Genomic DNA, 576,716 nt, shown 5'->3' with positions numbered 1-576,716 from the left:
AACCTTGCTTCTTGCCAAATTTGATGATACTAGGTCATCGGGAAGTATCCCATAGGTTTCAACTGAAGTTTCGCATTTCGCAAAAATGGAAGGAGCGATCTTATACTTAACTTGGAAAAATCTTTTTACAACCAAGATCGTGTTAATTAGTATTTATTAATGGCGACCTGTTTCAACAGTTGAAACTGTCATCTTCGGATCTTTAAGAAGTTGTTTTTATTATAAATGATGTTCCACCATGAGTTTATTACTGTCGTCAATATAGTGGAGAACACACAGCACGTTATCTACTCGTTTCTCAAAGGTGTGGGTAGAACCACATGCAGATAAAAACCACCTTGTACAAATAAGCATGTTCTCGCACGTAGCATTCCACTGAGGCTTGTTAGTTCTTAAAATGTGCGATATGTATTAAAAATGCAAATTTCTACAAGTGTCTACGTTTACAAGACATATTGTATTCACCATAGAAACAGCCCAAGTATACAGTGAGAAGAAGAAAGATAGTACGACATCACTGCATAACAATGCAAGCAGTGCCACCTCGGAATGTAGCTTAAAATCAAACCATATAAGGCTGTTATTTATTTCTGCGGAACTTAGTATTCACATGTTCAACGATTTCAGTAATATTAAACAGGTCGAAACTCTAGTCACGTTTCGAAAGACCCTTGAGATTCGCTGCCTTGACATTTAACTATTCACAAATGCCTCAGATATAGTCGAAATTTAATATCTATACGTGCGTTTGTTAATAATAACACTGACGTACGATTTTTCTGCCTTTTAATGTGAATATAATGTAGTTTTTTTTTTCAAAAACTTGAAAGGCACACATTCCCAAGTACATCTCAGGAAACTCAGCATTGATGTTTAGGTGTTATATAGTCTTTTCTGAACGTATTTGTTTATAGGGTCTCCTCTCCTTATGAGTGGGAGAAACGTGGACGATTAACAGAACGGCCAAAAAGGGAACAGTAGCTTCTGAAATGTGGTGCTACATAATAACGCTGAAGATTAGATGAGTAGATCGGATTGGGGAGAAAAGAGCGGTATGGGCAAACTAGATTAAAAAAAGGGAACAGGTTAATAGTACACAACATGATGCATCAAGGAGCAGTCAATTTGGTTCAAATGGTTCTAAGCACTACGGGACTTAACATCTGAGGTCATCAGTCCCCTAGACTTAGAACTACTTAAACCTAACTAACCTAAGGACATCACACACATCCATGCCCGAGACAGGATTCGAACCTGCGACCGTAGCGGTCACGCGGTTCCAGACCGAAGCGCCTAGAACCGCACGGCCACACCGGCCGGCAGTCAGTTTGGTTATGGAAGAAAGTGTGGAGTGGTAAAAACTTTAGAACGAGATCTAGACTATGTATACAGTAATTACACTCCTGGAAATGGAAAAAAAGAACACATTGACACCGGTGTGTCAGACCCACCATACTTGCTCCGGACACTGCGAGAGGGCTGTACAAGCAATGATCACACGCACGGCACAGCGGACACACCAGGAACCGCGGTGTTGGCCGTCGCATGGCGCTAGCTGCGCAGCATTTGTGCACCGCCGCCGTCAGTGTCAGCCAGTTTGCCGTGGCATACGGAGCTCCATCGCAGTCTTTAACACTGGTAGCATGCCGCGACAGCGTGGACGTGAACCGTATGTGCAGTTGACGGACTTTGAGCGAGGGCGTATAGTGGGCATGCGGGAGGCCGGGTGGACGTACCGCCGAATTGCTCAACACGTGGGGCGTGAGGTCTCCACAGTACATCGATGTTGTCGCCAGTGGTCGGCGGAAGGTGCACGTGTCCGTCGACCTGGAACCGGACCGCAGCGACGCACGGATGCACGCCAAGACCGTAGGATCCTACGCAGTGCCGTAGGGGACCGCACCGCCACTTCCCAGCAAATTAGGGACACTGTTGCTCCTGGGGTATCGGCGAGGACCATTCGCAACCGTCTCCATGAAGCTGGGCTACGGTCCCGCACACCGTTAGGCCGTCTTCCGCTCACGCCCCAACATCGTGCAGCCCGCCTCCAGTGGTGTCGCGACAGGCGTGAATGGAGGGACGAATGGAGACGTGTCGTCTTCAGCGATGAGAGTCGCTTCTGCCTTGGTGCCAATGATGGTCGTATGCGTGTTTGGCGCCGTGCAGGTGAGCGCCACAATCAGGACTGCATACGACCGAGGCACACAGGGCCAACACCCGGCATCATGGTGTGGGGAGCGATCTCCTACACTGGCCGTACACCACTGGTGATCGTCGAGGGGACACTGAATAGTGCACGGTACATCCAAACCGTCATCGAACCCATCGTTCTACCATTCCTAGACCGGCAAGGGAACTTGCTGTTCCAACAGGACAATGCACGTCCGCATGTATCCCGTGCCACCCAACGTGCTCTAGAAGGTGTAAGTCAACTACCCTGGCCAGCAAGATCTCCGGATCTGTCCCCCATTGAGCATGTTTGGGACTGGATGAAGCGTCGTCTCACGCGGTCTGCACGTCCAGCACGAACGCTGGTCCAACTGAGGCGCCAGGTGGAAATGGCATGGCAAGCCGTTCCACAGGACTACATCCAGCATCTCTACGATCGTCTCCATGGGAGAATAGCAGCCTGCATTGCTGCGAAAGGTGGATATACACTGTACTAGTGCCGACATTGTGCATGCTCTGTTGCCTGTGTCTATGTTTCTGTGGTTCTGTCAGTGTGATCATGTGATGTATCTGACCCCAGGAATGTGTCAATAAAGTTTCCTCTTCCTGGGACAATGAATTCACGGTGTTCTTATTTCAATTTCCAGGAGTGTATGTTCAAGTGCATGTACATCGCAATGTGGCCATGCAGATATGATGAGCCCCGCATAGGTCTTATAGCATGGAGGGCTGTATCAAACCAGTTTTCTGATTGAAGACCACAATAACAGCAACACAAAGCGGGCTGGTATGTGGAATACCCAGCAATAATTCGCGCAAACAGAAGAATTTATGAAGTTCACAATCAGTTTCATCACAAATTCAACTAAGTTCTTGAGTGGAGAAAGTCAAGTACGTTTCACATCCAAGTAAACTCGCAAGAAGTCACAAGTGCCACAGAAAAAAATACGATCACAGCTGTGTTCATGAGAACATTATAAGTCCTACAACACGCGAATGCTTCGAGTTCAAAGTGTGTTGACGAAATGACAGCTTCACACAGGTAAATTTTTTAAAGTTCTACATCTTGGAAGTGAAAAAATAAATTAATAAGTCCTCAAACGACACCCACCTTAAATAAGCAAATTTGGAGCGTCTAACACAATCGGACCTTTCGACCTATGCGAATTGTTACCATCTTATCCTGCATGATTGTTTCATTACGTTTACGCCATATTTTACACATGATTCAGTACCAAGAAAGCACCAAGAAATCATTCTTTGATACTTTGGGTATCTCGGCTCATCACTGTATGTTGTTGTTGTTGTTGTTGTTGTCTTGAGTCCGAGGACTGATTTGATACAACACTACATTTCAAGTGTTTATATTCTCTTCTTGTCTGAACTGTTTATCGTCCATATTTCGCTCCCAATAAAGTTACATTCTAGACAAATACTTGAAAAAAAGTCTTCCACACAAATTCATATTCAGTGTTCAAAAAATTCTCTTTTAGAGAATCGCTTGTCTTGCTTTTGTGTCTTCATTTTATAGTCTTCGTACTTCGGCCATCGGCAGTTATCTTGCTGCCCAAAGAGCAAAATTTGTCTATTTCTTTTAGTGTCCCATTTCCCAATCTAATTTCCTCACCATTGTTGTTGTTGTGGTCTTCAGTCCTGAGACTGGTTTGATGCAGCTCTCCATGCTACTCTATCCTGTGCAAGCTTCTTCATCTCCCAGTACCTACTGCAGCCTACATCCTTCCGAATCTGCTTAGTGTATTCATCTCTTGGTCTCCCCCTACGATTTTTACCCTCCACGCTGCCCTCCAATACTAAATTGATGATCCCTCGTTGTCTCAGAATATGTCCTACCAACCGATCCCTTCTTCTAGTCAAGTTGTGCCACAAACTCCTCTTCTCCCCAATTCTATTCAATACCTCATCATTAGTTATGTGATCTACCCATCTAATCTTCAGCATTCTTCCGTAGCACCACATTTCGAAAGCTTCTATTCTCTTCTTGTCCAAACTATTTATCGTCCACGTTTCACTTCCATACATGGCGACACACCATACAAATACTTTTAGAAATGACTTCCTGACATTTAAATCTATACTCGATGTTAACAAATTTTTCTTCTTCAGAAACGCTTTCCTTGCCATTGCCAGTCTACATTTTATATCCTCCCTACTTCGACCATCATCAGTTATTTTGCTCCCCAAATAGCAAAACTCCTTTACTACTTTAAGTGTCTCATTTTCTAATCTAATCCCCTGAGCATCATTCGACTTAATTCGACTACATTCCATTAACCTCGTTTTGCTTTTGTTGTTGTACATCGTATACCCTCCTTTCAAGACACTGTCCATTCCGTTCAAATACTCTTCCAAGTCCTTTGCTGTCTCTGACAGAATTACAATGTCATCGGCAAACCTCAAAGTTTTTATTTCTGCTCCATGGATTTTAATACCTACACCGAACTTTTCTTTTGTTTCCTTTATTGCTTGCTCAATATACAGATTGAATAACATCTGGGAGAGGCTACAACCCTGTCTCACTCCCTTCCCAACCACTGCTTCCCTTTCATGCCCCTCGACTCTTACAACTGCCATCTGGTTTCTGTACCGAGCGGGGTGGCGCAGTGGTTAGCACACTGGACTCACATTCGGGAGGACGACGGTTCAATCCCGTCTCCGGCCATCCAGATTTAGGTTTTCCGTGATTTCCCTAAATCTTTTCAGGCAAATGCCGGGATGGTTCCTTTGAAAGGGCACGGCCGATTTCCTTCCCCGTCCTTCCCTAACCCGAGCTCGGGCTCCGTCTCTAATGACCTCGTTGTCGACGGGACGTTGAACACTAATCTCCTCCTCCTCCTCTGGTTTCTGTACACATTGTAAATAGCCTTTCGCTCTCTGTATTTTACCCCTGCCACCTTCAGAATTTGAAAGAGAGTATTCCAATCAACATTGTCAAAAACTTTCTCTAAGTCTACAAATGCTAGAAATGTAGGTTTGCCTTTCCTTAATCTTTCTTCTAAGATAAGACGAAGGGTCAGTATTGCCTCACGTGTTCCAACATTACTACGGAATCCAAACTGATCTTCCCCGAGGACGGCTTCTATCAATTTTTCCATTCGTCTGTACAGAATTCGCGTTAGTATTTTGCAGCTGTGACTTATTAAACTGTTTGGTAATTTTCACATCAGTCAACACCTGCTTTCTTTGGGATGGGGATTATTATATTCTTCTTGAAGTCTGAGGGTATTTCGCCTGTCTTATACATCTTGCCCACCAGATGGTAGAGTTTTGTCAGGACTGGCTCTCCCAAGGGTGTCAGTAGTTCTAATGGAATGTTGTCTACTCCGGGGGCCTTGTTTCGACTCAGGTCTTTCAGTGCTCTGTCAAACTCTTCACGCAATATCATATCTCCCATTTCATCTTCATCTACATCCTCTTCCATTTCCATAATGTTGTCCTCAAGTACATCGCCCTCGTGTAGACCCTCTATATACTCCTTCCGCCTTTCTGCTTTCCCTTCTTTGGTTAGAACTGGGTTTCCATCAAAGTTCTTGATATTCATGCAAGTGGTTCTCCTTTCTCCAAAGGTCTCTTTAATTTTCCTCACCATTAACCGATTTAATTTTGCGACACTCTATTTTCCTTGTTTTACATTTTTTGTCACTTCACTTACAGGTTTAACGCTTAATTACGTAAATTTACAGAGAAAGGTAAATATAGCAAACTAATCTACCGCAACGGTAATTATTTTGCTTTCGCATTGTATACTTGTATTATTCCTAAGATAAGTCGTTGTGTTTGTGTGTGTGTGTGTGTGTGTGTGTGTGGTAAATTACGTGCAATGTAATTAACTGGCAGCAATCTATTGTCTATGCGATTTTCTGGTGTTACTCAGTTCATATTTCAGACTTAGTCATTTCACATATCTCTCTTCATTACCTGTCATACAACAAACTCTCTTTGTAAAGATACCATACTTGTGCCTACACTACACCTGTTTTTTGTCTTACTTCAAAGTGACTTCCTTCGAAGGAATATGCATTTACTCAACAGAAGTTCTGTGCCATTGAAACAGCTTTAATAATGACAAGCCTGCCGAAGAAATGGGCATTTACTCAAAAGAAGATCTCTGCCATCAAACTTGCTTTCGTTGTCACGCGGCTATCGAAGGAAAAAGCATTGGAACGAAATTCTCTTGTATCGAACAGGACAGAAGTCACTGTGAAACTTTCTGGCAGATTAAAACTGTGTGACAGACCGAGACTCAAACTCGGGACATTTGGAATTATTTCGAGTAAATCGATATTATATGTTTGATTTCACAGTTCTGTTTCATTTAATGCCATTACTGTTGTCTACAAAATGTTTACATTTGTCAATAACTTGAAAAAAAAAGCATCTCAGAATGCATTGATATGTGCTGCTATTGCAGTGTCATAGATTGGAAAACAAAGAATTGTTCATTTGTGAATGAAACACTTGGAGTTTTGCTGTTTGTTGATCCATTGGTAGGGTGCGTTAGCGTCTAATGCTTAGAATGAAGCAGCCAAATCTTGTAGCCACGCTAAGGTCTAAAAGCCCAGTTAAGGAAGACCAGAAAGATCTATCACGTGAAGTAATTCAGGTAGTCGCCAATATTTGTACGTTGGTAAGCAATGGTAGCGTGAACAACACACTAAAACTCGTGAATGATGTCTTTGTGAGCGTTATGGTTGGGGGAGAGAGTGCGTTTTGACGTCACATTTTTGAGTCGTTTTATTAACTTGAGAACCGCGGTTTCAGTAATAAACTATCGCAATAATCAAATTCTCTACAAAAAATTTTCTACAAAATGCGATCGAGGTGGGTAGGGATGGCAATCGTCCTACATGTAGGTCAGAGAAAGCAGAAAATGCAACACTTCCGCATCTCAAGGTGAGTAAACACACACATCAGAGAAAGCAGCTGATCTGGCTCGCATCTCTCAAAGCGAGCATCAATTGCGATGAGGCAGCATGAGAGTCAGAAAAAGCTACTGATTTCGGATTTGCTACCCTTGAGCTGGGCGTCCAGAGCACTGTGCCAAAATATCGGTCAGAGCGCAGATTGAGGGATCTGACACGCGAGTCAGAGAGAGCAGCTGATCCCACCATTCTAGCTCTCGAGGTGGGGGTAGATGGTAATAAGGCAGTACAAATGTGGGTGGGAGATTCCAATCCTACTATTCTACATCATGTGGTAGGTATAGATGGCGACAGCCCGCAGAAAAAATGGTGTAACCACCACTCCTTAATACTGTTTTCACAGAGAATGAAACTGTAGCCCCTAAAAAATCCTATAAAAAGTATCATTTCCATTAAAAACGGCTTCTATGGCACTGGTCCACCTACAAGGTAAGCGTTTGCTCACAAGAAGTTCTGTCCCATTAAAACAGCCTTCATAGAGACAATCCCACTGAAGAGATGTGCATTTACACAATAGGAGGTCTGTCCCACTGAAACAGCCTTCATAGTGACAGGTCTGCCGAAGAAAAGGGCATTTACTCAAGATCTGTGCCATTAAAAGTGTTTTCAGTATTACGGGGCCACCGAAGAAAACAGCATTGACGAGGAATTCCCTTGTATTAAGTAGAACAGAGATCATTGTCTCTGAAGCCACTGACAACGAAAACCCGTTCGCAGTTAAGGGAGCGTTTATTTTAATGATCCCATCGCGTAAATCTTCGTTTATGCTCATCACAAATTGCTTGAATTGAGTTTGGAAATATTTTGAGTAAATCAATATCTTATGTTTGATTTCACAGCTCTGTTTTAATATAACGTGATCATCATTATTATATACAAAACGTAGTAGCTTTATGAAGATTTTATAAAAAAACATCTAAGGAGGTGTTGCCATGCCCTGCAATTGCTGGACAGAGGTTAGAAAACGAAGTAACGTTAACTTTAGAATTAAACACTTGGAATTTTGCTTTTTGTCAATCCCTTGAGTGGTGTGTTAGCCAGTAATGCTTAGACGGAATCAGATACTTCTTTCAGGAACGCTAAGGCCTAACAGCGCAATTAACGAAGACCAGAAAGGTCTATCACGTGAGGAAATTCGGGTAGTCGCGAACTCTTCTACATTTGTAATAGAGGTTGTTGTTGTTGTGGTCTTCAGTCCTGAGACTGGTTTGATGCAGCTCTCCACGCTACTCTATGCTGTGCAAGCTTCTTCATCTCCCAATACCTCCTGCAACCTACATCCTTCTGAATCTGCTTAGTGTATTCATCTCTTGGTCTCCCCCTACGATTTTTACCCTCCACGCTGCCCTCCAATACTAAATTGGTGATCCCTTGATGCCTCAGAACATGTCCTACCGGCCGATCCCTTCTTCTGGTCAAGTTGTGCAATAAACGTCTCTTCTCCCCAATTCTATTCAATACTTCCTCATTAGTTATGTGATCTACCCATCTAATCTTTAGCATTCTTCTGTAGCACCACATTTCCAAAGCTTCTATTCTCTTTTTGTCCAAACTATTTACCGTCCATGTTTCACTTCCATACATGGCTACACTCCATACAAATACTTTCAGAAACGACTTCCTGACACTTAAATCTATACTCGATGTTAACAAATTTCTCTTCTTCAGAAACACTTTCCTTGCCGTTGCCAGTCTACATTTTATATCCTCTCTAGTTCGACCATCATCAGTTATTTTGCTCCCCAAATAGCAAAACTCCTTTACTACTTTAAGTGTCTCATTTCCTAATCTAATACCCTCAGCATCTTCCGACTTAATTCGACTACATTCCATTATCCTTGTTTTGCTTTTGTTGATGTTCATCTTATATCCTCCCTTCAAGACACCATCCATTCCGTTCAACTGCTCTTCCAAGTGAATAACATGCTAAAAATCGTGACAAATGGCTTTGCAAGCGCTATAATTGGGGAACAGAGGGTGTTTTAATGTCAGATTAAGATTTTTTAGTAATTTGAAAACCGCGACCTTCTTGTGAAAATGTTTATAGTAAATTAAATTATCTACAAAACAGTCTCTACAAAACTCTCTCGATGTGGGCATGGGTGGCATTGGGCCTACGTGTCGGTCAGAGATAGCACCTAATGCCACCTTACCACATCTCAAGGTGGGCACAGGAGGTGATGAGCCCAAAAGTAAGTTAGAGAAATGTAATGTAGAGAGATGTAATTATATCCAGTGATGAGCCTGCACCCAGTTCTACAAGTGAGCGTAGCTGACGATGAGCCGAAAAACGTTCAGAGAAAGCAGTTGATCCCATCTTTTCAGTCCTCGAGCTGGGCATAGATGATGTGAGCCAATACACTAGACAGAGAAAGCGGCTGATCCCACATTTCCAGCTTTCGAGATGGGCATAGACAACAATGACACAAAACATGAGTGAGAGAAAGCAACTGATCCCACCTTTGCGGCTCTTAAGGTTCATGTAGATGGTGATGGACCAATTGGTGAGCCAAAGGAAGCACTTGCTTGCACTACCCCAGCTCTAAAGGTGGATGTAGATTGTAATGAGCCATCAAATGAGTCACAGGAAGTAGCTGATCACACATGTACAGCTCTCATGGATAGCGCAGATGTCTTCACGCTGACACACAAATCAGAGATAGCATCTGATCCTGCCATTCCATTTCTGGAGCTGGGCGGAGATGGCTATGAGCCAATAGAGGAACAAGAGAGCAGCTGATCCACCGTCCCTGTTCTTGAGGTGGGTGTACATTGCGATGAGTGAATGCACGAGTGAGAGAAAGCAGCTAATCTTACCTTTCCAGCTCTCAATGTCGGCGTAGATGTTGATGAGCCAGTACAAGAGACAGGGAAAGCAGCTGAACCCACAACCACGGCTCTCACAGTGGATGTGGATGGTGATGAGCCAACAAATGTGTCAGTGGTAGCAGGTTATATCACATTTACAGCTCTCAACGTGAGCGTAGATGTCTTTGAGCTGCTACAAGAGTCAGGGAAATGAGCTTGTCTGACCTTTGCAGCTCTCAAGGTGGGCATAGATAAGCAAACCCGTAAGTCAGGGAAAGCCACTGATCCCAACTTGCCATTTGTCGAGGTGGGAATAGATGGCAGTGACCCAAAATACAAGTCAGAGCGCAGATGGCGACAAGCCAATACATGACGCAAAGGGAGCAGCTGATACCTCTTTCTCGCTCTCGAGATGGGCGTAGATGGTATTGAGGCGATACACAAAGTAGAGGGAGCTGCTGAAACTACTATTCTACATCATGTGGTGGGCATAGATGGCGATAGGCCATCTAACAGAATGGAGTAATCCACCACTGGTTTCAGTGCAGTTCATATTACTTTTACAGCGGGTGTTAACTGTAGCCCCTAAGAAATCTTGTAAAACGCGCCGTTTCCAACATAATTCCCTTGTGTCGATAGAAGAGGAATCATGGTCTCTGAAGCCACAGAGAACGAAGATTCCGTTCCCAGTTAAGTCAGCGTTTATTATAACGGGACAATCACCTAAAGTTCCGTTTATGCTGATTAAAAATTGTTTGAATTGAGTTTTTAATTATTTTGAATAAATCATTATTTCATGTTTGATTTCACTGTTCTGTTTTTATTTACTATGTTGTTGTGAATGTATAGCGTGGAAGAATTGAAAATAACTTTGAATATTTTAACTATTTTTTGTTGTTTATCTTCTTCAAATTAATCCTTTTGTAGATGATAGCGCCAGTGTAACTTATTCTTAACTCAAATGTGGATACTGTTGTCCACAAAATGTAGTATGTTTATCTAGATCTTACAAAACCATTTCACAATGCGTTGATATAAGCTGCGATTCCTGGAGCTGGTTTAGAAAACAAAGTAACGTTAACATGGGAGTTTCAGACTAGGAGTTTCGCTGTTTGTTGATCCTTTAAGGTGGTGTGTTAGCGTGGAATGCTTACATGGCAGCAGCCAATTCTTGTAGGCGCGCTCTAAGGCTCAGCAGCCCAGTCTACGAAGGCCAAGAAAGGTCTATTGGATGAAAAACTTCAGGTGGTCGCAAACTTTATTACATTGGTAAGAGATAGCGACATAAACAACGCACTAAAAATCATGAGCGATGGCTTGTGAGCGTTATGGTTGGGGGAGAGAGAGCGTTTTCAAGTTTTTTTAGTAACATGAAAACCGCAGCTTCTAGTTTATGGGTTTTGCAGTATATTAAATTTTCAACAAAAAATTTCTACGAAACGCTTTACATACGTGACAGAGAAAGTACATATCCACCTATCAAGGTGGGTGTAAATGGTGATGAGCCCAAACACTAGTTATAGAAAGCACCTGTTCATTCTTTCCAGCCTTCGAAGTAAGTGCAGATGATGATGATTAGACTACACACGAGATAGAGAAAGCTGCTAATCCCAGTTATCCAGCTGTCGAAGTAAGCGTAGATGGCGATGAGGTGACTCCATCTTTCCAACTCCTGAGGTGGGGGTAGATAGCGATGAGGCGACACAAGAGTCAGAGAAAACAGTTGATCCCATCTTTTCACCCCTCGAGTTGGGCATAGATGATGACGAACCAACAAACGAGACAGAGAAAGCAGGTGATCCACCATTCCAGCTCTCAAGGTGGACATAGATGGCACTGAGCAAACACGCGTGTCAGAGAAAGACACAGATCAAACATTTACAGCTCTCAAGGTGAGTGTAGATGGCGATGAGCCAACACACAAATCAAGAAAACATCCCGGCTTTCCAGCTCTCTAGGTGGGCATAGATGGGGATGAGACAACACATTGGCCACGAAAGCAACTAATCCCACAACTCCAACCCTGTAGGTGGGCGTATATTGTGATGAGGAAACACACTGTCAGAGGAAGCAGCTGATCCCATCTTTCCCACTCTGCAAGTGGACCTATATGGCGATGAAACAACACACGAATCCGAGAAAGCTGGTCATCTGACATTCTCGTCTCTCAAGGATGGCACAAATTGCGATAAGGCAACACATGAGTCAAAGGAAGCCGCTGATCCCGCTCCTGCAGTTCTCGAGGTGGATGTACATGGCTATGAGCCAACTCACTAGTCAGAGAGAGTAGCTCATCCCACTATTCTACTCTATCCCGCTATCCTACTCTAGATGACGATAAGGCAATACAAAAGTCAAAGGGCGCTACTGAACCAACCATTCTACATCATGTGGACGGTATAAGTGGCGATAGGCCAGCTGAAATAGTGGAGGAATTCACCACCGCTTTAACTGCAATTATTGCTGCCTTTACACGTGATGTGCCCGCAGCTCGTGGTCTTGCGGTAGCTTCTCGATTCCTGCACACAGGGTCCTGGGTTCGATTCCCGGCGGGTCAGGAATTTTTTTCTGCCTCGAGATGACTGGATGTTGTTGTGTCGTTTTCATCATCATCATTCATCCCCATTACGGTCGGAGGAAGGCAATGGCAAACCACCTCCACTAGGACCTTGTCTAATACAGCAGTGTGGATCTCCCGTATCGTCCCCTACGCTCCTCGGAGTATGGGACCTCATCATCATTACAGTTAATGTAACTGTAGCCCCAAAAAATATTTTAAAACAATGACATTTCCAGTGAAAATGGATTCTGTAGTACTGGTCTTCCTAGGAAGAAAGTAATTTCCCACAAGAAGTTGTGTCCCAATAAAACAGCCTTCATAGAGTCAGGACAGGCGAAGGAAATGGCGAATTACCCAAAAGGTCTGTGCCATTAAAAGTGTTCTCATTGTCACTGTACCACCAGACAAAAAGTAATTACGAGAAATTCTCTCGTATCGAGTAGAAAGGAAATCATTGTCTCTGAAGCCACTGAGAACCGTTTATGCTCATTAGAAATTGTTGGAATTAAGTGTGGATATAATTAAATACATAAATATTTTGTGTCTGATTTCACTGTTCTGTTTTTATTTATTCAGTTGTTGCGTTGTGAATGTTCAGAGTGACTGATGCAGTGCGAGTGTTGTTGTTGGGGTAGTGAGGGCGTTTTAATGTCAAATTTTTAAGTTTATTTAGTCACTTGAAAACTGAAGCTTCTATGAAATGTTTTGTAGTACGTGAATGGTTCTACAAACATTTTCTACAGAACATGGATAGCAGTGGTCCAACACATCAGTCAGAGAAATCAGGTAACCTCACTATCCCACATCTCAAGGGGGTAGAGATGATGATGTGCCCCCATACAAGTTAGAGAAAGCTGCTGATACCACCTTTCCAGCTCCTGACGTGAGCCTAGATAGCAATGCACCAATAAACAATTTAGAAAAAAGTAGCTTATCCCACCTTTCCAGCTCCTGGCCAGCCCCATGAGTCATAGTTCGTGATAGCCAACACACAAGTCAGAGAGTGTAGGTGATCCAATAAAACCAGCTCTTGAAGCGGACAGACTGATATGAGCCGACACAGGAGTCAGAGAGAACAGCTGATCCCACCATTCTAGCTCTCGAGATGGGTGTACATGGTGATGAGGCAATACACAAGTCAGAAGGAGCTGCTGAACCTACCATTCTACAACCAATGGTGGGCATTGATGCCATTAGGGCCGCTGAAAAAATGGAGCAATTCACCACCCCTTTTGCTGTAGTTAACACAGTTTTTACAGCTGATATAACTTATAAAACAGGTCCATATCCAATGAAAACGGCTTGCAAAAATCTGGTGCACCTGAGAAGAAAGCAATTTCACACCAGAAGTTCTGTCCATGTAAAGCAGCCTTCATTGTGACAGACCTGCAGAAGAAACGTGCATTTGCTCAATAGGTCTGTGCCATTAAAACAGTCTTCATAGTTACAACGCCGGAAAGGGAAAGGGAGTTTACTCAAAAGAAGGTCTGTGCCATTAAAAATGCCTTCATTGCCACGGGACCACCAAAGATAAAAGCATTTACCAGAAATACCCTTCTATCGAATAGAACAGAAATCACTGTCTCTGAAGCCACTGAGAAAGAAAATTCCCTTCCCAGTTAAGTGAGCGTTTATTATAACTGGACCATAACCTAAATTTCCGTTAATATTCAATAAAAATTGTTTGAATTGAGTTTGGAGTTATTTTGAACAAATCAAAATATTATGTTTAATTTCTTTTGTTGTGAATGTATAGCATGGAAGAAGTAAAAGTAATTTATTTTCTTTCAAATTGTACTTTCGTGGATGATAGCGCGAATGTAATGTAGCCTTAACTGAAATGTGATTATTGTTGTCTATAAGACATAGAAAATTTATCAAGATATAACAAAAAGCATCTTAGGATGCGCTGATATGCGCGGACATTAATGGACCTTGTTTAGAACACAAAGTAACGTTAACGTGAGAATTAAACTCTAGGAATTTTGCTGTTTGTTGATTCCTTGAGGGGGTGCATTAGCGTGAAATGCTTAGACAGCTGCAGTCACTTCTTGCAGGACACTAAGGCTTAACAGCCCATTCAACGAATTCCAGAAAGGTCCATTAGCTGAAAAAATTCAGATGGTCGCAAACTTTTGTACACTGCTAAGAGATAGTGGCGTGAACAACACTCTAAAAATCGTGTCTGATGGCTTGTGAGTGTTAGCAGAAAGCAGATGATCACACCATTCTAGCTCTTGCAGGGTCAGAGAATGCATCAGATCCCACCTTTCCAGCTTTCAATGTGGGACCTCATGGTGGTGAGCGAACTCATATGTCAAAGAAAGCAGCTGACCCGATCTTTCCAGCTCTCAAGATGAGTGTAGATGGCGATGAGTCAATACACGAGTCAAGGAAAGCAGTTGATCCCACCTTTACAGCTCTTGAGGTGGCTGTAGATGGCTATGAATGAAGACATGAGTGATAGAAAGCAGCTGATTGCACCTTTCCAGCTTTCGAGGTGAGTTTAGATGGCGATGAGCTATCACCTGAATCAGAGAATGCAAGTTATCCCAAACATCCAGCTCTTGAGATGAACGTAGACGGCGATAAGCGGACACACGAATCAGAGAGAGCAGCCGTTGCCACCACTCTAGCTCAGGAGGTGGGCATAGACGACAAAGAGCCGACACACAAGTCAGAGAGAGCAACTCATCCATCATTCCAGCTCTCGGGGTGGGTGTAGATGGCGATGAGCAAATGTGCAAGTAAGGGAAAGCAGTTGATCCCACATTTACAGCTCTCAAAGACGGCGTAAATGGCGATGAGCGAACATGGGACAAAGAGCTGATCCCAACATCACAGCCCTCAAGGTGGACGTGGACATTGATGTACCAACACATGTGACAGAGAAAGCAGCTTATCCCACCTTCCCAGCTCTCGAGGTGAGCGTAGATGGCGATGGGCTGACATATGAGTTAGAGAATGCCGCTGGTCTGATCTTTGCAGCAATCAGGGTGGGCATAGATGGCATTAAGGTAACACACGAATCAGAGTAAGCAGCTGTTACCATCTTTCCAGCTCTTGTGATGGATGTAAATGCAGAAGAACTAATGCACAAGTCAGAGAAAGCAGCTGATCTGAACTTAATAGCTCTCAAGGTGAGCATAGATGACGATAAGCTATCACATGAGTCAGAGGAAGCTACTGATCCCACCTTTCCAGCTCTTGAGGTTGGTGTATATGGCTACGGGTCAACACACGAGTTAGAGCATAGATGCCAATGAGCCAACACACAAGTCAAAGAGAGTAGCTGATCCCATTATTCCAGTTCTCAAAGTGACCATAGATGGCGATGATCTGCTTTCTCTGACCCATGTGTCGTCTCATCGTCATATACCCCCACCTAGGGGCTGGAAAAATAAGGGTTGCTCCTTTCCATGAATCGTGTGTTGATCAACACGTGATTCACGGAAAGGAGTTAACCTTACTTTTCCAGCCCCTAGGTGGGGGTAGATGACGATGAGATGACACATGGGTCAGAGAAAGCAGATCATCCCACCTTACCAGCCATTGAGGTGGGTGTAGATGATGATGAGTGAAGAGATGAGACAGACAAAGCAGCTGATTCAAAATTCCAGCTCATAGTCAGCGTAGATACAATCCAGAGAAAGTAGCTGACCATACCATTGTAGTTCTCGACATGGGTGTATATAATGATGAGCTAATAGACAAGCCAGAGAAAGCGGCTAATCCAACCTTTACCCCTCTCGAGGCTGGCTTAGATGACATTGAGCCAACATGTGCATCAGACCTTTCTAGCTCTCAAGGAGAGTGTAGACAGCAACGAGGCAACACATGACTGAAGTCACTCAAGGACTGATCCCACCTTTTCAGGTCTCGAGGTGGGCCTAGGTTGACATGAGCCAACACACGAGTTAGAAAAGCAGATGATGCCAGCTTTCAAGCTCTTGAGATGGGCAATGTGCCAACACGAGAGCGAGCCGATCCTGACAATGAACCAAAGGAAGTGAGAGACACCAGTAGATCCCACGTTTTGAGGTCTCAAGGTGGGATTCGATGTCGATAAGCTAACAGATGAGTCAGAGAAAGCAGCTGATCCCACCTCTTGAGCTGTCAAGGTGTGTGTTGATGGCAATGAGCCAAAACATGAGTCAGAGCAAGGAGCTGAACCCTCCTTTCTGGCTCTCAAGGTGGGTGTGGATGGCGATGACACAATACAAAAATCAGAGAATGTGGCTGATACCACCTTTCCAGCCGTTGAGGTGGCCGTAGACGATGATGAGCGAACACAAGTCAGTGAGAGCAACTGATACCACCATTACAGCTTTGGAGATGGGCGTAGATGAAAAAGAGACAGCACATGATTCAGAAAAAGTAGCTGTTCGCACCTTTCCAATTCCTGAGATGAGTGCACATAGTGATGAGCTACCATACAAGCCAGAGAAAGCAACTGATCTTAAATGTCCAGCTCTCGAGATGGATGTAGATGGGGATTTGTGGACACACGAGTCAGAGGGAGCAGCTGATGCCACCATTCTACTAGCTCTGGACGTGGGCGTAGATGGCAAAGAGTGACACATGAGTCGGAGAGAGCAGCTGATCCAGCATTCCAGCTCTCGAGGTGGGCATAGATGCTGATGAGCCAATATGTGAGTCAAAGCAGTTGATCCCACATTTCCAGCTCTCAAGGTGGGCATAAATGGTGATGAGCAGAACACGGGTCAGAGGAAGCAGCTGATCCCATCACCACAGCCCTCAAGGTGGATGTGGATGGTGATGAGCGAACACATGTGTCAGAGAAATCTGCTAATCCCGCCTTTCCAGCTCTCGAGATGGGTGTAGATGGCAATGAGGCAATATACAAGTCAGAGCATAGATGACAATGAGCTGACACGCAAGTCGGAGAGAGTTGCTGATGCCACCATACCAGCTCTTGAGATGAGGATAGATTGCGATGAGGTGACGCACGAATCAGAAAGATTACCTGATCCCATAATTCTACCTCTGCAAGTTGTTCGTAGCTGATAATGTGGCAATACACAAGTCAGAGGGAGCTGCTGAACCTACCAATCTACATCATGTGGTAGGCATAGACGGCGATAAGCCCGCTAACTAAATGGACGAATCCACCACCTCTTTTATTGCAGTTAACACTGTTTTTACAGCTGATGAAAGTGTAGCCCTTAAAAAGTCTTATAAAACAGGGCCTTTTCCAACAGAAACTGCTTGTATATTAGTGGTTCGTCGAGGAAGAAAGCATTTTCTTACAAGACGTTCTGCCCTTTTAAAGCAGCCTTAACAAATACAGACCTGCCGAAGAAACGTGCGTTTACTCAATAGAAGGTCTGTCTCATTGAAACAGCTTTCACAGGGACCGGCCCGCCGAAGGAAAGGGCTTTTAGTCAAAAGAAGGTCTGTGCCATTAAAGGGAAATCGCTGTCTCTCAAGGCACTGAGAACAAAGCTTCCTTTCCCAGTTAAGTCAGCTCATCAACTAAATTTCCGTTTACGCTCATTAAAAATTGTTTCATTTGAGTTTGGAATTGTTTTGAATAAATAAATATTTTACATTTGATTTCACTGTTCTGTTCTTATTTACTGCGTTTTTGTGAAGGTACAGCATGGAAGAAGTGAAAATAATCTTGTACTTTGTTTACTATTTTTTGTTGTTTATCTTCTTCGAATTGTACTTTTATGGGTGATAGCGTCAGTGTAACGTACCCTTAACTCAAGAGTCATTATTGTTGTCAATAAAAAGTAGTAAATTTATCGAGATCTAATAAAAAGCATCTCAGGAGGCGTTGATACGTTAACGCGAGAATTAAACATTAGGAATTTCGCTGTTTGTTGGTCCCTTAAGGGAGTGCGTTGGAGTGGAATGCTTAGACTGCAGCAGCCGCTTCTTGCAGACGCGCTAAGACCGAACAGCCCAGTCAACGAAGACCGAGGAAAGTCTATTAGGCGAAAAAATTCGGGTAGTCGCAGACTTTTGTACATTGGTATGAAAGAGTGACGCGAGGGACGCACTAAAAATCCTGACCGCTCGCTCGGGTGTGAGCGTTGCTGCTGGGTGAGAGAGGACATTTTAATGTCAAATTTTTAACCACAGCTTCTAGTGAAAATGTTTCGCAGTACAACATTAAACTTCATTTAATTTTCTACAAAAAAGATACCACTGATTTTTTCTTCAGGATTAATAGTTCCCCGTTTGATGGGAATGGGAAAAATGGTAGATTAATAAGAATTTGATTTTAATGGTTTAAAATCAATGTTTATTTTTAAATGATGTTCGTTATAATCAAATATTAAATGTGTGAACCACGGTGAAACGCAATAGAGCGCATTAAGTGCGAGGAAAGCTTGGATGAAAAAAAAACGCATATCTACAAAAATCAACTTAAATCTCGTGTACTGTTCTACACTGCAAGAGGGGAAACACATTTTTAGTCATCCTACACAGCACTTTTAGTGTTATTTCAGGATAGGTAACTTCTCCCACCACGACCAGAACTTGCTTTTCAGTGTTCAGTGTAACTTTCCTCCTTTTAATGTGTGTGTGAGTGTGAGTCTCTTTTAGAGACAATATTCGATAAATTTTCTTTAAATGTAATCAGATCAAGAGAGGGAACAAATTTTTGTCCGTGAGAGACCAAAACGTGGCTCCTCTTTATCACTTCCGGATGCTCTCAAGGAAGATATGTGGACAGGCATACTGATACAGGATTCATCAACATTGAAACATAATTCTGTAACTGACTTGAATTTATTAGCATTTGTTACCTGCATATATCATTGGCCTTGTCTTTCGGCGTGCCCAACTCGGAATGATGGAGAGTAAAATTAAGTTCGCTCTAAGGCGCTACTAAATTTAATGGCATACATTTGTAATGATTTCATGGGCATCCAATTTTGAGATGCAGTCCCATATACGAGACTCTGGTGATAGTAGGGTTATCTAATTTCACAATTACACGTGGACTCTTATGTACTCCATCGCACGACAGCATGCTGTCAATGACATTATGGGAGGAAACGTTCTAAACCCTGGAGGAGGAACTGCAACACGCGATTCGACAACTGGCACCACAAGGATCAGATAAATTGCACGGGAGGAGAAACATTACAAAAAATATCACCTAACTAGGGGGATAGCCTGGACAGGCAGCAGGTAAACGAAGACTCTTCTTATTCAACAACACGTGGTCATCATTACTCCTTGCACAAAGGAAATCATAACGGCAGTTCCTGTCTAGGTATGCCGCTGCACTACAGACAAATAAAAAAAACCTCCAAAATAACTAATTGTAACGTCACATCAGAGCCACATCTCACTTTGTTAGGTGACTTACCGTCTGTCAAGTGTGCCACGTTTAAAACTATACTCTCTGTGGCGAGAGGCCACGCAAAATACCAGATATTGTTCTGGACGGCAGTTTAATTTAATCTACACACGCTATCATAAACTTCCCAATTTTTATACTGCCCCATTACATACTTTGCTCACCACGCTATGATAAACTACACAATTTTTATACTGCCACCTTACATACTTCACTCACCATCACTGTGCGAGAATCATTCTTATCATCTACAGACATTGCGGCCATCAAGTGATCGCGAGATACTGAATATTGATCCAAAGGGAATTTAAAGTAATATCAAAAATGGTGGGTGCATCTCATTTCTATAGATTGAATCACCAACACTGCAGAGTGACAGCAAGGCATTGCTGGTTTTCAGAGGCGAAATAATGTGATTACAGCAGTAGTGATGGAGAGTTACCAATCATTGTTGTAGTAATGTAAGTATATTCCAAAATAGAGTAGATAGAAAGAAAGGTACAAGTCATTGTGTATATACCTAAACAGTCTTGTGCAGGGATAAAACGCAGCCGGCGGCTGTGACCGAGCGATTCTAGGCGCTTCAGTCGGGAACCGCGCTGCTGCTACGGTCGCAGGTTCGAATCCTGCCTCGGGCGTAGAGGTGTTTGATGTCCGTAGGTTAGTTAGGTTTAACTAGTTCTAAGTCTAGGGGACTGATGACCTCAGATGTTAAGTCCCATAGTGCTTAGAGCCATTTGAACCATTTGATAAAACGCACAATCCATTCTGTAGTGACCTCCAGCCTGGTAATACCATGTTCTTTAGCCAAGGGAGGCTTAAGTTTCCTATAGGCGCATATCCGAACATTTTATAAGAGTCTATACAGTGATTACCAACACCACTGCTCACTCCTGGGCTTGTGATTTGACATATAAACATATCGTATATGGTTTACCGTACAGCTGGAGATCATCCTTTCAAGCAACCAACCTCAACTCTCTTATCTTATAGTATAATCTTAGGTGTTACTGTACATGCGAGATGTCAGTTCCAGGCGAACATTACACTCCACCTAGGGAAGCTTATAGACGTGGCGGAGCAGACTGATTCCGTTATGTAGAGTTACAGTGCAGTTTCCTGAGAACAGTTAATGAATCGCATGTGTTGCCTTAATAAATTAGTGATGTTATAGCATTTTCCGTAAAAATGGTGGTGAATTTTTAAGTAAAGGGATTAATTTAATGTTAAATTCCGTGATTTGTGTGTGACAAAACACCAAATGACGACTGTTTTTATATTGTAAAAGAAAGAGACACTTTATTGAGTCGCAAACACGCTACCGCGGACGCACAGGCGGCGGCTAAGAAGGAGTTATATTCGTGTTGGCGGCTGAAGTCAGCTTCACAGCAGCATATGGAGGGCTAGTCTCATACTACGCTCCACAGATGGGGTTGTCTCTGAACTTCCACCAGCCGCTAAGGTGGCGTGCCTGGGAAAACCCGTCCGTTGGGCAGAACAATGGCTGCTCGTCTCTCACGGCCGCTTTTCGCGTCCAGTGCAAAATTTAAGCTTACCCTAAAATTAGTAAATAGTGAACCATATGTGTCACTGAAGAGCCAGTAGGCTCACTTGAAGCGGAAAGGAATAACGATTACGCATTTGAAGACGCGCCTTCGACATCCGCATCAGTTTATCAGTTACTGTAAGTTACATGTTGTAAATAATTCTTGAACTGTAGAAGTGAATAGCGCGGCAAACCATCACGTGATTGCAATAACAGAGGGGTCTACAGATACATCTCGTAGAACTGTATCGGACTGTGATTACTGAAATTGTTCACATGTTTAAAAGGGAGCCAAAAAAGTGTATTTCACGCAATTAAAAACAGCTTTTCTTAGTAAATAAATATAGAAACATTAAAAGTAAGGGGAATGTTGTAAACTTTAGATAAATGTATTAATGTATAATTTAAATTATTTGTCAGTATAGACGCTTATAAATCCGAAAATGGAGGAAAACCATAGAAATTATCGTTTATAAATAAACTATGGCTGATGAAATTAGTAACAGCATAATATTTCTCGGAAAATTTCTGTTTAAGGAACTCGGCCAGGCTCTGAAATTAATGCATTGTGAACTGTGATTTTCGACTTTTCTATGTTCTTATCGGAAATAAATTAGAATTTGTGAAGTTTTAAAAATACATGAGTGCGTACGTGACTTTTGCACAGCAAATCCTGCTTGCATTTATATTAGATACTTGTGTGGAACATTGGGTGCATTGCGACGTATGTGATTTGGCGCCCCGTAGACGAAATGTAGCCAAACTCGTAAGTCAAGCCACGTTGACTGCCAAACGTTTTTCATTGAGCATCTCTCTATCTATAGCCTTATGATTTGTTTTATACTTACTATGCAGTAGTCCCTGTTTCTTTTGAAGTTACTTTGACTGTATGGAGGGTCTCTCCCTTCATAAACTATTCTACTATCCAGTGCATGGCCAACTATTCTTCTGAACCTGAGTCATAGGCCCTCTACACGCTCCTGTTTTGAGCTGAAAGTTTCAAGTTCCTCACTGAGGGATGACTTACAGCTTCTCTGTCTAGTTTGCTGAACATAATCATATAAATTTTTCTGCTTCTTTTAATACACTCGTATTACAATGATGATACACGAGCGCTGACGGCGATGTTTTATTGCATATATATCTTCGTGACCTACTGTCAGCATAAAAAGCACGAACAACGCTTAGTATATTGTGCACCTTATGTAGCATTCTCGTCTGTCCGTTCGATATAAATTTTGCAACTAATTTTAAACTTATTTTAAACTAACTTCCAGATGAGTTACAGACTTGAAATTTTGTATATAGTTCAGAACTGGACGACAGTGCAATAATGTGGGGATAAGAAGCACCTACTTGCAATAAGAGAGTGGGTGACAGAACAAGGCGACAAAAGAAGTGTACAGCGGAGCACCCCGTTTTCCAATTGGAGTTCCTGCACGATGACTGCGCTTAGCAGTTTGCGTCACAGCTCCTGCAAGCGTAAAGGTGTAAGTAAATATTGTGACAATAACACCCCTCTCCATCCCCAGCCCTGTCGTAGAACCGCTACGGCTGAGGGCTGGGGTGAAAAGGGTGGTATAAAACCATAACTCAGGGTTGCATGGAGCAATTTCAACCAAATTTGGTATATACATGACTAATTTTCCACGTTTTTGTTAACTTGTTCCCTTGTCTGTTCTGCTTGTTCGAAACAAATTTTGTGGTTGATATTTAACTAACTTCCCGACGTGACAGAGACTTGAAATTTTCTTGTAACTCAGAAATGGATGACAATGCAATATTAATTCGCTTTCATATCTGGTTTGTGGCGGAAAGTACTTTGTATGCTAGAGCCATTTACTCTCTTTCCCAGTTCACTCACGGGGAGAGTGGCTTATGGTTAGCCTCCGTGTGAACTCAAATGCCACTGATTTTTACTTTTGGTCTTTCCGCGAGGTGTTCATATGAGGAGGCAGTACATCAGTAGACTACTTACCATACGTCCCTGTTGCAATCTCATCAAGATGTCTGAGATCGACTGAAAAATTTCACACACGCAACAATAAAAAGCAGGAAATAATTATGTAAATAAAAATAAATTTTTAATGCAACACATTTTTATACTGGACTAAAAAGTGTAAATTAATTTCGCTGAGCGCCGTAAAGATCCCTTACCCCTCAGAAGTAGTTCCCGAAATCTGTGATTGTAGATTTTTTATAGCTATGAAAATACTTGTAAGATTTACACCGAAAAAAGTGAGGCGCGTGCACTACATAATTGATGCATGCATACTTCACTTCCAAACTATTCATGTGCACCACATTTTTCGTTGTAAACCTTAAAAGTATTTTCATAGCTATATAAAATTTGCAATCACGAATTTTCAGAACTGTCTGTATGGAACTATGGATATGTATGGGGGCTAGGGAGCGTTATTTATAATCTTTAGTCTGATATAAGAACGTATTTTTATCTTAATGTTAATACGTGAGCACGAAAATTAAAGTACCAATTTTTAATATTAATTATACAAGGAAGCCAATGAAACTTATATAATTCAAGAGGTACTTTGCCATAGATGTGCACAAAGAAAAAATTATGTTTGTACGTATCCGTTAAGAGGGGTGAAAAGCAAGTAGATGCTTTCATATTCGTAACTCTTGTAATATCTCTTTATATTCGATGAATTATTCTGATACAATTCTACCCTTGAATGACGTTTACTAATTTTCTATCTTCATACTCGCAGAATCCATGCGAAAAGTAGTTCATACAATAGCTATGCCATGAGCGCATAAGTATTCTTTGTAGTACTCTCTCTGGTGGTTGTTAGAAAAAAAAGAAAGGGAGCTTCTGAGATTGTCTTCGTGCCGATTAGCCTGAGCTTGGTTTGGAAGAACTGTAATCTGATTATTGAGATTTATCACAGAAGATAACTGATACGAACTGTACGATTAAAAAGGAAATATATATATATTGCTCCATCAAAAAAAAAAAAAAGGTGTGTATTTGACAACTGAGAGTTAATGATATTTATCGATATATTGCGTAGTTGTTAATCAGAAGGGACTTCCGAAAGACTGGATACGAACCTGCATTTAATAATCCAAGAGCTCCATTACTTCTTCGGAAGGTTAAACTTCATCAAAGCCAAATATCCGCTTGATCTGAGGTTTCCCGACTGATTATACAACGCTCCCAAAATTACGAGGCATTTTATTTGTACAGATTTGCAGACTGCCGCAAAGCACGAGCCTGCAGAGAAGAAGAATCATCGCCTGATTTCATTCTAACAAGTAAAATTTCAGAATAATTTTGAGTGACTGAGCTATGACTGTGTTTCCTATCATGAATGATTGATTGCTCGAACGAATTGAGAGCTACAGAATTACATAGATAAGAAAAGGAAAAATTACAGTGGCGACAGTGTGACAGGACTCTCTTGGATTGTTATATAATATATGTATTTTTTGTTTCATGGAACCCAACGAGAACGGGAGGTAACTAATCTGAAGAGAGATTCGGTGCCCATAGTAAAAGATTGCTGATACCAAGAAACGATTTCAACTATGGGACAACACCGAGACTACAGAACAAGGCCAGAGAAATCTAATTTTTTTTTATCCTGTAGTTAAAATAGTTTGAAAACAATTTAGAAAGAACTTTTTTCCAGATAGTAATTAGATTGTAGAACTGTATATTGTGTGATTTTCGTATCTGAACATTGAACTTTATACCATCTGTGAAGTAATTTGAAAGTTAAGTGTGTCTACGACAGTAAATTTGAAACTGTATTTAGTGACTGGAACCTGATATTGACAGTTATTTAATGGTATTGACTAGAGCGGCATTTAAAATGTCATTGAATCAGCAACGAGACGTGCAACAGCCTTCAGCTGTTTGCACAGAAGCAGAGGCCACGGATAGCAATTCTGAGACTGTTGTGGCTAGCGGTAGCAATATAAATAATCCCGCTGGTTCAGAAAACATTCGTACAACAGCTGATCAGAGTGTTGTTGACACATTAGTTGTTATTATGCAGCAGTTGTCTCTATTAGCCAAAGGCCAAGCGGAGGTAAAACGAGACTTATCCGTTATACAAAATGAGCTCCAAAATCAATTAGCCGAAAATCAAACAGAATTACAAAATCAGTTAAGAGCAACCTTTACCGAATTAGATCAGAGATTAAATACCCAGACACAGGAAATAAAAGAACAGGCAGAAAAGACCGAACAGAATCTTATTGCTCAAATTGAGCAAGTCCGCCAACAATACCAAGAAAACAATTGTAAATTAAAAGCGGAACTAACCGAATATGTATCCGTCAAAATTGACACGATACAAAAACAAGTAGAACTGTTTCCTCAAGTAATACGAGCTCAAGAGGACATACAGTGTTCCGTAGCTATGATACCAGAAATTATTGGATCCCAAGATAATCTAAAGAAGCAATTTGACGAAGTGAAGGAAAAACAGGAGACAGTGGAACATAGAATGAATGTACTTGCGGGAAAGTTTTCAGAAATGACATTAGGGTGGCAAAATTTTCCTTCGGAAACCATAGAAGAAACTGTGAAAGTAGCTTTACAGTCAATTTCAGAGGGTTCCGAGGAGAATTTTTTCAACAAAGGGTTAAAGGAAGTTCAAGAACAACTTGGCGAAGAATTCTCGCGTTGGAAAGAAAATATCGAAAGATCACTAAATCTCTCGCAGGAGGATTTAGAAACACCGAGAAGTAGGAAACAACATTCTCAATCTGCGCGTGAAATTCCGTCCATGTCAAGATCCGATGTAGAAAGAACTGGAACGTCACAAGTTAGATTCGATATAACGGATAGCCATAGGGAAAAGTACGAACAGGATGATTTTTGGAATCGTAGTAGCGTTGAGGAGAAGATGATTAAACAGAGACAATTTCAAATCTTTAACCCTGACAAAAAGAATGTTCATCCTGTAGTCTTTATTCGAAGTTTCAGTGGTCTATTTCAACGATCTTGGACAGAATGGCAAAAGATTAGTTTTGTATCTGGATATATACAAGGAACAGGAGCATTGTGGGCATCCGAACAAACATCTTCTTGTAAATGTTACAAAGAATTTGAGCAGGCTTTTCTAGCAAAATATTGGTCTGCTGGAGTACAAGAAAGACTTAGGCAGGAAGTATTATATCCTGAGCCTTTCTCATTTTCTAGAGGATCTCTAAAGAGATATTTTGAGAAATACATTAATAAATCTTTGTATTGGGATGTACCGATTCCTTTGCCGGATATACTTAGAATACTCAAGTCCAGACTACCCACCAGTATAAGGAATCAGCTGTTATATATAAATGATAAGGATATAGACTTATTTATGACTACGCTTGATCGTATTGATATAATTGAGGAGGACAATAAAAGGGCAAGAGAAATGTCATATCAAAGAAGAGCAACAGAAGCGAATCCGAGCTGCAACTCGAGTGGGAATGGCAGTAATGGTAGCAGTAACAATAATCATAACCAACTACACTCTCCGAGGAGACTTAGCAATGGACAAAATGCAAACAATAATTATTACCATAACGGAAACTTTAGTAATGGTGCAGCGAGGGGCTATTTTAAGAACAGTAGGAATTTTAATCGATATAATCCAATGTATGGCAACACAGGACAGTTCTACCAACACCAGCAAAACACCAACAATAATTACACGAATCAAGCGAGACAATATAGACCGAATTCACCACAACAACCGATAATCACTGAAGTAGCTGAAGAGACAAATACCAATCGGACCAACAGTCAGTCAAACTAAACGTGACCGCATCGTGCCCCGGAGGAGCGGTCAGGGGATCTGTTAGGGGCGAAACAGTAAAATTACAATTGTTAAGATATAATGATGGTGAGCTGTTGACTGAAGAGTTAACAAAGGATTTAATAACGTGTCGTAATGACAGCTCGAGTGTTCCAGTATTGGAAGTATTTGTTGAAATAGAGGAAGTTCCAACGAATGTGATATTAGACACCGCCGCCTCCGCCAATGTCATCTCAGGCGCTCTTTTTCGGAGAATTATTAGGAAGAAGAAGGTACCAATTTTGCCAGTACAGAACTGCAAAATCATCGGAGCTGTTGGAGCACGCTCTCCCAATGTCAAAATACAAACACAATTAGAGATGAAAATGGGAAATGTAGCAATAAAATGCACGTTCCTTGTAGTGGAGAAGTTATTAGTGGACTGTATTCTTGGTATTGGGAGTATGCAGGAGTACGATTGTCAGATTGATTTCTTGGAAGGAATAGTTAAATTTAGATTAAATGGAGAAGAGATTGCACTGGATTTAAATAGAAAGGAAACGGTGCATGAGAAATATTGTCGCGGTGCCATAATTCAATTAATTGACACTACAAACGGTCGTTGGCTGGAGCTTTCAAAGGATTTGATGCAACAGGAGGACTTTAACCAAACAACAATGATAAAAGCTAGTGAATCAAATCAGCTTCCTGGAGAACAAAGGCAGCAGCTTCATTGTTTGTTAGAGGCATATGAAGAGATTTTTGATGAGAAACCAGGAATTATTAAAGGGTATATTTGTCACCTACAAGTGAAGCCACATCAGACTTACTGTTACACGCACTATCCGATCCCCTGGCGTTTAAAACTATCCGTTCAAAGGGAGATAAATAGAATGTTAGAATGGAACTTGATTGAGCCATCAACTAATCCATATTGTTCTCTGCTCTAAGTCGTTCCAAAACCTGGAGGCAACGTAAGAAAAGTATGAAGACCAGAATTTAAAATGGGAGGAAAAGATTCGACTCGCACTTGTTAATTTAACAAAAAAGGCAATACAACGGAAATTGACATATGATAAACGGATTCACCGGATTCAGACGTTTCATCTTGGAGAAAAGGTTTTATTGAGGCGACACATCCATTCCTCGAAACTGAGGAAGAACATAAAGAAATGGAATCTTATTTATACCGGACCATATGTTACTGTAAATATACCAAATCCTGGATCATACTTGTTGGCATATCCCGAATCGAAAAGAATAAAGGGATTATTCCCGCATAATGATATTAAGAAATTTTTTGAAGGATCGTAGATCTGTGATACCAAATATGGAGAAGAATTTAGAGTGGAATTTGCCTATGAGTCGAATGTGTATATAAATATCAAGAAGTTTATGTTGTCTAGAGGTTAAGAGACAGTGAGATTACTCCTGTGATAGGTTAAGAGACAGTGAGATTGCTCTTGTGATAGGTTAAGAGACAGTGAGATTGCTCCTATGATAGGTTAAGAGACAGTGAGATTACTCCTGTGATATGTTAAGAGACAGTGAGATTACTCCTGTGATAGGTTAAGAGACAGTGAGATTACTCCTGTGATAGGTTAAGAGACAGTGAGATTACTCCTGTGATAGGTTAAGAGACAGTGAGATTACTCCTGTGATAGTTTAGCACCAAATTTTTAAGATAGGTAGAAGAATTTGTTAATTACTAGTGCTTGTAAGTGTGGACTATGAGCAGAAGCCACAGTGATATACAATGAAAGTGCATCTACATTCCTCAAGACACGGCACTTATGGAGAATTGCGTGTGAAACTTGAACAGTGTGGGATATGTAGGTAAATACGCTGTGTGTATGATGTGCGCTGTTCGTGCAAGATAACAAATGAACTGTGAAATGAAGCAACAGTCGATAATGTCACTGTTGCAAACAATTGAAGAAACTCCCTGGCTGCGCGAGAGAAAATTATTATAATTTTTAGATTTTTTCATTATGCCTTCTTTACCAGGAGAATTAATTTAAGAATTTTAATTAACATTTTAAGAATAGCAGTTTGTGTGTTTCATGTTATGGACATAATTGTTGAAATATATTTCCATAAATGTTCATGAGAGGATGAAGAAGATTCTGCGAGTGGATGATTTGTTAAATGAACATACGTCATCATTAATGATATTTATTTGCAAGTGGATCTATAAATCAATTAATTATAAGAATAATGAAAATTTTTCAAATTATTCCTTTTGTGGAGTCAGTGTCATATGCCTATGTTTAAAATTTTTCATCAGGTGTAAACTTAAATTTTATCCATAATTTCGTAATTGAAAGCAAACCTCGGACAGATTCAATGCTCTACTTCCACCTGCACTATAACAAAACGAAGATTAGATTAATTTTTTTTTGGGAGGAATACATTCGATATGCTACAACAAAATTTAAATGCCCACAGTCTATTTGGCAATGTTTTGGACAATCAGCAGTTGTAATGCAAAACAACTTTGGTATTGAGGACTACAAAAAAATTCACGATTGTCAGGACTGATGGATGTTCCAGTCTAGTACAGATGGAAGAATATAAGAATCCACTCCGATTTTGAGTTCAACGATGAAATATGGACTTCGTTGCCTTAATCCACTTTCTTCCAGGGATTTATTCAGTCAGAACCTTTTCTTATTCCACTTTAAACCTGTTTCATGTTCACGTCCCTGACCATCTGTTCCTGAGATCATCTTCCTGTTTCTACGGCACATTAGCAGCTTCTATCCTGTACCATAAGCCATCGCCTGTCCTCCGTGCCGCCTCCACCAGACGCTGTACGTCGCCTACCCGGTGTCCGTACCCAGTGTTCCTGTTCCATCGACTTCACAACGAGATCGCCGGCTACATCGTCGAAAGAAGAATTTTGAAAATTTTTTTTGAGGAATATTGTACATTTTTTTTGGCTATGAGGCACTTTTCCTTTGATCTAATCTATGGAGCTTCTATATATTCCAAAATTACTGAATTTAGGCTTTCCTATCTTCTTTAATACCTGAGCTGGGGTCTATTCTTCCGGGTTTTCCAGGGTTTCCCTGTGAAGGCCAGTTCCCAAATGGGTAGACCTTTTTCCTAATTACACCAATATACATCTTCCCTGGTTATGTACTCGGGATGCGGGTATACCCCGGTACATGTAAAAGCTACAGCTTAGGTATTCTCGTAACTTACTCTCTTAACATGATACCCATACTCTCTATAGTAAAATTTTATTAATTCAAAATATTCCTCTTTTGAATAAAGAACCCAACGAATTTTTCCAGTTAGCTCGCAAAGTGTATTATCATTAACTTTGCTCGCTGCGAGGGGCAATTGTAATATCTCTTTATATTCGATGAATTATTCTGATACAATTCTACCCTTGAATGACGTTTACTAATTTTCTATCTTCATACTCGCAGAATCCATGCGAAAAGTAGTTCATACAATAGCTATGCCATGAGCGCATAAGTATTCTTTGTAGTACTCTCTCTGGTGGTTGTTAGAAAAAAAAGAAAGGGAGCTTCTGAGATTGTCTTCGTGCCGATTAGCCTGAGCTTGGTTTGGAAGAACTGTAATCTGATTATTGAGATTTATCACAGAAGATAACTGATACGAACTGTACGATTAAAAAGGAAATATATATATATTGCTCCATCAAAAAAAAAAAAAAAGGTGTGTATTTGACAACTGAGAGTTAATGATATTTATCGATATATTGCGTAGTTGTTAATCAGAAGGGACTTCCGAAAGACTGGATACGAACCTGCATTTAATAATCCAAGAGCTCCATTACTTCTTCGGAAGGTTAAACTTCATCAAAGCCAAATATCCGCTTGATCTGAGGTTTCCCGACTGATTATACAACGCTCCCAAAATTACGAGGCATTTTATTTGTACAGATTTGCAGACTGCCGCAAAGCACGAGCCTGCAGAGAAGAAGAATCATCGCCTGATTTCATTCTAACAAGTAAAATTTCAGAATAATTTTGAGTGACTGAGCTATGACTGTGTTTCCTATCATGAATGATTGATTGCTCGAACGAATTGAGAGCTACAAAATTACGTAGATAGGAGGAAAAATTACACTCTGATGATACCTTCCGGCCAAAATCTGCCCTGCGTACCGATCAGGTGCTATGATAGAAATGAGACGCGAAAGTAACAAAGGTTTGTGAAATCACTTTCTATGGACGTTAATGTTTAAATGTTGCAGATGGTTCATTTGCGGTAACACGCTTATCGGGCAGCTAAAATGCCACAACTGTTACATCGTTGATGCTGTCAGCAGTGCAAAACGAAACATAGTGACGAAGTTGTCGGGGACAATAAACTCTGTTTCTTAGCGGTGTTTTTTCACTTACTTTCATCTAGGAATAAACAAAACCAACTTTATATTGGTTTGCCGCAGTCACCACAAAATCTGAACCGTTCCTAATTTTCAGTATCTTCATTTTGAATAGCTAAGACTTTCCTTATTATACGGAAACTATATTTGTTGTAGGCTAAGCCTGTAAGAAGAACACTAACGAGTCGGACTAAAAGACGAAGTGGCACAAGTTTTGTGTACACGTAGCAATAGGAGTAATGTGTATTTCTGTTATTGTTTTGAAAGATAAATTTAAATTTGCGCTGAACGTAATTTCAAATAATTTTGAGAGTATTAATTGAGGTTTGAAGAATTTACATTGTAGCTTTTGTAGCGCAAATCATTTCGCATCTAGGATTACTTTACGAGATACAGCGGCATTAATAATGCAATGTCATAAGGGAAAAGTTAATTTGCCGCCGTTAACACAAAATTTATTTTGAAATACACTGTATCAAAGAATCACTTCAAATTATTGAACAAATGGAGAGAAATCAAGGAATTATTTCAAGAATACTCGTAGCTACAATAAAGCATTTGCTATGGACCAGTTCTAAGGCTAAAATTTTAGACACAGTTTTACGTGCAGTGTATCACTAAGATACATGACAATTTTTATCACAGATCAGCTCCAGTGACTCAATTGGTCGAATTTCGGCCGTAGGCGATACTGGTTTAAATAATTACTTATCAAATGAGAATCCGCGTCCGAATATGCACAGTTTCGATGTTTAATATTGAATGATAAGGACCTCGACTCCATGAGGCCAAACAATCCATAAATTATCATCATTATTGGCGCTATCGGACGTTGAAATTAAACAAAATTGGGCTCACAGCTTTTTCGGATTGTGTTTGGAATTAATGTAACCCACTGGGCATCAGTAGAAAATGGACAAACGGACTGCACATGCAAAATGTTTGGTGAATTGAGCACGAATTGCACATTTAACAGACAATGGTGGAAATTTCTTTATAAAATTCTAAATGACTATTGTTCCCCACGAAGGAAAGATCGTTTCTATACGTAAATTACGCTCGCCGCGACCTCATTCGGCGGACATGAAACACCAGGAAAAAAGCGAGAAATGAGGCGTAAAGCTTTACAAGGATTAACAATAATATAGAATAAATGTGACCTTTATTTTCATTACCAGGTTTTACTGAAGAGGGAGAAATATTAGTGCCGTAGTTCACATTTTGTGACGCCGCACACTGTGGAACCTCGTTCGCTTATGTTTAGTAGAAGCTCACTTCGTATCACTCTCAGACATAATTTCCAGGATAGCTAGGAGATAGTATGATTAGCACATCTCATTGCGGCCTGGATTTCATCATCCGTCCTAAGCCAGCGGGTGCTCAAAGGTCAAACTCTCTGCTTCAGTGCCGGGTCGTCTTGCATCGTCTGGTTAGATAAGACGCGTGCCGGCAGGAAGCGACGTCACACAGATGGTGGGGGAGGAAAAAATGAGTGTGTGCTTTTCTTTGCTTCTGCCTTCTGGCGAGGCACATTGCGTCAGAACTCACCGACTAATGGCTTCGGCGGCGACCTCTCCTGGAAAATAACTCACTTGTGTGGTATTTTACAGAACCATTTGTTAGATTAAAGATTCCAGGGAGAAACAAAAAACGGTCACGATAGCAATGAGCTACATACGCAACGAATGAGGCAAACCACCTTCTGTACGCTGCTAGAAGATGTCAGCTGTAGACAACTGATTGCATCAGAAAGCTGGAGGGAAAAATCCTTCCGTTTACCGCTCTTCGGTAGCAATTTGCTGCCTGTCATCAAAAGTGAAAGCTCTTGTGTAGTTTCCTTAAATCTATTCACGCGTTTGAACCGATAGCTCGGTCATAGATACCATTAGAAAGTGTTCTGGAGGTAATATTACTGTCTTTGTCGTATCGCGCGAATAATAATAATAATAATAGAGTCACGATAATTTGATGTTGGATGAAACCGACGAGTCGTAACTTGGAAACGGGGTCATCATTTATTTTGTACGCTGTCTTCGGAATACGTTACGGTCATCGTCATCATCATTTCTTCATTACTAGATCGGCATTCTGTTAGTAAGAGCGTGAATGGCCTTTCAGACCATGATGCACAAATTTTAACACGAAAAGGCTTTTGTGCTCAAAAAATGTCATATTTAATTGCAAACTTTGCGGGAAATTTAATCCAAGAGCAATAGAGAGTTTTTAAACGTTTTTGGGGAACAAACAGTGGCACGATGATTATAATGCCAATAACACAGATGATAAATACAATGCTTCCCTTAACAAATTTCTCATGCTCTTTGAGAGTTGCTTTCCATTAGAACGTTGTAAACGGGGTACTAGCGGTAACAGGCAACCTGGGTGGCTGACTAGTGGGATAAGGATATCTTGTAGAACAAAGCAGGAATTATATCAAGATGTTAGTAGTCACAATCAAGCTACAGTAGCTCATTACAAACAGTATTGTAAGGTGCTTAAAAATGTTATTAAGAAGGCAAAGAGTATGTGGTATGCAAATAGAATAGCTAATTCACAGGATAAAATTGAAACCATTTGCTCAGTTGTGAAGGAAGTGTCTGGTCAGCAGCACGAGGTCGACGAAATAAAGTCAGTTCACAGTAAAAATCTTTCTCTTACTGATAAATCAGATGTATGTAAAGTATTTAACAAATATTTTCTAAGCATTGCTGGTGAATTAAATAAAAATATAGTTTTTGCATGGAATCATATAACTTTCTTGGCAGAAGTCTTTCCGTGATTGATGTCTGAAATACTCCTCTGTGATACAGACAAGAGGGAGATTGAGTTAATAATTAAATCACTGAAGACTAAGGACTGTCATGGTTGTGATAGAGTGTCTAGCAGAATATTAAAGTACTGTGCTGCACATGTTAGCCCTGTATTTAGCCATATTTGTAATTTTTCCTTTAGGAATGGTCGGTTTCCTGAGCGATTAAAGTACTCAGTAGTAAAGCCGCTTTATAAAAAGTGAGAAAGGGATAATGTAGATAATCTTAGACCTACTTCTATGCCATCAGTGTTTGCTAAAGTTATTGAAAATGCTGTGTATGTAAGGATAATCGATAATTTTATATCATACGATTTGCTATCAAATGTACAGTTCAGCTTTAGAAGTCGTTTAACAACTGAAAATGCTATATTCTCTTTTCTCTGTGAGGTACTGGACGGGTTAAACAAAAGGTTTCGAACGCTTGGCATATTTTTTGATTTAACTAACGCATTTGATTGTGTTGATCACAAAATATTGCTCCAGATGTTGGACCTTTACGGAATATGGGGAATAGCTCACAGTTGGTTCACCTCTTACTTTAGCAACAGGCAGCAAAAGGTCATTATTCACAATGTTAATAACGGCTGTGATGTGGAGTCTGAATGGGGTACTGTCAAGTGGGGGGTACCACAGGGATCAGTGTTGGGGCTACTGCCGTTCCTTATTTACATAAATTAGTATTAGTATTAAGGGTAACTCTAAAATATTTCTGTTTGCTGATGACACTAGCTTGGTAATAAAGGATATTGTGTGCAACATTGGCTCGGTTTCAAATAGTGCAGTACATGACCTAAGTTCATGGCTTGTAGAAAATAAGCTAACACTAAATCACAGTAAGACTCAGTTTTTGCAGTTTCCAACACACAATTCAACAAAAACTGACGTTTTAATTTCACAGAACGGGCATATGATTAGTGAAATCGAACAGTTAAAATTTTTAGGTGTTCAGATAGATAATAAGCTGTCGTGGAAAGCCCGCGTTCGATCTTGTTCAAAGACATAATACTGCCATTTTTACTAATCGAACGGTATCTGAAGTGAGTGACCGTTCGACACGAAAATTAGTTTACTTTGCTTGTTATCATTCGCTTATGTTGTATGCTGTCATATTTTGGGGTAACTCTTCCCATTCTAAAAGGATATTTTTGGCTCAGAAACGGGCGGGTCGGGCAATAAGTGGTGTTAAGTTCAAGAACCTCTTGTCGACCCCTCTTCACGACTCTGCGTATTTTGACGTTGACCTCTCAATATATATATTCCTTACTGTCATTTCTTGTTAACAATATTAGCTTATTCCCAAGAATAATCAGCTTTCACTCGGTTAATACTCGGCAGAAATCAAACCTACATTTGGATCGGACTTCCTTAACTCTTGTGTAGAAAGGCGTACAGTATAATCCTGCATCCATTTTCAATAAGCTACCACTCTAATTCAAAATTCTTAGCAGTAATCCACGCGCTTTCAAATCGAAACTGAAGAGTTTCCTCATGGGTCTTTCCTTCTATTCTGTCGAGGAATTCCTTGAAAAACTAAGCTGATTCTCATTGTATTGTTGATTGCATTTGTTTAAACTTATGGACTGTCTTTTTTCGGTTTCATAAGCATTTATTTTTGTCTGTTATTACTTTTATATCGTAATTTCATGTACTGACACGTTCCATGACCTTGGAGATTTGCTCTTCAATTTGGTCCTACGGAACTTGACGTGTAAATAAAATAAATAAATCATCACCGTCATTTAATAAGCTATCTAAAAGTGCTACTCTAGATCTCTAGAACTTTGGACGCATTACAGGTCTCATCTACACGCATCTATGTCGTTCTCACATGTTTTGTGACGTCATGCAGCCTGCCCTTTCTTACTCCTGAGAACACTGCAGAGCTCCCTCGTCCAGCGCTCCGGCTACATGTCCCGGTTACATTACCAACATAGTGCCCCATAGTTACCAATTAATTAATTCTGTAATCTTGATGTAATTTCTTCGATATGTATGTAGTTTGTTAACAATGTCAATGTTCACTACTTAAACGACCATAATACGCTCTACGACAAGAAAAGTTGTGCAAATTGGTGTCAAAGTGATATTCATACTGGTATCGACGGAAAATGTAAAATTGTAAACTTTGGCGGCTGATGGGTGAATATGCGATGCTGCAACGCAATTTCACGGCACAGTTGGAGAGGTTAGTAAACAGTGGAAATGTCGCTACTAGGGCACAAAGTCTTTACGAATTTCATTCCGTGTACTCATTTCGACAGTAACTATGCCTTGTAGGCATGAACAACATACCCAGATGTCAGCAATTGAGAGGGGTCGTGTAGTTGGGCTCAAAGGAGCTGCTAACAGTAATCGCCAAGTAGCTCGACATTTTAACAGAAGCGATGGCACTGCAAGACGTACTGGCAGAAATGAGTGAACCATAGCCGAACACAGCATCAAGAAGGAACCTGTCGACCTATAGAGACGATAGAACTTGAGGACTGAGCAATAATCAGAGCTTCATCATTATCATCGATCTGACGTACAACTGGTGCTTCAGTGATCACAGGTACCATTAATAGTCCGCTCACAGAAAGGGGGCTGAACTCACGGCTGACCTCTGTGCACCAGGACCGTCTGGAGTGGCGTCGGAGGCATTCGGCCTGCAATCTCATTGACTGGGGCAGAATTGTCTTCAGTGAGCGGTTCTAGGCGCTTCAGTCCAGAACCGCGCTGCTGCTACGGTCGCAGGTTCGAATCCTGCCTCGGGCATGGATGTGTGTGATGTCCCTAGATTAGTTAGGTTTAAATAGTTCTAAGTTCTAGGGGACTGATGACCGCCGCAGTTAAGTCCCATAGTGCTCAGACCCATTTGAACCATTTTTGAATTGGCTTGAGCGATTGAGTGATAAGAGAGAGACGTCGTACTATTTCAACTGAGAGAAATTTAATTGCATCTTCCAATTAACTTACATTCAATCGCTTAATTAAACTAGGTACAGTAATAATTAAGGAATGGTCATTGTACTTTGTAGCACTCATACAGTTACCTATCAGCAGCTAAATAAAAACTGTGCAATGTAAAAGTAACTTCAAACGGCTGGCAAATTAAAGTGAATATTAAATTTTGACGTCAACGGCCTTGCCGCAGTGGTAACACCGGTTCCCCTCAGATCACCGAAGTTAAGCGCTGTCGGGGTGAGCTAGCCCTTCGATGGGTGACCATCCGGTCTGCCGAGCGCTGCTGGCAAGCGGGTTGCACTCAGCCCTTGTGAAACAAACTGAGGAGCCGCTTGATTGAAAAGTAGCGGCTCCGGACTCGGAAACTGGCATACGGCCGGGAGAGCGGTGTGCTGACCACATGCCCCCATCCAGTGACACCTATGAGCTGAGGATGACACGGCGGCCGGTCAGTACCGTTGGGCCTCTACGGCCCTGTTCGGGAGGAGTTTAGCGATTTTTTTATAAATTTTGAATAAAGTGATTACTACAATTTGTTTTGTGTTAGCAAATATTTCATGTATTTTTGACATTCTCCAATTGGTACTGCAAAAGAGTTATTTGTTAGTTTACAGTTACCAACTTCTTTCTGAAGTGATAATTACGAGGGCAGTTCAATAAGTAATGCAACACATTTTTTTTCTCGGCCAATTTTGGTTGAAAAAACCGGAAATTTCTTGTGGAATATTTTCAAACATTCCCGCTTCGTCTCGTATAGTTTCACTGACTTCCGACAGGTGGCAGCGCTGTACGGATCTGTTAAAATGGCGTCTGTAACGGATGTGCGTTGCAAACAACGGGCAGTGATCGAGTTTCTTTTGGCGGAAAACCAGGGTATCTCAGATATTCATAGGCGCTTGCAGAATGTCTACGGTGATCTGGCAGTGGACAAAGGCACGGTGAGTGTTGGGCAAAGCGTGTGTCATCATCGCCGCAAGGTCAAGCAAGACTGTCTGATCTCCCGCGTGCGGGCCGGCCGTGCACAGCTGTGACTCCTGCAATGGCGGAGCGTGCGAACACACTCGTTCGAGATGATCGACGGATCACCATCAAACAACTCAGTGCTCAACTTGACATCTCTGTTGGTAGTGCTGTCACAATTGTTCACCAGTTGGGATATTCAAAGGTTTGTTCCCGCTGAGTCCCTAGTTGTCTAACCAAACACCATAAGGAGCAAAGGAGAACCATCTGTGCGGAATTGCTTGCCCGTCATGTGATGTGGCTGAGGGTGACAATTTCTTGTCAAAGATTGTTACAGGCGATGAAACATGGGTTCATCACTTCGAACCTGAAACAAAACGGCAATCAATGGAGTGGCCCCACACCCACTCCCCTACCAAGAAAAAGTTTAAAGCCATACCCTCAGCCGGTAAAGTCATGGTTACAGTCTTCTGGGACGCTGAAGGGGTTATTCTGTTCGATGTCCTTCCCCATGGTCAAACGATCAACTCTGAAGTGTATTGTGCTACTCTTCAGAAATTGAAGAAACGACTTCAGCGTGTTCGTAGGCACAAAAATCTGAACGAACTGACAACGTAAGACCTCACACAAGTCTTCGCATCCGAGAGGAGCTCACAAAACTTCAGTGGACTGTTCTTCCTCATGCACCCTACAGCCCCGATCTCGCACCGTCGGATTTCCATATGTTTGGCCCAATGAAGGACGCAATCCGTGGGAGGCACTACGCGGATGATGAAGAAGTTATTGATGCAGTACGACGTTGGCTCCGACATCGACCAGTCGAATGGTACCGTGCAGGCATACAGGCCCTCAATTCAAGTTGGTGTAAGGCCGTAGCATTGAATGGAGATTATGTTGAAAAATAGTGTTTTGTAGCTAAAAGATTGGGGAATAACCTGGTGTATTTCAATGCTGAATAAAACAACCCCTGTTTCAGAAAAAAATGTGTTGCATTACTTATTGAACTGCCCTCGTATTGTAAAACAGTGATCATCCGTGGGTGTTTGCCTCACAAAACCTGATGACAGACAGTATTAGAGTGAGTGACGTTGCTCAGTACACCTAATGATATTTGTTACAGTTAGGTAGTCATTAATGAGCATCAGTAAATACGTAAGGCGGTGTGAAAGAGGTTGGCCGCCCTCAAGTTACAGAACAGCGGCGAGGCATCAGACAGCGGGATGTGTATCAAAGTTTCGGACAAGAACATCGTTAACGTACTCAACAGAGGTACATGGGTGGCACCGAAGTAATTGACGAACTGCGGATTCTTAGAAAGACCCTTTCTCGTTTTTTTCAAGAACATATCAATGTTGCACCCCTCCTTGACCTAGTAACAAGAAGGCGCGAAACGAGAAGGCTGAGCCGGCCGTGGTGGCCGAGCGGTTAAAGGCGCTACAGCCTGGAACCGCGCGGCCGCTACGGTCGCAGGTTCGAATCCTGCCTCGGGCATGGATGTGTGTGATGTCCTTAGGTTGGTTAGGTTTAAGTAGTTCTAAGTTCTAGGGGACTGATGACCTTAGAAGTTAAGTCCCATAGTGCTCAGAGCCATTTGAACCATTTTTTTTCGAGAAGGCTGGGAAAGCATAAACACCATTCGTCGCTTCCGATCACGGTCTAATTTCTTCGAATGGTTTGGAACGGTCCCTAGTGGTTTCACCCTGTGTACCAGAGCGAACACTGGGGTCGCTCTATACTCCAAAAGCATCACTACACATTCAGTGGCGTTCAGCCGCTCGATGTAATTAGAGTAGGTTTGAATCATCCTGGGGATGTCAGCAGTGTGGAACGTTGTCAAGGACGTCATACTGTAGTTCATAGCAGAGCCAACTGTTGTCGTTCTCGAACGCGAAATGTGTGTGACGATTCCCAAGGGAAGGGGTGGTTTCATTGACAACCTTAACGCCCCCCCCCCCTCCTCCCCAAAGCATTTTCGTGCCGATTCTGAGCGACAGTGTGTCTGAAATGTTTTCCAGAGGCACTCGAAAGAAAACCGTGTGGTTTTAACGCTGGATGTCGAGGTTCTGACCTCCACCACAGAAGCGGCAAAAGAAGAGGTGAAATGTGGGTTATAATTCGTGCGACGGCCTTCCCATGGCGTGACACATGCACGGTGGCGTTGGGCAGAACTGTGGTGCCAATGTGACATCATTAAGCTGCCCTACACCTCACATGGACTTCTGAGCTGTGGCCTTTTTCTCGCATATATCGACACTTTGCTGTCTGAAGCGTCGCTGAGCCCGAGGTTGACGTCGCATAGCGCCACACTTTTGCACCCTTACAGAAGATCGTTCTAGACACCTTTGAGCCAAAATGCAAACTTCGCCGTCGCAATGGGAGACATTACTGGGTTTTGTAAAAGGATACCTTATTATACATACATGAAGATGGTATCTGTTCTTTCGGACACGTACGAAGGAACAGATACCATCGGTGACGTTGCAATCAATGGTTTTAGAATGAAATTACAATTAAATCGCTATATTTAGCTGCATACAGGCGTTGATACGTGTCAATGGGGACAGATGAAAATGTCTGCCCTGACCGGGACTCGAACACGGGATCTCCTGCTTACATAACAGACACTCTATCCAGCTGAGCCACCGAGGAAACAGTGGATAGTGTGACTGCAGGGACTTATCTCTGGCACGCCTCCCGCGAAACCCACATTCTCAACGTATTGTCCCGCACTACATTCGTAGTGCCCCCGCCCATTATACTCATTACTCGCGGCTTTTTGCCGAATCTTGCAAGAGTTCGGGCACAGTTTATGCATCTGCACAGAAAAAGATGGTCAGATGATCGGTGAGCCTTAACTATATATATATCATCTTCTGTGCGGATGCACAAACAGTGCCCGAACTCTTACAAGATTAAGCAAAAAGCTGCGAGTAATGAGTATAATGGGTAGGGGCACTATGAATATAGAGCCGGACAATAAGTTGAGAATGTGGATCTCACGGGAGGCGTGCTAGAGATAAGTCCCTGCAGTCGCGCTATCCTCTGTCCTCGGTGGCTCAGATGGATGTCCGCTCCCGGTAGCTGAGTGGTCAGTGCGACAGAATCTTAAGGGCCCGGGTTCGATTTGCCTGGCTGAGTCGGAGATTTTCTCCGTTCAGGGTCTGGGTGTTGTGTTGTCCTAATCATCTTCATTTTAGCAGGCACGGTAGCTCAGCGTGCTCGGTCAGAGGGTTAGTTACCCTCTGTAATAAAAAAAAACTGAATGAACGGATCAACAAAGAGCCTAAACGGGTGTCATCGGATGTCCGCCCCGAACAAATTCGACGAACAATATAGAAAAAAATGAGAACTTAAAAAAAATGGATAGAGGGCCTGCCATGTAAGCAGAACATCCCGGGTTCGAGTACCGGTCGGGACACACATTTTCAGCAGTCCTCGTTATCATACAGGGTAGTCCATTGATAGTAACCGGGCAAAATATCTCACGAAATAAGCATCAAACGAAAAAACTACAAAGAACAAAACTCGTCTAGCTTTTTTGCTAGCTAAAATTGTGACCCATATGTTTGTGACTATTACAGCGCCATCTATCACAAAGCGAAAACATTGGTCCAACTAAAACATTCATATTTCTTTACGTACTACACGAATCTGTAATAAAAATGGAGGTTCCTATTTTAAAAAACGCAGTTGATATCCGTTTGACCTATGGCAGCGCCATCTAGCGGGCCAACCATAGCGCCATCTGGTTTCCCCCTTCAAGCTAGACAAGTTTCGTTCTTTGTAGTTTTTTCGTTTGACGCTTATTTCGTGAGATATTTGGCGGTCACTATCAATGGGCCACCCTGTACATCAACGCCTGTGATGCAGCTAAGCGTAGTGATTTAATTGTAATTTCGTGATACCTTTTTCTTTGCGCAGTTCACAAAACCTGTCAACTCGTCCTACGGTTTCACTGTTGTCATGACATTTCCCTATTCCACGTGTAATTTGAACATTATTATGGTCCCTTTAAAGTTGATTTTCGGCTCGCTTACTAATTTGCTGTATCAGTTTGTCCCACACTCTCTTTAGGTCATGTGCTCCAGAGGCGCTCACTCACTAACGCACTCTTTCTCTCTTTATCTTTCTCTCTCTCTCTCTGTCTCTTTCTCTCTCTTTCTCATAAACACGCAATCTCTTTCATGGATTTTGTCCTCATATGTGAGGTACCGTAATCTGACAAATTTATTTTATTTCTTTCAGTCACCACAGACGTCAGTTAACCAGGGGAGGATGTCGTCTGCACCCTCCGTCTGCTGTAAACATTGTTGTCAACTATGATGTCTGTGTTACTCGTATTTTAATTGTTTGACTGAGGCATTTTTCCTGTGACGGAGACTGATGATCGGTACAGAATTTGCCTAACCGAGGGTGAAATCTCGCCTAAGAATAGCACTCAGTCTGATCGGGATACCCCATTAATAATCGTTAAGCAGCGCGGGATTAGCCGAGCGGTTTGAGGCGCTGCAGTCATGGACTGTGCGGCTGTTCCTGGCGGAAGTTCGAGTCCTCCCTCGGGCATGGGTGTGCGTGTTTGTCCTTAGGATAATTTAGGTTAAGTAGTGTGTAAGCTTAGGGACTGATGACCTTAGCAGTTAAGTCCCATAAGAATTCACACACTCACACACAATAATCGTTAATCCACAGCGCCGATTCGACCCGGGTTTCGTTCGCCTCCCGGGCTCGCAAACTAGCGTGGTGAACGGTACACTGTACAACCCGGAGGCAAGGAGGACAGTGTCAGCAGCAAAACAAACTTGCAGAATGAAATTTTCACTCTGCAGTGAAGTGTGTGCTGATAATGAAACTTCTTGCTACGTTTGATCTGTGTGCCAAACAGAGACTCAAACTCGAGACCTTTGCCTTTCGCGACCAAATGCTCTACCGATTAAGCTACCCAAGCCTGACTCATAACCCGTCGTCACAGTTTTACTTCCGCCGGTACCTCGTCTCCTACTTTCCAATCTCCACTGAAGTTCTCCTGCGAAACTTGCAAGACCAGCATCCCTGGAAGAAAGGATATTGCACAGACATGGCTTAGCGATAGGCTAGGGGATGTGTCCAGAATGAAATTGTCACTCTGCAGCGAAGTGTGCGCTAAAACTAAACTTCCTGGCAGATTAAAACTGTGACGGGCTGAGACTGGAAATCGGGACCTTTGCTTGTTGTGGGCAAGTGCTCTACAGACTGAATATCCAAGTACGACCCAAGACGCGTCTTCACAAGTTTGGAAGGAAGGAGACGAGGTGCTGTCGGAAGTAATGCTGTGGTGATGGACAGTGAGTCGTGCTTGGGTAGCAAATTCGAGTCTTGGTCCGGCAGACAGTTTTAATCTATCAGGAAGCTTCAAGACAAACTTGGTTCAGCTGTACTCTGCAGGCCAATCTGGCTTCCTTTGCTATCGTTAATTTATATACCAATGTCGCAGTTGACACTACTTTGGTGGTCGTTGAAAAATTTTGCTTCTTCACAAAAAGTTAACACATCCTGAATTGCTGAACTTAGGCCGTTGCTTCGAATTATGCTTAAACACAATTTCATTGTGTTCAACAGCAAATTATACATGCAGCCTTTTGACTTGGCCATGGGTAGAGCCCTAGCCGGCATTTTAACTGATATTTTCGTAAATTCCGTCGAAAAAGATTTCTTCACGAGTAATTCTAAGCTAAAAAGTAACGTTAGCTCCTATGTTCGGTACGTATACGATTTAATTATTGTATTCGAAGGTGCTTATGAATAATTAATCGACTGTTTCATACTTCCAGTCAGTTTCTTGAGAGAATGGTGTTCACCACAGAACTGCAGAAATAAAATAATTAGACGAGTTTCCTTGATCTTAGTTTGACTGTACAAACGAAAAAATTTACTTCAGAATGTTTCTTAGGAAAAAGTTTTCAGATAACATTATCCCGTTTGATTCGACTTACCGCAAAGCGCACAAATTGGCCTTTTCCTTTCTAACACTTATTGTGCTGTGGTTATTCCGCTATCCGCGGAGAATTTTCAGGAAAAGATAAATCTGATTAAAACTACAGGCAGTAATAACAGCTACAAACTGTTATTAGTAGACCGAATATTGGACAATAAAACCGATAAAAAATGTTCCACTCTAGAAGGAAAAAGAGGATAAAGAGAAAGAGAATTTCTTTTCGATACCGCTTCTAGGAAGTATTTCATGTAAGATAAGCCGCCTTCTAACCAAGAAATATGGCTCTAAAATTTCGTATTCAACTAATAGCAGTCTAGGAAGAAATCAGTTCGCGCGTTGAAGCGTATTGAGGTATCATTTTCTCCTTCTGGCTTCTGTAAAATAAGTTGTAACGATTGTCCCTGTTTCTACAAAGGACAGATAGGAAGAGCACTCGAAGTTAGACTGAAATAACATTTAATGGCTAAAGTAGGCGGTAACTTTCATAGCTCTACTTACGCGGAGAATATCATTATGATGTGCACACTCTCCTATTAAACTGGAAGAGACTGTGATTTTGCATGGGGAAGAAAGTGGTTTTAAATTGGCCATACTGGAGGAATTTCAAATTTTTAAGCAAAATTTGTTTTACGGGACTTTATTCTTAATAATTAATTGCAGCCTGAAAACCGAAACTTTTTCGATTGGTTTCGGCCTGTATCGGGCTTTTACACCATCGCTTGACACAGTGTCAATCCCCAGAATTTTACCAAAGTGCATTTACATCACGTAAAGAACGTTGGGCCAGATGCGTCACAGCTAATGGAGGCTACATTGAGTAGGCTGAATGTATAGCTAAATGTTCCAAGTACGTTCACAAAAAATTTCATTCCCTCCGGCAAAAAGTAAAAAAATTAGAGACGACTGTGCAGAACTTTCTGAACTTCCTTTGTAAAATCTAAGACAAACGTGCATCATGCACACACACAACTAGTAGGACAGAAGAGACAAGCCAGCAGAAAACTTAACGCCCAGGCAGCGCTCACGTAAGAAGCGATGCAGGTTTTTCTCACCAGCAAATGTTTTACCGCGCAGGTGGGCCTTCAGACGACCAAAGACGTAAAAGTCCGGACTGTAGGGAGGATGAGGAACAATTTTCCAACCCATTTTCCTGATTTTCTCCTGCATCATAATGGCTGTATGGGGTTTGACATTGTCATAGTGTAGTCTAATGAACTGACCCTGAAACTGTGGTCTGTGGGTCTTGATGGCACGTCGCAGCTTGTCCAATGATAAACAGTAACGGTTCCGGTTAATGACTCTGTCACTTTCAGTGATTTGATCAGTGGTCTCCTTATTCACATCACTCACTGCCGTCGATGGTCTACCGCATCGTGGATTATACACTAGAGAGAAATCACCTTCTTTAAATCTCTGCAACCACCGCTGGAAACTGCTGTGATCCACTGTGTCCACCCAATAAACAGGGAGTAACTTTCTGTGAATCGATGTGGCAGAGTCATCGCCGGTCTTGAAGAGGAACTCCATCACCAACCACTGTCGCAACCTGAGATCTACTTCACGGTCCATAATAGCTCACCTGTAAATAAAAGAAAACCCTTTTATGCAGCAACTTATAGCTGAATGTTCCAAGTATATACACAAAAAATTTCATTCTCCTCCAGCAAAAAAATAAAAAAAAATTAGAGAAAACTGTGAAAAGCTTTTTGAACGCCCTTTGTACATGGATAATTGTTACTGTTGACTAAGTGTTATAGCAATGCCTTAGCATTATACGGATCATTTTACTGTTGTGTAAGCCTTATGACTTCGTTTCTCTTTTCACACAATATGTAACATGTAAGTTTATTTTATATTTCCCCCACATGAAATTTTGAATGTTTCTTTTTTTGTTTCACATATGTCTTCCACATACTGGTTCTAACATGACCAATCTTTAGGTTTACTACTTCTTCTGAGGAGGACAGGTTTAAATCTGTCGAAACCTAGGTAAAGGTTTGACTAAACTTTTCCCGTGCAAATGGTTGCGTGTACGAAACTTCCTGGCAGATTAAAACTGTGTGCCGGACCGAGACTCGAACTCGAGACCTTTGCCTTTCGCGGGCCAGTGCTCTACCATCACCCAAGCACAACTCACGACCCGTCCTCACAGCTTCAATTCTGCCAGTACTTCGTCTCCTAACTTCCAAACTTCACAGAAGCTCTTCTGCGAACCTTGCAGACCTAGCACTCCTGGAAGAAAGGACATGGCTTAGCCACAGCCTGGGGAATATTTCCAGAATGAGATTTTCACTTCGCAGCGGAGTGTGCGCTGATATGCAAGGTTTGCAGAAGAGCTACTGTGAAGTTTGGAAGGTAGGAGACGAGGTACTGGCAGAATTGAAGCTGTGAAGACGGGTGGTGAGTCGTGCTTGGGTAGCTCAGATGGTAGAGCAGTTGCCCGTGAAAGGCAAAGGTCCCGACTTCGAGTCTCGGTCCGGTACACAGTTTTAATCTGCCAGGAAGTTTCATATTAGCTCACACTCCGCTGCAGAGTGAAAATCTCATTCTGGTTGCGGGTACGATTCCCATTATCCATCAATACACTTACCTTCCCGATTTCCCAGTTTAGATATCTCAAAATATCAATGGGTACTGGGTTCAAAAAATGATTCAATGGCTCTGAGCACTATGGGACTTAACATCTATGGTCATCAGTCCCCTAGAACATACAACTACTTAAACCTAACTAACCTAAGGACATCACACAACACCCAGCCATCACGAGGCAGAGAAAATCCCTGACCCCGCCGGGAATCGAACCCAGGAACCCGGGCGCGGGAAGCGAGAACGCTACCGCACGACCACGAGCTGCGGACATGGGTAGTGGGAATAGTTTATGGATGTCTAATATCCTCGCCTGGTTCTTAAAAGTTCTCTTGACAGCTGTAGAACTGACTTTTACACCGACCGATGAAAAATATCAGGAGACCCCTATGCAGTTCCCATTTGATCACTAGATGACACCAGAGGCAGATCCACCTGTATAAAAGGAGCGGGGAGAATTGTGTTGTCAGTACAGAAGCAGTTACAGCACTTCGAATGTGGGTCATTTCAGACTTTATAAAGCCAATCTAGCTGACAATTGCGGATGTGAATTGTAAACGTGGAGGAAAACCCACGGCTAAACCAAGACCAGGTAGACATCATATACTGACGAGCAGACAGTACCTTTGTGGAGGATGGTAGTAAGAAATCGCATGAAATCAATGGAGTTCCAAAGAGTCAAACTAGCACAATGACTGTGTGTAGGGAGTTAAAAAAGAATGGAGTACACTGGTCAAGCAGCTCCTAATATGTCTCACATTTCTTTAGTCACTGTTCAGCGGCACTTGAGATAGTGTGGAGGCCGATGACACTGGACAATGGATGACTGGACGCGAGTGATTTGCAGTGACAAATCACCCTATACCCTGTGGCAATTCGATGGAAGGATTCGGGCTTGACGAATGCTCGGTGAACGTTGCATCATTTGCACAATTGTAATGCGAAAATGAGGTACAGATGAATGGTGCTGCGATACGGAGGTGTTTCTGGTGACTAGGATATGGCCCCTTACTGCGCTTAAAAAGATGCTAAATGCGTAAGGATGTGAAAACATTTTTCATTATCGTTTACTGTATCTATTACAGGAAAACTTCCGAGACGATTATTGTTTTTATCAGCATGACAATTGTGGCGTCACCTGCAAGCCTATCTACTGTATGATGTGATTTATTCAACTGATATGAATGTAATGAAAACCGAAAAAATAATGCCTGTATATTATGAGTCGTTTTGTCGAGCCTGAGAATATTTTGTGACAAATATTGTAAATATAAGGAATACGATATTTCAATGCGTTCCATGAAAGCATGGAACTTGAAGTTTAATATTGCTCGCCTCTGATTGATCTGTTTTTCGCCTTTTGTTCTTTCTCGTCTGTAGGTCGATGTGCGTGTAACTCGCTGTCTGTACAATTGTATGAGCTTTAAAGTTAGAATATATTGTTAATTGAAAGTATATTTCCTTTCAAAAATACATTTCTCTCTGCACGTGAATTTTATTTAAAGATAATAATATTGCCGTCGATTGCCCATCTGGCTTCGACTGTTTCGTTGGCGCTGAGTCCACCATTACGTGTACTAAAGAAAATGTCATTGTTTGCAAGCTTCACTCGCAAAGGAAAATAATCCTAAGTGCTTTTATGAGTTTTTATAATGAGTTTTCAATACTAAAGTTAGATAATATTTTTGATTACGAAACTTATTCAGCGATTTAACACCGCAAGGCTTAGGCGAGGCTTCACCTCTGGTTTAAAATATTTTCAGTTAATTCAAAGGATTAAAAGTTAACTCAATCTTTACTGAACGTGCAAGAGCGTCTCCTGTAATCTGTGTTTCCCTTGCAATTATTTCAATAACACACAGGTGTTTGTACCATTCTTCCTTTCTGCATAACATTAGATTAATTTGCTGGGAAAAGAAATCATTTCATGCTCTATATTATCGCTGGGTTAGTTCCAGGTTACGTTACTTTCTCATTTGTTGAAAGAGAGCGTAACATTTCCATTAATAATAAGTAACTTGTTGCCTTTGTATTGCGATTACGTCCAGCTGCGTATATTAACACTCATTTGCTCTCGCTCAAAATATACGTGGCATTCCAAAAACAATATTCATTGTACAAACTACTACGTTATGTTATCATTGCAGTAGGTTGCGAACGACGCCTGCACGCGTAATTCAAACCACACATAGCAATCTTCACTGACTTACACGAAATAACTAAATTTTGCTGAAAGTTGTTTAACATGTACCAGCAGTGACACCGTACAATGCGTTTGTATAGCGTGTTTTCAATGTGATGCTAAATATCTGGAGCAATTAAAGAAACAGACTGAAAGTAACGTATGAAATGTCCTTAATTTGCTAAATTTGTCAAATCCGACAAGGGGAAAGTCTGTCAGAAAAGAAGTCAGAAAGAAACTATAACTTCAAAATGTAACTAGCAAAGAAACCAGAGACTCGCAGAGATGGCTGGATTCGCAGTATTAAAAGTGATTATCGTGTTAAATAAATCTGTGCTTCCTATATATATTGTGTTGTGAGTAATAATAATAACTGTATAATAATAATAATAATAATAATAATAATAATACATTTCTGAAAACGCTAAGATTTGCTCTTCCACCAGTACAACTGACAGTGGGTCCTCCAAACAAGCCTTGCAGTGTCTAAATTCGAAGAACAGTGGCTCAGCTGTGAATTCTACAATCGAGGTGACGAATCGAGTAATATTAGATTTGTGATGAGCTTTACTTTTCAGAATGTGTAATTTTGCTGCTGGTCACAAAAGCAGTGCGGAAATCAACGAGATAATAACAAACGCGAACTACGCCTATCTCAGGAGTATATAAAAATTTTTCGCTAATCGTTAATCCGTTACTAAATAAGTAAATTTCATTAAACGTTAAAGCGTTGCTTTACGGGAGATTTATCGGAAGTTAAAGTTAATCGTTAACTCGTAATTGCTTATTCCAAAGAGCACATAATAATCGTAATATCTATAATGTCAAAATTATGTCTGTTTGTACATTAGGTTTTGAAGGTCCTGTACATGAAAGAGAACATCAAAGTTTAAGAAAGTAAAAGGTTATCTTTGTTGTCAAGAATAAATTTTTAAAGTAATGACTCGTACTCGTCAAATACTGGTAGGTAGGTTAGTTTGAACTTAAATGAAAAATTACATTTGTTAATGAGGGCGGCCAAGAATGATTTTTCTTTTGTGGCTTTTCTCGATCGGACCCTGCCTTCATTGTTATTTCAAACTATGCATACCGCAATTCATGCGCTCTCCTGTCTGTGTTGTTTCCAGTTGTTAAGGCTGGAAATGTGAGCCCTAATTGTTGATTTCTCAGGCAAGCACAGTGTACAATGGAAAAATGTTTGTTATCTCGATCTGGACAAAAAAGTGAACATAATCACTTAAACGCGGCCACGGATTTTAATCAGTTTTAGAACTAGAATCCTATTCCGTGATTTTTTCCACTGTCAGTCCACTAACATATAACTGTGTGTATCTTTCCCACGGTCCTTCTTGAAAATGGGAATAACCTCTGTTTCTTTCCAGTGGAAGGAAAGAAAAGGAAGGGACACATAGATTACAGGAGACGCTCTTGTGAGTTCAGTAAAGTTTGGAAGTCCTGAACCCAAAGACCGCGTTCTGCGCAGAACACGCAATTCGGTTCTTGTGTCCGCTTATTATTGCGTTTAGAGTGAGTTTGTTTAGACTGTATATTAAGAGCTGAAGCCTAGGATAATGCGTCTGACTTTGGTTGTACTTACCCGCGGATCTTCTGACAATCGCTCCAGCTACTTCTTTCCTAGAAACTCCATTAACTTTATAACGTCTGTTTTGGAGAAATCCAGTGAATAAAGATTTCTTCTGGGAAGGCGTTCAATATCTTCGAAACTGAGACTCTGCCTTGGGCACTGACATCTTCCCCTAATGATTCCAAGCCTGTATTCTTCGGTTACATTCTATGAATGTTAAATTGAGATTTTCAGGAGATACTAACTGGATAGGCGCAGTCGCTTCCACATAATCTAGGTGCACCTGAATGATTACATTTGTATCTCCTTATCGTTCCTGCAGAATTTTCTTTGCATCATCGTAAGTGGACGCGGTTACGGCGATCCCATCGTCGACCATCTTAGATTCATCTTAGAGATAACCTCAAGGGTAGATATACCTATTAATACTATATTGCAATGCCTGTGTTATTCGGAATTACGATGCAAAGTTCCTTCGGACATGTATGCCGACCCAGGGCAAGCGACTTTCAAGTAAAACGTCTCCCCTGTACGGGAATATACATAATGGATATACGAGTGCAGGTTGTCGAAACATGGTTGACGGCACATGGAAGCTTGGGTCTGGCCATGGATCATGATCGGATAGCCAAGTGGCAAGGCAACCACTCGCGATAAGCGGAAAATCCGGGTTCGAGTTCCGGACCTGCACCAACGTTCATTGTCGTCATTCTATTGTAGAGCTGATGGCTATTCATATTCGCAATTGCGGGTACATTTTATACGTATTAATAGTGGACAAATGGGGGTTTTACATACCGCGCTTTCAAGCTGTTCCTGAGATCTAGACCAGCTCTCCACGTCTTCACGTCTTCCGAGAGGGCCTCTAATTTAATAGACGGTAATTTGATTGTTATAGTAACTGCATTGGCCGAAGGGATCACATTATTCTTGTTTGTAAATGATATGGATTCGGTGTGTTTCCTTTAGATGCTGTCAGAAGTGATGATACCGGTGAGTGGACAAAAGGGTCAAAGAGGCATCGTATTGTTATTACACCACAGAGTCCATTGTCGTCAAGCCACTTGAAGGCCACTTCAGTAATAATCAACTAGGAAACACAGGCCAATAATAGCTTATGTTTTCTTATGATAACTGCATGTCACATCCACGTGGACATTAAAGCGGAGTTACATTATTAATTCATGTCCATTTGTTCTTCTGCACAGTTGTATTATATAGCGTCAATAAACAACAAATTAAAAAATCCATGACAATGTCCCATTTTCATTTTCTTATCGGTGCTTGGAATAAAGACTTACTAATTTTAAAAGGAATTACTCTGTTAAACAAATGAACAAGCCAAGTATACCCATTGATGCACACACCTGATTGATGTAATGAAATATTTTGTCATAGCTGTATTAGGAGAACCGTACACGGCATGCGTTTAGTTTAAAATTGAGTTGTTTAAGACAGGCATTGTAGTGACAGTGATTTGTATATGTACACACACATCAAAAAAAGTTTTGCATCACCCCGGTTCCCAGACCTCTTGAAGATAGACTGTATCACAGACACAGTCCCTTTCGCTGTTCAGAGATGTCACTAAATCCGCCCAAAGATGTAAACAACCGTGCATGAGCCGCGCCTATTAGGTGGAGGGGGTCTGACAGCCAATCAGTTCCAGTCAATCCACCGCGAAGGAGGTACACGGCTATTGTTGTCTGTAGTTCAACCATGCCTAGATGGTCAATACCGCATTTCCATCGCATCCACATTGTTACTTTGTGCCAGGAAGGGCTCTCAACAAGGGCAATGTCCCGCCGTCTCAGAGTGAACCAAAGCAATGTTGTTTGGACATGGAGGAAATACAGAGACAGGAGTGGTCAATGACATGCCTCGCTCAGGCCGCCCAAGGGCTATCACTGCAGTGAATGACCGCTACCTACGGATTATGGCTCGGAGAAACCCTGACAGCAACGCCACCATGTTGAATAATGCCTTTCGTGCAGCTGCAGTACGTCGTGGTGCGACTCAAACTGTGCGCAATAATCTGTATGACGCGCAACTTCCATCCCAGCGTCCACAGCGATGTCCATCTTTGCAACCAAGACACCATGCAGCGCGGTACAGATGGGCCCAACAACATGCCGAATGGACCGCTCTGGATTGGCATCAAGTTCTCTTCACCGATGAGTGTCGCATATTCCTTCAACCAGACAACCGTTGGAGACGTGTTTGGAGGCAACACAATCAGGCTGAAAGTTAGACACACTGTCTAGCGAGTGCAGCAAGGTGGAGGTTCACTGATGTTTTGGGTTGGCATTATGTGGGGCCGCCGTATGCCGCTGGTGCTCATATACGGCTCCGTAACGGCTGTACGGTAGGTGTGAATCCCATTCTCCGACCGATAGTGCAACCATATCAGTAGCATACTGGCGAGGCATTCGTCTTCATGTACGACAATTCGCGCTCCCATCGTCCACATCTTGTGAATGAATTCCTTCAGGATAACATCTCCCGACTAGAGTGGCCAGCATATTCTCCAGACATGAATCCTATCGAACATGCTTGGGATGGATTGAAAACGGCTGTCTATGAACGACGTGACCCACCAACCACTCTGAGGGATCTACGCCGAATCGCCGTTGAGGAGCGAGACAATCTGGACCAACAGTGCCTTAATGAACTTGTGTATAGTATGCCACGATGAATACAGGCATGCATCAATGCAAGACGACGTGTTACTGGGTATTAGAGGTACTGGTGTGTACAACAATTTGGACAACCACCTGTGAAGGTCTCGCTGTATGGTGGTACAACACGCAGTGTGTGGTTTTCATGAGTAATAAAAAGGATGGAAATGATATTTATGTTGATCTCTACTCCAATATTCTGTACAGGTTCCGGAACTCTCGGAACCGTGGTGATGCAAAACTTTTTTTGATTTGTGTAACATCGTACTATACGTAGTGAGCTTTTCAATCGCAGCAGGCTAAAAAATAGCCTCGCGAGTGTCATTTAAATTAAAAATGGCTACAAGAATCAGGATTTTTGGGGTGGCTTTCGAAATAAGAGGAATATATCCGTTGCTGTAAAACATGCCGTGTAAGTTTTACAGTGAAATACGACTCAGTGAAAGCGGTAAAGCATTATGCCACTACCAAGAAAAGGTGTGGGATGTGTTAAGAAATTCCACTGTTCAAAGGTATTTCGGGCCAGCGGGAACTAGCCAGGAAGAGGAAATGTCAGCAACGGAACTAGTATTAACGTATCATGGAGAGAAACATCATCACTGTTACCTTTTCAAAAGACTTTGGAAATGTCCTCCCATCACACGTTTTGTTACAAGATTAGAAACTATAGCCCAACATCCACTGTGGACGAACTAAAGCTGAAGTTGAAGTAGAGAATATATTCGTTCCACATTCTCTGGAGCAAATTCTGTAAAGTTCGTACAGCTTCCTTCTCAATAGCATGTGATGCTTCAAATGAAAAAAAAAATTGAAATTATTTCCTATTGCTATCCGGTAAATCGACCAAGAAATGGGAACCACTTCAGCTGTTATAGATTTTTACGAAGACGCTGACTAAGAATCAACTTCTATAGCCAAGAAGCTTAAAGGGAGCTTCATTAAGAGTGATCAGAAGTAGTTGTGTATGGTGCAGACAACTGTTCCGTCAATTATGGAATAGTGGGGAAAACCAACCAGTTTTAGTGGAGTTGAAAAAATGTTTGAAGCACCACACATTATTGCAGAACATTGTCACATGCATATACTGCCAACACTGCGAAATATGGACTAACACTACTGTCATACGATGTTGAATTTTTAGTGTTTAAGATATTTAATGAGTTTTCTTCAAGTGCAAAGAAGGTGAGTGAGCTGAAGAACCATCTTGAGTTCCTGCAGTCAGAGTACTCCACACTACTTTCGGCATGTTCCTCTACGCTTTTTAACTCTTGTTTTCTGCTGTAGACAGATTACTCCAGAACTGGCCATTGTTAAGTAATATTTTCTGAGCCAGGGTGAAGACAATACTGCCAAACGTATTTGGAAATTCGTAGGCCATGAAAACGACAGTGAAAATAAGTGGACGGTGATGTAACACTGCTAGAGATTCACGTTCATTTTCTCTACAGCGTTCTGTATTTATTTAATACAACCATAAAACATGTGGAAAATGATTATATACAGTTAACTGAAATATATTCTGTATTCCTGAAGCTGCATACAGAAATTATTAATAGATGAAGACGTATTTTCTTCGGATTCCAGGTATTACAAGAGCTGAAAAATGTCCGCAATATAAACATGCGAAATTTGTCAGAGAGGCTCAGCTTACATATTTTTGTATTTATATGAAAAAGCTGCTCAGCAAGTCTGTTCTAGAATTCTGGAATGTCTAGAAAAATGGTTTGACTTCAGTGAAGATTCAGTTATGAAGCTTAGTTCCGAAATAAACCTTGAAGAGCTCCTCAAAAGGAGAACATAATGAAACTTTTGGATTATTTCAACAAAAATATAAACGGTGACGAACTATTGCCATTCATTAAGGACTTACCAGACACAAACACTTCAAAAAAATGGGTGACACATTTTTAAGAGATGCAAAGCACATAATTTGCTGAAAGTTACTCAACATGTACCACCAGTGACACCGTACAATGCGTTTCTACAACGTGTTTTCAGTGTGATGCTAAATATCTGGAGCAATGAAAGAAACACACTGAAATTGGAAGAGGTAGAAGCCGAATTATTTGTGAATATGAAGTAACGTATGAAATGTGCTTAATTTGCTAAATTTGTCAGATATGACAACGGGAAAGTCCGTCAGGAAAGGAGTCAGAGAAAAGTGTAACTTCAAATTGTAACTAGCAAAGAAACCAGAAGCTCGCAGAGATGGCGGGATTCCCAGTATTAACATTGATTATCGTGCTAAATAAATCTATGCTTCCTATATGTATTGTGTTGTAAGTTATAGTAATAACAGTATAATAATAATAAATTTCTGAGTAGTCCGGTTTTGGCTCCAGTTGACGTTGGCAACGTACTGGGTCCTCCACCAGTACAACTGACAGCGGGTCCTCCAAACGAGCCTTGCAGTGTCTAAATTCGAAGAACAGTGGCTCAACTGTGCATTCTACTATCGCGGTGACCAATCGAGTAATGTTAGATTTGTGATGAGGTTTTCTTGTCTCGCTTGAAGGGGGAAACCAGACGGCGCTATGGTTGGCCTGCTAGATGGCGCTGCCATAAATGAAACGGATATCAACAGCGTTTTTCTTAAATAGGAACCCCCATTTTTTATTACTTATTCATGTAGTACAGAAAGAAATATGAATGTTTTAGTTGGATCCCTTTTTACTTCGTGATAGATGGCGCTGTAATAGTCACAAACACATGGCTCACAGATTGAGACGAACAGTTGGTAACAGGTAGGGTTTTTTAAACTAAAATACAGAATGTAGGTACGTTTGAACATTTTATTTCGGTTGTTCCAATGTGATACATGTACCTTTGTGAACATACCATTTCTGAGAACGCATGCTGTTACAGCGTGATTGCCTGTGAATACCACATTAATGCAATAAATACTCAAAATGATGTCCGTCAATCTCAATGCATTTGGCAATACGTGTAACGACATTCCTCTCGATAGCGAGTAGTTCGCCTTCCGTAATGTTCGCACATGCATTGACAATGCGCTGACGCATGTTGTCAGGCGTTGTCGGTGGATCACGATAGCAAATATCCAACTTTCCCCACAGAAAGAAAGCCGGGGACGTCAGATCCGGTGAACGTGCGGGCCATGGTATGGTGCTTCGACGACCAATCCACCTGTCATGAAATATGCTATTCAGTACCGCTTCAACCGCACGCGAGCTATGTGCCAGACATCCATCATGTTGGAAGTACATCGCCATCCTGTCATGCAGTGAAACATCTTGTAGTAACATCGGTAGAACATTACGTAGGAAATCAGCATACATTGCACCATTTAGATTGCCATCGATAAAATGGGGGCCAATTATCCTTCCTCCTCTAATGCCGCACCATACATTAACCCGCCAAGGTCGCCGATGTTCCACTTGTCGCAGCCATCGTGGATTTTCCGTTGCCCAATAGTGCATATTATGCCGGTTTACGTTACCGCTGTTGGTAAAAGACGCTTCGTCGCTATATAGAACGCGTGCAAAAAATCTGTCATCGTCCCGTAATTTCCCTTGTTCCCAGTGGCAGAACTGTACACGACGTTCAAAGTCTTCGCCATGCAATTCCTGGTGCATAGCAATATGGATAGGGTGCAGTCGACGTTGATGTAGCATTCTCAACACCGACATTTCTGAGATTACCGATTCTCGCGCAGTTTGTCTGCTACTGAAGTGCGGATTAGCCGCGACAGCAGCTAAAACACCTACTTGGGGATCATTTGTTGTAGACCGTGGTTGACGTTTCACATGTGGCTGAACACTTCCTGTTTCCTTAAATAACGTAAGTACCCGGCGAACGGTCCGGACACTGGGATGATGTCGTCCAGGATACCGATCAGCATACATAGCACACGCCTGTTGGGCATTTTGATCACAATAGTCATACATCAACACGATATAGACCTTTTCCGCAACTGGTAAATGGTCCATTTTAACACGGGTTATGTATCACGAAGCAAATACCGACCGGACTGGCGGAATGTTACGTTCAAAAATGGCTCTGAGCACTATGGGACTTAACATCTGTGGTCATCAGTCCCCTAGAACTTAGAACTACTTTAACCTAACTAACCTAAGGACATCACACACATCCATGCCCGAGGCAGGATTCGAACCTGCGAGCATAGCAGTCGCGCGGTTCCGGACGGAGTGCCTAGAACCGATAGACCACCGCGGCCGGCGAATGTTACGTGATACTACGTACTTATAGCACTTATACGTTTGTGACTGTTACAGCGCCATCTATCACAAAGTGGAAAAAGTAAAAAAAGTAAAACATTAATATTTCGTCAACCATAAGTTCTTCGCTAATCGTTAATCCGTTACTAAATAAGTAAACTTCATTAAACATTAATGCGTTGCTTTAAAGGAGATTTATCAGAAGTTAAAGTTAATCGTTAACTTGTAATTGCTTATTCCAAAGAGCTCGTAATAATCGTAATATCTATAATGTTAAAACGATGTTAGTGCTTACATTAGGTTTTGAAGATTGTGTATGTGAAAGAGAATATCATAGTTTATAAAAATAAAAAATTATCTTTGTTGTCAAGAATAAATATTTTGAAGTAATGACTCGTACTAGTCAAATAGTGGTAGGTAGGTTAGTTTGAACTTCAATGAAAAAGTACATCTGGTTGCATTTGTTAATGAGGATGGCCAATAATGATCTTTCTTCCTTGATCGGAGCCTGCCTTCACTGTTGTTAAGGCTCGAAATGTGAGCCCTAGTTGGTTATTTTTTAGGCAAGCACAGTTTACAATGGAGAAATGTTTGTCCATCTCGATGTGGATGAAAGAATTAACAAACACTTAAAGGCGACACGGATTTTAATCAGTTATAGAGCTAGAATCGTATTTCATGATTGTTTCCACTCTCAGTCCACTAACATAAAGTTGTAATTAAGGCGAGCTTAATAAAGAAACAACAACAAACAGCCAGCACCTAATTATTATCGCTCGCATTCGATTGTTTACATCAATCGCACTCACTTCGATGTGGCCACATACCTACATCACCCGAACTCGACAGAACATGATTTCCGCAGGTTATTTTTGTCAGAATTAGTAGGTTGTTAACTATCGATTAACAGACTGAAAGGATGTTAACGAAAGTTAAGGATTCCGTTAACGCATTTCAAAATTAACTAAAAAGTTAACCGTTATTTGGAAAGTTAATTAATTAATGATTTCCGGTCTTGTGCACAGCTATGATTATATACCAGGCGTGAAACAGTCCCTTTTCGCAAGCGTGAATGTAATGTTGCTCATGATACCTTAATATGATTGCGCGGCTGCTCCTCCTTATTACAAAGATGAAAGTGTTGCTCATATAAGTTCTGCAGCCATACTTTTTCTCGGGATTCAGCAACAAAATATTCACTGTGGCTCAAGTTAAATAGGTAAGATGTGCCGCTTGCTTTCACAACAATAAAAACAATTATTTGGACCACGGACAAAAAGAGGCAAAGACATTATTATGATGCTTAATTCTACCAGTCAAACATAACAGCCGTAATACGCCGACTCATTTTTGTCGCCCACTGCCATAGCAGCGCACCAAGGAACCAGAAAGTTGTATTGTTGGGTTCGGTGGGATTTTGTGAAAACTAAAGCGAATCGTGAACTTTCGTATTGTTTTGTAGGTAGGTTTTTCTAAAATTGTTTTTTACATACTGGAGTGTCTGTAGCGCTATGAATTTCAGCAACAACAAAAAGAAAAGGAAACATTTGTCTTTTATTAGTTTCTTAAGGACCCTGGGGATGTATGGATCAGTAACCTACAGATATTTACAGGAGATTATCGTTTTCTTTTAAGACCAGACAATGGATAGTAATGGTGCGAAAAGTGGCACTTGACCCTGTGAAGTCATCCACATGAGTGCTAAAACGAACTCCTTAAACTTCGGTTACACGACAAATCAGTCTAATCTAAAAGCCGTAAATTCAACTAAATACCTAGGCATTACAATTACGAACAACTTAAATTCGAAAGAACACATAGAAAATGTTGTGGGGAAGGCTAACGAAAGACTGCGTTTTATTGGCAGGACACTTAGAAAATGTAACAGACCTACTAAGGAGGCTACCTACACTATGCTTGTCCGTCCTCTTTTAGAATACTGCTGCGCGGTGTGGAATCCTTACCAGATTGGACTGGCGGAGTAGATCGGAAAAGTTCAAAGAAAGGGAGCACGTTTTGTATTTTCGCGAAATATGGGAGAGAGTGTCACAGAAATGATACAGGATTTGGGCTGGTAATCGTTAAAAGAATGGCCTTTTTCTTAGCGACGGAATCTTCTCACGAAATTCCAATCACCAACTTTCTCCTCCGAATGTGAAAATATTTTGTTGGCACCGACCTACATAGGGAGGAACGATCACCACGATAATATAAGGGAAATCAGAGCTCGTACGGAAAGATACAGGTGTTCATTCTTTCCGCGCGCTATATGAGATTGGAATAATAGAGAATTGCGAAGGTGGTTCGATGAACCCTCTGCCAAGCACTTAAATGTGATTTGCAGAGTATCCATGTAGATGTAGATGTAAACATAAGTAGTAAAACTGATTTTTTGCAGAAAGAAGTACATCTACACAACAACGTGAAATTTTGTTCTGATTACTACAGGTTCAGTCAAATCAATGAATTCGGAAGTGAGAAACTTGTATGAAATACAATATCCACATTATTAAACGTACCAAATGAACTACCATAACTGTAGCTGAAAGGAGAACGATACAGACGTTATGAACACCAAAAGGAAGACAATTGTTTCCCAACACAGGAAAAATCAATTCCACAATTATTGCTACGTCAGAGCCACAAATCGCAAGAAAGTTGAACACGTAGAACTGAATCAAGTAGAACTAAAAAACAGGCATTATGCTTATGGATTTCTTCAACGTAAGAGGCGCTAGCATTGTTTCAGCTGTCAGACAATAACAACTTCCATAGAAGTGTACACGTTAGAATACTTCGCCGCGACATTCGCTCCACCCCATCCCTACCTCTTCCTGATATGAAGGTTCCCAACTTTCCCCATCCTCTCTCATGTCTCGGTTTGTTTCTCGAATCCCATGTTTTCCTACCAACCGTTCTTTCACATTGCACCTATTCGCATCACCCAACATACCTGAAACAAGTATCTCCATAAACATCTAAAATCAAATGGTAAAGAGGTTTTAACTTACTCGCAAATCAGTGTTTTTAAACGCCGTAGTACGTTTTACTATGTCTTTTTGAAATATCGTCAATGAAAAGCGCCCTTTATGTGTTTTAAAATATCTGTATACCGATCAACCGCTAAAAAAATTTGTTCCATCTTAGTCCTTTTAAACTCTGGTAGCTAAAAGCATTGTGTCTCTTTGTGACTAGGAACGTAAATGGCAATAAGGAAAAAAAATGTTACGCATAACCAATAAATTACAATGGATGAATAAAATATAAATTGGTTAACTACTTCTAAAATATTCGGTTGGCGCATTAGTAAATAACGTTTTTGTTTTTCTTTTTCTTATTGCGGTTGCTATGGATTTATTTATCGATTCTCTTTTTTTGCAGTTCGCTGTTGTTATTTGAGATTATATATTGTGATTTTATCATTTGGAGATAGTGAGTGGAGTTCTGAACGCTAGCAAATATAGCGCCAAGTAGAGAAATCGGAACATTTCCGACATGTTCCTCGGTTTGAGTTCAATAGAGGGGTGGACAGCAGCCTAGGCAGCCAGAAACACCTGAGCCGTATGTGGGGATAATGCCACTGGACAGAGCACGGCAAGCAAATGATTTTCTTGTTTTAAGGAGGATCGTTTTGACAGTAGTGGCACTTCACGTTCAGGAAGACATTCGAGGTTTGATGAAGAACGCTTAAAAGCATCAATGCATAATGACACACGTCAGTGTACTTGAGAACAGGTAAGTGTGATGAGCTGGCCCCTGTGGCCAAGTGATTCTAGGTGCTTCAGTCTGGAACCACGTGGCTGCTACGGTCGCAGGTTCGAATCCTGCCTCGGGCATGGATGTGTGTGATGTCCTTAGGTTAGTTAGGTTTAAGTAGTTCTAAGTTCTAGGGGACTGATGACCTCAGGTGTTAAGCCCCATAGGGCTCACAGCCATTTGAACCATCGTCGTGCGACGTTTGAATGCAATTGGGAAGGTTAAAAAATCAGGTGTATGGGTACCGCGTGGTCTAATCCAAAATCACATAAATCAGCGGGTTGCCATACGTGCATCTCTGCTTGTTCATCAGTTGGCTCGTGAACAACACAGACCATTCCTATCCTGTATCTTTACTGATGACGAGAAATGATGCTTTTAGGCTAACAGAAGGAAAATAAAGGAATGGTTGAGCTTAAACAAAACAGTAAATCCCCTTACAAAAACCTGCGGGCATCCACAAAAGATAATATTATGCATCTGGAGGAGCAGCGACATTGTGGTGTAGTACGAATTGCAGTCACGAGGTGTAAAAATCACTGCTGGCATTTATTCTCAGTAACTGAGACGTCTTGCAGACGGAGTTGAAGAACAACGACCAGGAAGACTGCAAGTGGTGCTACTCAACGATAACGGTCGCCAGCATTCTACTAGAGTGACAAATAACGCTATACAGGAGTTGGGTTGGGAAGTCATTCCACAACCACGTTATTCACCTGATCTTGCGCCCTCAGATTTTCACCTTTTCCTCTATCTAACCAAAATGCTTCAATGAACTTCCTTTCCGTATGAAAATGGGTTCCGAACATGGCCGGAAGAGTTCTTAACCTCAAAACCACATGATTTCTACAATCACGGATTCGAAAAGTTTCCCCAACGTTAGCAGACTGTTGTAAATAGTGAAGAAGAATATGTTATTAATGATGACTAAAGTCTCTGCTGCCGCGTGGGATGTCCGCGCGTTCTAGGGGGGCCTTGCCACTGTTCGCGCGGATCCCCCCGTCGGAGGTTCGAGTCCTCCCTCGGGCATGGGTGTGTGTGTTGTCCTTAGCGTAAGTTAGATTAAGTAGTGTGTAAGCCTAGGCAGCGATTACCTCAGACGTTTGGTCCCATAGGAACTTACCACAAATTTCCAAAAAAGGTGTCTGTTGTGTGTATCTGTTGTGTTTATTAAACTTGTGGACAAACTCTACGAACTTTATGAAACGTCCCCTTAGAACAATTATACAAGACTGTGCTTAAACTGACACACAATATTTTTTAGCGCAACGCAATCTGACTTTCAGAAATCCCTACAAAACAATGGCCCTGACTAACATTAAACTATACCTTTCACAAATAACTTACCTCACAAAAATCTTCGTTACTGGAACTACTGCAATACAGCGAGCGCCACTACTGCCAGCTAAATAAGAGATTCAAACTACTGAAGGCACTAACTACTGATAGGGATAGTTAGCAAATGAAAGATTTTAATAGAGAACAAACACTGTATTTACCTTAATAATCATAATATATATATATAGCAGTTCAATTTCAAATTACAAAACTCCGCCATCTCTCTCCCCACATCCACCACTGCTGGCGGCTCACCTCTAACTGCGCAACGCTACGCGCTGTTCACATCCAGCTGCCGCTGCCCAACACTACAATGGCAGACAACAATGCAAACTAGCCACAGACTGCACACAGCACAGCCAGTGATTTTCATATAGAGCGCTACGTAACGTTGCCAATAAGAAAACATAAACAGCCTACTTACAACTTGTGCACAAACCCAATATACACGGTGGCGCACGATTAGTCACCCGATTGAATTTTCATCCTACAAGTATACTATTGAAGCAATAGCTTTCAAATTGTGCGCTCAACTTCGTGCAGGCCGGCCGAAGTGGCCGAGCGGTTCTGGACGCTACAGTCTGGAGCCGCGCGACCACTACGGTCGCAGGTTCGAATCCTGCCTCGGGCATGGATGTGTGTGATGTCCATAGGTTAGTTGGGTTTAATTAGTTCTAAGTTCCAGGGGACTGATGACCACAGCAGTTAAGTCCCATAGTGCTCAGAGCCATTTTAACTTCGTGCAGTTCACGGAAATTACGCCAGATGTCATTGCGAGTTCATCGCTTCCATTGTGAGTGCGCCATTTCAGATTGCCGCGATGGCGGACAAAGGGCGGTTGACCGTCGCACAAAAGACGAAGATTGTGTTGCTGTTCGCGGCGACGAACAGCGTTACGTTGACACAGAGAAGGTTTCGTGCTCATTTCGGCACACGGTGGGCTCCCGTACAGACAATACGCAGATTAAATAAAAAATCTGAAGCTACTGGAGCTGTTTTGGAGTGTCAGTGGCCACATGCACGTACAGTACTTTCGCCTCACAACACTGAAGCAGTTCGAGTGGCTTTGAATAGTAGTCCGAGTAAATCAACAAGAAGAGCCAGTGCCGAGTTGGGAATTTCACCCCGATCTGTATAAAGAACTATTTAATCCGACCTTCGCTTGTATCCATACAAGATTACTGTGGCGCATAAGCTTACTGCGAGAGATAAGGAGCGGACACTGCGGTTTGCAAGGTGGGCAATCGAGCAAGACCAAGAGGCAGTGCCACACAACAAATGGTTTCCTGACGATGCTTAATTTTACGTGAACGGTGTTGTGAACAAACAGAACGTTCGATTCTGGCTGGGCACGTGAACCTCCGCATATAATCCACACGAAAGAGACCTATGGGGCGAAAGTGTGTGTGTGTGTATGGGTCGCGATGTGAAGCCACGGAATCATCGGTCCGTTCTTCTTCAATGTTACAATAACTGATGAAAGCTATTTACACATGCTGCAAAACTAGTTCTTTCCTCAACTTACGGCCTCATGTCTTCCATTGCAGACACAATGGTTCAAGCGGGATGGAGGGCGCCCCTATGCTGTCAACGTTGTGCGTGATTTCCTACACGAAAGACTTGGCCTCAGGGTATTGCCAAACTTATTTCCAGAACGTTATGAAGGAGGAGAAATGTGGCCGCCCCACAACCCAGACATTAACCCATGTGACTTCTTCCTTTGGGGTTCCTTAAAGAGAAGGCGTACCACAGAAAACTCGAAAATGCAGTACAACTTAGGGCCTTCATTGTGGAGTTATGCCGCGCCATTCCAGAAGATTTGTGTCGCAGAGTCGTCACATGTGTGCGACTTGACGAAGTTGTAAAAACGGCAGCCATAGTGAACATGTGATTCATTAGGCTGTACGAGGGTCACTCCAAAAGAAATGCAGACTATTTCTTTTAAAATCCGTCTTTTATTCTACATGTTTGAAAGTTTTACAATGTGTAGAAACATCCTTTAGGAACAATATTTTCATTTCTCCACATAATTTCCATCCCTCTCAACTGCCTTACGCCATCTTGGAACTAGCGCCTGTATACCCGCACGGTAAAATTCTGGACTAACCTGTTGGAGCCACTGTTTGGCAGCGTGCACAAGGGATTCATCATCTTCAAACCTTGTCCCACGAAGAGAGTCTTTCAGTTTCCCAAAGAGATGATAATCACATGGAACCAGGTCAGGACTGTAAGGCAGGTGTTTCAGTGTTGTCCATCGAAGTTTTGTGACGCTTCCATGGTTTTTTGACTGACATGTGGCAGTGCATTGTCGTGCAACAGCAAAACATCCTGCCTTTGCCGATGTGGTCGAACACGACTCAGTCGAGCTTGAAGTTTCTTCAGTGTCGTCACATATGCATCAGAATTTATGGTGGTTCCACTTGGCATGATATCCACAAGCAAGAGTCCTTCGGAATCGAAAAACACCGTAGCCATAACTTTTCCAGCAGAACGTGCAGTTTTGAATTTTTTTCTTGAGTGAATTTGCATGATGCCACTCCATTGATTGCTTCTTAGTCTCTGGTGAAAAATGATGGAGCCATGTTTCATCACCTGTCATAATTCTTCCACGAAATTCATCTCTACCATTCTCGTACTGTTCCAAAAGTTCGCTGCATACCGTTTTTCTTGTTTCTTTGTGAGCCACTGTTAACGTCCTGGGAACCCACCTGTCACAAACCTTTTTTTAACGCCAACACTTTCGGTATTCTGCAAACACGTCCTTCCCCTATCCCAACGTAGATCTGTTGTAGAACGTCGATCTGTTGTAGAATTTTAGAACATGTTTTTTGCTCGCGTATCATGGCGCTTTTGGAAACCCAGAATCTACTCTGTAGGAACCAACATGGATTCCGGAAACAGCGATCGTGTGAGACCTAACTCGCTTTATTTGTTCATGAGACCCATAAAATATTAGATACAGGCTCCCAGGTAGATGCTATTTTCCTTGACTTCCGGAAGGCGTTCGATACGGTTCCGCACTGTCGCCTGATAAACAAAGTAAGAGCCTACGGAATATCAGACCAGCTGTGTGGCTGGATTGAAGAGTTTTTAGCAAACAGAACACAGCATGTTGTTATCAATGGAGAGACGTCTACAGACGTTAAGGTAACCTCTGGCGTGCCACAGGGGAGTGTTATGGGACCATTGCTTTTCACAATATATATAAATGACCTAGTAGATGGTGTCGGAAGTTCCATGCGGCTTTTCGCGGATGATGCTGTAGTATACAGAGAAGTTGCAGCATTAGAAAATTGTAGCGAAATGCAGGAAGATCTACAGCGGATAGGCACTTGGTGCAGGGAGTGGCAACTGACCCTTAACATAGACAAATGTAATGTATTGCGAATACATAGAAAGAAGGACCCTTTATTGTATGATTATATGATAGTGGAACAAACACTGGTAGCAGTTACTTCTGTAAAATATCTGGGAGTATGCGTACGGAACTATTTGAAGTGGAATGATAATATAAAATTAATTGTTGGTAAGGCGGGTTCCAGGTTGAGATTCATTGGGAGAGACCTTAGAAAAAGTAGTCCATCAACAAAGGAGGTGGCTTACAAAACACTCGTTCGACCTATACTTGAGTATTGCTCATCAGTGTGGGATCCGTACCAGATCGGGTTGACGGAGGAGATAGAGAAGATCCAAAGAAGAGCGGCGCGTTTCGTCACAGGGTTATTTGGTAACCGCGATAGCGTTACGGAGGTGTTTAGCAAACTCAAGTGGCAGACACTGCATCGCGGTGTAGCTTGCTGTTGTCGGCCGAAGTGGCCGTGCGGTTAAAGGCGCTGCAGTCTGGAACGGCAAGACCGCTACGGTCGCAGGTTCGAATCCTGCCTCGGGCATGGATGTTTGTGATGTCCTTAGGTTAGTTAGGTTTAACTAGTTCTAAGTTCTAGGGGACTAATGACCTCAGCAGTTGAGTCCCATAGTGCTCAGAGCCATTTTTTGTAGCTTGCTGTCCAGGTTTCGAGAGGGTGCGTTTCTGGATGAGGTATCGAATATATTGCTTCCCCCTACTTATACCTCCCAGGAGATCACGAATGTAAAATTAGAGAGATTCGAGCGCGCACGGAGGCTTTCCGACAGTCGTTCTTCCCGCGAACCATACGCGACTGGAACAGAAAAGGGAGGTAATGACAGTGGCACGTAAAGTGCCCTCCGCCACACACCGTTGGGTGGTTTGCGGAGTATGAATGTAGATGTAGATGTAGATATAGCGTGACAATTCGCTCACTGTGATGCGTCTGTCAGCAGTCACCAATTCGTTAACTCTCTGCACATTGTCTGGAGTGTGTGCGGTACATGACCTGCCGCTGCGATGACAATCCTCAACATTCCCATGCCCGCTTCCATCACGTAACCTGCTTGCCCACCGACTAACTGTACTCCGGTCGACAGCAGCATCTCCACACACCCTTTTCAACCTCTGGTGGATGTTTCCCACTGTCTTGTTTTCACAGCACAGGAATTCTATGACAGCACGTTGCTTCTGACGAACGTCAAGTGTAGCAGCCATCTTGAAGACATGCTGTGACGGTGCCACTCACGGGAACAGGTTGAACTAAGTTTGAAACAAGCGGGAAGGATGTATCTACACACTGTAAAACTTTCACACATGCAGAATGACTAAAGTATTTTTACAAAAATAGTGCGCATGTCTTTTGAGTGACCCTCGTATTTCCAAGCTGTATTCTTTACTTCTACATCAATAAATTAAAAATCTTGTCGACAACAAACATTTTATTCATGAAACAAATCAGTTGACTTATCGTGCGCCAGCCTGTATATGCAGCCTTCAAATTTGACGTAAGCACCCTAAGCTTATGAAATAACTGACTGTAGCCAAGAGCATGTGTAAAACAGCCACAAATAGACAAAACGAAGAAAAACTGTCACACAAAGTGCGAAGTTGCAACTTTGTCCCCGCTGGCTTACGTTTCTAGTCACCCCCATTCGCGTGTTTAAGAAGTGGCGACTGCCAAGGGCCGCCCGTGTGGCGTTAAATCTGAGCCTCTCGTGTCGGGGCTACTCGGGAAACAGCTGTGAGTCTGCCCCGACATTAACTGCCGGCGAGTGGAGATCGTAGGCCTAATTTTACGACCGCTGTTAAAATGCAAATTGCGTATAACTGTTCGTGTTAGCGTCGCTCCTACACCGCGCGCTGCGTGGACAGACGAGAAACTCTGGGCCTGATTTGCATGGAGAGACATATTTACATAATAGCGGTATCTGTAAGTTAACACCTCCGTCTACTAGCACTTGTTGCATCCCAGTTACTTTCTGACGCTACTACCTTTTAGTCATAGACGTCTTGCCTGCTATCCTTTTGCTGAATTAAGGGGAATTACGGTTTAGGGAAGAGACATAAAATCCTTAGTGTTAGCCGATGAATTTGTAAATGTGTTTGAGAGAGCGAAGTACTTAAAAGGCCAGCTGAACAGAATGTATAATGCCTTGAAAAAAAAGTTGTAAGATGAACGTCACTAAAAGTAAGATAATGGGCTTTAATTAAAGTAAATCAGGCGATGCTGAGGGATATAAATTAGGAAATGTAGAGAATGTAATCTTGTGATATTAGATGAACCTTTTTGAGTATATCTTTTATACCAAATCGACATAGCATTGCGCTTTGTGTTATTTTGCGCGTCGGTATGCGGTTCCCTGTGTACTTCTATGACCGACTTGGTGTTGCAGCCTGCAGGTTGTGTTGGGCTTCGATCGACAATTTATTCGGTGCAGGCGTTATTAGTAGGACGGGACAACATTACTGCTAGCTGGACCATTAATGACGTACTATAAGCGTATTGTCATAGCGCTAGCTTGGTTGCGGGTTATCTTCGCGAGCGGCCGCGTTTTTGCAGAGTCGAGCACTGGACACGAAACTGTTATGTTGTGTTGTCGGTAGCTCTGCATGTGAGAGGCATTGTGTGGTGTGCGTACTGTAAGACCTTCAGTACACACACCATCAGATTATTTGACTTGTCGCTCTAACGAACTAGGCGAATGTCCGCAATATGTCTTGTGGTCTTATCGTCTTATCTTCTTCCGTTAGGTCAGACGATAGAAATGCCACTTGTACGTTTAGAGTAGCAGATTGACAATCTGAAGTTCCTTTGGCATTGGTACGTTAATCTTATTCTCACATATATCTCTGATACTTGACAAAAGTGTCTATACATTTATCTTCATGGCTATGTACAGGAATATGGTAATCTTATTAGGTGCAGACTGAAACTTGACTATAGACTGGTACAGACAAATGTAGACTGGTACAGACTGATACTAATGCAGACTCACAAATTGGAGGTCTGTACACTTGTTATAATACCTCGCGCGTTCATGTATCACTGCGCGAGTGTGATCCGCGAGGACAAAAGGTTCTACGTTAGAAGCAATCTCATTGGCTGCGTTACATATTAATACGCGGATCGACGCAAGCTGAATTTGGTCCGTCTCTATGGCAGCGCCATCTCGTAGTGCGGAGACGGACGAGCGCTGCGCCTGCACTGTTGTGCTTAGTGGGGCGCGCTCTAGTGGGAAAGTTGTGTACGTGCTGACTACGAGGATCTATGTACACAACACATTGTTATTATGGAAGTTCAAGTGTTGCTACAAGTGCTATTACAGTAAAGTGATGAAATATGGAAGTGATTCAGAGGAAAGTGCGTAATGATGTAATTAAAAATGCGCAGTGCCGCCGATAACGTAGTTGTGTATTCTCTCGTTGCGTATCGCACCATACTTCAATCATCCGCGCCGTGTTCGGCCTCTCAGAATGAACTAACGTGAATCAGTAAAAATTAGTTACCATAAAAGAGTGCAAACAAGTGCCAGTGTCTTGTAGCGAGCATGAGAACGCACGTTCGGTCATCGCGTTTCTGCATCATCAACAATCAGCCGCGCCGCGACGGTTACGCGCACGCTCGTACAAGTGATATTGTGGACACATAATCATCAATATGTTAATTGGCATAAACACTTGTGACTTAGAGCGTAATCAGTGCAACCTGCGATTTTCTTATCGTCTCAGAATATAGATGTTCATACGAGATGTAGGACAGTGTTGTGTTTGATGTTGAGTGGCTTTCCTAACCCGCTTGCATATTTAGATACATAATTTCAGGCAAGCCAGCAGCAGTGTGGAGCAGAACAATATGACCGCCGCGGGAGTATCAGGTACGTGGTGTGGACAGGGCACACGGTCAAGAAGCGGCAAACGAAAACAGTTATAGAGACCCCCCGCCATTTGTATCCCCGGGCGTGTAACAGTACGCAGTAAAAAAAAAAAAAAAAAGTGAGAGAGAGAGAGAGAGAGAGAGAGAGAGAGAGAGAGAGAGAGAGAGTTGCTAGATCATATCGCATAACGTAGATCAAGTGTCGATTTCGTCTGAAAATTACCTCTGTTTATACAGCTTACACTAGCGGTCATAGTGGGTGTATTTCGTTCAAATCGATAAACGGTAATACTGTTCCCGCATAAAATTCTTTATTATTGAGCCGTGGTGCGCCTTTTCTTTGGCAGTACTATCGATTACCCGGCTTTACTACTATCTTTGCCCCTGTTGTGATCTGGTGGCGGGTATTTGCGGTAGGGGAGTTGGTCGCCGGGACTCGCTATGAGGCGCTAGGACGTGCTTGAGGGGATGACGCAGCAAACACGCGGGCTCGGCCAGCGGTGGTGCGGCCGCTGTACCTAGCGAGACGGTCACGAATTTGTGGTGCACCTGACTGACGTCAACTTCGGGCGCCGCTCGTAGCATTGCTTTGGGGGCCTGTTTTCTCGGAGAGACCCATCCCTCTAGACCATTTCGAACAACGCTCTCCATCGTACGTGTAAGTGGTTTTGGTGCCTTCGCTTCGACAAACGATTTGCGTTGCAGCGAGTGAACTTGTTGGTCGGTTGGCAGCCGGCAGAGTCTGTGTGACTGTATGCAGACCAGCAGTTACTATTTGCTTTAAAATCCGCTGGTTTGATGACTATTAAAAGGCAGATTAGCACGAAGGCGTGCGTGCGATTTGGGGTTTATTGTCATTAAGCGGCGTCCGGGGTATATTACTGTAAAAGAAAAATAATTAGCAACCAGCTATTCTGTTATTAGTAAACTTGTATTTCGTAAACCTACTCGTTTATATGCACTTCCTTATATACGTACACTTACTGAATGCGCTCACTCAACAGTAATTGGTTTGTGTATTTTATCGATTTATTAACGTATATTGATTGATGTTTGGTTGGTGTTTGCCGTGTCTTCTGCGGTCATCAGTCCCCTAGAACTTAGAACTACTTAAACCTAACTAACCTAAGGACAGCACACAACACCCAGCCATCACGAGGCAGAGAGAATCCCTGACCCCGCCGGGAATCGAACCCGGGAACCCGGGCGTGGGAAGCGAGAACGCTACCGCACGACCACGAGATGCGGGCAGGGGTGCGTGGGTGCGGCGACACGTCCCGCTTCTGTGCACAGAAGCTTTGACGTGCCGTCTAGTGGGAAGTGACTCCCGGTTGATCCCCGACGTTTAGGTGTTGTTTGGATGGCTGGTCGGTTGCTTTCGGCATTTAAGTTAAATCACCCTCGCCCAGGGCAGCATGGGGTCACTTCCCGTTTGATAAATTTCATGTGTTGTTCGTTTTTTTCCTTTAAAAAAGAGGGTTATAAAATTGTTGAATATGAATTATTATAGTCACGTGTTGTGCTGCTTTGGTTTTTGGGGGTTCTAAACGAACTGATGCTTTTGGTAAATTAACTTCATATTGTAAATTTTAAAAAAAATAAAGTGTGACTTTTTAAAGTCAGTTTCATACTGTAATGTATTTTAAATCTCTGTGGGTCATCTCTTTAAGTCTGTTGGTAATTGTTAACTGCTGTCTTGCTTGAGAAGCAAGATATCTGTAATATTTTATAAAAAGATGCCCACGTTGTGTCTTAACTGTTTTGAATAAACAATGAATTTGGTAGTTATTGTTTAAGGAGTGACATTACAGGGGCTTTGATCAAATCAAATATCTCTGAGCACTATGGGACTTAACTTCTGAGGTTATCAGTTTCCTAGAACTTAGAACTACTTAAACCTAGCTAACATATGGACATCACACACATCCATGCCCGAGGCAGGATTCGAACCTGCGACCGCAGTGGTCGCGCGGTTCGAGACTGAAGCGCCTAGAACCGCTCGGCCACTCCGACCGGTACAGGGACCTTGACCTTCCATCCTAGGTGTGCCCCTCATCCCCACTTCCTAAGTTCACACCAACAAAGATGAATCAAAATTTGGTGCAGATTTGCAGAAAATCTGTTATTTTACACTGAGGTGACAAACGCCACGGATACCTTCTAATTTCACGTCGGACCTCCTCTTGCCCTGCCTAATGCACCACCTCGACGTGGTACGGGCTCAAGTCGTTGAAAGTCCCCTACAGAAATATTGAGCCATGCTGCTCCAATAGCTCCCCATAACTGCGAAAGTGTTGTCGGTGCCTGACTTGTGCATGAAAGTACCTCTCGATTATGTCACATAAATGTTCGACAGGATTCACGTCAGATGATCTGGGTGGACAAATTATTCGCCCGAACTGTTCGGAATGTTTTTCAAATCAATCGCGAACAATTGTGGCGCGCTGACACGACGCATTAGCGGCCTTGCCGCAGTGGTAATGCCGGTTCCGGTCAAATCACCGAAGTAAAGCGCTGTCGGGGTTGGCTAGTACTTGGATGGGTCACCGTCGAGGTCTGCCGAGCGCTGTTGGCGAACGGGCTGCACTCAGCCCTTGTGAGGCCGACTGAGCAGCCACTTCACTGAGGAGTAACGGTTCAAGTCATGAAAACGCAACGGCGGGAAGGGCGGTGTGCAGACCACATGCCCTTCCATATTCGCATTCAGTGACCCTGTTGGCCGAGGAAGACACAGCGACTGGTCGGCACCGGTGGGCCTTTCGAGGTCGGTTCGGACAGAGACAGGTAGAGAGAGAGAAAGAGAGAGAGAGAGAGAGAGGGGGGTGGCACATTGTTATCCATAAAAATTCCAGCGTTCTTTGGAAACATGATGTCCATGAATGATGGATGCAAACGGTCTGCACGTCAATGATCGGTCCAGTTCGACCATTCTATGTAAACACAGCCCACACCATTATGGTGCCATCACCAGCTTGCATAGTCCAAAAATGGTTCAAATGGCTCTGAGCACTATGGGACTTAACATCTGTGGTCATCAGTCCCCTAGAACTTAGAACTACTTAAACCTAACTAACCTAAGGACATCACACACATCCATGCCCGAGGCGGGATTCGAACCTGCGACCGGAGCGGTCACGCGGTTCCAGACTGAAGCGCCTTTAACCGCACGGCCACACCGGCCGCCTGCTTGCATAGTCCCTTGTTAACAACCTGGGTCCATGGCTTTGTGGGGTCTGTGCCACGCTCGAACGCTACCATGAGCTATTATCAACTGAAATAGGGACTCATCTCTCAAGGCCACGGTTTTCCAGTAGTCTAGGGTCCAACCGATATGGTCACGAGCGAAGGAGAGGCGCTGCAGGCGATGCCGTGCTGTTAGCAACGCTCTCGCGTCGGTCGTTTGCTGCCGTATCCCATTAATGCAAAGTTCACCACACTTTCCTAAAGGGCACGTTTGGCATACGTCTCATAATTATTTCCACGGTCGTTTCAAGCAATGTTGCTTGTTGCTTAGCACTGACGACTCCACGCAAAAGCCGCTGCTATCAGTCGTTAAATGGAGGCCGTCGGCCACAGCGTTATCCTTGATGAGCGATACTGCCTGAAACCTGGTATTCTCGACACACTCTTGACTCGGAATATCGAATTCCCCAACGATTTCCAAAATGGAATGGTTAAAAATGGCTCTGAGCACTATGGGACTTAACTGCTGAGGTCATCAGTCCCCTAGAACTTAGAACTACTTAAACCTAACTAACCTAAGGACATCACACACATCCATGCCCGAGGCAGGATTCGAACCTGCGACCGTAGCGGTCACGCGGTTCCAAACTGAAGCGCTTAGAACCGCACGGCCACACCGGCCGGCCAAAATGGAATGACCCATGCGTCTAGCTCTAACTACCAGTCCGAGTTCAAAGTCTATTAATTACCGTCGTGCGGCCATAGTCACGTCGGATACATTTTCACATGAATTACCTGAGTGTAATGACAGCTCCACCAATGCACTGCTTATACCTTGTGTATGCGATACTACCACCATCTGCTATCTCATGACTTGTCACCTCAATGTATTTAGAGTATTTAATAAATGAGCGACTGGACGCAAACATGTCAAAGGTCTTTTGAAGATGATCCACTCAATGACGTCGCAAACTGACGCTACTTTGAAAAACGCAAGACAGTGCACAACATGACATTGGTACATTGGTAGATCGACTGTTAAGGGGCAGAAAGCAGCTGAAGCCCTGCGCAAGTCAGAGGACTTGAAGAATTGGCTACGAAACATGTTTGTGCAGTACTAATATTGCTTCCGTTGACTCACAGACAATCCAAACAGAAAATGGATTTCTCAGCAACGTTTGGATGGTTTTGAAAATAGTCCAGCTGATTTTTCGTCACAAAATTTATACTGTGCTTAAGATCATTTCACGCTAGTGGCAAGAACGTTGGCAATACCCGAAAAAGGGAAGAGAATTTCATCAACCGAAACTGTTATAGTCAGTGGTTACCGGGATGCAAAATGGATTCTTTATGCTACTGGCCAGCAAGGGTGAAAATAGTAGGTGACGAATATTATGCACATCTTCTAGATGAACAGGATGAAAAAGTCTTGCGAAGAGTGATGGATTTCTCCTAAATCATCTTTCATCAAGTTAATATACACCAACAAGGCAAAAAATTACGAGCAATTTAATAGAGTGTCGATCCACTTTTCAAACACAATACAGCAGCGGCTCTGCTTGGCTTGGATTCTAGAAGTCCTTGATAGGTTTCCAGAAAGATGTGGCAGAAGATGTCTCCGCACATGTCACGAAACTCCAATGACTTACAGGATGATGATTTGTGAGCACGCAGCTTGTACTCGATATGCGTTTCAATGGGTACAGATCAGGCAAATTTGGTGGCCAAGACATCAGTATGAGTTCATTACAATGCCCGCCAAACCAATGTAGAGCGTCGGACTTCGCAATGTGGACAGTTGTGCTGCTGAAAACATCATCGCCGTAGGGCAGTGGTTCCCAACCTTGGGGGTAATTAACCTCTGAGAGGTAAAATTACATTTTCTTATGGGTAAAAATTGAACGATTCCATTCTGTTTCATTCACTAAACTAAATTATTTTCAAAATATCATTACGGTTGAAACTTCCTGGCAGATTAAAACCTTGTGCCTGACAGAGACTCGAACTCGGGACCTTTGCCTTGCGCGGGCAAGTGCTCTACCATCGTTTTTTTTTTTTTAAATCTCATTTTGTTCGCTTTCGTTCGTTGTATCTGCTCGGGGCGGACGTCGTAAGACACCCGTGTAAGTTCGTTGTTGATCGATTAACTTAGTTTTTTTATGACAGAGGGCTGCTAACCCTCTGACCGAACACGCTGAATAACTAGCACTCCTTAAAGAAAGGATACTGCGGAGACATGGCTCAGCCACAGCCTGGGGGATGTTTCCAGAACGAGATTTTCACTCTGCAGCGGAGTGTGCGCTGATATGAAACTCATTCTGGAAACATCCCCAGGCTGTGGCTGAGCCATGTCTACGCAGTATCCTTTCTTTCAGGAGTGCTAGTTCTGCAAGGTTCGCAGGAGAGCTTCTGTAAAGTTTGGAGGGTAGGAGACGAGATACTGGCAGAAGTAAAGCTGTGAGGACCGGGCGAGTCGTGCTTCGGTAGCTCAGATGGCAGCCGGCACGGTAGTTCAGCGTGTTCGGTCAGAAGGTTAGCAGCCCTCTGTAATAAAAAAAAACTGAGCTAATCGATCAACAACGAACTTACAAAGATGTCTTACGGCGTCCGCCCCGAGCACATGCAACGAACAAAATCGAACGAAATGAGATTAAAAAAAAAATAAAAAAAAATGGTAGAGCACTTGCCCGCGAAAGTCAAAGGTCCCGAGTTCGAATCTCGGTAGGGCACACAGTTTTAATCTGCCAGGAAGTTTCATACCAGCGCACACTCCGCTGCAGAGTGAAAATCTCATTCTGGAATCATCATTACTGTTATCAGAATTTTGTAGGACTCTAATACTGATTATATAAGTTATCAAGTTATATAAGTTATATAAGTTATTATATAAGTTGGTCTGGGTTTGTGACTGAAATTGAGATTTCAGTCTGGTTAAGCTCAGAGTTCCACTTCTGAGTTTTATAGATCAGCCGCCACTAATATGTGGAACATACGTTGTAGGGTGACCGCCTCTAACCTGTGGAACCGTCGTGCCCTTTGTCCAAATAACCTTGGACGATTGCATTTTATAATATCCCAAAAAGCAAGATTGCATCTTCCGCCAACTCCGCCGTACCGATGATCTTCATCTCCGCCTTCACTGCCGTTGAGGTCTTCACCGTGTCCGTGGCAAGGGGCCCTCACGAGGTACTATCACCCGGGCCAGGTGAACCAAGGTTCTTTTACGAGGTGTTACTCCTCCCCCTCCTCCTTTTTCAACCGGGCTTGGGACCGGCTACGGCGGGGTTATTTGCTGTTTTACTGTATGTTTTTTAATTTTTTTTATATTATCGCCATTCTTGGCGTTACAGCAGATTCAAATGGGGACCGGCTATGGCGGAGTTATTTCCCGTTTTACTGTATGTTTCTTAAATTTTTTTATATAATCGCCATTCTTGGCGTTACAGCAGGTTCAAATGATTGTGCTACCAAGTTTACCATCATTTTGTCTCATCCGTTTGGTGATCAGTTGCCTGTTTTTTTAAATTAACCTTGCTATTGCATTGCTGCTTTACAGTACGTTTTTTTAATTTTTTATAATTACTGTTGATGGCATTAACGGCCTTCAGCCGTAAATTTGGTTACTTGCATTAAAGTTATAATTGGGATCACATTGGCTTGTTTTTAAAACATTATTTACTGTGTCTGTATTTGACGCTCATTTGGTAAATTATAACGGACTGAAAGCACTATTAATTGTACAGTTGTTTATTCCTAAATTAATAACGTGTGATATTTTTATTTATTGCTGAGTCTGGAATTACCGTTTTAAAATAAATGTGTGTAATTGCAAAAGGGAACCAACAGTAACTGATTACGGCCCCGTCCACAATCGTAGCCGAATCCTGCCTTCCTTGACTACCAGGTTTCAGGTTGCTATAATGCTGTGCACATGTTTATTACTGTAATTATTAGAATGGTTGGATACAAAGTATTAACAGCCTGAAGTCGTACAGTTTCTAGCAGTTTGGAAGTAAGGAGTGCAGCAATGAAGTAATTTACGAACAATAAGTATAGTGCGCACACCTGAACGTGTTTGATTTTAAGTGGGACTGCAGTGTGCAGGTCAAGCAAATGCGGCGATGGAGAGGAGTAATGCAGGGGACGCATGATTTGTAACAAGTGTGTACCCTCACTGGGGTAGCTAGCTTTGTTTTCCGAGGAGTTGTGCATAGCACTTGCAATAAACCACGAATTCCTTCGTCATTCATTCTAACACCCCCCCCCCCCACACACACACACAAGCAAGCTAAATATCATTCATCTTTCATCATTTTAAAAGTAAAAATGTTCCAAGAAAAGTCTTTCATTCTGCAGTTTATTTAGATGCTTAAGTCGGTGATTATGTGGGGGAGGGGGAACAACAGACGGCAAGGTGTGCTCCCTGCCGCCGTTGGATAAGCAGCTGCAGCAGCAAGTCGTATACTCCTAGCTCACTCATTTGTTACATAGTTTAATTCTTAATTTCTTTGCGTGTTTTTGGTACTTGCATTGTTTAATTCATAAATTTCGGGCGTATTATAGTATTTGAGAGTTGTAGCATCGCGTTTTAGCACCTGAATAGTGTAAAATCGCGTAGTCTCCTTCCGCCGCCGAGCAGTGCGTCAGCAGTGCACAAGTGGCAGCATTACTGCATTTACTAGGCAATCTCGTATTTTAATAACCGTTTAAATTTTGTGTCGATTTGTTTGCGCTCTCTGTAGATTAGTTCAGACGTTCATGGCACAACAGTTTTTAGCATGGATAGGGACTGCAACTGCTGTGTTCGGATGCACGCTGAGTTGGCATCCCTTCGCTCCCAGCTTCAGGCAGTGTTGGCTTCGGTCACACAGCTTGAGGCTGTTGCCAATGGGCATCACTGTGAGGGTCCGGATGGGGGTTTGTCGGGGACGGCCAGCTCGTCCCACACATCCCCCGATCGGGCTACAACTGTGGTTGCCCGGGATACTGCCCGCATTGAGGCTGATCCCTCACCTGTGGTAGAGTGGGAGGTCGTCTCAAGGTGTGGCAGGAGGCGAAAGACATTCCGGAGGGCTGAACGGAAGGCCTCTCCAGTTTGTCTGACGAACCGGTTTCAGGCTCTGTCTCAGGCTGATACTGATCTTCAGCCTGACATGGCTGCTTGTCCTGTTCCAGAGGTTGCCCCTCAGTCTGCAAGATCTGGGCGGTCGCAGAGGGTGGGCTTACTGGTAGTTGGGAGCTCCAACGTCAGGCGCGTAATGGGGCCCCTTAGGGATATGGCAGCAAGGGAGGGGAAGAAGACCGAAGTGCACTCCGTGTGCATACCGGGGGGAGTCATTCCAGATGTGGAAAGGGTCCTTCCGGATGCCATGAAGGGTACAGGGTGCACCCATCTGCAGGTGGTCGCTCATGTCGGCACCAATGATGTGTGTCGCTATGGATCGGAGGAAATCCTCTCTGGCTTCCGGCGGCTATCTGATTTGGTGAAGACTGCCAGTCTCGCTAGTGGGATGAAAGCAGAGCTCACCATCTGCAGCATCGTCGACAGGACTGACTGCGGACCTTTGGTACAGAGCCGAGTGGAGGGTCTGAATCAGAAGCTGAGACGGTTCTGCGACCATGTGGGCTGCAGATTCCTCGACTTGCGCCATAGGGTGGTGGGGTTTCGGGTTCCGCTGGATAGGTCAGGAGTCCACTACACGCAACAAGCGGCTACACGGGTAGCAGAGGTTGTGTGGCGTGGGCTGGGCGGTTTTTTAGGTTAGATGGCCTCGGGCAAGTACAGAAAGGGCAACAGCCTCAACGGGTGCGGGGCAAAGTCAGGACATGCGGGGACCAAGCAGCAATCGGTATTGTAATTGTAAACTGTCGAAGCTGCGTTGGTAAAGTACCGGAACTTCAAGCGCTGATAGAAAGCACTGAAGCTGAAATCGTTATAGGTACAGAAAGCTGGCTGAAGCCAGAGATAAATTCTGCCGAAATTTTTACAAAGGTACAGACGGTGTTTAGAAAGGATAGATTGCATGCAACCGGTGGTGGAGTGTTCGTCGCTGTTAGTAGTAGTTTATCCTGTAGTGAAGTAGAAGTGGATAGTTCCTGTGAATTATTATGGGTGGAGGTTACACTCAACAACCGAGCTAGGTTAATAATTGGCTCCTTTTACCGACCCCCCGACTCAGCAGCATTAGTGGCAGAACAACTGAGAGAAAATTTGGAATACATTTCACATAAATTTTCTCAGCATGTTATAGTCTTAGGTGGAGATTTCAATTTACCAGATATAGACTGGGACACTCAGATGTTTAGGACGGGTGGTAGGGACAGAGCATCGAGTGACATTATACTGAGTGCACTATCCGAAAATTACCTCGAGCAATTAAACAGAGAACCGACTCGTGGAGATAACATCTTGGACCTACTGGTAACAAACAGACCCGAACTTTTCGACTCTGTAAGTGCAGAACAGGGAATCAGTGATCATAAGGCCGTTGCAGCATCCCTGAATATGGAAGTTAATAGGAATATAAAAAAAGGGCGGAAGGTTTATCTGTTTAGCAAGAGTAATAGAAGGCAGATTTCAGGCTACCTAACAGATCAAAACGAAAATTTCTGTTCCGACACTGACAATGTTGAGTGTTTATGGAAAAAGTTCAAGGCAATCGTAAAATGCGTTTTACACAGGTACGTGCCGAGTAAAACAGTGAGGGACGGGAAAAACCCACCGTGGTACAACAACAAAGTTAGGAAACTACTGCGAAAGCAAAGAGAGCTTCACTGCAAGTTTAAACGCAGCCAAAACCTCTCAGACAAACAGAAGCTAAACGATGTCAAAGTTAGCGTAAGGAGGGCTATGCGTGAAGCGTTCAGTGAATTCGAAAGTAAAATTCTATGTACCGACTTGACAGAAAATCCTAGGAAGTTCTGGTCTTACGTTAAATCAGTAAGTGGCTCGAAACAGCATATCCAGACACTCCGGGATGATGATGGCATTGAAACAGAGGATGACAAGCGTAAAGCTGAAATACTAAACACCTTTTTCCAAAGCTGTTTCACAGAGGAAGACCGCACTGCAGTTCCTTCTCTAATTCCTCGCACAAACGAAAAAATGGCTGACATCGAAATAAGTGTCCAAGGAATAGAAAAGCAACTGGAATCACTCAACAGAGGAAAGTCCACTGGACCTGACGGGATACCAATTAGATTCTACACAGAGTACGCGAAAGAACTTGCCCCCCTTCTAACAGCCGTGTACCGCAAGTCTCTAGAGGAACGGAAGGTTCCAAATGATTGGAAAAGAGCACAGGTAGTCCCAGTCTTCAAGAAGGGTCGTCGAGCAGATGCGCAAAACTATAGACCTATATCTCTGACGTCGATCTGTTGTAGAATTTTAGAACATGTTTTTTGCTCGAATATCATGTCGTTTTTGGAAACTCAAAATCTACTATGTAGGAATCAACATGGATTCCGGAAACAGCGATCGTGTGAGACCCAACTCGCTTTATTTGTTCATGAGACCCAGAAAATATTAGATACAGGCTCCCAGGTAGATGCTATTTTTCTTGACTTCCGGAAGGCGTTCGATACAGTTCCGCACTGTCGCCTGATAAACAAAGTAAGAGCCTACGGAATATCAGACCAGCTATGTGGCTGGATTGAAGAGTTTTTAGCAAACAGAACACAGCATGTTGTTATCAACGGAGAGACGTCTACAGACGTTAAAGTAACCTCTGGTGTGCCACAGGGAAGTGTTATGGGACCATTGCTTTTCACAATATATATAAATGACCTAGTTGATAGTGTCGGAAGTTCCATGCAGCTTTTCGCGGATGATGCTGTAGTATACAGAGAAGTTGCAGCATTAGTAAATTGTAGCGAAATGCAGGAAGATCTGCAGCGGATAGGCACTTGGTGCAGGGAGTGGCAACTGACCCTTAACATAGACAAATGTAATGTATTGCGAATACATAGAAAGAAGGATCCTTTATTGTATGATTATATGATAGCGGAACAAACACTGGTAGCAGTTACTTCTGTAAAATATCTGGGAGTATGCGTGCGGAACGATTTGAAGTGGAATGATCATATAAAATTAATTGTTGGTAAGGCGGGTACCAGGTTGAGATTCATTGGGAGAGTCCTTAGAAAATGTAGTCCATCAACAAAGGAGGTGGCTTACAAAACACTCGTTCGACCTATACTTGAGTATTGCTCATCAGTGTGGGATCCATACCAGATCGGGTTGACGGAGGAGATAGAGAAGATTCAAAGAAGAGCGGCGCGTTTCGTCACAGGGTTATTTGGTAACCGTGATAGCGTTACGGAGATGTTTAACAAACTCAAGTGGCAGACTCTGCAAGAGAGGCGCTCTGCATCGCGGTGTAGCTTGCTCGCCAGGTTTCGAGAGGGTGCGTTTCTGGATGAGGTATCGAATATATTGCTTCCCCCTACTTATACCTCCCGAGGAGATCATGAATGTAAAATTAGAGAGATTAGAGCGCGCACAGAGGCCTTCAGACAGTCGTTCTTCCCGCGAACCATACGCGACTGGAACAGGAAAGGGAGGTAATGACAGTGGCACGTGAAGTGCCCTCCGCCACACACCGTTGGGCGGCTTGCGGAGTATAAATGTAGATGTAGATGTAGATGGAAGAAGGGGGGGGGGAGGAGTGTGAGGGTACGAGCTGAAGTCTGATTACACTCAGGGGCAATGGTCTAAGGAAGGTTGGCAACCACTGCCGTTGAGGGAGACTTCAAGCATGAAGCGATGCGTTTAGTTCATAGCACTCATGATGCCTTCGAGTACTACCACAGATCCTATGGAAGCCCAAATCAATGTACTCCATTGCGTAACTCTGCCCTCTCCAGTTTGTATCCGTGGCGCGGTGCATGTTACAAGCACCAATTCGTCTGGATGACCGTGTGTAAGGACACAACGATCGGCCTGGTGAAGCAAGAAATGCGATTCATTCGACCAGACGACACGTTTCTATCGATTCACGGTGAAAGCTTAGTGATGCTTTGGCCACTCCAATCATACTTGACGATGTCGTAGGGTCACCACGGGAACACGTAGGGATCGTGTGCTGTGGAGCTCCATTTTCAACAATGGTCTTCGGATGGTGCGCTCCGAAACACTTGTGTCTGCACCAGCGTTGTACTCTGACGTCACATGTGCCACAGATCGCTGCGTATTCTGGATTGCGTAGCGGGCGATCCTCCGACAACTACGCCTTGCGACGTCCAAACCAACACCGCTGACTCGCTATTTCACTTCAGTCACTTTCTACAGGTGCTAATGACAACAGTGGGCGAAAATCCGACCAGTTTCGCCGTTTCACAGATTCTCTTTTCCAGCTGCAGCGCCACAATAATTTGGAAATCAATTCGCTTCAATGACGACTCATTCGCTTCTGTTCTGCTCACATTCTTTCCTTCCAGCATGTGCCCGCAACATCGCCAGGGGGCATTCAACCTCGCGGTGGGCAGTGATTAGAATGTTTTGCTCATCAGTGTACTTGCTCACAAATGCGCTGAGCCAGACGGACAAAGAAGTGATTTAAAGTAGGAGAGGGCGGGTGTAGTAGTCACTAAAAATTTCAGAAATCTGTTTTTATATCTCATCAACATGAACGTTCCTATGGAAAGAATATTCAAAATAGCGGTTCTTCTGTAACATACACATATGAGTAGGGCATTGTGACTAACTGCGGAATAGCGGGTTAGTATACCTTTGGAACGCATTACAGCGTAAATTGTGCATGACATGGCTTCAACGTACCCTTCGTTGGTATCCGGAGGTATGTGGTATCTGATGTTTCCGAACAGGTCGCGCAAGTCGCGTGAATTACGGGTCGGTGGTTTGTAGGTACGTAGATGGCTCCCAGTATCTTCGCAGAGTTTTTCTATCGGGTTTCGTAGCCAAGGCATCAACGTGAGTTCGCAGTAAGGGTCCCGTAATCTCTGCACCATTATTCTGGCCGTTTAATAGTGACGGTTTTCATGTTTGACATTGGCGTCGCTGTTTGGAAATTATCAAGCACCAAGAACTGCAGATGGTCTGTAATAATGTTCAATTATTCCATAAGCGTCATGCGGCTTTCAGTTACTATCACATATTTCATGGGAGCCTAGGTGAATGAATGTCTACCATACTAGAATACTGCCTCCATACGGCAGTGGCTGCAGACCGATGCATGTTTCGAGTACTCGTTCGTGTGGATGATGCGACCATCGAGCTGATGTAACAGGAAACGTGACTCATCCGACCGGGCGATACGTTTGTACTGATACACGATCCAAGCTCGATGATCCCACCGATGATGTCGTTGGATGACCTTTGGAACACGTAGGGTTCGTCTGCTACGGAGCACGATGTTCAACAGTGTATGCTCAACGGTGTGTTCCGAAACTTTAGTGGCGGTACTACCGTTCTACTCGCGCCACCGCCAGACTTCCCGAATTTTCTCCCATATCAAGAGCAAAAATAAGTAAATGACAGCATCAAGTACGCTTAAGTGAAACAATATTTAATTTTAGTGTTTCAAACATCTATTCAATGCAGCGATGCGTGAACCTTCTAATTGAGATAAAAATTACGCAAAGATAAGGCTGTTGTAATATTATAAAACCACACGTACGACTGCGGAAAGCCCTCTTGTTCTTTAGCTACTCTCTTGCGCTTTTAATCGTTTACAAATAGGTCCTGTTGGGAAATAGGTCTTTCTTGATCGCTCTCCCTGAGCTGTATTACTAAATGTGCGTTATGTTTATGTAGATAGACTGTTCATTAAAGCATAAAAAAAGAAACTGGGCATTACGAATCTATTACTTGAGATCCTACTTCATTTTGTATAACAATAAAAAAATAGATTTCATTCATTAAGGGTGGGGAGATTAACTGCGGAAACTTTTCGTTTGGTTCTCGGTTATTCCAAAAGCAATTTTGAGTGCAATATCAAAAATGGGATGTAGACTGGCAATGGCAAGGAAAGCATTTCTGAAGAAGAGAACATCGAGTATAAGTTTATAAGTTTAAGTGTCAGGAAGCCGTTTCTGAAAGTATTTGTATGGAGTGTAGCTATGTATGGAAGTGAAACATGGATGATAAATAGTTTGGACAAGAAGAGAATAGAAGCTTTCGAAATGTGGTGCTACAGAAGAATGCTGAAGATTAGATGGGTAGATCACATAACTAATGAGGAAGTATTGAATAGGATTGGGGAGAAGAGAAGTTTGTGGCACAACTCGATTAGAAGAAGGGATCGGTTGGTAGGACATGTTCTGAGGCATCGAGGGATCACCAGTTTAGTATTGGAGGGCAGCGTGGAGGGTAAAAATCGTAGAGGGAGGCCAAGAGATGAATACACTAAGCAGATTCAGATGGATGTAGGCTGCAGTAGGTACTGGGAGATGAAGAAACTTGCACAGGAGAGAGTACCATGGAGAGCTGCATCAAACCAGTCTCAGGACTGAAGACCACAACAACAACAACAACATCAAAAATGGTTCAAATGTGCCGGCCGCGGTGGTCTAGCGGCTCTAGGCGCTCAGTCCGGAACCGCGCGCCTGATACGGTCGCAGGTTCGAATCCTGCCTCGGGCATGAATGTGTGTGATGTCTTTAGGTTAGTTAGGTTTAAGTAGTTCTAAGTAGTTCAAATGGCTCTGAGCACTATGGGACTTAACATCTGAGGTCATCAGTCCCATAGACTTAGAACTACTTAAACCTAACTAACCTAACGACATCACACACATCCATGCCCGAGGCAGGACTCGAACCTGCGACCGTGGCGGTCGCGCGGTTCCAGACTGAAGCGCCTAGAACCGCTCGGCCACAACGGCCGGCGTTTGTAATATCCATTTCCATATTACATACATTAAAACATGCAGTATTTTATCTTCTTGAAGTCCGATAATATTCCTGAGTGCGACTGTTAGGAAAGTTAACTTCATTTCTTTCTATGGTCAGTGTAATACTAAACGAATTCTTTCCAAACTAGCAGTGGATCGTTGTTATTTTGCAGTTTTAAAGTTAATGAAAGTTATCTGTATTATTATCATTCTTGATTTTCACGAAAATAAATGAGATTAAATCAAAGATAAAAATAGGCCCTAGTTTTATTATAACTTTACCGCTAAAGGCAAGTTCCAATAAAAAATTTTTGTAACATTCAATAGTCCCGATTATCAGACACAAAATATAAAGCAAATTTCACTTCATTATAGGCGGTAATGTTATAATTGGCCTTCTCGGACGAGAACTACCAGTAATATATAGATTGCTATGAAAATATTTATTGTATAGAGCTTGTAAAACTGCATGTTCCAAAAATTATGTTATGTGTCTTCTTTTTCATGTATCTTCCAACGAATGAGACAGCTTACAACAATGATAAAAAAACTAATAATTGAAAAAAAGGAAATTAAAAGAATACAAAATACAAAGAAAATTATGCTCGATTGTCGATCGCGATACTTCGAGTAGGAGAGCCGTAATTCAAGACGAAAATCTTTGTGCACCGAAGTTAAGTCAACAGTAGATGCTCCATCTTTTTTGTGATTTTTAAAAAAGCGAATGGAATTTTATTTACCAGTGATTGTCCTTTAGTGTTACGCGCCACAACAAGGCTGAGTTGTGTTGAGACAAAAGCATGATGTCGAGTCGTAGTTAGATTTTTTTTCGATATTAACGAAGAGAAATATTATTCCTATTGAGCTATATTTTTATTAGTGAGAATAAGTGAAGATTTCGTATTCAATTATTTCGGCGTAATTCATGGAAATGGAGAAGTGGGAAAAATGTAATTTGTGACACTTTCACTGAATGAGACTTGTATGGAGACGGAATGTGTTGACATTTGCCCAGAGAAGTAGGGTACACCGGCCTGTCCGGCGCTACCTGCGACGTATTCTGGGTAAGGCCAGAGCTCATTTCCTGCCCAAAGATCCCTGTCCCCACACCAGCCCGCAGTGTGCGTCGCTTTCTTCCAGAGTTCAGTACTACAGCTGCCCTCTGACTGGCAAGTAACGTTCCATGTTTTAGAGCTGAGATAAAGGAGTTCACCGGGACCACCAAATAGAAGCCTTTACTGATTTACAACGGGCATTGGTATGTAGTGGGCTGTACAATGAAGCAAGAGGTGACTTGTTGGCATTGTGGAAACTTTAATAACACAATTTTAGGGGAAAGCAGCCATGTTTGTGTTCGAGATGAAGCAGCAAATAAAGTGCAGAAACACTTTGTCAGCGCAAAAAGAAGCGGGCAGAAGAAACAGTCTCTACAGTTTCATCAGTTTATGTTGAAGCAGTATGGCAGCTCTTCAATCGAGGCTACCACTTCCTAACATCATTACCATCACACAGAAGTAAGAAACAATCGTAACATCGCTTTAGGCGGCGGCCGCGGTGGCCGAACGGTTCTAGGCGCTTCAGTCCGGAACCGCGTGACTGCCTCGGGCATGGATGTGTGATGTCCTTAGGTCAGTTAGGTTTAAGTAGTTCTAAGTTATAGTGGACTGATGACCTCAGCTGTTAAGTCTCATAGTAATCAGAGCCATTTGAACCATTTTCGCTTTAGGCGAAAATACGAGGAAGCGCCAAAGGAACTGGTATAGGCATGCGTATTCAAGTACAGAGATACGTAAACAGGCAGAACACAGCGCTACTGTCGGAAAGGCCTATAAAAGAAAACAAGTGTCTGGCGCAGTTGTTAGATCTGTTACTGCTGCTAGAATGGCAGGTTATCCACATTTAAGTGAGTTTGAACGTGGTATTATAGTCGGCGAAGGAGCGATGGGACACAGCATTTCCGAGATAGCGACGGGGATTTTCCCGTACGACCATTTCACGAGTGGACTGTGAATATCAGGAATCCGATAAAACACTAAATCTCCGATATCGCTGCGGCCGAAAAAAGATCCTGCAAGAACGAGACCAACGACGACTGAAGAGAATCGTTCAACGTGACATAAGTGCAACCCTTCCGCAAATTGCTGCAGATTTCAATGCTGGGCCATCAAGAAGTCTCAGCGTGCGAGCCATTCAACGAAACATCATCGAATTCGTAGATGAAGGCCCACTCGTGCACCTTTGATGACTACACGACACGAAGCTTTAGGCATCGGCTGGGTTCATCGACACCGACATTGGACTGTTGACTGGAAACATGTTACCAGCCGTTGTGGACGAGCGGTTCGAGGCCCTTCAGTCTGGAACCGCGCGACCGCTACGGTCGCAGAGTCGAATCGTGCCTCGGGCGTGGATGTGTGTGATGTCCTTATGTTAGTTAGTTAAGATGTTAAGTCCCATAGTGTTCAGAGCCATTTGAACCATTTAGGAAACATATTGCCTGGTCGGACGAGTCTCGTTTGAAATTGTGTCGAGCGAATGGACGTGTACGGTTATGGAGACGACGTCATGAATCCATGGACCCTGCGTGTGAGCGGTTGACAAGCTAGTGGAGGCTCTGTAATAGTGTGGGGCGTGTGTAGTTGGAGTGATACGTCTAGATACGACTCTAACAGATGACACCTACCTGTCTGATCATCTGCATCGATTCACGTCTATTGTGCATTCCGACATGTTGGGCGATTCCAGCAGGACAAGCGACTCCCCATACGTCCAGAATTGCTACAGATTGGCTCCAGGAAAACTCTTCTGAGTTTAAACAGTTCCGCTGGCTGCCAGACTCCCGAGACTTGAACATAATTGAGCATATCTGGGCTGCCTTGCAACGTGCTATTCAGTAGAGATCTCCACCCTATCGTACTCCTACGGATTTATGGACAGCCCTGCAGGATTCATGGTATCAGTTCCCTCCAGCACTTATTCAGACATTATTCTAGTCCATGCCACGTCGTCTCGCGGCACTTTTGCGTGCTCGCGGGAGCCCCACACGATATAGGCAAGTGTACCAGTTTCTTTGGCTCTTGACTGTGTACGGGAACTACACAAGAGCCCACGTATTGCGGAGGAATATTCTTCCAAGAACATAATTTACTGATGAATGATGGCTGCAATATTTTTCTTGCAGATGATAAAAGACGACGGAATGGCAGAATACTGGTGTCTGAAAGCAAAAATGGAAAAGCGTGTTTATCAAACTACGTATTATACTTCGTGCACGGGACGTTCACGACATCGAGAAAGCAGTTGGGACTGTTATTTATACTGCACGCTGACCTTAATACTTCTTGGGAGGAAACAAAAACCATTCCGGTTGTTTACACTCTGCTGCTAAATAAAATGTAGGAATCATATGAATGTTTTAGTTTTGTTTTTAAAGAAATTAAAACTAACGTGCTTGGATGGCACCTGCATCTCCGATGAGGGACGTCGAAATTGCCATAGTCAAAATATCTACCAGTGTCTTCCCTGGAACGTAAGTTACTGGCTGCAGTTATCATTTTAATTAATGTGGAAAGGAGTTCACTGTTGCGGCCTCGTCCCAGTCTATAAGGTGGACGAGGAACTACGCTGTCACATGAGATCGTGTTCTGAAAAATGTGTGTGGAATCTTATGGGACTTAACTGCTAAGGTCATCAGTCCCTAAGCTTACACACTACTTAACCTAAATTATCCTAACGACAAACACACACCCCCATGCCCGAGGGAGGACTCTAACCCCCGCCGGGACCAGCCGCACAGTCCATGAATGCAGCGCCTTAGACCGCTCGGCTAATCCTGCGCGGCAGAACGTGTTCTGCTGTAGCACTTCTTTCTCTGGAATTGTTGGAGGATGTTTGGGTGAGTATTCAGGATAGCACGTCTGAAAACCAATAGCTTCAGGACTTTTATGACTAATTAGTGGACTAGTAGCTCGATAACGAACACGTGTCAAGAAAGATGTGGAACTGCAGTTGAAGGCGCCACCGAACTAATAACGTCTCAGAGGGATGGAACCGAAAAATAAATACATTAGTATTTGTATCAAAAGTTCATCCGAATGTTACTAATTAGTGAAGAGAAGATGCAGAGTATAACGGCCACGAGTTTGACCTACTAATTTTAAACTCTGATGTGAAAAGAAAAAAAAAAGTCAGCAACGAAGACTGACGAAACGACTGGAAAGGCTTTAAACAAACTTCGGACAACCAGATTTTAAAGTCGTGTCTATTACGTAAAGATGTGGAACTACCCAAGTTCTGAAGTCCATAGTTTCATCGTTTTTTGAGTTCTGAATATTTAATTTTAGTGGTATTCTTTAAAACCGACTTTTTTTACTCACAGCACAATTTTCACATGCCGGATTTTGTTCAATGGTTCTGTGCATTCATTTTATGAGAAATGTTAACAATTTGTTTTCAATATTTATTTCAAATTCCAGCCTAAAATTTTCTATAATTATCGATACATACATTTGATGAGAATAAATAAATTATATTTTCATTAATGTTAATGCATAGAAGGATGTAAACACATCGAGACTACTTCCTGCAGAAGTTTCTTTCAGGATGGTCAATATTTATGATAAAAAAATTGGCACTCACCTTAGAAAACAAACTTTGGTAAAATGGATTTTAACGTTTTATAAAAACATGAATTGATGCAAGACACACACCCATTAGAATTCACCTGCACCATAAAGTTGTCGCTTTCCGATTATGTGAGGATTCTTATTGTAATTTCAAGATCAGGGTAACCTTTTTCGTGAATTTTCTGAATAAAAATCTACTCACAGTTTTCCTGTGGAGGTGCGGTGGTAGGGATATCTGCTTGTGAGATAATGGCTGTCTCCTTGACGGTACTGAACAGGACTTCAGTGTATTCCCTAAATCTATATTTTCACAGTCAATAGACAAAGTAATTTTTTTCTTACAGAAACGTCTGGTTCAAGTTTTTTAAAAAAATTCCATTCTTTTCGGCTTTAGGAGAACTTCGCCTATCAGACAATATTCGACCTGATTTTGAGAATATCGTTTCTGACGGGGCTGACGTAGCCGCGATAGCCATGACAGATAAGTATTTTTCTTGAAACTTGACAGCTCAGGACAAATGAGAGTTCGGGCCTGCCACCATTTTGACGGGCCCTCATACCTACTTGATAACTCTTTACCCATATACTGCCTCACTGAAATTGTTCTGGTAAGAGGTAATGTCGTAGAGCTTCCTTCGCATCAAATTCTTCCCAAATTGTGCCCTCTTCGTCAAAAGTAATGGACGGTACGGACCCAGTCAAATCCATTTCAGGTTGTGTCCTTGAATGAAAATTTTTTCTAATTCAGTTTTTAATGAACTTTTGGCGTACTCGTAAGCAAGCGTATTTGTCTTTAAAAGCAAGCCTCTTAAATCTTGGATCTAGTATGGTCGCTCTCGAAAGGCGTGGAGGTCCTAGCACAGGTTTTAAATCGGATCTCAAATTCCGTAATTAACTTAAGCAGAAATTTCTCTGCTATTTCAGTACTTAAATTAATACATAAATTGTCTAATATCCCTGCTACTCTATTGTTGTCTGCTAGCACCTTTGAAACAGACACCCTTGCGAGAGCATTTCTTTTGGAAATTGTTTAAAAGGATATAAAGTTCTAGCATCTTTTGGTACAGCTTGCCATTCAATTTTAAGCAGACTTTTCACAGGGTTACGGAGAAGTCTAAGCTCTGCTTCAAGGTGTTCTTGCAGACCAGAAATCATTTCCAGCATATTTAATGTGTTGTTCCGCCTAGTGGCAACTTCTATTTTCAGTTTGAGGCTTTTGTACGGGCCTGAGCTGCTCTAGAACTGAAGTTAATTTTTTTTGTAGACACTGGATTTCTGTAGAAGTGTTCTAAGACTGTTTTTGTTTTTTGTACAATATTTTCAATTCCCACAAGTCAAGAACGCACCATTACAACTAATTGTATGCATGACACAAGGCAGATATTCATAGCCCACCCAACTGAATTGCTACTTTCATGTTAGGGGCATTATCTGTACTTCCCATTTTCATAACAAATTACATAATTCCATTTTAATATATTCAGATGTACAATGCTCATAACATTCAAAACATTCTAATGAGGCAGACTTCATTTCCCGGTTAACGATGTACTTTACCATAACTGTCTAATAGGCGTCGTTGCCGGAGGCGTTCCACCATTGGTAGCAATGGAAACGTGAGACGGATTTCTCAATTTGCCTTGTAATTTATTCACATTTGTGATTCACAGTAATAATTACCACCTTAACCACAATGACAATGGTACGGGAAGGGCCTCACCCACAACAGAACTGTAAGCTCGGTCATGGTTCAAACTGTTCAAATGTGTGTGAAATCTTATGGGACTTAACTGCCAAGGTTATCAGTCCCTCTTATACACTACTTAACCTTAATTATCCTAAGGACAAACACACACACACCCATGCTCGAGGGAGGACTCGAACCTTCGCCAGGACTAGCCTCACAGCCCGTGACTGCAGCGCCTTAGACCGCGAGTCATGGTAATGATGGTAATAACCGGCCACCATACAAAAAGAGAAGGAAGTATGACAATCAGTTTAACCCAGGTTAAAGAAAAAACAATAACAATAATATGGTACTAGGCATGGTAGCCCGCAAGGTAACTGGCACCAAAATTCTACGCCCAGAACGTCAACCAAGAAAATTCTAACGCAGTGATATTGGTGATAACCCTAACTGGAGACCCCAGAATTAGCCGATTAGACTCACTGAAGAAACCGAGGATAACCATCCCACAAATAGCAATTTAATAAAGTGAAGTCGGCTACAACGTGCCCTCGGGCAGTGGTAGGGAATGTGTAGGAGGCAGTGCAAATGAACAAATTAATTTAATCAGATACAATGACGGAATAGATATACATGAAGAAGTATTCTATGATACAAACGCACGTAACGAAACATAGGTATAATGTAGGTCAAGCTGCGTTTGCTGCCACAGTAGATAAAATACCTACTGTAGTAACTAAAGAGACAGGTGCATTAACTAATGTCCTTTCCCTTTGCTTGTTTGAGTAACTGGAAATATGAGAGGATTACCAGCTCAGAACTATCGAGCAATAGGTGCCATTGGCGCCAAGCCAAAGAACGTCAACTAGGATACGCAGGTTGGCATTGTTACAGGGCACATTCCAAGTAGTGAATAACTTGTCAGCCATTTCAATGTTAGGTATAGGGTATCTGCAAGAGGGGGACGCAAAGATCGACGTCTCTGGAGGAAAGTGTTTTGAGAAAGCTGATGTAAGGAGCCTGTTCTAGACTTAATTAAAACGAAAACAAGGCATGATAAGTTTTGTCGGAGGTTAGAGGTCAAAGTTCGTAGGTACTGAGGTACCATATCTGGGAAGCATTTTGACTAGCGAAAACGAGGACACCAAGTAAGTACCTGATTCTAAAGATATGCAAGAGCTACAAGTAGCATTCAGTGTTGCCAACACGTAATTATTTTTTCCGTTGAACCAACACCCAAAAATGCGTCAAACTGAAATATCTCCATATTTTCTTGGAAAAATAAAGAAAAAATTAAACTTATTTCAAAACATTACACTCACTTCTTTGTTTACGCATTGAGCAAACATTTAAAAATTCACCAAAATTCGTCAAAATCAGACAAATCCGTATTTTCTCGCAAATAAAATGTCGAAATTAAAATTCGTTTTAAACTTTATACTCATACCTATTTTACGAGACGGACAAACTCTTAAAAATCCGTCCAAATCAGCCAAAATACAAAAAATGTATATTATTACATAACTACACAACAGTTTAATGGAACAGTAACAATCAAATTTAAATCCGGTCCATTAAATTTCGGGGTGCAGTCGCACGCATTCAGCTTCTACTTCTAATATTTCGGCTGTATATTCCTTCGAAGGCCGGCCGGTGTGGCCGAGCGGTTCTAGGCGCTTCGGTCTGGAACCACGCGACCGCTACGGTCGCAGGTTCGAATCCTGCCTCGGGCATGGATGTGTGTTATGTCCCTAGGTTAGTTAGGTTTAAGTAGTTCTAAGTTCTAGGGGACTGGTGACCTCAGATGTTAAGTCCCATAGTGCTCAGAGCCATTTGAACCATTCCTTCGAAGAACAAGTCGATATGATTCTCATGCAAAGTTCAGTGAGAGCTAGAGACTTATACGCTTACTTACTCACCCTACACGTCGTGCATTTAAATATGTGTATGATAAATTGAGAACAATTGGATCTTTCGGAAACATATCCGGCAAAAGAAAGTTACTACCGAGGAAAGAGAAAGTGGTACTCATGCCACTGTGGTTCGAGATCCTTGTGTTAGTTCGCGTCAGATCACAATGGAATCTGGCATGAGCCATATCAGTCTCCACCAAGATTTTTTTTTTCCTTTATTGAGTTTCGATTCCCCCTAAAGGCTGCGGGCTGGCAGCAGCTTATTACGCCGCTCTTCAGCCTACAGAATTTGTTTTAAAAAGATGAAGATAATAAAAAAAATAATAACAGTTGGCGATAAAATAGGTGACTTAAAGGTAAAATGGCAGAAAATTCTGGAGCTTAAAACATAAAACACAGGGTGGATGATGCTAATAAAATACACAGGAAGCAGAAAAATAATAGACAATTAAAAAACACGGCGACAGTCTAGGTTCTGTTCGCAAGAGATATAAAAAGCACACCCAGCGACAGCATGATTTCTGTTCGCAACACTGTGGAAGGACGCACAACACTGAACACTCACTTAAACACTGCGCTAAAAGTTGGCACAAATATGACATATCACACCCGAGAGCAGGTGGGGGGAAACTGGTCAGATGGCGGCAAAAAAAGGGGGGGGGAAGGAGAGGAAAAGTGAAGGGGGAGGGGGGGAAAGGAGCCAATGGAAGAGGAGGATCCATAAGAGGGGTGGGGGGTGCTGAACAGACGTGCCAGGGAGTGGGGAAGGCAGAGGAGGGGAGTACAAAAGGACTCGGGGGGGGGGGGGTCTCCACCAAGAATTAACTTGTATGGATTGTGTGCGTCGCATTGAATTCTGCCGGTGGGCTCAAATTCAGATTCAGAAGGATGACACATTTATTAATTTGATTTTATTGACTGACGAGCCATGGAAATGTTAATCTGCATAACTCGTATTTTTGGCAACTGAAAATCCATCTGCGGTTAGAAATTCGATTACAGCACGCTGTTTCTCAGGCACCGACGTAGTTACGTTGCACACCGCCATGTTGCGCACTACGATTTGGAGCCCTCTGGCGGCAGAAGATTGCAACTCGCGTCATCGAAGCGGAAAGTCGGCCAATTAATATACACGACATGAAATACCTCAAACGATAATGAGAACAGTCGGCATGCTCTCGTAACTGGTAAAGAAGAATTCAGGAGACATATTTACATGTAATACAGTGTAATAATGGAGAGTTTTGTGACAATAAGAAAATAAATAAGTGGTCTTCTCTAAACTACGACAAAGGAAAGTCATGAAGACTGCCATAAAAACATGACGTGAGGCATCATGAACTTTAAAAGGAATTTTGTCAGGGAAGCGGGGGTGGCACTTGTAGTGGTGGACTGCAGGTATAGGCGTATGAGAGCCACCAAGGAGAAGCGATGAAGGGAGTTGAAAGTAGAATTTTTGTAATAGAAGAACAGGTATAGCACAATGATACCGGGTATCTGTTGTTTAATGAGAATAGTTAGGAAGAAAGGTAGTGAAGCAGAATGTAACGTGGCGAAAAAATTTGATAATGCTCAATTGGAAAGAGAAAGATTAGTGAAGTGTTTTGATTTTTCTTTAATTGACAGGTCAGAAAAATGTAAGGCTCAACTAGATGTAGGCATTCCCGGTGCTGCATGTGTCATTCCTAGAGGTAAGGAAGATTTTAGAAGTTAGAAAGTTATGCATGAATTGCTTGAAAAGTTTGACGAAGGAAATAGGGCAACAATTTGTAAGAGCTTTAGTGCTTGTTGGGCAGTGGCACTCGTTACGTGCAATGTTCCTCAAGTGTGTGAACGTTGTCACAGCAAAACGTCAATAAATATTATGCCAGTCTCAGGAATTGCTTTCAATAAATACAAACAAGGAACAGATTTAAACAGTGACTCAACATTGTAAAGACTGTCGTGGCTACTTGTTGACAAACTGCCTATTGGCATCTGTCTCTATACGTCGTTGGACTTAATAGCTCCCACACTTCTGCTCATTAATCTTCGGTCTTCCTTACGACGGTCGCATTTCCCTTATCATCAGGCAGTGTCACTATTTTCTTGTCCGTGACAAGACACCCGATAGGTTGTACCTCTTCTTTTTTCAGGGTACAAGCTGGTGGTTTGCCTCAGCTCAGTATCCTGGCCGATTCAGTGCGTATTTGGCAAGTGGAGAAATCGGCAGTGGCAGAGCACGCGCTGTTTGAGGCCGACCACATAGCGAAATTCGCCGACACGAAAGTTCTGGCTGTAGAGAAATGCTATCACATCCGCTTGTTCAGAGAAGCTATAGAAATTTAGAAACATGAGAATAGCTTCAACAAGAAAGAAGAAAGACTCAAGGCGAGCAGATCCTGGATTCCCGCACCGGAAATGACCGCGGATAAGCCCCTGGGCGTTGGCGTGCCAGGTACGTATAGTCTGCTGCCGCGAGATCGGCTCCCGTCCACCACCAGGAATGGAAGGTGAAGCTTTGACAATGCCAGCCACTCGTGCTGGCGAAACGTCAGAAAAATCATCAGACAAACGTCGGCCCAAGAAACGGAGACAGAAGCCAACAGGCAGTTTGTAAATAGACACTCTGAGACAGTGGCAATAAATACAGGGGAAGTTCTGGTACCTTTTGAAGTCATACAGATGACCATGGAACGAGGGTGAGAGGGGCAAGAAGATCCTTCCTGAAAGGCCGCACTGATGAAGAAATAGCTCACGAACTTGGCATATAGAGAGACCTTAAGCAGCAATTTAGAGACTGTCTGCTACAAGCAAGCACAGAGAGCTAGAACAGATGATGTACACCATATGAAATCGTCTACCAAAAGATATAAACTCCCAGAACATTATAAACTTTAAAATGAGAAGAAGGCAGCAGGGCAGAAAACTTGCGGCAATCTGCAAACTTACTGAGGGACACTCTTTTTACAAACGACACAGCAGAGGACGAATCTGATGAAAACAGAGAACTGCAGAACAAAAATAGGGAAGCACACCATGGAGATGGGATGGTTGGTTCGTTTTCGAAAGAGGAGGCGACGAAAGAAATCCTGAAAGTGATAAGTAATAAATCACCCGGTCCCGACGGGATTTCTGCTAGAATTCTACATGCCCTTCACATCCACATAAGTTTATATTTGTGCCAACTCTACGACGCTTGTCTGTTGCAGACAAAAATAACAGATACGTGCAAGAAAACAAATATGAGTACCTTCAAGAAAGGTGAATACATCACCCTGCTCCCAAGTCCTACAGACCTGAAATCGTAGAGAAAGTTTTGAAGCTGCTATATGTCTGACTACAGGGGAAAAGATTTCTACATGCAATTAACTTCCAACAGTATCAATTCAGAAACGGAAAATCAACAGAAGACACTGTGAAAGAGGCGATAAGATTTGTGGGAGACGTTCCGCATAAATGTGTTGTAGTCTTAACGGTGGATATCGCTGGGTCGTTCGATCACTTACTGCGGCCAGCACTTTCTCAACGCCTGAGGGACCTAGACTGCCCATGAGCATTATGTATCTGCTGTACGAATTATTCTGGAAACAGACGTGCAACACTGTCGTATCCAGAAGAGACCCCAACAAAAAAAATTTCAAAAGGCTGCCCACAGGGATCCGTAACATAAACGGCCCTGTTTTCTGGATATGGTACTCGGTCCGGTTTTAGGAAAGCCACAAGATAACAAAGAGGTCGTGGGATTAGTGGCATATGCCGACGACCTGATGATCCTTGTGAAGGGAAGCACCAGAAACAATCTGAAGGTGGCTGTAACATAGTCCTTCCACAATTACGTCAGTGGTGCCGAGGGCTCAAATTGTCTGTTGCGCCTGAAAAAAGACAACGTCATGCTGTGAAAATGGAATCTTTTAAAAGATGCTATCATGAAATTAAGTGACAGATCCATAAACAGGAAGTTCATCAACAGATACTTAGGTGTCTTCTTGGAAGAACGATAAGATTATAGTGGACATATTGAAGAAGTGGGTAAGAGAGGGCGGGCCAGTTAGTATCGCAATCTGCCAATGAAAACAATAAGAGCTTAGCACAAGCACAACGCTCCCCTGGGGTAGTGCGCGAGTGCTTGGGTGCACGGACGTCTGCTCGTAACACCAGCACGGCAAATTAACAGTGTGCAACGGTGAATACTCTTTTGGTGGACAGGAGACCTTGGCACTCTGTTAGTTCAGGCGTCACAAGAAGTACTTGGATGTGTCCACTCGATCTTCAGATACGGAGAAATTGGCGATTTATTGGCTGAAAAAAGAATAATAATTTCGAAGTGCGGAGTTTGATAGGAATATGGGCCACAACAAAGCAGCAAGTTCACAATCAGATCCTCCACCTATAACAGAAACAATGGGATGACGCCCTAGCAGGGAGGCGCACCTATGGTTTTCTGAATCCCTCACTATTTGTTTATTTATTTATTTATGCATTTATTTTACCTGGCAAGATTAGGGCCTTCAGGCCCTCTCTTACACCTAACCAGGCATACTCAGATTCAACAATTTTCAGTTTCTACAGAACATTAGGGACATATACATTGTTATACAGTATTAATGTTAAAGAGAAAAAAATAGAGATTATAAAAGTAGTACAATGATAATTATAACAATCAAAAAATAATTGTAACAATCAAGAATAATAATAATAATGACTATTTATATGAAAGTAAACATATTTTTCTTTTATGAATGTCAGTCCTATTGCTAGTTGGGAATTTTCTCGTTATATTCTTGCAGCTTGTGAGTTATTCTCATCGAGCAGAGACATAAGACGATAGAATGGGGTGAAAGAGATATAGAAGAGGTAGATAGGTTAGAGGAAGAGAAATAGAATGGTAAAATTCGAAGCTATGATGGAGAGGAGAAAGAAAAAGATGAGAGGGGCACAACAATGGTGGCTATACCGTCCCTAATATGTAAAGTCTTGAGTTCCCTCTTGAATGTTGAGTGGTTCTGGATAAGACGCAGATCACAGGGGAGCGCGTTCCATAGTCGTATGGCTGAGAAGGAGAATGACACGGAGAAAGATTTTGTATTATGTGAAGGTACAGCCAAGATGCTAGACGTATCCGATCTGGTATTGTGGTTGTGGAATGATGATAGGTGTTTAATGTGAGAAGATAAGTATTGGGGGCACCAATGGCTAAGAAATGGATGAAGTAAGCACATCGTGTGGAGATCGCGTGCCTTATGTGGGCGTATCCAACCTAGCTGGGAGTATGAAGGACTGATATGATCATACAACCGTATATTGCATACGTATCTAACGCAAGCATTCATCACTAGCTTGAGCCACTTCGAATTTTCACTATTTGTGCCATGTTGAACTACGTCACAGTAGTAAAGATTAGGCAAGACTAGTGTTTGGACTAATTTTTGTTTAACATGGGTTGGAAATATTTTTCTAAATTTTTTAATTGCATGTAGGGAGGAGAGCGATTTCCGGCAAGCTGTGACTGTTTATTCTTCCCAGTTTGAGTGTTCATCCAAGATTATTCCAAGGTCTTTTACTGTTTTCTGGTATGGTAGTTTGGTACCATTGAGGAGTATTTGAGGGACTGTTTCGCGAAAGTACCGACTGATTAACTTTGGATGAGATATAAGTATGACCAGAGATTTCTTGGGGTTTAGTTTCAGACCTAGGTTCTGTGCCCATCGAGAAACAGAGCAAAGATCTGCGTTCATACTCGCTACTGCGTCAGCAATGTTCTTGGGACTTGCACTTATGTACAGTTGGACGTCGTCGGCATATAGATGGTAGTTGCAGGAGTGAGTAGGCCATACACACTTGTTTAGTTGTCATACGCTGCCTACTGGCATCAAACTGGTAGAGGATCTACCTTTGTGCCTATGGTGAAAAAGGTACGCCAGAACATAAAGCTCATACTGATCGACAACGATTGAATCAGCACAGAAGACTCGATACCAAGGATTGCGAGACAGAATGGTAGATCTTGGACAACATTGTCGACCCTATTTCAAATAATGCTTGGGCAGTGCTTTACCTTATCAACCAAACTCCCAACTACTGTACTATGAGAATTTGAGGCAGAAGATGCAGAAGCAACACAGTGTAGACAGCTGGTGTCAACAGTTGTGGCACAAGAACAGTCAAAAATGCCTATGGTCATTGAAACAAAGCCAGACAGAAATGCAGCCGCGGTCCATTTCTCGCCCCGTAGGATCTAAAGGCGAGGTGACGTGGATGGTGAGTGGCGCGTGGCTGCGCTCATTACCGGCAACAGCGATGCTCCCTTTGAACAGGGGGATCGTCTCCTGCAACCAAGGAGCTGAGAAACAATGGAAGAGGCAGTTGAAACCACAACGGCCTCCACAGCGCTCATGGAACCACTGGGGCATGCCTAAGGACTGGGGAGCGATGGGGTGCATTATGAAATGTGACGGTCAAGATACAGTTAGATTTGGTAGTGGATGTTTTTATTTATGGTAGACATAGCAATCTATCTATCTAATAATAATAATAATAATAATAATAATAAACATTATTATTGTTGTTGTTGTGGTCTTCAGTCCTGAGACTGGTTTGATGCAGCTCTCCATGCTACTCTATCCTGTGCAAGCTTCTTCATCTTCCAGTACCTACTGCAACCTACATCCTTCTGAATCTGCTTAGTGTATTCATCTCTTGGTCTCCCCCTACGATTTTTACCCTCCACGCTGCCCTCCAAAACATTATTATTATTATTATTAATAAAAATAGTTATGGTGATAGGAGGTAGTATTGTGTAGGAGATAATGATGTATATTAGTTAATTTGTGTGAAAATCTGTGTAAGAACACAGCCTGTGTTGCAATTGTAGGTTACATGTTACTATTCAATAAATAAATCCAAAATAGAATAGAAGAGTGGGTGGAAGGTGTACTGGACTTCGATAATGCATAAAAGGTCTCGAAGAACACAGTATTCTGAGCAACGTCAGATGTCTCACAGGAATCAGATGCTTGAGTTATTGCCAACACTGTTTCATTTTCCTCTTGCTTTGTCGGTCAAGCTCTTCATTCACTCTGAACTTTGTGTGTCTTCTCTTGAAGTATCACCTTTCTGAGAGGGGAGAAAGGGCAGCGGTAAGGCATGCTGCAAGATTGTGTATCCCAAGTTGTCAAAAAAATCCCCATGTTGACTTGGAAAAGTACTCTGGAAAAGAAATTGTGTAGAGGTGTATTTTATGCCCTCAAATGAATGTAGCTTTCCTTATACGTAATGTAGCTGCATGTGGTATAACTGTATCAAAAAATCGACTTTTAAGAGTTCTGCACATACACTTTTGCCAATAAAATGTTGATGATAGCTCCTGATCATTGACAGAAGGTGATTATTTAATATTTTATGCAACTTGAGTGATTCACTAATGACAGTTTTACTTTCTATCAGAGAGTTTTCTGTTCCCTAAGTGACTGATGATATTCTTTAGCACTTGGCACTCTGTACTGAAATTCTGGAAGAGGGCTGTTAATATCCTTAACATGTTATACAACTGTCATTTTCTCAATATAACATAATATAGATATCCAAACTGATTGATTATTATAACTGTACATCTGCTTTATAAAATCTTTTCTCGCACTCTGCCAATCAACTAGAGAACAATCTATGAAGATACTGCCTGTGTCTGTAGCCCTGTTACCTTGAACTTGTGTTCGAATGTTCACTGTCAGTAGCACGTTGTAAATTCATTGACATTTTTATCTCAAGACAGATCAATGAGAGTGATCATAATGAAATCCCTAAAAAACATAAGATTATAAAGAAATTCTCACAAAAACATAAGCCAAATCTATTAGACTCTCAGGCCGTGGGAAGAAAACTATTTAGTCTGAACTTCAGGATCTTTAGAGGCATATAATTAACCGTATTGCTTGAAAATTAAAACTCTTACCCACTGTCTTCAAATGTTTGTCTTCAAATATTTGTATAGTTTCTGGTCATTTGTCAGACACTTTTCTTTGGGCACAATGCCAGGAAGAAGCTGCTCCAGGGCCGCAGGTGCTACTCCTTCGGATTGTGTTCGTGCCTCGGTAATACGTTTGTGCGTTGTGGACACAGTACTTACGAAGAATGTGTTGACAATTTCTGTTGGTCCATTACGGCCAGGGGACGTCGTCTAGTACATACTTTCCAATGTCAATAAACTTAACCAAAAGCCGTACACTCAAAGATATTTTATTTTATTCTGAAAGCAACCAGTTTCGGCAAAAATGAATTGCCGGAACTGGTTGCTTTCAGAATAAAATAAAATATCTTAAAGTGTACGACTATTGGTAAATTTTATTGACATAGAAATGTGTTGACAGGCTAAATGCTAGCAGGAGCCACCAGGGGCACCATTGTGCTCTCATAGGCAGCGAGGGCGGCAGCAATGGCGGGAGCGATAGTCCACGTCAGCATTTATGGCATCTGGGCCGGGGATGCGCAGTAGACAGCTGCGCATCCAGCCATGCAGCTCTGTCTGGTTCCGCGTTACGGGTACTGTGTAGACTTCCGTCGTATTTGACCATTCTCTCGTGTTTTAAGTGAGCGGATCTACGATTGACTGTTTTCCATGGTATTTGTGTTCTGTGGGCTTTCTTATAATGGCTAAAGCACTTAGAAGGGTTCAAGTGTTTCACAAACAGGAAAGAATTTTCACAACCAGGTCCAGATGGGATCCCAAATCGGTTTTTCAAAGAGTACACTACGGCATTGGCTCCTTATTTAGCTTTCATTTATCACGAATCTCTCGCCCAGCGCCAAGTTCAAAGCGATTGGAAAAAATCAGAGGTCACCCCTGTCCGGAAAAGAATGGTCCCGCAAAATTACAGACCAGTATCCCTAACATCGGTTTGCTGCAGAATTCTTGAATATATTCTCAGTTCGAATATAATAAAGTTTGTTGAGACCGAGAATTTTTTTAGTAGCACTTGCAACCTACGTCCTCAATTATTTGCTTGTCGTATTCCAATCTCTGTCTTCCTCTACAGTTTTTGCCCTCTACAGCTCCCTCTAGTACCATGGAAGTCATTCCCTCATGTCTTAGCGGATGACCTATCATCCTGTCCCTTCTCCTTATCAGCGTTTTCCACATATTCCTTTCCTCTCCGATTCTGCGTAGAACCTCCTCATTCCTTACCTTATCAGTCCACCTAATTTTCAACATTCGTCTATAGCACCACATCTCAAATGCTTCGATTCTCTTCTGTTCCGGTTTTCCCACAGTCCATGTTTCACTACCATACAATGTTGTACTCCAGACGTACATCCTCAGAAATTTCTTCCTCAAATTAAGGCCGGTATTTGATATTAGTAGATTTCTCTTGGCCAGAAATGCCTTTTTTGCCATAGCGAGTCTGCTTTTGATGTCCTCCTTGCTCCGTCCGTCATTGGTTATTTTACTGCCTAGGTAGCAGAATTCCTTAACTTCATTGACTTCGTGACCATCAATCCTGATGTTAAGTTTCTCGCTGTTCTCATTTCTACTACTTCTCATTACCTTCGTCTTTGTCCGATTTACTCTCAAACCATACTGTGTACTCATTAGACTGTTCATTCCGTTCAGCAGATCATTTAATTCTTCTTCACTTTCACTCAGGATAGCAATGTCATCAGCGAATCATATCATTGATATCCTTTCACCTTATATTTTAATTCCACTCCTGAACCTTTCTTTTATTTCCATCATTGCTTCCTCGATGTACAGATTGAAGAGTAGGGGCGAAAGGCTACAGCCTTGTCTTACACCCTTCTTAATACGAGCACTTCGTTCTTGATCGTCCACTCTTATTATTCCCTCTTGGTTGTTGTACATATTGTATACGACCCGTCTCTCCCTATAGCTTACCCCTACTTTTTCAGAATCTCGAACAGCTTGCACCATTTTATATTGTTGAACGCTTTTTCCAGGTCGACAAATCCTATGGAAGTGTCTTGATTTTTCTTTAGCCTTGCTTCCATTATTAGCCGTAACGTCAGAATTGCCTCTCTCGTCCCTTTACTTTTCCTAAAGCCAAACTGATCGTCACCTAGCGCATTCTCAATTTTCTTTTCCGTTCTTCTGTATATTATTCTTGTAAGCAGCTTCGATGCATGAGCTGTTAAGTTGATTGTGCGATAATTCTCGCACTTGTCAGCTCTTGCCGTCTTCGGAATTGTGTGGATGATGCTTTTCCGAAAGTCAGATGGTATATCATCAGACTACACACCAACGTGAATAGTCGTTTTGTTGCCACTTCCCCCAATGATTTTAGAAATTCTGATGAAATGTTGTCTATCCCTTCTGCCTTATTTGACCGCAAGTCCTCCAAAGCTCTTTTAAATTCCGATTCTAATACTGGATCCCTTATCTCTTCTAAATCGACTCCTGTTTCTTCTTCTATCACATCAGACAAATCTTCACCCTCATAGAGGCTTTCAATGTATTCTTTCCACCTATTTGCTCTCTCCTCTGCATTTAACGGTGGAAATCCCGTTGCACTCTTAATGTTACCACCGTTGCTTTTAATGTCACCAAAGGTTGTTTTGACTTTCCTGTATGCTGAGTCTGTCCTTCCGACAATCATATCTTTTTCGATGTCTTCACATTTTTCCTGCAGCCATTTCGTATTAGCTTCCCTGTACTTCCTATTTATTTCATTCCTCAGCGACTTGTATTTCTGTATTCCTGATTTTCCCGGAACATGTTTTTACTTCCTCCTTTCATCAATCAACTGAAGTATTTCTTCTGTTACCCATGGTTTCTTCGCAGCTACCTTCTTTGTACCTATGTTTTCCTTCCCAACTTCTGTGATGGCCCTCTTTGGAGATGTCCATTCCTCTTCAACTGTACTGCCTACTGCGCTATTCCTTATTGCTGTATCTATAGCGTTAGAGAACTTCAAACGTATCTCGTCATTCCATAGTACTTCCGTATCCCACTTCTTTGCGTATTGATTCTTCCTGACTAATGTCTTGAACTTCAGCCTACTCTTCATCACTACTATATTGTGATCTGAGTCTATATCTGCTCCTGGGTACGCCTTACAATCCAGTATCTGATTTCGGAATTTCTGTCTGACCATGATGTAATCTAATTGAAATCTTCCCGTATCTCCCAGCCTTTTCCAAGTATACCTCCTCCTCTTGTGATTCTTGAACAGGGTATTCGCTATTACTAGCTGAAACTTGTTACAGAACTCAATTAGTCTTTCTCCTCTTTCATTCCTTGTCCCAAGCCCATATTCTCCTGTAACCTTTTCTTCTACTCATTCCCCTACAACTGCATTCCAGTCGCCCATGACTATTAGATTTTCGTCCCCCTTTACATACTGCATTACCCTTTCAATATCCTCATACACTTTCTCTGTCTGTTCATCTTCAGCTTGCGACGTCGGCATGAATACCTGAACTATCGTTGTCGGTGTTGGTCTGCTGTCGGTTCTGATTAGAACAACCCGGTCACTGAACTGTTCACAGTAACACACCCTCTGCCCTACCTTCCTATTCATAACGAATCCTACACCTGTTATACCATTTTCTGCTGCTGTTGATATTACCTGAGAAATTTATGTCCACTAATATGCGTGGTTTTAGAAAGCACCACTCAGCTAGCCCTTTTCTCACATGACACACTGCGAACTATGGATGAAGGGCAACAGGCAGATTCCATATTTCTAGATTTCCAAAAAGGATTTTACACGGTTCCCTACTGAAAGCTGTTAAAGAAGGTACGAGCATACTGATTGGCTCCAAGACTTCTTAAATTATAGAACCGAGTATGTTGTCCTCGACGGTGAACGTTCATCAGGGAGAAGCGTGTGGTCAAGGGTGACCCAGGAACGTGGAACACGACCTCTGTTATTCTCTACATTCACACATCATCTGGCGGTCAGTACGGGCTGCAATCTGCTGTTGTTTTCTGACGATGCTGTGCTGGACGGTAAGGTTTCGTCGTTGAGTGACTGTAGGAGGATACAAGACAGACAAAATTTCTGTTTGGTGTGATGAATGACAGCTATCTCTAAATGTAGAAAAATGTAAGTTAATGCGGAAGAACCTGTAATGTTCGGATACAGAATCACTAGTGTCTCGCTTGGCACTGTTACGTCGTTTAAATATCGGCGTGTAAGTTGAAAAGCATTATGAAATAGAACGAGCATATGAGGATTGTGGTAAGAAAGGCGAATGGTCGACTTCGGTTTATTGGGAGACTCCTAGGAAAGTGTGGTTTAGCTGTAAAGGAGACCGCATATAGGACGCTGGTGCGACCTATTCTTGAGTACTGCTCGAGTGTCTGGGATCTGCATGACGTCGGGTTAAAGGAAGGCGTCGAAGAAATTCAGAGGCGGTCTGCTAGATTTCTTACTGGTTGGTTCGAACAACACGCAGGTGCTACGGAGATGCTTCGGAAACTCAAATGGTAATCCCCTGAGGAAAGGCGATATTCTTTTCGAGGAACACTACTGAGTAAATTTAGAGAACTGGCATTTGAAGCTGACTGCAGAACGACTTCTTGGCTCCAACATACATTGCGCGTAAGGACCACGAATATGAGATACGAGAAATTAGGGTTCATACGGAGGCTTGTAGAGAGTGGTTTTTCCCTCCCTCTATTTGCGAGTGGAACAGGAAAGGAAATGACTAATGGTGGTACGAGGTATTCTCCGCCACGCCCCTTAGTGTGGATTGCGGAGTACCGATGTAGATGTTGACAACGTACTTGGTTCTGTTACTTCTATATGATCAAGGACGATCATCTCAGTTATTATTCTGTTTTATATTGGATTCAGATTTGTTGTGATGATGTTATAGAAGTGTTCTTAAACGCTACCAGGGAAGCGTTATTCATTCATCAATCAAGTGCGAACAGTTTACAATGAGAGGATACGAAGGATGGCAAGAAGGTTAAGCGTTTGGTGGGGCTAGCACCAGCTCCAGGTTTATGTTCTAGTATCTCATCCGACACTCCAATGCAGACGTCCTCCAGCTGTGCTGGACTCCCCTGCAGCCAGGACCCGCCCCTTTTATGTAGAGGGATGGCAAAGAGGACAAAAGCAGGATTCTCTAGCATACTGCTCAGACGTCACAGCAAACTGACAGGTCTGCCGTCATGTCCCACGTGATCACTGCCCTCTATCTGAGCCTCATGCTGCCCAACCTGCTTCAAGAATATGCAGCCATGGTTGGTTGGCCTCGCAAGTGCAACGCAATACTCTTCTTCTGGATAATTTTGGACATCGTGCGTCGTGCTGTTTCCGCGGCTCGCATGGCGAGTCGTTATTTCTTCGTCTATTCATTCTTGCAATGTAGATCTTCATCGTTTTTTACATTTCGTTCTGCAATATTGATCAGCCACGTGCTCCTACACACGACATTTTCTGTGTTTCTTTAGGGGTTCGTAGTGGTTTTCGTTTCTCCTACACCTGTGTCAGCTTCTCTTTCCTGGTGTTTTCCATGTTCCATCAGGTTTTTTTGTTTACTAGTCTGTTCCCTTCGTGTGCTCCTATGCACGCCATATTGTCTGTCCTTTGGGCGTCTTCTTTGCTCAGTCGCACCCATTGTCTTGTCTTGTGTTTTTAGGCCTTTTTCGGCTATTCCTCTTCTCGCTCCAGCCACGCAGCCTCAGATACACTCCAGGCACCATCTTCCTTCTATTGTCCACTGTCTTCATGTTTTCTTGTTATCTGACCACTGGCACACTGGTTTTCCAGCTGCACATTGTCTTATTTCCAGTAATGACATTTGTCGAATTTTGGCTCCCAGTGCTATCTGCATTCAGTCGATATTATGCTGACCATCGGCACTATCGTGTTCCTGGCGGCCACGCTCGTAGAGGCCTGTGTCCCATTGTGGCCAACCCCTGTCTCACATCACGCCAGCAGTCACGCTGGTTGCACTGTCCTGCCAGTGGACCCAATGGTCGAGCTGTGCCCAACCATCCCCATCTCATAGTGCTGGTGAACGTCCACTGGCGCTGCGATCTTATTCTTTGGCAGACCACACTGTCTCCAGAGCAAGGGACTGTCGGGCTTGGCCTGCCCACTTCAGAACACTGGGTCCCGGGTTCTGCGGAAGCATTGCACCCACCAAGAGCTTTTCTCGCCCTCGTATATTCCACGCTTCGACAGAGGGGAGCACCTTGTATGGTGGACGCCCTCCGGCGCTGTGATCCTCAGTAGGCCCACGATCCCCAGCCCGAGGGACAGCTGTCGCTTTCTTTCGGCTAGTGACAAGATGGTGAGGCGTAGCGCCGTATACCGATCCTGCCTTGGAGGCGGTTAGGTGGGAGATGTGTCTCAGAGCTGGATAGTGACAGATGGTGACGCGAGACTGGAAGCGCACGTAGTTTATGTATCAGCCGATAGAGGACAGTACTGGATAGGGGACTGATTTAGTTTCGATTGTGCCCACTAGATTGCACTAAAGTAATAGAATGTTTTTCATAAACTGTTCTAGTATTTTCATAAAGTGTTATTATGTCTTTTTGTGTACGTAAAATGTTATAAATGTGTTTCAGCAGTATGAATGATGCGTGAGTGTGTTTTAAGGTTATTATGAAGATAATTGTTTAACGAGTTATGTAGTAGGATTTAGTGTGGGAAAATTTCGAAGAAGTACGGATGTGGACAAAGGGGATTTTTGTAGAATAGATTTTGAAAGTAAGTTTATGGTAAAGGGAAAGTTAATTCAGGTATAAAGAACAGTAGTAAATAACTTTATGCATAAACAAAACTTCAGCATATTAGATAATTACGTCGGTAAAAAGTGCAGTCGTTAGGTTTACTATTTTGCGATTGGTTATTGATAAAAGCGCGGACTAACGCCGGAGAATGTTGTTTTGCTATTGGCTGTTGAGTAAACTGACCAATGGTAAAGCAATATTCTTTGCGCGCCTTTCTTTGCTGGTAGAGAAGACTTAGAGTATTCTAGGGAAGAGTTGGAGCCTAGCCATGGAACAGTTCGGACGTGTGTAGTAGTAGTTCCGATGGAAATGATAAGTTGCCGGATATAACAGTGTTTCATACATCAAAAGTGTTGTAAAGTGACGGCATAATTATTACGATGGGTGTGTAGAAATTTCGGAATTTTTAAGTGAATTTTGTGACGAGAAAAGACAAAAATTCCGCGTGGCGTATTGAGCAGGTTGGTGGCTAAAAACTGTGACTGCATTAGGTACCGACAGACTTAATATTTGGTGAGCATTCTCAACCAAAAACAATCCGTAGTTTTGTAGCCATTACGTTTTCTGGAAATGCAACACCATAAACTTGCTAACGTGAGTGAAAGGGATAGTGAGTGACTGTGTTACGACTAGCACGGGCTTGGCAGTGATACTTGTTCACCTAAGTTTCAGAATCTATTAATTAAGGAAAAAAATTCCAACCTTTCATTTCGTGTGACAACTTTCTCCAGAAACGTAGATTTAGTGGCTAATTGCAGCCTGGTTCATGTCGAAGTACAGTATGTTTCGCTCGGCTTCCCTACTGATGATCTGCTGAGACAATGTTCACAGGGTACGTCGTAAAGGGACGGAAGGAATCGCGCCGCCACAATGGGTCTGGCATCCTTTCCATAAGAGGGCAGTAATGTCTTGTATCTGGCTGTACATTGACCATTTCTTCTCGTGGAACATCCTTCTTCCGGAACAATGCCCATCACAAGAATATAGACTGCTCCTGGACCAGTGGTGCCCTTTCTTCAGAGAGCGTACACACACGTTGCTAGTGCACTACATATTGTGTACACAATACTGGCTGCAAAGAGACAGCCAAAATGACAGGGGCGCCACCCAGGGTACCATCAGTGCTCATGGGCAGCAGACGTAGCAACAAAGGCAGTGCAGCATTTGAGGCAACTAGCCTGCCTTCACAGGTCATGTGTACATCAAGCGTCCATGGATATTCTTCGTCAAGTCCTATATTGGCGTCTCAGCCTCCAACAGGCTGCACTTTGTTCAGCCCACTGCCAATAATCAGCCACGTCTCACGGACCATCCATCCGAGTTTTCTGGTGAGTCTGCAGTGGTGACATTGCTCCATCCGCTACAAGGGCTGATAGTCCACTATCGAACTGGTATTGCTACGGTGGTACTTTGATTGTGTACTTGTGCTAGAGTGATCATTGTGATCAATACCATGATGCACTTTGTGACTCTGTTACTCCCATCTTATTAAGCACGTACATTTCAGTTGTTATTCTGTTTTATGTTGAATTCGGAGTTGTTATCATGCAGTAATAAACGTGTTCTTGAACGCTATCTGGAAATCATCACTCAGTCATCAACCAAGTGCAGTCAGTTTACAGTAAAAGGTTACAAAGGTTCAGCCTTGACAGTATTTTGATACGTCAGCTACTTTGAATGGAGAATTACATCTGGCATAAGTGGCCATGCCTCTCACCTGCAACTCATTCTTTGCATAGAAATCACAAGAGAAGCGTTACTATTTCTTCACCACATAAATGATGCTCCGACACACAGATACGGTCAGAGTTAACAGATATTAGCAATTTATCTACTTTACCTCTAATTCCGATAATGTTTTGATGAAATAAGCTCGCTGACTCTTCTTATCCGTATTTACCATTTACTAAACTAACTTGCAACATTAAAGAATCCCTTCTGAGGCAGGGATACAACCTTCCTGACTAAATTCTGAAAAAAAGTTCCTGCCCCTCTACATGCTATCACAGGCTTTGAGTGAGGCCTGATCCACCCTCTGTACTGCTACGTATAAATTTAGTCATCAAACCCTTTCCAGTGTGAATTCAGGTATAGGCAGTGTGTATAAGACCCATCCTATAGTTACCCTCAACTGCACCACTGAAATGTGTGCTTTGTCAGCTGTCATCAACCTCAAGTCCTATATTAACTTACCTGACACCACTATCAAAACTGGGTTGATCGTAATGCCCCAGCAGGAGTACAAATTGGACATTAGTCTGCTGAGTCCTAATACCAAATCCACGACTGTATCGTAAGCATAGTCTTTACGAATACTCTTTCCAGACCCTACTAACTGTAAAGCAAAAATGAAATCTTGGATATTAAGTAATATTCATTACTTAAAATCAGTAAAAAAAAATTTTGAGGGATACAAAATAGAATACTATTGTAAAGTATTAGAAGTATGTTCGTTGATGTCCTTTTCACCAGCAGCATGGGGACTTGGAAACAGGAATTTACTTAAATAATACCATTTCATTTATTTGCAGACAAAATTAAAGCTGCCTTATTTATTACACACCACAATAAATATTTTGAAAAATAATGTGGTTGTATTTGAAGATAATCTCACATAACGTCTGCACATTAAATAGCGTCTACTTATACCAGGAATGTGGGAAACATTGAACATTCACTCGTATAACTACCACAGCACTCATTCTTGTACATATGTGGAGGTAAAAATAAACTCTTTTTTTTTACAGTGGACTAGAATTTTCAACTTTCAACAATAATCTAACATACAAAAATACTATAGATATGTCAGTGGGTCCGCTTGGGTTGTAGGAAACAACGTGGATGCCTCGTCAAAATAAATAAGTTCTTGCTGATTACCCTGTAATAAAAAGAGCATTACAAAAATAACAACTTCACATTCACGCCTCAGCGCACATCTCTAAACTCTAACATTCACAATCATGGGATTCAACCATTGATCTCTAATGCGAAAATAATACAGAAGCACAACTTTTGAAGTGACGGATGGTTGTTTCAGAAGCAGTTACTCTACCTGCCATTGAGTTATTTCGGACATGCACATTAGTTTATCTCCTTTCTTAAGCTTCTAAAGTGTTGCTTTGGCTAGTTGTGACTAGAACATCAAAGGAATCATGCAGCAAGTAGTGCTAAAACACATATGCTATTACACTTTCATTCGGACGAATAGTTATCGCGCGATTGTCGAACATCAACTACAGTTAACACATTCAAATATCAGATTGTATGAAACAGCTCGTTTCTAACATTTGCTGTGACCAAACGAACTTTGGGTCTCCAATACATGCTGTTGGAGAACGTCGTTCCATATTCTTCCTATTTCTTAACTGACTACTTCATTGTCCAGTAGTATCTTTCCTTATCATGACACATGGCACAGAAGCAAAGCACAGTTTTTATAAAACGCAGAATATCTGAAACTTTCACACAGTTGTTGATAGAAATAAATTATACTGTGTATTTATTAAAAAATGTTCTTCTCAATGACCTGTTCTACTAATTACGTTTAGTCATATACGAATAAGAAGTTCATTTGCGAGGGCAAAAAATCGTTAACTACCTCCTGATTGTTTCACTAGGAACGTAGGAAAAAACGACTGCAAGCTGCTGGCTAATGCTTGGGGCATCATGGTTCATTCGTGACGTCAGAGAAGAGACTGTGAGGAGAATACCACATCTACATGAGAAGAGGCGTTCCTCACTAGTAGAAACGTGGGGACAAGGACTGGCGCCAGGAAGCTTTCTATTACTATAGAATGAGCCGAAAGACTGCGTGGGACTGTAAAGAGCAGTGCAATATTTTTTAAGAGAGTGACTGGGACTAGAGGCACGATGCCAGAACAGTTTAGCAGTATCACTGACAATGAGGAACAGTTTAAAGAGACAGTCAGTGATGTTCACAGAGTTAAAGAATGGGACAGCAGTGTAAATAATTAAGAGGGCGGGGGGGGGGGAGGGGGGTTGGCAAGTGATGGGGAGGACGAAAGACAGGCAGATAAAAATAAAAGCTGCAGAATGAAGGGTTGGTGGAATGAATAAATAAAGGCAATTTTAGGAGATAAACTCCAGTTCAATGGACAATGGTAAGGTGAATACTGGTATGAAGCAAATGGAACAACACACGGAAATACACGTTATGACATCTAGATGGTATCACAGTGTAACTTACGGAGTTAGGAGTTACCCCTAACAGAATTAGCAACTGGTTTTGTTTAAAAGGTACGTTCGTTTGGAGAATGTGCTGCACACACTGCATTTCGAATTAAGCTAATATGTAAGTACTTATTCTTTGTGTAAACTGTATTATAGCCTGTACATACTGAAGTCTGGATAAGTAATTACATGAAATGAATTTATTACATGTTAATACTAGCAAGACCATGTTTGTTGTAACAGACTATGAATTTTTGGATGACGTTAGATATATGAAATAAAGACTTACTGGTAGACGGTGGTTTTATGGTAGGTACAAATGTTGATGGATAGTTATGTGACATATGTCAATTACGACAGAAATCTAGCTTGTTATGAAGTCAGCGTTTTAGTGATTAGATGTAGCAATTGGTTTTTTTATACATCGACATGAGTTACGAATTTGTAATGACAAACAATTATTTAATGTCATTACCCTCTAATTTTTATAGCCTATATCTCTAATTATTCATGAAGCTGCATCAGACGGGCAACTGGCCAGGGATATTTGATAAAATTTTCGAAAACAATCTTTGAGTAAGTGAATAAAAACAGTACTAATTCTTTAAGAAAATTGATATGGGTGGATCTAGTTCCTACCTTTAATTATCTGGTACGCAAAGTTAATTTGGGATTTAATAGAAATGGAAATGCTGCTTCATTTTCGACATCAGGAATTAATACGTTTCTTTTGCATGTATTCCATCGAGAAAAAGTTATCTACAAGGTTGAAGCTAGGGTAAAATTTGTACAATGGTACTGTATGTGGGATAATACCCAAACATCGATGCAGTCATTTTACGGTTTCATTTATTTTGAAAATACAGTAAAGAAAAAAAAAGAAGGCGCATCACGAAGTAATTTTCCGAATGGGAAGAAAATAGGTTGATATGATGTACATGTATAGACAAAAGAATGATTTATTCAAAGGCAACCTGCTATAAATGAAATTGTACGCATACCATCATTCCTGGTTGTCAGGCTGTTGCCCCACTGCTCTGAGGCCTGTAATCTCACTGACTGGAAATGAATTGTCTTCAGTGATGAGTTCCACCTCGAAATGAGCACCGATGACCAGAGAAGAGGTGTGGGGACACGTCCCTGGCAGCGTTGGTGTAGCAACCTGAATATTGCCCACCATACGGTCCTACAACCAGGGGCGATGGAGTGGGACTGCAATTTAGTTTCAAAGCACGACCCCTTTGGTTGTCAAGCCGCGCCATCCTACAGCACAGCGGTACCCAGGTGATATCCTACGCCATATTTCAGTAGGATAATACTCGCCAACACAGGGTGAGAGTTCCTACTGATTGCCTTCATGTTTGCTGAATCCTATCTCGGTCAGCAAAGTCGCTGGATCTCTCCCCAATTGAGAACGCTTGGAGCATTATGGGCAGCGCCCTCTTACCAGCTGCGGATTTTGACGATGTAACGCGCCAGTTGGACAGAATGCGTCACGATATCCCGCAAGAGGACATCCAACAAATTCGTCAATGAACGACAAATCGAATAACTGCTTACATAAGGCGCATAGGTGGACCAACTCGTTACTGGCTAGCTGAATTTGTGAAGCTCTTCGTCTTGAATAAATCATCCAGTTTTTCTGGATTTGTAATAATTTGTTTTTCTCTACATATACGTCACATCTACCGATATCCGTCCTATTGGAATAATTCCTTCGTGATGCGTCGTTTTTTCTTTGTCTTAGTGTGTAGTATGGTTGAAATTATCTATTGAGATCTGATGAAATATTAAACATAATAAGGTACTACATTTTGTAATGCTCAATCAAGCTAAATTTGCTGCACATCTCTGCTATTTCAAATATTTGACGTTTTATCGCTTCTCCTCACAAGAATTCACTGAATTTTATCCAGATAATCCCATCACTTGCATTTCCTAATTTTTGAGACAATTAACTTTTATTAATTTGAGATAATATTAGCGAGACTATACTTTTGAGGAACACGGTATTGATTGCTTTTAATTTCAGTCAATTACTCAATGACATTCAAACTGCCAAAAGGAGCGTAGAGATCAAGCAAATTAATACAGAGGGACTGTAATACTTAATATCATAACTTTAAAAGAGGTCATCCTAATCCATGCAAGGAGTACGTTTTTGTAAATACGTCTCTTACACCATGTATTCTAGAATAGCGCCAAATATTGGTTGGCACAGACATCACAAACGAAATGAGATGATGAAGGTGAGCCTAGCGACAGCTATGTATGATAATAATAGGCCGTCAACGAGGAATGGATAATACAGTATTACCTGGTACTTCACGAAAGAAACAGGTAAAACTGGTGAAAATTCTTGAACTCTCAAACAAGTAGCAATATTGCGTCATCCACAGTAGGACGATTGCGCTATATGTAGCGGATGTAACAATAATGTCAATCGATTATCTTCATCAGTACTAAGTAAGCAGAATGTCACAAAGAGACGTTTGATCAGCTCGTATAATACGACTCAGGCACACGGCAAGTCTTGCAATAGGCAGCTGAGTCATTTCAGGTACAATTTTCAACTCGATTACGCATTTTATTTGGGAAGTTACCCTCACCATGAAATACTGTTGTTAGATATTTATGATTCTGATAAGGTCTAGTTTTTTTTCGGAAGTATACTGCATGTCATAGGTAATAAAGTTGTCTCACTCTCCAAGAGTACAGAAGAATGAAATGTCAATGAAAGCGAAAATATTATTGTGAAGTTTAATGGTTCAAAACATGGTAGAGAAGGACTGAGGATCGGGACGGAAGGAAATCATAATTATATCGAGTTACTCCGTCACACGGTGAACGTGATCTGTTCAGACAGAGTGGAGACTTATGACTACGTTCCCGTCTTGAAGTCCAGCTTGTAACTAGTATGTAGTGCACTAAACAGTGTCTCTGATGCAGCTGAAACTACAGACTCTCTCTGGCGCCACTTTTAGTTGCGGAGAGTCTCACTGAATTCCACTAGAAATGGTCATGCAGAGTGCTGAAAGAGTGTGAGCAAGTCATCCCAGTGCCCTGAGTGCAGTCCAATCGCTGTTTTGGACATCCACGTTCGTATTTGGTACAGCTGCTGAGTAGTGAAAGTGCGTCCCAAAGACATTGTCGTCGTCCGTTTGCCATCGTCCTGTGGTAGCTGTGACGAACAACGTGCACTGCCTTCAAAGCCAACACTCGTCGACGGAACGTTTGGACTGTCTGTTGAGACGCTGGGACAGTGGCGGGCGCGGTGGACTGGCGCCGGTCCCGGTGCTGGGCGTCCGCCTGTGCTAGAGCACGAACTCTGGCGCGCTGGGCACGTCGTTGAGGCTCCTGGCGAGCTGCACCATGCTGTGGGAGGCGGGGGCGGGTCGGCGCGCGGTCGGCCACGACCCCACGCCGCCCTGGTCGTGCAGCTGCAGCTGCAGCTGGTGGCGCTTGAGCGCCGGCGGCGGAGCGCCCGCGGCCTGCTGCTGGCCCTGCACGTGGTTGGTGGCGACGCCGCCGCAGCCGCTGCTGTTGTTGCTGGCGCTGCTGGTCGTGTTGTTGTTGGCGACGAGCGGCGTCGTGCTGGCGCCGGACGCGCAGTCCAGCGAGAAGAACAGCCGCCCCGACGAGGCGTCCGAGCAGTCGCACTCGTCGTCTGACGAACTGTCGATACACCTGCGGAGGAGGATATCGGAATTAGCTGGTATTATTACAGGTGCAAATAAACAATGTTTTCAGCCTTCAGTTGCAAGGTAATTTTATTCGTTTACCTAGGTTTCGATTCCAGTAATGGAATCTTCTTCAGAACCTATAAATTAAACCACATATGGACATATATTACTCACTAAAATGCATTATCAGTCTAATGATTGAATAATGAAGAAATTGTGATACTTACAACAATGAAATTATTTTGTGAGCCAAACACTGGCCATATCACAGATTAAAAATTAAAACATTAAAGACGCATAATCATAAGATTATGTCAGTCAAAATTAAAACCATTAGGGCGAACGTAGACGGAGCTGCGCCGGCCATAAATCAGGACCACACGTAAGCGGCTCGAAAACTAGGCGTCGTGAGCCGTTACGCGGCGAGGCTCGGCCGCGGCCAAGCGCATGCGCAAGCGCGAGAGACAAACTGTCTCAAAATTACTTAGAGCAAATATACATATAAATAAAATGTAACTGAAAGCTGTCTTACAATTGGACATACCTATCTATTGGTATAGCAACATTAAACAATTTACCTGAGAACAAACTACAAAGCCAAGGTATAATTTTTTTTTTTTTTTTTTTTTTTTTTTTTTTTACAGTAACTAACAATTAGTGTCAAAACCATGCGTGCTGAGCATAAAATGTCTTTAACATAAAAAGGCCTTAGCAACTATGTGTCATTACCAAGCATATAAGGAAATACAAAGACACACATGTACAATCACATTATAATAAAGGGACAAAGCAGATAGGGAAACAGCATCGGCCATTCGAGGCAGACTGTGGGTCAATTTCACTGAAGTAAAGGTTGAAATCCTTCGAAATAACTTCTATTCTTTAATTGCAGCTGATCATTAAGTAAGTTGTCCCTATCAATACTAAGATGTTTAAAAATTTGCAATTCTTCGAGGGTGTCTAGCCTGCATCCCTTTACTTCATTATGCAAAAGCTCTGCGTCTTTTAGAGGCTTAGGAGCATGCGCCTTTTGGACCAGATGTTCAGCAAAAAATTGCAAATTTTTAAACATCTTAGTATTGATAGGGACAACTTACTTAATGATCAGCTGCAATTAAAGAATAGAAGTTATTTCGAAGGATTTCAACCTTTACTTCAGTGAAATTGACCCACAGTCTGCCTCGAATGGCCGATGCTGTTTCCCTATCTGCTTTGTCCCTTTATTATAATGTGATTGTACATGTGTGTCTTTGTATTTCCTTATATGCTTGGTAATGACACATAGTTGCTAAGGCCTTTTTATGTTAAAGACATTTTATGCTCAGCACGCATGGTTTTGACACTAATTGTTAGTTACTGTAAAAAAAAAAAAAAAAAAAAAAAAAAAAAAAAAATTATACCTTGGCTTTGTAGTTTGTTCTCAGGTAAATTGTTTAATGTTGCTATACCAATAGATAGGTATGTCCAATTGTAAGACAGCTTTCAGTTACATTTTATTTATATGTATATTTGCTCTAAGTAATTTTGAGACAGTTTGTCTCTCGCGCTTGCGCATGCGCTTGGCCGCGGCCGAGCCTCGCCGCGTAACGGCTCACGACGCCTAGTTTTCGAGCCGCTTACGTGTGGTCCTGATTTATGGCCGGCGCAGCTCCGTCTACGTTCGCCCTAATGGTTTTAATTTTGACTGACATAATCTTATGATTATGCGTCTTTAATGTTTTAATTTTTAATCTGTGATATGGCCAGTGTTTGGCTCACAAAATAATTTCATTGTTGTAAGTATCACAATTTCTTCATTATTCAATCATTAGACTGATAATGCATTTTAGTGAGTAATATATGTCCATATGTGGTTTAATTTATAGGTTCTGAAGAAGATTCCATTACTGGAATCGAAACCTAGGTAAACGAATAAAATTACCTTGCAACTGAAGGCTGAAAACATTGTTTATTTGCTGTACATTTCACAGTTGCTGACACGCTGCAATATGTTAAAGATTTGTAAATTATTACAGGTGCTCCATGGCTAGGGTCTCCGGATTTATGAGAGTTGCCGAGAAAGTAAAGCACCGCACTTTTTTCTTCAACAGTTCGTTACTGAACGTAATGAGAATCACACACACGAAAGAATGGTGTTTTATCCACACACCCTACTTTTTCACATTATCTCCATCCCGTTCTATGGCCTTCCTCCAGCGCGAAACAAGAACGTGTATGCCCTGTCGGTACCCATGCTTGGGCCGCGCTGTCTGAGGCGTCTTTCACGGTCCGCCGGCCGCGGTGGTCTCGCGGTTCTAGGCGCTCAGTCCGGAACCGCGCGACTGCTACGGCCGCAGGTTCGAATCCTGCCTCGGGCATGGATGTGTGTGATGTCCTTAGGTTAGTTAGGTTTAAGTAGTTCTAAGTTCTAGGGGACTGATGACCGCAGCTGTTAAGTCCCATAGTGCTCAGAGCCTTTTGAACCATTTTCGAGTCCTCACTCGGCCATCATGGGTGTGTGTGTTTTCCTTAGCGTAAGTTAGTTTAAGCTGATTAAATAGTGTGTAAGCTTAGGGGCCCATGACCTCAGCAGTTTGTTTCAATTTTTTTACCAATCATTGAGTGCTTCACTGTGTGAATCAGCCCCTCATCGTCCTCAAAATGTGTTCCGTAAATGGCATCCTTCAATGGCCCAAACAAGTGAAAGTCCGAGGGGGCTAGGTCAGGTGTGACAGCCGTGGATAGTCTCCCCGACTGAAACTTCCTGGCAGATTAAAACTGTGTGCCGGACCGAGACTCGAACTCGGGACCTTTGCCTTTCAGGGGCAAGTGCTCCACCATCTGAGCTACCCAGGCACGTCTCACGCCCCGTCCCAGTACCTTTATTTCAGGAGTGCTAGTTCTGCAAGGTTCGCAGGAGAGCTTCTGTAAAGTTTGGAAGGTAGGAGACGAGGTACTGGCAGAAGTGAAGCTGCGACGACGGGGCGTGAGCCGTGCTTGGGTAGCTCAGATGGTAGAGCACTTGCCCGCGAAAGGCAAAGGTCCCGAGTTCGAGTCTCGGTCCGGCACACAGTTTTAATCTGCCAGGAAGTTTCATATCAGCGTACACTAGGCTGCAAAGTGAAAATCTCATTCTGTCTCTCCGACTGCTGCAAATCATGGAATTACGCCGAACCGCCTTCACAAGACCTCACCCTCTGTGCTCATCGACTAACTGTACTTCCGTCGACACCAGATGCTCCACAGACTTTGCACTAGCGTTTATGAATATTGCCTACAGTTTCTTTCTCCGCAGTGAAAAATTCAATGGCGGCACGTTGTTTGCAACGTGCGTCACCTGTAGATGACATTTTGAAACTGTCCTGCTGCTATGCTATCAGTCGGAAGTGACTCACTCAGGAGACTTCAAATAATACGCACGTAACGTTTCGCATTCGTAGCATTTTTTCCGAAAAAAGAATGGGGTGCATTACTTTCTGGGCAACTCTCATATGTTAAAAATGTACTGAGAACCACTTTAAAACATCAGAGGACGGAAACAGGTTCAAAACTGAAACTTTCTGGCAGACTGTGCAAACCTCGAGAGCGGATCCTTTGATTTCAAGTGCAAGTACTCAACCGATTTTTTTTCAGGGTCTTTATCCTCCCCCTCACAGTCCCACACTACGCTCGCCAATTTTGCCTTCGTCAGCGCCAGGAGATAGGCCATCATTTTCCTTCAGCGCTGGTCTCCAATTGTCACAAATAGGAAAAGCAAATATGCGACACCAGACACTTTCACAGGAGTTTTTTTCATATATGCTTTACACTCAGGGTACGGAAGTCATGGGATAGACAAATACATATATACGAATAGCGGTAGTATCGCGTACGCAAGGTAGAAAAGGGCCGTGCATTGGACGAATTATTATCATTTGTACACAGACGAGTCACGTGGAAACGTTTCTGACGTGCTATGGCGCATGACCGGAATTAACAGACGCATGGGACTTACCGTTTCGGAAATTGTCAAGGAATTCAGTATTCCGAGATCCCCAGTGTCGAGAGTGTGATGAGAATTCCAAATCTGAGACATTACCTCTCACCACGGACAACGATGTGGCTAACGGCCTTCACTTAACGACCGACAGCAGTGGCATTTACGTAGAGTTGTCAGTGCATACAGATCAGCAACGTCGCTTGAAATAATCGCAGAAATCAACGTGGGGCGTACGACGAACGCATCCGTTTGGACAGTGCTACGAAATTTGGGGTTAGCGGGCTATGGCAGTAAGCGACGGACGCGAGTGCCTTTTGCTAACAGCACGACATCGCCTACAGCATCTCTCCTGGGCTCGTGACCATATCGGTTGGACCCTAGACGGACTGAAAAACCGTGGCCTGGTGAGATGAGTCCCAATTTCAGTTGGCTGCAGCTGATGGTAGGGCTCCAAAGTGGCGCCGACTCCCCAAAACTATGGACCATGTTGCCAACAATTCACTGTGGCTCCATAATGGGCTGTGTTGACACTGTATGGTCTGGCTCCTCTGGTCCAACTGAACCGATCATTGACTGGAAGTTGCTGTGTTCGGCTGATTGGAGACCATTTGCAGCCATTCATGGACTTCATGTTCCTAAAAAAACGATGTAATTTTTGTGGATGACAATGCCATGTCAATGGGCCACAATTGTCGGCGATTACTCTGTGGAACATTCTAGACAATTCGAGCGAATGAAATGGTCACCCAGATCGCCCGGCATACATTCTATGGAACATTTATGCGACGTAATCGCGAGATCAGACATGCACAAAATCCGGCACGGGCTGCACTTTCGTTATTATGGACGGCTATAGAGGCAGCATGTATAAATACTTATAAAGGGGACTTCTAACGACTTTTTGAGCGCATGACGCGTCGAGTTACTGCGGGACGAGGGCAAAAGGAGGTCCGATACGATATTAGGAGTTATCCCGTGACTTTTGTCACCTCAGTGTGGGTCAAGTCACATTAATATGACCACACCACCTCTGTTCTAAGTCAGCGAGCAAATAAGCACTGCGCCGGCCGCGATGGCCGAGCGGTTCTAGGCGCTTCAGTCTGGAACCACGCGGCTGCTGCGGTCGCAGGTTCGAATCCTGCCTCGGGCATGGATGTGTGTGATGTCCTTAGGTTAGTTAGGTTTAAGTAGTTCTAAGTCTCAGAGACTGATGACCTCAGATGTTAAGTCGCATAGTCCTCAGTACCATTTGAAATAACCACTCACAGACGGCAAATAGCAGCACTATCAGTGGAGAGTACATAAAGCGCGTCTGGGAAGCGGAGAACAATGAAATCGTAGTCTTAATGCGGAAGCGGATCGATTTATCTGACCTCTAAAAGGGCATGATCATTTGCTTTCGAGCCAAAGGTGAAAGCATTTCAGAAACGTCTATGGTTGTAAACAGGTCACCTGCCACCTCGGTTAAAGCATACCGTGCATGGAAAAAACAGCACTATCCAAAGCAGACGCAGAGGCAACTGTGGTGCACGACGCGACGTAAGTGACAGAAGCTGGGTTGTTTTGAGGGAGGAGACTAGACAGCGAGGTCATCGGTCTCATCGGGTTAGGGAAGGACAGGGAAGGAAGTCAGCCGTGCCCTTTCAAAGGAACCATCCCGGCACTATCCTGGAGCGATTTTGGAAAACCACGGAAAACCTAAATCAGGATGGGCAGACACGGAATTGAACCGTCGTCCTCCCGAATAGTAAGTCCAGTGTGCTAAGCACTGCGCCACCTCGCTCGGTGACAGGAGTGAGCGATGGCTGCGGAGATGTGTACGTGCGTATAGAGGTGCAACTGCTTAATAACTGACCGCCCACATGAATCAAGGGTCTACGAACAATGTCTCCTAAACAATCGTTCAGTGAACGTTGCTGCTTATGGGCCTCCGTAGTAGGTGCCTGGCAAGCGTGCTGACTGCAGTTTGTCGGCAACGAGGGATGGAATTCGCACGCTAATACCATGACTGGACGTCCACTCGACGGCGGGAGATGGCCTCGGCTGAATCACTTTTTATGCTCCATCCGACAGATGGCCGTTGGCGTGTACGTCGGGAAAAGTCTGTAAGCAAACAAGGAGGGAGCGCTATGGTCTGGGGAATACTTTCATGGCATTTCCAGAGTGGTCTCGCTATTGTCGATGGCATAATGAATCAACTCAAGCATGCGTCTATCCTTGAGGGTAATGTCCACCCTTTCATGCATTTTTTTCCTCCTCGGTGTGATGGCATCTACCAGCAGGACAATGCAACGTGTCACACCGCTCGCATTATACGTGCATGGTTTGAAGAACACCAGGAAGAATTTACCGTACTCCCCTGGTCACCAAACTTCCCGGATTTAGACGCAGTCGAGAATCCTGTGGGACCACCTCGATCGGGCTGTTCGCGCCATGAATCCTCAGCCGAGAAACCTCTGGAGTCGGTGTGACTCCACATCACCGTCTGTACCTTCCAGAATCTCACTGAATCTCGCAGCGGTCAGCGCTGAAAAAGGTGGTTATTCAGGCTTTTGTGAGATAGTCACATTAATGTGACTGGACCGTCTATAAACAAGGTGTAGCAGTAAATTAAGTTGAAATAAATAACACATTGCCACTTTCGTTCTGTCTGTTGTCATAACTCGAAATGGTATATAAAACTACACTCCTGGAAATGGAAAAAAGAACACATTGACACCGGTGTGTCAGACCCACCATACTTGCTCCGGACACTGCGAGAGGGCTGTACAAGCAATGATCACACGCACAGCACAACGGACACACCAGGAACCGCGGTGTTGGCCGTCGAATGGCGCTAGCTGCGCAGCATTTGTGCACCGCCGCCGTCAGTGTCAGCCAGTTTGCCGTGGCATACGGAGCTCCATCGCAGTCTTTAACACTGGTAGCATGCCACGACAGCGTGGACGTGAACCGTATGTGCAGTTGACGGACTTTGAGCGAGGGCGTATAGTGGGCATGCGGGAGGCCGGGTGGACGTACCGCCGAATTGCTCAACACGTGGGGCGTGAGGTCTCCACAGTACATCGATGTTGTCGCCAGTGGTCGGCGGAAGGTGCACGTGCCCGTCGACCTGGGACCGGACCGCAGCGACGCACGGATGCACGCCAAGACCGTAGGATCCTACGCAGTGCCGTAGGGGACCGCACCGCCACTTCCCAGCAAATTAGGGACACTGTTGCTCCTGGGGTATCGGCGAGGACCATTCGCAACCGTCTCCATGAAGCTGGGCTACGGTCCCGCACACCGTTAGGCCGTCTTCCGCTCACGCCCCAACATCGTGCAGCCCGCCTCCAGTGGTGTCGCGACAGGCTTGAATGGAGGGACGAATGGAGACGTGTCGTCTTCAGCGATGAGAGTCGCTTCTGCCTTGGTGCCAATGATGGTCGTATGCGGCAAGGGAACTTGCTGTTCCAACAGGACAATGCACGTCTGCATGTATCCCGTGCCACCCAACGTGCTCTATAAGGTGTAAGTCAACTACCCTGGCCAGCAAGATCTCCGGATCTGTCCCCCATTGAGCATGTTTGGGACTGGATGAAGCGTCGTCTCACGCGGTCTGCACGTCCAGCACGAACGCTGGTCCAACTGAGGCGCCAGGTGGAAATGGCATGGCAAGCCGTTCCACAGGACTACATCCAGCATCTCTACGATCGTCTCCATGGGCGAATAGCAGCCTGCATTGCTGCGAAAGGTGGATATACACTGTACTAGTGCCGACATTGTGCATGCTCTGTTGCCTGTGTCTATGTGCCTGTGGTTCTGTCAGTGTGATCATGTGATGTATCTGACCCCAGGAATGTGTCAATAAAGTTTCCTCTTCCTGGGACAATGAATTCACGGTGTTCTTATTTCAATTTTCAGGAGTGTATTAAACAAACATTAATTTAAAAATATGCCCATAACTTAAACAAGTTTTCCACTTTATGCAACATGATTCACGTAAATAAAGCGTCATGTCTTCTACCAAATGAAACAAAATACGTCCCTTCAGTAGTTTCTCCATCTCAGATTAGGTTTCGTTGTAGTGCCAGCTTAAGAGGATTTTTTGAGTAATAACGGAAGAGAAAATAATAAGTAAGCCGCTGCCAGACAAGAAGTACTGTTCATGTTAGTCCACATAAGGCAACAGATAGAAAGATTTGAGACCAAATTCTGTATCAAGAAAAATCTTCTCGGGCTTCCAGCCGCGTCAGGCGGGTAAAATCCCACGAGCCTTCTTCAAATCTGTCGTCGGCAATTATCAAGTGGTGAATGACTGCCGTGTCGCCGTGGCGACTGCTTGCTGTGACGTCACTAGTGCTCTCTTCCTCGCCAATCGTGGCAAGTGTATTCGTCCCTCGTCCGCCGCGCCCTCTTCAATCTCGCGATGTCCAGGTCCCGGCTGCGCTGAGCTGCAAACCGCCGTCCTTACTGAAAGTGTTCTCAGATATTTTTATTTCTATGGCGTCTTTTATAACGCTATTCCCAAATCCTTCGTCCTTATAATGTCAGAAGTTTCGTCGAATACTATTCGGCGTCGATTTTCTAAAGCCTGTTCTGACATGGCTGATTTGTCCGGATAGTGTAGGTGTAAGCACCACTTCTGTTTCGCCCGAGGCTGTAACAGCCACACAGACTTGGAATTTTGTACTGCAAGACCGCTACGGTCGCAGGTTCGAATCCTGCCTCGGGCATGGATGTTTGTGATGTCCTTAGGTTACTTAGGTTTAACTAGTTCTAAGTTCTAGGGGACTAATGACTAGAGATGGGCAAAACTGTTCTTTTCAGAGATTGGATCAGAACTGTTCACTCCCTGAAATGAATTAGCTCTTTTTCATGACTCACCACTCATTTACAATAGAAAATAAATGGAAGGCACATTGCCCTTTGAACTTGGTTTATTCCAGTACTATACCTGTATTTTGACCTTATTTGATCCTATTTTGAAGTAACACAGATAATGAGTAAGAATTTTGTATTGTTTATTGAAATTTCCACGATATGACAAAGTTTTTGATTATTGATTTATTTTGCACTATCGTGGTTTTTTGGGTGATCGGAAAATGTTGTAACTTGAGATTTACATTAACAATATATTTGGCTATAATGTATTAAAATTTCATTAACCTCATACAAATAAATCGCAAGCCATATATTTTGAAAGTGAACGTTTCCTTCCGAAGACGCCTAAAATCGCAAAATCCGTACCAGAATAAGAAAAAAATATATAAATTTGACTGTAAAACGAAAGTGCTGCAGCCTTACGCAGAATAAAACAAGGAAAATATTGGTGTATCAGAGTTTGTGATACGTTCATCGGTTCGCTCGTAATTAAAGCGTAAATTCGAGCGTCCATAATAAAAATCCTATAGTAAGAGGAGTCATCAGGAACCTAATCTAATCAGTTTAAACAAATAAAAATAAAATAAAAACAATTGATGTATACATAACATAATAATGTAATATACATAGCGGTATTACTACGAAGAACAGTATCCAGTAGGGACGAACTCCGATGCAGAGGCGCTGACTCGAGCAGGTCGAGCCGCGAGCTGTATTAGTGCGTGAGCTAAGACCGCAGAGACCAGAGTGACACCTGAGTTGCTTTGCTCAACGCTCTGGCTAGAGTCGAGAACGGTGGGGTGAGCGTTGAGCGGGCGAGTTCCGAGGGTGGGGGGAGCGGTGAACTCACCCGCTCCGAGACAAATCGTCCATTCCCTTGCGAGCAGGTTGTTGCAAGTAGTTCCTATGTTATCCGCTAGGTGGCTCTCTGTCCTGTTGCTCGCATCAACTACCCAGAGGACAGGACGTGCGACTGAAACGATCGCCGACAGAGTGCGATGCAAAGTTAAGCTGCGCCAGACACTGCGCGCGGCAGACGACGCACAGAGACGGCACGGCATATGTGAAACACAAAATCCAATGGGGCACTGCACAATGCAGGCAGCCAAGGTAGAAGCAGGGCAGAGGCCGGCGCTGGCTGTGTTGTGTGGCGTGCACTGTGCTCTGACCAGCAGAGGCGCTGCTGATATGCTCCGTCTCTCTCTCTCTCTCTCTCTCTCTCTCTCTCTCTGCCGTGGGAAACGTTTGGAGCTACCGTTCTTTTTTTCTGAATCACTGATTGTTCACTCCTTTGAAAGATTCAACTCTATGAATTAGTTCAAGAGCGGATCCCCCATCTCTACTAATGACCTCAGCAGTTGAGTCCCATAGTGCTCAGAACCATTTGAACCATTTGAACCAATTTTGTACACTCCGGACGTTTTGAACTCTTGAGTGTCCTTCATAGACCCGATATACATTTATATCTACATGATTATTCTCCAGTTCACAATAAAGTGACTGGCAGAGTGTTCATCGAACCACCTTCAAGCTATTTTTCTACCCATCCTTACTCGAACAGCGCGCGGGGCCGGCCGCTGTGGCCGAACGGTTCTAGGCGCTACAGTCTGGAACCGTGCGACCACTACGGTCGTAGGTTAGAATCCTGCCTCGCGTATGGATGTGTGTGACGTCCTTAGGTTATTTAGGTTTAAGTAGTTCGAAGTTCTAGGGGACTGATGACCTCAGATGTTAAGTCCCATAGTGCTCACAGCCATTTGAACCACTTTGAACAGCGTGCAGCCAAATCGAACACTTAAATCTTTCCGTGCGAGTTCTGATTTCTCTTATTTAATTACGATAATCATTTCTCCCTATGTAGGTGGACGCCAACAAAATATTTTCGCACTCTGAGGAGTGGCCATCGAAATTTCATGACGCAGCGAGAAACGCCTTTGTTTTAATGACTGCCACCCGAATTCGTGTATCACATCCATGGCACTCTCTCCATTATTTCGCGATAGTGCAACACGTCCTGCCATTCTTTGAACTTTTTCGATATCCTCGGTCAATCCTATCTGATGTCGACCCACACCGGACAGCAATGCTCCCTGAAACTGGGGACAACCAGTGTCTGTAGTACACCTGTTACATTTTTCCGCCTATAAATTGCGTTGCTGGTTTGCGTTGCCCATAACTTTATCTATGTGATCATTCCAATTTAAGTTACTTGTAATTGTAATGCCCATGTATTTAATTGAGTTTACAGCCTTTAGGTTTGTGCGATTTTTCGTGTAACCTAAATTTAGCGAATTCCGTTTAGTACTCACGTGGATGTCTTCACACTTTTCATTATTTGGAGTCTGTTGTCACTTTTTGCGTCATATAGATACACTCCTGGAAATTGAAATAAGAACACCATGAATTCATTGTCCCAGGAAGGGGAAACTTTATTGACACATTCCTGGGGTCAGATACATCACATAATCACACTGACAGAACCACAGGCACATAGACACAGGCAACAGAGCATGCACAATGTCGGCACTAGTACAGTGTATATCCACCTCTCGCAGCAATGCAGGCTGCTATTCTCCCATGGAGACGATCGTAGAGATGCTGGATGTAGTCCTGTGGAACGGCTTGCCATGCCATTTCCACCTGGCACCTCAGTTGGACAGCGTTCGTGCTGGACGTGCAGACCGCGTGAGACGACGCTTCATCCAGTCCCAAACATGCTCAATGGGGGACAGATCCGGAGATCTTGCTGGCCAGGGTAGTTGACTTACACCTTCTAGAGCACGTTGGGTGGCACGGGATACATGCGGACGTGCATTGTCCTGTTGGAACAGCAAGTTCCCTTGCCGGTCTAGGAATGGTAGAACGATGGGTTCGATGACGGTTTGGATGTACCGTGCACTATTCAGTGTCCCCTCGACGATCACCAGTGGTGTACGGCCAGTGTAGGAGATCGCTCCCCACACCATGATGCCGGGTGTTGGCCCTGTGTGCCTCGGTCGTATGCAGTCCTGATTGTGGCGCTCACCTGCACGGCGCCAAACACGCATACGACCATCATTGGCACCAAGGCAGAAGCGACTCTCATCGCTGAAGACGACACGTCTCCATTCGTCCCTCCATTCACGCCTGTCGCGACACCACTGGAGGCGGGCTGCACGATGTTGGGGCGTGAGCGGAAGACGGCCTAACGGTGTGCGGGACCGTAGCCCAGCTTCATGGAGACGGTTGCGAATGGTCCTCGCCGATACCCCAGGAGCAACAGTGTCCCTAATTTGCTGGGAAGTGGCGGTGCGGTCCCCTACGGCACTGCGTAGGATCCTACGGTCTTGGCGTGCATCCGTGCGTCGCTGCGGTCCGGTCCCAGGTCGACGGGCACGTGCACCTTCCGCCGACCACTGGCGACAACATCGATGTACTGTGGAGACGTCACGCCCCACGTGTTGAGCAATTCGGCGGTACGTCCACCCGGCCTCCCGCATGCCCACTATACGCCCTCGCTCAAAGTCCGTCAACTGCACATACGGTTCACGTCCACGCTGTCGCGGCATGCTACCAGTGTTAAAGACTGCGATGGAGCTCCGTATGCCACGGCAAACTGGCTGACACTGACGGCGGCGGTGCACAAATGCTGCGCAGCTAGCGCCATTCGACGGCCAACACCGCGGTTCCTGGTGTGTCCGCTGTGCCGTCCGTGTGATCATTGCTTGTACAGTCCTCTCGCAGTGTCCGGAGCAAGTATGGTGGGTCTGACACACCGGTGTCAATGTGTTCTTTTTTCCATTTCCAGGAGTGTATGTGGTCCTACAGAAGAATGTTGAAGGTTAGGTGGGTAGATCTCGTAACTAATGAGGAGGTATTGAATAGGATTGGGGAGAAGAGAAGTTTGTGGCACAACTTGACTAGAAGAAGGGATCGGTTGGTAGGACATATTCTGAGGCATCAAGGGATCACAAATTTGGCATTGGAGGGCAGCGTGGAGGGTAAAAATCGTAGAGGGAGACCAAGAGATGAGTACAGTAAGCAGATTCAGAAGGATATAGGTTGCAGGAGGTACTGGTAGATGAAGAAGCTTGCACAAGATAGATTAGCATGGAGAGCTGCATCAAACCAGTCTCAGGACTGAAGACCACAACAACAACAACAACAACATAGATATCTTGTCTAAATCATACTTAAACTCGTTTTGATCCTCTGATGATTTTGCAAGATGATACATAACAGCAAACAATCTAAGTGAGCTGCTCAGGTTGTCTCCTAAATCGATCTAGTATGTCAGAAATAACAGAGGGCCTATAATACAGCATGTCCCACTCAAATCTCCCTGATTTCAAGGACTCAGGACAGAAAAACCACAGTAGATATGACAGTGAAAAATGCACCACATTGGAGACCATCTCAAAGAACTTATATTCCCGCGTCAGAAGTGCAAAGTCTCGTCGCCAAAGTGCAGCATGGTCGCATGAAGTGAAAATGGTGACTCCACAGCAGCGCGCGCAAGAAGTAGTGTGCTTTAGCAGAAACAAAATGGCCGATTCTGTGCAAAGAAATTATCGTCGTGTGTATGAATTTGATCCACCTGACGTGAAAACAATTAAGGAATTGTGTAGGAAGTTTCTGGCAATAGACAGTGTTCTGAAACATTCTGGTGGTACACACTAAGGAGTTTCAGAAGAGACAGTGGAGGACATCACACAAACGTTTCCTTGAAGCCCAAGTAAGTCAATTCGTCAAGCATCTAGGAAACTTGATGTACCTCGATCAACATTGCACCGTGTAGTTCACCAGCGTCTTCGTATTTGCGCTTACAAAGTGCAAATTCTGCAACAGTTGACGCCGAACGACAAACCACGCCAACAACAATTTACTGCAGATATGCTGCAGTGTACTGATATGGATGCCAGCTTCCTGCAAAGATGTTTGTTCTGAGATGAGGCAACCTTTCATCTATCAGGAAGGGTTAATAGGCATAATGTTTGGATTTGGGGTTCGCAAAATCCTCACGTTGTCATTGAACATGTTCATGATAGCCCTAAACTAAACGTCTGATGCTGGTTAATGCACATGAGGATTGTTGGGCCGTTCTTCCTTGCGGAACCAACAGTAAATGGGTCAGTGTATGTGGACATATTGGAGCAGTTTGTGCACCCTCAGATACAAGACTTGCAACCCAACATAATTTTTCACCAAGATGGAGCTCCGCCACATTGGTCAACGACTGTTCGCAAGTTCCAGGATAGGAAATTTCCCAATCGTTGGATCGGACGCGGAGGACCCATTGCCTGGCCACCACGTTCACGCGACATTACGCCGCTTGATTTCTTCATGTGAGGATTTGTGAAGGACCGCGTGTATGAGACCAAAGTGGACGATATTCGTAAATTGCCAGATCGTATCACTAATGCGCTTGCAACAATGACAGAGGAAACGTTAGAAATAACTTGGCAAAAAATTGAATATAGACTCGATATTCTTCGTGCAACAAATGGTTCACATGTAGAGGTGTATTGATGATAAATAAATAAATTCTTTGAGATGCTCTACAATGTGGTGCATTTTTCATTGCCGTATCTACTGTGTTTTTTACTCGGGTCTTTGAAATCAGGGAGGTTTGAGTGGGACACCCTGTAATTCCTTGGGGAATGCCAGATATTACTTCTGTTTTACTCGATGACTTTTCATCAGTTACTATGAACTGTGACCTTTCTGACAGGAAATTACTAATACAGTCACACAACTGAGACGATACTCCATAAGCACACAATTTAATTAGAAGTTGCGTGTGAGAAATAGAGTGAAAAATCTTCTGGAAAAATGAAAATATGGAATCAATTTGACGTCCCCTATCGACAGCACTCATTACTTCATGAGAATAATGAACAGTATTTTCTTAATCTCTGTTGTGTATTTGCCAATATATCATTTTCTTCGAGGTAGTTCATAACGCTCGAGCACAATAAATGTTCCAAAATCCTATTGCAAATCGACGTTAGCGATATGGGTCTGTAATTCAGCGGATTACTCCTATTATCTTTCTTTGGTGTTGGTGTGACTTGGGGAACTTCCCAGACTTTGGGTAAGGATCTTTCTGCAAGCGAGCGGTTGTGGATGATTGCTAAGTGTGGAGCTACTGTATCAGCATATTCTGAAAAAAAGGTGACGTATACAATATGAACAGGAGGCCTTGTCTTTCTTATGCGTTTTAAGCTGCTTCGCTACACCTAGGAAATCTACTTCTAAGTTACTCTTGTTGGCAGTTGTTCTTCATTTGAATTCTGGAAGTTTACTTCGTCGTATTTTTTGAGGGAATTTCGGAAAACCATGTTTCGTTGCTCTGCTTTAGTGGCACTGTCGTCAATAACATTACCAATGCTGTCGCGCTGCGATTCCGTATTGCCACTGGTGTACTTTACATACGACCGCGATCTCCTTGCGTTTTCTGCCAGGTTCCTAGACAGAGTTTTGTTGTGAAAACTATCAAAAGCATCTCGCACTGAAGTTCGTGTTGAATTTTGAGCTTCAGTAAAAGTCACCAATTCGGGGATTTTGCGTTCTTATAAATTTGGCATACTTTGTTCGTTGCTTCTGCAACAACGTTCTGACCTGTTTTGTGTACCATGGGGACTAGGACCATATCTTAATAAATTATTTGGTATATATCTCTCAATTCCCGTCGATACTATTTATTTGAATTTGAACCACATCTGGTGTACGCTTATATCCAGACTGTAAGAAGTGGAGACTCTTTCCTAATGTGTTAAGCGAACTTTTTTCTGATTTCTAAATACACTCCTGGAAATTGAAATAAGAACGCCGTGAATTCATTGTCCCAGGAAGGGGAAACTTTATTGACACATTCCTGGGGTCAGATAAATCACATGATCACACTGACAGAACCACAGGCACATAGACACAGGCAACAGAGCATGCACAATGTCGGCACTAGTACAGTGTATATCCACCTTTCGCAGCAATGCAGGCTGCTATTCTCCCATGGAGACGATCGTAGAGATGCTGGATGTAGTCCTGTGGAACGGCTTGCCATGCCATTTCCACCTGGCGCCTCAGTTGGACCAGCGTTCGTGCTGGACGTGCAGACCGCGTGAGACACCGCTTCATCCAGTCCCAAACGTGCTCAATGGGGGACAGATCCGGAGATCTTGCTGGCCAGAGTAGTTGACTTACACCTTCTAGAGCACGTTGGGTGGCACGGGATACATGCGGACGTGCATTGTCCTGTTGGAACAGCAAGTTCCCTTGCCGGTCTAGGAATGGTAGAACGATGGGTTCGATGACGGTTTGGATGTACCGTGCACTATTCAGTGTCCCCTCGACGATCACCAGTGGTGTACGGCCAGTGTATGAGATCGCTCCCCACACCATGATGCCGGGTGTTGGCCCTGTGTGCCTCGGTCGTATGCAGTCCTGATTGTGGCGCTCACCTGCACGGCGCCAAACACGCATACGACCATCATTGGCACCAAGGCAGAAGCGACTCTCATCGCTGAAGACGACACGTCTCCATTCGTCCCTCCATTCACGCCTGTCGCGACACCACTGGAGGCGGGCTGCACGATGTTGGGGCGTGAGCGGAAGACGGCCTAACGGTGTGCGGGACCGTAGCCCAGCTTCATGGAGACGGTTGCGAATGGTCCTCGCCGATACCCCAGGAGCAACAGTGTCCCTAATTTGCTGGGAAGTGGCGGTGCGGTCCCCTAAGGCACTGCGTAGGATCCTACGGTCTTGGAGTGCATCCGTGCGTCGCTGCGGTCCGGTCCCAGGTCGACGGGCACGTGCACCTTCCGCCGACCACTGGCGACAACATCGATGTACTGTGGAGACCTCACGCCCCACGTGTTGAGCAATTCGGCGGTACGTCCATCCGGCCTTCCGCATGCCCACTATACGCCCTCGCTCAAAGTCCGTCAACTGCATATACGGTTCACGTCCACGCTGTCGCGGCATGCTACCAGTGTTAAAGACTGCGATGGAGCTCCGTATGCCACGGCAAACTGGCTGACACTGACGGCGGCGGTGCACAAATGCTGCGCAGCTAGCGCCATTCGACGGCCAACACCGCGGTTCCTGGTGTGTCCGCTGTGCCGTGCGTGTGGTCATTGCTTGTACAGCCCTCTCGCAGTGTCCGGAGCAAGTATGGTGGGTCTGACACACCGGTGTCAATGTGTTCTTTTTTCCATTTCCAGGAGTGTACATGTATTTTGCGTTTACTTTTGGTAGGTCTGGGTGTCTAGCAACAACAACGTTGTGGTCATTGATCCCAGTACCTGTCATGAAGCTCCTAATTTGGTCAATATTATTTGTTGCTAAGTCATCAAGCATGTTTTCGCAACCATTTACACTTCGGGTGGTCTCCTGAACTGACTCTTCAAAATAATTTTTTGATAAGGCACTCAGTACGATTTCGTACGAAGTTTTATGCCTTCCATTGACTTTCAACATGTATTTTCGCCAACATATCGAGAGTAGATTCAAGTCACCAACAACTATAATAGTATGAATGGGGTACCTATTTGAAAAGAGACTGAAGTTTTATTTGAACTATTCAGCAAGTGTATCTTCTGAGTGAGGAGAGTCGGTAAAAGGAACCTATTATTAATTTATTCCGGTTGTCAAGTATAGCCTCTACCCTTACTAACTCACAGAAACTATATACACTCCTGGAAATTGAAATAAGAACACCGCGAATTCATTGTCCCAGGAAGGGGAAACTTTATTGACACATTCCTGGGGTCAGATACATCACATGATCACACTGACAGAACCACAGGCACATAGACACAGGCAACAGAGCATGCACAATGTCGGCACTAGTACAGTGTATATCCACCTTTCGCAGCAATGCAGGCTGCTATTCTCCCATGGAGACGATCGTAGAGATGCTGGATGTAGTCCTGTGGAACGGCTTGCCATGCCATTTCCAGCTGGCGCCTCAGTTGGACCAGCGTTCGTGCTGGACGTGCAGACCGCGTGAGACGACGCTTCATCCAGTCCCAAACATGCTCAATGGGGGACAGATCCGGAGATCTTGCTGGCCAGGGTAGTTGACTTACACCTTCTAGAGCACGTTGGGTGGCACGGGATACATGCGGACGTGCATTGTCCTGTTGGAACAGCAAGTTCCCTTGCCGGTCTAGGAATGGTAGAACGATGGGTTCGATGACGGTTTGGATGTACCGTGCACTATTCAGTGTCCCCTCGACGATCACCAGTGGTGTACGGCCAGTGTAGGAGATCGCTCCCCACACCATGATGCCGGGTGTTGGCCCTGTGTGCCTCGGTCGTATGCAGTCCTGATTGTGGCGCTCACCTGCACGGCGCCAAACACGCATACGACCATCATTGGCACCAAGGCAGAAGCGACTCTCATCGCTGAAGACGACACGTCTCCATTCGTCCCTCCATTCACGCCTGTCGCGACACCACTGGAGGCGGGCTGCACGATGTTGGGGCGTGAGCGGAAGACGGCCTAACGGTGTGCGGGACCGTAGCCCAGCTTCATGGAGACGGTTGCGAATGGTCCTCGCCGATACCCCAGGAGCAACAGTGTCCCTAATTTGCTGGGAAGTGGCGGTGCGGTCCCCTACGGCACTGCGTAGGATCCTACGGTCTTGGTGTGCATCCGTGCGTCGCTGCGGTCCGGTCCCAGGTCGACGGGCACGTGCACCTTCCGCCGACCACTGGCGACAACATCGATGTACTGTGGAGACCTCACGCCCCACGTGTTGAGCAATTCGGCGGTACGTCCATCCGGCCTCCCGCATGCCCACTATACGCCCTCGCTCAAAGTCCGTCAACTGCACATACGGTTCACGTCCACGCTGTCGCGGCATGCTACCAGTGTTAAAGACTGCGATGGAGCTCCGTATGCCACGGCAAACTGGCTGACACTGACGGCGGCGGTGCACAAATGCTGCGCAGCTAGCGCCATTCGACGGCCAACACCGCGGTTCCTGGTGTGTCCGCTGTGCCGTGCGTGTGATCATTGCTTGTACAGCCCTCTCGCAGTGTCCGGAGCAAGTATGGTGGGTCTGACACACCGGTGTCAATGTGTTCTTTTTTCCATTTCCAGGAGTGTAGTTCAATTTCCCTACAAGATAAACTACTTCTGACAGCAATAAACACTCCACCCCCAACTGTATTTAATCTATCCTTGCCGAACACGGTTAGTTCCGTCCGCCTGCTTAGCTGGATAGTAACGTTCTCGCCTCCCATGCAAGCGGGCCCGGGTTCGAGATTTTCGCCGCTCTGGGACTGGGTGTTGCGCTGTCCTCATCATCATTTCATCCTCATCACCGACGGGCAAGCCGCCCAATGTGACGTCGAATGAAATATGACTTGCATATGGCGGCCGAACTTCCCCGAATAGGGGCCTCCCGTCCACCGATGCCATACACTCATTTTATTTACGCTTAGCTCCTTCCGCCCCGGCACGGAGGTGTGGTCTCGTTGTTGGCGGGCCTCGTTGATTTGGGCATTGGGCAGTGTGGCGTGTTGATGATGTGGTGTAGTGGACAACTGATGGATTCCCACACGAGATCGCTTGAGGTTCTCAGCCTCTGAAAAGGGTGCCACGATATTGCTTGGGTTTCCGCACCCAGGAGTTGTAAGGACTGCAGGGCAGGTTTTCTGTATGTTTGCTCTGTCCGGTCTGCGTGGCGGTGTTCGTTTCACCTTACTTCAGCTGTTGTTTATATTTTATGCGTGATTCCGTTGTAGCCGGTGTCTGGGTGTCGAGTTTTTGCTGGTGTGTACCCGGTCGTCGCCCCTGTTTTCCCGCCCGGGGGGCAGCCGTGCCTGTTGGTGGGAATTATTTAGCAGTGTGTGTTTTGCGTGGACCCGGTGTGCTCACGCGCCCTGGTTCTGAGTTGAAATTACTGTGGTCAGGCTGGCTCGGTTGCTGGAGTGTGTGCTATCGGTTTTCTGACTTGCTGGGGACTGCGCGCGCGCCTGTTTCGTTTGTGATGTGGCAGCAGTCCGATATTTTTATGTGTGCTTATTAAGTTGCTAGCAATTGCTTTTAGCCTTGTGCTTGCTTATTTTATTTAAATTACTGGGCGTTGTCATTTGTCTGTCCTTTTAGCTTTATTTATTTGTAGTGTCAATTAAGCCTAAGACGTTATCCAAGGTGCTAGCAATTGATTTTAGCCTCGTGTGTACTTAATCCTATTTAAATTCTGGAGCATTGGCATTTGCTTGCTCTTTTACTCTTATTTATTTGTTGTGCCAGTTACCCCTAAGATGATGTCAGACCTTGGTATCTGTCAACCTTATTTTGGCTACTAGCGCTCAGGTGCAATATTGCCGGGCCTATCCCGGATTTGTCATTAATTGAGAGCTTTTTATACTGAATTTTAGTAGTAGGTTTGGCAAGTGCACTTGCGTATGGTATTTATTGTGTTTACCCCTCCCGCCCCCCCCCCCCCCCCCCCACAACTTCTTCGTCCTTCGTGTAAACTGATTTTGGCAAGATTGCTAGGTGGCCTTTGTTATTACCTATGTAAGTTTGCCCGCTGCTGTAGTCGTAACATGTTTTGACCGGCAAGTGGCCCATGTTGGCGAAAGTTTGAATGTGTTTTGCGTTGTTGATGTTGGGCTTTGCCGTACATGTACGTGTTGTTGTGTTAAGGATTTTAGGGCATTTTTAACTGAGATACCTTTTGAAAATTTTATCACTCTTTTAAAGAAGGTATAGAAAGAAGTTACTTCAACTAAAAATTTAATTGTAAATTATACATTTGTGCTTCACATTTAAAAATTTAACTGTATTAGGTGAAAGTATGTAGTTTAATGCACTACGATTATTTGTTAATGTATCAAATTGTAAACAGTTTTGAAGTTTCTCTGTTTACCTGTGGTATATAACATGTTTATTACCTCATATTGTAAGCAGCTTGATTTGTTTGTGTCACTGTAATTTGTAAGCCACAGTGTAATTTATTACAATTAATTAATTGTTTTGGGGAAATAAACCTTGAATTGTATGTCCCCTTTTCATTAACCGAATCCCATCCAAATCGTCCGCTCAGCCTCCTTTACATACATACACTCCTGGAAATGGAAAAAAGAACACATTGACACCGGTGTGTCAGACCCACCATACTTGCTCCGGACACTGCGAGAGGGCTGTACAAGCAATGACCACACGCACGGCACAGCGGACACACCAGGAACCGCGGTGTTGGCCGTCGAATGGCGCTAGCTGCGCAGCATTTGTGCACCGCCGCCGTCAGTGTCAGCCAGTTTGCCGTGGCATACGGAGCTCCATCGCAGTCTTTAACACTGGTAGCATGCCGCGACAGCGTGGACGTGAACCGTATATGCAGTTGACGGACTTTGAGCGAGGGCGTATAGTGGGCATGCGGGAGGCCGGATGGACGTACCGCCGAATTGCTCAACACGTGGGGCGTGAGGTCTCCACAGTACATCGATGTTGTCGCCAGTGGTCGGCGGAAGGTGCACGTGCCCGTCGACCTGGGACCGGACCGCAGCGACGCACGGATGCACGCCAAGACCGTAGGATCCTACGCAGTGCCGTAGGGGACCGCACCGCCACTTCCCAGCAAATTAGGGACACTGTTGCTCCTGGGGTATCGGCGAGGACCATTCGCAATCGTCTCCATGAAGCTGGGCTACGGTCCCGCACACCGTTAGGCCGTCTTCCGCTCACGCCCCAACATCGTGCAGCCCGCCTCCAGTGGTGTCGCGACAGGCGTGAATGGAGGGACGAATGGAGACGTGTCGTCTTCAGCGATGAGAGTCGCTTCTGCCTTGGTGCCAATGATGGTCGTATGCGTGTTTGGCGCCGTGCAGGTGAGCGCCACAATCAGGACTGCATACGACCGAGGCACACAGGGCCAACACCCGGCATCATGGTGTGGGGAGCGATCTCCTACACTGGCCGTACACCACTGGTGATCGTCGAGGGGACACTGAATAGTGCACGGTACATCCAAACCGTCATCGAACCCATCGTTCTACCATTCCTAGACCGGCAAGGGAACTTGCTGTTCCAACAGGACAATGCACGTCCGCATGTATCCCGTGCCACCCAACGTGCTCTAGAAGGTGTAAGTCAACTACCCTGGCCAGCAAGATCTCCGGATCTGTCCCCCATTGAGCACGTTTGGGACTGGATGAAGCGTCGTCTCACGCGGTCTGCACGTCCAGCACGAACGCTGGTCCAACTGAGGCGCCAGGTGGAAATGGCATGGCAAGCCGTTCCACAGGACTACATCCAGCATCTCTACGATCGTCTCCATGGGAGAATAGCAGCCTGCATTGCTGCGAAAGGTGGATATACACTGTACTAGTGCCGACATTGTGCATGCTCTGTTGCCTGTGTCTATGTGCCTGTGGTTCTGTCAGTGTGATCATGTGATGTATCTGACCCCAGGAATGTGTCAATAAAGTTTCCCCTTCCTGGGACAATGAATTCACGGTGTTCTTATTTCAATTTCCAGGAGTGTATAACGAGTTGAGGTTCTGTGCTTTCTATTAGCACCTGGAGCTCTTGTTCTTTTCCAGTACAGCTACGCCAGTTGACAATAGTGGTTCCTGTTGTGTCTACCTTCATCCTGTGTTCGTCCTGCACCGTTTGAAGCAAAAGTCCCTTCTGCACTTCCTCGAGATTTTCTGACTAAAAAGCCGCCCAGTCCCACCACTCAGTGCCCGTTACTCTGTAGCCGTTTCCTGTGTGTAATGGACTCCTGGCCTATTTAGCGGAACCCGGAAACTTACCTCTCCATGGCGCAAGTCGAGGTACATGTAACCTACATGGTTGCAGAACCGCCTCAACCTCTGATTCAGACCCTCAACTCTGTTCATGAGCTGTCTTATTTTTACTGGTGGTCCGAACACTGATTAAGTGTTGTTTCTCTTCGGTAGCCGGCAAATCTTTTCCATCACTGTGTACAGAAAGGCAATAACTCTTTTCTTGCTCCCTTTTTTTGGTGGTTTTTTTCTTGTGTGTCTTACCAGAAATAACTTATGATACCTAGCGGTGATCGTAGACATTTTCACGGAAGACTTTTCGGAGATGGCTTAGTTCCAGGGGTAGATTTCCATCGTCTGAGACACTTTAGCACGGTGAACTAGGGTATTCAGAATGCCACGTTTTTGTGTCGGAAGGTGATTGCTGAGAACGTGCAGATACTGACGCTTGTGTCTGGTTAAGATGCCCATTGATATTCCATCGAAGGCGAACGTCAATAAAGGGCAATGTACCATCTATCTGTACTTTCATGGTAAACCGAATGTGGTCGGGAATGCCGTTCAGGTGTCCTCAGAAATCTCCCAGTTTAATACTTCCATTGGGCCCTATGATAAAAATGTTGTCGACGTAACGATAAAACCAACTTGGCTTAGCTGGAGTCGTGTCCAAAGCGATGTCTTAAAATTTATTCATAGAAAGCGTGGCTATGGATGGAACTAACATACTTCCTATCGCCACGTCGTCCAACTGGTCGAAATACTGTCCGCCATAGGGTAAATAAGACGGTGTCAACGTATCCTCGAACAGTCCCACAACTGTACTATCAGATAATTGGGAGAGGAAATCTATACAGCTCTTAATAGGAACTCGTGAAAATAGTCTAACTGAAGACCAGATTTTTAGCTGTTCTATTACTGAGCTACAAGCAGCTACGTCGAAAGTCAGTAATGAAATCCTAAGAAAACTCCTTCACCAAAAGTTATTTCGCTACTTCCAGTACCTCAGTGTTGGTTAGATGGTTGATTTGGGGAGAGGGTAGCAAACAGCGAGGTCATCGGTCCCATCGGATTAGGGAAGGAGGGGAAGGAAGTCGACTGTGCCCTTTCAAAGGAACCATCCCGGGTTCTGCCTGAAGCGATTTACGGAAACCTCGGAAAAATTAAACTAGGATGGCCGAACGTGGGTTTGAACTGTCCTCCTCCCGAGTGCGAGCCCAGTGCTAACCACCGTGTCACGTCGCTCTGTTTCATGAAGTAAAAAACTTAACGATACTAAACAAACGACAATGCCCCTACCGATTCTGCCGACATAATTTTTGACTTCTGAGAATACACAATTTTATTTATGAAAAATCACATTTCAATAGTATTTGAGTATCACGCAAGACAGCAACTAAGCCCAAAGCCGAAAGTGAGTAATACGATGGTAAGTCAATTATTGTCCGCAGGTTAGTTATATTTTTGTTTATTGGTGAGACTGTCATTTTACGTTGATGACACATGCTTTGTTTATTTGATGTTATATCTTTGCAATTTTGAAGCTGCTAGGCTAGTTTCGTTATCGCTATTGTGCTGTTAATCATGGCTGCTCCGCTGTCTATTTGCACCAAAGAAGAGCAACGTTCAGTGATACGTTTTTTTTTTTGTGGTCGGAAGGCGTATGAAGGACCGAAATTCATCGACAACTTTCGGTACAGTACGGGAACAGTGTTTTGCCACAACGGAGTATCTACGATTGGATTGAAAAATTCCGAAATGGTCCCACAAGTGTTACTCACGATGAAGGAGCCCGACGACCGTTTACCGCCACAAATGAAGAAATCATTGAACCTTCACGTGAATTGATTCTCTTAGGCAGACGAAGTGGCACATCGTCTGCAAATTATTCACGGTTCTGCCTACAAAATCATCCACAACAGACTTGGCTTTCGTAAAGTTTGTGCAAGATGGGTCCCAAAACAACTCACACAATTGCACAAACAAACGCGCATGGACATCTGCAAAAAACATTTGGATCGCTATGGTAACGAAGGGGACAACTTCTTAGACAGGATCATTACTGGTGATGAAACATGGATCCATCATTACCAGTCGGAGAGTAAACGCAGAGTATGGAATAGCAACATCCAAATTCGCCGTGTAAGAAATAGTTCAAGACCTAACCGTCCACAGGAAAACTGATGCTTACGGTTTTGGGGACTCACAAGGTCCAGTACTGCAACATTATGGGGAAAGGGGCACAACAATAAACAGTGTACGTTACAGCGAGATGCTTACTGCCAGGCTAAAGCCTGCAGTTCGAGGCAAACACCGAGGATTGCTGTCAAAAGTTGTGTTGTTGCACCACAATTCCCGTTCGGATATTGCTGCCCACACTGCTGAAACGCTCCAGAAACTCAAATTTGAAGAAAGAAGCGGTGCATTCCTGGTTCGCAGCTCAACCGAGAACCTTCTTTTATGAGGGCATCAGGAAGCTTGTATACAAGTGCGTTGAAATGCAAGGAGACTATGTCGGAAAATGATGTTCTTGTAAGTTTTATATTTGATTATAATAAAATTTTATAACTACTTTGCGGATAATAATTGACTTACCCTAGTATATTACTAATTTATACCATTATAGGCACGCAAGTGTTACAGATACTTTATGTTTTATTAAAATACATTTTCATCGTAAGGCTATCGTAGTAAGTTGTATTTTATTTTCATTAGTACTGTGCATATTTTAAAAGCGTTTTCTAATAAATTATACCACAAGCGTAAACATCAGAGAGAAATTAATTTTCAACCCTGCAGCCTCTCACATTACCTAAATCGGTGTCACAATGCTCAGGTAGTTAACCGATGCTACGCCGTAGAAACCTACTGGTTCTGAGTTAAAACGTCGTCAAAGCAGGTTTGAAATTCATTTTTATCTGAAAAGGAATTTTCTTGGCAGCTGTTTGATAAGGAGCCGGGAAGGTAAACATCTTAGTCCATAGGATCAGAATAAAAAGTGCGTAAGGGATGACTTCCCAGTGCAGTTTTGTTGGTGGTTTTTCTCACACTGACAGAGAAATAGTCAATGAGTGAACTGATGAAATTCAAGCAAAAATGCAGTAATAGTTACCCATCTAATATTTGTTAGCTCAAATTAGAGCTTGCAATACTCCTACAACCAACTTCTGAAACTTGCATACCGAATCCAAATTTCGCCCGAAGATTAAATGGTTGCAGTACATCACATCTATTAGTTATCGAAATTTCCTAAATGTGGAAAATCATTCATTCCAGAACGATCTTTCTTCAAAACAGAAAATCCTTTTTTAGGTTGCCCCACTCACCATAAAAAGGTTCCTAGCAGCTTCCGCTGCCCTCACCCCTCTATTAAATCCAAAGCTAAATGTATATCGCAAATGTTAGATATTTATCCACTTGCGACTGTTTTAAATTACTTAAACAACAATCATAAATTTCAAGTAAGCAAACGTAACTGCAACATAAATACTAGATCTTCAAATAAGAAAAGGTCAGTTGATAAACACAGCGACGGAAAAAGAATCGCAGAACCAAGAAGGAACAGTGAGATATAACAGAAAGTTGGTAGACATGTTTCTATATCTGAAGCATGAGTCTCTTAAAATTTCACACCTGTCGCATAAGAGTGCAAATCAGAGGATGCAAAATGGTTCAAATGACTCTGAGCACTATGGGACTTAACTTCTGAGGTCATCAGTCCCCTAGAACTTAGAACTACTTAAACCTAACTAACTTAAGGACATCACATACACCCATGCCCGAGGCAAGATTCGAACCAGCGACCGTAGCGGTCTCGCGGTTCCAGACTGTAGTGCATAGAACCGCTCGGCCACCCCGGCCGGCTCAGAGGATGCAAATCAGGTTTGTTTTAAATACACGCAGTAACGGTCGTGAGCGTTATGTACCTTTGAGATTGAACACTATGAGTTGATGTTGGTCAATAATGCCTTTAAGGTTACAAAAACGCCATTATCAACACCGCACTGAGTTTGAACGAGGTCATGGAATAGGGCTATCAGAAGGTGAATGTTCGTTCTGCAATACTGCAGAGAGACTTGGCTGGAATGTAGCCAGTGTATACTGTTGCTGGCAGCGGTGGTCACGAGAATGTGCGTTAGCGAGTACACCGGGCTCCGGATGGCCAAGTGACACTACCGAGAGGGGAGACCATCGTGTTAAGCGTGTGGCTCTGGCGCATCGTACTGCGTCTGCAGCAGCAGTTTGAACAGCAGTTGGCGCCATGGGGACACAACAGACTGTTACAAATCGGTTACTACAAGGACAGCTCCGAACCAGTGTAGTGTGCATTCAATTGACCCCGCACCATGGCCATTTGCGACTTCAGTGATGTCAAGCGAGAGCACATTGGAGGGCAGGGCGGAGGTCTGCTGTCCTTTCTTATGAAATCTGGTTCTGCCTCGGTGCCAGTGATGGCCCCGTGTTGGTTAGAAGGCCTGCAACCAACCTGTCTACACTCTAGACACACTAGATCTACACCTGGAGTTATGGACTGGGGTTCGATGTCGTATGACTGCAGGAGCACTCTCGTGCACTCCAGCGCCAATTTGTATGTCAATATTGTGATTCGACCTGTTGTGCTGCCATTCTTGAAGAGGATTCCAAGGGGTGATTTCCAACAGGATAAAGCTTGCCCACATACTGCTGTTGTAACGTAATATGCTCTTCAGAGTGTCGACACGTTGCCTTAGCGTGCTGGATCGCTAGATCTGTCTCCAATCGAGCACATATGTGACATTATTGAAAACAGCTCCAACGTCATACGCAACCAGCATTAAACGTCCCTGTATTGAAATCAAGTGCAACAGGCAAGGAACTCCATCCCACAAACTGACATCCGATACTGTACAACACAATACACGCAGCTTTGCATGTTTGCGGTTAAGCCAGTTATTAATACAAAATTATTAATATAAAAACATTTTACATTTGAAATGGCTTATCTCACGCTTTTAGTAACCTGTGATCTTGCAATATTAATTACTTAAATATGTTAACTAGGCAAATATATTATCGAAATTCATTACTGTACATTAATTCTTTTTGGGTCGGCTATTCTTTTTCCTGTTAGTGTAAATTCATAGCACCACGCTGTGGTCATGTGGTCAGATGGCGCCTGGTATCAGCTAGCAAGGATTGTGTCGCCAGTAGCCGGAGGTCGCTGTAAGGCGAGGAAACTTCGTATGCGGACTGTTCTGGTGTTGAAGCTGCCACAAGTTACTTTGCGGAATTGTTTCTGGAAGTTTTTGCTCCTACTATTGGGTCAGGAAGTGAAGCGAATTTCTTTGTAGTTATATCACACTAACAGCTTTAGGAGACAGCCGAAATCTGGGTTAAATATAGAGGAAGGTGTGGACTCGAACTCACGACTTTGTAGCTACAATGCATGACGTTTACCACTAGACCACGAGCTGATGCAGCGGTGCAACAACTTAACAAAAAGACAACACTTCCTCCAGACCCTTCCGTATACTACAGAGTTGCGAAATCGTGAATATGGCTGGACTTAAAAGTTTGAAGGGGTAGCTGGTTTTACTGCTGCCTGAAGTGAAGGCTCAGACCTGGTGTATGCTGTGGCTAGCTAGCGGCCAGGTTTTATATGTCAGATCGTACATTACCGAGTTGTACCTTGTACTTATTTTTGTAGACTGAATTTTGTGAGTTCAGAAAAAGACTGCACACTTATAGTGAATGCTGTCATTTCAAAATGTTATAAAAATATATAAAACTGCTATTACAAGAAATTCTGTTACAGAGTATGTCTGAAAAGAGTTTCACAGTACAACAGTCTCCTCTATGTTTTTTTCCTCATTTAGTATGTAAGGGGTGTTGTCTTATAAGGATACATTTTGAAGCTTCCTGGCAGATTAAAACCGTGCCGGACCGACACTCGAACTCAGGAACTTTGCCTTTTTCGGGCAAGTGCTCTACTAACTGAGCTACCCATGCACGCCTCATATCCCATCCCCAGAGTTTTACTTCAGCAGTACCTCGTCTCCTACCTTCTAAACTTCACAGAAACTACCCTGCGAAACTTGCGGAACTAGCAAGTAGAAAGCAAAAGCAGTAGAAAGGATACTGCGGAGACATAACTCTTGCCACAGCCTGGGGTACGTCTCATTCAAGATACCTTTTGTAAGTAGGCTGTTTCCAACAATGGAAACCAACCTCAGATTGCACACAGCACAGTCAGTGGTTTTCATACAGAGCGCTACGTGGCGTTACCAACATAAAAACCTAAACAGCCTACTTACACTTACTAAAAAAAAAATGTCAGTTACTGGGTGACATACATACTATTGAATTAAGTTTATCCTTTTATTTAAAATTTGTCGGCCCTTAGCAGACGGCTGTTGTATCCACGGACCCAACCAACCAACCAACCAACCAACCAAATCGCGCACGCGCGCCCTGACCGTGACCTCGCTGGCCACAGTTCCTGTCGCGGACGTCTGCATCTCAGGGCGTTACCGCCGACGGAAGTGGTCGCGCCTCGGCTGAGCTCGGGTCCGCAGCGCCCTCTGCCTTTTGCGTATGAGAAGGAGCGCTGGCCCCCGAGACGGACAGTCTATTGTCGATTTTCTATTGCTAGCCTTTCGTGGAGTTTACAGCGGAGCCATTGCAGTGTGATATTTGCTATTGTATTCGACTAGGCTTAGTACACGGATTACTCTTGGATATTACTTGGAATTGTATTGCTGGTACACGTTTCGTCAGAAATAAAGATAAGTTATCTCTTCATTCTAGCTGGCGCAATTCTTGTCACTAATTATTTTTCGGCCAACATACATGTCTACATCCTGGTCACTACCCACGCTTTATACAATTTGTGGTGGCTTTCCCAAAAGTACCGCCGAGGACCTTGGGTTTGGGAGCCGTCACATAAACAAACTAACGTGGGGGTCTCAGCCGGCCACTTGGATACGGACTGGCCGTTACCTGGCGTCGCAGTCATTGAGCACGAGCGAGCCGCTGGCGCTGCCGCAGTCGGCCGCGTCGCCCCACCGCAGGCAGCGCCGCTCCGCCTCGGCCGCCGCCCCCGCCTCCTCCGCCCCCGCGTCGTCGCCCTCGTCGTCGCTGCTGGCGACCGCGCTGCCGCCGCTCTGGTCGTCGCCGCTGCTGCCCGCCGCCGCCGCCGCCTCCGCAGCCACCATGCCCGCGGCCGTCTCGCGCTCCTTGGCGTCGAGCGCGAGCCGCCAGCGGCGGTCCAGCAGCGACGTGGTCGACGTCGAGTACTTGCGGCCCAGCCCGACGCCGGCGCCGCCGTCGCCGAGGTCGCCGGCCGCGGCCGACGCCGGCGGCGAGTGGTCGCTCTCCTCCGAGAAGGCGCGCGTGATGAGGATGCGCGGCGAGCGGCGCGGCGTCGACAGGACCGTCTGCAAGTCAGTAGCGGTACGGTGCAAGTGCGAGTCCGGTGTTCAGGGCTGCATACGTGATAAATCGAGGCAAATGTTTTTTATTCCAGTCTCTCATCACAATAGCAGTTCTTTAGACGATGACCGGTTTCAGTCCGTAATGACCATCTTCCCAATTTCTGCTTAACGATTACGAAAAGAAATCGCCAAAATGATGAATCCTAAGCTCCCCCAACTGAGATCGCAGGTTAAGATACATAAGAAAGGAAACACAGTCCGTCCAACTGTTAAAAATTTGTCATCGCCATGTTGTAAACTAAATAAGTTTCTTAACAACAAACTTGAAGCAGTGTACACTTTTTCTACCAATTTTGGGGTGAAAAAAAAATTCTGACCTTGCTAAGGCGATTAAGGATATACCTATTCCAAATAATGGGACACTAGTTTCCCTAGATGTAAAAAACTTCTACAGTAGTGTCCCCATAAAGGAAACGATTCAGATTATTAAACGTAATCTGCTAACTCATAACAAGATTAGTACTGCAGAATACACAGAATTAATAGAACTTTTAGAATTTGCATTAACTTGTAACTATTTTACATTCAATGACAACATATATCAACAAATAGATGGTCTTGGGATGGGTAACGGTTTGGCTGGTACGTTAGCAGATATTTTCATGAACGACTTGGGTGTAAGTTCTTTGCTAAGTTCCCACGACTGAAAGACAAGACCATAAATTATAAACGTTATGTCGATGACATCTTGTTACTGTTAAAGGGGGACGAGAATGAGGTTATCGCATTTGCTCAAGCCATAGGCAACATGCACCAAAAAATAGCGTTTACTACAGAAATAGAAGACGCGGGCTCCATTAACTATTTAGACCTTACCATTAAGAAGGTTGATAATAGACATAAATTTTTGATTTTCAGAAAGCCTACATGTACAGATACTATTATCGGAGCCAGTTCATGCCATCCACCTCGATATAAAAGCGCCTTTTTCACCTCTATGATCCACCGACTTTTTAGATTACCATTAGCCGACAGTTAAATACGCCAAGAACTTAGTATATTAAAGCAAATTGCAGTAGCCAACGGTTTTTCAGCTAAAGATGTTATGCGCCCATACAATAGAATAAAAAACAGAAAGTAAATAATAGGCAGACCCACAATCATCTAAAAAAAAGAAAGAATAAAGAAAACCTGAAAACTATCCCAATGAAATTTTACGGAAAAATGTCCCGACAAATAGAAAAATGTTTCAATAAATCTAATGTTAGATGTGGTTTCCAAGTTAACAACACTCTGAAACTCCGTTTTAAACATAGTATGAGTAAAGACTCTGATAAATTTGACGGTATTGGGGTTTACAAAATCATTTGTAGTAGTTGTGACAAATTTTACATCGGTCAAACTGGCCGCTCCTTTAAAATTAGATTCAGGGAGCATTTGCAAGCACAGACCAAAACTGTATTAGGAATGCATTTAGCAGAAAACGGCCACACTGTAGGCAATATCGAGAGTTGTATGCGTATTTTACACAATGCAGAGAAGGGTCGCGCTCCCGACTTGTTGAAGCAGTTAGAGATTCACAAAGCCAAAAAGCATGACCCACTAGGATACTGAATCGACGAAGCGGTTTTGTGCCCACGCCTACTTATCTTTATTTGATAACATACTACGATAACCATTTTTTTTCCTTTATTGAGTTTTGATTCCCCCTAAAGGGGGCGGGCTGGCAGCAGCTTATTACGCCGCTCTTCGGCCTACAGAATTTGTTTTAAAAAGATGAAGATAATAAAAAAATAATAACCGATGGCGATAAAATCGGTGACTTAAAGGTAAAATGGCAGAAAATTCTGGAGCTTAAAACATAAAACACAGGGTTGATGATGCTAATAAAATACACAGGAAGCAGAAAAATAATAGACAAACAATTAAAAAACACGGAGACAGTCTGGGTTCTGTTCGCAAGAGATACAAAAAGCACACCCAGCGACAGCATGATTTCTGTTCGCAACACTGTGGAAGGACGCACAACACTGAACACTCACTTAAACACTGCACTAAAAGGGTTGCACAAATATGACATACCACACCCGAGAGCAGGTGGGGGGATAACCAAAAAATGCCTCGCGTACTTATACCTAGCCTTACTTGATGAGTTATGTTGAGAACAGAAGGCATTTGCCTTACTTCCGCACAGTAGTCGCTCTAATACTGTAACTGATCATCTCCTACCTAACATACTGAGTAAACAGAATGCGCAAGTTGTAACGCCGGAAATGCATATCCTCCTATTTCCATCTATTGCACTGCAAATTTTTGTCCTTATTTTGGTACATGAAGATATAACATTTCTGTGTCTTTGTATATTGTAATTGTTTTACTATTTGTATATATATGCATTTATGTCGATTTATAATTGGTTTGTTTTGTGAATATTATTTGTATTTATACGCTGGGTCTGGCCTACGGAAAACTATGCTATCGAGCGAATACATCGATAGGTCGTGTGGGGAACCTAAGTGTTTAGGATCTTTGGTAGTGTTAACTCTGTCGCGTGGAGCGCGGGCAGAGGAGAGTCTGGCTGGGGTGGTGTGTTGGAGCAGGTGTGTTGTGTGAAGCTCCCGCGAGTTGCCGCGCTTTCGGGATTTGGCAGCATGTAATTGTGCTCGACTTGCGATGATAGTTTCTGACATGGTGTCACGGACGGGAAGCATTAACTGGCGCACATCAACAGCCCATTCGTCTGGTGACCGTGTCGAGAAGAAGGCGCGCCAACATCCAGCTTCTGCAACAGCGACGGCCGACAATGAGTGACTGTCGCCACCTCCTCGATCGACGGCTTCAAACCTTCAATCAACCAACAAGGAAGACTGGAAGCATGTAAAATTCTAGAACTGTATGGAAGACCTCAGCTTTTCAAACTTTTAAAATTGTTGCATCACAAAATTACAGCAACTTAGCATGAACGTTTGTTGCTCATTGTCCCAATTGCATTACCAAGCAGGGTCCCTTCCTTTTTCTGGAATGAACCCGAGTGTCGTTGAAATTCAAACACCAGCATCATTCGATCTCACTGCTTTAATTTCAAAGTTCTTTCAGTTTTCACACTACACGTGTCAACCTTCAGTTGCCACGCTTCTAGTGATAATTATATGTGTAATAACCTTTCTTTTTCAGTTACTATAGTAATTGTCGTTAGGACTGGCGACCATAATTTTGCCCAAATCTCAAATATCTAATTACCTCTAGTTAATTGTTAATGTAACGGCCGCATATTTACTTTCTTTATTAACTTTACCCCTATTTCAAAATTAATTTCCACCAGTTTCATTAGCATTTTTCCTTTCATTTAGATGTAACCCTTTCCTCCCTCTTTACCGACAAATTAACCTCGGTGACGATTGCTTTTCCCAAATTTCCATTAGGTACACGTGGTTTAATTTTTCACTGTCATTAAGGTCGATAAGTGAGGGGGAGGTTACAAAGTGATTAATGAGTCTGAACAGTCCCAATCCCCAGGTGCTCATAAAGATCAGTACCACATACGGCCCGAGTCAAGTCTTCATGCGGTCCACTATTCTAACCGTATTTTATGATATGCGTCTGGCAACTAGCAGTCGATAGAAACGTCAACTAACGCTATGAGCCTCTTAAGAATGAAGCTTTTCTATTAACTAAAGAACAAAAGTACTTACAGAGACTAAGACTTTAAGATGTGCCTACTTTAAATTGACGTTCGTGAATAAGTCTCTGAGGTAAGTAAAGTTCCCTGTTTACCTGAGGTGCAGAGGGGTACGTAGGGCGACCACTGCGGGGTTAGAGGGTGTTATAGGCAGAAACGATTTTTTGCTCGTTTTCCAGTACTGACAACACACACGTGTGCGCGACTCGTACCGATCAGCGCTATGGTATAATCTTTGACACGGAAGTAAACTGCGTTTGGTGAGTGCGTTATTACAGAGACACTCATCTTCAAATGCGGTACTTATTTGTAGCAAGAAACAGTAAAGCAATTAGAATGTTGTAATACAAGGCAGTGAGTACAAAAAAATTGCCTTTATCCCTCATAAAACCTTTGTGATGGCTTCTTACACTCAGAAGTGCATTTAAATGTAAGTACAAATACTATTATTAATCAAAGTAATTCGCGCACATGGTAAAAATACCAACACTTAGCCACGCAACTATAGTGTCACATCCGTTAAATCACCGAGGCTGGCAGAAATCTGAAACGGAGAACAGTCGACCCGAAGTGTTTCGAATAGGGCAGACTTCTATCAGAACATGGGGATCGAGGACCAACTTATCGCACCCTCACGATAGCTAGTCCGATGTCTCATTCAATAATGTTAGTATTCGCTCATAGCAAGAAAGATTGGCAACCACTGAGATAGATCGTAAGTTGTCATCGAGAGCCCATATTCGGAATCTTGTTCAAAAAACTAATGTTGCTGTACTTTAGCAGAAAGTCCAACACGAAAATTATTCTGCTTTGCTTATTTTCACTCGCTTTGACAAACGGCATTATATTTAAAGGGGACTCTTTAAATGGTATTTCTGGTTCAGAAATGGTCAATTCGAGCAATATCTGGTGTAAGTTCGCGAACCTCTTGTCGATCCCTCCTCATGAGTCTGCGAATTGTTCTCAACAAATGTTTCCTTTAATGTAGTTGCTGATAACAAAATGAGCTTATTCCCAAGAATTAGCAGCTTTGACTCATTTAATACTAGGCAGATTCCAATCTATATTTGGATCGTCCTCCTTAACTCTTGAGCAGAAAGGCGCGCATTATTCTGCCGCGTTCATTTTCATAAGGTTACCACAAGAATGAAAAAAAGGTTTAGCAGTTATCCTCACACATTCAAGCCCTATTCAAAGATTTTACTGATGCTTTATTCCTCCTGTTTTGTCGCTGAGTCCCTGAAAAAAAAAAAAAAACTAAGAAAATTCCTGTGCTATATTGTTGATTTTGCTAGTATATAGTCAACAGCCCGTTGTCTGCATAGGATTCGTGAAAATTCTATTTTCTCTATTATTAACTTCTCTGATGTTAATTTCATGTAATTGTTACATGACCCTGCGGATTTGCTTCTCAATTTGGTCCTACAGTACTAGGCGAGTAAAATAGAATAAAAAGTAAAATAAATCTGCAAATTCTTTAAAAAACTAGAATGTTACTTGCTGCTTTTTCCTACATCGCGTATAGGCGGCGCACAAAGCACATGACTTGATTATCTTCAGGTGACTTCGCAGAGAACTCCGTGAATCAAGAAGGCCGTTGAAGAACATTCATAGAATCGTGCCAGTAAATTTGCTCTTGAAATTCTCTAAGGAGGTTTTCGCAAGATATGAGGCTTTTTCTTTGACTGTCCATCAGTTCATATTTTTCAGAAACTCTGGCAGCCCCTCGAGGGGAAGATGCAGATTTCACCAAGATGAGGATGTCAACACAAATCTTATCCTACAGATGCACCTTCCAAGAGGAGTACAGATGCGCGAATTTAGTAGAAGACTCGTTATTAATATTTTGGGGACACAGTCTTCGTTACTATGAAAGGAATAACAGCTCCTTGGAGCTGCTATGGAGAAATAGGAATACGCTTCTCACTTAGAGTGAAGACATACGAAAACGGTGTGCTGTCCGAACTCGTTGTTTCGATGACAGTGTAGAATCACCTAACTGTGAAATACAAGGCTTTGTATTTCACTTGGTAATAGAACTACTGAGCAACTACCTGGGCAACAAATGACTCGCAACACAAAGATATTTGTCTTAAAATAGAATAACAGACTGTAGTACTGCAATTGTGGCATTCAGGGATTGCGTGATTACGGGGAGTAAATTTAATTTCCACCTCTCTTTGAATATGTGTATTTCCTATAGTTAATAGGCCTGTATAAAGGGAGGAATTTTGTTGCATCGTTCTGAATTACGTGGGGTAACGGTGTCCATCGTTTTATATGCCATGGGGGAACAGCTAATCTAGTGATACATCCAGAAGCATCATTCTCTCCTACCGGTTTCTCGCCCTTACGCTGATCGTTCATTAAGATGCAAATGGGGTCTATTCTCCGAGAGAAATTTCGGGCGGTATAGCGCCAGTGTAACTGAAACGAAGTTGTGGCATCAACAGAAAATGACGCACAAAGAAGCTTTTATCTAGTGAAATTCTACACCGTCCTTTTCTTCGACAAAACTGCCAGACAACATGATTCGATATATAATTTTCAGCAGCCTGCCCACCTCTTGATGTTGCATCCGTCATCCAAATTGTACGAAGTGCTTCTAAACATTTGTCAAACAATTGAGAGGAAGAGTGTTTATGTCCGCTACTAATAGAAGTAAAATTTTTCCTATGATTATATGTCATTTATTGACAGGTATCGACAAGCGTTTAAAGGAAAGGTGATTTACTAACATGCTTAAGTATTTTACTATGACAATGCATTTGTTGCGGAGACGGCTGAGCCACCACACATGCAATACGAAACAACGTGCCTCGGTGTGTAATGAACATAACATGGAACCTGCGATCATTCATGTTAACGGTATGGAACGTGCAAAGGGGAAGAACACAGTTACGCAAGGGTAACTACCAGTGAGCACTGCAACATGGCAAGATGCTGGTCACATGTGAAACATGATGCGTTCTCAAACCAAGCATAAAGGAACGTGCCGTCGATGTATCGTACAGCAAATGGCACTGGATACGAAAAAATACGCTTGAACCCGGAGTATTTTCCACGCAGACCACAATGAACGTGCTGAATATTTCTGGCTGGGTCGTAGTAGCAGCAGTAGTGTATGAAACACCCTCAATACTGCCTGTTCTTGTGGCTGGTGGTAGACCCAGAAATGTAGGAAAATCTGCCATGGAAAAATATCTCTTACAACTTGTAATCAGTGCTGCACGATGTGAGCATACAAGAGAGAGTGAAATGCCTGTAAGTTACTTGTCTGTATGGCGTTTTCCACATGACCATGCCTTTTTGTCGTTCCCGTTACAAGTAGTCATCAGAAATAGAGGCTGATCCCTACAGACAGGCAGGCATAAGTCTGAAACTCTTGAATTGAATACCGGTTTGCTTACCAGCTGTGACAATGTAACACCCGAAGGATGGATGAAATTACTTGCGGAATTCAGATGATCGCAGATTTGCATATACAGGGCGTCCCATTTATCTTGACTACCCTAAATAACTGTTTGTCCAGATGCAAATTACAAAATGTTTCAAGCAAATGTTCTTTAGCCATCAGGGGGACATCAATCAGCATGATGGCCTTCGTTGTAACTTTGTTTTTTTTACAAATATATGAACAGCGGTATGACTTTTTTAAATGACACCCTGTGTTTTTTATTCGTGAATTAATTTCCTCTCCTAAAGACCTATTCAAAAATGTGTCACAGTATACCATTCCTCACAGTAAAGCGGGATTTGTCGGACCACTTTGGACCACTGTTGCTGACTCCAACCAAACTGCCCCCTATACCAACTTTCTCGACAGTGGCGTGTTTGAAGTGAGATTAATTTAACAGTCTTCCAGGCATACAAAACAGCCTGATTTAATCGCCGCAAATTGATTCTGGAAGAGATGCGTGTACCGAAAGCAGTTGCAAGGTCTGCAGCGATCTGCCTAGAAATTATATGCCTGTTCCTTTTCGTCACTAGAACTCTGTTGCTGTGTGGGTCCGTCTGTGATCACAGGCATGTTTTCGCATAGCATTTATACATTCAGTGGCCTTTTCTAATAGCGAGATGACACTTTTGCACACACCCACAATTTGATCGTCCAACTGCCCGTCCACGAGCGAAGACACTCAAATCATGTCTTGCAGACGTGTTGCCGCACCACGCGGAATCAGTTCCACAACAACCTTCGTCAAACACCACACTGTATGAACTGTTGAATGCATACAGAGCGTTCGTGCACAGGCTTCGCTGCAGTTACCACTTCTCAACCTCTACATTTCCTTTTATTGTCAGTGGCCGGGTGCCCCTAGCAATATTTGGTTGTTCCGTAGCAACTGACAGTTGTTGCATAACAAGTGTCAGGTGTTCCTTAGCAAGCAATGCAATGTTATCCGTAATGGATCTAGGAAAGTATGTATCTCGTGGTTAATAGGTCAGGTCCACAATGATTACAAGCATCTGTGGCATAGAACGCCCATGTCATGCACTGAGATGCTTTTCTGGATAGGACTGAGGTGTGAATGCACCATTCCGGTCAGAGAAAGAGATGATCAATAGAATAGTGCACTTATCTCCTCGGTCAAGGAAAAAATTTCAGGTGGCAGCCACCCACTGAGAATGTGATTTTGACGATCTTTTGAGATTTCGAGGGGCCTGTATCGGTGCACTTACAGGATCAAATGGGGACTATTGCACGAAATAGTTACAAGTCGGTTTAGCTGTTGAAACCTGAAATACGATTGAATTGCTGGAGAAAGAAAATTTTTCAAATGGCTCTGAGCACTATGGGACTTAACATCTGAGGTCATCAGTCCCCTAGAACTTAGAACTACTTAAACCTAACTAACCTAAGGACATCACACACATCCATGCCCGAGGCAGGATTCGAACCTGCGACCGTAGCAGTCTCGCGGTTCCGGATAGAAGCGCCTAGAACCGCACGGCTACCGCGGTCGGCATTTCTGGAGACTTATATTACCAAGACTACTGCCGTTCCACGACAAACAACACCGTCATACGAGGCTGTGAATACTTTGAGTACTTTACTTAAGTCTGAGGTACGCTGCAATATCCACCAAACAATTCGGACACGTTGTCATCAGATTTTCGTTTGCTTGGAACATTTAAATAACAATTCGGCGCTACGGTCGCAGGTTCGAATCCTGCCTCGTGCATGGATGTGTGTGATGTCCTTAGTTTAGTTAGGTTTAATTAGTTCTAAGTTCTAGGCGACTGATGACCTCAGAAGTTAAGTCGCATAGTGCTCAGCGACATTTGAACCTAACAATTCGGGTTTGATACATGATGGCGGATTAATGAGCCATGTTACACAATTATTTTTTTCCTGGGGGCTACCAAAATTTATGGACTGGTATAACATTTGTTTAGTAAAACAGGGGAACTATGTCGAAAAATAAGACCACCGATACAGTAAATAGCTGTGTAAAGCGTTATAGTAAAACTGTTACTGTTTTCCACATATGCTTAGAATTCACTGTGACCGATTTCTCAGGTGTACACATATTTGTAGTACCCATGTAAGAGCTTGCACTGGTGAATGTACAATTTTGTGGTATCGAGTACAAAAGAAATTGTATACTGGTATATTATTACGATATTCTAGACTCATCAACTGAGCCGACCGCTGACAACTTAACGCGATACTGCTAGATGAAAAAAGTAATTACTCAGCAAGGTAACTTCTGACAAGAGGCAAGGGCTAGAATACAGTTTTTATCTGTCAAGAAGTTCTAAAGCAGTGCACGCTTCACTGCAGAGCCAAACACTTATTTTAGAAACGAGAATTACATATACGTGAGTACAATCTTATGAAATAGCTTTTGATTTAAATTACCGCAAGTAACGAAAATTTATTTTATCCTGATGTATAATCTTCCATTAAAACCTGATTTAAGCTGCTGGTACTTTTGATGCAATATTTCGCGGGTGAACAGTACAGTTCGCTAGTTAGTTGCAATTAATTGCATTAACCATTGCGGCACGGAGTGGCCACGCGGTTTGAGGCGCCATGTTAAGGACTGCGCGGCCCCTCCCGCCGGAGGTTCGAGTCCTCCCTCGGCCATGGCTGTGTGTGTTGTTCTTAGCATAAGTTAGTTTAAGTAGTGTGTAAGTCTAGGGACCGATGACCTCAGCAGTTTGGTCCCTTAGGAATTCACAAATATTTGAACATTAACAGTTATTTCTTGAGCGTGTTCTCGTAATAAGAAGATCTTCATTGTTGTAAGCCTTCTTTTTGTTACCTTTTGGTCTGTGTCGCACTAAAAATTGGCGTCTAGCTGGGAAGATAATGAGAAACTGTGAAATAGCATCTTCTTCTTTTTGGCTACTAGCTTTTAATAGAAAGTAACCAGTTTCACGTTTAACGAAGAGGAAGATTCGGTAATTGCAATATGCGATACGATAGGATAAGAAGTACATATTATTTTCTAACGCTGATGTGAATCAAACTTCGAGTCGACGACTTGGTCGCTAGAGTCGGAGCAGACTCTTGGGGTAGGAAGGATGAGGATGGAAACTGGCTGCGTCCTTTTCAAAAGAACTACTAACGTACCTGCCTGAAGCGATTTAGTAAAGCCAAGGAAAACTTAAAACAGGACCGTCAGATGGGGATTCGAATCGCTGTCCGCCCGAAGGCGAATCCAGCGTGTTACGACCACACCAATGAGCTCGGTGTTACTTTCTCCGTGAACACACTGCGCTACGACACTGCTATCACTGCGCCGTGAAGTATGTTTGTAACCCTAATGCTAGAGTGAGTAACTAATATGTGAGTTGTATTTCAACAAACTGCCTGCGCAGTACTATAATTGAGACACAGTGCACCATGGAGTTGGAGTTTTAAGGGGGGACTACAGGTTGACGGTCGAAAAAACTCGAAATTTTTTAATTACGGAATTCGAATGTATATACATTGAAGAACTATTGCCCAAAATATCATGCGCGAACTCCAAAGACATCTACATCTACATCCATACTCCGCAAGCCACCTGACGGTGTGTGGCGGAGGGTACCCTGAGTACCTCTATCGGTTCTCCCTTCTATTCCAGTCTCGTATTTTTCGTGGAAAGAAGGATTGTCGGTATGCTTCTGTGTGGGCTCTAATCTCTCTGATTTTATCCTCATGGTCTCTTCGCGAGATATACGTAGGAGGGAGCAATATACTGCTTGACTCTTCGGTGAAGGTATGTTCTCGAAACTTCAACAAAAGCCCGTACCGAGCTACTGAGCGTCTCTCCTGCAGAGTCTTCCACTGGAGTTTATCTATCATGAATGAGATTTTCACTCTGCAGCTGAGTGTGCGCTGATATGAAACTTCCTGGCAGATTAAAACTGTGTGCCCGACCGAGACTCGAACTCGGGACCTTTGCCTTTCACAGGCAAGTGCTCTACCATCTGAGCTACCGAAGCATGACTCACGCCCGGTACTCACAGCTTTACTTCTGCCAGTATCTCGTCTCCTACCTTCCAAACATCTCCGTAACGCTTTCGCGATTACTAAATGATCCTGTAACGAAGCGCGCTGCTCTCCGTTGGATCTTCTCTATCTCTTCTATCAAACCTATCTGGTACGGATCCCACACTGCTGAGCAGTATTCAAGCAGTGGACGAACAGGCGTACTGTATCCTACTTCCTTTGTTTTCGGATTGCATTTCCTTAGGATTCTTCCAATGAATCTCAGTCTGGCATCTGCTTTACCGACGATCAACTTTATATGCTCATTCCATTTTAAATCACTCCTAATGCGTACTCCCAGATAATTTATGGAATTAACTGCTTCCAGTTGCTGACCTGCTATTTTGTAGCTAAATGATAAGGGATCTATCTTTCTATGTATTCGCAGCACATCACACTTGTCTACATTGAGATACAATTGCCATTCCCTGCACCATGCGTCAATTCGCTGCAGATCCTCCTACATTTCAGTACAATTTTCCATTGTTACAACCTCTCGATACACCACAGCATCATCCGCTAAAAGCGTCAGTGAACTTCCGATGTCATCCACAAGGTCATTTATGTATATTGTGAATAGCAACGGTCCTATGACACTCCCCTGCGACACACCTGAAATCACTCTTACTTCGGAAGACTTCTCTCCATTGAGAATAACATACTGCGTTCTGCTATCTAGGAACTCTTCAATCCAATCACATAACTGGTCTGATAGTTCATATGCTCTTACTTTGTTCATTAAGCGACTGTGGGGAACTGTATCGAACGCCTTGCGGAAGTCAAGAAACACGGCATCTACCTGTGAACCCGTGTCTATGGCCCTCTAAGTCTCGTGGACGAATAGCGCGAGCTGGGTTTCACACGACCGTCTTTTTCGAAACACATGCTGATTCCTACAGAGTAGATTTCTAGTCTCCAGAAAAGTCATTATACTCGAACATAATACGTGTTCCAAAATTCTACAACTGATCGACGTTAGAGATATAGGTCTATAGTTCTGCACATCTGTTCGACGTCCCTTCTTGAAAACGGGGATGACCTGTGCCCTTTTCCAATCCTTTGGAACGCTACGCTCTTCTAGAGACCTACGGTACACCGCTGCAAGAAGGGGGGCAAGTTCCTCCGCGTACTCTATGTAAAATCGAACTGGTATCCCATCAGGTCCAGCGGCCTTTCCTCTTTTGAGCGATTTTAATTGTTTCTCTATCCCTCTGTCGTCTATTTCGATATCTACCATTTTGTCATCTGTACGACAATCTAGAGAAGGAACAATTCTCTGAGCGTTTGAAGCCGAGCGTGTACGACCCCCCTCGCCGTTAGAGCACCGGTTGCCACAAATCGCTACCGATGCCATCACACCTATTAATACCGATTTGAGTAAACCTGATTTGTTGGAGCTTTGTTTGGGTGGTTTTACTCAAAATGTGAACGAAAGTTTCAGTAGTCTAATTTGGAGACACGCTCCAAAAATAACTCAGAAGAAGCGAGACTGTCAACATTGCTTCAAATTTGCCTATTCAATGTAGGCCATATTGCATTAATGCACGAGGTAAATACCCTTGAATTCACAATCGGCGATGAAATGCCGAAGGAGGGCTTATCAGATCAAAGTAGAAAGACGCGGCCATCCACTAGCCGGAGAGAGAGTTGTTATGGACCGCGCATCAATTATATCCCTTAAGCTTCGAACTTTAAATACGTTTTTCTCAAAACAATGTTTTTCAGCAAGGTTGTCGTCGACCACGCTACAATTTTCATCCGATTTTAATGATTTTTGGTCTCCCTTGAAGCAAACTGAATTCCCTTCGGTTCACCGTAGCCGATTTTTTATGTTGGTACTTAGTATTTATTTCGGCGAAAAGAGGAATCATAAAACGGTCATTTTTTCAAATATCTATAATTTCCACCAATTCTTTCTTTTTTTGCAAATCCCTACGATGAACTAAAATTACATCTGTAAGGCTCAGGGTGATAATTTCATATTTCAGATAACCACAACCGGAGTTACGGCGACAACCGTCGATCTACCTCCTTTCAGATCTGCCTCCTGAAAACCCCCAAATATACAGTGAAGATATTTGTGTTTTTGAACAAAAATACCAATAAAAATTTCAGTGTATTCTTCATTCATTGCAGAAAAACTAATTGTCTACTAAATTTCAGTATGTAGAGAAATATCACGAATTTGAGCAATATTTTGGTTCGTCATCCTGTCGTTCCCCCCTTAAGATGAACGAGAAACACACTACGAGCTAAAGGGAAAGAAGTATTCACTGTGAACTACAACCCCACGTCTTCTGTTACACTTCTTTTTCGTTTGCTTGCTTGAGATGCAACAGTGCCAGATTGCATATATATACACCACTTCTCTTTCCCTCTCAGCTTGCAAAAGAGTCTGCATTTGTGTGAGTGTGTGGTGTGTGTGTGTGTGTGTGAGCGAGGGAGAGAGAGAGAGAGAGAGAGAGAGAGAGAGAGAGGGAGAGAGGGAGCGAGAGAGAGAGAGGGAGAGAGAGAGAGAGAGAGGGGGGGGGGGGAGGGAGGGAAAATGTAAACTTCAGAGAAGAGGAGCATACGTAAAAGACTGTGAGAAAAATTAATTTAAGTCCCTCGACAAAGGAAGTTTTTCTTGAGTGCAAACAGTCGGAAACAAAAAGCTATCTGAGACATTCTTGGGAAACAGTTAAGCGTAAAAAAATTACTAGATAATGCAGTCACAAAAAAAGCTGAGGAGGAATGAACTCGTTTGCTAATATGTTTAAGGTTATGAAAGCAAGGGAATGTTAAGTCATGTGTTGAAGCTTCGTGACCCTTCTGTGCATGCAGCAGAATTGCAACCTTCCTTGGGAAAATATCAGTAACTGAAAATAAAGTTAAAAATGGCTCTGAGCACTATGGGACTTAACATCTATGGCCATCAGTCCCCTAGAACTTAGAACTACTTAAACCTAACTAACCTAAGGACAGCACACAACACCCAGCCATCACGAGGCAGAGAAAATCCCTGACCCCGCCGGGAATCGAACCCGGGAACCCAGGCGTGGGAAGCGAGAACGCTACCGCACGACCACGAGATGCGGGCGAAAATAAAGTTAGACGTTTACTCCTCATGACACAATATATACTTCTTTTCTCTTGATAACTACACAGATCGTTTGGACTGTTAAAACTAATAAGCAATGAAGTCTTGGAAGAGAAATACGAGAACCTAGATACAGTTGGGAAAGATTCGGAGTCTTCTAATCAGACAGATTGCATCCGTCGCTCAGTTTGACGTGCAAGTCAAGTTTCTGGGAAACGTATCCTATGAAATGATCTCTCAGGTTTTCTCGGTATGACTGACTCATGATGTGCTTCCGAGTGTTACGTCACTGTCGAGTGAACGTTAAACTCTAATCTTCCTTCCTTTTTTTCTTTCCAGGTGTTTCGGCGAGATTTGTTTTATTTTATGCGCAATATTAAGCTGTCTTTGTCAATTGCTGTGAGTTTTGCTGTTATATGTACTCACTACGTGGACTCCAACCAGCATATAAACTATTATTGCTGGTTTCGCGTAGCTATGAATTAGAGCTGAGATCTATTCTGGACGCCCATTTGCATTTGGTCCCCCTTCATTTTTCAGAGTCCGCTCCGATATACCATGAAACGCTAATTCTATCAGTTTTTTCCCGCTGTGATACATGTGGTGCCCGGCGAGATCTTAATAAATTAAGCGCACTGCCCCAAACGGCGTTTCAATTGAAACCTCCGTCCCCGTTTATTAGTTTTTCTGGCTCCTTTATTTCGATAGGTCCGTCAATTATGCTGCCTCATAAACTTAGGTGTTTGCCATACGATACTGGTCTCACCATATTTCATTTCACAATTATGTATGAGTGACTGCTCCGCGAAAACATGTTTTCTTCATTTGTGTGGCCATATTGGCCGTAGCTGCTTTACAACTCCTGAGGGTATTTTCGTTCTGTCGCTGCAACTACTAGAAAGTGCACGTTTTTTTTTTTTTCAACAGACAAGATTCGTTTTATTGAGTTAAAGCGTCATCAGTGGTCTGTAATTAAATATGTTTATAACTTGATTTGTTTTTTTTTTTTAAGATCGAAATACAGTTCGTTAAAAATATGCCGCTTTTTACTTACTGTGATTTTCACTTGGTTTCTCGCCTGCATCGAGAACTACCGTCTGCGAGCACATCTTTGTTGTTTTTCTTCGTTAGACACTGATACTTGTAGTCTAATTTCCAATTCGCAATCCATCACACTACTATACACTTATATCTACTCAACATGGCTTCCCCCTCCCCCACAAAAAAGCGTCAATATTCGTTCACTACGCTTACACAGAATATAAGTACACAGCAACATAATGAAATTGAATTACATAAATACAATGAATCAAAATACAAAAAAAGAGTATAGGTCAATGACAAACTAGTGGTAATGATATGTTGGCAATATTACAAAACAGAAACCACAATATGTACTTAGAAGTATAAAAATAAACAGAAAACAATGGTGTGCGAAAACATTTGCTGTGTAAAACGTGAGAAGTGCATAGTTCAGCAGAGCAATTAAAAATTAGACTACAGGTAATAGAGTTTAACGAAGAAAAACACCAAGGAAGTGCTATCAACCAGCACTTCTCGATGTAGGCGAGAAACCAAACGGAAATCACCGTCAGTAAAAAGCAGCATATTTTTAACCAACTGTTTTTCGATCTCAGAAACAAATCAAATTATAAATATCTTTAATTACAGACCAGTGATGATGCTTTACCTCAATAAAGGAAAACGCATATGGTGAAAAAAAACACTCATTTTCTTGTAGTTGCAACGACAGGATGAAAATAACCTCAGAAAGCTATTTTGCTTCTTTGTTTTAGCCAGATTTGTTACTGTATTCTTTGTATTAGTCCTCGACTGTTCTGAGAGTCTGCCCCACATCACACACACACAAACACACACACACACACACACACACACACACACACACACACACACACATCGCTTCGGGGGCCTAGTTCGTCAAACATTACAAAGAAGACAATCTTATTTGAAGTGAGCGAAATACTCTGGATGTCATGTTGCCGTAGAAGTCTACCGACCTTCCAGGTGACTGGATCTGTATAAGGGAGAGCAGCGGGTTTGGCTTCTCTTCCGCAATCACAGTTTCAACCTTTTACTCAGGCGTTCTAGATTTTTACTGCAACACTCTTTCAATATCGCGTTCACAGTCGCCATTCCTTCGGAACAATATTCCTAAGCGTAATTCTTCGGCGATGCTCCCCTTGTCTGGAAGTGTTCGAGGCTCGAACCATCCGGAAAACTGACAAACAAACGATGGGCCAGTAGCCCATAAAGTGGCCATTTGAAGGTAGCCTCACATTCTTTACCCCTTGTGGGGTCTGTGTTGACGCTTTTACTTGAGCGTGGCCAATAAAAAACGAAGAAATTCTACAACTAAAAAGACATGGCATTATGACCGTCTTGTAGCTGGACTTAAAACAATACAAGAACCACCTGAGCAAACTGTGGTCAACCTTCAAAGGCAATCAACGATGCAGCATTGTCGGCGCGCGGGAAAGGACTCAACTTTGCCGACTCCAACAAAATCACTACCGACTGTGGATATAAACGCAATGTGGAACAGCCCACCAAAGCTCGATGAATCAACAAGGCTGAGGGAAGACACCGTGAAATGTCCTGCGTGCTCACCAGAGCCACAACACCGAAGAGCATCGTTTCAAAGAAGGAAAGAGCGGCCATCCGCGAGTTGTGTAACGAATCAAATTTGGCCGTGCTGTCCGCTAACAAAGCGAGCTTTGCGGTGCTGCTCCTGCCTTCAGATAATTTAGATTCTCAGTGACGAAGCATACAATAGGAGAAGACACGTCAAGTCGCTTTCAGGGAATAACCATCGAACGTCTCCGCACGGCCTATGTCAAGAAACTTCGACCGCAAGCTGCTCCACCGAGACTATATGGGATGTCAAAAGTCCACAAAGAAGTCACCTCACTATTGCCTATCATTATCAATATAGGAACACAGCATACGGTTTGGCCATACGTGTGACTGCTCTCCATCTGTGGTGAAAAGCCAACATCACATCCGTAACTCCATTCATTTGTATAACACGACAGGAACTTCGCCTCAATGATAGTGGCGTGGCCCGCATCTCGTGGTCGTGCGGTAGCGTTCTCGCTTCCCACGCCTGGGTTCCCGGGTTCGATTCCCGGCGGGGTCAGGGATTTTCTCTGCCTCGTGATGGCTGGGTGTTGTGTGCTGTCCTTAGGTTAGTTAGGTTTAAGTAGTTCTAAGTTCTAGGGGACTGATGACCATAGATGTTAAGTCCCATAGTGCTCAGAGCCATTTTTTGAATGATAGTGGCCTGCTGGTGATTTTTGAAGTAGTGTCCAAGATCACAAGGAAACCATTAAGGCAGTCAATTCGAAACAACCTGAGTTTGTATTAAATTCAGCTTACTTCCTGTGCGACGGGAATTATTAAGACTACACGGACAGCCGGCCGCGGTGGTCTAGCGGTTCTAGGCGCTCAGTCCGGACTGCTACGGTCGCAGGTTCGAATCCTGCCTCGGGTATGGATGTGTGTGATGTCCTTAGGTTAGTTAGGTTTAAGTAGTTCTAAGTTCTAGGGGACTGATGACCACAGATGTTAAGTCCCATAGTGCTCAGAGCCATTTGAACCATTTGAACTACACGGACAACGTCGTCTTGGTATGTCGCCCATGAGCAGTTGTAGCGAATTTGTTCATGGAATATTTCGAGCAGAAAGCCCTGGTGCAAACCTAGTTAAAACCAATCGGTTTCTACCGTTACGTGGATGACACGTTCGTCGTTTGACCTCAGGGAAAGAGTAGCTTAGATGTATTTCTCCATCATCTTAACTTGTTCCACCTCAACAAGGTATTGGAACACACTAGAGTCTGCTGAAACCGAAACAATATGTCAAGCTTGTACCCAGTGTGTACAGAAAGACTATACACACTGATATACATCTACACGCTTCCAGTAGCTACCACAACTCCCAGCTTGAAGGGGTTTTGCGCACCCTTGTTCACAGGGCGTGACCCATCTGCAGCCAAGACGGGCCTTGCAACTGCGTTGAGGCGTCTGGAGACAACATTCCGAAGAAATGAGCAGAGTATCAAGCGGATGAGGCGCCCGTTTAGACAGGTTGTGCCTAGTCAACAACCGGAAGGAAATTGGGGCACAGATCAGTAGCGTGCATCCCGTTTGTCGGTAATACCTCCAGGAAAGTCAGCAGAATTTTGGCGCGACACAATTTCAGATGTTTATTTTTCCCACACACTAACACCTTCGTACTAATACACTCCTGGAAATTGAAATAAGAACACCGTGAATTCATTGTCCCAGGAAGGGGAAACTTTATTGACACATTCCTGGAGTCAGATACATCACATGATCACACTGACAGAACCACAGGCACATAGACACAGGCAACAGAGCATGCACAATGTCGGCACTAGTACAGTGTATATCCACCTTTCGCAGCAATGCAGGCTGCTATTCTCCCATGGAGACGATCGTAGAGATGCTGCATGTAGTCCTGTGGAACGGCTTGCCATGCCATTTCCACCTGGCGCCTCAGTTGGACCAGCGTTCGTGCTGGACGTGCAGACCGCGTGAGACGACGCTTCATCCAGTACCCCAGGAGCAACAGTGTCCCTCCTAAGTGGCGGTGCGGTCCCCTACGGCACTGCGTAGGATCCTACGGTCTTGGCGTGCATCCGTGCGTCGCTGCGGTCCGGTCCCAGGTCGACGGGCACGTGCACCTTCCGCCGACCACTGGCGACAACATCGATGTACTGTGGAGATCTCACGCCCCACGTGTTGAGCAATTCGGCGGTACGTCCACCCGGCCTCCCGCATGCCCACTATACGCCCTCGCTCAAAGTCCGTCAACTGCACATACGGTTCACGTCCACGCTGTCGCGGCATGCTACCAGTGTTAAAGACTGCGATGGAGCTCCGTATGCCACGGCAAACTGGCTGACACTGACGGCGGCGGTGCACAAATGCTGCGCAGCTAGCGCCATTCGACGGCCAATACCGCGGTTCCTGGTGTGTCCGCTGTGCCGTGCGTGTGATCATTGCTTGTACAGCCCTCTCGCAGTGTCCGGAGCAAGTATGGTGGGTCTGACACACCGGTGTCAATGTGTTCTTTTTTCCATTTCCAGGAGTGTATATTCAGAAAAGGGTGATCTAGGCCTCTGCAAACAACGGGTCTATCGAATACAATGCGGCAAGGCGTACATTGGGGAAACAGTATGCATGGTATAACAGAGGTACTATGAACACAGACGGCACAGTGAACTGCGACAGACAACTAAATCAGCAGTGGCTGGCCATAGTATAAAAATTTGTTATTTTAAATATTACAAAAAAAAGCATGATACTTAGGTAGTCTTTCTCCTTCCGAGACGCATGATCAAAGAGGATTTGAAATTAGGTCCTAGGACAGTCTAATTAACTCTTTCAGACTTGAATTTTTTCTGGAGAAAGGAAAATTTTTCTTCATGATCTAATGGTCTTAGGTGATTTTTTATGATTTTATATGCGTGATTTGTGCAAATATATGTAACCGTTTTCAATACATACTTTGAACGTCTGGATTCTTTTACAGGATAAAATAGATAATTTTGAAATATAATAAATGAACTGATAATTAAATAACTGCCATGCAAAATAACACAAATTATATTCAATTATACAGTGGGGTGAAATTAACCGACAACTTCCTTGAATTATGACGGTCACAAGCTGCTGCGCATTGCTACATTCACTTGTTAATATTTTTACATTGATGCCCAACAGGTGAGAGCACGGGTGAGTGATGAAACGACTGAGCATTCACAGATGTGTACATGGGGTTTCCATAGAGGAAAAATATTTTCGTTTGCAGTTAATGCACACTAAATAATAATGTATAGAAACGTAGCCACAGGGTCTGTAAGGGTTAACAAATTGAAAGGCCGACCATTGAGTCAGTTGTGGAACCTTGCACTGAGACGAGAAAAATCAATGCATCCCTGTACAATAAAGTTCGCATCCAGCGGTGATAGGGAAGACTGGGGGCTGCGGTTTGCATCCACCACTTCCTTCCTACGGGGCAGTGACTGCGCTTACAGTGACAACATCAAAGTGGTGGAGGGGGTAACGGTCTACATATATAGGACGCCGATCCGAACACACCAACAATCGCCAGGAATAACATGAAAATGGCAAGAAGTCTCTCTGCTGAAATATTATGGAGAACTTACGATGCGACCTGTGTGGACATCAGAGAAATCTACAAATGAACAAAAATGCAGAATAGGGGCATCCTCGAAGTGGAGCATTGTGAAATCACAGAAGATTTAAATGATTTTGTCGTTAGGAAGTTTTCCGGAGATGATTTGGAGTTCACAATGCGACACTGTGATTCGGAGATGATTGGAAGAGCATTCTGAGACCTGTGAGTGTTCATTTTGGGGTGGTTCAAGATTTGTGCAGGAGATCCTTCTGCATCTTCTTAAGTGATTCTCATTGCTGTTCTGCATAAAGCTTTCTGACATTGTCTTTTGGAGAAAAAGTCAGCATTTAACTATTCGGTTTTTAGAGTGTGATACCTGAATTCATTCTGATGTCTGTTGTCACACTGTGACATCCTCATTTTTCATTCCATGTCAGATAGTCTTTGTTGTGATGGGATTCTCGGATCTTTAAGCAGCCGACAGTTTTCCCCTTGTCTGACCTCCACTTGCAATTATAACATTGACACCGGCTCTGCAGTCTCATTACTGCAGACAATAAATGCTATTAGCGGCCGGCGAGGACAATAGTACCTCTTCGGCTACTGGGCGGAGTTCTACAGGGAAAGTGATTAGGTGGAAAATACAGAATGAGGAAGGCGTTAAGCTGGTCTGAGCGTCTCCTCTGAAGCCACGGTACACGGAGATGAAAGCTGCTGCCCGTCAACCCACTACCACGTGACACAAAGAGGAATTTAGCAGGAGATTGTCGCGTGTGCCGACATTACAGCAGCCGCCCACGCTTGCACATAACACCGCCATGTGATGAAATACAGTGGTGTCTGTATCCAGTCATAATGGCCGTGAAGTTTTTTGTACAGTCGAATAGTATATAATAATAAATCTAGTTTCTTCCTTGCGTTATTAATTTGAATTTATACGAATTCAGCAATATTTACATGCCATGATTAATTTCCATTTTGCGGCAGTAGATTGCATCCAAAAACTTGTAGAACCAAGGTGCACGTTCAGATAAGTTACGGGAATGCAGCTAGGTGACGTGTTCCACAACAGCCGATATTTCGGAGGTGCACACTCTGTCATTTTCAAGGCACAGAAGCAGCAAGGATGAGCTGATTCAACGTATTCTAGTATCGATGTTAACCCTACAAAATGTGGTGAAAGAAAGCCTAGCAAGTCGAAATTCTTATTGTGGTGTCGTCCCTATATCATATGTTCTGAAGATCAACAAGGAAAGTGTTCCTTTTAGGCAGATTATAGCTTAGGTGCTCCAACATATCGTGTAGCAACATCTTACTCCATTGAGCCCACCAGTACGTCGGCGTCACTTCCACATATTTTTTATTCTATGACCAGTACTATAAACAGACGGATAGAGTTGCGACGGGAAGCCTGTTGTCAGGTAGTATTGCCAATTTGTTTATGAAAGACTTTGAGGAAGCTGTTTTGGAGTCGACGGCATTGAAACTTGGGTGTTTCTGCAGATATGTAGACGGTATTTTTGTTGTGTAGCCTCATGGTAATGAGGATATAAGTATCTTCTTAGAAAATCTTAATTGAATCTGTGCCACACAAGCGGCTCGTAGTGAAATTGCGTGCTTATGGGAATATCGTCTCAGTTATGTGAGGGGATCTGTGATTTCCTGTCAGAGAGGTCACAGTTCGTTGTAATTGACGGAAAGTCATCGAGTAAAACAGAAGTGATTTATGGCGTTCCCCAAGGTAGTGTTGTAGGCCCTTTGCTGTTCCTTATCTATATAAACGATTTGGGAGACAATCTGAGCAGCCGTCTTAGGTTGTTTGCAGATGACGCTGTCGTTTAGCGACTAATAAAGTCATCAGAAGATCGAAACAAATTGCAAAACCATTTAGAAAAGATATCTGAATGGTGCGAAAATTGGCAGCTGACCCCAAATAACAAGGTCATCCACATGAGTGCTAAAAGGAATTCGTTAAACATCGGTTACACTATAAATCAGTCTAACCTAAAAGCCGTAAATTCAGCTAAATACCTAGGTATTACAATTACGAACAACTTAAACTGGAAGGAACACATAGAAAATGTTGTGGGGAAGGCTAAACAAAGACTGCGTTTTATTGGTAGGACGCTAGGAAAATGTAACAGATCTACTAAGGAGACTGCCTACACTACGCTTGTCCGCCCTCTTTTAGATTACTGCTGCGCGGTGTGGGATCCTTACCAGATAGGACTGACGGAGTACATCGAAAAAGTTGAAAGAAGGGCAGCACGTTTTGTACTTTCGTGAAATATGGCAGAGAGTGTCACAGAAATGATATAGGATTTGGGCTGGACATCATTAAAAGAGAAGCGTTTTTCGTTGCGACGGAAACTTCTCACGAAATTCCAATCACCAACTTTCTCCTTCGTATGCGAAAATATTTTGTTGACACCGACCTACATATGGAGAAACGATCACAACGATAAAATAAGGGAAATCAGAGCTGATACGGAAAGATGTAGGTGTTCGTTCTTTCCGCGCGCTATACGAGATTGGAATAATAGAGAATTGTGAAGGTGGTTCGATGAACCATCTGCCAGGCACTTAAATGTGATTTGCAGAGTATCCATGTAGATGTAGATCCGAATATTCGTTTCGTGGTGGAGGTGCAAAAGAATGGCTGCCTTTCGTTTCTTCATGTGTTGATAGGAAGGAAGGTTGATGGTATGTTGGGACAGGCCTTTTATATGAAGCCAACTCACACCGACTCGTATCTGCAGGCCGATGGCTGTGACCATCCGGCTCAACGCGAAGTGGTACTTCGTGCCCTGGTTCACAGGGCCCAAGTCATATCGGGTGCTGAGAGTTTGCCAGCTGAGTTAGCCAATCCTGAAGTCACACTTCGTCGGAGTGTTTATAATGAAAGACAGATCAGACGTGCGTTGCCCTATCGAGCAACCGTGCATCGGGTGTTGGTATCGAGATGGCGTCTAAGACTACGACCTTTTTGCCTTATGCGGGAAGCATTTCTACAGAATTCGTCGTATTTTGCGGAGACATGATGTGAAACTTGTTTTTAAGGCCATTTTAGGAACCGTAATGGTTGATTTATTTTGCATAAGGCGGATATCTATCGTATTCCTTGCAACTGTGGCATGTCGTTTATCGGTTGGAGTATCAGGACCGTGTAGCACCGGTGTACTAGGCGTAAGCGTCACACACGCGTAGAACAGCCGAGCAAGTCCACTACTGCAGAACACTGCCTTTGTAGCTCTCATCCTACGGAACATAACACAAAGAATCTGGCATGCATTCCAGCTATTGGGGTAGTGTCGTTAAGGAAGTAGTTGCATTGAATTAGTGAGTGACCATATAAACAGAGATGGAGGTTTCTCCTCAAATTACGGGTGTAATGCTGGTCTCTCCTCTGAAAAAAATAAATAGTAAGAATAAGAATAAGAAGGGCAATAAAAACAGAGGGACAGAGTTACTGATACCTTACTCGTTGGTTGTGTACTAATACCTCACTCGTTGGTTGTTAATATTCACTGTCGATAACGTCTGAGTCGATCATCTTTAGTTTTGTGGTGGCGTTTGTGTGTGTGTGTGTGTGTGTGTGTGTGTGTGTGTGTGTGTGTGTGTGTGTGTGCTCTGCAAACCGACGTTTCAAATTCCCTTGCACAGTGCTTCCTTGCTGCACTTGTACGACGGTGAGTCAAATGAAAACCTTAAATTTGTAATAACAAACAGAAATTTCGTGCCGTTATCCTGTAAGTTGGTAAGCGTACTAAAAACAGCGTGCAGAATGGCCTGTAGGTGGCAGCATAGTGCAGATGCACACATATCGTCGCAGTGTCAGTATAAATATGGTCGCCCCACTTGCGACTTGCACCAGGGAAGAACAGCGTGCTGTTATTCGGTTTTTGCGTAGTGAAGGTGTGAAACCTATTGAAATTCATCGACGAATGAAGGTTCAGTACGGTGATGCATGTTTGTCACAGCAGCAAATCTACGAATGGAGTAGGAAGTTCGCAAATGGTGTGACTTCAGTGGAAGATGCTCCTTGTCCAGGTCGGGCACAACGAGTTGTGACTCCACAGAACATTGCAGCAGTTGAAGCCACCGAGTGACACTTACTGACATTGCAGCATGTTTACAGATTAGTCATGTGTCAGCACACCACATTGTGCGTGATGTGCTCCAGTTTCACAAAGTGTTTGCAAGAAGGGTTCCATGGCAGCTGACTCCTGAAATGACAGAACTCCGTGTTGATGCTTATGAAGAACGTCTTCGATGCTTTGAACGAGAAGGTGATGGCTTCCTTGCAAGAATCGTTACTGGGGACGAAACCTGGGTTTCCACCAACGGCAAACGAAGAGAGCGAGGAAGGAATGGCACCATTCCTCATCACCAAAACCAAAGAAGTTCAGAACAGAACCATCAGCAGGGAAGGTTATGCTGACTCTCTTTTGGGACGAAAAAGGCGTGATTTTGGAGCATTGCATGCCTTGAGGGACCACTGTCACCAGTGCATTATATACAGATCTCCTAAAAAATCATCTGCGGCCTGCAATCAAATCAAAGCGACGTGGATTGCTGTCAGCAGGTGTTCTTTTGCAACATGACAATGCCCGTACAACAGTTGCAACAATCACAGATCTTCATTTTGAGTGTCTTCCTCATCCACCATACTCACCAGACCTTGACCCAAGTGATTTCCATATGTCTGGACGACTCAAAGACGCAATGGGAAGAAAGAAGTTCCGTTCTGATGAAGAGGTACGCCACGCGGTGCGTGGGTGGTTGCGCGGACTACCAAAAGAATTTTTTTCTAAAGGAATTCATGCACTTTGTAAGGGGTGGATGACTTGCATTGAGCGTGGAGGAGATTATGATGAAAAGTGATACAGCTTTGTACCACTTCTGCACAATAAATAATATTTATAAAATATTTAAGGTTTTCATTTGACTCACCCCCGTACCACGAAAATGACAAGGTGTTTGTCTGTCGAAAAATTTGCGGTTGTCGAAGGCGTCACATGCCTGCATTCCAGTAAGTTATTCGAACATTCTGTACCCCTGGCGAATCTCAGGTTTTACAAGGTGGATGTGTATAAGTGAGGACTATAATTATAGGATATAGGTTTCCGCCTTTTTTTGCAACCACCCTGTTTTCCTTTTTACCCAAACGTCTTTCACCACCTCTGTGCCATCATCAATGGGTTTTTGTTTATTGAAAACTGTAAAAAGTGAACATACTTTAGATTGTAACTGATGTAACAAAGAGAGGCGTAAAGAAAGTTCGAATTTCACATTTACATCATTTAATTTGCAGATGACCAGCTATCAGTGCACGACACCATACAGTGGTCATGCAAAACCATATAATGTAAAATCACGGTACGAAGCAAAACGTAAAAGAACCTTCTTTAGGCCTCACTTTGTTAGATCAGTTACTACCTAAAATATGTCTTTTTTTACAGTTTTCAATAAACAAACACCCACTGGTGATGGCACAGAGGTGCTGAAGCATCTTTGGGTAAAAAGGAAAAATCGGGGTGTAGAGTGTGTTTGCAAGAAATGGTTCAAATGGCTCTGAGCACTATGGGACATAACATCTGAGGTCATCAGTCCCCTAGAACTTAGAACTACTTAAACCTAATTAAACTAAGGACATCACACACATCCATGACCGAGGCAGGATTCCAACCTGCGACCAAAGCGGTCACTCGGTTACAGACTGAAGCGCCTAGAACCGCTCGGCCACACCAGCCGGCAGTGTGTTTGCATAAAGGCGGAACTCTATACAGGGTGGACCATTGATAGTGACCGGGCCAAATATCTCACGAAATAAGCAACAAACGAAGAAACTACAAAGAACGAAACTCGTCTAGCTTGAAGGGAGAAACCAGATGTCGCTATGGTTGGCCCGCTAGATGCCGCTGCCATAGGGCAAACGAATATCAACTGCGTTTTTTAAAATACGAACCCCCATTTTTATTACATATTCGTGTAGTACGTAAAGAAATATGAATGTTTTAGTTGGACCACTTTTTTCGCTTTGTGATTAATGGCGCTGTAACAGTCACAAACGTATGGCTCACAGTTTGGCATCACGTAACATTCCGCCAGTGTGGACGGTATTTCCTTCGTGATACATTACCCTTGTTAAAATGGACCGTTTACCAATTGCGGAAAAGGTCGATATCGTGTTGATGTATGGATATTGTGATCAAAATGCCCATCGGGCGTATGTTATGTATGCTGCTCGGTATCATGGACGACATCATCCAAGTGTCCGGACCGTTCGCCGGATAGTTACGTTATTTAAGGAAACAGGAAGTGTTCAGCCACATGTGAAACGTCAACCACGACCTGCAACAAACGATGATGCCCAAGCAGGTGTTTTAGCTGCTGTCGCGGCTAATCCGCACATCAGTAGCAGACAAATTGCGCGAGAATAGGGAATCTCAAAAACGTCGGTGTTGAGAATGCTACATCAACATCGACTGCACTCGTACCATATTTCTATGCACCAGGAATTGCGTGGCGATGACATTGAACGTCGTGTACAGTTCTGCCACTGGGCACAAGAGAAATTACGGGACGATGACAGACTTTTTGCACGCGTTCTATTTAGCGACGATGCGTCATTCACCAACAGCGTTAACGTAAACCGGCATAATATGCACTATTGGGCAACGGAAAAATCCACGATGGCTGCGACAAGTGGAACATCAGCTACCTTGGCGGGTTAATGTATGGTGCGGCATTATGGGAGGAAGGATAATTGGCCCCCATTTTATCGATATCAATCTAAATGGTGCAATGTATGCTCATTTTCTACGTAATGTTCTACCGATGTTACTACAAGATGTTTCACTGCATGACAGAATGGCGATGTACTTCCAACATGATGGATGTCGGGCACATAGCTCGCGTGCGGTTGAAGCGGTACTGAATAGCATATTTCATGACAGGTGGATTGGTCGTCGAAGCACCACACCAAGGCCCGCACGTTCACAGGATCTGACGTCCCCGGCTTTCTTTCTGTGGGGAAAGTTGAAGGATATTTGCTATCGTGATCCACCGACAACGCCTGACAACATGCGTCAGCGCATTGTCAATGCATGTGCTAACATTACGGAAGGCGAACTACTCGCTGTTGAGAGGAATGTCGTTACACATATTGCCAAATGCATTGAGGCTGACGGGCATCATTTTGAGCATTTATTGCATTACTGTGGTATTTACAAGTAATCACGCTGTAACAGCATGCGTTCTCAGAAATGATAAGTTCACAGAGGTACATATATCACATTGGAGCAACCGAAATAAAATGTTCAAACGTACCTACGTTCTGGATTTTAATTTAAGAAACCTACCTGTTACCTACTGTTCGTCTAAAATTGTGAGCCATGTGTTTGTGACTATTACAGCGCCATCTATCACAAATTGATAAAAGTGGTCCAAATAAAACATTCATATTTCTTTACGTACTACACGAATATGTAATAAAAAATGGGGTTCCTATTTAAAAAACGCAGTTGATATCCGTTTGACCTATGGCAGCGCCATCTAGCGGGCCAACCATAGCGCCATCTGGTTTCCCCCTTCAAGCTAGACGAGTTTAGTCCTTTTTAGTTTTTTCGTTTGATGCTTATTTCGTGAAACCAGTGGACCACCCTGTATACTGTAATTCAATTGCAGACACGGAAAGAAAGATAAGAGCTGTAGATCGAAAATAGAACTGTAATGCTTGCAGAATAGAATTGTAATGCTTGCAGAATACTAGAGACGGTCATTCAGCAGTGGGCGTCAGTGAAGAGCAGCAGCAGCAGCACGCCATGCTCTCCGCCTCGCCTATCGCATCCGTCTCCCCTCCCCCATGCGGATCCTGTATGATCTCATTCCGTTCCCCCACCTCCTCCTTTTCCTTGAAAGGATACGGATCCTGTACACCTCCCGCAAACTCGATCCTCACCCATCCTCTCCCACCCCGCCCACTGCCGCGCCTGTATTCCCACGTCCCATCCAGTCTCCATCTCTCCACCCTCCTTACCCTCTCCCAAGGTGGCTTCCGCCAGCTCCCACTCACTGATGATGTCCTCCTCCCCTCCATCTACCCCTCCTATCAACTTTGATCCTCCCCCCCACTTCCTGTGTCCTTTCCTTTAGGCACCCTCCCTCCCTTCTCTTTCCTTTTCCCCCATCTCCCTTCATCCGCCCCTCTTCCCCCACGCTTCCCCTCCCCCTTCCTCCCTCCCCCTATCTCCCCTGCATGGCATCTCTGCTCTCCCATCTCCCACTCCCCTTCCTCCTCCTCCTCTCTTGGCAGGTCTCCGGACTCGCACACACTCAGTGAACATTCGCGCGCCGGAGATCATCGCCATCAGTGTCTCGTGTGTGTGTGCCTTCGTTTGTGTTTAGTGTCCTTTCGCCGTCATGCCACCACTGTTCACGTGTGCCGTCGCCGTCTTCCATGTTATGTGCGCCGTGTCAACATGTGTTTCTCCTCGTCCAGCGTGAACGGCTTCATTTTTATTGTTTTTTATATCTCCATTTTTTGCCCGCCGTTTTTATTGTATTGTCTGTGTCACCTACATGTCATATTATTGTACCACTTAAGGCTGAAGAGCAGTGTAATATGCTGCTGACAGCCCGCCTGTATGAGGTGATTAAAATTACAATAAAGGAAAAAAAAAACAGCAGCAGCTGATAGGGATGATGATGATTATGATGATGATGGTCGTGATGACGAGGAGTGTGATGAGGTGAGTCACCTGTATGGCGGCGGCCCTCTTGAGCGAGACGTCCTTGTCTGCGCCGCCGGTCCCGGCGGCTGCGCCGGCGCCGAACACCCTCTGGAGGAAGAGGTTGGCCGGGCCGCAGGAGGCGGCCGGCGCGGCCCTCACGGTGACTCGCGGAGTGGGGGCGGACGTGGGCGCGGGGGCGGCCACCGGCTGCAGCGTCAGCGGCGACGCCTCGCTGTCGGGGACCCGCAGCGTGTTGCAAGAGGCCGCGTGCGCGCGGCCGCCGCGCTCCAGGCCTGCAGGCACGAGCACAGTGCTTCAGCTGGGGAACTGACACAGCAGCACACCCAGCCAGGTCCGTCACTTTCCGTAGCAGAATCTGTCTGTTCTCCTAAGGGGCGGGCATATTGCTTCTGCACAGACCGCTTACATTTACTCTTCACAGACAGTTCATGGCGTACCAGAATCATCACGCTTCCCTAACACCTATTCCATTCGTGGATGTTGTTGTGGTCTTGACTCTGAGGAGAGGTTTTATGTAGCTCTCCATGCTAGTCTATCCTGCGCAAGCATCTCTGTGTAACAACCGCCAACTACATCCACTTAGCCCTTCTTATCGGATTGGCCTTACACCTACCCCTCTCACTTTTTTCCAATACCAAACTGACAATTCCTTGATGCTGATCATCTGCTCCCTTCTTTTAGTCAAGTTGTGCTATAAATTTCTTCTGAGCTGAGTTCTTCCATTCAGCATCTCCTCACCTTTTATTCTACACGACTGGCCATTAAAATTGCTACACCACGAAGATGACGTGCTACAGACGCGAAATTTAACCGACAGGAAGAAGATGCTGTGATATGCAAATGATTAACTTTTCAGAGCATTCACACAAGGTTGGCGCCGGTAGCGACACCTACGACGTGCTGACACGAGGAAAGTTTCCACCCGATTACTCATACACAAACAGCAGTTGATCGGCGTTGCCTGTCGAAACGCTGTTGTGATGCCTCGTGTAAGGAGGAGAAATGAGTACCATCACGTTTCCGACTTTGATAAAGCCCGGATTGTAGCCTATCGCGATTGAGGTTTATCGTATCGCGACATTGGTGCTCGCGTTGGTCGAGATCCAAGGACTGTTAGCAGAATATGGAACAGGTGGGTTCAGGAGGGTAATACGGAACGCCGTGCCGGATCCCAACGGCCTCGTATCACTAGCAGTCGAGATCACAGGCATCTTATCCACATGGCTGTAACGGATCGTTCAGCCACGTCTCGATCCCTGGGTCAACAGATGGGAACGTTTGCAAGACAACAACCGTCGGTACGAACAGTTCGACGACGTTTGCAGCAGCATGGACTATCAGCTCGGAGACCATGGCTGCGGTTACCCTTGACGCTGCATCACAGGCAGGAGCGCCTTCGATGGTGTACTCAACGACGAACCTGGGTGCACGAATGGCAAAACGTCATTTTTTCGGATGAATCCAGTTTCTCTTTACAGCATCATGATGGTCGCATCCGTGTTTGGCGACATCGCGGTGAACGCCCATTGGAAGCGTGTATTCGTCATCGCCATACTGGTGGATCACCTGTCGTGATGGTATGGGGTGCCATTGATTACACGTCTCGGTCACCTCTTGTTCGTGTTGACGTCACTTTGAACAGTGGACGTTACATTTCAGATGTGTTACGACCCGTGGCTCTACCCTTCATTCTATCCCTGCGAAACCCTACATTTCAGCAGGATAATGCACGACCGCAAGTTGCAGGTCCTGTACGGGCCTTTCTGGATACAGAAAATGTTCGACTGCTGCCCTGGTCAGAACATTCTTCAGATATCTCACCGACTGAAAACGTCTGGTCAATGGTGGCCGAGCAACTGGTTCGTCACAATACGCCAGTCACTACTCTTGATGAACTGTGGTATAGTGTTGAAGCTGTATGGGCAGCTGTACCAGTACACGCCATCCAAGCTCTGTTTGACTCAATGCCCAGGCGTATCAAGGCCGTTATTACGGCCAGAGGCGGTTGTTCTGGGTACTGATTTCTCAGGATCTATGCACCCAAACTGCGTGAAAATGTAATCACATGTCAGTTCTAGTATGATATATTTGTTCAATGAATACCCGTTTATCATCTGCATTTCTTCTTGGTGTAGTAATTTTAATGGCCAGTACTGTATGTACTTATGTAACTTCATCATCCTTCTATACTACCACACAAGGTTGTATTCTCTTCTTCTCTGAACAGTTTATCGTCCACTTCCCACTTACATACAAGGCTACGATCCAAACACTTTAAAAATTACATTGATATTAGGTGTTATCAGATTTCTCTTTTCCAGAAATGGTTGCTATTTCCAGTCTGTACTCTTCGGCTCTTATCAGTAATTTTGCTGCCCAAGTAGCTGAACTCGTCTGGTACTGTTAATGTCTCGTTTACTGGCATCACAATATTTAATTCGACTACGTTTCATTACCGTTCTTTCACTTTTGTTAATATTTATCTTATGGTCTCTTTTCTAGGTATCACCCATTCCTTTCAACTGCTCTTTTAAGTCCTTCGCTGTCTCTGACAGAGTTACAATATCGGCAAACTTTATAATTTTTATTTCTTCTCCCTAAATTAGAATTCTCTTTCCAACTTTCTCCTTAGTTTCCTCAAGTGATTGTTCCATGTACAGACTGAATAACGTCAAGCTACAACCGTGTCTCACTCCCATCTTAAATAGCGGCTCCGCTTTCACGTCCTCTAACTCTTCCAACTGTCTCTTGCTGCTACCTTCGTAATTCGAAACTGTTTAGCCCGGCAGACAGTGTCAAAAGCAGCCTCTAAATCTAAAAACGCTATAAACTTAAGTGTGCCGTTCTTTATCGGAGGATTAGTACTGTCTCGCGTGTTCCTCTGTTTCTCTGGAAACCAAACCCGAAGTTTCTAGCATTTTTTCCAGTCTTCTGTAAATAATTCGTGTCAATGTTTTCAACTACGAGTTAACATACCTTTCAGCACCTGTCTTCTTTGAAACTGGATGGTATTTTGTAACGTAGATTTCCAGTGCCCTTCGGCCTCTTAGTGGAATGTGCCGTATCCTTTATGTACGTGTTACACTTTCCCACGTGCGGCTGAAGCAGAAAGCCCAAGTCTTTCGTAGGTTTTCTAAATGTTCCTTTTGAGAGACGTGGTAACAACCGACACACGTAGATCCCAACTGTCAGATTATCACCAGAGCCAGAAGAGGGGAATGGTTAATATACCCTCTGTTGCTCGCAAGGCGAATATGTAACCCGCAGCAATCCAGACATGATATGCAGCACCTGGAAAGTGTACTGAGGTGGAATAGGTATTCCACCAGCTGCAGAAGAAGAAGCGGCACGAAATCTAACACTCGGCTGGAAGAAGAAATGTCGGGTACGGCCTTTCTTCCAGACACCCACAGTGTGATGGAGAGAATTGGCTATACGTTACGCAAACACATCATAATGATCATAATGGCGATTTACAAAGCAACCACGAAGCTCAAAGAGTGTGTCAGATCAGCGTAGGAGGAAAGAAACCCACTCTTAGTGTCGGAAATATACTGCATACCTTGACATGTGAAAAGTCTATGCGGGAAATAATGGACGAGTCGGTTCCAGAATTATCGAACGTAATCGTCATTACAAGTTGAGACAGATGGAGAAATCGGCGGTGTAATAAAATTCGACGACACAGAGATTCTTGCTGTGCCGAAGAGCTTCACACCCGCTTGTTGATGGAAGCCGTAGAAATCCGTAAGCACGCGCTTACGAGTAGTTTCAACAAGAAAGAACAAAGCCTCAACCTAACGGATGAATGATTCCCGTGATAGAACGAACGATCGTTGCAGGTAGCAACGGCAGGACCACACAAGCAATAACAAGGGAAAGACGCTGGGACTTTGGTGCGACATCTACTTATAATCTCCGGATGTGGGTTCGACTAGAGTCTCCACTAGCATTTGAGGGTGAAGCTTTGACAATACCAGCCCCTTGTGCTGGCCAAATGTCAGGAAAATCGTTAAACAAACGTCGGCTGAAGAACCCGATACAGAATCCAATATGTTATACGTCTCCCTCTACTTCGTAACAAGTTTCTAACGATGTAACCTTCGTATAGGCAACTATCTCATCTGCAAACAGCTTCAAAAGTCTACATACTAGTAGATAAGTCGTCAGGTCATTTATATTGACGTGAACAACATTAGTCAACCTTGAGGTACCACAAACGCTGTCCGCACTTCTAATGATACGCGGAGTCATGTTCTGTAAGTCTTAAAATCAGTCACATATTTGTTTATATTTTGCAAAATACATATTTCTTGTGTGGAAGATATTTTTGCAAAAACCTGATGAGATGTTTCCAGTCTAATAGATTCTGCACACCAACTTCAATAGTCGTTCGGTTGTTACTCCCCCCCCCCCCCCCCCCCTCAAAAGGGTTTAGATATTCCAATGTAATGTTATCTGTCTGTTTTGTCTTGTCTGATCACAGATTTTCCAAAGCTCTGTTAAAACTCCGATACTAGATAGACGTCTTCAATGTACTCTTTCCATCAGTCCGCTCTCTCCTTTGCATTTAAAAATGGAATTCCCATTTCAGTTTTAATTCTGATGCCCTTGCTTATATCATTCTGTTTCTTTCCTGAATGGTGTTGTACTTTGTTGTTTCGTCCATCAGTTATAGTATTTCTTATGCTACACAAGGTTTCTTTGCTATTACGATCGATGTACGTACATTTGTTTGTCCAAAACCTATAGCTGCCCATTTCAGAGATGTCCAGCCTTCTTTAACTGAACGGTCTACGAAGGTATTTATTATTGCAGTATCTACATTCTTAGAGAACTTCAAATGCCTCTCACCATTCCGCACTGTTTCAGTACTCCACTTCTTTCTACATTCATACTTCTGTTCGATTCTCTGAAACTTCAATCTGCTGTTCATCATCACTAAATCGTGATTTGAGTTATCTGATCCTGTGTACGCTTTACAATCGAGTGTCTGATATCCGAATGTCTGTCTAACCATAATAAAATACAAATGGAATCTTCCCGTGGCTCCAGCCCTTTTACCAACCAACCTTCTCCCCCAATGATTTTTGAACAGAATATTATATTCGCTATTCGAGCTGAAATTTTCTGCAGAATTTAGTCTTCCCCATCTCTCGCTCGTAGCACCAAGCCCATATTTTCTCAGTATTGTATCTTCTATTCCTTCCCGTACTGCTTTATTCCAGTCCGCTATAATTTTAGATTGCGTTGAATTACTCGTTCATCATCTTCAGCAGTTTCTCTATTTCTTCATTTAATGCTTGCGGCATATATGCCGGAACTGTTGTTGTCAGCTTTGGTTTGCTTTCTGTTCTGACAACAACTATCATCGAACTGCTCACAGTAACTAACTCTCTGCCCTACCTTCCTGTTCGTGAAGAATCCAGTTCCGCTATATCATTTCTACCGTTGTTGATATTACACTATACTTGTCTGCCCAGAAATCCTTATTTCCATTTCAATTCACTGACCTCCGCTACATCAAAACTGAGCCTTTCCACTTATCTTTCAAGATTTTCTAACTTCCCTATTACGTTCAAACTCACGACGATATTCCTCGCTACGACTCATAGAGCTTTGGTTATTCACTCTCTCCTCTTTGGCACTCCCCCCCCCCCCCCCCCCAGGAGATCCAAATGGAAAGGCGGCTAGTCCACATGTGGATACACATTATGTTTTTCGATTCAGTGACTTCTGCAACTTCATGCTGATTCTTCATCCTTTTAGAGGCAATTCCACCGTCCCCCTCCCCTTAGGGCAAGAGGTGCCCTGAAACTGCTCACACTCCCTTCCACTTTTACAACGTCGACGGCAGAACTGCACCAGACTCTATGGCCTCCTATTAAAATAACGTACTCTAAAGCAAATACACAAAAAACGTAAAAGGTAAAAAAGCCTACATACGTATACGTTCTACTTCCAGTTACACTCTACTCAGTAACGCTTTGCACCATTTACCCGAGGTACCAGTCAGATATGCTAGTATATCAGTTACGGTCGAATATACAGATGCAGAAGATGAGAGGGCTGGTAGGGTGGGACATAACATGCATATTTGACATAGGAACCCATGTCCGGATCCCTGAGCATACGGCCATAGGCACGATGAACAGCGTCGCGTGTCATGCTAGCAGGCCTGCAGGGCAATGTTTTTAATGTACTTGTGGCATCAAGGCGAATCAGAATTCGGGGTAAAGTTTTATCATCTTTATTTGAAAACAGTTACAAAAACTGCTCAAAATTACGCCCTCCTGCTTGTATGCACGCTGTGCAACGACGCTTGAGTGACTGTCGACTCTTTCAAGCACTCCTGGAAAAGTGGAAAATGCATTGGAAGCTGCCATACTGCGCGCTGTTAGCTCTTCACCAGTCTCAATGGGTGTTTCACAGACAACAGATTTCAGGTGGCCCCAGAAGAAAATAATTAATAGGCGTGAAATCGGAGGAACGTTGAGGCCGTACCACCGGCTGACAACGCACAAGCCAGGTTTCATCCAAATGCATTCACACTGCATATGCGAAGTGCGCAAATGCTCCGTTGTATTGCTACCACATTCACTGTCGCACATTGAGAGGAACGTGTTCCAACAACTCTGGCACAGTGTCTCGTAAAAAGATCAAGTATCTGTTCGCGTTCAGTCGCTGGGGGAACATACATGGACGGACAAGATTATCGCCTACCTAGCTTGCCCAAATGTTGACACTGAAGTGATTTCGGTGATCCTGAACAAAGGTAGCGTGCGGATTTTTCCATGCTCACATGTGTTGGTTGTGGCTGTTGAACATACCCTCTCGTGTAAAGGATGCCCCAGCCGTAAAAAGTACACGGTTGGGTAAGATCGGTTGAATGTCACCCCTTGCAAAAACCACTGGCGGAATCCAGTTAGAGTGGAAAATCGTTTGGGTGTGAACATTCTGAAGGCGATAGGAGTGCGAATCATCTTCATGACACACACTCCAAATTGTGGAATGGCTTACACACATTCCCCGTGCAACACACCGCGAACTTGTTGAGGGTGTGTTTTCCAGCAGTGCTAACGCCTCCTGTTCAACGCCTGGTGTACGCACTGTGCGTTGGCGATCGCGTCCGTGTAACACAAAATGAATACTCCGGGTTTCGAAGTAGGGCTTGATGCACATGTGCCATTACGAGAAAGCGCCAGTGGAAATCGTACCTCAAGTGAACCTGTGTCTCGTAGTGACCTGTGAATGGCAGTAAATGTGCATAGATCTGGCTCTCTACTCTCGACGATTCGGAAATCGCCGAACGTACAAACGTTGAGAAGCGTAAGCATTTGCACCCGCCGCCCCGTATGCACAGTGCACGTCTTCCCTTTTCTCCCAAGAACAGCGCTCCATTTTCTGTCCACTCCATGTTGTTACAGTCACAAGGTGTTTCCGTTTGGTGACAAAATGTCGCAGGGCGAACCAGACTCCTCAATGTGCACAGGTGCTTCCATCTACGAAACATCTATCCGGCAGGCATTTACACAGCCAACAGTAACTCGTTCACGTCCCAGTAAGAGGCGGAAAACTCGTAGTGTTGTTCCCCTTGGAATATCTTCGACTATGGCGATAACAGTGTTTACAAATAAAATCCATAGCACTTTATAACAGACGTCTCCTTTACCTTGATGTCACAAATACATGGAAATCGTTGCGCTACAGATCTGATATCATGACGTCTTGGATGACACGTTGCGTGCCTACCCTCCTGGCGGCGCGCGAAGCTTTTCAACGACGCCTAACGCCGTACGCTAAGGGATGCTATGTGAAATATGCTTATTATAACCGAGTCTGCTAGCGCTCTCATTTCCTACATTCATTTGAGATATAACTTGTATATACAGGATGATCGGAAATTCCCATTATGAACTTATAGAGAGAGCGGGTACATAACATTTTGAAAAGGAATCCATGTTCATAAACGTACCGTTCCGTTCTACCGGCCCTCGGGCGTGGGTGCGTGTGCTGGTCTTAGCATAAGTTTAAGTAGTGTGAAAGTGTAGGAATCGATTACCTCAGCAGTTCTCTCCCTCAGGAATTCACACACACATTTCAACATTTGAAACCATGTTTGCTAGGTATACAACACAGTAGTTATGGTAGGGTGTGGTTACGATGGTTCGACTGATGTCATTTGACGTCAGTCCTACGTCTGTGATCTAGTTCGAACCTCATTCACGTTTTTGAGTGTCAGAGCAACATGGTTGAGTACGCTTTTGCAGAGTACACCACCATAATCATTCTGAATGGCGAAGCTCACAGTAATGGAAGAGCTGCTCGTAACGTTTATCAAGATCGTTCTCCACAACGTCCGACTCCATCGCATACCCTTTGCGTCACAATTACGCAACAGCTTCGACAAAGGGGTACCTTCACCGTCAGCAGGTGTGGCTGTGGTATTCCAAGGACACGCTGCAGACCCGAATCGGAAAAGACCGTACAGCATCGCGTTGAAGAGAACCCGTCAATGTGTACACGAGCGACGTTTTTGGCTATTGATCAGTGAAACTGTAAAACAAATAATGTACTAAGTCACGCCTGATCACTAACTTGTAGAGTGGTAGCGTTACCAACTTGTTTTAAAATGGTTGTAGCACGGAAACGGTCTCCGGACATTGGTTCCAATTCAAAATATTATCTACTCACTTGCCTGTACAAACCCTAGAAGATTGCTAGCTAGGGCGTAAGCACGCATGGCGAGCTAACATACACTCACAAGCGACAACATCGGCAAGACCCTGCACATCAGCAGCACTGACTGGGTATGCCGGCTGCTACCACAACCGACCAACAGGCAACAACAGGGCAGCCGACAAGCTCGCACACTAACGCACAGACAAACCTCCAACTCTACCATACACTGTGTATCAGATATTTGATCTATTGGACACTAAATGATGATGAGTGCAGCTGTTACAGGTATGCTGGTGATGACCCAGCTGCGGCCGCCGAGCAACATCGCTCCACAATATCAAAGCTAACCACCTGCATGATACCCACTACTAATTTATCTAACCCTTGCATGATCTGTCGCAGATAGCAGGCAATCCGCTACAACCCGACCCAAGTATCACAGAGGTTTTTTCTCTTGGCTCTTGCCTTGACACTTTTTCTTCTTCTGCCCTTCAAACCGCTACCCTTCGTTCAACTTTCGACGCAATCTATCTCCAGATCTTTCTTTTCTTTCTTTCTTTTGCCACTGCCTTCATGCCGCATTGGGCGCAGGGTCGGCAGGGTTAAGTACGGAATTGGCACGGTTAAATTTAAGGGGTGGCCGGATGCCCTTCCTGCCGCCACCCCATACCCCCTTTGGACGGAAGGAGTGTACCCCAGCCGTCCGTGTCTAGTGTAAATCGTGAAATAGTGGGAATGTGTTGCAGATGTCTGCGAGTCGTGTAACTGAGGCGGGACGTGGGGACCAGCCCGGTATTCACCTAGTAGGATGTGGAAAACCGCCGAAAAACCACAGCCAGGCTGGCCGGCACACCGGCCGTCGTTGTTAATCCGCCGGGCGGATTCGATCGCGCCTACCCGAGTCCTGGAAGCAGTGCATTAGTGATCTCGCCTGCCCTGGCGGGGGCAATCTATCTCCAGACGAGAGCATATTAATGGTTAATCATAACCAGACGTACGCAAACATCGCAGTACCCACATCCTGTTAGACCACACTTAGTGAAAACTAACCAGTATTCAGAGATGGCAGTTGACCTTTCGTGTTGGCCACCATGCCGGTGTGGGTGTGGACGGGCTCTATCGTGTCTAAAAAAAGGAGGACTGTAATGGGAACTTCTGAACACCCTGTATATACAAATGTACAGAAGACCGAGAAGTGCTCGTGACGGTGTGGTTACCGGCGGCTAGCCCGACAGGCCGCCAGTCGAGCTCTGAAGCGATGCGCTGGATGCGCGGCCGGTCCCTGGCGTGCGGGCTGGTGCGCTGGCTGGGGTCGAGCAGCGCCTCGGACAGGCGGCGCTGCAGCGTGGCGGCGCACGGCCGCGTGAGCAGGCCCAGCGGCGTCAGCGACGGCCGCCGAGAGCCGCACGCAGACGGCGTCCGCGCCTGGATCTCCTGTCGGCACCACACACACCGCCTCACTCACAAACACCTGTCGCGAGTGACATCAGGGGCTTCACCGATGGCCGCCAGAAGCTGCAGGCGAGAGGCGTCTGTGCCTGGATATCCCGCTGCCTGATGTTAGCACCTAACCCACAAACACCTGTTACAGTTAGCGTCAGAGAAAGGTCACTCACAGTCACAGGTGGAAAGCATGTACTCTTGGATATACTACTGGCGCCAGTCAACATTTCCCTCACCAGCACTTGTCACACTCAATGTCAGCAGATGAGGGGCCTGCTGACAATGCACATTGTGCTTCAGAATAACTGTGCCTCAATGACAGAAAAAGAGATGTTCTTTAAGTTTTCATGGAACGTCAGAAAATGGAAAATTTATTTCATTACATTGACATATAAAGAAGCCCAAGACTAAATGAAATGCAGCAGACGCAATTTCTGTATCTCTGTCCCCACATACACCCCCCCCCCCCGTCCCCCATGTATATATAATGTTTTAGGTACATTCAATACATCTGCAGTAATACTGAGCTTTATAATTCTGCTGCAGGTTAGTTACTTCTAATAAAACCTATTATTTTGTTAAATTTATGGAATAAATTTTAGTATCACAACTACTTAATACAGAAAATACTAGGATATATGAACCCACACAGAGATTATACTGATACACACTTAAGTCATACCTTCACTTTGGACGCACCATTCTCACACAATGCCCTAACATACGCTATATTTGGTCCTAGCTTTAACATTTAAAAGTGCCTATTTACCCTAGGTGTTGGTTGGTTTGGGGGATGAAAGGGACCAGACTGCTACGGTCATCGGTCCCTTTTTCCAAATACAAAGAACACCCACAGAGAATAAAAGCGAGGAACAGAATAGATCACAGACGATACAGAACAAGAGAAACGGAGACAAGGACAAGACAAAACGAACTAAAACCACACAGAGTGTGACTGGTTGGCCCACCATAGAAATAAAAAAGGAAAAGCCAACCACTTAGAAACACATTAAAAGATCAGTTTAAAATCATAGGCCAAAGGCCAGAATCAACACAAAAAATAAAATAAAACAGAAACACTCAGATGAAAGAATAAAAACTCCCTGCCCTAATAAAACGTAAAACTAAGGCAGCCATAACAGGGTCATCAGATAAAACGGCAGGGAGCGTATCAGGCAGCGCAAATGTCTGCCTGACCACAGCTAAAAGGGGGCAGGGCAACAGAATGTGGGCCACCGTCAAAGCCGCTCCGCAGCGACATACAGGAGGGTCCTCCCGGCGCAGTAAATAACTGTGTGTTAGCCGGGAGTGGCCAATGCGGAGCCGACAAAGGACGACTGAGTCCCTGCGGTTGGCTCGCATGGAGGACCGCCACACAGTCGTCGTCTCCTTAATGGCACGGAGTTTATTGGGTGTAATCCGATCGCGCCATTCAGCGTCCCAAAGCGCAAAAACTTTTCGGCGGAGGACTGCCCGCAAATCAGCCTCTGGGAGGTCAACATCCAGAGATGGTTTACTCGTGGCCTCTTTCACTAGGCGGTCAACATGTTCATTGCCCGGGATACCGACATGACCGGGGGTCCACACAAAGACTACAGAGCGGCCGCAACGCGCAAGAGTATGCAGGGACTCATGGATAGCCATCACCAGACGAGAACGAGGAAAACACTGGTCGAGAGCTCGTAAACCGCTCAGGGAATCGCTACAGATAACGAAGGACTCACCTGAGCAGGAGCGGATATACTCTAGGGCTCGAAAGATGGCGACTAGCTCAGCAGTGTAAACGCTGCAGCCAGCCGCCAAGGACCGTTGTTCGGAATGGTCCCCTAGAGTTAGCGCATACCCGACACGACCAGCAACCATCGAACCGTCGGTGTAAACAATTCCAGAGCCCTGATACGTGGCCAGGATGGAATAAAAGCGGCGGCGGAAGGCCTCTGGAGGGACCGAGTCCTTCGAGCCCTGTGCCAAGTCGAGCAGAAGGCAAGGGCGAGGAACACACCACGGGGGTGTACGCAGAGGCGCCCGGAAAGGAGGTGGAACAGGGAAAAACCCAAGCCCGCAGAGAAGCTCCTTGACGCGTACGGCGATCGGACAACCCGACCGGGGCCGACGGTCTGGCAGATGGACGATTGACTGCGGGAACAGGACACGATAATTTGGATGCCCGGGCAAGCTTAGAACATGGGCAGCATAAGCGGCCAGCAAACGTTGGCGCCGGAACCGCAGTGGAGGTACACCTGCCTCCACTAGTACGTTGTCCACAGGGCTGGTGCGGAAAGCACCAGTGGCAAGGCGTATCCCGCTGTGGAGAATTGGGTCCAGCACCCGTAACGCAGATGGGGATGCTGAGCCATAAGCCAGGCTCCCATAATCCAGACGGGACTGGATTAACGCCTGGTAGAGCCGCAACAGGGTAGAGCGGTCGGCGCCCCAGCGGGTGTGGCTCAAGCATCTCAGAGCGTTTAGATGCCGCCAACACGTTTGTTTGAGCTGCTGGATATGAGGCAGCCAAGTCAACCGGGCATCGAAAACCACCCCCAAAAACCTGTGGGTCTCCACCACAGCAAGGAGTTCGTCAGCAAGATAAAGCCGCGGCTCAGGATGGACTGTTCGGCGCCGGCAGAAATGCATAACGCGGGTCTTGGCTGCAGAAAACTGAAACCCATGCGCTACAGCCCAAGACTGCGCCTTACGGATAGCGCCCTGTAGCTGACGTTCAACAGCTGCAATGCCAGTAGAGCTGTAATAAAGGCAGAAGTCGTCAGCATACAGGGAAGCAGAGACAGAATTCCCACGGCCGCAGCGAGCCCGTTAATGGCTATTAAAAACAGGCAGACACTTAAAACAGAACCCTGTGGCACACCGTTCTCCTGGACGTGGGTGGAACTATAGGAGGCTGCGACTTGCACGCGGAAGGTACGATACGACAGGAAATTGCGGATAAAGATCGGCAGAGGGCCCCGAAGACCCCATCCATGAAGCGTAGAAAGGATGTGATGACGCCATGTCGTATCGTACGCCTTCCGCATGTCGAAAAAGACAGCGACCAGGTGCTGACGGCGGGCAAAGGCAGTACGGATGGCCGACTCCAGGCTCACCAGATTGTCGGCGGTGGAGCGGCCTTTCCGGAACCCACCCTGAGACGGAGCCAGAAGGCCCCGAGACTCCAGTACCCAATTCAAGCGCCGGCTCACCATCCGTTCGAGAAGCTTACAAAGAACGTTGGTGAGGCTAATGGGGCGGTAGCTGTCCACCTCCAGAGGGGTCTTTCCAGGTTTCAAAACGGGGATGACAACGCCTTCCCGCCATTGCGACGGAAACACCCCCTCGACCCAAAGACGGTTGTAAAGATCGAGAAGGCGCCGCTGGCAGTCCACTGAAAGGTGTTTCAGCATCTGACAGTGGATGCCATCTGGCCCAGGAGCGGTATCAGGGCAAGCAGCTAGGGCACTGCGAAATTCCCACTCACTGAATGGAGCATTGGAAGATTCTGGGTGGTTGGTGCGAAACGAAAGGCTCCGACGTTCCACCCGCTCTTTAATGGAGCGGAAGGCCTGGGGGTAATTCGCAGAAGCGGAACTCATAGCAAAATGCTCTGCTAAGCGATTGGCAATGACGTCGGAGTCAGTACAAACTGCTCCATTCAGTGAGAGCGCAGGGACGCTGGCAGGGGTCCGATAGCCGTAGACGCGTCTAATCTTGGCCCAGACCTGCGAAGGAGTGACATGGAGGCCAATGGTGGACACATACCGCTCCCAGCACTCCTTCTTGCCTTGGCGGATAAGGAGACGGGCCCGCGCACGCAGCCGTTTGAAGGCGATAAGGTGGTCTAAGGAGGGATGTCGCTTGTGACGCTGGAGCGCCCGCCGGCGATCTTTAATCGATTCAGCGATCTCAGGCGACCACCAAGGCACAGCCTTCCGCCGAGGGGACCCAGAAGAACGGGGAATGGCAGATTCGGCGGCAGTAACGATGCCGGTCGATTGAACCACCGCATCAATGTCCTCATTAGAGAGAGACTCAAGAGCGGCAGTGGAGGAGAACAAGTCCCAGTCAGCCTTATTCATAGCCCATCTGCTAGGGCGCCCAGAAGAGTGACGCTGTGGTAGTGACAGAAAGATCGGAAAGTGGTCACTACCACACAGGTCGTCATGCACACTCCATTGGACAGACGGTAAGAGGCTAGGGCTACATATTGAAAGGTCAATGGCGGAGTATGTGCCATGCGCCACACTGAAATGTGTGAAGGCACCATCATTTAAAATCGAGATATCGAGCTGCGACAATAAATGCTCAACGATGGCGCCTCGACCTGTTGCCACTGACCCACCCCACAGAGGGTTATGGGAGTTGAAGTCGCCCAATAGCAAGAAAGGTGGCGGCAATTGGGCTATCAGCGCAGCCAGGACATGCTGCGAGACATCACCATCCGGTGGAAGGTAAAGACTGCAGACGGTAACAGCCTGTGGCGTCCACACCCGAACAGCGACAGCCTCTAAAGGTGTGTGGAGAGGGACAGACTCGCTGTGCAGAGTGTGAAGGACATAGAGGCAGACGCCACCCGACACCCTTTCATATGCTGCCCGGTTCTTATAATAACCCCGATAGCCACGGAGGGCGGGGGTTCGCATTGCTGGAAACCAAGTTTCCTGAAGAGCAATGCAGAAGAAAGGGTGAAGGCTGATAAGTTGTTGGAGCTCAGCTAGATGGTGGAAAAAACCGCCGCAGTTCCACTGGAGGATGATATTGTCCATGGCTGAGAAAGGCGTGAAAGGACTGGGAAGGCAATTTACGCCGCTTGTTCACTCACTGCCACCGATTCAGTACCCGTATGAGAGACATCCATGGCGTCTGAGGGACCAGCGAGATCAAGGTCCTCAGCGGACGCTAGAATCTCGACTGCATCCTCAGACGCAGAGCGCGAAAGGTGCGGTGGGGTTGGCGCCACCGCAAGTTCTTTGGCCTTAGAGGTCTTTCTCTTGGACTTCTCTCGCTGAACCTTGGGTTGCACCGGCTGGGAAGGCTTCACCGATTCAGTCTCCGGGACAGAGGAGGATCGTGAAGCCCTACGCCCGGCCGCTGGTGAGGACTTATGCCACTGGCGGCCGTCATCCTTCCCGCTGGTGGAACCCTGGGAAGGGAGGGTTCCAAGGGAACTCTTACGGGCGAGAGTAGCCAAAGAAGTTAGACGCTTCTCCGGCTGAGAAGCGGGGACGGACGTCCCCGACAGGTGGGAGGAGGTTGCTCCTGATGTAGGTGGTGCAGGAGCAACCGGTTGGGTGGAGCCCCCCACAGGCAAGGGGGCAGGAGGAGTCTTACTGCTTATCGAGCTGGCTGGAAGTCTCGAAACTGATGGGGCTAGCACAGTTGTCGTAGCAGCTGCATAAGAAGATGTCATTCTCACAGGATGGAGTCTGTCATATTTCCTTTTGGCCTCAGTATAGGTCAGCCGGTCCAGGGTCTTATATTCCATGATTTTGCGCTCTTTCTGAAAGACTTTGCAGTCAGGCGAGCAAGGTGAATGGTGCTCCCCGCAGTTGACACAGATGGGAGGCGGGGCACATGGAGTATCGGGATGAGACGGGCGTCCGCAATCTCGACATGTGAGGCTGGAAGTGCAGAGGGGAGACATATGGCCGAACTTCCAGCACTTGAAGCACCGCATCGGGGAGGAATATAGGGCCTGACGTCACATCCGTAGACCATCACCTTGACCTTTTCCGGTAACGTATCACCCTCGAAGGCCAAGATGAAGGCACCGGTAGCTATCTGATTTTCCTTCGGACCCCGATGAACGCGCCGGACGAAATGTACACCCCTGCGCTCTAAGTTGGCGCGCAGCTCGTCATCAGACTGCAAAAGAAGGTCCTTATGGTAAATAACTCCCTGAACCATATTTAAACTCTTATGCGGCGTGATCGTAACAGCAACATCCCCCAACTTGTCACAAGCAAGCAACCGTCGTGACTGGGCAGAGGATGCCGTTTGGATCAGCACCGATCCAGAGCGCATTTTTGACAAGCCCTCCACCTCCCCAAACTTGTCCTCTAAATGCTCGACGAAGAACTGAGGCTTTGTGGAGAGAAAAGACTCCCCATCAGCTCTCGTACAAACTAAGAATCGGGGCGAATAACTATTACCTCCATCCTGAGACTTACGCTCCTCCCACGGCGTGGCCAGAGAGGGGAACGTTTTCGGATTGTACTTTTCAGCATTAAATTGAGCCCGAGAACGCTTAGAGACTGCTGGCGGCTGGCCGCCAGCGAAAGATGATGTACCACGCTTCATTGCGGGTCATCCGCCCTGATGCCACCTACTCCGACCAAGGGCCCTCCCCACGGGCGCCACCCAGCCGCAGCAATAGCCACCTGGCAGGATGGCCATTGCCGGGAGTCCTGATGCCCCAGGGAGACGGGCATCTACTCCTTGGCATACGTGGGGAGTTACGGCGCAGGCATCAGTAGAGCGATCCCTGTGTTGTCAGGGGGCTACAACCAAGAGGGTACATGGCGGCCCCACCACAACGGACTGGCTACCGTGCTGGATCTTAGGTGCAAAACTGTCCAAGGTCGTCGTCGCAGTTAAAAGAAACACTGCAGAGTGCAGCGTGGGAATCGCACCCAGGGACGTATCCTCGCCCAAGAGATGGAAAACGAACGGCACACCATTGCAACGACGAAAAAGCTGGCTAAAGGTCTCAATGCACGACGGATACAGTGCACCACGTAAGGCGCCCTTCCCCAATTGGCTCGCTCTTCGGAATAATTTAGAATGATGGAGGTCAAACCCGAGAGGGGACCATCACATAAGGCCGAAACATGTGAGACTCCTTTTAGTCGCCTCTTACGACAGCCAGGAATACCGCGGGCCTATTCTAACCCCCGAACCCGCAGGGGGATTTACCCTAGGTGTATCTAAATTTAAAAAAAAAGTAATTCACTTCATATTTTTTTTCTTATTCCTTTGTTAGCTACTCTTTTGTCCCTCACCATTTCATTAATCATTTTATAGCCCCCCCCCCCCATCCATCTATCTACATCCCCCCCCCCCCAACCCTTACACTTACACTCCACATGCCCATAGTCTTCAATGAATGATTTATAGTATTCTAGAACTTTTGTTTCTTCTCAATTGTTTATTACCTCTCTAAGAAGTAATCTATGATCAATAATGTTACATTTACTTATAAGAATTAACCCACTTGGAGCTTGGTAGCTGATTATGTTATTAACATTACTATGTCATCTTTACGCCATATAAATGTCACTACTATAACATGTAAACAAGATTTATAGCCCAAGATTACAGCCATATGTATCAATACCACGGTGCACTCACGTTTGTAATTGTATTTCGTCAGCCATTAAAAAATACTAGGATATCCCTACTCTTTATATTATCTTAAATTTAAACGTGCTGTTTAACATGAAATCTTTCGATTCTTTTATTTACTTAAATGCTTTTATGTACATGTCATGTTTCACATGCCTATGTTATTTGCACTTGTTCCTAAGTAATGTTCCAACACATATTACAGGATGTACTTGCCTAATGATACGTACATCACAAATTTCGCTTCAAACCTCACTGGTTTATTAATGAGTGAGTAGAATAAATAATTGTACTGTACTGCATTAATTCTGAATTGAGGCAAAATTACACAACTTGGCGTTAGCCATGTATTAACTTCACGTACAAAGCTGTATATTTACCTACTAAAATGTACTTCAAAAAACGTCAGTGACTAGCTGGACTTTTATATTTATGGATGCAGCGAACATTATCGAGAGGTTTGTTACTGTTTATGTTTGTGAGCAGAGAACTTCATTGTATACGAAGATAAGCAGGTAATGTAAAGATGTAACAACTACCAAAAAAATAAATTGCTCCTCACCTTTCCTATCCTACCGGACACTCAGTCCAAAGACTAAAAAAGTTCACCTGATTGTAACAGGAATTTCTTTGACCAAGACAATTTGACACTTAGCCAACTGTCATTCAGTCAACATGGTGTACTCAGTAATGAAACAAAGCAGTAGGCTCTGCCAGAAATACCGACTCTTAGACAATGTGTCTAATGGTGTATTTTAATACGATAGTATGCTATCTTAGGCAATTTATAACACTTGTAAGTAATCACTACAAATATGGATTATAAAACGGTTACATCACATGTTATGTATTTCAGTGTTATTGTCTAACCTGCTTTCAGAAAACACTTGATAATGGCACTTTGAAGGCGAAATCGTGATTGTGTAAGTGTAAGCGTAACACTGTAAATAAATATCTAATGGCGGTACTGACTTTAAAGAAAGTTAGTTAATTCTCGTTTATGTTTAGTGAGGATAGTAAGAAATCTATTTTGCTAGAGTGCACTGTCTTGGCTCTTACTAGAAACTATTCGTGCACATATACTCATTATTGTAATTAAAATTAAACATATATCTTGAGAATAATGGAGAAAAATTTGTGGCCGAGGATATGTTTTAAAAAATCGACGACATTCGTCCAGCGAGGTGATGGTACAGAAAACATATTTTAAGAAATATTTACTGTTGCAGTTGCACGAAATATATGGTGGGTGACTAGTTTTTGTAATATTTGATCTACAAATAAAATAAAGCAACAATAGTGACCTCTCTAATTACACACACAAAATTATAAAACATTCACAGAACTTTGTCACTGCAATAACACTTACGAGTTCACAACTAATAATCGGTCATATTCAAAAGTTGGAATTATGTGATAAATAAGGTGTTACACCTCTAGCATCAAAACCTTAAAACTGGTCCACATCATATTATTAAATTCAGTTCCTAATGAAGAAGATTGACCGCTCTACATACACGGTTTTCTATCACAAGTGGTGATCGAGAATGAATAACTACAGTATAGACGACTGTTCACCGGTTTATTCGTATTGTATGCAGGCTATAAATCGAATTAAAAAAATGAATAGTGAAAAAAGAGTACAAGGTGGGCAGGCATAATAGACAATAGGATGATTTATTTCTTTAGATTTTCGTTCGTGGATAGCTTGTGAAGTTTTTCTTAAGCAGCAATTGGGGGGGGGGGGGGGGGCGACTGACACCTGGTATTAGCCGGATGCCATCCACTTTACGCTCTGTTCACGTGACGGAGGTGGGAAGTTGTGCTGACAGGGCAACGCCACGACCAAGCGTCGCCGACGCCGTGGGAGAACCAAGTGTACCGGGGGAAGCCAATCACAGGAATGGGAGGGGTCAGAGAAGAGCGAGTGAAGTTCTTCTGCCCCTCTTTTCTTGTCCAGCTCTCGGACTGTTCAGGCCCACCTTCCGCTCCCGTCTGGCCATGAGGTCCCCACCTTTTACGAAAGATTTCAGACATAGTTTCTGTACCGCTAAGAGGTATGCAATAAATCCTACCATCCTACCATTATTCAGTTTCAATTGTAAACTTGGGCATTTATAATTTCATACCCTGCAACCATCTCCTAAACACCGAATGCCAACCCGCTCCTGACGTCCAGCCTAGTGGCCAAAGCTTTGTGCACTTTTACGAAAGAATGTGAAATGTCTGAAGAAAACTGCGTTAAGGAATGATGTGTCATCCTTTCAGAAAATCTAACAGATTCAGAAATTGAAATCAGTGTCTGATAAAAGGAGGCATTAAGATAGATAATTGTTCAAATGGTTCAAATGGCTCTCAGCACTATGGGACTTAACAGCTGAGGTCATCAGTCCCATAGAATTTAGAACTACTTAAACCTAACTAACCTAAGGACATCACACACACCCATGCTCGAGGCAGGATTCGAACCTGCGACCATAGCAGTCACCCATAGCAATCACGCGGTTCCGGACTGAAGCGCCTGGAACCGCACGGCCACCGCGGCCGGCGATAGATATTGGATTTTTGTGCAGAGTTCAATAAATAGCTTAAGAATGTCTAAAGAACAGAATAAGTTTAGCAACAGACATTTCAGAAGTAGAAAGTGACGAAAACGGTAGGAGAAATCCGAGAAAGTGATTTAGAAAAATCAGTCACAATGATAAGATAGCAAATTTGAGAAGTTTATATTCGGAATGACCAAAAATATTTAAAGTGAGGTATATACACCGAAAAATTCAAAAACAACACAATGTAAAACTAAACTCAACCTAGAACACACCTTTGGAGTCAAATGGTCAGCAGTGAATTACAAACTGACAAATTAGAAATGCTAATGAAACAAATATGACGAAAATGTTATGTTCAACGGATATTATGAAGCAATAATGCAGTATATCAGAATTAGTATATGAAAAGAGGAGAAAGAACCGATCCGACAAAATACGGATTCAAGAGGTTAAGAACTAAACAAAACAAAAAGAGAATATGTAAAAAGTAAATATTTTCCTAATGAGGATTACAAGGTGGAAACAATGGGAAAATAAGAACGAAATATCCTGGAGAAATAAAGAAATGTTGAGACAAGGAAAAGCTCAGCGTGTTGTTCTCTGAAAAAAGAAAAAAAAAGAGAAACCTGAGCAAAGGAATCAACGATCAACTTGAACAGATGTCCTGTGACGTCCGTCCAACCAAACTCAGCGAACGATACCGAACAAAATGAAGAAAGAAAATGTAGCGTCTTTGATCGGTAATCAAAACATGATCGGTCCCCGGTTCGAAACAAGCTATCGCTTAAATTTTGATTCACAATCAAGACTTCCGGTATAAGAAGACACCCTCCTACTACCAACGGAATTGTCAAGCGTGGCGGAGGAGCGGAGAAAGGTACAGTTCACTCTCTTATTCTTGGGATGGAAAACTGTCCCTAAAAGCGGAAGAATCAGCAATGGTCAACTGCGTCAGGATGCAATGGCAATGGAGACGATTGCATTAAAGACACATAACGTGCAGCCACAGGACATGTGGCCTGTAATTAAAGTGTCGCGATGATAACACCATTGTCAAAAGATTCCGGAATAGTCTCCAGGCAAGGATTACTAAGGAGGAGGTAATCATCAGTAAAAGATTAAAAAACCAACGAAAACATAGCGTTCTGAGAGTCGGGGCGTGGAGTGTCAGAAGCTTGAACGTTGTAGGGAAACCAGAAAATATGAAAAGGGAAATGCAGAGGCTCAATCTAGATATAGTAGGGGTCAGTGAAGTGAAGTGGAAAGAAAGCAAGGATTTCTGGTCAGATGAGTATAGGGTAATAGTAACAGCAGCAGAAAATGGTATAACCGGAGCAGGATTCGTTATGAATAGGGAGCTAGGGCAGAGAGTGTGTTACTGTGAACAGTTCAGTGACAGGGTTGTTCTTATCAGAATCGAAAGCAAACCAAAACCGACAACGATACGTCAGGTATACATGCCGACGTCGCAAGCTGAAGATGAAGAGATAGAGAAAGTGTATGATAATACTGAAAGGGTAATACAGTACGTAACGGGAGATAGAGGACTCGAATGCAGTTGTAAGGGGAAGGAGTAGAAGAAACGGTTACAGGAGAATATGGGCTTGGGACAAGGAATGAGAGAGAAGAAAGACCAATTGAGTTTAGTAATAAATTTCAGGTAGTGACAGCTAATAATCTGTTTCAGAAAAACACGAGGAGGAGGTATACTTGGAAAAGGCCGCGGGATTCGAAAAGATTTCAGTTAAGTTACATCATGGTCAGACAGAGATTCCGAAATCAGATACTGGGTTGTAAGGTGTACCCAGGAGCAGATATAGACTCAGATCACAATTTAGTAGTGATGGAGAGTAGGCTGAAGTTTAAGATATTATTCAGGGAGAATCAATAAGCAATGAAGTTGGATACGGAAATACTGTGGAATGACGAGATACGGTCGAAGTTCTCTAAGGCTATAGATACAGCAGTCCTTTAGCTCAGTAGGCAGTGCAGTTGAAGGGAAATGGACATTTCTAAAAAGGGTAATCACAGAAGTCGGATCGAAAAACGTACGTACAAAGAAGGTAATCGCGAAGAAACCATGAGTAACAGAAGAAATATTTCAGTTGGTGGATGAAAGAAGAAACAACAAAAATGTTAAGGGAAATTCGGGAATAAAGAAATAGAAGTCGCTGAGGAATGAAATAAATAGTAAGTGCAGGGAAGCTAAGAGGAAATGGATGCATGAAGTATGTGAAGAAATCGAAAAGAAATGATTGTCGAAATTATATAGGAAAGTCCAAACAACCTTCGGTGAATTTAAAAGCAAGGATGGTAGCATTAAGAGTGCAACGGGAATTCCACTGTTAAATGCAGAGAAGAGAGAGAGAGAGAGCATATAGGTGGCAAGAGTAAAATGAAAACCTCTATGAGGGGTAAGATTCGTCTGATGTGATAGAAGAAGAGACAGGAGTCGATTTAGAAGAGGTTGGCGATCCAGTATTAAAATCAGAATTTAAGAGAGACTTGGAGGACTTAAGATCAAATAAGGTAGAAGGTATAGATAACGTTGCATAAAAATTCCTAGCATCATTGGGTAGGCCGCAACAAAACGACTATTCATGTTAGTGTGTAGAATGTGTGAGTCTGGTGACATACCATCTGATTTCGGAAAAATATCATCCAAACAATACTGAAGACTGCAACAGCTAACAAGTACGAGAATAATCACACAATCAGCTGAACAGCTCATGCATCCAAGTTGCTGACAAGAATGGCAAAGAGAACTGAGGATGTGTTAGATGACGATCAGTTTGGCACTAGAAAAGACAAAGGCACCAGAGAGGCAATTCCGACGTTGCGGTTGATAATGGAAGCAAGACTGAAAAAAAAACAATCAATACATGTTCATAGGATTTGTCGACCTGGAAAAAGCGTTCGAAAATGTTAAATGATGCAAGATGTTCGAAATTCTGAGAAAAATAGGGGTAAGCTTTAGGGAGAGACGGATAATATACAGTATGTACAAGAGCCAAGAGGGAATAATAAGAGTGGACGAGCAACAACGAAGTGCTCGGATTAAAAAGGGTGTGAGACAAGGATGTAGTCTATCACCACTGCTGTACAATCTGTACACCGAAGAAGTAATGATGGAAATAAAAGAAATGTTCAGGAGTAGAATTAAAACTGAAGGTGAAAGAGTATCAACGATACGTTTCGCTGATGACATGATCTGCTTAATGGAATGACCGGTCTAATCGGTACAGAAAATGAACTGAGAATAAATCGAAGAAAGAAGACTTTAATAAGAAGTAGCAGAAATGAGAACAGCGGGAAACTTAACATCAGGACTGATGATCACGAAGGAGATGAAGTTAAGGAGTTCTACTATCTAGGCAGCAAGATAACCAATGACGGACGGAACAAGGAGGACATCAAAAGCAGACTAGCACTGGCAAAAAGGTCAATCCTGATCAAGAGAAGTCTACTAGTTTCAAACATAGGCCGTAATTTGAGGAAGAAATTTGTGAGAATGCACGTTTGGAAGAAAAATTTTAGAAATTTGTGGTAAGTTCCTAAGGGACCAGACTGCTGAGGTCATTGATCCCTAGGCTTACACACTACTTAATCTAACCTAAACTAACTTACACTAAGGGCTCGAACCTCCGATGGAGGGAGCCGCGCGAACCGTGGCAAGATGCTCCAGACAGCGCGGGTACCTCTTGCGGCGCACGTTTGAACACAGCATTGAATGCTAGTGAAATCTGGACTGTGGGAAAACCGGAACAGAAGAGAATCGAAGCAATTTAGATGTGGTGCTACAGAAAATTGTTGAAAATTAGGTGGAATGAAAACATAAGGAATGAGAAGGTTCTGCGCAGAATGGGAGAGAAAACGAAAATGTGGAAAACACTGACAAGGAGAAGGAACATCCGTTAAGACAACAGGAAATGACTTCCATGGTACTTGAAGGAGCTGTGGAGGGCAAAAACTGTAGAGGAAGACAGGAAATAATTGAGGACTCAGGTTGCAAGTGCTACTCTGAGATGATGAAGCTGGCACAGGAGAGGAATTCGTGGCGGGCAGAAGACTGATGACTAAAAAATACAAAAAAAAAGTTGCGCGCGTTCACGCAAACTGAAGTATGTTTACTCAATGGCTGTGCGGTCTAACGCACGGCTTTCCGGGCAGGAAGGAGCGCCTGGTCCGCGGCACGAACCCGCCCGGCGGATTTGTGTCGAGGTCCGGTGAACCTGCCAGTCTGTGGGTGGTTTTTAGGCGGTTTTCCATCAGCCTCGGCGAATGCGGGCTGGTTCCCCTTATTCCGCCTCAGTTACACTATGTCGGCGATTGCTGCGCAAACAAGTTCTCCACGTACGCGTACACCACCATTACTCTACCACGCGAACATAGGGGTTACACTCGTCTGGTGTGAGACGTTCCCTGGGGGGTCCACCGGGGACCGAACCGCACAGTAACCCTGGGTTCGGTGCGGGGCAGCGGAGGGGTGCAGTGGACTGCGGTGGTCGTCGTGGGATTGTGGACCGCTGCGGCGGGGACGGAGCCTCTCCGTCGTTTCTAGGTCCCCGGTTAACATACAATACAATACAATGTTTACTAAATATTAAAGCAGAATCGGTTTTGTGAGGTAGGAGGATGCGAATTTATGCTAGTATTAGTTACAGTAGCATAACTAATGAAAGACGAATATAGCTGCTACATGCTATTGGAATTATCTTCATCCTCATCATAAAATAAGGTGTTCTGCCTATTGGCAGGTTCTTGGCGCAAATGCTATCTCCATCTGATCGTGTTCGACGCTAAAAGTTGCACAATATGGTACCTTCCTCCAACACTTGTTATTGGCTTTCCTGATTTTCTTCCTTCCACTGTAACTCTGACAGCTGTTGTCAGAATTTCTTCTCTTCCCAGTATACGTTGAACTTACTTTGGTTGTTATTTACCAGTTTTAGGAGAATCCTTTGGCACTTTATCTTTTTCAGTGTTTCATTTTTGTGACGTCAGAAGATGCCACACAGTTGTGACAATTTGAAAGGCCACCTTTGTGACTGAATGGAAATTGTTTGAGTACAGTTGTGTTCTCTTCAGGTTCTCATCTGGAGCAACAGTGTTGTCGCGTATTCTAGCTAATGTTTTTTGTAATAAAGTACAGTTGCGTTTATCACTACTGGGATGATCTAGTTATTTTTAGTGGAGATTTTCAGGAGCACTTTGGCCATATTTCAGGAGCCGGAACTACGGTCAAATCGTCTAAGGTTAATTTTGCACAGGTAGAGAACAGCTTTCAGGGCACACGGTTTCTCTAGCAGTAGTTTATTATTGACTAGAGTGGAACAGAAGCGATTTACCCCTGTACACCACATAGAAGTATGAAAGTAATGGCTCACTTTATAGGTATAGATGGATAGACATTCAACGATCACAGGCCCTGCAGACCACGCGCTGCTTCCACAGACTGCCTCCATTGCTTCCTGTTTTGTGGCCGTTTCCTCCAGGTGTCTTCAGTCCCCAGGTCTACAAGGTCCTTCGCCAGGTCGTCCATCCAGCGCTGCCTTGGTCGTCCAATATGGCGTTTGGTGTTTGGTTCCCCGCTAGTGCCATCTTCGCCTGTCTTCCATCTGGCATACGGGCATACGCTTTATAGATATGGCGAATACATTTTAGGAGTTGTCTCGAATTTTGCTCAGTTAGTAGCTCCACTTAATGATCCTAGAAAAAAAGGGGAAAAGTTTGAGTGGGGTCCATCCCAGCAGGCACTGTTTGAGGCCCTAAAAGTAGCTCTGACGAGCTTCCCCGTGCTGGCGATCCCTGATTCCGAGAAGTTTATTGTCGAGATGGACGCTTCAACTTTACAGGTGGCCACTGTGCTACTTCAGGAATATCTTAATGATAGAAGACCTCATGCTTGTGAAGCCGTGGCCTTTCTCATCAGGAAGCTAAGTACTCTGAATACTAGTTTGAAGCCTTGGCAGTGTTGTTTGCCTTAGAGAATTTAAGATGTATTTGGAACACCGGAAGCTGTAGCTAGAAACTGATAATCGAGCCCTTAGTTGGTACCTAGCGAGGCTGAAGCGAACTGGGCATTTCGTCAGGTGGGCAGTCAGAATTTCAGCGTTTCATGCTAAGCTTAAGCGCATATGCTCGCTGATGATCTGAGCAGTGTGTTCAGACAGGACAATGAGGGAGACATTCAGGAACAGTCACAGGTTATTAACATCGAGTCTGGGGAAGTGGTGTGCCTGATTTTGACGTGGCTTCATCTCCTTTTTGGGAACGTTGTGCAACAACAAGATGTGGACGCTGAGCTGGCTCCCGGTAAAGAGCGTTTGAGAAAGGGGGAGACAGTCAAGCGTTATGTTATGAGGGGTAATATCTTGTGTTGTCCATCGTGGAGATGCAGTGGAGATAAAATTGTTACCATAAAGACTGGTCCTATTTGTGTTCAAGTATTATCGTGAAACAACTAAAGGGACCATTTAGGCAATTTTCAGACTAGATGAAGATCCGGAAGAATTTTATTTGGATATGGATGGACGAGGAGATCCAAAAGTTGGTACATCCCTGTAAAACCTATTGACTAAGTAAAGCTGTGTTGCCTACTCAGCTTTACTGTCCTCCGACGTTATACAAAACCTGATGAATAAAATATATGTTGATGAAGTAAGAGCGTTTCCACGGTCATACAAGGGGAACTGCTCCACGCTGGTTAGCGTGGACATGTTGACGCATTTTTGTTCGTTAATTAATATACCGATGATTACAAAATTTTTGAATGGAATTTCTGATAATTCTGGGCCATGCAGAACCCTAGTATGTGACAATGCAATCATCTTGTCTCAGCGGCGCTTAGGAAGCTTTGCTTTGAGGTGGCAATAGCACACACCACACCTTATTGCCTGAATTCCTCACTTGCGGTGCGTGTCAACCTAAATTTATGTGCAGCAGCCATTGCCTTCCATGATGATGATCACACTAAATGGAATGTATCCTTTTTTTGGTTGAGTGTTTAATACTGCTATCCATGCAGCACGTAAGGATACCATGGCGAATCTGGTGTTTTCATGTGAACCTAATTCACAACTATCGAACATGTGGGCTTCGAATGACTCGTTGTCACAGAAGATTGACTCTGCGCAAATCAGAAAGATGTTGCAGTGGGGTGGGAAAAATTTGAAATTGAAATTTGTTCTCTACTTTTAATATTTTTGAATATTAGTGCATTTATTGGATATCTGGTACAGTGGAATTTAATTTGGCATTGGTTTTTAATAGAGTGAATTCGCTATCTGGTTTCCTTATTTCCTCTAATTACTATTTTTATTCTTTGTGGTTGCGTACTTATTGTGTATCTAAATTACTTGTTATTGCCTCTTGAGCTGAAGTTACTGAGGAGGCGCTGTTTTATTAACAGATCCTTGTTGTTAATTTGGCCATCTGGGTGAGTGATTTAAAGCAATTGTTATAGAAGTTTTTTGAAAAATTCATACTTTTTGTGGCTGGTAAACAAACTATTGAGAGCATATGTTCTATCACAGCTCAGTGCTGTCCTATCACTCCCACTGCCACCACTACAACTGTTCCCACCCATTTTGTGTTGTCTATATTCCCCCAACTCACATCTCGAATGCTTCATTTTGTTCTCTTTCTTTCTTTCTTCTTCAATGCACAGTTATAACTTCACTACAGAGGACGCTCCACAAGAAGCATTTAACCAACATTTTTCCAAACTCAACCCCTAATTTGCTACATAATAAGCATGTCCGTTTCTGGAAACCTTGCTTTGCTATTGCAATTCTGTATCTTATTTCTTTTTCACATGTCAGTCAGGACGCTCCTCAAACATCTGTATCCTGCACCCTGTTCAGTTCGACCTGTTGTTTTACTTTCATACATATTTTTCGTGTTATGTCATCACTGTAACTTTCTTTGCGTTAATTTTTAATGAAAGTCTCGTCTTGACCTTAAAATATTGATTTTATCTCTTCCTCTCGCATTTCGGCATTTCGCTGTTGTGAAAGAAACAATGTAAAACTAGAAGCAGACAATGAAAAACACATGTACGTCACAAACTATAAAATAGTACATACAGCAAACTTACACCTACTTGAACACAGCTGATAGAAATTATCATGTCCAACTTACTATGTACTACTGCAAATTGTCTCTTATGCGACCACAGATCGACAGAGAAAATGGCATTGTCACGTAGCGCTGACGCACGGTAGATGGCTTGTCATGAAAGGAATATGTTTTCCCTCGTTTACAAATACGACAAGTTTATGATCTGCTACAGTATATAAGCACACTTGCGTATATTCCATTCAATATACACACCTCAAAAAACGTTTTGCATCACCTCGGTTCCGAGAGTTCCGGAACCTGTACAGAAAATTGAAATAGAGATCAACATAAACATCGTTTGCGCCCTTTTTGTTGCTCATGAAAACCACACATTGCATATTGTACCACCATACAACGAGACCTTCAGAGGTGGTGGTCCAGATTTCTGTTCACACCGGTACCTCTAATACCCAGTAGCACTTCCTCTTGCATTGATGCATGCCTGTATTCGTCATGGCATATTATTCACATGTTCATCAAGGCAATGTTGGTCCAGATTGTCCCACTCCTCAACGGCGATTCGACGTACAGAGTGGTTGGTGGATTACGTCGTCCATAAACAGCCCTTTCCAATCCATCCCAGACATTGACGATAGGGTTCATGTCTGGAGAACATGCTGGCCACTCTAGTCGAGCGATGTCGTTATCCTGAAGGATGTGCACGATGGGGTCGCGAATTGACGACCATGAAGACGAATGCCTCGCCAATATGCAGCCGATATGGTTGCACAATCGGTAGGAGGCTGGCGTTCAGCCTGACCGGGTTGTCCCCGAACACGTCTCCGAAGATGGTTGAAGACATATGCGACACTCTTTGGTTGAGCCGTGGTAAAAATTGCTCTTTTGAAGAGCGCGCCGCAGTGCGTAGTGTGAAGCAGTCGCCCTCCGTTTCTGGCGGTGGCGCCGCTGTGGCAATCGCAGCTTAGGTGTCTCCCTCCGATGGGAAAGGGGAAAGGTTGCCTGCTCACGTGCATTTAAGGGGCGCTATGAGCTTGCGAGTCAGTCTGGGGTCAGTCGGGGTCAGTCATTCGTCCCCAGCTTGCTAGTCTGTCTCTCGTCCGCATTTGTTAGGGAGTTAGTGTTTGTCTGTCGTTCGGAGTCCTAGTATGTCTGTCGTTCGGATCAACCTTTAAGGCCGGCCAAGTGAGAGTCTTTCCACTCCGCCAGTAAGAGAGTGCTCACCCGGTCGGGGCTTTGTTCCTGCATCTGAGCCTGTGCGTTAGGCCGCCGGTCTGCTCGAGTTTGCTCAGGCAATGGTCATTGGCGAGTCGATCGATCGGTTGGCCGGTCGCGCACTGAGACACAAGATGACTTGTCCGTCTTGAGAGTCGGCGGATGTGAGGCCGCCACGTCAGTCCAGTGGGCCGCGGCGAATAGCGAGGGGTAGTGACTTCGCGGTCGACACGAGAGCAACAGGAGTCAACCCACATCAGTCTGGCCGGTGTGAGCTGCGACGCCTTGGTGTAACTGATTCTCCGAGCGCTTCTGGGCCCGTTCAGTTACCATCTTGTGGAGCTTGGCTCGGTCCTTTGCTGGTGCAGGGATGTCGTTTTGCCAGTGGGCGTGTTTCCTCTGCATGGTTGTGTCCGAGCCAGCATTTCCGCCGTCGTGTGTCTGGAAGTGAGTGGGAGGCGCACCAGCAGGGCAGTCGCGACGGAGCAGCGGGCAGTCGGTCGGTTGGTGCGGAGCAGGAAAGGCGGGAGATCGGCGCTCCTTCCTGCGTCCGTTGAAGCGGCTGGCAGCGGACGGTTCGGGAGAGCGATTTGGGGGTGCAGGTCTTCTCGAGAAATCGCAGTCTATTAGAAGTTAAGTGATTGGTGATATGTTGTGTGATTTATTGTTGTTAAATTCTACTTGTTTTCTTGGTCAGTCTCTCGTACCCAGCTTGCTCGTCTCTCTCCCGTCCGCATTTGTTAGGCAGTTAGTGTCTGTCGTCCGGAGCTGCCTCTGTCATGTTTGTCGGATTTGGTGTGTTAACGAATTTATTGCTTGGAGTGTAACGGCCTAATGACTGAAATATGTTTTGATCTTGCCTATCATCTTGGGAGGGGGTATCTGTGCACTGTAGAGCATCTTAACTTGTTTGCCAACCTTGTAGAATTTTATATAAGATTGCATTCCAAGGGCTTTTATTTAAATGATCATTTTAGTACATAAAGTTACCACCCTTTCACCTTAAGACTTTTCTTAGAAGTTAAAATCAAATTGCACCTTCGGTGGTAAAATTAATATTTTAATTGTTAGTGTTTTGTACTATTTCTATTCGTCCTACGGGGGTGCATAGTTCGTATGCTTGTGTAAATTGTTAAAACTTTTACTTTAAAGGAATCTGGTGTGTTGCAGATTTGCACCAGTGTAGTCTTTCAGAGGCTGTTGTGAGCGGTCGTAACTACGGCCGTGTCAAAAGGGAGAGGTAAGTTTCTCTGCCTGAAAGCTTGTACAGTGAAAACTTGTTTCTTTCTGCCTCTGAATAAATTGTAACCTTGATATTTAGTGGGTGTTTTCTGATTATAATTTTAAATCTGTTTCTTTTTAAAATAATGCCTTTAGGCACTATTAAAGTGAATAAAATTCCCATTTGTTAAAAGGAATTTGGTTATGATTTCATCAGTTAGTCCCTGGCAACTACTTCCACGCTTACAAAATGTGATTAAATGTGTTAATGTTCTTGATGGATCGCTAGTAAATAAAATAAATTCTTAAGAATATTCTCTGAAAATAAATCACGGTTCATTGGTGAAGAGAACATGATGCCAATCCTGACCAGTCCATTCGGCGTGTTGTTGGGCCCATCTGTACCGCGCTGCGTGGTGTTGTGGTTGCAAAGATGAACATCGCCATGGACGTCGGGACGGAAGTGGCTCATTATGCAGTCTATTGCGCACAGTTTGAGTCGTAACACGACGTCCTGTGGCAGCACGAAAAGCATTATTCAACATGGTGGCGTTGCTGTGAGGGTTCCGCCGAACCATAATCTGCAGGTAGCGGTCATCCACTGCAGTAATAGCCCTTGGGCGGCCTGAGCGAGGCATGTCATCGACAGTTCCTGTCTCTCTGTATCTCCTCCATATCCGAACAACGTCGCTTTGGTTCACTCCGAGACACCTGGACACTTCCCTTGTTGAGAGCCCTTCCTGGCAGAAAGTAAAAATGCGGACGCGATCGAACCGCGGTATTGACCGTCTAGCTATGGTTGAAATACAGACAACACGAGCCGTGTACCTCCTTCCTGGTGGAATGACCGGAACTGATCGGCTGTCGGACCCCCTCCGTCTGATAGGCGCTGCTCATGCATGGTTGTTTACATCCTCGTGCGGGTTTAGTGACATCTCTGAATAATCAAATGGACTGTGTCTGTGATACAATATCCACAGTCAACGCCTGTCGTCAGGAGTTCTGGGAAACGGGATGATGCAAAACTGTTTTTGATGTGTGTATATGAGTGTTCAGGCGCGTTTTCTCTGGTGTTTAGACAGATATTTGTTGCATTTCTTTTGCAGTGTGTAGCTAGAGTCAGCCCAGATAGATAGCGCTCATCTCGTCTTTCATGCGAAGTCCTGTGTCGGCGGAAAGCATTGATTTGTTTCCCGTTACAAACAAAATGACTTTTAAAGCCCAGTTTTACATGGCCATTCCATATTACGGACACAAATTGCTCTAGTGCGATATTCGTTTTATCGGTGTGTAATAAAAGGGAGAGTAGTTCTCCGGCAAACGACAGCAACGCCCAGGCCTGGGCTGACTACTATCGCCCTGCAGAAGGGCTGCTCAGTTGCTGCTGGAGTACCAGTTATTCTTACGAGGTGCATTCAAGTTCTAAGGGCTCCGATTTTTTTTCTAATTAACTACTCACCCGAAATCGATGAAACTGGCGTTACTTCTCGACGTAATCGCCCTGTAGACGTACACATTTTTCACAACGGCCGGCCAGAGTGGCCGTGCGGTTCTAGGCGCTACAGTCTGGAACCGCGAGACCGCTACGGTCGCAGGTTCGAATCCTGCCTCGGGAGTGGATGTGTGTGATGTCCTTAGGTTAGTTAGGTTTAAGTAGTTCTAAGTTCTAGGGAACTGATGACCTCAGAAGTTGAGTCCCATAGTGCTCAGAGCCATTTGAACCATTTTTTTTTCACAACGCTGACGCCATGATTCCATGGCAGCTGCGAAGGCTTCTTTAGGAGTCTGTTTTGACCACTGGAAAATCGCTGAGGCAATAGCAGCATGAATGTGCGGGTGAATGTGCAGGTGAATGTGCGGCCACGGAGAGTGTCTTTCATTGTTGGAAAAAGCCAAAAGTCACTAGGAGCCAGGTCAGGTGAGTAGGGAGCAGGAGGAATCACTTCATAGTTGTTATCACGAAGAAACTGTTGCATAACGTTAGCTTTATGTGCGGGTGCGTTGTCTTGGTGAAACAGCACACGCGCAGCCCTTCCCGGACGTTTTTGTTGCAGTGGAGGAAGGAATTTGTTCTTCAAAACATTTCGTAGGATGCACCTGTTACCGTAGTGCCCTTTGGAACGCAATGGGTAAGGATTACGCCCTCGCTGTCCCAGAACATGGACACCATCATTTTTTCAGCACTGGCGGTACCCGAAATTTATTTGGTGGCGGTGAATCTGTGTGCTTCCATTGAGCTGACTGGCGCTTTGTTTCTGGATTGAAAAATGGCATCCACGTCTCATCCATTGTCACAACCGACGAAAAGAAAGTCCAATTCGTGCTGTCGTTGCGCATCAACATTGCTTGGCAACATGCCACACGGGCAGCCATGTGGTCGTCCTTCAGCATTCGTGGCACCCACCTGGATGACACTTTTCGCATTTTCAGGTCGTCATGCAGGATTGTGTGCACAGAACCCACAGAAATGCCAAATCTGGAGGCGATCTGTTCAACAGTCATTCGGCGATCCCCCAAAACAATTCTCTCCACTTTCTCGACCATGTCGTCATACCGGCTTGTGCGAGCCCGAGGTTGTTTCAGTTTGTTGTCACATGATGTTCTGCCTTCATTAAACTGTCGCACCCACGAAACCACTTTCGACACATCCATAACTCCATCACCACATGTCTCCTTCAACTGTCGATGAATTTCAATTGGTTTCACACCACGCAAATTCAGAAAACGAATGACTGCACGCTGTTCAAGTAAGGAAAACGTCGACATTTTAAGTATTTAAAACAGTTCTCATTCTCGCCACTGGCGGTAAAATTCCATCTGCCGTACGGTGCTGCCATCTCTGGGACGTATTGACAATGAACGAGGCCTCATTTTAAAATAATGCTCATGTTTCTATCTCTTCCCACTCCGGAGAAAAAAAATCGGAGGCCTTGAACTTGAATGCAGCTCGTAGAGTCTTACTCTCCGTGTTAAGACATATCAATAAAACGAATATCGCATTAGACTAATCGGGACCCTATTGAATGCTTACGTTAAGTTCCGCTTTAAAAGTAATTTTGTTTGTAATGGGAAACAAACCGAACGTTTCTGTTGAGAACGGGCGCCACATGGAATACGTGATGAGCAACGCAATGGAAAATCGGATCGCAAATAACTGCTGAAGCATTAGAAAAAGTACGGCAGGCGACTTTTACACTTCCCTCAGATATAGTGGTAAGGTGTCATGGTGGCCATTCCAACACAAGGAATTAAGGTTCAGTGAGAGGAAATAAAAACCGATGACATTGTAATTCTGTCAGAGACAGAAAAAGACTTGGGAAAGCAGTTGATCGGAATGGACGAAGTCTTCGAAGGAGGACATAAGATGAACATCAACAAAAGGAAGAAAAGGATAATGGAGAGTAGCTGAGTTAAATCAGGCTATACTGAGGGAATTAGATTAGGAAACAAGACGCTAAAAGAAGTAGATAGGATTTGATATTTGGACAGCAAAATAACTGATTATGGTTTTGGTAGAAACGGTATAAAATGTAGACTGCCAATGGCAAGAAAAGCCTTTCTGAAGAGGAGAAACTTGTTAACATCGAATATAGATTTAGGTGTCTGGAAGTCCTTTCTGAAGGAATTTCTCTGGATTGTAGCCACGTATGGAAGTGAAACATGGACGACAGACGTGTTGGATTAAAAGAGAATACAAGCTTTCGAAATGAGGTGCTACAGAATAATATTGAAGATTATACCCGGGTTGATCACGTAACTACTGAGGAGATACTGAATCGAATTGGGGTGACAAGAAATTTGTGGTACAACTTGACTAAAAGAAGGAATCTATTAACGGCCGAGGTGGCCGAGCGGTTCAAGGCGCTATAGTTTGGGACCGCGCGACCGCTACGGTCGCAGGTTCGAATCCTGCCTCAGGTATGGATGTGTGTGATATCCTTAGGTTAGTTAGGTTTAAGTAGTTCTAAATTCTAGGGGACTGATGACCTCAGATGTTAAGTCGCATAGTGCTCAGAGCCATTTGAATTTGAAGGAATCTGTTGATAAGGACACATTCTGAGACTTCAAGGGATCGTCATTTCAATATTGGAGGGAAAGGCGGGGGAAAATCGTAAAGGGAGACCAAGAGATGTTTACAGTAAGCAGATTCAGAAGGCTGTAGCTTGCAGTAGACATTCGGTGATGAAGAGGGTAGAGTAGCATGGAGAGCTGCATCAAACCAGTCTTCGGACTGAAGACCACAACAACCTTTTGACACTCTAAACCCAGTCATCGAAACCTACAAGGTACTTCCCGCTGACCTAGAATCATTAAATTTGGCAAGGAGCCAGATTACACACTACAGCCGAAGAAAAAAGATAAATTGTTCATTTGTAACTATATCGCACGAAAAAAATTTTTCTCATTTGTTATAAGGCTGTCTGTCGTCCGTCTTTTAAGGCCCCTTCTCCATAAGGAATGGGTAGACGTATCAAGTTTAAATTTATGTCAGCTACTGAGGTCTACAGTCCTTTGGTGCTTTAGAAACGTTAAGGCTGTAACTCAATGCATTCAAAAGATATGGTGATTCATGTCACATATTTTGATATTCGCAAACTCAATCATTAAAACTTAAAGGGTACTTCCCCTTGACGTACAATCGTTAAATTTGCCGAGAAGGAAGGTTTCACGATACAAGTAAAGGAAAACAGGCAGTTGTTAATTTGTAATTTTATCACACGAAAAAGTATTTCTTTTGTCATTTTTATCTGTCTTAAAAAAACTTGAAATTAAATCATTCTCGAAACACTTGGAATATCTGGGACCGATTATCTTGCCAGTATCAGTGTCGATAATAGGGAAAAATGGTCGAGATCTTAGATTCCCGGAATGGATGAACCGTTTACGTACATAATTAAGTTTGTACGGAACTATCAGTGCGCGAGGCCTACTGTCAACTGGTCAGTTTTTTATGTTTTCTGTTGTCCCTCAGTTGCATCTATGTTCTTCGAGATGATGTTCGTCGTTAACTATAGATTACCACCTTGCCGCAGTACAGGTCTCACTACACGCAATATCACACGCGCACACATGACAAACAAACGGATACAAAAGTACATACAGACACTATAGCAGAAACAAACAAAAAAGGAACGGTAAACACACAGAAACAGTTTGCAGAACTGTACACAGGAAACACATTACCAACAGACAGTGAAGGTGTAGTGTTCAACTGAGATGTGTTTAAGAAAGCTGAAAATATAAAAGACTGGCATTTGCAGGCCATCTAGGTACAACTCCAGGACGACACATATGCAACAATACGATAACAAAATATTGATCATAGCCAAATAGTAATTCAACCATACATAATTAGCGCTCCAAAACTTGCTTTTTATCTAACAATAACAAGAAAAAGCTGTAATATAATAACGTATCTGAAATGACTACACAACGCAGTTATTGTATGCATGAAACAAACATATATTACAAGTCAATAAAGATGTTTCACAAATAAAAACAAGCGAAACGCATGTTGCACAAAACAGACTGCCTTCCATCTAGTTGCAAAGGTAGTCCACATCGTCAAGAATCGATTCGTGTTTTTCAACCTATTAGGGCTACAATTTTTCGATTTTTTTTTACAGTTATGACGACGGCATAGTAAATGTAGGTTGTTTGAGAATGAAGTTTTAAAACGTTTAAGGAAGTAAGAGATGCAACCAACAAATTGAAAAACCATAAAGCACCAGGATCAGATTGCATAACTGCAGAATTAGTTAAAAATGGGGGACAGAAATTCGTGGAAGTAGTTCACAAAGTGATAACTAAAGTATGGAACTCACAGATGATACCTGAAGAGTGGTAGGAGTCGATTCTGATCCCAATTTTTAAGAAGGGCGACAAAATGGATTCTAGTAATTATAGAGGGATATCGCTATTACCAGTATGTTCCAAAATTTTCTCGAATATTATGCTAAGCAGGCTTACTCCATATGCAGATGAAATTGTGGGGGATTACCAAGCTGGCTTTCGGAGGAACAGATCGACTATAGACCCTGCTTCAAATTTTGGAAAAGAAATTGGAATACAATAAACCAGTTCATAATCTTTTCATAGATTGTACAAAAGATATGATTCAGCATTGCAATCAAAATTGTACAAATTCTTTTGGAACTTGGAATACCAAAGAAGTATGTTAGACTTATAGAAGCGAGTTTGAAACACACAAAAGGTAGAGTACGCGTGGGGAAATTGGAGTCAGAAGAATTTGTAATACAGAACGGACGTAAGCACGGAGATGCCCTGTCTCCGCTACTTTTTAATTTAGTCCTAGAATGTATTGTACGAATGGTAGCAGATAACTCAGAGGGTGTGGAGTTAAATGGAAGATATTAGGGTATTCAGATGATCTAAACTTCTCACTGAGTAGATTATTTTTATCACGGATATTGTCCAGGAATTTAAAGATTAGAATATACAAATCTATTATTCTACCAGTTATGCTGTATGGGTGTGAGGCTTGGTCTCTCACTGTGCAAAATGAAAAGCCGTTTCGAGTATTTGAAAACAAAATTTTGAGGAAAATTTTCGGAGGAAACAGGGATGACATTAGCGGAGAGTGGCGAAAACTGCATAACGAAGAGGTTCACGAACTCTATTCAAGCCCTGACCTAATCAGTATCATTAAATCACGTAGGCTGCGATGGGCGGGACACGTAGCTCGAATGGAAGAGGGCAGGGCAGCGTGCAGAGTACTGGTAGAGCACTTAGAGGGAAAACATCCTGTGGGGAGACCGAGGCGTAGGATGGGAGGACAATGTGAAGGCTGATTTGAGGAGCCTAGGTATTGAAGGTGAATGGAAGGAAATAGCCCAAAACAGGGACAGATGGCGAAAATACGTTGCTGCGGTAATGGACTCTCGAGTCCGGTATGACCAGTGATTGTGTGTGTGTGTGTGTGTGTGTGTGTGTGTGTGTGTGTGTGCGTGTCGATTGGACAATTTTCTGCTAGTGTAAGGAACCTGTCTCCAAATTTTTAAAACGTCATTCTGAAACACTCTGTATACGTGGCTTGTGTTATGCAGGTCGGTTTGCCTGACACACTCCATGTGGTTTGGCACAGCTCGAGGCACCAGCGCGGCGTTACCTGGTTCATCTCGCTCTTGGACATCTGCTTGCGCCAGTAGTTCTGGAAGGTCTTCCGCAGCAGTTTGCTGCGCACGCCGTACAGCACCCCGTTGACGGAGGGCGCGCACGCCAGCAGCGCGGCCGACAGGGCAAGCAGCGGCGGCGGGGGCGGCCGCACGGCGACTGCGGCCGCGCCGGGGGCGGCGGAGGCGGCGCCGGGGGCGGCGGTGGTCACGGCGGAGGCGGCGGCTGCGGCGGCGGCCGCCTCCCAGAGGATGGCGGCGTGCCAGGGCACGTACAGCAGGATGCAGGCCGCCACCAGCTGCAGCACCGTGGGCACGGCGTTCCGCCCCCGGTAGAGGCTGCGCGCCGCCACCGCCGCCGGCGTCGCCGCCCCCGCCAGCGGGTTGCGCTGGTGCATGATGGTCACCTGTGCCGACAGCGCCACCTCGAAGATGGCCGACGCGATGCGGTGGCGGTGGTAGCGCGCGATCATCAGCACCTGCCCGACACGGAATCACCACGTCATGCTCTGCTGGCGACACTTTCAACACATCCTGGCTGCTATGTAACGGACAGAAACGTGATGACATTTCTCCTTATGTCTCTCTTCCGATAGATCATTACATGACAGCTGTTACTGTATTTTTATGTAACAGAGAAGATTCTTTCAGAAGTACTTATAAGGGTTGTTTGCACCTATTTTCGATTTATCATGTTGATACCGGGTAATTAGCGTTATATGTCCAGTAGTGGGTACAAGAAATCGGTGTCAGCTGCGCTGAACCTTGTTCCCTGCTTAATGTGTGAAATGTAGCAGTAAATCAATTAGACTGAACAGTCTAATTAATATGCTGCGGCAATTCACACTTCAAGCAAGAAAGATGTTTCAGAACAATGGACACTGATTTATTGTATCTGCTGTGAGGTAAGTAATGTTGATTAGCCGGTATCTTTACTATCATCTGGTAATGCAGCTGACGTAAAACTGTGTAATGGTGCGAAAACAGCTGCAAATAACAAATCTGAGGGTTTATTCCTACTGTAAAGAAACAGTGAGATGTGTTATTGCAGTGCCAGTGTTATTCTGAATTATGATGCGAAGTTCCTTCGGACATGCACGCCTGTCCAAAGAAACAGGCACTAGGGTGACTACAACCATTGTGAAATGCGTGAAATTTATTCATAGATGAGATTGCGGAAACAGTTATCTGTATAATGAAATTTTGAAAATTTGTGCCCGACCAGGACTCGAAACCGGAATTCCCGCTTATCGCGAGTGGTCAGCTTACCATTTGGCTATCTGAGCACGAGTCACGGCCAGAACCAAACTTTCATACGTCGTCAGTCATATGTCTACAACCTGTTCTCGTACTTCCGTTATGTTTCTTCCTGTACAAGGGAGACATTTTACTTCCGAGTCACTTGCCCAGTGTTGGCAGATAAATACGATACTGCAGTGCTTTCGGTGTTCAGAATTACGATGCAAAGTTGGGAGTTTGCGTCTGGCCCTGAGCCGTGCTCGGATAGCCGTATGGTAAGGCGACTTCTCGAGATAAGCGGGAATTCCGGGTTCGAGTCCCGTTCAGCACAGATTTTCATTGTCGTCATCCCACTGAGCCATGCAAGGCTCGTGTTCATGTCGTTTATTGCTTGTCATTACGGTACTGCCGCTTCGCTTCTTATTCCATTTTCTGGCGTCACTAACTGCCTGTCTTGCTTGCCCGTGAGTGGCAGCAGCAGCGCGTATCGAGAGTGCTATGTCGGGACATCTCTAGATCGACCAATAGTATTTCTGGGCCGTCGTGTGTCTGGAAGTCAAGTGGACTTGGACCAGCATTGCAGTCGGGGACGGAGCAGCGGTCGGCGACGAAGAAGCGTCGGGGACAGAGCACCAGTAAGGTGTGGATAGCCAGTACTTCCCGACCGCTGGCGACACTTACGCTCTGTCCCACTGAATGAGACTGGAGTGGGAACGACCGTTGGTTGATCGCTCAGTCGGTCGTCCCATCAGCTGACGTCTGTTTGGTCCTCTGACCGTTTCCGGGTGGTGGCAGTCGGTCGGTTGGGGCAGAGCAGAGAGGAAGTCTCCGTGGTATCTAGTCAGGCCGGAGGTGCTGGCGGCGTGCACGCGCGGTTGTAGTTGTGAGGCACTTCTTGCGAGGGTTATGAAGTTCGTCGCCAACCGATCCTGGACACTACAGTTAAGTGCTCACTTAACCTACTATCAAGCCTCAACTGCTATCACATCTGTTCGTTTGATCCTGGTGATGGCTTTCTGGAAGGTTCCCACGAGCAACAACTTGTGTGCATTGAAGTCGGCTAGAATTGCAGCCGTCTTCCTGTGTGATGCTTAACTTAACTAAATTCATTCCTTCATTAATGAATTGTACCAGAGTGCCGGCCGGTGTGGCCGTGCGGTTCTAAGCGCGTCAGTTTGGAACCGCGTGACCACTACGGTGGCAGGTTCGAATCCTGCCTCGGGCATGGCTGTGTGTGATGTCCTTAGGTTAGTTAGGTTTAAGTAGTTCTAAGTTCTAGGGGACTGATGACCTCAGCAGTTAAGTCCCATAGTGCTCAGAGCCATTTGAAGCATTTTTTTTTTAGCCCGCATCTCGTGGTCGTGCGGTAGCGTTCTCGCTTCCCACGCCCGGGTTCCTGGGTTCGATTCCCGGCGGGGTCAGGGTTTTTCTCTGCCTCGTGATGGGTGGGTGTTGTGTGCTGTCCTTAGGTTAGTTAGGTTTAAGTAGTTCTAAGTTCTAGGGGACTGATGACCATAGCTGTTAAGTCCCATAGTGCTCAGAGCCATTTTTTTGAAGCATTTTTTTGTACCAGAGGTATCTTCTGCCTTGCGGCCGTTGACGTTCCGTTTACCTGCCCTGGTTGTTGACGTAGTGTTCGGCAGTGTATTTTCCTCGTCGTGTTGATGCTGTCCAGCACGGCGTGTAGTTCGACAGCTGAGGTGTTGTTGGTAGTTTTGGGCGTTTATTCTGACTTGGCTGGATTGGGCACCAGTATCCAGAACGTTGTGCTGTTGTCATCTTGTTGTCGTTCTCCTGGTCGGGTGGAGCAGAACGGATCTTGTTGGTTAGTTCATCAGCTGGCTTTCAGTTGGGTTGCCTTCTGATTAAGAGGTTGTCGGTCTGGCTGCCTGTCTCACCTAAACGTGCGTTAGTGTTACCTTCCCAGGCCGATCCTTGGAACCTTCTGAGCGCTGCTCCTTGTGTTTTACATAGTGATTTACTTTTTAGTCTTAAGCACTATGTGTGGCCTTCAGTCGAGTTTTAGATTATTGAAATTGCAAGGCTTTTCTTCTTAGGCCTTAAGCCGTAAAAAAAAGTTTATTGTTGGTTAAAACTGAAAATTCTTTGTGCCTAGGTCTTAAGCCGTGAATTTGTTCCAAGTTTGTATGTGGCCTTCAGCCGAGTTTTCCAGTTTAAATTAAAAATTGGAAATTTCTTTGTCTGGGCTTTTTTTTTTTTAAAGAAGTGAAACCTCCAGAATAACTCCTGTATCTCAATTTCTTCCTTAGGCCTTGTGTCTTGGATTTTCGATGTGGCCTTTAGCACATTTACATTAAATCAAAGGAGGTCTTTCGTTAAAATATTGAGCGTTTTGATTCTTGCTTGTGTGATTGCGTGTTTTAAGAAATAAAGTTTGTATGTTGCGTGCAACTGACAGTAACTTATTTTGGCCCCTTTCCACAAATATACTCTCATCCGCTCTGCCCTGCTAGCCCAGGGATTTCACCCATTATGTAGCTGACGTATTTCATGACGGCTGTTGTCACCGCAGTCCCTGTTCCTTCGGAATTGCATGCATGTCTGAAGGAACTTTGCATCGTACTTTCGAATAACACAGCCACTGCAATATTGTATTTATCCGCCGACACCGGGCAAGCGTCACTCAAGTAAAATGTCTACCCTGTACGAGAATATACGTAATACATAATGGATATATGAGAACAAGTTGTAAGCGCATGGTTAACGACTTAGGGAAGTTAGGGTTTGGCAATGAGTCGTGCTACGATAGCCAAATGCTAAGGTGACCGCTCGCTATGAGTGCGAAACTCTGGGTTAGAGTCCCAGTCCGACAAAAACTGTGGAGGAGGGTGAAACTGGAGAGGAACTATGGGGATAATGAAAATCATAATTTTGAATGAAGGCGAAGTTGGCAAAATTGGCTGTTTTGTTGTGTTCATTGACGATGTACACATTCAAAAATTATCTATTACAGTGGTAACAGCCTTTGTATAACTTTGCGCTATATCCATCGTTTGCAAATAAGCTACAGTGTTTTTGTTGCTAAGTAAAGATAATACGGGATGTTGTCTCATTTCTACTTTGCCTTCAAGCAATTTTTTGTGCTGCCAACTCTCTTTTAAATTATACTTCTATTTAACCAGTCTTTTATTTAGATATTTGAGATGATGTCAACTTACTGTTTATTTTTGTGTCGTAATTTTGTTATTTCAAGCCCTGTCTTGAGAAACTGTAATTGGGCTGCAGATTATGTCAAGCTGTATTACTTATTGTAAGTTGTCAAGAAGGACGTCTTACGTATAACAAATTGAAACTGAGCCCACACCTGCACAGCCCGAGCCCAAACTCCCCCCACCCAACTACTATACTGCAGCTGGTAGCAGAATGAAGTTGTGTGTTGTGCTGGTATTGTGTCGATAGCCATGTAGGATTAGATAGTGGACTAGTGGCTGTGCTTGTTTTCCCGTATTCTGTTGCCAGTAGGAACGTGCCGAGTGTAGTGGGGCTGCGCAAGGAGGAGCTCACATATGAGGTGGCGATCGGTGGGTGGGCCCCAGCGAGAGCAAGCATATTCCAACAGCGTGGGTGAGCCAGTGCAGCTGGCGGCAAAAGAATGCATGGATGCCAGTAGCGAGGAAAATCCTGTGTAGTCGGCCATCTCAGAGTTTGAGTTAGTATTGCAATTCCTGGGAGAGAGCCGCTTTCCTGGGGTCAGGTGTTGAGGTTGCAAGCAAGGGCCACACATTATGAAAAATGAAGGATAAATCATGGAAGATGCAGTTCACTGGATTTCCCACTCGTTCATCATCATCATCATCATCATCATTTAAGACTGATTATGCCTTTCAGCGTTCAGTCTGGAGCATAGCCCCCCCTTATAGAGTTCCTCCATGATCCCCTATTCAGTGCTAACATTGGTGCCTCTTTTGATGTTAAACCTATTACTTCAAAATCATTCTTAACCGAATCCAGGTACCTTCTCCTCGGTCTGCCCCGACTCCTCCTACCTTTTACTGCTGAATCCATGAGTCTCTTGGGTAACCTTGCTTCTCCCATGCGTGTAACATGACCCCACCATCTAAGCCTGTTCGCCCTGACTGCTACATCTATAGAGTTCATTCCCAGTTTTTATTTGATTTCCTCATTGTGGACACCCTCCTGCCATTGTTCCCATCTACTAGTACCTGCGATCATCCTAGCTACTTTTATATCCGTAACCTCAACCTTGTTGATAAGGTAACCTGAATCCACCTAGCTTTCGCTCCCATACAACAAAGTTGGTCGAAAGATTGAACGGTGCACAGATAACTTAGTCTTGGTACTGACTTCCTTCTTGCAGAAGAGAGTAGATCGTAGCTGAGCGCTCACTGCATTAGCTTTGCTACACCTCGCTTCCAGTTCTTTCACTATGTTGCCATCCTGTGAGAATATGCATCCTAAGTACTTGAAACCGGCCACCTGTTCTAACTTTGTTCCTCCTATTTGGCACTCAATCCGTTTATATTTCTTTCCCACTGACATTACTTTCGGTTTGGAGATGCTAATCTTCATACCATAGTCCTTACATTTCTGATCTAGCTCTGAAATATTACTTTGCAAACTTTCAATCGAATCTGCCATCACAACTAAGTCATCCGCATATGCAAGACTGCTTATTTTGTGTTCAAATATCTTAATCTCACCCAGCCAGTCTATTGTTTTCAACATATGATCCATAAATAATATGAACAACAGTGGAGACAGGTTGCAGCCTTGTCTTACCCCTGAAACTACTCTGAACCATGAACTCAATTTACCGTCAACTCTAACTGCTGCCTGACTATCCATGTAAAGACCTTTAATTGCTTGCAAAAGTTTGCCTCCTATTCCCACTCGTTAGCAGCAAGAAATTTCATTTCAATAACTGATACTGTGAAGTGTTTGTAAGATATTGTATTATTGACAGAACAGAAGGAGATGTTTGCATTAAGCGATGTGGAGCTCTTACAATTAATGTATCCTCATCCTATAGGTGGTTTGACAAGTAAAATAACGAGGACAATTGTTAAAGAGGATAGCGTGTCAAACTTCCACCAACAGTTATGCAAGAATGTGTCTCCTGCCTGGACTTTGTGGAAATTGGTTGAATAGTATTAAAGAGGCAAACAGAAAATAAATGAGCTGTACACAACTGTGAGTGCATTTGTCTCCTGGTCAGCAAGGGCGCGGAAAGTATTAAGGCAGTGCTCATTCGAGGGTGACGTTTGTTCAGAACTTAGAAGAATTAGCGTACTGGAGTGAACGGTTTAGATATGTAGATCAAGGTCGGGATTGCAAATCACAATTCAGTTGACAGGTGAAAATCTATGAGATGACAAATGAGTTTAAAAAAATTAACGATTGCTTTCACTGTGGGGTGGTAAGACATTTTCAGAGAGGTAGCTCACAGCAGAAGGGGTCAGGTACTAGTGGCTGACGTTGTCCTAAGGCTGAAGCAATAAATGTCAGTTGAGTCGCTGCCCCTGCAGACATTACGGTGACATTTGCACATCAGTGCCGTAGGACACTATTCATTAGCAGACAAATCAATAATGAACCCATATGTGGTCTGCTGGATTCTGGTAGCTCGGTGACAATAGTAAGTGATGACTAGCTTTGTAGACAAAGGCAGGGTGTGGGTGGTTGAAGTTGAGTCTGGGTGACACATCTATATGTGACAGCCAGTTATAGTGCTTTGGGGTTTTCGCTAAGTTTAGGAAAACTGGTAGGACCATTTGACACCTGAGGGAAGTGTTCATGTACCTTACCATGCTAGGGACGACGGTCAAACTTAAAAAGATAGGGATTGATTTCCATGACATGTCGTTTCTAGGGATTATCGTGTCACTGCATAAAATCAAAATTGATCTGGAATGGGCCAGAAATATTAGAGAACCAACCGCTCTCCCCACCTAGCCAAGAAATACTAAGGAAGCAGCAAGATCTGTGGGAATGGTTAGTTGTTTTGGGGAGCAGGGCGTATTTTGTACCGAATTTCGCTCAGTTGAGTGAGCCATTAAATCAGTTATGGAAAAAGGATTGCATATTCGAGTGGGGCGAATCCTAGCAAGCAGCAATGGAGAGGTTGAGGAGATCTTGATAGGTGCCCACCTCTTAGCAACACTGATCTTCGATAAAGAATTCATCATGCAAATCAATGCCTCGGCGACCAGGTAGCGGCTTAAGTTACTTGTTCACTGCCCTGTAATACGTTGCACAAACCAAACTGCAGCCCCACTGTGAATGTTGCTTTCGAACACGCGATGAGTTGGTTGACGCTCGTAGGCAGCTGGATTCCGTTCTGACTACTATCAAACGATTGGCAGCTGCTGGAAGAGATCCCGGCGTGTACCTGTGACACCAGTACCAGATGTACCTCAAGTACAATGGTCTTATGTGGATTCCGTCTCCTCTGCAGAAAAGTACAGGATCTGTCATTAATCGTCCACCTGACTGCGAGTGATCTGTTAATGGTAGATCTAGGTGTCCTGTACAGGGTGAATGCGGGCCTGGAAGGACTCAGGGTTTTGTACGGATCCCTCTAACCAGCAAGCGCGGAGTGCTGCCTTTCATTGAAACTCAGTGGGACTCACTTTACCTGTTTTGGTGATACGTGTTTTGTATGGTGATAGGAGGAGGCAAATACAAAGGGGTGGGGTCTATTAATCATCAGCAGTTCAAACGTATTGCGAATGATAGTACCCCTTAGGGATATGGTAGCAAAGGACAGGAAAGGGCACCACGTGTTCTCAGTGTGTATGTCTGGGGTCGTCAGTCAACATGCCGAGGAGGCTATTTCAGCAGCCACTGAAGGAATAGCGTGCAACCAACAGTAGATTGTGCCGCACGTTGGAAAAAATGATGCCTGTTATCTGGGCCCTGAGGTCATACCTGAGTCATTCCAGGGACTGGCAGAGAAGGCTGAAAAGATCAACCTTGTGCATGAAGTTTCAGCGAAGCTCACAATTTGCAGTACCGCCCCCAGACCTTTGGTTCTGAGTCGAGTGGAAGGACTGAAACAGAGACTTAAAAGGTTCTGTCACAAGCTACGGTGAACTAGTGCCATAGAGTTGAGAACTGTAGGGTCCCCATAAATGGGTCAGGTGTGCACCACACATGAATGGCTGCTAATCAGGTAGCTGGCTGTGTGTGTCGTGCACACAAGTGTTTTTTTACGTTAGGCGACTCTCCCTCCAACTCAGATAACGATGGCTGCAGGAAACCCAGAGGTATCAGTGTAAGATCGAAAGAAATGCCTCCCACAGTCGAAAGAATTAAAATCGTAGTGGTTAACTGCTGAAGCATTCGCAACTAACTGCTAGAGTTTGAAGCACGCCTGAAAACCACTGTAGCTCACATAGTACTGGGTACAGAAAGCTGGTTGAACCCTGAAATTGCCATCAGTGAGATTGGGGAAGATTTAAGTGTACATCGAAAGGATAGTCAAACGGGAAAAGGAGATAGTGTATTTGCCACACTATAAAACACACTGTAATCATTGGTGGAGACTTTAATCATCCAATAATTAATTGGCAAAATTACACTTTTGTTAGTGGTGGTCATGGTAAGGCATCTTGTGAAACATTACTAAATGCCTTTTCTCAAAATGCCTAGAACAGATATAAGGAAACCCCACTTATGATCAAAATATATTGGATGTAATGGCAATAAACAGACCTGATCTCCTTGAGGATGGTATCAATTATCAGAACGCAGCTCTGGCAACAATTATTACCAAAGTACAAAGGAGAACTAAAACAAGCAGAAAGATACATATGTTCAGTAAACTAGGTAAAAAAATCAATACTCTCATATCTCAATGCGGAACTAGAAACTTTCAGCTCAGGGCAGGAGCGTGTAGAGGAACTGTGACTCAAATTTAAAAGAGTGGCTGACCGTGACTGGACAGATATGTAACCAGTAGAATAGTTCATAATGGGAGGCAACCTCCACGGTATACAGTCTGTAATGAAACTTCTAAAGAAACAGAGACTACTGCATAACAGGCGTAAAAAAAGCGGATGGCTATAGATAGAGAGACGCTGAATGAAACGTGTTTGGCTGTCGAGAGAGCAATGGCCTTCAATGACTGCTGTAGCAGAATATTGTTGTTGTTGTTGTGGTCTTCAGTCCTGAGACTTATCAAATGATATTTCACAAAAGCCAACGAAATTCTGGTCGCGTGTAAGGGTGTGTGTGTCAGTGTGTGTATGTGTGCGTGTATATATATATATATATATATATATATATATATATATATATATATATATGTGTGTGTGTGTGTGTGTGTGTGTGTGTGTGTGTGTGTGTGTGTGTGTGCACATGTGTGTATTGAACCAGGGACCTAGAGAGGCTCCGTCTCGCCGTGGCCTTCCGTGGTTCACAACCCCGCGACAGGCCGCAGCAGTCCACCCTCTCCACCGCCTGCCACGCGGGGTGGCCGTTTGGCCTCAGGCGCCTTGCTACGGTTCGCTCGGCTGCCCCCGTCAGAGGTTTGAGTCCTCCCTTGGGCATGGGTGTGTATGTTGTCCTCAGGTTCAAAATGACTCTGAGCACTATGGGACTCAACTGCTGAGGTCATTAGTCCCCTAGAACTTAGAACTAGTTAAACCTAACTAACCTAAGGACATCACAAACATCCATGCCCGAGGCAGGATTCGAACCTGCGACCGTAGCGGTCTTGCGGTTCCAGACTGCAGCGCCTTTAACCGCACGGCCACTTCGGCCGGCTGTTGTCCTTAGCGTAAGTTCGTTTAAGTTAGATTAAGTAGTGTGTAAGCCTAGGGATCGATGACCTCAGCAGTTTGGTCCCATAAAACTTATCACACATTTCCAATTTGCTCCACCGCCGCCCAACACCGAACCCATGGTTATTGTGTGGTTCGGACCTCAGTTGACAAGTAATTATGGTGTACGTGTACTTGGGGACAGTGTGGGCAGCAGTCGCCGATATAGTGTAACTGAGGCGGAACAAGGGGAACCAGCCCGCATTCACCGAGGCAGATGGAAAACCGCCTTAAAAACAAACCACCGGCTGGCCGGTGGGCGGAGTCGTGCCGCTACCCAGCACGCCTTCCCGCTCGGCAAGCAGCGTGTTAGACAGCGCGGCTAGCCGGGCGGGGTATGTAAATGTTGTTAGTAGCGCAAAAGTTAGTGTCCAGTCCCTAGCGACTGAGACTGAACTGAACTGAGGATGCCAAAGGAAAAGCTGAAATGCTTAGCTCCGTTTTCAAATGTTGCTTTACGAAGGAAAACCCAGGAGAATCGCGAAGATTTAATCCTCGTACCAGTGAAAAGATGAGTGAAATCAGTATTAGTGACAGTGGCCTTGAAAAACAGCTTCAGGAGTGCTAGTTCTGCAAGGTTCGCAGGAGAGCTTCTGTAAAGTTTGGAAGGTAGGAGACGAGGTACTGGCAGAAGTAAAGCTGTGAGTACCGGGCGTGAGTCGTACTTCTGTAGCTCAGTTGGTAGAGCACTTGCCCGCGAAAGGCAAAGGTCCCGAGTTCGAGTCTCGGTCGGGTACACAGTTTTAATCTGCCAGGAAGTTTCACATCAGCGCACACTCCACTGCAGAGTGAAAATCTCATTCTGGAAACATCCCCCAGGCTGTGGCTAAGCCATGTCTCCGCAATATCCTTTCTTTCAGGAGTGCTAGTTCTGCAAGGTTCGCAGGAGAGCTTCTGTAAAGTTTGGAAGGTAGGAGACGAGGTACTGGCAGAAGTAAAGCTGTGAGTACCGGCCGTGAGTCGTGCTTCGGTAGCTCAGTTGGTAGAGCACTTGCCCGCGAAAGGCAAAGGTCCCGAGTTCGAGTCTCGGTCGGGCACACAGTTTTAATCTGCCAGGAAGTTTCATATCAGCGCACACTCCGCTGCAGAGTGAAAATCTCATTTTGGAACAGCTGAAATTGTTAAAATTGAACAAAGTTCCAGTACCTGATGCAATCCCTGTCAGGTTCTATAGTCAGCTTGCGGCTGGGTTAGCTCCTCTGCTGTAATCTGTCGTACACCTCTTGAGCGAGAAACTGTGCCCAGTTTTTGGAAAAAAAAACCACAGGTCACAACCGTCCACAGGAAGAGGAATAGAAGTGATCCATAAAACTACCGTCCAGTAGCCAAGACATCATTTCATTGTAGAATCTTAGGACATATTCTGAGCTCAAGTAAGGTATCTTGAATACAGTGACCACCTCAGTGCCAACCAGATTGGATCCCGAAAACATTGATCTTGTGAAACCAACTCGCACTTTTCTCACATGACATTCTGAAAGTTTTCGATCAAAGCATTCGGATAGCTGCAGTATTTCTTTATTTTCGAAAAGCATTTGACTCAGTACTACACCTACGCTTATTGTCAAAATTACGATAATATGTCGGTATCAAGTGATATTTGTGACTGGACTGAGGACGTTTTAGTGGGAAGAGATTGAGGGCCATTGTCAGATGTAGAAGTAACTTCAGGTGTGACTCAGTGAAGTGTGTTGGGATCCTTGGAGTATATTAACGACCTAGTAGACAATACTAACAGTAATAGCGAAAGTTCGATGTAGGTGATCATCAGCTGTTTATTTTTATGCTCAATGCTACCGGTTTCGATCAGCAGACTGTTATCAGTCCGAAGATTAACCGACAGACAAAACTTTTAAAGTGCACAGGTTACAGTATGCTGACAAAATAAAAATTATGGCTTAAATACCGTAGAAATTACAAAGCGTAACCAGCTTGTCATTACAACATTTGAAGTGAACAACTTTGATGTAGACAGAAAAAACATAACTTCTGATTCAATAAATAATCTTCAAAAGACACAGATATTTAGTAGCTGACAAACAGTTTCAACAAAACATAATCATAAAAACGCATACACTGCTTTACACAACGTGAATGGTCTAACTAATAAGAAGTAAATAATAAAGCATCGAATTAACCTCCTTTAAGGCTAAGTGTCATACAGAAGAAAATTTGAGGGAACTTATATTTTTTAATCATATCAAACGAGCATGTCAACAGTGGGGTCTCAAACAGTGCCATCTTAACAAAGCTACAACCATACAAACAATGACGGGATTTTCTATCACATCGATCACTTAATAATTAAAATAGTCAATTAGCTATTGAAAAATGTGTCAAAATAACATATTCAAAATAGGAAACTTGTAAAGGGATGCCTTACATAAACAAATGTCAAAAAAAATAATAAACATCGTATAATAATTATAAAGCCATGTCACAGAAATAAAACCTGAATATGAGGAGCTAGAGATTATATATAAAGGTTACAATATGAATTAGACAATTATTTACAGAAAAATTAAATACAGCATGAAATGTAGATGCAGGATGGGGAGATGGGTGCTGTGATTGAAATATTTAATAGTTAGGAATGTATGTTATGGAACCAAAGATGAGCTTAATAAGGAATAACTAATTTGTTAAAACATAAGGGGATGTGACTAATGGGGATGGGGGAAGGTGATGACAGGTGAAAAAGTGTGAGGGAGAGAAGATAACTATATACAATAAAATAAAGGAGGCATCTTTTAGTTTGCTATAATATAAGATCATTAATTACTCATTAACAACCTACAGAGAGGGCTGTGGTTCAACAAAATAATAAATGCTACAATAAATAAGAACAGGTTGCACACATCTTGCAACACTGAGCAAAAAAAAAAAAAATTAACAGTTGTATCAGCTTTAACATTAGACATAGACATTTAGCTAATTGGTTAAGAGGCACATGATAGTGCACGAGTATTATAATATTCTGTACTCGTGATAACATTTGTTAATGCACAGTACTAAATTCCAAATTTTATAACACTGTTTCATAACAGTTGCTATAAACATATAGGGAAAGACAAAATTAGCTTACAAAAAGCAGTTTTAGAACAGGAAACAGAGGTCACATACACAGGGAAGCGTCTTAAAAGCGGCTTATTTATAAACCTACCACACATTGTGTAGCTAATCATTCCTATGTATTTCCAGGAAGGCAGTTAGTCCTTAGATTTAACCTAGATTTTTTTGACTTACCCATTTGATTGGTATGATTGAAAAACACTTAAGTATGACACATAACCTAAAGGAGTTTAATTCCACGTTTTCTGTTTATTTTTATTAATTTGACATTGCTGGTTGTGTAACGCTTTCCTTCACCACATATGTCACTTCACTGTATGCGTTTTTATGACTACGCTTTGCGGAAACTGTTTGTTAATTAAGTTTTCCATTGAGCCACTTCATTCTTTACATCGTTGTTAAATCGATGTATTCCAAAATACTCCAAAGATCGCAAATGTACCTGTGATATGTATATATTATCGATGTTACGGCTACAGACACTCTCTTTCGATCTTTTCCTAGATTCATAGCCATTTGCCTTTGTTCTTTGCTTTTAAAAATTTTATTTACTATAAGTTCGTTACAATTTTCTTCAGTTAGTAATGTATGATAGTCTTGTATGCATCTTCTACATATCTGTGTTTTTTGGAGATTATTTATTGTATCAGAAGCTATGTTTTTCTACCTCCGTCGAAGTTGTTCTCTTCAAATGTTGTAGTGACAAGCTGGTTATGCTTTTTAAGTAATTCCTATGTTATGTATCGCCATAATTTTTATTTTGTCAGCATATTGTAACCTGTATATTTTTAATGTTTTATCTGTCCGTTAACGATATCGGTAGAACTGAACATAAAAATAAGTTGCCGGTGGTCATGTACAATGAAGTTTCAACTATTTGATAGCTATAAGGCCCCACCTTGTCACAGATTTAAATTAATATTAACCTCAGACTTTATGCAGATGATGCAGTCTGTAATGAAGTCCTGTCCGAAAGAAGCTGCATAAATATTCAGACAGATCTCGATAAGATTTCAAAGTGGTGCAAAGATCTGCAACTTGCTTTAAATATTCAGAAATGTAAAATTGTGCACTTCACAAAACGAAAAACTGTGATATCCTATGACTACAATATCAATGATTCACTGTTGGAATCGGCCAACTAAATCTAATACTTGGGTGTGACATTCTTTAGGGATGAAATGGGATGATTACAGTCGTGGGCACAGCAGGTGGTAGACTTCGGTTTACTTTTAGAAAGTGCAATCAGTCTACAAAAGATATTGCTTACAAATTACTCGTGGAACTGGTTCTAGAATATTGTTCGAGTGTTGGAGACCCTTATCAGATATGACTGACATGGGGTATTCAACGTATACAGAGAAGGGCAGCACGGATGGTCACAGCTTTGTTTGCTCTGTGGGAGTGAGCCACAGGATAATGAAGAAACTGAATTAGCAGACTCTTGAAGATAGAGGTAAAGTATCCCGAGGAAGTCTACTAACAAAATTTCAAGCACCGTCTTTAAATGACGACTCGGGGAATATACTACAGCCCCTTACTACGCTCACACAGGGATCGTGAAGGCAGGATTAGAATAATTACAGCACAAACAGAGGCTTTCGGATAATCATTCTTCCAGCGCTATGTAAGTGAATGGAGCGGGAGGAAACCGTAATAACTGATACGATGGGACGTACCCTCTGCCAAGTGCTTCACGATGCTTTGCGGAGTATATATATATATATATATATATATATACGTTGATGTAGCGTTTGTATTACTTTAAGTGTACCCGGAAGGGAGAAGGCCGGTATCGTATGCTTCTAGAGTACTAAAACGTTTGAAGAAGAAGTACTCTGTGAACTTGAATCTCTGGCGGTTATGTTCACTCTGAAACAGTTCAGGTTTTATTTGGAACTTGAACCCTTTCAGTTAGATACAGTCAAGCACTGAGTTGGGTGTTGGCCTGCCCGAGATGCACGGGCCACATCGCCAGGTGGGTTTCACGAATTTCAACCTTTCAGTGTGAGGTCAGACATCTAAGCAGGTCTGACAATGTTGCTGCTCCAGGGTCGCATGTTTCGGGGGTTCCAGAAGAGAAGATCAGTAGGCCGGATCACGACAGCAAGCGACAGGGAATTACAAACTCTGTTTAAGGGCATCACCAAGTGTCATGAAGAGGATAAGGCCATGAAGCCAGTTAACCAGAAAATTGAATGGAAGCAATTAAGTCCAATACTTCTGAGGAATGGTATCCTGTAGTCTAATACTAGGGGTACAAGTCAACCTGTTACGAATGTTTTCTTCGCTGTTGCTTTCCTTACAGCTAATTTTTTCTTTCAACTTCTGTGATTGTTCTCCGTAGATATGTCCATTCTTCCTCACTGAACTGCCTGCTTAGCTATTCATTATCACAGTATCTGTAGCTTCAGAGGAATTCAAGCGTATCTCTTCTTTCCTCAGTACGTCCATATCCCAGTTCCTTGCTCACTGATTATTCCTGACTAGACTCTTTAACTTTATCCCACTCTTTATCATTACCAACTTGTGATCCGATTCAGTATCTGCCTCTGGGTACGCTAAAACGGGTCAGTTGAGGATTTCTTTCCTAGACCAAGGAACTCAGGATTACAGTGGGGTAAGATTGAATAATCAACGAAAGGATAACGCTCTACGAGTCGTGGCGTGGAATGTCAGAAGCTTGAACGTGGTAGTGAAGCTAGAAAATCTGAAAAGGGAAATGCAAAGGCTCAATCTAGATATTATAGGGGTGGGTGAAGTGAAATGGAAAGAAGACAAGGATTTCTGATCAGATAAGTAGAGGGTAATATCAACAGCAGCAGAAAATTGTATAACGGGAGTAGGATTCGTTATGAGTGGGAAGGTACGGCGGAGTGTGTGTTACTGTGAACAGTTCAGTGACAGGATTGTTCTTATCAGAATCCACAGCAAACCAACACCGAGAACGATAATTCAGGTATACATGCCTACGTCGCAAGCTGAAGATGAAGAGATAGAGAAAGTGTGCGAGAATATTGAAAGGGTAAAACAGCATTTAAAGGGGGATGCAAATCTAATAGTCAAAGGGGACTGGAATGCAGTTGTAGGGGAAGGAGTAGAAGAAAAGGTTACAGGAGAATATGGGCTTGGGATAAGAAATGAGAGAGGAGAAAAACTAATTGTGTTCTGTAACAAGTTTCAGCTAGTAATAGCGAATGCTCTGCTCAACAATCACAAGAGGAGGAGGTATACTGGGAAAAGATCGGGTGATACGGGAAGATTTCAGTTAGATTACATCATGGTCAGACAGAGATTCCGAAATCAGATACTGGATTGTAAGGCGTACCCAGCAGCAGACATAGACTCAGATCAAAATAAAGCAGTGATGAAGTGTAGGCTGAAGTTTAACACATTAGTCAGGAAGAACCAATACGCAAAGAAATGGGATACAGAAGTACTAAGGAATGACGAGATACGCTTGAAGTTCTCTAAGGCTATATATACAGCAATATCAAATAGCGCAGTGGGCAGTACAGTTGAAGAGGAACAGACATCTCTAAAGACGGCACTCACAGAAGTTGGGAAGGAAAACCTAGGCACAAAGACGGTAACTGCGAAGAAACCATGGGTAACAGAAGAAATACTTCACTTGATCGATGAAAGGAGGATGAACAAAAAAGTTCCTTGAAACTCAGGAACAGAGAAATACAAGTTCAAATGGCTCTGAGCACTATGGGACTCAACATCTTAGGTCATAAGTCCCCTAGAACTTAGAACTACTTAAACCTAACTAACCTAAGGACATCACACACACCCATGCCCGAGGCAGGATTCGAACCTGCGACCGTAGCAGTCCCGCGGTTCCGGACTGCAGCGCCAGAACCGCTAGACCACCGCGGCCGGCAGAAATAAAAGTCGCTGAGGAATGAAATAAGTAGGAAGTGCAGGAAAGCTAAGACGAAATGGCTGCAAGAAAAATGTGAAGACATCGAAAAAGGAATGATTGTCAGAAGGACAGATTCAGCAACAGGAAAGTCAAAACAACCTTCGGTGACATTAGAAGCAACGGTGATAACATTAAGAGTGCAACGGAAATTCCACTGATAAATGCAGAGGAGAGATTGGGTAGGAGGAAAGAGTACAATTGGGGAAGTGGCAAAAAAACGACTATTCACGTTGGTGTGTAGAAGGTATGAGTCTGGCGACATACCATCTGACTTTCGGAACAGCATCATCGACACAATTCCAAAGACGGCAGGAGCTGACAAGTGCGAGAATTACCACACATTCAGCTTAACAGGTCATCCATCCATGTTGGTTACAAGAATAATATACAGAAGAATGGAAAAGAAAATGAGGATGCGCTAAATGACGATCAGTTTAGCTTCAGGAAAGCTAAAGGTACCGAACAGGCAATTCTGACGTTGCGGTTAATAATGGAATCAAGACTAAAGAAAAATCAAGACACGTTCAAAGGATCTGTCGACTTAGAAAAAGCGTTTCGCAATGTAAAATGGTTCAAGATATTCGTAATTCTGAAAAAAGGAGGGGTAAGCTACAGGGAGAGACTGGTCGTATACAATATGTACAACAGCCAAGAGGGAATAATAAGAGTGGACGACCAAGAACGAAGTGGTTGTATTAAAAAGGGTATAAGAGAAGGATGCAGCCTTTCGCCCCTACTGTTCAGTCCGTACATCGAGGAAGCAATGACGGAAATAAAAGAAAGGCTCAGGAGTGGGATTACAATTCACGGTGAAAGGTTATCAATGATATGATTCGCTGATGACATTGCTATCCTGAGTGAAAGTGGAAGAGTTACATGATCTTCTGAACGGAATTAACAATCTAATGAGTACAAAGAGTGGACTGAGAGTAAATCGAAGAAAGACGAAGGTAATGAGGAGTAGTAGAAATAAGAACAGCGAGAAATTTAACATCAGGATTGATGGTCACGAAGTAGATGAAGTTAAGGAGTTTTGCTACCTATGCAGCGAAATAACCCATGGACAACGAAGGGGGGAGGGGAGAGGGGGGGACATCAAGAGGAGACTAGCAATGGTTAAAAGAGCATTCCTGTTCAACAGAAGTCTACTAATATCGACCTTAATTTCTGAGAATGTACGTCTGGAGTACGGCATTTTATGCTAGTGAAACATGGACTGTGGGAAAACCGGAACAGAAGAGAATTGAAGCATTTGAGATGTGGTGCCACAGATAAATGTTGAAAATTAGGTAGAGTGATAAGGTAAGGAATGAAGAGGTTCTACGCAGAATAGGAGAGGAAAGGAATATGTGGAAAACATGGATAACGAGGAGGGTCAGGATGACAGGACATCTGTTAAGAGTGAGGGAATGACTTCCATGGTTCTAGAGGGAGCTGTAGACGGCAAAAACTGTAGAGGAAGAGAGAGATTGGAATACATCCAGCAAATAATTGAGGACGTAGATTGCAAGTGCTACTCTGAGATGAAGAGGTCAGCACAGGAGAGGAATTCGTGGCCGGCCGCATGGAACCAGTCAGAAGACTGATAAAAAAAAAAAGAAAAAAGACGCAATAATCCATTTAGAATTGGGGACCGGGTGTACATCAGAATTTTCGGTAAGCTAAGCAGAGGGGACGCCAAGCTTATGGGAAAGCGCCCGCCACTTTTAAAGTGGACTTTTGAAATTTTTCGGTACGTGGCCTCGGTCACCGTTTCAATTACGTTTCCGCAGCAAGGGAATATAAGATACGTACATCACCAATTAAAGCGACATATGATCAGTGAGTTATATCGTAACATGTGACATGTGCGGTATTGTTATATTGGCACAAGTCAGACGGGGGGGGGGGGGGGGTAGGGAGACGGCACCGTGCTGAGCGGCACCTGTGTTTTGCATGCGGCCGAGTTCAGCTTGTCGGCTTGTCGCTGTGGTGCACGGTATGGGGATGGGCTGTCCTCGCACGTGAATGACACGAGCGCCACTGGGGCCGAGGCACGAGGAGAAGTTGACCACGAAATCAGTCTGTAGACCAGCCGACTACGGGAAGCCTCCTCCAGAGCTAGAGCACCCGGGAGCTATGTATGGGACTTACTGACGCTTACAAGGGAACCTCCCCATCGCTCCCCCCTCAGATTTAGTTATAAGCTGGCACAGTAGATAGGCCTTGAAAAACTGAACACAGATCAATCGAGAAAACACGAAGAAGTTGTGTGGAACTATGAAAAAAATAAGCAAAATATACAAACTGAGTAGTCGATGCGCAAGATAGGCAACATGAAGGAGAATGTGAGCTCAGGAACGCCGTGGTCCCGTGGCTAGCGTGAGCAGCTGCATAACGAGAGGTCCTTGGTTCAAGTCTTCCCTCCCGTAAAAAGTTTAATTTTTTATTTTCAGAAAGTCATTATCTGTCCGTCCGATGCGAGGTAACTGCGCCGTAGTATGGGGACGCTACACCTAAACAAACACCGAAACACACGACGTCAGTCGATTACAGCGCACGGAAGTGAGAGTATTCCTGCTAACAAAGCTGCCTGGCTGGCCGTTGACTGTTCGCTACTTTGGACGAGAGTGCATTAAATACGTGAGATGTATTCCATGGGCAATATGAATCCAGCAAATGTTTTCGGTTCCCACTGGAGAGGCACGTCCTTTCGTCTACTAATCGCACGGTTTTGCGGTGCGGTCGCAAAACACAGACACTAAACTTAACAAAGAAAATAGACTTTTCACTCGAGGAAAGAGTTGAACCAAGGACCTCTCGTTCCGCAGCTGCTCACGCTAACCACGGGACCACGGCGCTGCTGATGTCACACTATCCCTGATGTTGCCTATCTTGCGCATGGACTACTCAGTTTGTATATTTTGCTTATTTTTTTCATAGTTCCACACAACTTCTTCCTGTTTTCTCGATTGATCTGTGTTCAGTTTTTCAAGGCCTATCCACTATGCCAACTTATAACTAAATCTGAGGGGGGTGCGATAGGGAGGTTCCCTTATTAGTGTGGCGTGTGGCCGCTGTTTTGACTCAAGGCTTGGTGTCTTTTCCCGGGCGAGAGGACGGCGATTCCAAAGGAGATTCAGATATCGGCTTCCACATTACAAGTGGAGCACTAGGAGAGTGCTTTAGTGACCGACAGCAGTATTTTGATCCGTTGAGTGATGCAGCATAGTCTACAGTAAAGAATGCAGACGGTACATTCAGAGTGACCCAGTATCAGTAACATTTCATAAGGAAGATCCCTGTGAACAGTGCGACATGTTTTTATTCTGGGGATGGTAAGCTGCGTGTGACAGTGTTTTTTTAAGCGAAAGCAATAGAGATCCCATTAATTTTGCGCTGTGAGCGTGATTGATTTTGTATGTGCCCTACGGAAATTTACTTTATTGTTATTACCCTGTCAGCAGTGCATGTGTATCATTATATAGGAAATCACTTTGCCACTATTACGCTGTCAGCGTGACTGATTTCGTATGTGCCACTGTACAGGAAATTACAGCTGCACAGGTACCACTGTAGTGAGCTGATACTGGCATTGTCCTGGTGCGTCGTTTGCGATGGTAGTCGATTTGGTTGGGTGCTAATTTCAAACGTAAGTAAATTGGTTATTCGTGAAGCTGTTTCCATTTGCTGCTATCGTGTCTCTGGCCAAAGGCCATATATTGTGAAATATTGTTGTTGACATAATTTTCCTTACTGGAACGAAGTTTTCTGGTGTATTGTGCTGAAGGAATTTTGTATTAGTATCCTCTTACTTTCACCCCTTTAATTAGGCTGCAGTTTAACTTCAGCTGTATTACTTATAGTCATTTGTCAAGAAGAATATTTGTGTTCAATAAATTGTTTATAAAATTAAGTGCATACATGTACAACTCCCAGCCTGAACCCCAGTCATTTGGGAAATTACATTGCTGTGGGGCGCTTGTATAAGAATGATGCTTAAAGTAAAAGAAATACTGAAAAATCTTTGTACATACTTCTTCGGTTTCCCAGGTTCAATTTTTGGTTTTATTTAGTAATTTGGTGTGATATATTCTGCACACTATAGTTTCGCAAACACAGATCTCACATTTAGCCACCTGTATCTTCTCGGAAATGGCTGTAAACGGCTCGCAGCCATCCATTCACGAATAGAGGATTGCGAAACAGACGACAAGAGAGATTCGGTTCACTCAGAAAGTAACTGAAAACAAGGTAAGCCAAAGTGAGATTTAAGCTGTGCTCTGTGTTTTCCTTCGACTGCCGCGTGTGGAGGGAGGGAATGCGTCCCGGAGTTGGTCAGTTAGACGAGGCGCTAACTCGAAAGTTAGCGAGTGAGCACACTCCACGAGGTAGTTGTCAGAGGTGAGCGCATGAGGCTCAGTCAGCGAACCTGATGTTGCAGAAGCTGCAGAGATATCAAGTAAGCACTGTGTTGCTTACACACTCTGTAATGAATTACTGTTCTTCACTTTGTAATGAGTTACCGGTCTTAAACAGAGGTACATGTACGTACTGTTTGCTTGAGAGATCTTGAAGGAATCAGTTGCTTCCCCTAAAAAAATGCAAACTCTCAGAGTGTATCTCCTTGTCTCTTTGAAATTTCGTCAACAAAAATATTATAGCTCGTTCTGCTTAACTAAGTTAAGTGATCTAATGAAATTAATCTTTTCAAAACAGTTTGTTAGTTGCTGTATCTATTTTAATGCAATAAGCATATACAATAAAATCTCGAATTACAACCCTCGAGATTTCGAATAAAACACTGTAACACACTGGAGCTTTCGACAAAATCAAATAGGGGTAATGCAGGAGTAGGTTTAATAATGAATAGGAAAATAGGAAGGCTGCTACAAACAGCATTATTGTGGTCAAGATAGATACGAAGCCCACACCTACCACAAGTTTGTATGCGAACTAGCTCCACAGATGACGAAGAGATTGATGAAATGTATGATGAGATAAAAGAAATTATTCAGATAGTGAAGGGAGACGAAAATTTAATGGTCATGGGTGACTGGAACTCGACAGTAGGAAAAGAAGGAAATATAGTAGGTGAATATGGATTGGGGCTAAGAAATCAAAGAGGAAGCCGCCTGTTAGAATTTTCCACAGAGCGTAACTTAATCATAGCTAACACTTGGTTCAAGAATCATGAAAGAAGGTTGTTTACATGGAAGAACCCTGGAGATTCTAGGTTTCAGATAGATTATATAATGGTAAGACAGAGATTTAGGGACCACGTTTTAAATTGTAAGACATTTCCAGGGGTAGACGTGGACTCTAACCACAATTTATTGGTTATGAACTGTAGATTAAAACAGAAGAAACTGCAAAAAGGTGGTAATTTAAGGAAATGGGACCTGGGTAAACTGAAAGAACCAGAGGTTGTACAGAGTTTCAGGGAGAGCATAAGGGAGCAATTGACAGGAATGGGGGAAAGAAATATAGTAGAAGAAGAATGGGTAGCTCTGAGGGATGAAATAGTGAAGGCGGCAGAGGATCAAGTAGGTAAAAAGACGAGGGCTAATAGAAATCCTTGGGTAATAGAAGAAGTATTGAATTTAATTGATGAAAGGAGAAAATATAAAAATGCAGTAAATGAAGCAGGCAAAAAGGAATACAAACGTCTCAAAAATGAGACAGGAAGTGCAAAATGGCTAAGCAAGGATGGTTAGAGGACAAATGTGAGGATGTAGAGGCGCATATCACTAGGGGTAAGATAGATATTGCCTACAGGAAAATGAAAAAGACCTTTGGAGAAAATAGTACCAATAGTATGAAGATCAAGAACTCAGATGGAAACCCAGTTCTAAGCAAAGAAGGGAAAGCAGAAAGTTGGAAGGAGCATATAGAGGGTCTATACAAGGGCGATGTACTTGAGGACAATATTATAGAAATGGAAGAGAATGTAGATGAAGATGAAATAGAAGATACGATACAGCGTGAAAGGTTTGACAGAGCACTGAAAGACCTAAGTCGAAACAAGGGCCCAGGAGTAGGCAACATTCCATTAGAACTACTGACAGCCTTGGGAGAGTCAGGTCTAACAAAACTCTACCATGTAGTGAGCAGGTGTATGAGACAGGCGAAATACCCTCAGACTTGACGAAGAATATAGTAATTTCAATCCCAAAGAAAGCATGTGAAAATTACCGAACTATCAGTTTAATAAGCCACGGCTGTAAAATACTAACGCGAATTCTTTACAGACGAATGGAAAAACTGGTAGAAATCGAACTCGGGGAAGATCAGTTTGGATTCCGTAGAAATGTTGGAACACGTGAGGCAATACTGACCCTACGACTTATCTTAGAAGCTAGATTAAGGAAAGGCAAACCTACGTTTCTAGCATTTGTAGACTTAGAGAAAGCTTTTGACAATGTTGACTGAAATACTCTCTTTCAAATTCTGAAGGGCGCAGGGGTAAAATACAGGGAGCGAAAGGCTATTTAAAATTAGTACAGAAACCAGATGGCAGTTGTAAGAGTCGAGGTGCATAAAAGGGAAGCAGTGGTTGAGAAGGGAGTGAGATAGGGTTGTAGCCTCTCCCCGATGTTATTCAATCTGTATATTGATCAAGCAGTAAAGGAAACAACAAAAAAATTCGGAGAAGGTATTAAGATCTATGGAGAAGAAATAAAAACTTTAAGATTCGCCGATGACATCATAATTCTGTCAGAAACAGCAAAGGACTTGGAAGAGCAGTAGAACGGAATGGACAGTGTCTTAAAAGGAGGATATAAGATGAACATCAACAAAAGCAAAACGAGGATAATGGAATGTAGTTGAATTAAGTCGGCTGATGCTGAGGGAATTAGATTAGGAAATGAGACACTTAAAGTAGTAAATGAGTTTTGCTATTTGGGTAGCAAAATAACTGATGATGGTCGAAGTAGAGAGGATATAAAATGTAGACTGGCAATGGCAAGGAAAGCGTTTCTGAAAAAGAGAAATTTGTTAACATCGAGTATGAGTTCAGTGTCAGGAAGTCCTTTCTGAAAGTATTTGTATGGAGCGTAGCCATGTATGGAAGTGAAACGTAGACGATAAATAGATTAGACAAGAAGAGAATAGAAGCTTTCGAAACGTAGTGCTACAGAAGAATGCTTAAGGTTGGATGGGTAGATGACGTAACTAATAAGGAGGTATTGAATACAATTTGGTAGAAGAGCAATTTGTGGCACAATTTGACCAGAAGAAGGGAGCGCTTGGTAGGAAATGTTCTGAGGCATCAAGGAATCACCAATTTAGTATTGGAGGGCAGCGTGGATGATAAAAATGAATCCGCTAAACAGATTCAGAAGGATGTAGGTTACAGTAGGTACTGGGAGATGGAGATGCTTGCACAGGATAGAGTAGCATGGAGAGCTGCATCAAACCAGTCTGTGGACTGAATACAACAACAACAACAACAACAACAATAATAATTCACTTAAGGAAAGTGAAGATAATGATATGTGGTTCATACAAAACACAATTGTCGCTTTTTCCTCGAGCCATTTGCGAGCGAGTGGAACAGGAAATGTGATCCGTAGTGGTACAAGGTATCCTCCGCCATGTAGCGTATCCCGCCAGTACAAATTGTTTCGAGACTGGATTAATAAAAAAAATAGAGGAAAGGTGAGACTGTGGTTTTAATACTGCAGGTGGCCTAATTAGTCTTCCCTACTGGCGCACAACGCGTAGAACGTTCATACAGCAATGTGAAGTAGTGGTAAAGGAGATTCTTTGGGATGTTGTTCGACTCGCGCGTCACATTGGCTTGAATATCGGTTATGTCATCGAAGCGTTGTCTCTTCATGCGAATTATTGCAATTTTGCGTTTTATAGTAGGTTGATATTTATCGCAACATGACTCTTCACAGCTAACGAATCTTTCCAGAAAAGAATTTTTCGCCTTTTTCGTTTCAGTCAAGTCGTGGCAGGTGTCAACGCGTCGTTGTTTTTGTTCGGAAGTCAGATGTATGCAGAACAAACTTTGCACACACTTTTCTCATCTTCAAAATATTCTAGAGAGCATCTTGCACATTTGATTCAGAGATGTTGCTCCGCTGAGATTTGTGACATAACAACAGCGACACGCTGTGGCCTCAGTTCCACTGCTTAATACTGTCTACTCCCAACTGACTGCTCGAATGCACAATGGTTGTTTACAATTGGTATTTCAAGCTGCCACCCTTGTGGCCTCGAAAGTTTTGGGAGGGACTGTGGATGGTGGCCTAAGGAGTATGTCCAGGTTGGGCAAAATAAAAACACGAGAAAAACTAAGCACCACGAAGGAATCATCCGAGTGGGACGGTGGTGAAGGTAGGTTCTGGCAGCACGAAGACAAATGTGGAAGCCGTCATTATGTATGGGAAGGTATTATCTTGGTGAAATGTCAGTCCAGAATGGCTTGACATGAAAGGTAACAAAACGGAGCGTAGAACGTCATCAACGTACCTCTGTGCTGAAAGGGTGCGCAGATGATGACCATAGGGATCATGCTATAAAATGAAATGATACTGCAGATCATCACACGTGGGTTTCGGTCTCCATGGGGTGTGAGTGTCGGTTACGTATCCAAGGGCTGTCTGGGGCGTCTACAGACATGTCTTCACTCTTCATTGGTGCCTGAAGTCTTATCGACTGGTGTAGAATGGTCTTCAGTGTGTAAGTAGGCTGTTTAGGTTTTCTTATTGGTAACGCCACGTAGCGCTCTGTATGAAAAATCACTGGCTGTGCTGTGTGCAGTCTGTGGCTAGTTTGCATTGTTGTCTGCCATTGTAGTGTTGGGCAGATGGATGTGAACAGCGCGTAGCGTTGTGCAGTTGGAGGTGAGCCGCCAGCAGTGGTGGATGTGGGGAGAGAGATGGCGGAGTTTTGAAACTTGTAATACTGGATATCATGAACTGCTATATACATTATGACTTTTGAACACTATTGAGGTAAATACATTGTTTGTTCTCTATCATTTTTCATTTGCTAACTATGCCTATCAGTAGTTAGTGCCTTCCGTAGTTTGAATCTTTTATTTAGCTGGCAGTAGTGGCGCTCGCTGTACTGCAGTAGTTCGAGTAACGAAGATTTTTGTGAGGTAAGTGATTTGTGAAAGGTATAGGTTAATGTTAGTCAGGGCCATTCTTTGTAGCGATTACTGAAAGTCAGATTGCGTTGCGCTAAAAATATTGCGTGTCAGTTTAAGCACAGTCATGTATAATTGTTCAAAGGGGACGTTTCAAGTGAGTGCCGCTTTGAATTGGATCCAATGACCAGCGAGCTTTGTCTGGAGACGACCAGGACCGTGGTGGGATACCATCCGACCAGCTGATCTTCACCCACCATACGGCCTGACAACCACGAGTTGTCTTAGCAGGAATCCTTTGGCTGCTGTTAGCAGCACCCTTACAGCACAGTGGTATGTCGGCAACATCTTACAGCTCTTTTTGTTGCCCTTCATCGCAAGCCATCCTGGGCTTACATTTCAGCAAGATAATGTCCTTTCGCAGAGAATTTCTACTGCTTGTCCTCGAGCTTGCCAGACACTTCCTTGGCCAGAATTCTCGCGGGGTCTCTTGTTAACCGAGAACCGCGCAGCATTATGGGCAGGGCTCTGCAACCAGCTAGGGATTTTGACGATGTAACGCGCCAAAATTTGGCACGATATCCTTCAGCATCCATCCAACACCTACACTACTGGCCATTAAAATTACTACATCAAGAAGAAATGCATATGACAAATGGGTATTCATTGGACAATTATATTATACTAGAACTGATATGTGATTACATTTACACGCAATTTGGGTGCATAGATCCTGAGAAATCAGTACCCAGAACAACCACCTCTGGCCGTAATAACCGCCTTGATACGCCTGGGCATTGAATCAAACAGAACTTGGATGGCGCGTACAGATACATCTGCCCACGCAGCTTCAACACGATACCACAGTTCATCAAGAGTAGTGACTGGCGTATTGTGACGAGCCATTTGCTCGGCCACCATTGACCAGACGTTTCCTGGAGAATGTGCTGGCCAGGGCGGCAGCCGAACATTTTCTGTATCCAGAAAGGGCCATACAGGACCCGCAACATGCGGTGGTGCATTACCCTACTGAAATGTAGGGTTTCGCAGGGATCGAATGAAGGGTAGAGCCACGGGTGGTATCGCATTTGAAATGTAACGTCCACTGTTCAAAGTGCCGCCAATGCGAACAAGAGGTGACCGAGACATGTAACCAATGGCACCCCATAACATCACGCCGAGTGATACACCAGTATGGCGATGACGAATACACGCTTCCAATGTGCGTTCACCGCGATGTCGCCAAACACAAATGCGACCATCACGATGCTGTAAACAGAACCTGGATTCATCCGAAAAAATGACGTTTTGCTATTCGTGCACCCAGGTTCGTCGTTGAGAACACCATCGCAGGCGCTCCTGTCTGTGATGCTGCGTCAAGCGTAACCGCAGCCATGGTCTCCGAGCTGATAGTCCATGCTGCTGCAAACGTCGTCGAACTGTTCGTGCAGATGGTTGTCTTGCAAATTTCCCCATCAGTTGACTCAGGGATCGAGACGTGGCTGCACGATCCGTTACAGCCATGCGGATAAGATGCCTGTCATCTCGACTGCTAGTGATACGAGGCCGTTGGGATCCAGCACGGCGTTCCGTATTACACTCCTGAACCGATCGATTCCATATTCTGCTAAAAGTCATTGGATCTCGACCAACGCGAGCAGCAGTGTCGCGATACGATAAACCGCAATCGCGATAGGCTACAATCCGACCTTTATCAAAGTCGGTAACGTGATGGTACGGATTTCTCCTCCTTACACGAGACATCACAACAACGATTCACCGGGCAACGCCGGTCAACTGCTGTTTGTGTATGAGAAATCGGTTGGAAAGTTTCCTCATGTCAGCACGCTGTAGGTGTCGCCACCGGCGCCAACCTTGTGTGAATACTCTGCAAAGCTAATCATTTGCATATCACAGCATCTTCTTCCTGTGGGTTAAATTTCGCGTCTGTACCACGTGATCTTCTTGGTGTAGCAATTTTAATGGCCAGTAGTGTATAAAATCAGTGCCAAGACTAACTGCTTGCATAAGGACTAGATGTGGGCCAACGTCTTACTGTTCAGCTTAATTTGTGAAGCTCTTCCTTTTGAATGAATCACCCATTTTTTCTGATATTGTAATCATTTGTTTTCTGTATATTTACGCGACAACTACCAATTTCCGTCCCCATTCGGGTAATTCTTACGTGGTGCGGCTTCTTTTTTTTTCTTAGAGCATATTTCGCGTCCTTAAGATGGGCAACCCAACTTACTTCATACGCTACCTCGCCGATTACGTAAGTTGGGTTGCCTATCTCAAGGTCCACAAAATGTTTATTGCCCCAGGTTTACAGAGTGGCGAGCTGGTGTGCGTCATACCTTGACGTTGCAGGCGAGGATGACGGCGGTGGGCAGCAGCAGGGCGAGCACGGCGTAGGCGGCCGAGTACCAGAGGGCGGCGGCGCCGTCGGGCGCGCAGCCGGCCTGCGCGGCGCTGTAGCGGTAGGCGGGCGCCGCCAGGAAGAGCGGCGGCAGCGCCAGCGCCAGCGACGCCGCCCACGCCGCCGCCAGCCCGGCCGCGACGCGCCGCGCGCTCACCAGCGCGCCGTAGTGCAGCGGCGCTGCGATCGCGCAGTACCGGTCGCAGTGCAGCCCGCACACCGTCCACAGCGCCACCTGCCGGCAGCCGCGGGTACCAGCGCAGCTCGTCTGCCGAGGCGCGACACGGGTGGTGCAAAGCGAGTGCTTCTAACAAGGGGAAGGCCTCAGACACGGCCAACCGATTCGGCTCAGATTTGGCAGATCGCTTGTGTACAACCTAAAACGAAGGACTCTAAGATATTTTGGAGCAACAACCCCGCAATTTTTTTAACAATAACCCCCATTCTTTATTACATATTAGTGTAGTACGTAAAGAAATATGAATCTAGAATGAAATTTTCACTCTACAGCGGAGTGTGCGCTGATATGATACTTCCTGGCAGATTAAAACTGTGTGCCGGACCGACATTCGAACTCGGGACCTTTGCCTTCCGCGGGCAAGTGCTCTACCGACTGAACTAGCCAAGCACGACTCACGCCCCGTCCTCACAGCTTTAATTCCGCCAGCATCTCGTCTCCTACCTTCCAAACTTCACAGAAGCTCTCCTGCGAACCTTGCAGAACTAGCACTCCTGGAAGAAAGGATATTGCGGAGACATGGCTTAGCCACAGCCTGGGGGATGTTTCTAGAATGAAATTTTCACTCTACAGCGGAGTGTGCGCTGATATGAAACTTCCTGGCAGATTAAAACTGTGTGCCAGACCGAGAGTCGAACTCGGGACCTTTGCTAAGGTCCCGAGTTCGAGTCTCGGTCCGGCACACAGTTTTAATCTGCCTGGAAGTTTCAAGAAATATGAATGTTTTAGTTGCACCACTTTTTTCGCTTTGTGATACAAACATATGGCTCACAGTTTTAGACGAACAGTTGGTAACAGATAGGTTCTTTAAAATAAAATACAGAACGTAGGTACGTTTGAACATTTTATTTCCGTTGTTCCAATGAGATACATGTACCTTTGTGAACTTATCATTTCTGAGAATGCATGCTGCTACAGCGTGATTACCTGTAAATACCACATTAATGCAATAAGTGCTCAAAATGATGTCCATCGACCTCAATGCATTTGGCAATACGTGTAACGACATTCCTCCAAACAGCGAGCAGTTCGCCTTCTGTAATGTTCACACATGCATTGACAATGCGCTGACGCATGTTGTCAGGCGTTGTCGGTGGATCACGATAGCAAATATCCTTCAACGTTCCCCACAGAAAGAAATCCCTGGACGTCAGATCCGGTGAACGTGCGGGCCGTGGTATGGTGCTTCGACGACCAATCTACCTGTCATGAAATATGCTTTCAATACCGCTTCAACTGCACGCGATCTATATGCCGGACATCCATCATGTTGGAAGTACATCGCCATTCTGTCATGCAATGAAACATCTTGTACTAACATCGGTAGAACATTACCTAGGAAATCAGCATTCATTGAACCATTTAGATTGCCATCGATAAAATGGAGGCCAATTACCCTTCCTCCCATAATGCCGCACAATACAGTAGCCCGCCAAGGTCACTGATGTTCCACTTGTCGCAGCCATCGTGGATTTTCCGTTGCCCGATAGTGCATATTATGCCGGTTTACGTTACCACTGTTGGTGACTTACGCTTCGTCGCTAAATAGAACGCGTGCAAAAAATCTGTCATCGTCCAGTAATTTGTCTTGTGCCCAGTGGCAGAATTGCACACAACTTTCAAAGTCGTCGCCATGCAATTCCTGGTGCATAGAAATATGGTACGGGTGCAATCGACGTTGATGTAGCATTCTCAACACCGACGTTTTTGAGTTTCCCAATTATCGCGTAATTTGTCTGCTACTGACGTGCTGATTAGCCGCGACAGCAGCTAAAACACCTACTCGGGCATCATCATATGTTACAAGTCGTGGTTGACGTTTCACATGTGGCTAAACGCTTCCTGTTTCCTTAAATAGCGTAACTATCCTGACACTTGGATGATGTCGTCCAGGATACCGAGCAGCATTCATAGCAAACGCCCGTTGGGCATCTTGATCACAATAGCCATACATCACCACGTTAGCGACCTTTTCCGCAATTGGTAAACGGTCCGTTTTAACACGGGTAATGTATCACGAAGCAAATACCGTCCGCACTGGCGCAATGTTACGTGATACCACGTACTTATACGTTTGTGACTATTACAGCGCCATCTATCACAAAGCGAAAAAAGTGGTCCAACTAAATCATTCATATTTATTTGCGTACTACACGAATATGTAATAAAAATGGGGAATCCCATTAAAAAAAAACGCAGTTGATATCTGTTTGACCTATGGCAGCGCCATCTAGCGGGCCAACTACAGCGCCATCTGGTTTCCCCCTGCAAGCTAGAAGAGTTTCGTTCTTTGTAGTTGTTTCGTTTGATGCTTATTTCGTGAGATATTTGGCCCGATCACTATCAATGGAGCACCCTGTGTACTTATATGGATATGTCCGAAAGAACAGACACCATATCCATATAAGTATATAGTTCTGCTTTGCTACTTTGGCCATTTATTGTTCAGATACTTTAGGAAGCTGCTTAACAGAAGGCAAAATATGGCTAGCGGAGTATAAAAGTCCTCACTGCAGCGTGGCTGCACATCATACTGTCGCTGGGTGTGAATTTTTTTATCTCTTGCGAACAGAAACCAGACTGTCGCCATGTTTTTTAATTGTGTGTCTACTATGTTACTTGTTTGATTCCTGTGTATTTTATCAACATTGCCATCCCCTTTTGCTTTCTGTTTTAACTTTCCGCATTTTTACGCCATTTTCCACTTTAAATCACCATTTTATCGCCTGTTTTTTCTTGTTTCTTTCTTCTTCCTTTTTTTTTTAAAAAAGTCTGTAGGCTGTAGAGCAGCGTAGTAAGCTGCTGCCAGCCCGCCCCCTTCGGGGGGAATTGAAAATCAATAAAGAAGGAAAAAAAATGTGGCTGCAGTTCACTAAATTTATTTACCTCTCTCGTTTTTATTTACTATAATTGCAGTGACAGATGTATATTTTTTCCTTTTAATCCACATTTAAGTACTATTACACAACATTTCGTGTGAATAATAAGTTCTTTCTACCCGCATGTGCTGTGATGTTGAAACCACTATGGAAACTATTACAAATCCGTGAACTCGTGCAAGAACACACTAAGTGTTGAATCAGTTCATAGTGATAAGTTGGCAAAATCTACAGTAGAAAAATGTATGTCCGCTATCACACTACGAAATTTTACAGCCCCTAAAACAGTCGCTCGAGAAACATTAAATACATTTAGAAGCGACTGATAGGTTGCACATCTACAATTTTTTCCTGAGAGATGTTTTACCTCGTTGACTGCATAAAAAAGATTGCTCGAGACCAATACGGTCGCGGTCCTCACAAAACCGGCAATTTTGAGCTGCAAACCACAAGAAATACATTACTAAAACCATAAATCTAAATATGCAACACAAATCGCGCGTATGCTTTGATTCCTCTTAACATGTCGCAAAAACGTCAGTTTCATTTTTATTCACAATTAAATTTTGTATGTAATCTCTCGCCTGTCACGCGCAGAGTTTTCAATGAACGTGTGCTCTATTAAAACGTATCGCTACCACATGTGTTACGTATCAGTCTGCACTAGAATTACACCAGAGCTTACGTGGTGTCGGCTTTTCCGCTTCACTTACTTCAGACAGAATTAGCATTACTATTAATTAATTGTTTAAATATAAGAAGAAAATACAACTGTTTGCTATTCTTACTCTGTATCCCATATTGCAGCTATAAGTACTTTTAATTTCATCGTAGGTTATTTGACTTTTCTGCAAGTTGAATCGATTCTTCCGATAATCATTTTTTCCGATTTATTCATCCATGCAGCTATTTCACCTTAGCTTCCATGCAGTTCCTACATATTTCATTCCTTAGCGACTTTTATTTCTGTAGTCCTGAATTTCCCTGAACATTTTTGTACTTCCTTCTTTCGTCGATCAACTAAAATATCTCTTCTGTTAGGCATGGTTTCTTTGCAGTTGGCTTCTTTGTACCTATATATTTCTTTCTTACTTCTGTGATTGCCTTTTTTAGAGATGTCCATTCCTCTTCGACTGAACTGCCTTTTGAGCTACCCCTTCTCGCAGTATCGATAGCCTCAGAGAATTTCAAGAATTTCTCTTCATTCCTTAGAACGTCAAAATCTCATTTCTTTGTGCACTGACTAGTCTCTTACAGCAGCCTACTTTTCATCACTACTAAATTGTGATCTGAGTCTATATCTGTTCCTGGGCGCACCTTACAGTCCAATATCTGATTTCGGAACCTCTGTCTGACCACGATGTAATGTAATAGAAATTTTCCCTTACCGCCTTTTCATAGTATACGTCCGCCTCTTGTGAGTCTTGACCAGAGTATTCGCTATTATTAGCTGAAATTTATTGAAGATCTCAGCTAGTCTTTCTCTCTCATTTCTAGTACCAAGTCCATATTCTCTTGTAACCATGTCATCTACCCCTTCCTCTATAACCGCATTCCCTTCCCCCGTGACATATTTTCACCTCCCTTTACAAATATGTCAAATTTACTTTCATTTGCCAACAGTAGCTTGTCCCAGAAACTGTTTTCTTGTTTAGATGCTCTCGATCATATTCAAGTCGCAAATTTCTTGTTCTTCTTGCTGACGTATGGTTTTCTTGTAGATAGCCTCGCCCCATAATCTGCACTCCTTCAAATAACAGAACAGCTGTTGATGTAATTTCCTTCCCGAACTGATCGTTAACATATGCAGACAATGCAGAAGCTGCCAATTTAGCATGTTCTTTGATCATCCTTATTAATATATTCCAAAGCCTTTCCATTAACTTCTGTGGTTTACCACTTCTTTCGCTATTAATGAGACAATGTCTTTCCTTAAATCGCTATATTATGGCTTCCACAGTTTCCTGGCTTCTTCCAATAATGTCAGCTATGTCTCGAAATGGTTTTCATGTTGGGAGATAACTATTTGCCTTTTCTGTACAACTGTTTCCTTCCATTTGCCGTCCATTTTGCTGTTGCATGACATTCACCACGTATCAGAACCAACATGCAGGATATGCAGCTTGCCTCTGAAGGCGTTCCTTGATACAAGTGGTTCGTTAGTCATTTCTGTGTTTACATTTCTAGTAGTGTATGAATACTTTTTTCCTCGCTGTGCGAAGCCAGCTAGTACGGAATTTTTATTTTACTTTTATCAGAAGCATAATTTAGTTAATGGGAGACAGAAGGCAAACGAGCTCAAAAAATCGGTTTTTAGTCTCTCTCGTATTTGAAATGCCGCTATTTACTGCGTAAAAGAACTTTTGTTTCATGTAAATACGAAAATTTTTCCATTAGTTAGGATGGTTTTTCTGACGCTCTGTGCGATCTGCCATTTAAATGTCACGCATTCTTTTTTGCACCATGCAGAGATAATGCACAGGTTTCTCTTACGCCTTGTACGTTGTTTCCTGCTTCTGTTGTTTTATCGTGTCAACGTTTCCTACCCTGTATCTACTATCGATACTTGTCGTCACGATCGTGTTTGTTACTGTTTTCAATATTTTCTATAGTTTCGCATGTTTTCATAGAAATATCGCGAATAAAGAAATTCCCGCCTAAATTAAAATTCAGAGTAAATAAATACGTAAAGATAAATGATGTTAATGGATCAAAGGAACCAAGAATGTTAGTCGTAAGGATGGTCAGCACCTCAAGAAAGAAACTGCAGTATCTCCACGCAGTTTCCTTCCAGACAGCTTGTGGAGATGAACAATCATTTGGAAGTACTGTGTTGGACCTTAGCATGCTCTGTGATTTCATTTCCAAAAACACTTGCTGCAGATATGTGGTGGCGACGCATGCTTGGGAGAGAATCAGTGTCTTCGCAAAGGGCTTGTGTCAAACCTGACGCTGAATTGTACAAAATGTGGTGCAGTTGCTATAAAGATGACTTCGGAAACGACAAATAATAATTTGTATCAGAAAAACATAAAGCTAGTTTATGGTCTCAGATGTATGGTAAAGTGATGGAGGCAGGCAGACGTATGTGCGTTACCTGACTTTCCAAATCCGCCTGCAAAACTTATTAGTTACAATAAAACTATTAGAGCTGTTGTTGCTGAAGTTTGTAACATTTCAATGAAGGAAGGAGTTGTAGAAGAACTCAAGGAAAGTGAGGACAGTGAAAGTGAGAAAGAGGATGAATATAACTGTCATATGCATTATAGTGGTCCAAGTAGTGGGACGGAAGAAGCATGAGTTCTCAGGATTTTTAATCGTTGAATGGCAAACAGAGGTGGCAGATACACAAAGCATTTACGGGACAGTGACAGCACGGCTTATAACTGGAAATATGCAGAACAACCCTATCGTCCTAATGTCACAATTTCTAAATTAGAATGCATTTGACATGTCCAGAAGAGAATGGAATACAGATTGATAAGATTATTAAAAGAAAAGTCAAAAATAGTACTGGAAAATGGTAAGAAGATAGGTGGTAAAAGTCGCCTGACAAATGTTGAAATAGATAGAGTACAGAATTATTATGGCTCGATCGTAAGAAGAAATTGTCGGAATTTAGAAAACATGAAAAAACTGTATGGGTATCTTTTTCCATAATCTTTCCATAAATGAAAATCCTCTTTACCTGAGTGCTCCTGACAATTGGTGCAAGTACAGGAGAAGTGCAACATACGACCACAAACGTTCTTTACCTGCAGCAGTAATGATTGAAGTTAAACCTATATGTAGAGATCTTTGTAAAGATACTTTGTTGAAGAAATGTCTTCATGAGAAAACGTAAAATTTAAATGAAAGTGTAAATTCTGTCATTTGGACCCGGTTACCGAAAATTGTACTTGTTCATATTGCACCCCTCAAATTTGGTGTTCGTTATGCTATCTTACGCTTCAGTGGTGGTGTAACAATAAAACTGGATGTTTTGGAAATATTGGGCATAAAAATAGTGGAAATACTGCAGTACCCTTGGTGGAAATAGATCAAGAGAGAATCTGCAAAGCAGAAATTGATAATTTAAAATGCAGAAAAGAAGCTAGACAGAAAAGAAGAGGGACTAAGAAAACAAATGAAGATCATTAACATTTAGATGATGCTCAGTATTGTGCAGTAAAATATTAATGGTAAGTAATTCTCATCAATAACTGTACTATAACTGCAATATTAAACTTTAAATTGACTTTTCTGAAAACCCTTTCTTTTTTACTTTCAGATATCATTATTTTCTAAACTAATATTGGGTTAAAAATATGAAATTTGGTCAGTTTCTACTCAGGATGGTAGTAAGTTGCTACAAATAAATTGAAAACCAAAAACCCAACAGAAACTGTTTTATAGTAATTAGTGTATTTTAAAAATTGAAATTTTATTAGTAAAAGAATAAAAAATTTCTTTAGATCCATAGGAGGTATTTTATTAATTTTACTTGTAAATTCAGGCATGTATGTTGCTTACATTCAGTGAAAATTTCACGATTTTAACACTCATAGTTCGTTTGAAAAGTGTTCCTATCCAAAGGGTGAAATAACATTGGTAGAATAGGGACAAAAAGTTTCCTTCTGTCGTCCGTTAACCCTTTAATATATACCGCTTAGCAGGGAAACCAATACTCCTGTTTTACCAAGTAACTATCTGGTTGTGATCTTTAGCTCGAATACATAAAGTTATTCTGCATGAACAACGGTATATGAATATTTTTTTTTGCATGTGACACAGGCAGGCAATTCATTTTCTGAGCAGAAAAGCAGAGTCTGACGCGCAGAAAGCACGGCACAGGGCGCGGTCCCTGCTCCTGCACTTATAGCTTGGGCATGTCGTGCACCAGACCAACGGCGGCCGGTCGCTTCTCCACGCAGTCGGCTTCGCTACCTCTTGCTGTACTCCTGCTCAGCCGTCAGCGCCTATTGTCTTCTTCGGCCGTTGCCCCCAACTCTCTGCTTGTTCACCTCCTCACGGTCAGACTGACCACGGACCCCGCCCCCCGCCCACCCCCTTAGTCACTCAACTCGCCGACATTGGCGGCATTAACAGCAGGCTTCTACGACGCCGATGCCCTCTCGCTGCAGGCTAAAATTCCAGTAACTTTAGCGCTGCCTGCTGAGAGCTGCGGATATTGAACAGTGTACGAAATCACGGCGCAGTACCTATAAATAAAGAAAATATTGATATACAAATTTATTTTCTCGAGGTGAGAATTAAGCCTTTAAGTCTGTCTCGCTACTGAAGGCACAGAGGACGTTTTTTTGCCGTGACCTGCCAAGTGTGGCACGGTCTGCGTGGAGGTGGTGTATTTTCAGCATTCAACTTTGTGCCAGTGACGACTGAGACACTGCAGCTGGTGGAATGTACTGAGCCGCAAAGCAAATCGCAGCTGTCACGTGAACCTCAGGTAAACTGAATAGTTATTGCGTGTCGAATTCTGGAATTCCCCTTCAAGTGGCCACTTAAAGGCGATCCATGGCGTGACGATTGTTCAGGTTTGTTTTTATTTCACAGCTACCATACAAATAAAAGCATTGCTATTAACAACACCCAACACTCAGTCGGGCAGTTGCTCCATTTGAAAGAGAAAAACGGGACGAGGAAGCTGGTCTAAAGGCCCGCTCTATAATTTGGACAGTAAGCCAGCTGCAGGGAAAAGTAGGTAGATTTTTGTTTCTCAGGAGTTTATAATTTCTAAATTCTTCCAGCGATCAAAACTGGGAGCGCTTGGCCAGTAATATTGAAAACCAGAACCATCATCTTGTAAAATAAACACATTTTGAGTAATGAGGTAGTTACTGATTACAATGACAGTAAGAAAACTGATTTAGATAAAGACAAATTTGAAAAACTGTGAAATTAAAAGTAAGAGTGATAGCATTAAGAGTGCAGTGGGAATTCCATTGTTAAGCGCAGAGAGGAGAGATGAAAGGTAGAAAGAGTAGATTGAAGGTCTCTGTGAGAGGGAAGACTTGTCTGACAGCGTGATAGGAGAAGAAACAGGAGTCGATATAGAAGAGATATGGGATACAGTATTAAAATTAGAATTTAAAAGAACTTTAAAAGATTTAAGATAGAAGAGGGAAGAAGTGATAGATGACATTCATCAGAATTTCTAAAATAACTGGGGAAGTGGCAACCAAACGACTATTTACGTCGATGTGTAGAAAGTATGAGTCTGGCGATGTACCATTTGACTTCCGGAAAAATATCATCTGCACAATTCCAAAGACTGCAAGGGTTAACAAGTGCGAGAATTATAGTTCAGTCGGCTTAACAGCATCCAACCTGCCTACAAGAATAATGGAAAAGAAAACTGAGAATGTGTTAGATTACGACAAGTTTGCCTTTAGGAAAGGTAACAGTACCAGAGAGGCAGTTCTGACGTTGCGGTTGATAATGGAAGCAAGAATAAAGAAAAAGTAAGACACGCTCACAGGATACCTGGACCTGGAAAAAACGTTCGACAATGTAAAATAGTGCAAGATGTTAGAAATTCTGAGAAAAATGTGGGTCAGCTATAGGAAAAGACGGGTAATATAAATGTGTATAAGATCCAAGAACGAATACTAAGAGTGGAATACCAAGAACGAAGTGTTTGGCGTAAAAAGGTCATAAGACAGAGATCTAATATTTCATCCCTACTATTCAGCCTATACATCGAAGACAGCAAGTAAAGAAAGATGAAAATAATGAGAAGTAACACAAACAAGAACAGTGAGAAACTTAACATCAAGATTGGTGATCACAAAGTAAATGAAATTATGGAATTTTGCTACCTAGGCGGCAAAATATCCGATGACAGACAGAGCAAGTATGACACAGAAAGCAGATTAGCACTGACAAAAGAGGCATTCCTGGACATGAGAAGTCTCAAACATAGGTTTTAATTTGAGGAGGTAGTGAAACATGGTTGTGGGAAAACGAGAAAAGAGAAGAAGAGAATAGAAGCATTTTTGATGTGGTGCTACAGAAGAATGTTGTAAATTCTTTCAACTGGATGTTCTGCATAGGATCGTTCAGGAAAGGAATATATGGGAAACACTGATAAGAAGAATGGAGAGGATGGTAAAACGTATTTAGACATCACAGAATAACTTCCATGGTACTGGAGGGAGCTGTAGAGGGTAAAAACTTCAAAGGAAAACAGCAAATAACTGAGGATGTAAGATGCAAGTGCTGTTCTGAGATGAAGAGGTTGGCCCAGAAGAGGAATTCGTGGCGCGCCACATCAAACCAGTCAGAAGACTGCTGATTCCACAAAAAAGAGATTAAATGATAACAGAGTTTTGGTGTGTAGACGATCAGTCACTGAGTTGGATCAGAAACACATTCAACCCAAAGGAAAGGTTGGTGGTGGAGAAATTATGGCATAGGGATGTATGACTACTTATGGTGATGAGAAGTTTGTTTTTGTTGAAGGTAACACGGATTTGGGTATAGGCATGGATCATTACTTCCAACAAGACAATAACCCTAAGTATACAGCGAAAATTGTTCGTTTGTGGTTGTTGCACTATACTCCACATGTTCTCAAGTTTCCAGCACAGAGGTCAGTCCTTATTCCAGTAGAACATCTTTGGAGTTCGATTGAAGGAATAGTGAGAAAACACGAAGTAAGACTGTTTTGCAGAATGGCAAAATGTTGCCTCAGAGACTACCAAAAAACTGGTTTATTCCACGATAAACAAATTAACAGAATGATACAAAGAAGATGAATGCCTACATTGTCATTATATATTATACATGATCATTATAATTACATACATAATAAGTTTCTATGAATATATGAATACCTTTTTCCCTATGGTGTGAAGCCTGCTGGTGGAGAATTTGTACATATTTTTTCAGAATGCTAATTAGTCAGTCATTGAATTTATACAGACTATGAAGGAAATCCCATACTGTTCGTTTACCAAATAACCTATCTGGTTGTGATCTTTAGGCCTAATAAATGAACATATTGTAAATGAACAATAAAAAGAAATTTTGAACATAGACACACGTAAAGGCTACTTCGACTCAGACCAGCACCTACTACAGATCAGTATTCGTCTTTTGCCCAAGAAAAAGCTCCAGAAGAACAAAATTGTTAGACCGGATCCAGAATACCTTACTCTAAACCAGACACAAATATTAGACAAAATTAAAATGGAGAAAACGACAGACTGGACACAACTTTCAGGAAGAATCCGAGAGGCCATGAAACTAGCACAAGCACCACGCACAAGGAAACACCGTTGGTGGGACCACACATGTAACCAAGCTATTGACCAACGAATCAGTGCATGGAAAAAATTTAGTAGCCATAAATCCCAAGAGAATTGGATGAACTTCCTGAAAACACAAAAGCAATCAAGCAAAATCATTAGCAGTGAAAATGACAGTATGATAAACGGCGACTGACAGAGATTGAATCGGACTTCATGAAGAACAATACAAGAAACTTCTACAGAACGTTCAGAGAAAATATGACTGGATATCAACCACCCAACTTGTGCTTCAGAAGACCGGATGGAACCCTAGAAACCAATACCAAAAACAATTGTGACATTCTGGGAAAGTACTTTGAAAAACTGCTCAACACGGACCCCCCTATGGAAGAAATGATGACAGAAACGAGCACGTACAATCCAGATAGTGAACCTCCAACTCTAGAAGAAGTTAAAGAAATAATCAAGTCACTCAAGAATCGTAGAGCACCAGGAGAAGACGGTATCATCGCGGAAATCTGGAAGTTACAAGACCCAGAACTCACCAAAGACATCCACAGGATCTTGAAAGATATCTGGAAGACCATGAAAATTCCTGACGACTGGAAAACTGCTCTGATACACCCACTACACAAAAAAGGTGACAAGACTGACCCTACTACCGGTCACATACAAGATCCTCTCTAAAGTTTTACTAAACAGACTAGAATGCCAGACCGACCACTTGATTGGGGAATACCAAGCAGACTTCTGTAAAGGGAGGTCTCTTGCGGAACAAATTTGGAACCTGAAAATGATTTTACAACACAAACAGAACCTGATCATTACCTTTGTCAACTTCAAAAAGGCGTACGACTCTGTCGACCGGAAAACTCTCTTCAAAATTCTAGCAGAATACAAAGTAGACAATCAAACATGGGCTATCATAGAGCAAACTTTAACCAAGACGACCTCCAAAGTAAAGTTCTGTGGGGAACTATCACAGCCCTTTGAAATTCGCACAGGTGTCCTACAAGGCGATGGCTTCTCACCTCTTCTTTTCAATCTGGTGTTAGATAAGGTAATAAAAGAATGGGAAACATCACAACAGGAGATAACCTTAGGAAACCTACAGATTAAATGCCTGGATTTTGCAGACGATTTGGCTTGTAACAACAACAACTGTACATATGATAAATTTTTTTTCTTTCTGAATGTTGATAAATTAATGTAAGCAATGTTTTGAATTTCTTTTTCTTTTCGTGTCATGTTAAAGAAACTGTGAGCAACTTTCGAAATGAATATTATTATTTATGTTAGATTTCAAGTAATGTGGTAATCAAAGGGAAGTGTATTTAATGTTAAAACTAATGTAAGATGTGAAAATTGTATTTATACGCTTGGTCCATATGTAGGAAAGGTATTAATATATGTGTAGTAGAAAACCTGTGGTGAATACCCTACCTGTAGGGGAGCGGGAAAAGGTGGAGGCAGGCGAGCGCGGGAAAACGCACAGTGGCGCGGTTCGGCACAACGGGCTCAGTATTACAGTCGGAGTTGGGCATCGGTCAGAGGAACACGTACCGTATCGAGGAGGCTATCCAGGAAAAGTGGATTCCATTGAGCCCCGGATGTGCCGACTACATGGCATGGCTATATTCTTAGGCACAAAATTAGAAAGATTACGACGCTAAGAAGAAGGAAAGTGCCGATGCAGTGAGAGCCTTAGCCGTGCTTGCATGTGTGCTGTGCTTCTCGCTATCTCGCTGCCCGCCATCCGCCGCACCGACGTGCACAGGTCAAACATTTATTTCATCTTTAGAATTGTATCTGTGTGGACCAGTGTCGAAACTGTTTCTAACTGTTCAATAATAATGTGACTTTTACCAGAATTGCCCTAACAATTAATCATCCTTATCACTGACCTAGACAGGGTCCTTACCACATGTTGTGCAACCCAAGTATCCCGAACTGAAAGTTTAAAGTTAGTGTTAATGAGAATTATCAGCAGACAAATCTATGCTATAAAGAAGTTTAAAGTTCTGTGTGTTAATGCAAATGTTAGTAAAGAACAAAAGTTTGATTAAATTGGAAGATAATTTTTTGAATTGAGCTAGCAATGACACTTAATTAATTTGAGACAGAAAGAATGATAGTTAAATAACCCAGAAGTGAGACAAAAGAGTAGTAATCCATAGGTTAATAATTCTGAGTGTTAATTTACCTTCAGTACTTAGTAATTTCAATATAACGACCATAACAGTTTCAGGGCCCCCCCTTCTCTTGTCCATTCTTTCAAACCTTGAAGTGTACTGATCAGATTTGACCAGCAAAGTTAAGTTCCATATTAAACTTAAGTGTATTAGTGTTTATCCATCCTTAATAGTGACATTGTATGTGTACTTTCAAGATTGCTAATTCTAGGGTAATCTATGCCCGATTTCAGTCTGATCAATATACAAAATGCAGTTCGTAGTAATCATTGCAGTGTGGTGTTGTGTATTTATAGCTCGTCCAAATTATTACAAAAGGAGAAAACTTTAGTTCAGTGGATTTTTCCGGTTCCAAACTTTGCCGTAAAACGCAACATTACTGCGTGTTATTATGCTTGTACATGCCCCCACTTGTACAAGGAAAAACTCACTCAATGCCTAATTAGGCTGGCGACCGTATTATTAATCATTGGTAGTATCTACTGTGTGTACTTCTTGTCCATGCGAACGAGTAATTATACTTTACATTTGCTTGACGCATCACTGTAGTTACTGACTGGATATAAGTCCGAATTGCTTCCAATTAGGTACACGCGGTCAACTTATGTACTAAAATCCTTGTTTATAAGGTGAAGCCCGTGAACTTATTACAGTACAGGCTTTAAAGAGCTAACGTACGCCCGAGCGGGCAGTAGCGTTACAGGCTATTGTGACGAAAGGTATAAAAAATGGTTCAAATGGCTCTGAGCACTATGGGACTTAACATCTGTGGTCATCAGTCCCCTGGAACTTAGAACAACTTAAACCTAACTAACCTAAGGACATCACACACATCCATGCCCGAGGCAGGATTCGAACCTGCGACCATAGCGGTCACGCGGTTCCAGACTGAAGCGCCTAGAACCGTACGGCCACACCGGCCGGCTAAAGGTATAAAAGAAACAAAAGACGCTATTGAAAAACTACACGAAATCGCTTCCAAAACTGGACTACAGATCTCTTACGAAAAGACACAGTTTATGAGCACAAAGAAACTCTCATCTCTGAACACAAAGTATGGCACGATTTACAAAACGGCAGACTTCAAATACCTCGGTGAAACACTACAAATGAGTGAACATAACAGAGACTCAAACGAAGAAAGAAAAACTAAACTGGACAAGGCATACAAAGTAGTGCGGAATCATTATAACAAGAAGTCTATCTCACAAAAAGCCAAATTACGCCACTACGACCCGGTGGCGCTCCGCGAGGCACTATATGCAGCAGAGACCACACTAATCCTAGGGCATACACGTATCAGACAACTAGAAAAAGTAGAACGGAAAATACTTAGGAAAATATTTGGTGCAACTAACAACAATGGAATATGGATCAAGAAACCTACAGATGAACTATACAAACATACGGAGACAATCACAGAAAAAATTAGAAAACGCAGACTACAATTCTGTGGGGATCTATACAGAATGCCATCACACAGACTGCCCAAACAGATCTTTGACTGGGTAATCACTAGAAACAACAAATGGGTGGCAGAGGTAAAAAACGACCTGAACCAACTCAACATAACAGCAGACACAATAAACGACAGAATAAAATTCAGAAACATCATTAAGAAAAGTAAATTACATGAGATACAATGTGACAAACGAACAGGCGTAAAATGGACCGAAGAACGCAAGCAAGATCACAGCCGGAAGGTGAAAGAAATATGGGCAACCAAAAAGGCAATCAAGATGAAGCCGAAGACACGAAGCCGACAAGAAGCATGGACAGAGGACCGGAAACAGAAACACAGCGAGCGAATGAGGGAAGTTTGGGCAGCAAGGAAGGCAGCAAAAGGAACTGGCCATGTAGTTTAGTGCAAAATGCGCTCTTTAATGGCAGAACACCAATAATAATAATAAATGAACAACAGTGTATGAATACTTTTTTTGATAATTCTATCTTTTGCAAATGAAACCGTCTAGACCACTACTAAAATTGGAGTTGGAGTGCTTATATTTTAAAGACTATCTGTCTTTTTATAAGTACGAAGAGAGAAAAAAATTTAAATAATAAAATGAAATTTGAAGGCAACGTCCCCCACACTAGCGCCACCTGCCAACTACGACTTACATCCTTCTACAAATTTTTGAGCTATCTGTTAGTTGAGGTTCCTATTGGGCATAGATTTTAATACTGACACAGATCTTTGTTATGCAAGTTCTAAACTTTTTTGTGAGTGTACTTTTAAAAACATTTTTAACTTTTTAATTTTTCAGTTTTTGTGCCTTGTTGTTACATAAGAAACTCCTGTCGCTCTTCATGTTCCTCCTAATGTTAACTGCAGATATCTGATGATACGAACAGCCAATAATGTGTAATAAATAAATAGTTTACTGGCGATCTAGACCGATTCATACACAAAATATTCACAATGATAGCGGGATCGTACTGGAAACTCATTACCTTTTTTATCTGTTGTGTGTCTGTAGTGTAATTTCCTGTCGAAGTTACAGAGCACGTTGCTAATTTTTTTTAAGGATTTCAGGTGTTTGAACTAGAACTCAGTTATTCTACGGATTACTTGCAATCTATGTTCAAATGTGATTTACTTATGTGGTTAACTGAATTATAGTTAATGACTTTTATTTCAGTCGCAGAACTGATATGAGAATTTAAATTACAAAGACCACATAAAAATTTATTATTGATTTATGATTTAATTATTAGGGTTTTTTATGTGTTCATTTTGGTATAAATCTTTCATGGAATTGCTTGCCTTGATTTTTGGTAAATGTAAAAGGTAGTTGGTAATAAGCTAAGTGACTTTCGAAATATTTTTGCGATCTCATACCCCGGAATTACTTCCACTGCCCTACTGGTAAACCATCCTGCTAGTACTACCCAACCACAATATTACTGCACTTGACCTCCTGTGGCCATTATCAGAAACATGTGGTGGCGTTGCAGTAGACAAGTACAGTGGTGACTAAGGTAAACAGATCACGTTGTGAATGATTTAAAGGCAGTTGGGCAAATACTATCAAGTGGTTCAGAGTGTCCTTCTGCAATATTATGATAAAAACCGGCGACAATCGACCAAAGCGCCCTTGGGCCCAAATGCAGTAATACTGTGTCGAATAGCACATGTCTCCAGTGCCGCAAAACATTGAAAACCCTGTGAGACCTTAACTTTTCCCGGCGAATTGAATGTTCAGATAACTGATGTTTTTGCTGCCGTGTGACGTCGTCTACCACCGCCGATATTTCGACAGGAGCACACCCTGTCATTCTCAAGGCACAACTGCAAGGAGGAAGCAATGTGCAAGGGAATTTAATACCTCAGTTCATAGAGGAGAGTTTTTTGAGATATGTAGCGATACTTTTGTTGTTTGGCATCATGGTAGTGAGAATTTAAACCGGTTTTTGGAACACCTGAATTCAATCCACCCGAATATTCAGTTCACTGTGGAGGTGGAAAAGGTTGGATGCCTTCCCTTCCTTGATGTGTTGGTCAGAAGGAAGACTGATGGTACATTGGGACATTCTGTTTACAGGAAGCCTACTCACACTGACTTGTATCTGTTAGCTGATAGTTGTCACCATCCAGCTCAGCGTGAAAGAGTACTTCGTACCTTGGTTCACAATGCCCATGTTATCTCAGACCCTGGAAGTTTGGCAGCTGAGCTATCACATCTTGATGTCACCTTCCGTCAGAATGGTTATAGTGAGAGGCAGATCAAACGTGCGTTGCGCTATCAGCCTTCTGTGCAACGGATGAGTGACGATAGCAACGAAGTGGCACCTAAATCTACGGCCTTTTTGCCTTACGCAAGAAGCGCTTCCAACAGAATTGGCCGTATTTTGCGGGAATGTGATGTGAATTTCTTTTTTCGACCACCTTCTCAGATTAAGGCCCTGTTGGCGTCCGTAAAAGATGATCTTGGTTTGCGTGAGGCTGGTGTCTATCGTATTCCTTGCAGTTGTGGCTTGTCATATTTTGGTCAGACAATCAGGACTGTGGAAGACCGGTGTATTGAACATAAGCGTCACACACGCTTAAAACAGCCGAGCAAATGCGCTATTGCAGAACATTGCCTTGACACCGGTCATCCTATGGAATACAACATCACGTCCACCCATTGAGATAGTGTTAATAAGGGAGCTGTTGAAACCAGACTATCAATCAACCTTATTAACAGAGATGGTGGATTTTGTTTAAATGCTGCTTGTAATCCGGCTCTGTCAGTCATAAAAAAAAGAGGGAGAGAATTAGTGCCACCTCAGCTGTTGATTAATAGTCACTATCGATATTTCTGATGTTGGTAATCTTTGTTTGTGTGTTGACTCTGCAGTTACTTGTTCTGTGTGTGGTACCTTCCTTGTTTATCCTCTGTGAACCGAGGTATTAAATTCCTTTGCACATTGTTTCCTCCTTGCAGTTATGTCTTGAGAATGGCAGGGTGTGCTCCTGTCGAAATATTGGCGGTGGTCAACGACGTCACCCGGCGGCAAACCCATAAATTATTTGAACATTGGAAACCCTGCTACACAGTATCGTAGTACGCCACCAGAGGAACCAAAACAAAATGGTGTGTATGCCATCTGTTTTATCTATGGGTTCCGACATTTCGTTGTGGCTTCTAAAATGGTGTGCTATGGTATTGGGCGGCATGGATCCCAATGTGCACGAGGACTGCAGGCATGTAGCTGCAAACAAACAGAAAATTCGTTGCGTAAGTTTTACTATGAGTCAAGCGTCTGTGACTGTGGGGTGGTGTAGCAGGCACTCACAGCATGTAGCATCATGATGGGGAAGCCATGCAGCGGGTACTCACTGGGTGTGGGAGCGTGATGAGGAAGCTGTGCAGTGGGTACTCACTGGGTGTAAAAGCATGATGAGGAAGCCATGCAGTGGGTTCTCACTGGGTGTAGGAGTGTGATGAGAAAGCTGTGCAGTGGGTACTCACTGGGTGTAGAAGCATGATGAGGAAGCCATGCAGTGGGTACTCACCGGGTGTAGGAGTGTGATGAGGAAGTCGTGCAGCAGGTATTCACTGGGTGTAGGAGCGTGATGAGGAAGCTGTCCAGTGGGTACTCACTAGGTGTAGAAGCATGATGAGGAAGCCATGCAGCGGGTACTCACCGGGTATAGGAGTGTGATGAGGAAGCTGTACAGCGGGTACTCACCGGGTGTAGGAGTGTGATGAGGAAGCTGTGCAGTGGGTACTCACTGCGTGTAGAAGCATGATGAGGAAGCCGTGCAGCGGGTACTCACCGGGTGTAAAAGCATGATGAGGAAGCCATGCAGCGGGTTCTCACTGGGTGTAGGAGTGTGATGAGAAAGCTGTGCAGTGGGTACTCACTGGGTGTAGAAGCATGATGAGGAAGCCATGCAGTGGGTACTCACCGGGTGTAGGAGTGTGATGAGGAAGTCGTGCAGCAGGTATTCACTGGGTGTAGGAGCGTGATGAGGAAGATGTCCAGTGGGTACTCACTAGGTGTAGAAGCATGATGAGGAAGCCATGCAGCGGGTACTCACCGGGTATAGGAGTGTGATGAGGAAGCTGTGCAGCGGGTACTCACCGGGTGTAGGAGTGTGATGAGGAAGCTGTGCAGTGGGTACTCACTGCGTGTAGAAGCATGATGAGGAAGCCGTGCAGCGGGTACTCACCGGGTGTAGGAGTGTGATGAGGAAGTCGTGCAGCAAGTATTCACTGGGTGTAGGAGCGTGATGAGGAAGCTGTGCAGTGGGTACTCACTGGGTGTAGTAGCATGATGAGGAAGTCATGCAGCGGGTACTCACTGGGTGTAGGAGTATCGAGGAAGCTGTGCAGTGTGTACTCACTGGGTGTAGAAGCATGATGAGGAAGCCATGCAGCAGGTACTCACTGGGTGTAGGAGTGTGATGAGGAAGCTGTGCAGTGGGTACTCACTGGGTGTAGAAGCATGATGAGGAAGCTGAGCAGTGGGTACTCACCGGGTGTAGGAGTGTGATGAGGAAGTCATTCAGCAGGTATTCACTGGGTGTAGGAGCGTGATGAGGAAGCTGTGCAGTGGGTACTCACTGGGTGTAGAAGCATGATGAGGAAGCCGTGCAGCAGGTACTCACTGGGTGTAGGAGTGTGATGAGGAAGCTGTGCAGTGGGTACTCACTGGGTGTAGAAGCATGATGAGGAAGCCGTGCAGTGGGTACTCACCGGGTGTAGGAGTGTGATGAGGAAGTTGTGCAGCAGGTATTCACTGGGTGTAGGAGCGTGATGAGGAAGCTGTGCAGCAGGTACTCACCGGGTGTAGGAGTGTGATGAGGAAGCTGTGCAGTGGGTATTCACCGGGTGTAGGAGTGTGATGAGGAAGCTGTGGAGTGGGTACTCACTGGGTGTAGAAGCATGATGAGGAAGCTGTGCAGCGGGTACTTACTGGGTGTAGGAGTGTGATGAGGAAGTCGTGCAGCAGGTATTCACTGGGTGTAGGAGCGTGATGAGGAAGCTGTGCAGTGGGTACTCACTGGGTGTAGAAGCATGATGAGGAAGTCGTGCAGCGGGTACTCACCAGGTGTAGGAGTGTGATGAGGAAGCTGTGCAGTGTGTACTCACTGGGTGTAGAAGCATGTTGAGGAAGCCGTGCAGCAGGTACTCACTGGGTGTAGGAGTGTGGTGAGGAAGCTGTGCAGTTGGTACTCACTGGGTGCAGAAGCATGATGAGGAAGTCATGCAGCGGGTACTCACCAGGTGTAGGACTGTGATGAGGAAGCTGTGCCTTGGGTACTCACTGGGTGTAGAAGCATGTTGAGGAAGCCGTGCAGCAGGTACTCACTGGGTGTAGGAGTGTGGTGAGGAAGCTGTGCAGTGGGTACTCACTGGGTGTAGAAGCATGATGAGGAAGCCGTGCAGCGGGTACTCACCGGGTGTAGGAGTGTGATGAGGAAGCTGTGCAGCAGGTACTCACCGGGTGTAGGAGCGTGATGAGGAAGCCGTGCGTGGCGCAGGCTGCAGAACCTGCCCCCAGCCAGGCGGCGCCGGTGCCGGAGCGCAGCAGGAGTCCCGGAGCCGGGAAGAGCAGAAAGACGGCGCAGAGCAGCGCGTCCACGGCGCCCAGGTGTAGCAACAGCAGGCTGTTGGCCGTGTGCGCCTGCAACAACAGGTGGCGAACCTGCTCACCTACACGTAGGAGGGGCACTAGCAGCATGGGGCAGCGGGGAGCGACAGGGCACGTCCACACAGTGGCGGCTGCTGTGTAAGAGCACGCTTTTTCGACGCCTTTCGAATTTATTGGTAATTTTTCTCTGGATACTGTTACACGCAACATACACTACTGGCAATTAAACGTGCTACAGCACGAAGATGACGTGCTAGAGATACGAAATTTAACCGACAGGAAGAAGATGCTGTGATATGCAAATGATTAGCTTTTCAGAGCATTCGCACAAAGTTGGCACCGGTGGCGACACCCACAACGTGCTGACGTGAGGAAAGTTTCCAACCGATTTCTCATACACAAACAGCAGTTGACCGGCGTTGCCTGGTGAAACGTTGTTGCGATGCCTCGTGTAGGGAGGAGACATGTGTACCATCACGTTTCCGACTTTGATAAAGGTCGGATTGTAGCCTATCGCGATTGCGGTTTATCGTATCGCGGCATTGCTGCTCGCGTTGGTCGAGATCCAATGACTGTTAGCAGAATATGGAATCGGTAGGTTCAGGAGGGTAATACGGAACGCCGTGCTGGACCCCCAACGGCTTCGCATCACTAGCAGTCGAGATGACATGCATGGCTGTAACGGAGCGTGCAGCCACGTCTCGATCGCCGGCCGCGGTGGTCTAGCGGGTCTGGCGCTGAAGTCCGGAACCGCGGGACTGCTACGGTCGCAGGTTCGAAACCTGGCTCAGGCATTCGTGTGTGTGATGTCCTTAGGTTAGTTAGGTTTAAGTAGTTCTAAGTTCTAGGGGACTTATGACCTAAGATGTTGAGTCCCATAGTGCTCAGAGCCATTTGAACCATTTTTTGAACCACGTCTCGATCCCTGAGTCAACAGATGGGGCCGTTTGCGAGACAAAAACCATCTGCACCAACACTTCGACGACGTTTACAACAGCATGGACTATCAGCTCGGAGACCATGGCTGTGGTTACCCTTGACGTTGCATCACAGACAGGAGCGCCTGCGATGGTGTACTCAACGACGAACCTGGTTGCACGAATGGCTAAACGTCATTTTTTCGGATGAATCCAGGTTCTGTTCACAGCATCATGATGGTCGCATCCGTATTTGGCGACATTGCGGTGAACGCACATTGGAAGCGTGTATTCATCATCGCCATGCTGGCGTATCACCTGGCGTGATGGTATGGGGTGCCATTGGTTACACGTCTCGGTCACCTCTTGTTCGCATTGACGGCACTTGGAACAGTGGACGTTACGACCCGTAGCTCTAACCTTCATTCGATCCCTGCGAAACCTTAAATTTCAGCAGGATAATGCACGACCCCATGTTGCAGATTCTGTACGGGCCTTTCTGGATACAGAAAATGTTCGACTGCTGCCCTGGCCTCCACATTCTCCAGATCTCCCACCAAATGAAAACGTCTGGCCAATGGTGGTCGAGCAACTGACTCGTCACAATACGCCAGTCACTACTCTTGATGAACTGTGGTATCGTGTTGAAGCTGCATGGGCAGCTGTACCTGTACACGCCATCCAAGCTCTGTTTGACTCAATGCCCACTCGTATCAAGGTCGTTATTACAGCCAGAGGTGGTTGTTCTAGGTACTGATTTCTCAGGATCTGTGCACCCAAATTGCATGAAAATTTAATCACATGTCAGTTCTTGTATAATATATTTGTTCAATGAATACCCGTTTATCATCTGCATTTCTTCTTGTTCTAGCAATTTTAATGGCCAGTAGTGTAGATGCTGCAATCTGAAAGATACGGCATTTCAATCTAACGCGACCGCGTGACCGCTACGGTCGCAGGTTCGAATACTGCTTCGTGCATGGGTGTGTGTGATGTCCTTAGGTTAGTTAGGTTTAAGTAGTTCTAGGTTCTAGGGGACTGATGACCTTAGAAGTTAAGTCCCATAGTGCTCAGAGCCATTTGAACCAATCTAACGCGCTACTGCTCCAAACTTGTGAGACTTGGCATCAGGGTCGGGAGCACATCTTCTGTTGCACACCTTTTAAGAGCTTTTGCGCATGCGCAACTCGCGTGACGTAATTGCCTTACGTACCAAATACATACGAATTTGCTAAACAATGTACACGTTAGCGATGTGAACAGGTACCCCTTGCGCTCAACTAGCAGTTTACTTCAGTGCCACCAGGTGGTAGCGCACTGCACTAGACTTTTATCCCCGTTCGCTCGGCATAAATTCTGCTAGATGACAGCACACTCCTCAGATATACTAATTCACCCACTATATACTGTTGTAAAATTAGACAGTAAACTTATTTTTTGGGTTTCTGAAGGAGTTGTGGTGTGTTAAGTTATGAATTTTGTCCTACAGTAATCCATCTGAGGCGCTGACAATCATACGGGCCTACAGCACGTCACCGTCGAGGATTGTAACATTTATTCAAGTATCTGAAATCGTTGATCTTAATGTGAGTTAGGTTTATCTGTGCTGTAAGCCCACACTGTATATACGAAAATTCACACAAAGCTATGTCACTGGTTTCTCTGATATTAAGTTAAACGTGGGATCGGCGGAAGTGTGCTTTAGGCCCTTATGAATCTCAGAGTGTCTTTCACCATGTTGGTATACATTACTACTTAATGTACTTTGTGTGTGGAGCTGGTTGTTTACTGTGCACAGATCGATTTTTGTGGGCAGTGTAAACGTCAACTACGTTGAATCTATTTTAAATGCTAACAGAAAGGTAATGCTATGAGGACGGGTCGTTAATCGTGCTTTGGTAGCTCAATCGGTAGAGCACTTGCCGGCGAAAGGCAAAGGTCACGAGTTCGAGTCTCGGTCCGGCACACGCAAGTTTAATCTTCCAGGATGTTTGTATCAATGCACACCTCTCTGCGGAGAGAAAATCTCATTCTGGAATAAATTAACAGGAGAAGTTAGCCTCAAAGGAATTGTGGCCCGCCGAGGACAGATCCTTTGATTAAGAAAGTGACGAAATCGAATAAGCATGACTACGAGCGAACATTTGACAAGGAAGTGTACAGTTAGCAGAAGTTATGCGGGTGCAGCGTAAGAATATCTGATTTTCAGCCCAGAAGCAAATAGGTGAACTAATACATCTGTTAGGGATCTGCCACATTTGTTCAAAAGAAATGGAAAAGCTCGAAATTTCGAAATTACAGAAAAATGCGAAATGGAGAGTTGCGAAAGCTTACATATTATTTCGTTATTGCTGTACTTAATTATGCACGAAATTCCACAAAAACTATTCTTTCTTGGGTGAGATAAGTTATGCATATTATTATTATTACTCTTATTGATCAGCGTGAAACGTTTGACAGAGCACTGAAAGACCTAAGTGGAAACAAGGCCTCGGGAGTAGACAACATACCATTAGAATTACTGATAGCCTTGGGAGAGCCAGCCTGGTGAGCAAGATGTATGAGACAGGCGAAGTACCCTCAGACTTGAGGAAGAATATAATAATTCCAGTCCCAAAGAAATTAGGTGTTGACAGATGTCAAAATTACCGAACTATCAGTTTAATAGGTCACGGCTGCAAAATACTAACACGAATTCTTTACAGACGAATGGAAAAACTGGTAGAAGCCGACCTCGGATCAGTTTGGATTCCGTAGAAATTTTGGAAAACGTGAGGCAATACTGATCCTATCAATTATCTTAGAAGATAGATTAAGGAAAGGCAAACTTACGTTCCTGGCATCTGTAGACTTAGAGTAAGCTTTTGACAATGTTGTCTGGAATACTGTATTTCAATTTCTGAAAGTGGCAGAGGTAAAATACAGGGAGCGACAGGCTGTTTACAATTTGTACAGAAACCAGATGGCAGTTACGAGTCGAGGGGCATGTAAGGGAAGCAGTGATTGGGAAGGGAATGAGACAGGGTTGTAGCCTCTCCCCAATGTTATTCAATCTGTATATTGAGCAAGCAGTAAAGGAAACAGAAGAAAAATTCGGAATGGGAATTAAAATCCGTGGAGAAGAAATAAAAACTTTGAGATTCGCAGATGACATTGTAATTCTGTCAGAGACAGCAAAGGACCTGGAAGAGAAGTTGAACGGAATGGACAGTGTCTTGAAAGGAGGATATGAGATGAACATCAACAAAAGCAAAACAAGGATAATGGAATGTACTCCAGTTAAATTAGGTGATGCTGAGGGAATTAGTTTAGGAAATGAGACACTTAAAGTAGTAAATGAGTTTTGCTATTTGGGGATCAAAATAACTGATAATGGTCGAAGTAGAGATGATACAAAATGCAGACTGACAATGGAAAGGAATGCGTTTCTGAAGAAGAGAAATTTGTTAACATGGAGTAGAGATTTGAGTGTCAGGAAGTCGTTTCTGAAAGTATTTGTATGGAGTGTAGCCATGTATGGAAGTGAAGCATGGGCGATAAATAGTTTAGACGAGAAGAGAATAGAAGCTAAAGAAATGTGGTGCTACAGAAGAATGCTGAAGGTTAGATGGGTAGATCATGTAAGTAATGAGGAGGTATTGAATGGAATTAGGGAGGAGTTTGTGGCACAACTTGACTAGAAGAAGGGATTGGTTGGTAGGACATATTCTGAGGCATCAAGGGATCACTAATTTCGTATTGGAGGGCAGCGTGGAGGTTAAAAATCGTAGAGGGAGACCAAGAGATGAATACAGTAAGCAGATTCAGAAGGATGTAGGCTGCAGTAGGTACTGGGAGATGAAGAAGCTTGCACAGGATAGAGTAGCATGGAGAGCTACATTAAACCAGTCTTTGGACCAAAGACCACAACAACTACTGTTATTATTATTGGCAGTGGCTGTAGTTGTATAAACTTGTTGATAAGCTTAACTGCTGTACAGCAGATGCTATTAAGTTCATACTCTCAAATTTATCTGAATCTAAAAATTTGTGAACACCCAGAATGTACACTCACGAGGCGCAACTGTGTCCAGATCTCCAGGTAACTGAATGACCTTGGATCGTGTAGCATCTGGATTCCAAAACATGAGATTACGAACTGCTGCTGTTGTCCCCCTTTCTTTAAAATGCGACCTAAAATATTCAAATACACATCATGTCAAAAAAAGTGAAGCAGCTGCTTAGGAAGTAGAATATCCCGGTTCGAATCTCGATCTGGCACACTTTTCACTTGTCACCGCTGCTTCCACTTAAAGTTCCTATGTAGCTGACATCAATAGTTCCTTCTCTTTCCTTTCCTGTCTCCCACCTCTGTCGGGTGATGCTGAGGGAATTAGATTAGGAAATGAGACACTTAAAGTAGTAAAGGAACATCCTCGGAACCTTGTACCACAGTGGTAGGTGATGGCAGTGAATGGAGCAGGTAATTTATCACCGTCAGTTGACGTGGAGTCACCACACGTACTCCATTCACCACCACCGCCTACCAACATGGATGGTATCAGGGTCTGAGGATGGCGAAAGCTGACAGAAACCGGTTACCACTGAAATAAATGTTTTTGCAGTCAGGACTGCTTGTGTCCTTTGTTAAAGTATTGTTTAACGTTGTTACCAGATACAGTAACATATGTAAGGGAGGTGAACAGTATCAGATGATGAATGACCACTGTGAAAGAGAGAAGATACCTTTTACTTGTCTGAGAAGCCTTTATCAGCACCTGACAGAGTTTGAAAGTGACCATTGTTGGTCTCCAGTTGGCCGGCTGATTGAATTGTGTAGTACACAGATTTATATCGCATGTAGTGTGGACAACCATACTACTGTGAGACAACATATGAAAGGGGCCTCAGCGTGGGTCTACATCAGGCTGGATAGTAGAATCGTACAATATCCAGATTTGTAACACAATCAGATGGGACAGTGCCCTGATGTTTGACTGCAGTGGAACGTAAGGGCAGCCATGCTAATTGTCAAGCATCCGTCCGACAATGTGTGATCACCACAAGGGGAAGATTGTTGTATTGCCCACCAAGGGCATCGTAACCCTTCCACTGATGCACCTGCCATCCGAGAACAAGTTATCGACTCCCTGCGGCATTCTGTGTTATCCTGTATCATAGGTCGGAGACTATCAGTAGACAGACAAGGGACTTAGAATCCTAAATGTAAGTAGGTGTTAACAACATAACATAAACGGCTGCGTTTGGGACGGTGCTAATATCGGGAAGCATGAACTGTTGACGAATGGCATGGCATTGTGTTCAGAGAAGAATCGCGGTCCTGCACCACCCCAGATGTCCGTTCTCAGAAGTGTGCGAGCGACCTGTAGAGAGGTCCTACTGCCAATATTTTGTAAAGGTACAGCAGTGTTACTCCTCGCAACTTGGTGTGGATCCCTAGCCATCAGGTTTGACTTCAGGCCACCGCTATCAGTCATCCAGGGAACTCTGACGCCACAACGTTACTTAACGTACACCGTCCATCCCCCATTGTGTTAGAACTCATGTGATAGTATCGAAGTATCATTTTTCAACAGAACAATGCTCTTCCACACGTGGCAAATGGTACTGAACTGTTTGCCTGAGGCTGAGGCAATCCTATTGCTAGCAAGAATTGCGGATCTGTCCCGACAGAAGACATGTAGGACCAGCTTGGACATCCACTGTGTCCCAGTGCCAATATCCAAGATAGCAAAGACCGGTTACGACAGCTGTGGGCCAGATTGCCTCAGGTGAGGAACTTCCCAAGTGAATCAGCGCATGCATTCATATCAGAGGACGGCGGGGAGGGTGAGGGGCGGGGGAGCAACTTCATATGGATACGAAGGGTCATGCTCCTAAGCCGCTTGTAAATTTCACTAGATTTTGTAATAATCAAACTAATACCACATAGCCTCTCAGCTCGTTTCCTCCTCCCATTATCCGTGTTTCACTTTTTTTGGGTAATAATGACAGACATGCAAAGCGCTGTACCATGATGCACCATATTTAACAAACTCCATGGAGATGTTCGTCACGCAACGAGCCTTACATAATTAAACATTCATTCCATGGAACTTAGGTGAACCACATCATCAGTATGAGGCGTGATTCCCATGATCAGGACTACTCTTTTGAGCTTGCAGTGGCAGAGAAGCAAGCAGCCTCTCAAAGACGCCCAGAAGGATTTATTGCCATGCCAGAAACACACATTCTTTCAGTTCATGAATACTGCTGCCTGTAGGCTGGTAGGAAAGTATTCAGGATCCCTTCAACAAACATCAGAATCATGGTGTCGTCTTTAATACCTCCCCACACTACGATTCGAGGTGATGCAAAACAAATGGGTCTCGAGAATCACTGCTTTCTGTGACCTTTCCCGGGTTGTCAACGGGCACATTGGTATCCATCAAATCGTCATTAGCAGAAACCACGGAATACCAATCAGTGTATTCCGGATCTAGACTGCGGCAGTTTCTGTTGCCTGTGGTATGGTGTCAGCGGCAAACGACGCATGAAAGATGGAGATCTCACTCAATCCAGCTCCCTGTGCTCCATTCTCGACTGTTCGTAGCGAACGTCTGTAACCTCTTCCCGGATTTCAGTTTTGTCATCCGTCTGTTCTTCAGATACAATGGAACAATCCTGTCTTTTTGTGGTGTAATCCTTCTGGAAGAACTTGTGTCTGCTCTTGTTGCCACACAGTTGTCTAGAAACCAGTCATTCGTAGTACGTCGTTTAACTACATCAAACTGTCTGTACGATGTTTGGGTACTATGCTCCCATGTTCCTCGTGCTAATGATTCAGCCTTTTTCACAGTGTGAAAGATGGCGATAAATTGTACACGCACGTCCTCTGTGCATGCTGTGTTGCGATGTACACTTGTAAAGTTCTGGTAAGATTAGGCAGACGCATTGGCCATTACATACACACACTAATACTCATTTGTAGTGATGACATTTTTCTGTACCGAACATACTGACAAGGAGTTCACATAAGGGTGAAATTAGGTGGATTGATCAGATAAGAACTGAATAGCTCTTCCGGAGAGTCGACGAGGAAAGAAACATACGGAAAACACCGACAAGAAGGAGCGACAGGTTGGTACAACGTCTATCTTAACGAGAGCAGCGAGTAACTTCTACTCTACTAGAGGACGCTGTGGAGTCTAAAATCTGTGTGGTAACACAGAGATTGGTATACACACACATAAAATTTTGCATCACCCCGGTTCCCAGAACTTCTGAAGGTAGACGTTCACTGTCGATGTTGTATCGCAGACATAGACCCTTTGACTTTTCAGAGATGTCACTAAACCCGCCCAAAGATGTAAAAAACCACACGCATGAACAGCGCCTGTTAGACGGAGGGGGTCCGAAAGCCGATCAGTTCCAGTCTTTCCAGCAGGAAGGAGGTACACGGCTCGTGTTGTCTTTAGTTCAACCATGCCTAGACGGTCAATACCGCGGTTCGATTGCGTCCGCATTGTTACTTTGTGCCAGGAAGGGCTCTCAACGAGCGCGTCTCGGAGTGAACCAAAGCGATGTTGTTCGGACGCGGAGGAGATACCGAGAGACAGGAGTTGTCGATGACATGCATCGCTCAAGCCGCCTATGGGCTACTACTGCAGTGGATGACCTTTACCTACTGATTATGATTCGGAGAAACCTTGACAGCAACGCCACCATATTGAATAATGCTTCAGCCGAGGACGTCGTGTTGACTCAAACTGTGCGCAGTAGGCTACATGATACGCAAGTTCACTCCTGACTTTGAAACACCCCCGTTTAATTCCTTTACTGGATTTTGTGTAATTTATCGAAGCCGCCAAACAGTTAATTATTATGATTACATGACGGTGTGCTTAATGGATGAAAGGCTATCTGCTTTTCTGCTGTGATTTTGGGGGTATTTCAACCAAGTGCGGCTGTTTTGCAACTGAATAGTGGAATGATTGAAAGTTTGTCTATTATTAAGGACCACAAAGGTTGCGATGTACAAACTGTATTGTATTTTCAACGAACACACAAATTCTGAGGCAGTTGCTACCTTCGCCTTACACGTCTAATTACGGTTATATATTTTGTTGATTGTGGCTTTTAAGTACTTCGTCACACGCAATGATGATGATTAACATTCACAACAATCCTCACTGCAATCCATGGTTGTTGCTGGCCGACGCGGTTGACGCGAAACACGTAATTCGGCACTTGTCACTTTCTGTTTCATATCACTCGCGAATCGGTATTAGTGAGGGTCCACCCCACGACGATCAGGGGGACGCGCTCATCTTTCATACTCCGATGAATTTGCCGTTTACAACTCACTCGACCACCATGCTTGACCGTCTCTCTAACACTTCTCACCCGACACTCTCCAGTACTACTTTGCTGCTCGACACTAGTCTCACTGCCTCCTGCAGCGCTCAACAATCGACTCCTGTCTGGTATCGACCTGGGTGTCGAATACTAGCATGTATGTTCGTGGGATCACGGATCCCTTACAACTCCCATGACGAGGTCCATCATTTGTAACCACGACACTATGCAGCGCGGTACAAATGGACCCAACAACATGCCGAATGGATCGCTCAGTATTGGTATCATGTTCTCTTCAACGATGAGTGTCGCATATGCCTTCGACCAGAAAATCGTCGAGGAGGGTTTGGAGGCAACCCGGCCAGGCTGAACGCCTTAACACTGTCCAGCGAGTCCAGCAAGGTGGAAGTTCCCTGCTGTTTTGGGGTGGCGTTATGTGGGACCGACGTACGCCGCTGGTGGTCATGGAAGGCGCCGTAACGGCTGTACGATACGTGAATGCCATCCTCCGACCGATAGTGGAACCATATCGGCAGCATATTGACGAGGCATTCGTCTTCATCGGCGACAATTCGCGTATCCATCGTGTACATGTTAAGAATGACTTCCTTCAGGATAACGACATCGCTCAACTAGAGTGTTCTCCAGACACGAACCCTATCGACATGCCTGGGATGGATTGAAAAGGGCTGTTTATGGACGACGTGACCCACCACCTACTCTGAGGGATATACGAAGAATCGCCGTTGAGGAGTGGGACAATTTGGACCAACAGTGCCTTGATGAACTTGTGGGTAGTATACAACGACGAATACAGGCATGCATCAATGCAAGAGGACGTGCTACTGGACATTAGAGGTACCGGTGTGTACAGCAGTCTGGACCACTACCTGTGATGGTCTTGCTGTATGGTGATACAACATGCAATGTGTGGTTCTCATGAGCAATAAAAAGGGCGGAATTGATGCTTATGTTGGTCTCTATTCCAATTTTCTGTACAGGCTCCGGACCTCTCGGAACCGAGGTGACGCAAAATTTTTTTTTTATATATGTATCTAACAACTTAGGCTATATGTGCTACTCTCAGATGAAGATATTGGCATAAGCAAATAATTCGTGGCGGACGACATCGAACCAAAGAAAAATAACTAACAAAAAATTGTGTATCCCAGTCGCCTGAATGATCAGTTCCAAAATTTTCTGAAACATTCAGCTGCACTTTGGAAACTGTGTGCGCCGATAAGGACTGCATAGGTTTTGTTTTCTTACACGTATCGATTGGTGTATCGATTAGCTGTTATATTAAGTAAATCCATCTTTCTTGGAATGATCTCTATTTTGTTTTGAAATCTACGTCAATGGTGCTCTATACAGATACAGCAGTTAATGCTTACTTTTTTGGTGTTCCACCACAGTTCATTTACAGAGTTATCCCAATTGAGAAATTGTTCCATGCTCTTTGAGAAACGGAATGTAATGCGCGTTGTTGTCCGTATACATTCTATAAACCCCTACAAGATGTATGTAAATTTCAGAAGTTGATTTCTGTTGCCATTGGAAAGGGTTCACCACCCTGCTGGAGCAAATGTAATCTCGATGTATTGCTCACTTGCTAGAATGACAATTCACAGGCGCTGCCTGAGACATAAAATGTCTTTGCCCCTATCAAAAGAGAGCTGCAATAGAGTCGCAAGTCAGAGCAGTCTGCGGCAGTTGCAGTCACTCGCTGCTACACTGTAGTTGTAGTCTGTCGCTGGTACAACGCAGTTTACAGTTAGTAGTTGTTAAAGTCACAGTACAGAACAAATTGTAAAATTTTATTATATGGAACTGAATAATAATTGTGATCAGCCGCAGAGCTAAATGATACCATGGAATGAGATGATGATGAAAAAATGAATAATTGTTAATACAATGAAAAATCAGCAGTGTAATTATGTCAACCATCTATTGTAAGGTAAATTTTATTATTTTTATTGGCATGCGCGTAGTGAAGTCACTTGTCTGAGATGTTAATATGAATTTGTTTCAATCTTTTCTTTTGTGATTCGTGTGCACCAGTTGGGCCAGATTTGTAATATATTCAATTTTCCCGGGTATTGGTTTGTAGATCTTTATCAATAACGCAAAAGTTTTCAGAAAATAATTTTTTTACCACTCAAGTATAAAGTATAATATCCCCTTAAGTCATTGCCAGTCCCGATCCAGTCATTTATTTAAATTAAAATATTCCAGAATTTTTGTGAGATCATAGTCATGTGTTGTTTAGTAATCAGACGACCAGCTGTGCAGCTGTGTCAGTAAGTAAAGTCAGTTTTTCTCCTAATTGAGATCTCAGACAAATGTTATCCAGTATTAGTAGATAGGCCAGCATTGCACTAAGCTGTGCCATTTATGAGCAGCTATATAGACAGCGTCATCCGGCCACACCATTACGAGGTAAGAATTTTCAGTTTATTTCTCACTGACAGATTGAGATTGATTTCAAAGGGCCAGTTATCAGGTTTTCATGGGTTAAGATTTATCAGTTTTCATACGTCAGAATTTAATTATCCAAACTTAATTATTTTTATTTTTATTTTCTGTTCGGGAAGGTTTACACATCATTATTTTAAATATTTTTTTTATTTATACGGTAAGGTTACTCGATATATTATACATCCACGTTTTTAATTTATGAAGTTAAGTGTTCTCATTACGACAGATTTTTCTAGATTGTTTTCAAAACCCAGGTATCAGTTTTGCTTAAAACACCGAAGCATTATCTTAGTTACATGCGTGTGTAACTTGTCACTGAACCACGTTAGGTTGAAAGCTGCCATAGACGTTTCAGTGCATTCTGCATCATTTTTGCCTCGCATATTATATCACATTTAGGAAGCGGAAAAAGAAAGGTCCAGGTGAGTCAGCTAACTCGCTGCTCAAAGGGACAGCATGAACTCAGAGGATATGGAAATGGCAGAAATGCTGTTCACTCCAAAACGTGTCCCTCGGCAGTGCGATTCACTATCCGAAGTCATGTCAGGGCACCAACAACTGCTAAACCTGCTGATCGGCTTTTATAGCATGAAAACCTGATAACCCGACATGTAATGAGTGTCAGTCAATGCAACGTGGATACTTTTCTGCTGAATGGCTGTGAGCGATCCACAGCCCGTCACTGGCTGCGCATATGACGCAGAAAAGATCTTAGCAAAGATTGGTAACAAACGACGCAAAAGCAATGGGCTATTATTTCCGGGAGCTTTACGGTTATCGATATAGCTCCAACGTACTGTAGCATGAGTTCCTCCCATTAAACCGGTGTCTCCCTTTACATTCAGTACTACTGCTAGTACGTCTAAGAGCTTCTTTAAATCATACTGACTGTTATTGTACTTGATGGTAGGGCTATGGCTCGTTCAAAGATCTAAATGGACACTTTACTTGCCACAATCATTCGATGTGTCTTGTCGATTCCGATACGTTGGTCTAGAATAGTATCTGATGCCATCAGGAAAAGAACAACTACTCCTTGGCCATTACTTAGACGCTTTCATTTTAAGTTTGCATTTTTCCCTCTCTCCATTGCAGATATTTAAAGCGATCGTTCTAGAACAGGCGCTGTGTGTTTGTTGCTTTAAACTTCATTTGAAAAATCTTTAGTTGTAGGTTAGCTCACATTATTCTGTGTACTTAGATTAACAGCACAGTTAATGACCGTTGCCTTCGTTTTGCATCTAACAAACGTACTCTATTTTACAGATAACTAAGATCTATTGTTAATCATTTCGTGGTTAAAATTTATTTGAAATAAATGTGAAAAAGAAAAACATTGAAAACCGTCTTCCGTTATGATGAATAACACACTATCAGAGAAATTTTGAGATGATGACTTAAAAAATCGGTGAAGTGTGTCCCACATACCTAACAACGTCGTACATCCATATTTTCATGTGAACCTAGGATTTTCAAAGTTAACTTTTGTTTGTGCGGTGATTTTATATCGATGGCAATGTGGACAAAATATAACAAATCATTTTCTGGTGACAATGAAAATTATAAACACTCGGAAACAAATTTTCGATATAAAATTTCTAGATAGTTTTGACACATCACACAGCAATGTTTTCCACATTCTGTAAGGTTTTCAGGTGCACACATGTCCCACTAAGTACAAAGTATATAGAAACAGGCAGAATTCCACATTCTCCCCCTCGCAGCCCCGTCAGATTTACTGGTAAGATGGCCCACTCGACATCCATTCAAAACTGAACACAAATCAAGATTGAAAACAGGAAGAAGGTTTACTGAACTGTGAAAAAAGCAAAATAGAAACAGTGAACCGTTCAAGGGCAGCAAGTTCCACATAGGGAAGCCTTAGGCAGCAATGGCGTCGTGAACTTCGGCTCGCGCAACTGTGAGGCGTGGACGTCCGCTGTTGAGGATCTCGAGCGCGTATTTGTTTGTCCCTCGCCGCGTTTTCGTGCATTGAGTCCGCTTTACGAGAGAGCCACGGCTCAAACTTACCGCTGGACAACGATCGAGATCGCTTTCCAAGCAGAATATGCACGACCAAGACCTTACGAAATTGAGAACTTTATATTGGATGATCTTTACCTCGATCCTCAGGATGTCGATGGCATTCACTTTCCCATCAAAGGACATGCTGTATACGTCAAGATGCGCACCGAAGTACTGTGTACCAAGATTGCCAGCCACCACGCGCGAAACCTTAAGTTTAAGCACCCCGACGGGCACATGGGTGATGTAATGCTTGACCATGCGGGCTTTCTGAATTCCAGTCAAGAACAACTGCCAAGATCAGAAACATAGAAGTAGATATCCTCGGTGTAACGAAGCAGCTTAAATCACCTAATAAAGGCAAGGCCTCCGGTCCAGACTGTATACCAGTCAGGCTCCTCTCAGAGTATGCTGATGCAATATCTCCTTATTTAGCAAATATATATAACCACTCGCTCACAGAAAGATCCGTACCTAAAGACTGGAAAACTGCTCAAGTCACACCAACACCCAAAAATGGAAGTAGGAGTAATCCGCTGAATTACAGGCCTATATCACTAACGTCGATTTGCAGTAGGGTTTTGGAACATATACTGTAGTCGAACATGATGAAGTACCTCGAAAAAAACGATTTATTGACACATAGTCAGGACGGTTTCAGAAAATATAGTTCTTGTGAAACACAACTAGGTCTTTATACTCATGAAGTAATAAGTGCTATCGACAGGGGATGTCAAATTGATTCCATATTTTTAGTTTTTCAGAAGGCTTTTGACACCGTTCCTCACAAGCGTCTTCTAACCAAACTGCATGCCTACGAAGTATAGTCCCAGTTGTGCGACTGGATTCGTTATTTCCTGTCAGAAAGGTCACAGTTCGTAGTAATAGACGGAAAGTCATCGAGTAAAACAGAAGTAATATCCGGCGTTCCCCAAGGAAGTGTTATAGGCCCTCTTGTGAAGTCATCAGATGATCAAAACGACTTGCAAAATGATTTAGATAAGGTATCTGTATGGTGCGAAAAGTGGCAATTGACCCTAAATAAGGAAAAGTGTGAAGTTATTCACATAAGTACTAAAAGAAATCAGCTAAATTTAGATTGCGCGATAAGTCACACAAATCTGAAGGCTGTAAATTCAACTAAATACTTAGGGATCAGAATTACAAATAATCTAAACTGGACCGATCACATAGATAATATTGTGGGTAGAGCAAACCAAAGACTGCGATTCACTGGCGGAACACTTACAAGGTGCAACAGGTCTACCAAAGAGACTGCTTACACCACGCCTGTCCGCCTTATTCTGGAGTACTGCTGTGCGGTGTGGGATCCGCATCAGATCGAAAAAGTACAAAGAAGGGCAGCTCGTTTTGTATTATCGCCAAATAGGGGAGAAAGTGTCACATACATGATACCTGAATTGGAGTGGCAATCATTAAAACAAAGGCGTTTTTCGTTGCGACGGGATCTTCTCATGAAATTTGAATCACCAGTTATCTGTCCGCAGCTCGTGGTCGTGCGGTAGCGTTCTCGCTTCCCGCGCTTGGGTTCCCGGGTTCGATTCCCGTCGATCCCCGTCCCGCCGTCAATGACCGGATGCATGTTGGCTTTGTTGGGTTTCTTTTGTGAGTCAAGGCCCGTTATTTAAAGTCAGCTAGGGCCTAGGGGTAGCGTCTTTGATTCATAATCAAAAGGTTTTCTGTCCCGCGTTCGAATCCCGCCGATGCTTAAATCTTGATTAATAATCAGCATTGGCGGCCGAAGACTTCCGGCATAAGAAGTCAGCCCTCCTTCTGCCAACGGTCTTGTCAAAGAGGGCGGAGGAGCGGACAGAGCTTTAGGGCACTCTGCTTCCTAGCGGTGGGAAACTTCCCCGAAAAGCGGAAAAATCAGCAATGATCAACGGCATGAGGATGTACAACACAATGGAAACCACTACATTAAAGACTCGTAACGTGTATCCACAGGGCATGTGGCCTGTAATTGAAGACGAGTCACGAACTCTCCACTGGCAAAAGATTCCGGAATAGTCCCCCATTCGGATTTCCAGGAGGAGACTGACAAGGGGGAGGTTACCATAAGAAAAATATTGAATAATCAACGGAAGGGCAACGTACTAAGAGTCGGGCGTGGAATGTCAGAAGGTTGAACGTGGTAGGGAAGCTAGAAAATATGAAAAGAGAAATGCAGAGGCTCAATCTATATATAGTAGTGGTCAGTGAAGTGAAGTGGAAAGAAGACAAGGGTTTCTGGTCAGATGAGTACAGGGTAAAATCAACAGCAGCAGATAATGGTATAACAGGAGTAGGATTCGTCCTGAATAGGAAGGTAGGGCAGAGAGTGTGTTTCTGTGAACAGTTCAGTGACAGGGTTGTTCTTATCAGAATGGACAGCAAACCAACACCGACAACGATAGTTCAGGTATACATGCCGACGTGGCAAGCTGAAGATGAAGAGATAGAGAAAGTGTATGAGGATATTGAAAGGGTAATACAATATGTAAAGGGGGATGAAAATCTAATAGTCATGGGGGACTGGAATGCAGCTATAGAGGAAGGAGTAGAAGAAAAGGGTACAGGAGAATATGGGATTCGGACAAGGAATGAGAGAGGAGAAATACTAATTGAGTTCTGTAACACGTTTGAGCTAGTAACAGCGAATACTTTGTTCACGAATCACAAGAGGAGGAGGTATACTGGGAAAAAGACCAGGTGATACAGGAAGATTTCAGTTATATTGCATCATCGTCAGACAGAGATTCCGAAGTCAGATACTGGATTCTAAGGTGTACCCAGGAGCAGACATAGACTCAGATCATAATATAGCAGTGATGAAGTGTAGGCTGAACTTTAACACATTAGTCAGGAAGAACCAATACGCAAAGATGTGGTATACAGAAGTACTAAGGAATGACGAGATACTGTTGAAGTTCTCTAAGGCCATAGATACAGCAATAAGAAACAGCTTAGTAGGCAGTACAGTCGAAGAGGAACGGACATCTCAAAAAAGGGCCATTACAGAAGTTGGGAAGGAAAACCTAGGTACAAAAAAGGTAACTACGAAGAAACCATAGGTAACAGGAAAAAATACTTCAGTTGGTCGATGAAACGAGGAAGTACAAAAATGTTCCGGGAAACTCAGAAATTGAGAAATACAAGTCACTGAGGAATGAAATAAATAGCAAGTTGGTTCAAATGGCTCTGAGCACTATGGGACTTAAATGCTGAGATCATCAGTCCCCTAGAAGTTAGAACTACTTAAACCTAACTAACCTAAGGACATCACACACATCCATACCCGAGGCAGGATTTGAACCTGCGACCGTAGCGGTCACGCGGTTCCGAACTGTAGCGTCTAGAACCGCTCGGCCACCCGGGCTGGCAAATAGGAAGTGCAGGAAAGCTAAGACGGAACGACTGCAGGAATAATGTGGACATCGAACATGAAACGATTGTTGGAAGGACAGACTCAGCATACGGGAAATTCAAAACAACCTTCGGTGACATTAAAAGAAAGGGTGATAACATTAAGAGTGCAACGGGAATTCCACTGTTAAATGCAAAGGAGAGAGGGGATGGGTGGAAAGAACATATTGAAAGCCTCAATGAGGGGAAGATTTATCTGATGTCACAGAAGAAGAAACAGGAGTAGATTTAGAAGAGATACGGGATGCAGTCTTAGAATTTAAAATAGCTTTGGCGGACTTAAGATCAAATAAGGCAGACGTGATACATAACATTCCACCAGAATTTCTAAAATCATTGGGGGAAGTGGCAACAAAACTACTATTGACGTTGGTGTGTAGAATGTATGAGTCTGGCGACATACTATCTGACTATCTGAAAAGCATCATCAACACAATTCCGAAGACAGCAAGAGTTGACAACTACGAGAATTACCGCAAAATCAGCTTAACAGCTCATGCAACCGAGTTGCTTACAAGAATAATATACAGAAAAATGGAAAAGAAAATTGATGATGTGCCAGATCACGATCAGTTTGGCTTTAGGAAAGTAAAGGCACGACAGGCAATTCTGACGTTGTGGTTAATAATGGAAGCAAGACTAAAGAACAATCAAGACAAGTCCATAGGATTTTTCGACATGGAAAAAGCGTTAGACAACGTAAAATGGTGCAAAATGTTCGAAATTCTGAGAGAAGTAGGGGTAAGCTATAGTGAGACACGGGTAATATGGAATTTTTACAAGAGCCAAGAGGAAATAATAAGAGTGGACAACCAAGAACGAAGTGCTCATATTAAAAAGGATGTAAGACAAGGATGTAGTCTCTCGCACCTACTATTCAATCTGTACATCGTTTAAGCAATGATGGAAATAAAACAAAGGTTCAGGAGTGAAATTAAAACTCAAGGTGAAAGGATATCAATATCGCTGATGACGTTGCTATCCCGAGTGAAAGTGAACAAGAATTACATGATCTACTGAACAGAATGTACAATCTAATGAATACAGGGTATAGTCTGACAGTAAATCGAAGAAAGACGGCGGGCCGGAGTGGCCGAGCGGTTCTAGGCGCTACAGTCTGGAACTGCGCGACAGCTACGGTCGCAAGTTCGAATCCTGCCTCGGGCATGGATGTGTGTGGTGTTCTTAGGTTAGTTAAGTTTGAGTAGTTCTAAGTTCTAGAGCATTGATGACCTCAGAAGTTAAGTCCCATAGTGCTAAGAGCCATTTGAACCACTTGAAGAAAGACGAAAGTAATGATAAGTAGCAGAAATGAGAACAGCGAGAAACTTAACATCAGGATTGAGGGTCACGAAGTAGATGAACTTAAGGAATTCTGCTACCTTGGCAGTAAAATAACCAATGACGGACGGAATAAGGACATGAAAAGCAGAATAGCCAGGAATGGCCTACAGAAGTCTACTAATATCAAATATCGGTCTTAATTTGAGGAAGAAATTTCTGAGTATGTATGTCTGGAGTACAGCATTGTATGGTAGTGAAACATGGACTGTGGGAAAACCTGAACAGAAGAGAATCGAAGCATTTGAGATGTGGTGCTAAGGACGAATGTTGAAAATTAGCTGGACTGATAAGGTAAGGAATGAGAAGGTTGTACGCAGAATCGGAAAGGAATATGTGGAAAACACTGATAAGGAGAAGGGACAAGATGAAAGGACATATGTCAAGAGTGAAGGAATGACTTCCTTGGTGCTAGAGGGAGCTGTAGAGGGCAAGAACTGTAGAGAAAGACAGAGATTGTAATAAATTCAGCAAATAATTGAGGACGTAGGCCTCAAGTGCTACTCTGAGATGAAGAGGTTTGCACAGGAGAGGAACTGATGGGCGGACCGCATCAGACCACTCAGAAGACTGATGACCAAAAAACGTCCTTCACCCTCCCGAAGGACAAAGGAGGTCTCAGTCTCTGTCACGTCCACCATAGAGCAACAGTCCTCTTTATAATTCCTAGGTACTTAGTTGACTTCACGGGACTTTAGATTTGACTGATTTATCGTGTAACCGAAATTAAACGGATTCCTTTTAGCAGTCATTTGGATGACCTCACACTTTTCATTATTTGGGGTCAATTGCCAATTTTTGCACCATACATATATCTTTTCTAAATCCCTCTGAAATTTGTTTTGATCTTCTAATGACTATAAGTCGATAAACGACAAAGTCGCCTTGAAACAACATAAGACGCCTGCTCAGATTGTCTCCCAAATCGTTTATATAGATAAGGAACACAAAGAGACTATAACACTACCTTGGGGAACGCCAGGAATCATTTCTGTTTTACTCTATGACTTTGCGTCAGTTACTACGAACCCCTCTGACAGGATTCACAAATCCAGTCTCATAACTGAGACGATATTCTGTAAGCACTCAATTTCAGTCCAAGCCGCTTGTGTGGTAGAATGTCAAAAGCCTTCCATAAATACAGAAATACGGAATCGAACTGAAATCCCTTGTCAATAGCATTCAACACTTCATGCGGATAAAGAGCTAGTTGTGTTTCACAAGAACGAAGTTTCCTAAACCCACGTTGACTCTGCGCCAATAGACTGTTTTCTTCAAGGTATGTTCGAACACAATATATGTTCCAGAATGCTGCTGTATATCGACGTTAATGATATGGGCCTGTAATTTAGTGGATTACTCCTACTACGTTTCTTGAATACTGGAGTGACCTGTGCAACTTTCCAGTCTTCGGGCAAGGATCTTCCGTCGAGCGAACGGTTGTATATGATTGTTAACTATGGAGCTATTGCATCAGCATACTCTGAAAGGAACGGAACTGGTATACAGTCTGGATCAGAAGACTTGCTTTTATTAAGTGATTCAAATTCCTTCACTACTCCGCGGATATCTACTTTTCCGTTGCTCTTGTTGGCAGCTGTTTTTGACTCGAATTCTGGAATATTTACTTCTTCTCCTTTAGTGAAGGCATTTCGGAAGGCTGTGTTTAGTAACTCTGCTTTGGCAACATTGTCTTCAATAGTATCTTCATTGGTATCGCACAGAGAAGGCATTGATTGTGTCTTTCCGCTAACATACTTCACATACTACCAAAATCTCGTTTAATTTTCTCCCAGGTTTCGAGACAAAGTTTCGTTGTGGAAGCCATTATAAGGAACTGACATTGAACGAAGTCCACGTTAAATTTCGAGCTTCTGTGAAAGATCTCAATCTTGGAGATTTTGTGTCCGTTTGAATTTGGCATGCTTTTTCGGTGTTTCTGCAACAATGTTCTGTCCTGTTTCGTGTAGCAAGGAGGATCAGCTCCGTCGTTTATATTTTATATCCTTTATCTAACATCATTATGCAGTGATGGCTTAGTAAATCAAAAGTTATATCTGTCATTTCGTATTTTGTGTAGTATTTTTGGTGAAAAAAGTAGTTTGTCACACAAGAAAGTTATATCAAAATTTTGAAAGGTAGTTTTGATGTATTTGGAGTATGATTTCACTCATGGATTTTTTCAAGCTTAACTTAAATTAACAAGCTTTAACGTGTAACTTCATTTCTGTTTCAATAACTTCATAAATTCGGTTGCAAAGGTAAGTAGTTCTATCTGACTTGTTCATTTCATTCTTGTTCTGTATCAATGTGGTGTTATTTCGAGGCAAATTTCAGAATTTCAAAATTCAGCTCTAAAATCCATTTTCAAAATTCATCTCTTCAGGACTGGCGACCAATCTCTTTAAACCCTTTTAAGAAGGAAGATACATCAGGCAACGTTTTACCGGTGCCTGTCCCATTGAAAGGGATGGACAAAAATATGGAATCACCAACAGGACGCCTTACCTTTCCTAATTCGGTGACGTTTGAAACCACTATTACTCGACTCGGAACTGATACAGAACTTTTATGGTTTTCGGGGATCGTATACCGTTCTTCCTGCAAAATAGCGGCATGTTCAGCTAATGATGATGGAGATGGATAGTTATCATGCACCATGTTCTCCAAAATAGATCACAAACGCTCAGAAATATCGAGAAATGGGACTGCGGTAGCCAGCATCGATGAGACTATTCATCCTCGTGCTCACAAAACCAATCCTGGACGAGTGAGCTGTGTGAACAGGGGACCTGCTGTCTAGGAACACAGCATCAACACTGGGGAACAAACATGGGATGGACTTGTTCAGCCAATATGGTCGCATTACCCTTGGCCGTAATGCGCGCTTGCATAGTATCTATGGGAACTACGTAATGCCATGATGTGGCTGCCTAGATCACCACCGTACCGCCCCCCTCCCCCCCCCCCCCGTCATTATCCACTTTTGGAAAGTAAACTTGGTCAGAGGTTGGAACAATGTGAAACAAAACTCATCTGACCCAATGACTGTCTTCCATTGCTCCACAGCCAAAGTTTAATGGCTTCACCACCATGTTTCCGCCGCGCGGAATTAGCCGAGCGGTCTAAGGCGCTGCAGTCATGGTGTGCGACTGTTACGGCGCGGAGGCTCGAGGCCTCCCTCGGGCGTGGGTGTGTGTGTTCGTCCTTAGGATAGTTTAGGTTATGTAGTGTGTAAGTTTAGGGACTGATGACCTTAGCAGTTAAGTCCCATAAGATTTCACACACATTAACTTTAACCATGTTTCCTGTTACGGGTATTCGCATCTCTTATGAGTGGTTCTGGAATTCAAGCTCGCCCGATTGTTCTCTGCCTCGCAGAGCAGCTGTTTTGGTGCCGACATGGTTCGCGAGTGCGACGCTCAGTTCTGCAGTGACTTTTGCAGCTTTCGTCGTCGTAACTTTCGTCACAAAACTCTTCGATGACCGACTGTCACGATCGCTCAACCCACTTTCATCCGTGTAGTGAGTCGGCGGACGATGTTTTCCCACTTTTCCTGTACGCGGTATAAATCTTCGATATGGTGGCTCTTGAAACAACAAGCATCTCGGCTACATTGGTAACAGAAACATCCAACATGAGAGAACCAGCAATTTGATCAAGTTAGACTTCACTTAGTTCCAACATGATGCACTCACAATTGCACAGAACACCATTATGACTACTACTGGCACCTGCAACGTATTGAGGACTTTGCACAGCTGCCTTCGTCAGATACCTCAAAGCTACTCGTAGGCTTTGCTAGCATCTGCATTTACATTCAAGCATCCATTTCTCTCAGTGTTTCCATAGTTTTGTCCGATCTATGTAATTACTGGCGCTGTTGCTTAGTATAAAATACTGAGATATAAAATCGATAACTAGGGTAAGGAGTGAAGTGTTAATAAGAAATGGTCATTTCCTTTTAGAATGACCCCAATGAAATAGGATGAATGAGTCGAATAACATCGAAGGCCTGTGAAATTGTCAAACGTATACAAAAACACGATTAACGTTTGTTGGAAATTAGTACCAATCAACTAAATTTCCAACTGAGTACTGTTTCAGCAAAAGTAATTCTCAAAAGCATCAAGGTGATAGTTTTTTAGTCCTTAAGTGTGCATGTCTTACGCTATAGTAGCAGCTGATAATCTTAGAAAAGCCATACTAATTAAGAGAAGCGAGTAGCCATTCGTGTAACAGATGAAAAGTTGAGGAATTTAGAGAAAACATGTAGAAGGATCGTTACTTACGGGAGGAAATCGTGTGCTCTATCTGTATACCAAGGATAAAATTTCGTACTGTTGTTAATGATGACGATGGAATAAAGATGGATACCCCAGTCGGTAAGAAATATTTCCACAAGTAAGGGGGCTAAGTCCTAGTCCAGATGTATAAATCTGTTTTATTGTGGCAGAAAGCTTTAAAATGATGGTCGTGTTGGATGTGTAGCAAGAGGTCAAGCTACTTCGGAATATTAGAACTGCCATTGGGAGAGCCAAAAATAGTGTCTCCTTAGGGTACCCGTGGTCTAGGGGTAGCGTGTCTGATTCATAATCGAAACGTCTTCGGTCCCGGGTTCGATCCCCGTCACTGCCAAAATTTTGAAAAATAATCAGCATTGGCGGCCGAAGACTTCCGGCATAAGAAGTCAGCCTCATTCTGCCAACGGCCTTGTCAAAGAGGGCGGCGGAGCGGATAGAGGTTCAGGGCACTCTCTTGTCCTAGGGGTGGGAAATTGCCCCTAAAGGCGGAAGAATCAGCAATGATCAACGACATGATGCAGAAGGCAATGGAAACCACTGCATTAAAGACACGTAACGTGTATCCACAGGAAATGTGGCCAGTAATTGAAGAAGTGTCATGATGATGTCTCCATTGGCAAAAGATTCCGGAATAGTCCCCCATTCGGATCTCCGGGAGAGGACTGCCAAGGGGGAGGTTACCATGAGAAAAAGATTGAATAATCTACGAAAGGATAACGTTCTACGAGTCGGGGCGTGGAATGTCAGAAGCTTGGACGTGGTAGGTAAACTAGAAAATCTGAAAAGTGAAATGCAAAGGCTCAATCTAGATATAGTAGGGGTCAGTGAAGTGATGTGGAAGGAAGACAAGGATTTCTGGTCAGATGAGTATCGGGTAATATCAACAGCAGCAGAAAATGGTATAACAGGTGTAGGATTCGTTATGAATAGGAAGGTAGGGCAGAGGGTGTGTTACTGTTAACAGTTCAGTGACTGGGTTGTTCTAATCAGAATCGACAGCAGACCAACACCGACAACCATAGTTCAGATATACATGCCGACGTCGTAAGCTGAAGATGAACAGATAGAGAAAGTGTATGAGGATATTGAAAGGGTAATACAGTATGTAAAGGGGGACGAAAATCTAATAGTCATGGGCGACTGGAATGCAATTGTAGGGGAAGGAGTAGAAGAAAAGGTTACAGGACAATGTGGGCTTGGGACAAGGAATGAAAGAGGAGAAAGACTAATTGAGTTCTGTAACAAGTTTCAGTGATATAGTAGTGATGAAGAGTAGGCTGAAGTTCAAGACATCAGTCAGGAAGAATCAATACGCAAAGAAGTGGGATACGGAAGTACTAAGGAATGACGAGATACGTTTGAAGTTCTCTAACGCTATAGATACAGCAATAAGGATTAGCGCAGTAGGCAGTACAGTTGAAGAGGAATGGACATCTCTAAAAAGGGCCATCACAGAAGTTGGGAAGGAAAACATAGGTACAAAGAAGGTAGCTGCGAAGAAACCATGGATAACAGAAGAAATACTTCAGTTGATTGATGAAAGGAGGAAGTACAAACATGTTCCGGGAAAATCAGGAATACAGAAATACAAGTCGCTGAGGAATGAAATAAATAGGAAGTGCAGGGAAGCTAAGACGAAATGGCTGCAGGAAAAATGTGAAGACATGAAAAAGATATGATTGTCGGAAGGACAGACTCAGCATACAGGAAAGTAAAAACAACCTTTGGTGTCATTAAGAGCAACGGTGGTAATATTAAGAATGCAGCGGGAATTCCACTGTTAAATGCAGAGGAGAGAGCAGATAGGTGGAAAGAATACATTGAAAGCCTCTATGAGGGTGAAGATTTGTCTGATGTGATAGAAGAAGAAACAGGAGTCGATTTAGAAGGGATAGGGGATCCAGTATTAGAATTGGAATTTAAAAGAGCTTTGGAGGACTTACGGTCAAGTAAGGCAGAAGGGATAGATAACATTCCATCAGAATTTCTAAAATCATTGGGAGAAGTGGCAACAAAACGACTGTTCACGTTGGTGTGTATAATATATGAGTCTGGCGATATACCATCTGACTTTCGGAAAAGCATCATCCACACAATTCCGAAGACGGCAAGAGCTGACATGTGCGAGAATTATCGTACAATCAGCTTAACAGCTCATGCATAGAAGCTGCTTACAAGAATAATATGCAGAAGAATGGAAAAGAAAATTGAGAATGCGCTAGGTGACGATCAGTTTGGCTTTAGGAAAAGTAAAGGGACGAGAGAGGCAATTCTGACGTTACGGCTAATAATGGAAGCAAAGCTAAAGAAAAATCAAGACACTTCCATAGGATTTGTCGACCTGGAAAAAGCGTTCGACAATATAAAATGGTGCAAGCTGTTCGAGATTCTGAAAAAAGTAGGGGTAAGCTATAGGGAGAGACAGGTCATATACAATATGTACAACAACCAAGAGGGAATAATAAGAGTGGACGATCAAGAACGAAGTGCTCATATTAAGAAGGGTGTAAGACAAGGCTGTAGCCTTTCGCCCCTACTCTTCAATCTGTACATCGAGGAAGCAATGATGGAAATAAAAGAAAGGTTCAGGAGTGGAATTAAAATACAAGGTGAAAGGATATCAATGATACGATTCGCTGATGACATTGCTATCCTGAGTGAAAGTGAAGAAGAATTAAATGATCTGCTGAACGGAATGAACAGTGTAATGAGTACACAGTATGGTTTGAGAGTAAATCGGAGAAAGACGAAGGTAATGAGAAGTAGTAGAAATGAGAACAGCGAGAAACCTAACATCAGGATCGATGGTCACGAAGTCAATGAAGTTAAGGAATTCTGCTACCTAGGCAGTAAAATAACCAATGACGGACGGAGCTAGAGGGACATCAACAACAGACTCGCTATGGCAAAAAAGGCATTTCTGGCCAAGAGAAGTCTACTAATATCAAATACCGGCCTTAATTTGAGGAAGAAATTTCTGAGGATGTACGTCTGGAGTACAGCATTGTATGGTAGTGAAACATGGACTGTGGGAAAACCGGAACAGAAGAGAATCGAAGCATTTGAGATGTGGTGCTATAGACGAATGTTGAAAATTAGGTGGACTGATATGGTAAGGAATGAGGAGATTCTACGCAGAATCGGAGAGGAAAGGAATATGTGGAAAACACTGATAAGGAGAAGGTACAGGATGATAGGACATCTGATAAGAAATGAGGGAATGACTTCCATGGTACTAGAGGGAGCTGTAGAGGGCAAAAACTGTAGAGGAAGACAGAGATTGGAATACGTCAAGCAAATAATTGAGGACGTAGGTTGCAGGTGCTACTCTGAGATGAGGAGGTTAGCACAGGAAAGGAATTCGTGGCGGGCCGCATCAAACCGGTCAGTAGACTGACGACAAAAAAAAAAAAGTGTCTCCTTGCTGTCATTTCCTTATGAGAGCAACTTAGTTGGTTCAAAATTGAGTACACTAGAAACAGTCGAACAAAAAAGGATTTTGTTCAACCCTTCTGCCTTAACTGCATAATATATAAGAGAACTACACATCTTAACAAAAAAATATCCAAAGCATTAGAAACTGAAAAGGAAAGAGTGCCTTCTTTGGTAATCATCTGACACAACATTTGGGATCAGAGTTTCATTGTTGAATACGGACTGACAAGCATTTTTATCGTCCTAGAGTGATCAAATTTGTGGTGAATCGCTGCTCTCGTTGCCATTAACAAGCTAGAGGGGTATCTATCGACAGAAAGCCAGAGGAAGACAGGCAGGATGAAATATGAGGCCCCGTGAGAAGTCGTTTACATCAGGAGGATGGGGCGGGCAGGGAGCCCATTATTCAGGTCGGAGTGGGGCATGAGTGTGTTCCTTCTCGCACCCTTATTATCGGTAATCGCTGGGACAGAAGGAAATTAAGTTAAAGAACTCATGTGCTTTTAGAAAGGTACAACATCCGAAAGCGTAGTATATAATACCTCTTTTAGCTGCTGCAACAGAGCTTAATCCAGGAGAGAAATTTTCACTGAAGTCGAAAACGCAGAACCTGAAATTGGATCCTAAATAATCGTTGCGAGCATTTTTTTTTAAATTCCTCTTGCTTGCAGCCGCGAAACTGATTGAATATATTGAATGACATTCAGTAGTAGTCACCCAGTGGTCCCATCTAGCAAATCCCGTCTGATTTTTCATTGCCTCAGCTATACGGCAGAGTATCAGTCGTATTGGCACGAGTGTCTATACGTGCCAGTCCCTCTACAGTTCATGAGGCGACATTTTCAATGGGTGAGAGATCTGGTGAGCGTGTAGGCCTGTTCATCATTCGAACACAATATGTATCGAGATTGGTCACAACAGCACGTGGAACGTGCCGTCTTGTGTTATTTTTTGTTAAAGGTAACGGTGTCGTCACATCGAACATAGGGCTCATCCACTGGCCATAACAAGTCAGCTCCTCCTGTCCAAATATCGGTTATGCGAACCTAATGTGATCGTGTTGTGTGCCCAATGGCACCGCAGACCATTACACTACGTTTTGTCCTTGTATGGTGAAGCCGTTAGATAATATTCGTTCTCCAAGGGGACTCCTCTCATGGATACTTCCATCATGGTGCTGTACACAGGACTGGGATTTACCTAAACAGGCGACATGGTCCCATCACTGTGGTTCAAAAATAATAATGGTTCAAATGGCTCTGAGCACTATGGGACTTAATATCTATGGTCATCAGTCCCCTAGAACTTAGAACTACGTAAACCTAACTAACCTAAGGGCATCACACAACACCCAGTTATCACGAGGCATCACTGTGGGTGGGCGCTCTTCGCCGCTGCATCAATGGAGGCCGAATCAATCGTTGCAGTGCTGAAAGCCCATGATGCTCAAGACGTCATCGTATTGTCGGTGTGGATACTTACCTTACTGCAAACAAGACTCTTTCCTGACGGAAGGTACGTGACATGGCTGTGTGATCGTGCAAATGCATGTCTATCCTCTCGGGCGCTAGCCATGTGGAGCCATTGAGGTACTGCATAGTTTTGAGTATTGTGCTCCTGTACCAATTCATAGTCACATACCAATAATAGGATTTCGACCAACGTGAGCAGCAACATCCCAGAACGATAAACTACAGTCTCGAAGTGCCACAATTCTGCTGCCGGCGAATTCCAAGTGCTAGCAGACATTCCTCCTTTTTACACGAGGCATAAGATATCACAAACACAGAATATTTAAATGTAACTTCTGAATAAGGAACCCATTGCTTAATCTTTTCTTGCATACTGAATGTAGAGTGCATTATTCCCATCTACTTTGCACTGTTGTGCTGAAGTGATAATCAATTTTGCAGTAACTTAGCTGTCGCCTACTGCCCAGACACAACCAGGCATCTACGTACTGTGGGTTTCCACTCTTCCACTACGCCAGGAGCCCAACCAATGGAGATCACATCTCAGTAGTCGCCACGGTAACGAGTAGTGCTAATTTCGATTTATGCAGCGCTGCTACCTTTGGTTCTATGTAGCTTCCGCTAGTGGCATCCCACAACAATGTTTTACTGGGAGTCTTCCGCTGGACGGCTATACAGGACTCTACTCGGCTGCTCCCTCGCAGTCGACATTGGGAGTTCACAGTTCATGGCTCTCTGCGCTTAACGCCCACTCGCCAGCGACCCCACATCCCGTTTACTGAGTGCGCGGTACCCTCTTGTTTTTATGTCAGTCATGGCCCGTGGCCTAACAGTCAGAGCCTACTGCCTTGCTTACCGCATCCAGATCGCCAAGTCATTGCGACTGCATCAATCACGGGCTACGTCAAGGACACCGTATTAAGGGGTTTTTCTGCTCTCGAAGTCTGATTTTTGCCTCGTTTTCAACATATTTTTGAAGTAAAATCATAAGCTATGTCAGTCACAGCTTGTACCTTTCTAATCATCTACTTTTTATATGCATTAAAAAATTTTTTTGTCCAAAAAATTCAAAAAATGGCCTCGAAGACGTAATGCATGGACCTGGTTGAGGTAACTCGGTGGTCTGAAACAGGTCAGACCAAAAAATTATTAATTTCACGAAATTGCAGATATTTGAAACAAAAGTAAGAACAATCGACTTTGCTTGGGGATTCAAAACTGCATAAAAAATTTGAAACTCGATAACTTTTAGAGGTTTCGGCCATGGCCATTTCAGTTCTCTACAAAAATAGCTAAGCGGCATCAAAATCGGTCGAGTAGTTTTTCAGCAATCTAAACACCCAGAAAAAGCAATGTGATTTTTAAGAAACCGCGTTCAATGTTTTGGAAAGGGTTTTCGTCACTTTTTTGGGACTTATCATCGGTCTGCGATGCCTGGAACATACAGTAGGCCTTCCTGGATCTCGAAAATCTCGTTCGCTTGTACCGCTTTCACCCGGAACGCAGATCTGGTTTCTTTACAGGACGTAGACGCGTGCTGCTCTGAACGTACAAGGCGGTCCGCGTTGCGCCTTCTGCAAAATTCGAATGCCCCGTTGCCAAGATGCCCATGACATTCATCCTCTGTGCGAGTCCCATGAAGCCGTTGTTGAAGATAATTCAAGCCAAGTTGTTTGCAATTTTGACTACTTCTTTACCGTAATATATGTGTTTTAGGGAAAGCGTCCATACCAGAGAATTCATCGATTCGTTAGAGTTTTAAGTTTTCGCGCCATCACATCTTTCCAGTAAAGTGTCATTCTACAGGTCTTCGCATACAGGTCTGATTGCCTCTGAGCGCCATCCATAGGCGGTCGACGACGCACGCCTGCGGGTCTGATGACCGCGTATTTCGACTGTATGCAATAGTTCACGGGCAAAACGGTTTCGCCCCCATGTCTCCAAAATATAAAGTATCGAAATATGCAATTAAAAATCGTTTGTTTGAAACTTATAGACCAGAAAATCCCCTTAGGACAGACCGGTATACTTAGCTCGATGACTGCGATTAGCCGGCCGCAGTGGCCGAGCGGTTCTAGGCACTTCAGTCTGGAACTGCGCGATCGCTACGGTCACAGGTTCTAATCCTGCCTCGGGCATGGATGTGTGTGATGTCCTTAGGTTAGTTAGGTTTAAGTAGTTATAAGTTCTAAGGGACTGATGACCTCAGAAGGTAAGTCCCATAGTGCTCAGAGCCATTTTTTTGATTAGCCTTAACGATGTGGCTCGTGCGTTCTGAGAAACTGTTAATGTGTATCGCGTCATTGTCGTATAACACATGGACGATGTTTTACTTGGGTTATTTGAAGCTGCTGTATGTTGAATTTGTTTGAAGTGTTATGTTAACAAAGTCCCAGTGTTCTTTGGCTACCTGGCCATTTCCATTCAGTGGTAGTGTGCAGAACCCATAAAGGGACTCTACAATTGTCATGTCGAGTTTCATAGTACATTTCGTACCAGTTTGAGCTTTGTTGTATGCTGCTTTCATGGTGTCGTAATTATGATGCTGATAATGTAAAACAAAATTTTTGATAAGACTGAAGGAGTTATTTGCTCATATCCCCTTGTCTTTTCGTACTTTGGCAACTGAAATTGATATGGCACATTGCTTTGTGTGACTGGACATTATATAACTTTTTCGCATTACATTTTTTGGAATTTAAGTATGTTCTCACTAATACAGATTTCAGACTAGCTGCCAGCATCGAACAGTTAAAATGCTGTGTGTTATCGGTATTGGTTCGGAAGGCAGGACGTTGAAATTTTCCGGTTGGAAAAAGTAATCAACATTTGAGATCTGAATCTATCTTCGGCTGCTAAAAATCCCACTGATAGCGGGAATAACATATAAAAAATTTTTACGGCAAATGAAAAAAGAGGTTGTGGCCCATAATAGGGAGAAGAAAATCTGGTTATTTGGGCAACATAGGAATTCCGAGATACCGGTTACTAATGTTGATTGTGGAAGGAGAAATGGAATGTCAAATTAAGAAGGTAACATAGTTCCAAAACATAAAGGAATCTGTCATGCTTGTGGCCCTCTTGATTCCTTCCTCACACGATTACTGTACAATAAATCATAATAAGAGAAAATCAATAATGATTACACATTTGAAGATGACGATTCTGTAAAGTAACTAATGGAAATGCCGTGTGGCTAGGGCCTCCCGTCGGGTAGACCGTTCGCCCGGTCCAAGTCTTTCGGGTTGATGCCACTTTGGCGACTTGCTTGTCGATGGGGATGAAATGATGATAAGGACAGCACAACACCCAGTTCCTGAGCGGAGAAAATCTCCGACCCAGCCGGGAACCGAACCCGGGCCATTAGGTTTGACATTCCGTCGCGCTGACCAATCACCTGCCAGGGGCCGACAGATAACTAATATGGATATCGGAATGGGCACTTTGAGAAATAAAGCTATTTTCCCATCCGAGCTTATGGTCAGTATTTAATTTAATGACCATGTCATCGACGAGACGCTAAACTCTGATCTTTAGTCATTTTGACCTTTAATATTTGCAGCCATTCAAATATGCTAGTCATCTAGAAAAGAAAATTCCGTATTTTGCAACTGGATTTTTATTTTATTTTTAAAGAAACGTGTTTCGTCTAGTCATACTAAGTATCAGTGGTTCTCATTTTTTATTTAATCCTACGACAAATGAGCAAGCCCATGTTCAGTGTGTAATACGAAAGGTTACGTATAGTGAAATGTATAAATATGACCCATTATTGACTGTAAATCTCTACTCTGTGGGTCTAGTGCGTACAGAAGAGCCATTGGACACATAAAAAGAAAACAAAAATAAAAATCACTGATGATGTCTCGTATGAATAAGCGAGACGGGTTTGGTTAAAAATAAAATAAATTTTCAGTTCCATAGACGGAACTTTTATTTAAATTCATACAGCTTTTTCGTTTATAATAAAATAAAGGTTGAAGATGAGAAGTTTTTCTGTGAAAAGATGTTGCAAAACTTTTCTGAGTAGTGTAAAGTTGTGTCTCTTCGAGGGATATGTTGTAAGTAGTCTTCACGGATTTGCTGCTTTATACTATAGTATAAAGGTGGTCGCAAACGAATGTTACACTTATTGGATTATTGGGCAATATTTCTGTACGTCAGTCTCGATAGCGAGTCCACCAAGGAATTATTTGTAAACAAAATGAGGGTAACCAGACAATTCCTAAGCAGACAGATAGGATGTTTGGTACTACGCTACCGTGGCTGGTAGTCGCCTTTCATAGCATCAATTCACATGTATGCGAGTCCGTGGCCGTCCCTTCTCGCAGAAACAATTATTAGCGGCACTTACCCGTGAAGCAGCGGAGACCGATCGATGTGAAGGGTAGTGGCAGCAGCTCTCAAGTCTCGGCTGAAGGACCCAGACAGACGGGCGTGCAAACAACGCCGGAGAGTTTGCTGAGGTCTCCGTGTACAACGGACAATGCAGTAGTATTGCTCCGCTCGTGGCACTGAGACAACAGTGTCAGCACCAAGTGGACACTACCGACACGAAGAACACCTTTATCTCTGGACCGGACTTTGGTGGATTGGCGTCAAACTGTCTGAGAAAACAAGAATATCCGTTTCGAATTAAACCTATCGTTGGGCAAAAATCGGAACGGCCAACGAAAACAAAAGTGTAAGCATAAACGAGTAAAGATTTTTAGTTTCTCAGTTACAGAAAACTTAATTGTAATCGTATTGAAAACTTTGACGTAAAATCTCATACCTACTCATACCTATCGGCGGGGAATCAGTAAAGAACTCCTTATTGGGACGAAAAGGAATCTAATGATTTCGTTCAGAAAATTTTTGCATGGAGAAATGTCTCACTCTGTTCATCAGTCATATGATCTGATAGCAAACAAGTATATTTATCTGTCTTTTCCTTATCTCTTACCCTCTCTGACTCTGGAATGGTTTAATGTTGTCCTTTATTTCTTCTTATCCCATATTAATCATTTCACCTGATACACCAAACTGTCTACGTATTTTGAGTGAGATATGTTCGTGAATATCTGCAGTGTATCCCCTCTGCGGGTTTTTATAATGTAAATGCAATGCTGATAAAAGGCTTAACATAGGGCTTCGCCTTCCCTCAACCTCTTCTTAGTATGGACTTTCCATAGGTGCTTTCCAGTTGCTATTCATTTCATATTGCTTCTGCACCACATATTTCCACTTCCTGTTACAACGTTTTCACATGCTTCATGTTTGACCACAATACAATGTTACAAAATACTGACAATTTTTCATGTAAGTTCATCTGAGAAGATTACTCTCCTTACTAAATATGTTGACGTTTGAAGTATACTTTTACCAGTGGGACAATGTAGATATGTACAGCTAACTGGCGGCCATCTGTATGATGTGGATTTGCTAGCCAGGTGTGTGCATGAAATGGATGCAACAGTAGTATGTAAAAATCGGCATAACAACAAAAGTAGCCCGGAATATCCAGCATCAGGCATGTGTAACACTGTACCACGAATAACGTTGCTGAGAGGTGGCGTATAGGTACACACGACTGTGACCTCACTTCTCTCGTGTGTTAACAGAAAGGCGTAACAGCTAGCTAAATTGGTGAAGAGGTGGAAGACGAAGTGAAAAATTAGAATACACTCTAGGAAAAAAAAAGAAACCGGTGCAACGACGCACCATTTGGCTGGAAATTGGTTGATAGGGTTGTTGGATGTCCTCGTTAGAGCTCCTGAGGGATATGGGGCCAAATTCTGTTTATTAGATCGTACCAATTCTGAGTTGGCTGGAATGCCTTGCCCATAATGCTCCAAACATTCTAAATTGGGCACAGATGTGGTGACCTTGTTGATCAAGGTAGGATTTGGCAGGCATGAAGACAGTCAGTAGAAACATTCGGCGTGTGGGGGCGGATATTATCTTGCTGAAATGCGAGTCTAGGATGGTACACTTACAGCACAGCGGTACATCAGAGCGAGTATTTCTACTGCTAGTCTTCGTGCTCGGCCAGCAAGGCACCAATTGGCACCAATTGGCACCAATTTGGCACAATATCCCTGAGGAAGCCATCTAGCAGTTCAGTCAATGCCAAGCCGAATAACTTCTTGCATAAGGGCTGGAGGTGGAACAAACATGTTATTGACTACACAATTTGAGAAACTCTTGAATTATTCATCCAATTTTTCTGAAACGGTGATCATTTGTTTGTCTGTACATGTACGTCACATCTACCGATTTCGGTCCCATTCGGATAATTCCTCAGTGGAGTCTTTTTTTTGTCATAGAGTGTAAATTCCAGTATAAGTCGTCATCACATGGCGTTAACCACTCCGGGTAGCCGCGTGGTCTTGGGCGTCCGGTCACGGTTCGCGCGGCTCCCCTGTCGGAGGTTTGAGACCTCCCTCGGGCATGGGTGTGTGTGTGTTTTGTCCTTAGCGTAAGTTAGGTTAAGTTAGATTAATTAGGGACCGATGACCTCAGTAGTTTGGTGCCGTAGTCCTTACCACAAATTTCCGAATTACATGGTGTTACTTCAGGGCATTGGTAAAACTAAACGAGCACAATGATTGATCAACAGGAAACAAGCTTATGAAATAGAATATTGGCCGAGCCATGGAAAGAGAATTTTGGTCAGTTTGGAAAGATGCAGATGGTGTACAACTGGTACCAAGTGGTCATGTGACACTCTACCGCTGATGTAAGTCATGGCAGTGAGGTGAGGATTTGGTAGTCGGTTTTAGGGAATCAATGCAGTAAATTGGGTCGACGTGCAGAAGTGACTGAATGGCGGAAAGGACTCTCACGACAAGTCACCGACTATCGGCTTCTATTACATCCCGGCGCCTTGTCGGACGACATCCCTCCGCACGCCCTGATGCCACCTGCTGCCTACCTCGCAGGCGCGACTATTTATTGCGAAAGACATCTACGGTGCGACGCCTTTTTGTTACCAACAGCGATAGGAGCGCCCCAATCGGCCAGCGAGTGATACTTCTGAATACGATATCGGATGAGCGCGAATAGTGACATTTATACTGACTTTTAACATATTTTTGACAATAGGGAGTCTATTTAGTGCCATAAAAATTGGCAATAACTACAGAACGACACCACATTTGTCATTCTTTATCTTATTAAGGACCCTGGAAGGTACGAAACGGTACATTACAGCATTACAGAACAATTCATTTACTGTTCTCTTGTAGCGTAAAGATATTTACCGAATAGCGTCGTTTTCCTTTAATAATAAAAAAAATTGCTAGTAAACTCCGAAAGACCTATCCTTTTGCAGAAAGACGCTTTATATCCACCAGACAAAGTGCATTTTTGTTCGCTACGCTTTCAGCCAAATCAGTGATTTAGAAAATAGGAAATTTATATGGAATGTAATACCCACATTATTTTATGTACGAACTAAGCCTCCACAGCTGTAGCTTAAGGGTAAACGACAGAGTGTTAATAAATCGTCAAAAGATACACAAGTGTTTCCCAGCACAGAAGAAACCGATTCCACAAGTGTTGCTACATTTGTGCCTCAAATCCGGTCAGAGTGGACGAGCAGTTCTAGGCGCTACAGTCTGGATCCGCGCGACCGCTACGGTCGCAGGTTCGAATCCTGCCTCGGGCATGGATGTGTGTGATGTCCTTAGGTTAGTTAGGTTTAAGTAGTGCTAAGTTCTAGGGGACTGATGACCTCAGATGTTAAGTCCCATAGTGCTCAGAGTCATTTTGAGGATCAAACGGCAAGAATCTTCAACACGTTTTTTTTTGAAGCCAAACTAATTACCTTTACCAAATTATTTGTTTTTAGAAAGCCAGTTGAAGTGTAAGAATGTCCAGATCATTAGACTACATAAAAAGGGGAAGTGCTTATGATAATAACAACAGAAGAAAAGGAACATAGTCTCCACATGCATGAAATATATGTTTGTATTCTCTTGGTTTCAGCGGAGTAAGCTGCAGATATACACATATTCGGAAACATTTCTTCATAAGTAAGATCTAGCTTATGTCACTGAATCAATATGATTCGGCGGGCTTAATTGGTAATTTACTAATGCATCGAACGCACAGTTATAACAACTATTTCGTTAATTAGGTAGGAAGTAATTAAAAATGAATATTACTCTTACGGTGCATTTGAATGTGAGTGTTTTCGCCGCTTGGAGCACAAGTGTCCCTCCAGCTTTCAAATTGTAGCAGCTTTCGCATCAGGGAGTGTCGTGGCTGAATTTATCAGACAGTGGTGAATCTCGTATAGGGACTTTCGGTAGCACGACCTTGGTTCGCTGCCACGCCTCCTACAAGTTTATCGGTCCATCATCTCGCTTTCTTCTTGGCTAATTTTTAGTCTGTCATGTTTGTTTTTATTTCATAGACACCAGAATGTGGTATCACCACGTTGTGCTTCTGATATGGATTCACGTGTGCATTGTGCTGTTCGAATTGTTTCTCGTATTCTGATTCTGTTCTGCTCGTGTCCAAAATATTTGGTGGCTCAAATAGTTCCTAATTTGCCTTTGTTTCATACAAAATAGAAGTTAGTTCCGTCACGTGGTGTTCTGTGGACTTTTGTATATTTGCTACTGGATACAAGTCTGTGTGTGAACTGCTCAGTTTAAATGCTTGTTAAATATATTGCTTTTCTGCTACTTTATTTTTGTTGGTATCCGTTTCCTGTGCATTCTTGCATATAATGCAGGACTTCATGTTAGCAGTTTTTGACAGTACTGGTATTAAAATATATTTCGTCCTGTCACGGAATGGGTATGTAATTCTGCTTTGAATGGTGTTGCTCCTGCCACTGAATGCCGTGCGCTCCACGGGGGCTTGCAGAGTATGGATGTATACGTCGATGAGTATACTATATAGTCTTGATGACTGGGGAGCATTCTCTGTTGTAAATGCTAAAAATACAACAGTAGTTACGCAAATGCGTTCACACATTATTAGGAGATACTGCAAACAGTACATTTTAGCAGAAGTCAGTGAATATTTCGGTGGCATTCATTAAACGCATGAGTACGAAAAAGCGATGGGAAACAGAGTCATAGGCAGTAAAAACAGACGTATACACATAATCACACAATTTTAGAGCAACTAAGTTTCTTTCTCTGTTACCCTGTCTGGCTTTTATGTACTTTAGTAACTTTACAAACAAATGTGGAATTATTTACCCATAAATGTCAGGGTTCCTTTTACCCTAATAAGTATCCTCGCTAACTCCACATTTTTAATGTTTACTTTTATTGAGCTATATGGGATTCTGAAGCGCCATGTAGTTCTGGTGAAACTTATACACTGAGCTATTTTGAACTGTGTGTCCAAAATCTAGCAATCTGTAATGTAACAATGTAACTATATTACAATTCACTTCCTTCGTTAACCAATTTTTATATACATATAACTTAAACAATACATGTACTTGATTAGTAAGCGCTGTCATATAACAAATTGCCTGTTGTCACTAACTCCATCTACACGCGAAATAGTTTATTTTGTGCCGTGTTGAAGTGCTTCTGTTTATTTAGTCACTGATGCTGTTGCGGAATGGAGTAAGAGGTGACAGGATACTTTGTACTGATTTTGACACGTACGTTTCTCAGTTTCGCTGTGTTGTTACAATGTATGCCTTCCATATCTTGTCGTATCTTTCACACCACAGTTCTGATGATGGATTAGCCCGAACATAGAGAGATAATAAACAAAAAAATATATTGGTAACCAAGATAAGAGTATTTGCCGTTCGAGAGGCCATTTGTTAAGGCGGCATATCTTCAGTGGCCCAAACAATACAGAAACTAGATGGCGGTAGCCGGCTGGAGGCGTTCTATGTGAGGCGACGAGCGGCTGTTTTGCATTTTTTTTCCCATGTGATGGAAGGTACCGAGTGCACCGAAGGCGGCTCTGTGTTGTTTTGCGGGCTTTCGTCGTAGAGTAAATTAGTCCGTTTAATTCAGATTATAGTGGACACAGAGCAAGGTGTTTATTTCAACATTCTCGGCGACCAAGTGGTACGCTTTGATAATCTTTTTGATAAGTATGTTGTGAAAACACCCGTCTTTCAAGATGAGGACAATCTTTAACTTTCCCCTTTTTAATTGGTCTATTGGATTGGGATATATATGACCCTGATCGCGTGTGCCTAATTGTATTTTAAAGTGAGTAAGGCTATCGTTACCGAAGGAAAATAATGCCGATTAGTAGGAGGAAAGTGTACAGCAGACCCTTCTCAAGGAATAATCTAATCTAAACCAAATCGAATTATTGACACTTGTGAAATAGTGGAATATAGTGCAACTGCTCACGAACTACACAGTGGGGAAAAAGGGTGTTGTTGTCTTCAGTCCTGAGACTGGTTTGATGCAGCTCTCCATGCTACTCTACCCTGTGCAAGCTTCTTCATCTCCCAGTACCTACTGCAACCTACATCCTTCTGAATCTGCTTAGTGTATTCATCTCTTGGTCTCCACCTACGATTTTTACCCTCCACGCTGCCTTCCAATACTAAATTGGTGATCCCTTGATGCCTCAGAACATGTCCTACCAACCGATCCCTTCTTCTGGTCAAGTTGTGCCACAAACTTCTCTTCTCCCCAATCCTATTCAGTACTTCCTCATTAATTATGTGATCTACCCATCTAATCTTCAGCATTCTTCTGTAGCACCACATTTCAAAAGCTTCTATTCTCTTCTTGTCCAAACTATTTACCGTCGATGTTTCACTTCCATACATGGCTACACTCCATACAAATACTTTCAGAAATGACTTCCTGACACTTAAATCTATACTCGATGTTAACAAATTTCTCTTCTTCAGAAACGCTTTCCTTGCCATTGCCCGTCTACATTTTATATCCTCTCTACTTCGACCATCATCAGTTATTTTGCTCCCCAAATAGCAAAACTCCTTTACTACTTTAAGTGTCTCATTTCCTAATCTAATACCCTCAGCATCACCCGACTTAATTCGACTACATTCCATTATCCTCGTTTTGCTTTTGTTGATGTTCATCTTATATCCTCCCTTCAAGACACCATCCATTCCGTTCAACTGCTCTTCCAAGTCCTTTGCTGTCTCTGACAGAATTACAATGTCATCGGCGAACCTCAAAGTTTTTATTTCTTCTCCATGGATTTTAATACCTACTCCAAATTTTTCTTTTGTTTCCTTTACTGCTTGCTCAATATACAGATTGAATAACATTGGGGAGAGGCTACAACCCTGTCTCACTCCCTTCCTAACCACTGCTTCCCTCTCATGCCCCTCGTCTCTTATAACTGCCATCTGGTTTCTGTACAAATTGTAAATAGCCTTTCGCTCCCTGTATTTTACCCCTGCCACCTTTAGAATTTGAAAGAGTCCAGTCAACATTCTCAAAAGCTTTCTCTAAGTCTACAAATGCTAGACACGTAGGTTTGCCTTTCCTTAATCTTTCTTCTAAGATAAGTCGTAAGGTCAGTATTACCTCACGTGTTCCAGTATTTCTACGGAATCCAAACTGATCTTCCCCGAGGTCGGCTTCTACTAGTTTTTCCATTCGTCTGTAAAGAATTCGTGTTAGTATTTTGCAGCTGTGGCTTATTAAACTGATTGTTCGGTAATTTTCACCACGTAATATTTAATGCAAGAAATACTGATGAGCAAAAAAAGGGATAATTAAACGGCCGCCAGCCTACTAGTGCGAAGAATTTCCAAAGTTAACGACAAAGAAAATAAAGTAAATAATTACTGGGGTGCAACAGAAGGTTGTCAAGCTTTTCCACAACAACGCTTCACGAGCAAATAAATGAATCAGAAAGACTGAGTTTAAGCTTACTGAATCTGAAATATTAAATTTTGAAAGAAAAATTAATTGAAGTTGCTGGTTAAATAAATAACAGACTGTAACTGAAACTTTATTACGGAACAAATGACTTTCAGTAACCTTAGCGTAATGTAATGCAAAAATTTAGAAAAAGGCAGCAGTTTACTTTTGTGTAAGTCTGCAGACTTACGTGGCCGTTGTCACTGAAGTTAAAATCTTCTGGGTTACTACACCGCGTCATATTTCTTTTAAAATGATCGATGTTTCTACCGCACTGCTGGGATCTTTCTCAGGATCTTCTGGTGTTCTAGCAATAGTGGACACCAGAAGATCGTGAAGAATATCCCAGCAGAGGGGTCGAAACGTCGATCTTTCAGAAGAAATATGACGCGGCTTAGTAACCCAGAACTTCAGTTTACTTTTGATTATTGGAAGACTGAGTTGGCTAAAATCAAATGGCTCTAAGCACTAGGGGACTTAACATCTGAGATCATCAGAATTATCAGTGTATTATAAGTTATCAACGGATATTAAACGGGGAAAAAATTATGGACGGTGCAGAGGCTATTTTATCTGCATTTCGGTTTTATAAACTGTGCCCATAGGGATGCGCGCATACCTTCGAGCTTTGATGAACACTCAGGGACCTTATTGAACCTGAAATGGCACGCTAAATCGTCCTATCTCCACTCCAACGTAAAATGTATGGGGCTATTTGGTAGAAAGGATGTGCAGCATAACGACCATACACGAGCATATTTCATGTGAGACTGAATGGTGTATGCAGTGCTGACAAAAGGCTAGCGTGTAACGTTGTCACTGTAATAGTTAAACAGTACCCACAATGTTGCGAAGCTAGTGAGCTTGCTGAAAACTGCGAAGTCAGCGATACTGCAGCAAGGGGGCAAGGCAGCTCTCCAGACTGGCAGTGGCAGTGACTCTTCAGGATGTGTGGCTGGTAGTTATTATTATTCTCGTGTAAGAAGCATACGAATTTACAGTAACCATACACACACACACACACACACACACACATACATACACACACACACACACACACACACACACATATATATATATATATATATATATATATATATATATATATATATATATATATATATATATATTCTACTCTAGAATGTATTACATGTGCCCGGTACTGTGCAAACTCCAAGGCGCTTGAAGTGGCTTGCAGGAAATCATTCTCCGTGCAGCATGTAGGGCGCTAAGGACACTGAAGCATGTGGCTTGTGGTTTGTCCTTGTCCACAATCAGAGGACGTATCTTCTGTAATGAAACCCATCTCTTCAGATTGCCTCTGGATCGTCCAACTCCTGATCGTAAGCTGTTTAAATATTTCCACACCATCCAGCTTTCATTTAGTCGAGGTGATACTTCTTCAGCTTCGGCATCCGTCCACACAGGTGAGGCGCCGACTTCTTCCATAACTCCTGCCTTGCTGTCTCTGGTGAAACGTTGAGCTTCTCGGATGTCCTCAGTAAGCTCTTTCGCGAGTTCCCCTGTTGCTGTGTAGATTATTCCCGTGCAGTGGATTGCCGCTGTTCTGTACCACTTTCACTCTCTCCTTGGTGGCAGCCACTGCTCTGCGTACCCATTGTAGTGACACATATGCACAACAAGCTAGCTGCTTCCGACAACAAGTACAGGTCATTTTTGTAACAATTGTTCTGAGTCTCGCAGCCCAACCAGGGCGACGGGACTGTGCCGGAGGAGGATGCCACGTGAACCTGCCAGTAGGTGTCATTGGTTCGAGGCCACGGCAGGACAACACCACCACGCAATATATCCCCACAGAGAGTGCCATGGTGCAGCTGACCATCCCAGGTCATCTCCTGCAGCGCGGCAAATTCCTGCCCAGGTGTCAACGGATCGCATCCCGTGTACGGTAGCCGCCGTCAGACTGGCATCCCGCCGGGTTAGACATCTACCGCCTACCGCCTGCGGCCGTCGCGGATACAGCATCGTACAATTCATGGCAGAAAATCCAAAAAGATTCTGGCCGTATGTGAAGTATGTTAGCGGCAAGAAACAATAAATGTGTTCTCTGCGCAATAGTAATGGAGACAGTGCTGCCAAAGCAGAGTTACTAAACACAGCCTTCCGAAATCCCTTCACAAAAAAGACGAAGTAAATATTGCAAAATTCAAATTAAGAACAGCTGCCAACATGAGTATCGTAGAAGTAAATATCCTCTGAGTAGCGAAGCAACTTAAATCACTTAATAAAAGCAAGTCTTCTGGTCCAGACTGTATACCAATTAGGTTCCTTTCAGAATATGCTGACGCAATAGCTGTGTACTTAAAATCATATACAACGGTTCGCTCGACGAAATATCCATACCGAAAGACTGGAAAGTAGTAGGACTAATGCACTAAATTACAGACCCATATCATTAACGTCAATATGCAGCAGGATTCTGGAACATGTATTGTGTTCGAACATTATGAATTACCTCGAAGGAAACGCTCTATAGACACACAGTCAACATGGATTTAGAAAACATCGTTCTTGTGGAATACAACTAGCTCTTTATTCGCATGAAGTATTTAGTGCTATTGACAAGGCTTTTGTCACTGTACCACACAAGCAGCCTGTAATGCTTATTGGAATGTCGTCTCCGTTATGTGACTGGATTCATGATTTCCTGTCAGAGAGGTCACAGTTCGTAGTAACTGACGGAAAGTCATCGAGTAAACCAGAAATGATTCCTGGCGTTCCCCAAGGTAGTGTTACAGGCTTTTTGCTGTTCCTTATCTATATAAACGATTTGGGAGACAATCTGAGCAGCCGTCTTAGGTTGTTTGCAGACGACGCTGTCATTTATTGACTAGTAAAGTCATCAAAAGATAAAACAAGTTGCAAAACGATTTAGAAAAGATATCCGAATGGCACGAAAATTGGCAGTTTACCCTAAATAACGAAAAGTGTGAGTTCATCCATATGAGTGTTAAAAAGAATCCGTTAAACTTCGGTGACACAGTAAATGAGTCAAATCTAACGGCCGTAAATTAAACCAAATACCTAGGAATTGCAATCACGAATAATTTAAATTGGAAAGAAATCATAGAAAATGTTGTTGGGAAGGCTAACCAAAGACTGCGTTTTATTGGCAGGACGCTTAGAAAACGTGACAGATCTACTAAGGAGACTGCCTACACTACGCATGTCCGTCCTCTTTCGGAACAGTGCTGCGCGGTGTGGGATCCTTACACGATACGATTGACGGAGTACATCGAAAAAATTCAAAGAATGGCAGCAAGTAGGGGGGAGAGTGTCACTGAAATGATACAGGATTTGAGGTGGACATCATTAAAAGAAAGGCGTTTTTCGTTGCGACGGAATCTTCTCACGAAATTCCAAACTTTCTCCTCCGAATGCGCGAATATTTTGTTGACACTGACCTACATTGGGAGAAACGATCACTATGATAAAATAAGGAAATCAGAGCTCATACGGACCGATATAGGTTTTCGTCCTTTCCGCGCGTTATCGAGATCGGCATAATAGTGAATGCTGATGGTGATTCGATGAAACCTCTGCCAGGCACTTAAATGTGATTTGGAGAGTATTGATGTAGATGTAGAGAACGCGCCGCTGGCACGGAAACTGCATGGCCAGCTTACGTAACGAGGCTGCCAGGGACTTAGCGCATAGAGGTGTGGCCCAGCCGTGGCCGAGAAACGCTGACTCTTACTGGCAGGTCCATGTAGCGTCCTCGTCTGGCAAGACACGTCGTCCCGACTGAGCTGCGACACGCAGAATAGTACAGACAGTCGGAAGTGGCGCAGTTGTTCATATGCGCCACTACCAACCACGTGTACTACACTACTGGCCATTGAAATTGGTACACCACGAAGATGACGTGCTACAGACGCGAAATTTAAGCGAAGGAAGAAGATGCTGTGATATGCAAATGATTAGTTTTTTAGAGCATTCACACAAGGTTGTCGCCGGTGGCGACACCTACAGCGTGCTGACATGAGGAAAGTTTCCAACAGATTTCTCATACACAAACAGCAGTTGACCGGCGTTGTCTGGTGAAACATTGTTGTGATGCCTGGTGTAAGGAGGAGAAATGCGTACCATCACGTTTCCGACTTTGATGAAGGTCGGATTGTAGCCTATCACGATTGCGGTTCATCGTATCGCGACATTGCTGCTCGAGTTGGTCGAGATCCAATGACTGTTAGCAGAATATGGAATCGGTGGGTTCAGGAGGGTAATACGGAACTCCGTGCTGGATCCCAATGGCCTTATTACTACCAGTCGAGATGACAGGCATCTTATCCGCATGGCTGTCACGGATCGTGCAGCCACGTCTCGATCCCTGAGTCAACAGATGGGGACGTTTGCAAGATAACAACCATCTGCACCAACAGTTCGACGACGTTTGCAGCAGCGTGGACTATCAGCTCGGAGACCATGGCTGCCGTTACCCTTGACGCTGCACACAGACAGGAGCGCCTGCGATGGTGTACTCAACGACGTACCTGGGTGCACGAATGGCTAAACGTCATTTTTTCGGACGAGTCCAGGTTCTGTTTACAGCATCATGATGGTCGCATCCGTGTTTGGCGACATCGGGGAGAACGCACATTGGAAGCGCGTATTCGTCATCGCCATGCTGGCGTATCACCCGGCGTGATGGTATGGGGTGCTATTGGTTACAAGTCTCGGTCACCTCTTGTTAGCATTGACGGCACTTCGAACAGTGGACGTTACATTTCAGATGTGTTACGACCCGTGGCTCTACCGTTCATTCGATCCCTACGAAACCCTACATTTCAGCAGGATAATGCACGACGGCATGTTGCAGGTCCTGTACGGGCCTTTCTGGATACAGAAAATGTTCGACTGCTGCCCTGGCCAGCACATTCTCCAGATCTCTCACCAACTGAAAACGTCTGGTCAATGGTGGTCGAGCAACTGGCTCGTCACAGTACCCCAGTCACTACTCTTGATGAACTGTGGTATCGTGTTGAAGTTGCATGGGCAGCTGTACCTGTACACGCCATCCAAGCTCTGTTTGACTCAATGCCCAGGTGTATCAAGGCCGTTACTAAGGCCAGAGGTGGTTGTTCTGGGTACTGTTTGCTCAGAAAATGTAATCACATGTCAGTTCTAGTATAATATATTTGTCCAATGAATACCCGTTTATCATCTGCATTTCTTCCTGGTGTAACAATTTTAATGGCCAGTAGTGTAGAACTGCCAGTGTCGAAAATTTGCCTTGCCCCTTGCTGCACAAGTACTATCGTGTTTCCTGTTTCAGCAAGCTAACCTGCCTCGCAACGTTTCTGGCCTTGTCGAATTGTACTGACAACACCCCGCGTTCGCCCGTTGTCAGCTCTGCTGCAATACACTGCTCAGGCTCACACTAATGTCCAGATGTATCATCGTTACGCAGCAGTTGTAACGTACAAGTCAGTATCCTCGTAATTCGGTAGTTTTTCGTGCACAGATATTAGACTAACTTCAGCCGGACATGGCGCATCTGAAGAAAATTGTAGAGTCTTTCTCCTTCGAAATGATGCTATTAGTATGGCTAGAGGCGGTGTTAATCTGTATTAGCGTCACGTTATCGGTGTGCTTAGGTACGCCACGCCCTTACGCTGCTGCTAGGTCAGAAAGTGATGTGACGTAAGTGTTGAGTGTGTGGACATGTGGATGAGAGGGGTGATTAGGTAGTATGCCACGTATCTGCAGCTAACTGCAAAAGGATTAACAGCATCGTCCACAACATTAGCTTTAAGCTGCGAAGTGTGTGGACCGCATTGTGTCCTACATCCACCGTGCACAATACACAATGCAACCGTCACCCGAAGGCCGCTGCTGGCTTTAGGGCGAGTACCACTCCAATCTATCCTATACACGGTTTAGACACTAACGAGGTGGCCGCAATCTATATATTCACATTTTTGAATATCGGAAAAATGTAGTACCGTTTAGTAAAAAATTTACACGAGCTCACCGAGTATCGGAGTAGATTTGCAACCTGACTCAAGACATCCTTGGAGGTAGAACACATACGTCGCTCTTAACGGAACGAAATTGGCAGATGTAATGGTAATTTCCGGAGCACCGCAGGGAAGTGTTATGAGACCGCTAGTGTTTACAATGTATATAAAAGATCTAGTAGAGAGCATTGGAAGCTCTGTAAGGCTGTTCATAGATGATGCGGTTGCCTATAAGGAAGTAGCAACGCCAGAAGACAGTGTCGATTTGCAGAATGGCCTGCGAAGGATTGATGAATAGTGCAGACTCTGGCAGTTGATCCTGACCGTAAATCAGTGTAACCAGCACCGCATACAGAGGAAAAGAAGGCCACCACTGTACCACTACACTATTGATGACAAATTCTTGGAAACAGTGTTTGCTGTAAAATTTGTAAGAGCAACTCTTGATAGCGACCTTAAGTGGAATGGCCAGATAAAATAAATAGAAGGAAAAGCAGATGCCAAATTCAGATTCATAATAAGAATCTTAAGGAAATGTAACTCATCCACGAAGGATCTGGCGTACAAGCCACCTGTTCGACCGATTCTTGAGAACTGGTCATCTATCTTGGATCCTTACCAGGTAGGACCGATAGAAGAGATAGAGGGAGGAGGATATTAGTGTTTAACGTCCCGTCGACAACGAGGTCATTAGAGACGGAGCGCAAGCTCGGGTGAGGGAAGGATGGGGAAGGAAATCGGCCGTGCCCTTTCAAAGGAACCATCCCGGCATTTGCCTGAAGCGATTTAGGGAAACAACGGAAAACCTAAATCAGGATGACCGGAGACGGGATTAAACCGTAGATCTCCCGAATGCGAGTCCAGTGTGCTAACCACTGCGCCACCTCAGAAGAGATATACACTCCTGGAAATGGAAAAAAGAACACATTGACACCGGTGTGTCAGACCCCCCATACTTTCTCCGGACACTGCGAGAGGGCTGTACAAGCAATGATCACACGCACGGCACAGCGGACACACCAGGAACCGCGGTGTTGGCCGTCGAATGGCGCTAGCTGCGCAGCATTTGTGCACCGCCGCCGTCAGTGTCAGCCAGTTTGCCGTGGCATACGGAGCTCCATCGCAGTCTTTAACACTGGTAGCATGCCGCGACAGCGTGGACGTGAACCGTATGTGCAGTTGACGGACTTTGAGCGAGGGCGTATAGTGGACATGCGGGAGGCCGGGTGGACGTACCGCCGAATTGCTCAACACGTGGGGCGTGAGGTCTCCACAGTACATCGATGTTGTCGCCAGTGGTCGGCGGAAGGTGCACGTGCCTGTCGATCTGAGACCGGACCGCAGCGACGCACGGATGCACGCCAAGACCGTAGGATCCTACGCAGTGCCGTAGGGGACCGCACCGCCACTTCCCAGCAAATTAGGGACACTGTTGCTCCTCGGGTATCGGCGAGGACCATTCGCAACCGTCTCCATGAAGCTGGGCTACGGTCCCGCACACCGTTAGGCCGTCTTCCGCTCACGCCCCAACATCGTGCAGCCCGCCTCCAGTGGTGTCGCGACAGGCGTGAATGGAGGGACGAATGGAGACGTGTCGTCTTCAGCGATGAGAGTCGCTTCTGCCTTGGTGCCAATGATGGTCGTATGCGTGTTTGGCGCCGTGCAGGTGAGCGCCACAATCAGGACTGCATACGACCGAGGCACACAGGGCCAACACCCGGCATCATGGTGTGGGGAGCGATCTCCTACACTGGCCGTACACCATTGGTGATCGTCGAGGGGACACTGAATAGTGCACGGTACATCCAAACCGTCATCGAACCCATCGTTCTACCATTCCTAGACCGGCAAGGGAACTTGCTGTTCCAACAGCACAATGCACGTCCGCATGTATCCCGTGCCACCCAACGTGCTCTAGAAGGTGTAAGTCAACTACCCTGGCCAGCAAGATCTCCGGATCTGTCCCCCATTGAGCATGTTTGGGACTGGATGAAGCGTCGTCTCACGCGGTCTGCACGTCCAGCACGAACGCTGGTCCAACTGAGGCGCCAGGTGGAAATGGCATGGCAAGCCGTTCCACAGGACTACATCCAGCATCTCTACGATCGTCTCCATGGGAGAATAGCAGCCTGCATTGCTGCGAAAGGTGGATATACACTGTACTAGTGCCGACATTGTGCATGTTCTGTTGCCTGTGTCTATGTGCCTGTGGTTCTGTCAGTGTGATCATGTGATGTATCTGACCCCAGGAATGTGTCAATAAAGTTTCCCCTTCCTGGGACAATGAATTCACGGTGTTCTTATTTCAATTTCCAGGAGTGTAGAAGATGCAACGAAGAGCGGCGCGTTTCATCACGGTATCGTTCAGCCGGCGCGAGAGAGTTACAGAAATGCTCAGCAATCTCCAGTAGCAGATGTCAAAAGAGAGGCATTGTGCATCACTGACGAGTTTACTATTGAATCTCTGAGAGAGCACTTTCCACGAGGAGCAGGACAACACATTACTTGAGTTACCGGCTGCAAATAAATTTTATTATGCTGTACCGGTTTCGACAAACTAATTGTCATTTTCAGAAGCTTAGTTTAGCAGACAGTCAATTCTTCTTCATCGAAGGATAACGCCCAGGTACGTTCAGAAATTTACGTATTGTATGTAATTATTTTAAACACTGTTCGACAGTTTACAGCAGCTGAATCACATCTATGTATCTCACGCAGGATATGTGTGTCTTCATATCTCAGATGTACAGACAGTCTTCTAGTGAGGCAGGTGCCTACAGCTACTGGAGCCAAAGTTCAGAGTACGTAGCTGACTGGCTGCATCATCGTTACTTCGAACGGTCTACGACTTCAAGACAGAGGTTGACGCTGGCAGCATAGCTCGGCGTCATGTATACACCTGGATACTGCCTGAGAAAATACGGGCACAATGAATGAGAGGGTCTCATTCAAGTACTATTTATGTGTACCAGGCCAACTAATATTTTCCTCTTGGGGATGTAGCCTGGAAACCAAAACATCTTAGTGTTCTCGCTCGCTACCGTGAAGCAATAGTGACCTCATTTCACCTACGGTTCTCATCCGTACAGCTTTTCTAGATGCCCTGTCGCAGCTGAAGGGTGTCACTTTTCAGAAACGGTTGTAGGCGTTATTGCACCTTCAAAAATGGTTTAAATGGCTCTGAGCACTGTGGGACTTAACATCTGACGTCATCAGTCCCCTAGAACTTAGAACTACTTAAACCTAACTAACCTAAGGACATCACACACATCCATGCGCGAGGAAGGATTCGAACCTGCGACCGCAGCAGTCACGCGATTCCGGACTGAAGCGCCTAGAACAGCTCGGCCACCGCGGTCGGCATTGCACCTTCACCATACTGAATGGATACTCATGTACTCTGAAAATGTCTTCTTACTGCATAGCGTGTGATCATCATAATGATGGCACCTCTCTTCTTATGACGTCATTTTGCTGCATTAGTGCCAGACATTTCAATTCTCCACACTATGTCGTGACGCAACAGCTCGCTTATCTCCTATACTACGAGGAAATAAAAAAAATCTATTCTTACACAATGCGAGTGTCATTACACGATGGATAAATTGTGTATGTAAAGTTACTAGCATTTTTTAGATGGAGATCACGGCACAGCTTGCTCAGACAAGTTCACGTACACGTTTTAGTGAGCTTACAGACTTTGAGAAAGGTCGAAGTATTGGTGTGATGGACGCGACGGGTCGCACAGAGAATTGGCTGTAGCGCTATAATTGTAATGCGAATCGTGGCAAGATGTACTCAGGACAACAATACGGAAAGAAGCGTAGACATGGATTTTTCCAGGAAGGCCACACAACGAGAAGATCACATAACTGACTGACTGATGGCAACAGCTGTAGTTCAGGCAGAAGTTATAGGTAATGTCAACACGAACCGTCGCGAAAAGATTCTTGGAATTTGGGTTGAAGTCTCGGGCTGCCATGCGTCGTTTACCGCTGACACAGTACCACAGACAATAGAGGAATCTGGGACAACGAATGACGTTCTGTTGTGTTCAGCAGTCCCCAATGTGTCCGTAAACAAGGTGAAAGATCACAGAAAGCAATGATTCTCCTTTCCAAATTCTGGACGCGTTGTAGGGAACTACTGGTATTGACGAATGACTGAACTGGTATAAATAGAGCTTGAATGCCCACCAGTATGTGGCAAGAATAATAAACCCCTTTGTTGTTAGTTTATTCCAGGAAGATAATATGAGAATCGAGCCGTAGCGCACAACAAAAATGCACTGAGGAATGTTCGAATTCATGACCAGTAGGCTCAGTCCCCCGATTTTACACCCAGAGGATATTCAGGATCCGAAGGGAGGACGTATGCTTTCATGCCACCCCACAGCCAAGAACCTCGATGAACTGACGCAACTTGTGGTTTACGCATGGCAAGAAATTCTCCGAGATGGCAGTCAGATGCCATGTTACAACGAATGTGAATTACACCTCATTTTGACGTTGATGATGGACATGAGTTTCAAATGGAAAGAAAGATTAATCATTCAATACTCATTATGGGATGAACATCTTCATGAAATTTGACAAATATCCTGGCAGGATATTTCAGCTAGAGAATACTCGGCCACAGTCAGCGAGAATTGTACCAAAGACAGACGGGTCTACTGTTTGCCTGTTTTACTGATTCGCCTGATAAGTGATCCATTGAAAATGTCGGGAAGGCTAGTAAATCCGGAACGAATGCGAGGATGGAACTACACGGCCCGTGTCTTTCGCTGTCGCTCACCAACCCGAACATGCACCAGTCTCAATACACAAAGTATACCGTCTCTAATAAGCTCGTCGTTGACGAGTCACTCAACCCTAACCTTACTCTCTTCCTTCTAAATAAGAGATTTGGAAGACTGGAAACTAGATCTTAACAGTTCTCCAGCAACTAATATTGATCACACATGGACTCAACTAGGATCTGCGAAAGCCCCTAGGAACATATGTACATCTTGTATGATTACAAGCCATGACTCGTGCGGCTCTAATTGAAACACAAGTGCACTATGCTTAATTTCCAGAGTGAGAAATCATCCTGTAATTGTAAGTCATGAAGGAGTATTTGTTTTAATATCCAGAAGAAGATATGAAGTCATCTTTGGATTGGGAAAGAATGGAAATAAAATCACATGTATTCTTTTCAAAGGAAACATCCCGCCATTTTCTTAAGCAGTTTTGGGAAACCGAGAAAACCTAAGACTTACAGTAATGTGCAGACGAGGATTTGAACTACCGTCTTAAAAATTGCACCTTGCCACTCTGTGATTTGTGTACGATCACACATGTAATCAGTAGTATAGTGTTCAGTTTCGCAGTGCGTACTTGCCTATCTCAGTTTAATATTTTAAGAAAAATTTGTCTACATAGGAAACGGCGAACAGTATTCAGCTACTGTGTTAAATGTGCACGGCATCTAATGGAGAACAGTGTCACTGAAATACACCAAATAACACTAATATATTAAAGAATCACGTATTGTCACGAGAGATGCTGTAACCGTAAGATTTTTTTAAAATATTTTTTGTAATGGCGTCAGTTACAATTAGTCACACTTGTGTCGATCACATTTGATAATCATCTCCAGAAAAGATTAATCTCGAGTTGCAAAAAGTTAAAATTCTTTAAAAATAATATAATCATAAGCTGTAAAGTGTACAGAACAGCACTGCACTACCCTTGTGACAAGATCCCGTGGCATCCACCATTTTACTCAAAAATGCTGGATGCCACGAAATGTTGTAACAAATGCAATACAAGTTCCTTTGATGTTACTGCTTATGACTGTTCACTTGAAGTCATTTTGATTTTTCACAACTCGTGGTTAATCAGATCTAAAGATCATCATTAAAGGGATCGAATCGGTTTACTCAAAATTCTAGTTGCAGCGTCATGTTGTTACAAGTGAACTGTAGGGCTATTCCTTTCACTTTATAATAAATATTTTAAAAAAGAGCAACGTAATTGCTCGAACAACAGGCTGAGAGTAGATCGACTACAAACAGCACCTATAAAAATACCGGACTGCTTGTGGGAGCTAGATTATTATACTGTATAAGGAAAGAATTATGCAACGCAAGTAATTTTTTTGTTTCTGGTTATTTCCTGTAGTATGTAAACTGTGGGACGCCAACAACCATTACACGAATTGAAACCCGCCACTAGAAACCCACTAGCTAATGGACAGACGCCCTGAATGGATGGTAACCGACCAAAGCGTTCCTCACGTGCTTATTTTACGGTACTTCTCCTGCCTGTGAGCACGTAGATCAATGTTTATGCGGCAGTCAATTGCACAATAGCGATGGGGAACTTTAGGGCAGTGCCTCGTGGCTCACAAAAAAATACAGAACCAAACTTTCGAAATAAGTTTGTCAGAGCGACACAGTGTTGTTCAACGGAAATAGCTCTGCAGTTTACAAACTGATATCGATGTTCTATTCTAAAAGTTTCTTTGTATAGTAACTCTTTACCATTATGAAGTAAACATCTGCAGAACCTTTACAGCTCTGGTGCTAAGTTAAGAATTTTGTTTTCTCAGGAAGAAGAGCGTTTCAGTTGGACGATATCTCAAAAGTTTATTGCTCGTAGACATAAAAAAAGGTAAGAGATCTACAACTAAGAAGTAGCCAAGAAAATTTTGACAGTGTCTTTTTTCACTATTTTTGGGGTACGCATTAAGGACACCTACGATGGACTACGATGCAAACATGAAAATGATGCACTATTCTGTCTATAGCAGTAAACTCCAAGAACCATACTGTCTGATTCGTTTAATTTAAAATTCTATAGTTCATATTGCCGCACAAAAGTGATCTCGTGAAATACGTTGCATTCCATCGGAGTGAATAATGTTTCCTCATAGTAAGACGTTCATTAACAAGCAGAAAGCTCATATTTGTCAGGATATTTGAATATGCACCGCTGCTCCAAAATAAGGACCAAATTTCAAATACTTACTGCTTCCACACTACAAAAGATACAAACACAATTTCAACGTTGCTGGAAAGAGAAAAGTTCACAATTTTTGCGTTCAATGTGAGCGCAATGTGTTATATGACAAATACCAAAACGGTGGCTCATGTCCTGCCACAAACGAAGCAGCTGGTCCCTCGTTACCGAATTCACAGCTTCAACAATGCTATACCACAGATTTTCAAGAGTGTCAGGTATAGTGGGGATAAAAAGGCGGTCTTTTACGTAACCCCACAGATAAAAGTCACACGGTGTGAGGTCTGGAGAACTGGGAGGCTACCGGCGATGAAGTACATTTTCTGCTCCTCTTCCAGTGCCACGTCCTGGAATGGTGTAATTCAGGTAACTTCGTGCTTAGAGAATTTCTCTGCCTGAATGACACCATTCCAGGACGCTGGACTAGAAGAGGAGGTGCAGAAGATGAACGTCATCGCCGGTAGCCTCCCAGGTCTCTAGATCTCATACCTTGTGACTTTTGTGACTTTTATCTCCGGGGTTACGTAAAACAACGCGCTTTTATCCACCCAATGCCCGACACTCCTGAAAGTCTGCAACATGGCATTGTTGGAGCTGTGAATTCGATAACGAGAGACGAGCTATTTCGTGTGTAGAGGAAACGAGACACCGTTTTGATATTCGTTATGTAACACAAGGTGCTCACATTGAATGCAACAAAAATTTGAACTTTTCTCTTTCCAGTAACGTTGGAATTGTGTTTCTACCTTTTGTAGTTTGGACGCAATAAATGTTTCAAATCCGTTCCTTCTCTTCGAGTAGTTTCGTAGTTCTTGTCAAATTTCTCTTGATTAAGCCCGTTCGACGCTAATTTAACAGAGGAAGTTTTTTCCATATGGTTATCTGGTAATCCAACCAGTACTACGCAGCATTCAAAAATTATCGTCATTCGGAAAGCCTTTAGGCAGTTCGTGTACATCACTAAGCAGACGTGTATGACGTTTAATGGTGCATCAGCCATATCTTTCACGCATTCTGCGATGACTGATGGTTAGCACTTGGACCAACGTCCGCAATTAGTAGTCGGATAACTTCAAGTCTCTGTCTCCCCCAACACTGTCTACTCTCTACAGCTCCCTCGAGTACCAAGAAGGTTATTCCTTGACGTCTTAACATGTTTTGCCACTTTTCTTGTCAATGTTTCCCACATGTTCATCATCTCGCCGCTACTGCGGAGAGTATCCTCATTTCTTATCTGAGCAGTCTATCTAGTTTTTAAGATTTTTGTGTAGAGCCACATCTCAAACGCCACTACTCTTTTTCTTGTTTTTCCACAGTCCACGATTCACTCTTATAAAAATATAGTTCTCTAAACGTACATTCTCAGTATTTTCTTCCTCAAATATAAGCCTACGTTTGGGAGTGGGTTTATTTTGGTAAGTATGTCTCCTTTGCCTGTACTAGTTTTCTTCGTCCAGCATCTGTTATTTTCCTTCGAAGGATGCAGAATTCCTTAAATTTGTCTACTTCGTGTTCGTGAACATTGATGTTCACCGCCAGTCTCATTTTTGCTGCTCTTCATTGCTTTGGACTTTCTTCACTGTATTCCCACTCCGTATTGTGTGCTCATTAGACTGTTCATACCACTCAGTACGTTTTGTAGTTTTTGCTCAAGTTCATTGAAGATACCAATGTCACCAGTGAAGGTTATCACTGGTATCCTTCCACCCCAGTTTTGCCGATGGCCTTGCCACGTCGGGTACACAGATTATCGCTCAATGACTGAAGTTAAGCAGCGTCGGGTCCAGTTACTACTAGGACGGGTGACCACTTGGGAACACTTGGTACCGTTGTCTTATACCCTTTCTAGTCGACGTCAGTCACAGACATCACAGGGGCTTAAGATCCACGGCACCACGGCGGTTATTTACAGCAGTGTCGTTGGACTATTCAGGATACATTTACACCACATGGAGATGCACCTAGCTTTGGAACAACGCCGTCTCACAAATAATTCCCACCATGGCGCAAAAACTGCACAAACGTTTTTAATTACGTTTGAGTTTACGAGGATCTGCTCCGAGCCAGCAGTAAAAATGTTGCTCTGGAATCTCAGTGAATCTGTAAACCCGCCTCCCTATCTGAGAAAGATAATTTATGCTGTTGTCGGATGTAGTCGATTCTAATCGAGACGGCAATAGAATTTTTCAGTTCCAATATTTGTTCGGAAAGGGGAGGAGAGATGATGTCAAGTTCCTGATCACCAGGCTTTTCACGAATGTCCTTAATTAAATTCAAAGCTTCTTCTCAGTGGCTTATGGGATAGGGTGTGTGGCACTGTTGATGGTGATCCATCCGACGGATGGGGACGTTGGTGGTATTCAAGAGCAAGAAGGCTATACGCCGTCACCAGATTTCACCCTCTTCCTCCTCTCATCCTGATGAGAGGAGGATATCAACGCCTATACAAATTCTCAATGTCTTCACTGTCTAGTCTCGCCACTTTTTCTGAATGATAATGAAATGAGAGGACTTACACAAGCCCAGTCTCCGGCCGGAGAAAACCCCGGAGACAGCCGGGAATCGATCCCGGCACTCCGTGATTAGAGGCAGAAACGCTAACCACTAGACCACGAGATGCGGTCCTCTCCTTCTCCCATACATATATAAAACATACATCACACTAGTCTACACACATTCATTGCCGTCAATTACACTCAATAGAAGGACTCAAGACTCCATATACCACACCGAGCAAAGGAAGCGTTGTGTGCCGTGTAAGGGAACCTCTGGGAGTCTACCCGACAAAAGTGCCATATCGCCCTCCCTTGTCATTCCTTTGCACTAATACCCCTTTTCACAACTTCTCACCACATTCATTATCTCCTCCAGAATAACGTAGAAACTGGGAATGGTGAATTTCCTTTCTTAATCGCTTTTCAGAACCTAATGTCTCACTATTCTTCTTATCCTTACTGTCTGTACTCCGACCTGCTTTTCTTTTAACATATGTTGCAGTCTTCTTATAATTTTAAACATTTATTTTCGCTTCACCTTTCTCTTAATTCTCACTTCTTCAGTTTTGTTGCTAACTATGTAACTTTCATCGATAATTCAGAACTTCGCGATCGGTAGTTACACCCTCGGTAACATTGGTTCTGCAGACATAAAACCAGTGTCAACAAGCATATGTAATTCTTTGATTTACCTCCTCACTGTTCTTATTCATCGTTCGAAAATATTTTTGAGCACCACTGACTGCCCCGCTGCTTACTCTTTGTACATCAGACTGAATAACTAATACTGGAGGAGTACAATCTCATTGTTATTTTATCGAAGACCCAGTTGTCTTTAGCTACTAGTGCCTCGTTCCTCGTTAAATATGTTAATTTTGTGCTAAACTAGTGTTCCGTTCTGTATTTCATTCGTATCAACCTCTTTCTTTTCTATATGTCTGGCTTAAAATTTTAATTATTCGTGGAAATGTCTGGAGGATGACTTATTGAGCCATGGTTGACAAATGATTGATGAAGGTGATTTCCTGTTCTACAGAATTTTCTCATTTTCATTCATTTGAGACTGGTGATATTCCTTTATGCTTGACAACAACTTTTGAAAGCATAACGTTTATAGTTTCTCTTCCCAGTTGCAGAACGTACATAGTTGTATTCTTATCTGACTGCGTAGATCGACTAAAAACTGGAGGAACACATATAATAAAATTCCTGCTTTTAGAGAGGGGTTTATGTGTACATATTTTTGAACACTTTGAAAACTTATGACAACGCCATCAGTTTAAGAGAAATTGTTATGTTCAGATAAATTCATAAAAGTAATATGACTTGTGGCTTAGTCTGAACTGCGCAAAACATTTTACGATGACTGCTACTTCCGGTATCATTACCCAAAATTGATATTTACCTCTGAAATTTGTTAATAAATTGCCGCAGATTGTTCTTGGGTGGTAACGTTATTTAGATGAAATATGGCCGGCATATATTTTCGTAATGTGGCAGGTGTTACGTAGAACGCCCATCTGTTAATATCTCGGCAGCCCTTAGACACAGTATTAAGAAACTTTGTGTTTCTTCACAACATCAAGACCCAGTCTCTGCGCTTAGTTTACGCACATAGACTAAACGAGGCCATTAGTGTGTGTTGGTACGCACTGAGTACTACATGGCACTACAGGAATCGTGCTGCATAGACCCCACCGAGAAGAGTCTCTGGTAAGTGGAAAAAAATTCCAAGTTACCAAAAATTAGAACACATAAATTGTACGAGTAGCTAACAGTATTAGTTTTAAGTAGGCCCTGTTGAACGGTCATAATGCGCTGCTGGTTTAACCCTTTATTTGACTGCCTATTATAAACAAATAGAAACAACAGATATTATGTTACAAATTTTACATAAACGCAAACTTCTTACAAAAGTCTATTCTACATGAATAATATTCAAGAACGCTTTTTGATACAAAAATATACACATTTCATAAACAACTCTATGAGACTTCAATGAAGACGTCAATTACTGTCATTACTAATGTTACGAATAACAGGTAGCGCCATTAGCTGCACAATGCGACCCTAACTGTTGAAGTACCATCCAAGCAACGGCCAGCGCCACTGTGTGTGCTGGGAGGAAGGCTCGGTCACACCAGCTGGCACAGCCGTGTCGCTGCACGTTCAAAGAACGCCACACACATTCGTGGCCAATATACGCATTACAGTCAAATTTTTAAGAAACCGCTGTCGAAAGTGCGTGACAGTTTATAAAACAGTTAACAATTGCTTGCCCACACTCCGACAAAAATACTATCTGACGTATAAAATATTCAAGTTACATGTCACATAAAACCAGCGTAAAAATTCTTTGCAGGATATTGTTTACATATATCTTGATCTTGGTAATTTCACATGTGTATACGAACAAAAAGCCTTTTAAAGATTTTTTACAAGCTGGACTTCGTGTGGTTTAGGGTTGAAGAAACAAAATTAGCTCCTTTATCCCTGTTCAGACGATAGTTTTCGGGTTGCTTCCCTCGGTTAGAAGGTAAATATCGGAACAGGCAACACCCTTACAAACGACCCCAATAGGTAATCGTACTGACCCATTGCCACTTCACTGGGACGTGTGTCGAGAGATCCGACACTTCTTCAACTGCCTGCCCTGCTCACTTATGGAGAAAATGAGTAAAAAGAAAGGAAAAAAACCACACACACACACTTTTTCATTTCTTATAGCAACTTTTTTTGTCTAGCATCATTATCACAACCAAACGTTGTTTGAAAACGTGATTATTGCTATAGACAAAGGATATTAATAAATGTGTTAGGCCCTCCTGCTTGGCCGAGCGGTCTAATGCACGGCCTCCTGGGCGGGAAGGAGCGCCGGTCCCCGGTGAGGATGGTTTTTAGGCGGTTTTCCATCTGCCTCGGCAAATGCGGGCTGGTTCCCCTTATTCCGCCTCAGCTACACTATGTCGGCGATTGCTGCGCAAACAAGTTCTCCGCGTACGCGTACACCACCATTACTCTACCACGCAAACATAGGAGTTACACACATCTTGTCTGGTGTGAGACGTTCCCTGGGGGGTCCACCTGGGGCCGAACCGCACAATAACCCTGGGTTCGGTGTGGGGCGGCAGAAGGGTGAAGTGGACTGCGGTAGTCGTCGTGGGGTTGTCGACCACTGCGATTGCGGCGGAGACGGAGCCTCTCCGTCGTTTCTAGATCTCTGGTTAACATAACATAACATAATGAATGTATTTAAAGCTTAACCTTCTCTTACATAGTTTCCTTTGCTTCCTCTGGTCGTTTTCCTCACCTGTTGCATTAATGATTACGATGAGATAACAATTATATACGACCAAAATAACTATTAATCAAATTTATTGCAACGGAATAATTTCTTATATGCGAACAGGTGGTGAAAAGTGACCTAGCAGAGCGCATACAAAGAGCAAATACATTCCACATAATTCAATGTTGACGTAGTTGAATAGCAAAAAGATATCACTATGCAACCACTCTTACTGTTTTTATTATAAAAGGTGCGGTATCAGGAAAACCTAGGGAATGCTTGGGATATTTTTACGTAAACTGTGAAATGTCACTGTAATTTTGAATGAAACCTTTTTGTTTCTCTTTCTTAAAACAATGACAAGCGGTCTATCGTGTCTTTACCTTCACAGGCAGAACATTCACACTAAACGTCAAGTGGTCCCCTAACACTCCATTTTTAGATTTAGTAGGACGGTAATTTAAAACGACCGGAAATGCACTCGAGACTGCGTTACTGAGATAATCGTTTGTGATATAGGAGATAAAGGAAAGTGGTCTTATTCTGTCACGTTCATCTGAGACACAGACGGAAAGCGTTGCACTGCATGTGGGAGGGGAGAAACTGGAATTCCACGAAACTCTTAACAATTTCGAAAATCACTATTATGCCGACATCCTCCCAGCATACAGGCACAGATTCTGTTCAATATCCTGAGCTGTGCCGTGTCTGTGAAGAAGATATCGTGGCTCATTAGACCATGCAAGGCTCTGCCACTGCACCAACGTCCAGTGACGATAGTCACGCGACAGTTTCAGTCGTTGTTGCCGATGTCGTGGTGATAACATTGGAACATGCACTGATCGTCGGCTGCGGAGGCTCATCGTTAGGAGTTTTCAGGACACTCTGTGTTCAGACACACTTTCACTCTGCCCAGCATTAAAGTCTGATGTTAATTCCACAAAGTTCGCCGACTGTCCTGGTTTACCAGTCGGTCCACCGTCCGACGTCCGACATCTGTAATGAGAGGTGGCTGCCCAACTCGACAAAGTCTATACGTGGTTTCACCTTGGTTTCGACACGTGTTGAAGACACTCACCGCAGCACGCCACACAAGTCGTGCAGTTTCCGAAATGGGCGTGCCGAGCCTCCAGGCCATCACAATCTACCCAATGTCAAACTTTGATAGATCGCACGTCACGGCAAGCTCTATGATACTACAGGCACCATGCGTGTGTCTGACTAGCAGTCTTTCCTCGTCATGCAATGTTGGACGGGTTTATATCGATAGTAGGTCGGTGGTCATAATGTTGTGGCTGATTAGTGTATATGCACAACATAAGTACTATGATGAGTCGGCCGTTATTGGTCGTAATCACGTAATGCCACATCATACAAGACATGGAGCCTGAGACCAGAAAGCAGAAAGATATTCTAAGATCTATCGATTTAAGACATTTTGAAGTCGGTAGTCGCTGAATGACTATCTCAAATGTAAAGCAAAGGGGCAAGAGACCGTACGCACGGTAGAGTTTAAATACACTATAATTCCGGTATGTCTCACTTGCTGTATAACAGAAGGAAACCAACACAGTACGCTTGCTTGAGCTATTCAGAATTACATCTAGAGGCAAATCTACTCCTGCAGGCATACGAGATGAATGCAAAGCAGTATACACAGTTAGTGCAGTATCTGAAGTTAACCAATAAAACCTCGAAGCTCTAAGATATCTTGTATTCGATCAACGTTCTCCATGAATCTGGCGTTTATCAGTTTCGTAGACTCGAACACTTGGAAAAATAGGTCGTATATTCATTTCTACACCCTCAAGTTCGTAAGCAATAATTTTAAAAGGCGTGTAAGGTAGCAAGGCTACGTGATATCAGCACAGTCCAATCTCTCATTACTCTGTCATTAGGGATACAATTTGGATGTAGTTATCAAAAAAACATCCACTAAATAGTAACAGTTAAGGTACAAAACAGATATTGACGAAAAAACTAGCTATTGTGAGTGAAGGGAGAAAGCCTGTCATATTAATTGGCTAAAGCTACCTATGTGCGTTTCCTGACTAATAAGCTTTCGTCTCTAAGATACTTGTTTTCGACGTTGCTTAAAATCGAACAATATAGAGAAATGATTTATCCACGCATCTGATTACTAGCGCAAAATGTTTCCACAGTGCCATGCTATTTAAGGAATGGCAGGAATGCAGCCTTCCACACTCATATTGACCTTCCGATGTGAGCCTCCCTCACTCCTTGCCTTAAAACGGCTAACCGTGATCGATAGGCATGAATGTGACCGTGACGTCATCACTGTCGTCGGCAAAAGAGGAATAAATAATTCACGCGGCGTCGATTTGCGTCAGATGACGAAAGGGATTTTATGTAACATGGAAATGGGCGTATTCCTGACAAGAACTGTTGTCCGGTAACTCAACCTGCTAGCAATACACAGAATTTTTCTATCATATCAAATGACTTCATGCAGGCGAAGAGTTGATCCGAAAATTTTATTGGACACGTTTTACGTTCGCTTGCTATAACGTTTTTGGTGAATGAAAATACTGTATGACGGGATGGATATAGATTCTACAAATAACGATGTTAGAAAACTCAGCGCACTCTGCGCCTCCATGAATTTCGAAAAGCTTTTTACACTGGACAGCATTGTTGATCGCTGAACAAAATGCTAGCTTACTGAACATCGGACCAGGTATGTGCCTGGGTCAAGATAAGCAAGTACAACTCGGAACGACTGTTCATAACCGGAAGGAATAGTCAGATATGGAAGATGATTTTAGTTTTTAATTGTGAATAATAGATTTCAGCTATCAGTTGTCCTTTCGAAATTTTATTGGCAGATATAGATTTCAGCTAGAAACTAGCCATTCTCAATGCACTATAATTTTTGATCAATGCTTGTAACGGCTGTTGGTCGGGCTTCAATGAACTGTGGATGAAGCCCGACCAACAGTCATTACTTGCATTGATCAAAAATTATAGTGCATTGAGAATGGCTAGTTTCTAGCTGAAATCTAGATCTGCCAATAAAATTTAAAAAGGACGACTGATAGCTGAAATCTATTATATACAAGACAATATAACAGTCGCTGCATGCAACAGCCTCTGAATGGATTGTAACCTGATGATTTTAGTTTTATTAAGACTCTTACTATTCGGGATGTACAGAGGGGTAACGTCGGAAGCTTCACGATTCTGATCATGGATGATGTCGTTACATGTGTATTTATTTAACCTGGCAAGATCTGGGCCAGCAGGCCCCTGTCTTAGACCTAACCAGGCGTACTACATATTTTACATTGCATATATTGCAATAGCCATGCTGTACTAAACGTAGAAAATAAAAAAAATACAAAAACACACATACAAAATACATTTTATATTCGAACGTGATACCTACAACACTAATTGAAGATTACGGTAGAGCTGGTTTTTAATTATAAGTGCTAGCGAAAATGGGGAGGCAAAGAGGAATGTGAGAACAGACGGTTAATGAATACATGGGAAGAGAAGGTGACACGACTCGTACAGAAAGGAAGGGAGAAAGAGGCCTAGGAGAATTCACTTTGCCATTTGACAGAGAGAAAATTGGCCATATACGTTAAGTTTTGTAGAAACGCTATGATGTTGAGAGAAGTTAGCGCTTCAACTTCTTAAAAGTAGCGGGATTTCGAATTGTCCGAAGAGAGCAAGGCAGCTCATTCCACAGACTTACGGCAGCGACGCGAAGGAGTTTCCAAATGTTTTTGTGTTAGGAGTGAACCCAAATTGGATACTAGATAACTTAGAGATTGAAATTACAATGAATTGAATACACCTAGCTGCATACAGGCGTTGATGTAAGTCAACGGGGACAGCTGAAAATGTGTGCTCCGACCGGGACTGGAACCCGGGATCTCCTGCTTACATGGCAGACGCTCTATCCATCTGAGCCACCGAGGACACAGAGCACAGTGCGACTGCAGGGTCTCATCTCTGACACGCCTCCCGTGAGACACACATTCCCAACTTATTGTCCCGCACTATATTCATAGTGCCCCTGCCCCTTATATAACTTACAGATTGTTTTTCGATTACGATGGCGTGAAAGATGTGTAACCTCTGAGGCGAGATACTGGGCTGCTTGCTTCTGAGCAGCCGCTGAAGTAGGCACGGCGTGTGCGAGTCCCGTAACTCCTTTGGTTACTTGGCATATGGAGCGCTGGCGTGTCCATGTCGACGTATGTCGCTGCTGTATCGCACACAAGTATCCATGGTTACATCTAACCGTCTTGTGTTCTCACTACTTGTGACATGCTGAATTACATCACGATAGCCGGCCGGGGTGGCCGAGCGGTTCTAGGCGCTACAGTCTGGAACCGCGCGATCACTGCGGTCGCAGGTTCGAATCCTGCCTCAGGCATGGATGTGTGTGATGTCCTTAGGTTAGTTAGGTTTAGGTAGTTCTAAGTTCTAGGCGATTGATGACCTCAGAAGTTAAGTCCCATAGTGCTCAGAGCCATTTGAACCATTTTTGAACATCATAATAGTAGCGGTTCTGTAGAACGAGTGAATGGAAGGACTTTGCATTTAAAATCTTACGGAAACATGTCCGAAACGTTTTGAGATCACAGAGGCAAGCGAAAGTCTTCCGCCACATCAACATCTGCATAGATACTCCGCAAGCCACCGTGCGGTGCGTGGCGGAGTGTACCCTTTACCACTATTAGTCATTTCCTTTCCTGTTACACTCGCAAATAGAGCGAGGGAAAAACGATTGTCTATACGCTCCCCGATTTCTCATGTCTCATCTTCGTGGTCCTTATGAGTAGTGTATGTTGGCGGCAGCAGTATCGTTCGGCAGTCCGTTTCAAATGCCGGTTCTCTAAATTTTCTCAATAGTGTTTCTCGAGAAGAACGTCGCTTTCCCTCCAGGAATTCCCATTTGAGTTCCCGAAGCATCTCCGTAACATGTGTTGTTCGAACCTACCAGTAACAAATATACACTCCTGGAAATTGAAATAAGAACACCGTGAATTCATTGTCCCAGGAAGGGGAAACTTTATTGACACATTCCTGGGGTCAGATACATCACATGATCACACTGACAGAACCACAGGCACATAGACACAGGCATCAGAGCATGCACAATGTCGGCACTAGTACAGTGTATATCCACCTTTCGCAGCAATTCAGGCTGCTATTCTCCCATGGAGACGATCGTAGAGATGCTGGATGTAGTCCTGTGGAACGGCTTGCCATGCCATTTCCACCTGGCGCCTCAGTTGGACCAGCGTTCGTGCTGGACGTGCAGAGCGCGTGAGACGACGCCTCATCCAGTCCCAAACATGCTCAATGGGGGACAGATCCGGAGATCTTGCTGGCCAGGGTAGTTGACTTACACCTTCTAGAGCACGTTGGGTGGCACGAGATACATGCGGACGTGCATTGTCCTGTTGGAACAGCAAGTTCCCTTGCCGGTCTAGGAATGGTAGAACAATGGGTTCGATGACGGTTTGGATGTACCGTGCACTATTTAGTGTCCCCTCGACGATCACCAGTGGTGTACGGCCAGTGTAGGAGATCGCTCGACACACCATGAAGCCGGGTGTTGGCCCTGTGTGCCTCGGTCGTATGCAGTCCTGATTGTCGCGCTCACCTGCACGGCGCCAAACACGCATACGACCATCATTGGCACCAAGGCAGAAGCGACTCTCATCGTTGAAGACGACACGTCTCCATTCGTCCCTCCATTAACGCCTGTCGCGACACCACTGGAGGCGGGCTGCACGATGTTGGGGCGTGAGCGGAAGACGGGCTAACGGTGTGCGGGACCGTAGCCCAGCTTCATGGAGACGGTTGCGAATGGTCCTCGCCGATACCCCAGGAGCAACAGTGTCCCTAATTTGCTGGGAAGTGGCGGTGCGGTCCCCTACGGCACTGCGTAGGATCCTACGGTCTTGGCGTGCATCCGTGCGTCGCTGCGGTCCGGTCCCAGGTCGACGGGCACGTGCACCTTCCGCCGACGACTGGCGACAACATCGATGTACTGTGGAGACCTCACGCCCCACGTGTTGAGCAATTCGGCGGTACGTCCACCCGGCCTCCCGCATGCCTACTATACGCCCTCGCTCAAAGTCCGTCAACTGCACATACGGTTCACGTCCACGCTGTCGCGGCATGCTACCAGTGTTAAAGACTGCGATGGAGCTCCGTATGCCACGGCAAACTGGCTGACACTGACGGCGGCGGTGCACAAATGCTGCGCAGCTAGCGCCATTCGACGGCCAACACCGCGGTTCCTGGTGTGTCCGCTGTGCCGTGCGTGTGATCATTGCTTGTACAGCCCTCTCGCAGTGTCCGGAGCAAGTATGGTGGGTCTGACACACCGGTGTCAATGTGTTCTTTTTTCCATTTCCAGGAGTGTAGTAGCTCGTCTCTGGACTGCTTCGATGTCTTCCTTCAATCTGACCTGGTACCGATCCCAAACACTCGAGCAGTACTCAACAACAGGTCGCACCAGCGTCCTATATGCAGTCCCCTTTACAGGTGATCCACTCTTACCCAAAATTGCCCAATAAACCGACCATTCGCCTTCCCTAGCACAGTGATCACATGCTCTTTCCATCTCATATCGCGTTGCAACGTAACTGCCAGATATTTAAACAACTCGACTGTGTCAGGCAGGACACTTGTAATAATGTATCCGAGCATTACAGGTTTGATCTTCCTACTCATCCGCATCAACGTACAGTTTTTGCACATTTGGGTCTAACTGCCTTTTATCACCCCAACTGGAAATTTTGTCTAAGTCGTCTTGTATCTTCCTACAGTCACTCAACTTGGACACCTTACCGTATACCATGGCGTCATCAGCAAATAACCACTGATTGCGGCCCACGATGTCCGCCAACCCATTTACATCCTTTTACACTTCCCTGACGTACTCTTGACAATAACCTTCTCTCTGATGAACACTCGCCGTCGATAACAACTTACTGCGTTCATCTACATCTATATCTACATGGATACTCTGCAAATCACATTCAAGTGCCTGGCAGAGGGTTCATCGAACCACCTTCACAATCCTCTATTATTCCAATCTCGTATAGCGCGCGAAAGGAATGAACACTTAGATCTTTCTGTACGAGCTCTGATTTCCCTTCTTTTATAGTGGTGATCGTTCCTCCCTATGTAGGTCGGTGCCAACAAAATATTTTCGCATTCGGAGGAGAAAGTTGCTGATTGGAATTTCGTGAGAAGATTCCGTCACAACGAAACACGCCTTTCTTTTAAAGATTTCCAGCCCAAATCCTGTATCATTTCTGTGAGACTCTCTCCCATATTTCGCGATAATACAAAACGTGGTGTCTTTCTTTGAACTTTTCCGATGTACTCCGTGAGTCCTATCTGGTAAGGATCCCACACCGCGCAGCAGTATTGTAAAAGAGGACGGACAAGCGTAGTGTAGGCAGTCTCCTTAGTAAGTCTGTTACATTTTCTGTGTGTCCTGCCAATAAAACACAGTCTTTGGTTAGCCTGCCCCACAAAATTTCCCATGAGTTCCTTCCAATTTAAGTTGTTCGTAATTGTAATACCTAGGTATTTAGTTGAATTTACGGCTTTTAGATTTGACTGATTTATCGTGCAACTGAAGTTTAACGAGTTCCTTTTAGCACTAATGTGGATGCCCTCACTTTTCGTTATTTAGGGTCAACTGCCACTTTTAGAACCATTCCGAAATCTTTTCTGAATCCTTTTGCAATTTGTTTTGATTTTACGATGACTTTATTAGTAGATAAACGACAGCGTCATCTCCCAAACAACCGAAGACGGATGCTCAGATTGTCTCCAAAATCGTTTATATAGCTAAGGAACAGCAAATGGCCTATAACACTACCTTTGGGAACGCCAGAAATCACTTCTGTTTTACTCGATGACTTCCCGTCAGTTACTACGAACTGTGACCTCTCTGACAGGAAATCACAAATCCAGTCACATAACTGAGACGATATTCCATAAGCACGCACTTTCACTGTGAGCCGCTTGTGCAGTACAGTGTCACAAGCCTCGCGGAAATCCAGAAATACGAAATCCAGTGTTATTTAAGCTGTCTTCGAGCCACTCACATATCTGTGAACTTATTCCAAGTGCTCGTACCTCCGTTAACTGCCTGCAAGGGGGACCATGGCATTGGTTTCCGGAAATATAGAAATACGGAGTCTGACTATTGCCCTTAATCCATAGTTCACAGCGTATCATGTGAGAAAAGGGGAAGCTGAGCTATGCTTTCTGAAACCATTCGAATTTGTGGACATAAGCTTCTCAGGCTCAAGAAAGTTTATTATATTCGAAATGAGAATATTTTGGAAGACCTGCAGCAAACAGAAGTTAAGGATATTGGTCAATAATTTTGTGGTTCCGTTCTTTTACGGTCGCGCGGGGTAGCCGCGCAGTCTAGGGCTTCCTGTCACGGTCCGCGAGGCTACACACATCGGAGGCTCGAGTCCTCCCTCGGGCATGGGTGTGTATGTCGTATTAAGTTAGTTTAAATTAGATTAAGTAGTGTATAAGATTAGGGACCGAAGACCTCAGTAGTTTGGTCCCACTTCCAATTTTTCCGTTCTTTTATCCTTCTTATATACTGGAGTCACCTGCGCTTTTTTCGAGTGGCTTGGGACTTTGTGCTGGGCGAGAGATTCATGATGAATGCAAGCTAGGTAAGGGGCCAATGGTGTAGAGTACTCTTTGTAAAATCTAATTGGAATTCTATTCGGACCTTGTGATTTATTTGCTTTAAATCTTGAAGTTGTTTCTCTTCGCCAAGTATGCTTACTATTATGTCGTCCACTCGGGAGTCTGTACGATGTTCAAATGACGGTATGTTTGTACCATTCCGCATGGCAACAGTACCCTCTGCCCAGTTAAAATGCTCATCGAGAGCTACACCCAAGTGCTTCGCTGCTTTCAGATACTGTGTTGGAATACCGTCAAGTCTAATGAGGTGCAGTTTATCGCGGAAATCTGATATTATTAACTTCTGATGGGCCACTAAGATTACTTGTGACTTTTTTCATTTAGTTTAATCCCCAGGTGTTTCACCCTCGTCACCAATGAAGGCAGTCGGCCATATTTATATCTTTAGGTATGACACTTGGGCAGACCTGTGGAAAACCTCCTGTATCCTGATGTTCCTTAATCCTGGTAAACCGCCGTCCGCCGTCTCCTCCTAACGTCCCATCAGCCTTACCTCGGTCTTCAGCAAGGTCCTGGAATCTATCCTCACCCGACGAATCCACCAGCATCTCCGCCAGCACCGCCTCCTTCCCGTTACCCAGTGTGGCTTTCGGCCGTCCTTCTCTTCCGACGACCTTCTCCTTCACCTCACACATCTCCTTTCCGAACAGATTAATTCCCGTCGCTCCGCAATCTTCCTCTCCCTGGACCTCGAACGTGCTTATGACCGCGTATGGCATTCCGGTCTCCTCTTCAAGCTCCAAACCTTCGCCCTTCCCATTAACTACGTCAGTCTGATCGGCTTCTATCTCTCCCACCGCCCTTCCTACGTCACCATCCATAACATGGATTCCTACACCTTCTTTCCCTCCGCCGGTGTGCCCCAAGGCTCCGTTCTTCCCCCCTCCTGTACCTTTTGTATACGGCGGATATGCCGCCGCCGTCATCCCCCGTCCACCTTCTCCAGTTTGCCGATGACACCGCCTTCTTTGCCCTTGCCCCCACCCTGCAGCGCTCCCAACACCTTCTCCAATCCCATCTTGAACGGTTCACCGCTTGGTGCAACCAGTGGTTGCATAAGGTCAATCCCTCCAAAACCCAGGCGATCACTGTAGGCAAAACCACCCCTTCCATCCGCCTCCTTATTTCTATCTCACCATCTACGACCGTCCTATCGCCCTCACCCCCACCCTTAAGTACCTTGGCGTCGCCCTCGACCGTCGCCTCTCCTGGACCACCCATCTCCAGACAATCCAAGCCAAGGCACGCTCCCGACTCCGTCTCCTCAAGCTCCTTTCCGGCCGTACGTGGGGTCTGGACCCCTCCACCATCCTCAACACCTATAAATCCCTCATCCGCCCTATCCTTTGTTATGCCCATCCGGCCTGGAGCTCCGCCCCCCCTACCTTTTATAAATCCCTTAAAATCCTCTAACGCCATGCTCTCTGCCTCGCCTATCGCATCCGTCTCCCCTCCCCCATGCGGGTCCTGTACGATCTCATTCCGTTCCCCCACCTCCACCTTTTCCTTGAAAGGATACGGATCCTGTACACCTCCCGCAAACTCGATCCTCCTCACCCACTTGTGTCGCCCATCCTCTCCCACCCCTGCCCTCTGCTGTGCCTATATTCCCATGTCCCACCCAGTCTCCATCTCTCCAACCTCCTTACCCTCTCCCAAGGTGGCTTCCGCCAGCTCCCCCTCCCTGATGATGTCCTCCTTCCCTCCATCTACCCCTCCTATCAACTTTGATCCTCCCACCCCCCACTTCCTGTGTCCTTTCCTTTAGGCACCCTCCCTCCCTTCTCTTTCCTTTTCCCCCCATCCCCCTTCCTCCACCCCTCTTCCCCTGGGCTTCCCCTCCCCCTTCCTCCCTTCCCCCTATCTCCCCTGCCCATGGCATCTCTGCTCACCCCTCTCCCTCTCCCACTTCCCCCTCCTCCTCTCTTGGCAGGTCCCTGGACTCGTACACGCACAGTGGACTTTTGCGCGCCGGAGATCATCGCCATCAGTGTCTCGTGTGTGTGCCATCGTTTTGTGTTTAGTACTCTTTCACCGTCACGCCCCCACTGTTCACGTGTGCCGTCGCAGTCATCCGTGTTATTTGCGCTATGTCAACAAATGTTAGTGTTTTTTCTCGTCCAGCGTGAAGGGCTTCATGTTTTTTGTTTTTTGTATCTACATTTGTTGCCCGCCGTTTTTATTGTATTGTCTGTGTCACCTATATGTCATATTATTGTACCATATAGGCTGAAGAGCAGAGTAATATGCTGCTGACAGCCCGCCTTGTATGAGGTGATTAAAATTACAATCAAGAAAAAAAAAGAACACTTAGGCAGAGCTGCAGGTCGTCGGCGCAGAAATGATATGTACAGAAAGGTAAAACCCACGAAATGCCATTGACATAAAAGGAAAACAAAATTGAGCATAAGACAATCTCTGTGGCACTCCTAAGGGAAGATATTTCCAGAACTGCTTTTCATTACTACAGACAACACAATACAGTCTGTTTTTCAAGTATATGGAAGTGACAGCGACTAAAAATATTAGCTAAAAGAAAGAAGACCTGAGGAAGTTCGACGTGTGATGCAACTCACTCGCATCAAAAACAAATGTAAAGCATCAATTCAGAAGACTGTGTGGGTGATTGTTTATTGCAAACGATTTCGATATTTAAATATCTAGGAGTATGGGAAAAAACGTTCGTTCCGAATCGTTCATAAATTGAAGCTCTGAGAACCATAAGGGCCTAAAACTCAGTGTCATCGATTTTGAGATTTTAGGATATATATATATGTTCCTGACATTTGTCTTGTGGTGAACTGGCTTTATACGAGTATCTGTAACCCCACATTGTATGTATGACCATTCGCGAAAAGCTGTCTCACTGATTTCTCAGATATTCATTTCCACATGGGTCGAAAGTACTAATTTTGTTGCTCTGCACTGCTCAATTGTTGTCTAGTGTACACAACATAATTTAGTGTGTGCATCATGTACGTAGTAGTAATACTTCACACTCGGAGGTGTATCAGCAGCAAGCCACAGAATGTGCTTTACGAAATATGAAAATAATGGCAAATCAGGACCATGAAGTGTTGGAACATGTCATAATACTGTATGTGTGTGTGTGTGTGTGTGTGTGTGTGTGTGTGTGTGTGTGTGTGTGTGATAGAGAGAGAGAGAGAGAGATTACAAACTTCAGAGCTGTAATAAGGCACCAGCCCACGAAAGGAAATATGGAAGTACATGTTGTTGCGACTTGGTTTTAAAAAAAAGACAAACCAGATCTATGAGACTGGTAACTTGTCTATAAATTTGATTTTCACCAACATCCGTTTTCCACAAACTTCACAAGCTTTGTTTCTGTGCTTTGGGGCCTTATGGATCTCAATTTTTTTTATTGTTACTTAGTGGTATTACGGGAATACGGTATGTTTACGACTAAGTCAAAAATAATACAACAAACACTCCACGTCTTTTATAGCCCCATTGAGAGTTACCTCACCATAGGTACCTGTACGGACCCATGTGTTTCCAATCCTTACAAGCTACTGTACTACAACGTAAACCGACCGGCCGGCCGCGGTGGTCTAGCGGTTCTAGGCGCTCAGTCCGGAACCATGCGACTGCTACGGTCGCAGGTTCGAATCCTGCCTCAGGCATGGATGTGTGTGATGTCCTTAGGTCAGTTAGGTTTAAGTAGTTCTAAGTTATAGGGGACTGATGACCACAGATGTTAAGTCCCATGGTGCTCAGAGCCATTTGAACCATTTGTAAACCGACCTGTCTAAATCAGCGGTACACACAGTGACGTAACTACAAGGTCTACCAATACAGAGTAGTCGTATTAAATGTCCTCGGTGCGTGTGTCGCTTTAAAATGCGAGCTTTCGACAATACCCATAGCTACCTTCATTAAGAAATAGACAATGAAAGAAATACTGGAATCACATAGCTGACACACACATGTAGCAGCCCCCAGATATTACAATGGTGCCAACAATGAAATGTCCTCTGTAGAGGCTTTGTGTAGAGGACAAGGAGTTATTGTTAGGAAATATGGTGCGAAATTGTGATGTAGTGTGTTCCAGTGCGCGATGTGCCAGCCTCACGGCAGACGGCGAACGAAGGCTGGCCATCGCGTTATGCAGGTGACACAGTTTTGCAACGAGCGTCGGTATGTGTGTACGTGCGCGGCAGCCATCAACAGCCACAACGCAGTATTAGCAGAATTAAGCAGGCGCGGGCCGCGTGTGGCGCGGTTTTGTTAGCCAACTCATCGAGAACGTTCTAATAAACACGGTGCCGCGTAACTGGCGGATTCAGCAGCGGTCTGCACTATTTAAGGGTATCAGAGGTGGGCGTCGGCATCGGTTAGACTGAATGGACGTTCGGTCGCTGCTACATCGTCGTCATCAGTGACGCTGTTCCCGACGACCGGCCGGCAGAGGACGTTGCCCACTGCTGCACCGGCGACTCCCGGCGTCGTCACGAGCCACTGTGTCTGCAGGAGGGAGCTAGGCCGGGCCTCGTGCTTCTGACCTCCTACCGCCTGCACAGCCGCTGACCGAGCACGGCCTCGCGTTCCCTGGGCTGTGTGCATCAGCACGTCTCCACCACGACACGAGCGGTGGGGCTGAGGTACCGGAAAATCTATTGGAAGAACCAACAATAAAGAGGAAGATTGCTAAAAACAGCCACTCTCCTACCCAGCCACGCCCTACAACCCTGACCATGTCACCCGCTCCAGTCATCCTATTACAAGTGGTGTCAGTTGGGCAACCTGCGCATCACACACTCCTGTTACAATTGGTGACGGTGACGGTTTTCTCCCTGGATTTGGAGGAAACTGTGGCTGGTAATCGACGAGGGGATGTGGCACCTAAGAAGGGCAACAATGGATCAGCAACACCTGCAACATGACAAGTAAGTGCGAATTTTTCGTTTGGTGGTTTGTCTGAACCTGTAGCAGAGCCCGTCTTCCGTTCCTGTTCTTCTTTCTGGGCTTACTTAGTCTTGATTCGATAGCTGGTAGTGATGGAGCAGTCTGTGTCAGCCGAGGTGGCTATTCAGCAGCTATTTGAGCGAGTGTCAGAATTAGAGATAGAGCTCGCTCGGTCTAAGGAAACTAGCAAGGAACGATTTACTGTTAATGCAGTATGCTGCGCCTTTGGTCACCCCTTTCTCGGGAAAGCTGGGGAGGATGTTATGATTTTTTTTGAGAACCTTAGCAGGGCCGCTAAATTTGGAAACTGGGGTGCAGAAACACTTTTACATGTGGCTAAGTTGAAAGTAACTGTGGATGCCAGAGTGTACGTTACATGCTATGGAGAATTAAGGGATGCTCAGACATTTGAAGTATTCAAAAAAGGGTTTCTGGAATGGTATCGCAGGAAAAATACTTCTAGATATTATCGGGTATAATTGAATAGAATGTATCAAAGGAATGGGAAATCAATAGAAGCTTTTGTAGATCTAATTAGAAAAATTAATGTTAATACCTTTGAGCTAACGGATTCCGATAGGGTTAATGAAGCAATTCTGCAGGAAGCTGAGCAGAGGGCACTAGACGCATTTTTGCGGGGAATACAACCCGAAACCTCCCGCAAGATTAGGATGGAGTTCCCTAAGACTCCCAATGAGGCCGTCGGAATCGCTGTGGCTTTAGAGGAAGTTGAAGCAGTAACAAAGACGCGGGACAGGAAAGCAGTGTTTAATGCAGAAATAAAATGTTTCAGATGTGGTCGGATGGGACACATTAGACGCGATTGCAAGGAAGTGCAGTGCAGGAAATGCAGACGTTGGGGTCATCGGGAGCCTAATTGCAATGGGTCCTGGCAGAAACATGATAGGAAACCGCAAGGTGGGTCCCACCCCCCTCAGTTAAACAGGGCAGGAGGTGGTGTGTCCACTGTGCAACACCCCCGGTAAGGATTAATGCCAGTGCAGAATCAGTGGCAGACTTCTTTCTGACCGTCTTTGTGAGGGGCATACCGTGCAAATTTTTATTGGATACCGGGTCTCAGGTATCCGTGACGAGTAGAAATGTACTTGGTAAAATAGAATTAAAATCACTACGCTGGGCGTTAAGTGGCGTGGGTGGGGGATAGGTGAAGTCACTCGGATCAGCGGTGTTAAACTTCCGAGTGGAAATGAGGAACTTCCAGGTGAAGGTAGAAGATCTTCCAGTTGTTGGCAGCAGCTATGATGTCATACTCGGATTGGATTTCCTGGTTGCGTATCACGCAAACGGCGTAAAGTAGAACTGGACGGAATGCAATTTCGCCTAGGTTCTGCGGCCGAAAAACCATTACTGTCGCAAGGAACCGCCCAGACGTCGGATGGGCCACCTATACTGCGTACAAGGTCCCTTAGGGTTAATTCGCGGGATACCATACCGAAGGATACAGGGAAAATAATCTGGGCAGATGTTGGAGCAAGCGTGCCGGTAAATTCGTTGTGTGTCGTTGAACCTTTGTCTGTGAATGAGCCGCTGGATAAAATGAAATGTTTTACGCGCCGTAGCGTGTCCTACATGTGGGAGATAGAAGGAAAAAGGGTTGTGCCTGTCAGTATTGATAATTTTGGCCTTGAAGAGGTGCAGTTGGCACGGGGTACCGTAATAGCGAATCTGGAGATAAGGGCAAGACAGAGAAGTCATGGAGAACCTTTTGGCGGAATATAAAGAGATATTTAATTCTCATGGTCCACTGCCCGTCACAGTTCAGCATTACATCCCCACCAGGAATGAAGCACCGGTGTATAAACGTCCATATCGTGTTCCAAAAAGTTTACAACCTGTCATGGAAGAATTTTATTAATCAAAAGCTTAGGGATGGGATAATAGAAACCAGTAGTAGTCCCTGGTCCGCTCCTGTCGTAATTGCGGGTAAAAAATCACCTGATGGGGACAAGGCATATCGTTTTTGTTGTAATTATCGTTTCCTGAATAAAAAAACTGTATCGGATGCATACCCAATGCCTAACATCACTGAAACTCTGGATAATCTGGGCAGTGTCGGTACTTCACGACCTTGCATCTTCGAAGCGGGTACCACCAGTTGGAGGTCGCCCCGGAAGACCGACTGAAGACAGCTTTTTCAACACCTACAGGTCATTTTCAGTATTGGCGAATCCCTTTCTGACTCAAAAATGTTCCGGCAACCTTCCAACGGTTACTTGATAGCGTGTTATGAGGGCTGAAACCTAATCAGTGTCTGGTATATTTGGATGACATCATTGCTTTCTCAAAGGACGTGCAAGAACATGTGCGCCGTTTGTGCGAAGTTTTAGATCGTCTGAAAGCAGCGCGGTTAACTCTTCATATGGAAAAACGTTATTTTTTGTTGCAAGAAGTCCGTTATTTATGTCATATTATAGGACAGGAGGGTGTCAGCACGGATCCAAAACTTGTAGAGGTGGTAATAAATTTTCCGACACCTACAAAAGTAAAAGAGTTGCAGCCTTATTTAGGTCTCGCCAATTTTTACAGGAGGTATGTTCCAAAATTTGCGGAAACTGCAAGGCCCCTCACCGACTTGTTGAAGAAGGGAGCAAAATTTCACTGGTCCGCAAAATGCGAAGAGGCTTTTAAAAAGTTAAAAAATTTGTTAACATCTAGTCCAGTTTTGGCTTTTCCTGATTTTAGTAAACAGTTTATATTATCTTGTGACTCTAGCAATTTTGCTTTGGGTATTGTATTATCTCAGGAAATAGATGGGCAGGCGCACCCGATAGCATATGCTTCCAGACAGCTAAACAACTCAGAAAAAAATTACTCAGCAACCGAGAAGGAGTTATTGTAATTAATTTTCGGAATAATCTATTTCCGGTGTTATTTGTATGGACGACGTTTCAAGGTGATTACTGACCATGCAGCACTTAAGTGGTTGTTAAGGCTTAAAGACCCAACGAGTAGATTAACTAAGTGGGCTTTGCGTCTTAGTGAGTAAGATTTTGAAGTGATTCATCGACCGGGTAAATCGCACAGAAACGCGGATGGTCTGAGTCGTAAAGTATGTGCCATGGAATGCACAGGAATAAATGAGAACGAATGGAACGAGGCACAAACCGCCGACGCAGATTGCCAACGATTTACCTCGCAGCGACAGTTCGTCGTGGAAGACGGGATATTGTACCGAAAAACCAGGAATGGTCCACGCATAGTCGTACCAGAAATATTGCGAAGCGAAATTTTAAGGCAAGCACATGATTCACTGTTTTCTGGTCATTCGGGTCGAAGAGCAACGAAAGGAGGGTAGCACAGAGTTATTGGTGGTCAACGCGTAGGCAAGATGTTGATCAGTACGTAAAGAATCGCATTCCGTGTGCTCAACGGGCGGAATTGAGTCATCAGAAAATTGTATTGCAACGACTACTGAAAGCGGATAGACATCTCCAATTACTTGGCGTAGACGTCTTGGAAACGTTTGTGCAAACACCAGCGGGTAATCGCTATTTTTTAACAATAATAGATAATTCTTCACGCTATGTGTTTATTGAAATTCGGAACACCTGAAACTATAATTACAGATCAAGAGACATACTTTATGTCCGATTTGATGAAAGAGTTATGCAAGTTGTTGCATGTAAAGAAACTGAGAACGAGCCGCGTTACACCCGCAGGCTAGTGGTCGGACCGAGAGAGTTTATCGTACAATAGCTAAGATGTTAAGTTGTTATGTAAATTCGCAACACAACAATTGGGATACCTTATTGGCGTTTGTAACCGCGGCGTATAACTCTAAAGTGCATGGAATTACAGGATCGTCTCTGTGTGAAGTACTGTTTCGTACCTTCTCCTGCCCGGCCATGGCTTACAACCCCGACCACGTCACCCGCTACTGTCATCCTATTACATTTGATTAGATCACGATGCCTAGTGAAGGACATATTCGTTTGCAGTCGCTCCGTATGAAGTGCCCACATTCATGCATTGCTGAGTACGTGGCCAGTATCTCTGTTAAAGCTGTTGACACACATTGTACAGGGAGGCGAAAAAGGTCGGGGGCAACGATATGCACATTTCCAGATGGTGGTAGCATCAGATACACAAGGTATAAAGCGGCACTGCATTGGCGGAACTGTCATTTGTACTCAGGTGATTAATGCGAACAGGTTTCCGACGTGGATTAACAGACTTCGAATGCAGAATGGTAGTTGGAGCTAGACGCATGGGACATTTCATTTCGAGAGCCGTTAGGGAATTCAATATTCCGAGATTCGCAGCGTCAAGAGTATGCAGAGAATACCAAATGCCAGGCATTAACTCTCACTACAGACAATGTAGTGGCCGACAGCATTCACTTATCGACGGAGAACATAGGCATTTGAATAGTCAGGGCTAACAGACAAGCAATACTGTGTGAAATAACCGCAGAAATCTATTGGGGGGGGGGGGGGGGGTTGACGAACGTATGCGTTAGGATAGTGTGGCGAAATATAGCGTTAATGGGCTACGGCAGCACACGACCGACGCCAGGGCCTTTAATAGTAAACTATCAAGGCATTGTACAGGTTGTGGTGGATCCACAATTGTGGGGGCCGTGTTTTCATGTAATGGACTGATTCCTCTGGTCCAAATGAACCGTTGATTGCCTGTAAGTGGTTATGTTCGGCTTCATGGAGACCATTCGCAACCATTCATTGACTCCATGTTCCAAACCTACGTTAGCATTTTTATGTCACAATCCCGCCATTGCTTGGAAGAACATTCTGGACATTTCGAGCGAATGATTAGGCCACCCAGATCTCCCGACGTGAATCCCTCTGAACGCGCAACACTTTCGCAATTGTAGACGGCTATAGAGGCAGCTGCGCTCAATATTTTTGCAGCGAACTTCAAAAGACTTGTCGAATCCACGCTGAATCGCGTCCGAGACGATATTAGGAGGTATCACATGACTTTTTTCCGCTCAGCGTAATTTCCATAGCCTCTTTGATGACTAAGTTTCACTGGTGCGTAAAACGGGCTAGATTCCTTGTCTGCTCAATCAAGATCTTGTGCTTATTCCTAACGCTATTTTACGCAACAGTAACTTTCTCTATTTCTATGCTGAAATTCGGTGCAGCGCTGGGAAATGGATCGAGTAGATTATTCTACGTACTTAATGCCACATTCTGATGGAATATTGTAAACACCTGACTGAGGCCATTAGTCTCCTCCACAGGGCGCAATCTCTCTCTGGAATTTCTTAGGAGGGCTGAAAGACGGTTTTAATCACACACAGCCGGCCTGTGTGGCCGAGCGGTTCTAGGCGTTACAGTCTGGAACCGCGCGACCGCTACGGTCGCAGGTTCGAATCCTGCCTCGGGAATGGATGTGTGTGCTGTACTTAGGTTAGTTAGGTTTAACTAGTTCTAAGTTCTAGGGGACTGATGATCTCAGAAGTTAAGTCCCATTTTTAATCACACAACTCCTTAAGATTAATGTAATTTCGATTGACGTTGCGCCGTAGAACGGAGGGAACTTCGTTTGCTGATCTTTTCATGTTGATTTATTTTGGGTTTACATGGCCGAGAGGGAGCTGACTTGATTTCTTGTGTCCTATAGCCATTATGTCTTACGCAGAGGTTACATGGTTTATTTGTATGCGGAGATGGGTACCGTTTCCAGCTACAGAAGTGATTAGCGATTCCTCTTGCAACTGCGGAAGTCACAGGAGGTAAACTGAGAAGCCTGTTATGTTACGTTGCCTAATAATACAGGGTACTTCGAAATTATACTGAAAAACTTCAGGTACTTGGAAATAATAGTTTAAAAATGTGCAACGACAAGTAGCAGACTACTGAAAATAGGAAAATAGGCGGGGAAAGGGAGAGAGAGGGGGGGGGGGGGTGGTGGTGGCGTTGACCAATGCCTTCTGGGTTGCATCCCGTGCAGCACGTAAAGGCAGCTTCGCTCTTGGACAGTGAGGTAGCTCAAAGTGTTGTGTCTCTAATGCATTTAACACCAGCTTCATACATCTGTTGCAACGGCTTCCTCGCAGAGAAAATGTGATTTGACTAAAAGCACATTGATATTTTGAGAATAACGCGTAAGTGGTTAGTTTATACTTAAATAGTTATGCGATCTAGGCGTCTGGCTGACTACTGCAGGCCATTTAAAGCATGCTTCAGTGCGAATACAATTTTTAAAGAAAAAATTCCATGGGAAGAATGGGAAAATATAGAGAATCAGATAATGAAAATAAACGTCGGAAGTTCTACAAGGCTTCCATCTCAAAACGACAGCGGCTACTGAAGTATCACGACGCCTCCAGAGTCCAAGACAGCTACACAAATGTATTATTGAACCATACGCTTCTTCCTTCCATGGCTGACACGCTTCGGCTCGTGTATCTTCTCCAATCACTAGAATCTGGCGTTCTTTGCATAAGTCTTCTCGATGCAACTTTGTCCATACACCATAAGTGTTCTCCAGAAACACATTGCCATCTCTAATTTCCACCAGGCACCTGTGGTCCAGGGGCGCCGGCACGGTAACTCAGCGTGTTCGGTCAGAGGGTTATCTGACCTCTGTAATAAAAAAATGAAAAATGGATCAACGATGAACTTGAATAAGTGTCATAGGACGTCCGCCCCGAACAAATACAACGATCAATTACGAATAAAATGAAGAAAAGGGTAGCGTCTTCGATTAGTAATCAAAACGTACTCGGTCCCGGGTTCGAAACCCGCCTCCGTTTAAATTTTTATTAATAATCAGCACTAGAGGCCGAAGACTTCCGGGATAAGAAGTCACCTTCACTCTGCCAATTGCCTTGTCAAAAGAAGACGGAGGAAGGGACAGAGTTTCAGGGTAGGAAATGCCTTTAAAGGCGGAAGTATCAGCATTCGTCAACGGCAATAGGATGCAGAAGGCAATGGAAACGACTGCATTAAATACACATAACGTATATCCACAGGACATGTGGCTATAACTGAAAAAGTATCGTAATGATCTCTACATTGTCAAAAGATTCCGGAATAGTCCCCCATTTGAATCTGCGGGAGGGTACTGTGAAGTGACCATGAGAAAAACATTGAATAACGACGAAAGGATAACGTCCTTACGAGTCACAACGTGAAATGTCAGAAGTTTGAACGTGGTAGGGAAGCTATAAAATCTGAAAAGGGTAATGTAAAGGCTCAATCTAGATGTAGTACTGATCAGTGAAGTGAAATCGGAGGAAGAGAAGGATTTCTCGTCATGTGTGTATAGGGTAATGTCATCAGCAGCAGAAAATGGTGTAACGGGTGTAGGATTCGTTATGAATAGGGAGGTAGGGCAGAGCGTGTTACTGTGAACAGTTCAATGATGAGGTTGTTCTGGCCAGATAGTTCAGGTATGCATGCCGACGTCACAAGTTGAAGATGAAGAGATGGAGAAAGTATATGAGGATATTGAAATGTTAATACAGTAAATAAAGGAAGATGAAAATCTAGTAGTCATGGAGGACTGGAATACAGCTGTAGGGGGAGTAGAAGAAAAGGTTGCAGGACAATATGGGCTTCGGACAAGGAATGAGAGAGGAGAAAGACTAATTGATGAAGAATAGGCTGATGTTTAAGAGATTAGTCAGGAGGAACCGATAATAGAAGTGGGTAAGTAAGTACTAAGGAATGATCTCTCCATTGGCAAAAGATTCCGGAATAGTCCCCCATTTGGATCTGCGGGAAATAAGGAATAGCTCAGTAGGCAGTACACTTGAAAAGGAATGGACGTTTTAAAAAGATAAGCAGGAAAGTTGGAAAGGAACACAAAGAGAGTAACTGCGAAGAAACCATGGGTAACAGACGAAATGTTTCAGCACACCGAGGAAAGAAGGAAGCACAAAAATGTTTAGGGACATTCAGTAATACAGAAATACAAGTCATTTAGGAATGAAATAAATACGAAGCGCAGGGAAGCTAAGGTGAAGTGCGTGCATGAAAAATGCGAAGAAATCGAGAAAGAAATGACAGTCGGAAGGAGTGATTCAGGATATAGGAAAGTCAAAACAACCTCCGGTGAAATTAAAATCAGGGGAGGTAACATTAAGAGAGGAACGGGAGTTCTACTGTTAAATGCAGAGGAGATAGCGGAGAAGTGAAAGAGTACACTGACGGCCCCTATGAAGGAGAAGATTTGTCTGATATGGTAGAAAAACGAACAGGAGTCGTTTTAGAAAAGAAAGAGAATCCAGTATTGGAATCAGAGTTTAAAAGAACTCTGGAGGATTTAAGATCAAATAAGGCAGAGGGGAAAGATAACATTCCATCAGAAGCTCTAAAATCACTGGGAAAGTGGCAAGAAAACGACTATTCACGTTGGTATGTAGAATGTATGAGTCTAGCGACATACCATCTGATTTTCGGAAAAACATCATCTGCATAATTCTGAACAATGCAAGAGTTGACAAGTGCAAGAATTATCGCACAATCAGCGTACCAGCTCATGTATTCATGTTGCTGATAATCATATATACGGAAGAATGGAAAAGAAAATTAGGGATGTCTTCGATGACAATCAGTTTGGCTTCAGGAAAGGTAAATGCACCAGAGTGGCAATTCTGACGTTGTGGGTGATCATGGAAGCAACACTGAAGAAAAATCAAGACATGGTCACACGATTTGTCGGTCTGGAAAAGCGTTCGATAATGTAAAATGGTGGAAGATGTTTGAAATTCTGAGAAAAATAGGCGTAAGCTATAGGGAGAGATGGGTAATATGCAATATGTACAAGAGCCAAGTGGGAATAATAAGAGTGGACGACAAAGAGCGAAGTGCTCAGATTAAAAAGGGTGTAACACAGGGATGTAGTCTTTTCCCATCAGTGTTCAATGTGTACATCGACGAAGCAAAGATGGCAATAAAAGGGGGGTTCAGCAGTTCAATTGAAATTAAAGGTGAAGGGATATCAGTTCATTGATGACATTGCTGTCGTGATGGAAAGTAAAAAAGATCTACAGGATGGGCTGAATGGGATGAACAATCTATTGAGAATAGAATATGGATTGAGAGTAAATGGAACAAAGACGAAAGTAATGTTAGGTACCAGAAATGAGAGCAGCGAGCGTCTGTAGGATTGATGGTCACGAAGTGGATGAAAATGAGGAATTCTACAACTTAGCAGAAAACTAAGCAGCGACCGACGGAGCACGTAGGACATCAAAACCAGACTAGCACTGGCAAATAGAGCATTCCTGGGCAGGAGAAGACTACTAGTATCAAACATAGACCCTAATCTAATGGAGAAATTTTTGAGAACGTACCACTGGAGCACAGCTTTGTATAGTAGTGAAACATGAACAATGAAAAATCGGAACGGAAGAGAATCGAAGTATTTCAGATGCAATGCTACAGACGAATGTTGAAAATTAGGTGGACTGATACGGTGAGGAATGAGGAGGTTCTGTGCGGAATCGGAGTGAAATGGAGTACGTGGAAAACACTGACAGGGATAAGGGTCAGGATGATAGGACATCTATTAAGACATTAGGGAATGACTTCCATGGCACTAGACGGAGCTGTAGGGGGCTGAAACAGTAGAGGAAGACAGAGATTGGAATACATCTAGCAAATAATTGAGGTCATAGGTTGCAAGTGCTACTCTGAGATGAAGAGGTTGAGACAGGAGAGGAATTCATGGCTTGCCGCATCAAACCAGTCACAAGATTGATGATAAAAAAAAAGTCCCACATTTAGTTGTTATGTGCATTTGGCCTTGGAGAAGTCCATTATAAGACGGCCAGGTTTGTTTGGACTATTTGTTAGTGGCGGCTTTGGTGCTTTTTTTTTTCATCATACCCCACTCTTGCTCAATTTTTCTCCAGGGACTGCCAATGGTTAAACCAGGTATGCCAAAATGTCGTCTGACAAGCAATGGACTGCATCTAGGACTACTGCATCCTGCAGAAACGGAATGCCTTCCATTCTTACGAACTGCTGTCGTGGGTGGAGTGCCTACGCCAGTTGTTGAAATCATGTCACAAGTAAATAGAATCGTCTCCGTGCTAAACGTTTGTGACAATCCACTTGCCATTTTAGCAACAAATAATCGTGAGCTAATAACGAGGATCAAAATGGATACTAGGATTGGTGCGGCTCCTCCCTTCGGAGGTTCGAATGCTCCCTCGGGCATGGGTGTGTGTGTTGTCCATAGCGTAAGTTAATCTAAGTTAGGTTAAGTATTGTGTAAGCCTAGGGACCGTTGATCTAAGCAGTTTGGTCCCACAAGATCTTACCACAAATTTACAATTTTTTTTTACTGGGAATGGTGAACACAGGGTTGTCGTAGCGAGACTGAATACCGTAACTCCCCACAAAAATAAACCAAAAATATGTGTATTCAAAGAGGCAGATGAAAATTCGCTTGACGTCTTCTTTAGACTCTACCTCCACTCCTTCGAAATTAACTGTGTAAGTACCGACCAAAGAAACAGTATCGACATCAGTTGAGAGATAATACCAAACAAAATAACAAACGACGGAGCTGATCCTGTATGGTACACAAAACAGATTAGAGCACTATTGCAGGAACAAAGAAAAAAGCGTACCAAATTTAAATGAACGCAAAATTTCACAGGTACTCGACAGTTAGCGCGCATATCTATAATAGTTTCGACAACGAAACTTTCTCTGGAAACCCGGCAGAAAACCCAAAGGGATTGGGGTGGCCGAGCGGTTCTAGGCACTAACGTCTGGAACCGCGCGACCGCTACTGTCGCAGGTTCGAATACTGCCTCGGGCATGGGTGTGTGTGATGTCCTTAGGTTAGTTAGGTTTAAGTAGTTCTACGTTCTAGGGGACTGATGACCACAGCAGTTAAGTCCCATAGTGCTCAGAGCCATTTTAAAAATATACTAGCGGCAAAGACACAATCAACACCTTGTCTGCGCGATAGCAATGGAAATACTATAGTTGACAGTGCTGCTAAAGCAGAGTTACTAAACACAGCCTTCCGAAATTCCTTCATCAAAGAAGACGAAGTAAATATTCCAGAATTCGAATCAAGAACAAAATGTCGTGAGCAACTTAGCAGTAGATATCCTCGGAGTAGTGAACAAATTTAAATCACTTACTATAAGCATGTCTTCCGGTCCGGATAGTATACAAGTTAGGTTCCTTTCAGAGTATACTGGTGCAATAGCTCCATAATTAACGATCTTATACAACCGGTCGCTGGACGAAAGATCCGTGCCGAAAGACTGAAAAGTTGCTCAGGTCACACCAATATTCAAGATAGGCAATGAGGGTAATCCACTAAATTACAGGCCCATAACGCTAACGTTGATCTGCACCAGGATTTTAAAACGTATATTGTGGTCTAACATTATAAATTATCTCGAAGAGAACGCTCTATTGACAGGTAGTCAACACGGACACAGAAAACATCATTCTATTGAACCACAACTAGTACTCACACATAGTGTTAGGTGCTGTCGACAAGGGATTCCTAATTGAGTCCGTATTTTTAGATTTCGAGAAGGGTTTTGACACATTATCACAGAAGTGGCTTGAAATCATACTGCGTTCTTATGGAATATCGTCTCAGTTATGCGACTGGATTCGCGATTTCCTGTCAGGTAGTCCACAGATCGCAGTAATTGATGAAAGGTCATAGAGTAAAACAGAAGTGATTTCTGGCGTCCCCCAAGGTAGTTTTATAGGCCCTCTGCTGTTTGTTACTGTCATAAACGACTTAGGAGACAATCTGAGCGGCTGCCTTAGATAATGCTGTTATTTATCGTCTAGCAAAGTCATCCAAACTAATTGCAAAACGATTTAGATAAGATATCTATACGGTGTGAAAATTGGCAACTGATCCTAAATAATGAAACGTGTGTGGTCATCCACATGAGAGCTAAAAGGAATCCGTTAAAGTTCAGTTACACGATAAATCAGTCACATCTAAAGACCGTAAATTCGACTAAATTTCTAGGAGTTACAACTACGAACAACTTAAATTGGAAAGAACGTACAGAAAATGTTATGGAAAGGCAAACCAAAGACTGCGATTTATTGGCAGAACACTTAGAAGATGCAACAGATCTACTAAAGAGACTGCCTACACTACGCTTGTCTGTCCTCTTTTGGAGTACCGATGCGCGGTATGGAATCCTTGCAAGATAGGATTAACGAAGTACGTTGAGACCTTTCAAAGAAGGGCAGCATATATTGTACTATCGAGAAATGTAGGAGAGAGTGTCACGGACATGATACAGGATTTGGTGTGGAAATCATTAAAGAAAATGCATTTTTCTTTCCGACGGGAACTACCCACGAAATTTCAATTACCAACTCTCTCCTCCGAATGCGAAAATATTTTGTTGACGCCGACCTACATAGTGAGAAACGATCATCATAATAAAGTAAAGCAATTCAAGCTCTCACGGATAGATATAGTTCTTTCTTTTCGCGTATTATTCAGGTGTGGAATAACAGAGTAAGAGTGCGAGGGTGGTTCGATGAACCCTCTGACAGGCACTTAAATGTGATTTGCAGAGTAGCCATGTAGATGTAGATGTAGAATTAGTTGGTAGTAATAGCAAAGTCGTGACATTTCTGGTCATCGTTGTCCACCGCGAGCTTCAAACGGTGAGGAATTTTTTGACTACAGCATTCGGTGAAAGAGGATCATATCGTTGTTACATGTGAAGCGCGTGACGCTGATCATTTTACTGTGTTACGTAGCCTGGTACAGCGACAAAACCCGCATTTGGATCACATTTATCGTCTTGCATTTGGACTTCATACATGCAATGGTTGTGTTAATACCTGCTATGATAGTGTTGAACTCGTTAGGAAAACCATCAAAGAAGCGGCTCCGGCTACATGACTTCTATCTCATCATTTACAATCGTCCTATCCAGTCAACCAATAAAGTGAACCATGTTGGACGAATCCTCGACCGGCAGATGACATGGAAATTTCATCTCCAACAGAAAGATGATAATATTAACTGAATTTAATGCGAAGAATTATAAGAATTTAAGAATTTCTTTCATTAGAAAGCTAATAAATACATACTGGCCGAAGTTGGGTATTAGACCCCTTTATTGTCCTCCACACCTATAAAACCTTGACCTTCTTATGCAAATGTTGCATGGATATTCGCTCCACCTGTTGTATCATAGCCTCCAAATCACTGAACGTCATTCAATCCACCTCGGATTTCGCATTTTGTTACGTTACACCACATGGATCCTACAGCATCCCATCACATTCCCACCCATCCCACCCGCACCGAACAGCTTCACATATCCTGCGCTGTCCTCAGACTCATCTTTTTCCTTCTGATTACCAATCCTGGTATGCTACTGCGCCTTTAAAAATGCATCCTACCATCCCTACACCTTACACATACACACATACACACACACACACACACACACACACTTTATCCTATCCCAAAGCAAGTTCAACCGACTCACTCTCCTAAGGAGTGAAATCTGTCCTTCTATTTATCCATCCTACCAACTATTCCATCACGGCTGCCCTCTCCCTCTTCCCTCTCCATAGTGCCACCCTACCTACTCAAAAAAGACTCCTCCTCCCTTTCCGGTTTCCCACTATCTACGCTAACACTTTTACATTTCGGAGATATTAAGCAACGGTCCCCTCCCCGCTACAGAACACTTAACGTAGTCTCACCACACGATTCTCCTTCTCTAGTGCAAGTCATTCAGCCTTTTAGTGAGAGTGCGGTATTCCTTTTTAATGACCGTCATTGGCGTTATATCTGTTTTTCCTTTTTATTTTCATCTGTCTTTTTTATTTTAATTTAAAGAGGGAATCAAAAGAGCTTTGCGTTTAGGCAAACAGCATCAGACTGTCATCTCCCTATAGATTTGGAAATCGTGTTTACATTTGCGTCCTTAAATTACGAAATTGTAATTGTTTACATTTTAAAGGCCTTTAGCTGACCAGTGATGTATTTTACTGCTGGAAGCGCTACCAGCCGTCCATATGGGGCGAGGAGGATGAACAAAAGTGGAAAGACAACGAGGTTCTATCAACATGTCCCACCTTATCTCCAAGCCCATAGACTCATAGCCTTCCCCAGCGGAATTTAAATTGCCTCCCCCTGTCATTTCATAAACTCGTCCCAAAGGTATACCACTCCTTCGAACCATAACCTAACCTACCAACCCATTCCAAATAAGGTTCAATTCACCTTTTCCTCGTCCGGCTGGCATCCAACTCCAATCCTAACACTTGTATCCCTTCTATCGGTCCCTTCCTACAAAGCCATCCCTTATCCTTTTCCAGCCAACATCCTCCCACAGTAAATCCCGCATTCCAATTCCCACATCATATAATTCACATTGCGATTTAGAACATACATCGCGTCACAAACAGTATCATTTAGAATTTAACCTTAATAAATGCTTATTGAGTTATTGAATTAACACATTAAAATGAATGGCTGAAGTGCGGCAACATGGCCGCTGAGGGCCCACTCCAATGCACAGGGTGGGGAGACGGGGTGGGAAACTACACTGCACTTGCTGAGCAAACCATCGAGTTTACGTCTTAACCAAGTTTTAGAGCTTTCCCTTCATTCTTAGGCAAATGCTGGAACTCATAATCTCTTGTAGTCTTTTATTTAGTCACTCCCATTTGGGAGTGCCTTGGCCCCTACGAGCTCGCCTCGTATGTGACTGAAAAGATTCCAGACTGTGTAATAAAACAGGTCACAAACAGCCCCTCTAAGCATTCGAGCAGAGAGTCGAATGAGAAACAAAAAAATCGCACCGTTCTGCTTATAACATGCCGCAAGAATACATCTTTGGTGTGTTGTGATGATGTTGGTTTGTGGGGCGCTCAACTGCGTGGTTATCAGCGCCCGTACAATTTCCCAACCTTTGCTCAGTCCAATTTCGCCACTTTCCTGGATGATGATGAAATGATGAGGACAACACAAACACCCAGTCGAGGCAGGTGAAAATCCCTGACCCCGCCGGGAATCGAACCCGGGAGCCCGTGCTCGGGAAGCGAGAACGCTACCGCGAGACCACGAGCGGCGGACCTACATCTTTGGTGTGCCGTAGTTTGATAATGGGGCGAAATTAACTAATCGTTGTTGACGAAATAAAATATTTATTTTAAATGTTAAAAATATCCTGTGACCGAAAATGAATTATTTTAAGAAGTACCTATAACACATAAAATGTGTGTAGTATAATGTGTGTAGTAGGTGGACGTTGATTGAGTGGTTAACTCCATATACGAAGAGGTGCAGAACTGAATAACCAATCGAAAGGCGAATAGATGAGTTGTGGAAGAGACCAGGAAAGAGAGTATTGGTTTCCTCGGCAGAGCTTGTGATTTTTCGACCTTGGTCTTCGTGTGGAGAGGCAGCGCCTTGAGAGGAAGCGGACGCAACGGTCGGCAGCCAATATCCGCCAAGAACTCGGCAACAACAAGCGCCGCTAATGAAAAGTAATTGGAGAAAGCGCGTGACAAGCATCGGCACGCTGCCCAGCCATCGGGTGAGAAGGCAGCTACGGTGGTCCTGCGGACTCCACGCACTGTATACCGACGTCCGCCAACCTGCAAAGAGCATGTCTCTTCGGATTGTCCATTAATAAGCCTCGTTACTAATTGGGCACTGACGGAATAAAAAAATTGAAACACCAGAAAGTTATGAATGTAGAGTAATTACATTTCGGAACAGACTTGCTTGGTAACATATTTAAGTGATTATTACTGCAAGACGACAGGTTAATCTAAGCGCGAGATAGGCCACTGCGAATGTGGAATTCTGGTACACTAATAATCGGTGTAGACGCCAGAAAGTTGGTGAAAGCATGCAAAAGTGCATGAAATGTGTTGTACAGGTGCGGATGTCTATATGTGGGATTGAGTTCTATGCCTGATGCAGTTGGTCGGTCAATACAGGGATGCTTTTGTGGATGACACTGGTGTTGTCGTCCCGTGATGTCCCATATGTGGTCGACTGGAGACAGGTCTGGTGATCGAGCAGGCCAAGGCAGCATGTCGACACACTGTACAGCATGTTGTGTTACAACACGGATATGTGGGCGAGCGTTATCGTGTGGGAAAACACGTCCTGGAATGCTGTTCGTGAAAGGCAGCACAACAGGTTGGATAACCAGACAAGTACAGATTTGCAGTCAAGGTGTGCAGGTTAACCACGAGAGTGCTCCTCCTGTCATACGAAATTGCATTTCAGACCATAACTCCAGGATTAGGTGCAGTATGTCTAACAAGCCCTGAGCTGGCTTTCTCCTAATCACTGGCACTAAGGCAGAATAGGCTTTCATCAGAAAACAAAACAGACCTCCACTCCGCCATCCAATGAGCTATCGCTTGACACCATTGAAATCGCAAACTACGGTGGTTTGGTTCAGTGGAATGGACGCTACAGGGCGTCTGGCTCGAAGTTCTCCTCCAAGTAACCGATTTGTAACAGTTCTTAATGTAATTGTGGTGCCAACTGCTGCTCAAATTGCTGCTGCAGATGCAGTACGAGGTGTGAGAGCCATACACTGAACACGATGGTCTTCCCCCTCGTCAATGCCATGTGATCACCTCTGCCAGCAGTCATGTACAGTGGCTACATTTCTGCCACGTCTTCCTGCAACACGGCAAAAGGAACACCCAGCTTCTCGTAGCCCTATCACAAGACCGCGTTCACACTTAATGAAGTGTTGATAACGGCGTCCTAGCTGCCTCAAACGCAATCGTGACTAACATCAACGCATCAAGTCCAATCTTAAAGGTAAATAATGGTCACGACCGTTACAGCATGTAAAAGCAAACCTAATCTTCATACTCACACTGGTGCGAAATCTGAATAGACGTCATATTTCAGATGTAGAAACACCTCTACCAAGCCGCGCTGCGGTCTTGTGACGGTTCGCGCGGCTCCCCCGCAGTCGGAGGTTCGAGTCCTCCCTCGGGCTTGGGTAAGTGTGTGTTGTCCTTAGCGTAAGTTAGTTTAAGTAGTGTGTAAGCTAGGGACCGATGACCTCAGCTGTTTGGTCCCATAGTAACTTACCACAAATTTCCAAATTTTTACCTCTATCAACTTTCGTTTAGGTCTTCTTCGTGTTGCAATTCTTTACCATCAGTGAATGTATAGTGTACAGGGTAGATCATAATTTTGAAAACTAACATGGTCGGTGACGTATGATAATGGAAGCAAAAAGTTTCCAGTTCACATAATTCTGCAAATAAGCCGTCTGTGAGACAGTTGTGAACATGGAGATATGAACAGCCGCTGACTTCAGTACGAAATATTTTCTCAGTCTACACTCCCGGACCTAAAAGATGGAGCACCCAACGGGGAGGACTAAACTATAAGGATTGGGAGGATGCGTGAACCTAATTCAGTGATTGCAAAATCGAGATAAATTTGCAAAGAACGTTTCAGTACAGGGCTACGTTGTACCCCCTCTGGCATGGATGCCTACACTGATTCGGTTGGGAAAGGTGCCACAAAGCAGTTTTATTCTAGAATTTGAAGCCATTTTGACTATTTTTCGAACGTGACTGTCTCAAGAAATATGTAAAGTTTTTTTGTTTTTTTTGTTTCTTTGTTTTTATTTTTTAAATTACCCCTACCAGCCACAAACTTTGTCAAATATTGTATTATTTATTTAGCGACATGTTTCGAGGGTTATACCTTATCTTCAGGCTAAATGTCATTACAAGAACAACTTTACAATAAGGTCATACTGATGTTACATAGTCTTTTCGTAAATGCTTTGGTCATCCTGTGGAAGAAGAGAAAACTTAGTAATAGGCGATGTCACTTTGGAAGCTGGACTGATGTTTGCACGAAAATGTTTTGTAACGGTCACTCACTTTGTTCCTCTGGCGTGGCAGTCTCGTTGTGATGAATTGCGGTGTTTCCATATCCGTGGCTTTCTTGGTCACTGTTCACAAATTGTTACTAACATAGCAGTAACTTGGAAACACGATCAGAAACAGTTCTGTAGTGCAGTGGACAAGATGGCGGTCGAAATACAACTGGTTTCGATTTGACTATCGATTTGTCACTCTATGGGGTGTCATCTGTTTACATGTCATCTGCACGTCTTGTTATCGTATTACAGACAAATGGAGACCCGCTTGAGGCGCGTTTCAGACCCTGTCGAGTGCTGATAGCGCTGTCGCATACGAGTACGTGGCATCTCCGTGTCTTTCGCAGTAAATCTTGACGTTGTCCACTCACCTTGTATTCCATTCCTGGGCTGATAACAGAAATAAACGTAAACAACACTGACGCACTTCTATGTGTTGCAGATAATTTTTTTTTTGGTCATCAGTCTGCTGACTGGTTTGATGCAGCCCGCCACGAATTCCTTTCCTGTGCTAACCTCTACATCTTAGAGTAGCACTTGCAACCTACGTCCTCAATTATTTGCTTGACGTATTCCAATCTCTGTCTTCCTCTACAGTTTTTGCCCTCTACAGCTCCCTCTAGTACCATGGAAGTCATTCCCTCATGTCTTAGCAGATGTCCTATCATCCTGTCCCTTCTCCTTATCACTGTTTTCCACATATTCCTTTCCTCTCCGATTCTGCGTAGAACCTCCGCATTCCTTACCTTATCAGTCCACCTAATTTTCAACATTCGTCTATAGCACCACGTCTCAAATGCTTCGATTCTCTTCTGTTCCGGTTTTCCCACACTCCATGTTTCACTACCATACAATGCTGTACTCCAGACGTACATCCTCAGAAATTTCTTCCTCAAATTAAGGACGGTATTTGGTATTAGTAGACTTCTCTTGGCCAGAAATGCCTTTTTTGCCATAGCGAGTCTGCTTTTGATGTCCTCCTTGCTCCGTTCGTCATTGGTTATTTTACTGCCTAGGTAGCACAATTCCTTAACTTCATTGGCTTCGTGACCATCAATCCTGATGTTAAGTTTCTCGCTGTTCTCATTTCTACTACTTCTCATTACCTTCGTCTTTCTCCGATTTACTCTCAAACCATACTGTGTACTCATTAGACTGTTCATTCCGTTCAGCAGATCATTTAATTCTTCTTCACTTTCACTCAGGATAGCAATGTCATCAGCGAATCGTATCATTGATATCCTTTCACCTTGTATTTTAATTCCACTCCTGAACCTTTCTTTTATTTGCATCATTGCTTCCTCGATGTACAGATTGAAGAGTAGGGGCGAAAGGCTACAGCCTTGTCTTGCACTCTTCTTAATACGAGCACTTCGTTCTTGATCGTCCACTCTTATTATTCCCTCTTGGTTGTTGTACATATTGTATATGACCCGTCTCTCCCTATAGCTCACCCCTACTTTTTTCAGAATCTCGAATATCTTGCAGCATTTTATATTGTCGAATGCTTTTTGTACGTCGACAAATCCTATGAAAGTGTCTTGGTTTTTCTTTAGCCTTGCTTCCATTATTAGCCGTAACGTCAGAATTGCCTCTCTCGTCCCTTTTTACTTTTCCTAAAATCTAACTGATCGTCACCTAGCGCATTCTCAATTTTCTTTTCCATCCTTCTGTATATTATTCTTGTAAGCAGCTTCGATGCATGAGCTGTTAAGCTGATTGTGCGATAATTCTCGCACTTGTCAGCCCTTGCCGTCTTCAGAATTGTGTGGATGATGCTTTTCCGAAAGTCAGATGGTATATCGCCAGACTCATATATTCTACACACCAACGTGAATAGTCGTTTTATTGCCTCTTCCCCCAATAATTTTAGAAATTCTGATGGAATGTCATCTATCCCTTCTGCCTTATTTGACAGTAAGTCCTCCAAAGCTCTTTTAAATTCCGATTCTAATACTGGATTCCCTATCTCTTCTAAATCGACTCCTGTTTCTTCTTCTATCACATCAGACAAATCTTCACCCTCATAGAGGCTTTCAATGTATTCTTTCCACCTATCTGCTCTCTCCTCTGCATTTAACAGTGAAATTCTCGTTGCACTCTTACTGTTACCACCGTTGCTTTTAATGTCACCAAAGGTTGTTTTGACTTTCCTGTATGCTGAGTCTGTCCTTCCGACAATCATATCTCGTTCGATGTCTTCACATTTTTCCTGCAACCATTTCGTCTTAGCTGCCCTGCACTTCCTATTTATTTCATTCCTCAGCGACATGTATTTCTGTATTCCTGATTTTCCCGGAACATGTTTGTACTTCCTCCTTTCTCAATCAGCTGAAGTATTTCTTCTGTTACCCATGGTTTCTACGCAGCTACCTTCTTTGTACCTATGTTTTCCTTCCCAACTTCTGTGATGCCCCCTTTTACAGATGTCCATTCCTCTTCAACTGTACTGCCTACTGCGCTATTCCTTATTGCTGTATCTATAGCGTTAGAGAACTTCAAACGTATCTCGTCATTCCTTAGTACTTCCGTATCCCACTTCTTTGCGTATTGATTCTTCCTGACTAATTTCTTGAACTTCAGCCTACTCTTCATCACTACTATGTTGTGATCTAAGTCTATATCTGCTCCTGGGTACGCCTTACAATCCAGTATCTGATTTCGGAATCTCTGTCTGACCATGATGTAATCTAATTGAAATCTTCCCGTATTTCCCGGCCTTTTCCAAGTATACCTCCTCCTCTTGTGATTCTTGAACAGGGTATTCGCTATTACTAGCTGAAACTTGTTACAGAGCTCAACCCTACAACTGCATTCCAGTCGCCCATGACTATTAGATTTTCGTCCCCCTTTACATAGTGCATTACCCTTTCAATATCCTCATACACTTTCTCTATCTGTTCATCTTCAGCTTGCGACGTCGGCATGTATACCTGAACTATCGTTGTCGGTGTTGGTCTGCTGTCGATTCTGATTAGAACAACCCGGTCACTGAACTGTTCACAGTAACACACCCTCTGCCCTATCTTCCTATTCATAACGAATCCTACACCTGTTATACCATTTTCTGCTGCTGTTGATATTACTCGATACTCATCTGACCAGAAATCCTTGTCTTCCTTCCACTTCACTTCACTGACCCCTACTATATCTAGATTGAGCCTTTGCATTTCCCTTTTCAGATTTTCTAGTTTAGCTACCACGGTCAAGCTTCTGACATTCCACACCCCGACTCGTAGAACGTTATCCTTTCGTTGATTATTCAATATTTTTCTCATGGTAACCCCCCCCCCCCCCCCCTTGGCAGTCCCCTCCCGGAGATCCGAATGGGGGACTATTCCGGAATCTTTTGCCAATGGAGAGATCATCATGACACTTCTTCAATTACAGGCCACATGTCCTGTGGATACACGTTACATGTCTTTAATGCAGTGGTTTCCATTGCCTTCTGCATCCTCATGTCGTTGATCATTGCTGATTCTTCCGCCTTTAGGGGCAATTTCCCACCCCTAGGACAAGAGAGTGCCCTGAACCTCTATCCGCTCCTCCGCCCTCTTTGACAAGGCCGTTGGCAGAATGAGGCTGATTTCTTATGCCGGAAGTTTTCGGACGCCAATGCTGATTATTTATCAAAATTTAGGCAGTGGCGGGGATCGAACCCGGCACCGATGACGTTTTGATTTTGAATCAAACACGCTACCCCTAGACCACGGGTACTCTCTCTACCCGTAGACCACGGGTACTCTCTCGCACGTTCTAATTATTTCGAAACTCGTCGATGTTGTGTACGTCTCCGAAGTTAGACAGTCATTCGACCACGACTTGTGTGTGCATCTATTTTCTGGTCAGTGTATTTGAAATGTTAACTTTATCACCAACCTCTTGGGGTCAAATTTCAATCAAGGCCCATGGTTAGGGTATGCGGAAGATGTGAGAAGGAGCTCTGGGACAGTTTAGTCGTGATGAAAGGTGACATCTAAACAGTTCAACATGGATAGTTTGGTTAAAATAAAATGTTAAAGTCATCTTTAGATTTTTTGGGCCCCCTATGGCTGTTTTTCGCTGTATGATCTTGGCATCAGGTGAAAACCCGAGGAGCCGCTAGCATCACCTATAGGGGGCCCAAAAAATCTGAGGATGACTTAAACATAGGCAGAAACCGGTCATCTCGACTATTTGTATTAACTAAAGTATAGTACTAGATTGTTGCGCTCGACGGACAATGTTGTCTAAATTTATCAAGATGGATAGGTCAGGTATGGCCTGTACCACGGCCGCCAACACGGCCCGAGCTCAAATCTCTCTTTTTATTTGTCTGAGATCATCTTTAAAGCACTTCTGTAAAACACAACATTCCAATTTATAGGACTGATGAAATGGTGAAGCGAATTGTACAGTGACGTCAAGGTTTACGAAATAACCAAGGGGGTTTCAAGGAATTCGTAGCTCGTAGATCTGTACAGTATTGCGTCCAAATGGGAAGACGACCTGTAGAATACCTTGATCGTACTTTGTAATATGTAATGTGCTGAAACAGTGTCATATTTCTGGTAAGATAAGCCATGGATGAACGTATAGCTCAATCAGCTGGGCACTTAACCTCGTAATGCCAAGTGAGGAGCTACTTGGGCAATTAGTAGCGGCTCAAGGTCACGAAAACTGACAACGGCGGGGACAGCGGGGTTCTCCCCTCCATTCCGCAGCTAATGATGCAATTGGTGTAGGATGACACGGCGGTCGGTCTGTACCAATAGGGGTGCCAGGGCCTGTGGACGTAGTTTATGTTTATTTCAAACACCTCGTACTTTATGTAATTCGTAGGAAATGCAAGAGTCACTGCAAAGTGCTAACATCACTGCGTAAATCTCTGAAAGTGACTTTAAGGTAAGGAAAACAATATAGTGCAAATCTGAATATAAATTTGTTTTCCGATGGAACTAGAAACACTGGAACAACGCTGGACTAGTTGGATTGTTCGGATAGATTTCGGGATTGCAGGTGGTCGTCCTAATTTTCACTCTATGGCATTTTAACTGAACACCTGCCAGTCATCATCGAAGACTGACGAAGACGTTTCTTTTTTTCCTTTATTGATTTTCAATTCCCGCCGAAGGGGGCGGGCTGGCAGCAGCTTAGTACGCTGCTCTACAGCCTACAGACTTTTATTTTAAAAAACGGAAGAAGAAAAGAAACAAGAAAAACAGGCGATAAAACGGTGACGTCAAGTGTAAAATGGCGGAAAAATGCGGAAAGTTAAAACAGAAAGCAAAAGGGGTTGGCAACGTTAATAAAAGACACAGGAATCAGACAAGTAACATAGTACACACACAATTAAAGAAACACGGCGACAGTCTGATTTCTGTTCGCAAGAGATAAAAGGCACACCCAGCGACAGTATGATGGCCGTTTGCAACAATTCCCAAAAAACACAACACGGAACACTCACTGAAAAACACTCACTGTAGGAACACTCACTGTAGAACACTCAATGTAGAACACTGCACGAAAGTGGCGGCACAAAGATGACACACCCGAGCCAAAGGCAGATGGGGGGGGGGGACCTAGAGGAGGGGGAAGAACAAGGAGGGAGGAAGGAAAAAAACGAAAAAGGGGGGGGGGAAACCAAGGAGGGAGAGGACTAATAAAGGGGGGGAAGGGCAGACGCGAGAGGGAATGAGAGGAGGCAGAGGAGGGAAATGTAAAAGGACTCGGGGGAGAGAAGGGGGCAAAGAGAGGGGAGGTGGGGAAGAAAGAGGATGGAAGGGGGGAGAGTGAGCCCGGGAAAAGGACAGAGGAAAGGAGGGGGAGTGAGGATCAGAGTTGATAGGAGGGTTAAATGGAGGGAGAGAGGGCATCATCCGGGATGGGGAGTTGATGGAAGCCACCTTGGGAAAGGAGATGTAGGGTGTAGAGATGGAGGGTAGGGGGACAAAACAGTGAAGACGTGGCAGGGGGCGGGGATGGGAGAGGAGAGGAGCAGCCAGGGAGCGACGAAGACGTTCTCCGCTCCGCCTTATATAGCGCGCTGATAGTACTGCTGCACACGCGTCAGAGTCACGGTTCCAGAAGGACCACACTTCCCAGCGACAGCGCCCTCACTGGCAGAACTGCAAGGATCAGCCGTCTTAGGCGCCGCCGCTCGCTGCAGCCATCGGAGTACTCTGGCGTCTTCATCTGGAGAAAATCTCGGAGACGGCGGGATTACACGCATTATCTAGCTTGTAGCCGCTGTCCTGGATCATTAGATTTTCCGCGATGCGTATTTCAACGTGTTTTTTGACAATGGAGTCCCAAGAAGATGTTGCTGTGCCCAAAGTTAATGTTTCGTCGTACTACATTGAAAGTCCGTTGGAGATACGACGTTTCGCAACCGCAGACTGTCTGGGTTGCAGAAGGCGAGTGTAACGTTTATGTCCGGTGAAACGTCCTCCCACTATGCGTGTTGTTTGTCCTATGTAGGCCACATCATGCTGGCAAGGTATTTTGTAAATTCCCGCCTTCCGCAATAACAAGTTATCCTTCACTGACCCCCAGCATGTCCGAAATCTTAGACGGCGGATGGAAAATCTCTTTCACTCGAAAATTACTAAGGATTCTTGATAATTAGAAAGAAATATTTCGAAAGAAGGGCAGAAAAGGTATGGGCTTTGATTGCGCGCTCTCCTCTTTATCCACTTTCGGGTACTTGGTTTTAGCTGAGAACGCCGTGTTAATTTGCAGGGTCGATTATCCATACTCGCTGAACACTGTCCTTAAACGTGCAAGTTCTTTAGGTAAACTATCTGTATCCGAAGCTGTATGGGCCCTGTGTACATGGGTTTTAAGAACATTCATGGTTTGCGATTGGTGATGACAATTTGAAGATTGTAAATACAGATCAATGTGAGAGCACTTAGATAAGAGGCCCAAACTCTTCCGTCTAACCAAAATATCTATGAATAGCAGGCATCGATCTTTCTCTAATTCTACAGTAAATCGAATGTTCTCATGAATGGAGTTAAGATGGCGTAAAAACTCCATTAACGTATCTTGTCCTTGGGGTCATACGATGAAATTATCATCGACGTACCTCCAAAGAACAGTTGGTTTAAGAACTACTGAGTCAAGTGCTCTATCTTCAAAATCCTCCTAAAAAAAGTTAGCCACCATGGGAGAAGAGGGGCCGCCCATGGCGATGCCGTCAGTCTGCTCAAAATATTCTTGGTTAAACATAAAATAGGTTGAAGAAGAGAGTGCCGAAACAAAGCAGTGATGCCCGACCGAAACTGTTTACCAATCGGTGCCAACGAGTTCTCAGTCTGTTGATATTTGTATTTGGTGGATGTTATGAAATAAATTATTGTTTTAGTCTCTTCTCAGTAAACACTCGTATTGTCTGTTGCTTCATCACATCTTATTTTCGACCGTAATAGCGACCTGAAGACTCTTACATGTTTTATGATTCTAGGCAGTTAGAAACGAAAGTAGATAAAGCCTGAGCATCAGAGAAGAAGCATAGCGCAGAAAACTGTGACACATGTGCAGAGATAGGGGAAGAGGTATGGTGGCCTAACGGCCACACGCGAGCCAGAGAACTGCACGTGTCTAGCAGAGGATTGATACTCGCCCCCCTTGTGTAACTGTTCTCTGTCGGGGCGTGCACCATCGTGCTACGTCACAGATGTACCAGGCTCCCTGTACACCGTCAGTGAAGTGTTACTGGACAGTACGTGCTAGAAAACAGGTTCATGGGACAAACTCGCCGCAGGAGATAGGTTGACAGCAGATGTGTTGAGGTCAAGCAGTGCGTTAGACTAAAAAAGCGTGCCCTAAGGATTCCAGTTTGTGTAACTTTGTTTTTGGGCATTTAACGTCATTTATTCTCTTCCATCTCTATTAGCCCAGTCACTCCTCATTAACGCTGGGAGACTGAGGTCAGAAGACGCAATAACCGAAAAGGGCCGTTCTTAGTGTAACTGTGACGTACGCTCTGCCACCCTATTCATATGGTGACCAGAGTGTCCAAATGCTCCGCTTTGTCACAGTTTACTTTTCTTTTAAGGAGAGGACAACGGAGGATAACAACATGCAGGAGAAACATACGTAGGAAAATGCGAAAGTACAGAGGACATAGGATGTGGCAATACACTGAGATAGATAAGTTTTCACAGAACAGTTACAAATGAAGGAGATGTGAAGTGGAAAGTCAGATAAATAGATTAAGACAAATATTCGTTTCCCTCGAGATCTACGCCACCAGGGAAAATGCCACTGTAAGCAGAAAAATGGGATTATCATGGGTCACATCAAAACTTAATATGTTTTGTGAACCACTGCGATTATAAAAAAAAAATAGTATGCTTTACCTATGTTTCACGAACTTTTATTGGACACAAACAGGATTTCCGGTTAAAATCAAATTTCTTATGAAACGCTCATCGTGTGGAAAATAACTTCGTGAAACATAGGGAAAAGTGTATATTTGAGTATTAAAGGGGAGACTGAGCATTTGACTTCTCTCGCAGCTCTGCCCTAGGGATATATGGAACATACAGGAAAAACGAAAATTAATTTTCAGAACACTATTGTCATAATTACTTTGTCTTACCATATTTGAAGGTACATCAGTCCAGAATGATGTAATGTAACAAATTAAAGCAATGAAGAGCTCATTCAATTTAAAGCAATTTCGTGTGAAAAAGGTCGATGTACTTCTATCGGTAACGACGTTTCCTACTAAGACATGGAGATACGTCATATAATGCTGGAGAATGTTACTGCTCTTCTTTAGCTGATAGACCGGATAGTAAGAGAGTAACGTGAACAGTTCGGATTACAAAAACAAGTACACAGGGAGTGTTTGAATAAGGAAAGAACTGAACGAATGAATTGCTTTGCGGGAGGTTCACCGCACAAAAACTTAAGTGAGTCTTGTGAAAAACGACAAGGGAGCATGTACTTATTACATTAAGTGTAGGAGACCCGATGGTTCAAATGGCTCTGAGCCCTATGAGACTTAACATCTGAGGTAATCAGTCCCCTAGAACTTAAAACTACTTAAAACTAACTAACCTAAGGACATCACACACATCCATGCTCGAGGCAGGGTTCGAACCTGCGACCGTAGCAGTCGCGCGGTTCCGGAATGAAGTGCCTAGAACCGCTTGGCCACAGCGGCCGGTGCAAAAGTGTCGATTTTCTGTATGAGAAATAACTGTATTGTGATTTACCGCCGGCCGCTACGGTCGCAGGTTCGAATCCTGCCTCGAATCCTGCATGGATGTGTGTGATGTCCTTAGGTTAGTTAGGTTTAAGTAGTTCTAAGTTCTAGGGGACTGATGACCACAGATGTTAAGTCCCATAGTGCTCAGAGCCATTTGAACCATTTTTGAACCTAGACGACGTGATTAGATGTCAATGTAACCTGGTATGTGTACGCACAACTGGAAGCTATGTAAAGTATTAGAGTTGTAGTTTTCTGTGAGAGACAGTACTATTACCAGAGAGCATTATGACTGCTACGGTACACAAGGAGTGTCAGGTGTGATGATTTTGAAGGGCACGGGGAAGTCGCGCACTCCTGTGCCTCAGTGTTATCAACACATGAAAGGGTTTGAAAGGACTTCGTTGTGGGCCTTTGACCTAGTGGTTGTATCTTACAGTATCTACATTGGTGACGTATTTGGATTTGACAGTGCCCCGATTTTGAGCTGCATGGAAACGTCAGGGCACGCATATACTCATCGTAAGGCACCAAATGGTTCAAATGGCTCTGAGCACTATGGGACTTAACATATCAGGTCATCAGTCTCCTAGAAGTTAGAACAACTTAAACCTAACTAACCTGAAGACATCACATACATACATGCCCGAGGCAGGATTCGCACCTGCGACCGTAGCGGTCGCACGGTTCCAGACTGAAGCGCCTAGAACAGCTCGGTCACAGCGGCCGGCGTCAAGGCTCCGTTCGATTACTTCAGATCGCCATATGGGAAGATCGCGGTATTGTGTACCGAGCATATCGTAACCCGTTCACATCCGGGCCTGCCTCCCGAGAAAAAGTGATGGACTCCACGCAACATTCTGTGTAATACCTCATCACTGGTCGGAGACTTGCCACAGCCGGACTGGGGAAATATCGCGCCAACTGTAGGCTACCGTTAAACCATAACAAAAGCGGCCGTCATTGCCGTGATGCCGTGACCATGAATCATGGACTACTGGTGAGGAACGGTGCATTGTGCTTTACCCTGGATACTAGTTCTCGGTGAGGAAGTCGGCGACCTGGAGACAGATCCCACTCTTCCCATGTTTTAGAAAGGCACAGCGATCCGACTCTTGCCATCATGGTATGGGGACAATTTATGACGTGACACATTCTGTATATGGCATTTAGAAAGTAAATCTGGAATAGAGATACAAAAAATTGTAGATTATTTTTAGTCATCAGTCTTCTGACTGGTTTGATGCCGCCCAAAACGAATTTATCACCTGTGCCAACCTCTTCATCTCAGAGTAGCACTTGCAACCTCCCGGGTGCGATTCCCGGCGGGGTCAGGGATTTTCTCTGCCTCGTGATGACTGGGTGTTGTGTGCTGTCCTTAGGTTAGTTAGGTTTAAGTAGTTCTAAGTTCTAGGGGACTGATGACCATAGATGTTAAGTCCCATAGTGCTCAGAGCCATTTGAACCAACTTGCAACCTCAGTTATTTGCTGGATGTATTCTAAACTGTCTTCCTCTACAGTTTTTGCCCTCTGCAACTCCCTCTATATTATGGAAGTCATTCCCTGATATCTTCACAGATGTTCTATCATCCTGTCCCTTCTCCTGGTGAGTGTTTTCCACATATCCCTTTCCTCTCCGATTCTGCCCAGAATCTCCTCATTCGTCACCTTATCAGTCCACCTAATTCTCAACATTCGTCTGTAGCACCACATCTGAAATACTTCGATTCCCTTTTTCCGGGTTTTCCACATTCCATCTTTCACTATCGTACACTGCCGTGCTCCAAACGTACATTCTCAGAAATTTTTTCCTCAAATTAAAGCCTCTTGGCCAGGAACGCCCTTTTTGCCAGTGGTGGTCTGCTTTTCATGTCCTCCTTGCACCACCGTTATTAGTTATTTTACTGCGTACGTAATAGAATTTCTTAATTTCATCTACTTCGTGACCATAAGTCTTGCTGTTAAGTTTCTCGCTGTTCTCATTTCTGCTACTTCTCATTACTTGCATCTTTCTTCGATTTACTCTCAGTCCATACTCTGTCTTTATTGTTGTTGTTGTGGTCTTCAGTCCTGAGACTGGTTTGATGCAGCTCTCCATGCTACTCTATCCTGTGCAAGCTTCTTCATCTCCCAGTATCTACTGCAACCTACATCCTTCTGAATCTGCTTAGTGTATTCATCTCTTTTTCTCCCTCTACGATTTTTACCCTCCACACTGCCCTCCAATGCTAAATTTGTGATCCCTTGATGCCTCAAAACATGTCCTACCAACCGATCCCTTCTTCTAGTCAAGTTGTGCCACAAACTTCTCTTCTCCCGAATCCTATTCAATACCTCCTCATTAGTTACATGATCTACCCACTTTATCTTCAGCATTCTTCTGTCTTCATTACACTGTTCATTACATTCAGCAGATCCTGTAATTCTACTTCACTTTCACTCAGGACAGATCCTTTCATCTTTAATTCTAATCACACTCCATCATTGCTTCTTCGATGTACAGATTGAACAGTAGAAGCGAAAAACTACATTCCTGTCTTACACCCGTTTTTAATTCGAGTACTTCGTTCTTGTTATTCCCACTTGGCTCTTGTACAAATTGTATATTACCCGTGTCTCACTATAGCTTACCCCCGTTTTTCTCAGAATTTCTAAAATCTTTCACCACTTTACACAGTCAAACGCTTTTTCCAGGTCGACAAATCTTATCTTGATTTTTCTTTAGTCTTGCTTCCATTGCCAACCGCAACGTCAGAATTGACTTTCTGGTGCCTTTACCTTTCCCAAAGACAAACTGATCGCCATCCAATACACCCCTTAGTTTTCATTTCCACTCTTCTGTATATTATTCTCGTCAGCAACTTGGACGCATGAGCTGTTAAGGTGATGTGCGGTAATTCTCACACTTCTCAGCTCTTGCAGTCTTCGAAATTGTGTGGATGATATTTTTCCGAAAGTCACACGGTATGTCGCCAGACTCATATGTTCTAAAGACAAAAGAAATATTGTAGATAAAGGTGTAGTAATGCCCACGCTCGTCTTTGTTAATTGTACGTAATCTCCATTGCGTCATCGCCGCAGTCTGCCAGCTTAATTCTGAGAAATCACTGCGCAGCCTTCGGTTACATCAGTTAAATGATCACCAGATCGAGATCAGCTCTCTGTATCGGAATTAACGCGTTTATGAAACAGCCTTTGGTAAGGGTCAGTATCTTCGTTTTGACCCTCGGGTCAAACTTACGTAATCGGAATTCTGACCTTAGTGATCACTCTCGTGTAGCAATCTGATTGCACTCGGAGAAGTACTGTAATTCCCATCACTGAAATGTACGCCGCTTTTATCCCCTACTGAAGCTGAAAGCAGCTCCTTGTAACATCCCCGGCAATTTTACCGAAGACAATAACGTCGGGATAATACTTCAAGATCAAGAAAATCAGTAAGTCCTATCATGACGAAACACTCCAATTTACTCACAATAATATGATTTAGTTTCTTTTTAACAAACCTGGCCAAGACGGTTTCCTCTTTAGATATTTCTTCCAGCTATTAGCAAGCAGCGTACGCTGTTGGCGAACGATAGCAACTGCTTGCGTACGCGCTCCAGTCCACTAGACCTGGCGTCTTTCCTCCCGAAATTTGTTAAACATGCTGATTAAGAAGCTTAGAATGTTTAAAATTATGACGCAGCAGAGAGCATGGCTTGCATACTGCTCAGGAGCATCATTCTCATTGGTTTATCTACCCCTGTTTTATAACTCGTTGCATGTAGCACTTACATCTAACAGTTGTTTATTGGGAGTAATTCTGTCATCCTTTACTGCTCCGTGTAGTACCGTGAATGTTCTTTTTGTCTGATGTCGTAACAAACGGGCTGTCATTCCGCCCCTCCTGGTGTTCCGTGGGTTCTACACATTCCAGTTCTGAATTCTGCTGAGAACTTCCTGACTTCTGATCAGGCCACCTGATTTTCGCGACCGTTTTGTAAGACCACAACACCACCTCTTCGATTCTCTTCCTGTTTTCAGTTTCGCACAATGCTCTGCTCCAGACGTACAATTTTAGGCCTCTGTTTCACAACAGCAGACCCCTTTTAGCGAAGTATGCCCTTTTTTGTAAGTTCTGCTTCGAATAACCAACTTCCTTCGTCCGTCATGCTTAATTTTACCAGAATCAACTTCGACATCTACATACACACTCAGCAAGCCACTACATGGTGGGCAGAGGAGAGTACCCTATACTACCACTAATCATTTCGTTTCCTGTGCCACTCGCGAACAGAGCGAGGGAAAACGCCTGTTTATATGTCTTCGTATGAACCCTAATTTCCCGCATCTTATGTTCGTGGTCCTTACGCGAAACTTATGTTGGTGGCAGTAGAATCGGTCTGCAGTCAGCTGCAAATGCCAGTTCTCTAAATTTTCCCAATAGCGTTCCTCGAAAAGAACGTCGCCTTCACTCCAAGAGTTCCCATTTGAGTTCCCGAAGCAGCTCCGTAACACTTACGTGTTGTTCGAACCTACCGGTAACAAATCTAGCAACCCGCCTCTGAATTGCTATCATATTTTCTTTTAATCCGACCTGGTACTGTGTAAGGTGTCAGGCAAATCCAACACCTTCCATGAAAACCCTGACATGATAAGCAAATCCAGTAATATGTCACGTAGCTCCGAATAAATCGTGACATTAAATTAACCAAAGTAACACGAGTAACGAGTGAGCAAATGGAATACCACAGACTAACACAAGAATGCCTAAATGCATGTCATACCTTCCCACCGTGAGACAGACGCAGTTCCGAGGGGAGAAACGAGAACAGAAGCCGAGAGCAGAACCGTGTTAAGCGAGAGGGCCCTACGATAAGGGACGGACACCCACGTCGCCAGCTAACCGCTACGACCACACTACCCACAAGTTTTTAGCGTGAGACTTTTTCGCGTCTCTGTTACGTTAGGACCACCCCCCAGCCCATGTTAAAAGCTAGAGCCCTCCAGAAGAACAATATAGATCTTACGATAACACAAAAAGGGCCACACCACCCACAAGTTTTAGCGTGAGACTTTTTCGCGTCTCTGTTACGTTGCAAACTTTAAAATCATTGCCCCACCACGAAAAGTATAACGTTTCTCATTGGATAGACAGAATTTTTGTAGGCGGAGCTTAAGGTTAACATTGAGACCCTGATTGGTCAGATGAAAACACAGCCAGATAGTTTTTTTTAAACCAACTTCGGTAAATTGTAGTAAGGAGAAGTTAGGGGAGAGTTGCTTCCGAGAGGGCGAGCTGGACGGAGCTGCGCCGGCCGCCGCCCCCCTGACGAACACCGACAAGGTAATGAACGCACGCGATGCCGCATTTTTGAGCGCATAAGGCTTCACTCAGAACTGCAGAAGTCTCATCTGTTACATCCCCTTTACGTAATACTAGTGTCGATCGTCAATTAAAGCTCATGGTGTTCACATTTGCCACTTGAAGGAAAAATCTGAAACTCGATGATTTTTCTGTTGTATAGTTATTGAGAAGCCACATCAGCCACTGTAATTTACGACAAGTTAGATAAGTAATTAAAGACAATTGAGGGTCACTGTAGACCATTTTGAAAGTTTTCTCTCTTGTGAAACTTATTTTAAACCTAGATTATAGATGTGATATGGCATAGGTCATCCTTCGATCCATTGTAGAACCCATTCAGGGAATATTCGTTCACATTTTTGTTGCACGCAGTTGGTTTTTACCATCCTGTATTAAAACATTTCCTTTTATCAATAGTGCAATTTATAAACAATGTTTTGTGAGTAGAATAAAATTTCCAATGGTAAACTTAACTGCTTTTTCGACGTTATTTTACCAGCTAACTAAAAATAGGAAAGCCCTGAACCCCTTCCACCAAATTTAGTTAGTATTAAGATTCTTTTACAGGGAGTGCAGTGGAGCTGACGCTGAAATCATTAAGTATTTGGTTATATCATCGCTAGTCTCACTGAACTCTTCTGAATTCTACATGTCATGTGTGGTCTGGCGTCTCCTTACCAGCAACAGGTCCCAGGTTCAAACAAGTCAATTCACTAAAAAACACGCTCAGAGCGTCGTTGCGCGAAAGTTGTAGGGAGACAAACAGACACCACGCAGAATGTTTAGAACTGATCCCAAACACTCACGCAGTACTCAAGAATAGGTCGCTCTAGCGCCCTATATGCGGTCTCCTATACAGATGAATCATACCTTCCTAAAATTCTTCCAAGAAACCGTACTATTCGCCTTCCCTAACACAATTCTCATATGCTCGTTCCATTTCGTATTGCTTTGCAACACTACACCCAGATATTTAAACGACGTGACCACCGGCCTGCAGGGCAAACAATCGACGCGACATGGTATCCAGGCAGGAGTACCGCAAGGAAGCGTCCTGGGGCCCTCACTGTTTAACCTCTACATTAACGACCTCCCAGCTACACACAACACGACGGTGGCGATCTACGCGGATGACACTGGCATCCTTGCGCTAGATTGGAACCCGTCTGACATTAACTCACGACTACAGACTGCACTCAGAGCGGCAGAGACTTGGCCGGTGAAATGGCGTGTTAGAGTAAACGTCGACAAGTGTGAAGCCGTTCTGTTCACTAGAAGACCAAAACTTCTGCGCAAACATCAGAACTGCAACCCAATAACACTACATGCACGCCCAATAGGTTTCCGTGAGAAGGTCAAATACCTCGGTGTCCGGCTGGACCGGAAACTACTCTGGGGGGACCACATTCAACACGTGACCAACAAAGCAAACGCGAGGCTCGAACATCTCTACCCTATGCTCAACAGGCGTAGCACACTGAAGAGGAGGGTGTCCAGGTCCACGTACATGACTCTTATTCGACCCCTGATGACGTACGCAACCCCTGTCTGGGGATGCGCTGCGCCCACCCGACTGCGCCGTCTGCAGCTCATACAGAACAAAGTATTCAAAATCATAAGCAACGCTCCTCGCTACACACGCACCGCAGATCTTCACCTGGAATATCGGCTAGATACCATCTTGCAGGTATTCCCGAAACTTTCCACACGACTGTACAGAAACTCGAGACACTCGTGTAACCTGTTTATCCTTTCTCTGGGTAATTACGATCACAACCGTAGACGGAAACATAATAGACCAAAGACACTATTAGCAAGAAACTAAACATCTATGGTCCATAGCACGCTAAGACGACAGTACTGGCGAGCCCCTGCAACACAGCTACTACTGGCAACCCCAGATACTCGACCCGCCGAAAAACAGCAACCGCACGGAAACAGTACCGTACACAGCACACAAACCAGCCACACACACCCCCTACACTGTGAGCTGATCTATGACCGATCGCCCACTACTGTATGACGACCTTGAATTGTTGCAGGGGCGTAGCAGCTGCAGCAAGCCCTACAACGAACTTCTGCAACGACAAAGGTAACGATGCACGATACCTCACACTAACATAACCACACCTTGCTTGCACTGTCGCAGCTAGCAAGCCGCTACTGCCCTTACTACCAGTCCAACTGTCGCAGAGGTTTTTTCTCTTGGCGCTCACCTTGGCACTTTTTTCCCTCTGCCCTTACAGACCGCTACCCTTCGATCGCTTTCGTCCACTTTCTGTCTCCTGATGGACCATGTCAATGAGTAATTCTACCCAGACGCATGGATAACATCACAGGCCGCATCCTGTGACTCATGATTCGAAAACTAACATGTTATACGGAGGCGACAGAAAACTTTTGGTTTGGTCACGACATTGGCGTGGGCGTGGAGGGTCCCTATCCTTTATCCCTCAGGACACTGCTAACGTTGTGTCAGAACAGTACGGTTTTGGTTTTGATACTCATCCGCATTAACTTAAATTAGATTTATCTACACCTGGAACTAGCTAACATTCATCACACTAAAAAATTTTTGTCTAAGTCACCTTGTATCTTCCTACAGTCACACAACTTCAACACCTCACCATATACCACAGCGTCATCAGCAGTAACAACCGTTAATTGCTGCCAACCCTGTCCGCCAAATCATTTATATGCGAAGAGTAATACCGCTCATGCCTTACTTCTCTGGGGCCTTCCTGACGATGCCGTTGTGTCTGATGTACAGCCGGCGTCAAGGACAACATACTGGACTCTGTTACTTAAGAGTCGTATGAGTCCCATCTGGGAACCCATTCTGTATGATCGTACCTCGGTTAGCAGTCAGCAGCGGGGAATCGTGTCAAATGGTTTCCGGAAACCTATAAAAATGGAATATGCCTGCAGCCCTTCATCCATAGTGCGTAGTTTATCATATGAGAAAAGGGAAGTTGAGTTTCATCCGAGAGATAATTTCTATAACTGTGCTGATTAGTGGACGTAAAGCTATCGGTCTCAAGAAAATTTATTATATTCAAACTAAGAGTATGTTCAAGGATTCTGCAGCAGCGAATCTGGCAGACTATCGAAAAGTTTCTAGCGACGCCAAGGGAAACCCTTTGGAAACTCTGTTGAGTGAAACATTTTTTTTAATGCCATTTTCAGGGAAAATAATTCATCGGGACTTTCGCTGCTGCGTTTATCTACAAAAATTCATTGTGAGCTCAGCTTACAATTATCGTATTCATGTTTAACTAACAAGTTGCCGAATATTTTAAAAGAGTTCTCTTTTGCACGATGGTTTGTCACGATCGCACTCCTATCTCTTTGATTCTTGGCCGAAACAACACTTCGTGCCAGGTATGCGCCTTACGCTGGCTGCCGAGCTAGGATTCAGCGAAACTTACTACGGACCCCCGAGGCGTTGCTGCGGAACTTCGTGTGCTTTTCCGCGCTGCATGCGAGATGTGAGTCGCCTACAGACTTGTCTCCGACAAGAGCGGAATGCATTTTGCATATCTTTTGGCGCGTGACGTGCGCACGTCCGACGTCTGGGACAGTGGAGTCGTACTCCGCATTCAGTATCCGCTGCTCGGCGAGGGAGACTACGCAAAGTGCTCGGCGCATCCTCACAAAAAGTACGGTCCCATTCGTGCGTTCAGGAGGAGTGGCCTTCTCTCTTCTCGCTCTAAATGTGAAGAGTGACGTATCGCTGACTAAAGTTCCTTTTTTTTTGTGGCGCTCGAGTTCTGAAATAGTGTTGCTTCCTACTGTAATATTAGTAGGTAACAAATACTAATACAGTTATAAACACGTTTTTGTGCTGATGCCGGCCAACTATGGACCACGTACAAGAATTGCTTACGTAGCCACAAAGTCTTTCGATTCGTATTTACTGTGTTGAAAGTTGCTTGTTAAATAGGCGCTTTCAAAATGCAGTTTCATTGTTTCTATGTTTCATTTATCTCGCGAAACCACTCAATACAAGGTATCGATTATGAGTCGCTGGTATCTTTAGAAGTTTAGTGTGTGAGGGTTCCAGTAGTACGGATACGTGATTGAAAACACACGATTTACTCTACTTAATTAACTTCTTTGTATATCTCCATTATCAGAGAATCTATTTAGAGTTATAATTCTCAAGATTTATAATTGTAAAACGTTTCAGGCCAAGGTGCAGCCTATAATTAAGAGTGGGAGTGCGGTTCGCTCGCAGAGTATACTACACCTTGATTTCAAATGCATTCTCTTCTGATGTTTTCGGTGGCATAGGCAAATCGGTTTGATGCGTTCTGTGTGGACAATGAAACTCTGACTAGCCGGCCGCGGTGGTCTCGCGGTTCTAGGCGCGCAGTCCGGAACCGCGTGACTGCTACGGTCGCAGGTTCGAATCCTGCCTCGGGCATGGATGTGTGTGATGTCCTTAGGTTAGTTACGTTTAAGTAGTTCTAAGTTCTAGGGGACTGATGACCACAGCTGTTAAGTGCCATAGTGCTCAGAGCCATTAAACTCTGACTACATCACGTTGCGAACTTCTTATGACTAGCTCCAGTGGCTGTTACCGATGCTTTTATTTGGAGTGTGTGTGTGTGGGGGAGGGGAGGGAGGGGGGAGGTGAGCCGTAGCTTCGATGCTTGGTACAGAATCTGTTCATAGTCGGTGAATCCAAAGAGTCAGTTCAGTCACTTATCCCTTCAGTTTCGCTTCCTATGTCGTTTGTAATCTGTATGGAGTTTCTGTTTGTATGGTGGCCACGTATTCTAACTGCCAGGTGTTGCGTGTCACTGATACGATGTGTATTATCATGTTGATATGGTTTTCTAAACGTAATTGTATCAGGTCGTATCTAAATATTCTTTCTTGTTTTAATCCCCCTTGTTGCTTATTTGCTATCTGAATGCTTTGGGCCGCGAGGGGTAGCCGCGCGGTCTGGGACTTCTTGTCACGGTCCGTGCGGCTTTCCCTATCGGTGGTTCGATCCTCCCTCGGGCATGGGTGTGTGTGTCTCCTTAGCATAAGTTAGTTTAAGTTAGATTAAGTAGTGTGTGTAAGCTTTGGGACTGATGACCTGAGCAGTTTGGTCCCGTAAGACCTTACCACAAATTTCCAAATGCTTTGGCATGATTTCTGTTCTGTAGCTATTATGCGACAGCGTGTTGAAAAACGCAAGTTAGATTAAGTAGTGTGTGTAAGCTTTGGGACTGATGACCTGAGCAGTTTGGTTCCGTAAGACCTTACCACAAATTTCCAAATGCTTTGGCATGATTTCTGTTCTGTAGCTATTATGCGACAGCGTGTTGAAAAACGCAATCTTTGTCCTCGGTGATTGATGCATTTTATGATTTTCGTCATACACTTCACATGAAGCTACCATCCACTATTCTGAATATATCTATCCCGTTCTCTGCGGCCAGTTTTCAGCAGATAAGGTACGTTGCGACGATGGTGCAACTTGGACTTGATTCCATGGAAGTTTATATACTTTTGTTTGCTGTGCAGTATTTGACTATTATTATTGTAGACTGGGTCTCTCATCCCCATTGCAAATTATTGTTCAGATATTAGAGACGATTTTGCATATTCAGTCAAATTCAGTTCTAATTGCTATGCCCATCGTTAACTGTTGCACTCTTTAAGTGTCAACTGCACAGGTAACTCTTTTAACATGTTTTAGTCAGAGTGCGCTCATAAATGATATACATGGGTCAAATTTTGTGTATGAAGGGGCACCGCTTTGCAAATTTGGGTATGTTAGGATTTGCTTACCAGTAACCCAACTTTAAACCGAGCAGGACTCTTACAGAATTATTTAATGTTTCAGTGCACTTTCGCGGTGTTACCTCTCTATGAAAATCCGATCTTTCGACAACATCTACCACTAGCTTCGGCAGGAAAGCAACTGAAACTCTGAGAAGTAAAAACTCACACAGATATGACTAGTTTGCTGTTACACCCCTATCAGTTACGAGGAACTATACAAGTTTTTAATCTTTCCTCTCATTTCGTATTAACGAGGAAAGTACGGAATAAAGCGATCAGAGCCTACGAAATTCCTCCAGTACTATGCTGTTTACTGGACAACGCAGAATGTTGTAATCCTCAAGAACAGGAAAATTTTTAGTTTTCAAAAATGGTAGATGTTATTTTTAAGAAGTTCTAATAATCAACAATCTTTTAATTTGTCATAATTTTTTTCAGAACGCGTGATTTTAATTCTTAGAAAGAGCAGCTTCTGTTTTCAAAACATATATTTTTTGCTTCCCAGGGAAAACTCTGAAACAAGGCTGGAAGTGCAACAATAAGGTAATAAAAAATAACTTGCGTTTCTTGGTTACCGATCCTGCAGGTATCCAGGGTACTTTTGTACTGAAACTATAAAGTGCCAATAGCAAATGAAATGAAAATAAAAACATCAACCGTGGACTGGTTGCAGCACTACAGGGAATGAAGCTAGGTGGGTCAATTATGACCATGCAGGCATGATGTTGTCATCGCTAGAGTTATTGCTCATGCAAATGTAAATATGCTTTAAGGGCAATTTGTTAGAACTATATGAACAGCCTTTTTTGTGGCTACCTTTTATGCTCCGATGCCGATACGTTACTAATGGCGCACTCCTATCTACTAGTTCCACACTAAAATCACTACCTAGTATCATGCCATGTACAAGCCGAAATGTCACAGTGGCACACTTCATTTCATGTTTTCATTTCATTTGGCGGTTCTAGTTCAGTTTAGTTTCTTACTGGCCAGGATGTGGATTATGCCAGTAGGGCTACAGATAATACACACATTCTCTGAGAAGACTCGGCTACGTACTAGCCATTTACGGAACTGAATTTTATCTTTCACTCTTAATCTACAACAAAATTTGGTAACTGTAACTTTGTCTGCCCGCATCTCGTGGTCGTGCGGTAGCGTTCTCGCTTCCCACGCCCGGGTTCCCGGGTTCGATTCCCGGCGGGGTCAGGGATTTTCTCTGCCTCGTGATGGCTGGGTGTTGTGTGCTGTCCTTAGGTTAGTTAGGTTTAAGTAGTTCTAAGTTCTAGGGGACTTATGACCACAGCAGTTGAGTCCCATAGTGCTCAGAGCCATTTGAACCATTTTTTTGTAACTTTGTCTACTCTGAAATACGTCATGTAGCAGAGGAAGTTGTGAAGTGGAACTCATTTCGATTTGTTTTTAAACCTTTAATTATTTCAACATCTTTAAGACACTAGGGAGATGATAAAACATTTTTATGCTGTATACCTGGCTTCTTTCTATGCAAGAGTACAGTTAAATGGTGGATATTGGAGGCATTTTTTTCATATTGCTATATTAATGGATGCTACTATTATTTTCGATTTGAGCTTGATTCTTCACAACTTAATTCATTAGAGGGTAAATATATGCTATTGTTATTATGCACAATTTTTTAACCAGTCGCCTACGTGAAGTGTTGTTGCTACTGTTATTTTCTAATTGAGCTCGAGTCCACCCAATGAAACTCATTACAGTATAAATATAGTTCGAAGTTGTTATTAGCATGCCAAATTTTTTAAGCAGTTGCCTATGTGAAGTTCAAAGTATTATCTTCTCAGTACATTTCTGTGAAATGAATAATTTGTGTCTATGAGTAGATTTACCCAGAAAACTGTTCCATATGACAACAATGCCATGGAGGAGGGGGGGGGGTTTGCAAAGTAAGATAATGCTGTAATGTTTTCATCATCAAAACCAGCAATTACACATAGTTTAAATGTAACCAAACGTAAACGCGTGATAAGATCTGTACTGTTTACGTATTTTCTTTCTTCCATGCTGTACAGCTTTTAATGGTACCTTGCTTGTACTGAATTCAATGAAACGTGTAATTTTTTCTAAGTTAAGTAATAGGCCACTAATCAACCAACAATACTTTGGATATTTTATACATTGCTTAAAGTGGTGCAACTCTGTTGGGCTTAATTATGATACTTGTATCATTAGTATGGAGGTATATTTCTACCTTTCCAGTGTGAGATGGAAGGTCATTTTTTATAGCAAGAACAAGAGTGGTTCCATAGTTGTACACTGTGGAACACGAATAGTGATCTGTTCCCACACAAAACAAAATTCATGTGGGTGTGCTATCTAGCGGAGAGTTTGGGGTCTTGCCGGTCTCACTGGGTCCACACCTTCTCGTTTATGAAGTGGCATTACGACCAGTTCACCGACTTTCATTTTACAGCCTCCAGTTCCTTTCTTTTTGAATGCATCATATGTTAGTCCATGGCAGGAAGGATATTTGCACTTGAACTAATCAATTCGCACTGCGCATTGAAATCAGTGAACTGTTGATTTTGTTTGCACATTATTGTTCTAATATAACAGTTTACAAAGAGAATAACTTTGAGCTATACGTCCCTTAAGTACACAGTTCGCATTACACCTCGAAATCAGTCAACTCAGGAAATGAACTACTCCCCTGTAACCATCAGATCATTATTTTATGAAATAATACTTTATAACAAAATTGACTTTGCTTTGACCAGCACGTGCATCAAGTTCACAGTCCATGGCACACACCAAAAACCGTTCTCAGAAATCACGTTATTTACCCGTCTACACATCATGGTTGTCAAGTTTGGGGAATTGTGATATGATAGTGCCAAAGTACCTAACCGATAAAGTCAAGACGGTATACGAAAAGTGTTACAGCTGTGTAGAGATAGGCAACAGATGATCAAAATAGTTTTAAACAAAAGAGGTGTCGAATAAGGAAGTGCCCTATCACCACTCCTGTTTGTAATAGTGACAGTCAAGTTCATGAAATCTATCGAGAGACAGCGAACCAAATGACCTGGTTTTTGTAGATGATTTGATACTACGGGGAGACTCAGAAGCTGAAGCACAGAAGAAACGTAATGATTAGAACAACACAATCAAAAATTTTGGACTAAAAATAACTAAATCAAAGACAGCAGAAGTGACCATCAACAGGCAAGAGACAAAGGAGTTTCTGTTTCACATTTCAAGTACCTAGAAGAAGCATGATCTCAAAAGGCAACACCATTAAGTAGGATATACTCAGCAGGACACAGAAAGCATCCAATTTATACAGTCAAAGCAGAAATCTTCTATGGGATGCTAAAATGCCACGAAAAGTAAAAGCGACCATGTATCACACCCGTTTCGTACCAATCCTTACATATGGTTTAGAAACGTGTACTCTGCTAAACAAAGATCTCAGCAGAATTCGTGCAACAGGAATGAGGGTCAGTAGACCCATGAATCAAACAACTAGAAAGGACAAAACCAGAAATGAGGTGAATGGAAAAGTAGCTGGTATTGAGGTTCTTGTCGCCAGTGTTAAAGAAACGCAGGCGTCAGTGGTATGGGCACATAATGAGAAAGAACAACTGAAGGACCTGCCAAATGTATTTCAACCTGAACCTCGTATGAAAAAGACTACGAGGAAGACCTGGAAAACGCTGGATAGAGACTGTAAGATCAGATGTGGAGGAAAAAGGACACAAACGGGAAGCTGTCCTGGAACAGAAGATGTACGAAGACAGAAGGAGATGGCGAGTGCTTATACACCACACCCAGGAAATTGAAATTGGGAAATGAAAGGAAGCACTATAATATGTATGTCTATCTGTTATATTCACTGTCCGCAATGTTTACCGAAACTGTCAGCCTTATCCACCGCAAATACAATCTAAAAACCATTGGTATAAACGCGCCATTACCTTGTCACGCATGAGACAAATCAGTCTCTGCTGTTTCCCCTGTTTTCTTTTGTTAAGGTTTCACATAGCAACTTATCGATACACTTCGAAGGTCTTTTTCTCGCGGAATATTGCATAGATTTCAATAGTTTAAACTTTTAAGCGAAATTACAATTTCACATTACTATACAATTTTTATGCACAGCAGAAAATGAAAAGTAACAATTCCATGCATGGAAGCTACAGAACGCATATAGACAGCAATACAAAATCTGTAGTATCGCAGTTCTCTTTTGATGTGAACAGAAAAATGAAAGAAAAATAAAAAAGTTGTATCGTACTACGGTAGACCTGCATAATATATTTCATTCTTTTATGTGACTGGAGCGTGTTACGAAAACATGGACGTAAAGTTTCTTTAGCCCACTTATATGAATACGAGAAACGAGTGGGCGTTTTATCAGAGGGAGACACGGCAGATGTTATCGTGCACAGTTCACCATTTTGTTGTATACCTCTTGAAAACGTAAGCCGATTTGAAAGACTCTTGGAGGCTTCAGCGAAAATATTAAAACAGCTTCTTTACATCTAGGAATCACATATAAAAGATTGCGGCATTTCGACAAGCTGGCTCTCGGAGCCAGAGGCAGTGGTGACTGCTTTGATCTATAACACTGCAGTTCTCTTTCACGCACTGTGGCTAGCGAACGGGCGAGAGATGCAGATAGGGTGGTGGTTGAGCAATGAATGCGGGATTTCCCCCGAGATCGGAGCGTGCGCGCTTGACTGAAGAGTGGAGACCACCGATGGCGGCTAAGGTGGACGAAACGAGAGATGGCGAAACTACTTCAGAGACCCTACAGACATGATACAGAAAAATCAAGTACACCAGAAAAATCGCCGGTGATGAGACGAGCTCATTGAAACTTTATGTATGACTCTTCCACAGGTATTAAGAACGTTATAATTAAAATTACCAAATATGCGGCAACCAGTCGTAAAATCATGTTTTATTTATTCACTTTTGCAAATCGATTTCAACTGATTAACAGCCATCATAGATGCTTTCAACACATGTGCCCTGAATAGTAATACTGTCTTAAGCAGAGGTCAAACATAAAGTGATACATCATTACTACTCAGGGTACATGTGTTGAAAGCACCGATGATAACTGTTAATCAGTTGAAATCGATTTGCAAAAGTGAATAAATAAAACATGATTTTGCGACTAGTTGCTGCATATTTTCACGACTTGGGAACCACATGGAGCCCACCATTCAAACGTTATAATTGTTTCAATTACGATATATTATACAATTACAAAGAACTGAACCCGTGGAGCGACATAGACAGATGGAGAGTAAAATGAAACATGACGACGTCAACATCACAACAAGCTATCGTTCAAATCATGCATGTATAAAATGAATTACAGAAGAGTTTATTAAAGGTTTATATGCAAATGTGTTAATACTGTTTACACATGGTGAAGGCAACACGTGTTTTATAAATCATTACCTTACCTGCCTAGTAGATAGATACTCATAGTTTACTAGTTGATATATGCTGATTTATTAGTTATGTGAATGTAAAAGGCTTATATATCATGAGAGATAACAGTTGTTCGGAATATTTACTATTATGAGCGTCTTTGAATGCCTGAGTAGCTGATTAACACCTTACTTGCGGCTGTCAGAGTTTGTATTAGTAGTAGAAGATGATAGGAAGCCTGCTGACTGAGGAACTCTGGGCGAGGACGTGCTGAACAGAGATTTAGTTTTATGTAAGATGATCCCTGGTGTGACTGAAGACAGAGGATGATTCTGAGATGATTTCGTGGATAGACGGCATGTTTTGAAAAGGATAGCATACACAGAGTTCTTATTTGCTACAAGCGCTAGCCGTGTAATTATTGTATTGGAAAGATTCCGTTTTACTGAAAAAGTCTACGTTTTGGTATCCAGGATGAGTTATCGGTTATGTGTGCAGTATTTTATTATTCCTTACCCTCCTCTTTCAGTTAGGAGCATTTTGAAGGAAAAGTAAAGAGTACATTTGTAACGTAAATACTGTTTGACTGAATCAGTTTTCGTCGTTCACAATGTCGAAAAAAGAATATAGTCTTCAAGTTAATTTGATCCATTTCAGTGCTATAAAAGAAATGTAACAAAATTTCATTTTAAAGCAGCCTTTTCATGCATTTGCAAACATTTCGCTAAGTTTATCTTTACATTTTGAATGCAGATCATAACGTTAGGAAACGGTCACGCATTGTTCTACTGGGTGGACAGCCAGCTGCATTTTTGGAAAGATAGCGAAATTCTCATTTGGGAAAACAACCTTAAAGTAAATGATCAGGAAATTAGCCACGCAGTGATTTATTTCAGGACCCTGCAGCTCGGTACTTCTTATTACGAAGTTAAGCAGACAGAACAGAGCTGACCTGTCCGTTGCAGGCAAGAAATATTTGTAGGGCCTAAGCGCGCTTTTTGAATTGTATTTATTTGTAAAATTTTCATTTAGTTCGGTAGGTGCATTTTTGGCAGGACAAGTTTCAGTGCGAGACAATTAGCCAAAGTGTTGTGATTGTTTGATAAGGGAGGCATTCTGTGAACGTTAATAGCCGTTTCTTTGTGTTCAGTTTCATTTACAAATGTCAGATTTAGTTTAGAGTAATTGGCACCATGAAAATCGAAACTAATTTACGCAGCTGATGGTGGTTTTCAAAAGTACAGTAGCAAAGGCTATTCTAAATCATAATACGTGGCCGACATCGTAGTCGAAGTCTGAAAACCACACACTTTTGAATTACGAATTTTAAGACGGTTATTTGCACATTGAAATTTCAAAAGGCCATCAAGAAAATTGTGGAAAACAGCTGTGGAGTCGTCAATTGTAATGAATAAAACATGAACATAAAAGATATTCAAACTAAAGAGCAGAAGGACTCTCGTTTTTTTTAAAAAAAATTGAGCGGTATGTATCTATAATTTTATTTTTGTTTTGTCACATTGTACTATCCGATGCAGGCATGCTTTGTGAACTTCGTTAATAAGGTGTTCCATATTATGTTGCCATTTCAGTACAAGGGTGCAATAATTTTAACCGTATTTGCCGGCCGAAGTGGCCGTGCGGTTAAAGGCGCTGCTGTCTGGAACCGCAAGACCGCTACGGTCGCAGGTTCGAATCCTGCCTCGGGCATGGATGTTTGTGATGTCCTTAGGTTAGTTAGGTTTAACTAGTTCTAAGTTCTAGGGACTAATGACCTCAGCAGTTGAGTCCCATAGTGCTCAGAGCCATTTTTTCAACCGTATTCTGGTATATGAATCGATGAAATAGAGTGACGTTAAAAAAAAAAGTAAGCATAGTTGCATGAGTAGGACTAAAAACAATGTGTTCCTTAACGTAATCACGTATACATTTCGTGTAAACTGACTCGTTCCACGTCATTTCGCTAAACAATCGTTCAAATGATCTGTGGAACATATAACTAGCTAACTAACTAACTAAAAGAAAGTATTTAAGTGCAAGAAGTAGGGTAAATGTCATCTTTGGTCTTTTGTTGGTCAGTGGTGATTGTACTGTCGTTGGTCGTTGTTGGCTACTCACTCAAGAGGAGTGTGCGACCGAGTAACCGTGTGAGTTATACACTTTAATAAAAGAATACGTTGTCCATTGTGGACTGCATTATTTAGAAAAGCCTACAACGGACAATGTAGTCTTTTATTAAAGACTTACAGGCTGTGGGTCCTCACGGAAGCAATATCTTGTACACTTTAAGAATTCGTTGGAAATATTTTCACTGCACTTAGATGATCTGCCTCTGTTGTCGGTGACTGATTTTTCTTTACTTCACGAACTCTTTGTTTACCACGCCTGAGGCAAAGGTGAACCGTAATTATTTATTTATAACAGGATACTATGGACTTAGATCGTTTGATGTTAATTTTTCGTGAATTAATGTGCAGTTAAATAATCTTTGCTCGCCCGTGTTTCTGTATTCCATGCTTCTCTAACGCTACATGCGTTAATTGCTGGTCAACTTTTTAACAATTTTATTCGCAATGAGTGAGACCTCCATTTACACACGTGTGGATGTTATTAAAAAATATTTGTTTTGTTTAGGTTATAATCCAGTGGTTTCGTCAAAAACGTTAATCTTACAACATTTACCGAGTCATATTGTTCATTTATACATATATTATTCAGTGACTTGTCGATTTACTTAAAAAGGTTAATGAACAATTCTGTAATAAATTTATGGGTTTAAAGCTATGTTGCATAACCGTCTCGTATGATATCATAACGAGTTGAGTCAATAAATAATTAAGTTGTGCACTGTCTACACCGACAGCGGACAATAAAACGGCCGGTGCACCCGTAGAATGATGCGAGCTTCTAGCCACCCTGAAAGTAACATGAGACGCTGATGAAACTGCCCATGTGAAAACTACGTGATGGAATAAATGAACAACCAGTGTGAAATTAAAAACTAGAGCAAAGTTAGCAGATTAAATTTTATATGCTCTTGGAACTAGATTCAACATGGTGTGCACATTCATAGAACTAAAACACTGAGGTGTAAAAGTCGTGGGGTAGCGATATTCACATATACAGATGGCGGTAGTATCGGGTACACAATGCATGAAAGGGCAGTGCATTGGCGGTGCAGTCATTTATACTCCGGCGATTCGTGTGAAAATGTTTCCGACGTGATTACGACCACTCGACGGAAATTAACAGACTCTGAACGCGGAAAGGTAGTTGGAGCTACATGCATGGGACACTAATTTTCCGAAATTGTTGGGGAATTCAAAATTCCGGGATACAGTGTGTCAAGAGTGTGCTGAGAATACCAAATACCAGGCATTACCTCTCACCACGGACAATGCAATGTCCGACGGCCTTCACTTAACGACCGGGTTGTCAGTGCTAACAGATAAGCAACACTACGTGAAATGACCACAAAATCAATGCTGGACGTACAAACATTCCATTAGTATACTGCGGCGAATTCTGGCGTTAATGGACTATAGCAGCAGACGATCGACACGAGTGCCATTGTTACCAGCACGACACAGCCTGCAGCGTGTCTCCCGGGCTCGTGACTATATCGGTCGGACCATGAACGTTTGAAAAACCGTGGCCTGGTCGGACGAGTCCAGATTTCAACTGGTAAGGGCTGATGGTAGGATTGGAGTGTGGCGTAGACCCCACAAAGCCATGGGCCCAAGTTGTCAACAAAGCTCTGTGCAAGCTGGTGTTGCTCCATATTGGTGTGGAATGTCTTTACATGGAATGCACTGGGACCTCCGGATGTTTGGCTACTTGGAGACCATTTGGTGTCTTTCATGGACGTCACGTTCCCAAAAAATGATGGAAATTCTATGGATGATAACGCACCGTGTCACCAAGCCACAATTGTTCGTGGTTTCTTGAAGAATATTCTGGACAGTTCGAGGGAATGAACTGGCCACCCTAACCGCCCGACGCGAATCCCTTCGACCGTTTATGGGACATACTGGAGAGGTCAGTTCGTGCACAAAATCCTGCAGCGGCAACACTTCCGCAGTTGTATACGGCTATAGAGGCGGCATGGCTCAGTATTTCTGTAGGGGACTCTCAACGAATTGTTGGATCCATGTCAACAGTATTGCTGCACTACAGCAGGAAAAGGAAGTCCGTCACGATATTAGAAGGTATTCCATGACTTTCGTCACCTTCGATGTAGAGGTTGGTTGGTTGATTTGGGGGAGGGGACCAAAAAGTGAGGCAATCAGTCCCATCGGATTAGGGAAGGATGGGGAAGGAAATCGGCCGTGCCCTTTCAGAGAAACCATCCCGGCATTTGCCTGAAGTGATTTAGGGAAATCACGGAAAACTTAAATCAGGATGGCCGGACGCGTGGTTTGAACCGTCGTCCTCCCGAATGCGAGTACAGGGTGCTAACCGCTGTGCCAACTCTCTCGTTGTGTATAGAAGTGTAAGATGCAATAGTAAGTACTAGAAATGAAAGTATTAGGGAACTGCAACAAAGACACACCCCAGTGGAGGGTGTGCGAATTTCCTGTACGTACTTTACTGAATACGAAACACACCTGGTCTTCCTGTACTATCAAGTACAGCTAGGAAGGGTAGAACATGCTTCAAGCACGAAAAGTAATACATTGCGTATAACACACGTGGAACAATAATAATATCTGGCTGTAGGATGTAATTACTCTCGCAATATGTGTCTGCACACATACGTGGGTGGTAGTACTGAAAAATATTTCTAGCAACAAATATCTTTAGTTGTGGAAAGATATGGAAGCAAGACAGTGAGAAATATTGTATATTAGGTAGTTGTTTATTTACTGATTTATTTCTAAAATATGCCATGAGACTGCTTTGAGCTGTTGTTATTTATTTACATAACCAATTTCGGTCGACTGACCATCACGTTCATAAAAATATTCACAGCATCATGTCAGCCGAAATATAAAATCGTTAGCGTTAAATGATAAAGCCATGTATTAGATACTGTTATTATATCTTAGTATAAACTACATCATCAGTCTGCAAAAACTACTCTAGGTAATGTACGTATTCATGTTATAACTGTAATAGGCGTTAACGCTGTTATTTGTCTATGAGGTTCCGTGGAAATATGCGGAACACAACTGCTTGGTAACAGAAAGAGTCAACACAAAGTGCATGTCCAAACGACATTGCATAGTAAAACTAAAAGGAGAGGGATCCATAAAGTACGTAAAAAGACCGCAGTGATTGAGGGGGATGATCTTCCTCCTACCTCCCCCTACCCCACTCCTCAGAGCTCTCTCTGTCCGCCGCTCGTGGTCTCGCGGTAGCGTTCTCGCTTCCCGAGCACGGGGTCCCGGGTTCGATTCCCGGCGGGGTCAGGGATTTCCACCTGCCTCGAGATGACTGGGTGTTTGTGTTGTCCTCATCATTTCATCATCATCCAGGAAAGTGGCGAAATTGGACTGAGCAAAGATTGAGTAATTGTACGGGCGCTGATAACCACGCAGTTGAGCGCCCCACAAACCAAACATCATCATCATCTCCTCAGAGCTCTGCGGTCTCTTAATGATTTGATACTTTATGGACCCATTTCCTTTGAGTTTTCAAAAAATTATAACGTTTCTTTATAATTTCCCACAGAACGCCATTTAGGCTCTCCAATAGTTTCCATTTTATACTTTCTATTGCAGTATTTGATACGGTAATGTAATGTGCAACCGATTCCTAGTAATTTTCTCACGCCGAGAGGGCGCCTAGTGCTTCTACGCTTGCACCACCATCCTAGTGGCCCATCATATGTTTTCCGCTCTTTTCTGTGGTCAGTCGCGGTGCTGCCCTGTATGCCACGTGTTGGTTGCACTGTAACACGGTACGGTTTTCTGCGGTTTGTTCTTTTATCTGTTTCCATCCGTCCCCCTCGCCTCCTTCCACCATTACCTCATATTTTAACCGTTTGTTTACATACACTTTTACTTCCCGACTGAGGATTCCCTTCAGTATTAGTTTAATTTTTCTTCGGAGGGTGGAGGGGTGGGGGGAGGGGTGGGTGGGTGGTAATATGAGTTTTAAAGTGGAGTAAAATTCTAGAAATCAGAGGGAAAATACTCCAGCCTCGAGTTGTAATTGTAAGTATTGGTCCCTGCCATATTTCATATTACTGGCATTCAGCAACTTGTGGCAAAATATCTGAAATCCTTTGTATCCAAGGTTGGCACTTTCGAATATTATTCCATGTTCTATTTCCATTCAGGACTTCACCTGATGATGTAAGAAACGTTACGAAACCGCTCGCTGTGGAAATTCGTTAAATAAACCTTTGTACGTATTTCGTTTTAGCCAAATGGATTAAACACACTACTAATTCGTCAGGGAGTGATACTGTATATGAATATTTTTCCGTAGTTCAAGCTGACCTCTTAGTTACATTATTGTGCAAAACGTAAAAAAAAATCATTTTGGATAACATATCAGAGGTACGTGTTTGCACGTACTGCTCACGCTCTTTGATGACATCAGTTGTTTGATATATGCTACTAATGTCTCCACGTTTTCAATAATCATGAAAAAACAGGCAGTATGTGACTCGGACACCTGGATGAAAATGACTTACAAGTTCGTGGTGCCCTCCATCGGTAATCCTGGAAGTAAATATGGAGCAGTCCCACACTTAGCCTTGATGACACCTTCCGCTCTCGCAGGCATACGTCCAGCCAGGTGCTTGGAGGTTTCTTGGGGAATTGCAGCCCATTCTTCACGGAGTGTTGCACAGGCGAGAGGTATCGATGTCAGACGGTGAGGCCTGGCACGAAGTCGGTGTTCCAAAACATCCTAAAAGTTTTATATAGGATTCAGGTCAGGAATCTGTGCAGGTAAGTCTATTACAGGGATGTTGTCATGTAACCATTCCGACACAGGCCGCGCATTATGTGAAAGATGCAATCGACATCCCCGAATTGCTCTTCAGCAGTGGGAATCAAGAAGGTGCTTGAAACATCAATGTAGGCCTGTAAAACAACAAGGGGTGCAAGCCGCCTCCATGAAAAACACGACCATAGCATAACACCAACGCCTCTGAATTTTTCTGTTGGTACTACAAACGCTGGCAGATGACGTTCACCGGACATTCGCCATACCCACAACCTGCCATCGGATCGCCACATTGTGCACAGTGATTCGTCACTTCACACAACGTTTTTCCACTGTTCAATCGTCCAATGTTTACACTCCTAACACCAAGCGAGGCGTCGTTTGGCCTTTACCAGCGTTATGTGTAGCTTATGAGCAGCCGTTCGACCATGAAACCAAAGTTTTCTCACCTCCCGCCTAACTGTCATAGTACTTGCAGTGGATCCTGATGCAGTTTGGAATTCCTGTATGATGGTCTGGATAGATGTCTGCCTATTACACATTACGACATTTTTCAAGTGTCTGCGGTCTCTGTAAGTCAACAGACGAGGTCGGCCTGTACGCTTTTGTGCTGTACGTGACTCATCACGTCTTCACTATCACATCGGGTACAGTGGACCTATGGACGTTTTGGAGTGTGGAAATCTAGCGTGCAGCAGCAGCTGCAGCAGCAAGTCGTATACTCCTAGCTCACTCATTTGTTACATAGTTTAATTCTTAATTTCTTTGCGTGTTTTTGGTACTTGCATTGTTTAATTCATAAATTTCGGGCGTATTATAGTATTTGAGAGTTGTAGCATCACGTTTTAGTCCTCGAATAGTGTCAAATCGCGTAGTCTCCTTCCGCCGCCGAGCAGTGTGTCAGCAGTGCACAAGTGGCAGCATTACTGCATTTACTAGGCAATCTTGTATTTTAATAACCGCTTCAATTTTGTGTCGTTTTGTTTGCGCTCTCTGTAGATTAGTTCAGACGTTCTTTGCACAAGTTTTTAGCATGGATAGGGACTGCAACTGCTGTGTTCGGATGCAGGCTGAGTTGGCATCCCTTCGCTCCCAGCTTCAGGCAGTGTTGGCTTCGGTCACACAGCTTGAGGCTGTTGCCAATGGGCATCACTGTGGGGGTCCGGATGGGGGTTTGTCGGGGACGGCCAGCTCGTCCCACACATCCCCCGATCGGACTACGACTGTGGTTGCCCGGGATACTGCCCGCATTGAGGCTGATCCCTCACCTGTGGTAGAGTGGGAGGTCGTCTCAAGGTGTGGCAGGGGGCGAAAGACATTCCGGAGGGCTGAACGGAAGGCCTCTCCAGTTTGTCTGACGAACCGGTTTCAGGCTCTGTCTCAGGCTGATACTGATCTTCAGCCTGACATGGCTGCTTGTCCTGTTCCAGAGGTTGCCCCTCAGTCTGCAAGATCCGGGCAGTCGCAGAGGGTGGGCTTACTGGTAGTTGGGAGCTCCAACGTGAGGCGCGTAATGGGGCCCCTTAGGGATATGGCAGCAAGGGAGGGGAAGAAAACCAAAGTGCACTCCGTGTGCATACCGGGGGGAGTCATTCCAGATGTGGAAAGGGTCCTTCCGGATGCCATGAAGGGTACAGGGTGCACCCATCTGCAGGTGGTCGCTCATGTCGGCACCAATGATGTGTGTCGCTATGGATCGGAGGAAATCCTCTCTGGCTTCCGGCGGCTATCTGATTTGGTGAAGACTGCCAGTCTCGCTAGCGGGATGAAAGCAGAGCTCACCATCTGCAGCATCGTCGACAGGACTGACTGCGGACCTTTGGTACAGAGCCGAGTGGAGGGTCTGAATCAGAGGCTGAGACGGTTCTGCGACCATGTGGGCTGCAGATTCCTCGACTTGCGCCATAGGGTGGTGGGGTTTCGGGTTCCGCTGGATAGGTCAGGAGTCCACTACACGCAACAAGCGGCTACACGGGTAGCAGGGGTTGTGTGGCGTGGGCTGGGCGGTTTTTTAGGTTAGATGGCCTCGGGCAAGTGCAGAAAGGGCAACAGCTTCAACGGGTGCGGGGCAAAGTCAGGACATGCGGGGACCAAGCAGCAATCGGTATTGTAATTGTAAACTGTCGAAGCTGCGTTGGTAAAGTACCGGAACTTCAAGCGCTGATAGAAAGCACCGAAGCTGAAATCGTTATAGCTACAGAAAGCTGGCTGAAGCCAGAGATAAATTCTGCCGAAATTTTTACAAAGGCACAGACGGTGTTTAGAAAGGATAGATTGCATGCAACCGGTGGTGGAGTGTTCGTCGCTGTTAGTAGTAGTTTATCCTGTAGTGAAGTAGAAGTGGATAGTTCCTGTGAATTATTATGGGTGGAGGTTACACTCAACAACCGAGCTAGGTTAATAATTGGCTCCTTTTACCGACCCCCCGACTCAGCAGCATTAGTGGCAGAACAACTGAGAGAAAATTTGGAATACATTTCACATAAATTTTCTCAGCATGTTATGGTCTTAGGTGGAGATTTCAATTTACCAGATATAGACTGGGACACTCAGATGTTTAGGACGGGTGGTAGGGACAGAGCATCGAGTGACATTATACTGAGTGCACTATCCGAAAATTACCTCGAGCAATTAAACAGAGAACCGACTCGTGGAGATAACATCTTGGACCTACTGATAACAAACAGACCCGAACTTTTCGACTCTGTAAGTGCAGAACAGGGAATCAGTGATCATAAGGCCGTTGCAGCATCCCTGAATATGGAAGTTAATAGGAATATAAAAAAAGGGAGGAAGGTTTATCTGTTTAGCAAGAGCAATAGAAGCCAGATTTCAGACTACCTAACAGATCAAAACGAAAATTTCTGTTCCGACACTGACAATGTTGAGTGTTTATGGAAAAAGTTCAAGGCAATCGTAAAATGCGTTTTAGACAGGTACGTGCCGAGCAAAACTGTGAGGGACGGGAAAAACCCACCGTGGTACAACAACAAAGTTAGGAAACTACTGCGAAAGCAAAGAGAGCTTCACTCCAAGTTTAAACGCAGCCAAAACCTCTCAGACAAACAGAAGCTAAACGATGTCAAAGTTAGCGTAAGGAGGGCTATGCGTGAAGCGTTCAGTGAATTCGAAAGTAAAATACTAGGTACCGACTTGACAGAAAATCCTAGGAAGTTCTGGTCTTACGTTAAAATCAGTAAGTGGCTCGAAACATCATGTCCAGACACTCCGGGATGATGATGGCATTGAAACAGAGGATGACAAGCGTAAAGCTGAAATACTAAACACCTTTTTCCAAAGCTGTTTCACAGAGGAAGACCGCACTGCAGTTCCTTCTCTAAATCCTCGCACCAACGAAAAAATGGCTGACATTGAAATAAGTGTCCAAGGAATAGAAAAGCAACTGGAATCACTCAACAGAGGGAAGTCCACTGGACCTGACGGGATACCAATTCGATTCTACACAGAGTACGCGAAAGAACTTGCCCCCCTTCTAACAGCCGTGTACCGCAAGTCTCTAGAGGAACAGAAGGTTCCAAATGATTGGAAAAGAGCACAGGTAGTCCCAGTTTTCAAGAAGGGTCGTCGAGCAGATGCGCAAAACTATAGACCTATCTCTCTGACGTCGATCTGTTGTAGAATTTTAGAACATGTCTTTTGCTCGAGTATCATGTCGTTTTTGGAAACTCAGAATCTACTATGTAGGAATCAACATGGATTCCGGAAACAGCGATCGTGTGAAACCCAACTCGCTTTATTTGCTCATGAGACCCAGAAAATATTAGATACAGGCTCCCAGGTAGATGCCATTTTCCTTGACTTCCGGAAGGCGTTCGATACAGTTCCGCACTGTCGCCTGATAAACAAAGTAAGAGCCTACGGAATATCAGACCAGCTGTGTGGCTGGATTGAAGAGTTTTTAGCAAACAGAACACAGCATGTTGTTCTCAATGGAGAGACATCTACAGACGTTAAAGTAACCTCTGGCGTGCCACAGGGGAGTGTTATGGGACCATTGCTTTTCACAATATATATAAATGACCTAGTAGATAGTGTCGGAAGTTCCATGCGGCTTTTCGCGGATGATGCTGTAGTATACAGAGAAGTTGCAGCATTAGAAAATTGTAGCGAAATGCAGGAAGATCTGCAGCGGATAGGCACTTGGTGCAGGGAGTGGCAACTGACCCTTAACATAGACAAATGTAATGTATTGCGAATACATAGAAAGAAGGATCCTTTATTGTATGATTATACGATAGCGTAACAAACACTGGTAGCAGTTACTTCTGTAAAATATCTGGGATTATGCGTGCGGAACGATTTGAAGTGGAATGATCATATAAAATTAATTGTTGGTAAGGCGGGTACCAGGTTGAGATTCATTGGGAGAGTCCTTAGAAAATGTAGTCCATCAACAAAGGAGGTGGCTTACAAAACACTCGTTCGACCTATACTTGAGTATTGCTCATCAGTGTGGGATCCGTACCAGATCGGATTGACGGAGGAGATAGAAAAGATCCAAAGAAGAGCGGCGCGTTTCGTCACAGGGTTATTTGGTAACCGTGATAGCGTTACGGAGATGTTTAACAAACTCAAGTGGCAGACTCTGCAAGAGAGGCGCTCTGCATCGCGGTGTAGCTTGCTCGCCAGGTTTCGAGAGGGTGCGTTTCTGGATGAGGTATCGAATATATTGCTTCCCCCTACTTATACCTCCCGAGGAGATCACGAATGTAAAATTAGAGAGATTAGAGCGCGCACAGAGGCTTTCAGACAGTCGTTCTTCCCGCGAACCATACGCGACTGGAACAGGAAAGGGAGATAATGACAGTGGCACGTAAAGTGCCCTCCGCCACACACCGTTGGGTGGCTTGCGGAGTATAAATGTAGATGTAGATGTAGACACAAGTGACACCCATTCACCTGACAACGCTCGAAGTCCGTGAGCTCCGTGGAGCGCCCCTTTCTGCTCTCTCACGATGTCTAATCACTACTGAGGTCGCTGGTATGGAGTACTCGGCAATAAGTGGCAGCACAATGCACTTAACAGGAAAAACATATGATTTGGGGGGCGTACCTACGAAAATTTTAACATGACCATGGAACAGGCGACTATGGCTTAATATACGACGTAGTTAAGTATAGAGCCACAACTGTCAGTTTTATTCAGAGGCGTTTCGGTTATTTATACACCACACCATCAGCCGTCTGGTTAAATAGCCGAAACTGTTTACCAGTCTATAAAATTCACATCTGCGTCTCTAGAGATTGCCTCAAATTATATCATTCATTACATTAGCCAGTGGTTCCGCACCCTTAAAGAAGCTAGAGGTCAAAGAAATTCAAACGTCAAGACAGTTTTAATTTTCAATGGCATTCTTACGCACAAGCAAGAGCACTTTCGTGGAAGATATTTAGTTCACGGATTCATTCTACAAGGAGAAAAATCATAGAGAAAAATCAAATCCCAATACGAAACTTCGTCCGATTATGTAAAATCAAAACAAAACAAAAAAAGGTGAAAAAAAGAGTTGTGAGCGGTTGGCTCATAGAGTACTTGCCTGCGCTGATTATAACAACGAATTAGTCACTACCACAGTGCATTCCCCGACAGCTTCTCAATTAATCCACAATGACTAAAGAGCTTCTAGTTGCGACTCCATGTTACAACTACAGATAGGACTATGTGATGAGACTGCTAAAGAGTCTACCACTGCAGCTCTCGGTCCAGAGTTACAGAACTGCACGGATGAATGCAGTGGAGTCGCGTGATTGGCCGCTGCAATGAAAGAACTCGAGCTCTTCGCTGGTTGGCTTTCTTGGCCGGATGTCATCGTAGCCTCGGATTGGCATCTGCATGAGCCGCAGCGAAAGTTGTTCTTCCACCGAGGGCGACCTCTTTTGAGCAGCCGTCCGACTGGCGCTGCTAGCTGCGTTGCAGGCGTGGCCGGCAACCCGGCACACAGTGATGTGGGAAGGGATGTACCTGGCAGGGGTAGTCAGAGTACACAACACATACTGTTTCGCAAGACTATATCTTCTACGAGTATGTAGAAACCTAGTGTAAATTACAACAAAGTTTAGATTAGAATATGTTGTAGCTGCTGGTACCTAGGGCTCACCATAAAAAACTCTATGATGCAGATTGTTCAGAACATTGTGCAGCAAACTTTGGAACAATACAAGAATTCTTGAGATGTCTCCCTTGGAAGACTTGTGACGGAGGTGAAACAAGGTTGCATTGCTTTGAACTAAAGATGAAAAGGCAATCGATGAAATGGCATCATACAAAGTCGTCGAAGAAAAAGAAACTCAAAAGTGCGCCTTCAGCAGGAGAAGTGGTGGCAAGAGAGTTTTTCTATGCAGAAAGAGTATTGCTTATGAGCATTATGCCGCACGGAAACACGGTCAGTTATGCCACGTGTGTGGCAATCGCAAAATGATTTTCATGCTCGAAGCTATCGTGTTCGACTATATCGTCAAAGAAACGATGTTTTACTGTTACATGCTAACGCCCGGCCACACGTCAGTGAAAAGCAGCACCGAGATCACAAAGGTTTTTTAGGTTAAAGCCAAGGTCCAGACAGACAACAATCAAGAAAAATAGAATAAAAGAAGCTGCAGAAGTACAGTGGAGATAAAGGTAAGGGTAGTATCAACTTATTTCTTCCAAATATCAGGGGAATAAAAAATAAAGTAGATGAGCTATTAGTGTGTTTAGATGATCTCAAAAATAAGAATGAGATTGAAATACTTTGTCTGTATGAACACCATGAAACTGTGGGGATGGAAAGTGTCAGTATAAATAGGTATAATTTAGGATGTTAAACTTGCAGTTCTAGCAAGGATAAAGAAGGAGTTTCCATTTACACAAAACAACAGCATAAATATAAAACTGTAGAAGTAAGCAAATTTTGTGTCGATCAGCAGTGTGAGGCTTGCGCATGTGAACTACAGTTAGGTAATGTAGTGTTGATGTTAGAAACAATGTTCAGGTCCGCATTAGGAGATTGTTAGCTATTCATAAAAAAGTTTGACTCTCTATTATGGTGTCTGTCAGACGAAAAGAAGAAGTTATTAACCTATGGCGATCTCATTGTAAACTTTCTAAGCAATTCTGATAGGAAAAGTGAACTGGAAGTGTTATTAATGACACGTAACTTAAATCAGTGATGAATTCCCTTCACATATAGCTCAAGACAGTAGCACTCTAATAGATAATATATTTGTACAGCAAGAGGATGTAAGGCTAATGTATACCTTCCCTGTGACAAATGAATTATCAGACCGTGATACACAATTGATTAACTTACAGTACATAGCAGGGTGTACAGTTCAGAAACTAATAAGTAAAAGTGTAGCTTCAGAGAACGTTCAAGAAATGTTAATTGGGGAGATGTACATAATGAGTCAAATGCTAAGCATAAATACCACATATTTCTTGATAAATTTATGTCCCTTTTAGAACATTGTTGCTGTAAAAATTACTAAATGTAACACCGAACTGTTTTCAAAGAAACCTTGGATTACTACTGGTATTAAAGTGTCTTCAGAAAGAAAAATAAAACTGTATGAGATAGGAAGATTTAGAAACATGTTCAAAAATGGTTCAAATGGCTCTGAGCACTATGCGACTCAACTTCTGAGGTCATTAGTCGCCTAGAACGTAGAACTAATTAAGCCTAACTTACCTAAGGACAGCACACACATCCATGCCCGAGGCAGGATTCGAAGCTGCGACCGTAGCGGTCGCTCGGTTCCAGACTGTAGCGTCCAGAACCGCAAGGCCACTCCAGCCGGCTTGATTTAGAAAAGACCCAGAAGTAGTTTTACACGATAAAATTGTTGTGTCATACTGAGAAAAGTTGTCAGAAAATCAAGAAATATGTATGTTACAGATGAAATTAACAAGTCGGCCAACGAAATGATGTTAATATGTAATGTTGTCAGAAGGGAGACAGGAAAATTAGCCACTGGGATGGGTGGTATTACTATTAAACAGAATGAGACAATCTTAACCAACAGCACACAAGCAGCTAATGTATTCAGCAACCATTTCTTCAGTGTAGGTGAAAGAATTCGTGAGAATAGTTCAAAAGAAGAAGCCAAGCAGTTCGTGGAAGGGTCAGTTTTGAGAAATCTTAGTCACATTAATTTTCTCCTAAAAACCTCTTGTGAAACCAGGAATCTTTGAAAAACAAATGTTCTCTTCGAATAGATGACACCTCTAACAAGATATTAAAACAATGTGGAGCAGTTCCAGCTGATGTTCCGGGTAATGTATGTAATGCATCACAAACTCAACTTATTTTCCCAAACAGGTTAAAATATGCCATTGTCATGCCTCTCTGCAGAAAAGGTCAATAATTACCGACCAGTATCCTTGCTCACAGCATTTTCAAAAATCGTCGAGAAAATAATGTACTGAAGAGTGGTTAACCATCCCATCAGTAATGGGATACTTAGTAAGTCAGTTCGGATTTCAGTCATGCTGTTCCATTGAGACAGCAATACACAATTTCACTACCAACATAATAGAGTCTTTAATTAGTAGAATGTCACCACCAGGAATTTCGTGTGACTTATCCAAAGCATTTGACTGTGTGAATCATTAATATGTTACAGAAATCACAATTCTGCAGTATAAATGGAACAGCATATGAGTGGTTTAATTCAAATCTACAGAACTGGAAGCAAAAAAAATTTTTTATATGGTTTAACCGATTTAAAGAAGTTTTCCACTTTATCTAAGTGAGGGGAAATTACATTAGGTGTTCCACAGGGTTCGATCATGGGTCCCCTTCTGTTCTTTCTGTATGTGCATTACCTCCCTTCTTATCTGAAAGAAGAAGCTAAACTGACACAGTTTGCTGATTATATAAACATCATTATTAAACCAGTAAAAGAAACTCCAATAGAAAATGATACATATAATGTCTTTGGAAAAGTTATTAATTGGTTTTCTGCGAATGGACTTGCTCTGAACTTTGAAAAAAAAAACACAGTACATTCAATTTTCTGCCGCAAGGCGTACAGTTGCTTCAATAAATATAACACGTTAGCAGAAGTCAATAGTCAGGGTAGAGCATACAATTTTGAGGATATGGAAATTAGTAAGCTAACATACTTTGCATACATTCACTCTCTGATGTCACATGGAATAATATTTGGGGGTAATTCAACACTTAGGCAAAAAGTATTACTGCTCAAAAGAAAGTGGTTAGAATAATGCGTTGGACTCAAAGTCGCACATCTTGTAGACATCTGCTTGAAATTTAGGATTTCGTGCAACAGCCTCACAGTCATTTACTGAGTAATGACATTTTTTTCTCAACAACGTGGACCAGTTTAAAAACAACAGCGACATTCATGATTATAATACCAGAAGAAAGAAAGACTTACACTATCCTCTACTTAACCTATCTTTGGCACAGAAAATGATAAAAAATGCTGCTGTAAAACTTTTCAATAAATTACCAGATGGAATAAAATGTATGACAGACAGCAGTAATAGTTTCAAAAATAAATTGATATCATATGTCCTTGACAACCCCCTCTATACCATAGATGAAGTCTCGAATAGGAGTTAAGTAATCTATAGGTATAATAAATGCATTTTGTGCCTTGTGCCAGATAAGGGAATGGGGTAGGTAGTAAAAATTTCAAGCTTAAAGAAAAAAAAAACTTGACTCATGTGTGCATTTCTTAAGCACTTGACACGTTCAGCATCATAACTATTACCGTGAGATTGATCAATGGAACAAGTAACTAACTAACGAATTATCTAATTAACTAACTATTATCTCGTAAAATCGGAAGAATGTTTTTGAAACACTTCTCACGCACCCCGTCACGAGCTTCAAAGTTATTCGGGAGCAGAACATGCGTAGGGGAGAGAGGGTGTGCTCCTCATGCGCTCTGCGAGAGTGGAAAGGAGCAATGAAGCAGGCGGCAACATGCGTTTTACAGCCCATTTTTCTTTTCAGGGCTGTAACTTCTGGAAACGCGAGCAAATGGGTTATGACTGCTGGCACCGCGCTCTGACAGCGCTTGCCGTCTGCCAAACAGTAATCTGGGAGGGCTGGCTGCTGACTCGAGAATTCATGCGAGACCAAAAGCCGCTGGGAAGCAAAGCGGTGTGAGCGCATAGCGTACGACGACAGTGACTTTTGTGTGGTCGGTGAGTGAATGGTGATATAGTAGCACACATTCGAGGAACAAGGAATGTGACTGCGCTATCAGAAAAACACTGGCAGCATTTGGCGTTCACGTAAAACTCGGGAAAGCGGAAGAACTGCAGCTGAGTTGTGCCTCAATAAATTCTGTGACGAGCAGAAAGCAACACGAAAGTAAGCATCGAGGAGTAAGTGCCGCTGCTTTCTGAATAACATTTCCCTTATCATGTCTCACTTCAGTCCATTCCGAAAGAAGAGCGTCGACAACGGTTTCCAGCTGCTTGCTCTGTCAAAGATATTTGATAGGGAATATATATTACTAGTATTAAGCTTTTTGGCATTTTTTCACAAACTGTATTATTACTGAATAACCTAAGTTTCGACTCTAAAGCCAATTTTCTAGTACACAGCTGATCACAAACACAAGAACCAACCAAAGATAAAAATCTCAACACCTTAATCTATCCATTCTTGAAATAAACTACAAAATTTGTCTCTGTGTTAACAATTTTGACAGTTACAAGTGGATTTACAAAGGTCTTCAGCACGACAGTTATTAACTTGGAGTAGAGATATGCACAGGAATTGGATGTGTGTCATTGTTCAAATGTGTATGAATTCTTAAGGGACCAAACTGCTGAGGTCACCAGTCTCTACACTTATACGCTACTTAAAGTAACTTATGGTAAGAACAGCACACACAGACATGCCCGAGGGAGGACTCGAACCTTCGGCGGGAGCGGCCGCGCAATCCGTGACATGGTGCCTGAAACCGCGCGGCCACTCCGCGCGGCTGTCTGTCATTATCTACCCGTGAAAGAGGGAACATAGGTTCTCCTACGCAGAGTTCGTAACATTGACTGAAAAGGATGACTGGCTGAACTGGGCTTACTCATCGATGAATAAATGTAGGGATGCATTCACTTGTTTCTTAATTTCTAATATTTTTAACTGTGTGTAGGAGTTCTATATCTACGTAGTTTTTGTGATGTTATTTTAAGAAAGTCCAGCAGAGGATGAATCTGGCTTCTTGAATCTGTGTTCTCTGTTCTTTGCAGATTCTTATTTCAAAAGATAAACAGGCAACCTTAATGAAAAATGGGGTTTATAAGTTCATCTCAGTTAGAAATATTAGAAATTAAGAGACAGATGTGCGTATCCCCACATTTGTTATTAAATGAACAAACTCAGTTCTATCATTGATCTATTTGGACTTTATTGCATTTTCTATGTAGGATAAGAACCTTGGTGCTTTTACTCATGTGTAGATAATGACAAAAATTTCATTGCCGTGCATAAATCTACTCCAACTTATGTTTAGTCATTGTTATTTTGAAGTATGTGCTGATGAACTTTGTAAATATTTATGTCAATGTGTGAAAATCGTCAGCAAAGGTAACTATTATAGTAGAAATCAAGAATCGATATATTAAAAAGTGGTCTTGTTTATCTTAGGTTGGTTCCCGTCTTTGGTGTCAGTTCCGTACCTGAAAAATGGTCTTATAACTCGATACCTAGGTCCTATCGTACTAATAGAATATGTGAAACAAGGGTAAAAATGTGTTTTGTTTAGTTAATACAATTCACTGTGTTTCACAAGAACACATGACTGTATCATTTACAGTATATTACTGGTGTCGTTTATCAAATAATGCTCCCCCCCCCTCCCAAAAAAAAAAAATAAAAAAATTACAGCCGCTAGAATATATAAGGAAAGTCCTTTTACGTGAGTCAAATTTAATGTTTCTTCTTCACGTGAGTGAAGCTTCGAACAATTCCGACAGATGGCACGGACACAGTGAACCTGTCAGAATGGCGCCTACTACGTCCTGTAACTGAATTCTTGCTTTCGGAAAAGAAACAGTGGTAAAAACATCAGAAATCAAGCTCTCATGACCGGCGATATTCGGAGGTCATGTCACAGCCACTATTCCCGGCATAATGAATCGCGCGGAATCCATTGAACGTGCAGATCAGCGCCTAACAGCTCAACAGTTGGCTTTCTAGCTATTGGTAATCATTGTAAATGCATGTACAATAATTGAGACTCTAGGATACACGAAGATGTCCTCAAGATGGGTTCCAGAAAGTCACAACACACCACCAGATTCGAGGATAAAACATTGCATCTGAATTGTTGGAGCAATTTGAGGCCATGAAGAGGTCTGTCTGTCATCTATCGTTACAGGTGACAAAACCTGGGTGCTTCGCTTTGAGTCGGAAACACAAAAGCAATCGCTGGACTGGCACCAACCGCAATAGCCGAAAAGGAAGGAATCCCATGCAGCTTCCTAAGCTGGCAAAGTCAGTGTTTTGGGATAGCGATGTCATTCAAGTGGATGTGTTTCCGAAAGGGTCAAACAATAATTCACAGGCAAATGTGAGGAAGGAACAAAGTCTAGAATCATTTGCGACGTGCTCGATCTCACAAGAGTCAACGGCAACGCTGGCCCACGCAGAAGTCTCAGGGAACACATATGCAAATTTGGTTGGACGTCATTACCTTATTCACCTTATAGTCCAGACCTGGCGCCCTCGGACTTCCATCTGTTTGGGATACTAATCGGAAACACGGCTACGAGCACAGGAAAAGAGGTTTTGCCAAGAGACATAAGACTGATGAAATACCATAGAATGTAGAGATTATGAAGAAGAATACTACATGTAATTGACATGTTGGCTGATATTTTTAGCAAATTATAGCTCTTAAGAATATGTGTTCGGACAAAAAATTGTAGGGCATTATTTGTCGAATTATCCTCGTATTTTGTAGTCAAATAAAAGTTTGCTGTGGTAATCAGCTATTTTAGGATACATTAATCAAGGTACATTCATGAAAAAGAGTGCGGGTCACTGTATTTTACAAAAAAAGAGTAAAAGAAGGGTGGAGGCACTGAATGGTAGATAAGTACTACTGACATTTGTCCATGTTTAAGTACGAGGAGCGTTCAATAAAAAATGCAGTATACTTTTATTCTAAAAGTAGGATGACCTTTTCATTCTCCACTCTTCTTTTCAATATAATTACCTTTCAATGCGACGGCCTTACGCCACCTTACTGAGGGGGCCTGTATGCCCGCATGGGACCTCTTCGCTGGTCGACGACGGAACCAACGTCTTGCTACATCAGTAACCTCCCAATCAGCATGGACTGCTTCCCACGGAGTGTCTCCTTCATTCGGCCAAACAGATGGAAGTCGGAAGGTGCGAGATCGGGGCTGCAGGGTGTTTGAGTAGAAACTGTCAAGCGAAGTTGTGCGATCTCTTCTCGGGCGCGTAGAGTTGTGTGAGGTCTTGCGTTGTCATGGAGAGGGGGTAGTTCGTTTACGTTTTTGTGGTGACGAACACACTGAAGTCATTGGTTAAATTTCCTGAAGGTAGTACAATACACTTCAGACTTGATCGTTGCATCATGAGGTAGAACATCAACCACAATAGCCCCTTCGGAGTCTCAGAAAACCGTCGCCATGACTTTGTCAGCTGAGGGAGCGGTTTTGAACTTTATCTTCAGAGGAGAGATGGTATGATGCCATTCCATCATTTGCCGTTTTCTTTCTGGTTAGGAAGGATGAACCCATCGCCTGTGAATATGTTTGACAAAAAATTGTCACAATCCGCCTCGTAACGCGCAAGATGATGACAGACACCTCACCTAACGACTCACCTTGCTTTTGTTCACTGCCAGGTATCCGTAGACATTAAGCAAGCGCCCACGAGTATCAGCGATGCTCTGGTTTCCCGCCTAAAGAAACTCACTGGCAGCTTTCTGCTTGGAAAGCACCTCCAAAAACGACGACATTTTGTAGACTATCGGAACTTCACGAAACCATATGGGCTGAAGCAGGAATATTCCACGATGTCCCACAGCAAATTCCCCATTTTTCAAACGAAACTGGGCCAGAAAAAAATATGTTGTGTTACTTATTGAAAGTCCCTCGCTAAAATATTACGATTTTCTGGGGGAGAAGAACCTTCTCTCAAAAAATTCAAAATGGATACAGAAAATACGGTAGCCTTACCTTTCGATTATTCATACCTGGGACTTTACAAATAGTGGATACAGATGAGTAGGTAGGGTCCTTCTTCATATATGCCTAGATACGTGAAGGGAACGATGAATTCTTGAATGGCGTACTGGACAAGTAAAGTTCAACAGAAATTAAACTAACATCAGGTGTGCTCAGTGGAGTCGTATGACGAAGTCTGAGATTCTGAATTTCTAAAAATGATTCATTACATGCACTGACGGAGATAGAAAGCAACAGACTGATTTTAATCATTGTGGAGATGTTCATTGCGTGCATTCGGAACCCATGTCAGTTATCAGCACAAAGACATGAATGCGCACTTGCATTCGTTGTGGCGTGGAAGCGGAAACCTCGTAGGAAATTTTTTGCCGTGCTTCAAACAGATGCTGTGTCAGATGACGAAAATTTCTGGCAGGACACTGGTGTGACATGTTCTATGGGTGACATGTTCTATCGATGACAAAGTAGTAGACTGGGTAGGCCAGTCGAGGATCCGTACGTGTGTGATATGAACTGCACGGTGGGATCTTGCATTATCCTGCTGGAATACGTCTTTTGGCACCCTTCTCAACAGAGTTTACCATTCTTGTTATATATTGGAGAGCATAACTCCCCTTCGACAGTTAACAAATCAGTTCTGTTGCAACATTCAGTATCTCACCACACCATGATTCCTGGAGCTGGAGAGGTATGGGTAACGGGAATCGCTGCTTCCTTTCACCAGGTGGTCAGCAGAATAGTTTGCGTCCTAAAATACAAGCGCAATAATCATGATATTGTGCCGTAAAGTTCTCCCGGATTTCAGGTGAAGTCATCCGCCAGTTCGTCAGAGGTAATTGTCATTGTGCTGCAACAAACTGACAGTGCGATCTCTTGTGTATTATTCTCGTGTCCATCATGGTACGACACTATTTGTTTACGGTTCATCTAAATTTATTATTGTTTGCTTTAAAATTTTCCCAAATCGGTACTGTATTTTCCGTATACGTAAAGTACATTGTACTGTACTGGAGGTTGAAGTTCTTTGCATTGTATTTTAGTAATGTATGTAAAATACTATGTAAATTGTTTATTATGTTAAATAATTTCTGATGACATTTTGTATTTAAAAATATTTGTGTGTTTTAACTGTTCTTGTTGATATAAGTTTGACAATTGTAAGAAATGGTCACGCTTAGGAAAAATGTAAGAAATAGGTGTTACGTAAAAGCCAGTGTGCTTTTGTTTGAAACGAAAGTGGCTCTGTGCAGTGGTAAAGGTGGCAAGGGCGAATTGGCGCGCTACCTAGAGCAAGCACGGGAAGTAAGTCGCACAGTCTGTAGGCAGCAGGGATTGAGGCAACACCCTTGTGGAGCAGGAGAGGCTTTGCCTGCAGATTTGCACAAAATTGCCTCAGATGCAGACTGCAAACGGCTTACGGCATAGCTGCGAGTTGCTGGGTACTGTACGTAAAATTGAACGACTCCAAGAAGAGAAATTGAGCTCATACAGCAAGATACCTGCAGGCCGTACTGGGGTAGTATAGCCACTAAATTGTCCGCCACACCCAAGCCTACAGCCACCAGATAGGAATTTTTTTTTGTATTCTACTTTTGTACAGCGTGAACCATTAATTTAAATTCTTGAAATTTAAAGAAGCTGGTTCACCCTGTTATTTCATCCTAATCGTACACCTATACAGGGTTCCTTCCTGGTTTTGAGTAATCCGAGTATCCTGTTTTACAGACTTATGAAGTGTCTACATAATACAAAGAGGCAACATTTAAATTGTTTTTGTGTAAATAATGAGAGTAATAGCTTTTGAAAATAAATTTTGGTAAGAAAGAGATTTTCTTGTAGTGAAATGTTCAGTATAAAAAGTGTGTGCAATATTTATTTTAAGAAGCAACTTAAGGAGTGGCAAGAAAGTAGGCAAAAGTCATACTTCTGCTTTTTCAATCACTGTTCTTTGCCTGAACAGGTTGGCGACCGTTAGTATATATTTTAAACCACTAAATGAACTCGGAACTGAATTGTCCTAGCTTCAATATAATACTATTCATACTGCGATTCTTTCTAAAAGCTGGGTACGATCGTAGGAAATAATTAAATAGTCTGATTTACTTATCCATTAGACACAACACATGGTCAAGTCCTGTAAGAAGGGTAACTCTATTGATTAGCTTTTCCTATTAACAGGACTATCCTCCCATAGTGTAGTTTATTTGGAAACTAAACTAAATTTAGTAAGAGGGTTATACTTGGCAACATAGAGACAGGGTATTGTGTTATTTAGTTAAAAGCATACTAAATTACAATAGTAGTGGTAGGGTTATAATGGCAATGATTCAGGATTCTTTTAAGTCCGAAATATGGAGTACAGGTTATATGGGCTTGCTGTGTTGCGATCTTCATTTGAAAATTAAAGTAACGTTGGACACAAAAGGCGTCATATACACAGACCGTTCAGTAGATGGTCCAAAAGTAAAAATTATCAACGTATTGTAATATTACACGCAGCTGAGGACGACAGAACTACAAATGTTAAAGACGTTTAAAATTTGTTGCAACGGAAGAATACATTTTATGGCCCAAAAATAGTCGCACACTATTACACGCCAAAAAATAGTTTAATAATGCGAACAGCATAATTTTATTTGTATATGAGCCTGTGTCGTATTTACAAATGTAATTCCAAACTCTCCGACCAAACGAAATCACATCCTACTGTTCTACAGGACTCGGTTATTTTATCGTTATCTTTGCAGAAGGCAGACACGTTTTGCTAGCTACCGTAATATGGAAATCAAGACAGAACTTCAAAGCACTACGCTCTCGTTCTGATTATATCGACTTTCCGAAGAGTATAGTGTGATACTTTGCAATTTTTTGTCTTCTTTGTTTCAAAGAACCGCATTTAGTCCGGAGTGTTTCGATATCCTTCAACCACCGTCTTTTCAACTTGGTTGCAGAGGCATCTGGGGATGAGAGATGTTATCTACAAGAAAAGGGCGCTCCCCACTGTTTACCTTGATACGTCTTAGAGGAACTGAATGATAGGGGAAAGTGTTGCAACTAGAGTATAGTGTATCTAGTGTAATGGTCGCCTGGTCGTAGATATTGCTAATTGCTATAATCGCACTATTTCACTCCCCTTTACGGAGCTTGTTAGCACTTGATGTTAGGTTGGCGCCATTACAATGCATTGTAGTACTCACTGCTGCTTGCTGGATCGCTGCTGTGTCTCGATGTTGATGCTGGCTCTAAATCTGGTTGTCTAGGGTTAAAAACATGAGGTCCCGTGTTTTTTATGTGCATTTGACGATAAAGAATGAACGAAACCAACAAATATGTAAACTTCAAATATTTATTTCTCTGGTGGCCATCTTAATTCCACTGCCCACCAAAGACTATGACTCAATTTCCTTTACATGTTCTTTGGATTGTTTATCCACCTCAAACAATAACACACAAACACATTGTACCAAAGTGACATTCCGACTGCCTCTCGACCCTTCTTGCTGCTCGTATTTATAACATTGTCAAAGAACTACTGAAAAGAGATATAGTTTACAAGTCACATGTACATCTGTTATCATAATTTGTGCAGAAAAGTTATTAATTTGCATCGAGTGACATAATTTAACATGTTATTAAAATGACAGACAGATTTGTTGACTTGACAGAATAATTCTTTGTTACAAAAAGTCCGTTTTTTAGAAGTTTGTCAATTGACTTCTCTAATTTGCATAAATAAGTAATTAACATGAATTATTAAGAAATACATTGGATTTCGTCTAAAACAGGATTGATTTCGTGAATACTAAGTGAAACCGCTCCTAGTGAACAAATAGGTTTCACTGGGTGATTTTTATTTAAGGAGATCCAAAATACCTAAGTTGTACACTATTTTTCGTACTTCATATTAATTATTTAAGATGAATTCAGTGTTTTTACATGATGACATTTGCTGCATCAGTGATCAAGTGATATTAACTTTTGTGTGGGTTAGTAATTCAGTATAATTTAATGGGTTGACTGTTTATGGAGACATGTTACACAATCATTGTTAACATACACAATAACTTTTCTATAATCATAAATACTCGTTAAACTGGTTGAATTTGGAGGGTATCGCATACTTCGGTACAGTAAAGCCTTTAATATGTTCCGTTACAATACCCCCCTCGGGTAATATCATTTACAGAATGTTAATGATATTAGCCGACTAGGACAAATGTGTCAAATTGTTAAAATTTGGAAAAGTACTACTTAAATAATTTTTTTGTTTTACTATGCACAATGTGTATGTATGCAATGACCGTTACACCGTTTCAAAATGATTTTTTCCTGCAAATATTTTAGTTGTGTTGTTTCAAATGCACTTTGTGTTATGTCATTCAGTATGACAGCATAATAAAAATAATTAGTAATATATGAAAGTAAAAAAAAATGTTAATCTTTGCTCCCAGTGAGCCACATGGAAAATGATTAAAAACAGACACAAATATATCACATGCGATTTTAAGATATATCGAAAATATATATAAATTATTTCAAAGTCAGTTCTCATTGAGTCACAGATTAATCAAGATAATGGAAGGAACATAAATATATTACATAGATGGACAGGTCATATGTCCATAAGAAAATATTGGAACTGTCTGCTCTTTATGAGCCACATAAAAGAAAGGAAAACAAGGAACATAAATATAAGTATGGACATGATATATAAACACAAACACTAGAGAAGTCACATGTATGAATATAATATGCACTTGCAAAAAAAGGAAATATTTAAAAAACTTGTCTCCCATTGAGATGCATAGTCAAGACAGTACAAGAACATATTAATACTAAAATTGGACACTTAAATTGGTCACAACATAACACAAACATCAAACTTGGTGAACATCTGATTAGCTGTAGAAAATTGTACACAAATCTTATGCCTAAGAACACAATAGTCACAAAATGATGGGTCTTGCACAACAATTTTTTCATTGTCTTTTATTTGGTGCAAGTATGTCCCATATTCAACAATACAAAAGGAAAGTAATAAATGTTTGTCACCTTCTTGCCCATTGCAAGTAAAGAAGATGTCTCAAAATTTAATATTCAATAGTGACAATATAAATATAAAAACATTCTCTCCGAGATCTGGAACTTCTCCAGGGTCTGTAGGATGAGTGGTAGTTGCTATTAGACACACCCAGTAAAAAACTATGCTGATAACATGCTTTATGGAAAATGGGTAAGTAACTGTATTCAAACAGGGAAATGTGCTTAACCATGTTTATATGGTTTCAATTCAGTGATGTTTCTTAATCCAAATAACCTTCTTGATCTGGGAAAGATAAGTCTATACGCATTAGAATGTGGGCTTTCTTTTATTTCAAATGGACAAATGTCAATGTTTACTTTAACATATGGACAACCTAACTCAACATCTTTGTCTATTTCTGTATTTTCAAACAATAGATCATTTTCAATTTCTTTAGTTCCTAAGTCTAATGTCTCTTTCCTACACTTAGACACATCCCTCTCTGTTTGCAAAGCATTGACATTTAAACATAAACCTTTGTTTTCATCTGTTCCTTGTAACACTGTGTTGTCACTTAACCAACTACTGTTTTCACCTCGTTTTTTATGAAGTCCACTACGGATTCTTGTCCACCATGTAGGATACAAGGTTGCACTTACCTTTTCTAATTCTTTCCAAAAGGCATCTTTGTTTATACAGTGTCCATAGTTGTTCCACAAAACTTCTAAAAACTTTTCCCCTTTTTCTTGAAAACACACATTTACATTCCATCCCTTTATATTTTCTTTAATATTATTATTATAACCATTCTCATAGATTAGTGTTTCATAGTTCCCAATAGGCAATAGCTTGTCCTCAGATACACATTCCCTAGTCTGCATTTCACTTAAATTAACCTCATTATTACCCATGTTTGTCACACCACTTACCTTTACCTCATCATCACTTTGCAATTCTACAAATACTTTTATTTCTTCCTCCACACTCTCATCAACAACATCACTTGATTTAGGATCATTATTGAAATGTCCCTCTATTACTTCTTCCTCCTCCTCCGCAACAACCCCATCTTCAGTTTCCCCCCTATGTATCTGAATCTCAGCAATTGAGTCTTTGGCTCCATTAAACACTTCGTCATCCCCCTTCTTATCAAATAAACCCCCCAAAATAGATTCTATTTGTGGTGTGTCTGACTTGATATTAACACCAGTATCTTTTTCAGCCCAACTATGGAACTCTGCAATACCTTCAACTTCTGCACTTTCACTAACTACCTGTGCTTGAACACTGTTTTTATTAACTGTATCACTTTTACTCATAGTATCCCAAAACCTTTTATTAAATTCTAATTTATTCATTCTAACAACATCAGAGTTTTCATGGTACTTACTCTTTACATTGTATCCTCTCCTTTTCCAGTTTCGGTTATGTGTTGTCCTATCATAATATTGTCTAGCCCCAAAACTACGGACATCTAGTGGGACTGTCCACCGTTTCCCGGCTGGTTCCCTCGGTCTGTCCGTTTGTAGTTGTCGTTTTGTTCACTAGTTTCAGCAAACCCCCTTCTATCTTGTTCTCTTCCCCAATACCTACTTCTATCATTCCTGTTATCTCTCCTCCATCCTCCCTCCTGTGTATTGTTTCTGAAATAATTTTCATATCTCCTATCTCCCCTATTTGGAGTATTATTTCCAGAATTTTCAAAGTCTCTCCTCCCATAATAATCTCTATTTACATTCCTGTTCCACCCCCCATACTGGTTGTTGCCAGAGCCAAAACTTTGGTTATTTTCTCTTTCCAAGGCCCTATCTAATCTATCTACAAATTTCAGGAACTCTTCCATTGAATCGTCTGGTCCATGGACCAATTCCGACTGCAGTATCTCTGGTAACCTTCTTTTTAAAACATCAATTTGTGTCATAATATCAAAAGAGTTATTCAAGTGAGCAAGCTTTTTCAATTGATCTCTGCAAAATTTTTGCATTCCCCCTACTTTCCCTCTATACTCTGGTCCATTTAGAAATTCTGACTTTAATCTGGCTTGTATGGATTGTGACCAAAATTTGCAAATAAATTTAGCTTCAAACTCTTCAAAAGTATTCCAAGAATCATTATTCTCATTTGCCCAGGATAGGGCCTCCCCTTCTAGAAACCGTTTTACTAACTTAATTTTTATGTTATCTGACATTCCTACCACAAACATATCCTTACATTGGTGAATAAAGTCAATAGGGTGCAGATTTTCACCAGGAAAGCATTTCACTTGGATGTGCCCATACATTGTATTTTGATTGTAAATCGTTTGTTTGGACATCAATGCGTCCTCCAATTGTGTACATTTAGTGTGTATATTTTCTACTTTTGTATCTACATTAGTTTATCTACATTGTTTAAGGTTTTCTGAAGTTTTGTCTATTCTCTGATCTAATCTTTCAACTTCAGTATCTACTCTGTTGTAGATGACAGCAATGCTGTCTGTGTTAGCTTGTATGTTTTCATTTAAACTTTCAACTTTAACTTGAAATTCTTTTCTGAAGTGTATCAACTGTTCTCTAGTGTCCTTACTGAGGGTAGTTTTAATTTCCTCACACTTCTCATTGAGAACTTCTTTCAGTTTCACACTTATTTCTTCACTGGATTGTTTAAGTTGCGAGCTTATTTGAGTTGCAAACCCTGCTAGCCACTCTGTTAAGTTTAATTGTTCACCATCCCCTGGTTCAATTTTTATATTTCCTACGATCTCATCACTCTCAGGTAGAGACATGTTAACTATTAATTATTTTAAATGACAACAACAACAAAATACCTTGCTTTATGCTATGATGTCGTGGTCGGTGTTCCTGTTGGTTTCTTCACTTCTATTCGGTTTTATTGAAGCTGAGGTCTTGATTGATGACTTCTGTTGACATAATCCAGACGTTAATCTTCCGAGCGGTGTGATGATGGTTTTAGGTAGTCGCATAAACACACATTATTTATTTATTTTTTGACATATTTTCACTGTTGCCACACTGCACAAATAAACTTTTTTTGGGGGGATTTTAAGCACTTACGAAATTTATCGCTGCACTATTATCATCGATGCACTTAAAGATCCCGGACGAGCCCCCACTTTTGTAATGGTCGCCTGGTCGTAGATATTGCTAATTGCTATAATCGCACTATTTCACTCCCCTTTACGGAGCTTGTTAGCACTTGATGTTAGGTTGGCGCCATTACAATGCATTGTAGTACTCACTGCTGCTTGCTGGATCGCTGCTGTGTCTCGAAGTTGATGCTGGCTCTAAATCTGGTTGTCTAGGGTTAAAAACATGAGGTCCCGTGTTTTTTATGTGCTTTTGACGATAAAGAATGAACGAAACCAACAAATATGTAAACTTCAAATATTTATTTCTCTGGTGGCCATCTTAATTCCACTGCCCACCAAAGACTATGACACAACACAATTTCCTTTACATGTTCTTTGGATTGTTTATCCACCTCAAACAATAACACACAAACACACTGTACCAAAGTGACATTCCGACTGCCTCCGACCCTTCTTGCTGCTCGTATTTATAACATTGTCAAAGAACTACTGAAAAGAGATATAGTTTACAAGTCACATGTACATCTGTTATCATAATTTGTGCAGAAAAGTTATTAATTTGCATCGAGTGACACAATTTAACATGTTATTAAAATGACAGACAGATTTGTTGACTTGACAGAATAATTCTTTGTTACAAAAAGTCCGTTTTTTAGAAGTTTGTCAATTGACTTCTCTAATTTGCATAAATAAGTAATTAACATGAATTATTAAGAAATACATTGGTTTTCGTCTAAAACAGGATTGATTTCGTGAATACTAAGTGAAACCGCTCCTAGTGAACAAATAGGTTTCACTGGGTGATTTTTATTTAAGGAGATCCAAAATACCTAAGTTGTACACTATTTTTCGTACTTCATATTAATTATTTAAGATGAATTCAGTGTTTTTACATGATGACATTTGCTGCATCAGTGATCAAGTGATATTAACTTTTGTGTGGGTTAGTAATTCAGTATAATTTAATGGGTTGACTGTTTATGGAGACATGTTACACAATCATTGTTAACATACACAATAACTTTTCTATAATCATAAATACTCGTTAAACTGGTTGAATTTGGAGGGTATCGCATACTTCGGTACAGTAAAGCCTTTAATATGTTCCGTTACACTAGGAACACACGATGTTTTTTGCTTGGTACTTCTGTGTAGTGACCGATTTCAGAATCAAAATGGTTCAAATGGCTCTGAGCACTATGGGACTCAACTGCTGTGGTCATAAGTCCCCTAGAACTTAGAACTACTTAAACCTAACTAACCTAAGGACAGCACACAACACCCAGCCATCACGAGGCAGAGAAAATCCCTGACCCCGCCGGGAATCGAACCCGGGAACCCGGGCGTGGGAAGCGAGAACGCTACCGCACGACCACGAGATGCGGGCGATTTCAGAATCACGTGAGGGAATGTGCACTGTTAAAGCTGTTTGGAAGATGTTATTGATTTTTCAGGTATAGAATTATATGGTGAGTAAAACACTACACACTTTTAGAACTATAAATTTAACGTGAGGACAGTTAAGCCATACTTCTTCGATCTTGAACCATTTTGCACCACGAAACAGAAGGCCTTTTGCCATGGAACATCTCATACTTACTTAATAATGCTTTAATACTTTTACCTGTCTTCAAAATGGAAATTTCTTTTATTTTCCAGTATTGATTTCAAACTGTATTTAAGTTGTAATTTTTGATAGTATCTTTGCTTAATTTCGTTTAACTTACTGGTTATTAATTTGTAGTAATAATGCAACAGATATGTAATTGATAAAATTCTTCTCGATTATAATGCTTTTTAATTTCGATATGTACCTTAGAATATGTTTTCGCGTTTGCAAAAATCTTAATTTTCAGTAGTAATTTTTGTAATTTCAGGAAAAGACTGCTACATAGTTTAAAAACTGAATTCCACAATTTAAAAATTAAACAAGAAAATACGTTAAATTTCTACTATAGGGCTGGCTAGAGATGCAAATCTGGAAAGTGTTCCAAAATGCAACGCTTTCCCCTAACGTGCCTACATAAAGGAGCTATTGGTTAGCCAGTTACTCGACAAGCCTTACCTCTTTCCATTTATACCTACTGTGAACCTTGTATCATGAAGTATATTGACAGCAGGAAGCTGCATTAAGAGTGATGCAAGGAAGCATTCATGCACCATATGGAATGTGACAGGACGTTTGTCTGGAGCAGCAATGGGATTCGCAGTGACAAAGTCAGGACTTTCAGCAAGCGCAGTTTCTGAAGTAGTTTTGCTAGTGTGATGTGACAGCTGTTTCCTGCTCCAGAGAGCTTGTGTGTGTTGGTGTGTTGGTGTGTGTTGGTGTGTGTGTGTGTGTGTGTGTCTGTGTGTGTGTGTGTGTGTGTGTGTGTGTGTGTGTGTGTGTGCGTGCGACACGAGGCTTCCGGCATGCCAGTAACAGGGAAACCGCGACCTGTGCTAAGTACTACATTTACTTTTTTGTAAGCTTAGGCTTCTGCAGCTGTTGTCACTGTTAATAAAATCCTCCAGCGTAAGTGACAGTATTGCCAATGCTCAAAATTCTCCAACTATCCGGCCACTTATTTGAAATGACCTTCCTCACAATGTTTTGCTTACACCCTGAGTATGGCTATTTGCAACAGTGGCTGAAACGTTGCAATATTACACACTGACAACGTGGTCACATGACCTGAAGAATGGTATTTAATTTTGTTGCAAAGAGAGCATCATCATCATATCTAGTTTTGGTTTAGGCGTTTGTGACTGTTCCACTTTCAAGGAGAATGCAGCTAATCTTTCTATCCCTTCTTGGGATGCCCAATATTCCTTTTCCCTTGAGGTGTATGTTTATGTATTAATTCAGGTATTCATTCTTCTGACATACTTTGAATGTGTTTATGCTATTTCTCTCTGTAATAGTCTATTTTCTGAAGTATGCTTTTGACATATAGTTCATTCTTTATTTCATTATTTTTTATCTGAGCTATGAGTTTGTAATCATCTAGAGGTCTTAGGAGTCTCATCTCCGCTGCCTCAATCCTCCTCCTTCGACTGGTGGTTAGAGTCCAAGGCTCTGACCCATACATTAAAAGTGATTCTGCCATCATACTATACAATCCTAGCAGTGGTTCTTTTCTAACTTTTTTGAGGAGAGTGCGATTAAAAGTACCTACCAACTGCTGAAATTTTTGCAGTTTCTATTCCTGATCACTGTGTGTGATATATGCGACCTTACATCCCAGGTATTTACTAGTATTTATTTATTCTACAGGTTTATCAGCAGTTTATTTTTCTCTTAAATACTCCTTACCATGGAATGCCATTATCTTAGTTTCACCTTTAAAATGTTATATTGTTATATGTTCTACTTTGTGCAAGGACCAAACTGCTCTCTGTGATATAGCTTCTGAGTCCATGAAGAGTATTTGTTCGTCTCCAAATAGGAATATATTTATAACGTTATTATTAAGCTTAAAATGGTGTGCTACTTTATATTTCTATGTCTTTGTGACGTCGTCTAAGTAAATGTTAAATAATGTGGGTGATAAAGGAGACCCTTGTCTCACTCCCTGACATATTTCTCGCAAACGAACTTCCTTTTTGTACTTTGATTTTGTTGTGTATATACATAATTTGAACTACTCTTGTTAGACGCTGGAGTATACTATTTTTTTCCAAAATTTCTCGTAATTTAATTCTGTTAACTTTATCGAAAGCTTTCTTGTAGTCAACAAAGGCTATGTATGTGTGATGATTGTATTTTCTGTTTTTTTTTTTCAATAATTTGTCAGACTGAAGAAACACATTCCATTCTTCAGTAAGAAACTTTTCCGAGACTACTTTTTTTTTAGTTTTGCAGTTATATCTAGAGGGCAGAAGATTAATACCTTAATAACTGTCATATTTTACTCTATTTATGTTTTTAAATAAAGGTATAAAACTGCTGTTTGCTAGTCCTTGGCTAAGTTGCTTTATTTCGAACAAATATTTCCAAAATTCAATAGTTTTCTGAATATTTTTCTGAATTATATTTAAACAATTCCACATTGAGGTTGTCTTCCCATGTGGATTTTCTGTTTTTAGATGTTTTAACACAGCTTTTAGTTATACCACTGATATAAGATCAACATTATTGTCCCTAACTGCACTTTTCACATTTTCTCACGTCAGCTGCCCATAAATTTTGAAAATAATCCAATTATTCATTTTCTGAAATGTGGTTAGTTTGGACTATATGTCTTTCATATTTGTTTAGTTCTTTCAGCATCCTACAGGCTTTAGTTTGTTTCCTATGTACATCAGGTTCCCTTCCACTCAGAAAGTGTTCCCAGATTTGTTGTTTTTTTTCCTTGTCTTTCTTTGAATCACTGCTTTGCGTCACTTATACTCGTATAGTCTTCTTGTTTCTTTGATTGTAAATATTTCAGGTAGCCATGTTTCTTAGATTTTATGATGTCTGACAGCACTTAGTTCCAGATTGGGAATCTCCTTTAGTTTTTATATTTTGTCCTTTTCCCTAAAGCTTCACCAGCAGCTATGTGTTTTATTCTTATTATTTCTTTCAACTCTTCATTAATGTTCTATTTTTTCTTGCACACGTTTTAGTACTTCATCTAAGCTTTGTTACCATCTAATACTTAGATCTTGTAGAAAATATTTTCTATAGACTTCTTATCCTGTTTGTTTTTTGATTGTGCTTTTATTGTTACACAATGGGATTCTTAGTTTTGATATTACCAGAAAATAGTCAGTACTAACATCATATCCTCTGCAGACTCTGATGTACATACACACATACATATATATATATATATATATATATATATATATATATATATATATATATATATATATATGCATTAATACAACATTTTGTGATGATGTGGAACATGTCACTTTAATATAAGTTCTCTTTACACAAAATAATTAATTTATTTTTGTTTTTTTATTTGTTTACTGTAACTGCTTCATGTCTAAGAATTCACCTATTGAGTAGAAGTAATTATCATTGAGAAATTCTTTTAATTTACTTTTAAATGTTGGTTGGCTATCTGTCAGACTTTTAATACTATTTGGCAAATGAACAAAGATTTTTGTGGCAGCATAATTCACCCCTTTCTGCGCCACAGTTAGATTTAATGAAGAATAGTGATGATCATTCTTTCTTATAGTGTTGTAGCTATGCACTACACTGTTATTTTTGAATTGGGATTGGTTATTAATGACAAATTTCATAAGTGAATATATGTATTGCAAAGGTACTGTGAATATCCTGAGTTCCTTAAACAAATGTCTGCAAGGTAATCTTGGGTGGGCTCCAGCTATTATTCTGATTACACGCTTTTGTGCAATGAATACTTTCTCTCTTAATGACGATTTGCCCCAAAATATGATGCCGTTTCAGCAGATTATCGATGTGTTTCTTCCAGTTCAATTTCTGATCAATGCACATATCCAGAAATTTTGATTATTCTAGCGTAGCAACAGACTTCTGTTCATAGTCTATAGTTATCAATGGTGTTATGGCATTTACTGTAAAGAATTGTATAAACTGTGTTTTCTCTCAATTTAGTGAGAGTCCATTTGCAGAGACCACTTAATAATTTTCTGAAAGACATTATTTGCAATTTACTCAGCTGATTCTTTCTTCTTGGGTGTGATTACTATATTTGTATCATCAGCAAAAAGAACTAACTTCGTGTCTTCATGAATATAGAGTGGCAAGTCGTCAATATATATTAAGAACAATAAGGGACTCAAGACTGAACCATGTGGGACACCATTCTTGATACCTCCCCAGTTAGAGGACTCTGCTGGTTTTTGTAGACTGTCTGTACTGTTAATTTCAGCCTTCTGCATTCTTCCACTGAAGTATGAATTAAACCATTTGTGCACTGTCCCACTCATACCACAATATGTAAGCTTATCTAGAAGAATTTCATGATTCACACAATCAAAAGCCTTTGAGAGATCACAAAATATCCCAATGTATGATGTTCAGTTATTCAATGCATTTAATATTTGATCAGTGAAAGTGTATATAGCATTTTCCGTTGAAAAGCCTTTCTGAAAACCAAATTGGCAAATCATTAGTACTTCATTTTTACAAATATGTGATGCTACTCTCGAATACATTACTTTTTCAAGAATTTGGTATAAAGCTGTCAGAATTGAGATTGGGCAGTAGTTGTTAGCATCACAGCTATCCCATTTTTATGCAATTGTTTAACAATAGCGTATTTCATTCTATCTGGAAAAATTCCCTGTTTTAGTCAGCTACTACGTATGTGGGTGAGAATCCTACTTATTTTTTGGAAATGCCATCAATTCCATATGAGCTTTTACTTTTGAGAGAATTTATTACTTTCCTAATTTCAGTAGGAGATGTGGGCTGAATTTAAGTTTTATTAAATTGTGTAGATACTACTTCTTCCATATACTGCCTTGCATTTTCTAATGAATAGCTGGATCCTATTTTCCCTACAACTTTTAAAAAATGACTATTAAAATGTTTTATACTTCTGACTTTTTGTTAACAAACTTTTCGTTGAGTTTGATAGAAATACAGTCTTCCTGTGCTCTCAGTTGCACTGTTTCCCTTTTAACAACATTCCAAATTGTTTTAATTTTATTATCAGATGTGCTAAGCTCAGACATAATGCATATACTTCTGGACTTTTTAATATCTTTTCTTAGTACAGTGCAGTAGTTTTTATAATGTTTCACTATTTTGGGATCATTACCCCTCCTAGCCATAAGATATATTTCCCTTTTTTGTTTACAAGATACTTTTATCCCTTTAGTAAGCCATGACTTTTTACATAGTTTCTTACAACTATGTTTCACTGTTTTCTTAGGGAAACTGTTTCAAATATACTCACAAAGGTATCATGAAATAGGTTAAATTCTAAATTAGCATCATGTTCCCTGCAGGCTGTCTAACTGTTGCAGGCTTTCCCTAAAATTTTGAATTGTTAAATCGTTAACTGAACACATTGTTTTGGAGGGCTTTGCATTACTGTATGGAACAATATTATATACTGTAACTAGCTATGCGTCATGATCAGACAGACCGTTCTTAATGGGAAGGTTTTTATTTGATTAAGTTTATCTCAGTCTAAGAAAACATTATCTGTTAGTGTGCTGCTTTCCTGTACTACCCAAGTAGGAAAATCAATAACTGATGTCAAATTGAAAGAACCAAGTAATACTTCAAGGTCAAGCTTTCTATCAGATTCTTTCCGAAAAGCCCCACAAACAATAATTTATTCTTTTATTCTATTAATGAGATAGATTCCTCATTTGCAATAACATAGCCTATTATAGTTACTGTGCCCCAAGCACTACAAGTAAATTCATCGATATATTTGCTATCGTTAAGTGGCTGAAGCAAGAAAAATCTCTTAACTGATTTCCATTATAGTTTATCTTATGTTCTCCATGTGGCTCCGCTATTCGAAAGAAAGCTGCTCTTGGAAATGCAAAGCTTTACTTGGCTCATCGACCCCTGTAGTAAATATAACGCTAAAAAGAGTGCACTCTCAGCTGATTAGCTGTTCCAGTCTTGGCCGGAAATGGTATTTCCAGTAAAGGTGTCTAAGTGAAGTACATGAGACTACCAGACTTGTTCTTGAAAAGATATTCCCCATCACGACGACATGTGGTGATCCTGCCAGGACGTCTGTCAGGGGTAACAATGGGATTTGCCGTGAGTGAGTCAGGACTTTCAGAAGGAATTCCTGGAGTATTTTTCCTAGTACGACCTGACAGCTGTTTTATGGATTCCTGCCCCAGATTGTGTGTGTGTGTGTGTGTGTGTGTGTGTGTGTGTGTGTGTGTGACGCGGTGGATCCGTGCGTGTCGGCAGTGGGGTGACCGTGACCAGCGCACGTCCATTGATTGGCCGTAACTTATTGAGTCGTGGCCGGCAGCTGGCGGGGAACCCACAGGGGCCCGTCCCTGCCGCGGGCAATACATCAGCCGCAGTCACCGGCGGCCATTTGCTGTGGCCTTGCTCGCCTTGCGACCTTCGGGATACCTGGGACGCCATTCCGTCCCGGCGTTACTTATGTGTATATCCTCTGCATAGATCGTATCATTTAAAAAGACAAATGCAATTATGATGTTCAGTACTAACCATATTAGAAGATGGCTGTATGTATTATTCCTTTTCAGATCAGCAAGTAGCTCATGGCTCGAGAAACTATCACTGTTCAACATTCGGTAGAGGGAGAAGATAAGCCTTTACTACACATGTTTTCAGTGTACATGCCACGGGTTTAGTTTGTCTACATGCAGTCTTAGGTGGCTCTCAGCACTATGGGACTTAACATTTGAGGTCATCAGTCCCCTAACCTAAGGACAGCACACACATCCATGCCCGAGGCCGGATACGAATCTGAGACCGGAGCGGTCGCGCAGTTCCAGACTGAGGTGCCTAGAACCGCTCGGCCACAACGGCCAGCGAAGTCTTAGGTGTCTGACATTTCTAACCAGGCCATGTCCCAGCTATCAATGGTGAATTGTCGGTTTGGACCTTCAAACTGATTAATTTTTTATATTCCACGCATTTTTAGATGCTACTGCAGATTTCCGATTATAAATTTAGGCTAGATTGATAATTCCTGTACAAATGGAAGTGTCGACTGCATAGAGGGCTCTTTTTTGTAACTAATTTTGTGTGGCACGCCACAGCCTCCCATACTCTCCTCGCCGGGTCTGCTTCGAACCGCCCTCATTTCTTATCCTGTCGATTCACTAAGTTTCAAAATCGTTCTGTTCTACCGCATTCCAAACGTTTCGATTTTCTTCTTTTCCAGTTTTTCCACAGCCCACAGTCCTCCGCCCAGCCGTCCCACTTTTTACCCTCCCAGGAAAGGGCACCGTTACTATTTTGAAAGGAGGCATGGTGTATGTGGGGCTGGTTGGTTGGTTGGTTTGGGGAAGGAGACCAGACAGCGTGGTCATCGGTCTCATCGGATTAGGGAAGGAAGTCGGTCGTGCCCTTTCAGAGGAACCATCCCGGCATTTGCCTGCAGTGATGTAGGGAAACCACGGAAAACCTAAATCAGGATGGCCGGACGCGGGATTGAACCGTCGTCCTCCCGAATGCGAGTCCTGTGTGTATGTGGGGCTGTTCTGGAGGGTCTAAAACGAGGAAAATTCGTCACTCCTATTTGGGACTGAATCTGGGACCGACAGAGCTTGAGTCTAGTACTCTACCGACTAGACCTAGCGGTTCTAGGCGCTCAGTCCGGAGCCGCGCGACTGCTACGGTCGCAGGTTCGAATCCTGCCTTGGGCATGGATGTATGTGATGTCCTTAGGTTAGTTAGGTTTAAGTAGTTCTAAGTTCTAGGGGACTGATGACCATAGATGTTAAGTCCCATAGTGCTCAGAGCCATTTGAGCTCGACTAGACCATCACGGCGATGTTTAACTTAAGGTCAGTTAGATAATAAATGTGTTACTTTAGTTCAGGGCAAAGAGGCAAGTGCCTGGCGTCAAATGATCTGGAAATTACTTCTTTTTAACCGCATTACTTCTAAATTATATTGGAAAGAAGATTGATGTGGATGCAGGTACTGGGCCTCTCTGGAGGGCTGTTCGGGGGACGACGCTACTGTCAAGACAAGAGCCCTCACGGCCACATATCTAAGAGAGCCCACAAGTTTTGGTGAGATGTATTTCTTTTGCTTTACGGCAGTTCTGTTCGTCTTCCCACTTAGCGAACAATTCGTGGCTTAGCAGGTTCTAATGTACAAAGTGTTTAAGATAGAAAGAAATATTGTAGGATAAGCACTTGAGCAGGGAGAACTTAACAGTTTCACAAAGAGTCCTTCTTGTGGGAAAGCCACAACTGCACAAGTCGATTTTGTGAATTGAAGCAAACGCATCACAGCTGCTGAATCAACAGTATTTTTGTTGCTCACACGACCTTTTTCAGAATACTACAATTCCATCAGCTGGCGTAAGCTGTAAGGGCATCACGGGAATTATTCGTGGAAACTACATTAGTGTTATATATAATGTGTTCCTTTTCCTTTTTTGTCGCATATTAGCTCCTCCATGATTCAGATGACTCTTGTTTTCTTGTAATGCAGTTTTGGCAGATTGTTAGACACGGAACTTTAGTTCCTTGACAACACTGGGGAGGAAGATGACCTCCGTCGGTTAAGTGTTTTTTGTGTGAGCACTGACCGGCCGTCCTTTTTATTGATCCATTCAGAAGTTTCTTAGCGTGTATAACTGCTTACCCGTTACATTTTTTTTTAAATTTCAGAGGACTGCTTACACTAGCCTTCTAATGCATTCTTTTAGTGCTAACAGTTTTCTCCAGATGATAGAATATTAGTGTTCCGAAATCGGTCATGTTAGCAATAAAAATATTATTGATTCAGAAACTTTGGTGCGGTTTCTTCAGTTAACAAAATGAACGCAACATTTTTTAATCCAGGTTAGCGAGGTCAGCATTTTTTTCTACTGTTTGCGGATGTTTCTTCACATGTCTTATGTGTGTTGTGGAGTCCATTGTATTTCCAGTACACACGCAAAGCAGAGCCAGATCCGCAGGTCGTAGAATCCACGTGTACAGACGCGACAGGCTGTCCTTTTCTACTGCAAGGTGCGTAAAATTCGTCTCCGAAAGTTTTCATTCACAGGGTGAGTATTTGATGCAAGTGAAAGTAACATCAATGCCTTAAATAGTTCCATGTGCAAAAAACGTCAATTGTCCCTCAATAAGGAAAAGTGTGAGGTTATTGTCATGAGTTAAAAAAAAAACAAAAACAAAAAGAACGTTAAATTCCGATTACACGATAAATCATATAAAGGCAGTCAGTTTGATTAAATATCTAGGAACGGCAATTATGAACAACTTGGTTGGTTGGTTGGTTGATTGGTTGATTTGGGATTGTAGCCTACTTTTGAAAGGGCAGGGCCGACTTCCTTCCCCATCCTTCCCTAATCTGATGGGACCGATGACCTCGCTGTCTGGAGGGGACCAAACAGCGAAGTCATCGGTTCCACCTGATTAGGAAAGGATTGGGAAGGACGTTGGGCCTTCCCTTTCAAAGGAACCATCCCGGCATTTGCCTTCAGTGATTTAGGAAAATAACGGGAATCCTAAATCTGGATGGACGGACGGACGCGGGTTTGAACCGTCGGCGAATGCGAGTCCAGTGTGCTATCCAGGGTGCCACCTCGCTCTGTCAACAACTTGAAACGATAACATAGGCAATGTAGTGGGAAATGCAAAAGAAAAACTATGTTTCATTGCCAGAGAAAAGGTCTACTAAAGCGACTGCCTAAGTTTGTTCATTCTCTGCTAGCCGGCCGATGTGGCCGAGCGGTTCTAGGCGCTTCAGTCTGGAACCGCGCGACCGCTACGGTCGCAGGTTCGAATCCTGCCTCGGGCATGGATGTGTGTGCTGTCCTTAGGTTAGTTAGGATTAAGTAGTTCTAAGTTCTAGGGGACTGATGACCTCAGATGTTAAGTCCCATAGTGCTCAGACCACATTTCATCCTCTGCTAGATTACTGCTGGCTGTATTGGATCTTCACCAGGTAGGACTGACGGAGTCCATCGAAAAAGTTTAAAGAAGGGGAACTCGTTTCGTATTGTCGCGAAATAGGGGAAAGTATGTCACGGAAATAAGTGAGTTGAGGTGGCACTTATTAAAACAAAGGCGGGATCGTCTCAAGAAATTACAATCACCACTTTCCTTCTCTGTATGTGAAAATATTTTATTATGGCCAATGTACATAGAGAGACATGATTATCATAATAAAATGTGATATATCAGAGCTAGTATGGGCTGATTTAAGAGGCCATTTTCCCCTGTGCGCAGATAGCGGAAAGGTAGGGAAATAGTCTGCAACTGGTTCGAAGAACCATCTGCCAGACACTTAACACTTTGTCGTCCGAACGTCTCGTACAAATTTATTCGCTTGGCGCCGGCAGGTCTAATTCGGATTACTTGGCTTGTCGCAGGCCGTTCTTGACATTATCGGGAGATTACAAATTATTACGTTTTACTAATCTCATCGTTAGTTCTCGTAAGTTCTAAACGATATTCCCCTACTTTCATTAAATTTCGAAGATATACATATTTAAATGAATACAAAATTTGTTTGTTTCATATATTTGTTTATTTGCATTGTCTTTGGTATTTAGTATTTCTCTTTCATATGATATGCAGCAAAATAGTCTCCAAGATGTAACGCAACTCGACAAGACTTGCACATTAAGTTTGTTGTTCTTTTTTGTTTTGTTTTGGAACATACATGGCAGTTTCTTCGTTTCGGAAATACGTAGGCCTCTAGTTGGTGATGCATTGTGTGACCGGAAAGTCTGTCAACCGGATCATGGTGAGACGTACACGATGTAGTGGCAACCTCCAAGTTTTTCTCCACGCATTCATCGTAAATAATCGTATCATCTCTTTCCTCTGCCATGATGAAAGAGCACAAGTACTTATAATATAAAAAAAAACCTTGTTGACGTGTCTAACTTATTGTTACGTAAGCAAAACACCAACAGAATGCAAAAGATACTAAAGTGCCGCCGCTGGCCACTGCGCGATACTACGCACACGACACCACTGAGGTGTCGCCGGCCAGTGAGCGATACTATGCACACAATACCACTGTGGTGTCGCTAGCCACTGAGCGATACTATGCACACGACACCACTGTGGTGTCGCCGGCCAGTGAGCGATACTATGCACACGACACCACTGTTGTGTCGCCGGCCAGTGAGCGATACTATGCACACGACACCACTGTTGTGTCGCCGGCCAGTGAGCGATACTATGCACACGATACCACTGTGGTGTCACTGGCCACTGAGCGATACTATGCACACGACACCACTGTGGTGTCACTGGCCACTGAGCGATACTATGCACACGACACCACTGTGGTGTCACTGGCCACTGAGCGATACTATGCACACGACACCACTGTGGTGTCACTGGTCACTGAGCGATACTATGCACACGACACCACTGTGGTGTCACTGGCCACTGAGCGATACTATGCACACGACACCACTGTGGTGTCACTGGCCACTGAGCGATACTATGCACACGACACCACTGTGGTGTCACTGGCCACTGAGCGATACTATGCACACGACACCACTGTGGTGTCGCCGGCCACTGAGCGATACTATGCACACGACACCACTGTGGTGTCGCCGGCCAGTGAGCGATACTATGCACACGATATCACTGTGGTGTCACTGGCCACTGAGCGATACTATGCACACGACACCACTGTGGTGTCACTGGCCACTGAGCGATACTATGCACACGACACCACTGTGGTGTCGCCGGCCACTGAGCGACACTATGCACACGACACCACTGTGGTGTCGCCGGCCAGTGAGCGATACTATGCACACGACACCACTGTTGTGTTGCCGGCCAGTGAGAGATACTATGCACACGACAACACTGTTGTGTCGCCGGCCAGTGAGCGATACTATGCACACGATACCACTGTGGTGTCACTGGCCACTGAGCGATACTATGCACGACACCACTGTGGTGTCACTGGCCACTGAGCGATACTATGCACACGACACCACTGTGGTGTCACTGGCCACTGAGCGATACTATGCACACGACACCACTGTGGTGTCACTGGCCACTGAGCGATACTATGCACACGACACCACTGTGGTGTCGCCGGCCACTGAGCGATACTATGCACACGACACCACTGTGGTGTCGCCGGCCAGTGAGCGATACTATGCACACGACACCACTGTTGTGTCGCCGGCCAGTGAGCGATACTATGCACACGACACCACTGTGGTGTCGCCGGCCACTGAGCGATACTATGCACACGACACCACTGTGGTGTCGCTGGCCACTGAGCGATACTATGCACACGACACCACTGTGGTGTCGCCGGCCAGTGAGCGATACTATGCACACGACACCACTGCTGTGTCGCCGGCCAGTGAGCGATACTATGCACACGATACCACTGTGGTGTCACTGGCCACTGAGTGATACTATGCACACGACACCACTGTGGTGTCGCCGGCCACTGAGCGATACTATGCACACGACACCACTGTGGTGTCGCCGGCCAGTGAGCGATACTATGCACACGATACCACTGTGGTGTCACTGGCCACTGAGCGATACTATGCACACGACACGACTGTGGTGTCACTGGCCACTGAGCGATACTATGCACACGACACCACTGTGGTGTCACTGGCCACTGAGCGATACTATGCACACGACACCACTGTGGTGTCACTGGCCACTGAGCGATACTATGCACACGACACCACTGTGGTGTCGCTGGCCACTGAGCGATACTATGCACACGACACCACTGTGGTGTCACTGGCCACTGAGCGATACTATGCACACGACACCACTGTGGTGTCACTGGCCACTGAGCGATACTATGCACACGACACCACTGCGGTGTCACTGGCCACTGAGCGATACTATGCACACGATACCACTGTGGTGTCACTGGCCACTGAGCGATACTATGCACACGATACCACTGTGGTGTCACTGGCCACTGAGCGATACTATGCACACGACACCACTGTGGTGTCACTGGCCACTGAGCGATACTATGCACACGATACCACTGTGGTGTCACTGGCCACTGAGCGATACTATGCACACGATACCACTGTGGTGTCACTGGCCACTGAGCGATACTATGCACACGACACCACTGTGGTGTCACTGGCCACTGAGCGATACTATGCACACGACACCACTGTGGTGTCACTGGCCACTGAGCGATACTATGCACACGACACCACTGTGGTGTCGCTGGCCACTGAGCGATACAATGCACACGATACCACTGTGGTGTCGCCGGCCAGTAAGCGATACTATGCACACGACACCACAGTTGTGTCGCCGGCCAGTGAGCGATACTATGCACATGACACCACTGTTGTGTCGCCGGCCAGTGAGCGATACTATGCACACGATACCACTGTGGTGTCGCCGGCCAGTGAGCGATACTATGCACACGACACCACTGTTGTGTCGCCGGCCAGTGAGCGATACTATGCACATGACACCACTGTGGTGTTGCTGGCCACTGAGCGATACTACGCACACGATACCACTGTGGTGTCGCTGGCCACTGAGCGATACTATGCACATGATACCACTGTGGTGTCGCCGGCCAGTGAGCGATACTATGCACACGACACCACTGTTGTGTCGCCGGCCAGTGAGTGATACTATGCACATGACACCACTGTGATGTCGCTGGCCACTGAGCGATACTACGCACACGATACCACTGTGGTGTCGCCGGCCAGTGAGCGATACTATGCACACGACACCACTGTTGTGTCGCCAGCCAGTGAGCGATACTATGCACACGATACCACTGTGGTGTCACTGGCCACTGAGCGATACTATGCACACGACACCACTGTGGTGTCACTGGCCACTGAGCGATACTATGCACACGACACCACTGTGGTGTCGCTGGCCAGTGAGCGATACTATGCACACGACACCACTGTGGGGTCGCTGGCCACTGAGCGATACTATGCACACGATACCACTGTGGTGTCGCTGGCCACTGAGCGATGCTATGCACACGACACCACTGTGGTGTCGCTGGCCACTGAGCGATACTATGCACACGATACCACTGTGGTGTCACTGGCGACTGAGCGATACTATGCACACGACACCACTGTGGTGTCGCCGGCCAGTGAGCGATACTATGCACACGACACCACTGTTGTGTCGCCGGCCAGTGAGCGATACTATGCACACGACACCACTGTTGTGTCACCGGCCAGTGAGCGATACTATGCACAAGATACCACTGTGGTGTCACTGGCCACTGAGCGATACTATGCACACGACACCACTGTGGTGTCGCTGGCCACTGAGCGATACTATGCACACGAAACCACTGTGGTGTCACTGGCGACTGAGCGAACTATGCACACGACACCACTGTGGTGTCGCTGGCCACTGAGCGATACTATGCACACGACACTACTGTGGTGTCGCTGACCACTGAGTGATACTATGCACACGATACCACTGTGGTGTCGCCGGCCAGTGAGCGATACTATGCACACGACACCACTGTTGTGTCGCCGGCCAGTGAGTGATACTATGCACATGACACCACTGTGGTGTCGCTGGCCACTGAGCGATACTACGCACACGATACCACTGTGGTGTCGCCGGCCAGTGAGCGATACTATGCACACGACACCACTGTTGTGTCGCCGGCCAGTGAGTGATACTATGCACATGACACCACTGTGTTGTCGCTGGCCACTGAGCGATACTATGCACACGATACCACTGTGGTGTCGCTGGCCACTGAGCGATACTATGCACACGACACCACTGTGGTGTCGCTGGCCAGTGAGCGATACTATGCACACGACACCACTGTTGTGTCGCCGGCCAGTGAGCGATACTATGCACATGATACCACTGTGGTGTCACTGGCCACTGACCGATACTATGCACACGACACCACTGTGGTGTCATTGGCCACTGAGCGATACTATGCACACGACACCACTGTGGTGTCGCTGGCCACTGAGCGATACTATGCACACGATACCACTGTGGTGTCGCCGGCCAGTGAGCGATACTATGCACACGACACCACTGTTGTGTCGCCGGCCAGTGAGTGATACTATGCACATGACACCACTGTGGTGTCGCTGGCTACTGAGCGATACTACGCACACGATACCACTGTGGTGTCGCCGGCCAGTGTGCGATACTATGCACACGACACCACTGTTGTGTCGCCGGCCAGTGAGCGATGCTATGCACATGACACCACTGTGTTGCCGCCGGCCAGTGAGCGATACTATGCACACGACACCACTGTGGTGTCACTGGCCACTGAGCGATACTATGCACACGATACCACTGTGGTGTCGCCGGCCAGTGAGCGATACTATGCACACGACACCACTGTTGTGTCGCCGGCCAGTGAGTGATACTATGCACACGACACCACTGTGGTGTCGCCGGCCAGTGAGCGATACTATGCACACGACACCACTGTGGTGCCGCCGGCCACTGAGCGATACTATGCACACGACCCCACTGTGGTGTCGCTGGCCACTGAGCGATACTATGCACACGATACCATTGTGGTGTCGCCGGCCAGTGAGCGATGCTATGCACACGACACTACTGTTGTGTCGCCGGCCAGTGAGCGATACTATGCTCACGACACCACTGTGGTGTCACTGGCCACTGAGCGATACTATGCACACGACACCACTGTGGTGTCACTGGCCACTGAGCGATACTATGCACACGACACCACTGTGGTGTCGCTGGCCACTGAGCGATACTACGCACACGATACCACTGTGGTGTCGCCGGCCACTGAGCGATACTATGCACACGACACCACTGTTGCGTCGCCGGCCAGTGAGCGATACTATGCACACGACACCACTGTGGTGTCACTGGCCACTGAGCGATACTATGCACACGACACCACTGTGGTGTCACTGGCCACTGAGCGATACTATGCACACGACACCACTGTGGTGTCGCTGGCCACTGAGCGATACTACGCACACGATACCACTGTGGTGTCGCCGGCCAGTGAGCGATACTATGCACACGACACCACTGTTGTGTCGCCGGCCAGTGTGTGTTACTATGCACATGACACCACTGTGGTGTCGCTGGCCACTGAGCGATACTACGCACACGATACTACTGTGGTGTCGCCGGCCAATGAGCGCTCTATGCACACGACACCACTGTTGTGTCGCCGGCCAGTGAGCGATACTATGCACATGACACCACTGTGGTGCCGCCGGCCACTGAGCGATACTATGCACACGATACCACTGTGGTGTCGCTGGCCACTGAGCGATACTATGCACACGACACCACTGTGGTATCGCTGGCCACTGAGCGATACTATGCACACGACACCACTGTGGTGTCACTGGCCACTGAGCGATACTATGCACACGACACCACTGTGGTGTCGCCGGCCACTGAGCGACACTATGCACACGACACCACTGTGGTGTCGCCGGCCAGTGAGCGATACTATGCACACGACACCACTGTTGTGTTGCCGGCCAGTGAGAGATACTATGCACACGACAACACTGTTGTGTCGCCGGCCAGTGAGCGATACTATGCACACGATACCACTGTGGTGTCACTGGCCACTGAGCGATACTATGCACGACACCACTGTGGTGTCACTGGCCACTGAGCGATACTATGCACACGACACCACTGTGGTGTCACTGGCCACTGAGCGATACTATGCACACGACACCACTGTGGTGTCACTGGCCACTGAGCGATACTATGCACACGACACCACTGTGGTGTCGCCGGCCACTGAGCGATACTATGCACACGACACCACTATGGTGTCGCCGGCCAGTGAGCGATACTATGCACACGACACCACTGTTGTGTCGCCGGTCAGTGAGCGATACTATGCACACGACACCACTGTGGTGTCGCCGGCCACTGAGCGATACTATGCACACGACACCACTGTGGTGTCGCTGGCCACTGAGCGATACTATGCACACGACACCACTGTGGTGTCGCCGGCCAGTGAGCGATACTATGCACACGACACCATTGTTGTGTCGCCGGCCAGTGAGCGATACTATGCACACGATACCACTGTGGTGTCACTGGCCACTGAGTGATACTATGCACACGACACCACTGTGGTGTCGCCGGCCACTGAGCGATACTATGCACACGACACCACTGTGGTGTCGCTGGCCACTGAGCGATACTATGCACACGACACCACTGTGGTGTCGCAGGCCACTGAGCGATACTATGCACACGACACCACTGTGGTGTCGCTGGCCACTGAGCGATACTATGCACACGACACCAATGTGGTGTCACTGGCCACTGAGCGATACTATGCACACGACACCACTGTGGTGTCGCCGGCCACTGAGCGATACTATGCACACGACACCACTGTGGTGTCGCCGGCCAGTGAGCGATACTATGCACACGATACCACTGTGGTGTCACTGGCCACTGAGCGATACTATGCACACGACACGACTGTGGTGTCACTGGCCACTGAGCGATACTATGCACACGACACCACTGTGGTGTCACTGGCCACTGAGCGATACTATGCACACGACACCACTGTGGTGTCACTGGCCACTGAGCGATACTATTCACACGACACCACTGTGGTGTCGCCGGCCACTGAGCGATACTATGCACACGACACCACTGTTGTGTCGCCGGCCAGTGAGTGATACTATGCACACGACACCACTGTGGTGTCGCCGGCCAGTGAGCGATACTATGCACACGACACCACTGTGGTGCCGCCGGCCACTGAGGGATACTATGCACACGACACCACTGTGGTGTCGCTGGCCACTGAGCGATACTATGCACACGATACCATTGTGGTGTCGCCGGCCAGTGAGCGATGCTATGCACACGACACTACTGTTGTGTCGCCGGCCAGTGAGCGATACAATGCTCACGACACCACTGTGGTGTCACTGGCCATTGAGCGATACTATGCACACGACACCACTGTGGTGTCACTGGCCACTGAGCGATACTATGCACACGACTCCACTGTGGTGTCGCTGGCCACTGAGCGATACTACGCACACGATACCACTGTGGTGTCGCCGGCCACTGAGCGATACTATGCACACGACACCACTGTTGTGTCGCCGGCCAGTGAGTGATACTATGCACACGACACCACTGTGGTGTCACTGGCCACTGAGCGATACTATGCACACGACACCACTGTGGTGTCACTGGCCACTGAGCGATACTATGCACAGGACACCACTGTGGTGTCGCTGGCCACTGAGCGATACTACGCACACGATACCACTGTGGTGTCGCCGGCCAGTGAGCGATACTATGCACACGACACCACTGTTGTGTCGCCGGCCAGTGTGTGTTACTATGCACATGACACCACTGTGGTGTCGCTGGCCACTGAGCGATACTACGCACACGATACTACTGTGGTGTCGCCGGCCAGTGAGCGCTCTATGCACACGACACCACTGTTGTGTCGCCGGCCAGTGAGCGATACTATGCACATGACACCACTGTGGTGCCGCCGGCCACTGAGCGATACTATGCACACGATACCACTGTGGTGTCGCTGGCCACTGAGCGATACTATGCACACGACACCACTGTGGTATCGCTGGCCACTGAGCGATACTATGCACACGACACCACTGTGGTGTCACTGGCCACTGAGCGATACTATGCACACGACACCACTGTGGTGTCGCCGGCCACTGAGCGACACTAAGCACACGACACCACTGTGGTGTCGCCGGCCAGTGAGCGATACTATGCACACGACACCACTGTTGTGTTGCCGGCCAGTGAGAGATACTATGCACACGACAACACTGTTGTGTCTCCGGCCAGTGAGCGATACTATGCACACGATACCACTGTGGTGTCACTGGCCACTGAGCGATACTATGCACGACACCACTGTGGTGTCACTGGCCACTGAGCGATACTATGCACACGACACCACTGTGGTGTCACTGGCCACTGAGCGATACTATGCACACGACACCACTGTGGTGTCACTGGCCACTGAGCGATACTATGCACACGACACCACTGTGGTGTCGCCGGCCACTGAGCGATACTATGCACACGACACCACTGTGGTGTCGCCGGCCAGTGAGCGATACTATGCACACGACACCACTGTTGTGTCGCCGGCCAGTGAGCGATACTATGCACACGACACCACTGTGGTGTCGCCGGCCACTGAGCGATACTATGCACACGACACCACTGTGGTGTCGCTGGCCACTGAACGATACTATGCACACGACACCACTGTGGTGTCGCCGGCCAGTGAGCGATACTATGCACACGACACCATTGTTGTGTCGCCGGCCAGTGAGCGATACTATGCACACGATACCACTGTGGTGTCACTGGCCACTGAGTGATACTATGCACACGACACCACTGTGGTGTCGCCGGCCACTGAGCGATACTATGCACACGACACCACTGTGGTGTCGCTGGCCACTGAGCGATACTATGCACACGACACCACTGTGGTGTCGCAGGCCACTGAGCGATACTATGCACACGACACCACTGTGGTGTCGCTGGCCACTGAGCGATACTATGCACACGACACCAATGTGGTGTCACTGGCCACTGAGCGATACTATGCACACGACACCACTGTGGTGTCGCCGGCCACTGAGCGATACTATGCACACGACACCACTGTGGTGTCGCCGGCCAGTGAGCGATACTATGCACACGATACCACTGTGGTGTCACTGGCCACTGAGCGATACTATGCACACAACACGACTGTGGTGTCACTGGCCACTGAGCGATACTATGCACACGACACCACTGTGGTGTCACTGGCCACTGAGCGATACTATGCACACGACACCACTGTGGTGTCACTGGCCACTGAGCGATACTATGCACACGACACCACTGTGGTGTCGCCGGCCACTGAGCGATACTATGCACACGACACCACTGTGGTGTCGCTGGCCACTGAGCGATACTATGCACACGACACCACTGTGGTGTCACTGGCCACTGAGCGATACTATGCACACGACACCACTGTGGTGCCGCCGGCCAGTGAGTGATACTATGCACATGACAGCACTGTGGTGTCGCTGGCCACTGAGGATACTATGCACATGACACCACTGTGGTGTTGATGGCCACTGAGCGATACTATGCACACGACACCAATGTGGTGCCGCCGGCCACTGAGCGATACTATGCACACGATACCACTGTGGTGTCGCTGGCCACTGAGCGATACTATGCACACGACACCACTGTGGTGTCGCTGGCCACTGAGCGATACTATGCACATGACACCACTGTGGTGTCGCTGGCCACTGAGTGATACTATGCACACGATACCACTGTGGTGACGCTGGCCACTGAGCGATACTATGCACACGACACCACTGTGGTGTCGCTGGCCACTGAGCGATACTATGCACACGACACCACTGTGGTGTCGCTGGCCACTGAGCGATACTATGCACATGACACCACTGTGGTGCCGCCGGCCACTGAGCGATACTATGCACACGATACCACTGTGGTGTCGCTGGCCACTGAGCGATACTATGCTCACGACACCACTGTGGTGTTGCTGGCCACTGAGCGATACTATGCACATGACACCACTGTGGTGTCGCTGGCCACTGAGTGATACTATGCACTTGATACCACTGTGGTGTCACTGGCCACTGAGCGATACTATGCACACGATACCACTGTGGTGTCGCCGGCCAGTGAGCGATACTATGCACACGACACCACTGTTGTGTCGCCGGCCAGTGAGTGATACTATGCACACGACACCACTGTGGTGTCGCCGGCCAGTGAGCGATACTATGCACACGACACCACTGTGGTGCCGCCGGCCACTGAGCGATACTATGCACACGGCACCACTGTGGTGTCGCTGGCCACTGAGCGATACTATGCACACGATACCATTGTGGTGTCGCCGGCCAGTGAGCGATGCTATGCACACGACACTACTGTTGTGTCGCCGGCCAGTGAGCGATACTATGCTCACGACACCACTGTGGTGTCACTGGCCACTGAGCGATACTATGCACACGACACCACTGTGGTGTCACTGGCCACTGAGCGATACTATGCACACGACACCACTGTGGTGTCGCTGGCCACTGAGCGATACTACGCACACGATACCACTGTGGTGTCGCCGGCCACTGAGCGATACTATGCACACGACACCACTGTTGTGTCGCCGGCCAGTGAGCGATACTATGCACACGACACCACTGTGGTGTCACTGGCCACTGAGCGATACTATGCACACGACACCACTGTGGTGTCACTGGCCACTGAGCGATACTATGCACACGACACCACTGTGGCGTCGCTGGCCACTGAGCGATACTACGCACACGATACCACTGTGGTGTCGCCGGCCAGTGAGCGATACTATGCACACGACACCACTGTTGTGTCGCCGGCCAGTGTGTGTTACTATGCACATGACACCAGTGTGGTGTCGCTGGCCACTGAGCGATACTACGCACACGATACTACTGTGGTGTCGCCGGCCAGTGAGCGCTCTATGCACACGACACCACTGTTGTGTCGCCGGCCAGTGAGCGATACTATGCACATGACACCACTGTGGTGCCGCCGGCCACTGAGCGATACTATGCACACGATACCACTGTGGTGTCGCTGGCCACTGAGCGATACTATGCACACGACACCACTGTGGTATCGCTGGCCACTGAGCGATACTATGCACACGACACCACTGTGGTGTCGCTGGCCACTGAGCGATACTATGCACACGACACCACTGTGGTGTCGCTGGCCACTGAGCGATATTATGCACACGATACCACTGTGGTGTCGCTGGCCACTGAGCGATACTATGCACACGACACCACTGTGGTGTCGCTGGCCACTGAGCGATACTATGCACACGACACCACTGTGGTGCCGCCGGCCACTGAGCGATACTATGCACATGATACCACTGTGGTGTCGCTGGCCACTGAGCGATACTATGCACACGACACCACTGTGGTGTCGCTGGCCACTGAGCGATACTATGCACATGACACCACTGTGGTGTCGCTGGCCACTGAGCGATACTATGCACACGACACCACTGTGGTGCCGCCGGCCACTGTGCGATACTATGCACACGACACCATTGTGGTGTCGCTGGCCACTGAGCGATACTATGCACACGATACCATTGTGGTGTCGCCGGCCAGTGAGCGATACTATGCACACGACACTACTGTTGTGTCGCCGGCCAGTGAGTGATACTATGCACACGACACCACTGTGGTGTCACTGGCCACTGAGCGATACTATGCACACGACACCACTGTGGTGTCACTGGCCACTGAGCGATACTATGCACACGACACCACTGTGGTGTCGCTGGCCACTGAGCGATACTACGCACACGATACCACTGTGGTGTCGCCGGCCAGTGAGCGATACTATGCACACGACACCACTGTTGTGTCGCCGGCCAGTGAGCGATACTATGCACACGACACTACTGTGGTGTCACTGGCCACTGAGCGATACTATGCACACGACACCACTGTGGTGTCACTGGCCACTGAGCGATACTACGCACACGATACCATTGTGGTGTCGCCGGCCAGTGAGCGATACTATGCACACGACACCACTGTTGTGTCGCCGGCCAGTGTGTGATACTATGCACATGACACCACTGTGGTGTCACTGGCCACTGAGCGATACTACGCACACGATACTACTGTGGTGTCGCCGGCCAGTGAGCGCTCTATGCACACGACACCACTGTTGTGTCGCCGGCCAGTGAGCGATACTATGCACATGACACCACTGTGGTGCCGCCGGCCACTGAGCGATACTATGCACACGATACCACTGTGGTGTCGCCGGCCACTGAGCGATACTATGCACACGACACCACTGTTGTGTCGCCGGCCAGTGAGCGATACTATGCACACGACACCACTGTGGTGTCACTGGCCACTGAGCGATACTATGCACACGACACCACTGTGGTGTCACTGGCCACTGAGCGATACTATGCACACGACACCACTGTGGCGTCGCTGGCCACTGAGCGATACTACGCACACGATACCACTGTGGTGTCGCCGGCCAGTGAGCGATACTATGCACACGACACCACTGTTGTGTCGCCGGCCAGTGTGTGTTACTATGCACATGACACCAGTGTGGTGTCGCTGGCCACTGAGCGATACTACGCACACGATACTACTGTGGTGTCGCCGGCCAGTGAGCGCTCTATGCACACGACACCACTGTTGTGTCGCCGGCCAGTGAGCGATACTATGCACATGACACCACTGTGGTGCCGCCGGCCACTGAGCGATACTATGCACACGATACCACTGTGGTGTCGCTGGCCACTGAGCGATACTATGCACACGACACCACTGTGGTATCGCTGGCCACTGAGCGATACTATGCACACGACACCACTGTGGTGTCGCTGGCCACTGAGCGATACTATGCACACGACACCACTGTGGTGTCGCTGGCCACTGAGCGATATTATGCACACGATACCACTGTGGTGTCGCTGGCCACTGAGCGATACTATGCACACGACACCACTGTGGTGTCGCTGGCCACTGAGCGATACTATGCACACGACACCACTGTGGTGCCGCCGGCCACTGAGCGATACTATGCACATGATACCACTGTGGTGTCGCTGGCCACTGAGCGATACTATGCACACGACACCACTGTGGTGTCGCTGGCCACTGAGCGATACTATGCACATGACACCACTGTGGTGTCGCTGGCCACTGAGCGATACTATGCACACGACACCACTGTGGTGCCGCCGGCCACTGTGCGATACTATGCACACGACACCATTGTGGTGTCGCTGGCCACTGAGCGATACTATGCACACGATACCATTGTGGTGTCGCCGGCCAGTGAGCGATACTATGCACACGACACTACTGTTGTGTCGCCGGCCAGTGAGTGATACTATGCACACGACACCACTGTGGTGTCACTGGCCACTGAGCGATACTATGCACACGACACCACTGTGGTGTCACTGGCCACTGAGCGATACTATGCACACGACACCACTGTGGTGTCGCTGGCCACTGAGCGATACTACGCACACGATACCACTGTGGTGTCGCCGGCCAGTGAGCGATACTATGCACACGACACCACTGTTGTGTCGCCGGCCAGTGAGCGATACTATGCACACGACACTACTGTGGTGTCACTGGCCACTGAGCGATACTATGCACACGACACCACTGTGGTGTCACTGGCCACTGAGCGATACTACGCACACGATACCATTGTGGTGTCGCCGGCCAGTGAGCGATACTATGCACACGACACCACTGTTGTGTCGCCGGCCAGTGTGTGATACTATGCACATGACACCACTGTGGTGTCACTGGCCACTGAGCGATACTACGCACACGATACTACTGTGGTGTCGCCGGCCAGTGAGCGCTCTATGCACACGACACCACTGTTGTGTCGCCGGCCAGTGAGCGATACTATGCACATGACACCACTGTGGTGCCGCCGGCCACTGAGCGATACTATGCACACGATACCACTGTGGTGTCGCTGGCCACTGAGCGATACTATGCACACGACACCACTGTGGTGTCGCTGGCCACTGAGCGATACTATGCACACGACACCACTGTGGTGTCGCTGGCCACTGAGCGATACTATGCACACGACACCACTGTGGTGTCGCTGGCTACTGAGCGATATTATGCACACGATACCACTGTGGTGTCGCTGGCCACTGAGCGATACTATGCACACGACACCACTGTGGTGTTGCTGGCCACTGAGCGATACTATGCACACGACATCACTGTGGTGCCGCCGGCCACTGAGCGATACTATGCACATGATACCACTGTGGTGTCGCTGGCCACTGAGCGATACTATGCGCACGACACCACTGTGGTGTCGCTGGCCACTGAGCGATACTATGCACATGACACCACTGTGGTGTCGCTGGCCACTGAGCTATACTATGCACACGACACCACTGTGGTGTCGCTGGCCACTGAGGATACTATGCACATGACACCACTGTGGTGTTGATGGCCACTGAGCGATACTATGCACACGACACCACTGTGGTGCCGCCGGCCACTGAGCGATACTATGCACACGATACCACTGTGGTGTCGCTGGCCACTGAGCGATACTATGCACACGACACCACTGTGGTGCCGCCGGCCAGTGAGTGATACTATGCACATGACAGCACTGTGGTGTCGCTGGCCACTGAGCGATACTATGCACACGATACCACTGTGGTGTCGCTGGCCACTGAGCGATACTATGCACACGACACCACTGTGGTGTCGCTGGCCACAGAGCGATACTATGCACACGACACCACTGTGGTGTCGCTGGCCACTGAGCGATATTATGCACACGACACCACTGTGGTGCCGCTGGCCACTGAGTGATACTATGCACACGATACCACTGTGGTGTCGCTGGCCACTGAGCGATACTATGCACACGACACCACTGTGGTGTCGCTGGCCACTGAGCGATACTATGCACACGACACCACTGTGGTGTCGCTGGCCACTGAGCGATACTATGCACATGACACCACTGTTGTGCCGCCGGCCACTGAGCGATACTATGCACACGATACCACTGTGGTGTCGCTGGCCACTGAGCGATACTATGCTCACGACACCACTGTGGTGTTGCTGGCCACTGAGCGATACTATGCACATGACACCACTGTGGTGTCGCTGGCCACTGAGTGATACTATGCACTTGATACCACTGTGGTGTCGCTGGCCACTGAGCGATACTATGCACACGACACCACGGTGGTGTCGCTGGCCACTGAGCGATACTATGCACACGACACCACTGTGGTGCCGCCGGCCACTGAGCGATACTATGCACACGATATCACTGTGGTGTCGCTGGCCCCTGAGCGATACTATGCACACGACACCACTGTGGTGTCGCTGGCCACTGAGCGATACTATGCACATGACACCACTGTGGTGTCGCTGGCCACTGAGTGATACTATGCACACGATACCACTGTGGTGTCGCTGGCCACTGAGCGATAATATGCACACGACACCACTGTGGTGTCGCTGGCCACTGAGCGATACTATGCACACGATACCACTGTGGTGTCGCTGGCCACTGAGCGATGCTATGCACATGACACCATAGTGGTGTCGCTGGCCACTGAGCAATACTATGCACATGACACCACTGTGGTGTCGCTGGCCACTGAGCGATACTATGCACACGACACCACTGTGGTGTCGCTGGCCACTGAGCGATACTATGCACACGATACCACTGTGGTGTCGCTGGCCACTGAGCGATACTATGCACATGACGCCACTGTGGTGTCGCTGGCCACTGAGCGATACTATGCACATGACACCACTGTGGTGCCGCCGGCCAGTGAGCGATACTATGCACACGACATCATTGTGGTGTCGCCGTCTGTTGACCACTATTTCGCGCATGACACTACTGTCATGTCACCAGACGGCAGAGTGTTAAGTGTCAATTGCAGAGTAGTCATGCTGGTGTAGATTCAGACGTAGATGTCAAGCACAGAAGTTGGGCATGCGGTTCATTCCTCACAGCGCAGTGCGAGGTGACTGACCTGCTTGGTGATGAGGACGACGAGGAGGATGTAGCCGTTGACGAGCAGCCCCAGCACGTTGACCACGGTGAGGGGCACGCCCAGGGCGAGGGGGCTCATCACCGCTTCCCTGACAGTGGGCCGCTCCTCCTGAAACACCACCACCGCACCAACAGTCAAGCACCGCTGCTGCACGGTCCTGTCTTAACGAGTACTGCCTATCCAAGTCTTTTCAATGGTCACACAACTCATAAACAACTGCAGCCGGGCCATGTGTAGAGACCACACTGCATCCATGCTCCGTATGTCTGAAGATCTGATGCCATCTCGAATCCGCCACCAATGCTCTAACGTAGCACTAAAAGAAGAGTACTTAGCTGTGTACCTCCGTCGCTCTGGACACAGACGGGGCAATTGGGACCACCCTCTACCATGTGGCATCATTCGGATACGGTATGGAGTGGCATAAGGTCAGTACACTGCTGTCCCGACCTTTGTCGGCTTTGCAGACCTTGGAGCCGCTACTTCTCGTTCAAGTAGCTCCTCAGTTGGCATCACGAGGCTTAACAGACCACGTTCCATTCCTTCCAGCAACGAAAAATCCTTGGCAGCACCGGGAATCGACCTCGGGTCAGCTGCACGACAGTCAGCCGCGCTGACCACTCGGCTACGCAAGTGGACAAATGAACTAAACTATACGTTACTAAAGATCGAGGTAACGTGGACATTTCTTACAGGTGATGCATCCTTATTATGCTATCGTTATGAACCATTAATAACGTATGAGACCTTCTCCTCTGTGAAATGAGGTATTAAATTCCCTTGCAGATTGCTCCGTCCCTGCATTTGTGCCTTGAGAATGGCACGGTGTGCTGCTGTCGAAATATCGGCGGTGGTCGACGACGTCACCCGGCAGAAAACCCGTAAGTTATTTGAACATTAATAACGTAAATAATGACATTACTGACGAGTTAGGGAGGATGCATCGTGAATTGATTTTCTCTTTTCACCGGATTGTGCACTGATTTGCAACTTCTTCCAGGGAGTTTCACAAGGTAATCCAGAGAACTTGTGTAAGATTTGGAAGGTAGGAGAAGACGTACTGGTGGAAGTATTGTGAATCCTGCGTAGACAGCTTAGTCCGTAGAATAATCGTCAGGAAAACGCAAACATCCCAGATTAGTTTACCGAAACGTGGATGAAAGTACGCAGTAACAGGAAGAAAAACGATCTGGTAAATAGGCGTCCACAAACCAGCAGTTTGCGAGATAATTGCGGATGTGGAGTCGTCTGCAACAACACAATATCCAGTGCTGTATCCAGGCGTGAGTCACAGCTTGTATCATCCTGAATAGTGCATGGGGGCTTAATTTAAATACTACTGCAGATATTTTTTTAGTAGCAGTAGCGATTACGCAAGTCTCGTAAACGGCTGGCCCTGACTAGTATTATTACGCAATCTGACTGCTTAGAATGACAACAAGAATGTAAGAAAATTTCTGTTAGCACAATTAATTAATTAAGTCCCCAGCAACTATAAAACCTACGAAACAACAAACACAAGTGTAGCTGTTCTGTATGTGGTAGTATGACTCAACGCACATCTGGCACGGTTCTTCTTCAACAAGACAAGAATTTTTAAATACCAATTATACTGACGTGATAAAAGAAAATTAGAAATACTATAATTGCGCAAGAAAACCAGAATTACACTCTAATACAAGAACACACGCCAGATGCTTTGTTGACTGAACCTGTAATGACACATTATTCAGGTCACTGAAAGAATAAAAGAATAAAAGAAAATACCTCCATATATATTGACGAAATGCACTCTGATCATTACAATATCTCCATTAGAACAACATCTGCTATCTCTCCCATCAAACCACTGCATAAAACATGGAACAACACTCTCCACTACCACGTCTCACTCTGACTTCACGATAAGCAGTGTCCACCACAACTTCTCGGTAAGAACTGCTTGCCGCTACGTCTCAATAATCACTGCCAGTGGAGGCGGCGGAACAATACTCTCTGGCGCGATCTTTGGCGCTGTGGCTCAGTGTAGCCACCTTTCAATAGTGACTCTATTCTCCGGGCAGTGATCAGCCTCAGGGAGTTCAAACAGCAGCGAAGTAAGTGGCAGAATTATTCTTCTGTACTATGAAGTCCGCTCTGACCATATACATCTCCGTAGACTGGCTGAGTGAATCATTGCCATGTCTGGGCTATGCATTGACGTACGCTGTGTGTCGATCTCCTCCGCGGGAGGAAACTGAGACGGTCACGTTGTCATGTCGCAGCAACAACCAACGGCGGGAATATGCTGTTAACAAGATCGTTTGCTACTGGACCGCCTCTTCGAGAAATTTTCACAGCAGTGCGTCCAGCATGCCGCACCTGCGCCCACGCTTTAACGTCCGTTGCCTGCCGCCTGCTTAGTACAGACACGCTGCGCTCCGTTTTTTTTATGATTAATGACCAGCGGAGAAATGCTCCTACAGGAATACAGTACAGGCAAATATGCTCCTGTTTAAAAGCCTCTGACAGTGAAGTGGCGTAGCAGCTGCCCCATTCTAGCGTCCTTAGCAGCCTTAAAAATTTTTTCAAAAATTATGGCTTGCAAATATATTTGCGCTCTCTTTAACATGCAACTCACATTCCCTAAATATAGTGCGCTCACATCCAGTAGACCATCACTGTAAGTCCCTCATATCCATCCACTCATTTAGCCCAGCTCACTGTCTCTCCAACACGTCCAACTCCAAGTCACAGTCTCCTTCGTCGTGTCCTGCTGCTATTGTCTCCTTTCAGTGCCACTATCTCCCTCTTGCTCTCTCTTACAGCTCCTGTCTCACTCATTCCTTCCCGCTGCCGCCGTCACTTCTCACTGTCACTATTTCTCTCTTCCTCCTTGTCACTGCATAGACTCTCTCTCTCTCTCTCGTTATCATTGCCTCTCACCCACTTCCGCTTTCTCTTTCTCCTTCTCTTTATTCGTCTCCCACTGGCACTGTCTTCTCCCCTTTTTCCTAGCACCGTTCAGTCACTGTCAACTAGGTTTCACTACTAATGTGCCCCTCCCTTTCTTTCATACTGCCATTCTCTCTACCGCTCTTTCTATACCATAACCACTGTCTACTATCGTCCAGTATTTACTACATTTTCGCCTCTTTAAACAACATTTCGCCGCATACCGGACTTTTCGTGAGTATTTTACATATGCAAGTAGGGTAACTTTGAATCTTTGTATCACGGAAATGGATAACGATATCAATAAATTTTGAAGGTTGTTCGATGTCAGGAGATTAGGTTAATACAGTAAAAACATTAAGCCCTCCGTGCATAGGGATCTCGAAATTCCTGGCTCTGTTTGGGTACAAAAAAATGCTTAAAAATCTTTTTAAGGATTTTCTAAGGTACCTCACATGAACCATTGCTGCCTTGGTAAGCCCATTAAAGTCTTTTTTCTGAGTCATAAGTCTTCTGAATGGTTTGATGCGGCCCACCTCGAACTCCTCTCCTAAGCCAAACTCTTCGTCTCAGAGTAGCACTTGCAACTTACGTTTTCAGTTATTTGCTGGGCGAATTTCAATCTCTGTCTTTCTCTACAGTTTTTACCCTCTACAGGTCATCTAGCACCATATCAGTTAACAGATATCCTACCATCTTCTTCATGTCAGTGTTCAATGTTTTCCATATATTCCATTCCTCGCCGATTCTCCGGTGAACCGTCTCATTCCTTACCTTATTAGTCCAACTAACTTTCAACATTATTCTGTAGCACCACACCTCAAATGCTTTTATTGTCTTCTGTTCTGGTTTTTCCACTGTCCATGTTTCACTACCATACAATGCTGTGCTCCAAACGTACATTCTCAGAAATTTCTTCCTCAAATTAAGGCCTATGTTTGATACTAGCAAACTTTTCTTAGCCAGGAATGCCCTTGTTGCCAAAGCTAGTCGTTTTTGATGTACTCCTTCCTCCGTCCTGCCTAGGTAGCAGAATTCCTTAACTACTTCTACTTCGTCATCACCAATCCTGTTGTTAAGTTCCTCGCTGTTATCATTCCTGCTGCTTCTTATTACTTTCGTCTTTCTTCGATTTACTCTCAGTCCATATTTTGTATTCATTAGACTGTTCACTCCACTCAGTAGATCCTGCAGTTTCTCCACTGTCTCGTTAAGGATAGCATTGTCAGCAGCGAATCTTATCATTAATATCCTTTCACTTTGAATCTTAATCCCACTTCTGAGCCTATCTATTATTTCCATCGTTGCTTCTTCAATGTATAGATTGAACAGTAGGGGGGATAGATTACATCCATGTCTTACACCCGTATTGGCATATTAGATACCGTTATCGGCTTACAATAGCTCCAAAATACATCACTGCTCCACAGTGTACCTACTGTTTCCCTAACAATGGACAACGTGTAAAATTAGAAAGAGATTTAATCGAAAAGTTTACATTTCAAATACGTTTGCATTATGTAGTATAATACATTGAAGAGCCAAAGAAACTGGTACACAGGCCTAATACCGTGTAGGGCTCCCGCGAGAACGCAGAAGCCGCAACACGACTCGGCATGTCTGACGTAGTGCTAGAGGAAACTGACACCATGAATTCTGCGGGGAAGTCCATAAATGCGTAAGAGAGCGAGGGGGATGTAGATCGCTTCTGAACAGCACGTTGCAAGGCATCCAATATATGCTCAATAATGTTCATGTCTCGGGAGTTTGGTGGCCAGCGGAAGTGTTTAATTTCAGGAGTGTGCTCCTGGAGCCACTCTGAAGCAATCCTGGACGTGTGGGGTGACGCATTGTCCTGCTGAAATTACCGAAGTCCGTCGGAATGCACAATGTACATGAATGTACACAGGTGATCATACAGGATGTGTACGTACGTGTCACCTATCAGAGTCGTATCTAGACGTATCAGGGGTCCCATATCACTCCAACTGCACATGCGCTATACTATTACAGAGCCTCCACCAGCTTAAACAGTCCCCTGGTGACATGCAGGGTCCATGGATTGATGAGGTTGTCTCCATTCCCATACACGTCGATCAGCTCGATACAATTTGAAACGAGACTCGTCCGACCAGACAACATATTTCCGATCAACAACAGTCCAATGTCGGTGTTGCGTCCAGGCGAAGCGTAAAGCCTTGTGTCGTGTGGTCATCAAAAGTACACGAGCGGGCCTTCGGCTCCAAAAGCCCATATCTATGATGTTTCGTTGAATGGTTCATACGCTGAGACTTATTGATGGTCTAGCATTGAAATCCGCAGCAATTAGCGGAAGGGTTGCACTTCTGTCACGTTGAACGATTTTCTTCAGTCGTCGTTGGTTCCGTTCTTGCAGGGTACTTCTCCAGCCGCAGCCATGTCGGAGATTTGATTTCTTAGCGGATTCCTGATATTCACGGTACACTCGTGAAATGGTCGTACGGGAAAATCTCGGAGATACTGTGTCCAATCGCTCGTGCACCGACTATAAAATCACGTTCAAACTCACTTAAATCTTGATAACCTGCCACTGTGGCAGCGGTACTCATTCTAACAACTGTTGTCTTCTGTATATAGGCGTTGCCGACCGCAGCACCGAACTGTTTATTACTTATCTCTGTATTTGAATACGCATGCCTGTACCAGTTTCTTTGGCGCTTCAGTTTAGTTCATACTGTAGTCATTGGCGTCTGTCACCTACAAATTCACTATTATTCTGCAAATAGGCGGTTTTGGACTGATGTTTGGTGCAAGATTTCAGCTTCTCTTATTTTACACTTCCATCTGTATCAGATTTCGCTGTTAACTATGAACCACATTGTCAAATACAGTAGTAGGCTTCCTTGCTTCGTCCACTGTGTACCTTTTCTATTCCAAGGTAGCATTAGTCGTTCACTTCTTCTATTTCATAGTTCCCGATCCTTCTTCTGTCTATACATGGTGTATCTGAAATGAATGTAGAAAATAAGGTGGCTGGTAGAGCTGGTCATAGAAAGCATATCCCACATAGCAACCCTTGTCCGCATCCCTCAGTGTACGGCGCTTGTCGTTGTAGAACATCGTCGTGCACCGCCAAAAGGGCAGGTGCACAACACGCCATCCGAGCTGTCGCAGCAGCAACTCTGCAGCGTAAGGTTTTCGATGTATTTGTGGCATCAAGGTAAATGGGAAGACGGGGTTAAGTTTTACAAGCTTTATTTGAAAACAGCCACAGAAAGTGCTCGAAATTATGCCCTCCTGCTTGAATACAAGCTGTGCAACGGGCCTGGAGTGACTGTCGCAATCTTTCAAACACTCATGGCAAAGCGCAAATTGCATCGGAGGCTGCCACGATGCGCGCTATCAACTGCGTCAGACTAAATGGGTCTTTCGTAGATGAACACCTGAGGTGGCCCAAGAAGAAAGAAAATCAAGGGGTGTCAAGTCTGTGGAACGTGCAGGCCATGCCATCGGCCCACTGCGCTCTAATCAGGATTATTTATGGTATCAAATAATAGTTAGTACTAGATTGAGGATGGGTTATTATTTTGATGGAAAGTCATTGACAGAGGTATAAGTAACATCAGGTGCACCCCAGGGAAGTGTGTTGGGACCCTTGTGGTGATTGTTGTGTAATGGTATAAAATTTTAATAACAGCCTCAGACTTTTTGAAAATGGTGCAGCTGTCTACAATGAAGCATTTCTAAACAATGCTAAATTAATATTCAGTCAGATCTTGGAAGTCTTCAGAGTGGTGCAAAGACTGAAAACTTTCTTTAAATGTTCAGTAATGTAAAATTTTTCACTTCGAGAAACGAAGAAATGTGTTCTGGTATTACAACATCTGTGACTCCCAACTGCAATCAGTCAACTCAACACGAATACCATGGTGTAATAGCCTGCAATGCGGCTAATGTTATGCTTATAAAACACCGATGGGACGCACCCTAGAATATTACTCAAGCCTGTGGGATCCGTACCAAAATGAATTAACTGGGGATATTTAAGATATACATACACTCCTGGAAATTGAAATAAGAACACCGTGAATTCATTGTCCCAGGAAGGGGAAACTTTATTGACACGTTCCTGGGGTCAGATACATCACATGATCACACTGACAGAACCACAGGCACATAGACACAGGCAACAGAGCATGCACAATGTCGGCACTAGTACAGTGTATATCCACCTTTCGCAGCAATGCAGGCTGCTATTCTCCCATGGAGACGATCGTAGAGATGCTGGATGTAGTCCTGTGGAACGGCTTGCCATGCCATTTCCACCTGGCGCCTCAGTTGGACCAGCGTTCATGCTGGACGTGCAGACCGCGTGAGACGACGCTTCATCCAGTCCCAAACATGCTCAATGGGGGACAGATCCGGAGATCTTGCTGGCCAGGGTAGTTGACTTACACCTTCTAGAGCACGTTGGGTGGCACGGGATACATGCGGACGTGCATTGTCCTGTTGGAACAGCAAGTTCCCTTGCCGGTCTAGGAATGGTAGAACGATGGGTTCGATGACGGTTTGGATGTACCGTGCACTATTCAGTGTCCCCTCGACGATCACCAGTGGTGTACGGCCAGTGTAGGAGATCGCTCCCCACACCATGATGCCGGGTGTTGGCCCTGTGTGCCTCGGTCGTATGCAGTCCTGATTGTGGCGCTCACCTGCACGGCGCCAAACACGCATACGACCATCATTGGCACCAAGGCAGAAGCGACTCTCATCGCTGAAGACGACACGTCTCCATTCGTCCCTCCATTCACGCCTGTCGCGACACCACTGGAGGCGGGCTGCACGATGTTGGGGCGTGAGCGGAAGACGGCCTAACGGTGTGCGGGACCGTAGCCCAGCTTCATGGAGACGGTTGCGAATGGTCCTCGCCGATACCCCAGGAGCAACAGTGTCCCTAATTTGCTGGGAAGTGGCGGTGCGGTCCCCTACGGCACTGCGTAGGATCCTACGGTCTTGGCGTGCATCCGTGCGTCGCTGCGGTCCGGTCCCAGGTCGACGGGCACGTGCACCTTCCGCCGACCACTGGCGACAACATCGATGTACTGTGGAAACCTCACGCCCCACGTGTTGAGCAATTCGGCGGTACGTCCACCCGGCCTCCCGCATGCCCACTATACGCCCTCGCTCAAAGTCCGTCAACTGCACATATGGTTCACGTCCACGCTGTCGCGGCATGCTACCAGTGTTAAAGACTGCGATGGAGCTCCGTATGCCACGGCAAACTGGCTGACACTGACGGCGGCGGTGCACAAATGCTGCGCAGCTAGCGCCATTCGACGGCCAACACCGCGGTTCCTGGTGTGTCCGCTGTGCCGTGCGTGTGATCATTGCTTGTACAGCCCTCTCGCAGTGTCCGGAGCAAGTATGGTGGCTCTGACACACCGGTGTCAAGGTGTTCTTTTTTCCATTTCCAGGAGTGTATATGGGCGGCATGCATGATCAAATGTATGTTTGACCTAGAGAAGAGTGTCATTGAGTTGTTGAAGAAACTAAACTGGCGTACATTTGAAGATTGACGTCAAAAATTCAGCAAAAGGCTATTTACAAAGTTTCGAAAAACAGTGTTAAGTGAGAAATATAAAAGTGCTCTCAGCCCCTTCATACCATTTATAGGGCTAACGGAAGTGCACCCAGAGGCACATGTGCAATCATTTTTCCCACGCTCCATACTCGGATGGAGTATTAGGAATTATTAGCACATGGTATAATTTGAAATACCCTCTCCATTCATGTCATAGTGGTCTGCGGACAACAGAGATAGACAGTAGTTCTGTAGGCTGGCGCTTGTAGCTGCTTTGGCACGCACACACACACACACACACACACACACACACACACTGTCCACTGAGGTGGACGTAGCGCGACTGCTCTGCCAAAGCCTGGGGAGGGAGGTCTCAGCATTCAGAGAGGCGCCTGCAGTGGCGGCTAATCTCGCCCCCACAAAGGCGCCTCCCCCCGTCCCCTGCCGGGCGCTGGAGCCCTGTGATAACTGTCCGCTGCTAGGTGGATCCCGTGCCGCGGTGGCGACGAAGCTAATCTCCACCCACAGAACTATAACTAGCTGCCTGCCTGCTTGTCTGTCTTCACTCACCTGCCTGGCAAAATTCATTTATTTTCACTTATTTCAGGCATCTGACCATTTATTTGGCCAGTAAAATAATAAGAAAGGCCGACCGGGGTGGCCTAGCGGTTCTAGGCGCTTCATTCCGGAACGGCGCGACTGCTACGGTCGCAGGTTCGAATCCTACCTCGGGCATGGATGCGTATCATGTCCTTAGGTTAATTAGGTTTAAGTAGTTCTAAGTTCTAGGGGACTGATTGAGGCATAGCACCGTATACCGATCCTGCCTTGGAGGCGGTTAAGTGGGAGATGTGTCTCAGAGCTGGATAGTGATAGATGGTGACGCGAGACTAGACGTGCACGTAGTTTGTGTATCAGCCGATAGAGGACAGTACTGGTTAGGGGACTGTGATTTAGTTTACATTGTGTTCTCTAGAGTGCACTAAAGTAATAGAATGTTTTTCATAAACTGTTCTAGTAGTTTAATAGTTATTATGTCTTTTTGTGTATGTAAAATGTTATAAATGTGTTTTAGCAGTATGAATGATGCGTGAGTGTGGTTTAAGGTTAGTATGAGTGTGGGATTTCGAAGAAGTATGGATGTGGAGAAAGGGGATTTTTGTGGAATAGATTTGTAAAGTAAGTTTATGGTAAAAGGAAAGTTAATTCAGGTATAAATAACAATAGTAAATAACTTGATGCATAAAAAAACTTCAGCATATTAGATAATTACGTCGGTAAAAAGTGCAGTCGTTAGGTTTACTATTTTGCTATTGTTTATTGATGAAAAGCGCGGACTGACGCGGGAGAATATTGTTTTGTTATGGGCTGTTGAACAGACTGATCAATGGTAAAGCAATATTCTTCGCGCGCCTTTCTCTGCTGGTAGAGAAGACTTGGAGCATTCTAGAGAGGAGTCGGAGCCTAGCCATGAAACAGTTCGGACGTGTGTAGTAGTAATTCCGTTGGAAATGCTAAGTTGCCGGATCTAGCAGTGGATCTAGTCATACATCAAAAGTGTAGTAAAGTGACGGCATAATTATTCCGATGGACGTGTAGAAATTTCGGAATTTTTAAGTGAATTTTGTGATGAGAAAAGACATATATTCCGCGTGGCGTATTGAGGAGGTCGCTGGCTAAAAACTGTGACTGTATTAGGTAACGACAGACTTAATATTTGGCAAGCATCCTCAACCAAAAACAATACGTATTTTTGTAGCTATTACGTTTTCCGGAAATGCAACACCATAAAATTGCTAACGTGAGTGAAAGGGATTGTGAGTGACTGTGTTCAGACTAGCACTGGCTTGGCAGTGATACTTGTTCACCTAAGTTTCGGAATATATCAATTAAGGCCAAAATTTCCAACCTTTCATTTCGTGTGAAAACTTTCTCCCGAAACGTAGATTAGTGACTTTAATTGCAGCCTGGTTCACGTCGAGATACAGTAAGTTTCGCTCGGCTTCCCTACTAATGATCTGCTGAGACAACGTTTACAGGTAGGTGCAGGTTAATCGTAAAGGGACGGAAGGAACTTCGCCACCTCATGATGACCTCAGAAGTTACGTCTCATAGTGCTCAGAGCCATTTAATAAGAAAGACAAACTAAACAAAAATATTCAAATGTGTGTGAAATCGTATGGGACTTAACTGCTAAGGTCATCAGTCCCTAAGCTTACACACTACTTAACCTAAATTATCCTAAGGACAAATACACACACCCATACCCGAGGGAGGAGTCGAACCTCCGCCGGGACCAGCCGCACAGCCCATGACTGCAGCGTCCTAGACCGCTCGGCTAATCCCGAGCGGCACAAACTAAACAACTTCTTATCTTTTTTTCTTAACTCATTTCGAGGGATTGCACTCTCATTCTCAGGTGGATACAGAGGTTTACTGGTGTGAATAAAATTAAACTGCTCCACCACTATCGCCCTCTCTTTCAATCTGAAATTTCACACAACTTGCAGATATCGGATAACAAGAGAAAGCTGGTATAATTTTATGGTCAAAACAAAACTGGGTCCAAAAGTAGACTCAGAAATATTAGAGAAACTGAAAGATTCTAAATACTTAGGATGCAATGAGTCAAATTAGTGAAAACTGATTTTCAAACCGGATAGAGAAATTTAACTCAGTGGCTAGTACTACTAGAGGAACACTCTAAAGAGCAGTAAGGGAAGAGATACGCTTCACATTTTTCGAGAAAAGGTAACTCCCACTTTTAATGTATGGAAATACAACTTGAATACATTAAGAGTTCAGAGTGAGATTTCTCAGACATATAACAAGATGCATAAGACCAGAGAGAAAGCAAAATATGCAAATAAGAGCAGAATTAAGAATGTCTCAAATGAAAAAAAAAAAATAGGAGGGAAATGAGATTACCAAAAATATTAGACAAATAGAACAAGAAGAGGAGTTGTAGAAACACCCGAAACTGGATTGAATATCTTACGCTACTCTTTTTAACTACGCGTAATAGGCAAATCCTAATATATCAAGAGGATGATTATGATTAGGATGACATCTGCTCCCACCTAGTTATACACTAGTAATTCTTTATGTCACTAGATTAAATATAAATGACTCCTCAGGTGAGTGTGTAAATGCTTCAACGGATATTCTGCGCAAATCTGAAGTAAATTCTCCAGAATTACGTGACATAATCTTTGCTACTCACATATGTGTAAAACAGAATTATTTGCAATTTCAGAGCAGTTATTATAGACAGTGTGAAGGCCTATCCATGATTTCCTTTCTTTGTCACAAACTATATCAAATTTTCTAGCACAATTTTAAGCAAATTTTCTTACTGAAAGCACCACTGAGTTTTAAAATTAATGAATACCGGATAAGGTATAAGAATGACGTTCTGGGTTTATGGACATGCACCACTAGCCAATTATACTCTTACGACATTTAAACTCTCAACACAGAGGAACTGGGAGGATCTTAATAAATTTGTTGCAAGAAGAAAGACTTATATCTTAATCCAAGAAACCTCACAGCACCCATAAAGTTACGGAAGTTCAGCTTTCCATTCGATGGCGCGTCAGTTCTATTACAAGAGTCTGGAGTTAAAAACCGAAACTCTCAGTAGTGGGTATATTTGTGACTCGACTGATGACATTTTACGAAAACAGGAAATTCGTAAGGTTAACATAAACTTGTGCATTATCCCATATGTTGGCTAAATTAGAAATCCTTATGGAATCGAAGTCTCGCAACTATAAACCGGTATTTTATAGTAACAACAGTACAGCTAAATTATAACGCAACAGTGAAGACACAATGAAACCTTTGCCACAGTTCAGTGTATATAAATTCACTTGTATGAACTGTGGAGAAACACATGTTGGTCGTTCAGGCAGACCTGTGGCAGTTAGATTACCTGGACATGGAGAAACTTGAGAGTAGGAAAGACATAGTCAATCTCTGCGGATTATCTTTTAAAAAGAAAACCATACATACGATGAATATCATGTCGTTTTACATACTGTTAATAAAAGCTGAAAGTGACAATATCGGAAATACTTGCGCTCAATAAACAACCAATGGCAGCTTATTTTTAAAAAACCAAACAATATAATTATCCCCCCCCCCCCCCGTGAAATTTTGTAACCGTTCTGAAAATGATTAGAATAGCAAATTCTACATCCGTTTTAAGTTTTTTGTTAAATATTGCGATTTTTATATAATATAAAGATTAAACACTCCCTTTTGTATAAATTCTGCATCTCATCATTTCAAGTATCACGAGTGTCTGTATCGGTACTATATAAGTTGCACGTCATCTTATGTCTGGTTGTGAAATTCAGCTGTCACCCGACGATAGCATAATCAAGTGTTTCCTTGTAATTCAGTTTACGGGTGTATTTCTTCTCCTGGACGTAGGAAGTCGTCCGCCTTACATTGCACTTTTCTTTAAATTAGTGGTTTTATGACACTTGTTACAATGTAACAGTACTGATTACAAGACTCGTTCCCTATTACGGAAGAGGGAAAAAAGTCCAAAGTTTACAAACTGCAATGCTAATCCAGAATGAGTTTTTTCACTCTGCAGTGGAGTGTGCCCTGATATGAAACTTCCTGGCAGCTTAAAACTGTGTGCCGGACCGAGACTCGAACTCGGGACCTTCGCCTTTCGCGGGCAAGTGCAATGCTGATGTTCATAGGTTCACAGACGACATAAAATTCTGTCTGGGTGGAAGACTTAGATCTGGTGAAAGGAAGGACTGCCTACTTAGCACACAACATGGCCGAAGGAGATACAAACCAAAAACGAACGCAACTAGCAGCACGGAAAATAACTGCTCGCTGACATAAAAGTTGGAAAGTAAATGCACATATGCCCGGACTGTGAAACTACGCTCTGTCATATAAAAAAATTTGATCCATGAATCAAATTTAAGAGATCCGCCTGACCACAAAGAACTTATAGAAATTTATCTAGGCAGTTAACAATTACTTTACAAGTGCAACGGTTTACGGTGGTCGAAGCAAAACGAAGCTGAATCTAAGTAGGTATGAGCAATCATACCAGATATCTCACAACGATAAAAATATTTAAGACACGTGTCTTATAGTCATTTTCCCTGCAATGGGTAAGTACCCCCTCTTTGCTGCAATGATACACAAAACACAAGACACTGGACAATCACGCTTTCTGTAGAACATGTACTGCGTCTCTGCTTCCTATAGCAGCTTCAAGCTGAAAGCTGAATACATGCACTGAAATGTAAAGAATAATATTCGGATTTCCAGAATGAGATTTTCACTCTGCAGCGGAGTGTGCGCTGATATGAAACTTCCTGGCAGATTAAAACTGTGTGCCCGACCGAGACTCGAAATCGGGACCTTTTCGAGTCTCGGTCGGGCACACAGTTTTAATCTGCCAGGAAGTTTCATATCAGCGCACACTCCGCTGCAGAGTGAAAATCTCATTCTGGAAACATCCCCCAGGCTGTGGCTAAGCCATGTCTCCGCAATATCCTTTCTTTCAGGAGTGCTAGTTCTGCAAGTTTCGCAGGAGAGCTTCTGTAAAGTTTGGAAGGTAGGAGACGAGGTACTGGCAGAAGTAAAGCTGTGAGTACCGGGCGTGAGTCGTGCTTCGGTAGCTCAGTTGGTAGAGCACTTGCCCGCGGAAGGCAAAGGTCCCGAGTTCGAGTCTCGGTCGGGCACACAGTTTTAATCTGCCAGGCAGTTTCAATATTCGGATTGATTACGGCTGTTGTTAACGTGAACTGCAATGGGAAAATCACGAAGTTGTACCACGGGAGGTAGTCATGTTGAAATGGCTCTGAACACTATGGGACTTAACTTCTGAGGTCATCAGTCGCCTAGAACTTAGAACTAAGTAAACCTAACTAACCTAAGGACATCACACACATCCATGCCCGAGACAGGATTCGAACCTGCGACTGTAGCGGTCGCGCGGTTCCAGACTTTAGCGCCTAGAACCGCTCGGCCACACTGGGCGGCGGTAGTCATGTAACACGAATTCAGACCAAGTGGCGGTGTAATAACTGTCCAATAGAAACCGGCCTAATTTGCTTAAACAGGAAAATGGATGACAAGGAGAATTTAGAGAATGTTTTAATATAAATTCATGTAACTGATTTCAGCAAAGTGAAAGAGTCACAACGGCACAAGTATTACCTGCGCCTGGAAATGGAAATGAGCGTTTGGCGTCATTGGCCGGGAGGTGCAGGTCTTATTACATTCGACGCCACATTGGGCGACCTGCGCGCCAGTCCCTGAGCGGAGAAAATCTCTAACCCAGCCGGGAATCGAACCCGGGCCTGGAGGACGGCAATCCGTCACGGTGACCACTCAGCTATCGGGGTGTACCTGTGTCTGAAGATGGCCGAAGTGCAAGAAAATTCTCCAAGTATGATCAAATATAGATCGTAAATTATTTACGAAGATTCACTCAAAGAGACAGTGACTAAATTTATTGCATTCTGATGAATTTATACCAAGCAGATGATGCACCGAGTTCGAAATGAACTCGCCAAATAGAGAAATAAAGAACTCACCTTCACATACAGCACTCATATCCAGCAAATGAGCGTTACAGCAATTTCACGATCCAAATTAAAGAATATAGTTAAGCATAAACCACGCGTTCTTCGCGATTGATTAAGAAGATCGCAGAGCAAGTGTGCGTTTTCCGCATGCAGCCTGGCAACATCACAACATTGGCATACGACAGCAAACTCGTTATTTCTCTGCCCAGCCATATCAAGACATTTCCAATTAAATAAATGCATTGTAGTTAGACCATTGTAGATGACTAACATGAACAGGCGAAACATATCAGGTATTAAACAAAAAATTTCAGTTGCAGAGTACGGAAGTTTTCTTTGCTTTATGATAAAACATAAATGGTTCAAATGGCTCTGAGCACTATGGGACTTAACTTCTGAGGTCATCAGTCGCCTAGAACTTAGAACTAAGTAAACCTAACTAACCTAAGGACATCACACACATCCATGCCCGAGGCAGGATTCGAACCTGCGACCGTAGCGGTCGCGCGGTTCGAGACTGAAACGCCTAGAACCACTCGGCCACCAGCGGCCGGCGATAAAATATAAATGAATGTATTACTAGTTACTGAGGAAAATGGCTGCAAATATTAACAAAGGAAAAAAAAAATTACTGAACCATTCTTATATACCCCTTTCAGACCTGTCTTTTTTCTGGAGAAAGGAAAATTTTTATTTGTGATAATTTAATTTGTAATGATTTAGATGCAAGATTTATACGAAACTATGTACCCGTTTTCGAAACATACTTTGTACACTTGGCTTCATTTTATGGACTAAAATAACTAATTACAAAATATTCTTCATTGTAGTAAGTAGTAAAATGATCATTTAATAATTATCTTGCAAAATAACAATAATAATATTCACGTATACAGTGGAATATAGCGAACCAACCACATCCACATGCTAGTTTTCACGAGCTGCAGCGCGGTGCTACATTGACTTGCTGATATTTTAATAGTGACGCCCAACAGTTTGCAGCACTTGCGCATGATGGAAAGGTTGAACATTCACAAATGTGTACCTTAGATTTTAATTTGGAATAAATACTTCTGTTGCAGCTAAGACACAATAAATGTGCACTATTGTAGCCACAGGGTATGAAAGGCATACACACATCGTTGTAACAATAAGAAAACAAGTGAAATTATTTATGCAGGTATTAAGACAGCTTCATACATATCTAGATTTACGAGAATTTACAGAATAATAATACACATAAATTCCAATGAAATTACGATGCTACATAACTCGAACAATGGAAATGACCGAAGACCACCACATGTTCAGATTAATGTGTACCTAGACCGCCGTAAAAGCACTCATTTAATGCCGTTGATCGAGAGTCAACACAACGACAGTGTTATTACCCGCTATCAGATTTCTGTAGGTCCCTACTATGAACAAGTGCTCATATCTGAGAAGGCATTCGCTTCTGGGCACATGTTTACTGGATTTTTCTCTCAAAACATTCGACCCTCTTTTGACACCTTGTATACGTTGGTGATTTTTCAGGAGTTCGAACTTGAAATGGGGTAGATCTGAGTCAGAAAGAATGTATGAGAAATGGGGTACCGGCGGTGTGGTAGCATAATAATGACACAACGTAGAGATACGATTTCCACACTATTTGTTAGTAAGCACAATACACATAACTCGTGTAATCGTTATGAGCGTACTGAGCGTGCCTCACAGGGCAGCGATCCTCCTTTTACCCAGTCAGAGATGTTATGCCGCCACGAAATGTTTACTTTCCGTCCCTATTTCGTGATCAGTGAAACATTGTTCACAGGACAGTGCCGAGAAGAATTTCCAGACTATGTGTCAAAAATAATGTGTTTAGCTCCAAGTGCAACGTGTATGGAAATTTTTGGTTTAATAACGATTTGGAGACTGTCTTCAGGAAAAGGTTTCTTTCCTACAAAAAAGGAAAAATAATAATTTGGAAATGTACGATTTTGTTTACAACGTTCCATGAACTTAGATCTTTATTTGCTGCATGTACTTCATGGGTCGCCGTGTGGATGCTATGACATATCCTATATCCTATAACTCCACAACTAAAAAGGATAATTACAGTAATGAAATGCTATACAATTGTCACATTCGTTTATAATTTTTGCATGCAATTTTGTTTGATAGTGCAGTAATAATCTAAAGAATGGCAGTTGTGTAAATCTTTTGAGCACCTTATAACTACGTAATATAAAAGGTATGCGGAAAAACTGAGGATATCTCCCTGAGAGATAGCAAAAAAAAAAAAAAAACGAAAAAAAAAAAAAAAAAAGCAAAAAAAAAAACGGTAGCTGGCTGCATTCTATTGTTGTCTACTGTTGTCTGCTGTTAGTGATCATGGGGCACTGTAGAGTTTCAACTGAATTTCACGAAAGAAATATATTATAGCTAGGATGGGATGAGAAGTTCCGCCTTATGCAATACACCTTATTTCTTTTGTTTCACCCATACATGTTTCAGCACTTTTGTGCTATCATCAGTGGGTTCTATTTATTTTTAACTGTAAATTTGTTGTTAACATATTAATATTTTCGTCGTTTACAACATTATGTAAAAGTTGCATTTATAACTTAATTGGCGAAAAGTAACATACCTTACATTATATTATTGTCCTCTTGTTTTGGTAGCTGTTATGCTACACAATATACAACATGTCATCTGCAAACAGCAAAACGTAATTTATTTTCTATTTGTAATGTATTTACGAACGGAAATAAGACTGTATCACGTTTTCTTTCTGTAACTTACAGTTTTGAAGTTGTGGTAGGTTTTCCTGTTTTGTTGGCGAAGTAAATGGGCTTACTTCTTTGCCTGTGTTCGTGTGGCAATGCAGTTTATCGATTATTCAAAACATAGGCGGAGTTTCCGCTGCCATTACGTGTTGTTGTGGTTGTGTGTCGTTCATTTGTTTCGTAGCGTGTTCTGTTGGCTGAGGCGCGCGAGTTTGAGTTGTATTTGGTGTCAGTTGTGTGTGGTTTATGTGGGTTTGTCTGTGTGTGATGAGTACTGGGGCAGAGAGGGAGTGTGTGTGTGTGTGTGTGTGTGAGAGAGAGAGAGGGGGAGAGAGAAAGAAAGAAAGAAAGAAAGAAAGAAAAGAGAGAGGATTTATGTGTGTGTGTGTGTGTGTGTGTGTGTTTGTGTGTGTGTGTGTGTGTTTTACTTGTACAGTTCTTCTATTGTGGTGAAGAGAGTTTTGTTGCACAGTGATGTGTATTCATTGAGTACTTTCTTTCCTTGGGCTATTGATTTTTGGATGTGGTAGTTTTCCTCTATAGTTAATTTTTGGTATAGGCTGCTGCTGGTTTTTAGGATGTGAAGGTCAGTTTCAATGTTTGTTGGGTGGTGGTTGTGTGCTACCAGGTGGTCTGCAAATGTTGAGTGTGTGCTATTGCTTTTCAGTGCTCTGAGGTGTTCATTATATCTGGTTCTGAAGGTCCTGCATGTTTGGCCCACATATACAGATTGACAGCAGTTGCAAGTAAGTTGGTAGATGCCAGACTGGCTGTATTTGTCAGTGATGGTGGTAATTCTTCCAAATCTGCTCTGTATTGTGTTGTTGGTTCTGTATGCTATGTTGAGTCCTTGTTTCTTTAGTATATTAGCCACCCTGTGTGTGACTTTGTTGTTGTAAGTCATTATGTGCCATTTGTTGCTTACTGTCTGCCGATCTGTTGTGTGATGAGTTGTGTTTGTATGTATGTGTGTTTCATGGTTATGTGCTGTTTGTTTTTGTATTTTGTGGTTTATTTTGTCTATTCTCTTTGCATCATATCCATTCTCCTGTGCAATTTGTTTTATTGTGTTCAGTTCTTGTGTGTAGTCATGCTTATTCATGGGTATTTTGTTCAGCCTGTGAAGTAAATATCTGAAGCTGGCTTCTTTGTGGGTTATGGGGTGATTGGATTGGTTATGAATAATGGTGCTGGTGAGTGTGGGTTTTCTGTAGATTGTGAATTCATGTTTGTTGTTTCTCTTGTGTATAGTGAGATCTAAGAAGTTAAGTTTTTCATCTGTTTGTGTTTCTATGGTGAATTGTATTTGTGGGTGGATGGAGTTTATGTTATCATGAAGTTCTTTTATGCGGGACAGTGGTTCATCTATTAAGCAAATTATGTCATCTACGTATCTGTACCAATATATTATTTTGTACTGTTTTGGTATTACTATTTTGTCAAAGATTTGTTTTTCTATTTGGTTGAGGAAAATGTCAGCTAGGAGGCCACTGATTGGGGATCCCATGGGTAGTCCATCTTGTTGAGAGTAAAATCTGTTGTTGAATGTGAAGTAGTTCTGTTCTGTGATGAGCCTGAGTATGGCTAATATTTCTTGTATGTTTGTTGTGGGTATGTTTCCTTGCAGTTGGAGGTTTCTTTCTATTATGTTGATGGTTTCTTCTGTTGGGATGTGTGTGTACATTGAAATTATATCAAATGAAACCAATGTTGCTGTGTTTGGTATGTTTTCATTTTTTATTTTTTCTATTAAGTCACTTGAGTTCTTTAGACTTCTGTTGTCAGTGTATTTGTATATTGTCTGTAGCAGAGTGTGTGTGTGTTTGGCTAAGTGGTATGTTGGTGCTTTGGTGAAGTTAATTAATGGACGTATGGGTATTCCGGGTTTGTGAACTTTAGGCAATGATTTTAGGGTGGGGGCCTTGGGATTTTTCTGTATAATTTTTTTAATCTGTGTTACCAAACACAGCAACATGGGATCCCCAATCAGTGGCCTCCTAGCTGACATTTTCCTCAACCAAATAGAAAAACAAATCTTTGACAAAATAGTAATACCAAAACAGTACAAAATAATATATTGGTACAGATACGTAGATGACATAATTTGCTTAATAGATGAACCACTGTCCCGCATAAAAGAACTTCATGATAACATAAACTCCATCCACCCACAAATACAATTCACCATAGAAACACAAACAGATGAAAAACTTAACTTCTTAGATCTCACTATACACAAGAGAAACAACAAACATGAATTCACAATCTACAGAAAACCCACACTCACCAGCACCATTATTCATAACCAATCCAATCACCCCATAACCCACAAAGAAGCCAGTTTCAGACATTTACTTCACAGGCTGAACAAAATACCCATGAATAAGCATGACTACACACAAGAACTGAACACAATAAAACAAATTGCACAGGAGAATGGATATGATGCAAAGAGAATAGACAAAATAAACCACAAAATACAAAAACAAACAGCACATAACCATGAAACACACATACATACAAACACAACTCATCACACAACAGATCGGCAGACAGTAAGCAACAAATGGCACATAATGACTTACAACAACAAAGTCACACACAGGGTGGCTAATATACTAAAGAAACAAGGACTCAACATAGCATACAGAACCAACAACACAATACAGAGCAGATTTGGAAGAATTACCACCAACACTGACAAATACAGCCAGTCTGGCATCTACCAACTTACTTGCAACTGCTGTCAATCTGTATATGTGGGCCAAACATGCAGGACCTTCAGAACCAGATATAATGAACACCTCAGAGCACTGAAAAGCAATAGCACACACTCAACATTTGCAGACCACCTGGTAGCACACAACCACCACCCAACAAACATTGAAACTGACCTTCACATCCTAAAAACCAGCAGCAGCCTATACCAAAAATTAACTATAGAAGAAAACTACCACATCCAAAAATCAATAGCCCAAGGAAAGAAAGTACTCAATGAATACACATCACTGTGCAACAAAACTCTCTTCACCACAATAGAAGAACTGTACAAGTAAAACACACACACACACACACACACACACACACACACACACACACACATAAATCCTCTCTCTTTTCTTTCTTTCTTTCTTTCTTTCTTTCTCTCTCCCCCTCTCTCTCTCTCTCTCACACACACACACACACACTCCCTCTCTGCCCCAGTACTCATCACACACAGACAAACCCACATAAACCACACACAACTGACACCAAATACAACTCAAACTCGCGCGCCTCAGCCAACAGAACACGCTACGAAACAAATGAACGCCACACAACCACAACAACACGTAATGGCAGCGAAAACTCCGCCTATGTTTTGAATAATCGATAAACTGCATTGCCACACGAACACAGGCAAAGAAGTAAGCCCATTTACTTCGCCAACAAAACAGGAAAACCTACCACAACTTCAAAACTGTAAGTTACAGAAAGAAAACGTGATACAGTCTTATTTCCGTTCGTAAATACATTACAAATAGAAAATAAATTACGTTTTGCTGTTTGCAGATGACATGTTGTATATTGATGTAGCATAACAGCTACCAAAACAAGAGGACAATAATATAATGTAAGGTATGTTACTTTTCGCCAATTAAGTTATAAATGCAACTTTTACATAATGTTGTAAACGACGAAAATATTAATATGTTAACAACAAATTTACAGTTAAAAATAAATAGAACCCACTGATGATAGCACAAAAGTGCTGAAACATGTATGGGTGAAACAAAAGAAATAAGGTGTATTGCATAAGGCGGAACTTCTCATCCCATTTTCTTAGCAAGCACGGAGACAACAAGAAGAACTGCACCACAAGATGATTATTTCTACACCAAGCCAGGTATTTCCATCGCAGCTCTTCAACAAATATCAGAACACAACCATCAGACTTCATAAAACCATACTCAACATTAAGTTCAATAAACTATGTTTGGCATATAAAATTGTACCTAACTATGTAACAATAACTGTAAACAACATGTCACTAGCAGCTCAGCAGACAAAACGTAAGGCAGAAATCATGTGGATAAAGCAAGAAATCCGATCTTTGTATTCCAAAAAACAGACTCTGAATATTGAATTATACAGATTGCATTTAGAATTAGCCAACCACATAACATACCCACCATTTTTTGACGAACTAATATACAGGGTTAGAACATACACTGAGACCATAATAGGGAGAAAACAGACAATCCAACAAAAGAAACTCACAAAAATGTTAAATCACACAAACACCCACCAATCCCACCACCAATACAACCAACACACCTTTCACAAAAGAGTGATTAATCTAACAGACATAAAATTATCTGAACAAGAAAGCAGCCTACTTGAAAAGGGTCCCAAACATAACATTAACACATTGGTGTCACATAGGACAGTAGAAAATATCATAACAGAAACTGAAAACATCATAAAGCAACAAGAAACACTAAACACACCTGAATTTAATGCAAACCTAACAAGAGAACTAGTTGCCGAGGAAATAAGAAATATAATCAAAGAGAACAAATCCACCATAAAAGAAAACACTAGGACTCCTGAAGAAAAAACCTACAGAAAACTACAGAATAAATTAACACAAGAAAATGCCATCATCACAAAATCTGACAAAGGTAATTCAATAGTAGTCATAAACAAACATGAATACATTCACAAAACATTAGAATTCATCCAAAGCAACAACATCACAGAATTAACAAGTGACCCAACAAATCGATACCAAAGCAAGTTACAGAAAACCCTGAGAAACATAGAAAAAATTTTCACAGAAACACAGATTAAAAAAATGATACAGAAAAATCCCAAGGCCCCCACCCTAAAATCATTGCCTAAAGTTCACAAACCCGGAATACCCATACGTCCATTAATTAACTTCACCAAAGCACCAACATACCACTTAGCCAAACACACACACACTCTGCTACAGACAATATACAAATACACTGACAACAGAAGTCTAAAGAACTCAAGTGACTTAATAGAAAAAATAAAAAATGAAAACATACCAAACACAGCAACATTGGTTTCATTTGATATAATTTCAATGTACACACACATCCCAACAGAAGAAACCATCAACATAATAGAAAGAAACCTCCAACTGCAAGGAAACATACCCACAACAAACATACAAGAAATATTAGCCATACTCAGGCTCATCACAGAACAGAACTACTTCACATTCAACAACAGATTTTACTCTCAACAAGATGGACTACCCATGGGATCCCCAATCAGTGGCCTCCTAGCTGACATTTTCCTCAACCAAATAGAAAAACAAATCTTTGACAAAATAGTAATACCAAAACAGTACAAAATAATATATTGGTACAGATACGTAGATGACATAATTTGCTTAATAGATGAACCACTGTCCCGCATAAAAGAACTTCATGATAACATAAACTCCATCCACCCACAAATACAATTCACCATAGAAACACAAACAGATGAAAAACTTAACTTCTTAGATCTCACTATACACAAGAGAAACAACAAACATGAATTCACAATCTACAGAAAACCCACACTCACCAGCACCATTATTCATAACCAATCCAATCACCCCATAACCCACAAAGAAGCCAGCTTCAGATATTTACTTCACAGGCTGAACAAAATACCCATGAATAAGCATGACTACACACAAGAACTGAACACAATAAAACAAATTGCACAGGAGAATGGATATGATGCAAAGAGAATAGACAAAATAAACCACAAAATACAAAAACAAACAGCACATAACCATGAAACACACATACATACAAACACAACTCATCACACAACAGATCGGCAGACAGTAAGCAACAAATGGCACATAATGACTTACAACAACAAAGTCACACACAGGGTGGCTAATATACTAAAGAAACAAGGACTCAACATAGCATACAGAACCAACAACACAATACAGAGCAGATTTGGAAGAATTACCACCAACACTGACAAATACAGCCAGTCTGGCATCTACCAACTTACTTGCAACTGCTGTCAATCTGTATATGTGGGCCAAACATGCAGGACCTTCAGAACCAGATATAATGAACACCTCAGAGCACTGAAAAGCAATAGCACACACTCAACATTTGCAGACCACCTGGTAGCACACAACCACCACCCAACAAACATTGAAACTGACCTTCACATCCTAAAAACCAGCAGCAGCCTATACCAAAAATTAACTATAGAAGAAAACTACCACATCCAAAAATCAATAGCCCAAGGAAAGAAAGTACTCAATGAATACACATCACTGTGCAACAAAACTCTCTTCACCACAATAGAAGAACTGTACAAGTAAAACACACACACACACACACACACACACACACACACACACACATAAATCCTCTCTCTTTTCTTTCTTTCTTTCTTTCTTTCTTTCTCTCTCCCCCTCTCTCTCTCTCTCACACACACACACACACACTCCCTCTCTGCCCCAGTACTCATCACACACAGACAAACCCACATAAACCACACACAACTGACACCAAATACAACTCAAACTCGCGCGCCTCAGCCAACAGAACACGCTACGAAACAAATGAACGCCACACAACCACAACAACACGTAATGGCAGCGAAAACTCCGCCTATGTTTTGAATAATCGATAAACTGCATTGCCACACGAACACAGGCAAAGAAGTAAGCCCATTTACTTCGCCAACAAAACAGGAAAACCTACCACAACTTCAAAACTGTAAGTTACAGAAAGAAAACGTGATACAGTCTTATTTCCGTTCGTAAATACATTACAAATAGAAAATAAATTACGTTTTGCTGTTTGCAGATGACATGTTGTATATTGATGTAGCATAACAGCTACCAAAACAAGAGGACAATAATATAATGTAAGGTATGTTACTTTTCGCCAATTAAGTTATAAATGCAACTTTTACATAATGTTGTAAACGACGAAAATATTAATATGTTAACAACAAATTTACAGTTAAAAATAAATAGAACCCACTGATGATAGCACAAAAGTGCTGAAACATGTATGGGTGAAACAAAAGAAATAAGGTGTATTGCATAAGGCGGAACTTCTCATCCCATTTTCTTAGCAAGCACGGAGACGACAAGAAGAACTGCACCACAAGATGATTATAGCTAGGATTATTAAAGTATAAAACAAATTTATAGTTACCTAAACCGGAGTGTTGTGTCTGCGCTAGGTATGGTTACAGTGTGAGTGTTGCCGACAAAGTGGACCCCTTGATCATAAAGCTCCACAAGATTAATTTTGCCACTGATCTCCTCACTTTCTATACATTACACTCCTACTTCACTCGCATTCACTACACCCTGTGGCTTCACTCCCTGTTCTACATATGCGATACCTTGCGACGTCCAAGGCGACTATTTTCTTATATTCTGCTGTGCTTGTGTTTGAGATTTTACATGCCGTCTCGTTGATTATATACCATTTTCGAAGTCTCTTACAGATATGAGATAGATGGAGCTTAAGAAAACTTTCGCTATCTTCCACTTTTTATTTTACGTTATAGAGCGTATAATTATTTTTTCTCTATTTTTCAAAGTGAAATTGTTGATTCATTGTTTGAATTTGTCATTCTAAACTCTTTAGAAAAAGTATGATGCTGTAGCCTAAAATAAATTGTTGCCGCGTGTTCCGTAAACGTTAGGACAGTTTTCAGTTTTACATTATCGTAGTACGTGCATGTTTAAGATACAGAACTCGCCTAATCACTGTAAGTGAGTAAATTTGCATTCATAAATGCTTCTGGGACGGGATAGAATCGATTTCTTTCCAAGGGAAATACTGGAGTAATATCGTTGAGTGTTCTTCCGTGTTGCACGCGACGCCAAATAATCGGTGGATTATTTCAATTGAGGGAATTGACTGTTAGTGGATAGAACTGTCGAAAGAAACGGGAACTCGTGCGAATGGCCAATAAAAGTGTCCCCCAGGCAGAGGAAACAGTATTTCAGAAATGCTTATTCCTCCACAGCTTTCTAGTTTATGTCTCTTCTCCTGTAGTTAGTATGTGGACTCTTAAAGGGGAGCGTCTTTAGCTGTTGATTCTCCTCTCAGAAAATTCGCGAAATGATATGTTGACATGTGTACACAGAAATTATCTACATCTACATCTACGTGATTACTCTGCTATTCACATTTATGTTCCTGGCAGAGGGTTCAGTGAACCACCTTCAAGCTGTCTCTCTACCGTTCCACTCTTAAAAGGCACACGGGAAAAACGAGCACTTAATTCTTTCTGTGCGAGCCCTGATTTCTCTTATTTTATCGTGATGATCATTTCTCTCTACGTAGGTGGGTGCCAACGAATGTTTTTGCAATTGGAGGAGAAAACTGGTGACTGAAATTTCATGAGAAGATCCCGTCGCAACGAAAAACGCCACTCCAATTCACGTATCATGTCTGTGACACTATCTCCCCTATTTCGCGATAATACAAAACGAGCTGCCCTCCTTTGTACTTTTTCGATGTCATCCGTTAGTCTCACCTGATGCGGATCCCACACCGCACAGCAATACACCAGAATAGGGCGGAAAAACGTGGTGTAAGCAGTCTCTTTAGTAGACCTGTTGCACCTTCTAAATGTTCTGCCAGTGAATCGCAGACTTTGGTTTGCTCTACCCACAGTATTATCTATGTGATCGTTCCAATTTAGGGTATTTGTAATTGCAATCCCTAAGTATTCAGCTGAATTTACAGCCTTCAGATTTGTGTCCATTCAGTACTACGGGAACGATACAGTTCATCAATAAGCAAGAACCGTTGAGTGTAGAATCACATTTGTTACCGGTAAAAGTAGCTGGTTCTCCATCCGTGGCTTTTCTTTCTGAACAAGTTTTGCTTCTCTTTCTGATTTTTTGTCCCTGACTTGCTAGTCTGTTCTACTTCTACCCCTTCAACTGAACTCTGCAAGTCATAGTATGATGTATGGTGGACGTAGCGTTGCGTATCAGTTTCAGCACCTGTACAATAGTCCTGAGTTGACAACTTTCATTTTTCAGAAATTTTATAATACGAAAAGGGAATTATTTTTGAGAGCGTGCAAACTGGACAATGGCTTCTCCTTTAACAACGTAGCGTTTGAGAGTCGTTTCCTGTGCTTGCATTGAGGAGCCCTTGTGTTAGTATGGTCAGACAAATGAATTCAATAATGGAACAGTGGTGCGCAATAGGGATGAGAGAGCTGTGGTACGTGTGGTGGGACTAATGCTAACCCCGTGGTTAGGGGTGGCGGCAGGAGGTCCGTGTAGCGGCTTAGCTGCGGTGCGTTACACCTCCTGACCAGAGGAGCTGAGCTGCTGAGAGCGGCTGGGGGCATCAAAGTGCGCAGGCGTCATATGAGACCGTGCCACAGGGTAGATAAGAAACGATGGTAGCAAAAATCTTAATGGGAAGGGGCTTGTGTCACAATTCGAATAACAGGAATGACTAGATTATAGGATACACTCGGAAACATCACTGAAAGTCAATTTGATAGTTAAGGAAATCATAGAGAGTAACAGTAACAGAGGGAAACGAAGACTTGATTACAATAAACACGTTCAAATGGAAGTAGGTTGCAATATTCATGAAGTGGTGGAGAGGCTTTCAGGTTTCAAACTGTGCAGATACGAGATTCAGGCACCAACAACTATATGTAGAGGTCGTGTTGGCTTATAGTAGACATACACTGAAGAGCCAACGAGACTGGTACACCTGCATAATATCGTGTTGGGCCCCCGCGAGCATGCAGAAGAGCCGCAACCCGACGTGGCATGGACTCGACTAACGTCTGAATTAGTGTTGGAGGCAAGTAACACCATGAATCCTGCCGGGCTGTCCACAAATCCATAGGAGTACAAGGGGGTGGAGGTCTCTTCTCGATAACACGTTTCAAGGCATCCCAGATATATTCAATAATGTTTATCTCTGGGGAGTTTGGCGGCCAACGGAAATGTTTAAACTCGGAAGAGTGTTCCTGGAGCTACTCTGTAGCAATTCCGGACGTGTGGAGTGTCGCATTGTCCTGCTGGAGTTGCCCACGTCCGTCGGAATGCACAATAGACATGAATGGGTGCAGGTGATCAGACAGGATGCTTACATACGTTTCACCCGCCAGAGTCGTATCTAGACGTGTCAGGGGTCCCACATCACTAACTGCACGCACCCCACACCATAACAGCGCCTTCACCATCTTGAACAGTCCCCTGCTGACTTGCAGGGTCCGTGGATTCATGACGTTGTCTCCATACCCGTACACGTCCATCTGCTCGATACAATTTGAAACGAGACTCGTTCGACCAGGCAACATGTTTCCAGTCTTCAACAGTACAATTTCGGTGTTGAGGGGCCCGTGCGAGGCATAAAGCTTTGTACCATGCAGTTCTCAAGGGTACACGAGTGGGCATTCGGCTCCGAAGGCGCATATCGATGATGTTTCGTTGAATGTTCCGCACGCTAACACTTTCTGACGGCCCATCACTGAAATTTTGCAGAGATTTCCTGAAGGGACTTACTTCTGTCAGGTTGAACGATTCTTTTCAGTCGCCGTTGGTCCCGTTCTTGCAGGATCTTTTTCCGGTCGCAGTGATGCCAGAGATTTGATGTTGTACCGGATTCCTCATATTCACGATACACTCGTGAAATGGTCGTATGGGAAAATCCCCACTTTATCGCTACCTCGGAGATGCTGTGTCCCAACGCTGGTGCGCCGACTGTAGCCCCACGTTCAAACTCACTTAAATCTTGATAACCTGCCATTACAGCAGCAGTACCTGATCTAACAACTGTGCCAGACACTTCTTGTCTTATAGAGACGTTGCCGAATGCAGCGCCGCATTCTGACAAGTTATATGCCTCTGTATTTGGAAACTCATGCCTATATTAGTTTCTTTCGAGCTTCAGTGTACGTATGTCGACGTTCGTCTGTAAATGAAAGATCACGTTGCTAATTGTACTCAAGTGACCTAGTGGAATGTGGCACAATGTTGCAATTAGACCACTGTATTATTAAGACTGTATACTGACTACTGATTACTGTTACTGTTCATTTTAGAAGATATGAGTATTGTAGAAAAAGCCAGAACACAAATGACAGAAACCTAACAAAAACTTAAACTTATAAAAGGAAATACGAAATGATGGAAAGTAGTAACAAGAAGTATGACTTCAAAATAAACGTCAAAATGGACAGAGGAGACGGCAGAGAACTGAGGAAGCAAATTAAATCCAAAACGATAACACTAGCTCAGTTTCATGAAGAATATGCGTCTGAAAATATAAATCATGGGTTCATAGGTAAGGATTGTATGTAAGTCTTGTAATAAAGTGAAACACAAACAAACTGAACAGAACAGGAAGAGGGTGAGAAACGGAAATTGGAATAGGGAGATGAAGGGGGGAGAGAGGGAGGGAGAGAGAGAGAGAGAGAGAGAGAGAGAGAGAGAGAGAGAGAGAGCAGGGGAGGAAGGAGAAGGGGAGATAGGGAAAGGGGAGAGATGGGGAAGAGGGGAAGAGGATAAGAGGGGATGAAGAGAAGAGGCAAAAGGGGAAGGGGTCTCTCGAAGCTGCGTTGACAGAGTTATAGACAGTAAGTAAGAAACTTGGTTCCAAAATACTAATAGGGGAGGCTCCTTTTACAAACATAATAACTTAATAAGTTGTCATTTGCGAAAGAAAAGCTGGCAGTGTTATTTGAATCATCACGTCCAGAAACAATAGCTTAATTAAAAATAGACTTGTTTTCCCTGTGTCGATTGTTGTTTGTATTGTATGTAACTGGCCAGTTTTAGGTCTTGATGCCCAACTTCAGGTCTGTTAAGTAACATCAAAATAAATTACAATCGTGTTGTTAAATTCATTTGCATACTGCTTACATTGTTTAACAGATCTGAAGATGCGCAACACTGCCTGAAACAGTTAAGTTTGAAATAATAAAAAAAAGCGTAAACAGACGGAAAAGAAGCTTTTTTTTACAAATAAATACTCTGGGTAACTCTCTGTGACATGTACGTCGATCTTTGATACAACAGATCTACATACCACACGAGTGCACTGATTTCAGAATCAAGCCGCTGCACGTGAAAAACTTAACATTGAACAAAACTTATAGGAACGAGTTGTCACAAATGAGATCTTGATTGATGACAAGCTTCTATAGGTCGTAAACAGTTGTCAGAAGAGCACAGGATGCTTCCATTGCAAATTTATTTATGTTACGCTCCAAATGATTACTGCTTCTTCGATTCACCTTATCGCTTATAATACAAGCACGTTGATGTTTGTAGCGCGCTGCGAATGAAACAGTTTTACGTATTCGCGCCTAATTCGCTGATGAAACACATGATAAACTTGTTCCTGGGAGCAATCCCAATCTGACATCAGAGGTACAGCACGTTCGCCAAAGTTAGATCCGCCTGCTTAACGCGGTCGTAATCATACGTAGTGATACCTGCTAACTCATTAACGAGACACGTCCGTAGATTGGCTCTAAAGATCCTCAGAGTGATGCTGAAACGTCTTCCTCTATGACTAAGGGCGACATGGCGAAGGCAGGGGAGCCATAAAAAGCGGGGAGGCGCACCATCCAGGCCATCCCCGCCAGATACCGTAAACTCCGTAATTAGCTCCGCGGTGCGGTACTTTTGCGAGGGATGATGAAACAGCGAGAGCTTTAAAAGTGTACTAAAGCGGTTTCCTTTTTGTGGCTGAAAGCTATCAGTGCTGCGACTCGACATAGACGCCGCTTCTGTGCACACGGGGCATTAAAATTTAGCTGCCACAGAATCTGGAGGATTATGGGATTAAAATACACCGACTTCACGGGCGTAGTCCCTCGGAATGAGCAATAAATAAAAAAGAACTTAAGGAAGCGACTGTAGCTGCCTTGCTCACAGCCATGACAGCTTTACGCAGCTTCTTGTTAGTTTATGATGACGTCAGAAGGAAATATCGAATCTTAATATTTCTTCTACCAAGCAGTGGACCAAAGGCATATTACGGATTATTTTTGTATCATTTCTTTTTTTTTTGTTCTACTAATTGTTCCTCCACTATGGTAACGAAGAAATCCTTTAAGGAAAATTTCATTTGGCACCGTCCGTACTATTTAGTTCCATAAAACGACAATTCTAAAAATTTTGTGTATCGATTTATTGTCGTCCGATTGTGGCGAGATAAGCGCTGTATCATTTCAGAGATACAGAGGTGAAAGAGTCTGCCGGGAGGTACCCCAGTTCAACTGCTACTAGTGCCACGTCGTTATAACGCGCCTGTGTATGACATACAAGTATTCTGCCATAATTTAAAAATGAAATGAAAAACTAAAATTGCTTTTCCAAACTTTATCAACACATGCTTCAGTATATTAATGTGGAAACTGTCAAATCTCAGAGTGATCTGGTGAATATTTTTCCCTACATAGCCGGCCGGAGTGGCCGTGCGGTTCTAGGCGCTACAGTCTGGAGCCGAGCGACAGCTATGGTCGCAAGTTCGAATCCTGCCTCGGACATGGATGTGTGTGATGTCCTTAGGTTAGTTAGGTTTAATTATTTCTAAGTTCTAGGCGACCTCAGAAGTTAAGTCTCATAGTGCTCAAGTCATTTCAACCATTTTTTCCTCTACATACATTGTTTTAAGAAAAAAGTGGCGCTAAATAATAAAGCTACAAAACCAAAAATTAGTCAGAATGTGCAAACGTATGTCGGAATTAACTGTTACAAGTTTCAATTTGATCGGAACAAAATTATACTAATAGTTTTCGAGTAATTTACTGAAAACTAAATTTGGAACAAAAACGTCCTTATTTGAAGTAGATTAAGTATCACTTATAGTAATGATAGGAAGTTTTGATTAGAGTACCTGATGAAATCCATTAAATATTAGAGCTATAACAAGTTCTAAGACTTTGATGTAAATAACAATCAATACAAGGTCTCTTAAAGTTGTAGTTCAGGGGTCATATGCTAATGTCAGTTACCTTCTATAAATTCTAGACGGCAAAGTTTCAATGCAGGACAGCTAAAACTTTTCCTGTGATTAAAGCCTACTTAACTCCATTCAACTTCCAAATTAGTTAACACGTACTGTCAGTCACCAGTTTCTGCAAGTTGCACTGCATCGCAAGGCAAGTCGCCACGTTTTCCGTTTTAAAAATCTACGGTGGACGCTGAGGATAGTTTTGCAACCGGAAAAGCTCCTCTCCACATCGTAAGACTTCACAGAACGGGTTTGAAGGCAGTGGGACCACTGCAGGCCAGTTTTGGTTCATTATCTTCACATGTTGTGGCATTCCCAGAAAGTGTCAGTAACTTTGGAGACTCTGTAATATCCAGTAGTCCGCTGGAGAACACTTTGAATTTTGTTGCTCAGTTTGCCAGGCACATGACCATGAGCTCTGCCCCACTCATTCCGCACATGTTGCAAGTATCCAGGGTGTCACAGCAGCCTCCAGTCGTATGATGGCTATTGATATCACTGAAAAGTTGATGTATGCGACGTGTCCAGACACGGTATCAGTAAAACATCTTCACAGCTTTTATAGCACTTCATTCATCTATACCAAGCTCGCAATAGATTGTCTTCATTTTGATGCAGCTGGTGCAGTAATACTCAGGAGCATTAAGCCAAGAAACCCATCCCGAGGTGGGAAAGGCACTGAAGGTGCTTCTTCCTTGAACTTTTGCACTTACAGAGCAGCTTTCAAATAGATTTTCTTGTCACTAGAAATTAATTCGTCCATATGAGGGTAATCTAATCCAATCCCTTCTATAAATCTGTGTAACCCACGTGTAATGCAAACTACCCGCAACATATTGTGGTAGAGATTCTGAAACCCCTTGGCTGCTTTAGCCATGTATGAAGCACCATGTCTTACTCGCAGAAATATGTTGTCTCTCGTCACACCCTCCGGCCCCTGTAGTTCCTAGGGTTGTCAAACAAAATGGCAATTGTCAAGTTGTTTTTAGTCTCTCGAGAGCTTCACTCTTTACGAGAATAATTTTTTCCTGATCTGTCAACTTTGACAATACCAGCAACATCATTTGCAGCATAACCCCCACACGCATGGATGGTTTCACCCACGGACACACGACCACCTGGTCAGCGGCACAAATTCGTATGTTGTTCAGAATTACGCCGTAGCAGAAGAATAAACCGTTCTTTCTCAGTGTAGATTCATCTGGAACTGGATGTGTTGTGTACTTCTCTAAGAAACACGGATTCTTAGGCTTCTCCAATGGGATATTGCTAGATCTCATCGTCTCACGTAAGTTCTAGAAGAATGATAGCGCGGTTGAAGCTGGACACGTCTGTTCAAGTAACAGCGTTTGTTGGCTGTCATTTTCAGCCCTTCGCTTCACACAGTTGCTGACTTTGGAGGTATTACAGAGTTGCTCCAATTTAAAACGCTTTTCGCCACTAACTTTGGCATCACATAGTTTACAAAATAACATTTGCCCGTCGATGCTGAAGAACTTCTCTCTAAAAGCAGTAACAAAACCTCATTCCATGCTGTTGGAGCACTTTTGGTATGTTGAACTAAACCGAGTTTGTATTCAGATTGAAAAATGTGACCATGTGTGCGAAGTTTATTATGTCGGAAACCGCCTTTGTTGGCTTCGAGAGCGTTTTCTCAACCCCGCACAAAAAACAATGTCTTGCGCCACGGAACCGACTTCTGTTTTACGCTGCTTGTCCACTACAGTCCTGATAAACAAAGTTTTCTAGTAAAAAATGGTTCAAATGGCTCTGAGCACTATGGGACTTAACATCTGTGGTCATCAGTCCCCTAGAACGTAGAACTACTTAAACCTAACTAACCTAAGGACATCACACACATCCATGCCCGAGGCAGGATTCGAACCTGCGACCGTAGCAGCCGCGCGGTTCCGGACTGCGCGCCTAGAACCGCTAGACCACCGCGGCCGGCGAAGTTTTCTAGTAATTGTGTTTATTTGTGAGAGTATCACCGAAACATACCATTCCAGTTACATGTTCATTTTCCTATTCTCGTGTCCTTAAAGATACGACAAACATATCCATTTTGGCAAATGTTGGCCGAAAAGTGAATTATGAAGCCAGACATTAGCAGCAATATGACCTGTTACTAAAAAAGGTGGAAATGGGACTTTATATTCAAAGTAAAATCATATTTTTCTGCTTTACCCAGCCGGATTCGTGCTTAAATACGACACTGCAGTGTCTTATGTTACTCTCAATAAAGATGAAACATTCCTTCGGACATGCATGCACTGCGGATACTACAGCCATTATGAAATGTATTCGCAGAATATGGACAACCATCAGCTGTATCGTGCATAAACTGTTGTAAAATTTGCCGTGAAGTTCAGGAAAAATATATGACTTGTCATTAAAAACTGGGCGCTAGTAATGACCCACGCACTGCAGATGTGTTGATTAAATATTAGGTATCAATACACGAAATTAATACACTTTGTTTTGTACGGAGAAAACGTGAAAATTATTTTCCCGTGACACTTTTATCAGCCGTATATCCTTGACGTAACCGTATTACACGTTGTCAGAAATTTTACTCGTCCGTGCGTTTCTAAATGAGCTTTCTCGCTCGCGGAGGGTAAATAATTACGTTTCAAATGACAATTAAAAAGCACGGCGGGCAGAGAGAAGTTTATAATTAAAGAGGCGTACAGAGAATTACGTTTAATGAGACTTTCTGTACGTTGGAGAACTGTTTAATGACCAACAGCTGCGCCACGTGACGTATTGCTAACGATGAAAGCACAATTCTTAATTAAGACCTTGTAGATGCAAAGAGCAGTTTTCGCTTATTTTTAGCGACGTCGAAGAGATTCTTTGATATGAAACATAGTGAGAATAATTGCTAATATGGAGGTTGCACCTTGAAAGCAAGCACACTTACAAAGTGAAAAACAAGAATTAAATCTGTCCTCCCGCCCACGATACTGACAAAATATTTCTGTAGTAGCGGGAGGACGTATGTCAGCGTGTTCCACAGTGTGACTGTCGTTTTTCAGTATGCGGGATGCGTGTATTAAGAGAATTTACCTAGTTTATGATTGTGGCTGTATACGTAGAGAGACATTTTATTTTAATGGTTTGAACTCCTAATTTTAACTGCTGATGCTTTGCAAGAAACCAGTAACACTAGACAAAGTGCCGGCCATGGTTCTAGGCGCCACCGTCTGGAACCGCACGACCGCTACGGTCGCAGGTTCGAATGCTGCTTCGGGCATGGATGTGTGTGATGTCCTTAGGTTAGTTAGGTTTAAATAGTTCTAAGTTCTAGGGGACTGATGACCTCAGCAGTTAAGTCCCATAGGGCTCAGAGCCATTTGAATCATTTTGAACTAGACAAAGTAAACAGAGAGTAATCTAGAATTGAGGTCATCATCATCATCATCATCATTTAAGACTGATTATGCGTTTCAGCGTTCAGTCTGGAGCATAGTACCCCTTTTAAAATTCCTCCATGATCCCCTATTCAGTGCTAACATTGGTGCCTCTTCTGATGTTAAGCCTATTACTTCAAAATCATTCTTAACCGAATCCAGGTACCTTCTCCTTGGTCTGCCCCGACTCCTCCTACCCTCTACTGCTGAACCCAAGAGTCTCTTGGGTAACCTTGCTTCTCCCATGCGTATAACATGACCGCACCATCTAAGCCTGTTCGCCCTGACTGCTACATCTATAGAGTTCATTCCCAGTTTTTCTTTGATTTCCTCATTGTGGACACCCTCCTGCCATTGTTCCCATCTACTAGTACCTGCAATCATCCTAGCTACTTTCATATCTGTAACCTTAACCTTGTTGATAAGGTAACCTGAAACCACCAAGCTTTCGCTCCCATACAACAAAGTTGGTCGAAAGATTGAATGGTGCACAGATAACTTAGTCTTGGTACTGACTTCCTTCTTGCAGAAGAGAGTAGATCGTAGCTGAGCGCTCACTGCATTAGCTTTGCTACACCTCGCTTTCAGTTCTTTCAGTATGTTGCCATCCTGTGATGGTACTTGAAACCGTCCACCTGTTCTAACTTTGTTCCTTCTATTTGGCACTCAATCAGTTTATATCTCTTTCCCACTGACATTACTTTCGTTTTGGAGATGCTAATCTTCATACCATAATCCTTACATTTCTGATCTAGCTCTGAAGTATTAAGTTTGCAAAGTAATATCTCTCCTAAAACATTGGAACGATTTCAATAAAACTTGGTAAACGTATTACTTACGGTCCAGAAGGAACCACTGTGGGGATAAGAACGACCTACTTCTCTGAAGGGTTGGGGTGAAAAAGGAGCGTAGTTAATGACACGAATATAGCCACATTACACTGACGCAAAAAAAAAAAAAAAAATCGCAACCCCAAGTAGGAGTTGTGTGATATAAACGAAAATTGGTAAGCGTGTTCTAAATCTCAAACATGATGTCTATTCAAACTTCGCCCTAGTGCATAACATTGGCGCTAATGGCGCCACCATGAGGGTGCAAATCATGCTTGATTTAAACACACGCTGTAACGATCCTGAGGGTTAGTTACCTTTCAGTTTGGATGTGGTGAGTTTATGTTGGTCAAGAACGCTTTTAAGTCGACGAAGACGCTATTACGAGGGTCACTCCAAAAGAAATGCACACTATTTTTTTTAAATCCAACTTTTATTCTACATGTTTGAAAGCTTTTCTGTGTGTAGATACATCCTTTACGAACAATATTTTCTATTCTCCACATAATTTCCATCCCTCTCAACTGCCTTACGTCATCTTGGAACCAGCGCCTGTATACCCGCATGGTAAAATTCTGGACCAACGTGTTGGAGTCACCGTTTGGCAGCGTGCACAAGGGAGTCATCATCTTCAAGCCTTGTTCCACGAAGAGTCTTTCAGTTTCCCAAAGAGATGATAGTCACATGGAGCCAGGTCAGGATGGAAGGCGGGTGTTTCAGTGTCGTCCATCCGAGTTTTATGATCGCTTCCATGGTTTTTTCAGTGACATGTGGCCGTGCGTTGTCGTGCAACAGTAAAACATCCTGCTTTTGCCGATGTTGTCGAACACGATTCAGTCGAGCTTGAAGTTTCTTCAGTGTCGTCACATATGCATCAGAATTTATGGTGGTTCCACTTGGCATAATGTCCGCAAGCAAGAGTCTTTCGGAATCGAAAAACAACGTATCCATATCTTTTCCAGCAGAAGGTGTGGTTTTGAATTTTTTTTTCTTCGGTGAATTTGCATGATGCCACTCTGTTGATTGCTTCTTCGTCTCTGGTGAAAAATGATGGAGCCATGTTTCATGACCTGTCACAATTCTTCCAAGAAATTCATCTCCACCATTCTCGTAGTGTTCCTAAAGTTCGCAGCATACCGTTTTTCTTGTTTCTTTGTGAGCTACTGTCAACATCCTGGGAACCCACCTGGCACAAACTTATTTAACGCCAACACTTTCAGTATTCTGCAAATACTTCCTTCCCCTATCCCAATGTAGCGTGACAATTCGTTCACTGTGATGCGTCTGTCAGCAGTAATCAATTCGTTAACTCTCTGCACATTGTCTGGAGTGTGTTCAGTACGAGGCCTGCCGCTGCGAGGACAATCCTCAATAATGCTGTGCCCGCTTTCATCACGTAACCTGCTTGCCCACCGACTAACTGTACTGCGATCGACAGCAGCATCTCCATACACCTTTTTCAACCTCTAGTGGATGTTTCCCACTGTCTCGTTTTCACAGCACAGAAATTCTATGACAGCACGTTGCTTCTGACGAACATCAAGTGTAGCAGCCATCTTGAAGACATGCTGTGACGGCGCCACTCACAGCAATACGTTGAACTAAGTTTGTAAACAAGTGGGTAGGATATATCTACACACTGTAAAAGTTTCACACATGCCGAATGAAAACTATATTTTTACAAAAGTAGTGTGCATTTCTTTTGGAGTGACCCTCGTATCAACATCCCACCGAGTTTGAACGAGGTCGTGTAATAGAGCTACGAGAAGCTGGATGTTCCTTCTGCTACACTGCAAAAAGACTTGGAGGCAGTGGTCACGAGAATGGATGATCGCAAGAAGACGGGGCTCCAGACGGCAACTGGCACTACCGAGAGGGAAGACTGTCGTGTTCGGCGTATGGTTCTGGCGCATCGTATTGCATCTGAGCAGCAGTTAGCAACCGGCGTCTGCAGCAGCAATCTGAGTAGTAGTTGGTATCACATTGACATTACGAAGAACTACAAATCAGTTACTTCAGAGTTCCGAACCTTTCGCCCTGACGCACGCATTCGATAGACACAAAACCACCGCCATTTGGGACTTAGTGGTGCAAAGCAAGAGCACATTGAAGGACAGGGCAGAGGAATGTTGCGTTTTCTGACGTAAGCTGGTTCTATCTCGGTACCAGCGATGGCCGTGTATTGGTTAGGAGGAGGACAGTTGAGGGCCTCCAACCTATCTGTCTGCGTGCTAGACAACAGACTGCAGCTACACATAGAGTAATGGTTCGGCTGCGGTTTCGTGTGGCAGCAGGAACGATCTTCTGGTTACCCCACGAGTCTGACTGCAAATTTGTACGTCAATGTGGTGATTCGACCTGTTGTGCTGCCGTTCATGAGCAGTATTCCAGGGGGTGTTTTTCAACAGGATAACGCTTACCCACATGCCGCTGTTGTAACGTAACATACACTAAAGGCTGTTGACATGCTGTCTTGGGCTGCTTGATCACCAGGGTTGTCTCCAATCGAGTCTATACGGGACATGATTGAACGACAACTCCACAAATAGCATTAACTGTCCGCATATTGCCGGCCGCTGTGGCAGAGCGGTTCTAGGCGCTTCAGTCCGGAACCGCGCGACTGCTACGATCGCAGGTTCGAATCCTGCCTCGGGCATGGATGTGTGTGATGTCCTTAGGTTAGTTAGGTTTAAGTAGTTCTAGGGGCTGAAGACCTCAGATATTACGTCCCATAGTGCTCAGAGCCATATGAACCATTTTTGTCCGCATATTGCACGACCACGTGCAACAGACATGTAACTCCAACTGACTATCTGACAACTGGCGTCCTTACAACACAATACATGCACGTTTGTGTACTTGTATTAAACATTCTGGTGATTATAACTATTATTAATGTGTCAGCACTTTACATTTGATATGGCTCATCACTCGCTTACATTAACCGGCGATCTTGCGTTGTTAATCACTTAAGTTTGTCACCTAGACAAAGGTATATCTCAAATTTCATTACTTTACATTAATTATTTGTTGGTGCTGCGATTTTTTTCCGTCATTGTACATTCATCAAGCAAACTGATGATGAGTGCACTAAGTTACTTTCAACGAAATTTACACATAATTTCAAACCTTTCCGAGACTAATTTTAGACATTTATCCTGACATTTTTCGTAAAATTCAAAAGATATAATTTCGTTTCAATTATGCGCTCTTAAAAAAACAGGAAATCATTATTTATAGTAATTTGAACCATTTCCGTTTTTAGAACGTGCCAGAATCTCATGAACGAATTCCGTGCCAAAGTAAGTTAGATGGTTTACAGTTGTTGTTGAGATGACATCTACCTTGTAATTTATACACAAAGCACGTGTTCTTTGTCTCACTCACTAGTGGGCAATATGTATGTGCAAATATTGCTTCATGTCTTGATATGCGTGATCTGTGAATCGTGTTTATAATGAAAAATTCATAGCAGTAGAGAAGTTCTCTCTAGTATAAAAAGAGTTATCACTGTGAAATTTTGGTGTTCTAACAATAAACAGAAATGTGAAATTATTTGTGGTATAGTCTCACTCTAGAAAAGCTTCTTTACTACGAAATATAAAATCCAGGACTTCTGTTTCATTCCTGTGCAATGAAGACAATGAGCCTCGAATATGGAACTACTATACAGATTAGTACAAAATATTATTCAAGTTACAGTTTTTTTATGAACTTTAGTTGTTGTCGCACTCCTCGTAATATTAAACATGTACTGAAATGTCAGTATTCAGTGCTAGAGCACACATTTCAAATTCGTAACTGCATCTACATCTACATCTACATGATTACTCCAATTCACATTTAAGTGCCTGGCAGAGGGTTCATCGAACCACAATCATACTATCTCTCTACCATTCCACTCCCGAACAGCGCGCGGGAAAAACGAGCACCTAAACCTTTCTGTTCGAGCTCTTATTTCTCTTATTTTATTTTGATGATCATTCCTACCTATGTAGGTTGGGCTCAAAAAAATATTTTCGCATTCGGAAGAGAAAGTTGGTGACTGAAATTTCGTAAATAGATCTCGCCGCGACGAAAAACGTCTTTGCTTTAATGACTTCCATCCACACTCGCGTATCATATCTGCCACACTCTCTCCCCTATTACGTGATAATACAAAACGAGCTGCCCTTTATTGCACCCTTTCGATGTCCTCCGTCAATCCCACCTGGTAAGGATCCCACACCGCGCAGCAATATTCTAACAGACGACCAACGAATGTAGTGTAAGCTGTCTCTTTAGTGGACTTGTTGCATCTTCAAGTGTCCTGCCAATGAAACGCAACCTTTGGTTTGCCTTCCCCACAATATTATCTATCTGGTCTTTCCAACTGAAGTTGTTCGTAATTTTAACACCCAGATACTTAGCCGGCCGATGTGGCCGAGCGGTTAAAGGCGCTACAGTCTGGAACCGCACGACCGCTACGGTCGCAGGTTCGAATCCTGCCTCGGGCATGGATGTGAGTGATGTCCTTAGGTTAGTTAGGTTTAAGTAGTTCTAAGTTCTAGGGGACTTATGACCACAGCAGTTGAGTCCCATAGTGCTCAGAGCCATTTTTGAACCCAGATACTTAGTTGAATTGACAGCCTTGAGAATTGTACTATTTATCGAATAATCGAATTGCAACGGATTTCTTTTGGAACTCATGTGGGTCACCTCAGACTTTTCGTTATTTAGCGTCAACTGCCACCTGCCACACCATACAGAAATCTTTTCAAATCGCTTTGCAACTGATACTGGTCTTCGGATGACCTTACTAGACGGTAAATTACAGCATCATCTGCGAACAACCTAAGAGAACTGCTCAGATTGTCACCCAGTTTATTTATATAGATCAGGAACAGCAGAGGTCCCAGGACGCTTCCCTGGGGAACACCTGATATCACTTCAGTTTTACTCGATGATTTGCCGTCTATTAGTACGAACTGCGACCTTCCTGACAGGAAATCACGAATCCAGTCGCACAACTGAGACGATACCCCATAGGCCCCCAGCTTGATTAGAAGTCACTCGTGAGGAACGGTGTAAAAGCTTTCCGGAAATCTAGAAATACGGAATCAACTTGAGATCCCCTGTCGATAGCGGCCATTACTGCGAGAGTGATTATTTCGTAAAAAAAGAACGAAAAATCGACATTATATAAGTCAATAATTTAATATCCACAAATTCGTTTTTCGATAGATACTGACTGCTCTGAGTGGTGTCATTGTCTGATTTAGATGTTAATGAACCATCAGCAGTGCACAGTGTCGAACCGATCCCTGACCCGCCGTAGGAAATAGGTCTGGCCGCCCTGCTGGTCGTTCCTGGCAAGGTCGCCATCAATAAATGAGTCTTCCCCCGTCGCAAGGCCGGGCTCCTTCCGTGACAATAAAGTGAATTTGTGATTGATCTGCGGGCAGGTGAGGAACGGGTGGAGGGACCGCACGTAGGGCGTGGGGCCGACGCGGCGCATCAAATATACAAGGGGTTGCTTGGTGGGGTGGGATGGGGTGAGGTCGATGCGGCCCTTACGTAAGGGGCCCAGCTGCGGCTCCACCGTAACAGTCGCCGCCAGTCCACGCAGCGGGTGGCCCACGAACGGACGCGAACTGTGCGGGCGTACGCAGCACTTGCAGCTCTCTGCAGACGGTGCGCCGTTACACGCTAACGGCGTTTGTTCTTTTTGGGATTTTGTACGTCAATAGAGTGGCCTGACGCGTCTGCAGGGGAGATTTTTCTGACTCGGGAGAAATCCTGTGTGGAGCTCCCTAAGGCTCAATCTTAGGTCCGCAATTGTTTCTCACATATGTAAACGACCTTCCGTCAAATATACAACAATCAGAATTAGTTTCTTTTGCAGATGATACTAGTACTCTGATCAATCCCAAGCGTATATCCAGCAACAGAAGAAGTTGTAAACAATATTCTCAACAGTGTCATTGACTGGTCTTCTGCGAATGGTCTCACTCTCAATTTTAAAAAGGCAACGTATTCTGTTCCGCACCTCTACAGGTACTACACCAATTATAAGTGTAAAGCGCGGTGAAGAAATAGTAAATAGGGTGGTAACTTCAGGATTCATAGATGTCCATACTGATGAGAATTGAAACAGCAAAAGGCACCCATTTCGGAACATCTACAACAATTTAGTTCAATCACATTTGGACTTCGGGAAAGACAAATCAATAAGCAGACATATGTTGCACATTTTCATCCAATAATGTCACATGCAATAATGACAGAAAGTCTTCATTGCTTTGGCGGAGCGGTTCTAGGAGCTGCAGTCCGCAACCGCGCTGATGCTACGATCGCAGGTTCGAAGCCTGCCTTGGACATGGATGTGTGTGATGTCCTTTGGTTAGTCAGGTTTAAGTAGTTCTAAACCTAGGGAACTGATGACCTCAGATGTTAAGTCCCATAGTGTTTAGAGCCATTTGATTTCTTCATTGCTTTGAAACGTGCTGTAAGAATATTCAAAATGTGTGTGAAATCTTATGGGACTTGACTGCTAAGGTCATCAGTCTCTAAGCTTACACACTACTTAACCTAAATTATCCTAAGGACAAACACACACACCCACGCCCGAGGGAGGACTCGAACCTCCGCCGGTACCATTCGGCTGTAAGAATAATATGTGGTTTTCACCTACGTTAATTTTGAAGACACCTGTTTAGGAGATGGGCATATCGACTTCTGCATCAAAGTCTGTTTATTCGCTCATGAAGTTCGTTGCAAATAATTCGCTGCAGTTCAAAAGGAACAATGATGTGCATAATTACAATAATAGGAGCAAAAATGACATACACTGCTCCACATTAAGGTTGTCTTCAGCACAGCAAGGTGGGCAGAAGGCTGCAAAAATTTTTTTGATCACTTATGCAATGATATAAAATGTCTGATACACAGCAAAGTAAAATTTGAAAACATTCTAGAAAAATATATCCTTGGCAACCGCTTGTATTCTGTAGAACAATTTCTGTTATAGTAATATGTAAAAGGTAGTGGGGAGAAATTACTAACTCACATCTTTATATTTGATATAAATAATAATTACAGAAAACAAAAACAATAGAAATTACGGCTGTTAAGGATGTGATCACATTTAGAAATTAATTTCTGATGTGTATATAAAATGACCCGTTCCACGTCATTACAATTTATCGTACAAATGATTCTAGGAATACTAACTAAATACATAAGTAACTATGTCGTTCCCATGCGCGGGAGACATCTTCCGAAATAAATCGCCAATGACGGACTATTATGCGAAGTGGCTCTGTCAGTTATCATTGGTTTTTCCGTCTTAAGCTCACAGTAGAAAAACCAACCACAATCGATGTAATAGATAGTGTGAAAAACACACTATTTCTTCGGAATTGACGATGCGGAAAGTACGAGAGATAAAATTTGAAGTAGTCTCTTCCCCATACTCAGAGTTGGTTTTACGTATGCTAAATTTGTAGAGCAAAAATATCTCACCTCCTCTTAACCTAGTACACCAAACCAACATTAAACAGGATATAAAGTTTTAACTTCGTAGGTGTGCATATTGATGAAAAGTTAATCTGGAGTAATTGGATAGTAGACTACTAAAACGTTCGGCAACTTTTGCTGTAAACATAATTGATAACAATGAGGATACAGAAATCTGTAACCTAACGTATTGTGGGACAGTATTTTGGGGTAGCTCTGCACTTAAGCAAAAGTATTCACTACACAACAGAAAGTAATTGGAATAATGTGTGGGGTTCACGCGCGTATTTCTGGGAGGCACCTGGAAATATTAACTCAAGTTCATTTATTCACTTATGGAATTTATTATCAACAGCCCATCTAAGACTAACAAATATTCACAAGTACGAGTACAGCGCTAGAAGAAAAGAATGATCTCTAGGATCCCTGGAATATATGGCAGAAGACTTTTCAAATATAAGTTAAGGGTGTGTCTTCATACCAACTTCTATAATAGACAAATACTTGAGTAGAAATAATTAGTAGTTACTACAGGAAAATCTGTAAATCGGCAGCATGTAGTCATATAAGCAATTTGTGTGTGTACAGAGAGACAGACAGACAAAGAGAGAGAGAGGGAGAGAGAGAGAAAGAGAGACAGAGAGAGAGAGAGAGAGAGAGAGAGAGAGAGAGAGCATCTGTGATCTGTGTGTGTTCTTTGTTTATTTTGCTGACACATTACACATCACAACACTTATCGTGAATATGATCAACTGAACAAATAACTAACAAACTGACTAGGTTGTGAGTTAGAAATTTGCGTACAAAATAAAATTTGCTAGAAACAGTCTTGATCGCTTAAATATTTTATTTAAACTGGTGACCGGCTTCGATGTATTGTACCTGAATTATCTTCAGACCTTGTACTCCATGACTGTGACAGGAGATGGACTGGCTGAGCAGGCTGCTCTAGAGAGATTTAATCACCATTGTGTTGTACAAAGTCGAAGATGATCTGAGTACAATAGATAGAAACCGGTCCCCAATTTAAATAATACTTATGAAATCAAGACTGTTTTTAGCAAATTTTGTCGATATACCTGAGATCGCCATTTTCCTGAAGAAAGTTTCAGAAAATGTTGAGAAATAGTTTTTGATGTTAAAAATTGTTTACTATTAATGCAATGAAGGCTATCAACGCCACTTTCAAAATATCTAGGCTTAGCGGAGTGATCGACGTACAAAACTATTTACTAACGTTTTTATGTCCTCCTTGCTTCGTCCGTCGTTTGTCACTTAGCTTTCAAGGTAACTGGATTCCTTAAATTCGTCTAGTTGGTGGTCCTCTATTTTTGTGCTAAGTTTATCACTAATCGCATTTCAAGTTTTATTCATTATTTTGTCTTTCTTGGCTTTCTGTCCTCATTAGACTACACATACAATTGAACAGGTCCCTTAATTGTTCTTTACCTTCTCTGAGGACAGCAAAGTCGTCAACAAATCTTGTCATTGATATACTTCAAAAATGATGCTTAATCCAACTCTGGAAACTTTATTTTATTTGTGTCTACTTCCCTGTCTTACACCCTCTTTTTCTCAGAATTTCGAACATCTTGTAGCAGTTTCTATTGTCTAACGCTCTTTCTAAAGCGGCAGATCCTACGAAAGTGTCTTGATTTCTCTTCTGTCTTGCTTTGCTTCCCAAACAAAACTTTATAAATCCGTCTCTGGTGGCTTTAACTAATCATCATCTAATATATAGAGATATTTTTTTCTATAATTCTGTATGTAATTCTTGTGAGTAACTTCCATACATAAGTTGTTAGGGCGATTGTCCGATAGTTTTCTCATGGATACGTTCTTGCTATCTTCGGCATTGTGTGGATATTTTTCAGAAAATGTGAGCAGTCAGTAAAACAGTCGCGGCCGCATGTACGCACCAATATGAACAATCATTTCGTTGCCATTTGTGCTAATGAGTTCAGAAAAACCAAGGGGGTGTTATAGTCCTATACCCCTGCTCCTTATCTGTTTGCAAGTCTTCCAAAGCCGTATTATACTCTGACCCTAATACTGGATCACATATGTCTTCCATATTGACGTTTATTTTTTTCTCAATACGTCATTAGACCTCTTAGAGGTCTTCATTGCACACTTCCCAACCATTTCCTCTCTAAGAATGAAATTACAAATTCACTTTTAATTTTGACGCCCTTGATTTTAATTTCACCGAAGTTGTTTTGAATTTTCTATACGTTGAATCTCTCCTTCCCATGACCATTTCTTTTTCGATTTCTTCACATTTTTCCTGGAACTATTACATCTGGTTTCCCTGCCTTTAATATTTATTTCATCGCTAAATGGCTTATATTGCTGTACTCCTGAATTTCCCTTAACGTACTTCCCAGCTGCGCCAGTAAATTGAAGCATTTCTTCTATTGCCCAAACTTGCTTCTAGATTACCTTCCAGGTACATACGTTTACCTGCCAACTCCTATGATTTCCATTTTTTCTGTGCACCGTTCGATCTTTCGACCAACTTTGTTGTATGGGAGCGAAAGCTGGGTGGATTCAGGTTACCTTATCAACAAGGGTGAGGTTACGGATATGAAAGTAGCTAGGATGATTGCAGGTACTAGTAGATGGGAACAATGGCAGGAGGCAATGAGGAAATCAAAGAAAAACTGGGAATGAACTCTATAGATGTAGCAGTCAGGGCGAACAGGCTTAGATGGTGCGGTCATGTTACACGCATGGGAGAAGCAAGGTTACCCAAGAGACTTATGGATTCAGCAGTAGAGGGTAGGAGGAGTCGGGGCAGACCGAGGAGAAGGTACCTGGATTCAGTTAAGAATGATTTTGAAGTAATAGGTTTAACATCAGAAGAGGCACCAATGTTAGCACTGAATAGGGAATCATAGAGGAACTGTATAAGGGGGGCTATGCTCCAGACTGAACGCTGAAAGGCATAATCAGTCTTAAATGATGATGATGATGATGATGATGATGATGAGACGTCCATTCCTCATCAACTGATATTTCTGCTGTAGCATTCATTATTGCAGTACCTACAGCCTTACGTAATTTCAGATGCATTTCATAACTGTCCAATACTTCAGTATCCCAAGTGTTTCTTGACTGATTCTTCCGGACGATTTTCTTAAACATCCGTCTACTCTTCAACATTGCTAATTTGTGAATCTGGGTTTCCTTAAAATCCAGTATCTGATTTCGGAATGTCTGTCTCATCATGAAATACTGCAGCTGGGATCTTCCTACGTCTCTGGGGCTTTTTCCAATTGTACTTCCTCCACTTATGATTTTTGAACAACGTAGCCACTTCGCTATTACTTGCTGAAATTTACTGTAGTACTCAGTGTCTCTCCTTTCTCATTGCTACTTCCGAGCCCACATCCTGCTGTAAGCCTGTCTTCTATTCTTTCTCGTACCACCACTTTCAACCTCTCACGATTGTTTGATTATCATTTTCCTTTACTTATCGAATTATCTGTTCAGTGTTTTCGTATATATGTATACATTCTCTGTCACATCTTCTGCTTGTGTCGTTGGCACGTATACCTTAACAGTTACTGTTGTGTTGGTTTGATGAGAAAAACCTATCACGGAACATTTCACATTCATCTAACGGGGCTTAAGAGAAGCGCTCGTAAGAAGCTCCTAAGCCGCAGGTTTCGGTTCCAAAAGGCAGGACTCACCTATGAAAATCGACTTCATTTCGAACAGGAAATGCTACTATAATCGCCTTTCGAGCAAAGATTGTGAAATAAACGCCTGCAACGTGCATTTTGAGATGGGAACCTCGAAAAACTCCATTACTCAAAGCTGCCTATAATGCTGCATGTCTTCAGTTGCCTAACAACTCTGAAACTGAGCACTAGAGGCGTGGATTGTAAACTTTCCAGTCATCATTCCCCCCCCCCCTCCCTTTTTATAGTGATACGGGTGTCAAGTGCACCCACAGCCAAGTGTGACATTGAACGCGTAGTGTGTGAAGGGTGTACCTCAGGTTGGAGATGATTCGGTGATGTTTTGGGGGTGTTTTTCGTAGCACGACTGAGGACTACTGGCTCTGAGCACTATGGGACTTAAAGTCTGAGGTCATCAGTCCCCTACAACTTAGAACTAGATAAACCTAACTAACCTAAGGACATCACAAACGTCCATGCCCGAGGCAGGATTCGGACCTGGGACCCTAGCGGTCACGGTGTTCCAGACTATAGCGCCTAGAACCGCTCGGCCACACCGACCAGCTTAGAGACTACTCATTCAGGTTAGCAGAATGTTTATCTCAGCACTAGCTGATAAACTAATAGGTGGTGGGTTACTTATTTATTCCAATCTTTTATTAGACTATCTCCTCCTCCTTCCTCCATCTATCCACTTCCTCCTCTCTCTCTCTCTCTCTCTCTCTCTCCCTGATTACTCCCGCTCCCCTTTTACTGTCCATTTTCTCCTCCTCCCTCTGTCGATCTCCTCCTACCCATTCTTTCTATCTACCTTCTCTTACCACCCTCTCACTGTTCAGTGATGCCTGTCGAGTCATGTGCCACATGAAACTCATTGTGACACCACCTGCACAACATGTTACTCTTGCAAATCAGCCGAGAAGTCAGGTGTTACCATTATCACCCCCCCTCCCCTCTTCTATGGGAGCTAAGTGGTTCTTACAAACGCATTACATCTTTCCAGACAATAAGTAGTATGTGTAGCAAATGTTGGTCGAAATCCCACAAGTATCCTATCGCACCACAATTGGACTGACGAATCACTGGCACTTAATCCCACATAAAAAATCTGAGATTATTTTGAACACTAGGTGAAATGTAGGTATCAACTTCCCCGAAATTTGGTAGCTTTCATGGGGTCTAATCACGCATCAGTGGCTTCAGAAGGTTTCCACACTGAACAAGAAATCACGAGGACTGCATTTCAATTCCTCGTTCAACCACTAAGATAAACGTTCTCCGTGGGTCACTTAGCGTAAATCACTTAAGGAATATCTGAGAGGATTTCTTTGAAAAGTATCTCGTCCATTTCCTTCTGTCTGTAACAGCCGTGTCGTCCCTTCAACCTAATTCTCACATCATTAATACAGTCAAGTTGCCTATAGACATGAAACACTAAATTAAGATCCACGTCAAATAAAATGATAAATGAGAATTTTTATTTGGCAGATGTAAGATTTGTAGAACTGTTTACCTACGTATGTGACATCAATCAAGTGACAGCTTGGTTTAAATGGCTCTGAGCACTATGGAACTTAACATCTGAGGTCATCAGTTCCCTAGAATTTATAACTAATTAAACCTAACTAACCTAATGACATCACACACATCCACGCCCGAGGCAGGATGCAAACCTGCGACCGTAGCGGTCGCGCGGTGCCAGACTGAAGCGCCTAGAACCGCTCGGCCACAGAGGCCGGAAAATGACAGCTTGTTCTCGATTCTCTTACGTTAGCAGAAACCGCTTGGAAAACCAAACAGTAATATGTTAGATCTCCAAAATTCGGTATTTCAATTTAACTGCAAATTAGCACTAAACCAAATTATCCACTATTTTTATCTCCTTGGAACTGGTGCTTATTTTCTTGTACACTGAGGTGAGAAAAGCCATGGGATATTTCCTCATACGGCGTCGGACTTCTTTTTGCCTGGTATCTTGGAGCAACTCAACTTGGCATGGACCCAACAAATGGCTCCTTGTAGAAATATTCAGACGTACTATATCTACAGCTGTCCGAAATTGCGCAAGTGTTGCCGGTACAGTATTTTGTGCACGGAGTGACCTTCCGACTGTGTCCACTAAATGTTCGATGGGATTCATTTCTGAAGATCTGGATTGCCAAACCATTCGCTCAAATTGTCCAGAATGTTCATTAAACCAATTGCGAACAACTGCAGCCCGCTGTTACACGAAGAGCATCTATGAATGCAAATCGGTTCCAGTTAGCAGAGCATAACTATTTCCAGCCAATTATCGGTACAGTTGGACCACAGGATCCAATCCATTCCACGCACACACAGCCCACGCCATTATGGAGCCACCACTAGGTTGTTGCACAGTGCCTTGTTGACAACTTGTGCCCATGGCTTCGTGTGATGTGTGTCGCACCCTACCATCAGGTCTTACCAACTGAAATCGAGACTCATCTGACCAGGCTACTGTTTTTCAGTCGTCTAGGGTCCAACCGACATAGTCACGAGCACAGGAAGGGCCCTACAGGGGATGTCGTGCTGTTAGCAAAGGCCTTAACCCACTAACGCCATATTTCTCCGCACTGTCCTAACAGGTAAGTTCCTGGTACGTCCAACATTGATTACTGCAGTTATTGCACGCAGTGTTGCTTGTCTGTCAGCACTGACAACTCCACGCAAGTCCTCCTGCTCTCGCTCGGTTGTTAAGTGAAGGCCGTCGGAAGCTGCGTTGTCCGTGGGTGAGAGATAGTGCCTGAAATATGGCATTCACGGCACACGCTGCGTAATATGGATCTCGGAATACTGAATTTCCTAACGATCTCCCAAATGGAATGTCCCATACGTCAACCTCCAGCTACTATTCCGCGTTAGAAGTATGTTAATTGCATTCGTGCTGACACAACCGTGTCTTGAATTTTTTGCATGTATCACTTTAATTGAAATGGCAGCTCCACCAACGCACTACCATTTTATACCTTTTCTACGTGATACTGCCGACATTTGTGTATGAGCATATCTGTATCATAAGTATCGGTATCTTCAGTGTATAGGGGACAGTCGAATGAAAATGAGAGTGGTGGAAAAAAGTAACTGAACTGTTTGTTATTTCAAACGCAATACTTATAACTTTTAACACATCTATCCCACTGTGAAACAAGATGGTCGGTACCTTCATGGAAAAATGTCTACCGTTGCCTACGGAACCATGATTGTACCCAGGCTTGCACCTCTTCGTACGAAGCAGATCGATGGCCCTGAATGTCCTTATTCAAGGACCTAAAAGTAGGGCAGTCGCATGTGGAAAGATTGGGACTGTGGAGAGGAGGAGTGGGATGGGTGTGTATTTTAAGAGCTTCCCAGAGAAACTTCTGCAGCAAGCTGAAACAACTTTGGCACCATGGCGGGCGGTCATTTTTTTGGCAGCTTGTTACGACTACAGTAGTTTCGTTGGGAAGCCCTTACTCAGTCCCCATGCAGCCACGTTATCTCCCCAAGAGACTGCCGTAATTTCGGAGCCCTGGAGAAAGACATTCGTGACCGCCGATTTGCTTCAGAAGAAGAGGCGAACGCTGGGTACAATCATGCTTCCGAAGGCAACTGCAAACATTTTTCCATGAAGTTATTGACCGTCTCATCTCACAATGGGATAAAAATATTAACAATTATGGCGATTAATTTTGAAATACTAAACAATAATTTTTCCATTCATCTCTTTTTCACTGCTCTGCCCCTTATACATACACTATGTGATCAAAAGTATCCAGACCCCTGGCTGAAAATGACTTACAAGTTTTGGCGCCCTCCACCGGTAATGCTGGAATTCAGTATGGTATTGGCCCACCGATAGCCTTGATCACAGCTTCCACTCTCGCAATCATATATTCTATCAGGTACTGAAAGGTTTCTTGGGGAATGGCAGCCCATTCTTCACGGAGTGCTGCAATGAGGAGAGGTATCGATGTCGATCGGTGACGCCTGGTACGAAGTTGGCGTTCAAAAACATCCCAAAGATGCTCTATAGTAGTCAGGTCAGCACTCTGTGCAGGCTAGTCCATTACAGCGATGTTATTATCGTGTAACCACTCCTCCATAGGCCGTGCATTATTAACACGTTCTCGATGCATTGAAAGATGCAATGGCCATCCTGGAATTGCTCTTCAATAGTGGGAAGCTCTAAGTGCTTAAAACGTCAAAGTGTGCCGTGATAGTGCCACGCAAAACAACAAGGGGTGCAAGCACACCATAACACCACCGCGTCCGAATTTAACTGTTGGCACTATACACGCTGGCAGATGTTCACCGGGCATTCGTCATACCCACACTCTGTCATCGGATCGCCACATTGTGTACTGTGATTCGTCACTCCACACAAAGTTTTTTCCACTGTTCAACCGTCCAATGTTTACCCCCTTACGCCAAGTCAGGGATCGTTCGGCATTTACTGGAGTGATGTGTGGCATATGAGCAGCGGCTCGAACATGAGATCCAAGTTTTCTCACCTCCCGCCTAACTGTCATAGTGCTTGCAGTGGATCCTGATGCAGTTTGGAATTCCTGTGTGATGGTCTGGATAGATGTCTGCCTGTTACACATTACGACCCTCTTCAACTGTCGGTGGTCTCTGTCAGTCAACAGACGAAGTCGACCTGTAAGATTTTGTGTTGTATGTGTCCATTAACGTTTCCACTTCATTATAACATGGGAAACAGTGGACCTATGGACTTTTAGGAGTGTGGAAATCTCGAGTAGATACGTGTGACACAAGTGACACCCAGTCACCTGACCACGTTCGAAGTCCGTGAGTTCCGCGGAGCGCCCCATTCTGCTCTCTCACCATGTACTCGTATATGACTACTGAGGTCGCTGATATGGAGTATTTGGCAGTAGGTGGCAGCACAATGCATCTAATATGAAAAACGTTTGTTTTTTGGGTGTCCGGATACTTTTGATCACATAGTGTAGATCGCAATTTGTCATGAACCGTACAGCGTTCTACTAACAAGTTAAGAAAGTTATTCTCATTCTGGCAAGAACACTTGAACGTTATTTGTATATCTACGAACACTACATTTAATTGGAATGGTATTACTATACTGTTCCACCGAAGTAATCTCGATTCCACTGAAATACGAAAACAGTTATTTTAATAACTGTGTAATGGTGTTAACCGGTTATTACAAATTTCTGTTACTTTACATATGCCATCTTTCTGTTAATGTGTTATACGATGGTAGCCACATAGAGAAAGCTGTAGAATGGAGAACATCTGTTAATTAACGACTGTCTCGAATAATATCTGGATCACTTCTGTTGATCAGAATTACCACAGAATCACGCAAGCTGGCATTCTTGGAAATGGACGTTCCAGTTTCTAGACTGATACGTTACAGAACGTAACAAAAGAAAAAGTAATGGGATTACGTAGTAGAACAGTTCTTTCTTTTCGTACTGCTACTGTTTAAATTAACGGAAACTCAGATCGGAAGACCTAACGAGTGGAAATCGCATAACAGATTAGTGGCAGAGTATAATGATGATAAGAAGATGAACAGAAGAATAAAGCATACGTCAACATTTGAGGTGGTACACGAAAATCACTTTACAGCACCTCCACCCCGTCCCCCTACCTGAAAATCGGTGCAAAGTCATGTTCGATTGTTTATTTATGGACATACTAACTGAGGATCGTCTTAACAAAGGAATGAAGCTTTCTTGTGCATTATGATGAATATTAATTCAGTCGAACAAGATTGTTGATGATTGCTTTTTATAGCAGTGGAAATACTTCATTTTTTTCTGAGAGCTTAAGACAAGTTAAATGGTTAATGGTCTCACTTGAAAACTGTTTGTTGCTGTGAAAAATTTTACGGCTTTCGACATTAATGACCGATTTAGTGATGTGGGAAGTGATTACGTACCGGTTTAAATTCGATGTGCACAGCTGCCGACCCAGAAAGTTGGCTGATGCCCTTAGGCCCAGGGGATCGTTTTCAGGCCGTAAATAACTGAAGCGCAATTATTGGAATTCGTACCCCTAAAGCGATTTCGTTAGAGGGCTCGTAATTTAAATTACATTGATAGGGACACGTTGCCGCTGAGGCCCTGTCGCTTTTATTTTGCGTTCAAAAGCCATTTCCGTGAACGTCTCAACTATACGAGTTTTAAACTGTCGTTACACTAACTTATAAACCAAATTTCCAGTGTTTTCTTATGGCATGCTTTAAGTTTAGAGCGTAATATACAATCAAATCTAAATACAAAATAAATCCTCAAATGGATATGGAAGAGTAACGATACACATTAATATAGGGCCGTAGTTACAAACCATTCTACAGTACTGTTATGTGTATCTGAACCTGTTCTGATCAAACAAAATTCATTATAGCATAGCTCATATTCGAAAAAATTTTTCTCTCGTTTTAAAGCAATGTTTATCGGTACACTCACGTGAGACACGAAGATTACAGGTAGAAATTCTTGTATTTATACCTAAAATAGTTTCATGTGGGCATATTGGACGCTCCAGGATGTCTTCTGGACACCCCAGCACGTCGGTAACCGATGGAAACGTGGGAACAAGCGAAAGAAATGATTATGAATGATCACAATCAGAGACATTGTTGATGATGTTGACATATCAGCTGGTTCATGCCATAAAATCTTTTTGGGTGCTTTGGATATGAAACGTGTGACAGGAAAATTTATGCCAAAGGTGTTGAATTTCGTGCAAAAAGAGCGGCAAACTAAAGTTGGTCAGGAGTCGCTAACTGAGCCAAAAACGATGCAGAACTAGTGAGACGTGTCATAACAAGTGACGAAACATGGGTGTCAAAATTAAGACTCAGTCGCCCCAGTGGGAGTATCCAGGATCGCCAAAGCCGAAAAAAGCTCGGCAAGTGCTGTCGACTGTGAAGATTTTGCTCAATGTTTTCTTCGATTTTAACGGCACGGTGAATCATTATAACTTGCGGAGAAGGTTAAAAGATCAGTAAGGGATACTACCTACAAGTTTAACGCCGTTTGTGGGAAGCACTCCGAAAAAAGAACGCCTAGATTTGTGGCTAAGCAAATCGCGGTTCTTCCATGACCATAATGGACCTGACCACACTTCATCGCCTGTTCTTGAATTTTTTCTGTCTCCAAAACACAAAGTTCTTCGTTTTAGAAGCATGGATGAGATTAAAAGCGAATTTCTGAAAGAGCTAAACACTCGAGTCCCAGAAGTGTTTTGGGGATTGGAAGAAGCGTTGGCATCGGAATATAATATTTAAAGTTTAAGGAGATAACATTAATGTAGACGAATAAATAAAATGAAAACTCCCGATACGTTTTGAGCACACCTCGTACATAACTTTCAAAGAAGTACTGGAAGACTTTGATAATGTGGAAGGGGAAAATGTTTGATGTACTGAAGCGACAACTAGCATGGAACTTTTACGAAAATGTGGCGGATGTTGTTAGTGAGCGATGAACACAAAGAGCACATATTCGGAAAAGAATTCAGCAGGCATGTGCACTACCACTAAATACACAACCAGACAGAGAAAGTGAATCAACCACAAAGAATTTTCGGATGTGAGTATAATAGGACTGTTGATATTTTTTAAAAAAGTTTATGGATCGGATATATCGATATTTTAGTAAATATCATTACCGATAAAATAAATCGAAAATAATTTTCGATATATCGAAAGAAGTAGTAGCGGCGTATCGGCCTATAAAAATATCGGCTGCACATTGTAAATATACTACCGGTTTTAGAGCTGGGCGGCCGGGGTGGCCGAGCGGTTCTAGGCGCTACGGTCTGGAACCGCGAGACCGCTACGGTCGCGGGTTCGAATCCTGCCTCGGGAATGGATGTGTGTGATGGCCTTAGGTTAGTTAGGTTTAAGTAGTTCTAAGTTCTAGGCAACTGATCACCTCAGAAGTTAAGTCCCATAGTGCTCAGAGCCATTTGAGCCTTTTTTTATTTTTATTTTTAGAGCTTTGTATTTAAGTATTGATATATATTAGATTTTCTGTACATCAACAAGATAGCAGCCTGCCTCTCCTCCTTAGAGCAAGAACTGAAATGAAAACGATAGACGTTTACGCTTGGCGATAACCACTTTGATAACAATGGTAACTGCATGTAAGTGGCACAGTGAAATATGTCCGATGGGTCCGCAGTTCGGTTTCGTCACATATCGGATTTGTCTGAAACACTGCCTGTCGACTTGCCTGCTTTTTTCATTTATACCTACGCCTACACGGCTGCATTATCGGTATGTAAGAACCATGGATTGTCTCGCCACATTTCAGGCCGTTTCCTTCTCACATTTTCTCGCAGACGTCGCAACCATCGATTAACAGTTTGTCCCTGTGGCACGAATTCATGATGAACTAATCCTTCAAAGTCGAAGGAAACTATCAGCATGACCCTGATATTTGAGCTGACGTGACGAGTTTACTTTTGGTCCTGGAGAGCCTTCCCCGACCAATTGTGAAGACTGAACTTGGTCTCAACGTCATAACCGTAGACCCACGTCTTCATCAATAGATATGATTCTCTTGAGCAACATCTCATTCTCGCTTGCGAGATCCAAAAGCTCTTGACTGATTATGACGCGAAGGTCTTTCTGGTCTTCACTCACGAGTCGTGGGACGAACTTGGCGGCAACACGATGCATTCCAAAGTGCTTTTCAGGATTTCATTAAATGATCGAACTGATATGAACATTCTCCTTCAATCTCTGCGACAATCAGTCTGTAACTGACACACACAATTTCGTTGACGTTCCTGACATGAGCGTTGCCGGCAGACGTCGAAGGGGGACCTGAACGAGGGCCATCTCTAACTTCCGCCATAACACCGAGTAGATCTTAAGCACTCGTCACCGTAGGCTTCCTGCATCATTTGGTGTGACTCCGTTAGGGTTTTGTTGTCCTTGGCGCAAAATTTAATGCAGACTCGTTGCTCTGAGCAATAACTAACAGACATGCTGCAATGAAACTACAGGCAGTTATTCATTAAACGCAGGCGTGTGCAGGTATGCCAATCGCATTTCGCTCCAACGCACCACTGGCGTGACATTACGAATGTTCCGGAATTTTTGAATAGACCTCGTACAAAGGGGTGAAGTGTGTGAGGTGTTGAATGATCGGTATGAAGGATGCGCCACGGAGTCGTGTGAGACAACGCCATAAGCAACTGAAAAAATTGGGAAGAGGCCTCATTGTGAGTCTCCGTTTGGCCGGCTGATCGAATCACGCAGTATGCAGATGTGTCGGGCATTCGCATGTGACAGTGCGTCGCGTCCAGCAAGCGGTGTGGATGCTCCATGACACTCCAGGCTGGAGAAGGTCCGTCCAGTCAGCCAACGTGGAGCTAGCTAACTGGAAGTTTGAAAGACTTATGGAACTCGGTCGGGACATAATGGAACAAAGCAAGGCGTGAATGACTACACTCTTTAATTGCTCATCTGAGGAAGAATTGGATAATGACTTGAATGAGTGAAACTGCTCCTGATTTGCAAAATCCCATGGAGGGAGGTACACAGCTAAATTGCTACACCAAGAAGAAATGCAGCTGATAAACGGGTATTCATTGGACAAATATATTATACTAGAACTAACATATAATTACATTTTCACGCAATTTGCATGCATAGATCCTGAGAAATCAGTACACAGAACAACCACCTCTGGCGGTAATAACGGTCTTGATACGCCTGGGCATTGAGTCAGAGTTTGGATGACGTGTACAGGTACAGCTGCCCATGCAGTTTCAACACGATACCACAGTTCATCAACAGTAGTGAATGGCATATTGTGACGAGCCAGTTGCTCGGCCACCATTGACCAGATTGGTGAGAGATCTGTAGAATGAGATGGCCAGGGCAGCAGTCGAACGTTTTCTGTATCCAGAAAGGCCCGTACAGGACCTGCAACATGCGATCGTGCATTATCCTGCTGAAATGTTGGGTTTCGCAGGGATCGAATGAAGGGTAGAGCCACGGGTCGTAACACATCTGAAATGTAACGTCCACTGTTCTCAATGCGAAGAAGAGGTGTCGAGACGTGTAACCAATGGCACCCCATACCATCACGCCGGGTGATACGCCAGAATGGCGATGACGAAAACACGCTTCCAATGTGCGTTCACCGCGATGTCGCCAAACACGGATGCGACATCATGATGCTGTAAACAGAAACTGGATTCATCGGAAAAAATCACGTTTTGCCATTCGTGCACCCACGTTAGTCGTTGAGTACTGCTGGCGCTCCTGTCTGTGATTCAGCGTCAAGGGTAACCGCAGCCGTGGTCTCCGAGATGATAGTCCATGCTGCTGCAAACGTTGTCGAACTGTTCGTGCAGATGGTTGTTGTCTTGCAAACGTCCCCATCTGATGGCTCAGGGATCGAGACGTGGCTGCACGATCCTTTACAGCCACGAGGATAAGAAGCCTGTCATCTCGACTGCTAGTGATACGAGGCCGTTGGGATCCAGCACGGCGTTCCGTGTTACCCTCCTGAGCCCACCGATTCCATATTCTGCTAACAGCCATTGGATCTCGACCAACGCGAGCAGCAATGTCGCGATACGATAAACCGCAATCGCGATAGGCTACAATCCGACCTTTATCAAAGTCGGAAACGTGATGGTACGCATTTCTCCTCCTTACACGAGGCATCACAACAACGTTTCACCAGGCAACGCCGGTCAACTGCTGTTTGTGTATGAGATATCGGTTGGAAACTTTCCTCATGTCAGAACTTTGTAGGTGCCAACCTTGTGTGAAAGCTCTGAAGAGCTAATCATTTGCATATCACAGCATCTTCTTCCTGTCGGTTAAATTTTGCCTCTGTAGCACGTCGTGGTGTAGCAGTTTAAATGGCCAGTAGTGTATGAACACGAGCAGAGCCAGAGCGAGTACTACAAGTCCAGACACCAGGCTTGACGAACACAGATGTTCTTCTTGGACCACTATCTGCACTGAACTCCCTCATGAGGTAAGCCGCCTCCGCCTTTGATTGTGCGACAGGCCACGCCGGCCTTTCCACATTGGCGATTCCGGACACTGCCGCAACGGGCGGGTCGTAACGGCAGCGCACATGATACCCCATGAGCTTTCTTGACATTTTTGGCCAACGCCAAAACCAGTGCTCTTCTTGAAGTCATGAGAAGGGTTTCAAAAACATTATTTCGATTTCACGAGACTGTAGTTAGTTAATTAGTTATTTAGCTACAGGGTGTTTCAAAAATGACCGGTATATTTGAAACGGCAATAAAAACTAAACGAGCAGCGATAGAAATACACCGTTTGTTGCAATATGCTTGGGACAACAGTACATTTTCAGGCGGACAAACTTTCGAAATTACAGTAGTTACAATTTTCAGTAACAGATGGCGCTGCAAGTGATGTGAAAGATATAGAAGACAACGCAGTCTGTGGGTGCGCCATTCTGTACGTGGTCTTTCTGCTGTAAGCGTGTGCTGTTCACAACGTGCAAGTGTGCTGTGGACAACATGGTTTATTCCTTAGAACAGAGGATTTTTCTGGTGTTGGAATTCCACCGCCTAGAACACAGTGTTGTTGCAACAAGACGAAGTTTTCAACGGAGGTTTAATGTAACCAAAGGACCGAAAAGCGATACAATAAAGGATCTGTTTGAAAAATTTCAACGGACTGGGAACGTGACGGATGAACGTGCTGGAAAGGTAGGGCGACCGCGTACGGCAACCACAGAGGGCAACGCGCAGCTAGTGCAGCAGGTGATCCGACAGCGGCCTCGGGTTTCCGTTCGCCGTGTTGCAGCTGCGGTCCAAATGACGCCAACGTCCACGTATCGTCTCATGCGCCAGAGTTTACACCTCTATCCATACAAAATGCAAACGCGGCAACCCCTCAGCGCCGCTACCATTGCCGCACGAGAGACATTCGCTAATGATATAGTGCACAGGATTGATGACGGCGATATGCATGTGGGCAGCATTTGGTTTACTGACGAAGCTTATTTTTACCTGGACGGCTTCGTCAATAAACAGAACTGGCGCATATGGGGAACCGAAAAGCCCCATGTTGCAGTCCCATCGTCCGTGCATCCTCAAAAAGTACTGGTCTGGGCCGCCATTTCTTCCAAAGGAATCATTGGCCCATTTTTCAGATCCGAAACGATTACTGCATCACGCTATCTGGACATTCTTCGTGAATTTGTGGCGGTACAAACTGCCTTAGACGACACTGCGAACACCTCGTGGTTTATGCAAGATGGTGCCCGGCCACATCGCACGGCCGACGTCTTTAATTTCCTGAATGAATATTTCGATGATCGTGTGATTGCTTTGGGCTATCCGAAACATACAGGAGGCGGCGTGGATTGGCCTCCCTATTCGCCAGACATGAACCCCTGTGACTTCTTTCTGTGGGGACACTTGAAAGACCAGGTGTACCGCCAGAATCCAGAAACAATTGAACAGCTGAAGCAGTACATCTCATCTGCATGTGAAGCCATTCCGCCAGACACGTTGTCAAAGGTTTCGGGTAATTTCATTCAGAGACTACGCCATATTATTGCTACGCATGGTGGATATGTGGAAAATATAGTACTATAGTGTTTCCCAGACCGCAGCGCTATCTGTTGTTGAAAATTGTAACTACTGTAATTTCGAACGTTTGTCTGCCTGAAAATGTACTATTGTCCCAAGCATATTGCAACAAACGGTGTATTTCTATCGCTGCTCGTTTAGTTTTTATTGCCGTTTCAAATATACCGGTTATTTTTGAAACACCCTGTACTTGTTCGATTGATCAATATCACGGTAACACTTGTGATGTTGAACGTGTCAAGTGCTTAAGAAATGCACACACGAATCAAGTTTCTTCTTGTGCCAGTTAAGGGAATGGGGTAGGAAGTAAAAATTTTAAGCTTAAAAAAAATCGGAAGAATGTTTTTGATACACGTCTCTCCTTTGTATTCCGAATACTTTCTAGGAAACGTTTTCGTTCTGGTTTCTGTTGCTTTCAGGTGTTGCATTTTTTAAATATACGATAAGTGGACCTATTTTAGACAGTACGGGAACATGAGGGCAGTCATCTCGTCGTCAAAGTTCCGGTGGACCACGTCTGACCAACACAAGAGGGGACCGTCATATTGTGCATCGAGCACTTCGTAATCCCATCACACCTGCGCTTGCCATCCAATAGAAAGCAACTGATTTCCAGCAATATTCTATGTTTTTACACTCTCAGCAGACGGATTAAAAAATGACAGTAACATGTGTAGGCTGCCGTTAACACCCCAACACAAACGGCTGCGTTTGGGGTGGCGTCGATCTGCTTAGCTACGAATAGCGGTTCTGCCCAACCCCGGATGATCATCGTCAGTAAACGGCGGCCACCTGGGGAGAAGTCCCACACTGCCAATGCACGCACTGGACGCACAGCGGTGTTACTCCAGGCGTCACCTGGTGAACGGAGTCGTAAGGTATGACTTCAGGTCACGGTGAAATGAGTCTTTGGGGTACACTTTTATGTGACTCTCGAATATTGTAATGATACTAATGTAAACTATGATACTAAATGTGGTGTCACCGCCAGACACCACACTTGCTAGGTGGTAGCCTTTAAATCGGCCGCGGTCCGCTAGTATACGACGGACCCGCGTGTCGCCACTATCACTGATTGCAGACCGAGCGCCGCCACACGGCAGTTGTAGAGAGACTTCCTAGCACTCGCCTCAGTTGTACAGCCGACTTTGCTAGCGATGGTTCACTGACAAATTACGCTCTCATTTGCCGAGACGATAGTTAGCATAGCCTTTAGCTACGTCAATTGCTACGACCTAGCAAGGCGCCGTTATCATTTGCTATTTATCTTGTGATGCGTGTACCGTCAGACCGATGTTCACGAATTATGGATTAAAGTTAAGTATTACAACAGCTATGACCTTTTTTGCTAAAGTCTAACTTCCTTAAATGTTCCAGACCTCACGCCAGCCTGCGTGAGCTTAACGCGTGCCTTTCGGCTACCTATCATAGTGACTTGGCTGTCTTGCCAAGTCACAACACTAATGTAAACTAAAATTAAACATATTATAAGTGATGTAAGTCCTTGACGTGCTCTATAAAGCGGATCGCTGACTGTGGATGACCGCAGAGCCAAAGATACTGCTTCTGATCTGAGATTGCGCTTTAGGAGTACGAGAGTGCTTGGTGCACAGTGGAGGGTAGCTATCTGTTAGCGACAGAGGATGCAGTATGCAGTTTTTGTGGTGTGCTCTGTGAAACCACCAAATGTTGGATTATAATGGAGGAACTCCGAGGATGTATGTTATTGGAAATACAAATGTGGAAGCAGAAGTCTTTTTCCAAGCAAGATACTCTCGTTTTGCCAGCGCGTTAGTGTACAAGAGTTGGCTGATAATTGGCAACTGTTGAGTAATCCCAGAATCCACGTAAACAGATTTGATGAAAGGCTACTTAGATATTTCCCTTTTGTAATGTTTCTAAGATTTGTTAACATGGATCTACGCAATCTGAAGATTCGTCTTTATGCTTTTTTAGTGACGTTAGATAATACTTGTATAAATCTCATTGTTTATGACTCAGTTAGTAAAAACGATGTAATTTTTCTGGGTAATGTAATTTCAAATGTAAGATGTTTTGGAAGGCCAAACTTAACATCGAATACAATTTCACTATTGAAAAGGCCAGTGTTAGTAATTCACCTAATTCATTAACACTCCCCTGTCCAGGTAGTATGTTTTTCAAAGACATTCAATTTTTCTTAAATGTTTTCATTTATCAGCCAAAGGAATTTCATGTACATTTCAAAGTAATACTGCCAGCATTGCACACCGCTGAGCCTGTAGCTAGTATATTTTATCCTTCTTCATGAGAGACCAGAATATATCGCGATCCACACCGCTGAGCCTGTAGCTAGTATATTTTATTCTTCTTCATGAGAGACCAGAATATATCGCGATCCACCGTTGGTGCTTTAGAGGTAACACAATTTTATTTACCTGTTATGAGCACAGGGACCAAAGTTACCAGTTTTGAACAACGCCAGACGATTCAGTGCCTAAGAGCCTGAATGTATTTTGCAGTGGCTGTTTTTTATTTGTTGGTATTCGGAATTGCATTGACCAATCAGTTTGTTTAAAGTTTTTTCTAACAGTAACACAAAGTACACTGCTTGCAGTTACAACACGCTACACGGTAACTCCAGTCAGTTCAGGCATTCATGTAATAAAATACAAAGAAGGACTTTTTTAAAGAACATTACAACGGCAGCTAGTGACTGAGGGTACTCTGGTGGCACAACGAAAATCCTGCGTCCTCAGTGTTACTTCTCTTACGACAAATGGTAGATGCCTCCAACAACGGTCTGCGTGAAGTTGAGGTACTCTCGTGATCAAAAAGATACCCAGATCTGTTCCCTATAGACCATAGGGTAAGGTCGGGAAAGACTACGCATCTGGTAAGAATTCGCAGTGACATTTTCTCTACATAGGCAACAGTGAAGACAACGAAAAACTACATTCACTTTTTGCTTCTATAGCGATGCTATCGCATGTAATCTTGAAGAGCTCTGCCAGATTTGTTGGTTCTAGCAAGTAAATGTAAGTTTTTGTTTCGAATTATGTAATCTTTAAGTTGTATATCATAAACAGTAAACACTATCTAAGTTGTTGTTGTTGTGGTCTTCAGTCCAGAGAATGGTTTGATGCAGCTCTCCATGCTACTCTATCCTGTGCAAGCTTCTTCCCAGTACCTACTCCAACCTACATCCTTCTGAATCTGTTAACTGTATCCATCTCTTGGTCTCCCTCTACGATTTTTACCCTCGACGCTGCCCTCCAATACTAAATTGGTGATCCCTTGATGCCTCAGAATATGCCCTACCAACCGATCCCTTCTTCTAATCAAGTTGTGCTACAAATTTCTCTTCTCTCCAATTCTATTCAATACCTCCTCTTTAATTATGTGATCTACCCATCTAATCTTCAGCATTCTTCTGTAGCACCACATTTCGAAAGATTCTATTCTCTTCTTGTCTAAACTATTTATCGTCCATGTTTCACTTCCATACATGGCTACACTCCATACAAATACTTCCAGAAACGACTTCCTCGCACTTAAATCTATATTCGATGTTAACAAATTACTTCAGAAATGCTTTCCTTGCCATTGACAGTCTACATTTTATATCCTCTCTACTTCGACCATCATCAGTTATTTTTCTCCCCAAATAGCAAAACTGTTTTACTACTTTAAGTGTCTCATTTCCTAATCTAATTCCCTCAGCATCACCCGACTTAATTTGACTACATTCCATTATCCTCGTTTTGCTTTTGTTGATGTTCATCTTATATCCTCCTTTCAAGACACTGTCCATTCCGTTCAGCTGCTCTTCCAGGTCCTTTGCTGTCTCTGACAGAATTACAATTTCATCGGCGAACCTTGAAGTTTTTATTTCTCCTCCATGGATTTTAATTCCTACTCCAAATTTTTATTTTGTTTCCTTTACTGCTTGCTCAATATACAGATTGAATAACATCGGGGATAGGCTACAACCCTGTCTCACTCCCTTCCCAACCACTGCTTCCCTTTCGTGCCCCTCGAGTCTTATAACTGCCATCTCGTTTCTATACATATTGTAAATAGCCTTTCGCTCCCTGTGTTTTAGCCCTGCCACCTTCAGAATTTGAAAGAGAGTATTCCAGTCAACATTGTCGAAAGCTTTCTCTAAGTCTACAAATGCTAGAAACAAAGTTTTGCCCGTCCTTAATCTATTTTCTAAGATAAGTCTTAGGGTCAGTATTGCCTCACGTGTTCCAACATTTCTACGGAATCCAAACTGATCTTCCCCGAGGTCGGCTTCTACCAATTTTTCCATTCGTCTATCTAGATAAGCATTGGAAAATAAAATTATTTGCTAAGAGAATCACCGTTCTGTGAGGAAGAGACCAAGGCACGACAAACAGAGGAACCAAGCAGTGACTGAGATTTATTACTTTTTTTTGAACTGCGTGGCGCGTTGGTTAAGAGTACGCTGTAAGATGGCGGTTAAGACTACGCATGAACTATTGACGTCTCCCCACCACCCCCTCCCTCCCTCTTTGTTTCTATCAGTTACTAATCCTGGAAGGCGCAACAGGCATATGTGAGAGTCTGATTCGAGGTGCATATTGTAGAGTAGCCGCAGTCCCAACAGCTGGAAAATCCTTTGAGTCATCGGGAAAATTCCCGTCCACTCCTGATGTCTTCACAGCAGAAGACTTTGCTCCATCAGAAATCACTTAGAGGGCCGAATTTCCAACAACGGAAGAAGGCAAAGGAGTTCAACAGAAGCCCACGGACAAATGCTGCTCCTCAGTAAGAGGTGATTTGTCTGTGCAGTCAGCAGGAAAAAACTAAGAACATGACACAAATGAAGCTCAGAGTGCTGACATACTTACAGATGTAGACCTGTCTAGTGTTTATCCACTGCCAAAATATGATCGACCCGCAGCAAAGAAAAAAATGGCAACAAATTACGAGATTCTTTCTGGATCTCCGTATAAAAATATATTTTTATGAAAAGAAGCTAAAACGAAACCATGAATAGACAAAACCAGTAACGAACAACGTAGAATCTCTGTGGCTAATGTGGACTTCACTGATCAATCAGGTCCAAATCCAAGGAGGGTCTTATATTCTGAATAGCCCAGGGTGTAGTGAAACGTACAAGGAGCATACCACGGAAGACTGGATGAAGTGTGATAATTGCTCCCAAAGGAGGCATGGAGAATGCACATATGTTGTTCCTGAATCAACCAGCAGTAATTTGTTATAAGAAAAGTTGTTTTAACCTCATTATCTACTAGATATGAGCGGTTAAATACTAAGTGCGTGTGGGCTTTCGAATAAAAAATGTGACCCTCAACTATGTACCCTCAGACACAGAGTTGAAATATTAAAAGTTTAGGCTGGTTTCGTTGTCTAGGGGCTGGGATACGTAGTTGCCGCATTACAAGCCAAATACTGCTGAGTCTACAGTATACAATATGAATGTACATGAATCGAATGGTCGAAGGTTCCTATAACTCAGTTTTGAATGTAAGATAGAAATTTATAAATGAACAATTGCAATTAAATAAAATCTGCCGGTACTATCTTAAAAACTTTAAATGATGAGCAAAATAGCAGAAGTACTTTTGAGAACGCCGGCCACGGTGGCCATGCGGTTCTAGGCGCTTCAGTCTGGAACCGCGCGACTGCTACGGTCGCAGGTTCGAATCCTGCCTCGGGCATGGATGTGTGTGATGTCCTTAGGTTAGTTAGGTTTAATTAGTTCTAAGTTCTAGGGGACTGATGACCTCAGATGTTAAGCCCCGTAGTGCTCAGAGCCATTTGAACCATTTGAACCACTTTTGAGAATGCGGTATATTTCTGCGAAACACTAATTGGTGTCGATGGTCCAGCAATTAAATAAAATATAGGTTGAATAACAGGGAAACCATAGATACCTACTTCACGTAATTAGTTATGAACATCAACATAGCTCGCGAGATATTCACTTCTGAACGCATACTACGTCATCACTGCAGAAGCCACGGAAATCTCACAAGTGCCAGCGCTAAGAAATATTTCTATCTCCCACGACCAAGCGAAAACTGCTCAGCACTCTCCAAGTATCCAAGTATTTCCTGCGACCGTCCGTCGCGCTTTCCTGTCCAGCACTCCCCCGCGTCCTGTGGCACCCGATGCTCCTCCCCGACTTCCATACAGACTCTCCATTGACTTCAGTAGCTGTGATTGGCTAGGGCGCTCCCGCCATGTCTTCAAGCCAATGCACACACACAAACATATTGAAACACATACAAAATACTGGATTCACATTTAAATAACTTGAAAATAAATAAATATTCCTACGGCTGGACCGAAGACGCGCTCTAACACACATTATTAAACACATAAACAGATTAAATAAACATATATCAAAGGAACAGAAACAAAAGTATGCCAGTAGCCTAATGCTTCTGTGCTTTTTAAAACACAGTAAATATTTGACCAATTTCTTCATGAATAGTATATACAGGATATAAACAAAGGCATATACGAATAAATGTATTTATAAGCATGCTGCTACCGTTTTTTCGTGTAACTGTGGAGTACTTATGGCCTGACGCAATCAAGAATAATTGGCCACACTTTGACCTCCAATAACTCATGTACTATTCAAGTTACATGCCTGTAATTCATACCAATTCAGGTTTACACTAATACAGGGTTATTACAAATGATTGAAGCGATTTCACAGCTCTACAATAACTTTATTATTTGAGATATTTTCACAATGCTTTGCACACACATACAAAAACTCAAAAAGTTTTTTTAGGCATTCACAAATGTTCGATATGTGCCCATTTAGTGATTCGGCAGACTTCAAGCCGATAATCAAGTTCCTCCCACACTCGGCACAGCATGTCCCCATCAATGAGTTCGAAAGCATCGTTGACGCGAGCTCGCAGTTCTGGCACGTTCCTTGGTATAGGAGGTTTAAACACTGAATCTTTTACATAACCCCACAGAAAGAAATCGCATGGGGTTAAGTCGGGAGAGCGTGGAGGCCATGACATGAATAGCTGATCATGATCTCCACCACGACCGACCCATCGGTTTTCCAACCTCCTGTTTAAGAAATGCCGAACATCATGATGGAAGTGCGGTGGAGCACCATCCTGTTGAAAGATGAAGTCGGCGCTGTCGGTCTCCAGTTGTGGCATGAGCCAATTTTCCAGCATGTCCAGATACAAGTGTCCTGTAACGTTTTTTTCGCAGAAGGAAAAGGGGCCGTAAACTTTAAACCGTGAGATTGCACAAAACACGTTAACTTTTGGTGAATTGCGAATTTGCTGCACGAATGCATGAGGATTCTCTACCGCCCAGATTCGCACATTGTGTCTGTTCACTTCACCATTAAGAAAAAATGTTGCTTCATCACTGAAAACAAGTTTCGGACTGAACGCATCCTCTTCCATGAGCTGTTCCAACCGCGCCGAAAATTCAAAGCGTTTGACTTTGTCATCGGGTGTCAGGGCTTGTAGCAATTGTAAACGGTAAGGCTTCTGCTTTAGCCTTTTCCGTAAGATTTTCCAAACCGTCGGCTGTGGTACGTTTAGCTCCCTGCTTGCTTTATTCGTCGACTTCCGCGAGCTACGCGTGAAACTTGCCCGCACGCGTTCAACCGTTTCTTCGCTCACTGCAGGCCGACCCGTTGATTTCCACTTACAGAGGCATCCAGAAGCTTTAAACTGCGCATACCATCGCCGAATGGAGTTAGCAGTTGGTGGATCTTTGTTGAACGTCGTCCTGAAGTGTCGTTGCACTGTTATGACTGACTGATGTGAGTGCATTTCAAGCACAACATACGCTTTCTCGGCTCCTGTCGCCATTTTGTCTCACTGCGCTCTCGAACGCTCTGGCGGCAGAAACCTGAAGTGCGGCTTCAGCCGAACAAAACTTTATGAGTTTTTCTACGTATCTGTAGTGTGTCGTGACCATATGTCAATAAATGGAGCTACAGTGAATTTATGAAATCGCTTCAATCATTTGTAATAGCCCTGTAGTTTTCTAAAGACACGTCGATCGACAAAATCGGATGAACCGTTTAGATTTGGGAAATTCGTTGGTGGGTGTTACTTGTATAATTTACAGTCAGATACTAAACTTTAAACTAATAAAGATATTGAAAATCTGATTACACCATCAGAATCGTTGTGCAAATAGTGGTAATGAATATTTTTCTTTTTAAGGTATCATGATTCCTCTGGCTATTATTAATCTCTACATGAACTGTGAAATGTATGCCATTATCGTTTCACAAAGTCCGCCATCTTTGGCACCCCGGCATACAAATATCCTTCGTCGACACAAAGCACAGTCCTCGACACAGTGTCAGCATGGAATTCCCAGCCACGCGGTCGGCCTGGACCACGTGCTGGGGCTACCCCTCTTGCTCCGGCTAGTGTTCGGCACCACGCGGTTGCTGACGTGGCCCGGCTTGCCGAGCGGCCCGTGCGGCCGCGCCAACTCCGAACTTAGAATATTTTCAAGGCGCCACAACTCGCCCGTTACCCCACATGCCTACTCTTTCCCGACTTTCCCCTGTGTGGGATCAGGTTGGATGTCAACCCCGTCCCACTGCTAATATTGAGGATACTAAGTACCATTTAGAACGTTGTGGCCCATCTTGCCTGAGGAAAGAATACAATGGCTTTATGGCACCCTACCTAAGCAAAACAATGCATGCATCCAATCCAGAGGGAGTGCAACATCATACTGATGAGCATATACTGTCAAGTTCTTAATAACTTTGGCTTTATTTTGCAATTCTTAATAACTTTAGCTTGATTTTGCAATCATTGAAATAACATCACATGCTCTCTCAATCCATGAAATTTCGTTTCCTCTTCAACTTCTGGGTACTCCTGTGTGTGCGTATTTGTATATATAACTAATTATTTCTATTTGAGAACTCTGTGGTACTATTCAGAAGAAGTTCGTAAGTAAGAAGAAACATCTGTAATCTACGTCTGAAACCACTTCTCCTTTCTAACGGATATTTTACTCCCGTGCGGAGATTGTCTAACAGTTTCACAGCTGCATATTTCACGCATTTTTAGCCAACGTTAGATTCATTAAAAGATAATGCTGATCACTTTTCCTTCTAGTGACGTGAATATCTCTTTTACTGTCTAGTTCAGATCGATATGTCGCATAACAAGGACTGTATCATCTGAGACAAACAGTGGCGGGCGGGTGCCCCGGGGCTTAACCCAGTTCCTGCTACTAGCACCACGTCATTATAACGCGCCTGTCCGTAACATACAAAGTATTGCGCCATAGTCTATGGACGAAATTAAAAATTAAAATAGCTTTTCCAAACTTTGTCATTGTATGCTTCAGTTGATTAATGTTAAAATTACTAAATATCAGACGGGTAAGATGAAATATTACCTTAAGAAAAAAAAATGGAGCTAAATAACGAAACTAGAAAGATCAAAATTGAACATAATGTGTAAATGTATCTCACAGTCAAAAGTTACGAGCCTCAACTTGACCGGAGCAATATTTTGGTCAAAATCGGTATTCTTAAGAAAAATTGAAGACGCTAATTATTAGAATAAGAAAGATGAATATCCTTATGTAGCTTCAGTTTCATAAAAAAATCATTAACTATGTGACTCCATTAAGGTACCCCCAACAGTTGCCAAGTAACTGACTAAAAACTAAATTTGGAACAGAAATGTCTTTATCGATAACAGATTAAGTATCGTTTGAATTTATGATAGAAAATTATAATTACAACACTCGGTTACATTAAGGAAATAATACATTTGAACCAAGTTTCAAGACTTATGTGTAAATAATAATCAATGTATAAGGGTCACTCCAAAAGAAATGCACACTATTTTTGTAAATATACAGTTTTCGTGCTGCATGTGTGAAAGTTTTACAGTGTGTAGATATATCCTTCCCGCTTGTTTTCAAACTTAGTTCAACCTGTTCCCGTGAGTCGCGCCGTCACAGCATGTCTTCAAGATGGCTGCTACACTTGACGTTCGTCAGAAGCAACGTGCTGTCATAGAATTCATGTGCTGCGGAAACGAGAAAGTGGGAAACATCCACAAGAGGTTGAAAAAGGTGTATGGAGATGCTGCTGTCGATCGCAGCACAGTTAATTGGTGAGCAGGCAGGTTACGTGATGAAAGCGGGCACAGCAATATTGAGGATTGTCCTCGCAGCGGCAGGCCTCGTACTGCACACACTCCAGACAATGCGCAGAGAGTTAACGAACTGGTGATTGCTGACAGACGCATCACAGTGAACGAATTGTCACGCTACGCTGGGATAGGGGAAGGAAGTGTTTGCAATATACTGAAAGTGTTGGCGTTAAAAAAGGTTTGTGCCAGGTGGGTTCCCAGGATGTTAACAGTGGCTCACAAAGAAACAAGAAAAACGGTATGCAGCGAACTTATGGAACAGTACGAGAATGGTGGAGATGAATTTCTTGGAAGAATTGTGACAGGTGATGAAACATGGCTCCATCACCAGAGATGAAGAGGCAATCAATGGAGTGGCATCATGCAAATTCACCCAAGAAAAAAAAAAAATAAAATAAAATCAAAACCACACCTTCTGCTGGAAAAGTTATGGCTACGGTGTTTTTCGATTCCGAAGGACTCTTGCTTGTGGACATCATGCCAAGTGGAACCACTATAAATTCTGATACATATGTGACGATACTGAAGAAACTTCAAGCTCGACTGATTCGTGCTCGACCACATCGGCAAAAGCAGGATGTTTTGCTGTTGCGCGACAATGCACGGCCACATGTCAGTCAAAAAACCATGGAAGCGATGACAAAAGTCGGATGGACAACACTGAAACACCCGCCTTCCAGTCCTGACCTGGCTCCATGTGACTATCATCTCTTTGGGAAACTGAAAGACTCTCTTCGTGAACAAGGTTTGAATATGATGACTCCCTTGTGCACGCTGGCAAACAGTGGCTCCAACAGGTTGGACCAGAATTTTACCATGCGGGTAGACAGGCACTGGTTCCAAGATGGCGTAAGGTAGTTCAGAGGGATGTAAATTATGTGGAGAAATGAAAATATTGTTCCTAAAGGATGTATCTACACACTGTAAAACTTTCAAACATGTAGATTAAAAGATGGATTAAAAAAAAAAGTATCCATATCTTTTGGAGTGACCCTCGCAAGAAGTAGTTCAGAGGTCATGTTCTACTGTCGGTTCCGTTCTAAAAATTGTAGCTGGTAAAGTTTAGATGCAGACGAACTGAAACTATTTCAGTAGCTAAAGCCGAATTAACTTCATCGCTATAAAAATAATGAAAACCGTAAACTGATACACAAGAGAGTCGTTAAATAATACGTGTCCGAGAAAGCAGCCATTTAGATGCTGCTGACCGCACCTAGAGCGGTTGACAACAGATGTTCCATTCGGCGGTTCGCTGCGCCCGTAGATAAATACTGCCAGAGAGGCAGTGGGAAGAGAGACTTCGCACCGAGCTATCAATCTGTCCGTGTCAGTCAAACGTCGGCGTACGCTCTGCCTCGGATGACGTCACAGCCAGGTAGCCACCAAACGCGATTACGGGAAAAGTAGGAATGAACTCGCGTGGACTGTGCACCATATTGGATCGCTTAGATTTCACGGAAGTAGCTGTTTGTGTGCCGCCCGTAATGTTGACAAAACCGTGTTTCAAGTGATGAGTTTATTTTCCGTTTTTGTGGCGAGCATTTAACTTTGATGATTAGAAGTCCGGGCGATAGATGTTTTTAATGGGAAATTACCGTAGAGGTCACCTTTTAGCTGCTAATACTGCCGTTTATGATAAGGACATTATTATTATTATCATCAGGAACTTTATTATATGGGTGCGTGTGAAATTTTATTGAATATATTAATCAGTTAGAACTGAAAACTTTTGTTTATAATTCTAGTTCTGATCCCGCTGAGTAAATAGCTAGTAGGAACATTTTCTTTCAGTGAGCACAAGGAGAATGTGGATTTGAAGACTGGAGGTTATGGTCAGTATGTCCTCCGTCGTTTTCAGGCTGACCACAAAAATAGTTTTCAGGCTCTTCTAAAAACAGTGAAGCATTGTTTTACTATTGAACCAGCCGCCCCACAGATTGCTGGTTAATCTGTACGACGGGAAGGCACTTAAGGAAACGAGAGAACATTTAGGAGTAGTTGCAGTAATACGTGGCGAATGAATAGATAAGCCCATAACATAGCTGTGTTAACTGAAAGTGAAGATGTCATGTTAAGAAGAATGTGTAAAGCTTTGGGAAAAGAATTCCATTGCAAAGTAAAAAGAGCCCAAAACGAGGGAGGGCAAGTCAATGCTCAGGTACATGTAAATGGCAATATACACGAAGTTTGCTCATTTACTTACTTTGGCAGCAACGATAACTGGAGAATAAAGAAGGAAAGAAGAATTGCGATGAGAATTGCCCCAAAAAAATACTGTCTTCAGCAAATAGAAAAGAATGATAACCTCAAAAAGTTGTTATTTTTTTATTAAAAATTAAACTCCTCCAGCTGTACTTAAGATTTCATATTTATTTGGCTATTTGTTTCGATTTTGCGTCAACGCCATCTTCAGGCCCGCACACTTTGATGAAATCAATTGTGTCTGGCTGAGTATTAGAAGTCCGCGGTGAGACCAATATGTGCTCCACGTAGATGACAGTCAGTAACTAGTTACGCAAGCAAGGGATGAGCAAGGCACTGCAAGCCCCAGAGAGCGCTCGCGCCCGTATTTCGCATTTTCCCATCCCTGATCCAGACTGAGCTTCTGTACTTCCCTTTCTAGATGTTCTAGCGTTCACTACCACTCTCCGACTCGTAGAATTTTACCCGTTTGTTGGTTATCCAATCATTTTCTCATGGCCACCTCCTCTTTGGCTGTCTTCTCCGAATGGAGAACTATTCCAGAATATTTTGGCAATGGAGAGATCATCGTGACACTTTTTCAAACACAGGCCGTACGCCCTGTGGACACACATTGCGTGTCTTTAATGCGTTGGTTTCCATTCCCTTCTGCGTCCTCATGCCATAGATTCTTCCACCTTTCAGGAGCATTTTCACATTCGAAGGGCAAGAGGGTGTCCCGAGCTTCAGCTTGCTCTTCTGCCCTCTTTCACAAGGCCGTTGGCATAAAGACAAGTAGCCGCGCGGTCAGGCGCGTATTTTCATGGTTCGTGCGGCTCCACCCTGTCGGAGGTTAGAGTCCTTCCTCGGGCATGGGTGTGTGTGTTGTCCTTAGTCTAAGTTAGTTTAGGTTAGGTTAAGTAGTATGTAAGATTAGGGGCCGATGACCTCAGCAGTTTGGTCCCATAAGACATTACCACAAATTTCCAAATTTTTCCAGAAAGACAACTTCCGAGCGAGGTGGCGCAGTGATCAGCACACTGGGCTCGCTTCCAGGAGGACGACGTTTCAAACAAGTGTCTGGCCATCCTGGCTTAGGTTTTCCGTGATTTCCCTAAGTTGCTTCAGGAAAATGTCATGATGGTTCCTTTGAAAGGGCACGGCCGACTTCCCAATCTTTCCCTAATCCGATAGGACTGATGACTTCGCTATTTGGTCTCCTCCTACAAATCAGTCGATCAAACAATCAATCAATCAGAAAGCCAACTTATACTGGAGTCTTCGGCTGCCACTGCTGAAATTTTAGCAGTGGCTGGGATCGAATCCGAGATCCAATACTACATAACTGGTGAAAGACGCTACCAATACAGGTAGTGACTGTGAACCTTAATGGGACCAGCTTACAGGCACTTCCCAATTCCTGTTAGCCTCCTGCATTCATGAGACGCTACAGCGCACACAAAATTGCACGTTTGTCAGTTCCTCATTGTGCGGCGAATATTCCACTATTTAGGCACTGACTGCCAAATCTGCTCCAATGTCTATACTGACTAGCTTTCTTGTATCTTACTACAAATCGTTTAGATGACTGGAAATAACTAATGTTATTCTATCGTTAAATCGAAAATGGCGTGGCTGAAACCTGTCATAACAGTTTGTGAAAAGCGATCTAGGCTGTTGTGGTCATACAATAATAAAACAGAATTGTTGACTTCAAATGTGACAACTTACTGCCTTTTTGCAAACGAATTTATCCTCCTTGGGAGCTCATCATCTCACTTATTACGGAGGAATACCGACTCAGTTTTTCTGGTAAGCTGATCACTTTGTATACAGAATGAGATTTTCACTCTGCAGTTGAGTGTGCGCTGATATGAAACTTCCTGGCAGATTAAAACAGTCTGCCGGACCAAGACTCGAACTCGGGGCCTTTGCCTTTCGCGGGCAAGTGCTCTACCATCTGAGCTACCCAGGCACGACTCACGCCCCGTCCTCACAGCTTTAATTCCGCCAGTACCTCGTCTCCTAACTTCCAAACTTCACAGAAGCTCTCCTGCGAACCTTGCAGATCTAGCACTCCTGGAAGAAAGGATATTGCAGAGACATAGCTTAGCCACAGTCACAGAATGTGATTTTCACTCTGCAGCAGAGTGTGAGCTGAGATGAAACTTCCTGGCAGATAAAAAACTGTGTGCCGGACCGAGACTCGAACTCGGGACCTTTGCCCCTCGCGGTCCGGCACACAGTTTTAATCTGCCAGGAAATTTCACTTTGTTTAGTTTTTGAAGTGTGTGCAGTGACTGGTGTTGAGAAATGGAAATCTGTACAGCACAAGCTTTTTACAATTTTGAACATGGCTGTTAGCAGCAGCTGTATGTAAGCTTCGATTAACAAAGTAAACAGCCAGTCAGTCACCGGACGCTCATCTACTTAATACTGATCTAGGTTTCGATGCTACTAAGAGTACCTTGTTCAGAAATACAACTACAAGGCTATTACAAATGACTGAAGCGATTTCATAAATTCACTGTAGCTCCATTCATTGACATATGGTCACGACACACTACAGATACGTAGAAAAACTCATAAAGTTTTGTTCGGCTGAAGCCGCACTTCAGGTTTCTGCCGGCAGAGCGCTCGAGAGCGCAGTGAGACAGAATGGCGACAGGAGCCGAGAAAGCGTATGTCGTGCTTGAAATGCACTCACATCAGTCAGTCATAACAGTGCAACAACACTTCAGGACGAAGTTCAACAACGATCCACCAACTGCTAACTCCATTCGGCGATGGTATGCGCAGTTTAAAGCTTCTGGATGCCTTTGTAAGGGGAAATCAACGGGTCGGCCATCAGTGAGCGAAGAAACGGTTGAACGCGTGCGGGCAAGTTTCATGCATAGTGATGTGAAAGATTCAGTGTTTAAACCTCCACTACCAAGAAACGTGCCAGAACTGCGAGCTCGCATCAACAATGCTGTCGACCTCATTGATGGGGACATGCTGCGCCGAGTGTGAGAGGAACTTGATTATCGGCTTGATGTCTGCCGAATCACTAAAGGGGCACATATCGAACATTTGTGAATGCCTAAAAAAACTTTTTGAGTTTTTGTATGTGTGTGCAAAGCATTGTGAAAATATCTCAAATAATAAAGTTATTGTAGAGCTGTGAAATCGCTTCAATCATTTGTAATAACCCTGTACATATTACTTGGTTACGTTATTTAATAAGTTGTGACACATGCAGCATATTTAAAATAATCTAACCAAGTAACATCGTGTAGTTCTGAAGAAGATGCTCATAGTAGTGTCAAAACCTAGATCAACGTTAAATGAATAAGCTTCCGGCAACAGACTGGCTGTTTACTTTATTAATCCAAGCAACCTGTTTACATTATCAAATAGCTTCTTCGGAAGAGTGTATAAACAAAAGAGTGTTGTACGGTAGGGGTAAACACAGTGTGGTCTGAACCTCACATCCCAAAGGTCCGTAGCATGTTATTCCTTTCCCGTTTGTGGTGAGTGCTATTTTTAGAGTCTATTTCCGTGTGTGAAGCTGAATACATGTCATCCTATATAGAGATGTAACAAAATAAGTCCCACGTGTCTCACGCTAAAACCACCCAGCAACAAGAGTGGCACATTGTCGGTAGACAGTGTATATTCCTACTTTCCTGCAGAAGCGGTTCTTCTTCAGTACGGATAACAGGTGCACTGCAGTGTGTGACTGAATGGCGCGGCAGCTGGGAACGTACTGCAAAGTTGAAGTCCGCGGAACAGTGCCTAGACTGCACACTGATTCAGGGCGACATTCTGGCGCTATGTGGACCAAACGGAATGTCGCTTCCTGCCGTAGTGAAATGGTGCCGACAATTTGGAAAAGTTCCCGCAGACGTGGCTCTTGCTGATCGGGAAGGAAGACAGTGACCGCAGACGGCAATGTTCAGGCAGGAACCGATTTGCAGGAATTTCAGACTGATTATCGCAGACATTCCGCGGCTAGTGCGCATCTGACTAGGCAGTGCTCATTCCATGATCCGAGATTGTCTGCAGGTGAGTGGGACACAAGTGTTAAGGGCCGCAGGCTACACCAGTTCTTTCCCGAAGTACGGGAGAGCTCAAAACTCAAACATACCGATCCCAGCCGCGGTATGGGCCACTTATTAACAGGACACGGTCCTTACACCACCCACTTAAACAGCATGAGTCTGAGGCAGACACCAACATGCACGTGTGGGGAAGAAGGCTCCCAAAAACACATCGTCTTTTTTTGAAGACAATATACCAGTATTTGACACACATTACACTTAAACTTCAACAACATTCAAGAGACCCTATACACAATGCTCTGACACGAAGACCAATGAACCATGTTAAACACGCTTGGCCGGCCGCTGTGGCCGACCGGTTCTAGGTGCTTCAGTCTGGAACCGCGCGACCGCTACGGTCGCAGGTTCGAATCCTGCCTCAGGCATGGATGTGTGTGATGTCCTTAGGTTGGTTAGGTCAGAGGACTGATGACCTCAGATGTTAAGTCCAATAGTGCTCAGAGCCATTTGAACCAAACACGTTCGCTGACAATATATCCAAAGCGACCTATAGAGAGTATGTCCGAGCCTGACAACGAGCTTACATGCATAGACAGGAAGGAATCCGCAGTGTGGAAAACAGCACTAAAACCAACATGAAATCAGGGGACGGTACTGATACTGGCGCGATCGTTAATGAAAAAGGAAGACATACTGTAAACAGACAACACAGTAGCTGAAAAATAACAATAATTTCAACAACTCTGTATGCAGCAAGAAAAAGACGACGTATAATAGTAGAGACAACTGTCAGAGGGTAGGGTGTAGTTAACAGGAAATCTATAGTAAATGTTGGATGAAGAGCTGTGACTGGCGATCAGCCGTTATATCGACAATTCAAGGACACTCACCGTCATACACACTTCGTGAAGGGACATATTTTCACTATCAAATCCCCTATCTTATGTTTTTATTCTTCCTAAACATATTGTTGTGGTTTATATTTCGATTTTCCAAAATTTTGTTAATTTCATTTAATGTTTCTCTCTGCTGCAGACACAAACAACAAAAGATGGCCAACAAGAAAAATTAAAACAAAGAAAAATTTTAAAAAAGATAAATAAAACAAAAAGAAAGGAAATACAAAAGACTGCTTCCACGATGCAGACACTGGCAACGGTGCGATAGGAGTTGGGAGCTGGCACGATCTGTACCTATCATCTCAGGCGCCACGACCCATCGCAACAGCTAAAGCGCTCCGCCATAAGCAATCAGCAGGTGGGTCATAAAGAAAACAGCAGCAAGTGAAAAAAAGGTACCGGAAATAGTGCTGACGCTGGGTTGCACGATTGCTGTCAGGTGCACACAGAGTTGCGACGGTTTATGGCGTCTCTGGACTTTTTTTGAGCTCCTTGGAAGGAAGTGATGTCCTAAATGGTATCATTACGAGCGATGAGACATGGGTCCATCTTTTCAACAACAAAGAAAGTGCAACAAAGAAAGTGTTGTGGCGTATCAAGACAGCCACGCCACTCGGAAGTAGCCGAAATGCACGCGTTACACACGCCGGCTGGCGTGAGGTCTGAAACAGGATACGTAATGAATGCTATAAAGAAAAGTACGTAGCTTCTGTAATACTTAACTTTAATCCATCATTTCTATACAGCATTCTTGATGATACAAGTGAGACTCTCTCTAGATATGGTTAATGGCGCCTTGCTAGGTCGTAGCCATGGACTTAGCTGAAAGCTATTCTAACTATCTCTCGGCAAATGAGAGAAAGGATTCGTCAGTGTAGTCGCTAGCAACGCCGTCGTACAACTGGGGCGAGTGCTAGTACGTCTCTCTAGACCTGCCGTGTGGTGGCGCTCGGTCTGCAATTACTGACAGTGGCGACACGCGGGTCCGTCATGTACTAATGGACCGCGGCCAATTTAAAGCTACCACCTAGCAAGTGTGGTGTCTGGCGGTGACACCACAGAAAGCGTCCACGGAATTGAGACATACCTTTGCACAACGTTTGCGATGGGAGGTCCGCCATACAGTCCAGATATTGTACCATGAGATTTAAATCTTTTCGGCGAACCGAAAGAACATCTAGGGGCCAAGAAATTATCCAATGACGATGTTCACACAGCGCTCGCTTATGTGTGTGTGTATGTGTGTGACTTTAAAAGGTAGTGCAGCATGTAATCTACTCCTTCCTTTCTTGTTGCTGCTACTGTCCACAATGGTGAAATTATTTTTAGAAGATTCGAGAGGAGTAATATTTACAATGAAACTTTTACGTATCTTTTCTCGCATAGTTGGAACCAGTTCTTCTGGTTCCTGAAGCTGAAATTCTCACATTTTAGATTCTCATGTTTCAATTGATGTAAATAATTTTGAAGAATGTCTTCACAGAATTTTTGATTTCACGATAATTTATTATCTCACATTTTACTCTATGACACTGTCTATTGACTTTTCACATTAACAAATCCGAAATAACATTATTCGTGCAAAACACAAAAATACGTCCTGTCGCATCAGAGGCATGCTTACTACTACTTCACTCTGCGGTATTAACAATATTCCAAAGGATTTACAATTTTTCTTAACAAATGAATTTCTGTTGGTTTCGATTATTATTTTATAAATGAATCCAGTAATAAACATAATAAACTGTACTAGATTGCGTAATTAATAATAGAAATTTTAAGCGTGCCAAATTTGTAATTTCAAATGTTCCTAAAAAAAAAAATTAACTGTGCACTCGGAGCTGGTACACATCGAGTGTAACAACGAAAATAAAGTAATTCCTTTTCATAAATTTGAGCTTGAAATATAACATATTGTGTATAAAACTATATGAAATTTTTCGGAAAAACGCCTGAGATAATACTGATCTGTCCAAAATTCGAAGAATATTTCTGGTGTCGACTACAACTGTTGAGGAAAGGTAATGCTGGAGGAGGATGTCCCTTTACAGGCATTGAAAAAAGTTGCCTGGCGTGTCAAAATGACATGTAACTTTTTTTTGAATACCACTAATTTCTTCGACGCCTGCATTTTAACTCCTTCGTCACTTATGTGTGAAATATTTCGACCTTCAAGTCTCCAGTCTGTTGCGTAAATTCTCCTCCGATCTGCTTCTCTTCGTGGGACAATGGTCCTGCCATGTCCTTCGCGATTTCCCCTGTATTATGTGAGATCTTCAGGGCACACGGTACGTTTAGCGTCTTGCCCTGTTCGACACAAAGACAAGGTTCGAGTATTCGTTTCTACTTGTCTTGTAGCTGATTGTGAAGCGAATCTTGTAGCTGGTTGTAAAGCGAACTGAAAGCACGTTTGTACGCCCATCTCTTTGTATCTGCTATAGTGGCATATGGCCTGGTCTTTAATGCTGATGACACAGCGCCATAGCAAAATAAATTACGCGATTTATGAGGTAAACTATCGGCCATAGACTAAAATGTCATTACACTTTTTGTTCCCCTCGGTAATATCAATTTAACAAAAAAAAAAAAAAAAATACACTTGTCTATCCGTTGAGAATTCCCTGTATAACGCTCTTCACACACTTCATAAGCCGAAGTTCCAGTTGAAGTCTTCTATTGTCAGCCAATAGTCTGCCTGTAAAAAACATCTGTGTCAAGAAGAAGTCAGGTCTACCGTCCTTATATAATTAAATGTTGCGCGTCAGTGTGCGACTTTAAGGTACACAATGGAGCTTCTACATTTTGATGAAGTATGACATAATATTAGTGAAGTATACAACGACCTAGCGTTCAAAATACGTAACATTTAAAACAGCCTGTAGAAGCATTTAAAAAAAATCTGTAACAAAATAAAAAAATATATCTAAGACAGTTTTCATTTTCTTAATGTCTACTCAGTTTCAGTTATTGTTCCCAGAAGTGTAAAATTAAACTTTCTAGCAAGAAGTCTGACACAATTCCGCCACAGAAATTCGGTTAAGCGGCGTAGATAGTTATTTAAAATGTGAATCGAACTCCCTGACGGCTTCTCAGTATACCGATCAGATTCGGCAGTCGGAATTGGTTGCTCTAGCTTCTACACGCGAACCTGCGCTACAATCGAACAAACCGATGCGCCATCAGATAGGTTTCGGGGAAGACGTCTGCACTGTGAGCGCCATCTCCTGGCGGACGAAGAAGGCAGTAGGCGAATGTCGGCCATGACGCAGTGACTGTGACCTTGTATAAAAATTATGCCGTTAGAAGGTAGTCCCAAATGGGCTGTATTAATAAAAAGCCTTTGTTGTCAAAAATTCTTTTCTTTTCCTAGCTGCTTTTTCATTGCATAGAATAACTCTTCGTTAGTAGCATAACTTGGCTGTTCTTGCAATGTTACACTAAGGGAAATGGAAATTATTACATCATGAAACACCAACACGCTGTTTATCAAACTATACATCTATGCTCACCACATTACAGGTAGTTGATGATTAAACTATCATTCCTTTCGAAACTAATGTCCATCATCCAAATGCACCACACAATGCGTATTTAGGGTGGTACAAAAGCAAATAGCGCACGAAGGTCATCTTAAGGGATTTCTTGACTGTCTGAAAGGAATTAAGCTGTGAGGAAAGATCGCGAGTCATGCTTGCAAAGCTCAGTCGGTGGAGCACTTGCCTGTGAAAGGCAAAGGTCCCGAGTTCCAGTCTCGGTCCGGCACACAGTTTTAATCTGCCAGGAAGTGAAAATTCCATCCTGGAAACATGCTGTGCCAGTTTATGGACACTGTTAGCTGGAAGCAGACACTAAGATATACGTCTTTCCATCGCAACCCAGATATCAGAGCACACAGAAGGTACGTCAAGGATTCAAATATCCCTCAACTCGATGGTGTGTGGGATTTAGGATTATGTCTGGTGATTGGGCATATGCCGGACTCAATTTTAATAACAATTTATGAAACATGCACAGTACCAATGCATAAAATAGAAAGTACAGTGGCAAAGCAATGAAATTATTTGTAGCCCAAATAAACTGTGATGTGCAAGAAGTCCCATAGGAAAAATAAAAGCCGGCCGCGGTGGCCGAGGGGCGCTTCAATTCGCAACCGCGCTGCTGCTACGGACGCAGGTTCGAATCCTGCCTCGGGCATGGATGTGTCTAATGTCCTTAGGTTAGTTAGGTTTAAGTAGTTCTACGTCTAGGGGACTGATGACCTCAGAAGTAAAGTCCCATAGTGCTCAGAGCCATCTGAATTTTGAAAAATAAAAGTGTGGCATCGACTGAGTAATCTGTAAAATAATATTGGTTTATTAATAACACAATATGCTAAATTATAATGAATTATACTGCTTAAGCACAAGAAAATGTTAGCCACACAAAAGATCACAATCACAAAGCAAACTTAATTAAATTTCTAGGACTGTGTTCAGTATTATACCATTAAACAAAAAGTTCCTGCAGTGAACACAGTACAGCAGTGAAAATCCAAGAACCAAAAAGACAATCAACAAAATATTAAGTTAAAATTTCAAATTAATTATAACTTCAAGAGCTAACATAACAAAAAATGTTTAGTTAAGAACTTTACACAAAACATCAGTAGTGCTCGAAATACTACACAAAATATCATCTTTAAAATAACAATATCCGATATTGAAACGCCCGCTAAACCATCTGGACAGAACAGGTGATTAGGATTGTGGAAAGGGCCGAGTAAGGTTGGGGTCAGTTTCACCTTAGAGTTGTAACGTATTGTAATTTAATAACATATTTACAACCAAGCGGCACTCAGCCGAACTTTTACAACTACGAGTTTCAAACTCCAAATCTTTCACGGCTGAATGCCTCCAAACAAGAAATCTTAAAAACCAACAAGGTAAATTTCAAGTGACTGAAAACACGCAGTTACAATTACAAATAAAATAATTTAATTAAGTATATATCACAGCTAGTCTGAAAGCCTCAAGGCAGGGATGGATAGAGAGACATAAACAAGATGCAATACATACAGAAAATGGCCTAGAGATCACCAGTGTGTGTGTGTGTGTGTGTGTGTGTGTGTGTGTGTGTGTGTGTGGTGAGTGAAGTGTTATGAAACAACGTGTGTATAGTGTGTGCAGTGACTGATAGTGAGATATGAGCGAACAATGTGGCGTTACATTAAATAATAAGTTATTTGTAAAAAGTATTGTGTACCAGGAGTAAATCTAATGATTGTCTCTAACTAGAAGTCTGTAAATATATGTGAATACGAATTAGCTTATTTTAAATGGACCTAAATTTGTAAATACTTTGGCATGTGCTATATCCTTGTAAAAAGAGATCTACGGATGAATAAAGCTACTACTACTACTACTACTACTACAACAAAGGCCCACAATAAAATTTTCAAGATTTTAAAATAAATTACCATAACCTTTCAAAGGCAGAAGGCCGCAATGTTTAAGCTCGAAAGGTAATTTTAAGAATATGATTACAAGCCGCAATGCTTAAGCTTGAAAGGTAATTTTAAGAATAAGGTTCCAAGGCTGAAGGCCCACAATTAAGTTTCCAAAATTAAAAAAAAATATAACCATAAGCCTTAAGTTTTAAGTAGCTGAAACCGGACTAAAAAGAAACACAACGACAATAACCTTTCAGCAAATATCCACTTGCCGGAATTCAAACTTACTTATATAAAACACAGTAAAACCAAGAATTTTTTTATCATTGGCTATGATAAACAGACAATTAAGCACTGGTGAGAAAGTAAAGACAACAGCACTCAGAAGCCTCCAGGGGGTCGGTCTGCACTCGTTCACTTAGGTGAGACAGGTGGTGAGCCCAACTACATTTGATCCGTCGGTAACGCAACCAAGGGACAGCCACAGACCGACTGACAAAAGGACTTTGTTGCCACCAATCGGTACATGAGAACTCAAGGACCAACCTGTTACGGACGTGATTATCCACAATTAAATATGTACTAAGCTGTCCAAACTACACACCGTGTTGGACAGTGACAACAGGTGAGGAAAGGACACTGCCTGATATTACGTTAGTGGTATACTAACGGCCACAAGGCAGAAAATTCTGCTGGTACACTTGAATTTGAAATCAACCAATATAGTTAATTCCACCGCATGGCGGCTAAATTTCAGCAATACAAACACTCAGTGTTGCTCACAGGAAAACCTCGCCAACGGCTAACCACCGGAAAGAACGACACAACATGAACGGAGGTGGCTTGGATAGTTGAAACCACTACTCAACTTTGACGTCCTGGGTCGGTGAGCCACGAAAGCCCGTAGCGATCGGACAGCTCCACGCACGCTCCGACACTGCGCAGGGACCGGCAGCGGACCCAGCCGACTGCACCGTGTGGAGATAACTTCCCTGGTCCGCACCAAACGACCGACTCCCCTCAGAATGTCGACAACATCTAAAATATTCGTCAGTGGAAATAACGCCAAGTACGGACACAACCTAACGAACACTTGCACGAAGACCTGAACGATACCCAACAGTAACTAAGCACACACGAAGACAAATCGGGAGTCGATGCACACGCGCACAGCCGACTCATGAACGATCAGCGAGCCAAAACGCGAGATCCGGTAGGACGAGCGACCGACGATCCACCAAGACGCGGGGCGGCAATGGTCGGGCGACCCATTTCGACGCAGACCTCACGGCTCCAACCCGACTATACTAGTGCCGCATTACAACTCCCTGACTGGAGGGTCCGTACTGCGCTCCAGACATGTTCCAACTGATTGACAGACCCGAACTCGCGATCCGAACTCGCTTACGACAGACAGCGACCGGGAAGTAATAGCAGTTGAGCAAAGATACTACGAGAGGGGATATATTGATACGCGGTGCTACTGCTGCTCACGCTCAGGCAAAGCAGCAACTTAGTGACACTAGTAATTTAACGTAGTGACAAATTGATTTCTGCTCCAGATTCCTTCTGCATGTCCGAACATTTATTTATTTTATTTATTTCATTAACAGTACAGGGTAACCCACCGCCTTGAAATGTAAGGTCGGTCGGATGCTTCTGAATCTTACAGAAAAGACTTCTCATTGTTACAATCTTATTAGTATACAGTTGTTAATGCTTTTATTAAAACAATAATGTAAAGAACATAATATAGGGAACCGTACCAAATGGGACTAACAAGGAATACTGAACTATAGAGTGAAGGGCAGCATGAATGGTCACATTTTTGTTTGAACCGTCACAGAGGTACTGAAGGAACTGAACTGGAAGACTCTAGAAGATAGACGCGAACTATCATGAGTCTATTAACAAAGTTTCAAGAACTTGTTTCAGAGGACGACTCTAGTAATATACCACAACCCCCTACGTATCGCTCACATAGGGATCGCGAATATAAGATTATTCTAATTACCGCATACACATCTGCATTCAGACAACCATTTTTCCCTCCCACCATACGGGAATTGTACAGGAAGGAACCCTACTAACTGGTAGGATGGGACGTACTACCTGCCAGGGATCTCATGGTGGTCTGCAGAGTAGAGATGCAGATTTAGATGCAGATGTCAATAATTTGATATACTCAACTAAAAAGGTAGGTGTAAAATTTAGGGATATATCAGTTTTAATTGTCTGAAAGCTATAAAAATAGATGTTATTTTGTTCTATACAGGCGTTTTCAAAAGCCCCTCCACGTGTAGCTGCTTACAAAAAGGGCCTACCTATATTACCGTTACACCCTGAGCCCATCCTTACTACACAGGGGCCCTGGTTGGAAACTGCAATATTTTGCTCTGACAGTTTAGATTCCATTAAATTCGTATGAAGTAAAACCGACACGTAGTTAATTGTAACAAAATTAATACTTCAATACTTATTTCTCCAGTAAACACTTCTTTCATTTTAGACGGTGAACAGTTTCTCGGCAGATGACGCAGTATGTATCAGAGATACACAAGGAGCATTTAAACGCAAAAATGTTTAGCAGGATTTAATTAACATTAAGAGAAACTTCTCTAAATTTTCCTCTACAATGACAAAATCAGAAGCCACGTGTGTGCCACTGGTAGACTTAATGTCAGTTGTTGAATTCCAGAGATGCCTGAGTCATGTCCAAGGAAAAGTGGGAGTAGATGTAAAGAACAAATTGGACTATATCGTAAGAAAGAACAAAATGTAAGGATTCTTTTGTTCAGTGAAGAAGGCATTTTGTGGTGGAAGCGTGAATAAAGAACTTCGATGGATACTGTCACAAATAAGTTCGTTCAAATTATCGCCTATAACATCTTGTGTTATGGAGAGGTCATTGACTACCTACAAAAATATTTTAGCTGGTGAGCTCGGCAACCTCACAGAAACTGATTTAGATGTGCTGTTAGTTGTTAACTGTGCAAAGAGGGGAGTGAAAAAAAATTAATTATGAACAAAAATGATAGCGCATATTTTTATGCATTCTTCACTTGAACAGGCATGAATTGTAGTTTGATAGTGCATGAATGCATACATTTTTTGGGATTTTATAGTGTATGGAATTCTCTTCTTGATTTATCGCTAATCTCATTTATTTTACTTTCTGTTACTTTCGCCTTTATTCGTTACACTCACGATCCACATTCTGTACTCATTAGACTGTTCATTCCACTTAGAAGATTCTGTAATTCATCTTAAATTTTGAAACTAACTTCCTGGCAGATTAAAACTGTGTGTCGGACCAAAACTCGACTTCGGGTGCTTTGTCTTTCGTGGGCAAGTGCTCTACTAACCAAGCTACTCAAGCACGACTCACGCCCCGTCCTCACAATTTTACTTCCGCCAGAACATCGTCTCCTACCTTCCAAACTTCACAGAAGTTCTCCTGCGAAACCTGCATGACTAGCACTACTGGAAGAAAGGATATTGCGGAGACATAGCTGGGGGATGTTTCCAGCAAGAAATTTTCACTCTACAGCGGAGTGCACGCTGATTTGAAACTTCCTGGCAGATTAAAACTGTGTGCCGGACCAGGACTCGAACTCGGGACCTTTGCCTCTCGCGGGGAAGTGCTCTACTGGCGGAAGTAGAATTGTGAGGACGGGGCGTGAGTGGTACTTGGGTAGCCCAGTTGACAGAGCACTTGCAGTTTGGAAGGTAGGCAGAAGTAAAGCTGTGAGGACGGGGCGTGAGTCGTGCTTGGGTAGCTCAGCTCAGATGGTAGAGCACTTGCGCGCGAAAGACAAAGGTCCCGATTTCGAGTCTCGGTGCGGCACACAGTTTTCATCTGCCAGGAAGTTCCAAATCAGCGCACATTCCACTGCAGAGTGATAATTTCAGTCTGGTTTCTTCAGTTTTGCTGAAGGTAGCAGTGTCATCAACGAATCTGATTACTGACATCCTTTCACCCACAACTTTGCGTCCATTACGAAGTGCATCAGAACAACCTCCCTCGTGCTCTTAACTTACATAAACACAAACTTATACACATCTAATACACCCTCATTTTCTTTTCCCTTCTTCTGCACAGTATTGTTATATTAAGCGACCGATAACATCACCTGACAGTTCTTCGGCCTGCCACTGGAGACGAGGTTTCGGAGAGGCGGCGACGTACTCGACTTGGTAACGAGGCGTCACGCGAGGCCACTAATTCGCTCCGTCGCCCGCGGGCACTTCGCGCCAGGTCAGGCCGTAATGAGCGATAAAGCGATAACCTGCCGGCCACTCGCGCCTAACAGGATTTTCACGGGCGCCGCCACGAGTTAATCGGGAATTTTATAACGCCGATCGTTACACAGGTTATTGGGTGCGAGGTGCTGTCCCTCGTGGGTCGGATAGCGGGTCAATGCTGCCTGACCTCGCTTCGGTGCACCTTGACGGCTCTCTACTGTCGCTTGGTGTTGTATATCCTCGGCAACAGTAAACAGAGGAGATGTACTGTTTATCACAGAGAAGATGTGCAGTTGCTCCTTTTCCTCTTTGTACACCCTTCACTGCTAGGTTCTATATGGCGATTTACAGCTGTTCAGTCTGGTTTCCAAACTTTAAAGTATACTTGCCAACCTTTAAACCGAATTAATCATCTGTACGACTGGGACCAATAACTCTGATACAGTTGTGATTTTTTTCATTTAAATCGATAGCATTCTGAAATGTGTCTTGGTAGTGGGCTACATTCCGTTAACGGTGAAAGGGTACAGTACCGCCCGACATTGAAAATAGGTACGACATACGTCATTATTTTTGTCAGAACAACACATTTTTTTGTAAAATAACTCAATTTCAATTAATACAGCGAAGCCGGATACCAGTGTGGGAAAGAATGACAATTTATTTATTTAATTGATCACATGTGCACTCCCACAAAAAAAAATCCCTACATCCAGTTTGGTGAGATCTGTGAAATGAATGAATGTATGGTCGTCTGCTAACCGCAGATAGTGAATGTGAATATATGATCATCTTTGAGACGATCCTTTGGCCACCTTTGGTGGGACCAAAGAGATGAAATTTACCTGAGCTTTGAGCGCCTGAAATGTGTCTGACCAATACGGTAGCATGGTCTTCCCCCACCTCGACAGAGGTGCGAGATGACCTGAAGAACGGCCATGTTTCAGCACTCTGCCGCTGGATCTTGTCCTGTTAAGACCTGTCTTCGTTGTGCTCCGTAAAGGCAAAAGAGTGGAGACATGGTATGCATGTGAAATATTTAAGAGTAGTTTGAAATAATAATTTCTCTATTTCAGGAACTTTTGTGGGGAGAATTGAATGTCAGGCAGGTAATATTAATCGGATCGTAGTAATCTTCGGAAGTGACCAACGATCACAATGAAACCACGTGTAGCAATAAGTTGAAATACTTCCGTGTGCTTAAGTTAAGCTGAATTACTAGCTTGTGTACTATAAGTTGAAATATTTAAGAAATAGCGTGTGCAGGACTTGAAATTAGAGGCGAGTACTTCCACGTGGTGAGTACTGTGTGAGTCTCAATCTGTGTTTGAGACAAAGGATAAAGAGAAGTACTCGTCCATGGTATCAGCTGAGGACTCGTGTGTGTGATGAATATGTTCTTAATATTAGTTTGCGAGATATGTTTCCGTGTGACGGTTGATTCAAACTATAATACTCTGAGAGAGAAACAAGGTGAGTCAGCCGTCTATCCAGCAACGCCACTTGGCTTGCATTGCACAGGAAGACGTGCATATATCTCCAGAGTTCATAGTAGGAAAGTAGAATTACGAAGCGGGGCAGTGTCGTGTGAAACTGGGATAAATATTAATTGAAGTGGGAAAGCTGAAGGTGATAATGTTGTGACTATTCCCTGTGTAGTATTTCATGTTGTAGTGTGGTGTATGTCATGTAATTTAAGTATGTGTGGTTTGCATGGGAGAGTAGCAAGGTAGTTTCAGAGGTAGTGGGTATGCATGTTCCTTTTGTACCGCTCGGTCTGGAGGAAAGTTTCGTGATGATGATTGTGAGAGTCGAAGTGTGAGAAATAATAAAAGATCCAACATCCTATCCAGAAAGTGCACTGTAGCGTTAAATAATTACGAGACCATAAGATAGAGATTCACCAATGTAAAGCCATGCCCACTGGGCGGAATTTCTCATGTGTGATTGTAGGTTATAGAATTGGTGTTTAGGTTGTAGAATTTATCGGAATAAATAAGATAGTGAAAAGAAAAAGATTGGTGGCCTTTTCCTTCGATTTGTATGTTGTCATGATATCCAGAATTTATAATGTGTGCGCCACTCATATTCAGTGCGATGGCCACGTGTTGATAAAAGCCGTTAAATAAAAAAAAGAAAGAAAACGTGGTATTGCCAGTGCGTAGTGAACAGTCAGAGTTCTGTAAATTACTGATAGTCAGATGTGCGTTTCCGTTGCGAATTATTCATACAGGAGGATAATTTGTAACTTAATTGCGAGTACGAGAGTTCATGTTACTCGATAAATAAGAATGAATCCACTCGCTTGGCAGACCACTCATCTTCCAGGCCTGATTGCTTGATGCCACAGTATGAGCAAGGCATGTGGGTGCCTCTCAACGGAACAGTCAATACCCCTACTAATTAAGAAAAGAGTTTGTAGGTGTATAGATCGATAAAGATATTGTTGGCCACATAAAAATAATGACTTCAGTTTTGACGCACCCTATATATCGTGTTCGGAAATTCGTTAAACCCGCCTTAAATAAACACTGTAGACACCTCGAAACCATCTACCAGAGCACGAGAAAAGAGTAAATAGCTTGACTGATATTTATAATTATTGTTCTTCCCACAGAGAAACATATAGTGCAAAGCTAGCTGTTAAACGTGCTAAAAACCAATTGTAATTATCCATGTTGAATGTTTTATTTAACACTGTTAGGGTACCTTACAATGCATGGCCATTATCCAGGATCGGTCATTACAGTTCGTACACAGCACTGGCACAGAACTAAGTTGCAGTTGAATGATGATACACTAGCAAAGTTTGTGAAGTAGTATACTAACGCTTTCCTATCTCGTACTACTGTTACAATCTCTCCTGTAATGTACGGACAAGAAACAGTCCTCCTGTAGAGGGTTCAGCATTAGCTTTCGCAAGCTCCCCTCCATCCCTCCCTCCCCACTTTCCAGCCCAACTCGCTGGCCATTGCGGAATTCCAGATAGGTGGTCACACTCTATTATGTCACCGATGACTAACACGTACAGTGTAGCATGTTTTGAGACGGACGTGTAGTTCCCGTCGTCCATTGTTTAATGTGTGCATTTACAAGTAAACAGCACTTTGCGGCATACAGATAGCGACGAACGGGTACCAACACAATTCGTTACGTCGGATTCTCGATATCCCGGAAGGGAAGAATAATTTTCGTGCAGATTCAAAGTCCTTCAATGTTACATATCTTTGCAAATAACAGTCTTATACAGCTAGAAGCTCTCGATGAGGCCATGTGACGATGACTTAGAATCCCGGAAGCCAGTTCACAACAAAATATAAATTAAATATCATCGTGAAAAATTAACGTCTATGGTCCTCAAATTATCGACGGAATTTTCCGTAAATGTTAACTAGGTTAATCGTGACGATTCTAAGCAAAGCCGTGGTTTATTTGTCATTTGGTTTTGAAACTCCTGCAGTAGCCGTGTTTGCAAACAAATTTACTGGATTTAAGGTCAAGGTTTATATGAATCCAAAATTGTTTCACCAGATTTGTGTCATTGTTGGCACATGTTTTCATTACTAACCATTTTAAAAAAGAATTAGGAACAAAACAGTTTTTTCTGTTATCATTATCATTTTTTTACGTTGTTAATTTACGTAGGCCTCTCTGTTCATTGTATGAATCCGAAAGCAAAGTAATGTGCATAGTATTCATAATTTGACCACCTACTGTAGGATACTGATACTAAGACGACCCTTCTGTTGCATATACAAACGGCCCTAACCTGTTCCAAGATGCCACGGAAAAAAGCGGGATTTTCCGGTGCCCATACTTCCGCTTCTATTGGTGATGAAAATGTAGCGACAAGGGATTTGCATAACTCTAGAGCTCAGGGCCGTTTGTATATGCAACAGAAGGGTCGTCTTAGTATCAGTATCCTACAGTAGGTGGTCAAATTATGAATACTATGCACATTACTCCTGTTTAGGCTATCTTCCAGTTTTCAAAGATCTTTGTCCATTACCGAGAAGCGTGTTGCTTGGGTACCGAAACCCAGCCGCGTTTTCCGAGACGGCCATGAACAGCAAATGGCTGTCATTTTTACGATGTATTCCTAAGATCCCGATTTGGAATAACCTTGGGTTGTCGCTGGACCGATAATGCATGTTCCTTGTATGTACCTGTCCTTTGTTTGAGAAGGAATATTCATCGGTAAATAGAACATTGGAGAAGAAGTTCGGGTTGGCGAAGATTTGCTGCTGTACCCACTGACAGAACTGTATACGATTCCCATGAAATTCTTGATGTAGGTGTACATGGTACGGATGAAACCTGTGACGTGTACGAATACCATGTACACTGGTTTTAGGAATGCCAATCTCGTGTTCAAGCTGTCGTGTGCTCGCATGTGGATTTATAGCAACGGAAGCGAGAGCAGTAGCTTCGGCAGCTTCGTCTGCGTGAGTGCTACGTCGATTGCGTTGTCGTGGGTTGAAAATTCCCGTTTCCTGAAGCGTCGCAGCGAGACGAGAAAACATCCGTCGGGAAGGTGGGTTCTTGTCAGGATATCGCTCTCTGTACAGTTTGGCTGCCTGCGTAGCATTTCGCCTACTTCAACAACAACAATAAAAGAAACGTTATGTCGATGCAGTTTGTAGGAAGGGCAGCCTTTACGGTATGTCTACTCAACACGACAGCATTTAAAAGGAGTAACCTACTGTACTACATGTACCCGTACGTAAGAAATCAGTATTGCAATTACTGTTCTGCTAACTTACATTTCCAATAGATGAGAAGCATTTCTACCTTCTCTTCGTTGGTGTACATTCTACTCACACAACTCTTCAACTGACGATGGCTCACTGAATGACGGGTGTGCATTCTACTTATGTTTACATTTGTCCTCTGTCAATGTCAGCACGTGGATGTGTTCCATTACCCCGAGTACCTGCACTAAGTGCTGGGACGTCAACGTCAATGATGTGTTACGTAATTAATAACGTTGTATTTCAGTGAATGGTACACTGTGATACATCTTTGAATAGGTCTTTAGGAGAGGAAATGAATTACCGAAATACAGGGTGCCATTTAAAAAAGTCATACCGTTGTTCTTATCTTTGTAAAAAACAAAGCTACAACGAAGGCAATCATGCTGATTGATGTCCCCCTGACGGCTAAAGAACATTTGCTTGAAACATTTTGTAATTTGCATATGAAGAAACAGTTATTTAGGGTGGTCAAGGTAAATGGGACACCCTGTATACATAAATGATCTGGTGGCCAGGGTAAACAATAGACTGTGGCTGTTTGCTGATTATGCTATCGTGTATGGGAAGGTGGGAATGTCAGCTAATTTTAAATATAGAAAAAATTAAGTTAATGTAGATAAGTAGGAAAAACAAACCCATAAAGTTCGAATACGGTATAAGCAGCGTGCTGCTTGACACAGTGACATTGTTTAAACATCTGGGCGTAACGTTGCAAAGGAATATGAAATCGAATGTGGATCTGAGGACTGTAGCAGGGAAGGCGAATGGTCGACTTCGGTTTATTGCGAGAATTTTAGGAAAGTGCGATTCATCTGTTAAGGATACCGCATGTAGGACTCTAGTGAGACCCATTGTTGAGTTCTGTTCAAGTGTCTGGGATCCGCACCAGGTCGGATTATAGGAAGACACCGAAGGAATTCAGAGGCGAGCTGCTAGACTCGTTACCGGTAGATTCGAACAACACGCATTTACGGAAATGCTTCGGGAGCTCAAATGCCGACCACCGGAGGGAAGGGGATGTTTTTTTCGAGATGCAGTATTGAGAAAATTTGAGAAGCGGCATTTGAAGCTGACTGCAGAGCCACTATATTACTGCCAACATACATTTCGCGTAAGGACCATCAATAACAGATTAGAGGCGTTAAGGCTCGTTTTTCCCTCGCTCTATTTGAGAGTGGAACACGAAGGTAATTTGCTACTAATGCTACAGGATACTATCCGTCGCGCACCATAAGGTAAAATGCCGACTATGTATGTTGATGTAGACTTTCGACAGCAGGAGTTACAGGGTGTTTAAAAAATGACCGGTATATTTGAAACGGCAATAAAAACTAAACGAGCAGCGAAAGAAATACACCGTTTGTTGCAATATGCTTGGGACAACAGTACATTTTCAGGCAGACAAACTTTCGAAATTACAGTGGTCACAATTTTCAACAACAGAAGGCGCTGCGGTCTGGGAAACTCTATAGTACGATATTTTCCACATATCCACCATGCGTAGCAATAATATGGCGTAGTCTCTGAATGAAATTACCCGAAACCTTTGACAACGTGTCTGGCGGAATGGCTTCACATGCAGATGAGATGTACTGCTTCAGCTGTTCAATTGTTTCTGGATTCTGGCGGTACACCTGGTCTTTCAAGTGTCCCCACAGAAAGAAGTCACAGGGGTTCATGTCTGGCGAATAGGAAGGCCAATCCACGCCGCCTCCTGTATGTTTCGGATAGCCCAAAGCAATCACACGATCATCGAAATATTCATTCAGGAAATTAAAGACGTCGGCCGTGCGATGTGGCCGGGCACCATCTTGCATAAACCACGAGGTGTTCGCAGTGTCGTCTAAGGCAGTTTGTACCGCCACAAATTCACGAAGAATGTCCAGATAGCGTGATGCAGTAATCGTTTCGGATCTGAAAAATGGGCCAATGATTCCTTTGGAAGAAATGGCGGCCCAGACCAGTACTTTTTGAGGATGCAGGGACGATTGGACTGCAACATGGGCTTTTCGGTTCCCCATATGCGCCAGTTCTGTTTATTGACGAAGCCGTCCAGGAAAAAATAAGCTTCGTCAGTAAACCAAATGCTGCCCACATGCATATCGCCGTCATCAATCCTGTGCACTATATCATTAGCGAATGTCTCTCGTGCGGCAATGGTAGCGGCGCTGAGGGGTTGCCGCGTTTGCATTTTGTATGGATAGAGGTGTAAACTCTGGCGCATGAGACGATACGTGGACGTTGGCGTCATTTGGACCGCAGCTGCAACACGGCGAACGGAAACCCGAGGCCGCTGTCGGATCACCTGCTGCACTAGCTGCGTGTTGCCCTCTGTGGTGTGGTCGCCCTACCTTTCCAGCACGTTCATCCGTCACGTTCCCAGTCCATTGAAATTTTTCAAACAGATCCTTTATTGTATCGCTTTTCGGTCCTTTGGTTACATTAAACCTCCGTTGAAAACTTCGTCTTGTTGCAACAACACTGTGTTCTAGGCGGTGGAATTCCAACACCAGAAAAATCCTCTGTTCTAAGGAATAAACCATGTTGTCTACAGCACACTTGCACGTTGTGAACAGCACACGCTTACAGCAGAAAGACGACGTACAGAATGGCGCACCCACAGACTGCGTTGTCTTCTATATCTTTCACATCACTTGCAGCGCCATCTGTTGTTGAAAATTGTAACTACTGTAATTTCGAAAGTTTGTCCGCCTGAAAATGTACTGTTGTCCCAAGCATATTGCAACAAACGGTGTATTTCTATCGCTGCTCGTTTAGTTTTTATTGCCGTTTCAAATATACCGGTCATTTTTGAAACACCCTGTACTTTTCTGACGTGTTAAGATCTGTGGTTGTGCTATATCTTCGACTTCTCCGTAACTTTAGCTTTCAACAAGATAAATCCAGGAAGCACATTGTCCGCGCTGACTTCAGCCATGTCGATGGGGTGGGTTTCTTTCGTTGCTCTGCCCAGGACCTTGTCAGCCGAAAACGTTGTCACGAGCTGTGCAGAGATGGTGCGTCACCACTCGTCAGCCATTACGATTGATGAACTCCGTCATAGAGGTAAAGAAGTGTAGTGTGGAACGACGTATTTGTGTCTGTTATCCAAACTCTGATCGATTCGATGCGCCGCGGGGTAAAATAAATTTTTGCTGTAAGATTTGGCAGCTATCTGTACCACATTTTTCCCAGTGTGTAGCCCCAAATCACTTACAAATGTAATCATGAATTCTTCCTACTATAGGAGAGAGTTTTGTACCAAGAGGGTAGTCTACCCAGTGGCTATAATTAAAGCGCAACTACTCGCAGACTTCCAGTGCGGGCTGTAACTATCAAATGGCAGCGAAAGTTGGTAGATAGTTCGATTCCTTAATGTGGAACCGATTTATGCTGGAAAAAAATTAGTTCTAATTTTAGCCAGCAGTGCAAATCTAGCGCTGTGAATGTAAGAAAGATGTGCATAAATGCCCATGTGTACTGGATTGGGAATGTGACGCAGAGAGAAAAGGTCAAATAAGTGAGAAACGTATAATGTTGATTTTATTATAAGCCACCGCTTACACAGTTTTTTTTTTCAGTAAGAGCACCAGAGACGGGGAGGAGGTGTTGCATCCGTAAAACGACGAGGTCAACAGTTGATCCCAGCAGTTTCGGTGGAATCTGGACAACGTGTTTCTCTATACTGGCCTTTAGATCAGATGGGAAGCAAACGTGTACTGGTAAACCCGTTCTTTTAGATATCCCCAGGTCTAAAAATTGCGTGGACTCAGATTAGGTGATCTTTCAGGCCGTCCATCTGGAAGATCTCTGGAGGTTGCATTAAGCAGATCTTTCACTGGACGAACGACATGAGGTGCTGCCACATCTTGCAGGAAACAGTTGTTTCCATAAAGCTGCGCTCTTCCAAAGCAGGAACGATATGCTGTACAAGGTACCTATGATGTGAAGACGCCACAACACAACTGACAGGCCCTCTGGGCGTATTCTCTTCAAAGTAGAAAGGACCGAGAATACAGATGCTTATGAGTACACACCAATCACATACGGAGAGCACAATGGCTCTTCATACACAACACGTGGATTAACATACAGAAAATACGGCAACATGCAGTGTACATCTACATCTACATCCACACTCCGCAAGCCACCTGACGGTGTGTGGCGGAGGGTACCTTCAGTACCTCTATCGGTTCTCCCTTCTATTCCAGTCTCGTATTGTTCGTGGAAAGAAGGATTGTCGGTATGCCTCTGTGTGGGCTCTAATCTCTCTGATTTTATCCTCATGGTCTCTTCGCGAGATATACGTAGGAGGGAGCAATATACTGCTTGACTCTTCGGTGAAGGTATGTTCTCGAAACTTTGACAAAAGCCCGTACCGAGCTACTGAGCGTCTCTCCTGCAGAGTCTTCCACTGGAGTTTATCTATCATCTCCGTAACGCTTACGCGATTACTAAATGATCCTGTAACGAAGCGCGCTGCTCTCCGTTGGATCTTCTCTATATCTTCTATCAACCCTATCTGGTACGGATCCCACACTGCTGAGCAGTATTCAAGCAGTGGGCGAACAAGCGTACTGTAACCTACTTCCTTTGTTTTCGGATTGCATTTCCTTAGGATTCTTCCAATGAATCTCAGTCTGGCATCTGCTTTACCGACAATCAACATTATATGATCATTCCATTTTAAATCACTCCTAATGCGTACTCCCAGATAATTTATGGTATTAACTGCTCCCAGTTGCTGACCTGCTATTTTGTAGCTAAATGATAAAGGATCTATCTTTCTGTGTATTCCCAGCACATTACACTTGTCTACATTGAGATTCAGTTGCCATTCCCTGCACCATGCGTCAATTCGCTGCAGATCCTCCTGCATTTCAGTACAATTTTCCATTGTTACAACCTCTCGATACACCACAGCATCATCTGCAAAAAGCCTCAGTGAACTTCCGATGTCATCCACCAGGTCATTTATGTATATTGTGAATAGCAACGGTCCTATGACACTCCCCTGCGGCACACCTGAAATTACTCTTACTTCGGAAGACTTCTCTCCATTGAGAATAACATTCTGCGTCCTGTTATCTAGGAACTCCTCAATCCAATCACACAATTGGTCTGATAGTCCATATGCTCTTACTTTGTTCAATAAACGACTGTGGGGAACTGTATCGAACGCCTTGCGGAAGTCAAGAAACACGGCATCTACCTGTGAACCCGTGTCTATGGCCCTCTGAGTCTCGTGGACGAATAGCGCGAGCTGGGTTTCACATGACCGTCTTTTTCGAAACCCATGCTGATTCCTACAGAGTAGATTTCTAGTCACCAGAAAAGTCATTATACTCGAACACAATACGTGTTCCAAAATTCTACAACTGATCGACGTTAGAGATATAGGCCTATAGTTCTGCACATCTGTTCGACGTCCCTTCTTGAAAACGGGGATGACCTGTGTCCTTTTCCAATCCTTTGGAACGCTACGCTCTTCTAGAGACCTACGGTACACCGCTGCAAGAAGGGGGGCAAGTTCCTTCGCGTACTCTGTGTAAAATTGAACTGGTATCCCATCAGGTCCAGAGGCCTTTCCTCTTTTGAGCGATTTTAATTGTTTCTCTATCCCTCTGTCGTCTATTTCGATATCTACCATTTTGTCATCTGTGCGACAATCTAGAGAAGGAACTACAGTGCAATCTTCCTCTGTGAAACAACTTTGGAAAAAGACATTTAGTATTTCGGCCTTTAGTCTGTCATCCTCTGTTTCAGTACCATTTTGGTCACAGAGTGTCTGGACATTTTGTTTTGATCCACCTACCGCTTTGACATAAGACCAAAATTTCTTAGGATTTTCTGCCAAGTCAGAACATAGAACTATACTTTCGAATTCATTGAACGCCTCTCGCATAGCTCTCTTCACACTGCATTTCGCTTCGCGTAATTTTTGTTTGTCTGCAAGGCTTTGGCTATGTTTATGTTTGCTGTGAAGTTCCCTTTGCTTCCGCAGCAGTTTTCTAACTCGGTTGTTGAACCACGGTGGCTCTTTTCCATCTCTTACGATCTTGCTTGGCACATACTCATCTAACGCATATTGTACGATGGTTTTGAACTTTGTCCACTGATCCTCGACACTATCTGTACTTGTGACAAAACTTTTGTGTTGAGCCGTCAGGTACTCTGTAATCTGCTTTTTGTCACTTTTTCTAAACAGAAATATCTTCCTACCCTTTTTAATATTCCTATTTATGGCTGAAATCATCGATGCCGTAACCGCTTTATGATCACTGATTCCCTGTTCTGCGTTAACTTTTTCAAATAGTTCGGGTCTGTTTGTCACCAGAAGGTCTAATATGTTATCGCCACGAGTCGGTTCTCTGTTTAACTGCTCAAGGTAGTTTTCAGATAAAGCACTTAAAAAAATTTCACTGGATTCTTTGTCCCTGCCACCCGTTATGAACGTCTGAGTCTCCCAGTCTATATCCGGCAAATTAAAATCTCCACCCAGAACTATAACATGGTGGTGTAAAAGGTGCTTCGTAATTATGTAGAATATTGCCCGGCCACATGCCATTAAATTTTATCCATGTCAGAAACCGAAGAGCAAATTCAGAACTATGCAGCGTATCATGAGGTTTCATTTGCTGCATCTTGTGGATCTGGTATGGATACCGTTGTAAAACAGAGTGCAAAACTTTCTGTACTGCTCACCACGTGATGGATAATTCTTGTGACACAGCACGAGCGCTAGGACTACCCGGCGTGCATGGTGAGTTCAACAACAGCAACCTCGTCAATAATTTCCACCGGGATAGAACGCCGTCCTCTCCCAAGTGCTCACCTGTGTTTTCGAATCTCATTAGCATCTTCTTTAAACCACTGAATGACATCGGGCCTCTCCTCAGACCTTATGCAGCACTGTAATTGCTGTCGTTCACTAACTGCACACGGCCTCTCGTCTCGACAAGCGTGCTGTTCACTCCCGTTATGGCTTGTCAAATAACAGCATGGATATCTTAGAGTCAACCAGTGTATAGACCCAGATTTGCATCTGGTGGCCACAACTGGAACTTGGCTAATCTGTTTTCCAGCTCAAATCGGTTCACTATGAACGCATTTTCCGCCTGCTTAGCTGGGTAGTAACGTGCTCGCCTACCATGCAAGCGAGCCCGGGTTCGATTCTCGGCCGGGTTGGAGGTTTTCTCCGCTCGTGGACTGGGTGTTGTGTTGTCATCATCATCATCATCATCATCATCATCATCTCATCCTCATCACCGGCCTGTAAGTTGTAACGGCGGTAATGCATATCATCATATTTCCATCTATTGCACTGCAAATTTTTTTCCTTATTTTGTGACCTGAAGATATAACATTTCTGTGTCTTTGTGTATTGTAATTGTTTTACTATTTGTATATATATGCATTTATGTCGATGTATAAATGGTTTGTTTTGTGAATATTATTTGTATTTATACGCTGGGTCTTGCCTAGGGAAAACTGCTATCGATAGGTCGTATGAAGAACCAAAGTGTTTAGGATCTTTGGGAGTGTTAACTCTGTCGCGTGGAGCGCGGGCAGAGGGAGAGTCTGGCGAGAGTAGTGCAGTGGAGCAGGTGTGTTGTGTGAAGCTCCCGCGAGTTGCCGCGCTTTCGGGGTTGGGCAGCACGTAATCGCGCTCGACTTGCGATGATAGTTTCTGACATGGTGTCGCGGACGGGAAGCATTAGCTGGCGCACATCAAGAGCCCGTTTCGTCTGGTGACCGTGTCGAGAAGAAGGCGCGCCAACATCCAGCTTCTGCAATAGCGACGGCCGACAATGAGTGACTGTCGCCACCTCCTCGATCGACGGCTTCAAACCTTCAATCAACCAACAGGGAAGACTGGAAGCACGTAAAGGTTTAGAACTGTATGGCAGACCTAAGCTTTTCAAACTTTTAAAATTGTTGCATCACAAAATTACAGCAACTTAGCATGAACCTTTGTTGCTCATTGTCCCAATTGCATTACCAAGCAGGTCCCTTCCTTTTCCGGAATGAAGCCGAATGTCGTTGAAATTCAAACGCCAGCATCATTCGATTTCACTGCTTTAATTTCAAAGTTCAGTTAAGGTATTCATAGCTGGCTACAATATTCAGATTACACAAGCACAAATTCAGAGTGCGAGTTTTGTTATCGTATTTTAGCTTACCTGTGACTGCAGCTCAGCTTGGTACGTACTAAATTTTACTACTGTTAATTGTTCAGAATCATTTAATTCAAGTTCAAAGTTAAATCCATTATTTCTAAATTGCGTAGATTCAAGTAGCTTTTGAAATGATTGTTGAGGTAGTCCAAGACTAACCGTATTTTACTGATGTGCTTCAGAAAGAAAGCTCACTATTAACTTCAGTCACTAAATTAACTTTCGATTTTCCTGTTTTATTAATTCTTTTGCTAAAATAAGTCAGAGTGTAGCGAAATTTATTACTTCTGACAAACTTTCAGTTTTCACACTGCACGTGTCAACCTTCAGTTGCCACGCTTCTAGTGCTAATTATATGTGTAATAACCTTTCTTTTTCAGTTACTATAGTAATTGTCCTTAGGACTGGCGACCGTAATTTCCCCCAAATCTCAAATATTTAATTACCGCTAGGTAATTGTTAACGTAACGGCCGCACATTTACTTTCTTTATTAACTTTACCCCTTTTCAAAATTAATTTCCACCTGTTTCATTAGCATTTTTCCTTTCATTTAGATGTAACCCTTTCCTCCCTCTTTACCGACAGATTAACTTCGGTGACGATTGCTTTTCCCAAATTTCCATTAGGTACACGCGGTTTAATTTTTCACTGTCATTAAGGTCGATAAGTGAGGGGGAAGTTACAAAGTCAGCCAGTTGGCGTCGAGTGAAATAAGACTTGCACTTGGCGGCCGGACTTTCTCGAATAGGGGCCTCCTGGCCAACGATGTGATCCGCTCATTTCATTTCATTTCCGCATTAGCGTATCCACCAAGTTTCGCTGCCATAATATAATTACATCTTACAGTGGACCCCTATGAGTTGCCGCACTTCAATTATGATCACCCGCTTCCTGGGAACACACGGCGCTTTTTGATCGGTTCTTCAGTCAAGAGGCCGATCTTAGAGCCACATAAAGGAACGTGCTCTAGAGACCGCCATAAGCAGTTTCCGCCACCTCAGTAGTGTGGTCCCGTAAGACCTTACCTCAAATTTCCATTTGTTTTTCCTTGACGGCTCTCCAAAATTTACGTCAAGCTTCTACACTCCTGGAAATGGAAAAAAGAACACATTGACACCGGTGTGTCAGACCCACCATACTTGCTCCGGACACTGCGAGAGGGCTGTACAAGCAATGATCACACACACGACACAGCGGACACACCAGGAACCGCGGTGTTGGCCGTCGAATGGCGCTAGCTGCGCAGCATTTGTGCACCGCCGCCGTCAGTGTCAGCCAGTTTGCCGTGGCATACGGAGCTCCATCGCAGTCTTTAACACCGGTAGCATGCCGCGACAGCGTGGACGTGAACCGTATGTGCAGTTGACGGACTTTGAGCGAGGGCGTATAGTGGGCATGCGGGAGGCCGGGTGGACGTACCGCCGAATTGCTCAACACGTGGGGCGTGAGGTCTCCACAGTACATCGATGTTGTCGCCAGTGGTCGGCGGAAGGTGCACGTGCCCGTCGACCTGGGACCGGACCGCAGCGACGCACGGATGCACGCCAAGACCGTAGGATCCTACGCAGTGCCGTAGGGGACCGCACCGCCACTTCCCAGCAAATTAGGGACACTGTTGCTCCTGGGGTATCGGCGAGGACCATTCGCAACCGTCTCCATGAAGCTAGGCTACTGTCCCGCACACCGTTAGGCCGTCTTCAGCTCACGCCCCAACATCGTGCAGCCCGCCTCCAGTGGTGTCGCGACAGGCGTGAATGGAGGGACGAATGGAGACGTGTCGTCTTCAGCGATGAGGGTCGCTTCTGCCTTGGTGCCAATGATGGTCGTATGCGTGTTTGGCGCCGTGCAGGTGAGCGCCACAATCAGGACTGCATACGACCGAGGCACACAGGGCCAACACCCGGCATCATGGTGTGGGGAGCGATCTCCTACACTGGCCGTACACCACTGGTGATCGTCGAGGGGACACTGAATAGTGCACGGTACATCCAAACCATCATCGAACCCATCGTTCTACCATTCCTAGACCGGCAAGAGAACTTGCTGTTCCAACAGCTCAATGCACGTCCGCATGTATCCCGTGCCACCCAACGTGCTCTAGAAGGTGTAAGTCAACTACCCTGGCCAGCAAGATCTCCGGATCTGTCCCCCATTGAGCATGTTTGGGATTGGATGAAGCGTCGTCTCACGCGGTCTGCACGTCCAGCACGAACGCTGGTCCAACTGAGGCGCCAGGTGGAAATGGCATGGCAAGCCGTTCCACAGGACTACATCCAGCATCTCTACGATCGTCTCCATGGGAGAATAGCAGCCTGCATTGCTGCGAAAGGGGGATATACACTGTACTAGTGCCGACATTGTGCATGCTCTGTTGCCTGTGTCTATGTGCCTGTGGTTCTGTCAGTGTGATCATGTGATGTATCTGACCCCAGGAATGTGTCAATAAAGTTTCCCCTTCCTGGGACAATGAATTCACGGTGTTCTTATTTCAATTTCCAGGAGTGTAGTTGAATAAATTTGTAACATAGTAAATTTTTCGCTTTTGGTTACTATTTGAATAACCAACAAAATCAAAATATCTTAATGAGCAACATAGGGACGCTCTATACAAGAACGTTTTGGCAGCTGCAGCTTCTTCAGGCCTAGCAGCTCACAAAATGGTTCAAATGGCTCTGAGCACTATGGGACTTAACATCTGTGGTCATCAGTCCCCTAGAACTTAGAACTACTTAAACCTAACTAACCTAAGGACATCACACACATCCATACCCGAAGCAGGATTCGAACCTGCGACCGTAGCGGTCACGCGGTTCCAGAACCACCTAGAACCGCACGGCCACAACGGCCGGCTAGCAGCTCACAACAAGAGCTCATACTCATTAGTTTTTTCGGGTAACTTAGCCAAGACAATTACTCAATGAGTCTTAAACTTATGACTTCTCGATCGATGAAACAATTTCAAACTACAATTCAGTACCCAAAATCACGACTAGCCACTCAATTCTCACTGGCAAGCTAACGACTCCATTCATTATTTAACACAGACACGAGCTTAACTTGTGTAAGGCCGCACCAAAACATATAAAATGAGTATGCCGAAAGGCGCCACGTCGCAAATTCTTGCGCCCAGAACACAATAGAAACAGCTGGCTGATACAGAGGTTAAAACAGTGAACCAGCAGGTGTACCTTTTGTCACACACATACTAGCACACCGTGGAACTAATCTTTACGATTTCTCGGATTCACGCCCTTAGGTAGTCAAACATCAACCCCAAGCCAGTGGTCTATCTCAAATGCATTTAAAACAACTTGGCCATAACTGAAACATGGAACACAGCATTTACCGAACTATCCAAAATACAACGGTACACCTTTGTAAAATCAAAAGGAACAATTTAACACCAAATTGTCTGACACCCAGAGCTTTGATTCAAGTACAGGAACTTAACAACTGTTTAACTTGCTACCTTGTTTGGTCATGATCCGTACCAAAACCTTTGACTAACAGACCTCAGACAAGTATAGTTACACAGTATAACATGAGAACGCGGCATACAGTCTGTCTACGACAGAAACAGAACATTAAATTTCAGTAGTACAATACACAATTCCGAATGCACACAGTGGAAAGAATTGTGTGTGAACTGTCACTGACAAAATCAACCGACACGGTTTCGAAGTAACATTTCCACAATACAACAAGACAATTTTAAGCGTTAACTACTCTTACCGGTTAACAGAAAATTTGTGTGTCACAATAAATACACACTGCAACTCCGAATGCTCATCGGATAGTATTACAACACACATGAACTGCCGGCACATTAAATCGGATCACAATGGGTAAACGTTCAGGAGGGTTGCAATAATTTAACAAAATGCACTCAGCCTAACTCACAGCCAAACGAATACAACTCAACATAAGTGTCTCGTCGATGGAAATATCAAAACCCGCTAAATGACCAGAGGCTGGGATACTCACCATAAGGTCCAGTCTGTAACATAATCGGCAAATTAACACTCATCCGCCGTCTGTGGAATTTCAGACGGCTTTCCAGCGTGAATGCCACGGCACGACAACAGCCTATTCCAGTATCTGCCGCCTTCTCACGACCTCGCTCGGCCCATATCAGGAGCAGCGCGCACTGTCCAACACATGACGATGGGCCTCCACACTGTCTCCACCTACCCTCTGCTCGAGCCTTTACAACCGCATTTTCGGCAGCTGACGGCCTTCTCGACTCGGCGAATCTCCAGGCTAAAATCAGGAAACGGCATTCGATCTACCCATCGCCGGCGCCTTGCCAGAAAACTTGCGTGTACGGCACAGGTATAAAAAGTGCATGTAATCATTTAAAAGTGGGATAAGGAAATGTGTAAAACTTCTATTACAGGGCTGGCTAGAGATGAAAGTCTGAAATGTGTTCCATACTCTACACGCATCATAGGTAAAACTAGCCTATATTACTGTGCTGTCCTAACTGGTATAGTAAATTTAATGGGCAATAGTCTTTTAAATCTACATATTTCGTCAGTAAAAGATATATTAAACAGGTCGTCTAATTCTGCAAATTAAATAGTTTCGCCACTTTTGTTTTGAAAGTTAGGCTTGGTATGCGCATTGCAAAGCCTCAGTTCTGATTGCTTACGCTAGCAAGGAAACGTGTAGCTCTCTGAACAAATTGGCTGATGCTTTTTTGTTAAGTCATTCGCCGCAGTTCAACCATATGATTAATCGGTGAGCCATTCCGCCTCGTGACTCATCAGAGACACAAAATGTGAAGGGATTAAGCACATGATCAGCAATCATATTCCAGTCCGCATTTAATGTAAAGCTATGGACATTTATCCGAAACATGGAGGTTATATTCCCAGTGCATCCTGATCAACGTTTGTGCCATCCCTACGTCACGTTAGGGGAATGCTGTGATCGGGGAATGTTGTGTAGAGGCAGCGGCCTATAACTAATCCCTCCTTTGATCGCTTGAGCGCATAAACCGTCTATAATGCCGGCGAGAGACAATGCTCTCCTTCAGAATAATTAAACTGCATGGGAAAATATTTCTGCTGGTAATGAGACATTAACACGTGGCTTTAATAACACAAGCAAATTGCAATAGGCACCCGTGGTCTAGGGGGGGATCCGCCACCGAACTTGAACAGGATGTGTTGCGACGTCCGCAACGACCAAACACATCAACAACGAACAAAATGAAAAAAAAGGGGTAGCGTCTTTTATTTATAATCAAAACGTCTTCGGTCCCGGGTTCGACCCTCGCCACTGCCTAAATTTTGATAAATAATCAGCATTGGCGGCCGAAGACTTACGGCATAAGAAGTCAGCCTCATTCTTCCAACGGCCTTGTCAAAGAGGGCGGGGGAGCGGATAGAGGTTCAGGGCACTCTCTTGTCCTAGGGGTGGGAAATTGCCCCTAAAGGCGGAAGAATCAGCAACGATCAGCGACATGAGGATGCAGAAGGCAATGGAAACCACTGCATTAAAGACACGTAACGTGTATCCACAGGACATGTGGCCTGTAATTGAAGAAGTGTCATGATGATCTCTCCATTGGTAAAAGATTCCGGTATAGTCCCCCATTCGGATCTCCGGGAGGGGACTGCCAAGGGGGAGGTTACCATGAGAAAAAGATTGAATAATCAACGAAAGAATAACGTTCTACGAGTCGGGGCGTGGAATGTCAGAAACTTGAACGTGGTAGGGAAACTAGAAAATCTGAAAAGGGAAATGCAAAGGCTCAATCTAGATATAGTAGGGTTCAGTGAAGTGAAGTGGAAGGAAGACAAGGATTTCTGGTCAGATGAGTATCGAGTAAAGTCAACAGCAGCAGAAAATGGTATAACAGGTGTAGGGTTCATTATGAAGAGGAAGGTAGGGCAGAGGGTGTGTTACCGTGAACAGTTCAGTGCCCGGGTTGTTCTAATCAGAATCGACAGCAGACCAACACCGACAACGATAGTTCAGGTATACATGCCGACGTCGCAAGCTGAATATGAACAGGTAGAGAAAGTGGGATATTGAAAGGGTAATGCAGTATGTAAAGGGGGACGAAAATCTAATAGTCATAGGTGACTGGAATGCAGTTGTAGGGGAAGGAGTAGAAGAAAAGGTTACAGGAGAATATGGGCTTGGGACAAGGAATGAAAGAGGAGAAAGACTAATTGAGTTCTGTAACAAGTTTCAGCTAGTAATAGCGAATACACTGTTCAAGAATCACAAGAGGAGGAGGTATACTTGGAAAAGGCCGGGAGATACGGGAAGATTTCAATTAGATTACATCATGGTCAGACAGAGATTCCGAAATCAGATAATGGATTGTAAGGCGTACCCAGGAGCAGATATAGACTGAGATCACAATATACACTCCTGGAAATTGAAATAAGAACACCGTGAATTCATTGTTCCAGGAAGGGGAAACTTTATTGACACATTCCTGGGGTCAGATACATCACATGATCACACTGACAGAACCACAGGCACATAGACACAGGCAACAGAGCATGCACAATGTCGGCACTAGTACAGTGTATATCCCCCTTTCGCAGCAATGCAGGCTGCTATTCTCCCATGGAGACGATCGTAGAGATGCTGGATGTAGTCCTGTGGAACGGCTTGCCATGCCATTTCCACCTGGCGCCTCAGTTGGACCAGCGTTCGTGCTGGACGTGCAGACCGCGTGAGACGACGCTTCATCCAGTCCCAAACATGCTCAATGGGGGACAGATCCGGAGATCTTGTTGGCCAGGGTAGTTGACTTACACCTTCTAGAGCACGTTGGGTGGCACGGGATACATGCGGACGTGCATTGTCCTGTTGGAACAGCAAGTTCCCTTGCCGGTCTAGGAATGGTAGAACGATGGGTTCGATGACGGTTTGGATGTACCGTGCACTATTCAGTGTCTCCTCGACGATCACCAGTAGTGTACGGCCAGTGTAGGAGATCGCTCCCCACACCATGATGCCGGGTGTTGGCCCTGTGTGCCTCGGTCGTATGCAGTCCTGATTGTGACGCTCACCTGCACGGCGCCAAACACGCATACGACCATCATTGGCACCAAGGCAGAAGCGACTCTCATCGCTGAAGACGACACGTCTCCATTCGTCCCTCCATTCACGCCTGTCGCGACACCACTGGAGGCGGGCTGCACGATGTTGGGGCGTGAGCGGAAGACGGCCTAACGGTGTGCGGGACCGTAGCCCAGCTTCATGGAGACGGTTGCGAATGGTCCTCGCCGATACTCCAGGAGCAACAGTGTCCCTAATTTGCTGGGAAGTGGCGGTGCGGTCCCCTACGGCACTGCGTAGGATCCTACGGTCTTGGCGTGCATCCGTGCGTCACTGCGGTCCGGTCCCAGGTCGACGGGCACGTGCACCTTCCGCCGACCACTGGCGACAACATCGATGTACTGTGGAGACCTCACGCCCCACGTGTTGAGCAATTCGGCGGTACGTCCACCCGGCCTCCCGCATGCCCACTATACGCCCTCGCTCAAAGTCCGTCAACTGCACATACGGTTCACGTCCACGCTGTCGCGGCATGCTACCAGTGTTAAAGACTGCGATGGAGCTCCGTATGCTACGGCAAACTGGCTGACACTGACGGCGGCGGTGCACAAATGCTGCGCAGCTAGCGCCATTCGACGGCCAACACCGCGGTTCCTGGTGTGTCCACTGTGCCGTGCGTGTGATCATTGCTTGTACAGCCCTCTCGCAGTGTCCGGAGCAAGTATGGTGGGTCTGACACACCGGTGTCAATGTGTTCTTTTTTCCATTTCCAGGAGTGTAGTAGTGATGAAGAGTAGGCTGATGTTCAAGACATTAGTCAGGAAGAATCAATCCGCAAAGAAGTGGGATACGGAAGTACTAAGGAATGACGAGATACGTTTGAAGTTCTCTAACGCTATAGATACAGCAATAAGGAATAGCGCAGTAGGCAGTACAGTTGAAGAGGAATGGACATCTCTAAAAAGGGCCATCACAGAAGTTGGGAAGGAAAACATAGGTACAAAGAAGGTAGCTGCGAAGAAACCATGGGTAACACAAGAAATACTTCAGTTGATTGGTGAAAGGAGGAAGTACAAACATGTTCCGGGAAAATCAGGAATACAGAAATACAATAGAACATAAAATGGTGCAAGCTGTTCGAGATTCTGAAAAAAGTAGGGGTAAGCTACAAGGAGAGACGGGTCATATACAATATGTTCAGCAACCAAGAGTGAATAATAAGAGTGGACGATCAAGAACGAAGTGCTCGTATTAAGAAGGGTGTAAGTCAAGGCTGTAGCCTTTCGCCCCTACTCTTCAATCTGTACATCGAGGAAGCAATGATGGAAATAAAAGAAAGGTTCAGGAGTGGAATTAAAATACAAGGTGAAAGGATATCAATGATACGATTCGCTGATGACATTGCTATCCTGAGTGAAAGTGAAGAAGAATTAAATGATCTGCTGAACGGAATGAACAGTCTAATGATTACACAGTATGGTTTGAGAGTAAATCGGAGAAAGACGAAGGTAATGAGAAGTAGTAGAAATGAGAACAGCGAGAAACTTAACATCAGGATTGATGGTCACGAAGTCAATGAAGTTAAGGAATTCTGCTAACCAAGTCAGTAAAATAACCAATGACGGACGGAGCAAGGAGAACATCAAAAGCAGACTCGCTGTGGCAAAAAAGGCATTTCTGGCCAAGAGAAGTCTACTAATATCAAATACCGGCCTTAATTTGAGGAAGAAATTTCTGAGGATGTACGTCTGGAGTACAGCATTGTATGGTAGTGAAACATGGACTGTGGGAAAACCGGAACGGAAGAGAATCGAAGCATTTGAGATGTGGTGCTATAGGCGAATTTTGAAAATTAGGTGGATTGATAAGGTAAGGAATGAGGTGGTTCTACGCAGAATCGGAGAGGAAAGGAATATTTGGAAAACACTGATAAGGAGAAGGGACAGGATGATAGGACATCTGCTAAGACATGAGGCAATGACTTCCATGGTACTAGTGGAAGCAACATTTCACAAGAAAGTAAAGTAATTAATTTTCTCTCGATTATTTTTTTCATTCTTCTGTAGATCTTCCGACAATCGTTGTTGGTCTACTTTAGTCCGTACTCATTTAGATTTTGCTGAAATATGTATCTCATTCACATTTCATTCAGATGTTACACTAAAGGATGCAAGTCTTTTGTATTTAATAAGGAGTAAATTTTGTGGTAATAAAACGTGCTATACTGCACAACACGTTGTTGAACAACGCTTGTCTCAGCCCGAAAATATCAAACCATCGCTTTTAGCGACTCAGCTGTCTCGACCGAGAGGTTGTATTTATAATTTGGGAGCAAATGCGACCTCGCACTATCTACTTTTTTTTCCGAAATGTGACCGCTTTCTTCATATTGAATTGTTTTTCTGTTCCCACAATTATTCTCTTTACTGATCCTTCCAAGTTTACTATTGCACGACGCGACAGTACAGGCTCCAGCAACCTGTCCGTTCTTCTGGCAAGAGCTTCCCCAGATTTTTTTCCGTGCTGACATTTTTATTACCTGTATTGGTACAGTACGAACTTGATCCGTCGGTACAGGTTTTGACATACTTCAACAGCTTCAAGTATCAAATACTTCCAGTTTCTTCGTCTCAGATTTTCCTCTGTTACTGTGCTCGACACTTCAATCTTTTCCATACAATGAGACCTTGTTTTCGGGTCATCAGTCTTCATGTCTTGTCTGATACGGCTATGAATTCCTCTCTTCTGCCAACCTCTTCACCTCAGAGTAGGGCTTGCAACCTCAATTCTCAATAATTCGTTTGACGTATTCCAATCTCTGTCTTCCTCTATAATCTTTACCCTATACAGATACCCACAGTACCACGGAAGTTATTCCCCGATGTTGTAGCAGATGTCCTATCGTCCTGTCCGTTCTTATTGCCAGTCTCTTAATTATATTCCTTTCCTCGCATAGTCTGCGGAGAATCTCATAATTCCTTACCTTATCAGTCAACCTAATTTTCAACATTTTTCTGTAGCACTGCAACTCAGATGCTCCGATTCTGTTCTTTTCCTGTTTTCCAACAGTCTACGTGACTAGTGAATTAAGTCATCAGTCATCATCAGAATGGGAAGAAATTACATGTGGTGTCCCACAAGGATCCATCTTAGGGCCACTGCTTTTTCTTGGGTACATTAATGATCTCTCATCAGTTACACTGCCAGAAGCAGAGTTCGTTTTGTTTGCAGATGACACAAGTATTGCAATAAATAGTATGTCGAGTGTAGTTCTAGAAAGATCTGCTAATGATATTTTCATGGATATTAATAAATGGTTTAAAGCCAACTCACTGACATTAAACTTCGAAAAGACTCACTGTATGCAATTCAGAACCTGTAAGAGGTTTCCACCCAGCATATGCGTAAAGTATGAAGAAGAGCAGTTAGAAGAGTTTGACAGTCTTAAATTCCTGGGATTACAACTTGATAATAAATTCAGTTGGGAGGAGCACACCACAGAACTGCAGAAACGCCTTAACAAATATGTATTTTCAATTCGAGTGTTAGCAGACATAGGCGGCTTGCCTACTTTCATTCCATAATGTCATATGGTATAATATTTTAGGGTACCTCTACAAGTCAACCAGAACTTTTCAGAGTCCAAAAGCGTGTAATACGTATTATTTGTGGAGTAAATTCACGGACGTCCTGTAGAAACCTCTTGAAAGAACTGGGTATACTAACCACTGCCTCTCAGTATATTTACTCCTTAATGAAATTTGTGTTAAATAATATATCTCTTTTCCCAACAAACAGCTCAGTTCATACATACGATACCAGGAACAAAAATGATCTGCACAAGGACTTAAAAGCATTTACTTTAGTTCAAAAATGGGTCCACTACTCAGGAAAACTTATCTTCAATAATTTGCCAGCACACATAAAAAATTTAGTTACAAATAAAGATCAGTTTAAAAGGAGTCTGAAAGACTTACTAGTGGCCAACTCCTTCTACTCCATTGACGAATTTTTTAATAGAAACAAATGATGTATTGTATATACTCATACAATTAGTGTTGTTATTTCAGCTTAAAAATGATGTGTTGTATATACTCATACTACTAGTATTGTTATTTCAGCTTTAAAAAAATTACATGTTCCACATACACGAGCATCTCCTCATCACGGATCTATGGAACGAAAATCTAATCTAATCTAATCTAATCACTACCATACAATGCCGTGCTCCAAACGAACTTACACAGAAATTTTTTCCTCAAGTGAAGACCGATATCTGTCTGATACTAGTGAACACATAGAAGTCAGTAAGTTGCCTTCCGCTGATGTGATCTGCATCTTTTGATTTTCTTTAAGGACGTTATTTGTAGTATAGAGTACTATAAAAGAAATACAGTTTTTGAGGCCAGTAACGTGAGCAACAGTAAATTCTGAGCTAAAATAAGAAAATGATCTATTTGGGGTAGTATGTAGCCATCACCAGCACAAAAACTCTGTTTTATGAATATATTGTGATATGCTTAATATGCTTACTGAAGCAGAGTATGAGCAACTAATAGAGTAAGTTGATTACATGTATGTCCTGTAGTTCGCTTTGCACGACATATATCAATGAAACGGTGGAAGTCAGTTTACAGAATCTTGACATAAATATGGCTGCATGCTGACCATTCACAGACAAGTTCAGGAAACAGAAATTAATATTTGGTTTAATAAAATAAGTTATGAAATAACACAAGTATCTAAATACAAATTCTGCTATACAACAAAAGACGTAGTCCAGTGGCATCTTTTCAGCTTATTTTCTAATTTACCTCGGCTTTCAGGAATTTATTGTCACTGAGTAAGTAATCAAAGATTTTGGTAGCAATGTTATTCACTCCTTTCTGTGCTAAGGTCATTTTAATGAAGATTAATGAAGGTATGACGGATGTCATTGTTCCTGATAAACTCTAGTGATCTACGAAAAATGTACTCTGATGCCACAGTTAAAACACTTAACTTCTTAAACTGTTGTATACAAGATGGTTGACGGTGAGACCTACGTATTATTCTTCAGACACTCTTATGAGCAACGTATTATTTCTGTCTTTCCAAGCTCGCAATAACACAGTGCGCGAAAGTGACTGTACTGAGTTGCTTAAAAAACCCTACAATGTATTTTTAATTACATTCTTACCAATATATACGGCAAAAATCGTCAACATTCTAGGTTACTTATAAACTTTTTGTAACAAGCTTTAAATTTACAAAAATGTTGTACATCATTAGTGAGAACGTTACGCACCGGTTTTAAAATGTGTGATACATTATCACAACATGTTTTGGAACTATATTATCCTACTATAATGTGCTAAAAAAACAAGGAAATAAATCAGTACGTTCAAACAATACACACACTGACAACAACGTAAAAACCTATATTGTCCTGCAGAATAATAGTCCTTAACGTTTCTATGCCGCTAGGCACCGTCGAAAGTAAAAAGCCAGCGGCAAAGACGCATCGCCAGATATAAAAGTCCTCCTGAACAACTCATGCTGGCATATAATACTCACAAGGCTCAGTGGTAAACTGAAGGCAACTACCTTCACCAACGAAATACAACACCATGATCTACCGCACATAACACAGCCCCAAACGATGCTAATGTCTACTGTACAATACTTGAAACCTAACGCCGCTAAGTAAAATAAGTTGTTAGCTGATTCTCGTTGAGGACATCGCTGAAGCGTTCCCAGAAATGTTCCTCCGATGCTTCTGTCTTCTCATTTAACGCTGACTCATTCGTCTCTTAGAGCGCAAAGGATTTCAGCTACCTCTAAATTCGACAGCAACCTCTGTTTTCCCTTGAAGTGCTGTAATGCTGCCCAGCGAATACACCTCACTCCTGAGGTGCGGAATGATGACAGTACTCCTGACAACGTGTTAGATTTTATGAGGAGGAGGAATGGTGCGTCAGAGAATCGAATATACTGTAACATCCAACCCCCTCCCCCCTTCCCACAATCCCTGTCCTCATTCCCAGATCCTAGCACTGCATCAATGTCTGTCGTCAGCGAATCACTGATATCGTTTCACCACGAATTTTAATCACAACACTGCACCTACGACACGCAGGCCCATCAGTAGATGGCTTTCGTCCTTTCTAAACCAAGTACTTCGCTCAGTAACTTCCATTCTTCGAGCAGTATTAACAACAAGTATAACAGTATACGTAATTAACGTGATAACAGTAGAGTCGTTGTTGCAGCGATAGCTGAGGTCGCCCAGCGGACAGCCTACCCCACAACTGTTCCGTCGGCGCTTGCAGCAATACGTGCTCTGTCTGTGACCGTCGAAGCCGTCCTCGCAGGAAGAGGCCACAAACGCTGTTACCCGCCTTTGAGCGCCTGCTGCGGCGGCGTACGCACAAACACGCCTCCTCACGCACGCGCACACACCGAATGCGTCTTCCACCTCGTTAACCGCTCCAAAGCAAACACAGGCGGACTGTATTAAAGGTGGGCCGTCTGTCCCCCCAGGTATGCAGACGAGGTGGTACCAGCTGTAATTTCCGCCCTCCGCTGGACGACAATGGAAATTTTGTGTCACCCTTTGTCCGTCTGAGGGTGCCTGCAGCAACACAAGAGATATCTGTCTTTGCTCCGATTACTATCTACACCTCCGGTGACAAGAGAAAATTACATCCTTTATGCTTTCTACCAGCAGATGCTGCTGGTTGAGTAGCTGAGAGAAAAGGTCTTGGTGAGGGGCCTTTTCTGACACACGAAACATATGCGGGTAGGGACTTTCAGGAAACAATGTTCCGACTCGTAGCTCAGCAGTTCCTTCTCGTCTGCATTCGTCACAAACAAGATCTCCATTGTGGTACAGTACCGTTGACAAAGAGACGTTACTGTCTTTCATATGCTTGCACTTATCTCAAATTAAGATATTCCTCACGGATAATTCTGCTTGGATGACAAACCACCAATTAAAATAGCAATATGGTCAGTGGAGCAGAGCAGTGCAATACCTATGCGACCCTATTCACCTACATCTACATCAGTAGGATTACAGTGGGCACACGGGACGACCTCTACCTTGAATATCACGTTACACTGATAAGTATGTTCTTCGTGCTCCCCAATCCTGTTCCCCAGACAACTACTAGAAATTTATCAATGTCAGAAAACTCCCAAAGTCTTAGACAACGGTACAAGTTATATTGAAGGTCATGACGTAACTATATAGTGGCCAAGCGATATAAAACTGCCGGGGAACTCCCTCCCTATCTACGTATCTCAGTCAATGAAAGAGCAATAAAGTGGCGGGAAACCCATTAAGGGGGTAGGGCGTCAAACTGGCCGACTTGGAGCAGGAGAGGCACCACAGGACATTTTAATTTCCACTGTCTATACTTTTACAAATAAATTCATAAAACTTTGTCAGCATGACCAGGAAGGAATCAGGATTCACCCTCATAGCAGTGGAAGTTCAAAAATATAACAAAAAATATATTTTTTTACATATGAAATGTCATCATTTTTTTCATTTACTATTGGCTGCATTCGTTGCTATAGGTACACTTTTCTTCATAACTAAGGGAGATTCTTCGACGAGTTTTGCACAGCATACAAATCATACTTACAGGTGTATGAAACCCTAGAATTTTCCAACTCTATTTAAAACTGTGCTAAAAATTGAGATAATTAACCATACAATTTAAGTTTTTTCTAAACATGAAGTTTAAAATGTAACAGCTCATTCATTTTATCATTAATTAAATAAATTTTTGAGTTTCATACACCTGTAAGTATGGTTTGTATGCTGTGCAAAATTCACCGAAGAATCTCCTTAGTTGTGAAGAGAAGTGTACCTATAGCAACAAATGCAGCCAATAGTAGGTGAAAAAATGATGAAATTTCACACGTAAAAAAATTTTTTTTGTTTTACTTTTAAACTTACATTGCTGTGAGTTTGAATCCTGAATCCTTCCTGGTCATGTTGACAAAGTTTTATGAATTTATTTGTAAAAGTATAGACAGTGGAAATTAAAATGTAGTGTGGTGCCCCTCCTACTCCAAGTCGGCCCGTTTGACGTCCTACCTTCCCTTAACCAATTCGAACTGAGCTCTCCCCTCCCCACCCTTTCTTACATTATGACTCCAGCAGCGCGGGTCCCCCTCATTCGAGGTCTGAGCATCATGTGGGAATCTCTTATGTCCATCTTTATAGAACATAGTTGCTGGACATCGACTGTTGAATGAAAATGTCATGCCGGCCGGAGTGGCCGTGCGGTTCTAGGCGCTAAAGTCGCTGGTTCGAACCCTGCCTCGGGCATGGATGTGTGTGATGTCCTTAGGTTAGTTAGGTTTACTTAGTTCTAAGTTCTAGGAGACTGATGACCTCAGAAGTTAAGTCGCATAGTGCTCAGCCCCATTTGAACCATTTTTTTCTAAATGTCATATCAAAATACCATCAGGCATCTAAATTTTCAGCATAAATAAAATAAAACTGGAAATTTAGACACTGAACGTGTTCATCTGAAATCTTATGAGAGAATAGCTGTGACTTACCGTAATTTGTTATTAACGAGTATACACATCATTATCCTCTCCTTATACTGCTCAGCTCCTGAAGGAACTTCACCCATCAAAGCGTCCCAGTTGTAGATGAAAAAGATACGGAAGGGCTGGAGGGGATGCTTGATCCTCATTGGTCCAGGGGGAAGGGGTTTCCCATCATTTCATTGTGCCCCCATTGGCTGAGAGGGGTTTCCCGCCAATTTTATGCCACTTGACGACTATAGAGTTACTTCATGACGTTGAATACAACTAGCACAATTGCCTAAGACTTGTGAGGGTTCCTCTGGGTGACCCTGATCAATTTCTAGTGGTTTCTCGGGGATGAATGGAGTGAGGGCTACCAAGGACAGCAAGTGAGCATGATCGTCCCGAATGCCCATTACCGTACTGCCTATATCAATAATCCGCAGCACTCCTTACTGTGTGTGGTGGTGGGTCTTCAGATAGTACTACATTTTTCCCTCGGGTTAGCTGTACCCTGTTGTCTCACTGGCTGCCACAATAGCGTCTCCAATGTGAAGAGGTCGAAAAATCAGCCAACCAGTTGCGGAACAAAGGTTTATATCCTTGACCTAGGTTTCGATATTTTTAAAAATGTCTTTTTCAGAAGGAGTGGGGTTTGTTATATCACATGGTGGTTCACTACTGGCCATTAAAATTGCTACACCAAGAAGAAATGCAGATGATAAACGGGTATTCATTGGACAAATATATTATACTAGAACTGACATGTGATTACATTTTCACGCAATTTGGGTGCATAGATCCTGAGAAATCAGTACCCAGAACAACCACCTCTTGCCGTAATAACGGCCTTGATACGCTTGGGAATTGAGTCAAACAGAGCTTGGATGGCGCTTACAGGTACAGCTGCGCTTGCAGCTTCAACACGATACCACAGTTCATCAAGAGTAGTGACTGGCGTATTGTGACGAGCCAGTTGCTCGGCCACCATTGACCAGACGTTTTCAATTGGTGAGAGATCTGGAGAATGTGCTGGCCAGGACAGCTGTCGAACATTTTCTGTATCCAGAAATGCCCGTACAGGACCTGCAACATGCGGTCGTGCATTATCCTGCCGAATTGTAGGGTTTCGCAGGGATCGAATGCAGGGTAGAGCTAAGGGTCGTAACACATCTGAAATGTAACGTCCACTGTTCAAAGTGCCGTCAATGTGAACAAGAGGTGGCCGAGACGTGTAACCAATAGCATCCCATACCATCACGCCGGGTGATACGCCAGTATGGCGATGACGAATACACGCTTGAAATGTGCGTTCACCGCGATGTCGCCAAACACGGATGCGACCATCATGATGCTGTAAACAGAACCTGAATTCATCCGAAAAAATGACGTTTCGCCATTCGTGTACCCAGGTTCGTCGTCGAGTCCACCATCGCACGCGCTCCTGTCTGTGATGCAGCGTCAAGGGTAACTGCAGCCATTGTCTCCGAGCTGATAGCCCATGCTGCTGCAAACGTCGTCGAACTGTTCGTGCATACGGTTGTTGTCTTGCAAACGCCCCCATCTGTTGACTCAGGGATCGAGACGTGGCTGCACGATCCGTTACAGCCATGCGGCTAAGATGTCTGTCATCTTGACTGCTAGTGATACGAGGCCGTCGGGATCCAGCACGGCGTTCCGTATTACCCTCCCAAACTCACCGGCCCCATATTCTGCTAACAGTCATTGGATCTCGACCAACGAGAGCAGCAATGTCGCGATAAGATAAACCGCAATCGCGATAGGCTACAATCCGACCTTTATCAAAGTCGGAAACGTGATGGTACGCATTTCTCCTCCTTACACGAGGCATCACAACAACGTTTCATCAGGTAGTGCCGGTCAACTGCTGTTTGTGTATGAGAAATCGGTTGGAAACTTTCCTTATGTCAGCACGTTGTAGGTATCGCCACCGGCGCCAGCCTTGTGTGAATGCTCTGAAAAGCTGATCATTTGCATATGGCAGCATCTTCTTCCTGTCGGTTAAATTTCGCGTCTGTAGCATGTCATTTTCGTGATGTAGCAGTTTTAATGGCCAGTAGTGAACATTAGATTAGCTGAACCCGATGTGACGTAAAAAGGCCCACTACTTCTAACGACAAAAATCGAAACCTAGGTCAAGGGCTAATAAACCTTTGTTTTGCAACTGTTTGGCTGATTTTTCAACCTCTTCAGATTTACACAATTGCTGTTTCGCAGCCACGTTCAAGATTTCGTCTTCAATGTGTTGAATCAAGTCTACAGACATGTATGCTTAGTGTACATCTTGTTGCATCCCATCTTTTGCAGCATTTTCCCTCGGGGTTAACATTACTTCAAGTTTGAACTTCTGACGATTAATAGATCCCTACTAATTTGGGTGCACCCTCCCTTGACACGTGATACATAATCTTTCTGAAGAGGTGCAGTTCATCTTAGTGGCTCCATTTGAGTGCCAGTGGAAGGCAACACCTCGAAATTCATGGTTAGGGTGATGGGCGTTAATGGATGTTACAGTATGAGTTCTCCCTGGTTCCTGTCCCTCTCTACAGGGCACCTAGACCTACCATTGAAACACCATTCACAGTCTAATTCACTATTAGTGGCAGATCCTGTACTTCCAGAACAGAAGACAGTATCCACATAAAGATATAGTACTACTTGAGGTACCTTAGATATCTCTCGTACACGACTCTTGGTAGCCGGTCCAGCAAAATCGGTTAGACAAGTGCAATGTGTGCCCCTTATCCATTGGATGAATTACATTACCTGAAGATGCTCCCAGTGAATGTAAGACTGTTTTAAGTGGTCGTTCATATTCAGATGTCTAGTGGCAGATATTTTAGATAGTTACTGTTTCTAGTGATTTGTAGCTAATAGCAAAAGATCTGGCAGATAACTCGAGAAAATTCTGTTCTTATCTCTAACCGGGTCTAAAGCTCCCATTCAGTTCCTTGTTGACCAGACTGGTGCGCCGGTGGCAGATAGCCGAACAAAAGGCGAAGTTTTAAATTTCACATTTAAGAAATCGTTCACATGGAAGTGTCGTGCAAAGATACCGTCATTTGACCATCGGACAGATTCCCGTATGGGCGACATAGTAATAAGCATCCCTTACGTAAAGAAACATCTGAAAGATTTGAAAGAAGAAATAAAGCACCAGGTGCAGATAAAATCCTAATCGCCTTACAAATGGTACCCTAGGGCATTGGCTTCTTAGCTAGCCTGCATTTATCGTGAATCTCTCGTCCAACACAAAGTCTCAAGTGACTGGTGACAGCGAAGGTGACTCCACTACATAAGGAGGATAAAAGATCAGATCCGTAAAATTATAGACCAATATTCCAAACTTGTGTTTGCTGCAGAATCCTTGAACACATTCTCAGCTCGAATATAATAAACTTTCTTGAGGCTGAGTAGCTAATGTCCACGAATCAGCATGGTCTTAGAAAGCATCGCTCGTGCGAAACTCAGCTTGCCCTTTATTCACATGGTGAGAACTATGGATGAAGGGCAACAGGCATAGTCCATATTTCTAGGTTTCTGGAAAGCATTTGACACGGTACCCCATTGCAGACTGTTAACGAAAGTACGAACATATGGAATAAGTTCTCAGATATGTGACTGGCTCGAAGATTTCTTAAGTAATAGAGGCCAGTATGTTGTCCTCGACGGCGAGTGTTCGTCAGAGACAAGGGTATCGTCAGGAGTGCTGCAGGGAAGTGTGATGGGACCGCGGTTGTTCTCTGTATACATAAATGATTTGGCGGACTGGGTGGGCAGCAATCTGCGATTGTTCGCTGATGATGCTGTGGTGTACGGTAAGGTGTGGAAGTTGAATTACTTTAGGAAGATACGAGACGACTTAGACAAAATTTCTAGTTGGTGTGATGAATGACAGCTAGCTTTAAATGTGGAAAAACTTAAGTTAATGCTGATGAGTAGGAAGATCAAACATGTAATGTACAGATCCATTGTCACTAGTGCCCTGCCTGACATAGTCAAGTCGTTTAAATATCTGGGTGTAACGTTGCAAAGCGATGTGAAATGGAACGAGCATAGGGAAGCCGAATGGGCGACTTTAGTTTATTGGGAGAATTTTAGGACAAAGTTGGTCACCTGTAAGGAAGAGCGCATATAGGACGTTGGTGCGACCTATTCTTGAGTACTGCTCCGGTGTTTGGGATCCGTAACAGATCGTATTGAAGGACGACATCGAGGGAATTCAGAAGCGGTCTGCTAGGTTTAGAACTGTCGTTTGAAGCTGACTGCTGAACGATTCTGCTGCCGCCAACGTACATTGTGCGTAAGGATCACGTGGATAGGATTATGAGAAATTAGGGCTCATACGGAGGCAAATAGATAGTGGTTTTTGCCTCCCGCTACTTGCGAGTGGAAATGACGCACACTACAGTGATTTGTGGAGTATATAGGTAGATGTAGTATTATCGAAGAGCAGCGAATTTCACTGCCTGTTTATCTGCAATAATTAAATTTGTTTACGTTCAGACGCAAATCTTGGTCCCAGCAACAATCGCCGATTCTCTGCAGGACTTTCTGCATTTTGGGACAGTCTTCATGCGCTTCTGTGCTTGTGGTATTTTCTTGCATTTTGTTATTACGCTTTACTGTGCGGTATAGAAAGATTCAGTCTCTGCCACGGTAGCAAGAAGTTAGGATCATAAGACTTAGCATACCACTAAGCGACAGGCTGTCTCAGAGCATGAGAATGATGGGGCGAGTTGTAGGCTATAGATACAGCGGTGATTTGTCTACGAGGCTTCGCGCCAAGATTTACTATTTAAACATTCATAAAGGTCCCCAACAGTGCTGCTGATGTTATTTGAAATGACAACATTTTAACAATAATGCAAAGTCTCTAAATTCATACCAAAAAAACTCTTCAACTCTCAGTTAATGTTGATATCATTGGTGGACAGAATCAACCAATCACAAGCGCTCCCGGAGTAAACCGTAAAGATAGTTCACAAGGATTCTACGACCGTTTTCCAAATAGACAATACGTTAGTCCGTGTGTGAAGTGTGATTTCGAGTGAAAAAGGAACTATTTGTTAAAAGTTGCCTCGGATAAAGTACGTATGCGAACTCGTATTTTTAAAAATTTTCTGCAACTTTTTACGGTGATCGAGAAATGATTATTAACCGGGAACTTAGTTGCTTACATTAACGTTAAACTGGTTCCAGAAATCGTTTCCTTGATTTTGTGATGTTATGAGTAGAAAGAAAATCAGGTTTCATCCTAATATTTCGCAATTCTCACTGTAATAACGTGCCATTCCGGTATGCAATGTTTATTGCATGCGTATTAGAGCCAGCGGTCGGCTGAGAAGCCGAAAGGGGGCAAAAACGAGTCATCTTCACGAAACAAATGGTAAACAAATTGTCTCCAGTTGTGATAGGAGAAATAGGAACTGATGAAGTGAGAACAACATCAGCGCTCAATCCACTGTGTGTTTTGCACCTGGCATTTCTTTTTGGTGAGTAATGTTCCATTCACGAACTCACCGTGTAACATACGAAGGCTGTATCTCACATCCCTTGTGGATGAGAATATTCACGGGTGATAAAGTCGCATATAAGACGGTGTATCACCGGTGAACAGTTTCACGGCGGATCTTTAATATACAGGGTGATTCAAAAAGAATACCACAACTTTAAAAATGTGTATTTAATGAAAGAAACATAATATAACCTTCTGTTATACATCATTACAAAGAGTATTTAAAAGGTTTTTTTCACTCAAAAACAAGTTCAGAGATGTTCAATATGGCCCCCTCCAGACACTCGAGCAATATCAACCCGATACTCCAACTCGTTCCACACTCTCTGTAGCATATCAGGCGTAACAGTTTGGATAGCTGTCGTTATTTCTCGTTTCAAATTATCAATGGTGGCTGGGAGAGGTGGCCGAAACACCATATCCTTAACATACCCCCATAAGAAAAAATCGCAGGGGGTAAGATCAGGGCTTCTTGGAGGCCAGTGATGAAGTGCTCTGTCACGGGCTGCCTGGCGGCCGATCCATCGCCTCGGGTAGTTGACTGTTTATACCAACGTTTAATACACCACCTATCAGGAGGTTTAACACCATACGTCGTTCGAAATGCACGCTGAACAACTGTCGTCGATTCACTTCTGCCGTACTCAATAACACAAAAAGCTTTCTGTTGAGCGGTCGCCATTTTAGCATCAACTGACGTTGACGCCTAGTCAACAGCGCCTCAAGCGAATAAATGTACAACTAAATGAAACTTTATAGCTCCCTTAATTCGCCGACAGATAGTGCTTAGCTCTGCCATTTGTCGTTGCAGAGTTTTAAATTCCTAAAGTTGTGGTATTCCTTTTGAATCACCCTACTGTAAACAATATGCGCGCTATTACAGCTGCTTGGGATACTCTTGACGTTCCCCTCATATTTATGGAATCTGTTCCTTTAAGAACGTGTTGAGTTCTATCCGGAAGGAAGTCCTGAACATGGCAGTCAGCCGCGATGAGCACTCGAACATGGAGGTGAACCACTCTATCTCTGTCTGTTTAGTCCTCTCCTGTGTCATCCTTTTACATCCTTTTTGTATCAGAGTAGCAGCTGCAATTATTTGCTGGATGTAACCCAGTCTGCCAGCCGGTGTGGCCGTGCGGTTCTAAGCACTTCAGTCTAGAATCGCGTGACCACTACGGTCGCAGGTTCGAATCCTGCCTCGGGCATGGATGTGTGTGATGTCCTTAGGTTAGTTAGGTTTAAGTAGTTCTAAATTCTAGGGGACTGATGACCACAGATGTTAAGTCCCATAGTGCTCAGAGCCATTTGAACCTTTTAACCCAGTCTCTAACTTCCTCTATAGTTTTTAGTTTTTACCCTCTCCGGATCCCTCGAGCACCGTGAACGTCATTCTCTGATGTCTCTCTACCGGGAGAGTCAGTGTTTTCCATGTATTCCTTCCTCTCCAATTTCGCGGAGGACCTCATTCCTTACCTTATCAATCCACCTAATTGTCAACATTGTTCTGTACCATCACATCTCAAATGCTTCGATTCTCTTACGTTCCGGTTTTCTCACAGTACATGTTTAGCTACCAAAAAATGCTGTGCTCCAAATGTGAATTTTCAGAAATTTTTTTCTCAAATGAAGACCTAGTAGAATGATCTTGGACAGGAATACCATTTTTGCCAGTGCTGGTCTACTTGCGATGTCCTCCTTGCCTCATCCGTCATAGATTTTTTTCTGCATAGGCAGGAGAATTCCTTAAGTTCATCCATTTCGCGGTCACCAATCCTGATGTTAAGTTTCTCGCTGTTCTCATTTCTGTTACTTGTCATTACTCTCATCTTTCTTCGATTTACTCTAATCCATGTTCTGTACTCCTCAGGCTGTTCATTCCATACAGCAGATCCTGTTATTCTTCTTTACTTTCATTGAGGATAGCAATGCCGTCAGCGAATCTTATTATTGATATCCTTCCATCTTGAATTGGAAACTCACTCTTGAATCTTTCATTTGTTTTCGTCAATGCTTTTTTTTTATCCGTGCACTGCGTACTTTATCTTCCACTCTTATCGTTCCCTCTTGGTTCTTGTGCATATTGTACACTACTCACCTTTTCTTATAGCTTAGCCCTAGTTTTCTGAGAAATTCGGACAGCTTGCACTATTTTACGTTGTCGAACGCTTTTCCCAGGGCCACAAATCATATGAGCGTGTCTTATTTTTCTCCAATCTTGCTTCAATTATCAACCATAACGTCGGAATTGCCTCTCTGGTGCCTTTATCTTTCCTAAAACCGAGCGAGGTGGCGCAGTGGTTAGCACGCTGGACTTGCATTCGGGAGGGCGACGGTTCAATCCCGTCTCCGGTCATCCTGATTTAGGTTTTCCGTGATTTCCCTAAATCGTTTCAGGCAAATGCCGGGATGGTTCCTTTGAAAGGGCACGGCCGATTTCCTTCCCAGTCCTTCCCTAACCCGAGCTTGCGCTCCGTCTCTAATGACCTCGTTGTCGACGGGACGTTAAACACTAACCACCACCACCACCATCTTTCCTAAAGCGAGACTCATCGTCATCCTACAAATCCTCAGTTTTCCTTTTCAGTCTTCTGTATATTACTTCTGTCAGCAACTTGGATGCATTGGCTGTTAAGCTGATGGTGTGATAATTCTTGCACTTGTCATCTCTTGCAATCTTAGGAACTGTGTGGATGATGTTTTCCCAAAATTCGGATGCTATATCGCAAATCGTACATTCTAGACACCAACGTGAACAATGGAATAGACGTACCACTATATGCATCTATCGACCAACCTTGTCGAAAACGAGAATGATATGCGTCTTCTCCATCCTTCATTGCTCTAGCGGCTGAAAAACTACGGGTATAGGGGAGCAAGGTCTTTGGCAAAATCTCAGTGATCTCCTACAAGAATCTCGTCTGGTCGCGATGCCTTTTCATTCTTGTGCAGTTTTAACTGAATCTGTATTCCGTGACCATTTATCTCAATATTTGCGACAATACAAATGCGGCGTTTGTGCCATGACTGAAGGAGCGAACCGCATTACGATTTCCCGCAATGAAATCATATTTAAAGACCAAATTCAGTAATTAGGCCCTCTCTGTGTGTTTAGTTTCGATGCCAGTATATTCAATGAGCGACTGGGTAAAACATTTCAATTCGCTTACTGCCCTTACTGGATTTTCGGTACGATAGTTGGGGAAACTTCACTTTAGAATTGAATGAACAGTTGTCGTGTTGCTCCTCGTAAGATTATTTTCGCTTCGTTTAACGTTTAAAGTCTGATTTCGCTTGGCCCCGCTACAGATGGCGAAGCTAAGCGTCCACCACCATTTTTTCTCCCATCTGCGTCCTCCCTCCCCACTTCCCCACACCTCACCTGTTCGTGAAACTACTTTCCTGGAACCTATTTCTTCATACAGAGATTTAACAAATTTTATAATTTCATGAACAGATTTAACAAATAATGTTATATTGTCAACAATATTGTTGATATTTGAAAACATTCTGTCTCAGTTGTTACTTCAATTATCCTTTATCGTACAGATAAAAAAAATTCGTGGTTTGCGAATGAATATTTTATTTGTGTATCCCAACCATTTTCGCCTTTTGAGACAGGAATCTTCAGTGGTTATTAGCACAATGGAAATCATCTAATTATCATATATTGATAGATCTTTTGTGATTATTGACATTTCATTTAAATCTATTTCTATTTTAAACTGTGTGGTTATGTATTTTTACATTAACTTTCGGTCCTTTTGATGCATCCAGGGGCTATAACATTATTCTCTAATAACTGAACCTTTAGTTCTGTCACGGGAAAAGTCATGTATAACACTAACGTTCCGTGAAACACGCCAATGTTATCCTCTGAGACGATTTCAAAGTTAGACAATGCGTGTGTCTAATGGAAAGGGGTATCGGACTATAATTTTGAATTTTGTGAAGTTGAGAGTAAAACCAAAAAGGCCTTAACCCTGGGAGTTAACAGAAGTGGTAAAATTATAAGTGAATGAAAAGCACATGAACGGTCACCAGCCTAATTAGGCACATTAATTTGGAAATATATATTTGAGAAAATAGGATATTAGTTACTGAAGATACTTTTGTTAAGATTTCCCTTTGAATAGCAAACAGGATACAAACTGACACAGTGCACGCTGTACTGTGTGTAGCAGCAGTTACCAATGACATACACACCAGTAAATTATGGGGAGCGAACTGCACCGAACTCATACTAATGACGGCCACAGTCAACAGCATAACTAAATCAAAATACTGAAACATCACTGCATGAAGTGCAGAACTAATTTTGGACATGAGGTGCTTCTATTTTAACTGACATGAATAACACAAATAAAGAAAAATATTTTAAATACACTGTTTAAGCTCCTCCGCATATAGCAATTTTCCTTACCGACAGTAATAGTTCATTTTTTTCTTAATAGAAGGACAATATGATAGGGACCCATAAACTGGTATAGTTTCACTACCCAAAGTTCTTTGATTATTGCAAAAGTAAAAACTATCTCTACAAGATAATCATTGACTTAAATTACTTTGCAAGGTAATAAAATGCTACAATGGTGTTAGTTAACTTCAAAAGGAACCATTCATGATGGGTACCAAAACTGCACTGTCTTTGAAAATGTGCGTAACTTCACTTCTAATAGTTCTACCGCAAACCGGTTCATTAAAGATTTATATTTACTTGTACTTTAATCGCCTGTGAAGCAGGTATTCTTGCAATTATATTTACACAATCTTGCACTATAATCCTACAAAACTATATTTTATAGCAAACTGAGGATACTTTAGCAAAAGCCTATCCAACTTCACTTTTACGGTTTTAGTTTTTAAATAATTAAAGATTCAATTTTTCCATTGATTAATCATTAAATTTTTGTAGTCAAACTTCCTATCTTAACAATTTCACTTTACTCTTGGTTTAACTTTTGCTACTCCTTTTACTTTAGACAGAAAATCACTTTTAAACACATGAATGCAGGAATTGTTCATTTAAATCAGGATACTCGGTTTTAGTAGCACTTAGGTGAGGACCCTGCGAAGGCTCGTGATTTGGACTGAAGTTATGGTTTCGAACACGTATTGATGTTTTATGTAATTATTATTAAAACAACACAAAAATTAACTACTTCATGCCAATACACATTACGTAACTGAATATATGAAGTCAGTGAAGCAGTTTCGAAGATTAATGTCAGGCGAAATGGCGGTTAACTTTCGATGTGCAAATACTCTATAAAATCTCTTCTTGGGGTCAGGTTTTCTACGTATTAGAGACATTCCATTATTCCATGAATACTAAATAATAGCCAGATTTACATCCGAGAGAAATCCCTTCTACTGCAGCTTCCAACTGCCTCTCTTTGCACCGTCGAGGTGTACCGTGCTAAGGCTAGCCACACGCTGCGTGCCGTTCACACAAAGGAGCCGCTCGGTTCGACCGCCAAACCAAACTTTTACATCGTGCCATGCCACTTTCGTTGCGAAGCGACGTCTCTGCAGCGTTTACATGTTACAAATACCATCTTTTAACAAACATACTTCTTTCATAAACATAGTCATATTACAATAATTTAAAATTTCGATATATTCTTTTGCTTTTTTCACATATACATTATAAACTCTAATTTTCTTGCCATATATCAAGGAGGTCAAACAACACAGACTGCACACTTGATAAATTTCAGATACACACTTACTTAAAATAAAGGTACTCCTAATCGATATAAGTGTTACAGGGTGTCGTTATATACGTACTACATGCACACAGTACAGATTTCTGTCACATTTAAACATATCTTGGCACGTATCTATACTGTAGTACACTTTGCAGCAGCAAAGCATTTTCCTAGTGTTCTCCCAATGAACCAAAGTCTGCCATAATATTACAGGCACGGACTATTTATTTATATTATCTTAATTCCATAATCTTGTAGAACAGACAATAACTTCCTCCTAGGAACCCGGTCATATGCCTTTTCTAGATCTATAAAGCATAGATACAATTCCGTGTTATGAGTGGAACAGGGAATTGTATCTATGCTTTATAGATCTAGAAAAGGCATATGACCGGGTTCCTAGGAGGAAGTTATTGTCTGTTCTACAAGATTATGGAGTAGGAGGCAAACTTTTGCAAGCAATTAAAGGTCTTTACATGGATAGTCAGGCAGCAGTTAGAGTTGACGGTAAATTGAGTTCATGGTTCAGAGTAGTTTCAGGGGTAAGACAAGGCTGCAACCCGTCTCCACTGTTGTTCATATTATTTATGGATCATATGTTGAAAACAATAGACTGACTGGGTGAGATTAAGATATGTGAACACAAAATAAGCAGTCTTGCATATGCGGATGACTTAGTTGTGATGGCAGATTCGATTGAAAGTTTGCAAAGTAATATTTCAGGGCTAGATCAGAAATGTAAGGACTATGGTATGAAGATTAGCATCTCCAAAACGAAAGTAATGTCAGTGGGAAAGAAATATAAACGGATTGAGTGCCAAATAGGAGGAACAAGGTTAGAACAGGTGGACGGTTTCAAGTACTTAGGATGCATAGTCTCACAGGATGGCAACATAGTGAAAGAACTGGAAGCGAGGTGTAGCAAAGCTAATGCAGTGAGCGCTCAGCTACGATCTACTCTTTTCTGCAAGAAGGAATTCAGTACCAAGACTAAGTTATCTGTGAACCGTTCAATCTTTCGACCAACTTTGTTGTATGGGAGCGAAAGCTGGTTGGATTCAGGTTACCTTATCAACAAGGTTGAGGTTACGCATATGAAAGTAGCTACGATGATTGCAGGTACTAGTAGATGGGAACAATGGCAGGAGGGTGTCCACAATGAGGAAATCAAAGAAAAACTGGGAATGAACTCTATAGATGTAGCAGTCAGGGCGAACAGGCTTAGATGGTGGGGTCATGTTACACGCATGGGAGAAGCAAGGTTACCCAAGAGACTCATGGATTCAGCAGTAGAGGGTAGGAGGAGTCGGGGCAGACCGAGGAGAAGGTACCTGGATTCGGTTACGAATGATTTTGAAGTAATAGGTTTAACATCAGAAGAGGTACCAATGTTAGCACTGAATAGGGGATCATGGAGGAACTGTATAAGGGGGGCTATGCTCCAGACTGAACGCTGAAGGGCATAATCAGTCTTAAATGATGATGATGATGATGATCTTAAAAGTTATTTAAAATGACTACTTATAGGCATGTATGCAAACATAAAATGTATACACCTCTTCAGAGAGATTGTATTCATGATCCCTGGGAACTCAGGTAGCGTACAGCGGGTGACGCAGTTGAAGTTTACAAAAACAGTAACACTGTATACAGCATGATTATAGAATGAGCCCTTGTTGTGATACTAAAGCAGTCTACTGACCTGTGAACGTGAGTGTGATCGTCACATGTCAGGCGAGGTGCGCACTGAGGCCGGCACGTCGACGCCAGCGGCGCGGCGCCCGTCTGGAACACACACACGCACACTCAGGTAACAACAAACAACATAAGTAACAACAACAACAACAACAACAACATTAGATGAAAATAATGAACAAGCCGCTCCTCACAACATCCACGGACATTGGCCTGGCGCGGTGGGATGGGGTGACTTTTTTTTATTTGCCCCCCCAGAATCTATGTTTTACATACTGTGCCGATTTTCGGCACGCTTGTGTTTCGGCCGCGAGTGGTAAGGTCGATATTGGCCTCGCCAGAGATACTGGAACGCCCAGTTGGCGGCGAGTGGCCCTCTGGCGACGAGGAGAGGAGGGTTGGAGAGTACCGAGCGAGAAGGACGGAACGGCACAGTGTTGGGGTCCGAATGGTCCAAATTGTGCATTAATAATTTTAGATCTCTGTGGTAATGAACTGTTGGTGAAACCGAGACGCCGGCCGGAGTGGCAGTGCGGTTCTAGGCGCTACAGTCTGGAGCCGAGCGACCGCTACGGTCGCAGGTTCGAATCCTGCCTCGGGCATGGATGTGTGTGATGTCCTTAGGTTAGTTAGGTTTAATTATTTCTAAGTTCTAGGGGACTGATGACCTCAGATGGTAAGTCCCATAATGCTCAGAGCCATTTGAACCACCTCTCTCTCTCTCTCTCTCTCTCTCTCTCTCTCTCTCTCTCTCTTCGTGCCATTTGAACAATTTTTTTTTAAACCGAGACGCTTGGGAATTCAGCGCTGGTGTGGAACAATAAGCCGTGGGCTCTGCAGTTGTGTGGACGCAATTTACGGCGAGCTGTGGCCGATGTCGTTTGTGGGTGTTTTGCCACGGCAGATAAACAAGACAGCGTGGGCTCAACCTGAACACGCTGAGCTATAGCATGTTGGCTCACAATAAGGATGTCATGATATTGGAGAAGAAAGCAGTGGAATACGGTACGCGTATTAACCTTCAGTGACCTCTGCGGTGTTAGTTCGCTTAACTGTGTGGAGAATGAGCAGTAACTGTCACCTTTCAACGGAATTTACGATTGTGTAAAAGTGTGGCCAATGCCGGATGGGCGTTGTCATGAAGTTATTATATTTCTTATTTGTGAACATAATTTTCTGTTATCAGGATTACTGACTGGACAGATTTGAAACTGTCAGTTCTGCGCTCTAGTTCAGCGTGTTATAAATACTGGAGTTTGACAAGTATGCTAACTGTGAGTTTTGGATATGTTTTTATATCTGCGTGTTAAATGAAAGTGAATTTTGAAGCTTGTAAGGTACCTTCCTACCATTCCGATTTCTTAAGTTTTTATTTGGAAGTGATGTTTGCTACTGATATTGGTTGAGACTTCATTACACGATTAATCAACGGAAGTTATCTAACCAGCCTTTCTATGAAGTGTTTTAAGACTTGTTTTTCAGTGAACTATTATTAATAAATTACGTAAATCAGTAATGCTGTGTAAGCAGTTATTGAACGCCAATCAGTCATGGCCAATTGGGAACGCGCATTGATGTAACATTAGGGGACTAGAGGCTATTTGTTAAGTTGCTGCAACGCTAATCCGGTTGTTTGTTGTTCTTGTTGAAGGGTCTAGTCGCCCCTCAATTAAATACTAATTCTTCACAATACCCATCTAAAACACATATTTACATTGTGTAGCAAATGTTATGGAGAAAGCACATAAATACATATCTTCAGAAGCAAAATCTGAAGCAGCCACAATTTTTCCACAGAAAAGGTTTAAGAAATAGCGTAAAAATAGTTAGACATATTTTTATAATCAATTCATATTATTCTTGAAATTTAATCATAGGCAGTACAGGCAAAAACGGCAGACTTTTCCCTGAGCCCTTATGGAAATCAACAATCCTTTTTTAAGGCAAGTGTCCTTCGTAAAAAATGTGCGAGTTGTTAGGGCCTCCCATCAGGTAGACCGGTCACCTGGTGCAAGTCTTTTAGTTGGCGCCACTTTGGCGACTTCCGTGTTGATAAGGAAGAAATGATGATGAAGACAACACAACACTGTCCTCGAGCGGGGAAAATCTGCGACCCAGCTGGGAATCGAAGTGTCGTGATAACATTCCTTTGGTAAATTCATAATGTCATTCTTTTGGCACTGTTGGCAAAGGGGTCAACCACTAAGCCAGAAGCATATGCAAGAACCTCCAAACCAAAAAACTCTTTCTGACATATTCAGTATAACAAAAAATTTAAAAAAAATCCTTACACCAGCACGACAATGCACGTACGTGCGCTAATCACAGAACCCAGGAATGTATCTCCAAATCAGATTGGACATCAATGCCTCATCCTCCCTACAGCACAGAGTAAGCCCCTCGGACTGAAATCTGCTTGGGTCATTTAAGTATTCTCTACGTGCAACACACTTCGAAGATGATGAATGAACAGGGGGGGGGGGGGGGGGCGCTCGCAATCGATAACGTGTGGCTTGATTTCAGGCAATATTCACCTGCGCTACTGCGCTACTATTGGCAAAGCGAATCGATTGTAGCTTGTCGCTGATTATCTCTGGCAGAGCGTGTCCTAAAGGACTGGAGGGCATCACGGGCGGATTTCCGGACACAGTCGGCCGTTAGCTCTGTTTATGTCGAGACTTGGTGAACGGCTGAAGTAGGAGATACGACACTGAGCTGATTATGGCGTCCTTCTGTCCACGCCCCCTGATTTTTCCGACTTTGTTATTCCATCCTCTGTAGGACTGGGTGCTGGGAGCCACACTGGATATTACCAGGATTATCAAACACCTGCCCCATCGTGCATTTATGGTCAGTATTTCTCACACTAAGATACACTCACTTCTATTGCCTGCGTTTGGTAGCTTACTGAACTATTTGTTCGAGCGTAATTATCTGAGGTAAGTCGCTTTTCATTCATTTTTTTTATATTTCTGATCAGCCAAATATTTGGCTGTATACGTAATTGTGCCCGTATTGCGGTTTTCTGTGTATTACGGAATTACGGAGAGCTTCACTGTAATGAATTTGTATTGGCTGTATGCAATGTGAAAGACTAAATTCAGTATTTAAGCTTAATCTTAAATTTCCCATTGATATCGGCTTTCTTGTGCTGTCGTGTTCTGTGAAAATGTTTTGGCAATAAGCCACGTCAAAAACTTTGCAAGTTAAATGCTGATTTTAAGCGTTTTTAAGGGTTTTGTACGTAATCTTCTATTTTAAGTTTCGTTTGGTTTGCTTTGACAGAAATTTCCTGCATTTAGTGAATATGTTGAAAGTGTGTTGCCGGCCGATGTGGCCGAGCGGTTCAGACTGCTACGGGCGCAGGTTCGAATCCTGTCTCGGGCATCGATGTGTGTGATGTCCTTAGGGGACTGATGACCTCAGATGAAGTCCCATAGTGCTCAGAGCCATTTGAACCATTTTTGAAAGTGTGTTGTAAATTTCCATGTATAAATATCACGGAATGAAGAATTGTTTGTAAGATCTAATTATTAATTACCGCCCCATAGAGGCAAGTTTGTCATTTTCCTTACATACTGTTTGGTTCACACAAGGTTAATCTTTTTATTTGGGCTTTTATTAAGTTTTCTTTTATCAAATTTTATTCAGCTAAATGATTTGAGAGACATTACTTCGCCACTAGTTCTCATTCTTGGTATCTTGTAAATTTGGTTAAAGAAAATTTTTTGAAATTTGGTGGCATGTTAAGAGATCTTATGCTGACCATTTCTCCAGAAGGTTCCCATTGAGATTTGCTTAACTTGTTTCTTTGGCCTATATTTTACGTAAATGGTGTTTGTTACAAGTTACGGAGCTCTTTTGAGCTCCGTGGCCGATTTTTCAGCGAGCGGGCTTGTTGCTATTACGCATCGCCTCGGTGTTTATTGGCTGCCTTTGAGGCGCGTTCCCGATCACCTAAGCGCGGTGTTTCGCACTGCCTGCTAGTAAATTTAAAATAATGGTTCAAATGGCTCTGAGCACAGTGGGACTTAACTTCTTAGGTCATCAGTCCCCTAGAACTTAGAACTGCTTAAACCTAACTAACCTGAGGACATCACATACATCCGTGCCTGAGGCAGGATTCGAACCTGCGATCGTAGCGGTCTCGCGGTTCCAGACTGTAACGCCTAGAACCGCTCGGCCACCCCGGCCGGCAGTAAATTTTAACTTAGTGGCTATATTACTTAATGTTCTGATCTATGGAACCTTATTTAAAATTTTACTTAGTCATATATCTTCATTTGGAATATGTTTGTATCGCCCATGTTATGAATTTCGCGTAGCTAAGTTGTTTCTGAACTTCCTTAAGCACAAGGTACTGTCACGATTATTACGTTACGTGAATATTTCCAAATACGTTAACCATAATTACTAATTTCAGCCTAAATTGGGACTTTACTTGCCTCACATGTGGACAACCTTAATCTATTTTGCTGTTTTGATACTTCATAAAATTTTCAGTGGTTTTTATGCTGATTTGCGCTTTCCCTCTTTTGTGCTAAGGGCCTGTTTAATAAAAAAAAATAGTTTTCGAAAATCATTTGATGGACTTAAGAGACCTTTTCTTATATTGTCTTAAAGATATCTTTGATGTTTCCCTGTGAGCAGTTCCGTTTTTTTTTAATAAGGAACGTAGGTCTTTTTTATTAAATTTTTACTGTTTTATATTTATTCTCGCACTGTGGTTTGTGACTTGTTGAGGTAAGATCATTTGTTAAAGCAGATTATTGTTGTGTGGAACTGATTAGCCTTATTCTGTCGCTCATAATTATTTGTGGTTATTGCATGTATTAATTGATGCTACTATGTGGTGGTTAAATAAATAACCATTCTATTCTGGGTTCCCCCTTACATGCTTTCCTTGTCTTTCCCCATCCTGTCTTTAGGGATTTCAATGAGGGCCTAATTCATGCAGTGAAAACCTTTACCACGAAGGATTGCATGCTCTTACACAACGCTGGTATAAGGCTATAGAACATGAAGAATGCTATGTAGAAATATATTCATGTAAAAGGAAATTCGAATTATATTATTGACAAACTATAGATTCTAAGAATAAATATGTAGTGAGAAAAAATAGTGAGGCATTATTTGTTCAACGAATCTTTGTTGTACCAAGGTAACTAAAGTGGCAGGAAACAATCAAGTTGCTCCAAATATCTTTGATCAAATTCCCGCGTTTTGTTAATATTTTTTCATTGTTTACCGAAACGGTTGAAAATGATGCCTATAAGAAATACTTACGTGACTTTTCTTCCCATTGTAAGTTAGTATTATTATTATTATTATTTTTAACACCTGAGAATTTATTATTACAGCCGGTAAGGTGTAAGAAACATTTATTTTACGTGATCGGCTCGGTTGAGTCTGTTCTGAGGGCGGGCCGAAGAGCACGATGTGAAGAGGTCTCTCTCTAGTACAGCACTCCCTTCTTTGTTTTCCTTTGCGTTTGTTGCGGCAGGGAGTTATTCTTTCTGCTAGAACGCATGGTTGAGTTCACTGTTCCACCAATTCTTTTTAAGGTCTTTTTCCGCAGCGCAAAGCAAAGAAGCTGAATTCATAAAATGTTTCTGCTCTTTTTCTTTGCTTTTAAACTTCGCAGCAGTATTTTCCCATTTCAGATGTTAGAAAGAGACGAACCCGGTTATGCAGATATACTACAATATTCGAGCATTTGGAAGACTTAAGATAACGACCGTTCTATTTCAACACATAACTCCTCAGGTGCAGACGTAGTCTCCGCGGTTGCAATTTTCTCTATTAAATATGTAGATACAGCAATTATTGTTCGGAGTTCCGTTAAAACTGAATTCAGCCTTCGCTTCATGACAGATATGCCTACGTGTTTAAATAAACGAAAAGTCCTGCGTAATGGGTAATCTGTAGATAACTTTTGACCGTTTCTACTACGAAGCATTATAGAACTATAGAACGCTTAGTCATCGCTATAGTCGTTAACAAATGTAAGCGCAGTGTGAAAGATCATATAGTGTTATAGTAGGCCATTGAAGTTTATTCGAGTTTCATGTTTTTCATTACTGCTTCATCACACGGATGTGAAAGCACCGCTACAACCATGTGTATGTCCTAAATGTAAATTCTACACTCTAGCTTTATAACTGAATGTGTTGATACTTTACATCTACATCAAAAGTAACATGCCTTATCCACCGTCAATATATGTGAATACATAGACTTTATAAACGAGACCTTCGTAACAATTGTTCAAAACTGTCGTCTCCCGTAATAATATAACAAATATTTCCAACTTATTTTATTGAAATTACATGCAGTCCTATGTACAACAACAATGAACTATAACTAAATATCCATTAGAGCATGGACCTATATTGCATAATGCCAAGTCAACTAATTCTCTGTAAAATAAGTTGCAATCTTCCTAGTATACGTACATTAAAAAACGACTTTATATATACAGGCTTTGCAGCAACTGCTCGAAAGTAACGTGTTCGCATAGTAACGAAAAAATATTTTCTGTTTATTTTATGAAAATTACGCGCGGTCATAATTACAACAGAATAGCGAAGACGTACATGGCATTAATGTACGATCACCGATTCTTCTAAAAAGTAAGTTTTAATCCTCGTAGTTTATGTTGGGATATGACTTGTTCTTGTGCTATATTCACAAGAGATACTAATGTATTAAATGTGTAATGCTTCAGCTTTACATACTTGAAAATGGCCTAAGGGTGAAACTATACAATTATACATCAAATAAAGAAAATATCAGCTGGAGGAATAAAAAATAATTAAAAAAACATCGTAGCAACGGGTTCAGTCATGATGAAGATGTTAGGGATAGTCACGTTCCGATTACGTATCGATTTTGACAAGAACGACTGTTTAAATGTGTCTGTTCTCGCTGAGTTGGTTAATGAAATTATTCTGTACAAACGTTATGTTGAAGATATTTTGTTGTTTTTAACGAGAGGAAGGACGAGGCGCTCAGGCTGCAAAATATTTGTAACACTTCATACCATAATTTAATTTTCTCTATGGAGTTTGAAGTTGAGTTCTCTTAACTTTTTGGATTTATAGATAAGTAGGAACGGCCAGTGTTCAGAATACGAGGTGTTCGGAATACGAGGTGTTCGGAATACGAGGTGTTTGATAAGCCGACAAGAACAGATGTCATTATTGCTGCGAGTTCCAATCATCCTCCATCACAGAAGAAATCATTTTTTCGTTCCATGTTACACAAATTAAAGTTTGCGTTCGGTTAAGAGGCGACCTAGAGGGAAATAGCCACATCTGAACAGACAGGAACTGCAAATGATTTGAGAGAGAGAGTGAAACTAGGAAAGTGGGTGAAATTATTGTCACAGACTGACAGAGACCGGAGTTCAGAACGAAGAAGTGAGATGTATTGCTATGACGTATGTTGGCCCACCCTCTCTTAAGATTAGTAATGAGTTTAAAAAGCATAATGTTGTGGTCGGTTTTAATACTATTTACAAAGTAGAGAAGTTCCTCCTATATAGTATAGGGCAGCCTGTCAATAAGTTTTGCAATGGTGGGTTATAAGATTAAGCGTGTAGCTTGTGAGGCTTTTTATATTGGATAGACTAGGAGTGAGTTCAGAACGCGATGTAGGGCACACAGTTACCCTAGTTGTGGTAGGTGCACTTAGCTCATTTACGTCAGTGCAATCATCAGCTTCGTGACATCTAAAACAGCTTACAGATTCTTCATTATGAGAATAAAGGCGTTTAACTGGATATTTTGGAAGATATAGAAATTTTCGTACATAGACGGCGCTTCCATGATCGATTGCTTAATGAGCATATCAGTGGAACAAGAGACTGGTGTTTTCATATTCTTGATAATTTCTTCAATTGACCCTGGAAGCAAAAATCAAAAGTTCTTTGCAGCCACTGTTTATAACACGAAATGTTCGGTGATGTTTGTAGTAGTAAATTTAGGTTTATTTTTTAGTATGCCGTATTTGCCACATATTTAATAGTTGCTGTCATGTCTTGTACGAGTTTGTCTTGAGCTTTAATTTTGTCATTCTTTGTTATCTTGATATACAAATTTTATTAAATATCCCTTTGATACTGGCGGTTCCGCTACATAGTATTATGTTAACTCAGGTCCAATCTATCGATCACGGCGCGTGTTAATGCCGCTTTGGCGCTTGTACTTCCGATTTATGTCTGTGCGAGTGAAACGTTATTGTACCTGATATGCAATGTGCATTTCTTGATGTACGGCATTTACAACTGCCTCTTGAGCATATGTAATTGCATATAATATGTACATTTTTTGTCTGTTTTGACATCTCCAAATTTTAATTATTTTTATACGTTTCTGAACCTTGCAATTGTGTATACTTTCATTTGTATCGTGGGAAGAGTTTATAATGTCAAATTTTGAATACTGACAGGTCACTAGACGAGGGGTCCAGACCTACGCCCTTCCTAACAACAACATGAATCTGATTGCCTCCTTCCTCTCCCGCCGCCCTTCCTATGTTCCCATTCATAACGCCAGAACGAGACCCAAGTTAGAGTCTCGGTCCGGCACACAGTTTTAATCTGCCGGCAAGTTTCATCCATAGCACCGATTCCCACACCTTCTACCCCTCCGCAGGTGTGCCCCAGGGCTCTGTCCTCTCCCCTCTCCTCTACCTCCTGTACACGGCAGATATGCCCAACCTCCCCCCCCCCTTCCCTCCAGTACACCTCCTGCAGTATGCCGATGACATTGCCTTCCTTGACCTCGCTCCTACCCTTCAACGGTCCCAACGCCTTCTCCAGAATCACCTTGACCTTTTTGCCGCATGGTGTAACCAGGGGCTCCTGTAAATCAATCCTTCCAAGACCCAGGCAATCATTGTAGGTCGTACCACTCACTCCTTCCGGCTCCTTGATTTCTCCCTTACCATCTGCCCCCATCCTCTCTGCCTCTCCCCCGCCCTTACCTACCTTATCCTCACCATTGACCATCACCTCACCTGGATCCCTCATCTCTTCTCTATCCAATCGAAAGCCCACAACTGCCTCCAGCTCCTCAAACTCCTCTCTCGCCGGACATGGTGGTTGAACCCGTCTACCATCTTCCACACCTACAAATCCTTAATCTGTCCCATCCTCTGTTATGCCAGTCCTGCGTGGATATCTGCCCCCCCCCCCCCGCCACCCAAATTCTGTAATTCCCTCCAGATCCTCGAGCGCAATGCACTCTGCCTCACCTTCTGTATATGCCTCCCATCCCCCACGCAAATCCTCTAAGACATGATTCCTTTCCCCATCTGCCCCTATTCCTCGAATATATCCGCATCCTCTACACTTTCCACCAACTTGATCCCCCTCATCCCCTGGTTGCTCCTCTCCTCGCCAACTTCTGCCCTCTGCCGCGCCTTCACCGTTGATCCCCCTCCCCTACTCCTCTACCCCCTTCATCTCCTTTCCCAAGGTGGCTTCTGTCGATTCCCCCTCCCAGATGATACCCTCTCTCCCTCCATTTATCCCTCCTATAAACTCTGATCCTCACCTACCTCTCCCTTCCTATGTCCTTTTCCTGGCTCCCTCTCATCCTTCCATCGTGTTTCTTCCCCACCTACCCTCTCTCTGCGTCCCTTCTCTCCCCTGAGTCCTTTTGCATTCCCCTCCTCTGTCTTTCCACACTCCCTCTCGCGTTTGTTCTGCCTCCCTTATGAGTCCTCTCCCTTTGTCGGTCACCCCCCCCCCAATTCATTTTTCCTCTCCTCCCCCTGTTTTCTCCCTCCTCTGTCCACGTCCCTCCCCATCTGCCATTGGCTGTAGTGTGTCATCTTTGTGCCAACTTTTTAGTGCAGTGTTTCAAGTGAATGTTAAGTGTTGCCCAACTTTTGTGAAGTGTTGCGAACGGAAATCTTACTGTCGCTGGGTGTGATTTTTATGTCTCTTGAGAAACAGAAACCAGACTGTCGCCATGTTTTTTATTTGTCTGTCTACTATTTCACCTGTCTCCTTCCTGTTTATTTTATTAGCTTCGCCAACCCTTTGTTTTATGTTTTAACTTCCACAATTTTCCGCCATTTTACAATTTAAGTCACCATTTTTATCACCTGCTTTTATTGTTTATTATCTTCTTCTTATGTGTTAAAAATTCTGTAGGCTGAAGAGCGGCGTACTAACCTGCTGACAACCCGCCCCCTTCAGGGCGAATTGAAACTCAATAAAGGGAAAAAAAACTGACGATGAACTGGGTCCGAAACATGTTGCGAATGTTGACATAAAAAAAATCTCCAAAAACAGCTATGCGATTTTCTCAGCAACCAACAAGCATTTTTGAAGTCTTTCCTATTATATTTGTCCTTGCTATTATCAGTCTAGCCTCCTCTTCGTGATGCATTCGGGAAAGACGTGCAGAGGGCTGTATTATATTCCTACATGCATCCGTGCTTTCTCTTCATACCCCTCAACACAGGTTCAAAACTGTGTACTTTGAAGAGAACTATACCTACTTCTGACAGTCATCACTACACGATTAATCCGTGCTTGAACATCATCTACATCTAAATCTATATCCACATGCATTGTACACTGATAGATTAAAAAAGTACAATATGAAGGAATCATCAAAAAATCTTCAAATTAACGCCAATATCAACTTACAGTCAGGTGAACAAATAATGGTGTTTGAGAACATTACCCTCCCTCCGTTAGCTTTATAAACAAGACGACGCAGACACAGGGGTTGAACGTTTTATGAAGAAGGTGACAGGAGCGGAAGCCGGCGTCATACTAGTTTAATTATTTTCCTCATATTTAGTGTATTTTATGAATAGTAAAAGAATTTTGTCTACCATAGACTATAATGTATTGGAAAAATTGTAAATATTTCTCCAATATTTATTTTGCACTATTACAGCATTTAAATTATTAGCCAGTTTCGATAACGCTTAATACACAAGGAAAGTTACCATTGGAGGGAACAAATTACTGTTCCCTCGTAGCACTAACTGTGATAAGTCAGCGACGTACATCTGTATTTGAAAATAACCAGGGTTCTAAACTGGCTAGTAACGCAAAATAAATGTTGAAATAAAAGTTGTGCCAATGAATTAAGGAGCCTAAGGCATCCAGAAACTGATGGGTGAGCTTAACAGAGTAATTTTGCAAGTAGATTTGAAAATTAGGCCTAATGAAACTAAAAGTATGGGCACCAAATCGAAACGTAAATAGTGGAAATTAACAATAAGATCAAATTGATGCAGGATAGCTGAAGAAGACTGCATGCACGAGAAAAGAAGGGAACAGAAGATTGTATGATGGTTTCTAGTGCTTCTGTTAAAGTAAACAGAACGATCAAACTGAAGAATCCTAGCTGCCTGTAAAGGAAAGTATGGAGAGGGTTTGTGCTGTCACTTTACACTTATGGTAGAAACATACTGACTTTGAATGCAGGTAGTGAGATTTCCTGAGGAGGTGATGGAGAGATGCATAACGAGAGACATAAACAAAACTCGCCCGGAAAATATTTCATACACCTTAAGACAGGCAACACAACTTACGTCATCCGCATCTGGGGCGGATGTCGTAAGTTACGTTACCTGCACCAAAATGTGTGTGAAGAATTAGGGGTGATCAAAAAATTGCCGTACGAAACCCGTGCAGTCCAGAATCTACACAATAAACATGCAAAACCGCAATGACCACTGAGGCAATCATCCTTCCGACGCACCAGATTGAAGATACTCATTTGGTACAACACTGTGTCTTGCCAGTACACACCTGCGTGCTGCACATCCTCGTCCGACAGAAATCGTCGACAGTGCAAAGGATAGAAGGCACCATAATCGCATGGGGAGCGATCACGGCTCTAGGGCTGGTACACCACTATTTACCAGATGATAATCGCAAGGGGAGAGATCAGGTCTCCAGAGCTGGTAACCACTGTTACCCACATGATAATCGCATGGGGAGAGATAAGGGCACTTGGGCTGGTACATCTCTGTTTCCCACAAGATAATCGCATGGAGAGAGATCAGGGCACTAGGGATGCTACATCACTGTTTACTACACGACAATCGCATGTGGAGACATCAGGGCTCTAGGGATGGTACACCACTATTTACCAGATGATAATCGCATGGGGAGAGATCAGTGCTCAAGGGCTGGTACACCACTGTTACCCACACGATAATCGCATAGAGAGAGATCAGGGCACTAGGGCTGGTACACCACTGTTTCCCACAAGATAATCGCATGGAGAGAGATGAGGGCTCTAGGGCTGGTACACCACTATTTGCCGCACGATAATGGCATGCGGAGCGATCAGGGCTCTAGGGCTGGTACATCACTGTTTCCCACAAGATAATCACATGGAGAACGATCATGGCTCTAGGGCTGATACACCACTGTTTCCCACAAGATAATCGCATGGAGAGAGATCAGGGCTCTAGGGCTGGTACACCACTGGTTTCCCACATGATAATCACATGGGGAGCGATCGTGGCTCTAGGGCAGGTACACCAATATTTACCACATGACAATCACATGGGGAGAGATCAGGTCTCTAGGGCTTGTAGACCACTGTTTCCCACACGATAATCGCATGGGGAGAGATCAGCGCTCAAGGGCTGGTACACCACTGTTTCCCACACGATAATCACAAGGGGAGAGATCAGGGCTCTAGGGCTGGTACACCACTGTTTCCCACAAGATAATCGCATGGAGAGAGATCAGGGCACTAGGGATGGTACATCACTGTTTCCTACATGACAATCGCATGTGGAGACATCAGGGCTCAAGGGATGGTACACCACTATTTACCAGATGATAATCGCATGGGGAGAGATCAAGTCTCCAGGCTGGTACACCACTGTTACCCACACAATAATCGCATGGAGAGAGATCGGGGTTCTAGGGCTGGTACACCACTGTTTCCCACACGATAATTGCATGGGGAGTGATAAATTCTTTAGGGCTGGTACATCACTGTTTCCCACACGATAATTGCATGGGAGAGATATCAGGACTCTAGGGCTGGTACAACACTGTTTCCCACACGATAATTGCATGGGGAGCGATGAGGGCTCTAGGGCTGGTACACCACTGTTTCCCACACGATAATCGCATGGGGGAGAGTTCAGGGCTCTAGGGCTGGTACACCACTTGTTTCCCACACGATAATCACATGGGCAGCGATCATGGCTCTAGGGCTGGTGCACCAATATTTACCACATGACAATCGCAAGGGGAGAGATCAGGTCTCTAGGGCTGGTAGACCACTGTTTCCCACACGATAAGCGCATGGGGAGAGATCAGGGCTCTAGGGCTGGTACACCACTGTTTCCCACACGATAATCGCATGGGAGAGAGATCAGTGCACTAGGGCTGGTAGACCACTGTTTCCCACATGATAATCGCATGGGAGAGATATCAGGACTCTAGGGCTGGTACACCACTGTTTCCCACATGATAATTTCATGGGGAGCGATAAGTTCTTTAGGGCTGGTACATCACTGTTTCCCACAAAATAATTGCATGGAGAGAGATCAGGACTCTAGTGCTGGTACACCACTGTTTCCCACACGATAATCGCATGGGAGAAATATTAGGGCTCTAGGGCTGGTACACCACTGTTTCCCACACACTAATCGCATTGGGAGAGATCAGAGCTCTAGGGCTGGTACACCAATGTTTCTCACATGATAATAGCATTTGGTGAAATCAGGGCTCTATGGCTGGAACACCTTTATTTCCTGCTTGTTAATCGCATGGGGAGCGATCAGGGCTCTAGGGCTGGTACACCACTGTTTCCCACACGATAATCGCATAGGGGAGAGTCAGGGCTCT

General features: G+C 43.5%; 1 protein-coding gene and 1 non-coding gene across 2 annotated transcripts; one reads left to right on the top strand and one right to left on the bottom strand.

Annotated features, from left to right (window-relative positions):
* Nucleotides 1–115,162: 115,162 nt before the first annotated feature.
* Nucleotides 115,163–562,955, bottom strand: LOC126141559 (uncharacterized). Its single transcript, XM_049915262.1, has 10 exons — nt 562,872–562,955; nt 434,581–434,709; nt 261,377–261,559; nt 240,818–241,114; nt 212,329–212,811; nt 184,575–184,791; nt 174,682–174,947; nt 145,268–145,492; nt 116,629–116,639; nt 115,163–115,535 (listed from the first exon to the last, which is right to left on the bottom strand). Exons 2-10 carry the CDS (start codon nt 434,677–434,679, stop codon nt 115,163–115,165), a joined length of 2,154 nt encoding a protein of 717 aa, XP_049771219.1. The 5' UTR covers nt 434,680–434,709; nt 562,872–562,955.
* On the top strand, nt 448,745–448,819 carry Trnap-cgg (transfer RNA proline (anticodon CGG)). The gene has a single exon. It is a non-coding gene; the product is annotated as a tRNA-Pro (tRNA).
* Nucleotides 562,956–576,716: the final 13,761 nt, after the last annotated feature.

This window comes from Schistocerca cancellata, chromosome 1, assembly GCF_023864275.1.
Source record: "Schistocerca cancellata isolate TAMUIC-IGC-003103 chromosome 1, iqSchCanc2.1, whole genome shotgun sequence".
Lineage (NCBI taxonomy): Eukaryota > Metazoa > Arthropoda > Insecta > Orthoptera > Acrididae > Schistocerca > Schistocerca cancellata.
The sequence above is the reverse complement of the archived record's forward strand: the minus strand, read 5'-3'. Positions and strand labels throughout refer to the sequence as shown.

Bases quoted from the DNA above. Each gene is read 5' to 3' on its own strand.
- LOC126141559 (XM_049915262.1), bottom strand. From the start codon at position 434,679: ATGAGCCCCCTCGCCCTGGGCGTGCCCCTCACCGTGGTCAACGTGCTG. The intron at 184,792-212,328 runs GTAACGCCGCGC...TGGTGCCGACAG, and splicing joins CCAAGAGCGAGATGAACCAG to GAGATCCAGGCGCGGACGCC. The intron at 145,493-174,681 runs GTGACTCACCTC...ACTGACTTGCAG, and splicing joins AGAGGGCCGCCGCCATACAG to ACGGTCCTGTCGACGCCGCG.